Raw genomic sequence first — 570,900 nt, forward strand, 5'->3', positions numbered from 1 at the left:
CCTGGGTCGGTCACTTGAACCTTTTTCAAATTTTTTTGCGACCAGAAACGATGTTGTCCTCACAAAGTCAAGCTCCTCCCCGTAAGCGCGAATGAACACCACCACGGTGAAACAAAGCGTAACGCTCAAACCAATTTGTTCTGAATGTAGAAATGAGACCAAAAAGGACCAAGCACACATTCACACCAATGGAAATATATTGTCTACTGCATGTATGATAGTCCTTCTACTAAATATTTCCTTTTGTACAAATTCCCACAAAATCTTCTGAAAATGGGATCAAAACGGTCCTTGTAGCCATTCTCATACGAAAGCACGAAAATCCATCCAGCACAATGCAAATGCAGCTGCCGCGAAAGCACTTTATAAAGAAAGATGTACTGTATTGTACTATAAATATTGATCTGTGTGTAAGGACAACACCGCAAAGGATCTCGTTCATCTTTTCAAGTCACAAAAGGTTGATAATACAGAAAAAGAGTCACCAACAGAATTCTTCTTCAATCTGGTTGGTTAAATTAAAAGCCTCCAGTACAAGTTGTGTCTCCGTCATACTGTCAACATCGTATGATCGGGATATTTCGATGTGGGCAAACTTTCGGGGGCCAGCGCCCCTCGCGTCCTCTCCCGTTCTGTCCGTGAATCAATGCTGACGCTATTGTTGCGAGCCAACACACGTCGAGCCAGTAGGTCACATCATCAGATGGCCTTCTCCTCCTCTGCAGCTCTTTTGACTTGAGAGGGACAAGCCGGATGTTTCACAGGGGGATGCTGCGATGCAGAAAAGTTCAATTACTTGAAACAGCCCAACAGATGCCGGTGTAGAGATGATTTGTATACAGAACACGTTCAAAACTTTACTTTTGCTTCTTCTTGATTATTCAGTTTGTTGTTGTATGACTTGCTTTTGCTCCATGTACAGCACTTTGCATACAGCTATGGTTGTCTTCAAGTGCTTTATAAATACAGCTGAGTTAAGTCGAGTTTTGGCTTTGTGGATCACTTTCCTCTCACAGCCTCCTATTTTGTCATCATTTTGAAATTTTAAAGTTGAACTTGTTTTGAAACAAGTATTTAGAAGGTTGGTATCCAAGTAATGGGACAAATAGAAAACAAGCATTCACGCAAATTTATTCACAATTTTGAGTCTTCAATGGATCATGTATGCATGTTTTTTCAAATGGAGGATCAAACTCGCCAAGCACAGGGAACATTTATAAATTCAATGCAGGAAGGCCAGAGCCAAATTTGAAGCCCCGACGTCAGAACTGTGAGGCAGACGGGCTGCTCGGTTAGCAAGTAGAGACGCCAAAAGTGCACCGGATGCTTCCTTAAATTGAAATTGTCATAACGACGAGAAACACTGTTCCTTCAGGTTCTCTTTCACGGTTGAAATGTAGAATTTCGACGAGTAACAAAGTTTAAAGAGCTCCAAGTTAAGGGTCTTAAAAAATAAAATAAAAAAAAGACGGAGAAAGACAGGTGGGACGTGAGAGGCGGCGGCGAGGAGAAATGAGTGCAGGAGAAGGTGAATCTGATTTCTCCCAGTAAATTGGACTCTCCTGCTTTCTCTAATTCATGTTTCAGAGCTCCTGCGTCGACGGGGAGATGGAGAGGGGGAGTGCAAAGGAGGGGAAGGCGGAAGACAAATCCATGCGGTGGGGGCGAGGGGGAAGCGGAGGGAGACTGCGGCCGCTCTCCCACAGGCAGACAGCAATCAATAAATCAATAGCAAACTGTGGTTGGCTGGAGAAAGGCTGCGGCTGGAAGAGAGGCCGGAATCAAAGCAGCTCCGAGATGGATGGAGCGAAGAGAGGAAGGAAGGGAGAGGAGGGTTGAATGAAGAAGCATGCAGGTGGAGTTAGGAGGAAACACTCCCATTGCAGACGTCCAAGCTTTTTTTTTGGGGTGGGGGCGTCGGGGTGTCCTCTCTTTTCCCCCGGCCCGCAACACATCCTGCCTGCCTGCCTGCATCGGTGCTGCAGTGATTGGGCTTGGCACGGCGCTGGTGCCCCGCTGCGGCCTGACCAATGAGCCCAGTGAAGCGCGGCCGTATGCGGGGCCGAGGGAGAGCCGTAGGCCCCTCTGCCCGCTGGGTGCAGCCCACTTGACTGGCTGGCTGCCTGCTGGCTGCTTGGACATCGATCTCAGTGGGCCGAGGAGTGCAGCTGGACGCACACTGAGAGCCGGGGCTAAATCTGGCTCAGGCTCAATCAACGCTTGCACCTGTCTTTTCCAAAGGGAATTAAACGTACGAGATAGAGAGAAAGAAAGAGTAATGGTGTGTGTGAGCGCGTCCGGCCGTGTGTGCGTGTGTGTGCGTGCATGTATGACTTTGTGTGCTTAAGTGTAGTTCAGAATTCACACATGTAGTTGAATGTGTGTGAGGAAACGACGTGGATTTTTCTTTTGCCCACATCTGGGAGACCAGCATTCACTCTCATGCTGGAGCGCATCAAAAACTATATTACCTATACCGGTGTTTACAAATCCTGATACTTCTAGTGTTTAGGCTCTTCCTTTACATTACAAAACACCATCACAAAAAAAGGGAAAACAAAGTATTTATGAAACAATAATGATCTCATCTTAGTTTAGTCACAAATTTACTTTAGTGTGAAATCTGGGCCAGTTAATTTGAACACAAAGCTTTTTGGCGGTATGAATGACAACAGGTTGCAGAGATGGCCACAAGGCTCAAAGGCCAAGTTCAAGTCTTTGACCCACAAGTCAAAGTCAAGTCCAAGTTTTTAGGTTCCAAGTCCTAGTCAAGTGTCAAGCCCCTGGCCACAAGTCTATGAAAAAAGTTAAGATGTGATCTATTCTATGCTAGCACTAGGATCTTGACTCACCTAAATGCCACAACGCAACGGAAGTGACGGAAACTCCGGCGGAATGGGAAAAGACGCAAAGCTGGAATAGTAACGACAATAAAGTTGTTCTTTTATTGTTGGAGCTTGAGTCACTGTCGTAATGTCAGAAATGACTTCTGCTGTTTTTCAAATGATTCATTTGTGATGTTCCCGTGGTTTGTCCGTGTAATGGCTCAACGTGTACGAGAGGACAGCTGTCACTTGCCAACCAATAATTTTGAGTTGATATGAAGATTAAAAAATGCTGAGGCGGTAAATTGTGGTTTTGATAAACAAAGTTGGAAAAGTAAGCTGAAGTAAAACTGTCATTTATTTACATCGTGCTTTTGTAGCATCTTCAAAAGACAACATTAGCTGTTCATTTAGTCAACCCCTTTTTTAATGTTACATCACGGCTACGCCGACGCCAACACCGAGCAACCCGTTCCGTCATCATTACACACAATTTGTTACAGTATTGTCAATATTCCGTGGATGATTTTATGTGGACGTAAGGTTTACATTTCAATTGTTAAGGTTTAACAATACTATTCCAGATTTGTGTATTTTCCACCAGTGAGAGAGAGAGAGAGAGAGAGAGAGAGAGAGAGAGAGAGAGAGAAAGAGAGAGAGAGAGAGAGAGAGAGACATTTGGAGTAAGGAGAGAAAATAAGAGTAAGCCACAGCAAAAAAAAAAAACTTGTAATGTTCACAAGTCCCAAAAGAAGAGTCCGAGTCAAGTCTTGAGTCTTTAGTGGACGAGTCTAAGTCGAGTTGAAAGTTTCAGAAAATAGCCACTTGAGTCTCTCATGAGTCTGAGTCCCAAATCCCAACCTCTGACAGGTTCAAAGGATTTCCTGCCATCCTGTGGGAAAGTATTTGATTCTATTCTATTGAGAGAGGAACAAAAATATCAAGTGAGATGATCAGAAGAAGGGGGAGGAACATGATTCCCTCTCTGCTGTGGTGCAAAGCTGAGAGGAAAAAAATGTGCTTTTACTGCGCAACAGCCGAGAGACAAGACACTCAACAATAATTCCCTCCAAAGAGTACAAGACAACAAAAACAAAAAAAAACGGGCGACTGTTCCAAGCATTTAAACCAACCACACCAAGGATTACTCAGATTTTGTATTTCGGACTCCTCTCAAATTGACATTGGAATAAAAGCCTGTTTCTGCCTCCAGTCCCTACTTGTGTAAATAAGGCACGCTGAGAGGAAATCATGGCTGAGTGGTTTAGAATGCAGCCTGTGACCAAATGGCCACAAGTTTGATTTCCCTGGCCAGCTGAGGCACGAAAGTCGCAGATGAGATTAGCAAGGCAGCTTTCACACTCAATTGACTTTGGAGGTGTTGGAAAGTGTGTCGCAAGCGGTGTTGGGCAAGCGACTTCCCAAAAGTTAACGACAATGATAATCTCAATAGGCTAGAAGTGACGTGTTGGGCCGTGCATTTCACAAGTCGGCCTTCAGAGAAGTCCTAATTTGAATACACACCATTTATGACACCACGGCTGGAGAAATAATATACAGACACACACTTACACACTACAGAGTGTTGGACGTCCTTGGCTCACGAGAGCTAGCTTCTCTTGAAAGGTTCATCTTGAAAATGGCCTTGCAAGTATATCTGCAACCAAATCCACACGTTTCCCTCCTTCGGCCATCGTAGGTTAAAAAAGCAACTGTCGATCAACTCTAAGAGCACGTTCACTCACACAGCACAGACGCCCGCACGATTCATTCTGAAGGCCTTGGATGAATATTATGTGCCCCTGGGACTATGAAATCTGCCTGACAACACAAGATAGGGTGAGGGTGGACTAGCTGACTCAGAAATAATGTGCATTACAGTAATCTAGCCGAGATGTAACGAAGGCATGGATTAATGTTTCTAAGTGCTGCTGAAAAAGAAAGAAAGAAATTAAATTTGTATTACGTCGTAAACCGTTTCACTAATGATGTACAGTGTGTTCAAGTAAATATTCACGCGTGTAAAATTAATTACATTTGACATTTTCCGGAACCATCATCATTTCATTGATGTAATTTCCCAACCCATATACAGTAAAAAAATAAATAAAAAACCCCCCTCGGAAGGCAATTTCATAAGGGCGTGTGACCTTTACGAACTCTTAAAGTGAACTCGGGGAGACTTCTACTTGTCAGTCGTCCAATGTGGAATTCCGTTGATGACATTGATAGTCCAGTTATAGGTTCTGAACTGTTCGAAAGTCATAAAAGTTAATAAATCATTGAACTTTTAGGGGGGGTACTATAACTTGTCCTTTGGGTTTTGTATCCTTGACACTTGACTTTTAAGGCATGGGAACACACATGTAACTTTTAGTTGATGTAAAAATGGTGACATTGGAGTCCAATGATAAGCCCCATGGGCTCCGTTAGTGTAGGTTGGACCTTAAGGCGCAAAAACGGGATTGTTGTGACAATGTTTGGTTCGAGTAAAATCACATGTCCAGCATCCAAAGCAATCTTTTCCATCCTTCATCTTCCTCCCATGACCTTTCCTTGTTTTACTCTTCTCCCTCTCCCCCCATCTTTTTTCCCCTCCTCCGTCCACTGCTTTCCTCCCTCGCTCTCCTCTCTGGGGTCCCATCCCGGATAGGCCGCTCCCACCCAGACACAGATGGCCCCCCGGATCAGATTTATCAAGGCCAGAGGAGCCCTCTGCAAAAGGTCACTCTCTTAAAAGCTGACCGATCAATGTTCCAACTCCTGATACTATGAGCAGCCATGTTTTTTCCTTTCACATGTTTGACCATGAGAGTGTATCTACATGTGTCGTCTTAGGCGTGTGTGTGCGTGTGTGTGTGTACCTGCCATCCGTCAGACACTCCCTCTTAACGACCCGGCAAATCTCTAATAGTGTAACCTTATTGAGGCGCTACTAAATATTTCAGCGAGTCATTAGCTCATTACGCGTCATTATCTACAGCCCGTCTGGATTAGCTGCCAGACTTTTAGCAACTTCTCCGTGGGAAATCAATAATCGGGACACACTTTCAATCACCGCCCGGGCCTGATGAAAATTCGCACAACGCAGCGACTCTATAGGCAGGAGTTGTGTTGGTTTATCAATTCAATGTCCAACCCAGAATATCAAATTATTGGCCCGCTACGAATCCAATGGCCTCATTCAAAAAGTTTCCATCATTTCAATGAACACTTTTAAGCCAATGTCCGCCCATCATTCAGTCTTCTACAAGTCTCTCTCCAATGCATCGCAATCTATTCGCCTATCCGTCAAAAATGGTCGTCTTTACAAAGATTGCTCTATTCTGATTGGCACGGTAAGAGAGATGTTCATTTGGCATTTCCTGGAAACGTAGTGAAATGCCAAGCAACGCGGTGGCCGAGCTGTATTAAAGAAAGCGCTTTTTAGAGGTTGCATTCAGGTGTCACGCGAGTATTCTTATTGTGCTTAAAAAATGAGCAAACAGAAGCTTCAACATTCACGCCCTCGCTGCTGTGTGTGTGTGTGTGTGTGTGTGTGTGAGCACAGCCCTTACCAGAAGCCATCTCTTTGTTTTTTAAGGGTCACATTCCAAGGTCGAGGACTCATGCGTGTGTGCGTGCGTGTGCTGCTGCGGAGCTGTTTAAGGCAACCATGAAACCTCTTTGACACACTTTGGCTCCCACTCAACAATGGGCGGCGTGTGTGTGGTTAAGCGTGTGACTAATTTCCTTTAAAGCACTGTGAGATTGAGCGACTTAATGCCGTATGGTGTTTGGTGGAGGAGACTTGTTAAGGAGTTCAGAGGTCAGCCCTGTCACAAAGCTCCCAATTAATAAAACTAATAGAAACTTGCCAAAGGACACATAAGCATAAAGAGAAGATGCGTATTAGAGGCTCACACACGGTCACTTATTGTGACACGTACGAGTGTGATTATGTCCAAAAAATTGGAATGATATTATTCAGTTTTCTTTAGGCTAGGAGCGTTACCCACTTTTTAATAATAGCAGCTTTATAATGTAGTATTATTCACGGGTAATTCGCTTGAGTGAACCTCAAATGTGCAACTTCTTATACGAACGAGTCTGTGGAAGGCTCCGGGCAACTTTTTGGCGCGTCCCAGGAAAGAAAGACATGTCAAGCCGATTTCATGTCAATCCGTCAAACTGGTGTTGGAGGCAACATTTCGTCAACTTTTAAAAATATTTTTCTGAAGCATTTTGCGGCTTGTGTTCCCAAAACGTACTGTTTTTCCATTATCGTACATTTATGAAGGACAATATTTGAAGTGCTCTCTCTCCACTCGCAAAAATGCATTTATTTTCTTAACCTGCATTTGCTGTTCCCCCGAGCATTGCCCATGGTCATCGTAAAGAAAGATGTACTCAGCATTACTTGGGTAGTGGAGCGTGCGGAGTTCAAAGTAAACATGGTGAAGTTGCAGTTCGCTGTTGTGCTGCACACAAATGAAATAAGCCGCCAACAGGTGTGAAGTCAGCACGGAGTTAAATGTTTTTTTGATTAAGGTCCTCCAAATTATGTTAAATAATTTTTTTTCAAATTTATTTTTAAAACATATTTATTTTACTTTTAAAGTTTTGTGTTCGAATGGCGTGATTGTACTCACTGGTCATTTTTGGAGGCTTCCGAATGTCGTTAACTGTTGTGTTTGTAAATTCTTGTTGCTGTGCGTTTGTTTGTGTGAAGTACATTGAGTCGCCTTGTGTATGAAATGTGGTGAACAATAATAATAAAAAAGTATTATATGTCTCCTTGAAAACACTGAATGTTTCACCACGGCCACAGATTGAAACCGGTGGTTAAAAAAAACGAAAAGAAATGTTTTGAGGTCGACCAGCTTCTTGTACAGGCAACTTTCAAAACATGTAATACAATATCCCATCCTCCCGATTGCAACAAAGCTGTTAGCTCACTGTTTAACACGGTGTCAGAAAATAATCACTCGCCCTTTAATCAATAACGAACATACCGCAGCTGCAGGGTCACACGATTCCGGCAGATCGAATTTTTTGCAGGCCCTGGCAGAGTTTTTATCCCGAGCCCACCGAGAAGAATTTTGTCCACGAGGCTTCCGCCTTTCATTATAACCCATCCGTCTTCCGTTTGGGCCCATCCCAGCATTCACACCACGCCTTTTTTCTTCTTCTTTTGTTCCACGTCCTGATTTATTTTGGCCTTGGAATCATGTGACCCTAAATATTGTAACTGACCCCGGGCGTATCGATCCCCCCTGTGCCCCTCCCCAGCGGCGGCCACATCCTGCCTCGCAATGAAATCCTCTGGAATCGTTCATCATCGACATCATCATAGAGGAAAAAAAGCAGGGCTTTTATTTATTTCTATTTTTCAGTCGTGTTTTTGGCATTTATGCACTCTTTCTCCGAGCAGGGGCTGTCCCAGTCTATGCATACTAAATGAATGAAAAAAAAATAAGATTGAACATTATTCAATTTATTTATATACATCATAAGAATTATTGCGCTCATGGTGTTTTTCCTCAAATGACCTATGGGGTTTCATTTGAAGCCCTGCTTGGAACTGCTGTTCATTATTATTCTTTTAACTAATGCGTTTAGGACAGAGGTGTTCAATCCTGTTCCTCTAGGGCAGCTGTCCTGCCTCTTTTCGATCCCTCCCTGCTGCAACGCACCTGATTCAAATGATTAGAAAATCCTCAAGGTCTGCAGAAGTTGGATAACGATCGTGATCCTTTAAATCAGGTGTGTTGCAGCAGGGACAGACGGATAACAGGCATGTTTTTGTTTTTTTTTACCGAAGTCCACAGCACAGTTTGATGACGAAAATTTAAAAACAAATTTCAACATCTTTGACATGAGACTGGCTCATGTCTTTGACAAAGTCCTTCTTGGGAAATTGTCCAATCAAGCTCCAATCAGAAGCAGCCATCACGGACCAACCATTCCCAAGCAATGATGGTGCAAAAATTATTATAATTAATATCTTGAATCATCTCTCTTTGCTCGCGATATAATAAATGGCCACCCATGACATGGCAGCAGGTACAACCACTTGTTAGGACTTTTTTCTTGCCAGTGTGTTGTGACATTTTCCTAATATGGCTCAAAAGGCATTTTTTTTTCTCTTTTATTTTTTGCCTAGGTCATCTGAGGTGGGTAGAGAACAGCGTCAAAGTCTGCCCATCATTCTGAGGATTCCCCATGAAAAAAGAGGTGCAAGGGCATGTTCATTGCTGCTTGCAATTTTATTTGAAGAGTTGGATTAAATGCTCGCATGGGCAGTCTGTGGCCCACGGGCCGCAGGTTTCCCACCCTGCAGTTATTATCTTCTCTTTTGTTTGCAAATTGAAGGGGTGTGTGTCTAATGATGCTATTTTGCCATGAGACAACACACCTTTGTCACTCTTCTAATGAGGGGGATTTATTTTGCTTTACCTGGCAGTCATCCTCATGTCTCATTCCCGAAGACAGGTGAGTGTGCGTGTGGGTATTTCGGGTGCGCACAAAAGTACGGGTTTCATGTGAGTAAAGCACCAAGCGATCAATACATATCGCGCATACCTCACAATAAGCATGAGGTGTGTGCGTGTGAAGACAAAGAGGCTAAATTGAAAGGAAATGATGAGGGATGAGTCTGTGTCGCCCATTAGTGTTCTTTTTTCCTCCACCATCATTGTCTGCTTTCTTGTAGTGTGTGTGTGTGTGGGGGGGGGGGGGGGGGGGGTGCGTGTAGGGGTGTGTGTGTGTGCGTGTGTGTGTGTTACTCGTCGCCCGAGGCTACACTTTTGTATTTATCCTTATCTGCCTGTCCATGAGAGTGACGTGTCTGGAAACGCCTTTAGAAATGTTTAACATCGTTTGACCACAACTCTGGGTCTGTGTCCCTATTTTATTGTTTAAACGTGTACACTTTTACACATTGTTGAACTAGTGACTGTATGCATGTGCATGTGTATGTGTGGGAAGGTGATGGTGCTGGTGGTTGGCTGAGGGCTTGGTGGGGGGGGGGGGCTTTGAGGCCGTATCCATGGTAACATTCTATCGCCGCCACCCCCACTGGGCCCTAAAAGACAAAGCCGGCACACGCACACTCACACGCGCACAAATAGTGAGAGAAGGCACTGCAGGGCCAGCTGAGCCAGATCAATATTTCTCCCCATTTAAAGAACAGAATTCACAGAATGGATGTTTAGCGCTCAGACTGCAGACTAGCTTTAGACCTTGGATTTGTTTTTTCAACCCACTGAACAAGCTGTCTATAAAGTGGTGATTTTTTTTTTTTTAAATGCCAAAATAGTTGCATTTTTTTTTCTTGGAAGGTCTTCAGAGCCCCCTGCCAGGACCTCCATCAATGTTTTCCTCGATTGTACTTGCAGCCTCTATTCTCCTATATATGTATATGTGTGTGTGTGTGTGAGTGTGTTGCATTCAGCCTCTCACTCAGGCTGAGGTACCCCCATGTGACCCCCCCCCCCGAGGGCTGGACTGTCCTTGGCCTGGCGGGCCCCTGTAGCTGCCCTGGAGGCTTTGTGGAGAATGGTGGGCTCCCTCTAGCACCAGAGTGATGCACCTGCAAAGGGACGATTTACTCCTCAAAGAAATTAAAGAAGAATCCTAAACTTGCAGACATTGCTTGAACAAGTGCATGCTACAACTTAATGAGGTTCATATAACACAATTTTAAATAAGCCCATTGACACAAACAAGAGAATGGCCCGAGGCTGACTTCCAACATCCTGTTTGTGGAGCATCCGTGGGAGGTATCCGCATCCTTTCCGCTTGGTTAGTTTGACAGCCCAGTTGCATTTCATTAAACGCATCCTACGTCTGTCACATCGTTGCCCTCCCTTTCCCCTCCAAAATGGAATAATTCATTATTCCTTCATTTATGTTGCTGCGGAATCTTTCTCGGGTCTTGTGCGGTGACCATTTGCGACGGGGGGAACTGACTTGAGGGGGGTGAGGGGCGATAATTGATTTCCTCCTGCAGCATGGCAGCGGGCCAGGAATGAGAGATGGGAAGAGGGGGATTTTACCTGAGTGTCTCTATTCTCAACGTAATCCACCTCCATCATCTCCCAGCCATCGCTGGAGAGACACGGCAGATTACTGAGTAACACTCTCGTCGCTTGTTAACACTCAGCTGGCCTGTCAAGTGCTCTTGAACGCAACGCCGACGGACACTAATGAGTCGTTTTCCCACACAACACTTTTAATTTCACCCAGGTGAACACTTAAGCCGACAGCATGAGTCAACATACAGCGGTGCCTTGACTTAGGAGCTTAATTTGCTCGGTGAACAAGCTTGTAACTCGATTTCCTCTGTGTTTATCAGATCCATAGTCCACTTTGGAGTGCATGGAAATTCCATAATCCCTTACAACCTCCAGAATCACCACAATACTTTGAGTAATGTGTTTTTAATCAAGAAAAATTAGAGCTTGATGATTGGTCGACAGAAAATTATCACTTGTCACATGACTGTTCCGCCGTGGTTGGTCCCGAAACAAGCGTGCTCCAACGTTATGGGTACCATTCAATTCTCAACCATGGAAACCCAAAAATACCGCACTTTAAATGCTGAGAACTGAAAAGTGCTGTTCTGCCCCAGTGAGAAAACTTGACATGTCTATGAAGGCCGCACTCCAACAAAAATAATAAATAAAAGAGAAGAAAGCCACTCACTGCATTGCAAACTGAAATCCATTTCCATAATTCCATTTAGGCAAAGAGCACATCAGCATCAAAGGAAAGACACACAACATGAACCAGCAAGAAACAATATGAAATAAAAATCCGCAAGAGGAATCTTTTTTGTATTACGAGACCTTCGTGGGCTGAAAAGCTCGATGAGAACGTTTGTGGTTTTGTTCTTTACACAGATCAATAGTTACACTCAGCTCATTACGGTGAGGAATTGGATTTCAGCAGGTTTAAAAAAAAAAAAAAAAACTTTCCCCCCAATTTTTTTTTGCTGTACTTTTTCAATTTTAATACACTACTGCTTTATATAAACTCTTTGCAATTCCTCAAAGGCAATTGCTACTCAGCCTCTGCTGATGCCCGCCACACCAAGGGTTAGAATAGTTTTGGGATTTTTATTCAAATTTGTATTTGTTTTCATTTATTTATTTTGAATTTTGTTAGTTTTAATTACATTTCAGAGTAGGTTTGTTAGTTTTGAGCAGTTTTAGTGTTCTCGAAAAGTCTTTGTTTTGGTTGCATTTTTATTAGTTTTATTATTAGTTTAAGTTTTCAATTTGGAACATTAAAAAAACATTAAGTAGGGCGGGAGGATATTGGAATTACATGCAATATGATACATAGGTGGTGAACATTTTTCATATCTAATGGTAGGAATTGAATTTTTTCATGCGGCAAAATAAGAAGCCCTAACAGTACGTTTTGTGTGGTGTTTATTGCTGCTCATTTATTTAGATTTTCTTTTATGTTTGATTTTGTTTATCTGCAACACAGTGAAAACAACCGGCTGAATGCTGTTCATTCACTTCCACTTCCTAAATATGTGCCATCATCCCTCAAGTGGGCCTTAATCTGGCGCTTACATTCTCCTGACTCTTCTTGTGACAAACGCGACCCTTCGTGGCGAATGTGTGTGTGTGACTAAGTCATCAACAGCGCGTGACTGGCTGGCCTTTTCTTGTCCTAGTTGGACCTGCACGGTCCGTTCGGCCTCTTTGTCTATTTGTACCGCATGGGCTTCCTCCATCAGTCGCCATCAAGGTTCTCTGCCCGAGTGTCATCCTGCACACACGCACACACACACATTTGTACAAATACAGTGAGCAAGAGAGGCAGGAGGTGGTGGTGAGGCGTCAGGCTAAAGGGACAGAAGGAGGTGGGGGCAGGGGTTGTGTGACAGGAGGATTGGGACTTGCAGCCCGTTGTGTGTGTTAGTGGCGGTGATGTTTCCGTGTGTGTGTGTGTGTGTGTGCATGTGACACAGACACCTTGAGGCGCTGGAGCGACAACCGGCAGCCGCCTGTAAATAATGTGTCACCACTTGCAAAAACAATGAAATTCTTATGGAGGTCACATTTGCACTTGGTGGTCACGGTGACATCATGGCATGATGGGAGATTGTTTAATGGCTTAATGGTGGTTACTCTGTATTTCAATAATAGTCAACTTGTACGCTTTGGAATTTTATCAAAGTTTTTGTGATGAATAAATATGGCTTTGAAGTTGTCATCATCACCAGTTGTGTGAGAACTTAGTTGAGCATCCTTGGATTAACTCTGGGCATGTTTTGCTTTTTACTGGGCTTCCCGCCGCTGCCCACCTCCCCACCACACGTCTTTCAAAAGAAGGAGCAGCCGCAACCAAAAGAGCATGAAAACGAAAAAGGCATGTACGACTTCTTGGAGTTCTTGTGTGGTTTTAGCTTTTAAAGTGAATAATTCCTTTCTACACTTGCGTGACACTGACTGTTGATATGCAGCCAATAACCATTCTAGAACACAAATAATGGAAGTTTTAATTTAAAGGTAACGTCAACGCACGCAAAAAGTTTAGTAAGTAAGTAAAGTAAGTAGTAAAGTAAGCAAGTATATAATGTTTGAGACGAGGTGACATGGTGGATGAATGGTAAGCACGTGCGCCTCACAGTGCAGGGGGTGTGGGTTGCTATGTGGGTTTTCTGCGGGTACTCTGGTTTCCTCCCACATTCAGAAAACACGTGTGGTAAAACACTCTTAACTGTGCCTTAGGACGGCTTTTCGTCGACCCTGCAAATTGGCTTTTTATTTGATGAATTTGTATCGGTTGGCCGATCACTATTCTAGATTGGTTGTTTTAACCAAAGAATGGTTACCAACTAGATTGGTCAAATATAACCAATCTTTGGCTAAATTTAAGCAATCAATTTTTAGGGTGAAATATCTGGCCCCCAAAATTTGGCTGTTTTGTACAAAACAATATAAGAAGGTGGGTCAAATTGACCGTATTAGTTTATTGGTCCATTTTTGACAAATAATTATGTTCATTTTATCCCAACTGATTATAGAGACAGCGTGCAACTGGATTGGTCGCCAGTCCAATAGCAGGGCACATATATACAAATGAACATTCACACTCCCTTCATCTTTTCTCATTAGCACCGGTATCATTAAACATCTTACTTGAGGAATTAACACTTGTATTGGCACGATTTACAGACAAAATACAATCACACAGTTGTAATGATTCCTTTTCTTCGGTTTCATAATTTGGGATTTATTCTCTTGGTGTTGACTGAGAGAGCTGCAAGCAAGAACTCCTCAGACCGAGACGCAACACAATACAAAGTGACATTGAAAGAACATGCAGTTGGATGTTAAAATGTCAGCTAGGAAGACAGAGAAGGTGTTTCTGCCATAAGTGAAACATGCCACGTCAAAGGTTTGCGGGACAATGTTTGAATAAAACGAAACAGTTTGAGAACAAACAGGCTATAAAACACCTTTTTGTGCTGCATCTCCAAAAATGACTAGAGAACTTGTTACCTGACATGTGGCATAAGTCACTGTGACATTTATTTGCCTCCATCTTGTCCGGCACAAGAAGACACAACAGTGAAGCCAAGCAGTCACACTTGATTGGTTTATGGCTCGCATATAAAATCATGAATCATTGATATTTAACAATATGAGGGCGACTCTTTCAGGCCATCACTGCTGTGTGTGTGTGTGTGTGTGTGTGTAGGTGCGTGGGTGTGTGTAATGTGTAGGAGACAGAGCAATGAAATAAACTAATGTGTGTGCGTGTGTGAGAGCGCGTGAGGTGTGTGTGTGTTGCAGCTGGTTGATTAAAGTGCTCTATATACAGTACTCCCGTGCAAAGACACTGAAGGCATCCCACAAACAGGATTTACACACACTCAAAGACGCTGGACGATGAAGACGAGGTGTCACTCCCACACATTTATCATACCTTCATTCAATGGCGAGCGCATTAGCTGAATGCCTGAAATGTAAATGTTCCGATATGACACAATAGCCAGGCAGGCCAGATGATCTTTGCAGAAAAGGAGACACTTTAGTGCACATAAATCCGATTAGGGGGTCCGTTTTGGGAGATGGAGCGAGGACTGACTTTATACGGCCGGCTTTTTCACAATGAAAAGTTGCGGTGTGAGTGAGATGTGTCTGGCAAATTTGTCTCACTGTCTGAGTGCTTTTAGTGGGGGAACAATTACAAGTGGAGGGAAAATGGTCAGAACGTGTGAGCACATCTTTAAGTCACAACAACTAAAACATTTTACATTGAAATTAATACAAAAAAAAAACACAACTATGCAAATTGCCATTTCTGTGATGACAACGCTCATAATAGCAATATTGAAAAATGCCCCCAGAAAGTGGAAGTGAGGTTCAGCGACTGATAGAAGACTCAGAATTTAAGTCGTGCTTTAGCTTGTGTACCAGTGAATCTGCATTTTCGTATTCTTGTACGAAATGTGTGTTATCGTTCGGGAAATATGGATAATCTTGGCAGATGTGTAAAATTAACCAAGATGTGAGGTCAACCAAAATTTCAGGAAAAAAAAAAAAAACACGGCTCCAGAAGGTGATGGGTTGTGCCAGAGATATTTCTGTACGTTTTTAGCACGATAGGATTCTTTACGACCACAATGAGCATCTTTACAGTGCGGAACGTTCAAGACAATTGGTCTTACTGCGGACTTGAGAACAGCAAGTCTTGTAGAAATGTGTTTGGTTAGTTATTTTTATTATTATTTGTTATTTTTATTCTTTCATTGTAGGCATTCAATCCCAATGTGTCTTACCAAAAGAAAACTCAAAATTTGTGTTTTTTTTAACGTGGCAGCTTTAAGCCACAACTCTCATCATATTGATTAGAGGCAATGTTGGCAGCTGAGCGGGTTTGCGTAAATTGACCAGCCTGCACTGTGAATGTTTAAAAAAGAAGAAAATTAACTGTACGTTTTTCATTTCAGCAAAGTTGTCTAATGTTGTCGCTTAGATCACAATCCGATTTGCATTTTTCACCATCCCGACCCCCTAACCCCATTCCAAACGGTTCATATACTTTTTCTTGCAACAACATATGCATCTGCAAAACAGCTTCATTGTTTTTTTTTGGGATCAACAACAAACAAAATAAACATATTTATTGTCCATCGGGGAATCTCCCCCCACTGTCAGTGTGTCTCATCACTTCCATTTTCTCTCTTTTCTGGACATCTCTGTCCACCCCCCCCCCGCTCTCCCTCAACCCAAACGCTCATCAATTACCCCTCCATCCCTGCGCGTTATCCCTCCTTCAATCTCCCTCCATCCTCCCAGGCCCGTCGAAGCAAAATGCTTCCCGACCGGCGGTTGGCTGCGGGCCACCCATCCCCGCGCCTGTCACTCAGCCTGCTTCTGGTGGCTGAGCGCCGACTGACAGCTCCGTGAGCGAATCAATGATAATTTGCCACCTGCGTAATCCGATACTTGAGGAGTTGCTTGGGCGCAGCTCGCCGACACTTCAACAGCGCGCTTAGCATTTTCGTAGTTTAGGCCAGGATGCGGACAGGAGACAAAAGACGGCGTGCCCGCAGCCTTACGAGCTTTGCTGGAATGTGCAAGGACGGTGCAAACTCACAGTCACTGCGGCGACTGTCAAAGAGGCTAAGCTCATCTGGTTTGATATACGAGCCCCCTCTTATGACAACCTTCATATGACACCCGAGTGTTTTTATTTTTTTCCTTTTCCCTCTCCCCGGGAAAATAACCAGAAAGAGCCGAAGGACTCGAAGAGGAGAGGCCATTGTTGAGATTGTGTCGTAAAAATAAGAGAGCAATAAAGCGTATTACACTCTGTGTGGCTGCCAATCATTTGTGGCCGTTCTGCAGTGAGAATTACTGTCGAGTATCTGGAATCGGCACTTGCGACTTGAGGCTGGACTCTTAGTAGGTTGGGACTGCTGTCTTTCCGAAAGCGTAATACATACATGCTGACAAGCGGGCTAATTTGAGTGTAAATTTGCTCTTCAGCATCACGAAACAAGAAGTGAAACTTATTCGCTCCAAACGGATCATTCCTATCGCCCCGCACGTTTCCGCGCCAACTCCATTAACTTCAATTCAATCGCGTTGGCAGAAATGCTTGGAATGGATTTGTGAACCTCGCATCAGGAGCAACTCTGCAACATATTTGGTCACAATAGCAGCCAACTGAAGCTCGTTGCTATCCAGCTGGAGCTAATAGCCCTTCACATTAATCGGTAGCTAAGAAGTAGCGCTCAGTCTGGGAAAATTTGGTGACTGGTAATTTAAACGGAATAAATGCCACAAACCACGACCCGTGAAAATAAATGGCCTGCAGATTATTCCACAAGAAGGGCACATTCATTTGGCAGAGACTCTGTAACTTCCACTACCGACCCAGACTAAAACTAGCTTCTCCCTGAAAGATTCAAAGATGCATGAATATAACGACAACATACTTCAGTGACACCAATTACTACTTTACAATTAGCCAGAGCTTTGACGCCATCTTGTCACATATTTAAGATTGTTATAGAAAGAGAACCAAGAAACTCCAATCGGAGAGTTTTTCAACGACTAAATGAAGATAGGTTCCACAGAAAAAAATGTGACGAGGGGAACAGCAAGCCTCAAATAGGCAGAGGTTGGCCGTAGTCAAAGGTTCTGCCAATGTTGTATTGATTGCGACATGGTTTGTCACAAATTGCCAGAATAAAACCTTTGCGGGTAAATATCCAAATATTTGTGTTTTCTGTTTCCCAACAACCAAAAGGAGCTTTTCATTGAAAAGTAGTGTTGAGCAAAGAGCACTTTTGTGAGACTGCATCACAATCTGGACTGCCCATGAAGAAGAACCTTGCCAGTTCTTCACACCTCTTCATGCTCTCCACTTAATCCACTTTCCCGCACTCTGCTTCCTTCGTGTGCGGGTCCCTTCGATACGATCTCCATCTGCTGTAATTATGGAGAACCCCCCCACCCCTACTCTCAAAGCGCCTCCTCCAAATCCACACACACACGGAAGGCACTGCCCGCTGGTGTAATTCATGCTGCTTAGGGGGTCATGGGGAGATTATGAGTGGGATCGATGAGTGTGATGGCTCCCACGCACAAACGCGTAAGCTCATCATCGATGAGGGCCTCCTCGGCTCCCCTCTCCTACTGAGGGACATCCTGCAGATAATGAGGACACACAAACGTCGTGGACGCTATCGACCACCTTTGCTTAACAACGTGCTTTATATATGGAGCCACTCCAGAGCCGTTCAACACCGGAAAAGTGTGCTTAAAGACATCATTAGCACCACAAGAAGACACCATCTAGGTGGAGTGTTTGTTCATTCGCACGACACTCCAGGACGCTTTGAGTTGTTTTGCTTCTCTGATGGATGCGCACTCTTGACACAAGTGTCACATTTAAGCACATGAGTATAAAAGTTCACACACAAGACCCAAACACTAGCCAAAGAGCCCAGGAGAAGCCCGAGGTGAGACCAAGTACAAAGTAAGGCCCAATCCCAATAGCTGCTCTTATGTCTCGTCTTGTCCCGTCCCCCTTGAAATGTGCGTTCACGACAAACAAGACGTGTCCCAATTCTCCGTCACCTTTCAGGGTAGCGTCACAAACAAGGGGCATATGGCCCTTGAGCACCAAGACAGACCACACGCCACCTCTGCAACAAATACAATGTCTGCAGAAATGACATCAACGAACGGGAAGAAGCGGGAAACACACAATGAAATTAATATATTTGTGTTTCATCGTAGTGACGGCGGCAGAGTTTCAAATGGCTTAATTCGCCTCGAATGTCAGAAGTGATGTTAAGATCCCCCCCCCCAAAATACCAAAGAAACTCCCGACTCACGCTTTAATTTTTTCTGCCAGTAATAAAAGGCAAGAAACACAAAATTTTGTAGGCAATCCTTCAAAGCAGCTAACATGGCAAAAAACAGGGAGAATCCAAATAAATGCGTCACAAACACACACACACACACCCAGTCTAGCTCTCCACATTGGATTGGGCATCTTTATGGCATTGATACAGATTATCATCGTTCAGAGTCTATCCCATAAAAAAAAAAAAATAAATAAAAAAAATTCTCCATGCGGTTAGAGTCAAGCACGTCGTTGTGGGCAAATTGTAAAGAGTGTTGGTGTCAATATTGGTATCCCGGTGCAGATAATCACATCGCGTGTGTGTGTGTGTGCGCCTGTGCGTGTGCGTGAGAGAGAGACGTACAGATGGACTCTGGCCAACGAGCAGTGCAGCCCACATCAGGTGTTGGCTTGCTGCATGGAACATGAAAGAGTCTCTTGGGTGGGAGACGAGAGGATGACCTTCCACAATCAATGTCCTTACGACACCATCACAAGGGCCGCCGACATCAGAGTAGATGCCCGGTGAAAAAGATCACTTTCAAACACGTCAAAAGAATATCACTATCATAAACCAGATAAGTAGTGACAATGCGCAAATTCAACCACGCCAACATGCACCCATTCAGCTGTAGCAAAAAAAAACAAAAAAACAAAAAACAAAAAAAAAAAATTTTTCAATCAATATCGATCAGCCTTAAGAATGTATTAGGATGTGAGGTAGGCTTTTCTTCTATTACGGCATTGAAGGGGCATTGACGATTATGTCCTATTCTTTGCATTTGATTTAATTATTTTATCACTGAATGCGTTACAAGAGCAATATTGCAGAATCATTTTTAGCATTAAAAAACATTAAAATTGTGTTTTTTGTGGCTCACATTTACACAATAAAACAAATAATGCTAATGAAAATAATATAACATTGGCAATATGTTTCATAATATTTTTGAATAAAGTCTCAGCAACAGGTGGATTTTTTTTTCTCTAATGTACAAATATTCTGCGGAACATTCTCAAAGTAAATTTCACGTTGAATATTTGCTCTCATATTTTACTTTGTGTACCACGACCAAATATCATCTTTTGAGAGTAAAAAGTACTTGAAGAAATTCACTGTGAAGAAGCAGAGGGTCGACAATATGTCACCCAGTTCTTTCATAAGCAAGATGGCTTAGTGGTTCATGTGATGGAAAGTTCTGGAGCAACAGCTTTTTGATTCTTGTTCAAGAGATGATGGCCGGCTGTGGGGGTGCCCAGTAAGATTTCCTTTCATGGGGCCCAAAATCTCACACAACACTGTGGGTGGTACACTATCAAGTTGATGTCAGTTGGAGCTATCTTGGTCTCCTTTACAACAATTGAAACACTTAAAAAAAAAAGTGCGCTTTACTGCTGAGCTTTTTTTTTTTTGTCCAAACAAACACCACAAGCCACACTATAGTGACGACACAGTCACGGAGTTTGTACATGACGGTGAGCTGGTGGGGGTCCAGCCAGAAGACCACTCTTGTATCGACACGGTGTGCCCTTTCCATGCAGCAAAGCAGCGTGGGTCCGTCACGACGGGAACGGGGGCTTTCTTCCCCTAAAGGTCACCGATGTTGCCCACTGGCTTGGAAGTCCACCGGACGTAAACACACTCAGACTTTTGGCTAAGCTAAAGGGACTATCGATTTTCAAGGCTACGTTGATTCAGTTTGCATTTGAAAATGTTTGCATACATGTCAAAGCAAGAATCGGAGATGATTTGAATAGATTTGCACAAGCTTCTTCCTTGTTTCAGTGAACATTGTTCAAAGAAAAACAATTCTTCTTCTGAAGGACCGTTGTTCTATTTCAGAGCATTATTGATTTTGAAATATGTCTGACCCGAGAGCTTTGCAGTAGATCATTTCAACGTCATATTGGTAAGTCACTGCATTTTTTACCGATTCCTGTTTCTGAGATTTGGTGTTGTAAAAACCCAAGTGATTTAGTCCAGAAGAAATGTGCACCATGTTAAGGTTTAAATAAATAACTAATGGTAAAATGTTGTTCTGTTTTTAATTATTCTGAGTAAGTCACCTCACTGATGAGCTATTTTTAGAACAGTATACTCATGTTGTCCTTGGGGCTAACTAGAATAAGGTGGATTTTTTTTTATGTTATTTATTTTTTAATGACAATTGACAACGTGAGCAGAGCAAAAAATACTTTTTTTTTTCCTATTGGGAAAAGTTAACCGAGAAGGAGAAAAAAAAAACATTAATTGGAGGCAATTAACATCACATATGCGGCTCGTTTACTCAGCTCTGCAGGCCGGCGATCATATTGTGTCCTGCTTAAATGTCCCCTCAATCAAAGAAAAGAATAGCTCATTAATGGTGACAGCCACTATTACCGGTTATTGAAACCTTGACTTTTTAAAACCACGGTAAACCACCAAACAAATTGGGTTAGGCCTAAACCTTAACGATTTTAAAGTGCACCCACTAATATTTGATGCCTGGTGAAATCTTGAGCATTCTGTCTGAGCAAGAAAAACCCCGGTTGATTTTTACCAAATTCACCATATTGATTTTAAACGGCATCTAACAAAGATGTTAATTAATTGACCAGCAAAGTTTCCAAGCCATCTTCTCGAAAGCTTTAGGCGTCTCCTGCACTATAGTGTAGCAAGATCTCCATTGATTTTATTGGATATCCATATCCAAGATGTTTGAGGTTTAGGACTAGCACAGATTGGCAATTGCGAGGCCAGGTTTTCAACTGATATTTTTTTGGGGGTGAGGGGGGGAACACAGTGATGGAGTTCTTCCCAATCAGAATGAAAACTTTTTCACAAGTAGTGCAAACGTTGACAATTGAACAATCAGCAAAACTAAATCCATCATTGAGCATCCATCAAAGCATGCACTGCGTGTGTTCTGCATTTTTATTTGATTTTTTTTTAAATTTGCAACATCAAAAGAGGGTTTTCAGAAAGAATGTGAAAAAGAAGAATATAAACCTCAAGTCATTGAAAAAAAGGCAGAGAAAACAAAGGAAGACAAAACTTCAAATGTTGCCTGTGTGTGCGTTTGTGACGCCTTTCCAAATCAGAGGAGCCCTTTCTTTTACAATTTAAAAACATCTGAGGGGTTGCAATAGGAATCAAATTTCAGTAATATGACCACTTTAAGGTTCCAACATTATATAATTATTTAAACAAAAAATGTCGATGAGGAGAGCAACGGCGTCAATTATGAGCGGTGATTAGCGAGACGGACGCTCGTGTTGATCGAGAGGCACTTGGACGTGACCAAGAGGAGGAGGAGTAGGACGGGAGGGGGACGGGTGGGGGAGGACCGAGTGAGAACTTATTGGACCGAGTGATGCTGCCAGAGCCAATTCATTACGATTGCAGCTCTGTCAATCCCTACTCATCTCCCGTAGCACTGGACCACTAATGGAATTAGTCCCTGTCACACGAACACACAAACACGCGTGCACGTGTAGAAGGGTGCACACACGTAGCACACAGCAGGCAGACGCACACTGCATTAACACAATGGCTCGCTCCCTCGCTCTGATATACTACCTCTGTGACAAAGCTCTCAAACTTACAGCCCATAAATCCTTGGAGGTCACACCGGCGCCGCATAAAAAAGAACCAGAGATAGGGGCAAATATTCTCCAAAGCAAATATGGAGCTTCACCAACCTTTCACATCAGTATTTTGTCATGAGGATTTATGCAGTATTTACGGAAAGACTAAGGAGTAAAATAATGCAAAAAAAAAAAAAAAATGAAATTGTACTGCTACAACTAATAATAATACACGTGTTGTGATTCTGCTAAAAGGAAAAATAAATCTGGATAATCTACAAAATGAAGAAAGAAAAAAAATATCGGGATAAAACGAACATGATGTCAAATGTTTTTGGGTTAGGCTCCTTCATGTTGGCATTTTCTATGCTCCTTTATGTTAACAAGTAGAAATGGCCAGGGGCAGATGTCGCTCAGTGAATTTCTTTAGATGCAGTCAAGAATGCTTTGAGAGCGACATGACAGTTGGCCACGACGGCCGACGTCTGATTGGTGTGTAAAGACCCTAAACGGGTTTATTGAGAATGTTTCAGAAACGTGAATTTGGACCAGAACCCGACCATCGACAGCATGTAAACGTAGTCAGTATTTAAGATCAAGTTACTCAGTGACACGTAGTCAGAACGTCAAGCTTTCTGCATCCTGCTCCTCCTTACCTCTAACTTTGCCACTTCCGTGTGCTGTCGGCATTTGTGACCAAATTCTGCTCCTCATGTGACAATTACTAAAAAAAAAAATATATTATCATGAATGATTATATTTCTTTAGATACACTACATTGCATAAATCTCTACTTTGTCCTGTCTGTACACCCGCCCCCGCCGACGCCGGAGCGTTTCCTGGCCTGCTGACAATCAGTCGACTCCAAAGAGTCTGCAGCAAATATCCTCAAAGCGCCATGTAAGGGAATAAGGTTAATCTCAATTACAAAGTGGCCGTGCTTAATAATTGATGGCACCTTCTCATAAGGGATGAACGACAACCTGCGAAGGCACACGACAGGACAAAGCCTCGTGATGGAGGGCTGCGGCTCGATCATATTATCTGATTGGATTGAATAGAGGTCAACAGTGGCCGGACACTTCTGACGAACCCAGAACCCCCCACCGCCCCCCCACCCTCAACCATGTCCACTCCTCCTCCCTGCTGCCCTGAGTGAGCCGTCATTAGATTACACCAACGGTCATGACCGTAAGGATGCTCCATCACTTTCCAGCAAAGTCCATTCCCCGAGAGCAGCGGGAGGCCAAACGGCAGCAAGGAAAACTCCTTCAATCCTGACCTGCTTGCTTGTGTATTAAATCTGACAAGATGACAAGGGAGGAGGCTATACTCGTGACTAGTTCTCCGGATCACACTTTTCAGTCACAAAACACGTAAGAAACACATTTAAAAAGAGGCTGTGGGACAGACGCTGTAACACGTATTGCAGTGGCGGTCCGAGCTTGAAAGGCCACCATCCCAGCATGCTTTGCGGCAGGCATTTGGAGAATAGATCACTGAGACGCGGTCCGCTCTAGTGCTCACTGCACTTCTGAGTGGGATTATGAGGATGCATGGGCGGGTCACTCGGCGTTAAATGCGTCAAATATTTTGACTCGATTAATTAAAAAAAAAAATCAAAATTAAAATTACTGCCCGAGAACACGATACGTTTGACAACAGTAATATCAATCAAAAACAAACCATAGTCCCCACATGAGCTGAGCCTACAGGTCAGCCATTTTTAGGCAGATGCTACAAAATATGCTCCATCGCAGCAGGGAATCTAGCTTTTCCCCCGTTCGCCCGCCTCCACCTCCACCTCACAAGACCACCATCTTCCCCCACCGAAGCAAAGACAGTGGCCATTGGCTGCCTCTGACTGGATAACCCCACGGGTCGAGGGCGAGCGACCCCGCAGGCTTGAAGAGTCAATTCTCAACGGTTCAAAGGTCGGGAGTCATGTCCGCACACCCTCCCCCACACCACTGTATCATCAACAACCAACGAGCAGGTTCATGGGAGTCGGGGTGGGAGGGAGGGAAGGGATAAGCTGGGTTAGAGCATGCCTGGATGCATCCCAGTCTGACATCACTGGAAGAGTGTGAAAGCTTTGATTGGGACAAGGCGAGTGGGTGGGGGAGGGAAGGGTCAGCTCAATGCCTTTGACCTCTGCACTGAAGCCCTGATGAATGCTCTCCATCCTTTATTTCGGGCAAGCTCACTTTCTCTCCATCCATCCATCTATGTTTCTGTCAGTTAGGAGGTGGGATGGTCCAGGTAAGCCACACTATGGGCCGTAGCTTGATTTTTGGCCACTGTTTGGTATATTTCTGGAGGTGTTTGATGCATGAAGATGTTTTGATTGCTCGCAAAATTAATTTACTTGTTAACAAAAGATGAATTAGAGAAAACGGTTACTTCAAGACAACTGTTTCAAGAGTCAAGATCAATTTTTTTCGTGTGCAAGTCTCCTTCCACTTATACAAAAATACAAAAGATCAATTATAAACAGTGAATAATAAAAACCACAGAAAAAAATGGCGGGGCTAGGCAATATCCAATCGAACCATTTCAAGATAAAGAAAAACACAACCACGAAAAAAAAAGGGCAGTAGTAATAGTTTCGTGAGGGCAAAAGGAAAAATATGTTTATATGCCAAATATTCAGGCATTCAACATTTCGAGTATTGCAACCCCTCAGTGGTGCACATTCGAAAACAAAAGCATTTCCCAATTTTCACAGGGCTTGGTCTCACATCAAAATGCGGCCGGCGACAGCTTCCTGACGTCGCCCACAACCTCGTGAGGTGCAGCATCACAAAAGACGAAGCCCTTTGCGTGACAAAAACCAAGCGGAAAACAAATTGTCCCGAGTTTGAAAGTTTTAGGCTCCCTGTGCTCACTGTTTTTGCGCCAGATGTCCGGGCACCGACTCTAACTTCCGGGGTCACTCTTTGAGGAAATACAGTAGCCGGTTGCAAACTGTTAATCTGAAGGGAAGCACTTTCTTAGTGAGCCTGCTTGGGAAGAATGCTAAGCTGCAGTCAATAAACAGCATTGGAACATAAGTCTCCTTTCCTTTCAAGGTGTGTGAGGGCTGTATTGAAGACTGTGACTATTGATGACCACTTGACTATTTGTAAACACATTGCAGTAGGAGTAGAAAAATGTGGTTGACAGGTTTAAGACTTCTTAATCCAATCCTTGTGAATTGAAATTGGCCACTTGATTAATCTTAAAAACATGACACAATGCCCACAAAGACACACAAGGCCATTGTGGGGTCCTTTTGGTCCTTTCAGCAGGTCCTTCAAAGACAGACTTTGCAATTTTGGTCTATTGCTACCGTTAGAACTACGTCAACATGGTGGTCATGCTAATAATTCCTCACCATGTGGGTGTGAGAGCCCACATCTTTTTAAAAACATTTATTTTAACCAAAACAAACTGTTTATCCACGCAAGCGTTGTCCTGACTTTGGCGGTACTCACGGGACTGTTTTTGTGGCAAAGAGGGAGGCTAGGAGCTTGCTTACATCAACCACAGCACACTGCAGCTGAATAATTAATGAGGACCGATTTGTCCGCGCATACATCTCACATTCAAAAACAAAAACGGACACTGAACTGACCTAGCCCTTTTTAAGAATTAAAACGTGACACCACATTATCTCTATCTGCATTGTATCCGTATCATGCACTCCTTTCTAAATGCTTTTCAACCTCATAATACACACCGGTATATACACACAAGTACAGCCCGGATATATGAACCAAAATTAAAGCGTTAACTCTGGAGATTCATTTAAATAAATAACACAGTTAAATATTTTTTTTCAGTTAACTCAGTTTTATTTATTTCAAAAATAATTTGCATGTTTTCAAAGCTAAATTCAAATACAATACCATATTAGCTAGCCCATCATCTCAGAACAAAACACCCTGCTCAAGTTACTACAGGGCCTTGCAAACCAACGCTGAGAATTGTTTTTATGAAAAATGCCTTTAAAGATGACTAAGTTTAGGTCAGATTCAAGGATCAAAGAAAAAGCTATTAGAACATTTGAATTAATATTTACTTCATGTTTGGTGATTTGACATTAATTCCAAGATATTATTCAAGGAAACAAGCTTCTCAAAAAATAGTAGTTAAAAAATGTGATTAATTACGGAAATATTTAGCGATTAATTAGTTAAAAAAATAAAATAAATAAATATATATATATATATATATATATATATATATATACACACACACACGCACCCCCACCCCCCCCCCCACACACACATACACACATATATTTATATAAAATGTGACAACTAATGATGGAAATGGAAGAAATACGGGCACACACATGCACATACACACAGGTTGCATACACAAAGAGAGTGCTCAAAGCATTGATACACAAAAGATTACACCAGAAACCAATGCACATCAAATATGCATGATTGTACCGTGCACATGTTGTTTTATCCCACATGCACACATGCTCATTTCTATATATATATATATGTATATATATATATATGCACTTGTATTTGTGTGTTTGTGTGTGCGCGCGCATGAGCGTGCAGAGTTTTTGTAGTAGAACAGTGCGCCAGAGAGATTGAAATCAATACTTTGTGCTCCGTCATTTGTCACATCTTTACAAGGCTGAAGCCATCGCAGCGCCAGTCTATTCCACCTTGCCATCATTTATCAAGCGACCCACCTTGCCTACACACACACACACATCCCCCCGCACACACACACAGGCACGATTGCGCACACACAGAGCTTTTATTTGGACTCTTGTCCAAATATTTTGGCCACAGTGGACAGTGCATAAGCAGTGGAAGAACAAGCGGTTATTAAAGGCGAACGAGGAAAGATGAAGGTCAGCAGTGAAGATCCACTTTAATGGTGGTTGATGTGATTGATTTGTATAGTTAAGAGCCACCAGTTACTTTTGCGACAATACACTTTTCACTTTGGAAAGTGAACAATAGCAGCTTGTCCTTGATTCTGCCAGATTCTTGGCTAGAATTGGGTTCTCTTAAGCGGGGTGACAAAATAAAGTTGTTGTTTTTTTAACAACTGAACTGGTTTTTGAAACGTGAGACCTCACATATGGTAAGGAAAATTGGTCCTTGAAAGTGTTGTCTTACTGCCCTCATCGTTGGTGGTGTACTCCACCCTGAATTGGTTGCCAGCCAATCGCAGGGCACACACAGACAAGCAACAATCCTCGCTCACACTCATACCTAAGGGCAATTTAGAGTGTCCAATCAACCTGCCGTGCATGTTTTTCAAACTCCACACGGGAAGGCCGGCGCCGGAATCGAACCCACGACCTCCGCATTGTGTGGCCATCGTGCTCAACAGTCCTCCACAGTGCCGCCCACACATTTTCAAAGACTACAATTTTTTTCCCAGCATTTGGTAACGTTTCATTCAAACATTTCCATTCATTTTCTATTCCCTAAAAATGACTGGCAGAGTAAAAAAGGCCAAAATGACAATTGTATTTTTTTTCCTTCCATAGAATTAGTTAATGCATTCCAACTTTATTTGTAGAGCGCATTTCATAACAGCAGCAGCTTACGAAAATACTGCAAAGAAAAATGCCTTGAAGAAGGCCAAGTCTGTTGAGGCTCTGCCGCCGTACAAAAGTTTTTACTTTTTTTGTCATTGTTTTTTCAGTAACCAAGCCACAGATTAAAATGAAAAGTGAACGTAAATGAAATGGAAAAAATGATGCCACCGGAAGAAAAGAAGCCGCAGCGTGGCGGGAGAATTCATGCTGGCTGAGTGAGTGATATCCTTCCCAAAAACTGAAACCTTTTTTGTTGATTCCCATTCATATTTTTTGGTTGATTGTTCTTCTGCTCCAGTCCAAGACCTTTGAAAACAGGCCTTGAGAGCAAGCACCCACAGAATCAAGCATAACTCTGCAGACCTACCGAAAGCGCCATCTACAGGTTGTGAAAAGTGCATCACATCCAACACGGTAGTCAACAACACCGCTGAAAAAAATCCACGCCGCCCTGTCCTCCCACGTTCCTCCTGCCGCCAATATTTACAGCAGGCCTTTTAATCTGCCCTCAAGCCTGCTTCTGGCCATCTCCTAATGAGAGCTCCACCATTGACCATATCCTGTTGCCTTCGATTCTTTTCGGTGACATGTGCTAATAAGACAGGGGCAATTAAATACGAACGGACAAAGACTGCAACAGTTGAAGTGGGGGCTACACTTGAAGGCAACTTTGCTTAAATGAGCGTAAAGATATGGGAATTAAATCAAATATTAATTACCTCAAGTACAAACATACTAATGACTTTGATTAAAACTAAGAGTAGCTGATAATCAGCCCATAGGGAGCAGAAAACTGATTAGCATTAGATGAAAACAAAAATCATGCACATTACAGAGATACGGTATACAGTATCATAATAATCCCGAAAAGGTTGAAAAAGATCCTTTTAAAAAAAAAATAATCTTGTAAGACACACTTGTAACACTCCACTTATGACTGATTAAATGTCGTGAGATGAATGAGAATTTTCACAAGCCAACTCCGTATTAACCTAGAGAAATAGTCCTTCCACGAAAATACTCTTCAAGTTAACAATCAATTTGAACTACTTGAGTCAGATTTCATTAAAAAATTAACAGTGCTCTGTGTTGGATATGTCAAAAATAATCCGTTGGACGGATGCAAACAAATGAACCGTGAAAGCTAGAAGAAACTCCATTTCGGATCAATTGTACTGAGATTAAAACTACCTGTCCCACCGGACAAAGTATGCCGCGTATAAGGAGCAAGTGAGGAAATGTTTTTACGGAAACTGCAATGACAGAAAGAGCAGCATCAAGCAATACCATGAAGAGCAACACAGAAGGAGCATCCGTGCATCCATTCAGCCAGTTAAGAGTCAAGTTGACACCTTGGAGCGCTGGGACGCCATCCAGAAGGCTCGCCACAAGGCGACAGGCTTCCTCCATTTACACCCATTAATCGTGTCACCGACATGTGTTTTTAGTGCTCTTTGGCTAAAAGTCGCAATTGACACACATTTAGAATCCTGAGACATGTTCTCGAGACCAGTGTGCGAAAGCGACTCTTTGCTTACATGTCGGAAGACTCGCACAATTTGTTTAGATATTTTTGCAGACGCATGCCGCTTGGTGAAATATAAAACAGGCATTCTGCGCCGTTGTGGGCAGGAACACAGTTGACTTGACGGGCCGCCAATATAGTCGCGGCGGCTCCACTCATTCTCTTCAAATTCATCAGGCAAGATCTGCACAGTCCTTGACATGGTAGAAGGTGAAACTGATTTTCTCGGGCTAAGTAAGTTTATAAGCAACTGCAAGCAGACCTCCATGGGGGGGTAATCCAACGTCGAAGGAATGGGCACTTAAAGATTGCGTTCTAGGAACAGCTCATACGTTTGTTTGATACAAATTCTATACGCTTCTAGACCAATCCACCATAAATGACCTGGTGGCAGAAATGCTTATTGTTGTTTTTTTTTTTCTCAATGGAAAAGTATCAGTGACAAAGGGTGCGCCAACATTAAAGGCTTTACTGTCCAGGACCTGTTTTTGAAGGATGCAAAGGTGATGTTAGGAGGCGGGATGAAATGATGCGAGGGGTCTCAGTTGCGACTCTCTAAAGTATCATCTTTTCTTCAAAACGACAGAAAAGTTCAAACTCCTCCTTCAAAGGGGATCGTTCAAGATAAGCGCTAACACCACAGTAGCGCGAGAAGAGACAATTACCGGCAATCATGCCGACTGCTAGCGGAGTGGTGTCTTATGCAAGTGTGTGTGCGTGTGCTCGTCAGGCGTTCGCAAGGCGTCAGGACAGCCCCCCGTCTGCCCAGCCAGTCATCTGTCACCATTACGGGACAAAGGCGGCGGCGTCTCAGGGCCATTACTAAGATTGCTGGAGATGATTTGGAGTGTCCTCCTCTGCACAGAGAAAATCATTTCCTCACAAAAGGGGGTCGCCCTTCCACTCTGAGAACCCCTGAACAAAGTAAACAGTCTGACTGCCGTCTCGGGTAGACGGGAGGGGAACGGATGAGGATGCAGAAGAGGGAACGGAAAAAGAATTAGTGCAGTCCCTTTTGGGATGAGGGAAGAAATCAGTACAGAATAATGAACTCAAAGTGATTCCTGCCAGGCGGTAACGTGGGTAAAGAAAGTGAGGAATGTAGTTGAATTAGCCAATTGCTGAGACACCTTTTGCATTTGGTGTGCACACACACACACACACACACACAAATTCTGACACACTCAGATCATGATAAATTGTGCTCTTGGCTGGCCCAGATTGTTTTAAGGTTTAATTCAGTTTCTTCCTGTGCTTGGATGAGCAGCTGCGTATGTGTGTGTGTATGTGTGTGTGTATTGATGAGCGTCTGCTCACCGCTTCAGCAGAACCCTATGCCTGCGAGATGAAGAAAGGGAAGAAAAATAGAGCGAGAAAGAGAGAAAAAGTCAAGACAGGGAAAGAAAGAAATAATGAAGGAAGGAGCAAACGGGCATTATGTATTCCAGTCTAATGAGCGAGAGAGAGAAAGAGCGAGAGAGGGAGGGAGAGAGAGAGAGAGAGAGAGAGAGAGCAACAGAGCGAGAGAGCCTCCGGTCGCCATGGAAATGACAAAACCTGATCAATACTCAAGGTTACGACCTCTAAACCCCCTTCCTCCCATATCACACCGGCCCATTTATCGCATCCCATCTATCCATTTAATACAGCTCGGACTCGCACCCAAAATCCCCATTCGCTATTCGTGTCGACATTCACAAACAAGCTCCAAATCAACTGGAATACTTAAACGTTGTCGTTGTACTTTTATAATTTCTGTATTAATACGTTTCGGTACGGCATGTTGGTTCGGTCCACTAGCGTACCGTCAATCAATGAGTTTTTATGATTAGCAGGAGCTTACACGCATGGAGGCGAGTTTTCACATGGAAGCTATCGAGCGTTTTACGTGTACGAGAGCGATGCGGCACAGGAGAGGAGACAGCACGCCAGAAGCCGTGATAAATAATAAATGCCTTATTATGACAAACTCTACATTAATGGCGTGTAATTGTTGATGCTAGCGTGTATTTTACCAGGAGAGTGGCAGACTTTTTTTTTTTTATTTTGCGACAATTGGGAACTGGGAACACTCTTTGCCTCTTTTTAGCTCAGCTGATTTCTCTTGCTCTATAGAGCGGATTCAGATAGTGCAAGATTTAAAAAAAAACAAAAAACATTGAAGGTATATATTGTATTCACTGTGCTTGTTTGTCTACAATGAGCCATGCAGTCCCATCTTGGCGTAATTGGAGACAATGACACTCATCGGAGTTGTGTCCAGTCAACTTTGCAATTTTGTTTTGGTCGCCATCATTGTAGAAAATCCTGCCTCAGAAAAATTGGGAGTTGGAAATGGAAGCGAGGAATTCTGTGCTTTTTTAAAAAAAAAAAAATTGTCACTCTTGATATTCTGTCTACTTCCAATCAGAACACAACTGCCATAGCATTTTCGAAGGTTTGATGGCCTCATTTGTGAGCCTGACACCAAATATACTGCAGAGTGGACTTGAGACTCACCTGTAAACTTGAAACTTGTATTTAAGGTGAGACTGCTAAAATTCTCTCTTAAATGCAGCTTTCTTTTTCTTCTGACTTATACCTTTCTTCCGTCTCCTAATTTTTCCTTTTCTCCTTTCTGAAGAAGTTTGCTTTTCAGAAATGTTTACTAGCTTCAGGGCTTTCATATCCTTAAAAACTTTGTTTTTGAAAATGTCATTGCAAACAACTTTCTGCAGTCCTCTACTGCAACTGCATCTCCTGAAAAGCTTTTGTGAGAGCTGAGTTGCAGGGCAGCCCTCCAGATGGACTTTCCCTGGCTTGGTGCAAACGCCCGCTGTCGGCGTTTGGTGTGTTCAATAGTGGTGGTAGTAGCGGCCCTTACATAAGAGAAAACAAACCCGGTTCCGACAAGCTTGCCATGGATAACATACCTTGTACTAATCCAGGAGTGCCCATTGCGTCGATCACAATCAACCAAAATCTCACAAAAGGGGGTGTTGGTCGATCGCGTTGCCATACCAAGCAGCAAGTCATAGACCTGTTGCATGCCTCACGGCGCATGCATATACAAAGGCGCTAACTAGCAAAATTAGCAGTTTCCTTTTTGTTCCGTCTACACTAAAACGAACTATAAAGTATAAAAACTTTGTCATCGAACATCTGCAACTTTTAAATGTAAACAGAACGCTCACATTTTAAACTCAAGTTTACACACAATTGTATCAGACATTATAAAATGAGTACTATTTTAACAATTCTATATATATTGTTTATATTGTATATAATCGTTTTTGACAATTATGCCAATTTTGTAATCGTTGAGTGTAATAATCGTAATTGAATTTCGATTCATTGCACAGGCCAAGGTAAACTCCCTAATGTGACGAATAATATTTGTATTTTTTTATATGCTGCCCCGTGAGCATCTCATTTTCCTTCTGACATTAACCGTCAAACTTTTGTACCGCGGTGAATGATCAAGTGGCACTAATGCGCATCAGAAGACAAAATGGAACAGAAAAGCAATGAGCGAGTAGAGCGAACAAGTGGCTTTAAACCGGTTAAAACGCCACAGCTGACTGCACTATACGAGCTTTGACAAAGGCCGGTAAACTAAATTGCAAGGTTTTTAGCGGCTCGGCTGCCTCGCGCCGACTGTGATGACTAGTGAGGCGTGAGGCTGTCAGCCCACGTCAAAGCGCCTTTCTCTCGGCTCTTTCTCCTCCTCCTCTTCGCTGTTATCGTCATCATCATCATCGTCATCATCACTGCAGCCCTTTCAGACACCAAACTTTGTCCCTTCTTCCCCTCCCACTTGTGCCTCTACCTCCACGCGCCGCTGAAATTACCCTTTCATTTTGTTGTGCCATAAAATTACAGACTGGCCAAGATTGGCCGCCTGTTTCTGACAAGGGAGGGTGGAGCGTCAGGGAATCAATGTTTTTCTCCTGTGTGTGTGTTTAGTCACATGGGGGTGCGTGTGTGTGTGTGTGTGTGTGTGAGCGGCATGGCATTTTTCACGTGTGTTGTTATGTCTCAGAGCGATCACTGAGGATAATAATGGGGCTCTTGGTAACACCAGGCTGCAGGGGCCAAGACTTCTGTTTTTACTGGACATGGCAAATTTGTCCAATCAGTAAAGAGAAAAGCGACAAAGTGGCGTTGCAGGTGAGTGTGACAAAATGCGCAAGTTGATCCCATCACAGCACAAGCACACAGCCGAAGCCTCGAAAGTCCAGTGGGCGCCGGGCAGTACAGTCCAGGCAAACACGACACTTTTCAAGTCACAAAGTTCGTCAGATGTTGAAATGGCACACGGGATTCTTGATCAGTGAGCATCGAAAATATTTTACTCCACGTTTTGGATTTTTCTTTGATTCATTTGATTAATTCTCAATAAAAAAATGTAATATTTTATATTTGTTAAATAAAAACACATTTTCGCAATAAAATTGTGGATCGATCAGCAGCCAATATTTTTTTTCAGATTCCCCATGCCCCCCCATAAAATAAAAATGATTACATTTTATTTAGTCTTTTTTTTTAAAACAATAACATGTTTGGTTGCATTTTAGTCTCGCATTAATGAACTTTTTTGTTTTTATTAACTGTCATTCAACTTTAAACCAGGTTAAGACGAAATAAACCCAAATTTAGGGTAAATTGGAAGGTGTTTGCAGAGCGATATGGCCAGCGTTTACGTTGCCCCAAGTTCAATTTCTGCTTCTATGGTTATCATTACTCTTTTCCTCATTGCAATTCCTTCTGTGTTGGCATCACAAAAACCCTTTTGGCGGTTCCACCTTTCAATGCTGGCTGATCTTAAGTCTTACAAGTTTCTTTTCCACAACATTTTGTCTCCAATTTTCCACAACTTCCAGGAGTGCTCAACTTTAACTAACAACCGTATACTAAAAGTGACCAAACGTAAAAATAATACTGTTCAAACAAATAAAAAACTAATAATACAGTTAAAAAAAAAATAAAGAATATATATATATATATATATTATTTATTTATTTTTTTTAAACCTAACCTTCAAAGGTAGCGCCAAGTCTCATTTATTTTCAGGAAATCATTTATTTTTTGCGTTTTACTTGTTTGGTTTTGCATCATTAAGAAATGCACCATCGAGCCATGCCATCACAAGTTGTGGCTCTATTTTTGTCTGAATCTACTTTTGCATTTGAACTCGCCACATCAATCCTGGACGTTCTCTAATGTGTCCCTTGATAATAGAGAAGTCGGTTGAGTAGCATCTTGGTGGTGGCGTTGCTTTTTGCAGAGACGGACGGCGTCTGTCCTTATCAAAAGTACGACAGCCCGTTTCCTCTGATAACCTCGTCTGGTCAATTAATAACCAGCATCAATATTAGCGTGTTTGAATAAGGCACAGGAGAGTACAACCGTAATGTCGCCATTTCGTTATCGCCTTTCAGAGTTGACATATTCATCCATGGGTACACTTACTTCCTTGTTGGGTCGGAGACTCGAAAAAAAAACAAACAGTTTAAATGCTGACCATTTTGTTGGGTAACCGACACGATGACTTTGCTTATCACAGTGCACTCACTGGACACTACATTAGGTACACCTGCGCTAACAGGAAACAACACACAAGCTGGGTGGAAAATTCTTCCTTTGGGAAGTCCATCAACATGGAACAACGCTACATAAAATACAATACAAAACAATACAACTTCGTTTGTATAACGCATTTCACAACAGCTGGAGATGTAACAAAGCGCTTTCCATTATGGTGTATTATAAATGAGCAGGAAATTAGAACACAAATTAAAACACATGATGCACCGTTACAAACACTCACCTGCCACAGTTATACTAATCTTCCTCACATCTCTTGGTATATTTGCGCGTCCTCACTTCACGATTAAACATCGTATTGTTGTAATCTTCAACTATAGTTATTGAGTGAGCGCGAAAAAAAAATATTTTCACTAAAAATGTATATTTTTAACTATGAAAAAAAATGTCTTTGTAATCCTAATTCCTCAACCAATGTTATTTGATATACAATTTAAAATTAAATAAAAAATGTCCCAAACTATAATAAACGTACATTTTCAAAGACTAACTAACTATTTATAGCTAAAGTAAATAGCTGTCATTATATGTTTGTTTATTTTTAAAGTCCAGAGTCTACAGTTTTGGGTTTACATTAAACATGTGGCACAATAAATCTCTTCATCTGCTGGTAACGACTTTTCCCATGAAAGCTTTCTGGACGCTGGCCAGCTCCCTTTCACCTGCGTACGAGAGCGCTAAGGTGACCTTTCTGGCTGGTGAATAGCGCAGCGCCACCGACGGACCTCTTCACCTGCTGCGGTGCGGCCTTTGTGGTGGCGCGGCGCGGCCTTGCGAAGCTCGGACAAAAGAACAGCACGAGAAAACGGGCGCGACTTTTTCTCTCGCCGAGGTGAGGCGAGGAGAAATGGGAGTGAAAGGGATGAAAACCTATAAATGAAAATCAATAGGAGAAGGCAGGAAGGCAGAGGGACGCACGGAGGCTTGGTAATGGAATAGACTAAAGATAAATAATGAGGACAGCGGGGAGCGGAAAGGAATGAGAGAGGAGAGCAAAAAGAAGGAGACAAAGAAAAATGACGGTTGGCCACGATCGGAAGAATGTATTGGTCGTTGTGAGCCTTTGAATCTCTCGAGTTTCAGTGCGTGAATGGAGCAGTTTTCTCTCTCTCTCTCAACAGTTTTCATGAAAGCTGTGTGCTGATTCTGTCCATTCTTTTGTCTTTGTTGAACATTCTTCATGAAGTTTTCCGGGGTGATGCAATGAAATATCGATAAAGTATTCAACCAGACCACGCTATTTGGCTATTGGAATTTTTAAACAAGAGTTTTCTCTGATCCAAGAGAGAAATTCCATCCATCCATTATCTGTTCCGTTTCCCCTCACGAGGGTCTCAGGTGTGCTGCAGCCTAACCCAGCCGTCTTCGGGTAGTAAGCATCCACTTTTTGTTAGGGTAGATCTCCGCTTTAGGAGGGAATACTCTATAGGGTTTAAGTTTTCTGATTGATGTTTGTAGTTTTCGATGAATAACAGGCTTAATGCAGTTATTGCAACACGAGTCTAAAAAAAATTCCCTGACATAAGTACATCTTGGTCCAGGGAGTTTGTTTATGATGGTCGGGAAAGACGTTTCAAGGTTACGAAAAGCTTGCAATGAAGTTGTTTGCGCAGATGGGATATGTCTGAAGGTGAGATACAAAAATGATTGCTTTATGCCAGAGATCCTCATATACAATTTCTAGAGGGCCACAAATATGTCAAATGTCATTTATCAAGATTGGTCAGGCCACAAGCAACAATACTGTGATATTCAAAACAAAATGTCCTTTTCATTCAGAACAACCAAATCACGAATGCCGTTTTCAAATGAATACTTGGGAAAGAAAAACAACAAGAGCCCTGTCATGAATCCAAAAATCAATATATCGAGAAGGAGTTAAAAACATTCTTAAAATTCAAAACAAAAAAAAGTCCCAAAAAGAAAAGAAAATATGTGTTGAGGCTTCATACCTTGATTGTGTGCCGGTGTGTGTGTGTGTGTGTGTGTTTGCTCGTTTTACTACCAACTACAAAACATAGAAAGGGAAAAAAAAGTGGTTTTCTAAGAGACAAAGAATAATCAACCAAGCTTTGGTAAGTGAATCCATACATTTGAGAAATAATAATCACAAAAATACAAAATACATCAATCTGCAATGCTGACACGTTCGCAACAACTTCAAATAGCACTTCTTTGAATTATGCTCTTATTCTGAAAGACAAAGTGCACTTCTTCTGGTCGAGGAAGTACTGTGGTTGAAAATGATCACAAGACGGTAACATTGACTAATCCATATCACGTAAAACACTCGTATAAGCATTCGATTGAAAACAAGAACACGCTAGCGAGCGCGTTGCATGCTCTGCTTTAGGCCACACTGAAGTCCATGCACAAGACACATGAATCGGTCCGCTCTAAAAACAAAATAAAAAAAAAAGTAACAAATGCACAAGTCGAGGTCGCCAAGTGTTGACTCCAATGCATTTTTCCATGAAGGCAGCCTCACAAACAACTTGAAATGAAACAATGTGATTGTCAAGCTGAGGCTTTTCAATGTCTCCATCCTAACCTGAACCGCCATCCTGGAGCTGCTCTAACATCGCACTGTGCAGCTCTCAGGAGTCTGGACAAGCAGCAATTACAGACGTCCACAACACGCACACACACTGGGTGATCACAGAGCACGGAGCAGAGGCCAGGTCCACATGTGATCCTTCAAAGAATTTGGCTGCTATTGATTTCAATGCCAAGGTTAGCAGCTCATTCAGGCACAGTGGAGTATTCGGGAGCGCGGCGTGGCGACCTTGAGCTCAAACACGCGGCCGCGGAGCTTCGGCCCGGGCCCTGACGGCATCTCCGAGCGAAAATCACAAGCGCGCCGCAGAGACAAACAAACGCGGCGTACTGTGTGGACTGTGGGCGCGCACCCCCCCTCCCCAGCTCCACTCCTGCAGGGATTGTGGAGTAGAAAAGGAGGGCAGGAGAGTGTGGGAGAGTTGGTGTTGTGTTGTGAAGGTGCAGAAGATTAGTTGTGTTGTTGTTTTTTTTTTAGAGTGATTGAGGCTCTTAAATCCCCCTCCAGTGCACCTCTGGGCTGAAGCTGTGTTGTGCAACGCTGCGCGTGTGCATTGTGCTGAGTGGTGCGATTTTTCATCGCCACACCAGCTGTGATCTCGCCAATAAAGCGTTCATCCAGCGCTGTGCTTAATGTGATCTTAATTCATCTAATGAGTCTTCATTATGACAGCAACAAGGACATCTCTTGCATTGACCACACATCAACCCGGCTAGAGCAGCGGAGAGTAAAAAATATGGAGGCCGTCATCAAGACCTTGACACCAGGGATGCTAGAAACGTATGTGCTACACGCACACGCAGACACACACGTTCAGACAACAACATGTATGTCCACGCGAGTGCACGCACGCGCATCGACGTGCATCAACCTTCCTTTGGCGTCATCATTCCGACTTAATCCCCTCACAGACCCCTCGTGTTGCTCTTTGAACGTGGTACAAAGCGTGTCGGGGAGCTTAAAATGGCAGCACAAAGACACTAATAAAAAAAATAAAAAAAATGAAAAAACCTGCTGAGACTTTTGACCTTTCAGCTGGGATTACAGTTTTCAAACGCCGTGCGAGGAATTCTGCACGAGCATCCACTCCAAACGTTCCCCCGCGTTCCCTTCATCTGACAACTTTAAAGGCCTTCAATTTTTTTTCTTTTTTATTTTTAAATACCACTGCAAGTCAAATGGAACTGGTTGTTTTCTTTCTATATATATATATATATATGTATATATATATATAATAATAATAATAAAAAGGAACTATAGAGTGGATGGAAATTCTGGAAAAAGTCATGAAAACCTTCAACATTATGAACCAAACCACACTGCCAATAATACAGAATATGTCATGTGGCATATGACAACTCACGACGGCTTGCCATGAGTGTTTTCAATTACATTGATTCCATGGTCGCACCAAGAAAAATGTAGGAGAAAATCAGACTGCGGGATTTTCGTGGCCATTTCGGGGTTTGTGGTTTATAGGGTGATGTACAAGAAATCACATGCAAACACTTTTTATGAACACTCACGCAAAATGTCACCATGTGGCTGAAAGGGCCAAAAAGAGGACTAAGATGCTCTGTGTGTGTGTGTGAGTATTCTCACTTCAACCTCTTTACTCCCCCTCCTCCCAAAGCACACACACATTTTTCTTCACACCCCTGCTCGACGCTGAAGCCTCTGCGGATCGATACCAGCAATTCTGGAGACATACTGCATCGCCATGGTAACCGGGCCCCCGGTCCTACGCTATGCTATGCATGGGGGAAATTACAGTCTGGCTCATTGGCGTGCCATCTTCTCTCTGTTTTGAGTGGTTCCTGGAGAACCCTGCATACCAGTGGCAGGTTTGACATAAATATCACCTGTTCCGAGACCAATGTTAATTTATTCAATCTGTTATCTGGAAAAAAATTTCACCATCCATCCAATTATTAATTTCCAATCAAAAAATGGGTGTTTAGATCTGATTCGATAGTACAGTGGTACATAGTACAGGCGGGTGAGCGTAAACTTCATTAAATCAGCTGTGGAAGGCTCCCGCCCTCCCTCCCTCTACTGCTTAAAACAGTTCCCAAGAGCCTGATCGTGTGTGGTTTTGGTTCAAATATATGCAGCAGAGTGTGACTTCAATTTCCCCTTGAGGGATTCTGATGAGAAACTTAATTAAATTGCACTAATATCAATAAATGCATTTTTTGGATAAAAGAAAGACTAAACCATTACAGGGGCACCCCGGTCCAGATGTTCCATGCGAATGACGGGTGAGCAGTCCAGGGTGTACCCGCCTCTCGCCCAAATCAGCCACAAGAGGCTCCCGCGCGCACAATCCTCAATCGGGCGAATGAAATTGATGACGTATGGTTCTTAAAAAGACAGTTTAATTAGTCTAAAATGAAATTTCCTGTAAATGAGCTTGAAATAAGTGTCATGAAGAATATTTGCGACAGACAATTGATTTTGAGTCTTTCCTGATCAAAGCGTAATGCTCTGCCATTGACTAAAACAAATTTTTAATTATCCTTCCAAATGGAGATGAACTTCCTCACTTCCAAGGATAGGGCACCTTTATTATTATTTCCATAGGAAACATTTGAGTAAAAGATATACATAAAAGAATCACGGTAGAGCGTCTTTGGAAGTGGCGATAAAAAAAAAAAAAAAAAAAAAAAAGATCTTTCATCAAATTTCTCTTGAGTGAAATTCCAACGGAACTTTTCTTTCAAAGTGTTTAAAGCAGCTACCTGTGGCACATGGCCTCGGGTAACGCCCTTTCAGGCAACGTCAAATCAATGGCAGATTCATGAAAGGATCTTTTAATGTCATTGAACAATTCAAATATTCCACCAGAGGCCATTTGGAGCTTCAGGGCATCACGCAACATGAATTACGGCCATCACCTTTAAGACAAAGACAAGAGTCGGGGAAATGCATTTGCGATCGGTCGCCTGCCGCATTTGGAGGTTTGCGCACTTACCAGCCACGATGCACAGTCTCTTCATTTTACGGTTGGTTAACATTACGTTAAAAAAGAATATCAGCCAAAAATGTAATGATCAAAGGTTGTGCATTTCAGTGAGTGAGTCGAGTATTCCGTCCCAAAGCAAACAAAGTAGTACTTGGTGAAGAAAGCTTTGTTGGCAAGTACAAACAAAGCAAAGCAAACAAGCAACTCTTCTTTACAGCCATCCATTCATAATCAGAGCCGTTTCTCCCGGAGAGAATGGTCAATTTCATATTTTTCAAAATTGATACTCTTGGTCTGCCCCCACATCATCCTTTATTTTTACGCATGATTAACCGATCAAGCTTGAGAACAAATCCATTAACGGTCTTGAACTTTCAACGCTTTGGGAAGTGTTGCAAAACACACAGTCATTACTTCTCATTGATTGATTTGGCCTATTAAACTACTGAATCTTCTTATAATTTAATATATTCTGCCACTCACAGTTCTAAGACCCTTTGGGAAAGAGTTTGGGAAGATGATGTCACCACACTAATTTGCATTTGGTGAGTATTCAAAGATTGTTTTCTGCCTGGTGGATCAGGATTCGCACAACTTGCAAAAAAAAAAAAGTGAGCAAATTTAGGATTATTTCGGGCACTGTAAATCCCATCAGAAGTTTACTTTGATAGTTTCATACTTGTCTTTGTGGGGAATAAAACATGTTTGGATGTACAAGTAAGACGAGAGTATTCTTATCTACCAGTCCGAACCCGAATTACTCAGCGGCTCATAAAAAAGGAAATCAGGCTGGCACTGTGAGAAAGAAAAAAAAAAAAATCAATCAAGGACAAAATCAGCTGCCGCATTCGCGTTGGATGATTCAGTGTGCTGAAAAGAGCCCAAGGAGAAAAACAAGCAAATATACCGGTCATTATCCTTCACGCTTATATAAGGATCAATACATTTTTCCTCCCTTTTTTTTCGTCCTGTAATGCACAACGCGGAACATCTCTGAACGCTTCAAGTACTGGCTGGTGATCTTCTAAGCATACATCCTCATTAAAAGCAAGGCAAGAAGAAGTGCTGAGGCAGGTGGTCGGCTCACTTTACTTTGTGCTGAGGAGGATTGAGAAAACTCTTCCAAGGACTCTGCCACATTTTATATCCACAAGTTGGCTCCAAACCAAAAAGTTGATCAAAACACAAGCACTGATAAGCTCAATATATTAAACTGGTGATTTTGTGGTGAGGGCCGGTTAGAGAGTGAGCCAGTCCTCACTCAAGAGTCTCCAACTGCCTTTTAACTGGAGCTCGAAAGACAGATCAAATAACCCCAATTTTAGCCTCTCGTCACTGGCTCCCAGTGCAGAGTTCATTTTAAGATACTTCTGTTCGTCGTCAAATCTTTAAATGGCCTCACCCCAGTGTACCTCTCCAGGGTCCCCTACGCACCTGCCCGCTGCCTCAGGTCTGCGGACCAAATGCTGCCGGACATGCTCAGGACTAAGAGCAGCCACAAAAGGGGGATCGTGCCTTTTCTGTTGCCGGTCCTTCCCTGTGGAACAACCTCCCGTTGAATGTTAAGCAAGCCCCACTGTGAGTTTTAAAACTCATTTGAAGAAATTTTTATTCTTTAGCGTTTGACTCAACATGAGACTGTCGCTGTTCTGACAATCTTCTGGTATCTACTGTACATCCTTTGTTTGTGTTCTAATTTTCTGCTAAATTTGTAAAGTGCTTTGTTATAGCTAGCTGTGATGAGATGCACTATATGATGAAAGTTGCATCCTGTTATATTGCATAGAGCTGGAGGGTGCGAAAATGAAGACATAGGGGATTCTTTTTAGGAGTGACCACGTTGGATAAGATTTGAAATTAATTTGTCAGAGCCAAGGTTAGACACATCCGGAGAAGCGAGAGTGAGGATACTGTTGGAAGGGTGATGACAATAGAGCTTCCAGGCAAGAGAGCAAGAGGACGACCTGGGAGAAGGTTGATCGATGTCGTGAGGGAAGAAGTTAGAGGGGAGCATGCAGAAGAAGTTTAAGTTGGAAAAAAAAACAAGCCAGATTCCAACAAGTTTCATAAGTATTCGAGCAATGTCATTCAGAGGCTCACGGTTCACGTCAAAAGACGGACAAATATTAACGATGAAGGCAACCGTTTTTTAGAGAGAGATGCTTTGCTGCTGACTGCTGAAGTGTCCTTGAGCAATTCAGCCCCCACCACAGCTCAAGAGGTGCAGCAATTGCCTTTGTGTTACTCACACTCCTTCATTCGACGCCAATGATAAGTTCAAACCAACATTTGAGGACAGATGTCATAAGGGCGGCTTGTGGAAGGTCCACAAAATGAAATGTGCTCTGTGCAGTTAATCTCCAAGTGTTGTCTCGTGTTGTTGTGTCGCGCGAGGATGCTCACGCCTGAATGTAGCGATGTAGAAGCCACAAAGCAGTAATCCATTAAACAAGCCTTCCATCTGGGGATTAGGTTCGGCCATCAGAAGATGGCTACTTCAGTCTGAGAGCGGGCCAAGGTGCGGGTCAAGCACTTAGTAATGAGCTTGACTGTGCTGTAGTGACTCGTTACCGGGGTTACCCAGATAGTGACATCTCCGTGTGTCTGCAGGTGACTCTCGTGTGTGCATTGCTGTGTTGCCCAAGTACATCATCCACTTCCTTTTTCCTTGCTAACCCTACTGTGCTTTCCTGCGGAAAAATGGGATCCTTCAATTTGCAATTTGAGAAGGTTTTAGATACAGCGATGTCGCAGGTCTGCCTCGCCTCGCTACGTAGCTTGCCGCAGAATGCTGATGCACCGTTTGTCTTGGTTGCATGATGACACACATTGAAGCGCAGCCGCTAAGTGATTGGGCAAGATTGAAGATACCTCATTCACTTACACCACATTTGCTTTCCATTCGATGACATGCAATCAGGCGAGAGAGTTAATCAAAGGGGCGAAAAGTGTTTGCTGCATTTGCCAAAGATTTTGCACAGTCGCGAGCCGAGCTTGGCATAACTCACTTGTGTTTATTTCAAGGTATCAGTTAAGTTGTCTCTCCTATGGAGCACTGAAAGTGTCAAAATGAAATAAATAAATACACCATGAAATGTTTCATAAAAAAAAAAAATGGCATTAAATAATGTATAGTTTCAATAATTCATTAAACATGGAATTGAATAAATCGGATAAATAAATAAATCAACGCACCATTAAATAATTACATTAAAGTGTCATTAATTAAACATTTCATGAATTAATTAAATATGGAATTAAATTGAGCCGTGTCACATGGCACACCTGACACTGCTCTCAGTCATCCCCATCTGAACAGCCTGACCGGAAATGTTTAAGGTTGGCCACCTTCTTGCTTTGGCTAATCTACATTCCTCTTCCTTCCTTTCGTAAATGTTCCTCCACCTATTCTGTGCTTTCAGAGCAGCACACAATGTCCTCCGCCAACATCAGTGTTCCATTCTAACCTCATCTATCAGCATCTCTATCACTGTTGCAAAGAAGAAGGTACTCGGACCAAATGCCTGATGCACTCCCACTCCTCCACCATGAAGTCCTCTCTCAAACCTTCAGCAAACCTCATCACAGTTGTGTTGCCCTCATATATGTCCTGTACTAGTCCAACGCACTTTTTCCTTGTACAATACATTCACTTACGACAACTGCATTTCCGGTAGCAAACAAAGAAAAAAAGGTTCTGGAGATCGCATTCAAGTGGCTGACACTGTGCTAAAGCTAATGTCAACAACATTGTCGTCTTGGTAAAGTTCAACAGCTGAGAAAAAAAGGAGTAAAACATAGCAGGTACTCGCTCACTTGTCTCCAGGCCTCATCACGTATTTGTCTTTTATGTTTTTTTGTGCCTGTAGTGGGAGCTGGCCATGTTGTAAATCTCTGGATGTCAACAGACGCCAGCGATCCTTTCTCGTTTCTCTTTTCAAACTACCCACCAAATGTACATGTCACTGATTGTGACGTAGTACGACCCGGCACTGATCGTCTGCTGCAACATGCGAAGAAAGTAACATTTTTCTAATTGCGACGAATGAGTGAATTTCCGGCGTATCGCATCATTGAACGCATCATTTGCGTCGCCCTGCATGCAACCGCGCCTGCTTGACTTCAATTCAATTGCGCCGCCGGAAATGCTTGGAACGGATTTGGTGTCAACCTCGCATTCGCATCATTAATTTGTGTTTTCATTTACTGCTTATTATTGCTACACCGTATGTAACATGCTTTGTTATGAAATGCACTATATAACTAAACTTGTACTTCACTTCCAGCTACCACAGCATTCCGGACAGCGGCTACCTTGCAACCACAAGCACGCAGACAGGCTCACTTATCGGCAAGCAGACAAAGAGGAGCCCGGTGGAAGTGAAGAAGCGCCATTCGAGACGAAGCCCTCCCCTGAGCAAAGCGATCGACAGGACAAACATCAAGGAGTCCCTCTCGTTCCGGGGGCCTCTCTCTCGTCAGTATGTCAAAGCACACCCCCTTGACCTCGATACTCCAGCCCCCCCCCCCGCTCGTCACATCAAACACAGAAGGGGGCTGGCTATACTGTCTGTGTGACACCGCATGACATTCATGCGTGCTCACACGCAGGACATTTACGGGGCCAAGGCACGTGTGAGAGGCCAAACAAAAGAATTCTGTATCTAGGGACTCAAAAAGGAAACTGGATAAGTTGAATTCTTAATTGCTTGTATACAAATAGTTGTGTCTCACGCCCATCAAGTGTAAAATTACACCGGCCGGTTACCTGTTTCGGAAAATGTGTCTGTGGGCCCAATGATCTTCACTCTCACCCCACTGTGGGGTTTATATTAATTTAACATCCCCCCAAACACACACACACCAACATTCTTCACCCACAAGTGGACAGAAAGACTAGTTGATCCGTAGCCACTTTCAAGCGATTGCCGGAGCAAAGTTAAGGTGCTCTGAGTTTTGTAGTCATCATTGTAGACGCTAATTTCATCAAGATGAGAAATAAGGTGTGTTAAGTAAGTTATAATTCTTCAAGTTTGAGGGATTTCGACGAAAGCAAGTGACCGGCATGTAATTTAGAAACCTGGAAACCGTTTGAAACTGCACAGAATGATCTAATACGTCTCCTTTAAATTTAAAAGTGTGTTTTGTTGTTTCTAACAATCATATGAAACCGCTTAGCTTCTGCTTATACCTGTGCAACAATTAATAATGCACTTTTTTCTGTCAGTCCTCCCTCAAACACCTCCAACTGATCCGGAATGCTGTAAGCTGCTTGCCTTTTAACTGGAACTCGCAAGACGGAGCACATAACCCCACCTTGGTCTCTCTTCAATGGCGCCCAGTGCACTTTAGAATTCGCGTTAAGATACTTCTCTGTCTTTAAATGGCCTCGCCCCTGCGTACCTCTCCAAGCTGCCTCAGGTGTGTGGACTAAATGCTGCTGAAGGTGCCAAGGAGTAAGCGCAGCCGCAAGCGGGATCACGGCTTTTCTGTTGCCGGTCCTTCTCTCTGGAATGACCTCCCACTGATTGTGAGGCAAGCCCCATCTCTGTCCACTTTTAAAACTCGTTTGAGCTTTCGACTGTTGCCGTTCTGCTGTACTTCTGGTACTTACCATATATGTGTTTTAATTTTTTTTTCTAATTTCCTGCTAATTTATATTACACCATCTGGAAAGTGCTTTGTGACAGCTCCAGCTGTTGTGAAATGCACTACAGAGATAAAGTTGTATTGTGTTGTCCAATTTCCAACTGTCACTGCACAGTGCCATGCATGATGGCATGTTGCATTTTTCTGTCGGTATCTTGAACGGGCTGTGTTGCTTAAAAAGTTTTGGGGTAGAGGAATTTGAGATTTAGCATCATTTAAAGCACTTTAGGACGGCATGACACTCACAATGTAATCCTATAGTGAGGGAGCAGCACTCTTCTCGTCGTCATTAGTCGACGTTAACATTCCTGCAGCCCCTCTGAGGGCTACATGTCTAGGGGGGGGGGGGTGCTCGAGGTGGGGGGTGGCGGGAAGTGTATGTCTTCCTGCACCGGGGGCAGACACGGGTGGCGCCGCTGCAATTTCATTTCGTTTAAAAATACTCACCAAACGTTGTTAAGGCTGCATTAAAGGATCCTGTGTTAAAACAGGCAAGAGGCAAGGATTGCTCTGCTCCGCATTCGTCGGCCTGTTGGGTTATCCTACACGCAACAGACGGCGGGAGACAGCCCATACTAACTGCATTAATTCCCCACCGTGTTGTTCAATATACGGCACCTGTGGCTACACACTCGCGCCGTTGTCCGTAATTACTGTCTGAACAGCAAAGCAAACAGACGCTGGCAGCAGCCTCAGACACGGTCAATGGGGAAGCTCCCCTGGCAACCGGGCTGCGAGGAAGTCCAGCAGAACTTTAGTAATGTGAATCTGAAGTCGTTGTTGCTTTTAGAACTCGCCCTCAGTGGAAAATCAAAGCTCAAAGGGGGAAGATTATGCAACCCTCACTTTCTAAGCGCTTGTTGTATGCAAATAGTTACGTCTTTCGAAAGATCTTCCCACCCAATAGGTGTGAAATTTAAAGACCAAGTAAATCCTATGACTTCCCTTTAAGCCCACTCCCCCTTTACCTTGTTTGGGGAGGGGGAAGACAACGATTGGAAAAAGAATCCCTCTAGCAAATGGGAAGGTACTAGATCCGCTACGTCATGACTTGGAGTCGCGTGGAGGTTGTGTCGTAAGCAGGCGTGACATTACTTCCTAGTAATAACTACATTACAATAAAAAATGGATGCCAAACAATTCAGAAGCAGCCTAGCCTCGATAGATTAGCCCCGACCGCGTGCCGGCAAGTGTTAAACAACAACTTTTAAAACACAACGAATTAAAATAATCTACAAATTTCGAATGGAACCGCAAGTGTTACAGAGGTGGCGTGTGTAGAATCTCGGGAGGTTCGGGTCTGTCTGGTGCAGAAGGGCCTTGTTTGTGACCCTACCCTAATTGGGACACGTCTTGTTTGTCATGAACTCGCATTTCAAGGGGGAAGGGACAAGACGGGACGGCAGGGCTGCTATTGGGATTGGGCCTAAATCCTTAGTCTTATTTTGGGGATATGTACAGTGTTCAACTTGATTTTGTAATAAAGAACAAATAAGACCCACACCATCAAAGAAACCCACTTTTTTTTAGAAATTGAGTCCACCAACACTATGACAGCCAACACTTTTTCTCCAATCAAGGCCGAGAATGAGATGCATTGAGCAGCAAAACAGGCCCGGTCAAAGTGATAGCTGGATTTTTTTCAAGGGTTTTTAAAGAGGAATCAGTATGCAAAATCAAAAGGGAAGCAAAATAAAAACATTCCAGGAAAAGATTTACTGGGAACCGGTTCCCAAAAAAACCCATCCCGAACTGCAACATTGTACTTTTTATTTCACTGTACACAATTTTTTTCCCAAGGCAAAAAAAAGTATTCTACCATTTGAAGGTAGGTAGCGTGTTATTGCTTACATCTGCATACAATTCAGTAAGTGCACATTTTTTTTTTCGCAAGAATATAAGCGTTTCGTAATTGAACTTGCAAAAGGAGAAATCTCTGGCATTCGTCTATCTCCACATCTCTATTAGATGCACGGGCAGTGAGAAAATATTAATAAGATTCTGTTGGAAGGAAGCAATTTTGTTGGAAAATAAAGATGCATAGTACAGACAAAATACAAAATATGAGGATGGGACTCTTTTGTGGTCCAAAACTCATAAAGATGCAAAGAAACTAACTCAGGCTGTTGTTCATCTTTCAAGGTTTGAGAGGTCATCCCTCTTCCCAATGCATAAATGTGGAATCCTTCAGCCAAACACAAAACACCTTGGGACAAGTCATCTGGATGTGGCAAGTAGGCTATTGATTTATTATTTTTTTTTGCTCCCCCAACCAACCAGTGCTGTCTGAAGATGCAAGATGTTTTTTTGTGTGTCCCTTCTATTTGTCTCTTTGTCATCGCAATTTGAGAAGGCTGCAACCACTCTGTCTGACTTTAAACCCCTGTACGACAACGGGCACACTTTAGAAAATAAAGTCAAGTTTTTCAGTTGTGCTAGAGCATGCTAAATATCTTTTATGAACAGTGGCTCCGCTGTTACTCTTAAATATTCAATTTAGCTTTTTTTTTGTAACAGGAGCGATTATGTTGGAAGTTTTTTGCACTATTGATTGATTTTTTTTGGAAATGATTTCTTTTAACATGTCCAATTAATTATTAACATTTTGGGGTCAATTGTGATGATTGGCGCACACAGGACGTTGTGTGGAAATTATTTTGGCTAAAGTTGACTAACCAAACAAAGTTCTCTGAATGAATGTATTGAGTGTGGAACCTGCTCAATAAATATGCATTGTATTATTTAAAAAATATACCATGAAGAAAAAAAAAATATATATATATATATAAACAAATAAATAACTAACTCATTTTATTTAAAATGGTTCAAGTGGAGGTCAGTCTAACCACTGTAAAACCAGATAATGACTTTGAAATTGCAACGGACACAAATTAGAATCCCCCTCAAACACTCACGCAAAGGCTCAGAGACACACACATACACACGCCCCCACACACACCGGCACACGCACAGAGGATTCAGATCAGGAATCTCGGGGGTCTTTCTTCCTTTTGTGCAGGCTCGTGTCACTTCCGGCTGACAGATGGTCACGGACCCTCCCCTTATGGACTCTGATTGACTCCCCAAATCAAGATGGATCTGAGAGCATTCACATTTGCACCCGTTGAAAAGGCGCCGCACATTCATTAAAATGACACACGGGGAGAAGAGGAATATAAGAAGTCGTAGTCGAAGGAGAATTGATGATTGTGTCTGCAGTGTGGACAAACTGTACAAATTTTAGTCAACATTTAAAGCAACTATAACGTAGAAACTTGAAATATAAACTCAATTTCAACATACAATTGACGTTATACAATAAAGAGCGCATCGCTTGCGTCATTGCTTCGACAACTGGATCCGTCAACATCCCTGGCCAGCCAGAACACCTCTCATGTTGTGCAACTGGTCGCATCTGGGCACATTTCACTTTTTAAACTTGTATTCGTAAAAACCTTTTCACCTACTTTTTTGTTCTACTGTATAATAGACTTTGTTTGGAATTCAACTTGTCCAACACTTAGAAGTGAGTAAGTGTGTGTCTGTATATTATTTATCCAGCCGTGTTGTGATAAACGACGGTATTCTGAGGGGGATTCATTCAAGTCGGACTACGTAGGAATTCACTTAAGGCCAACGTGTGAAATGCACAGCCCGCCACTGTGAAATAGTTTTATTTATCCAGAGCCATACTCCATTTCACAAGGTTGCGGTAATGCGAAAAGACAAAAGACAAACGAATTAAAAAAAAGCAGACTTGTAAGCTTGTTTAACATCTATAGTGCACTGCAGTGGCATACTAATGAATTTGTTAGACTATCATTTTTGGCTACTTGACCCACCTCTGGGCAGCACTGAAGTCTACTGGATCAGATGGATGGAGTGTAACAAAAGGAAAAACACTTTTCGACTTTTCAAAGGCAGCAAATGTGTGTGTGTGAGTAGGAGTTGTTTGAAGTTTTTATAATTTCCACAACATCAACGCTAATTTCCGTTCACCAGTCTAAAAGATTTGGCATTATTTGTTCAAACTTAAGCTAGCGGATTTGTGTGCGCAAATGTTGGAGTTGATTAATGCTCAAGCGAGATTGTAAGCGTGACATCAGGTGCTAGGGAATACTTTTAAAATGTTTAAATGACAAGTTGAAAGGGAGGAAATTATTTGAAAAAATGATTGTATTTGATTCATCATTGATTAAAAAAAAAATGAAGGTTTCTCCCAAATTATTGAACCTCTCGTATTAGCGGGTTATTATGAGTGAGGCTGTTGCTCATTGATTGGTGTTGTAATGGCAATAATAGAGCAATAATGCGCGTTAAAAGACTAGCGGAACAAAGCAGCACTTTGATAATCGAACCGAATGAAGAAGGCCTTCAGGGCTGATTGTTGGGCTTAACCACAACGAGGCCATTCTGATATCAACACCTAACTTAGTTGTCCTTAATCTTTTTCGGATTTTTTTTCCCACTTTTTTTGGCACCGGCACCGGCGCGACTATCGCCTCTCTCGCACACATGGAGTGCAGTGCAGGAACAAAACCTCGCCGGATCCGAATGAGTCCTTTTATCAGGCGTCGGGCAACCCAGTGGGAGACCTTGAGAGCCCAAACTGTGTTTTAAGTGAGCCTGCAACTGGTGAGGCCATTATCCTTTCACTCTTGAACCTTTCTCTTGCCTGTATATGCATGCGCATGTGTGTACCCATACCTCTAAGTGTATGTGTGTGTGTGTGTGTGTGTCCTTCCCCTGCTTTGAAAGCCCCCTCAGCCTCGGGGAGCCGTGGAAAATCAATACTCTTCGGCAGCTCCCCCCTCTTTATTCATTTAATAACTCACTACCATTGCATTACTGTTCCACTGATCTCCCATCACAGAGCCCAGACTGACACCTTTGTGCTCTTTCACCAAACTGGAGTTTGATGTAATCAGTTCAACCTGCACCCCGGTGCCTGACACATGCGTCAATGGCGGCCAAATATGAAAAAGACTCAAGTCAAAGAGGAGCGCGAGAGGGAACAGGCTCAGGGGAAGTGGGCGATAAATGGGTGCGAGGCCAGCAGAGAAAAAAATAAAATAAAATAAATAATGTTAGAGTGATGTGAAGACACCTGTACATTGTCACGAGGCCCACTAGATGCCAAATTGCAAAAAAAGGAAAAGCTGTTAACTCATAATTGTGAAGCTAAATAAGGCAGCAATCAGAATGTTGCTTCTACGCCATGCTAACTACAACCATAAAAATAGCCACATTGCCCATGGCAGAGAATAACTGTGAGTCACGCCCCATCCCAAAAAAAGGAAATCCAAATTGAATGATTTATGAAAAATGTAAAATGGTTTTGTTGTGTATCCACTTTCGTGTCTCAATAATTTAGAATATCGTGGAAAAATGCACAACGCAATTTAACTTTCATTAACTTAAAATTCAGCTGCGTAGAATTTACAGCTAATGAAAACCACAAATTTCCCATACCAAAAAAATTTAAATACGAAACAATTAAAAACATTTTTATTATATAAATAAGGTAGAAATTGTTTTCTGACGTCTTTTTATAATGAGTTTAATAAATTGTTAAGAGTTTCATTTTTTTAATTGAGCTACCGTACTCTGCCAACATTTTTGTCGATGAAAGAAAAAGACACAATGTTCACTAATTTAATAACAATGCAAGAACTCAAACTGAAAAGACTGAAAATTACCAATGAAAACCAGGCATTGTTTTACTTTGGTAGTCTACGGAAATATGTTCAAAATAATTTCTGCAATCAAATAATGTCTTTTGCCCTCAAAGAGTCTTTTAGCATCTGGGGAACTTTTACTTTTTAAATTCAAATGATTCAACCTTTATTTAGCCAGGTAAGGCAATTAAAAACAGATAATTATTTGCAATGCTGACCTAGCTGCAGACAGGAGCTAAAAACCGCAAAAATACAACCCAATACAAACGCAGTCCTTACGCAACGACCTTTAATGTGGTATTATTGCTTAATTATTTACATAACACACAACATCACAGCATAGAAAATGCTGAGGTGCAGTGATTCCGAAGCAACTTTTGAAATGAGGATATCGGAAAGAATGAGGGAGCTTTATCATATTGACTTTTGCTTTTGTCTTGATTATGTCGAAAGCCCAAAATGACCTCTTGACCTGCAACTGCAAACTTTCTGACACAAGCCAGCACGTTTCGCTTTGGCTTGAGAGGCTGCAGATTTCTTTGCACGCAGGATCAAGATCACAAAACCGGGTTGTAGCAAAGCAGCCCCACGGTAGCTTCAGTTATCTTTACACAAAGGGCACTGGCAAAATTGGTGTTGCCTTTTGTTAAAAACAAAACAAAACACAATCGTCACAAGAACATTGTCCCAGGAGCATTTTAGTGTGTCAATACGAATTTTAGCAAATTTCAGTCTCGTCACTTTCACGTCATTTCAGAGACAGAGTTTGTAAGCTTGAATGAAGACACCTCATGTACTGTACGTACAGTTACAGACAGGTGAGACCATGACCAGTTGTTGCATAATGTTCTTTTCACCAGGTGAGGAGTTTAATCTGTGCGAGTCACGTTGCTGCAAACTGTGTATAGGTGTGTGTGTGCGTGTGTGTGCGCATCAGTGATGGGAGGAAGGAGGAGTCGGGGGAGGTTGCGGGGGTGTGGTCCCCCCCCCCCAGTGCGGGGCTGTGAGTAGAGAGCAGGTGGGCTCGGGATGGAGCAGAGAATCTGTATTGATTGTTTTTGTGCCTCAGAGCTGTTTAGCCATTGTCGACGCTGCCTCGACCAGCTGAGAGGCAAATTGCAGCGTTTACACCGGGAGGCATTTTCTGCTTTTTTTTTTTTTAATCCATTTATTTATTTTTCCACCCCACCCTCACCCATTTTTTTTAACAATAGCAGTTGTATCTACTGTCTAGCGTGTCTGAGAAATTTTGACCGCTTCATTGACAGGCTTTGCCGCAAGCATTCAGAAGAAAGTTTTCTCTTTCCATGTCAACGGAACAGATTTGAACTCATTGGTGTTCATTTTAGCACAGTTTGGGTGTGCGTCATATGCATCCTACTTGAATAATGCATATATGTGGCGCAGCTCTTTAATGTTTAATGCGATATTTCCCCCTCACAAATATGTCAATAGAACTTAAATCAAACACATTTACTTGCTTGCTCCGCGAGCTTGTAATCGGATTCCTACCTTGACATTTTTGAAGGTTTGGGAGTTTTTTTGTCATCCTGTATCAAAAGGAGTTGCGTGAGTTGTTGATTTCCTAGTCCAGTTGTTAGTAGTCAGAGTAGTCCGCTGGGGTTTGAAAGAATGAGGGGGGGGGGAATAAGATTCGAAGGTCAGACACTGGCATTAATGACGTAGTGCAACCAAAATGAAAATGGAGCATTAAGGAGTCAAGACAAATTTCTTTATATAGCCCATAATCACAAGAATGTCTCAAAGGGCTTCACATGCCAACACTTGACAAATATTAATGACATCCCCTGATCTGAACCCCCAGGAGGGCAAGGAATAACTAAAAAAGAAAATAATAATATCTGGGGAAAAATGAGAAACATTGAAAAGGGACCACAGATGGGGGAATCTCCCTTCCAGGATGATCAGATGTGTGAGCATAAAGCCAGGGAACTTTTTTTTAAACATAAAAAAGTGTAATTGTCTTTGTTTCACAATTACTTTGGCAGTAAACTCCAAGTGATAGTGGCACTAAATTGCTTAAAGTCTCTTTTTGTTGCTGACTGTGATCGTATCTCCAAATTTCGCCCGCAAGTCAAAGCGCTTTTTAAATGCATAATATGCACGGTACAATTCAATGTTGTGGCGATTGCGCAGCAACAACAAAGCCCGTATAAATCAATATATAACTATATTACCACTTTATGATGTTATTGCCCCCAAGAGCCATTGTTATGGCACTATGCATCAAGATATAGTGTGTTGTAGACATGTTTTATTGATTTCACCGTTATTTATCCATGCAGGTATAGCAATTTGGACAAACGGCAATTTGCATGAAATAGCTCTATTCCTAAATGGTAAATGTCATATTTTAGGTGAAAGACTACACTTTGATTACAAATCCATAATGTCAAGTGAATTTCGGCTAAGATGATGGAAAGCGCCGCGCCGGTGCGCAGCTGTACAACATCAACAGACAGGATGCAGACAAGCAGACGGCGGAGCAATAGTGCCAACGTTTTATCACCCCGGAGCTCAAAATGATGCCAGCGCCGGTTTACAATGTTGTTCTACCTGATAGCCGACGCCGGACGGCTAAAGTGTGTGATTTGATGATGGTGCTTGAGCACATTAGGCACACACTGCAGTGTGTTTGCTCATCCAATCACCAGCAGGGAAAGTTAATGGCATGAGAGGAGCTGCTGTTTGCCAAACGCACCATTGATTGATAGCCCAGAGTGCCTCAATGCCTTCGTATCACGACTACAATATAGTATAGTGCAGTCGTTGTGTAGTACAGGACTTGTGTCATGCTGTGTGATATGGACCAACACAGTATGCATGGTATAGCATGGTTAGGTTTTTGCAGTGATAGTCTTGTGTAATATAACATAACAAAGAAAAATAACAATATGTTATAGCGGTGTAATAATGCATAGTTTAGTGCTGTGGAATATATTTGAGATAACACTCATAGGAGTTGAGTAGTACAGTATTTTGTATACTCTCGATTTATATACTGGGGCATACCATTACAAGAGGGGGCGGGGGGGTCATACCACAATCCCTATAACACCTACAGTGCATACTTACTTGCATTGGGCACGTTCATGGAAAATACGTTTTTTTTTTGTTTTTTTTTAACAGTGGTTGAACTTTACCAAGACAACAATATTGTTGACATAGTTCAGTGTCGGCCACTTGAATGCGATCTCAAAACCTTTTTTTCTTTTGTCGTCTTAAAGCAGCGGTGTCAAACTCATTTTTGTGGATGGGCCAGATCATACTTATGGTTTCCCTCAGAGGGCCGTTATGACGTTACCGCGTACCGAAACAAACTGATGGGTTAGCAAGTTTTGAAATCAGAAGCCAGGAAGTAATTGTTTGTTCAACAATTTATTTTAAAGGGGGAGTATTGCTAACAAATGAAGGACAATATCTCAGATCTCAATGTTGTTAAAAGTGAAATAAATATGTTAGAAACAGGAAGTTGACACACATGATTTCCCCTTTGCGGGCCACATAAAATCAGGTCGCGGGCCAGATTTGGCCCCCGGGCCTTGAGTTTGACACCTGTGTCTTAAAGCAAAGCCCCTCCCCTTCGCTGTCATTGTCACAAAGTGAAGCCCCGCCCCGTGAGCGCGAATGAACACTTCCACTGTGAAACGCCAGCGAATTAAGCCAATTGCAACGCTCAAGCCGATTTGGTGTGAATGTAAAATAATATTACAGTATAGTACAGACATGTGCAAAAGGAAGCACGTTATCATAATAGTGAATTTCATGCAAAACCAGAACTACCGCAGTCCATTTTTGGGTTGAGGCTTGGAAGATTACAGCTCACTGACTCAATATTTGGGTCCCATAGCAATTGTTGACACAAACAATGACCAAGCAACAGAGTGTGTGTGTTGTGTCATTGCACGGCTCCATGCGGCGAGCCTGACATTCAATCATGAATTGTGCTCGTTTGCATGTGTATGTGTGTGTGCGCGTGCGCGGGCTTATTGATCGGCTTACGCAGCTTTATAGCGCTCGGCTGTAAATGTCATGTTTTTACAAGCTACTGTTTGATATAAGCGCGATTAAAGTATTTGCTCACGAACGCAGATTGCGAGCACAGCCGTGCCATTACTCAGCAATTAAAGAGGCCTCCAAAACACGATATGGCTGCCTGATGCGACCGAGTACACAAAACGTGGGAAGCCACAAGCTCACCCCCACGGCCGCACCCTGCACCGTCTTGACTGTGTGTGGCATTAAGTCACTTCCTCTCGTGTTTGATGTCAGTTGGCATGCATTTGTGTGAGGAGGGGCTAACTCATACCTGAAAAGTAACCAAAGTAACTGATCCACCTGTAAACAAATACTCCCATTTTTTTCATCAGGGAAAAAAAAACAGGAGGTAACGGTAATGATCTTAGCTCACAGGTTGATGTTACACATTTGCTAAATAGCTGAGCATATTTCAACTCAGTTGCTAACCAAATCAGCAGCACAAAACCAAGTCACATCACACAGATGGATTAAGGTGCAATTACTAAATGGTAAATGACATAAAATAAGATGGAAGGTGTAGCGGGGTGCAGAATTACTTGTCCTTATCAATCTGTCGCTACACATTTAATTTTTGAAGGGTTTTATTTTGGGTTGCTGAAACACAAATATTAACATTTATTCACAACGTTCGCTCTGTACTGCAGTTTCCAGCTTACGTGTGGCTCTTCTTCGCTCTAGAATGCGCGACTAATATAAATTATTTAACCAATATTTCAATCAATAAACCTCAATAAACTTACACATGCACACAATGCAAAAATACTTCACATCTGTATCATATACACAATGCCTCAAACTTACACATGTACTCAATACAAACATATTTCACAGCATTGTACACGACGCTCTCTTGCTATTTCAACGGCAACCTGTTCGTCTACTGCAATTACAAAGTTACATCTCGAACAAAAAAACGTCAGTAAAACACTTAATTTCAATCTATCACACTTACTATCAATAAACACATTCACACATCAATATATGGTATTTGATCTCGATTGTCTTACCTGAAACACAAAATATTAACATTTATTCACAACGTTCGCTCTGTACTGCAGTTTCCAGCTTACGTGTGGCTCTTCTTCGCTCTAGAATGCGCTGGTCCCCTTTTGCCACACACGCAAGCAGCGAACGCTGTCCTCTAGTGGTCAGAGCTAGCCATTGCAACTAATGTACAAATAAGCAATAACATGAAACTATTACCATCTTAACATGGCTTGCACTAGGAATCAAAACAAAATATCTGTGAAAACAATACAATTCCAAATACAATAATATTGAATATGAATGTATGCCACAAAGGCAACAAGCCCAATGACACATGTTGTTTCTGAAGTGTTGCGAACTAAAGCAGCATCTCATACGGCATCAAGATATGTCACCCAGGTGGATTAAAGTGTGATTCTGAAATGTTTAATGTGCTCGTAAATAGGGCTGCAACTATTTTTTTTAATCAATTCATGTATTGGATATTTTGTCAATTGTTAAAAAAAAAGGTTTTAATTTCCATCCTGTTATACAAAAACCTGACGCCACTACAAATTGATGGTGCAGGAACTGCAGACACAAATTATGATTCAGTTTCTGTGTTGGTCCATAACATGAGAGAAACTAGGCAAATAGGTTAATACTATTTCCCAAAGTAAAAGCAAATGTTTCATTTCGATTCGACTCAAAGATAATCATCCTGCTTTCACGGAAGACTTCAAAAATTAGAAAATATTTTTACTATCGAGAAGCTGAAATTTTGAGTACTATTTGGTACATTTTAAATCGTATCTAAACAATTGCTGATCAACAATTATCATTTAATTCAATAATTAGATGGCAGTCCTAATAAATGAATCATTGCACCTCCACTTGTAAACGTCTTGAATTAAAAAAAAAAAAAAAAAAATATATATATATATATATATATATACGTACGTGTGTGCGTGAGTGTGTGCGCGTGCGTGTGCATGTGTGGGGAGAGTAAAGGCAACACTGGTGCCACTGTTGATCGGGGCAGTGGGGGCAATTACCCCCAAGCTGGGTGGATGGCTCCAGCAGGTACTTGGAACAAGATCTGACATTTCCGTGCAGAAGAGTGCAATACTGGGAAGGGCTGAACAGAACCCTCAAGCTAACAAACCAACCAACATAAAAATGCACATGCCTCAGGAGAATGAAAGCATGACTCTAAATGGTAAATGACACGTTTGTGAAAACTCTTCAATTAAAAGTTGTGAATCGACACCCTTAATCACAGATTGGTTTTTAAGTTGTTACAAACCAAAACAGAAGCACCTACCAGTGTACGTCACTCGTATGAATTTTGGTCGACTCATTTCTTTCCGCTACACTCTTAATAGTCCTTTTTACTTGGGAGTAATTTATGGAATTTACAAAACCAACTCAAGTCCAAAGCATGTTGGTCTGGTTTGGCCCTATACAGAGGTACAGCTCCCCTCAGTGGTTAAACTGTGCAACTGTCACCACGTGACACAATTTATCCCAGACTGCATTTCACCAAGCGAAAAGAGTACAATCGAATTTTACTACGTCTTCATTGATATAGATTTATTTTTAAACGGTGAAAATGCTCCCGCGTAATGTTTGCTCATGCATTGACAACTGCATTAAGGTTGTACACAGGTTGCTACATTTGGAAGTGCTCCATCATCATCATCATCATCATCATCATCATCATCATCATCATCATCATCATCATCATCATCATCATCATCTTCTTGTTAAAATCAGTTTCTGCCAAACAAACAACAAACAAGCCAAAGGCTCAAACGGTGTTTTGTTGTTGTTGTTGTTGTTGTTGTAGTACCTTCTGCCATCTATAGTGGCTGCCCTTGTAACACATAGAAAACCGTAAGAGGGTCCCATGGCCGAAATTTCACATGAAATTGCATTTTAAGGTTTTGCATATTGACAAACTGAAAACGGATTATTCAGCAAAAACGACACGTTAAAGCTTTTTTTTCGCCGTGACATCAAAGTTTGATCATTGGAGGGCCTGTTCGCAATCTGATTCAGAGAACTTTAATCATGTGAAACTTCTGGCTGTTCTCGCTCTTTGCAGCTTTATTTTCAAATTTGTCATCGTTGCTATTCTGAGGGCATATCAATCACGTTTTTTGAGGGTTTCTTTTTTACTCAGAAACATACTTGTGTAGCCATCACAGACGTGAACATAAAATTGGATTTGAGAAGTAATTCTATCATGAGTATAATTCAAGACTTTAGACCAACATTTTGATTTAACATGGCCATTTTCGCGCAATTATGGCCAAGTGCCGTGGTCAAGTTTTCCACTTAAAAAGTTTGTCCAATTTCTACCTATTAAGTCATGGCCAAAATATACGCAGAGCTGCAGTGTTACCTGAATTAATTGATGATACCCAGCACTTATTCTATTCTAGTTTTGTTAGCTAATCTGTGACTTTTTTAATTGTTTTTCAGCATTAAGCTAGCGGGCTTTTGTAAGTCAAGTGGTCATTACTCAAATCACGTTCTTGTCCATCCTTAAGTCATTGTGAGCTCAAGAATCGTCGGCAGTCAAATCCCAAGCCTCGTTTCAAATAAAAATACGAATACACTAAAAACGTACAGAGTACACGGATTATGTTCTTGTCTGCTATCTTAAACCAAGGATACGTCACTTCGTGACTTGTAAAGGCTTGGCTGAAAAAAAAAACCACGCTGCATTTCGCGCTGCTATCAAAATGCTAATTCTTTTTTTCCCTTCATCATTTAGAAGAAGTTCACAAGTACACCGCTATTCAAATTACAAAGAGATTAGCCTTGAAGTACGCTGTTGAGTACGTACTTGGCATGTTTACAAGCGAATGTGTTTGCGGCCACCTTAGCTGGTGCTCTTAACTCGAATTTTTGCTCACACCTCATAAAAAAAATTAATAAAAACACATTTGGTCACTACATTGAGATAGTACAGCAATTATAAATAATGCAGAATCATGCATATTATCAAGTTCCATGACAAAGGCTATCACATTCATGATTCAAGGAGCAGATGTTTCCATTAGTGTCATATTGACTCAAAGTAAGTAAAAAAAAAAAAGAAACAAATAATTGCTTAAAAACATCTGAAATCTGGGGTTGTTCAAGATGAACCGCACAATATTGTTACTCCCCATTGGCCATACAGATAAGAGCACATTCGTGAATAATTTGCATTACGTTGAGTATGTCAGACACGTTTTATTTTAAGCATAAAAAGTGCCAGTGTGATTATGAAAGCTCCTGGGGAGAGCAGCAGATGAGGGAGTGTTGGTTTTTATGAATATGCATGGCTCTCAGGATTCATTCACGCATTAATGGGATGTGCAAATGTCAGCAAACGATGGAAGAATGCAGATATGCCTGCAGCATTAAAAGCTGAGCCTCATATCAAGTTTCAAGATGCAAGCAAATATAACCAGTGCAGTAATTGCCCCAAAAAAAATCGAGCAGGCTGTGTTCATGAGGAAAACTAACGCATCAGTTGTGTTGTAGTGCCATCTATTGACGTAAAGTGGCCTTGCAACCAACACCGCAGTTTGTAGTCAATTGTGAGCGCGCTCACACAGTGCAGTATTAGGAATTAATTATTGAAAATTAATTATTTCTCTATCAACTGTATTATTGTGCACACTTACACGCACACACACGTACACACACACACACGTATCATATATACACATATGCCTAATGTATATGCATAATGACATTCAGTACACATATATACTTGCTGTGTATACATGAGAGAGAGAGAGAGAGAGAGAGAGAGAGAGATAGAGAGAGAGAAAGAGAGAGAGATGAGTGTCCTTCATGGCTCATTCCTTGGAACAATTCATTTAACAAAGTGTCTGCACTTGTGCACTTTCACCTCATCTATTCTGTAATCACAATCATATATGGGTAGTCCAATAAGTAGCAATGCCACTTCTCCTCCTCAGCTGACTTCAACATACCGTCGGAGCTACTAAACTGATCCGGTTCCAAGAACGAGCACGGCATATTATGTTGCAAAAGATTGTTTCTCTTTTCAACGGCACTTGACCTGTTCCATTACGGCTTTCCTTTACGGCATCTTCCATTTACTTGGATGGCAAACAATCAATAGCGTGTCAAGGTTGGACTGTTTCCACTGTGGCCCGTTATGGTGAAAGGCAAAGAACTCGAGCAAATGTGCTAACATAAAAGCTGTGAAGAAGCGGTGAACTGGCCTTTGTTCTGTGCGGTTGCTGTAAAAGTCCAGACATGGACTCTATAAGACCTTGGGGCAAGCATGGTCACATTCGGTCAAACTCTGACCTTGGTGAGTTTGTCAGAGTTTTGTGCTTTACGACAAGTCGTCAAACTTTACTGCCATTCTACGCTCACATGCGTTGGTGAAATTTCTCTCCAGTTAGCAACGGCCATCTGACAAATATATGGTATGTGGTTCAATTTTAGTAGAGATCCTCAGAAAAAATCTTTCGAGCAAACGGCCCAAATGGCCAAAGAATTGGTGCTTCAAACTGAAATGGCTGACTTACTGTCCATATCTGAGCACGGGTCAGACTCCTAAAATACGTACAATTTCATCAGTATAAACACAATTGCAAAAGTAGGGTTATTTCCTGACATGTTGAAGCCAGATATTTTTGTTTTGTTTTTAAGTTTGACCTATAAAAGGGTCATTCCATGCCAAATCAAACTTGGCTTTTGATTTTAATGAAACTTGCTGTATTTGTATTTAGTGATGGTACAACACTAAATGTCACATTTGAGGGTCTACCGTAGCAGAGATTTAGGAGCTATGGCCCACCGAATTTTAAATAGTTTGTCAAAGAAGGCTATCAACCCCTCATATCTCATGAACTTCTGAGTCTATCTTCACAAAACGTGTATTGCTGGAAAGGAAATTCAACAAGGATACTTAATCTTTAGTCGTTTAAAACAATGGTGCATAAATTTTAACTTGACCTTTTGACCTTGAGGATCAATTTTTCATGAAATACAAACATTTCAGAGATGTAAAGTTTTTTTTGTTTCGCACCAATAAGGAGTCAAAGTATGCATAACTCAAAGATTCATTGAATATTCATTGACAATTCATTACATATAGAAATCAACAAATCTTGAAAGCCGAAGTATTTGGAACTAAAATATATCTTAATTAAAATCAATTTATGGAGATCGAAGGATTATTTTTACTCTATTTTTTACTTGTGCTTCATCACGCTCGAAACCCAAATTTAGTTTTGGACAATTCAAAATAAAATGCCAACAATTTTAAATGTTTAAGAAAAAAGTGCTGAAATACTACATTCTGTATATAATGATACTTTGACACATTTTATCGCATTTTTGAAGAATTCCACCAAAGCACCTTCTTCCCTTCCTCGCACTGAATTCCTTGGCTTTCTCGTGCACTCGCATGAGTCAGGACTCAGTTTAGAAACATTTACGGCCTCAAAGACAGTTAGAGAGAACTCATAAGACAACATTTCATATGACTGCAATGTTGCTTAACTATTTCTTCCCGATCAAATTCATCTTGTGGACCTGTGAAGCCCCTGGGCCAGTTTTGGCCCACGTGCCAAATGTTTGACACCACAGATGGATATTTTTTTTATATATATTTTTTTAATGACAGCCCCCTCAAAGTCTGAAATACGTCTTCACAAGATATCGCGTGCGTCGCTCTTGACCACTAGAGGTCACTGTTGTCCTGTCTGCTCAACTGCTCGACGCCATCACACACATTTCATCAATGGCTGGGAACATCATCTCCTCAGGCTGACACTTAGGCGGAGCCTTTTGGATAGAGGTGATCTCACACCGAATATATAATTGACAAATAATGGTTGCGCAGGAGGTAGCTGCTGAGTCTGCAAATTTCTTTCTTCTCTTTGTACTGCAAAGATTGGGAAAACGTGGTCGTCAGCTGTTTGGTGTTGTCAAACAGGCGGGGGAGCGCCCGAGTAAATTGAATCCGGGGAGCTAATTTGGGGCGTGAGAGTTGACGAAAAGTCAAATGGATTTGAAAGAAAGCTGAGAAGTGAAAGGAATGACAATATTGGTAAAGTGCACGTTGAAGTCACGCGTGTTGTATTTCAAGCAAACGCTTTTGTTCACTGTCGGTGCACAGGTGCTAGATTGATAACACTACTTGACATTTTAATGTGGAAGGGATGATTACTGGAATTTACCAATGTTCACCCTAAGAACAGCAACTTTAAATTCTGGTTTTAGTCGAGCTCACAAATGACAACAGTATGATATCAGAACTCAAAAATGAGAATCGTAGCCCTCATTGGTGGTAGCTCCACATCTTGTTTACCTGATAGTGAAACCTGAACTGAAATAAAAAAATCATAGTACTAATGAATACAAGCGCTGCTTTGGTTTGAGATTTTTGATGCATTCACAAGCGCAATGGGCTGCAACAGGCTATTTACTTTTTTCGCCTTTAAGCAACTGAGAAAGGCCAACGTCAGCCTTGTCAGGAGTTGTTGGAATTGGAATGGATGAGTGGCCCCGGGCTGTTTATTGCGTGTGTGTGTGTGTGTGTGTGTGTTTAGGCTTTACTAGCGAACACCAAAATATACAGTATACACACTATATTACACACGCTCATACGCACCCGCACACACACACACACACACACGCAAACACACACTCCTTTAACGCTGGTCATTGTGTCAGAGCAGGCCTGTCCTCGTGGTGTCGTAAATTGCCGTTTTGGCCGTGAGGCTGGCGCGAGAGCACATGTGCGACCTCGACTAATCATCGTGATTGGTCAAGTGGGTTTCGGCAAATCATAACATTGATCACACAATACGTACATAAGCTGCTTTGGATGGTGGCTACCTTCAAGTCCAGAAGTATTTGGACAGCCTTGATGGTTTTGCTTTTGTTTGCACGTGTAAAGGATTTGAAATCAAACAATCCAGAATGGCCTTTGTGATTTTCTTCACAATGTACAGTGACATTTACAAACATGACAGAAAATGCCATTATACCATTCAAAACAATAAAAGCTATGACTATAATAATGCAAGGACACTAAAGAGGTTTCGTGAGGGGGGCAGTTTTTTTTCAAGTTTGTAAAAAAAACTACTTGCCGTCAAGTATAATTAATTAATAAAAAAGAATGCATTTCGTACTTTCATACAAGCGTTGTACTTTGGGGAGGAGTTCAACCTGGGTTGTTAGCAGAAGAAGTTACAAGAGAGTCTTTGCAATGTTTCAAGATGACTTTGAAATGATGTGAAACTGCTTTAGGATCATAGTTTGTGGGAGAGTTACAGTTTGAAGTTGTAATATAGGAATGTCAAAAAAGTAGTGACGATGAGCATTTTTGTTTTTTTTGTGGGGGGTCCTTACCAAATACAGTCATGTAATAATTTCTGGTTTTATTGTTTGCTTGGTGTTTGGCATAAATTTGTTTTGTTGCTAACTGCTCAAAGGAGTTGTGCAAACCGGTTACTGCACACTAATCAATAATAAGTACTTATTAACTGTATTAATTGTCAGCTGATGGATAATTATGCTCCAAGGACAACAGAATGACCCTTGATTGATTAATTGCAGGAATTCATTAAGCAGTGCAGTGCTCCAAATGTCACGAGCGGATTTCCTTCTATGTTGTTCCTTTTCCTCACTCGCATAGTTGCTCGTGTCAGATTTTTCTGCGTTGCTTCTTGCCGGGGTAGGAAGACACAAACGCTTGTGACAGGCAAGATGTTCCTTCGGGATATTGCGAATCCCGGGCGGGCGGCACCGCGTTGCTGTTCTTCGACAACGCCGTCGCTCGACAAGGGATCAGCGAGTGAGGTCATCACTGGGTCGAATTCAGGCAGAATGAATGTCCATAAAGTAGTGTCTGTTTTGCATGTGATTCAATACGGAATAGGAATAAGGTATATGCAATCTGACGGGTGTGCCTCGCATTCACTCCCTGCAACACTGCAGAGTGACATCCCAATGGATGGCAAGGTCACAAAGCTAATTGGGATTCATCTAATCTTATCTAATCTAATATCGCTGTAATATGAAACACACGCGCTCGCATTGTCATTAATTTGGCAGGGAGCTAAATAAAAAATACATTTTGACAACGCATTAATGGAGTTCAGCGCAGACACGTAAACATAATTGGCGCTACCTTTCGAGATTGCTTCTCTCCGACGAGGAAGGCAGAGAGGCACGCCGCCGATAATTATTGAGAGAATATAATTTTGTATCCAAGTGGAGAATCAGCAAGGCTCTGAGAGCCCGGGGGAAGAAATGTTTTGATTATTTTCAAAACCAAAATAAAAACACAATGGGTTGACAAAATTGGGTTTTGCTGCCCATGACATGAGCGGCTAGGATGGTTGAAGATCCAGAGCTATTTTCAAGCAACAATCAGAGCAGTCTGAAACGACCTCATGGAGAGCAGAGACGCCATCACATGGAAACGGCCACATGTCTCATAAGTCATTATGTCAACGCCAAAAGATAAGCTGACGTGCTTTGAGTTATGTTGGATGCGCAGATTAGCATTAGCTTGTGATAAGCGCCACATATTTGATTACAAGCGGAAGCTGCCGATGTGGAGGTGGTTCAGGGAGTATTTGAGTTTGGTGATGAGTCACAGTGAACTGTCGTATCTCCCTGGCTGGTAAGAGGACAAGAGTCGAACGTCTAACGTAAAAAAAAAAAAAATCATACTGAAAAGGAACGCTTTAAAGGATCCATTCTGCTTAGAATGAATTGGTGAGCATCATGGGCTCGATTTTCATGAGCGGCATAAATCTGGCGCAGCGCTCGGCAGAGTTCGGCACGGAGGCGGGTTAAGGCCAAACTTGGTCATTTCACAGGCAAGCACACGCTGCGAGAGGGAGGGATGCGCCGCTGTGGGAGTGGTCACAGCCGACTTCAATCACGGCCAATCAAAGCATCTCCTTTCATTCTCTTGAAATGCGGCGCACTAGTCACGCACAAGAGTCTCGACCTGGTGGATGCGCATCAGCGCCGTCAAGTGGGCACTTGGAGATCCCCCCCATCCATAGTTATGGCACCCGGTGAGAGGATTTTAAAATGTAACACAATTCAGAGGTTTAGAAGGCTCACTGTTTGTAAAATGTATGAAAATTCATCTGCCATCCACATTGGAGCTCAGAATCTGTATACCTGTGCCACGATCAATTTCACCAAAATGGTGTCAGAGCGGCTGTGCCAGTATTGGGATTCACTTTTATTTTTTTATTTATTTATTTTAAATCGCGGATCTCCCACGAACAAATGAAGCCGGTTACAATGCAGCATTATACAAACAGTGAATCAAAAATAACGCTGGATCACTTGCATTATGACTTAATTTAGTGTACAGGGGCTGCTTTTTGCCCCATGCGAGCGTCACTAATGTGATCAAAAAAAAGAATATGACCCACAACAGTCAAGATGACCGCATGTAAAGTAAGGCCATGTCTGCATTAATTCGGAGTTCATAGGTGCAACATGCATGCCTGAAATACATTAAAGCAGAGGTCAGTAAATTGTACACTCACACCCTGAAGGTTAACTACTGGAGAAAGGATAAGCGTGGTTGGTCTCATGTGCAAGTCAAAGGTGAGTCTGGATCAGCTCCTGCAGTTTGTGAAGCAACTTTTACGAAGTTCAATGTTAAACTGTGCACTTCAGTCTATTATCGGGTAAGCGTTGCTGTCGTGGTGAAGTATTTCCATTTTTATAAAGTCCACTAAGGTCTTAGTAAATATTGCAAACAAATGCATTTTGGAATTTCTTTTTGAGATATTTTTTTCTTGTTTATGTTTGTATTTAGGATTGTGGCTTGTGTGCAGCGTTATGGCAAGCCATAAAAGGCCACTGCCCATAGCTTAAAGTTTAAAGGAACAGACCGGTTAAAATTCATTTTCCAGCATTCTATTAGCCAGTGTGGATAAGGAATCAAAGCGCAAACATCAATGTCATCTATTTGCGGTGGAACAATGACATAACCTGTATTTATCCAGAGTGGACATTTTGGAACGTAAATAACATGAAAACGTGATGGGAGGAGTGGTATCTAAATGATGGGAATACCTGACGACGGCATTTTTATAGCACAATAGACCGGTGAACGAGTTCAAAATAATATTTGTCATTTTGTTTGCCAATATCATCATCTGCCTTTTTTTTTTTTTTTAATTAAAAGGCCGATAAATTAAAAGCTGGTCTATTTCAGCCCGCTGAAGCGCACTTCTTTCTCTCTCTGCGCTTCGCTCGTGGCTTTGCCTCCAGAAGCATATTGGCCCACCCACAGCATCATCGGATTGGTTCCTTGTGCAGTGTGGTGGTCTTTCTTTAACCAAGGAACTAACATTTTCGCCACATGTGTAAATGATTGTCTTTATTGGGCCAATTAGATAAAAATGTCATTTTTAAGATTTATCAGGGCAATAAATGTCTTTATTTTGGAAAAGTCTTTTCTAAGGATCTAATGTCATGGAGTAAATTGGAGACAAAGTGGAACAAAACAAAATCAAAAACTTCTAAATTTAACTCCAACTTGTAACCCAGGTATCTGTTTGAATACATTTGCGAAAATAGATTTGCATTACCTGAGGATGAAGACAAAAGGCTTATGGGAAAGCTTTGAAATTAACATTTAAGAATAAGCACAAGCCAGGGGGGATATTTAATACCTACTCAAAGCTCCAGCTGAGTACTTTGTAAAGTGTATCAAAGTTCAGGTTGTCATACTATGGAAAACCGTCAGACAAAATTATTTCTGCATACCAAATTGGTCTGAACGGCCACAAAGACATGCGAGCGTAAACGTAGAGCATAAATGTCTCCTTCCGTGCTCATTTCAACGTGGTCAGAGGGAGCTTGTGCCAGCCAAGATGAGATGAGCTGAGCCGAGCTACTTTTAGGCTGAGCGCCCTCGGGAGCCGCAAAGCAGCGTCGGGCTTCAAAATGTTCGGCTTTACAGCGCGCTGACCGGAAGTAATGGCTAATGTTGAAGGGCAGCGAGGGGGAAAGCGTCAAGTCTTTCTAGGATTTTGCCATCGTGGTTTGCAAAAGTAGACTTTTGTGAGGCTTTTAGACCACGCTTTCATTGACATTTTTCGGTCAAAACTGTTCCTGTTGTGGGAGTGCCCCGAAGTGCTACTTTTGTTTGGGAACCAACCCAAAAAGGTCCAATCGCTAATGGGTGGCGCTGGACCTTTGAAAATGATCCGTTGAACAGAAAAGTGCCAGATGAATGGAATTCAGTCCAATATTTAGCCATGGTCGCTGGCTGAGGCGCACTGCTCCTATTCCACAACATTAACGCATGGGTGCCAACAGAGACGTGCTAGTTTCCAAACTCAACAACTGGATTGCTAATTTTAGCAACTTTTGACGACTGCCCAAATGACTATTTTTCACAAAAGCTGTTAGCGAGCTGAAGTTCCGCTTTGAAATTGCCACAATTGGGATCATTTTCCCATTGTTTTGCATTGTTGTTGGAAAAGAAAGAAGCCCAGTGGAAGAGAATGGTGGAGTTAATCACGTTGAATAATGGGGGGGCCGTGCATTTCACACGTCGGCCGACAGTGAAGTCCTACTTAGTCCGATTTGAATAAATACCCCTCATAATGCCATTATTTATGGCACCACAGCTGGAGAAATAATATACAGACAACAACACACTTACCAAAACACTCCATCCATCTGCTCCTGATTCGGCCCCTCTGTCAAATTTTAGAACCATTGAATTAATGATTTCAAAAGATTAAAAAAAAAACAACCAATAGACTGGTAATAATGTAAATGAAATCCCACAATTAATTCAATGGGGGAGTCAGCTCCATGTGGACATGCTTGAACACAGAAAACTCAGATTTTGATACTCACCAAAATGACACTGGACAGCAGGAAAAGCGACAAAACCATTTAGACACTTTTCACTCTTGTTTCAATCTTTCTCTTTCATATTGAGTGGGGGGGAAAAAAGTTCATCCAGAATCTGAGAGGGAGAAGCTAAACAGGCGATTGAAAACATATCAAAAGCTGCTTCCATATCTTCTATATTAACAGGCCTGTGATGATTTTTGTTGAAATACGCAGGCATCAGGAATTCTAGAATTTTTTTCACCCTTTGTTTACAGCCTCGCTGAAATGAGCCTGTTCTAGAGGTCAGCATTGTTTCTTGCAGATGTCCCACCGCTGACCTAAACGAGGGAGCATTTACTTGTAGATTGCGAGTGGACGAATAAAAATAAGGAAACTAAAACAGCTGCATGAAAAACTTCCAAAGTGAACAACAGAACAAAACATGAAGCCCTGGCAAAAATGTCCAAATTGAACTTCCACAAGATGCAAAACAGAAATCTCAGATGTACGTACTGTACAAGCTGTCACAACTTAAATCTTTTTCGAATCAATGATCTCATCGATTACTCAGCCCTCGCTGCACTCATAAACCCGGAACGACTCCGCCCACCAGTACTCGCCAAGGCAAGTGGACATGCCAAGAAGCGGACATCAAGCACTCCCACTAAATCTTTTCTGTGCTGTTACACGAAGCGAGTGCGAAGCCACCGAAACATCCATCCATCCATTATCTGTACCACTGTTTCTCACAAGGGTCACGGGGGGTGCTGGAGCCTTTCCCAGTTATCTTCGGGCAGTAAGGGGGGACACCCTGAACTGGTTGCCAGCCAATCGCAGACGCACAACCATCCGCGCTCACAAGCATACCTAAGGGCAATTTAGAGTGTCCAATCATTTTAGGAATTGCGATCTCAGACAACGCGATTTCAAGATTGTCAATGCTGCGGTTTGTGCTCCATGTTCCCGAAGCAGGTCACACAAACCAGCATTGTTCCAATTAAAACAATAAACAAAACGCTGCACTGTTGCCCGTAGTGCCGGAGGTAATCTATTTCAACGCTGCTTGAATGCTAGGCGTCAAGCTAACTTGAGCAGCACTACAGACTTTAGTTGTACTATTTGTAAATCCAGGAACGCGCTGCGTGATGCAGATCATCTCCTCCGTGGTGACAAATAAACTACTCCACTAACAAATAGTGTTTTAAACGAGAAGGCGAACGAGGAGTCGATAAGCGTGCTCATTGCTAAAGTGAAATACAGAGTCGGAAAGATCCAAAGATCCATTGGGCGTAGAATGGAATTTTAACAGAAGTCTGGCTAGAACCGCGTTAGAACGGAGAGCCCGCAGCTATGAACAGAATATAGCTTGTTCTCAAATTGTATGTTGCGGTGTCTTTGAAACTCGTGATGACCCCTTGCCACTGAGACAAAGTGGTGGAATTTGCGTTGAAATTGTGTCGTCACTCACTGCAGTTTTTTGTAGAAGGAGACGTTATATTGTCATTTCTCATTTGGTTCCCTTCATATATATTTGGAACGCCAGCATTTGGACAGTCTATCTCTCTTGACATATTCTGAACATTATTTTTAATATTGGAAGTTGAAGCTTATTCCTATTCCAATCGTTATTATCTTTTGTTATTTGTGCATCAATGTATGTTCGTTTGCAAGGCATCAGCCAAGTAAAGGATATTAAATCCCAACATGGAGTCCTGCCTCTTCACGCCTGCGCTCTGACCGGCACACCTTGTTTACAGTTATCCCCTTAAACAAATTTGCCCGATCACCTTATCAACGCAGTGACTAAAGTGAAGTCCTAAATTAAAAAAAAAATATATAAATAAATTAAAAAAAAAAAAAAAAAAAAAAAAAGATATATATATATATATATATATATATATAATCAAAGACTGGCTACCACTTCACAACATACCATAGCAGTCCCCAGATACTACTAAATGATCTGGTCTCACCCTGATGTGACCTCATGGTCCAATATTCTGAGACTAAGGTTTGCTATTTGAAATGAGAAAAATAAATCATAAGAATCCGTTTCCACCTTTGATTAAAGGCATGACTCAAACAATACAATCCCTCCATTGTGTGACGGTGAGGTTTCTTCGAAAGTCTATATTTTCATTTCATGATGACATTCATGTGGTGTAAACTCATCAAATTTCATTTTAAAATTACATTCGCCTTAAAAAGAAATGGCTGAAAGATGATTTGCACCCAAAGTGCACACGTAAATGTCGCAAATGCTCTGTAATTTCCAGTAAACACCCAGACAAACCGAGGTCCTCCCAAACTCCCAAAACTTGTCTCTTAATTGTGATCTATAATATAAACATACTTCCTTGTCCAATTATTTTACTACTTTCCTATTTAGCCAGGGCTCTTGTGGCATTTTGTAATGACCAGAAGAAATGTGACAAGTTGGGTTTTCAGTGATTAGGCCTTAGGGAATTTTTTTCATTTAGTTTAAAGGATTATCATAGGGGTATAAAGTGAACTGGTAAATTTGTGACTATTAAACCACAACTATGCGGATTATTGTATCGGCAATGTTCGTGAAAATAGACTGTCAAAGAAAAATTTAATTATTATTTTTGAATTGTGCACTTGGACCTGGATTCTCAATCCAGTCTAATTCCAGTCACAGTTGTTAAAAAATTCAAATTGAAGAGATGAGCTCAATTCAAGATGATTTTTCAGATCTGAGTAAACAATTTTGAAGGTTTAAAAAAATCCAGATTATGACGCATTTCTTTAACGCAGAACATTACTGTATAGCTAGAAGAGTATTATGGGGTGTAGGAGGGGTTGATAGATTGACGGACTTTTATAGTCGTGCCAACAACTCTTCATTTTCTGGGGAATTTGGCTCAGCTAATGTTTTACCTCAAGTCAGTAAGAAGTCGTTGCGTGCATTGACCAACATTTTCATAATGTACAATTCGGGAGGTCTCGTTTCTGCCCAACATCCAATTGTAATAATCAGAGTTGGGCCGATAACATCACAATGACAAGTGAGCGTCAGCCACGTTAGCTTCCTCACCCGCACGCAAACGTCGGTGAGGGGTTTGTGGGGGAAACAGATCGAAAATAGAAGCTCCTGAAGCAACCGGCCTGCACTGCTGATAATCCAAACTGACGTGCGGGGGAGCGAGCGGGCCAGTGAGGTACACTGGGAAAGCCGCACTTCAGGGTCTCTGTGTTCATTAGTACGTTGTTGTGTTGACAGTTTAAAGGCAAGAGAAAAGCCCGCCAAGAGCGGGATGTTGAAGGATGAGAGGATATGTGCTTGGCGCGTACAAAAATATCCCAAATTTGAGCCAAGACTTTTCAGCGTGGACGCCATGAGGCAATGGACGCTACATACTTTAGTTGACCCCTCCCCATTGAGTGCCCTGCAATCCAAGTGGCCCCATATAGATAGTGACAATTATTTAATAAATACAGAACATTTTTTTAACCCTGTTTGAGTCAGCAATACAAATACCCTAAATGGTCACTCTCTCACTGTCAAATAAACAAAACTGAAAATGTCATTGTGTTGGACCGGCATGCAATACTTTTGTCCACTTCGTCAAATCTGACCTGAGCCGTGTCTATAAAAATGCATTCAAGATTTACGAGTGCATCTTAAATCAAAGAAGAATAAACCGCTTTATTGTCAACACATTACACGTTACCTTAGCTCACACTATCAATGAATTGCATGCCTAGAAAGACGAGGAGCATCGCAAAAATAAATACAAATTAAATTGTCATCACTAAATAGAAGAACACAGAGACTTTGTGAGTGTATTGCACATTGGCAGTGTGGGTGGCTGTCTCAAAACTGAGCGACTGCACAGTTTTCTGGGGCACGCACAAAAAAAGTGTTTAAAAGGGAGCTTGAAAGAGGATCCGTCGAGTGTTCAGGCTCTGGTATTGGGCCCGCCACACATGCAGTGTTCTAACAAAAATATGACTTTCTTCACATAACCCAAATGTTTTTCTTATAATTTCCACTGCATTCATGTAAGGCATTTTCCCCCCCTTCAGACATTATATGACTTAATTCTCGCAATATTCAATAACTATTAATTCTTGATGACATACCTTCATGTAATTACGACTTTATTACTGTAGTGTTTTCCATAAAACACGGGCTTTTTAAATTTAAGCGATACAATAAAAATGATGCATGTGAAGAGTTTACTGCGCTGGTGAGAAATGTGTTGCATTATTTAGTAGCACTTTTTCATTCTATGTAATGCAACCACAATATGAGGTCCAATGAGGAGTCTCTCGCTGCATTCTATGAATTGATGACTCAAATCCTTATTTACTGTATATTAAAGGAATAGAAAAACACATACAACATTGTGGACTAAGATATACTCCGTAAACATGCCCGTGGGTTAACATACATGCTTTGAATTAGTTTTGTCAAGACAATAATTAAATATTCAGAATAAGATCACCAGACAGATTCCGGCCATGCGAATTGGTCTTGAGTACAATTTGATGAGGCAATAACTTCTTTTAGAAGGTTGTGATTCAATTAAAAGGCTTTTAGTGCATTTCCTCAAGCTCATTATGACTATTTAATTGTTGTGTCGCTGGATGAGGCCACTTAAGATACAGAACAACTCCTTCTCTCTGTGCCTTCTTGGTTAAAGTCTTCTAATTGGCTTTGAAGAACCTTTTTGTGTATTTTCATTCTGGGAACCAGGATCAATAACTTACCAGCAATCAAAACGGTGACTAAATTTTTAGAAAACCAAATCCTGCAATTTCCGCTGCCTTCATAAACAGTATATTAAAAGTTATATTTCTCCTCCCCCAAGGGCATCTAGGGACATATTTATGATATTGGAGCATAAATGTTAAACACGCACTGGGCTGAATGTGAAAATCTAATCATTGCAAGACACTGAGAGCTGTTTCTTCATATTTTGAAACATGATGAGGACAAAAAAATGGATGAGTTGGATTATCTTATTTTGGACTTCATTACATTGTACCTAATGGTGTGGCGAGTACGAGGGAACGCAAATATGTTCCACTCCAGTTACTGTAAATCAACATTCTTATCAACCGTGGTGAATCATGCAGGTTCAGTCTTCTTTGGATTTTTTTTTTTCAATTCGCATCTAGCACATTTTGGCATGCATTCAAACAGAGAGAATCGTCCAAACCAAACGGACTAGATCATAGAAGACTGTCATGAAACCCTTATTAAGCAAAATTTAATCATAATAATAAGCACATAAGAACAAAAGACAACAAAAGAACGTTCTGTGCAATTTGTGTTGGGTAACGTATCATGCTTAGCACGGCATGTTTTGAAGAAGTGTTTTGAAATATAACTCCTAAAACTGACAGCGCCTCGTATCGAAATACATTTCAAGTCCTTGAGAGCTACATGCACACATACTTTGCAACGATCTTTCCTTGAAGCTCTGAAACTCCACAAATTCCATGCAGTGATGGGAATATCAATCATGTCCTTCCTTTGCTTTTCACACAAAAAAAAAGCGCCCGGCGAATGAAGACGACCTCTGCGGCGATGGATTGCATCTGGTGTGTTTTTGCTCCACTGCGCATTTTGACGTAACAAAATCACGATCGTCCGTAGAGGTCAAATCCACTATCTGAGCCGCTTCTCCACATGAGGGCCTCGAGGGTGCCGGAGACTATCCCAACAGTCTTCGGGCAGTAAAATGGTTGCCAGCAGATTGTAGGGCACACAAAGATGAACAACCACTTGCGCTCAAAATCACACTTATGGGCAATTTGGAGTGTTCAAGCAACCTTCCATGCATGTTTTTGGAATGTGAGCGAAAACTGGAGTTCCTGGAGAAAACCCACGCATGTACAGGGAGAACATGCAAACTCCACGCAGGAAGGCCACAGCCGGAATCGAACCTTGCACATCTGAACTGCGAGGCGGACGACCACTTGTCCACCACTGTGTATTAAACTCAATCTTCATTGCGAGCTGGAAAGAAGTTCTTCCACTAACATGGCTGGCAAGTTGCCATGATCTGTCTTTGTTGTTTTTGGTTTAGTATTTAGTTTAATGTTTTTTCCTTGTGTTTGGTGTGTCTCGTCATGTTCATTGTGTCCACCTGTGTTCGTCTACCCAAGACCCAGTGTGAACCAATCAGGTCCTTCCAACCCTTTGTGTCTTGTCCAGGTGCTCCTCGTCTCATCAATTTGTTTGTATTTAGTTCCCTGTTGACTTCCAGTTCTTGTTTGTGCACTGTCCCGGTCGATGTTCACGTTCACATCAGTTGTCCTCCTGCCTGTTTCGCATTTTCAAGTTAAGTTGCTCCTTGTTATTTTGTCCTTTTGATATTTTAGTTTATTCCAAGTTTGCTTTTTGTTCCATTAATTAAATAACATTTAAGTTTCCCTAGCCTCGCTTCCCTGCGTTTGGGTCCTCCTCTTCCTCAACCGCCACGAAAAACTTGACAGAAACACACAAAACAAAATTTCACCCAAAAAAATAAATAAATCTTCCATCTTGGCGTGATCATTTTCAAGGCACTACACACAGTTACCTAGCAAAAGACCCGAACATTAAAGCTAACATTAGATTTGGGTAGGTCAGTTTCTCTATTAATCACGGTCATCTGGTCTGTATAAAAATAAAAATGAATAATAATGAAAAAAACAGTGAAACAATATAAGTAATTAATTCAAATTTAAAAATACATTTAAAAAAAAGGTCAAGACACAGTCATGAAGCGATTTTTTTTCATTTTGCCAACAAAACTGTCTTTTTACAAAGCATTGCACGTAACACAAGCGTTATATATTCATATAGAATAAAAATAAATATTTGATTCAAGAGACGGAAGCACAATTTTATGCTTGTGCACCGGCTATGACTAACACACAGCAGTGGATATTTAGTGTGTAGTCGTCGGGGATTGTGCAGGTCGAAGGTGAACCTGACAGGGAGCAAGGATAACACATCCGTCCGGGAATTAAGCACCACGGACAGTGCCATGGATTACCGATACAAAAGCGCACCAATACTACTGCAGCATACATTCAGTAACCTCGCTCGCAGAAACGGATCAATAGTGCGACTAACTTGGTCCCCGTGATCAAGTTCTTTTCGCCGAAACGGGTCGAGAGAGAGAGAGAGAGAGAGAGAGAGAGAGAGAGAGAGAGAGAGAGAGAGAGAGAGAGAGAGAGAGGGAAGGAGGAAGGGAGGGAGGGGAGAGAGAGAGAGAGAGACAGAGAGAGAGAGAGAGAGAGAGTGAGAGAGAGAGAGAGAGAGAGCGAGAGAGAGGGAAGGAGAGAGAGAGAGAGAGATTAGTATAATTAGTATACGCAATCAATCAATCAAACACGGTAAGCAAGCGCTGAGCAAATCTGTCTCACAATTCTAAGGTGCATAGTTCAAGTCATGTAACACATTCTGAAAACAAATGTATGATAGCTCCATTGAGGACCGGAAATTAGCATGCATGCGAGTCTGAATGCTTGATTCTTGACATCTCGTCAAAAGTCAGCTGGGGCAGGCTCCATGCAGCTCACACGCAACTCTATTTTTTATCAATTGAGGCAAATAATGGATGGATTGGATAACAGCAAATTGCAAATATTGTGGCGGACATTAGGACCATGCCTCTCACCCAGCAGGCATCCCGTTTGGGGGCGTATTCATGTTAATGTTTGTTGGCGCGAATTTGTGATTGTGCGTTATTCTGTTGTTGGCAGTCTTGGAATAAAGACGTGTTCACAGTCAGTCGTGTGTGCTTATTTCAACTGCCACATTGGTGACCCCGACGCTGAGTATGTTTCAAGTCGTAGATGAAGAGGTGTCTTCCTCGGCCATGCCGCCCCAACTCCCTCATCTTGCAGCCGTCACCGCTACCGTGAGGCTACCGGAGTTCTGGCAGAGCGATCCGGCTTCGTGGTTCCAGCATGTGGAAGCGCTTTTCCACCTTCGTGGAATCACCTCCGATGACCCGAAGTACTACATGGTCGTGGCGTCCCTCGACCAACTGACTACACGTCGTGTTATGCAGCTATTGCGAGCACCTCCACATGGCGGGAAATACGACGCGCTCAAACAGCTTCTGCTGAGGAGGTTCTGTTTGTCGGACTCAGAGAGGGCAGATAGGCTCCTTTCCCTGCCCGGTTTGGGCGATGGCACGGCAGTGGATCTCATGGACAATATGCTGTCGCTCTTGGGTTCGGATGAGGGCGGTTTTATTTTCCCGCACATTTTCCTGCGACAGCTACCATCTCCGGTGCGCGCAGTGTTGGCTAACTCCGCTTGTCTGGCGACCGGCGATCATCGAGGTTTGGCTGAGGAAGCGGATCGAGTTCTGCTGGCTACGAGACGGTTCGCCGTGCAAAGTGTGGCGGCCGATTCCACCCTTGGGACGACACCAGACGTGGATCCGTCAACGGTGGCCGCGGTGGTCGTTCGAAAGCGTCGTGGGAAGGTTCTCTGCTTCTTCCATCAGCGGTTTGGCGCCAGGGCTCGGCGTTGTGTTCCCCCCTGCACCTACGAAGCTCCGGGAAACTCCAACGCCGGCGTTCAGTAGTGGCTGTGGGCGCCGGCAAAGAGAGCGAGCTGCTTTTCCTTACAGACTCGTCCTCTGGACGACGTTTCCTGGTGGACTGCGGGTCGCAAGTCAGCCTGCTTACACCCTCCGCCGTGGACAAGGCGGGCGGCGTTTGCGGACCACCCCTGTGTGCGGCTAACGGCTCGCCCATCATCAGCTTTGGTTCCAGGTCGGTGACTCTGTGCTTCCATGGACGTGATTTCCAGTGGAACTTCCTTGTTGCCGCAATCACGGTTCCCATTATCGGCGCGGATTTTCTGTGTGCACATGGACTGCTCGTTGATGTCGCAAACCGCCGTTTGATTGACGCTGTTTCTTTTGCTACTTTTCCGTGTGAGGCTGGGGGACTCGGGCCATTGACGCATGCGAATTATTTGGCATCGGGTGACATTTATCAGCGCCTGCTGACAGACTTTCCCTCCCTAACGACTCCAGCCTTTTCCACCGCATGCACTAAACACGGGGTGGAGCATTTCATACCCACGGTCGGCCCGCCTGTTTTTGCTCGCGCGCGTCGCCTTGATGCGGCCAAATTGGCGATAGCAAAAGGGGAGTTTGCTACAATGGAGCGTTTGGGGATTGTGAGGCGTTCTAACAGTCCGTGGGCCTCGCCTTTACACATGGTGCCTAAAAGGGATGGTTCCTGGCGGCCTTGTGGTGATTTTCGTCGCCTTAACAATGTGACTACGCATGACCGTTACCCCATTCCACACATTCAAGACTTTTCCACCCGTTTGGCGGGCACCACCATTTTTTCAAAAGTGGACTTGGTCCGTGGTTACCACCAGGTGCCTGTGCAGGCGGAAGATGTGCCCAAAACCGCGGTGATAACCCCGTTCGGTCTTTTTGAATTCTTGCGCATGCCTTTTGGACTGAAGGGGGCAGCACAGACTTTTCAAAGATTGATGGACTCTGTGTTGCGCAACCTCGACTTTGTGTTTGTTTATCTTGACGATATTCTGGTGGCCAGTCCTTCACCAGAGGAACATCTGTCACACTTAACAGAGGTTTTCAAGCGTCTTGATTCGCATGGTCTGATCGTTAACCCAGCGAAATGTCAATTTGGTCTGGCTGAGATTGATTTCTTAGGCCACCGGATTTCAGCACAGGGCGCGGTCCCCTTGCCCGCCAAGGTGAAGGCAGTGGTGGATTTCCCCCGCCCGGCCTCAATTAAGGCGCTGCAGGAGTTTTTGGGCATGGTTAATTTTTATAACCGGTTTCTCCCGCGTGCGGCCCACCTCCTGCATCCTCTTTACAATGCCTTGAAAAATAAGAAAGCTAATGATACTGTCGAGTGGTCTGCACGGCGGGAACAGGCTTTTCAACAAACTAAGGACGCCCTGGCGAGTGCGACTCTCCTGGTCCACCCGATTGCGACTGCGCAAGTTGCCTTAACTACAGATGCTTCTGATATAGCTGTTGGGGCAGTGGTTGAGCAGCTCGTGGCAAATGTGTGGCAGCCTCTTGCGTTTTTCAGTCGTAAGCTGCGGGATAACGAACGCAAGTATAGTGTTTTCGACCGAGAGTTGTTGGCTTTGTACCTTGCGACGCGCCACTTTCGCTTCCTTCTTGAAGGACGCCGTTTCACGGCTTACGTGGATCATAAGCCACTTACGTTTGCGATGTCAAAGGTTACTGAACCATGGTCGGCCCGTCAGCAGCGGCACTTGGCGGCCGTTTCAGAGTTTACGACGGACGTTCGGCACGTGGCCGGTAAGTGTAACCCTGTGGCTGATTGTTTATCGCGCGCGATCGTGTGTCCAGTCCAGCTCGGGGTTGATTTTTCGGAAATGGCTGCCGACCAGTCCGTTGATCCTGACATCCGCAACCTCAAGGCAGTGAGTACGGCTCTTAAGCTTGAGGAGGTGGTGTTGCGGGGCGGTCGCACTGCTCTCCTCTGCGATGTGTCCACGGGCCGCCCTCGTCCTGTAGTTCCGTTGGAATGGCGTCGCCGGATTTTAGATTCGATCCACTCCCTGTCACACCCTGGCGTCCGTGCATCGGTCAAGCTGGTTGGGGCAAAGTTTGTCTGGCCCGGGCTTCGTAAGGACGTCAGGATGTGGGCAGCGGCCTGTGTAGCATGTCAGCGTGCCAAAGTCCACCGACACACCAGGTCGAGCCTTGAACCTTTTCCGATTCCGGCCAGGAGGTTCGACCATGTGCATGTGGACTTGGTAGGTCCCCTTCCCCCTTCGCAAGGTTTTACTCACCTACTCACTATGGTGGACCGGACGACTAGGTGGCCAGAGGCGGTTCCTCTGTCCTCCACGACCTCGGTGGATATAGCCCGTGCGTTTCTGTCGTCCTGGGTCGCGCGTTTCGGCACGCCGTCCGATATCACCTCGGACAGGGGCCCCCAGTTTGTATCTGAGCTCTGGTCAGCCTTGGCAGTATCGTTGGGTGTGCGCGTGCACCGCACTACTGCCTACCATCCGCAGGCTAACGGTTTGTGCGAACGTTTTCACCGGTCACTTAAAGCTGCGCTGCGAGCTGCGTTATCGGACGGTAACTGGGTCGACCGTCTGCCATGGATTTTGCTCGGCTTACGTTCAGCGCCGAAGGAGGATCTTAACGCCGCTCCTGCTGAGTTGGTGCTCGGTCAGCCGCTTCGCGTACCTGGTGAATTTCTGCCAGACGGTTTGGGCGCTCCGCCCTTTTCCTTTTTGTCGGGGGGGCCCCTGAGCCCTGCACCGGTTCACCACTGTGTTCCCAAGGTATTCGTGCCGTCCGCGCTTATGTCAGCCCGTTTTGTTTTTGTGCGCCACGATGCCCACCGCTCGCCCTTGCAGCCACCGTATGACGGCCAGTTTAGGGTGCTGGAGCGCGGCGATAAGAGTTTTGTGCTTGATATGGGTGGGCGAAGGGAGTGCGTCTCGGTAGATAGGCTAAAACCAGCTCATTTGGTTGCAGGCGATGTGCTGTTGCCGGCCCACGTCCCTCGCCGCGGTCGCCCTCCAAAGTCCACGCCCTCACTTCCGCGCGACGACGTTGTGTGTCGTGCTCCCGCTCCTGTCTCGCCTGACCCCCCTGCCCACCGGGTTTCAACTGCACCACTAAAGGATGGCCTGCGTAGTCGTTGTGGCAGGCCGGTGAAGCCCCCGGTGAGGTTTTCGTTCTGAGCGACCTTCTGGGTGTTCGGGGGGGGGCTGTGTGGCGGACATTAGGACCATGCCTCTCACCCAGCAGGCATCCCGTTTGGGGGCGTATTCATGTTAATGTTTGTTGGCGCGAATTTGTGATTGTGCGTTATTCTGTTGTTGGCAGTCTTGGAATAAAGACGTGTTCACAGTCAGTCGTGTGTGCTTATTTCAACTGCCACAATATGATATTTAATGCATAACGTGTACGTGTGTGTGTGTGTGTGTGTGTATACATCCTCGGCATTGCGCATACTCACAGACTGAAATATGACAATGGAAAAGCATACTAATGCACAACACTCTCACACGCACACGCGCATGCGTCGAAGGATCACAATGAAGAAGCCCCCTGTTCCGACTCCTTGTATGTAATTTCGGAGGAACACGAGCAACATTCAGTGCTGTCGCATCTTGACGCTAAAGGGTGCCTCCAGGTCACTCGTGCGCTCACAGTTTGTTGCACACGCGCAAACATCATCCAGAGTATGGATGGTACAACATGGTCCCAGTGGATCACACACTCCCACATGGACAAACATTGGGGAGAGCTGACGAACGATAAAGACAGAAAATGGAGCAAGAGTACAAATGACGACTTCAGACGCCAACTGAAAGAGTGTGTGCGCGTTTGTGTGTGCGCGGTTTTACAGTGTTCATCATCGGGCTTCAAACGACAGATAACAGTAAATCCTGTGTGTGTGTGTGTGTGTGTAAGCCTGCAGGCATGCACATGTGGACACCCACAGTGTACACTTTGTGTGTGTTCCACATGGAGTTAATCCTTAGTTTGGATGCAGGAATTACTCTCCCACTTGTACAGTGCTGGCTGGATTATCATTGTCAGATTATATCTTCTCGGTCCTTGAGTTGGTGTGTGTGATACGTTACACGCACTTTTGCGTGCTAGTTGCTGTAATTGTATCTATTAGTGTCCTGTTTTAGAGGATTTTCTCACTTTGTTGTTTTGGGCCAAAAAGAGTTTACATAATGCTCCCATGCAGCGGTTGGCGATTTGGGAATTTTCAGGGATTATTTCGATTTATTCAAGCAGGAACCTTGTTTAATGCATTACACCAATACATGTTCAACATAAAACTAAAATCAAAACATTTAATTTCAGTGAGCTTCAAATATGTTGAATTAAGTGGGATTTTTCTTTGTCTTTATTGCAGTGCTCATCAAATAGTGGGGCGAGCCCCCCTGCGGGGGCAGGATGCGATGCTGAGGGGGGCACGTGTGAACCTGGGGAACATGATTTTTTTTCCCTGCGGTACTACAATAAAGTGTAATTGCACATCCACACCAGGAGTTAGCAGTGGTGCTCTCCTTGCCCATTGTACGCAGCGAGTATTAACGCTACGGTGTAGGTTTGTTTTGCAATGAGCGAAGTCTGCGCTCCAACTTTGTAGTTCCTCTTGGGCGGGGTTATGAAATGTGACATTTGAAAAGTGCCCGCATAGTGTTGCAGTTTGGCTTCTGGTTTAATGGCTCGCAAATCATCTCAATAATTTGACACCGAAGCTATATTCACTTTTTTCATGGTGTCATTTTAGCACTAACTGAAGTATTAAAATTGCACATTTGGAAGTTTCCTATAGATCTGGCAGTAAAGATATTGCCGTGCGCAAATTATAAGGCAGTTCCCATTTCCTTTGCAGACAGCGTGCAGTCAGCAAGTGCTACACACGATTCATCACTTCTCTCATCACTCATGCGCACACACACACACACGCACGCACGCACACAGACACACACGCACGCATAAGATGAGTAATCACAATTTCATAGTAGCAATTGATTGTTTCTGTAAGAACAAACACATTGGATGAGAGGTGGAAGGCCAAAAGTCAAATTACGGTAAATACGGTAAGAAATGTTGGTTTTACGCAGAGCTGGGCACTTGACCCTTTTTTGCAGATGAGTCCCCCAGCCTCCGGCCATGACCAAGGTACCATTCCGGCCTAAACCCTCCGGCCTTAATCATAAAAATTGTCTGCCCAAGACCCTGTAAAAAAAAATAAATAAATAAAATGACGCTGCCGCTAAAGCGACTCTAACGGCAGAGTTTTTATTAAACATTATTAATTAGCTGGCTAATTTCCTATTCTAATGCACTTATCTTTTTATGTTATTATATTATAAGTGTCTCGTCAAACTGAAGTGCGTTAATGGTTTGACTTCCCCTCAGTTCTCTCTGTTTGTTTTCTCCTCCTCCTTCTTCTTCATCTCCTTCTATGTCTTTCTCCTTCTCCACAAACGTGCCCATGGCAAGTAAGTACGCATAGTTGTTCGAGGCGCTTTTTGTCGCATTTGGAGGCAATTTTTGTCGTTTGCCCATTTTGTCGAGTAGGTTCGCGACCACATCACATGCCAATTTGTGGGCCAGACTAAAATCCACCTCCAGCCTTGCTTCGTGGAGCCATTTTATTTTTTTTTTTAATTTGACAATCCCCACCCTCCACCCGAAAAATGGACGTCTGGCTGGACCAGAGGGCCAGACCATTCCGCCTGCCAAAGATATCATGTATAATACGTTTAACATTTAAAATGAAACTATCCAGCAATAAATTATACCATTTATGAAATACTTTAAAATAAAAAATAATTTATGTCTTTTAAAAAATAAATAAACAAATAAAAAGGGCATCTTAAATCTAATTTTGGGGTAACATGAACAGTTTTTTTTCAATCTTCACAGTAGGAAAGTCCAGCAGTTAGTTTAGTTGTGTTTTCGGCAAATACAAAGTCCAAAGTTTGCTTTCTTCTTAGGAATGCGCAGCGTAAACACTTGTGTCTTTTTTTGACGACGCATCTTGTAGCACAGAGAATGTTCCGCACCAAAGAATCACCAATAGTTTGCGTACTGTGGGCCGAAATATGCACAAGCACTTGAACATCCTTTTTAATACGCGAAGAGGTTGGTGAAAGTACCTATTTTTGGACTTACACTGTTGCTTTTTCCTCAATTGAAATCACGCACTTTCACATGACTTTCGTTATATACGGGGGCGGAACTAGTTGGAGCTTAGAAGCTCAAAAGGTTAGGAATCATCTGACTTCTCACAGGGGATTATAGCTGCCACAGAGCTACCGAGGAAGAGCTGTTACACTAAGAACGACTGTACATCATAAAGATAGAATGCCAAAGTCACGCTGAAAGTCGGGCAACTGGGCCATGGGTCAAATATTGATTGAAACGGAACACGGACCTGCAAAGGGCATGTCGATATTACAAAGAGATTTGGGTCATTTTCGAGACATCATTCAGCTGCGGTATATTCACCGCAAATATGACATCAACTCAACTTGCAAAAGATTATCGATTTTATTCGTTTTGATGACTCGTACATGTATTGTTTTAAGCACGTATCAGACGTGTGGAACTGAAACACATTTTGAAAGAAAATGTGCTACTTTAAAGAGACTAGCCGAGTCACTACTTAATTTGTCTCAATGAATTTGGCCAACAGGGTATCCCCGGTTGATAATGCAACTGAATTATACGTACCGGTATGTCAGAAGATGCTGTGGTGGATCGCTAGCCTAAAAGTCAGAATTACAGTACATCACAGGAAAATCATGACTAATCCTTAAATAAAAAACAGTACCGTATGTTCCGGACGACAAGTCCAGCATCAGTCTAACGAGCCCAAAACTGCATGGTGAGTTAGAAAAAAAAACAAAAAAAAAAACAGTCGCACTGGAGTATGTCACATTTTTGGCGGGTAATTTATTCATAAAATACAAGATTAAAAACAGACATTTCATCTTGGAGAGCAAGTTATAACATCACAAAATGAATAAAGAACCGTATGCTAACTCTGGTTAGGTTATTTAGCTACACAACTTGAATTTATTGACATCAAACGTGAGCTCATCTGATTACCTCCACAAAATCAGAAATACCCTGCTAATCGATTCTCCACTTACACAAGCCGAAGCAGAGAAGAACAGGAATGCGCACGCGAACCCAGACTGGTTGTATTTCGGACATTTAGCTACCATAAAGTCGTGTTAACTCTCAAGAGGCAGAAGCGAGCAGTCGACAGCCTGGAGGGGGGCATGTACCTTAGAAACTTTAAAACGTCCTTGTTAATGTTTTAATTTCTAAATACTGTAGTGTACATTTTGTTGAAATGCCTTTGTTCATTTTCATTTAAAATGAAATGGGTTTTTTTTTCCGATGAGGTGAGGTTACCGAAAAACTTCACCCATCTGCTCCTCTGTCAAATTTTAGAACTCATTGTGGCCCACCAATCAAAAAATTTGCCCACCCTTTCTTTAATGACTCCCCGAAACATGGAGAGAGCATTGGGGGGCGTGGCTATAGTCCTCATTAAAAGTTCTAGTATTTCCCAATTTCTCCAAAATGAATTGAAAAAGGAATTACTCATTTAAGTATTCTGATTAAAAAAAATATATAAACTGAGCTTTTAAATGAACAATTGGCCATCTTGTCTGGAGAGATACTTTAAAGCACCGTCAAAAAAAAAACCACACACCTCAAGATTGTTCTCATTGGCGCAACACGACAGTTGTGTGATGATTGCTGCACTTTTGTGTAAAAACACAGTCTATGAAAAAAATGGATCATTCAGTCACACGCTGGATAGAATGTTTAAACCCAAGCGATACATCACATTGCAAACGTGTCTGAATATCCCTAAGGCAAAATATATCTGCCCGAGGAAATACAATTCATCATAAGTCTGCATGGAGGAAGGCTCTCAAGCATCATGTCAGCATGTCTGCATGTTAATATATTATTCTAGCCATGGTGTGGTAATGAGTGCCGGTTGTTTGCAAATAACAGCTATTTATCATTGTTTACAAGATGACCATGCTTCCTTTATGACATCCACACGCCGCCCTCCCCTGGGTGATGCTGTCATCACCAGATATTGCGCAACTTGAAATCTTCTTAAATCGCTTCCCATCCAGCTGAGGAAGCGTAGGCGGCAATAATCAAGACGGCGAACGCCACCTCGGACAGAAACGGGGCCCGAGGCGTCACGTCCACGCCTCTCTGTGGAAGGTCGACCTCCAAAGGAGTTTGAGCTTTTCACCTCCCACACAATTACTGCGATTTCAGGCGGGAGCGATCACAACACTTTACGAACTCTTGCACTCGTGTTGAAATACTTATTTAGAGAAAAAAAAAGTTTTCTTAAGAAAGATTAGGACGATCATGAAAATGGACAATGAAGACAAAACTATTGGAGAACAAAATCCGAAGAGTGAAAAAATGACTTTACATGAAGTAAATTAAAACACTTTTCCCCAAATAGTTAAAACATTGCTATAAAAGAATAAGACCATTATTTCACAAGAACAAAAAATAATGATGACCAATTTATAATTTTGCATTCAAACTATATTTATCTGTGGTCCCTTCTCAAGGTTTCTCACTTTTGCCCAGATGTTTGTTTGTTTGTTAGTTAGTTCATTTATTTATTTGTTTGTTTCAGGACTTTTTCATTCATAATGGGCAAATTTGAGCCACAACATGACATGTGAAGTTAACAAGTATAGAAAGGTGCCATCATCCAGACAACAGATTTGAACTTTCATTTGTTCATTTGGTTCATCTCGGACAAATGAAACAAACCAAAGCATCCTTCTACACAGACAAAAAAACAAAACAATCTCATGTTTCTCGGATGCAATTAGGAGATGAGTGAAAGGGGCCGACTCTCATTCCGACATTGAATTGTCTTTTAAGCCAGCCGGGATAAAGAGCTGTTGTGTTTTTCATTTGCACTTTGACATCTCTTTTGATGGGTAGCAGAGTTGTTTTGGGGGTAGGTGAGCCACACTGATTGCACATTAAGCCTGAGCTAATCTAACCTCTTAGCAGCAAAGTCTTTCTCATCATAACATTTTGCTGAACCTTTGCCTGGCCAGAGTCAGGAGTCATTGACAGACACTCACTCGGCGTCTCCAGCTGTTGTGAATAGAAATAAAGTTGTATTGTATTGTATATTACAACAACAACAATTATAATGACAACAACCACAACTAGTTCTTGGACTTTGAAATGCACATTTTGATCATTTATCAAAGAAAAATGAGGCTCAGTCAGACTTCTCTTAATCCACTAAAAGTCATCTTAAATTTATGAAGTCAACGTACAGGAGTTATAGACAACACTTGAGCACTATACACTGGGGTTGTGCAATTAATCGAAATTCCATTACGATTACTTCCCTCAATTATTACAAAATGGCATAATCATAGAAATATGATTATCTCTGCATATATTATATGTATCTAAAAAGTAGTATAAGTAGTCGTAGTATTAGTGTCCAATACTATACTGAGTATACTTGTGTGTGATGTCATTTTTGGTCAACAGAAAGTCACAATATGGCCGCCCACTTGGACAGCTAAAAATGGCAAAATTAATCAGAATGCCATGTTTAGACTAGTGACTTGATATTTTGGGTGGGGGGGTTCAGGGCTCTGGCGTCCACTTCAATGAGTCTGGTGGTCACCAAAGTCTCAACGTTCAAGGTGTGGAGGCTCAAGTCTCGCTTCTGGCCTTCCCCAAAAATTCATGTTTGGCTCATTGAAGACTAAATTTTCCATAGATGTGAATGTCAGGGTGTTTGGTTGTTTGTCTATACTGTATATGCCCTACGACTGACTGGTCGTCCATCCAGGTTGTACACCACCTCACCCTGAAAGTCCGATGGGGTGGGCTCCAGCAAATCCATGAACCGAGTGAGGACACGTGTTATAGAAAAGCATCCATTTTCTGACACTCCCGATACTCAGCTGCACTATGCCAAACAATGTGCACATTATTATTATTTTTTTCCCGCAGGCTGCATTGCAAGCCCGCACACACTGTCACAGCCGGTTGCCACTGATGAACGCGGGCGAGCTCTTGAACACACATTCATACGACGCCTCCGCTTGGCTACGAGCAACTCTGCCCTCCAAATGCAATTAAGCTCTAACCAGTGTTGACTGTCTGGAGGATAAGTTCATGTGTTGATGCGGGGACCGCATGTTCATTTTGAAGGATATAACCGAATTGACGTCTGACATTCTCTATACCGTCTGACACAAGATGGCGAAGTTCGCTGTGATTAAAGGCCAAATCAATACCCTTGGGCGTTCTTTTTCGGAGGAAATTGTATTGTCTACGGGCTATTGTCGAGCTTCTTGAGAGTATTTCTCATCATCTAAGCAAAAACTGTTTCAACACTGTATCGGGCAAAACCTTTTGATGGCTTTTATTTAAAAAACAAAAAACTTGGGGTTTCCGGAATGCCTTTTTCATGTCATGGGAACAAAAGATTCATCTTGCATTTGCACGAGACACAACAAACGGCGCCCTCCTTCATGCTTGGCTCTACGTTCTTCACAGTAAGGTAAAATAACCCTGCGATTTCTCACAGATACGGTCGGTAAGGATAAGAAAAAAAAATACAGTGTTTTCCACCTGTTCCCTTGTCACCAGAGATCACACCCTGCATTCGCCATCTGCTTCACTTTATCACTTTCTCGTTGCTTTCAGGCACCCGACCAAAAGGCAAATATATTCAGAGATGCTACAAAGGATGTTGGGAGATAAGAAATCAATCAAATGGGATATTCCATCGCGCCACTTTCTTTCATCTCAGCCTGCTCATTTATGCCACATTTCGGAGTGGCTCGCGTTCAAGCACCGCTGAAGATGTCTTTTGGAATGTGATGCTATCCTCACAATTGACGGAAGGAAACAGATTGAAAAGTTGAGTCTTTGCTGCCTTTTGGGAAGAATGCACATGTGGTCGGTTGGCAACCGCTGATGGAGCAGCTGCAGATGCGGTCAGATCTGTTTATCACCAACTCCTGACAGTTATTACAGTGGCATAGCCAATCCCCAAGACGTCGTGTCTTGGAGGTTGGATGAGCCTGCCTTAACTGAATCTAAACTGTCATGGACAGCCGATTACAAAGCCAAGGCTGTTATTAATAGGTAAAGGTTATTGGTTCCTATGATACCTTAAGTGGTCGCTGTATTTAAATTAGGTCTGGGTATCAATTGAAATGTCCAAAATCGATTTGATTCCATACACGAGGGCCCTATTTGATTTGATTTTTGATTCAATCAAAGATTCCTCGCATGACCAATTTTACATTCATATGTAAGGGATTCACAGAAGAACCAATGCTACAATTATTACAAACTGCTTGCTGTAACGAGGTGCATTTGAGCGGGGGGCTCGGGTCATTGCCTAGCATCCATTTTACTAAGTAAATTGAAATGAGCGGCAGTGGTTTTAGCAGTACCCGTCATCATCGTGAGCCATGTGAACCACATGGAGCGTCACTCGATGGCTGCTTCCTTCATTTGCTCGACGAACGAAGCGTCATCGTTTGACGCACAACAACTCGATTGACGACGTCTTGCTTGGATGTGGATGCTCATTTTTTCAAAAAACAATCCTCTAGGGTCAATTGTTTCGTTTCGTCCATGCTGCTACTACTACTACTGCTACTATGATGACCATGCTCTCCTCCGCTCTCAACACGCTACTCCACAACGCCCACTCCTACAGGTCCTCATTCACTTCTTCAACATGACCCTTACGTGATTACTGGCTGATCTCATACTTGCTGCCACCTGCTGGCTGTTTTTTTTTTTTAAATAAAATTGCAGTCAAGCCTTATCCTTCAGTCAGAAGCTGCGTGAGACCCTCCTCTACACTCTTGCATAAAAAAAAAAACGTAAGACGTTTTAATACGTCTTTGGTAGGCGAGGACTACATTTCTGAAGACATGTATATCAACGTTTTCTGGATTAAATGAGTTAAAAGTAATTATTAAAAAAAAAAAAAACAATGGATGATTTCCACCACAATGTATTCTAACGCCCACTGGTGAATTCGGCCCATTATTTGGGCAAATAGGAATTCAGTATGGACAGAAAATGAAATGTCGAATGAACATCCACGCACACTCTCAGCTTCTGCCTAGAACGAGGCCGGGGCACCATTTATGGAGATGAAAACATACGCATTCATTGTCATTGTCAACAGAAGAACCAATGCTCCAACGTCAAAGTCGTCCTTGACAAAGGCTTGGAACATCGCAAATAAACGCAAAGAGCCAAGCAAGATCATCAAATTTGTTCTTGGGGAATTTCACACGGAAATGTGTTGAGATCATTACGACGATCAGCATGCTCATCAACAGGCAGTGACCTTGATGTCGTACGCCAAAGCGGCCGTCAATCTGATAATGGAGCCAGTCATTAAATCATTTGTAGCGAACAACATAAGCTGTTTCGCTGAGCCTTGAGGAGAAGTGTCTAAAAATAACAATGTAACGATCAAATAAGGCCTGGTTGATGTGATGCAAACACAAATGCTTTACTGTATGAGTTTATTTATACGCTGCTTTTCAACTGTGGTTGCTTATGGTAACAAAACCAAATGGATTGCATGATTGGGGATTTTCTCACGCAAAGATCGGGGGAGATGTCTAAATTTGAATCACATTAAATAAAAATGACTTTTGTACACACGTATATCACACATGCACACACATATGTGTGTGTTTACAGCTGGCAAAACGCCACATTTTAAATGATCTGAGAGGATGTTTACATCCTTCGCTAGGCAGAGTTCCAATGGCTCCAAATTATAGACCGTAATGATGATATTTAATACTGCACTCCTTTCATGTCTCCACATTTCAGGACTGTATACTGATGATTTTTTTGCAGGTGCTGCTGTTTGAACAGCAACTATGTTAAAATAGGTTCAGCAGTTCTTGAAGTCAAGTCAAAGGGTTTCACGTAAATCTTTAAAATGTAACTCTTTGTGTGCGCACAGTTATACATGTTTGATTTTTCTTTCCAAACTGGAAATGTTAGCCGCTTATTTGGGGACAGGTGTTTAGATGTTCATGAAACTCATTAAGATGTGGCAATTAAATTAAGGGCAATTTTAGAGGAAACATCAGTCCAGATCTAGCGCCGAGTCCGTCGTGAATGAATGTTTTGGCCTTTTTCATTTACGTCCTTTCACATTTCCGTTCAAGGGACTCGACCAGCTCATCATTTTAAAAGAGATGATCTAACTTATTTTTCCTCGCATCTCACGCTGAAACGGCATCTTTTCTAATGTGTTCAACACCAGTGCCCCAGTGGAAGGCAGGTGCTTTGCTTGTAGAAAGTGCTAAGGCAACATGAAATCCGAGCTGTGATCTCCAAACTCTTCACTCATCTTAGTCGCTTGGAGATTCCTTCCTGAAACAGAAGCACCACAATCTGCCTTTAGGGACTTGGAAGGGAAGGATGAGGAAGCGGGGGGTGGGGGGGAAGTCGGCCGAGGCGGGTGGTGCGAAAGAGGAAGCGTGGCAAACAGGGGGAGATGGTTCACGGGCTATCAGGTTCTGACAACTGAAAGGCGCTCAGGGAAATGATACTGGCACAATGTTTTTGTCTCTTGCTCTTCTTTCCCAGTATGCAGCATTGGACAACTCCAGGAAAAAAAAAAAATATATATATATATATATTATAATGAAGCTGTGGAACCACTTATGTTGCAGCTGGGAATTGCCTAGGAATTGTGAAAAAAAAAAAAAAGCCAAAGTTCATTTCGCGCTTTAATGCTGCTTATGACATCATGGACATCTGGAGAGACCATAAAAATGTCCTCTGGTGGCTCTGAGCTATTGAGAACATCAAGATGGACTCACCCACAGTATTCTCTAACGCTAATAATCTGCAGAGAAATGGCAAGCAACGAAGCAGACTGAACTAGTGCAGAAGTACTTGAGTTGAGCTGCTGAGCTTTGGTCCTGCAACCGGACACACACAAGCCTGTGGAAAAACTTCAGTTCATCGTCTTTTAGGAGACCTCCACGTAATGTCATATCTTTAGTACGACGCAGTGTTTCCAAAGTCTCCATACATCAATTCATCTGTTGGACTATGTACGAACCTCAATCGATGCACCTGTTTTGGTTAGCAATCGTGTTTAAAATTAGCTGAAATTCAGAAGCTAACTCTTAAATGTACATATTTCTCTGAAATAAGACCATTACGGTTACTTTCCAATTTTATTTTGGTAGGCGTTTGTTTGTCTTTATTTCACTCAAGTGGATGATGTGAGAAATAGAGAGACGAGTTCTATTAGAGCAGGGGTCTTCAATCCTGTTCCTCGAGGGTCGGTGATCTGCCTGTTTTCCATCTCTCCCTGCTGCAACACACCTGATTTAAACGATCAGATAATCAACAAGGTCTGCGGAAGCTAGATAACCATCTTGATCATTTGAATCAGGTGGTGTGTTGCAGAAGTGAGAGATGCAAAACAGGCAGGGCAACTGTCCTCGTGGAACAGGATTGAGGAGCCCTGTAATTAGAGGAACGGCCGCTGTTTGAGGAACTCCCTCTTTTTGCTGAAATAAGGACTCTCTGCTTTGGTGTCGTGTGGCAGCTGTTCAAAACGTAATTTTTGTGCGACTTTTGAAACATCTTGTGACGCGTAATGTAAAGCTACTAAGAAGCTGCTTTATAAAGATTCTAAAAAGAGGACGCTCAACTGTACCGATTGCACTTGCGGTTGGTGGACGTGTTGTGTTGCAACATGAGCTACAGAGATTGCAGAACAATTGGCAACAAGTGTTGAAGAGGTGGCGAGCACACTATTTAAATAAGCTGCAGGAACGTCCGATAGTTTTCAAATTTGGGAGCGCGCCGCACATGCAAACTGAACTTTGAAGTAAATGCATAAGAAGTGTGAGTGGAATGTGGATGTCAATCACACTTTATTCCAGTACCATAAAACAAAACACAATTCATGAGGTCACATGCGTACACCACCCGCCCGAAACGACAATGCCCCCCCTCCCCTTTTGAGAAGGAAAACTGTGAGAAAATCAAGGAAGTGGTTCGCAGATCCACTTTCACATGTTTGCGTGCAAAATCAAGGTTGCGCTGAATTTTGAGTGCAAATGTTTTATTTATTTTATCAATTCAGGTAACCCACCCTGAATTAGTTTGAGTTTTAATGTGTAGTCATATTCTGTTACTTTATGTTAAAATACTCTATATTTCGCAGTTTTTGTCACAGAGCAACTTTTTTCTGTAGTAGAGTCTCAGCATTCACACGAGGATAGAATTAAGTTGACATCATTCTGTTTTTCCGCCATCAAGCAGAATGACTGGGATGTGCGATGACAGCTTAATTAAAAAAATTAAATAAAATAAATAACTTTAAATTACAGGCATCAAGTCAAAAATGGGCACTTGGAGCTGCAGTGTAAATTTAGACTTAATCAGGTAGAAGTGTTTATTTCTCAAGCATTATTATTGACAGTCACGTAAATCGTTGTCCCTCATCATTGACACAATCACATTTTTCATTTTGTAAAAAGCCTACTTAGTTTTTTTTTTACATTTGCTGCCTGTTCCTTCTTTTTTAAATGACAATTTTTTTTGCCCCCCCATAGTGTCCCTTTGCAAATAGCATGTTCACTTTATCCGAGAACGCCACGTGAATGTTGCTGCCGAGGAGCTGTTGGTTGGATGAGGGGAGGAACAAGACGTGGGCGAGTGTCACGCCAGATTAAGTCCCACCGGTCTCATTTCCCTGGCAAGCACACACCAGAAACCTTGTGACTTGATGTAAACGGTCATGCAGCCAAACGAGGAAGAGCGGAGTCATCATCATTATCATTTTTATGATCTCAGTCTTCCCACCTTGATTCCAGGGGGTGAAGTTAATAAGTAGAGACAAAAAGACGTAGGCTTTGTTGAATCAGACGAGGGTGTTGGAAACTTATAATAGTGCAGTTTTGGTGATGTCTTAGTAGCGATAGGCACTCTGAAACCGAAGCTGCGCCGCATGTTTCAAACTTGGAAATAAAATTGCCTCGCAACACTGTTCCGACGCTCCGTTCAGTCTGGAGAAAAACACGTGTCCTGTGACGTCCAAAGCAATAACTGTTTCATTCTCTAACTGAACTTGAGTAAACCTTAAAAAGAAACCGTCTAAATCCAAAGACTGTGGAAAAAAGAATATTCTTAAATAAAAATCCTTGAAATATACTTCACCTGTGCCATAGTTTTTACTTTTTGCATGTAGAAATTTTTAAACTTTAGTGTGTGATTTATTTTATTTACTCAAAAACTGCCACAATACACAATTTTTTTTTGTATAATAGTATAAGAAAATAGGTATTTAATCCGTGTGCGTCTACATACTAAACTTTTTCTGTCTAAAAGTATTTGACTGCAGTTCTAGTTTTCGCCACCAGATGTCGTTATCACTGACGCTAAAAACCATTTTGAACCGATTGCTTCAAACTGTTCAGTGGTTCATAAAAGCTTCATTTGCCCATCACTGTCTTAGTAATGTGTTGAAATCCAAACAAAATATTACATAACACATAATGCATCAATTTAATGCAGTTCTATTCACATCGGTATATCTAATAAACAGAGAATAAAGAAACTTTTGTTCAGTCAGTTAATTCTCATAAATTGCAATTTGGAATGTTTCCAATATTTTCCATCTTAACTTCCCATGGAAATTTAGCAAAATCTTTCCACAACTTTGCAACCTTAAATCCAGTGGTAGGCTGACTTCCCAGCTCTGTTTTTCAGAGTGTCCACTGCTCAATGAGATACGGCTGTTTATACAATCATGGGTAGATGAAATGAAAGTGTATCTGGATTAGTGTCTCACGCGCAGAAATACACAAATACAGAATCAAATGTATGCAAACGTACGCAGAATGTCTCAGTGGCAGATACGCAGCATGTGGTCCCGCAGGGTTTCAGCAAAGGTGTGAAAAAGACTTTGTATTGATTGCTCTTTTACGTCAGAAGCACTTAAATTGCAGCCGTCATCAATCAATTCCACCGTGTCGCTTTAGGCTGCTCACGCCCTTCATGTTGACCTGTAATTAGAGATGTCAGCAGCCATCGCAGCCACTGGTGACGTTCCTTTGGAGCCGTCTTCCCCCACATCGTCCATAGTCATAGAAGGATCGGGAAAGTCTTCTCCCAAGTCGTCTTGCTCTGTATATTGTAGTGCTTGTGCCCATGTGCATTTGTCTCTTGCTTACAGTACACAAGCGTCGACGCAAACACGATTACGTAACGCAAATGTCATGAATATGTTTGTCACGTGAAGATGAGTCAAGCTCAAACATGTTCGTTCAGCACAAACGACGAATGCTTCTCATTTGGCTTTTCAGTTAACCGCAGAGATTCAGCGAAACTGTGTCTGTTTAGTTGGTAAAGGTTTCGAAGAAGTAGTGAAATCGATGAGGAGGGGTCTTTAATTTTGTGACACACGAAATTGACAATCCAGTCAAATTGGAACATTCGCGTACAGAGTGATTTTTTTTTCCTCCCTGATCTTCTCAAAGAATTCTAAGCGAACAATTGTAACCGTTAAACATGTTCAATTTATCAGCATAAAAATTCTAATGTGTGTGGTTTTATTTTTTTATTTATTTATTGCTGTATGACTTACTTTTGCTCCATGTATAGCACTCTGCATAGAGCGGTGCTTGTCTTAAAGTGCTTTATAAATACAGTTGAGTTGAGAATGGACAAAGGAGGACAAGTGTGATAAATGTTCACGGAACAAATGTTTGCTAAAACAAACGATTATATAATACAAAAAGAGCACCACGGAGGTTAGCCACGAGCCAGTGTGCACGCTTGCGGATGATAGCACGAATGCTACATGGCTATTTGTAGCGCTATCTTATACTGCAGCGGCTCATTTATTAAAAATAAATAAATAAATAAATAACTGATCGGATCCATGCAAACCAAACTGTTTTAATAGGTTTGATTGCCAAATGCACACAGCGGCGAGGAGGCAACAAAGCAGCGTGAGTGAATGTTGACGACGTATGTAAACAAACAACATTTCTCGAGTCCCAAAAAATGTTTGGGTCCATTTTATTTTTCATCGAGCCAAAAGTCAACATCGTAATTATCGTGACAGGCCTTGGCGCAAGGTTAGCGCGCTTCCTTTCGTCAACTCCATTACAATTAGATGCCATTCCAAAAAGCTTGCAAAAACAACAACTATATAATGTACTGACATCAGTACATTATCGCATCTTCCAGAGATGTGCATGACGAGCGCCCAAGTAAACAACAGACCTAGAAATGAATAATCAGATATGTCCTGCCCCTTTTGAGCTGAATGCCTACGGCGATGCTAAGCTAAGCTTTTCATTGCCTTTGATGAGAACATCACCCGTGGCAACATGGTCGTCATGTGGGGCACGTTGGTTAGCTGGATCTAGTCGGTGCTGTATTGCGGTGATAACGAGCAGCATAACCCACAAATATATGAGGCAATCTCTGTCAATCGATTGGGCCATAGCGCCAGTGAAGAACAGCTGACAATTCTAGAATTCGGACTTTGACAACTCCTGCATAAAGGGGCGTTTAAAGTGCACTGAACACAATTGTTTCCTTTAAATATTAAATTGGGGTCCATTAAATCAAGGGTCCACTATTCAGTATTCCTCCTTTAACTGCACGTGAAAGGGACCAACCCTTGCCACAAATATTTCGGTGTACTGAATGCCTCGCCACCTAAAAAGGTTTAGAATTGCCTACAGATGAATAATTTGGAGGAAATAAAACTCCTTGACTCATTTCAATATAGTTTCTTGGATCCAATATGCAACAGGATTGTACCAAAGTTAGACTTTTATTGCTTTGACCTGAGCCCATAAACAGCGAGTAGGTGACTGTTTCTGCAAATAACAGCGGGTGGATGGGAAGACATAGCAACATTTATATTAATTTTTTTTTAATGAAAGCGAGAAATGGTCCCTCGCCTTGTGTTAAGTTAGCAAAATGGGTATTTTATTTTCCAGACAGTCAAAGTTGGCTTTTACTCTTGTTCATAAGACCATCACAGCGCATGTACTTTTTACCATTATATAAAGTGTTACGATGTTTATGCAGCAAAATGAACCCAGCAAAAAAATGGCAGCGGCACATATCAAATAAAATGAAAATTTCTTGACCAAGGGAGCACGTTAGACGTGAGTTAGAAAAAAAACAAAGTAAAAACTACACTAAAAAGAAAAATAAAGTGAATGCTAGGAATGCAAATAGAAAAACTTGGGAACACTGAAAATACAAAACAAGATCTAACCTACACAAGGTTAGTAAACGACAGAGAATAACGAGAGCCTGGAACTACTTATGTGGACCATTTAGACACGAAACTGGAATGTCACGAAGTAAAAATGAGTGCTGGCAAATGGCAAAGAGAAAGAATATTCCGGTGACTAACTCCTCTATCTCCAGCGCTTAAGAACCTAACTAATGAGGATCAGCAGGTGTGCGCTTTTACCAGACTTTTCTTTATATCTATGCCATCACCCAAGAACAAAATATGAGGACTTTTACCAGCTCTGTTCACCACAATGAAAATAATGGGAAGAGTTTGTTATTGCATTGTAATTACTAAATACTGTTGGCTAACGGTGAGCCTAAATCTTCCTATTTCTTTGACTACTACCTCTCTTTCTTCTTCTGGTTAGCAGTGCTGTTTTATTCATCTCAAGTACACAACACACATTGAGGGCAGTGCGAAAGCATTTAAAAATAACATTTTGTTATGCGTGGGGTCTTCCGTAATTAAAAGAAAATCAGTTACAAATCTGCACGCGGGCACTCTGCTTAACACCAAACAACAGTGTGTCAGTGGAGGCTTTTCTGCATGCGGCTATGTTATGATACACGACCTTGGCTGGCGGTCGCAATGCGTTCATCCGATCCATAATTTCTCTAGATGACATCTGACGGCTCTCAGCGCTCGAGGGGATGCAGAACGCAGTGTAGTGCGCAAGCGAACTGTACTGCACTCACTTAAGAGAACATCCGCAGCTACGCAGTTTACAGCAGAGAAAACATTGCCCAGTTCCGCAAAGTGGAGCATGTCACATTTTCACATGCGACATCGGAGGAGGAGTTTGCCCAATGGAGTTGTTGTGACAAAACGGTAATGGCGTCGTCAACGGTGATGTGCTTTACCATTCCGTCAATAAACTATGCATTGAAGGCGACATATTATGGAAATGTCACCATTGATGCCGTTCAACAAGTTCCCGAGACGCACGCAAGACGCTGTTCATATCATTCACACTTTACGTCCACAAACAGAAAAAACAAATTGCATGAACCTGCAAAAAGCCAACAATGTGTGTGCACAATATGTACTGTACTCACACAAATGTAGCTCCCTTGTAAACCGAGAGGTGGCAAGGTTGTAAAACAAAGAACAGGATTGATGAGAGTGGAAAATAAAGGGTGCTCTGCTGGCAGAGACATTTGCATTTCAATGCCTCGCCCAATCACATCTCACAGCATATGCAGTTGAGGGATTTGTCAGACGGGAGTGTAAAGTGATTAACAAATGGATCTTGAGTTTTACCAGATAGGAACTATCACTTCATTCTTTTGTCTTGAGTTGAGAGCAAAAAGATTTGACTTGCAAGTCCTAGCGACCAGCGTAAGGATGAACCATGTACAGGATCTTGTTAAGTTTTTTTTTTTTTTTTGGTGTGTTGGGAAAATACAAAAACAGCAAATACTTAATCAACCCAAGATTACGATCAGTCTGGTGACTTTGAAGCATTTGTTAAACAGTGACTGAGATGGAGCAAAATGTAATCACCAAGGCAAAGAAACAGTCATATAATCATTTTTAAAAGCCTACTTTCATGCATCCAAACATCTTTCACAAATCCGAGCTGATTAAAATGAAAAGATGAGAGCGCCGCAATGAACAGCCTACGGGAAAAGTCGATAAACATATGAAAGAACTCCCACCCTTCATTTTCAGGCTTCATGCGCTTACATTGCGCTGACAAAGGTCAATATATTTAGCATCTTCTGCATCGCAGCGATAGCGTAGCGAGAAAGTAGCAGGCCAAACAAAACAAATTGCTTAAATGGTGAAATATGGATGATTACTTCAAACGATCAGTCTTAGTTATTTCCATTTGACATTATGATCATTCTGCACTTCCTGCCAGATAAAATGACTCAAGCGAAAAAAAATTGACCTAACACTCCTGTGTAACCCTGGTTAACATAGCCTCATAAAATAAGAGCCTATTATTAAAAACAGTCATTAAGAAAATATTCATTGTAGATGCGTAAAAAAGGATCAACATGACTTATAAATATGTTAAAAGGTTAAAAACTGGTAAATCCATTGTTTAATTAGTGTTTTTGTAATTCTTCAAAATGATTCAGCGCTAAGTGAACGCTTTTATTTTGAAAGGCACGTAGCGACATAATGCCGTTAGTCACGTGACTAGAAATGCGCACTTTATTTTATTCTTCTCATACTTGATAAAGAAGTTGAAAGAGAACTACGGTTAAACGAAAGAGAGACCGAGCTATTCAATGCTATTTTTGTATTTTGAAGGAGTCGTTTTTGAGTTTTTCCAACCTGTCCTTCAATTGGTGATGCACTAATTACTGAACGGGTCTTGGTGAGTTTCAGGCTTTTATTTTATTTTATTTCATGCAATGAACATTTTACACAATTGTATTGGTCAATTGGAAAAAAAGAAAAGAAACTTACAATGTCAAATGTATATTGTTTTATTTTAAGTAATGGCTGTAAAAGGTGAATTGATGCTTAATTGAATGCTAGTTGTAGTTTCCCTGCAATGTTTTTCCATTCTTCACCGGCCACCTCCATTATTTAAACTGCGTCATTGTGTCAGCATCGACTTCATTCGACGAAAAAACGAGTTTAATTTGCATTTGATGCCACTTGATGTAATATTTAAGTTATGTATAAGTATTATTTTGTTGTTATGATAGGCCATTAAAGTTTGGTTCAGAAACTTCTGAGCTAAATGACGGAGCTGCTTGAACGAGACGAGATGCAAGATGGCGAGCCACCCACGAGCTTGAGCTGTTTCTCACGCAGGAGCGGAGAGCAGTTGCTGGACGTTGTGTTGTTTCATCAACCGGGTAGGATTAATCCGTTTTCTACTCTGCTACACTGCAGTGGATTCCCGGAACACAGGATTGACTATTCAGGACAACTAGAAGAACACAAATATTCGAACAAGACACTTGGACATTGGGATCGATTCAGTCTTTTGCTGAATTGTTTTTTTTGAGTTTTGTACATTGTGTCACATTTATTTTTGTAAACCATGCATAATAATGCTGTAACGGTATTATTGAAATGTTGATTTTTGAACAACATGTAGTGAAATGGTTGAAACTTGAAGTTAGACTTAACTGATCAAACAAAATACTTACTTCTTACTGAACTTTATTCAAACCAAAGTGAGGTAATGTAGTTGAGTATAGATTAGGTAAGATTTGAACATAAAATTAGACTTTATTAAACAACAACCCGGGTTGAAAATTATACTTTCCAAACTAAATAATAGTTGAACAGAAAATGATATTGATGAAGAAAAATTCACTTGAAAGAAGGGGGAAAACATTTTCCTTTGGGTCAACTGTGTGTAAATTGTATGTCAATTGTGTGTAATTGTATGTCATTTCTATGTCAACAACTGTTATTTACTAAATTACGCCGGCAGTTCAAACTTATTCTATTGTCTGTGGTCCTTTATTTGGTTGTTAATATTATCTATATCTATATCTTAATAGTCGAACCTAGTACTGGTCTATAATTAACTGTAATCACTCTAGAGGTGTTACACCTGCATAATTCAGAACTGATATTTGTTTCATTCAATTTGTCAAACCGGATCATAGCGCGAACCTTTTGACACAAAAAAATCTTTAAAATATTTTAACTTATTTGTCCCCTGCAACAAAAACTATCAGCTTCTCCAAAACTGCTTCACAGTATTCAAAGAAGTCAATCTTTTAAAACTACTTCAGGGTGAAATGGAAACATTTAATATTAATTCTAGTGTTGGGGATTTAATCCTTTAAATATTTGTATGTTGACCTACTCACCTGTTTTTTACGAAAAAACAAAAAAGGCATCAAATATATTAACATATTAAATAATTGATCCAAAGACAATCTTTTCAAAATGCTTGCACTTCCAAAGGTGTTCAATAGGACACATTTTTTTCCCCTTGAGCCTTTACATTTTATGCAAAGATGATAATTTTAACCAATTTTTAAATGAATAACACCTTCGATCAATTTGAGCTTTACTCATTTAACACAGCCAAAATGACTTGGAGTCATGGATTGGGAGTGGTCATTGAAAAAGGCTGCTGACAGACAACAACAACAACAACTAGCCTAGCCAACATTGGCAGAATGCCCGTTGGTTTGGTTGTCAGTGGTGAGTCGGTTTAGTTATGAGGCAGCGGACACGGTCAACAACAGGGGTTCGGAAAAGCAAGCCGAGGCGAGAGTGTGACAGATGGCCTTGCTCTGGACTTCCTCCATTGGCTGCACAATAACACGCAAACGGGGCCAGCATCCGACCACCACGTATGACTAATCGATGGCTCGCAGATGACCAGGAGATCCCGGTTATTCAAATCAACTCAACTGTATTTGTAAAGTACTTTAAGACAACCACTGCCGTATGAAAAGTGCTGTACAAAGAGCAAAAAGGGAAGTCATACAACAACCAACAATTAGTAAAAAGTAAGTCTCATTCCTGGAAACTTAAAAGTCTTGACACTCATAGACGACAGACCTGCTTGACAGCCAATGAACAAAAAAAAAAATGTGATCGAAAACAATTTGAAGTTCATAGCAAGTATGGCTGTGAGATTCAGACGAATATGCATCGCAAGTAGAAATGGGCAAGTAATTGATTTAATTTTTTAATTCAAGTTTATTTATTCATATTGAATTCCATGTTGTATGCTGCTTCAATTGTTCAAAGCACTTCCTCCCTCATGTGCATAATTTGCACTAACAACATGGCTGTGAACAGAAAGAAGACGTGTGTGTATAGATAGATAGATAGATAAATAGATAGACAAGACAGAAGTGGAACATAAAAGTGGACAAAAAGTAGAATAGAACAAACTTTTTATGAGTATTTTCTATTAATATTGTTTTAGCAGCGGTTGATGATAATTAATGCTCAGTGAATAACAGCTTCAAACTTTGTCTGGCACTCGGAGAAAAAAGTAAACTTGAGAAGTGAAAAGAGAGCAAAACATTTTGAAAGCTGTCACTGTCACTTGCTTTTTTTTTGCAAAGGGTGTAAAATGTATTAAAATCTGAAATATCAAAAACAAAACCAAGTTTATCACCCAATCATACACTAAAGTCTCGCAAAATGAAGGACTCGAGAACTCAGTGAAGTGGGCATCAAAGCAGTAACTGATTTTTGGCTCTCAGTGGCCTCGCCGCTTACCACTTCTTCCAAAAGGAACGAGCAGCTTCAACAAGAGGCTGTTAAGTGGATTATGACAGCGCTACTGCGGCCGGTCGTCGGGTCCCTCAACGCTCGCCAATAGCGAGGGAGCCGCGAGGCTTTCTTTACGTCATCTTATTTGCGCCTGCAATTATAGGCTGCAGTAAAAGCCACGGTCCCAGATTCAGTCAGTAAATTACGGCGGAAAGTGCCGTATTGTCGCGGCAAAGTCCACAGAGAGATTCATAACTTGGGTCCATACCGTAGAATTCCGCGATAATTGCTCTCAAAGGGAACGGAGGCCTGATGCATGCGTGTGGGGACGGCGAGGCTCTAAGAGCGGCAGTGGCGTAAAATCAAAGCAGGGCCACATTCATCACACTTGCTGCAACATAATTAGTCTGCTGTAGCCAGGCCAGGCGTGTCCAATGACGACAGACATGCACAAACATCAGTATCCAAGTCTATAGCTATGCTGACATTGTGGACTATCAGAAACATTGGCCAAATCTTGAAGGCGTCACGACTCTGCAAGGTGGCAAACCATCATCGAGAATCTACCATACCGTATTTTTGGACTATTCAATGTATGGGATTATAAGTAAGATATGTCAATGAACAGGTCAATTTTGGGACATTTCCATATATAGGACGTTATAAGACGTGTTACTGCACGAACAAATGCAGCAAATCAAGTCAAACCTCATTCCACTTCCACACACAAGACGCACCTGATTATGAGACTCACTGTCAATTTTTGTGCAAATTAGAGGATTTTAAGTGCGTCTTATAGTCCGAACAATTTTGTACCACAGTTTCTATGAAGCAGTTTATTAAAAAGAAATACCTACAATTGACTCTATTCTTCAAACCCAAGCCTCAAAAACATAAATAATAAAAAACACAACAGCATATACAGTATTTACGTCTATAACCTTTTTTCATTGGTTATTTAGATGTGTTGTGTTTTGAGGATGTGGAGGAGAATCCAACAATTCTGACTCATGCTATTTTGGCAACAACAATCTTAATACCACGGTGCCGCAATTAAGTTCATTTAAGAATTTCAAATGAAGTTAATTTTATCCGAGGAGGAATGTTTATGTCACCACACACAATATATTGTACGTACATCTTAGTATTTATGAACCTGAACAAGTGAAAACTTGTAAACACAAAGTAAAATTAAATATAGTGGCTATGTGAAAATTTGATACATTCAGGCGGATGACGTCACAATTCGTGAAAAAGTCTTTTAGCGGATTGCTGTTCATAAATTTACCTCTTAGTCCTCGCTAGTAGGAAAAGAGTAATTGTTTCAAGGAAGTACGGTGAAGTGATATAGCTAGGGATATGTATGCAATGTGTCAGCATGAACGCCCATCCACACACATCCGAACTATACATCATCAAAAGCTCGATATTTCCTCAAGGCTGCAGTGTCTGGGATTATTAAAGTAAAGTAATGACAGTCGGCTCCCGTCCTGAAGGTGTTGTGACTATTTCCAATAGCATAATGAGGACTCCGCCTCCCAACTGAGGCAACAACGAGCCTGCGCAGCATTATTAAACTGGCTATGAACGTCTCGATTTCCCATGACATCATTGCTTTCCAGTCCACAATCTTGATCGACAAGTCCATTATTTTAACTTCGCATAATAAGTATGAATGAAAATCTTTTAACTGCTCTTCCAGATGCTTACACTCCAGCAGCATGTTTTGAAACATCTCATTAGCATAATTAGCATTTTCTAAGCCACTAAGCGGTAGTTCTTCAGACAATTATAAATAATGTCAAGCCGCTTCTGATTTCCATTCCTCTCATTGGTGTAACTGGCTTTACGGCATCTACGCAAGCTGGAATCTATAAACTACAGTGCACCAACATAACCATCAGGTTTCAGCCATGCATAATCGCTTCACCCCAGCCTGTACAGTGATGAGGGTGCATTTCATTTCCACTCATAAATGTACACAAAATAACCATAAAGGGTTGCCATGCCCTTTACATCAAAGACACACGCACGGAAGCGTGCTCAGGTGTGGATGCCGAACGCTTCCGCAAGAGAGATTCACTCATTATCATTCAAATGAGCTCGGCGAAAGAGTACGGCGTCTGGGGCATCGCCGTGTCAGCAAAGCACTTCCTGTTAGCCGTTAAGTCGCGCAGCGGGGCTGCGGGAGCGAGATAACGAGACTCACAAAGCATGCTGAGAGATCAAAATAAATAAATAAAAAGAGCAAAGGGAGACCCCCGAAGCAGCAGTCGTTGCCTGATGTGGCATCAGCTAGTATGCCGCTCCTCAAAAATAACATAAAATTGTATGGTGGAGAAACAATATAGTATTATGTCATAAATGTTAACTGAAAGCTTGTGAAAGCTATGATGACAATGACTGGAAATTTTTCTTTACTACTTAATTGTGCCTGCTTGTGGCTGGATGGTTGCATAAAGTTTTAGCAAAAGGAGCCACAAAGAGGTCACGGTTAAAGTTATAATGCAGGCATCAAAGCCATCATTTAAATATTAACCTACGTTGATACCTTAATTTCAAACCCTAGACCTGATTTGAAACACTACTTTGAAATCCTGCCACTTGCCTGAAATCATAATCCTTACAAAAAAAAAACTGAATTTCAAACCTTAACCCCCTGCTTAAAAACAGATGAGCACAAGTCTCTAAGGCCAAGTCCATGTCAAGCCTCAAGTCTTGAGGTTCCAAATCAGGTCTCAAGTCACTGACCATGAGTCCAAGTCAAGCCTGAGCCTTTAGGCTCCAAGTCAAGTCTCAAATCATTGACCATGAGTCCAAGTCAAGTCCAAGTCTCTAGGTTACAAGTCAAGTCTCAAGTCACTGACCACGAGTCTAAGTCTAGCCCAAGTCTTTAGATTCTAAGTCAAGTCTCAAGTATTTAGGTTCCAAGTCCAAGTCAAGTCGCAAATCATTGACCATGAGTCCAAGTCAAGTCCAAGTCTCTAGGTTACAAGTCAAGTCTCAAGTCACTGACCACGAGTCTAAGTCTAGCCCAAGTCTTTAGATTCTAAGTCAAGTCTCAAGTATTTAGGTTCCAAGTCCAAGTCAAGTCGCAAATCATTGACCATGAGTCCAAGTCAAGTCCAAGTCTCTAGGTTACAAGCCAAGTCTCAAGTCATTGACCATGAGCCCAAGTCAAGTTTGCCGCGCTGGTGATTTTTTGAATGTTGTTGTCGCATTGTCAACTCATTGTCCATAACGTTGCACATTGCTGGGGCGTTTGGAAGGGAGGAAGAGACAGAGGGATGAGCTGGCATCTGAACAGCATGCACACACACACACACACGCACGCAGACGCACAAACACACACACACAGGCTGTTGTCAAATTTGAAGGCTGGGTCCTTCCAAACCTTCAAAGCCTTCTCCTCATTAAGCCCCCGTGGACTGTATGAGCTGTGGCAAATTTGATCAGGCTTAATGTGAATTTGGACACCACGTGCAGTCGAGTCGCGCCGGAAGTGACGTCACGCGACACAGCCTGTGAATTTTTTGTGAATTTTGACAGCCATAGACTTCTGGAGTAAGAAGAGCAAGCAGCACTACAGAGACTCAGAATATTCATGAGTCTCAAAAGAAGAGTCCAAGTCAAGGCTCGAGTCTTCAGCAAATGAGTCTAAGTGGATATGTGCGTCTCGAAAAAATATAGACTTAAGTCTCTCATGAGTCTGAGTTCCCATCTCTGTTTGAAGCTTAATTAACCCTAATGTATACTGTGTTTTTCGGTTTTGTGTAATCCTGCTTTATCTGTCCACATGAATGACGTCAAAGATCAGGTGACCTAAATCTTCTTTCCATGCTTAGGCCGCTAAATAGGGTAACATTTGAAAAAGTAATGGAAAAGTGTTCCTGAGGATGTGATTAACTGAGTAGAGTGGACCGCATGAGATTCAAAGATGAGGCATCCATTGTGCCTTGAAAGGTCAGAAATAACGGCTTCCCTAATGATTCCTTCGCAAGAGTTCATAAGCAATTTTTTAGAGTCGCAAAGAGGTGGCACTTACTTTCCCAGTCAGAGGACCCAATTGGGAGCCGGACTCTTGCCCGTGGCACCGACTTCATTAAGAGTGAGAGCAAACTTCCTCCATGTGTCATTATCTGACATCTTCAAACTTTGTACTCGCTCAAACTTAATCAAACAATCACAAATAGCATTAGAACCATGGCCTGTTGCTTCCATACGTCATCATTGTGAGCCGTGGATTCAAAATTGTACCAATGAGGGGAGGAGAGCTCGCCGCATATTGTGCAGGGCGGTATTTTTATGACATACGTGTTCTGTTTTTTTACTAGCTTGTGGGTTTAATATTAGCGACTGAGACAATTAGCATCTTGACATGAGTCAAGAGTCCGATGTAACGGAGAGAAGCCGGACATTTTTCAAAATACCCGGCATTCAAATAAAATGTTACCAAATATCAGCCTAAAATAATAAACCGAAAGTAGTGCCAGTAGTTTGAAAATGAATGGCTTGATGGAATCTTTTCCTCATTCTTGTTCAAAATGGTAAAGCAAAAGCTCAAGCGTCTGCATGACAGCAATTGATGATATGTGGCAGGGGTGCCCATTGCATCGATCGCTATCGACCAGTAGCTCGCAAAGAGGGCAGTGGAAGGGAAGGGCAAGGTAAAAGGTGCCTTGCAGTCAACTTTTTATTTTTATCTGCAATGCAGCAGTCTAGCAAAGCGGGCGGCGGACACTGACTCTGCCAAGGACTTAAGCCCCCGCCGATTGATTTGGGAGCATCTCTATCGTGTTGGGAGGATCCGAAAAACAAAAAAAAAACACTTCCTTTCCAAATGCTGTTTGAAATCCAGGTTTCTGCCGATTCTTGATCCACCAAGAGTCAGCATGGAGGCTTAAAGAAATCCATTTTGGTTCCACCCAAGTCAAGCCTTGTGTGAAAGTTCCAACAGGACTTTTGGACTGCGTCTCTTGTTGAAGCTTTGTACACCTTGTGGCCTCGCTCTCTCTAACACTTCCTGCGCGTGCCTAAGTGTTGAAAGTTCTTTTGAGTCTTGTGAATGTTTTGGAATGATAACAAGCCAGACAAATGCAATTATGTGACAAAAATTCCCATAAAGTGACACAATGAAAGCGACAAAAATTGTGTTGAGTACACTCAAAAATGGATCTTCTAAAGTAGTCGTTGAAGTCTTCTAGTTGCAAAGTTTGAAAATTATAAAATAATAATTAAGTGGTGCCATGAAAAAAAAAAAAAAAGAAAGTACTTTCATCCAATGGATGACTCGTTCTCCCAATTAGTCCGCTAAATGAGGTTCCACTGTACCGTTTATTTGTATTATAACTTCATATAGCACATATCAGGGTTGGACAATTTTTTGCTAAATATTTTAAAGTTTATACACAAAATAGTTTATTCCATAAATCATGCTCATTTAATGTTTTTTTTCCTCATAAATAATTTTATTACAATAAATTAACCAATTACAGGCTGTCCTCGAGTTCCATTCCAAAGCTCGCAACGTAACCCGTTTTTTGGCCTAAATCGGAATTACCACTTTCAGAGCACCTAAATCTCTCCCCAAAGGGACCCACATGTGCAGAAGAAGAGATGATGTGACTCATAATGTAGCGTCCAACGCGTAGGGGCCACGGAGGTATCTTTTTAATATCTCATATCTACAGAGGAGCAATTCGGGAGAAGGTACAAAATAGAATATTTGGGGGAAATGAGGCAAGGCTTTTTGAGCTCATTTTATGGACACATCACTAAAGATGATTTCACGTCATTGCTGTCAACGTGCCTACCACTGTCACCACAATGTTAACTTCATTAAATAGCCCAATGACTAGCTGGGTGGCCTCAAAGTGTAGAGGTCGTGGGTTCTATTCCTGCTCTGGCCTGCTCCCATGTTCCAACTGTAGCTGCGAGGGTTTTCTCCGGGTACTCCGGTTTCCTCCCACATTCCAAAAACATGCATGGCAGGTTGATTGAACACACTAATTTGTCCCTAGGTGTGAGTGGGAGAGCAGGTGGTTGTTCGGCTTTGTGTGCCCTGCGATTGGCTGGTAACCAGCTTAATTAACAATAAACCAAGGGGAAAATTGCTAAATGAATGCAACAAATATGACAGGACTCTCACTATTGCAAAAGCTCGATGCTATTGTTGGGGTTCTCATTGCGTTCTGCACGGGTGTACTAATAAAGTATCCAGTAAGTGAATATTACACCAATAATGCTGACTTGCTGAATCATTTTTGTGTTAAGATAAGACGAAATTGTGGTGAGCACTCAAGCTGAAGGTAGAAAACATGCACGTTTCATCCGCTAGTTTATCGTCAAGTCACTCGAGGTTCCTCTCATTTTAAATGGAACAATATTTTCCCACCACATGATGGCTTTAGTGTTACTCGAGCCCTTTACGCTTCACCGGAGGCATTTGAACCTCCAAAGGACCAACATAAAGCCCATCCGACTGTCTCATTAGCGCTGATCTTGCAGCGTTTGCAGCTCTGTCATGGAAGATGGTTTGAACGATGCACATGCTGATGATTTTTGTCTTTTTTAAGATAAAAGCATCATGGCTTTGAAAGTGTGACTTGGGGGAATGCAAAAAGTCCCAGTGCAAAGCTGCCTTGGAGCCTGTTTGAGCACTACTGTGGACACAATTGACTGCTCATACTGCCCCCCCCCCCTGCTCTGTGGAGCCCAAGCTAGGGTGTTGCGATGAGGTGCCTGACTAATCCTTCTCAACCAGCCCGCAGTCTGAAGGGAAAAGAAAGTATTGCGGTACCCAAAACAAGAGATTTTTTTTATTATTTATTTTTTTTTGCAACCAAGCTTGTAACTTTTAAATCAAATCAATACTACCCAAATCAATATCAAATTACATTTAGCAGTTGCAGGTCCACAAAAAAAAAAGGTGGGAAGAGGACTGGGCTGTACCGAATACGATCATAGTTTTTAAATGCGAGGAAATATATATTTTTTAATAATGCGTAATAAGAGCATGTTGGGACAAGCAGAGTTACAAAAGCAACAACTACTATATTGCGTGTGAGCCTTTAAGGGGTGTGGCCTGGAGAGTCGCATGAGGATCACAGCTGGTTAGTCTTGTGTGACAGCTTATTTGTCACTCTATTTGTGTTCATTTTGCATTTGTGTGTTTGACCATTTGTACCATTCAATAAAAAGAGGCCACTTGAAAATGGCAAATCTTTGCCCAGGCTGGCCCTCCAAGTCATGGGCGGCACAAGTGAGTCGCTCCTCCACATTGGGGCGATTCTCCCTTGACACTGTTACATCATTTTTTTACATTTCATGGCTGTGTAAATTCCTAACATGCTTCGTGGGCGGGCACTCTAAAAGCCAACCATGTGGAATCCAAGCTATTAGTTTCCATAGAATACCGCCTTTAACATACTAAAGAAAGAAAGAAAAGAAAACAGGGACGATTCACTACTTCAGCTTCAACAGGAAGCAATTCAAGTGCCTTATTAAAACACTAAAGCAGGAACACAATTCACTCGCAGGGTCTTATACTTAGCAAGTAACCGATTTATGACGTCTTTTAAGAAAAACTAAATAGTTCTGGATAATGAGCTGAACACTCAATTGGTTTCTAATGGTGGCATAACGTTGAAGGGAACAATTTCTTCACATTTAAAGTGGCTGCACTAAATTTAGGATATGTGTAAGGGCCAAGATTTACTATTCATCCTTGTATTTGTTCACAATGCCAGGCAACGTTATTGCGAAGAGACACAATAAACAGAGCATTCATTACGCACATCTGCTATTGAGATCCAATAATTTATAAAAAATGACGATCATAAGAGACACAAAATAACTCCTGCACATCATCATCGTCATCATGTCATGATAAAGTTTGTAGTATTGGACAGGTTAACGACATATCCTTGACATCATCCATCGTGCTGGAGCCTCTCCCAGCCGTCTTTGGGCAGTAGGCGGGGTACATCCAAACTGGTGGCCAGCCAACCGCAGGGCACACATAGACGAACAACCATCCACGCTCAGAGTCACACCGAGGGACAAATTAGAGCGTTTAATCAACCTACCATGCATTTCTTTGGAATGTGGGAGGAAACCAGAGTACCCGGAGAAAACCCACACAGGCACAGGGAGAACATACAAACTCCTCACAGGAAGGCCGGAGCCGGGATCGATCCCACGACCTCTGACCTATGAGGCCATCGTGCTAACGAGTCGTCCACCGTACCGCCTTCAATGACATTCACACTTTTAGAAAAATAATGTTAACAGCAATGTGTTTATCAATTACAGTGGAACCTGAATCCCCAAAAGTGCGCCATTGGGGAAACGGTCACAAATCTGTCAGCAAGCCTTATGAATGTTCCCTCACTAAAACTCAGATCAATGATCATCCAAGGATGTGTGGGGTTTTGCTTCTTCTTCAGCCTTTTCCTTTTCTCAAGTTTTTTTTAGTGCTTGTCCTGATGAGTGTTGAAGGTGAGCAGGAGTGTACCCCAACTGACTCACGTTTTTAGAACACCGGGGGAAGTCGTGGTACGTGGAGAAAACCGTAAAACTCCCGGGAGAACCCGAGTCAACACTGAACAAAAATGGCGCGTTGAATCTACACACTTTCATTTCACCAAGTACAGATTGCTTTTGTTTGACATTATATTTGTACGTGAACTTTGTACACTTGCGCGCCGGTTCATGTTGAAAACATGAGACCTGTCAAGCTCATATGTGGCTCCTCATCCATCATTAAAGACGACGTATTACAATTTAAAACAGTTGCGGTGTCTTAGTCACATCTCTGTGACATGCTTTGATCAAATGATGCAAAGGATCGAGAATTTAAATTTATTACACATCGTTCTTGTCTCACTCAATTTAGCCTGTTTTAAGGGATGGCCCTGTCTCATGCAAATGAGCAACTGGACCCCGCCCATTATACTGCTTGGCCAATAGACAGTCCGAGTTAGCTTATCGTACCGGCTGGGGGCTGAGTAGAAAAAAGGTGAGCACCCATCAACCCACACAATTTGTTTGAGAAATTTAATTATAGTTTATGTTGATTTCATTTTGAGTTTGTTTTTGCAAAATGTTAAAATTTAGTTTTCAGGGCAGCTTCGTTAGTTTTTGTTAGTTTAGAATGTTCTCAAAAAAAGTTTTAGTTTTACTATTAGCGTTGGGGTTTTTTAATGTTGTCTTGTGTGTAAGATTAGAAAAACATCATGGGAAGTATTGTGTCGTACAAAATTCAACAAAAAACATTATTTAAAAATATTTTCAAAATACAGGGTACAGTTTACAGTTTTAAAAGTCCACTGACTTTGAATTAACAATAAGTTGAGCTTCTAAAATTAGATGCACGTATGCATACATGCATCCTAATTATATAAAGCTTACCAAGTTGCTAACTTTTCAAGTGGATTTGTGCCTTTACAGAGTATTGTGTTTTGGGCTGAATTAAATGATAAAAGTAGGTGAACCTTTCGAGCCAAAACCACACGCAAATGCATCCTCGGAGTGATGTCATCTGCTGGCTATTTTTTTAAAAAAATTATTATTTTTTTAATTTTATTTTTTTAAACGGCTGCTGTTTGATGACATCGCTTCTGTTCAATAAACATTAAGATGACTACATATACCAGACAACTGTTCCACCTCTTCTTCCGGGAAGCGGCTGTACCGTTTATATCAAAACAAATGCTTTTAAAAGGCTTATGTATTAAATTAATTGCCTAAGAGGAAAACAAAGCATGTTTTGGCTATAATTATAGTTAATTTTGTAAAATGCAGCTTAATTTATTTTTTTATTTTTTAAAAATGTATTTTTTTTATTTTAGTTTTAGTTAGTTTTCGTTAGATAAAGTAACCTTGATCAAGACAATAAAAGCTTTTCAGACTACACTGTGTGTACGTGTTGCATGGATACATCACCAAACACAGCAAAATTGTGTAACCCGTGCATAGACAACTTCAAGTATGCCGCGGAAGTTAATCTGTGCATCTAACAAAGCTCAATGCAGCTCTGCTTACATTTGGCTTTGAAATGATTACATAATAGTGTTCCACACATCGTATTGCGGATGCCTGGACACTTCATAAAATAAATCTTTTGGATATTTTGGAACAGTGCGCAAAACTCTTGGGACTCGTTTCACTTAAAGCAAATGAATGCTTATGAAAACCATTTTAAGTGGTCACTAGAGCTGTCGTAGATTTATTTCTGTTTCTTCCTTGGTCTTGCAACACGCCGAGATTGGGCTGCAAATTTTCACTGTAATAAGAGGAACTGCTTCACTTTATTTCCCCAGTCTACAGCAAAACGTAGCACTTGAAGACAACGGCAATAATCTGGGATGCCACGTGAAATAAACCGACTGTGAAAACAAGACGAGGTGTGATCACCGCTCGACATCAGGGTGGATATTTGTATACAGCTGCCCCGCTACAAAGTGAAATCAGATATTACACAGCGAGATAGAAAAACAGACAAAAGACAAGAGAGAAAGGATTGATTTGCATCAACGCGACAAACTGTTCACAACTGAATTCCTCCATTATGTTGCCTCTCCGACGCAACTAATCTTCCTATTTACTTCAGTCTGGATTGCATTAGACTTGATGTGAAGCATAGCACATTGCTTAAATAAATCACTTGCGCTTCTGCTCTGTTTGGCTGAGCGTTCTGCAGAATGAAAAAAAAAAGTAATCAGGGTGCTATTTGTTTGAGGGCGCAGTCACAGCTGTGACCAGCAGGGGGTGAAAGGGGGCCACGCACAGACCACGTTGCCTCCTTCCGCTCCCTCATCTTCCCTCCTCCCATTTGGCAGCGAGGGAATGGGGAGGAGGGATGTGACTTCGCTGGGAGGCCAGACAATTAGTGGCTGCTGGAGGAAGGCAAGCTGACAGAGAGGGAGGGGGGGTTGAGTAGAAAAAGTCAGGCACGTGAGGCATCTCCATTTGTTGGTGTCAACACAAAATGAAGGCCACGATCAAAGCCTCCTCTTGTGTGACCTGATTTACAAAAGTCTACTGGGATTGGCTGGCGACCAGTCCAGGGTGTATCCTGCCTCCTGCCAGGAGATAGTTGGGATAGGCTCTAGCTCCCCCCCGCCCCAAGAGTCAATTGGAGATTCACAATTGTTTTTAAAATGTGGGACAGCACGTATGAAAAACTGATGTGAGTCATTTTTGTTTCTAGCATTTCAAAAATGTTTACCCGAGCAGAAAAGTTCAAATATCATTTTGCGCTATGCTGGCACAGCTGCGTGTGCCAGTTTGCACCTGTGTATCGAAAAAATGAGCCATCACTATTCAGCTCAGGTTTCGTGTTGGGTATGCCAATTTAATCTATTTCCATAAACTCCTCAAACTGAACTGCACAGCAATTCGATGTTTTAATAGATCAGCTTCCACATGTATTTGCGTGAGCAATTAAGTTTGCACGTTTTTGCATCGTGGGTAGTGTATACTGAATGAACAATTCAGCACACGGCGCACATGGATGCAGTGACCCCCCCCTGCCTAATTGCGGTCTTGTCATTTGCCTTTTTTTCTGGAAGCAATCATCATGGAATTTTGCTAGAACTCTCATCTATTTCTCGCTTTCTGAGTCGTATTGTGCTTTGTAATACCACAAGATGGCACCAAAATCCTGCATAATAAGAAAGTCGTAATTGGTGTAAAGGAAGTCTGTCAAAATAACTAATACATCTCGACTGAGGGACTAAGATCTTTGCATGTATGTCAGTGAGGAGCTAAGCTTAGTATAAATCACAGAAAGTGTTCACGTTATCCTATGCTGTTAAAAATATATGTCATTATACAGTATTGAGTAGGGATTAAAATATCATGCGAACAAACAGCGGCGGTCAAAATAAATACATTGTAATGTATGATGAATTTGAAATGATATTTACTGGTATGTGTTTCAAGATCATAGTTGGTGGTATATTTAGAGAACAAGCAATAAACAGAAAATTCGAAACATTTTTAAATGGGTTTAATGTAACGCCAATAGCGAGTCGCCTGCCCCATACCAGAGGTCTGATACGCAGTACATAGACTGACCTCTGAGAGGCAGCACAGTGCCACATGGCATCGTGACTGTCAGAGATTACAAAGAAGAAGAAACAGCAGGAGACGTAGTAGCGGAAGAAATAGAAAAAGGTTGGCGAACCGTTACTAACTATATTGATGTGCAAACTCTCCTCCTCTTTATTGTTATTGGGGTGACACACACGCTAAGATTTACGTAAAAATTCACTATTCAACAGTTAACCTGTCCGGGCCGTTGTTTGCCTTACACCACTGACTAATCGGTCAGGATCATCTTTTAGAGAGATTCAGCAACTGGGCCTTTCCAGAACTCAATGGTCAAAGGTCAAAGCTGATGAGCTAATTTGTTCTCTAATTTGTTCAATCAGTATTTCTAAACGTGCATCATTTGTATCAATATGATTATAATTGCAAAATTCGACATCTATTCCATGATGCCGGGTTTTATTCAATACACCAGAGTGTGTCCATGACTAATGTGCAAGGCGAATGAACAATTAATGTTAACATAATGAGAATAGCACCCGTGTGAATGCTCTGTGCAAGTGTGTGTCAACATGGGTGATTATTTTTATGAACTATAAGTTGGCTTCCACAATAAACTCATGTGGTGGAAATTGCATCGTAACTCATGATAACATAGCTGGATTGTCGTTGACAACAACAAAAAACTAAATATCTGGTGCTTATTCCTCCTCTTATTACATGTAATACATGTAAGTAACCAGCCAGCAATAAAAGAGAGGTTCCTTGATTTACAGTATATATATATATATATATCAGTATATTAAAGAAAATATATTAATATTGTGATATTGGCCTGGCAATACGCATATCACAAAGGCAAGAAATGTTTTTCTTTTGGAATTTCTTTTATCTGAATTTGACCAGTCAGATCCAAACATGAATGGGTATTGCCACCCAGTAGTTGAACTTTAGTGCAGTAGTTTAGTAGTTTAGTTGGGAGTCGATGCAACGCTCATTCATGGCCATCCAGGAAAGGAGCCAGATGGACTGTCATGGAACGACAAGTCCTTGCATGGCGTGTACTACCGAAAAATTGAACAAGTGTCTGAGATCAAGAAAACATACCATTGACTGTAAAACGCTGGACAGAAAGACAGCACGGAGATGCTAATCATGACGGTGCAAGAACAGGCCAAACCTCAAGACAAGATCAATCGAGGCTCGGGTCTACCACATCAGACCGGACCTGATGATGCAGGTTGGGCAAAGAAGCCTCAGCATATCACAGCACCTTCTCATCTTCATTAGGAACCCCATCATGCCCACTCCTCTTTTTAGGGTTCACTTTCTGCAAATATTTGCCAGAAAGTTTAGTTCAGAGGGTGACAGAACACTCAGAAAGCAAATAGCACATTCGCTTCGGTGCTAGTGAATCTGCATGTTAGTACAAGTGATCATTTAGCATCTTTCACGGATCAGTGATACATTTGAAGGATTTTTGTGGGTAGAGTACTGTTGTTCCCAAAATGTTTTTCATAATCCCCGTTTTTTTTTTTTTTTTATTCTTTCAGGCAACCTAGAATATAGTCTTCTAACCAGGATCCAATCTCTGATGTTGAAGATAATGAGAAACAGTTCCAAGCAATAAATAAGATTCAATATGAAGATCCAGTATGAACGTAGTCCAAATCCTAATCTGCAAAATCTGAGGAAAACAGGGAATTTAACCGCTAACTAACAAGTATCCAGAAGAAGTCATCATTGTCAAATAATTCACAAAGATATAAATCCCCCAAATTTTATTGTGGCCATAAAATGTAAAATCAGGTTCCAGCACGTTGATAAAAATGGAATGACCCCACTCCAGTCCCCTGTGACACTTTTTATATTTATGACCTTGAAGAGTTTTTTCATCAAAAATATTAACTGTAATTATGACTTAACTACTATATTAGCATCGGGGTGTGACCTGCCGTTACAGCAGTGCTTCTCAAATAGTGGGGCAGCCCCCCCTGGGGCGGGGGTGCCATTCTGAGCAGGAGAGTGGGTGGTGGGGTGGGGGCGCGAATTGCTTTATTTTGCTAGGGGGGGGTGTAACAGAAAATAATTGAGAAGCACTGCGTTACAGTGACACTTCACTTCGTTCTCACAAAAAAGAGAAATCAATCGGACAAATCAAACTGTTTAGCGGAGGACAACCTGTATGATTAATATATCTACAAATAACATTAAAATATTTGAAATTATTTTTTTTTTTTAAGACATAATAAAATTAATTTGAAGAAAAATGTGCCAGCAAATCACAAGAGTAGAATAGTTGGTAATTGTCTTTTTTTGTGACACTTTTTCACTCGAATTTGAATTATTTATTGCCTCGAGTGCACAAAATCACGTTACATTGGCGTCACAGCAATGGACCCCAATGTAATGTCTTCAAGATATGAATCTATTGTTGTAATGTATCTACGCCTTTTATTACACCGCTCTGGTCTTTGCATGGGGATATGCAGCCTTGCCACGAATGTGCCGTTTGCACACCTCGGTTTGTGCTGAAAGAAGGGGTGGCAAGAGAGAGCGAGCGAATAAGAGAGAAAGGGGGAGGATGGTGAGGGAGTGAGTTTCGTGCAAGGGAGGGGACAGACATTCTCCAAGCAGGGGAGCAGAGCCTCAGTCTGGCCAGCAAGGAGGAGAAGCAGCATCAGCAGCATCATCATTGCTGTCTGCCTCCCCCCAGTTACTACCATCACTACCACCGCTTCCACCGCCAGTCTCCATCCAGCTTTCGGACTATACACGCACCGACGAACAAAAGAGGAGGTTGGAGTGGATTTTTTTGGGGGGGGCTGGCAAGCGGTGAGAAAGTGAAGCATGCAGCAGGAGAGGCGTGGAGGCGCGGCTGCAGGATGCGTGCTGTCTGACGGGCGCCCGGCGACCATGATGCCGCTGCTGTGAGCGCCTCCCGTGAGCTGCGCACCCAGTCGCCCTCTTCCCCTCCCTCTCCTCTCCCCTCCTTTCCTCTCCTCTCCTCCCCTCACCTCGCCAGCATCGCCGATTGGCACTCATTTGAACGAGGGGACTCGGGAACACCACCACCACCGGTCACCGGCGTGCTGCACAGGAACTTGACATTAACAGGTATTTTTTTTAGTGTGTGCGTGTGTGTGGCAGCTGCATGCATGCAAATGAATGAATGGACTTAATCCCATTTTTTGTTACCACCACCATCCATCCAGCCAACCATTGTCTCTCTGTGGCCCTGTTATTGCATCCATGCCATGCTGCTTGACCGGAATGCAGTGGGATCATCTAGATGGCACTCGTTTTATTTCAAGAAAAGGAAAAATGGTGCACATGCTTTGCATCCTCTCCTTTGCGGATGCAGTGACATGCACTCCTCTTGCTCCATAAAAAAAATAAATAAATAAGAAGGCGTTGTAATGTTTTTTTAGGGGTATTTGATTTATCAGGGAAATGCACACGGGCAATATGATCTGAAGATGTTACCCACCCCCCTGTTTCCCTTCCTCACCATCACAGTGGTGTGCTGCTCTCCTCTCCCTCTCTCTCGCTCCATCGGGTGGTACAGAAAGCAATCATGCACATGTGTGTGCATGCGTGTGCGAGATGCGACGCACACGCCCACGTTCACCAACACATTCATCCACACTCGGCCGTAATCCGCGATCATGTGCTCCCGGAGACATGACGTAACACACACGCATATACTTATCTACAATGTGCTGATTTGCGCCCCCCGCCCCTCTCCCTCAACTCCATCCTAAAATATGAGAGCAAATGACCCCGATTGGCAAAATAGGAGAAATGGGTTAGCAAGAGATTGGCACACATATTGCAAAGCTGTGACAAATGGTAGTGTTTGTGAGCTCTCTACTGATCAGATGCGCCTCAAGGGAAATGGAGGAAATTGGTCCCTGGCTACTAGTGCTGATGGTCTTGGGCGTGCTCAAGAGAGTAGGTGTGGCTGTGGTGGCTCCCCTCCTTGGTTTATTTCCTCTGGACTTTTCTCAAAATAGAGGGGCACTAGGACCGCAGGAATTCTTTCCATAACTAAAGCAAGCATCTCTTATTTTGGGGGATTGGCTAGACCTCATAAGCGAATATTTATTTGATTTTAATCAATGAGTAAATCGTATGAGTCAACTGTATAGTTCCAGCTTTATATTGACGACAAATATTTGATTGTAAAGTCAGGAAAAGAAGTGTTGTTTATCGAACAACTTTAATTTGTGACCCAGTGAGGTCAATGTTGGTCAATCTGGATGCCATTTTACGCACCAATTGAAACTTTTCCCAGTTGTCTTAAAAGCGGACGTATTATGAACCTTTACTATGTAATGGCTTGTATTGCCCATCAAATCTGCAATTAAATAATCAGCAGGTCATTCTCCTAGAATGAAATTGAACTGGTTAGATTAACCAGTGGTTGCTTTGCGCACACGCCATTCATTTGTATCTTCGATATAGAGGTGTAAATAATATCTCAAGCTCTGGAAGAAGTCTCAGAGTAACCAAGTTTCCAATAAAACCTGAAAAAAGTTATGATTTTTTTTTTCTAGTAGAAAGAAAGTTTTGATTATTTTGTGTGTGTGTGGGAGGCAGGCAGCTGACTCAGTTTTTCTGCTTTAATTATTGATATCGACTCATTGGTGCTTTAGCCGTGTTGTGCTGAGCAGCCAGGACACACATAGGTACGTACCACTTTCCTGTGCTGCAACAAGTTCCATTTACAGTTTTATGGTTGTATTTTTCCTCTTCGACATCAATGGTAACTTTCTGCGGTGCGTTCACAAAGAAGGAAAATAATAACAACAACTGGAGTTATAGTCAAATTCAATATCTTGGTTTCACCCAGGTTGGCCTCCATGAATTTCGATGTAGGTCCCCCCGCCCCGAAAATGTCGGTCGCGTTCCAAATTGTACTTGGACATTAAACTTCCAGGGCTCCACAGTAAAAACTAGTATGAACAAAATTTATTGTTAAGGCTTCACTGAAGCTTCACAAAACTCAAAGTGCTTTATTTTCATCGACAGCGCATGTACCGATGTTCATGCAGGTGCAAGCCGCCTTTAGTATGTTTGGGAATTTGGAAGAATGCGCTGCGCCACGCTGGGTATTGCAGTGTATTCTTTTACAGACCCCAGCAACTAAAATATTTGGTAACAGAGAGTGGACTGATTTTTTTGGAGCAGTTAAAAGCAGGTCTAAGTTGTGGCGCAGGTTGTGCAACTCATTTTGATTTGCTAGAGAAGCTGGCAGACTAGTGGTGATTGTGAACTGGTGGATGGTATTTCATTTTTAAGTATGACAACAGTGGGCATGGAATTCTCTGAATCATTGTAGAAATCAAGTCATTGAACACATTATTATTGTCATCATCTGATATCATTTAGGAACTGGTGGGTGTTGGCCGGGTGGGTGGTGCTTGTCACACTAGTCTCAAAGTGCCTACTTCACAGCGGTCAACTTGCTGTTTCTGATGAACGTGCATCAATATCCTGCATGGACTCCAGTGAGTCCGTTTGCGCTTCCGTCATATATGCCGTGGGCCTTTCCTGAGCTGAATTTAAAGGGACTGAGAGGAGCATCTTCCATTGGCTGGGAAGTAAGTGGGCTGTGTTCACCCTCACAATGGCGCAAGACAATCCCAAAAGAAAGAATAGATGCAGACAGAAAGTGCTTTGTGCTAGACTTGCGATGAGCATGGAAATAGGCTGCATTATGTACTCTATATAGTAGTTACATTTCATATTTCCTGTTTCAAGATGGACATTTGACTATGTGCTCGACTATTGTGAATATTGACACTGAAGCCGTTTCATTGTTAACGTTTTGAAAAATATTCAGAGAGGCTGGAGGAGACTTTCTCTAAATGAACTCCCGTTTCCCATGCCAGTATGACATTATGCAGAATAATCAAGTATCAGCATACCAACTTCCCCTTTCATATTTTATAGTCGGGTCTCTGGAGTGCCTGCCCACCCATCCGGTGTAAAATTAAACAACCAAGTAAATATATTGTCATCTGCCTGTTTATGAAAATGGGAGACAGTTTTCATAGAATAACCACACCCCCCCACATAGCACTTCTCCATGATTGGTCAGCGACCCTCCTAAATCTGTCGCCGTCAAGCGATGACCGGTCTTCATTAAATTCGTCAGTGGTGGCACTTGGCATGTCGTTCATTTGCAGCCTGGATGCGGAAGTGTGAACATCTGCTCTGCAGAAGTTTCCGATAAAACACCAGAAAAGTTGCTTGACGTGTCAGGAAAGTCAGCACGTATAACAACAATGTCATGAGTGGGCAAAAAATGAGGAGCAAATGCGTAAACTTCAGTCAACCATTTATCAACATTCAACTCTCAAGTTGGTCTCCTTTATAAAATCTAATTAGTTGAGACTTGTGAAGATAAGTGCCTTGGATGATGGATGGACGGATGAATGAATAAACGAATGAATCAGCAGCACCTTAGCTGGTTGCAGGCAAGCAGTTCGTTCCAATTTGCCTCATATGCTCTTCAATCAATTCCGCACACAGTCAGAAATCCTAGCCATCAATAAATACGCCTCCTCCTATTGCTTTCAACGGACCGCAATGGTGGACAGTGTGCTGTCTCCATCCCAAACAGCAAACGTCTGCTTCTCGACTTCCTTATATTGAACCGGTCATGATTTATACTCACTGGGATGCAACATTAGAAGCTCTCACAAGCCACTCATCAAGCTATGGAGAGAATGACCAATAGGGCGATCAGCTGAGCTGCGGGCACTCAAAGATCATTTCACATGTCTTGGGTATTGTGGCTGGGATGAATGATCTTTGCATTTGCAGCTGGTCCGCTGGATGCGGCGGTCAAACTGATAAAATGCAAATGGGGCGCAAAAGGTGATACAGTCATCCGTCATCCCTTGCGCCTAATTCCTGCGTCATTACATCCTAACGGGACAATGCAGGCGATACCTCGCGGGTATTATCCAGTCATTTGTGTGGCAAATGCTAGCTTGGTAAGAGGCTGAATGCTTCATTTGTCAACGCCTAACATGCACATGTCAGGATGTTGGCTCAGTGGAGCCTTGCAAAGCGACGCAGTAATTGTTAATCAGCACTCATTTAAGACGACTGCTCTTTTACTGTAATTTGTTGAAACAGCTAGCGGACACGGAGAATGTTTTATGTTCCAGAACTGAAACATGTGGGACTGCATTGTCCTCCTAAAGTGGCCAGGGGGGTGTTTATTTAGGCAAGTGTAGGCCTCTTTAGATGACAACTATTCACATTCACATTTACAGTATAAACTGGACTTTACACAGATCTAATGAGATGGATCGGATATTTTGCATTTCATGCAAAATCGGCCATTGGTTGTCATCTCATAATTTGCCTATCGATCAATGATGTCATTGATTGGATTTCTTGGGTTTGATGATTTTTTTTTTCCCCCCAGTGCCTTTCAATGAGCTTTAATTACAATATATTCTCCCAATCGACTGTAAAGTAGATTGTTTGGTTGTTTAAATAGATTGGATAGATGAGTCCATCTTCTAATTGGATCAGTTACCTGATCATGTAAGCGGCGTACAGACAATTTGGAGGTTTAAACAAAGCTAACAAACATTTCAAACTTTCATAAAGGAAGTAGCCCAGATTCAAACCAAGAGCCGCAGAGGTGTGATGCAGACATTCTAACCACTAGACCAAAATGCCACACAAGGCTAGTTGCGTGCAACTGACTTTCAAGCTACAAGAGGTTGTACAGAATACCCGACATGTCAAATTTTCTACTGCACAAACCGCTTCCTGCAAGTGATTGTGCTGAGTAAAAAATAGTCTGTCAGCTGAACTGATGTCTATATATTGACTTTTATTTCTGAAGTGAGGAAAAACCAAGGAAAGGGAGAAAAGCCAACCTTGAGAAGGATTTTTTGTGGCAGGAAATTATTCCACCGCACACCAGGTGGTCTGTGATTATTTGAAGGCACTGCAACCGCGCACTATGCAGAACCCGCTGCTGTGGTGGGCCTAGAATGAGGTCGGGTTATGCAGCCTCGCCAAGGTGTGCCAACGTTACCTGGTTTTCCCAGCGGCAAGCACAACGAGTGAGCGGAAATTTTCTGGAACCAACTCCATGCCACAGGAGCCCTCACCCGGCCCACATTGATTCTCTTCTGCGTAAATTGACTTTATGGCCATTCCTTTCTGTGAATTGGATCATTATCAGTTTATTAGAATTGTAGTAGCGGACTAAAAAACTACAAATGACATTTTTAGTGACAAGTCGATGTCAATTTGACTTTCATGATATTAACGTTGACTCACAAAAAAAAAAAAAAAATCCAAAAACGCCCAATGCCCTACAAGCGACTATGCTAATTCCAATGCGTGACGAAGACATGGTTAGAAGCAAAAGCAGTCAAGTTCAATGAGCTCTAAACATGCTCAGTTCATCCTCACCAAGCTGCCATAATAATTTAAGGTCTTCAATTATCCTAACAAGCACATTTTTTAAACATGGGATTCAAACCCAGAAGCACTCTCGACTTTTCGCCGGTATATATTTAGATTTCGTTAAAATACCGCACTGTAAGTTACAAAATAAGTCAAGTGAAAGTGGAGTTACAAAAACAAGAAAAATGTCTTTCCTGGAGAAATACAGATTAATGGAACCAAACGAGGCTGACTGAAGAAACTAAAAAGACGCATAGCTAAAAATTTATTTAAATAATTTTCTCACTCAATTGATGCAAATGAACCACTGCTCACCCCATTGTCTTCTAAAGTGGGATACAGCTTTACGTGACCAAGACGACTCGAGGTCAAGCTGGCTGGTGGCTAGAGCGGGTACTTGTGTTCATGCCTTAAAGCTGGAAAAAATGTGTGTCTGAGCCTCCAGAAAGACCGGAAAATGGTTTTATTTTCCCTTGACAGCCCTTCATCACTAAGCTGCCGAATTAAACTTGACACATTTCGAAGATCCATGTATGTGGTGCATGCAGCAAAGTCACGCCAAAAAACATGTACCTCCATAACAACAAAGCCACCCCTTTCGTATACGTCTTTTTATCAGAAGACAATACTAATCAGCGTATCTTTTGGCTTTACCATGATCATGTTTCGATGCACTCTGGCGGAAAGGAACATGGTGGCACGCTAAACTCGGTATGGGGGCGGTATGATACAAATTAGTCTGACTTCTATCACAGAGACTAAACGACTTTCAAACAGACATTTTCTGCCATATGCAGCTCACAAAGATTTTACTTTGTTGTGTAATTTCACACATGGTGACACTCCAGAAAGCAAACTATTTCGGATACAAGCAATTAATGTAAAACAGAATGTCTATGAACTGAATAATTAGTTTGTTTAGTTTTCCTGAGAGGGAAAAGGCCGGCATCTATTTGAGGGAGGTGATAAGTTGCACCCGCCATCAAATTAGGAATCCATTGCAGGTGCGGCCATTATTTGAGTAAATCTGTATATGGCCTGGATGGTATAATAATACTTCAGAACGGTGGATGTATTACATAAAAGCAACTATTGTTATTTTCTTACTCAAATGTAGGGCAGCATGTGACATCTTCATCAAACAAGGCTGTCGAAAGAGCAACAAAGAGGTTCACATTTTCATCATTTGGGCTTTTTCTTCGCTCGCCAAGCATCCCCTGTGGGACGACAACTGACACTCCAAACTAAGCGTTTTTGTCTTCAATGGAGGACAAATGAAGCAGAGGCGACACTTGACAGTTATAGCAGGACAACTCATAGCTGCATCACTACTTTTCCACAGCATTGGAATACTACTCTGTACTACGATTAAGTAATAATAAGACCATGACTGGGGACGAATTGGGACCAAAATTCAGTTCAAGAATATTTGTGGCCAGCAGCCATCACGCTCTGAAAATTATTTGTCAAAGGTAGTAGTGGATTAAAAAAAAAAAGAAAAAAAAACATTGAATCAATTTTTCTTTTCGAAGCACGATATCTATTCATAAAAGCATCTATCAATCATACTATTAATAACGTCTTTTCCCCCGTAAATTTACATGTGATACAGACCGGCAGTTTGGGAAATGACATTTTTCCCGGAATTCCCAATGGCCACCAATGTCCCGAGCATGACAATAGAACAGCCATTATCATAAGTATAATAGTTGTATGATTGTGTTTTTTTTTGTATTATTTAAAATGTAAAGATTAAAGGCAGGCCAATCAAAGCTATAAAAAGAAGCAGGGTAACATCCGTATGAGTTAATAGCAAACACTCGATTGCTGCCATCTTGCTCATTCATTAGGCAACGGATGAGTTATCTGTCGTGATTGTTTTCCCGCAGCTTTGGCGTAGCTTGATCACGTGTGCCCACACGGCACACAAAGTACATGGCCAGAGCATCTGACACTTCCTGGCCCCAAAAAGAACATTGCCATGCTGGAGCTACTTCCCTATTCACCCAACCTGGCTTCATGGAATGTTTTTTTTTCCCAAGTTGATGGGAGCCATAAATGGAACCTGTTTTGGACACATTCACGACACCAAAATGGCAGAGACAACAGAGATGCGGTGGATTGTGCAAGAATCACAAGTTGGCGCCCTAGACAAGGCTCGAGTTTGATTAGTTGAAAAAAAAAATATAGTTTGAATTTGAAATGTCTTTTGATGTCGCGAGTCCTGGAACATATCTGACATGCCACATATATATGTTTTGTTGCACAGCTGGACTTGTTGAATTAGGTCACATACATCGCCGTGTTTAAAAGCACTCATCCATTAGCAGCAAAGCTTATCCACGAAAGGGTAGCAGAGGGACCGGAGCTAGTCTCAGCAGACAGCTAAACGTGATCTATTGTGGAAGTTTTTTTTTTTTTTTCGCAATCTTCCATTTCTGACTGATTTCACTGATGACACAGCAGGCATTTTCTGTCGCTTTTACCTTTACTTTGTTCATTTGAATTCCCCTCATTTCACTCATTATTTCTCCCAATCTTACACTGGTTCCCGTATCGTCCTTTTGCTGCTCATTACCTCGTATTATTCAAGTGTGCAGATCATATTCAATTATCGCTCTCATTTCAGTGCGCTAGCCACAATACAGGAAACCACTGGAAAGGAACCCGCTTATTTTAGATAGTCAGATTAAACATTAAAAAAAAAGAAAAGAAAAAAAGACAGTTTTCACTTTACAACTAAGCGGTTCATATCCCAAATGTATAATGACCGTTTGCAGATTATATTATCAAATTGGTTATGGATCATCAGTCACGTATTCATGACATCTTTGCTAACAGACTTTAAAGGGCATGGATTACGGTAAAAACACTTTTTTTAAGGCTTGTAAACAAAGTTTGACCTCTGGAGTGCCGCCGAGTGTGGGAAACTAAACAATCAACTGAAAATGTGACCATGAGCAAGATATTCTGTTGCCCACTGTTGACCAATTGTCATTCATTGGTAGTCTGGACAAGAGAAATGAACAACGAGATCATAGTCAAAAGTTTGTTTACCGGTCACTATTTGTGAATTTGCTTATTGGCTGATTTTTTGGGGGGGAACATACACGTAATTTGTTGAAAACTCACTTATTTGCTGTTTCTTATTTAATGGCTCAAGATGCTACAAGATGGCGGCAAGGTACTCTGTGGAAGCCGAGGTGGCGGAAGAAGTGACCAGAAAGGTGTCACTGCATGTACCTGCATGCTTTATACATAAAAATAAAAATACTGAAAATAAATAGATAAATAAACAAATAAATACATGTTTTCATGAAAATGGTCAGACAATGTTGTAGTTGTAATAATTTAGTCAATTATAAACATTTAGCGGGCGTTTTTTTCCACTTTCCACGGAAAGGCTCGAGATCCATGAATACTCGCTCACTGAGTTCAAACTGAAACAAAATCACTGATAGGAAAGTGTTAATTGCCATTTTCACAGGGTTCTGCAGTGGCAACATACGCACTAGCATCTTTGCACTTGTGATGCAGATTTTTTTAATGTTTATTTTGAAGGGCAATTGGAAGATGAGTTTCAAACAACAAAGTACTTTGGAATCATAGTTTTGGGGACTTTAAGGTCATGTGGCTGTGCGTCAGATACCTGCAGGGAGATGCTGCCTCCACGACTTCAAATGCTTTTATTTCCACACTCTGAGCTAAGTAAGGTATCCGAAATCCAACAAAGCAATCGGCATGTCAAGTCTGAGCAAACTTCATCCTTGAGTCTTTTGACGAAACTAGTCGCACGTGCACACAATGTTAAAATGTCGGAGCGGGGGTGATTTTCAGGAATGCATACCAAAATATTATTAACTCATTTCAAGCTGCAGAGATATGAAGACACCATATTTAAGTATAATGTAATTCTCTGCATCCCTCCCCTTACATCAACCCATCGCGAATAACCTTTTGAGTGGGTAGATGTGTTTCGACTCACAGCTCTTATATTTCGTCGTGAAACAAGAGCGTGTGAAAGAGGTGGTATTTGTGTCCAAACAGGAAACGCTACTGAGGGAGGTGTCAACAACTCTCACAGACAAGAGGTTGTTTGGAGGATAATTGGCAATCAACCTGCGCCGCCCTTCGGAAATGAGAATGTGTTTGCCTTTTTGCTACGCCGTGAGCTGGTCAGGTGATTAGGGTTTCGGGTGCTTTTATTATTGGATTTCGATGAATGAGGTAGCAAGGCACAACAGTAAAGTTGCGGCTGGGCTGTCCAACGGTTAGCCCAATAAATGCAGTTTAAGGTGGATGGGGAAATGTAGCCAAGTGGGATAATGAGTTCATGGCAGTTTCTTGTTTGTGGTGCTGCATTTAGCACACACATACTCAAAAAATGAAAAACAAAACAAAAAACAAGTTGTGACTCTGCGACTGTGTTAGATTTGGGTCGTAATAAAGGGCGTGTGCAGCCAACATCCAAATTCGGGTGATGTCACCGCCATATCAAAGGAACTGTCATGACGTGACTACCCCTTGTAATTTTTCTTATCATAACTCCATGCCAAAAAAAAACAAACCTTAGGCCATATAATATCAATTCTATAAAACCGAAAGTCAGTGCAGAGCAGTGTCAGGAACTTGATTTTTTTCAATGCCGGTAAATTGAGCATAATTTTGTGTTTGCCTCCCTCCTAACAACAGCCTCAAGGAAATATTTTCCAAATGTAGTTAAAGCCCCCGTCGTCAAAAACTCAAAGGTGTTTCTGATGAGGCCAGCTGATAAAAAAAGGACTGTTGGCGTTCAAGTTGGAGAGCTTTAAAGAGAGTTATATATCTGCAGGCCACTCTGAATGAATATGATAATGAAGTAAAAAACTCAGACACTCCGATCCAATAAAAAGAATAGAAGACAGGAGTCGTCAATCGAATGCGATCTGTGCCCACGCTGTCTCCAGAGGAGGTCAGTCAGTAGAAGCTGAGTAGGTGGGCTATGACTGCAGGGCTAGTGAGGTTTAAAATTGAAAAAGCAGTCCTGGAGGAATGATGTTAATGGGTTAACTTGACATGGGCCAACTAGAAAGGTGTCCCGAGCAACTCTTAGCGGCATGCTGATGAACGCAATCCGACAGCAGTATTACGTCACTTCTTGCTCTGTGTGGCAATGTCAGAGCATATCAAATCTTGGTTATTTTCATGCAAGGTGTAGAAAAGTGGTGTTAAGTTTCTTTATAGCTGGAAACAGGTCTTCAAACCAAACATCACAATCGATGACCGCTCTATTTTCCTGCCATACATTTTCTGTGCCGCCGTTTCTCATTCGGGTCGCAGATGAACTGGAGCCTATCCAAGCTGACTTAGGGTGAGAGGCGGGGCGCACCCCGGACTGGGAACGAGCAGGCTATTTGGTTTTCGCTAATGTCATGCTATTGCTCAAAATGTTTCAGTAAGCAAGCACAAGTGAAGTGGGAGAACCCTACCCTTAACCAGTTGTCAGTTGCTAACGGGCAAGATTTGACAAATAGGCGGTTAAACGTGTGCAAGATGACTGAACAAAAATCATTCAATACAACGGAGACTCTGAAGTGTAATACTCCAAAGACATCTTTTTGGGTAATCTTAATTTTTGATTGAATGGTTATACCTTTGAGAAATGCTTAGTCAGGTGAAAACTGATGCCTAATTCATATACCCATTATGATTATGACATTCAAAAGTTTAAAGAATAACAAATAGAGTTCACCTGTAAAGTGACATTTTTGTTCTTTTGTGAACTTTTGAAAAGGCAAATAACCCAATTTTTGTGTGAGTGTTGCAAAAATGCCAGGAAGGCTTGTGGTTTCACAACGGTGACAGTTTGAACCTAGAAGGGATTTTAACTACAGCAAAAAAATTTTCTAGGGCAAAAATTGTGTTCTATTTTAACAGTTGAAGTGTTCCACTAATATGAAATATGGCCCCATGCATCATGTCTAAAGAAGAACACAACAGCCACACATACTCAAACCGATGTCATCTATTGAAGCCAAACAGTGAGGCTGTGTTTGACAACTCATTTGACGTTTGCAGGTCTTTGTGGGCTGTAGTAGACTGTAGTATCAACACTATAAACCCCAGGACTAATATGAAGCAGCTGTCAAAATCTCGGGGTGACAAGCGTCGCTCTTACGACTCAGCTGACCAGTTTCTTTCATTGCTAAACAAACGTCTCCAGCAGCTACTCCAGACTGTTTAAATTTTCAACACGATGCTTTGCAAGCGTCCAGTCTGTTGCACCCGTGTATTAGCAGCACATGATTGATTCCAATACCAAGCCATACACATCGTGACTTTGCACATGAAACAAATGGCGGCACAGATCATTAACTTTCAATGTTTAATTAGTTCATACGTCATACTTGTTATTTTGATCAATAAATGGAAAGCGCTGCGCTGTTTCTGACAACACCATTCGTCTTGTGTTGGAACTTGATTCGCCAAAGTTAATAATTTGGCATCCATCAATGGATGACATCGTTTTTGCTATCATTTCATTTTTCATTCATGTTACCATTGACAAACGGTATTTTTGCTCATACGGTATTGCTGTCTGAATGTTTCAGCTATATTACAGTGCACAACTTAATTCTGCTAAAATAATTGAATGATTTTCTTTTTTATCTTCCAGGGGGATTTCCTTTCCTGGATTTAAACACAACACCCGGTTGCTCCACCGCATGCTTCTGGCAAAGAGTGGTCCACTATACAGAAAAGCAAGCTGACAATCCTCACAGTGCCAAAGCTTTCTTCTCCATGCACTCCTTCTCTTGTTCATGCTAGAGAGTCTTCAGGGTTGCCATCCATGGTTTCTACCCTCATCAAGATTATATCAGCTTACATTGAAAAGATTTGCAAAGGAATGTTTACAAAGAAATTGGCAAACCCAATCAAGAAGAAAGAGAGAAGTAAAAGTAAACAGCCAACAAAATTGACCACTGACCTGCAAGCACACAATCCAACTCTTTCGAACACGGTGAAGACCACTGTTAAAAAGATCTCCAAATGCTCCTCAGCACGTAACGTATCGCTGGAAGACGACGACGGGAAGAACGACTGCTCGTCCCTGTCACCCACTTTTAGCTATCGCGTGGCCATCGCAAATGGACTCCCTAAAACCGCCCCTTTTTTGAATAACAACAATGAAAGCATATTTCCCGAGGTTCTTTCAATTGACAGTAGCTATTCTGACACACTGAGCGACGCAAAGCCTCTCCGGAGGCTGGATGAGCATAAATCGCACACTATGCCAGTAAGACGGAACCGGAAGAGCCTCATCAGTTTGGCTCCCTCCGACGGGAGCTCTGAGGGCGAACGAGTGGAACGTTCCAGTCTACACACGCTCCGGCTCGGAGCTCTTCGCAAGTTGAGGAAATGGAAAAAGAGTCAGGAATGTGTCTCCTCGGACTCCGAGGTGAGCAACTGGAGGAAGACTCTCGGCATCCGGAGCAAGTCCTTGGACCGGGCGGGACGGCACCAGAAGAGCTCAACGCTGGAACCCGGCTCCTCCTCCACGGGATGCATCAGTCAGACACAGGATGTCATGGAGATGATCTTTAAGGAACTTCAGGGGATCAGCCAGATAGAGACAGAACTGTCCGAGCTACGTGGCCATGTCAATGCCCTGAAGAGTTCGATTGACGAGATCTCCAGCAGTGTGGAAGTAGTTCAGAGCGAAATTGAGCAACTTCGCTCCGGATTTGTCCAGTCAAGAAGGGAAACACGCGACATCCATGATTACATAAAACAAATTAGCCACCAGGCCAATAATTCTACTCTGCGTTTTCTCAATGTTCCAGAAGACAGGTCAGAGAAAACAGAACATCTGATATATAAATTACTAAAAGACAAAATGGGTCTCGCCGATGCCCATAAAACAATTAAAATCGAGCTCGCTCACAGGTTAGGACAACAACGAGAATGTTCTAACGCAAAACCTCGTCCCATTATAGTTATATTTGCAACACCCCAAGACAGGGATATAGTCTTGAAAAAATGCTATAAACTTAAAGGAACTGGAATTACAGTTTCCACCGACAGCTTAACTCGGGAAGGGAAAGAGCGAAAGGACAAGGCAATGTCCTCCTCACAAACTTATGAAACTATGGATATTAAAGTATCAGGGAAAGACAAAGTAGTAGAGAGTGATGACTGGGATTCCATGGACAGTGACAAAGAATTAGATGAGCTAAGCAGAAACAAATATGCAATGGTAATTTCAAAGCCCGCTCACAAGAGCAAATCAGAGAAAAAACGATCCCATGACCACAGCCGGTCCGGGGAAGAAGCAAGTTACTCAGGTGCAGTTCACTATGCCGATGACACATACTATGACCCCGACAAGCATGGGAAGGCTTACTACTCAGATGTGACCTCCGGTTGGCTCTCTCAAAGTGACTATTCCACGCCGAAACTCAGCCGCTCCGAATCGGACTGCTCAAAGCTTTGCCAGTCTTACTCTGAGGACTTTTCAGAGAGCCAGTACTTTACACGGGCCAATGGCTGCTCCCTACTATCCTCCTCAGATCAAGAACTGTGGCAGAGGAAACAAGAAGACATGGCCTCCTCTTGGTATGCTAGCCCCAGTCACCCGCTCAGCCATGAGAATCAACCTTATGAACACAATGAGATTGAGACGACTGAGACTGTTGACAGTGGGGTGAGCAATGGACTTGTTTGCATGTCTGGTGACAGAAGCCACTACGGTGGTTCCCAACTTTCTCTGCAAACCGACCTGTCACCTTGGAAAGATTGGCATCATGCAGAGCAAGGAGCCGATTCCGGTTTGGAAGCATCCATAGAGGTCAGCAGCCCTTTTGACCCATCCACAATCCCAGGTTTTCCAGAGAATATCACTAAATGCCAGGAAGTTGATTTACAATTTGAAGGGGAGGAAGAGTTCATGATGCTTGACAGAGAACCCACCCTGCCACAAATAACCACTCACATTATTACACCCGTGGTGGAGCGTGAGTCCACCAAAGCACATGTGCGCCAGTCTAAAGGGAGTTCCAAGGGGGCAGCAAAAGAAAGTGCAAAAGTATCATCTAAAGATAACTCAAAAGCAATGGCTAAAATTACAAATGAAAAAATTAAAATTGGGTCAAAAGATGAAATCCCCAAAATACAGGAAAAGGAAAGTATAAAAGTATCTGCAAAGATTTCGTCTAAAATTACATCAAATTCCACTCCAAAAGAGCCTATAAAAGAGAAGAAATCCACAGCTAAAGAGACCACTGAATCTTTTCCGAAAGAGAACCCAAAACCTACAACTAAATATTCCACAAAGACTGTTATTGAAGATGTTGCTAAAGTAGCGCCGAAGGTCATCTGCAGTGGGACGGTTAAAGTCAGCAGAGCAGCCCCAAAGGTTTCCCAGGCAATGACACCAAAACAAAGTCCAAGAGAGTCACCAAAAGAGAGCCCAAAAATCACCCCGGTAATGAGCCCAGCTTCAACTCCCAAAGAATCTCCTAAGGAATCCCCCAGACAGTCCCCTCTGGTGAGTGTTAAGGAACCCCTACACGGCACACAGAAACCTGCTGCTAAGGAGGTTACCAAAGAAGCTACAAAGGTACTCCCAAAAGATACACCTAAAATACAGAATAAAGAGGGTAACAAAGATAAAGTATCCGTAAAAAAGGATTCCAGCATTGTAATCAAAGAAGCACCAATTTCTAAAGAGACGCCAAAGGTATCCGTCAAAGAAGCCCCTAAGTTATCTCCAAGTCAATCACCTCAAGTAGTCTCTCCAGATGCTCCAAAAGTAGTTGTTAAAGAGGCCCCCAAGGAAGCTTCCAAAGCAGCCCCGAAGGAAAAATTTCCTGAAATCGATGTCAATCACAGCTTCCACCAAACTCAAAGTAAATCCACAACCATGTATCGCAGTCAGAGTGAGATTCGAACAGAAAAGGTCGAGGAAGTGCCTAAGTCATGGAGCAGCAGGCTTAGTATAGACCTCAGTGAAAAGTCTTTTGGTTTTGGCTTTGGTTCTACGTTGCAAAGGGCTAAATCAGCTCTAGAGGTTGTGTGGAAATCCGGCCCGCAGAATACTCCCCCACCTCCTGAAGAACCCACAAACTCTTCTTCGACATTCATGGGACGTTTCCGCACACTCTCCACCTCCAACTCGCCCTCGGCGGCAGACCCAGCTACTCACAAAGAACCCGTTTACTCCAAACCAGAGGAGGAGAAAAAAGGAGCAGAGACAGAAGCTATTGAACAGGATGGTGAGACCCACTACGTTGAGGTGATGGAACAGGTTCTGGCTAATTTGGAGAACAGGACTAATGTTAACGAAACTGAAGACCTTGTGCAGGAATGCGAGCTTTCTCAGGACAATGATGCATTTGAGGACGTCCAGGCTTCTCAGGACAACGATGTCCCTCAAGACTTTGAGACCGCTGAAGATTTCAGCACCACAAGAGACAACGATGCGAGCCAAGAGGCACATGTCTTAGAGTACGACTGTGGCTTGGATGAACAGTACGATGAGGAGTACAGCGAGGAGTATGAAACCAACGTAACGGAGGATACGGCCGAGTATGACGCCATGGTGGAGTATTTGGATGTCGAGGAACCTGACGAGACAGAGGACAATGACATCACTGAGGAGATGGAAGAGGGTGACGAGGATATAGAGGAGATCGGGGAGCTGCTTGAGGAGACCGCCGAAGTCTCGGAGAAAGTGGATGAACGTGAGGAGGATGAAAGAAAAAGCATGGAGGAGGAGAAGCCCACAGCCACTGAAGCACCACCGAAGAAGCGAATACGACCGACATTTAAAGAGGCTGCTCTGAGGGCGTACCGGAAACAGATGGCTGAACTGGAGCAACAGATCTTGGCAGGAGGTAGGACGCCTTCACATTGGTGACTATTATTTTGATGTACCGACAACATTAAAAAATCTCCCTATGCTAGGCATTATTATCCTAGATCTCTCATAGCCTTTCTGTATGAAGTGCAATATTTGCATATCTTTCATTGCACAATAATTCAAATGATTTGACGATTGTAGTGACCGTTAAAACATAGGAGTCTAATTATTTCATGCTTGTCAGTAAGAAGCGAGGGAAGTGATGAAACGTGAATGAAGCGTGATTTGACATCATGAGATGAGAGCACATTTCGCAATGCAGAGCATTTTTGTATCCACAGATCCATGTTAAAAAATTAAAAAAAAAAAAAAAAAAAAAGCCACTGGAGTCATGAGGGCCGGGCTTATTTAATTTTTTCATTAAAAAAAAAATAATAATAATTCAAACAGCAACAGCCAGCGTAGTATGAGGTCAACAAATTGAGTTGTCAGTATCGTTGCATATAATATATAATCAGTGCACGACAGTAATCTCTGCCAGTCCGCGTTGACTTTTTCGGCTAACAGAGAAGTGCCATTTTGACAAGACTGACTCATTGACGGACTGAATCAGCCCACAGTTTTGCATGTTCGAGGTGAGGCATGCAGTGGACTCCGGGCAAGGGACTCGTAATGAAAAACGTGCGACCGACGGGTTACTGACTTTTGGCTGTTTTTTTCTACCTTGTTGGCACACACAGTTTGAGCCATGTTCTCCTTTTAGTTTTCTGTTGTCCAGTCATGCTTTACCCTTAACTGTCAGAAATGATCAATGTCATGGTATTGGCTACTTTGCATTGTATTAAACTGTACAACACAAACAGACATAAGCAAAACGGACCATGATCCATCTTAAGGTTCTACACAAAAAGTACCTCTGAGGTCGAACACTGGTCCATGATGCTGGCTGGTTTGTGTGGCTTTTATGCAACCCAATCAGTTCGTATTACAGTCAATGTTTTTGACATCACAAAACATTTATTAGCTGTGCAGGCGTACAGGAGCTTTTCCCAGCCGACCTCGGGATTAGACTGGGTACACCTAGTGGAAGGGCACACAAAGACAAACAACCATCCACGCTAACAATCACACCTAGGGACAATTTAGGGATTCCAATCAAGCTACCATACATGTTTTTTAAAAGTGGGAAAAAAACGGAGTACCCGAAGAAAACACACGCAGAGCATGCAAACCCCACGCAGGAAGGTCGAGGCCAGATCCAAGCCTACCTCTGTACTCTGCTAACCAGTCTACCACTGTGCCGCTATTTATGGCAATTTAGTGTGCCTTCTTGAGCCATGTGACCACTATATAGAAAAGACTTCATAGTATTGTTTATCACCTTCAAACGGCGTAAAGTATCCATCATAAATGGAGGACCCCTTGCGCACGTCTGAAAGATTAGGTGAAATCCTGCGACTTACATCCTATTTGGGGAAGTTTCTAAAGACCCAATGAGAAATCCCAAGCTCTCTGAAAGTTTGTGGAGATTCCCTGGTGAAAACAGCTCAACTGAATCAGTATAATTTGAAATCTGGGGGTATCACCTACACAATACCAGAGGCTTTTCTCTCCACTTAACTGCATTTTTCATAGCCACACTTTCCTAAGAAATGATGCACTAAGCATAAAAAGGGTATACCTCCTTCAAACTTCACTAGCATCAGACCTCTATAAATATTCCAAGCAAGGCTGACCTGGTTACAGATTGCCCTTGGGAGTGTGAATTAGCATCTGAATACAGACACTGCTGTAGCCAGTTGAAGAAGGGGGAGCTGGCAGGAGTGGCAAGCAGCATTGCTGAGACTCCCTTCACAGCTCGCACACAGACCAGCCAGCACGCATCAGAGCACACTCATGACGAGCACACATTGGCTACATGGGATGGAGGCGTAAAGCTAATGAGGGGTGGAATATGCATGTGTGTGCTTCCAATTATGGCCCTCTTTTCACCATCTGTATGTAGTGAGATGTTTCTTTTGTTGGATGCATTTTTCGACACGTATTAGCTACTGTGAGTTGAGGCAAGTATTTAAACTCATCTGAAGGGGAATTCTTAATGGATGAGGGCTTCTTCTTCCCATGGAATTCTGTTCCTAAAATGGCAACTTAACTCTAATGTACATAACTCGGAACAAGGTGTTGATGACCACTAACCTATAACGCAGTGGCAGGGCGTGCATTTCACACATAGGCCTTCAATGAAGTCCTACTTAGTTCTACTCGAATGAATCCCGCTCATAATGCCATTATTTATAACACCACGGCTAGAGAAATAATATACGGACACACACTCACGCGCGACTGAGTGTTGGATGACCTCGGCTCACGAGAATAAGCTTCTCCTGAAAGATCCATCTATTATAAGAATATATTTTAGATTTTCGAGCGTTCGCCGGATAAGACTATTTGGTGTGGATTTGGAGATTCTGCATCGTGTTGCCCTCTCACAAGTGATTACCGAATCACAGGAAGCATTCGTCACCTTAAACATGAGGCCTTACCATCACCAATTCGTGATTTGATTGGCTATCGTAACTGTCTAGCAACTCAAAGAGCCCGTTCACTCACACAGAAAAGACGCCATCGTGGGTGAGTCTGAAGGCGTATTATGAAATTTACCTAGCAACAGAAGCAAGCCGATTTCTTATTGGATAAAAACTCTCACCCAAAAATACACCTGTCTTCTCTCTCTCCCTTCCTCTTCCTCTCTCAACATATATATATGATCATGATTTCTTGATTTATTTATTTTTTTGGGGCCTTGAAGGCATTGGCCCCATACCACTGCTATAACATATAGCGATTGAAGAAAATTAAACAAGTACGACGATAATTGAGCGTGCATTCTTGTGCCGCGTGATCACATATTTTTTTGCCGCTGCACCAACTTGTTAATAGTGAGCAACTAATGATCTCAAAATGTTTTTAGTCAGAATCCCCGAACACCAGATCGTATATTTCTGAATGAAGCATATTTTGTGAACTGTCTGATAAAGCAGAAAAAATATTAATGCCTCCAGTCATACGTGACCTTGGCAGATAACTCGTTAAACTTTAATTACTTAGTCTAGTTTGCTCAATGTTGAGCATAATTTTTGGCTTCATGTTGCTTTTCTGTGGCACTTGACTGTACTACAACGGGCAATGGAGAAAAGAAAATTCATCAGCATTACTTTTTATAGTGGGGAACTTATTTTGACCCATGTGGCGCAATTAGGATAATGATGGGTGTTAAAGCATCCGCAACAGAATATTTTTCATTGTGTGCTTTAATTTGCAATTGAAGTGGTTTTTTTCTACTGTTTCATGATTTTCCTTGATTCTGTTCTATTAATGGCCTAGAAGAGTTTTCAAACTAATAGCTTCCATAATGCTGACTTTACCTCTGCCTTTACATTGTTTGGCAGAGAACGGAACGCTCCTCTGTAACAGCTGGCACTTTTCCACATCACGTGTTGGACACTTTATATGTTGGCATGCGCCGAATAATCTAGTTGCTGTGACTTGAGCGGAAAAAGGGCAACTCTTCTGCCAATACATTCTCACAACAATAACCGGCAACATTTTTACCCTTCGCTGAAAAAAGAAAAAAAAAAGGTTGAGCTTACATGTGAGTGCAACTTTTAGAGTATATTATTTGTTCATTTTTTGTTATGCTGTGTTGGTCCTTAGGCAGTGCTGGAGTCTCAGCAAGTAATGAGTGCTGTGACCAACTCACAATTAATGACTCCCGGGTCTTGTAGAAGCTAAAATTATGAGCCCAGAGAGCTGTGAAGTCCCCAACACATCTCTCTTTCTGTCCCAAGTTCATTCTCATGAAAGTAGTTTGCGGTATTAGAAATGACAGATCATTTAATTACCTCTGCCAAGGAGGTTTTCTTTGGTGTGTGCATTTTTCGATGGTGGGTACATTTTCATGTTTTTAGCCCTGCTATAAATTTGGCATTACCTCTACTGGTATTTGAGACTCATGCGCTAATTAAGGTTGCTAGTTGAACCCCGGGCTGGTTGCCAGCCAATCACATGATACATATAGAGACAGACTAGACAATCCTTCACACTCACACCTTCACAGAGTGGAAACGGGGGCTGCCACAAATTATTATTTTACCAAACATCACAAGTTCACTACTTGAATTCTTTAAGGTATGTAGAAATTAATAGGATGATATCATATTCAAATTTGATTAGACTTCGCAGCATTTCTGACATGTTTATAAATGATGGTGCAGCTTCCATTGAAGTCAATACTGTGGCCTTAAAATTGTTAGTAAGATGTCCTTTAATAGTTTTTTTGCAGCATAACATAGCATATTGCAGCAAACTTAAGTATGCGTTTTATTTTTATGTGATGCCAATGAGGGCTTGAGGCAAATATGTTCTGTTACTTTGAGTACTGGTATTTCCCAGTTTATAAACACAACATTCCATTTGCATTCCATGTCAAACACGGACAAACACACTGTTTTGGTTGTTAATTAACGTGACTTCACTAATTAATGCCTCCTTTATCCATACAGATGCTACAATATGTAAGTGTACCAAAGAATTACATTGTGTCAGTGTTTCAAAGTTCCATCAAACACACACCCTAACCTGTGTGTGTTAACTCCAGCTAGCTTCCAAAAAACAACTGAATGTGTCAGAAATTAAATCAAGCATCAGCCACAATGAGCTTCTTCGATGATCGCGTATCCCTGTCGTGCGTCCATGAAATGAGGTTTGCATCTTCAGTATTTGAGGTTGAAATGTGCCGTAACTTTAGTACTCTGTTGCTAACACCAGTTAGGCATGACACTCCTTACCCACAATGCTTCCATTTAGGATGACCAGGATTAACCCTACTGCGCATCTGCGCCCAAGACAGCCAAACAACCAGCGGAGAAAAGCGTGATGCATCTGCTATTTGGACACCAGCAGTTCATAGGAACAAACCGGACTTTGAGACTTTAGGGAAATCATTTGTTTTCCCAAATGGACTGCTTTGGATAAGAATTATTCACTCTGACATCATCAGCTCTGAATCGGATGTTCTTCTTGCTGCGCGGGTGATGGCTATTTTTTTTTTTTAATCGGCATTTTAGGCTGATATGCATGCAGTTAGGTTCAGGTACTCGGTAAAAGTAAAAACATGGTCGGAGGAAGTTAGAGGTGATTCTCAATCTTAACCACCAAGTTTTCAGGCAAGTCTCAAGTTACTGTGGCAAAATCCAAGTACGTCACCTTGAGTCCCCACGACATTTCAATTACAACAAATAGTGTATTAGCTCGTCAGCTACACTGTACTACGTATCTGAAGTTGGCTTGGTTAGCAGCAGTAGCATATTCCCAGTCACATTTAATTGTTCTCAAACTACTCTCTGTATTGTTTATTACTTTATTGTCTTCTCAATTAAAGACATAACCAATATGAAGCTTAGTTGATGTTTGACATGCTATCGCGTAGCTAAACTGCGACGTTAACCTCGCTTACATGTCTAATGGTCAATTGCCACGTATGCATGCACTCCACCAAAAATGACTTTTCTTTCAAAGACATTTGAGATGACAGATTTTCAAATGAAAACAGGCATTGTCAAGTAATGGGAGTTTAAATCAGATTCAAGTTAAGTCTCATGAATAAATAATCAAAATTCAGTGTCATAGGTGTTGTGTCTTAGGTTTTAGCAGGTTAAGTGGTTCAGAAAATGGCCAATCAATGAAAAGTCCACAGTTGTAAAATTTGCAACTTCCAGTCAAGTCATATGACTCAATTCCACCACCACTGGGAAATCGTCAGAAAATTAGATGAAGTCACTAAATGGGAAGTTGGCACTTCAACCTGCAGTTTATGTATACCCAGCATTTAGTGACCTGAGTATAGAACCAAATCTGTCAGTTGCCATTTGAGATATAGCTCAGGACCAAAGAACAAAGCTTTTCCGTGGCGGTGCAGACGGCAATTAAACTGGCGACAGCTGCCCGATTACCACATCTGTGCCTTCTTCCGGAAAGTGCCTCCATCCAGAAATGCCTCAGTGTCACTTTTCGCACCGCAGCTTTCCACCGAACTGTGTGGTTTGTCAATCAAAATGCAGGTAAACGTGCAAAGATAAACAGTCATCTGGTTGAGGACTCTTCCAACACGGACACCTCGATACGCTTGGGTCGAAGGCCCGACAGGCCGAAAGTTGTTGTGTTGACTAGCCCTCGCCAGCACCGATTGGCATGTGAAGTGTTAGCCTTGTATCAGCAACAACAACACACAAAAGCCTCACTGAAGTGGGTCCACTTGAAAAGAAATCAACAGGTTGCGGAAAAAGCTTTCAACGATTTGTCATCGTGCTTGCCAAGATCAGTAATTACATCCTCAGATGCTCCACTCGGAAGTCTCGATAGGCAAAGGCACAGAACATTAATTCACTTTTCATTTGATCCCTCTGACTCATCCACCACTCTACCCGCTGAAGCATTCTTTTCATTTCAGATGAAATGCACTGTTTGTTACTGTGCGAGCATATCCATTTGAAAATATGCCACAACTGTTATGTGCTGATAGCTTTTATTGATGACACTATTTGAGGATGCCATCTTTTGGCATCTCCCTATTATCTTTTGTCACTACTAAACAGGAGTGAGTTTCAGCATGGCCCGGTATCGTCACGCTCAGTGTTGTCAGTTCCTGGGTAAGCAGCACAGAATGAAGACCATTCTTTAGCCAGCTAAATGGCCACAATTTGATCAGAAGCTCATGACTTCACTTTTTTTGAGAGCAGGACTGGCTTCCGTCACTTGAAATAAGCCACAAAGACAGACGAATATACATCAATGTATGATTACTGCCTAATCTGATCAAATTCATAATTCTGACTGATAAATCATTCAAGCACACTGGTCGAACTACCTCCTGGGTGAAGCTACGTGAGATGTTGCGCTCATTCATTTATGTATGACGGTTCACTGGAATGGGCTTTTCTATGATGCTACTGTAAAAAATAGTAGCAAGAAAATTAAGACTGCCCCTTTTTTTGTTACAGCATTCATTCTGCAACATGCTCTCCAAGTGAACCTGAATAATGTGTTGAAATGTGCGGGATGAAGGTCAGGTTTGGCTTGAATATGGAGATACGTTGTTTCTAGTGGTACGAATATATTTTATTATGTTGTTATCTATTGTTTTGAAATTAAATCTATTAGAACTGGTGGTTGCTTGTTTGGTAATAAAGAGCGGCCTCCACAAGTGAATATAAAACTGGACTTTTACTGTCTTCACGGCGAGCTCGTGCGCGCTTTATACAATGCAATGCATGACATCGGCAAATCTTCTGTTTTCGAGTTTTCAGCTTGTTTTACCGCAGTTTTCGGCTTGTTTTATCGCAGTTTTATTTGTCATGACATAGTTGCCACCAACATCAACCCAACGCCATCACAAAATGATAATGAGTCGCTAATTTAGGACGCTAACAAACCGCTAGTTAATTACGCTGTCGTTGTAGGACATGACACAAGTCTCCAGCGTTATGGCTACTACTGGCTAGCAGCTAGCTGTTAGCATTAGCAACACCTACCAGGTAACCCCGTCCCCTCCAACCCCGGTTGCTTGTCCGCAAAAGTTATGGCCTTGTATGATCCGGTCCGTGGCAAAAAAAGGTTGGGTACCACTGGAGTGACCAACAGGCTAATCACATGTTGGTTTGGCTTGAAAAAATGACGGACGGGTTGTAAGGCTGGTGACAAATGACGGCCAGCAATATTGAGTAAAACACCCACCTCTGGTAATGCACATAAAATGACCGTATGAAACAAAAAATCCAAATTGGGCATCACGTCCTGAAGTGTGAACGTTGCGTAATGTGCTTTGATTGGGTGAAGCTCCTGATCTATGCCACAGATAGCGATATCGATCGCAACCCTGTCAAAAAAAAATATATATATTGCACTTTTAATATCCTGCTCCTCTCCTTTGATGATGGCATCATCAAAATCCTCTAGTAGAATGTGACCTAACGTGATAAGCATCAGTAAAATCCCTTCCATCAGTTTGAGACAAGGTTAAAGCGCTGCAACTCCAGTCGAGCCTTGTGTCATGCAGCTATTACTGAATTGGGGGCTTTTTTTTGAATTTTTTATTATTATGTAACAATTGTTTCATTCGCTCCGAGGATTTTTTTTTCTTCTTCCTGGTTTGTGTGCGCTTCTCCTATGAGTAAATAGAAATATACCAGCATATATTTACTGTGTCTCTGTTGTGTCCATCCTGGAACGAATGTTGTTGTGTATTTTCCACTATCAGCCAAAAGCAGGCTTTTCTGCACCGGTGAGCGCTGATCTACGCGAGGTGTGATCACGCGTGTCGGCTCCAAGATGCTAAATTTACTGCGATTGTTACTCGCGCAACACTTTTGCCCACAGCACAGGAAGAGACCTGGGGTTACTCCCTCCCCTTCCGAGATTTAGGGCACCTGCGAAATGAGGTTCATCTCGGCCGGCTGTAAGGCTTTATCTGGTGCAGCTGTGGACGAGTGATGGCACAATTTTGTCAGGCTGCGGCTCAAAGTAGCTTAGCTGATTGCTGTCCACGGTGCCTGCGCACACAGCTGAGTGCCGCTCCTCTGCTTGGGCGCAGCCACATCCGCTACATTGTGGCTCCGGCCACAGCAAGCCAAGATTTTTGCACTGTGGCGCTTTTTCATGTTTACAAAAAGGATGAGAGTCTCCATGGGGGAACCACCAGCATTGATTTGATTTGGGGGAGAAAACCGTTAAAGGAGGTTTAAAATAGGACACGGTAAAGAAAGGATTACAATTGTTTGGCCCAAAGAAGAAGGCTGTGGCCAAGTTTCAGAAGGGTTGATCTGACGCCAATGCCCCCTTTCAAGGCCATGGATCAAATTACGTACGTCCAGGTACCAGTCTACTTACAAGGTATTTTGTAAGATCCTCAAACTTGGCCAATCAGATTGTACCTAAGGCTGCTGATAGCTAATAGGAGCCCTATGTTTTTGCCCAGCGCAAAAAGAAGTGCAACCGTGCGCAGGACTGGAGCTCTCTTTCTTTTAGCATTTTCGTAGACAGGCGCTGATAGAAAGGTGCGTTTTTGCCGTTGTGGGAGTGAACAAAGCTGGCCAATCGAAGATGGTCCCCTCATTCCTTTTAAATTCAGTGCAGAAGAGGAATGTGGTTTAACGTATATGGCGGAAACAGCCGTCGTCCGTGCAGGACATCAGCACATGCAAAATACATTTATAAGGAAATGGAAGAAGATCACTAGTTGCAGATGATGTAAAGTTGGCTGCTGCGAAATGGGCAGTTAGATACCTCGCCCCCACCGCTCCCCGGATCGTGTCGCCGTGTTTGACAAAACACACACACACCAGTTGTAGAGTGGTATAAGTATTGATTACTACAATGATTTAGATTTATGAATGAAATACGATGACATCCACCACGCATCAGTTGAGCGCAGAATCAGCCAAATTCCCCAACACTGCCAAGTAGACTTGCCTCCGCACAAAAATGAAGATCCGCCAGTTTTTACGCGGCCACTCGTGCACTTGACTACAAGAATAACATTGTAACATCACACCGCTTTTTGCCATATCACTTTGCTCCAATATCATCTTTAAAACTGTTGATTGCCATTCGGCAGAGTAACATGGTATTTTTACGAGGTCTACCTCGTTAATTTACATCCAACCCCATCGAGCCAATCGGGGTAAGGCTTACATTCCGGTGATAAGTTGTGATCGAAACGGCATTGCGAGTCCTCATTTATTTTAAGTCATTGGCATTTTTGCTAGGTGATTGCATTCATTTTAAGGGGCGGGGGCGTTGTAGTTGCCGCAAGCTCAGAATCACATTTTAACGTTTAAACCATTAATACAGTAATAGGTGCTAACCTTCAAGTACAGTGTGCATCATCTAATATTGTCTGAACAGTCCTCTTGAAAGAATGTCAACAGCAAACAAAATTGCCTGGGGGTGTTTTAATTACGGCTGCAATTTAATCACCCTCTTATGAACACCTGTGTGCTGCTTGTAGCGTGTTCCCTTATGACAACGCCGCCATCTATCACACGGCGATCAATAGTGGACTAATTACGTCTCCGCGATCATGGCTCGCGCTCTCGCGGGTCTGTCTGCAAAAATTGCGATGCGACACCGAATTGCTGGCACTCGCCTAATGTACCGCGTCAACATGCCTGTTAAATCAGGTGCACGCGTTCGATCAAAGATGCCGTTTAGATCGTGTCGCATTGATCAAAGGTCTTGAGTGTGCGTGGTTGGTGGCTTATTTCGCTCAGTCCTCCGGTGTCATCATGCTCCATTCAGAGAGGGGTGTGTTAAATGGTTCTATAGGTGCACCTCCAAGGAATTGAATATAGGAGAAAAGTTCAGATTTTTTTTTTTTTTTTTTGCAGAAGTCATTCTGATTTGAAATTACAGTCATTTTATTTTTATATGTAAAATAAAATAAAAAAATACAGCACTTTACTCTCTCTATGAGTTTCACTTTGAACTAGTAGAGGCATCACTAACCCACTGGAATTACATGTTCAGAGCAGTGTAACGAATCAGCGCATGTGGCGAATGAAGCGAGAATATTGTCAAAAAAACCCAAAAAAACTGCTGTCCATATTGACTGAAATTTTGCCGATAGTCGAAAGCTGACGCTGAGAATTCTGTTAGCCAAAGGTAATAAAAACTAAATAGATTACTCTTTCTGAAAATATCTGAGTCGAAAGGTAAGCAAATTTTAACACAAGTAAGGATGCAACTCACATTTATTTTAATAATCACTTAATTTGTGAATTATTTTGTTGATTGATGACAATTATTTCAAATTAAATGCAGGCAAATAAATTAATTTGGATTAAATTACTGGTTTGTACTATAAGAAATCAGAAAACAGGCCAAAATGTCGATTAAAGTATTAATTAAAAGCAGACATTTGCAAATGTCTTATTTTGATTCAACTAAATCATAATCAGTTTGCTTTCATGGAGGACCGCAGAAAACAGAATCATTTTGAGCTCAATTCAAACAAGGTAGCAAAAGAAATTATTGGATGAGCAAAATAATTACTGATTAATTTGCCAATCAATCAGTGATCAATTAACCATTGCACCTTGAACACAAGCTTTATTTGGTTGCGTAATTTCACACTTGATGGGTGGCCAGGCACTCCAGAGACCCAACAATTTGTACACAAACAATTATTAGAGTCGGTCCTGTTTAAGAAAAATAGTTCACTTTAATTACACATATCAGCTTTTCACTTGACTATCATGCCAATGTTAACATTATGCAAGAAATTTGGATCTTCTTGTTCCGTCACAAAGTGATATTTTTTCTCAATAAACCAGAAAGGCTATGTTGTTACATGAGCATGCTCCTGATATGACATTACGAGTGACAGCCGCACTCGCAAGACGACAGCTGATTGTTGATGTCATTTTCTCCTTGCAGACTGCAGCGCTTTGGATACTCAGGTTTTAAGTCACTGTTTATTACCGTGCAAGTGATGTCCATGCATGTGCATGTGTTTGTGTCAGCACAGCGAGATGCGTCATCCCGCAACCAAATGTGAAGTCACAAACTGATGTACTGCCGTATCTGTCAGGTGTTAAAAAAAAATCCATGTCGTCATCCTGTCCCAATCCATTTCACTACTCATTTTTTCCTGAGCAATTTGTGTGTTGTATTATTTTGGTCAGTGAACAAGCAGCATTACACAATAGGCGCATCCAGGCCTGAAGCACCAAGAGCGACATCATTTTCAGTCTTGAACCCACAAATTACATTGATGTGGAATAATTTGCTCCATTTTCTGCCTTTGGTGCTTCCCTGCCTTCACGCTGTGCTCTCCTTCTCCTCCTCCTCCTCCTCCTTGCCCGTCATTTATTTGATTCTGAATTGACTCCTAATTTGTCATGAATGAGCCATTTCATGATTGGCCACGTTGCTCGGAACCTGCGATGTTTTTAACATTGAATTTGTCTTTTTGCTTCCAGCCTCGCAGCATTTTGGACCCCAAAGTGCTCGGCTTGCAGTCTGGAGGGTGAGTGCTGGCTCACTTTTTCCATTTCATCGGTTCCAAATTTCTGGTTGGGCTATTTTTCGTCGTACACTCCAAACAGAGGCAGTAAAATGTGACAGGAATCTTTTGTTTCTCTGCCAGGCAGCCCCAATTAGTTAAGGCAGCATGCCCCCTTTAATTTGTGAAATAGGGCAAGCTAAACACAAAGTATTGCAACAGTCAGGCCAATGGCTTAACTTTTGCTGCAGACTTTAAACATTTGGGCTACACAAATATGAGACCATCGATCAACATTTCAGATTTTATTTCACAGTCGTTACGTCTGGTTCACATGGACAATTTATTAAACATTATTCAAAGCCGCCCATTTTTCACGTGAGCAAAAGTATTGAAACACACTACAGGTGTCCAGGTCTGTTGCGCTGAGAGTTGTCGATCAGTTAAAAGCAAGCAATTATGAAGATGAGAGACAAAGGCTGGTTTGACTTCGGGCAAGAAACAGGGTGTACCCTGGACTGATTGACAGGCAGTCGCTGGGCACATATATACACCAACAACCAATCTCACTCATTATCATCTTGGGCGGTTAACCCCAAACAACGGTCGTTGGGTTGGTCCGAGAAAAATCAGTTAGTTAGTTTTTTTTGGGTTTTTTTTTTTGCAGCGTATCCGCCACTCCCTCTCCATTACCTTCCGAAGGGCAATATAAATAGAGGTGGGGGATTACCATATTTTCCGTACTATAAGGTGCACCGGATTATAAGACGATATAAGAATTGTGGGGAAATTCCATATCTAGGGCACGCCGGGTTATAAAGCGCATTGCTGCACATTAAGGGAAACAAACCAGTACAACAAAGAAGTCAAACTTCCATTCCACTTCCATTCGACACCCGTACATAAGGTGCACTCGATAAGAAGGCTCACTGTCAAGTTTTGAGAAAATAAGAGGATGTCAATAGCGCCTTATAGTTAAAAAAATGCGGTATATGATTGTGAATCGTGGGATTACGTGACCAGTGGTGAGCAGAGTGACTCCATCAGATGTGGCGGTAATGTCTGCGAATGCACCGAATCAAAGTCCAGATTTGCCTTCTAACTTTGGTTTGCAAGTTGAAGTAAAGAAAATCTGCCAATGAATGAATGAAGAAACACTAAACAGAAAGTAATAGTAACAAAAGGAGCAGATGTGCAGCTGATGTGCACACATGACTTGTGAAGATGAAGATATTTTCCCCAAAACTTTGGAAGTTCCTCTCCATCGCTTTTGTCACGCTATCTCCCGAGTGACGTGAAGGGGGAGGCCATTGTGCAAAGCATTTAATCAAAAACAAGGCGTTACAACAAACCTGTTGATTAATTTGATCAAGTAGCACCCAAGGGGGAAGCATGAAAATGCCAGAGCCGGGCACTTGACCCTTTTTTGCTAGTCAGTCCCGCGCCCTACGGTCGCTATTTCGGTACCCAATCTGACCTCGACTCTACGGCCTTATTTGTAAAAATTGTCGGCCCCTGACCCTGTTCCACACTCGTAAAAAAAACAACAACAAAAAAATAATAATAATAATAAATAAATAAATCATCTGTGCATGATGCCGTCGCGGGAGAGATGCTCTCGGCAGAAGTTTATTTGAAGATCACTGTTTGTGTAAGAAGTGTGTACAGTGTACATTCAAGCGTGCCTGTATTTCCTTATTCTGACAACACAACTCCCAGCTGCTACTGGGGCACACCATTACAAGGGGGTGGGCAATACCTCAATCCCTCTAACAATCATTAGCTGGGTAATTTACTCTTCAAATCCGCTTACCTTATTATGGTGTGTTTCGTCAAACCGAAGTGGGTTAATGGTTTGAATTCCCCTCTGTTCTCTCTTTCTGCAGTATTGCCCCCCTCTTCTAATGGTATGCCCCAGTAGGATTACGGGATGTCAGTATAAGGAAATACAGGCACGCTTGAACGCACACTGCTGTCTCAAGGCTCTTCATACACAAACAGGGGGCGCAGGGTCGGAGTTTTATTTGTTTTAATTTAAAAGCAATGAAAAAAAAAATTATTTGCATAGCCCTGCCCACACCGAATAAACCGCCTAACCACTCCACTGTCCCACCCTCCTCTGCAAAATTTTGAGCCTTTTGACTGTGGGCCAGAAACGCAATCCAAATGCTCAACCGGGTCTGTTCATAGCATGAAAAATTCCGAAAGTTCCCCAAAACATCCCTACAATTTAGCCTACATGACCCCTGCTCACTATCCAGCCATCTGCAGCCTGCCCTTTGCATAGACCCAGGGAGGGTCAAGGGGGACCCCGGGGTGAGGCAAGGGCCCGCCCTGCCGCTCATCACATTGTCTAACTCATTGGGGGGAGCGGGGGGGGGCGTTGGAGTGGGGATGGGGCGTGATTTGGTCATCCAGCCTGACACAAATGCTTGAGGAGCTCCAGCGGCACAGAGGGGGAACTTTCTGCCGAGGTCATTAACGAGGCTTTGAGTGACAGTTGAGATGATGCCGCCCAGAGCCTCTTGGTGAAGTCCGAGGCTGGTGGGACAGTGGGGGGGGGAGGAAAGGATGCGGAGCATCCCCTGGGGGAGTCTGAGAAGTGAGAGCCCTGACAGGATAGTGTACACCTAAATGTCACACGAACAGAAACAATTGGCATCCTCCACTCAATGGGATGGATGTAATGTCACGTGACGCAACATCATTTTGTCTCCACGACTCCGACTACAAGTTTGACGTAGAACGGAATTTTGACATAAACTGTGGACCTCTTGCATGCCTAAAAAAAAAAAAAAGACCACAATCCGTTACTTGCATTGGGAACGTTCATGGAGAATAAGAAAGAAGAAGGAGACTAATAATAATAAGGAGACAAATAATCCCATAATAAATCCATAACAAGGTAAGCGGATTTATAAACCTCTGCCGTTAGCATCTCTCCCATGGCGGCGTCATGACTGGACGAGGGGGCTGGAATGGGGTCGGGGGCCGACAATTTTCGTAATTAAGGCCGGAGGGTCGAGGACAGAACGGTAAAGAGATCGCAGCAAAAAAAACGGTGCCCAGTTCTATTTATTTGTCCAAATGCATTGACTTGAATTTCTATATTAAACTTCAAATAAATTATAATTGTAATCAGTAACATTGAATGCCTCAAATAGATGCCTGTACACCCACAGCTGGGCCATTACTCAATTTGCTTGATGCATCGAAGTCTCTCAAATCTCATATTTTTTCACAAACCAACAGTCATTTCACACCACACGGTGTTATTTTCACAAATTAATCGATCGTTGAAATTGGCTTGCTTGCAATGTTAACGTTTTTGGAAACTCCTGTAAAGTGATTTTTGAGGCACAAAGATTCCCGTCCTAGTGATATAAACTCTAATGTAGCCGAGATGATGTAAAGCAGTATGACAATGGAATGCAATGAAATCAAATTCAAAGGTGAGACAGGTGAAGGCAGGAGGCGTGATCCATGGTGTTCGCTGCGGCGCGTAAATCAAAATACCTCTACCTTCGTATGGCGTTACGATGATATTAATACACTTTAAATCTGTTTGCTTCTCTAGGGCCGGCAGTATTCTTTACGGTATTGACAGCATGCCAGATTTACGCCGCAAGAGGACAGTGCCTCTTGTCCGAGACCTGGTGAGTCATCTGCCTCGAACGGGCTTGTGTGTGATTTATGTCAAAGCTATCTGAGAATGACCTTATGCTGTGTCACGCTGGTGGAACCCCGTGCTGTGTGAGTATCAGCATAAGGAGCGCAATAGAAATGCTTTATTCAACACTTGTGTACCTTTTATCGGTATATGATAAACATTTCATTATAGCGAGGAATGACAAGACCGTTTCATTCAGACAATGCCATGTAGTCCCTGCCAAGTCGTTAAAACCAAAATAAGGGAAGCTCAAACAAATGCAGGGTTGTATGACACGTACACCGCCTACCGAGTGGAATCAGCGGAAACATAAAGCTGGAAAAGTCAAGGAATGGCCACAGCATGCTCGGTCATACATGGCCACAAGCACACGTCATCGTTGTGTCGCATCATTTATGTACTCGTGAAAACTCAACCCTAATGGTAGGTTCACACCAAATCTGTTGCGAGCGTTTCCGGCGGCGCCATTGAATTGAAGACAATGGTGTTCGCGCGAACGCGAATGATGCATTTGGGGCGATGGGATGTGGACCGAAGGGAGCTTGGCCTACCTGCGATGTTTGAGTTTTTTCGTTTTTTTTTTAACTATACCAAGACTGCAATATTGTTTCCATCACCTTCAGCACAGTGTCGGCTACTTGAACCTTTTTTTCTTTGTTTGCTACCGGAATTACTGTTCTCATCACAATGCGAAACCCCGCCCCCTTCCCATGAGTGCAAATGAACGACTGCGTTGTTAACACCTCTGTCGTGAAACGCCAGCAAATTAAGCCAAGCGGAACGCTCAAACCGATTTGATATACAGAACAACGTGAAATACTCCAAAAAGTTCAAAAGGAATCACGGCGTGTTCAGTCACATTTTCATGGGTAATGTATGCGTCATAGAATTCATGTGATTGCTTCGCTCGTGTGTTAGTCATGATATACACCACCACGTGCAATAGAAATGGACTCAACAGATGCAAAAAATGTAAAATGGCGTGTAATGAACTGATGAGACTCATGTGCAAACCTCAACAGATTAGACTTCACACAACGGCTTGCTTTGCGGGGACTACAGTCAAGTGTTTGAGCTCCAAATTCAAATTAATATATGATCCTTGAAAACCTCCAAGGTAGTACCAAAAGTTTATATTTCAATCAGCGTAAGAAACGCACTCCTGTTATTGGCTACTGCAGCATGATTAATGACCCAACAGAGAGTGTTTGACATTGTATCCCAGTGATGACCCCCCCCCCCCCCCACACACACACCAATTTGTTTTTATTGGCACATAATGTGTCATAGCATAGCCGACAGTAACGCCACGCTCCACTTTAGCGGCACGCGTTTGCCGCCTCTCAACGCCAATGACGACAAATGTGTCTATTCTTGTTTGTCCGTGACCGTCTCTCGTGTATGTATGTTTCTCATCATCATGTACTTGAGCCACTTTACCGCCAAAAAAATAAATAAAATTAAAACACCATTATGTAAATGTTTCTTGTAACACTTTTATAGTCTTGCAAAGGGTGAAAATTGAATGCTTTAATTACTGTGGATGCTGATGAATGTTTATATGACAGTGAACAACATGAGTTGATGCTGTATTTGTCCATGTCTCTCATGAAATTAATAACCAACATTGTCTTGGTAAGTATGGGTTGTTGTCTTGATTTTTTTTTTTTTTTTGTTATTTGATTTTATTTGTAATATTTTGGGATTTTGCGTGTATATTTTGCCAGTCCGACAAAGACCCATCATAGCTATGGGTGATATTTTTCAGTGAGTTGTCAGATTTCAGCCTTTTTTGGACACTTTTTTATGATGATTATTATTATTGGATATAACGTGAAATGTTGACAACTCTACCCAAAAATATATACACGGGAGAGACTTCATTGACTCTTGATTTAACGGTGTGAGGCTTTTAAATCATGTAAAAGTGACGCTCGACAAGCCTTTTACACATGGGATGAAGTCAGCAAAACAATTGGTGCCCGTCGAAGCCCCCTCCCTCCCCTCCATCATGCCTAGTCCTTTGTCAATGTCCCCCCCCTGCTCCCCACCTACCCCCCCATTTGCTGTATGATTGCTTCAGGGCGGCAGCAGCAGGACTCACCCACATAACAGAATGAAGACGCATTAAAAAAAAAAAAAAGAAAAAAAAACAAAGATTACGATGGAAATTGATTCGAAAAGCAGCAAAAACGCGACCGATCAGATCAGATCAGTCATGTCGTATTGCCTGCAGCAACCTCAGCAGTGCTGTTGCATGTTGATAAAAAAGAAAAAAAAAAACTTACATCAACGCTCGCAGTTCATGTAGAGGTTCCCTTTGCCATTCCTCATGGCCGTCTGTAGATGTTTACCATAACACACAAGAGGCGAGTGGTAAAGACCGGTTCGCTATTGTCAGCTGTCAGTGTCTGCAGTGTTTATGTCCCTCGACTTCCTCCGCAATGGGCTAAAAGAGACAGGAAATGTTTATTAAAAAAGAATAATAATACATCTCATTTTCATGCATTTGTGTGTGTGTGTGTGTGTATCTGTAAATCTGTATTGGAGATGGGAGAAAATAGGGACAGTGTATACAGCAGATGTTCCCAAGCCCCAAACTGTATTGGCCATTTGGTGTTGGCCGCACGGATGGATGTAAAAAATACAAAACAAAAAACAAACAAACAAAAAATCAAAAAAACAAATATATAAATAAGTAGTCCTGATCAGAAATAAACATCTGCGCCGCCATCTTGGCGCCCGCCCAGCAATTAGTTTGTGATCGGGAATATACATCAGTGCGCGTTGATGAATTGTTGCCGCTCTGAGAAAAGTCTGGACTGCCATGAACTCGTCCCTCTGAGAAAAAAAGTTGAGTAGCACAAGTATACAGTATTGAGAAATCGACATCAGGTATCAAAACGTTGTCATTGGCGCTCAATTATTATTTTGCTGACTATATGAATGCCGTGTATAATAAATGCCATGTTTTTGCATAATTAACATAAATGGATTCATTGATCAATAATCTAAATCAAGGACATCTAGTTAAATTACTGTCATTTGTTGTTTAAAAAAAAACGGAGATCTGAAAATGTAGAGCGTGGTAGTTACTGTAAATGATTAAAAACTAGAAACATAAATGCAGTGAGCAATCATTGGCGTATTGCTTGTACATCTGGTAAAAAGCTCAATTGTTGTCGTCAATGTAATACCCGAATCAAACAAAAAAATAATGCTCTCAAATCGGAGAGGTTCGATGTCAAACGTATATTAAATATTGATCATCTCATCAATAATATTTGGACTATTTTGCACCAAAAAGTACTAACTTTTAAGAGCTACACAATAATAGTTCGCAAAATGATTATACTTTAATCATTTCAGCTTTGCAAAGGGACAACAATTTGTTTGACATATAATTTGACATGTATGTACAAAGAACATGTTGGTGTTTAAAAAAAAAGTCAGTTTTGGCAATAAAAATAAAATGCAATTAAACATACACAATTACACAAAAATACAAAATTATACAGAAAGTGGTTTTCAAAAACTTGAGAAAGAATTGCCCCCCCTCACAAATCCTCTCAAGTGCCCTTGCATTATTATAGTAAAAGCTTTTGTTTTTAATGCCATGATGGCAGTCGCTGTCATCTTTGTCAATGTCGCCATACATTGTGAAGAAAATTGTTAATTAAATCAAAATCGCAAAATCAGCCAGAAAAGTCGAAAATCGTTCAGCTGTACCATGATGTAATAAATTACATCATACGCCCTCAATAAATTATTCCTAACACAAAACCTGTCGCAAGATAATAATCGTCAAACCAGCGCATTGCAACTTCCACTGCGATTCCCAGCCCTCGTCTCCATGCGTGTCACCCATTGACGATATTGTGCATTTGTGAACGTCTCAGCAAACGTGTGTGTTTGTGAGTCAGGTTTGTGGAACACAGCTGGCGTCACCTGTACATGCGCGTGTCCGTCCGTCCGTCTGTCTGTGTGTGTTACTTTGTGTTTCTGTCAAATGATTGTCCAGAGCATACAGCAGAACATATGAGCAAAAAGCTTCACTAGACCAGCGATGCTTTATCGAGAAAAGTCAAGCATGACTGCAAACCAGTAACATAGTGCATGGGTGGATTAAAAATAAAGAAAAAAATATTAATATCCTGCAATGGGCTTTATAATCTGTGATGACTACTTATCTGACTGAGAGCTGTAACCATAAGAGTCAAGCAGTCCTGCATGGCAGTTAAGACACTCACTTGTCCGCTCACTATGGAAAACACAATTACTCTGCTGTTAGTGCTTTCAGTCCTAATTGACTTCGGCAACTTGTCTAATTCTTTTTTTTGTCTCCCTCTTTCATTCTCACTTGGTGGCCACCTGGAAACCGCAGGCTTTGGTAAGCTTCCTTCTAGTCTCTGCTCAAGTTGACTTTGAAAGGTGTACGACGCCAGGACTGGTTGTGAAACTTTTTTTCCCCTACAGACATAATGAATATAATGTTCCAGTGCCGACATCACCAAGCTATTGAAACTCATATCGTTAAAAGAATGAACGCAAGTTATTGTTGGACAGTCAGCAATCGCGGGGGGAGGGGCGGAGCCATGTGGTTGCCATTGATGGCCGTGGGCACTCTCTGGCCACTCCCAAAACAAAGATTTGAATATCCATTATTTTTCTACCATTTTAACATGGATGCAGTATTCTTTGACCCATTGAGAGTCTGCCACATTATACATATTGAATACAGATAAGAATAAATATCCACTTGATCTGCATGCAGTCTTAACTAAATAACCATATATATTCTTACAATCCTCAATCCAAATCATCACTTTCACACCACAGCAAGCAAATAACATGGCCGAGAAGTGACAATGGAGGACTCTATTTGGTTCTTAGCTAGCAAATCAGTGCATGAGACAGAAGTAGACGAAAAGCAAAGCAACTAAAATAGCATTCTCTCGCAAATTAAGCTTAGCATGAAATTGGAGCGGTTCGATTATGAAAAAGATATTAATCAGGATTATTTTAGAAATAATTGAAATCCCGATTATTCAAATGAATTTTTTGGGTGCAAAATGAAAAAAAAACATGTTTAAATGGAAATAATATTAAGATAAATCTAATTAATTTGATCTCAAAATAACAAAAAATAAATAAATCAGGTGCAAATGTCTAAATTCAGGTATGCTTTCCTACAAGCATTGGAGTTTACTTGCTATACACTTATACATTGCCATAAAACTGCTGTAAGATCTGAATAAACAATTACAATAGAACACCCTAACTGTGTGTACACACTATAGTATTAGACATTGTAAAAATATATATATATATATAATGCCAATTTTGTAATCGTTGAGTATAATAATCGCAATCAAAAATGAATTTCGATTAATTGCACAGCCCTACACGAAATTGCTTTTTACTCCGACTTGTTCCAGCTCGATTATGAGAGTGATTGGATGAAACCCTGACTGTGAATGATATGATCAAGAATGACGCTCGCGTGCACACGCATGCACGCTCACTGAGGTGTTGTGCGGCCCTCGCAGACCGCTGAAAAATGACTTGCTACGCCGTGATAAATGACAGAAAAGCTCTTAAAAATAGGCCATTGATTTCTCCCGCCTCATCACCATGCGCCATGTTCTACTTTTTTGCACGCAGACCCTCACTGCTCGAAAGGCAGGCATCTCGTTTGCTCTGGTGAACCGCTCCACCCTGAATAACGAGGACTTGGTGAGTACCCAGTGTGCATGTTTGGCATTTATTGTTATTGTGGTTACTGCTGAGCACTTTGTGGATGAGATGAGGTGCTCCCCAGACTGGGGAAGCCACTGGATGTGGTTATTTTAGGAGAAACATATTGGCAGTTCAGACTAAGAAAGAAAAAAAAAAGCTAGAGAGAAATCCGGGTTAACATTTATTCGACGGTGGCCGTCAAGAAATTAGCACGGATGATGCTAATGCGTATGTTCCAAGAAGTTATGCAACTTTAATTTGGACAACCCTGCACCTCACTTTGCACCATTTTGCTGTATTTCTCTGTAATAGTCTCTCTTGCTTGGATTTGATGGATTTGACAGATAACTTCTTTCCGCGTCTTACTTCTGGTATTTTGCAAGTCAGATACACACATTCTCTGGATCTGTTCCTGCCATATATCAAATTATGCTCCCGCTGTGTCAACTTTGCCAACGTCCAGCAATTATTAATAAACACCAAGCAACCCTGGAAGGCTGAGTTACTGTAACAGAGGACAGGCGGAATGTAAAAGTCAATAGGAAGAGACACTTTTGTGGTGACCTCCAAAGCTGTCTCGGTATTAATTGATTGCAATTCGCCTCTCCCAGAGGGAGAGGTAGATTTACAGTAGGCGGGAATGAGAGCACATTCTCTGGAAAACAACTGGCAGACCAAGTTTAACTTGCAGCTACATGAGAACTGAACTCCTTGCATTAAATATGCAACCATTTCTTAAGATAGACAGAAAGTATTTGACGTCCTTATGTCCTGTTGTATATTTATTGAGAATTGGGCATTTGAACATTGGCCATGCATATACGGGATGAAAAATTTTAAATGCTAAAAGTTAGGTAGCATCATGAGTAAAGAAAGTGCTGAGGCAAATAGGATTTGGCATCCAATGAATTTACGTACTTTGCCAAATGAAAATTGGTGAAATATTGCTAAGAGTCTGCAACGGGCTTGATAACAGTCAGCAAGATGGCAACCTGAGTGCTAAAAGCATGACGGCAGATCAAGAAGAATTTTTACAACATGCCCTATAGTATTTCTATTACATGTTATTATATGAGCAGATCAAATGCAAATATGCTAACAGTTGGCATGCTAACATATTGCAACCTGAGTACATAAAGTGCTTAGGCAACTCAAGGAGGATTTTTGGTCAGGTACTATTACAAATGGAAAATTGCTGGCTGGTAAAAACTAGCATAGTAACAGTAACAATTAGTATTTCACATCCTGAATTGCTAAACTGCAAACAGCTGGTATTCCAAGGCCTAATCCCAGCACCTGCACTACATCCTATGGTCCTCACTGAATTATGCACGGAGTGGAAGTGCATGTAGTTTTGGAGAGCGCAGGTTACTAGCGTATCAAGATTGCAGAATTGGGACAGTGAAAGTGATGTCATGGACTTACGCCCCTGCGTCATCAAGGATGGTGACACCGGTTGTTGTTTTGGAAATTTTGCTGTTTAAAATAATATTAAATCGAATAAAGTAAAAACTCAGGCTCTGTCTTCCAGTGGACAGGAGCTTTTTATTATTTGCGGACGCAGCACGATCTGCAGTGCATCTGCAGAGGGTCGCTAAGTACAATAACTACACCAGGACAAAATACGCATGTGGCTTTAAATTATTGATTGAAATCACACATATACAAATGATAAACTATGAACAACCGACGCACTCGCAGCCTCGACGGGAACATGCGATTGAGGGTCACAAGTATCCAAGTTGCGGGTATTGTGATTGGGGCCAAGATTAAGCGGGATAGCAATCTGAGATCAAAATGCAAAAGATCATTTTGTCCTGTAGTGGGTTACCTGTTTTTAATGAGAAAACCCAGTCAGGTATTATTTCAAGTCAGAATTGAAGAAAGGTTTAGATGGTAACAGTTGGCATGCTAACATAAAAAGACACACTAGTTGCTAGCTGCAACCCAAGTACAAAATTCACTTTGTCCAAAGAGAATTGCTAAAATTCTGACATGCTAACATTTGGTATGTGGACATACAGGAAGGGAGATAAAAGTGTTTATCTGTTCAAGGAGACAATGGAGCCATTGACTAATTAAGATACTGGGCCTATTAGAGTCAAAGCCACTATTTCACGATATGCGGCAGCAGTGTGTGAGATTAAAAGGGTTTTAAGGATGGGAAATCCAGATGGGGGAGAAGATACATGAAATATTCATTGTGTTTATTAGTGCAGCCAGGCTGCCCCCTTGACTGTGCAGCCTTGGAAGCAAGGCACCTAAAGGGGCAGCTGTCGAGAAGTATATTCGGACGGAGGGCCAAACAGCGAGTTGTGTATTTTTGTGGTCGAGTTCCCAGCAAGGCTGCAGATTGTGCGGTTGTGGTAAGTAGGCCGAGCAGATGTCAGAGTTTTATCTGCTGCATTAAGTCCAGGAGAGTGCTTCCCTGTGAGGACTGGAAGCGGGGGCTTGAGGGTGGGTGAGTGGGGGAAAGAGCTCCGTATAAACAATCAAATGACGTTAGGGAGTGGATCTGGAGCAAAGACGGCGATGAAAGAAGAATAGAAGGGGAGGAACGCGGCGAGTAATTCGTCATTGCAGTCCTGCGGCGTTGACGTGAGCAGTCGGGCATCCACGTTGAACAAACTCCCCCTCACCTCCCAAATACGAGAAGTCTCTTCATCTTACAGATCCTGACTGGTGTCCATGACTCTTTTTTTACTCGACATGGATGTTTCAAATGGGCTGATGTAGAAGATATCTGAATCATGTTTCCAGTTGATGTGCTTTTTAGGGCAGAAAAGAACATTGTGTGCGCTCCAGCTATTTGCAGCTCTTCAGTTGTCTTATCCACATCAATAATAAGAACTTGGGTTGTGTTTATCTGCCGAGAATATTTCAACACCTAAAGCTCGCTAATTGAAACAGTGTGAAAATAAGAATCCAGTCGTTTAATTGGTTATATATAGCGCTTTTCTACCTACAGTACTCAAAGGGCTTCACACTATTAACTCATCGACCTACTGATGACATCCCATCAGGAGCAACTGGGGGTTCAGTATCTTGCTCAAGGATACTTCGACATGGTCACAATGGCTGGGGATCGAACCCACAACTTCTAGGTTGGGAAACAACCACTCTACCGCTGAGTCTAACATGAATTCCTAATGGAAAAGAATACTACAAAAACAATGTTTGGTTATTTACCAGTCCTTAAATAAGACATAAGTCATGATGTTAGACTTTTAGTTGAGACTGACACTGAGGTCAAATCATTCTACGGCATTGTCTTGGTGGGTCTCCATTTACCACGGTGATTCAACAGAGTTAGTAAGGTAATTACTGAATACAGTAAGGACTTGAGGATCCGAAAAGTGGCTGCATTGAATTCTGTTCAACTATGAAAGGAACCACAATCATCATTCTTGTTGTTGTCCGGTCCTCATGTTTGCATTTGGCCTAATTGCAAAATGCAATGAACCCAAATTTAAAAAGATTATACTTCAGAAGTTTGTTTCAAACCGTTGGCGTTCTGTATAGAAACCAGCATGGTAGTCAAGGCCAAAAAAACTGAGACCAAGCACTTGGAATAGTTAAGGCCAAGACGAGATCAAAGATTGAGTTGTTGAAACCAAGATCAAGGCACCTTTAGACCTAGAATTGGAGGAATTAACTTAAAAAAAAGTGTACGAACCCCACAATAGTGAGAACGTGGCATTTGAAAACCAAGAGAGATTAATAGCAAGTCAGGACCAAGAACAGGACAAGTTGAGACAGAGTCAAGACCAAAATTATGAGAGTAAGGCACTTCGAGACCAAGTCAGGTTTTGAAAAGTTGAGATCAACTTCAGACCGAGTCAGAAGCAAAAAGAGAGAATGAGACAAAGGGCAAGTCGAGACCAAGTAAATACAAAGAACAAAACGATATAAGACAATGCGAGGCTAAGACCGTTGCCAAGGCAGGTCTCAACTAGGGCAGACCAAGACTGAAAACTTGTGACCAAAGCAAATCCTAACCCGAGCCAACTGCAAGAACGAGGCAAGATCAAGAACAAGGCTGGCCAAAACTAAGTTGAGACCAAAAGCAGGTTAAGGCCAACTTGAGTTGATTTGTAGATAACAAACTGTGATGAAGTATACATGATAACATTTTTGGTTTTGAGAATAAAATACCAGTACTTTAAGTGTCAGACCAAGACAATAAGTTCAAATAGAGATGGTGCAGAGCCCTACCTAAAAGTGGTTCTTGGACCAATCTCTAGACAAGTAGAAACCACAGCGACGTGAATGCACCATTGTGTTTTGCATGTGGGTGTTTGGACAGAGCGGCGAACAACACAGACAACTGGTGGTGAAAGCGAAGGGTCAAAGGAGATGCAAGATTTTGACTTTGCTGCCGTGTTGCTCTCAGATAGACATGGCGTCTGTCAAACACTTATGTCAGTGTCTCGCACCACATAGGCAGGGTTTCCTCGCAGGGTGACTCACACTAGTGCTCTTCACACTTCTGTGGGGTGGTGTGATAGGCAGCATTGGGAGAGAGGTGGTGGGGAATTGTATCATTTGGGCTTTCCATTTACAATTGATTTGTTTAAAAATCGAAATTCTCTCTCTCTCTCTCTCTCTCTCTCTCTCTCTCTCTATGTATTACACAGAAGGCCTCTGTGTGAAATGCACGGGCCGCCACTTGTTCCACATTCATATTTGTGATCTGAGCCTAAAAGTGAATGATGAAAAAAAAAAAATTGGCATTTTTTTCATTTCAAATAATATACTGACTCAAAAGTATCAAAATACACAGGCATAAATAACATCGCGGGTTACCAGTAATTGGAGGGGGAAAAAATCTTGTTAAATCGTCAAACAGCGGCAGTGGATAAATCTTAGACATCTGCTACATCTCGTTGCCCTTAGATTAAAAAGTGAAATCTCTCACAGCGTCTCTTAGCATTTCATTAAAGGTCCACTTGGGTTCATCTCAAAGTCTGTGTTGAACCGAGCCTTGTTGTCTCGTCATCTGGCGTCATTTAATCATCTGGTGGTATGAGTGGGCAGCGTGAGCTGCCCTAAAGTTCTTTAACGTTATGGGTGGAGTGTGGGGGGGGGGGGACTGACACAAACGGAGATTTATCCAGCCTCTGTGGCGCCTGTCTTTCCACCGCTCTCACTCCATCTCAATCTGGATCATTCCCATCTTTAAAACTTTCTTTACGGCGCACATCGATTCTTCCTTCAGGAATTGGCAGGGCCCCGCTCATTGTTGATGGCGGCGCCGCTGCAGTAAAGCATTCTATTTGAGGAGGTTTCTGTCAAGATGGGCTTGTCAACTCCAGTATTCAGCGCAGAGAGGCTTTAGTCTGCCAACCAGTCGATTGGAACAAAGCCTTGGGGGCTAAGGATGTTGTTAATCTGAGTTTAATGAGATGTAAGGCTGAAGGACCTTTGCTGTGCTTCGAGGGTAATCGGAAGAGGATCAACAAAACTTGCAATGACTCAGATCAAACAGTCTGACCTTAAAAGATGCTGCAGCATTTATGACTGATAGGTGCCGTTTGGAATCCATGCCATCTTAAGTCGCATGAACTTGAACGAGGATTGCTAACTTTCGTTGAGGTTCTTAGTAGGGCAACAATATTTTGGAATTAGGATATGCTAATGAAATTTCTATCCAATAATCTGCTTTGTTTTTTCTTGATTATAAATACTGAAGATTAAAGAACACATTTCCACTGTATCATGAATGACCAAGTTGTTTTAATTTTTAGTAAATTGTTTACCAGACTCAAGTCTTTCAATGTGGCTTTGCATGCCAAGCATTTTATTTATTTATTTATTCATTTTAGCACAGCGGCCTACGGGGCTTGATGTGCAAAGTTTTGGAAGTGAGTGAAGGTGTGTGATTGTTTTGTTTCCACTCCAGTTCCAAACAACCAGACAATACTGTTTCCCCACCCTCACTCCAGCAAATCCATTTTGTCACAAGTACAAAGATGTTCCGACCAGAAAACCTTTCCAGATGCACTTTGTTTGCTGTTACAAAAATATCTGAAGAACACTTTTCCAAAGTATTGCTATTAGAAACACTCTAATTGATGGTGAGCGCAGAAAAGCAAGAACCGACACTCCCAGTGAGGTCGTGGGTCGAGAAATAATTAGCACGAGCAACAAACGCTGATGCTACTTTGAGAACCACACTTATTTATTTTTATTTATTTATTTATTTTTTATGTGGGCCCCTGCACATAGTCCTCAGCTGCAATGGCAAGCTTCTATATCAACCTCATAAACTATATTGGTCCGTCATTATGTTGCAATGTGTCCAAATCAAACTTCAGAAAGATTGTCAAAATTTTATGAGCAATAGTTGAGTTTTGCAGCGCTGTTAGTCTTGTCATAATCACAAGTGCAATGAGAATGGCATCATATTAAATAATTAAGCATTATACTACAATAAGGGTAGATTATTTGAGACGATTATTGGAGCAGGTGATGCTCATCAAAACAAAGGAGGAACACACTTGGCAGGAATTGGTAAATATGTCCAGTCTGTTGATTCTATGGTAACTTCTTTGTCTGCTCACAGAAACTTCACGTCTTCAAGAAGACCCTGCAGGCCTTGATATACCCGATTTCTTCCACAACGCCACACAACTTTGAGGTGTGGACGGCTACTGCCCCCACTTACTGCCATGAATGCGAGGGGCTCCTGTGGGGCATCGCCCGCCAAGGCATGCGCTGCTCCGAGTGTGGCGTCAAGTGCCACGAAAAGTGCCAAGACCTGCTCAATGCAGACTGTTTACAGAGTAAGTCGGGAAATCCAATCGTGGCGCAATCCCCTTGAAGACACCATTCATAAACAATCAATTGAAAATATACACTTTCTAAAAGTACAAAAGCCCCCCGCCCAAAAAAAGAGATTGTTCATTTACACTGCTCGCTCAAGCACTTGCGCACGCTATCGTCTCCAATCTGTATTGTAATCTGTGTGTTCTCTTTTGGAACGGCGTCAGCTCAGAGAAAAAGTGCCGCGGGATGCTAGCTGCAATCCACGCACGCTTAAGTGGATTAGCAACAGCTAAACGCAAAGACACTAGCATAGCAACATCTTTCCAAATCAAACTGCACTTTGTATCAATGCGATAAGGATGAATCAAATCTTAAATCGTGAGCCCTTTTGCAGATACAACATGATATGCTGCGCAACCAATGGCCTGGTTCGCATGCGCTGCATGATATAATAGGCTTGCAATGAAGACTATAGCCAGGCAGATAGCCCGACACCTGCTCCCCCCACCTAACCCCTCCAAAAAAATGTACGAATCGTCCCTGGTGTGTGTGATGAACCTATTCGTAAAATGGGCAAACGACTGAAATTGGGGGCCGGAACAGGGTCAGGGGCCAACAATTATTATGAATAAGGCCGGTGGGTCGCGGGCGGAGGCCGGAGGGCGGGTGACTGACCGTCAAAAAAAGGGTCTTTGCAAATTTGTAATTTCCTCCATTTTATTATTTATTTTTTTTAGGGGCAGTGGAGAAGAGTTCCAAGCACGGAGCGGAGGACAAGACCCAAAACATAATCATGGCCATGAAGGAGCGAATGAAGATCCGTGAGAAGAACCGACCAGAGGTGTTTGATGTGATCCAGGAAATGTTCGACATCTCCAAGGAGGACTTTGCCAGTCATCTCAAGACAGCCAAGCAGGCTGTGCTGGACGGCACCTCCAAATGGTCTGCTAAAATTAGCATCACTGGTAAGCCTCACAACTGCGTTGGATCAAGTCAATGGCAAAATGTGATATTGTTCGACAAAATGTTCCTGAGGTTTGCAAAGGTAGTTGGAGTCTGTTGGAGTCTCGTCTGGGTTCGTTGAAGGTCACAAACGTTGGCCAAACATTTTCCAGACAATCGCTTGTCGCAAGGGCATTTTGAACATGTTCAAGAAAAACTGGGGAAGGTAACCCAAAAATGTTGTCTGCAAGGGTGGCACGGTGGACGACTGGTTAGCACGTACGCCTCTCAGTGCAGAGGTGCAGGGTTTAATTCCTGTACCGGCCTTCCTGTTTGGAATTTGGATGTTCTCGCCGTGTCTGCGTAGGTTTTCTCCGTGTAGTTTCCTCCATTATTCCAAAGGCATGCATGGTAGGTTGCTTGGACGCTCTAATTTGGCCCTAGTTGCAGTTGTGAAGCTGAGCCGTGACTGGTTGTCATCTGAGCCTTGAGCAACTGTGATGTCATTTTCAGTTGACAGCAAGTGGCAAAATGGCCCTCTGTGAGATGGCTAATAACGGGTGGAAATTTTCTGCATAACTCATACTTCACAAATGCAATATTAGTCACTGTTTTTAGTGGTCCTGTCATAGAAGATATTCTCTTAAAGAACATTTTTGGGTTGACTTCCCCTTTAAGAAAGAAAAAGAATAAGGCAGTTCAAAAGAACAGTTGTCAGCACTTTTCTTGACAAACTCCAAAATCCACTTGATAAACTGTGTGTAGATTTTCCTTCCTTGTGAATCACTGAACTCATTAGTTGTGTAATCGGAATCAGAAATTATACATTTGAAGTTTTTTTCTCTTCATGTTTTGATTTGGAATAGAATGTACAGGACGGTGATCTCACTCCATTTGTATGTAAGGAAACAAATGAGTTCCTCCGTTTTTTTCATCACAACTGCAGCTCCCGTGAAAATGGGAACGACAGTGGCGATGGCCCGCCTTCTGGCAAATGTTAAACAAGCCTCCAAAAGAAAGAAAAAGCCTCCCAGAGGCACTGATGTGTGCGATTTTTGTGGAGTTCACTTGCAGGTTAATCCCACAACTGGCTTTGCTCACACAAGTTTGCACGGTGAGCTCTGAAAATGAGCCCACCAGCGAGCTGTTTGAGATGCCAATCAAAATGTCAAATGCCTGAGTGGAATTTGACAAGACAGCTCTTGAGTTCCTTCATTTTTTTTTTTAAATAAGCATACATTTTGAGATGCGCTCTCTCCATTTCATGGCTTATTTCATGCTTAATGCAACCTAACATTCTCTGCTGGTTGTAAAGGAAAATTGATGATCCGTCCCTCGTCGTGAACTTTATCGTCTTTACCAGCCTTTCCAGTAAAATGGAGCAATGACTGTGGCGTCCGTTGCTAGCCGGTGTCGTAGTGCCATTGACAAGAAATCCATTCACAAAAATATCCCGTAATAGGAAACTCTAAACCCAAGCCAGCCTTTGCCCTTTTTTGTCGACTGCACTTGGACTAGCAATAGAAGGAAGGTCAGCAGGGTAGCCTGATTTTCAGGACTCCAATCCAGCTCCATGGTAACTACAATTTGTCAGGTGCAACTCAGTTAATGCCCATTTTGCAGTTTTGGCTTTGTCAATACATGAGGGAGCAGCAGAGGCCGAGCCATGAACAGAGAGGGCCAATATTGGATTGGAACGGGAGGAGGGGGAGTTGTAGGAGCACGTTGATAAGAGAGTGAAAAGAGAAAGAGAGCGAGCTTTTGGAAAAATCCAGTGTTGCCTCTGTTGATATCCCGAGGGCCTTTTGAATGTTCCTTTTTAGAATGCAGGTATTGAGTGATTATTTAGTCATCATTCATGAAATAAGCGACGGCCGGCACCGACTACACAGCTCCCGGACAGCCACCGGGAGCTCTTCTAATTCAACAACAAACTTTATAATATATTACTCTATAATATTTAAGTATCGCAACATATATCGGATCCACAACCAAATACAAAAGTGTATCATTCCAGCGCTACAACCCATCAGGTTATTTAGTCTGGTATTTTTATTTATTTTTATTTTTTTATGATGCTAAAACTAATTCTGGACTGCGCAGCCTATGCTGTTATTCAGTGAGCGTAGTATTTCGAGCCGATGATTGTCGATACACATTTTTCGATGCCTGCAGATCAGAACTAAGTGGCGAATTTAGCCGTTTAACTATAACTGGCCCTGATTTTAATGTAAAAAAAATATCCATGCCGTATTTTGAGCTTTTAGGAATTGTGTCGGTTTACGTTGCTGAGAAGAATGTAAATGGATCAGAAGTACATATCATAGGAAGTAGAGTTGTGCATCTCTCCACAAAAAGACAATTTGATGGGCTTTTCGATACGTTAGGAAGGTTTGGTTTCAAAGTGGAACAATTTGATTCGGTTTGACTTGGTGACATTACAATTGGATTTGATAAGGTGGAACTCAATTTGTGACTGTATGATTCAATGACTTTAGGTGTCATTTGAATGAACTCGTGAATCATAAATCGAATATATATCTCTCCAAAAAAGATGATTGGATATATGTCTCAATATATTTCAAGGTAGAACGATTTGGTTGCATTCTATGCGCGTGCATCTTTTAAATCAAAAAACGTAGTTCCGGTTAAAAACAATTTTTATGACACCTCGAATAGGAAGTCATTATTAAAGATCCATAAGTGTGCATACTTGGGGCCCATTCATTCCATCCATGACTCAGCCACTAAAACATGTCATCACATCGAACATACATCAACAACATACAGTGATGTAGATGAGAAGACACTGTCAAAGCCTGTGTGCTGTATTTTCATGAATGAATGCCATTTTTACTCCGAGTGACACACCGTTTGTCATCAGACAGCAACTTGCAAGGTTATTTACCAAGGGACTATCGTAAAACATCCCATCCTGACTTAACGTTTTTGAATACGCCAAGTTGGTGCTATTTCCATCTGTGACTGACAGCAAAGGTTTTCCCTGGAAAATAGATTTGCATTAGTTGGATGTTTTTTTTTCACATTTGTCACACCTTCGTCCATTTCTCCAAGAATTTGCTCTTCAACCACTCAGAGCAGGCATTTTGTTTGTGTGTACTCTGGTAGTAAATGGGTAACCGTGGTAAGACCCGCTCGACTCACCCCTCCAATTCCCGTCCGCATTGAGCAGGTGATATACACGTAGCCTGAATTATTTAACTAGTCTCTTGCATATTTAACGACCCAGTGTCCCCATCACCCCTTTATGGCGCTGAAATATAACAGTCTTACTTCTTGCATCGTCCTCGGTATGTGGAAGAACAATATAGGATTCTGAATCACGAGTCTGCTGCCTGGACAGGAGATTAATTATGGATGGATTTAACACTAGGCGCAAAATGAAAGGAATATCCATCCTGTCAGTGGAGTCAGAGTTTTTTTTTTTCAGCCTCTGGCCATCCAGCATACATTTGAACAAAATAATTGAATTGGTAAAAATTCTGTTGCCTGATGAATGTTGCCGAAACTGGAGTAAAACCATATTCACCTTTTGCTAATCATGAGGTTGAGTTTCGCTTTGTGTGTGATTAGATTAAAGAGGACATGCGATTGGAAGTGGATTTGCAAATTGCTTGCCCAACCAACAAATGTGAAATTATTCAACCGAGTAAATTATTTTGACATTGTTTTAGACTTGTGATGTTATAAGTGTGTTTGGCAACATGCCCGGAGTAGCATCACTAACTGACTTGGCCTTGAGCTCTTAGTTGTGGGAGAGGAAGGGGCGGCTCATTTGCGACAAGAGAACCGCCATGAAACTAGCGGACTTTAGCAAGGATTAAAAAATAATTTAATTTAAAAAATACGGTAATTCTTAATCCTTGAGGTATTTTTACAAAAGTATATTTTGTGCAAAAAGAAAAAAAAAGCCCAATATCTCTTCTGAAGTCAAAGTAAAGAAAACTGACTTGTTGCTCAAAAGCAGAGGTCCTCAATCCCGTTCCTCGAGGGCCGCTGTCCTTCCTTTTTTCCATCTCTACCTGCTACAACACGCCTGAGTCAAATGATCAGCGAATCAGCAATGACTGCAGAAGCTAGATAACGATTCTGATCATTTGAAGGTGTCAGGTGAGTTGCAGCAGGGAGAGATGGAAAACAGGTTGGGTAGCGGCTCTCCAGGAACAGGATTGAAGACCCCTGCTCAAAGGAAACCATTGGAGTAAATGCATTCAGACAGCAATTAGTGTCCGATTGTTAACCTGCAAATGCAAAGTCCGAAGCTAAAACACATCTTAAAAATCATGTCTTTGAATATTTTCACGACTGTTTTATCAAGTTTGTGCGAGCACACCTCAGTCATGGAGCTTAGCAACAATCCGTGCACACTAGAGGGCTGATTCATCAAAAAGTGAAGAAGTGAATGACAACAACAGCAAGACCATTCCGTTTACAAGCTAATGTCCGGCGCCCTTCATTTTGGATGCACGAATATCCATCCACTTCTCATTCATCCCGTGCATTTGAAATGGTGACTTCTTCAAGAATCTTTTACTTTTTCCACTTCCAGTCATGAGCGCTCAAGGGCTCCAGGCCAAGGATAAAACTGGCTCCAGCGACCCGTACGTCACCGTCCAGGTGGGAAAGACCAAACGTCGGACAAAGACCATCTTCGGCAACCTCAACCCGGTGTGGGACGAGAGATTCTACTTGTAAGTAACAATTCATCCTCTCTCCGACCAGATGCTTCCTGCTCGGGCTCGTTTTAGGGCGACTTTCAATCCATTATTTAGCATGTAAACCTGTGTTATTAATAGTTTTAGTGGATGTATCATTTGACAGAACATGCAACACAGCAGCTGCAGCACGAACATGGCAAAAAAAAAAAAATAAATAAACAGTCCTGCTGCAGTTTTACAGTACCATCCATCAAGGTATGCGCCAGATTTCTTATCCCAACCAAATAAATTATATGTGACATATGTCCTTCCCAAAGTCCTACCCATCAGCTTCTTCTTCTCCTGCTCTGAAAAGGTGTGTAAATTCCTTGAATGCTGAGTTACCTGCCTCAATATCCGCTCAGCAATAACAATGAAAAAAAAGGACACAATGACCAACACAGGATGTGAAGGAGGAAGGTGACATACTGATACCTGATTTTGTGCCACATTCCTCTTCAGTATTATCAAGATATTGACAAATTAAAGTAACATTTAAATAAACACTGATACATGCACCTCCATAATTTTAATTTAAATGGCAGCAAAATAACAGCAGCATTTTTAATCATTGATGGGATGAGGGAAGCTCTCTCACTCCATTTTGGATGAGCTGAGCCATAGAGGGGACCATCGTTCCTATGTAGCTGGACTTCCGCAAGTTTTGCTTCTTTAGACAGAAAACTCATTGCGACTGAATTCGTAGCGGCTCTGCCGGTTGCAGGCGTCATTTTGTACAAATGCATAATTTCCACACAAGCTGCAGAATTCTTAAAGAATGAACCCGACTTACTTGGGTAAAATATACTGCAGGTATCATCAAAGTCAATGACTAAGTCGGAGATAGTGAATGAGCAATTAGCCAGGTGCAATTTTACATATCAAAAACTAAATCTCGACACAATAGAGCAGTTGATAACTGTCAAACAGTTCACAGCAGGTTTTGATCGAGCCGTAATTACTACCTTACACTCTGAAAGAAATAGAAAGTTTTCACTACACCAGGGTATGCATTTTAATCGTCAGGATCTCATGTTTAATGTGCATGTAAATATGCGGAATGGTTATGTGACTCACAGCGTTTGTGCAAGGGCCGGTTGTCCTCGGTTGCTCTATGGAGAGCTCCGGTATTCAAAAGCCCCACAGCAACTCCTATGTGGAGAAATCTCCAGCCTCTGAGACATGCACATTATGCATCGCGGCCGTCCACTGGATTTGCCGAGGCCGCATCCCGTTTGGAGATTGCAAGAATGCTGGAGAATCACGCAAAGCCCAGCAGGCATCAGGTTCCCAACGCACTCTGTTTATCCCTCACTGAACGGCTCAATCAATCTTAAACATCGTTGCCCCTCATCAACGTATTTATTTTTTGGGCCATTCCGTCGAGTATTTTTGTCATTTCGGTAGTACGAGTAAATAAATCGCGATGTGTTGCGACGGAATGCGATCAAGTGGCATTAATCAACGTACGACAATCAACATAAAAACAAGCAGGTCTTGCCTCGCAGAGCAGATTTATAGCGACAAATCTCATGCGCTAGACGATAATAGTGCTTGGCGAAGCATTGTTGCAGTGCTTCACCGTGACGAGCGCATCTCTTCGCAGCTATGAAGCTCGTAATGCGAGAGTCTGACAGTGATGTTGTTCACCTTCGCCCCAACGTTTTTACGCTCGCGTGAAGGGCTTGGCTTTAATCATTTCTTTCTATTCATAGATTAAGCTCTATTACGGTACGACTGGAGGATTTTCAAAATTTCCTTGAGTGTTATGATCAATGGCAAAAGGTTAATTTTGCGTAGAATTCCGGATGTAATAAAGCAGGATATTCTTTAAGGAAACTGCACTGGAAGAAGAAATTGCAAAACAACATTTCTCTTAATAACATTTCAAATTCTTTGGGGTTCTACTGTATTCGCTTCAACGTTGTGTTCAACCTTGTTGCATTTTGATTTGGTGACTATTAACTCCCGTGAAATTGTTTGGCTAATGCATTAAACCAGTGGTCCCCAATGTTTTTCCCGCTGCAGAACAGTTCACACAAGTCCATAACGTTTGCGGAGCGGCAACTGGAGAGGAGTGGGGGAGCTGGCAATTTTTGCTAATGCTAACAGGTAGCTGCTAGCCAGTAACGCCTGAGACTTGTGTCGTGTCATACAATGACGCCGTAATTAACTAGTGGTTTGTTAGCGTCCTAACTTAGCAACTGAATATGATTTGAGGATGGCGTTGGGTTGATGTTGGTGGTGACTATGTAATGTCAATTAAAACAATAAAGCAAGCCACAATGTCAAAAACGGAAGTCAAAGTAGCCGTTACGCCACAGTGAGGGACAACTTCAAAGTAAAAGTCGACTATGGCTATTGCATTGACACCAATGACTAAATCTATTATTTGATAAGCTTTATTTTGAAGCTAGCCATCGCGGAGGTGGCATTTTCATTAAGTATGTTTGCAGCTCCCTTGACATGTCTGTCTGAAATGTGTCGGAACACGAAACAAAAAAAAAAAAAATAAATCATTTCTCATTAAAATGAGGACTCATTTCACCTCAAGTTGTCAAAATGCGTTCATGCATGCGACTTACGTTATCCATGATGGCTTTCAACTTCATCTGCTGCAATCATAGTGATATTGCCTTAATGTGATCGTGCACAGTTTTATTTTCACAAGCCATTCCGTGGATCGTGCCTGGCCTGAACGGTGGTGCTTGATCCATACAGCTCACGGGTCAAAGATGATCCGTTGCACCACTCCTCACGAGTCCAACATAGATGGATGTAATGAAGAGAAGCTTGTCACTTTTCAGATAGATAGAAGATATTTTTTAGCCTCAAATAAAAAAATAAAGCAGAAGTACTGAACGTGTTTTTTTTCTTTCATCTGTGTTGCCCGGTCGTTAAGGACCTCTGCATTATTCATTTACAACAAATGTGTTCATTAACATCTATGCCAGTGACATATAGTGACAAGTTGAACTTGCTTCAGAAAGAAAAATGGACATGTTGCCATTCATAAAACAGAATAATAGTTGTTTTGTTCAACAAAAGGGGTCCAGATTTCACATCAACTTACAACATTTGTGAGTGAATTGCGATGATTATTCCGCATTTTAATTTTTATGATATTCTTGTTTAGTTGTGCATGGCTCATAAAAACGTTGGGAAAACTCTGCTTTATAACCCTCTCACTCAAACCTGGTGCACACCCGACAAGAAATAAAAGTGGCAAATAATTCACTATAACGTTTGCGGGGAATCTGGAGGAGTTTATCATTTCCGCGTTGTGTCCACACGGATACAAACTGTGCCAGCGTTCACTTGCAAGCTCTCAAGCTCAAACAATACAATACAATTTAATTTATATAGCACATTTTACACTTGCTGGAGCTGTAACAAAGGACTTTCCATATGCCGTCGTGTAAATTAGCACTCAAATATGGACCACCCAACAAGCAGCTCAAGAGCGCTTCATTCAAAACTTGTACCAGGTCAAGAATCTTTTTTAAATTGAAATGAATAAAGTCATAATTAAAGTAAACATCTGATTAAAATCACTTTTTGGCCGTAAATATAATCCAATGAATTGAAAAACAGCAAGTACGGCATTAACTCAGTGTGCCTATTTGGCCGTCTGACGATATATTTTTAATAGCACTATGCAAGCTAGGTTCTTGCATAACCTTGACATTTTGTACGTCGAGTAAATATTTCAATGAGAACCACATCTCAGCCGTCAGATGATCAAGCGTTATATTCTGTGCCGAAAAGAACGCAAATGCAATTGCGGCTTTTGCCACCGGCGCACAGGCTCCACACCTGTAACGAGGCTCCAGCGCTGGCTGTAATAAAACTCTTTTCGATTACTACGGGGATGTAGATTAATAGAGTGATACATTACTGTGTGCTTAGTAAAGAGCAAAATCCCAGACGAGCGCAGCTGCAAGCATGCGGGGCTGCCCAAAGAAAGAGATTAGCGTAGAAATACTGCGGCGAGCGTAGCTGTGGATTTTGCACCCAAGACGTCATTAGCACACGACCTCATCAGTTGCTTTTAATTGCGGAGGGCGGACGGTCCGACCTCATCTATAAGTGCTCGGCGGTTTCGTTACGGCAAAGCGACGTTTATTTGACATAATGATGTTTTCACCAATAGATAATCTTCCTTGTGAATGCTACGCAGTCATTCTTGTGTAACACGCAGCTCGGCTCTGATGATGCTCGCATGCGCGCCGAGAGAGTCATGCAGAGGAAAGGTCATGCAGCGTCTTGGGGGTGACGCTTCCTGCCAGGCAGAGAGCACGATTCGGCACACACACAAATGAGATGCATGCCCATTCTCACACAAATAACAGACTTTTATCTCATGGCAGGCAAGAATTCTTCCTGTATTCTGATTTAAAAAAAACAACAAAAAAAAGGTTTAAGGAATGCGTGTGCGTCCATGCTTATCTCCGTTTGTGTATTTGACATTAAATCATTCTGCTCGGCTGAGCGCCCCGACCCGATGAGCTGTCAGGCAAACGCAACGCTGCAGAACGCGACGCCGCTGATTGCTTTGACCGACGAGCCTACCCTTGTGCAATCCCCAGCGAATGTCACAACGCCACGGATCGCATCAAGGTGCGCGTGTGGGACGAGGACGACGACATCAAGTCGCGGGTGAAGCAGCATTTCAAGCGGGAGTCGGACGACTTCCTGGGCCAGACCATCATCGAGGTCCGCACGCTCAGTGGGGAAATGGATGTTTGGTACAATCTAGGTATGTAAATTGAGCACAAATGACATGCGAGACTGGTTGACAACAAAACGCCTTGAAGCATCTCATGTCGCGACTAAACTCTGGCTTTTAGCACGCGACGAAGCCCAAGAAGCGTCTGATGTTAAAAGTAGCGGGCCTTCTTCCACAGTTTGAGACCACCTTCACAAACTTGAATGTATTTTGTTGAGATTTCATGTGACACACCAGCACAAAATAGCACATAATTGTGAAAATGTTACACCGTTTTCATCTATTCACACAAATCTGAAAAGTGTGGTGAGCATTTGCATTCAGCCTCTTGTACTTGGATAACCCGAAATAGCAATTTAGTGCAATTGATTATTTTTAAAAGTCATCTAATGAGTAAACAAATCAAGTAAGTGTCCACCTGTGTGTAATTTACTCTCAGTTCATATAAACATCTGTTCTGTTCAGTGGCTTGTTAGAAAACACGATTGAACAACAGACTTATGAAGACCAAAGGAACTCACCAAACAGGTCAGGAATAAAGTTGAGAATTTGAAAGCATAATTTAAGTTATGTTAAAAATATATCCCGGGCTCTCAATGAGCACCTTTGTATCCAACTATGTATCTATATTCAGCAAAACCTAACAAGATGTGTGAGTGAGCAAGGAAGAAAACGGGTCAGAGAAGAAGTCCAAATCCACAGCTCAGGTGGGAGAGTTGTCACCAAACAGTTCACGACTTTATGGAAGAATGGAAACAAAAGAAAAAACACTGTTGAAAGGAATAAGCAGCATAAGAAGTAGTGCTGAACAATTTGTTGTTTTGGGATTGAAATTGCGATTTTGAGATCGTCAACGTCACAGTTTGTGCCCCCACGATCGCGAAGCAGGTCACACGAACCAGCGTCGTATGGATTAACAAAAAACAAAAAGCGTTGCGCTGTTGCTGTAGTCTCGGAAGTAATTTATTCCACCGCTGCTTGAACACCAGGCATCAAGCTATCTTGCGCAGCAGCAGCAATAGACAGTGTGATGCGGAACATCTCTTCCGTGGTGACAAATAAACGACCCCACAAACAAGTAGCGTTTTAACCAAGGAGGTAAACGAAGAGTCGCTAAGCGTATTCATCATTAACGTGAAATAGAGAATCAGGAAGGACCCAAAATGAGTGCTTAGGTGTACTGTTGCCTTTTAAGGCGGAGAGCCAGCAGCTATGAACAGAAATGTTAAATCCCATTACAGCGTAGCCACAGTGTAACCGTTACATGCACTCCCATCCAATAACCATTATCCTTAAAGACAACAGGATCAATTTCTGGTCAGATCAAGTGTGTTCCAATTGAGGCCATCGATACCGCTCAAGTACCACCGAACACACCGGGCCCTGCGGTTCCCATTTCAAGTGTTCTGCTGTTTCCGCTCTCCCATTGGCGGCTTAATAGGAGTGCAGACTGATGCTCAAGTATTGTTTGTCTCTCTTGCTAAAAGGAAGCAATTTGCACTAATAGTGACCTCATGGCCGGTGCCGCGGTTCAGAGTCTCTTTAAATACCTGCGATGAATGTTTAAAAGGGCTTTTGCTGAGGCGGGTGATTACCCCTCCAGCTGCACTCCTCTCGAAGCCTCTTCAGCGCCTCTTCAAAGCCGGGCCTCGTGACGTCGCTTTGTCGCTTAATTAGCCTTCACTTGACCACTCGCTTTATGTCGTAAACTACATAGTTGACGAACAACTGACGAACTCGGTGTATAAGCATCCACAGTCGGTCCTCCGGTTACGAACGAGTTCTGTTACTACGGTGACAACCTAACAGGAATTTCCTCGGGAGTCGTAAGAAACCCTTTAATAGCCCCTTAAATCTTTCCCCAAAGTGACACGCATGGGCCGAAGAGAAGATCTCACTTGTGACGTAGTGTTTACAGAAGTAAATGTGGTCCACGCATGTATCTTTTTATTAGCTCATATCTACAGAGGAGCAATTCGGGTCGATTATTTGGGGGAAATCAAGTGAGGCACGACAATCTCATTTCATGGAGACTTCACTAAAGATGCCGTCACGTCATTGCCGTCGACGTGGCTCCAACTCTCACCACAATTATGCTTCATATTTAAAGTGGGATTAAATTCAAATTGAATATAAAGTCAACACCATTATTCAAAACAACTTTGAGATTCACATACAATCAAATAGTCAATATCCTTCCCAAGTAGTCTGCGTGCCCGCCTTTGCAAGGCGCAAAGACATGTGGATATGTGCAACCCGGCCGTTAAGACTGCGGAAAAATTCTCCACATAACCCATCTAGAAGTCCACATGAAAGCGATCCAGGTTGGATTTAAAATATATTGGAATTGAGCTGTTCAGACGGTCACAAAAAAACTAAATAAAATAAAATAACATAAAATAGATGCATGTCGCATATGGGCAAAAAAATCCAATCTGGGTCACATTTGCCTGCAGTGTGAACTTTAAATGTCGGCCGAGACTCGGCGTAGATTGAGTTCACCGTAACCCAAGGACTGCCTGTACTCACAAAAATGTGGTGACAGTCGGCTTCCTGGTGAAATTTCAGGACCAACCGAAGATGCGCAATGACCTTTAGAGGAGAACTAATTACCCTGTGAACATTTGAGCTCACGTAACCTGCCTCTTCAACGTTTCAGTACTTTTTGCGCAAATTGATTTTCTCTAAGTTGAATGGCAAGACCACACAGACACAAACTAAAACTATAGTTTGACTGTTGAAGTACCAAAACTGACCTTTGCGACGCAGCATGGAGCCACGGATGAAAAAGGCAAATACAAATTATCATCAAAAGAAGAAACAGAAATCGCGATCTTTTCCGACCTCTTTTCGTGTTGAATGAGTTGTGAAAAGCTTCAAGTCACTCGTTACGTTTCATGCCACAATCATGGATTGCTTGGCTCTGCCTAGCTCGTTAACCACAAAATGGTGGATTTAACAGGTTTAGTGTTTACAAATGTTGGTGCCAAGAGTTTTCTATCTGGATTTGATTGCAAGGAAGGGGAAAAACTTTGACCCGAAGGGAGAGTAAGCTAGGGAGGTTCTGTACCATGCTTAACATAAAGTGAGACCCAGACGACAGCACCTCAGGCGGTTACAGCCGAGAAAAATTTATCAATGATGTTATCGATATAACCCAAAACAACTGACATGATTAATGTCAACCTTTTCTGGTTCATTATGCATTTTTTTTTTTTTTAGAGGAGGACAGCATTAATGCTTAACCGTACATGATGTCATCCAATCAATGATGCTTGGCATTGCTGTTGTGCGTTTCAATAATGTGATTCATAGACTTTGGTTGATTTATGGGCACGACTCTCTAAGTCATGCTGTTATGATGCGTTCAAGGACACATTTCGACCATAGAGGACACTTCCTGTACTGTGATGTTACTTTCTGGGATGTGTCTACTCTTGATGTACTTGATGAATTTACGTTTTGGTCAATGCTTTTGCCAACACATGGAATTAAGGGGGTCCAACATGGCTGCAATAATAACTAAAGTGTTTCAGAATTTATGATTTACTATTAATATTTTAAGTAGTCCTATGAGACCCTCAGTTCTTTTTTCTTTTTTTTTGTATTTAATGAGTCGGGCTGTTGTGTTTTACAGACAAGAGGACCGACAAGTCCGCTGTATCCGGCGCCATCAGACTCAAAATCAGCGTGGAGATGAAGGGGGAGGAAAATGTGGTGCCACCTCACGGCCAGTACACCTGTTTACACGAGGTACACCACTTAATAGAATTTGAGAAAAGTTGGATCATTTTCATAGATTGAGTCACTAACAAGAAAGTATGGTAAGAAACCAATCGGGCAGACTCACGGACGGATGGACCAAAACTCCAATTATCCAAATACTAGGAATTGATGGCATACTGCAAAATGGTGGTCATTATGATGAATGCTTTATTTTTTCTGTATCTTCTTACATTCAATCTTTCCGTTCACGGTACTTCCTGAAATACTTGGGGGACATTTATTTCAAGTCAAGTCAAAAGAGATATCATCACTTAGCCTTTGATTACAAAAGAGTCTCAAAGGGTTTCACAGGCCCTTTGCGCAAATGCATGTAGTAGACTCCAATATCTTTTCCGCTGTGGACCGGTTCACCCAATGTCATCACTTTTGCGGACCAGTAACCGGTTGAGTGGAGTCCTGAGGAAGTTCTCTCCCCATATTTTTGCATAGCAGGCTTCTTACATGATGTGGTGATTACTCATTTCACTAGCTTGTGGGATTAAAATAAATGTAATGCTACCAAGACAATTTGCATCTTGACAGGCATCAACTGCTAGATTTTTTTTCTCTTTCATCTTTGTGGTCCGATCCAAAGTACCGGTCCGCGGACCGTCGGTTGGGGACCACTGAGTGACGCCACACCCCATCATATCATACTCTGGCCCTCATAACCTCCCGTCCTACTTGCAGAACCTGTTCCACTACTTGACCGAGGGAAGGAACAACGGCGTGGTGAAGATCCCGCAGGTGAAAGGTGAAGAGGCGTGGAAGGTCTACTATGACGACGTGTCCCAGGAGATAGTGGACGAGTTTGCCATGAGATACGGAGTGGAGTCCATCTATCAGGCCATGACGTGAGTACCGCCCTGATCTACGGTCCTCTACCTCAGACATCGGTTACTGTCTCATCCGACAGAGTGGAGGGCAGCAAGAGAGGAGGAAGGAGATGATGAGGAGCACAATTGCGTCTCCTCAGCATTATCAGAGCTCCGAGAACGATTGCGTTCCCAAGTGTGATTGATTCATTGTCAGGGTCCGGCAAAAACTCTAAAATGTTCTTTGGTCACATTGATCGTGGACACAAACTTTTTCCATCTCCAGATTGAGACCATTCCTTCCATCCATCCATCATCCTTAGACATAAAAATTTGTTCATTGTCCAATTTGAAACTCAGTTGTTGGAAATCCAACCATGAACAGCAAATGTGTAAATAATTGATGCTCTCTTATGAGAATAAAAAGGCGCCTGAGCAGCAAATCAGGGAAAAAGCAAAAAAAAAATCATGAGGGAGGGTTTCTGAGAATACGTTTTCAAGGCTTCATTGCCTCCTTTATTACCGCATATAATGTAGACCAGTAATAAATTAGTAATAAACATTTAGAATACAACTGCTGATATTTGCAACCGCTGTTTCATAAGGCACATAACCAGAAACAGATTTTTTTTTTTTTAACATACCTTTGAAAATCGAGACAACAACAACAGAACTACAAGAAACCAAAGCGGTACTCATCAAAGCGAGAGTGCGCTACATATTTAACCGGTGTTTGATGCTTTACCACAGGTTTGTTTCACTACCAAAATTGCAAGTTTAACTAACCAGGGGCAATTTCATTGAGAGTGGGAACACAGATCAGGTTACCAAGGCAACCAGCTATATGCTATATTCCTAATATGTATGCCAGGCCTGCAATTTTAATTCTTTTATAGATTCACATTTTATTAATGGTGGTGACGATGACGATGATGAAAATGATGATTATCAAACTAAAAAAAAGCACATTACAGGAAGCATTACTTATTCCAGCGAAGGTTCCCTACTCATTAAACAGTCTTTATGGCGTGCAGTGTGCAGGCAGTTAATCACGTTTCATTTGTTACTACAAGATCAGACTAATCATAATTTCAATCTGGCTTTTTAAAGGGTGACAACACATGGCTGCTTAACACAGAAACCGATTTTATTGAAGCGTCATCTGTGCGTGCAAGGCCACTAAGCCTCAGGTTTTTTTTGTTTTTTTTTTATTCTTGTTTTCTGTGGTAATGTTTTTGAGGGCAATAAAGCTGCAGGCCTGAAAACAGGTTTTGTAAATGTACACAATTAACTGCTATTGTCCCATTTTTATTGGCCACCTGCATTGCATCGTAAGCACTCGCCCAATTAGCTGATGAACAGGGTTCTTTATGATTATCATTTTGAGACCTATTATTGTGTAGATCTAAATACATCTAAAAATTCAGAACTCTGTGGTAGAAATTAGTGCAAATATCATTGATGAGATTATAAATATTTAATATACCTTTGACATGGACCTCTTCATAATGAGGACGTCATCCGTTTACGTGTTCCGGTCTGAGAGCGTCTTCTAATTTGGATACGTATTGATTGAAATCCAACATTTCTGTTCATAGCTACTGGCTCTCCACCCTCACGCGCTTCTAGCCAGACTTCTGTTAAAAGGCGACTGTACACCTAAGCACTCATTTTGGGCATTTCGCGACTCTGTATTTCAGTTTAGCGATTAGCACGCTTAGCACCTCCTCGTTCGCCTCCTCGGTTAAAATGCTACTTGTTATTGGGGCAGTTGCTTTGTCACCACGGAGGAGAGGATCCGCATCGTGCAGCTTCATGTTGCTGCTGTTCACAGACTTGCATATCGTACGAATAGAGTCCGTACAGCTGCGGCACAAGACCACTTGATGCCTAGCATTGAAGCGAAGGTGAAATAAATGACTTCCGGAACTACGGGTGGCAGTGCGATGATTTTTTTTATTTTTATTGTTATTCAGTACAGTGCTGGTTAGTGTGACCTGCTTTGTGAGCGTGGAGCACATGAGCCCTTTCGACAAAATAAAACGCAGCTTTGACTATCTCGAAATCACGTGATTTTAAATAACTCAACTCGTCCACCTTCTTTGTTGAGAACCCTTCTCTCTGTGCACCCCCCCCCCCCGTTACATTCACTGGCGGGAAAGGAGTCAAGGTGGTGCAGCACTCCGAGGGCGTAACGGCTCTAGGGGCTGAACTATCCGAGCACCACAGGACTCGAACAGATGCCATCATCACTCACTTTGCATGATTTTCCCTTCCTCGCCCCCTCACAACAAGTGGCGGCTCTGGGTAACTTGGAGACAGAAAGTAGAGTAATTAAGTCGCCATTTGGATCGCAACATGTTTGTTTGCAGCCTGTTCTGAGAATTTAGTCGGGTGCGAAAACAGCATGTTCTTTTCAACTAATCTACGAGGGAACTGGAAAAAAGTTTCCGGATGCTCAAACTTGTTTCCCATAGGAAATGAGAAAACCTGCGGTTACCTCACAGCCTTAGCAAACATTTTGAAATGAATTATTAAAACAAAAATGATTCAGCCTTTGACCACGCGTGATGCTTGCGGAAATGTGCCGTTGGCGCGGGTCCTGCATTTCTTCATGTTAAATAACACAAAACAGAAACCAGATTGTACTTCATAGTCGAGACAGGACCAGAAGCAGCATTCCATTTCCTGTTTTTGACGTTACGTCACATTTTCTCTCTTTACCATCGCTGGGTTTCGTTTGAGGCAACATCAAAAAAAGCCAAAGAAAATGCAAATGACTTGCGTTACATTAATCCTCGAGATGTTCACTGAGCTGCAGGCTTCTTTAATAACTACAGAGGCACATTCTCCCAGAACATTTCAGTTCAAATGCAAAGTGAACAAATTCAGAAAGACACTCCTTTGCATTTTGTGTCTCCTTGGCAAACGCGTCAGCAAAGCAAAGCAGCATATTCCCTTCTGCATTCAAGTCAACTTCTAGAAGACTCTGCATTTACATTTTTATGCCCCGCAATGTAGACTAGCGCAATTTGTATGTGTGCGACTAGCACCGATGCGCATGCTATAGCGTTGAATTGGCATGGGGTCCAGTTTCAGCAATTCACTGCTGGCCATACGTATGCGTGAGTGTGAAATTTTATCATGTTGATAAAAGTAGAATGTCTTATTATACGTACGAATTGGTGTTAGTTGAACAGGAGAATCTCAAATTGAATGTTTTGTGCTCCTGTTTCCATGACAGTGATAACTTAAGTAGAAATGGAAATGAAATGAAATCCCGATTATTTTTGCAATAATTGAAATCACCATTAGGGCGGCACGGTGGCCCGACTGGTTAGCACAATGGCCTCGCAGTGAGAGACAGCATCGGTCGTGGATTCAATCCCGGCTCCGGCCATCCTGTGTGGAGTTTGCATGTTCGCCTCGTGCCTGCGTGGGTTTCCTCCGGGTACTCCGGTTTCCTCCCACATTCCAAAAACATGCATGGCAGGTTGATTGAACACTCTAAATTGCCCCTAGGTATGAGTGTGAGCGTGAATGGTTGTTCGTCTCTGTGTGCCCTGCAATTGGCTGGCAACCAGTTCAGGGTGTACCCCGCTTACTACCCGAAGATAGCTGGGATAGGCTCTAGCACACCCCGCAACCTGAGTGAGAAGAAGCAGAACAGATGCTGGATGGATGGATGAAATCACGATTATTCAAATGATTATTTTCGGAGGGTACAAAACAACAGCACTACAGTGAGTATACTTCAGTTTGAAATTTGAGCATTCCATTAAAATTGTTTATTTAAATGTTGCAACAGTTCTAGTTTCTATATTTCAAAGTGTACAGCAAGTAAACTCCAATGCACTATTTCTTTATACAAGGAAACCATACTTTATTTTTATACATTTGCACCTTTTTTTTATTATAACATAAAAATAAAATAAAAGGAGTATCAACATTTTTCCATTCATACATTTTTTTTAATGTTTTAGCCGTACCCAGCCCAAAAAATAGTGTGGTTGTGGTAACTTCCCAACAATAAGCAACTTTGATTTACTGTCAAAGCAACTCAATTTGTTTATCGCTAATGGAACGGCTATTCCAGTACACACACCTTACAGCACACCTCTGCATTATTCATTGAGAATCTCTTCATGCCCTCAAATATGAACTCTTTCATCAGAAGGGATTGCTTGGAAAAGCAATAATACGGCGCTTACTTAAGCTCATATTGATTCAAGTATGTGCCTGCTGAAGCATTTAGAGTTCATTTGCGTAGTCTCAAATAGTCCCTGGGTTTATTGTTCTTAATTGTGTCCACGTCCCACAACTATCATTACAAATAATTACCATTCATTTTCCATGGCAGGCATTTCTCCTGCCTGTCCGCCAAGTACATGTGTCCCAGCGTGCCGGCGGTGATGAGTAACCTGCTAGCCAACATCAACGCCTACTTCGCGCACACAACCACGACCACCACAACCACCGCCTCCGCTTCCGATCGATTCGCCGCCTCCAACTTTGGGGTAAGATATTTCGTATGAACCTGGAACCCTCACAATAAATGTCAAGTGCTGAGGTAATGTCTAAATTCTCCAGTTGGGAGCTCTGTGCAAACGTAGGATCTCATTGATGTCACATTCTCCTTCAGGCTGCAAACTAGTTGCATTTCTCTTGGTTGAAGCGAAGCCATGTAATCTATTTGATCTCTTTTGTTTCATGCATGATTAATCAGCAGAGTTCCAAGCAAATAGATTGCTTAATAGTTAGAATTTCACATCACTATTAAAAGGTTTATCCTTGGTAGCGTCGCACTCTGGAGTATATATAAACCAGTGGTCCCCAACCTTTTTTCCAGTGCGGAATAGTGCATTCAAGTCCATAACTTTTTTTTTATTGCAGGTGTTAGGAGGGCAGAGTTTGTAGTTGGCACGTGTTGCTAATGCTAACAGCTAGATGCTAGTCACTAACGCCATAGACTTGTGTAATTTCGTAGCAGTTTGTTAGCATCCTAAATTAGCGTCTGAAAATGATTTTGTGATGGTGTTGTGTTGATGTTGGTGGCAACTATGTCATGTCAATTAAAACTGCGATAAAGCCGAAAGGTCGAAAACGGAAATCAAGATAACCATTACGCCAACATGAGGGTCAACTTCAAATGTGATCGCACAGTTTTATTTTCACCAGCCATCCCGCGGATCGTGCTCGACCCGAACGTTGGTGCTTGATCCATACGGATCATGGGTCAAAGATCCATTGCACCACTAGGCACGAGTTCATCATAGATGGATGGAACGGGAAGAAGCCGGTCACTTTTCAAAATGAGATACTTTTTAGTCTCAAATAATAAATAAACTACAAGTGGTGCAAGTTTTTTTTTTCTTTCATCTGTGCGGCCTGCCGCGGCCTGGTCCAACGTGGCCCACGTCCCGGTGATTGGGGACCTCTGATTTAAACGGTTGCACATTGATATATGTGACAAATTCAAAGGGATCAAATGATCCTTCCAACTATTCCATTTCAACCAGTGGTTGTGCAAATGTTTTATGTCGTGACTAAATTGTACCTGATTTCTCATCCCGACAGAGGGAGAAATTTGTGAAATTACTGGATCAGCTGCACAACTCGTTGAGGATCGACCTATCCAAGTATCGCGTGAGTCCAAACACTTTGTTGCGTTGTCTTTTCTGTTTGTTTTGTATTTTTGGAACAGTGGGCCTCATCCTCTAATATGTGTATTACAATGTGTTTTGTCTGTGCACAAGTTGAGCATACATGCAAAAATCTGATTTATGTATGGCACGCCGGTTAAAGTCACTGGTAGGTCACAAGAAATCAACGGCCATTTGTGTGCTGTCATTTATCGTTATTTATGATACATTATTATTAATTGTACATTTCTGGAAATGAGATCCGTAGCGAAAATGTACTGTCTCAATAAGTAAGCTTGATTTGCCAACACGCAGAAAGCAATGGATACACACATGCAATCAAGTGGTCCCTTGCCACTTTGTGCTTCACATTTTGAAGCTTCGGTTCTTTGCGGGTTACACAATTGGCATGATTGTAAAAAAAAAATTTTTAAATTTAAATTAATTATATATATATATATGTATATATATATATATATATATATATATTTCTTCCATTTAAATTTGATTTGTTTGTACCCCCAAAAAATGGTTCAAATAGTCATAATTTCAATTTCTTACTAAAATAATCATGATTAATATTTTTTTCTTAATCAAGAAGCCCTATTTCAACACATTGGATAAAATATGTGTTTCTGATTTTTTTTCTCAGATTTTCAGAATTTATTTCTTAATTTGATTCCTATATTTAAGTTGTTCTGTGGAGGTTCTAAATTTGTTCGCAGCATAGGCACGTATTCAGGTACAAACATATTAATAGATTGATAGATTCATGCATCAACCGTGCCTACGCACAAATTTGTGCTTGTGCACCATAATTGAATGAGGCCCATTGTGAGCTAATTTACAGCTTACATCCTCGATCCATTATATAACTAAACATTCTTCCATGGTCATACATTTAAATGTGTACATTTGAAAACCACCCATCATTTATGTTTACATCCACTATGAAATATGCACTGTCAACATCGATGGCAATGCGTTTACTGGCACCAAATCAAGGTCACTTTACAACGCTTCACACGATAACCCCCGCAGGTCTCCGAGTAATAAAGTTAATCAAACACACACAACTAACCTTCATAACAGCATGTCATTGCATTGGAATAAAACAAAAGCCAGAGGGGATGAATTTCAAAAAGCCGAAATTAACGATTAATGACAAGATTGACTCTGGGCAAATTGTAGACAGACAACAAAACCGAATCCAGAAAAGAAATAAGTGAGCCTGCTGGTCAAATTATGCGGAACGGCACCGGCACAAAATGTTTGCAAACATGGTTTTGTCGTTCCAAAACACTTCCAGTGGCTAGGTGTCATGTGGCATGTTTATGAACTATATTCCAGAAGGGGGAGGTGTGTGTTAATGGGAAGGCATTTATGTTCAATAACATTACTGGTAGATTAACATTTGGGTCAAGTGAAACTGGTAAGAAACGATCACACCAAGTGAAAAAAAAAAAAGCATCGGTCTCAGTAGCATAAACATGGACGCGCACAATTGTGGAGTGTCTCCTGAAATGCAGAAAATGCAAAGACCGTATTTTGCCAAATAGTGTCCAGCAGACTGAAGAGGCTTTAGCAACTAACACAGAATATAAAACAATAGTAAGGATGGGTTCAAATATTTGTCAAATAAAAGTGGAATTTAAAACAACAAATGGTGGGAAGTGTTTCGTCAAACCGAAGTGGGTTAATGGTTTGACTTCCCCTTTTTCTCCCTTATTGTGATATTGCCCCCGCCCCTCTTGCATTGGTTTGCCCCAGTAGTAGGTGGGAGGCGCGGGTAACGTGATGTCAGCATAAAGAAATACAGAACGCACACTGCTGTCTCACGTCTCTTCATACACAAACAGATGGTCGTGGGGCTTTTGATGCGATCGGAGGCAATTTTTGTTATTTACCCATTTCGCGAGTAGGTTCAACACACGCACGAGGGACGATTCGTGGGACGGACTAAAATTAACCTCCGGCCTTTGTTAATCGAACCCTTTTTTTGAAATTTCTAACCCCCTCCCCCCTGCCCCAAAAATGGCCGTCTGGCCGGGCCGGACCGTTCCGACCTCAAGACGGAATGCCCAGCTCTGGAAATGAGTTGAGCAAGGTTCTGGATATGTGTGCGTTTTATTTCATGAAGCCCTGACTGTGGATGATAAGATGAATAATGACTTGTGTGTCACGTTCGCTTGCTATGGTGTGAAAAGAATGGATGTAATTGACTGCAAGAATCTAATGTTCTGTTCCTCTAAAATTTGTATCCTGATCAGCCGGCTACCACATAAGTCTGCCATTGATCTCGCTTCCTTCGGTTGGCTGTCTATATTGTAAATGGATTCAAGAGCTGCTCGATTTAAGTTGTGGGCCTGCCGTCTCGGGATAAAATGGAGGCAAATAATAAATATCACCACATCGTCCCCTAAAGACGCCGGGCAACCAGACATCAATCACAATATTGATTGTCGGACTGGCTCTGTAAGCAGGAAACAAAAAAAAAAAAAGCCTCGACATAGGATGTGTCTCTTGAAAACATGCAAAGAGTTTGTCGAGGTTTAAAACTCTTAATTTGAGACGTCGTAGGCACTCAGTGTTTTGCCGAATGCGCAAGGTGGTTGCACGCGTACCGGATTGGGTGGCATCTATTCAAGAAAGGGAGGAGCCACAATTTGCAGAACACAACTGTTTTATTAATCAATTATCAGGAAGTTGCATGCTGGGAAAAATAACAAATAGAATGGCGCCAAATGAAAAGTGGCAGCGCCATATTTTCCCACGGAGGACGGCGCGCAAACAGCAACTGGATGTTTATTGCGACGACACAGCTTCACGCTTCACGCTCAGTAGTTTGGTGACTTTCCAACATTTGCTCGCGAGCACAGATGTTCGACGGCACGCCGAGGATTTTCCACTTGACCTGTTAGCGTTTGATGACGAGTGCGGGCGCTGTGCCACACTTTCATGTTTTATAACCTCCAGGCAGATCTAGCGAGGTGTGTTATTTACCTCCCAGGGTGTTCCTAACACGTTGATGTGATCTATTTGCGCAATAAACTACATTCATGCACCGTACAGCGATTGCCACGGCAATTAGGAATTGGTCTCGCATCCGCCGAGGTTTTCTTGGCCGCAACTTTGCCGCTCGTAACATCCGACAAATCTCTTTGAAAGTTTTCCCGATTCATCATTCTTTGCCAAAATGAAAGAGCTGTTATTGATTTTGCGATTGATAGAGATGAGGTTGTAGAGAAGATCATAGGTCGGATTGATAGCATGATCATTGTCACTTCCGTACTCTCATGTTCAACAAATCTTGTCACTACCAGCAGTCCTCCACGTCAACCTCAAGAAGTCGGTTAGTTAGTCAGTCAGTGACTTCTGGCCATATTCCCCTCAGGTCATTTTGTTTCACGCCTGGTTTGAGCACTTTCAAGGTTTACCGATCCTCCCATCCAGACTTCTGATTTACCCACCTTGCAAAACTTGCACATTTGTGCGTAGCTGCCAATGAAGTGAGACTCTGTGATGACTTAAGAGTGGCCCCGACACTCGCATGTGAGCGACGAAGAGTGAACCACACTGCTCAACTTTTCCCTCAAGGTGACAATGAGAATGTGAAATTATCCACGAGTTAAACTAATCGTCAAGAGCCACTCTAATTTAACAGGATGCTTTGAAGGAGTGTTTTTGAATTATATTTTTAATCAAGCCAATGAAACAATGCTTCTTTAGAGCCAGTATAACCTCATACATTAAAAAAAAAAAAAAGATTCAAGGTCTAATCCAAGCAATTATGATGACTGCAGTTGTTTGTGAGCAGCGGGATCGTTTGTCGCTAATAAATGATCTAATGTTGATGTTGGGCCGCTGGCGTATTAGGCAATGTAGGAACACATTAAGGCCGTTTGACATTCGCTGAACATTGATGTGCCAGGTTAGAGGAACAACAATTTGACTTTCTGAGCGATAGCCCACGCATGACTGCTGCGGCGTTCCATCTTCCAACAAAAGCAACACGACCAACATAAAAGCGAAACTATAACATTGTGACTAGTGGTGGGTATTGATTCAAATTTCCAAAATTGATTCGATACACAACGGCCTGATTAGATTAGATGTTTCTAGTTATTATTTAAGAGAGGCACAACAAAATAAATACTTACTTTCCTCAACAAAACTGACTTCCAATATTTGATTTCGATACGCCTAGCCACTGAAACACGGCAGGATGAAAACTAAACGGATCCTAGCAAATAGAATTTCATCTCCGATAGTTGGAGTTTGGCGAGCACGCCGGTGCGCCAAAAGGTGCTGCACTCTTCTACTCAGGCAGATTGAATTCCTGACATTTAGTACGTAAGCTTCTAGAACAATCCCATGAGCGCTAATCTTGTTAGCTCCAACACACACGCACCCACATATGCGCCCACATGCAGGTACATCATGCCCTTTCACCCCTTGCTCTTTTTTTTTTCCTCCTCCTCCCTTCTTCGTGTGCGTGCACCTGAGTACCTCGATCAAATACAAACCTATGCCCAGCTGGTGGCACCGCGCAGCGAACCGACACCAAGCCGGTCGCGAGTGCCTTGATAGGAGCTGATGCTGGAGCAACAAGAGGAATGATGGCAAACGCGAGGATGGGATGAGAGGGGACGGGATTGGACGAAAAAACGACAGCAGTAGATTCAAAGTAGGCATGCTGTGTGCGTGCGTGTTGGGTTACATGAATGAGTGACTGCACCTTTTTATTTTCTCTCGGCCCTGCTTCTTGGCAGTGATGTTCACACGCGAGGAAATCACAGAATATCACCTGCCAGCACCACCCTGCTGGGTCCCTATCTCTTTCTCACACACACACATGCATGCGCACACAATTCATTCTCTGAGTCGGCCACAATTGGAAAAGAATACGATTCCCATCTGGCTCACCCTGTGAATTTCTCTCACCTCCCCTAATGACATTCCGTGAGAGATTGGGTTTACTTTTATAAAACACGAGTCCTTGAATCGGCATGGACACCAAATAGGCCTGATTTACGGCGACACCTTGTGCGCCCACGCGCTGCCCCCCTTGGGATCCTGCTTGTTGTTTGGACATGTTGATATAAAGTCACGCTTGTTCAGCAAACACCCATGGGGGTTGTGCCCTTAAATATTCGTGAGTGTTGTATAAGAGTCCGCTGAAGAAAAAAACAAAACAATATTTTTACAGTTTGCTTGGCTGCTGCTGTGGTTATATACCATCCAAACATTACCCCTTGCTCACATTTAGCCTGCACAAATATAATAAGGCCAACTGAAATACGTTACAGAGCCGTGCTGTTCGCTCCAAGATGTTCCGCAATTATACACGTGCAGTCTAAAGAGCATCTTGAAATGCCACACGTACTGTATAAGGTGGACGGGTTCATCTCAGCAAGGCGACGTGCTCAATAACATTGATTTTCAAACATTATTTGAGGGAAAGAGGCCTTTTGAGTGTGCAGAAAAAGTCTGAGATCCTTCATCTTGTGGAAAATGGGAGAAAAATAATGTTACATATTGCGATGAGATCATTACATGATTAAACCATAGTGATCAATTTATAATAACCTTTAATTCAGAATTTTTTTGCCCTAAATATTATTGACACACTAAAAATGAGCTGCTAGCCTTGTAGCTCTGTTGAAAGCAGAAGATTAAAATCACGGCCAATTACAAACTGTGCGAAGGAAGATATTGGTTAGTTAACTACTTGGTTGCCAGTTGGATGGTTAGTTAGGATTTTTTGGAGGGTTTTTTTTTTTGGGGGGGGTGGGGTTAAACAACTAACAAGCTCAACAAATTCCATTCCCACAAAGCTTGGTGTGGAACTTTGGCAGAATTTTGTTAATGAGGTGGTTGATTGGTTGAACTGTTTTGTTTTTTGGGTGACACGCAAGTTGTGCAAAGCCCATTTCCATGACTATTGGTAAGCGGGTGGCTCATGGGCCTAAGTCAGTTACTCAGTCAGTGGGTCTGCCAGTTGGTCAGTCAAATGATTGGTTAGTCAGTTAACCAGTTGATTGGTTAACGGCTCAATCAGTCAGCCAGAAATGCTGCTAAAGCCATTTCCGTAAAACCTGGGAGAAGGCTTCAGTTATTTTTTTTTTTTTTTAAAACTCATCTGGATTTTGTACTTTCACGTTATGCCAATCCTCCCATCTCGATTTCAAACACACACCATGTGTAATCTGGAAAAAAGCGGTGTGACTCATGTATTCTGAGAGTAACCCTAATTGGGGTGGCTCAATTATGAAAAAAATATATATTAATCATGATTATTTTTGTAATAATTGAGATCACAAGTATTCCAACGATTATTTTTTTAGGGGAACAAAACTAAAAGAAAATGCATAAACGGAAACAATATTCGGACAAATCAAATATTAAATATAATAAAAAAATCATAAAAAAATGTTTAAATGTATCTATTCGACAATGGTTTCATTGTATGAAGAAACTTAAAGAAATGGACTTGCTATACACTTAGAAATTGCCATTGAACTGTAAATAATCTATTTCAATGGAACACTCAAATTGTGACCTCTATTATACACACTATAATATTAGACATTGTAAAATAAGTTCTATTTTAATAATGTTTCATTTACAATAATATATATTGTATATAATAATGTTTTTTTTATGATTAAGCCAATTTTTAAATTGTTGAGTTTGATAATCGTAATCACAATTTAACTTTAATTGCACTGTCCTAACTCTAATATCCAAAATTTCTGCTGGATTCAGAATTATTTTTCACAAATTGAAATGTGCCGACATTCAAAAATAGCCGTAATGTGGTAGGGACATATTATGCCAGTTGGGCAATCGGTAAACATTCACTGTCCCTTTTGTCTGCTCGTATTCAGTCAAATTGAGCAATTTATGGCAATTGCTTTTGCAATGAATATTAGCCTTTAGAATCTTCGTAGTGACAGAATTTTCGGCGCCCTCTGTTGATTGTTGCTCAAATGTTTGCAGTATCCACCGGCAAGAAAAATGTGATTTCACATAATGGTGCATTATTTAGACAGAGGCGGCTAGATGCACTTTGCTTTTTCGACACGCACCAGCATACGGACTTGTTACAAATTGTTCTTTACTGTGTGCATCATGTCGACCTCAGGTCAGGAAAAACTACCATACATTCAAGACATGTTTTATTCAATGCATGCAGCAATCCTCCAGGCAGGAATATTTAATGGACTATTGGGAGAGACTGAATTTGAATTTTTTGTTCATCATGACAGGGGAGAAATACACATTTTGCCTTTTAAGTCAAACTGAAACGTGCTAATAAAAGAGGCACGCATTCTTTCTGTTGACTAACTTCACCAATGATGAGATTAAAATACAATTTTGTGGCTTGACTTTGCGGACAGTTTATCCATTATTCTGCTGATAGGAATAAAGCTGACACTGCTGCAGAGATTAAAGTAGCTTGTCACTGTGTCATAGTCCATAACACTGACTACTGCATGACACCGTGGAGGTGATAAGAAATCACATCTACACTTCGGTTTAGAGAACAAAGCAGGATTAGATCTCTGGTTGCCGCCGAATTTCATATGATTTGGATTTCCTCACAACACAGAATTTACAAATACAAATGACGGGAATAAGTGAGTCACACAAAGTGATGTTTTTGATCCTCACTGAACCGAGTTCTCGTAATTTGCTTCTGTTAGACAATTTCAAGTCCGAATTTATGTCTGTCTTTGGACAGTGATGTATACTAAAATGACGCTAAAAATTCATAATTAACAATAAATTGGACCGGCGTATCGATAACCTCCACCCTTTACGGTTCCGTTGACACATTTTAGAAATGAATATTGAAATATATTTCAATTTATTTCGGCCATATGAACGTTAGTTTGTGCCTCTTACCTCTCAAACCTCATCTCTTGCTTGGAATCAAATTTTGATGTTCATTTAAGAAGCATTTTCATTATCGGAGCCCATTTGGCTTCACTCCAGTGCCGCGCACGAGAGGCATGACTGGTTCCTTCACGGGCCTTTATTGTGCAATCATATAACGATATGTCCATCGTACCGTGTAAACCTGCTGCAGTGTTTACATTTTTATTTTGATGCATGGGTTTTTTATTGAGTTTGTTCAGGAGCTACACAAACATAGCATCCGAGTTTTTAAACGCTACTCAGCACAGTCATCATCTGTGATCGCAAATAAAAGCAAGTGCTTTGTAGTGCAGCGGAATCCTGTAGCTACTTTTCAAGGAGAATATCCCAAAAAAACTTCTACTAGAAAATTGTGTAGCAAGGAGATGGAAGCAGGAAAGTGAAGTAAACGCTTGAATTTGTTTACAGCAAGGGTCTGCAATCTTAGAGGTACTATGCAGTGCTTATTGCACATCGAATTTTGTGCATTGGTTTACAATACCCGTGTTTGATTTATGGTTGTTTGTTTGATAATTAGTAAGTTAATGATTTATTTATTTATTTTTTTAGAATGAGTATTTTGTGGAGTTTTCAACCACACAATATGGATTGTCACCTTTTGCTAGGTTTTTAGGACAAAATATTTCACAATTTTAGTCTTTAATCTCACACTTGCCAAATGCCCTGAATACAATAACTCAAACTAACACCAAAACTAATAAAAACTCAATTAAAACTAAGCATTTTGTGATGAAAAAAAAATAGATAAAAGATCCTAAAAAAAACTCTTAAAACAAAGTAAAAGTAACTGAATCTTGGGGAGAAAAACAAGTCAAAACCAAATTAAAAATAACTATAATGAAAAATCTCAAACCACTATAATCCTGGTTGCACAACACAATATTCTGTCTGCATTAAAATATCTGCGGTGATTTAATTTACTTATTGAGTCTGTTTTAGTCATGGCCAACAAGTTGTAGTAGTCACCAAGGGGAGGGGAAAACAAAAAGCTTGATGCAAAGTACAACATCTATTGAAGTGAATCACCCCATTTCTCAGTGATTTTAGCTGGAAAGGTTTGGTCCCGAAAGGCACATAAAACAACACGGAATTGAACTGCACAGCATTGCAGGACAAACCTTTATAGCATTATTAAATACAATGCATGTGTTGCTGTGGCTGACCCAGCTTGGTTATTTCAAGAACTATTCCAGATGTCAAAATCCAAGGCTGCTCTGCACAGTCTCAAGTCAACGTTTTCCAAAGAACTGATGACTTGTATTGTGTGTACAGGCTGTGTGGATGTGATGTGCACATATTGTCAGGGGAATATCGTTCTCAGCAGGGAGAGAGAAAGCCTTGTGACTGATGTCACGTGTGCTTCAAGCTGCAAAGCTGCGAATGAAACCAGTGTGACAACAATGCAGTAGCTGAAAGGGTATTATTTGACTTCACTGGAATGAAGGATACATATTCAAAGAGCGTGCCAGGGATTGAAGGATATTGTTTAAAAAAAAAAAAAAACATGTCACCAAATGCATTCATGCCGACTCATGCAGAAAGTTGAGTTTCCAGGTTGAGCATGTCATATACGAAAAGAATAAAACTGACTACAATTCATAACTGTTCATTCAACAACATTAAAGGGGTTACTGGAAATTGGAATATGGTTGCTACTACAAAGCACATAATCAGTCTCTCAGATGAATTCAGATGTGTAGTCTAAGCTACATGTTGTCAAACAAGTTACCCAATGCAGAATTAATGATGAGCTTTTTTTATTTCACCCAATACTGTTGCCGTGGCGACGCGCTGTTTGCTAAGATTTTGATGGTCTACTCTTAACATTTTTGAAACATATAAAAATTGGTACACACATCACGCTTAGAAAAATAATTATTACTTTTTTAGTTCATTGTGTGGTTTAAAAGACAAAATGCATTAGCTGCATCCGCTACACATTTTTAACAAAACAGCCTGCTTGACCGTTTCACCAAAATCAACCAACGGGAAGTCGGCCATTTTCAATTTCTTTTAACATTTTACCTAATTTTTGGCCTTTTATGGAGTTCATATTTTACCAAAGCAGCTTTTAATCGGTTGCACTTTCTGATAATGGTGTCTGTATCAATGATATATATTTATATTCCAAATGCCTCTGGGTCATTTCTTTTAGGAAAAATTGTGTATATGCAGTGTGTTTATACATCACCTTTTTCCAAAACAAATAATGGCTCATTCAAAATGTGTAATTGACATATTTAAATCCACACTAATGTATGCTCTTATGAACATTTCTCTTTGTCGCTATGAATAAAAAATCAGTTACGTCAACAGTGAAAATGGCATGGTTTGAAAAAAGAAAAAAAAAACATTCCACAGAAAATGGGATTTTCTGGCTGTCGAGGCAGCTCTGCATCAAACCTTTTTAAATGTCAAAGTCAAATGTCAACCCTTATTAAATATTTGGGCCGTGTCAGATGTCCCCACCCTTGCGCTCGTGTCACAATGGTAGGCGGCTACTTGTTACCAGCAATATTACCAAAAGACCACATTTGAAAGCGCCTCCAACAGTTTGCAGATGGAAAAAACATCATAAACGCAAAGAAAAAAGACAAATATTGCCTCCATCCATCCAAGTACAATTTTAAAGAAACAGCCTCCCATAATCGTTCAAAGCCCAATTTGTCTTTTTTTTTTTCAAACTCAAGTTCGAGAGTTTGATTTAGTTTTAGTTTGAAGGTAGCAGAGGGATAGGGAACTGGCAAAATGTTATTAGTGCAAAACGAGCGAGCGAGGGAACAGGATAATAATGTAAGGGTCTCGGAAAGCTGCGAGCGATTTAAATGCTCCCTGTCACGCTCCTGTGCACTGCCTGATGGCTTCATGGCGCTGAAATCGAAGTTTTCATCAGAGGAGACCTCCCTGGTCCGCTAAACGATTGGACAGACACTCATTGAGTTATGACTGCTGGCTGTTAATCTGTAATCCATTTTCATATTTTGGGCCTAAATGATAGTGAGGTGGTGATGGCTTTTGACTGTCATGTGTTTTTTTTTTTTTCTTTCCCTTCCCTCCAGGACAATTTCCCTGCCGGAAACCAAGCTCGTCTCCAAGATCTGAAGTCAACGGTGGATCTTCTGACCAGCATCACCTTCTTCAGAATGAAGGTACCAATCAGTAGTGCAGTGAACATGAGCATTCCGCAATGCTGGGATGGGAGAGCAAATTTTAACACCTGACACCTCCCACCCTGTTGCGTTGAAAGACATCAAACAGCAGGCGAAACGGATGTTGACTGCAAGTTCCTTTGCCGCTCTGTGATACCTGCATACAATTACTGCAATCTCCCACTCAGTTTTGTATAAAGGCATAGGGTCCCTCAGATGGGATAGAGTCCAGCTTCCTGCAACCCAGAACAGGCACAACGGTCTGATCATAAATCATAAATGTCAGAAATCAGTTTGTTCCTCTCAACTCCTCAAAGTGAGTTCTTGCCCTGGTGGTTTAAACTCCTCAAATTCTTAGACTTGGGCTAAACCCAAAGTCCTGTACTTGCCTCTGTCTCACATTCGTTTCGCCTTGGTCTTGACTTGTCCTGAACGCCTAATAGTACTCTTAGGCGTGACAAGACCTGAAAGTCTTCAGGCCGAATGTTTGGTCTAGTGCGCCACCTCGTAAAGTCGGAGCGACGGAGGCGTCTGAGGGACTTGGTCGGCTGATTCAACATGTAAAATCGGGTCGGGCTGTCGGGACAAATGATCACTGTGATTGGCTGTTACCCAGCAAATCAGTGCACTGGAAAGAACCGGAAGTGACTAAATCTGACCAACAGTGAAAATTGAAGCTATTGCTTTTTCTTTGCTCATTTTTTCAAATTTCATCATTAGACATCACAGTTTGCTGGACAGAAGAGCGCGTAGACTCTCATTGACAATAGACCGCCGTTATTCAACATCACCTTGAAAGGCTACGCACTGACTATCGCCCCCGATGGCATGGAGGGGTACTACTTCTCACGCATGCGCAGAAGGGCCGGAGTAGTTGCCGTCTTCGTTGGCTTTTGCTGTGTGGTCTTCCGTCATTTTCCGGTCTGACGTGCTGACTTTGAGGCCGACCAATTGACCACGACGGCCGATGTCGGATTGGTGTGAAGAGGCCTTTCGCCTGGTCTCCATACATGTGGTCTTGGCCTTGACTACTAGAATTGATCACAGTGGGTGCTTCTGTTGGAGTATGGCGATTCATTTCAACGAAATCCATAGAAGCATGAAGACGGTCATAAATGATGATGGAGCACAGCAATAACTTTTCTAAGTTTTTTATGCAAAACCTTGACTCTCTGAAACACTCAATACTGATCACGACCATTAGAATCCTCCCGAAATTTCATTGCTAACATAAACCTCCATTGATTTTTTGCCCATTTCATTTCACTGAAATCAATTGAACCTCACCATCCCTGAAAGGTTTCCACCACTCCCCCTACACTCTTCTCAACACTGTTGACCATTCAACGGCAAATGATGCATGTCTTTGTTCCCACCAAGTCCTTGACTGAAGGCTTATGCAATGGATCCTATACAGTAAAGCCTCCGTATTGAAAATGCTTGCAGTTTCCTTGCTTTGTTTCCTCACCTCCGCCTCCCTCAACAGAGTGCGCATGAAAAGGTCCATTCAGCTCGCACTTGATGGCGGCGGTGCTTGAACGCTAAAGCACAGAGGTCTGGCTAAGACGCCCTCTGTGAGCAATGGAATGAAAAAGTGTCACTTTGGGTTACCACAGCTTTGGCATTGGTGTCATGACCACGCCAAGCATTCCTACACGCGCACGGGTCTCTAAGAGGCACACGAATGCCACACGTCAATTGTACTATGCATAATGCATGTAAGTGGCTTGCCTTTTTGCGCCAGGAAGTCATATATAACCACACAGTTGGAACATGGAAGGTGATACTGTAACATTAGGAGTTGACGGATGGATTGCGGGGAAGGGTGAAGTGCATTTACCACACTACAACTCTCACTTGACCTTACTCACCTTTAAGATTTCATTTGAGCAGGTTTGTATATTACTTGAGATGACTAAACTGCAACAGCACTCATTTGAAGCAAACCCAAAAGAGATTTCTGTTTTTCTCTCTCAAATGTTATGGTGAGGTAATAAGAGTGGAGGATTTTTTATTTATTTTTTTTTTTTTGGAGCAGACCAGTGTAGATATAAAGCAAGTGGTAAAGACAATACACAATGTCGTTGCGGCGACGTAAATTTGTGTCGGAGTGTGCCGTAGTCTGTCATAAATCATAATTACAGTCAATATTTGTATGCAAATGTGCTACTGCATTTAATATGTGATGAAGACTTGAGCAAGTACAAAGTAATGGGACTGTGGTGGACAGTGGCAACAAACTGTATGAACACTGGAGTGTTTCAGCACAAATGTTACGACAATGAGGTTATCTTAAGATAAAATCTCTTCAGTGCCTTTGTACAATACAAATGTAAAAAGATATGTCTAAATTGTTTTTTTTAATCTCATTTTAGGAGATTTGCTTAATGAGTTTCAGCACTTATGCTGTTCCAGTTTTGTGATATTATTTACTATGCCCATTTTCCCTCTCACGGCTCGGTGAATGACCGATAAGCACTTTTGCCTCACAGATCAGAGGTGCAGCGTCCGATCCCGGGCGTCCGGCCTTCCGGTGTGGAATTGATTTGAAGAAAATAGTTCCAAATATGACAGCTTGAAAAATGTTTTTAGTTTACAAATACTCATTTCAAGACTGCTGTGGTTGATATGGGCCTAATATTATTTTCAAATTTTTCAAAATCTTGTCAAGTAAAATGTTCTTGCTGTATTGGCAGATCATTTTGCTATTTTTGAGGTTTTTTTCTCTTAAAATTTCCATTTTATGTTGGAACTGTCATAAACTCGTGACAGCCTGTACAATAAATCTAAAGAATAAGGTATTAAGCTGTTGAAAGCTCATTTTTTAAATCATTACCAAGCAACGGAAACAAAATGGAGTGCCCGACTCGACTGCAACCGGCAGAAGCTCGGTTAATTAAGTTTCGCCTCACATGTGCTCCCCACCCTCCCCCCCAAAAAAACAGGACCATAAAAACAGGTCTTCAGTACCATCCTGTTAAAATAAGGTGTCCAAATATATTTGTCTCAATAGTGTGACAGTGAACAACTAAAAAGACCAGAGTAAGGGAACATCAATAATTTGTGAGAATTATGCATGCAGAGCAAGCAGGACACATTTTTAAACGCTCGTCCATTAAGGGATTACAAAAACTACAAATCTGCTGTCACACATGGAAGAACTAATGTTCTACTCCTTGGGATAGACAGACGCCCTCTTATCTAATTGATCTAAATGTGTTGGAATAGCAGCTTTCTTTCAAATGCATTCAGTCACGGACTGGCTGCAATATTGTCGATGGTTCATCAGTTTAGCAAGTGTTGCATCTCGTAGACAGTATTGACCATGGCGTGATTTGATTGGTTGAAGGCAGAGATGCGATTACCTCCAAGCGAAAGGCTTCTTGGATCTTCACAAGAGTGAGGTCCTTCACTTACGTTAATGGTTGTGTGTGTGTGCGTGCGCGTGTGTATAGGTCCAAGAGCTCCAGAATCCGCCCAGAGCCAGCCAGGTGGTTAAAGACTGCGTGAAAGCCTGCCTGGATTCCACGTACAAATACATTTTCGATAACTGTCACGAGCTGTACAACCAGCTGCTGGATCAGGTAAGCTGTGACAGCGTCGCCAAGTGCACAGCTGTTTTTTATTTATTTATTTTTTTAATTGTTACATTTCATGAAAAGAGGCCGAGACGTTGGCCGAGGGGCTGGCACGTCAGTCTAGCAGTTCTGAGCTTCAGAGTTCAAACTGAAGCTCCAACCTCCTCTTCTTCAATGCTTTAAGTACTCCGGCACCCTCCCAACATACCTGTTAGGTTCATTGAAACCCAGAATTGCAAAGTCGAACGCTGCGGTGTGCATTGTTTTTTTTTCTTCAAATTGCATCAATTAATCCATTGGTGTGTCATCAACTAGACAAAAGGGACTGTATCCCTTTTTTATTATTTCTTTTTTTATTCTGAAAAAACTCCGGCAGGAATGAAGACTTTCCAAATCATTTAGGGGAACAGAATGTTTTATTTAAACGAAACACATTATACCATTTTCCAACAGAGTAAAACTGTTCCCCGATGACTTAATAAAAGTTCTGCTCCAAGCTTCGGGTAAAATACTCCAAGGATCAAAAATCACAGCACGCTTACGTTTGACAGGCCTGTTTAAAGCAGCCAAGCTTTTACGGCCTGTCGTGTCTTATTGCTACATTCACACCAAATCGGTTTGAGCGTCGCGCTTGGCGTAATTTGCTGGCGTTTCACGGCGAGGTGTTCACAACGCAGCCGCTCATTCACGCTCACGGGGAGGCGCTTCGCTTGTGACGACGACAGCATTTCCGGTAGCAAAACAAAGAAAAAATGGTTCAAGTGGCAGAAACTGAGCTAAGGCTAATGTGAACAATATTGCCGTCTTGGTAAACTTCGAGATCTGTTAAAAAAAAAAAAAAAAGTAGTGAAACAAGCCATTCTTTTTTTCTTCTCTTTTCAGTATGATAATAGAATATTCGATAATAAAAAGTCTGTTAGTACAGCGAACTTTCTTTTTGACATTCACAAATTTGATTACTTGCTGTGTGCTAAGGAACTATGTTTTGAAATGGAAAAAAAAAAAAATAAAAAAAAGTAATGCTTTTTCAACGCCTTGTGGAAATTGCTTGTACAATTTACAATTATAAACCTTTCTGGGGGATAGCTGGTATGGGGAAGCAATTCCTTTCAGATTTTTGCTATTTGCAGTGGCAAGGCTATAAACTTTATTATAACAAACATTATCTTATACTGTATGTTATTTTTAGGCCTGTCCCGATATGATAATGTATATAGGATCGGAATCCGATACCAGCCAAAAAACAGTATTGGATTTTATATGACTACATCCAAAATGTCTGATATTTAAAACTCATAGACAAGCAGTCCATTCGAGATACCGCTCCTGTTCTCGTATCCAGAAGCACGGAGAGGGAGCGTGCATAGCCCATGTGATCAAAACAACCGCTGCTGTAAAGTAGCTACTGAAGACGGTCTGGGAGTCACCATATTTATTAAAAAAAAATAAATAAAAATCATGCGCGCGCTCACTGCTGTCATTCACTTTTTAACTTCGATGTTGGATATCAAAATAATGTGGACTTAATCCAAATTGGATTACAGTCATTTGATCAAGTCTCTTCTGACAATTCAAACTAAAAAATAAAATTAAACTCTTCATGAATATTGCTGGCTTGCTGGGACCACCTACAGGCTCTTAGATGAGGCAACAGAAACCTTCTCGGCTACATGAAGGATTTCCAGGCATTCTCGTTCACTGGCCGGATTATTAGGCAACTGCGAGGAATTATATGACTGCAACACCACGGGAAATAATGTCCGTTTTGTGCTTCTAATGGGATGCGATACACCCCCAAATAGAATAATAAGCTTTTTTTTTTTTTTTTAATTTTTTTATTTTTGCTTAAATCGCCAGAGGTGTTGCAGATAATTACCACACCGGCGAGATGGACACTTTTGCTAATTACATCCTTCTGCGCTTGTTTCAATCTAGACAGCCTCTCCATCCAGAAGAAGCCAGAGAAGAAAAAAAAAGACATTGCCCTAAAGCTAACCTCGTCGTGACCATAAATTATTGCGGTCGCGGACACGAGCTAGCATCGCTGTCGCCGTGGTTACGAGAGCCCCGATTCGTTACAAGGCAGGCAGGCCGTGACGTTGCCCTGACTCGACAAGGCGTCTTGCGTAACATGACAGCCGAGCTCGCCGCTTCCGACCGGCATGAAATAGAGGGGGAATGTGGAGAAGTTGGGGCAGGGTTCCTTGGCTCAATAGATTCTAGAATCCTCAGAGTAAAAGAGGATGCTTTCAACAAGAAAATGTGGGGAGGATCAGTCATGGTAAACGGCAATGGGAGAAAAAAAAAAAGTGTCTCATCCTCTGTGAAGCTTGTGGAACTTTTGCAAGAGGAGCAACTGCACTCCCCTCCAAAAGTGTGAGACGATCTTTAATTTTTGCACTTGACTGTTTGATATCAGAAGATGAAAATAAGATCAACAGTTCAGCTTTACAGTGTCAGGATCAAAGACATAACTTAAATAGTATATCATTATTTATAACATTTTTAGGAATTACAATTTAACTTAAAGGGGCGATTGATTGACGTTAATATTGACCTATATAATAGGTTTGCATGTACAAATGACCTCAGTACAAAAATGCATCCCCCTAAAAGACTCTGTAGTGATTTAAGTTTTTTCTTTGTGATGCCATTTAAAACAAATTGGCACAACCCTTTCGGAGCTCGTCTTATTATTTTCCGGTTTCAGCGTCTACGTCACAGCAGGGAGGCAAATGAGGTCATATTGCTCAAACTGTCTGTCTGTAAAATGGCGACCAATCGCCACCAAAATGCAAATGCATATTACTAATCCTGTTCACTTCAACCTGTGAAAGTAGAAAAGCGTTCTGCACAATAGTTTGGATTTATTGCCATCAAACGTGAGCTCCTGTGATCGCCTCCACTGGTGCCAATTGATCACCATTTTTGAAATGTTATAAGTAATGAAAGTACAATGCTTTCCAATGGAGAGTTTGTACTCGTCCCTTTATGTACGCACGTATAAGAGCCAGAGAAAGAGAGAGAGAGAAAGAGAAAAAAAATCGAGAAAGTTCATTTTTCCTTCACCTATATCCTAGAAAATGCAATGCCAGCTATGTCCTTGCCAACACTTTTGCACATTCTCTCCAAAATCAACCACATGCCCAGAGAGCATTCCTCAGGTTGAGACTCAAATTCGGAGGTGTATTGTGAGAATTGATGGGGCTGGGGATTTCACGGGGAGCCAGTTGCATGCAAATGCCGACGCCTACACATCGGGACCCGGGAGCAACAGACAATAAACATAAAGCACTTGCCGGCCTCTGGGAGAGCGATGCACTGTTATCAATCTTTCCGCTGTTGCCTCCACCAAGTATTCGTAGCAGTGGCGGTGCTCAGGTACAATGAAATGTCTTCCTCTCCTTCTGCAAGTGAGATTAGAACCCATTGGTGTGTCAGTGACTGTCAAAAAAAAAAAAGAAAGAAAGAAGCAACAAACAGTGTGCTCATGACATCGAACAATGTGGTTAAAGTGACGCGAGACGAATGCAAATGAGCAAAGGGAGTTTTAACAAGATGCATGATGCAGCCGAAGGAGCCAACCTTCGAATGTCTCCTTCACTTTCGCACCTGTACGGGGACGTTCTTTTCATTATTCATGTTTCCGATTGAACTGGAAATTAGTCACACTCCTCTACCAATTAAATTGCTGCGATTAGTTGCCGTCTTAACATTGAAACCGAGAAACACATTTGGAATTTCCCGAGTGGCTTCGTGTGGAAAACATTTTGAGGGATTTATCTTAAATGTGAATTTGTTTCACAAATTAAAATTAGGTGCCTCATTATTATTCTGTTTTTGTAAAAATACTCCATGGATCAAGAATTGTTCAATTTCCGTTTTCATAGACCGATTCATAAATACGTATATCAATACCTTTAATGACGATTTTTTTCCCCATAAATTTACATGACTTCTCGCGCGATCTTGTCGCGACACAAAGGTAACGAATCGAAACAAAATGTCAGAAGCGGTGATGTCAGCACCAACAAGCACGAAGGCAGATGTATTTATTGTTTTGATCTGGTCATGTTAAATAAAACATACGTGATTAATCTAACTGCATTGGTTTCAATTCTTAACGTCAATATTAATATTTTTGCTAATGCACTGAGTTGCCGCAAGAAGTTGATATTAATTACAGCATTGGTTCTTCTAAGACTGCCTTCCATATCAAAGTCAAATTGGTACTGCACGGAATCCTTGATTAAATCGAAAATCAATCAAAGTGAATGGTGAATCGTAAATCAAATTTGGCCCTTGTGTATCGAATCACAAAAAATTTTGGAAATTTGAATAGATACCCAGCCCTCGTGCCCAGACGACTGTTGTCAGCCCCGAACGTCACTGTCCAAAGCCAAGTTACCTGACCCAAGCCACCTGAATTTTCACTCACGGAAGCATCACTTCAAAATGAGCCGCTGTGTTCCAAAAAAGTCCATTTCAAGTTATCATATGAACGAACTGCTTTTCATTCCTTTAGTTTCTCTCCAGCTAAATACAATACGTTCCTGTCTCCAGCTTGTTAACGCCGGCAAAGAGTCGAAACGGGCAATTCCGAAATCTCAGGAGTTAGAAATGTCAAGCTCAGAGTGCCTCTGAATATTTTGCAGCCACAGAACATTTTTCATGTTTTAACACAGAGCCCGAAACACAAATTAGAAATATTCCAAAGAAGCCTTCGTCCGAATGACGTAATCTCTTTTCATTACTCTGGCGGTCCCAAAGCCATATGATTAAAAGGAGGCAACCCAGAATCGAGTGTAACACCATCATCATCATCTGCGGCCTTGTTCGGGTTGAGATTAAACTCGGTGCAAAACACGCGACGGAATCTTTTTGAAGCAGCACCTAAAACGCAAAGTTAATCATTGACGGCAGCAATTGGATGCTGGGGAACGGATGTTGGATCATTCCTGCTAAATTATTCAGCAACACAGTCGCACTAGCTTCACCGTTTTCCATTCATCTACAATGGGCCAATATTTACATCAACGATTGGAGAAAAAGAAAATAATATTCTTGGGAGGGCATGTCAAATACGATTTGTCATTGTCAGTGTGAATAAAACCGTTGATATGATTCTGCTGAGGTCTGAAAAGCAAAAACAGCTTAACGAATGGAGAACATATGTTTAGAATCAGCGTACACTCGTGAGTACTTTTGATTGCAAAAAATACACTGCACTGCATGAAATTGTCAGAGAGAAGCAATTTTGTACATCACAGCAAAGCTTTTCACCCTTTCAATGAAAATATGTGTATTCAAATGTTTACAAGGTGAGAACAGATTTTGATGATTATTTTTTTAGTTCATTGTAGATTGTCATCAATCGCATCTTTGAAATGGTATTAACCATAGATGGTCATTTTACTCTATTTTGCCGGTCAGTTGCACGTCCATAACCTGGGCACCCTTCTGGAGACGCTTATTACAACTCAAACAATGCTATAGTTATAGACCGTACCGGAAGCGTTCGCATATTCTCCAATGAGGCAAATTCACAATGAGCTCAGACCGAGGTTGCACTGTAGAGATGGCATTATTGATTGCACTTCATCCCTTTCATCAAATTAAACGCAACACAAGATGTTTATTTTGCCTCTCAATTGCTTCTTCACACTTCCGCGCATATCACTTCCGTGTTTTTGCTCACTCTAGCACTCCCTCAGTTGAACTCTCAATTAAAGGGCCAGATTTCATTCTGCTCTGAGAGCAAATACTTTATTTCTATACGCGCCGTACTTGACCCAGTCAGGGACTATAAAAGGAACGGAAGAAAACCCTCTTCTGGCCTAGCTTAATTTGTTCTTTTTTAGAAAGTTCTGATCCCCTGTCCCAAAAATGGCCGTCCGTCAGAACCACAAAAATTACAAAGACTTGCCATGAGGTTCTCTACGCCTCGGCTGAGCAGCATTGTTTTTGTTTACAGAGGTGACGCGACTATATAAATGTTTGATGCGCGAAAGGAATTTGTACATTTTAAAGGTAACCTACGCCACATCATTAGTTAAGTAATAACAACGGTAAATATTTGTAAGACAAATACTTCCAGGGCATAACTATAAAACAATCACCCGGAGAAAACGAAGTACAGCGTTAGTGAGCATGCCTTCTTGCACCCCATGATGAGTAGTTCATCGTGTACCATTCCTGACCTCAAAATGTCGGGACTGTTATAAACCCAAGACCCCCTTATGCTTCTATACTGTACCAAATAATCCAAAATCCAAAATACAATGACCATTACACCCCAACAAATATTGAAAACATGTGAGTTTGGGCCATTGACATCGGTTTGACCCTTTCGTAGCCTTCTTACAAATGCATCACTTTGTTTTTGTTTTTTTTCTGATGAACAACAGCTTTGCTGAATTCCTTCTGTGCAGAGCCGGAAGCAGGACATCCCACGTGAGGAGCAGGGACCATCCATCAAGAACCTGGACTTTTGGCCAAAACTCATCACCCTCATGGTGTCGGTCATCGATGAGGACCGGACGGCGTACACGCCCGTCATCAACCAGTATGTACTCTCATACACTCATTAATAAGAGACTGTGATTGCAAGCAATAAACAGTTTAGAATTGATTTTTTTTTTTATTTCTGCCTCCCAGATGTAATAATTCTCCAATTTCTGTAGATCTCAAAGTAAGCAGACCTTTTGCTGAATTGAAATAAAACATTTGCGTTTATTTTGGGGAAAAGAAATGATCAACATTTCTGTCCTGTTTCAGACATTATGGACCAAACCAGTCACTGACACTTTTGTTTGTGCATTTTCTGTGCTGTCAAATTGTAAAAAAGAAAATGGATGGAATGTTGTTTCATCAATTCATTGATTAATCAATAAAATAATGGAAAGATTAGTTATTTAAATAATTGTTAGTTGCAGCCCTTTACCATTTACCAGCAATTTCTTCACTTCAATATTCAGATTCAGTGTTATTGAAACTTGTACTCGTTAGTGATGGCACAACACAAAAACTCACATTTTAGGTCATTTGTGCACACCTCCCAATGAATATTAGGCACGTTGGAACGGGTACTTGGACTTGATGTTTGCTCGTGCTGCGGTTGCGAGCGCAAGGCCTTAGCGCATCGCTTGCTTCCCCCTGGCCCGCCTGCTCTCCAGCCAATGCGAGACGCCCCGCCACAGAGCAAAAAACCTCCTCTCTCTGTGTGGAAATACTTTGTTTTAAATATATATTGTTTTTATACTTTATTATTCGGTTTAAAGTAGATGGAACAAAATGGAAACTGCTTATTTTGCTAGTTAGCGCCCTTATATGTGCATACTCGGTGAGGCAGACAACAGGTCTATGAGGGCTGCTCTGTATGACAATGAGATCGACCGACACCCCCTTATGCGAGCTACTGGTTGATTGGGGCACCCCTGTTCTAAATGATTGCCGGTTTTGATTCCCTGTTAAATTCCCTTTCCAGTAAAATATGGTTTGTGACGATTGAGCCAATAAAAAAGGTAGGTCGCCACACCCCTTTTCTTCCAAAAACATCAACATTTCTCTCCGATTGACCTAAAATTTGGTATTGGGTGCTTTGTCACCACTATCAACGAGCACAGCAAGTTTCCTTAAAATCGGAATCCGCTCGATTAGACCCCCTGGTTGTGCCATGAGTCTTGCGACCCTCAGTGTTGAGACTTCATTGAAGGGCTTTCTTACAAAGCATCATCAAATAAATAGTCGATTGTAATTGATAAGCATATGTTGCACATTCCACGAAAACTGTGGAATTCTCCAAAGCAGGAAGCCAACGATCATACCCCCCCTGCTGCTCCACTTACACATATAACGACATACCCTCTCATCCTTTTGTATGCATTCATATATTTAGCTCATTTTCTTTTCTTTTGCGCCTTGCTGATTTACGACGCTCATTACGACTGTTTATGCCCGAAGCTTCCTTGCTGAGCTTTTCCTTCACTGTCTAATGATAGCTCTGCAATAATTTTATCAAATTCCTCCTAACCCTTTTCCTCCTCTGTTTCCAGGACCAAAACATTTTTTTTTGGGGGGGGGGTAAAACCTCAAAGTGGACTTGATGCCAAGTAATAGAAAGCAGCTAAATTTGATTTCGGGGCCAAACTATAAAAAGGCCGGTCGGTGTTCATTTTTGCCACGATACATATAACATACATATCGAATGATGGCCACAAAAGAAAAGAAGCTTTAGAGGCTATTCCCGAAGAAAAACAGCCATCCAGCGTGACGTTTGTTTACTTCGCATTGAGGTAGAATGCAAAATCCACACAGATTGACTGCTTAAGGTATAAAGCGTGAAAGCAGGAGGAACGATTGTTCTTGGGATCAGTTTTTATTTCCTTCATTCGCCGCTCACCTCACAATTCTCCTGCCTGCCCGACTCGCTTTGTGTTTATTCTGCACACCGGAGCGATTATGCTTTCAGCAGGGGAAAAAGGAAAAAAAAAAATCAACGCAAAGGATTTCCGTAAGAGCTGACGTTTTTCGAAGCCAGGGAGCACTTCATCTATTCATGTCCTCCCATCATGGTGAGGAAATACGGATAATTAAACAACTCATGTCTCACATTCAACCTCCAATTGTCAGTCTACAGCACATTGTTGGGCACACATTTTTCCAGGTCTTTATTTTTATTTCACTCGCCATTTGAACCACATTGGTAGACAATATTTCGGTCAATTTGTGCTGGCTTTTGTTTGGTTGAGCATCATCATATTCTTTCATTTCACATGAAAGTCCTCTTTCCAGATGTTTTTTTTTCATTTAAAGTGTGAATCCTTACCTATGTCATTCCTGATACTATAAATATGTGTGTGTGTGTGTGTGTGTGTGCAAATACGCCCGTTACAATTGTTGTGATTTGATAGTACCACATATTCATTTTTCATTTCCATCCATCCATTATCGAAGCCGCTCCTCCTCAGGCAGGTTGTGGGCTTGCTGCAGCTCATCCCAGCTGTCTACGGGCAGTGGGCGAGGTACGCCCTAAATTGGTTGCCAGCCTCTCACAGGGTACACACGAAGACAAACAACGTACGTGGGGACAATTTAGAGTGTTCGATTAACCTAGCATGCACGTTTTTGGAATGTGGGTGGAAACCAGAGTACACGGAGAAAAACCCACATAGAACCTCCGACTGATTAGTTCAGCTGCCTCACAATTCAGAGGTGCAGGGTTAGATTCTGGCTCCGGCCTTCCTGTGTGGAGTTTTCATGCAATTTTTGTGCCCCCCGTGACTGCGTGGCTTTTCTGCGGGTACTCCGGTTTCCTCCCACATTCCAAAAACATGCATGGTAGGTTAATTGAACACGCTAAATTGTCACGAGATGTCAGTGTGAGAGCGGACGGTTGTTCGTCTGTGTGTGCACTGCGTTTGGTACGCAACCAGTTTAGGGTGTACCCCGTCTGTTGCCCGAAGATGGGTGGGAGAGGCTCCAGCACCCCCCGCAACCCTTATGAGGAGAAGCGAATCGGAAAACGGATGGGTGGATGGCTATTTTATTATTTGGTAAAGTGTGCGTGTCAACACGTAGGCATATTATGCTACTTTAAATCAATGTTGGCAATTATGGTCGTACCTGGTGCGCGAAATCGTTTAAGGGTGAGAACCACTGCCATCATAGTTTATAGCCATTCTCTTATTGATTTGGCAGATGAAAACTGTTTAAGCCTCTGCAAAGGGCCGTGCTCTCTGACGGTTCTTGTTACATATGGGGGAGCCTGGCCAACCGTATCGTCTTGCAAAATCATTATGGTTTGTTCCGGGGCCCACCTCGCGGAACATGTGGTTACAGGGGGATGAGTTTGACTGGAATCCATTTCCATTTCCATCAGGTTTCCTCAGGAGCTGAACGTGGGCAAGATCAGCGCCGAGATCACGTGGAACCTCTTTGCCCTGGACATGAAGTATGCCATGGAAGGTGAGTCTAATCTCAGAAGTTGATGGAGCACACATCTGGGCTTGTTACATTTGAGTGTGTCTGCCAAGCACTAATTCATAATCGCTCACTCATCAGGTAGAAGGTGAAACCACACTCACGTTCAGTGGCTGTCCTCACAATAGAGCTCATCAGCTGTTGTCAACCACACCGCCCACTCATCACACACTATTGACTCACACGATCCCAGTCGATATCATCAACTGATTGTGGGTACAGTCCAAATGCTCACAAAAGGAACAAGAGATTTTTTTGTGTGTGTTCAAGAATGTGGTAGAACTTTTTTTTTTTGTTTTTCTTTTTTTTTGCACATGATTGTAGGTGATTAGTACCAGATGAATCCGAACCATGAACTGTTACAAAAGCAATAAAAGGTTGTTGCTACGCAACTCATATCCCTGCATGAATAAAGGATGCAAGTAATAAAATAGGCTACAACATTAACATCTATCGATCGATCATTCTATCTATCGACCTCTTTCAGGTAATAAAATAGCAATAATGACACTATACCCCAACAACATAAGTCAAGTGCAATGAATGCAAAACACCTGAGCTGACATAATAATCAAGTCGGCCCAATGCTCGTAAGATTGAATAATATGATTATTACATTAAATTGATTTTTGATCATCAGATGCATTGTTGACTTGAGGTTGTATACACAAAACCATTTTTAAAATAGACAAATTAGAAATGTGCTTGAGCATGAGCATAATCAGTTGTGGTATGCAAAATCTAGTGTCATTTTGCCTTTTTTTTTTGCTGCACCATGTAACTAGGAATAATTTTGGTCGATGGAACGTTTCAAAGATGCAAAGAAACTCTCCATTGTACGACGTAATTACGGTGTAAACGGGCTCTTAGACTCAACTAGTTTGCAATCCAAAGAAGGGGAATAAAACATCCCAACGGGAAGTAGTGCTAAATATACACAACTATGCCGGGTAGCATTATTCTGCTCAAGACAGTATTGGTATGAAAAGGGGAGTTCAAAACTTCCCAAAAAATCGACATTTTTATTCCCATAATTACATTAAATTGCTGAACGTAAATGAAGCGCATGCCTCAACGAGACTGTTAAGTGCTTTTCTGAAGGAGCCAGCCATCAAGGAACAAATCTCTGAGCCGCTTTGACGCCCCCAGACAGATGTTTGAGGTTTAAATGTAGCTTCTGACTTCCAATCCCAATGCCAAAGCTCCCGCTGCTCCGCTTTATTCCCGAAAGGCCGCAAATAACTCCTATAGGTGAGTGAGCAAGCTGTTCCCGTTCTGTTAGAGCCCTGCAGATCAACACCCCCTCAGGATATGTGCCTCGGTAGTGTGTAGGTGGGATACAAAAAGGGACTTTTCAATCAATCTAACAATACGTGTGCTTAACGACACGTGTGGGGGTCCGCCAGGTTTGCAAGGGCGTGCGCATCTCATCACGTTGCAGAGTATACATTTCTGTATTTACCATATTAGGTTTAAGTAGGCTACACATGACACCAAATGGTGCGTATACGGCCGGATAATACAGAGAAGGCATAGTAGTAGCATAAGAAGCTAGGCTAACTGTTAGCTCACCCACATATTTAATATTGTGTATCAAGTATTTGGGAAGAAAAAAATGATATTCCTCTACAGTTTCAGCAAAGTTCTTGAAGCACTCAGTGGGTGGGGGGGCAGAGGCTGGTTCGCTCATCCACTCTGAATCCGTCCGGGAGTGAATGCGAAATAATTGGCCAGAGGAGACCGATTTTTTTTATTAACAGATCATTTTAATTACCGTATTTTCCGGACTGTAAGGTGCGCCTGAATATAAGTCGAAGTTTTCTATGTTGAAAAAAATGTGTTGTTTACTGCATGTACAGAAGGGTTTTGTACTGTGAATGCACATAAAGGTACATAAACACAAAACAATGCCTTTTAACACGGCAACAACTTTGCTAATTAAAACAGAACAGACCAAAGGGAAAAAAAAAAGAATCCAAGATTTATTTAGCGTATTTTCTGAACTATAGATCGCCACTACCGGTGAAAGAGAAATCCACAGAAATTCTGCACCGTTCAAAATCTAGGAATAAAGTAGCGGCTTATAGTCCGGGAAATACGGTATCAACTATCATCAGCACATATGGACACTTTTCACAAATCTAACAAAAAGCCTTTTTTTTTTATTCAAACTCCACCTACAATGTAATATCCAAGTTAACCATGGTACAATCTGACAATTGCTCAGCTGTTTGACACAAAGTAGAGGAAACGGGAAGTTTGCAAGTAACTCAGAGCTGTGAGACATATTTGCTAATCAGTACTCAGATGCCTTTCCGAAGGCTTTTCCAACAGCACAATAACTTCCACTTCTGTCACACTGGGCTAATTTGTGGCAAAGAGGAAACACTTTCCCATCAATTGCACCATTCTGCAGTGGCAAAAAAAGCCAAACAAATACCACCTCAAGCTGCTCGTCCAACTGATGTTATGCAAAATTTCCCCCAACGTCTTGCCTTGACTTATAACACATACTTTCTCCCCATTCATTGGAGGCATTTGGAGATTCTGATGTCCTTTGTAATCCAAATTTTTCTTGTAAATGTATCTAGCAAATGGATTTTTTGTGCAAATATATACCTTCTGCACAATCCAAAAACCAATTATTTTCCCCAAATAATAGTAGGCGGCAATGTCAAACTCAAATATCGAGGATTGTTAATGCCCTCACAGCCACAGCGTGTACCAGCTGCTGCTTTCTCCATGCCACACCGTCTTGCGTTGCTATGGCAACTAGATACCAAATGAAAGCGCCAATTGCAGACGAACAGCACACACACACACTATGGACATGACACAGAAAAGGAAGCTGTCCGTTCTGCATATACTGTACGTAATACCACAGGGCTGCTTGGTCTCAGACACAGAATGGAAATCACTCAAAAAAAGTGTGCGTGAGTGCGTGTGTGTGTGTGTGTGTGGGGCGACATTACGTAAGATGAGCTAAGTGAGCCTGAAGGATGCCGCCATGCTTATTTGGGCACCTACGTTGCGTCAGAGAAAGACTGAATGAGAATATGAGGAAGGAACACGCATGACTTAATCAAGGCTTTGATGCATCTTCGACTAATTGCTAAGAGGGCCTCGCTGGCATTGTGGCTGGAAATAAAAAATGTGATGATGCCAATATTAGCCTCTCTGTGTGAATCTGAATGTAGGCGAGAGAAGAAAAAGAGCGGCAAAAAAAAAAAGAAGAGGAGGGTGCGAAATAATGAATGAGAACACTTCATTGTGCTTCTGCATTCGTTTGTACACCAGTACGTTATGACAGGGACTCATTTTCGGATGTGTACTTTGTACAGTGGAAAGACAATTCCAAATTCCTCAATTCTTCAAACTGCCTTGCATGATGTCAAGCTTGGCACAGATAAAATCTTTGCAAGTAAAGCACTAAAAATGGGACGTCCGATTTCAGTCTCAACAGTAAACGTCCTCCGATGTCTGTAGTCATCCATGAAAAAAGACGAGGGATCTTTAAATGTTTTCAATCAAAATATAAATAATTAATCAATCTGCGTTTTTATTCTGTAATACAATGAGCGACATTTTTGCTACGCATCAAACAAGTAACTCACTCATAATTAATTAATGGAAAAAAATAGCTGATGAGTGCATCACTTCCTGTCGTGTCATTTTGCTTAATTGTTCTTTACTTAAAATAAATATATAATCCATCCATTTTCTCAGCCACTTCTCCTCACGAGGAGCACGCGCGTGCCAGAGCCTATCCCAGCTGTCAGCAGCCAATCGCAGGGCACATTAAGACAAACAACCATCCACGCTCCCAAAGGCAACTCGAGGCTATTTAGAGCATCTAATCAATTGGCATGATTTTGGAATGTGGGAGGAAAACAGAGTACCCGGAGAAAACCCACAGGCATGAGATGAACATGCAAACATCCACACAGGAAGGTCGGAGGCGGAATCGAACCTTTAACTTCTAAAATGTGAAAATTGAGAACTGCAGCCCTTTCTGGTACTAAATTTGTTGACATAACTCACCATCTACGCACCTTGCCAAACTATACCAACTGCTCCGCTTGGTGGAAACAGAACGCGGCTGGATGACAAAATATTTTTCAAAGATCATCTTAAGCTGCAGATGGCGCAAAGTTATTTAATCACCTCCACTAAAGCATATCTTTTGAAACCCCCCAAACTCCAGCTGCCCAATAACTCATATCTCGCCTTTTGGTATGGCTTCATTAAACATAAATGAATGACGTATTGCCGCAGTTACCGTCGCACGAATTCACAACGTGGTCGCACTACACCTCATCGCAGCTTTCAATGTAAGAGACTACACTTCATCTCGTATCTAAGATCAGACCTTCCCGATATTACAATTCATGTCAAATGAAATTGGAGTTCTGGACAATGCCAGAATCATCATCAATCAAGAATCAAGGCACATAGTTCCGTCGCTTCCTGGAACACGCATGGACACACACAACATTGTGGAATAACCACGTCAGAGTTTTTCTGATTTGCATGATGTAGTCGGTGCTGCTGTTTTGGTTTAAATGGGCTCATCTACTACTTACTCTCCTGTTTTGTTTCATTTTGTTTTTTTCTAAAAAGAAATAGACTAATTGGGACACGACGTCTATTAGAGGGACGGTCGCCATCTCATGAAATATATCTTTGCAGCTGGTGCCAATATGGCTAATGACATTGGGAACAGCTTCAGTAGAAATTGAATCTTCCCTCTAGCCACATTTTTTATTCCAATTTACACAAAACAAATTAATGGCTTATTGCTTTTGTACATGCCTGCAGTCATTCACAAAGTTTTGAAATAGGTTGACAAAGCACCAAACAATAGCGCTCACCTTTGAGCCTGGCGGAGCTAAATAAGCTCCCAATTGTTTAATTAATTCACCCGCGGTATTTCTAATGAAGTGAACCAATTAGATTCATGAATCAAATACTCCTTTTGTCGCTTTAAAGGGAGTCGAGATTAAAAACTGCTTTGCCTCTCATGCCTGTCCAGTGCTGCTGATGATGGTCACTGGTTGGCGATTGCAGCGAGTCGATGCGCTCTATGTGCATAATGAAGCCAAAATGGAGACGGGTCCCGCGTGAGTTGCGACGTCGCGGTGGGGGCATTAGCAAGATGCCGTCCTCACCAGGGACGCTGAGCCCAAGCCTCCCTCAGGATACTCAACATTGTTTTAGCACCAGAGGGGGCACAAAAGAACATGTTTCACAATCACAGGCTTAGCAACAAACGCAATATTTGCTTTTGTTTCCAGGCATGAGGCCAAACGTTTCACACAAGCAGCGTGAAGCAGGATAAAAATATTGTTTGCTGTGGTGATTTGTCGTTACCACATCAAAAACGGCAAATGCCAAGTCCAGTACGAGGGCTGCCCGATTTACGACAGAATTCCGTTTACAGGGCAGCGTTGTCACCCGAATTTGTACGCAAGTCGTAATGTGTCTTTCACTAAACTATGCTATCACAGATGATTGAGTGTTGCTTGACACCTCAGAATGCCGTATGTCAGAAACCGAGGAATTAGGGCTGTGTATCGATTCAAATTTCCAAAATCGATTAAATTTGATCTAAACGCCCGATTCGATACGATTTTTGATTCACTTTGATTGCTATTCGATTCAATCAAAGATTTAAAGCAGTTTGGTATGGAAGACATTCTCAGAACCAATGCTGCAATTAGTACAACCTTGCTGTAACGGGAATTGGTAAAAATAATAATATTTGCATTAAGAATTGAAGCCAATGCAGTTCCATTAATCTTGTACGTTTTATTTAACATGATCTGATCAAAACAATGAATACATCTGCCTTCTTCAGTCATGATGTCAATTTATGGGGAAAAAGTCGTCATTAAAAGTATCGATATATGGTTTTCGGAATCGATGTCGAGCTATGAAAAGGATAATCGATTCAAATTGATATCAATTTTTTAAACCAGCACTACGAGGAATCCCTGTCATGACATTGCCTGACTATTCCATTTTAAACGGAAATTAAAATTGTCCGACAACCAAGCTACAGAAACATAAGTGCTCCGGGTTCCCCCAACCGAACTGATCCCCAACTAAAGTGTGATGAAAAGTAAAATGACAGCTGTGGAAAACACTACGATGTTTTGTGCATTCATTAAAAAGAGAAGTTGTACAGATCAAATATACTGAAGCCACTGGAGCTAACCATAGTGCTAATTTGTGAGCGCAAACCCACGTTGCGTTGAGAAGAAACATAAGTACACATTTCACCGGTCCCCAAAAGGACCACTTTCCAAGTAGTGCTGTGTATGTTTGCTGGCCCATTGTCATTTAATCGACTCAAACCCTCGTCTTTAGCATGACTTTCTGTACTTGCCGCAATCATTTTAACAACCGTCCACCATCACTCCCACTGAAGAGAGACTTGAAAAAAATAACACACAAAGGGATGAAGCGGGGAAAGAAAACAGCATATTGCAGCTTGTCCTTCTCTTGTCTTTGTCCGGAATTCAAACACGCACAGACAGGCGGGTGGTTAGCCGTGTTGCAGCGGGAGAAGACCTCATGAGAATGGATTTACATATATAAAATGTATGAATATGCACCGACTGACCTTCACGAGCGACAGATATGCATTAACGGGCGGGCCTCGGAAGATTACGCTCACCAGACACTTCATTAGGTACCCCCCCTACTCACGTGGTACAGCGCACATTCCTGTAAGTCAATGACGTAAACGCAAACAACTTCAATAGCTGTTTTAATTGCCAATGCGGTGTCGTGGGGTGTATTATTAAATACACACACAAAAAAATAAAAAGTCAGTTGTCGCTTTCATTCCCGGTTGAAATTGTCGGATATAAATCATTTAAAGCCTTTCTAAAAATGACGGCGATGAGTCACTCTGAAGAAGTCACGCAGCCTCGCAGTGTTTCATTGCAGCGCTCCCGCTGGCCTCGTTTCATTTCCCTCGGATTCTCCCTCGCCTTCCAAGGCCCCGGGCTGTAGTGACAATGAATGGAAGGAGAGGTCCCTGTCGCTGCTTCCGTTCTTATAAGAGCAGGGGCGGCCAATTAATTTTGCAAAAGGGCCACGTGAAAAAAACTGCAAGTCTTTCCAAGGGCCAAGCCAACATGCTAACTTCGGCTTTGTTACTTTTAATGCAGTCAAATAAAGACCATTGACTTTTTTCAATAACATACTACATGTGTGGATATGGCGTTTAGGGCTATAATCAGGAAATACACACTTTCAACACATTCACTGAATAAGCCGACAATAAAATATCTTTACATATTGAATTCACAATAAAAGAACCAATTATTTGATGATTTGATTTTGACTTCATGGTCTCTGTGAGGCCAAGTCAGAGAGTGTAGGTGGGCCAAAGGGTTTCCTTGAGAAGAACTCTGACAAAAAACGTGAAAACACACCATTAACCACTTCTGTCTTCATACAATTTGATTTAGAAGTCATGTTGTGATTGTAAAATATTTAAAATGATAAAGACAGTTTCCTTTTAGAGTTTCAATCTTTGTGTTTTCTTAATCAAAGCAAGTGGATATGCGGTGACCAACAGAATACCAGCGAGAAGATGCCATTTTTCATAGAAAACAGGCAGCACTGCTATCTAATTGTTAGCACGCCTGCCTCACAGTCAAGAGGTTCTGTGTTTGATTCACAAAGCCCCGCCCACTCCCCTGTGAGCGAGAATGAGCGGCCATGTTCAGAAGACCTTCACGGGGAAACACGAGCCAATTAAGCTCAAACCGATTTGGTGTGAACGTAGCATAAGAATTTAAGAGTTGTTGGCTAAACTCTTATGCTCATCAAATCGTACCTTCCAAACCAACGTCCCTTTAGTTGTAGCGGCCATTTGAAATGAACAAAAAACTGTAGCAACACGGGTGTTTTGATAACACGTTTTTCCATGACTCTCTATGCTTGGTGGCACTTCATCACCAACCCGCCTATTTACACCTGTCAAATAGTCTGCGAGATCTGTGTATGTGGCGCATGCAGCTAATATTTACTTTGTTGTGAAATTTCACGCTGGATGGCAATTAATGGACTCTTCTACTTGGTGCTGTTTTGCCCGACATCTCTTTCCTCAGTCCCGACATTCAGCGTCTGCATCGGCATGCCAATTTGCCTTCTTGGAGAAAACAAACTGCTATCGAACCTGCCACCAAGTAAAACGTTACAATTCTCCGTGCAGTCAAAAGCGATTCCCCCTCTACGATTTTGTGTGGATGGGCGCAGCGATCCCAGAGGGAAAATAACTGTAAAGCGTTGACTGGTTTCATTTCAGGAAGGATACTGCATAGCTTTCAAAAAAGGTCTTGGACTCGGCCTCCTGGGATCTCTGCCAACCTGTCAAAATGGATTCACTGTTTGAACTAACTCAACAGTTGCAAAGTTGAAAGGATAGCATGGAGCAAAAGGGGCAGCTTGTGGTGGGGGTGGGTTGTCCTTGCTTCACAAACTTCAGAGTGAGCTTTTTGTTGTGTCAGAGCTCGAGGATTAATGATAAAATGAGAGCCAAATCAGAGATGGCATTTGCTATGCAACATTTATTTTATTTTTTTTTCGAGGGGGTGACAACCACTCATCACCCTCAGAATCTCCCTCCTCAATTAAAGTGTTATTACTTTAGTTATTTGAATGCAACAAGCATTTGTATGTTGAAAAAAAAAAAGGTAATTTAAACACCTAGCAATATTTTCTTTGGATTTAAGGAAGAGTGTGGGTTGGCAGGCTTAGTTAGCACTATTCATCAGGCTAAGCGCTCGTGGTTCTTATCAGGATTAAGGCGTGACAGCTTGAGTGCAACGAGCTGGATTCCAACCGTTTATTCCGTTAACGTCAAGGCGATGGGAGCGAAATGAAAGCAGCCACAGATGAATTCCTTCATATTGTTCCCGTCTTAAGATCCATTTTTGACATGATGCTGTGTCCATAAACAGTTAGGTCACACCTGACTTTAACCTTGACCTTGACTGAAATTGGGTTGCGACAGTCCAATCAGACAACGGTAAACACTTACTACTGCCGTCCTGTGTCCTACAAGTCTTTTTTATGCATATATTTCGCTAAATTACAACTGAAATTCAACATGTTACATCTTACATTCCAATGCAGGTTACATTGCTGGCATCTGAACAGAACTCCTTTGGAAACTGAGGAGTACCTGTATTGCGAGTCGAATTCCGCGCTCCAAATTCAGATGAATTCAACTATTCTAAGAAGCATTCTGACGCTAAAAGACAAGCATTCCATTGACACCATTCCGCTTTTAATAATAACCATTACTCCAAAGCAATCCAAGAAATACATTTATAAAGAAGGAAGATTAAAGGCTTAGGAACATGGACAGAAAAGCAATGATGCAGAAATGCTGTTGCCGGTACATCAAAGTGCTTATTAAGAATCTCCACGTTGCTCTGAAATCGGAAGCATTAAGCCGAAGCCTCGAGCAACAGCGACTGGTTTGTGACGCGACTCAATGATGTGACGGTGTCTTTGGTTGCAGTCTCCGGGAAATGACGCTAACGAGGGACGGTTGTCTCATTTATGCAAATATTTATCCTTTCTCACGCCTCTGTCAGTCTGTCGGGTGGCTTTTCTGGTGGGAGGCGCCAAGGTGGCAATCGAGGTGCAAGGAGGGAGGACTTTGGAAGTTGCAAATGGAGAAATGACACAAGCCCCTATTTGCCAGAGCACATTTACTTACGGAAACACAGCGACATATCGTCTTTTGTGTGCATGCTCGTCACTTAACGGACGCTTTCTGTTCACGTGAGAAGTCACATTTGTGTGCCATAGATGGACAAATTTTTCGTGCATCCCAAAGGTTTTTCACAAAACGAGATGTTTTAATGATCAGTTCGCAACGCTTAGTTAAAAAAATAAATAAATACAAAGTGTTAAGTGACAATAAGCATTTGTAATGTAATCCAAAAAATATTTGATTTGTATCTGATGTAGAATGCAATCCGTTGCATTTGAATAAATACATAAAAAAAATAAAAAAATAAAAAAAATATATATATATACATATATATATATAATTTCTTTGGTAAGTAACTAATTACTTTTAGAACACAGCAAGTGAGATACTGACTCAATTACTTTATGGAATTAGTCATTTATAACTCATTACTTTTTTGAAATAACATGCCCAACACTGCTGAAGACCCAAGGCATACATGGTGTTTCTTTTTTACAATAGCAACATTGCTGACTACCGGCCTGGCATGCATATTGCAGGTCCCTGTGTTCTTTAGGACAATGCTGTGATCTCCATGTAAAACAAACCAAAAAAAAGTGCTGCATTTTAATTACAAAATGAGGTTTGTCATGTTGAAAACGCACACACGTATCCTAATTTGAAATGATTGTGCCGTCTTGACTTCATTCAAAATTCCTGCACGCATGTGCAAGCATTTTCTTTTATTACATTTTAATCTCATGGGGAGTCTGTCAGAATTAAGTTCAGTCGTATACTGCTCATCAATCTCTGTTGACTGTTTTTTTTTTCTTTCAACCATTAATTGCTGTTTTTGTATTCCTTTCAAGTCACAGTTTTTTTAAGACAAAACAGATGCACCATTGCCTTTTTCTCCTTGCAATGCAGGCAGGGACAATACAAAAAACAAACAAAAAACTTTAGTTGCTGTTTTTAGAGTCTATAGCAAGAATTCAAATATGTGTATAAACTACAATTCAAAAGTTTGGAGTCACATATGTGTTATTTTTTTGCTCAACAAAAAAAAAACCCTTGTTGTGGTGCGACTTGCCTTTACGACGAGCGGTAGGCACGTGAAATGTCTACCACACTATATTCATAACAGTGGCTATTCGTCACTTTTATATTTTAGATATATTGCTGTTAAGTTAATGTAGAGCCATATACGAACAGCACGTTACCAGCCCTGAATTAACATTCGGGTGTTTTATGCCAATGACTTTATTGGTCTTAAAGAGGAAGTCTGCGTATTTTTGTCTTTTCAGAAGAGCAAATGGTTAAAAGTGACTGAATTTTACTTCCTTACTATATATGACACAACACGCTCTCGCCGTCCCTTGATCACGACGAGGGGATCCCAGAGAGAGGTTTAATTGTTCCAAAAAATGTCTGAAACGAGCTACGCTTAATGGCTCAGCAGCAACGTCAGCCAAAAATGGATTTATCTGGAGTTGCTCTGGAGCCATTTAGGGACTTTGTCTTTTCTGAAAGGAGCTTTCTAATTTCTTGAATAGCTGCAGGCTATTGGCATAATTGTGCCTGTGGAGATGTTTGTGTTCAAGTGCATTATTTCTGTCTCTGAGTTGAAGTGACTTAATAAAAAAAAAAAGTGTCTATTTATTTTTTGTCTGACCAGGTTTTCCAATTTCAACATGAGGCGTTTGCGCTAACCAGTTTCCCTTTCCTGTGTTTTAATCTGCATTTCAGAGCACGATAAGCACCGCTTATGCAAAAGCACTGAATACATGAATCTTCACTTCAAAGTCAAATGGTTCCATAATGAGTATGTGCGCGAGTTGCCAGCCTTCAAGGGGGTTCCGCCAGAGTATTCCCTGTAAGTAACGTGCACTTTTTTTTCCCCCGTAAATGTAAACACACTTGAATGGACATACTCTCAAAATGCGCGACGTGTGAAACAATGTCTTCATCGTGATCTATTTGGTGCAAAATAGCCTAATGGAATTCCTTTTCAAACCATGCCAAGATTTTTGCATCTGTTAATTAAGAGACCACTTTAAGGCACCACAGAAAATTAAGTATCCGTTCAATATACGCTTTAATGCATTTCCATGATGATGGACGGGAGGGGAAAGTCAAACAAATACTTTGTCACACCTGATTTATCAGCACAGTTGGACAACTGAAGCAGACGCAACATTGTCTGAAAGTTAATATTGACGGAGGAGGGTGGTGGGGGGGACGCATCAATTCAATTGCAAGGCACTGTTCAATGCAACACACAAAAAGGAGCATGAGACACATGAGGAGATTTCTGAGTAACCCTGGTGGACTTCTTTGCTCAGTAGCAGAAAAAAAGAGATAATGACGGGAATTTAGCACCACTGTTGATATACTTTTTTGGGGGGGGTTACTTTCTTTCTTTTTTTTAACATTTGGTTGATACAATATTCAGGTCATTGCTTCAGCGTACAATATTTAAGTCATTAGTCAGTCCAATCTTATAAAAAAAAAATAAAAATAGTTTGTCCACAATATCTTCACATCTTCATATAGGATCTTTTGACCATTTTTCTCCCTGATGAATACTAAAGATGTCACATGGATAGCGATACTAATAAAAGACACTTTTGTTTTAGTGGAGAAATGCACCAATGTAACTTATTGAAGCATGCCGTCTATTGCGGTCAAAGCCGTTATTTGAGAAAATATTGTAATATTGTTGTAAAATGAATCCAACTTCAAATAAAACCTTGTTGAGTTTAATGACTTCCTCACCTGACTTACCCCCTACAAAAAAAAAAAAAAACAGCTTACATTATTTCCCTGTTTCAGGTGGTTTGAGCCGTTTGTCATTCAGTGGCTTGACGAGAATGAAGACGTGGCCATGGATTTCCTCAATGGCGCTCTGGAGCGGGACAAGAAAGACGGCGTGAGTAAAAGATTAAAAAGAAGAAAAAAAAAATTGTTTCTCCTCATAGTCGTCAATCTGTTCTTTGCTTTCCTGAAATGGGCCAAGGACAGCCCTGCTAAGAAGAATTGAGCTACTCCAGGAGGAGAGAGTCTCTCAGATAAAAAGGAATTTCACACAGACAAGAGGCGCTCTTTGCCTCGGGTTGCGCACAAGACAAGAATATGAATGGGACTGAATAAAACAAAAACAAAGCGTGCTTTCCAGGATAAATAAAAAAGGAGCCGACGCTGTATTAGTGAATGAGAACAAGGAATACATAGATTTACGTTGTGGCAGCCTTAGTTATTTTTTTTACACTAAACTAAAATAACTTTTTTTTGTTGTCTTCCAAAGCTTGCAAAAATTCCAGCGCACTACCATTGTGCCATTCATCAGTGCAAAATTAATTAAAAGTGGCATTTAAAATGAGCAAATTGAGCATTCAATATATTTTCTGTATGCATGTTTAATTGATATTTCTTTCCATTTTTTTTAGATATATATATATTTTTTTAATCAGAGCATAATTTCACATTTTCCAAATGGCACTTTAATTAAAATTCATGGTGGGGCGGTGTGACTCAGTGGTAGATGTGTGTTCGATCGACAATGTAGAAGTATCCTTGAGCAAGATACTGAACTCCTGGACCATTTAGAGTTCCAACTGACATTACATTATATAATGCAATTAGCACATTTTTTTGTCTCCACAGTTCCAGCAGACGTCCGAGCACGCCCTCTTCTCCTGCTCGGTGGTGGACGTGTTCACGCAGCTGAACCAAAGTTTTGAGATCATCAAGAAGCTCGAGTGTCCGAACCCTCAGGCTCTGGCTCACTTCATGTGCCGCTTTGCAAAGGTCCGGCGTTTGTGTCACAACTATTTTTCTCAGTTACAAATGTGTTCCTGTGCCCTCAGAAATCCGACGGCATGTACAAAACGTTTCAATATTGTGTAGATGGAACATTTTTACATTCTTAACAACCAGACGTCTGAACATGAGTTCACCACTCCTTATATTAAAATGTAAACAGATGCCAAAGCTCACCTTCGCTCCGCAAGCCCCTCGCGCACAGCCCATTTTTGGAGTGAAACGTTAATGTACGATAATATGATACTGATGTATTACATTGACTGAAGCTTTTTATTTTCTTAATGCGCCCAAATGCGTTGGAGAAAATCACAGCCGAATTCACGTAACCATGAGCCAGTCAAGTCATTTTGTTATCAAATGCAGCCCAAAAAGAGCAGATACTCAGACGACACGGCCAGTTTCATGTGTCGCCATTGAGATGCGGCAATAAAATAATCGGAATAATCGTTCAATCATCCTGCGAGATTTGTGGTGGCGTCATGCACAACAGTTCATGCTTTGAAATACAGTAAATGTTGCAAAAAAAAACAAAAAACACCAGGTTTTCTTCAAACAAACAACACACTGAACCCTACAATGTTGATGTTATTCATCCCAAATGACGTGTTAGTGACAGTAACTTTAGAGGTTGCGCTATAATAAAAAGTAGAAAAAAAAACTCCTTATTACTGTAGCGTGCTTTGCTATCGTTTTTCCTCTTTTTTTTCCACCAGTAATAACTGACAGTATTGATCTTTCATGCTATAAGGCCACACCACTTGTATTTGTTCCCTCAATAAATTCCCCTGATTCATTTACAGCAAACGCACAGAATTGTCATTAAAACGCTGACTCTCTCCCTCCAAACCTTCCCCTCCTCTCTCCCTCCCTGCCTTCATACAGACTATCAATAAGGTCCTTCTGCAGTATGCCGCAATCATATCCAAAGACTTCCCTTTGTATTTGAACAAGGAGAACGTGGTAAGTGCATTCTATTGTATGCAAATACGTGACAAGGAGTTGTTGTTTTTTTTTTTGTTGTCTTCCAAGATAAATATTTAAAGTCTATCCCGTAGATGCTCTAACAGCAAATGGAAGCGTTCTCGGTTGACTCGAGCACTGTGAGCCGTAATGCACTTTGAAGCGTAATTACTCATCTCACGGCCCAAATTTGTTGCAATTTCTGCTCTCCGTGTTGGATGTTTAATGGGACAGATAACCAAAAACTCAACTCGGGGTCCCTCCGAGCACCTAAATTACCCCCAGCGGTCTTACAGTGACGGTGAAATATGAAGCAAAGGATTCTAAGAGTAAGCAACGCACATATTTTGTTCTGTTGAGACTCAGGAGAAAGCAGTTATTCTGCTTGATAAATGGATGGCAACGAAAAAGAAAAACAACAAAACAGTTAAAAGCCATTTGAGTGACGCAGAGGCAGTAATGCATCAAATGCAATGCAATCACTCTAATGATGTTTGTTTTCTGTGCATTGTGACACAGAGCTGATAAATGCAGAGGCGCAATTAGATGACTCAAAGATATGCTCCCAAGTATTGTCGCAGTGCAATGATAAATGTCATAAGCATCAAAAGAAAGGCTGCATAAACACCCGCACACGGAGAGAATCAGTCAAGCTGTCATGAGCACAGTGTGCGGAGTATTTAGAGATGTTATTTATAGAGTAGCCACTTACTTGATGTACTTTTTCAACCAGATGCTATAATATGAACGCTTAATGTTGAAACGTATGCTTCAATGCGGTCATCTGTGTGGGTGCGTGAGGGAAGACGTTGGAAGAGTAACACACTTGGTTAAGAAAATTTGACTTTTGTCGCCATGCGGGACAATCACCAGTACCCATCTGGCACTGTGATGTCATGTTCGGTCAACAACAAGAACAATACAATACAACTTTATTTAGATTCACAACAGCTGGAGCTGTAACAAAGCGCTTTCCATTTGGTGCAATGAAACAGCCGAACAGCGAAAATCTCATGTTGAGTCGAAAGCTAAAGAGTAAAAATGTGTCTTCAAACGAGTTTTAAAAGTGAACAGAGAGGGGGCTTGCCTAACATTTAATGGGAGCTCATTCCTTAGGGAAGGACCGGCAAAAGAAAAGGCGCAAGCTCCTCTGTGGCTGTGCTTAGTCCTCCGCACCTCCAGTCGCATCTGGTCCACAGACCTGTGGAGGGTAGGTGCGTAGGGGTGGAGGAGCTCAGAGAGGTACGCTGGGGTGAGGCCATTTAAAGATTTCTGGGAGCCAGTGAAGAGAGATTGGGGTTATGAGCGCCCTCATCCGAGCTGCAGTTAAAAGACGAGCAGCAGCATTTTGGAGCAACTGGAGACTCTTTGGGGAGGACTGGCTGACTACTATTACAGTAATCTCGCCTAGATGGAACAAAGGCATGGATTGCTGTTTCTACAGGCTGCTGAGAAAGAAAGCGCTTCACTTTAGCCAGCTGCCAAAGATGAAAGAAGCTGGATTGAACAACAGCACTGATTTGACGATACAATTTAAAATCACTGTCCAGTTTAAAACCCAAGTTCGAGACTGTTGGTTTACGATACAATGCCAGGGGGCCAAGGTCAACAGGGTTGAAAGGCAAAATGGAACCCCCATGAGATAAATAAAAAGGGGTACATTTTCTGCTTAATTCATATTCCACAAACGCAATATTAATCCGAACGTGGGGCCGAACAGAACATATCGTAAATCCAATTTTGGACCTTCCCCTTTTGTTCAATCAATTTCACAGCCGAGTCTGTAAATAAGTAGTTCATTTCCACCTTTCATCCGTCACTATGATGATGAGCTTCCTTCCTGTGTTAGTGGACAGCTCCATTGCCTTTGTTCCCACTTGAATCGCACGATATACATTTGCCATTCGAACCAAAGAAAGAGAAATGCAAAGGAGGAGTTGTTACCGTATGTGCAAGTGTGTTCTCCCTGTCTGCTTCTCGTGGTTTGAAAGGCAGCGATCATACTCATGTGTGGTCTCGCACAATCTCAGCACTATCCATTACATCTGCGCTCCTTTTTAGAAGCACTGGCTCTGAATTTCCGACTATTTGCGGCAGATAATGCACATCGCGTTGGCCTGACTAAAAACCGAGACGAGTTACTGGCAGGCCAGCGTAAAAAGTGTTGTGATTAATGTTCGTCATCTGTTCAATTTGTCAGGGAGCCGAAAAATCGATAATGTCCGGCGCGGGCTTTCCTCTCCCTGTAGTATAATGTTCCCCCGTTGACTGACAATGTTGTGCTGACGCCTCGCATCTTTTCTATAGATAATGTGTCAGGAAATCCAAACTGATGGATGTTTGCCATTCCTGTGAATTTTCCCCCTCTCTTCTTTTGTTGACATACTTGCAGTGTGTTTTCCATTTTATGAGCGAGTCAAACCTCACATGCCGCTTCTGTCATTTATTTTATGGCGAGACGTGAACATTGAATATGCATTGTTTGTTTCCGACCCCTTTTGACAGCCCTGCATTCTTCTCAACAACATTCAGCAGCTCCGAGTCCAGTTGGAGAAGATGTTCGAGTCAATGGGAGGCAAACAGGTCTGTTTCTTTTTGCCTTTTTAGCCCCTTGATACAAAAATATAAGGACAAGACGCAGTGGTTGGTTGTCATATCCTCGATGCTTTGTAGGCATTCGCGGACAATTGAACAGACTTGCTATCAGTCAGCAATGACGGCTTAAACTCCACATCCTCACACACATCCTCATCCAAAGAAACAAGCGCAAGGTCCTGATTATGTAAATGATCATTTCGGGTGACATTTATTGGAAGTGAAAATGCATTGACCCTGACGGTGTTGTGCTGTTATCCTTCCCTCAGTTTCCTGTGGACCAGACTTGTCGACTAATCTGCCTTGTCAGTTTGTTAATATCGTATTTCCGACTCTTATCTTCACAAACTCAAACCTTCAACCTGCCCACCCAGCCCCTTCTCGCTTATCCCACTTGTGACTATGGCAAGCATGCCAAAGCTTGCTTTCTTCTTCTTGCTTCTGTGTCATTGTGGTCAATGTGCAGCGTTTTCAACATAACAGACGCTGATGAAAGTGTGCACTGCGGGAACTACATATCAGATGTTGGATGGGGGTGGGGGGGAGACCTTGGGACGGGTCTGCAGCATTTTCGAAAGGCAAAGCTACTGTAAAGCATGATGGGCATACAGCGAGATCACTTCTACAAGTTTTACTTAGAACCGCCTTATAGTCTAATTTTGTCTTGTCATTTTGCTGATATTGAATTTCCCAGTTGGAAAGACCCTTGGGACAGGTGAGCCCTGTGTGATGGACCCCGGATATAGGTGAGGCCTAGGATTAGCAATGTGTCAAGATTTCCCAATAGGATAGTCGGTCAAAATGCAATGTTTGGCTGGAATGGCCACTTCAACCCGAGTACAACGCACCGAGAATTTGGAAAATCGGGGGGATTGGTCCGAAGGCATTGAACTTTATGTGTGATTGAGCGAAAAAAAAAAAAAAAGTAAAAAAAAATACATAAAAGTAAAAGAATATCTCTTCATTATTCCAACACAATACAAAAGCACTGAGTCTAATTGGCCAAGCTGAATTTGATTTTGAACTGTGAAGATGATCATTTAAAGGTTAGCGTGACTAAAATGTTTGTCAAAAAGGATGGTCAATTTTTTTTTTTCAAAAGGAAAAAAACGAAATTAAGCTATTCAAACTTGGGCACCATTCAAGCACAAGAGCGCGCCTCTGGAATGGGCAGCAATTTCTGACTCCAACCCTGAGCCAACCTGCGGCGAAGCACACCTTTGTTATTCATCTCCAAAGTCGCGGCTTTTTTGTTATTGCCGTCGTCAGTGTAGAGGTTTTTCCACCCAGGGAACGTGAGGGCGCTCCTCAGAGTTGTGTGGCAAATTGCTGTCAGAAGTGGGATGAGAAAGAGTAAGGCCTTCCATGACAGAGAGAAACCTTTGAAGCAGGTTGCGGCATTGGCATGCATGAAATGGAGCACCTGTTTGGGATATAAACCTGCAGACAGGAATGCTTTTGTTGCGGTACTTTACTTAGTTCTCTTCATTTCCCATGTGCTGTTTAATCCGCCATGCCCAGTTGCTAATCCCCCAATTTCAACAGTTCTCTTAATTCGAGTTGACATCTGGGTTTCGAAAGGGTGTCAGAAGCAGGATGCCCACTTTGAAGGACCCTTACGATAGGTAACCCCCACCCCACCGCCCGGTTGTGTGACAGATGACTCATAATTGGTCGGACACATTTAGCATGGGCCGGCCTCCGAGAGCGGGAGCTAGCGTGACGACGCATGCAGCATGCAGGTTTTTTAATTCAAGCCACTTGGAATTTCAAAGTTCACTTTTTTGTATGTGCATAAACGGGTCAAGTCTTTAAATGTGCCGCCCCGGGAGATGCTGCCCCTGTGCTTTCGTCTACACTCGAGTGCATGTTTCTCTGTAAATATCTAACACCTTGTCTCGCCCTGCGTTTTGTCTCCTATGGCCATCCCCCCGTCCCGGATACCCCCTTCTTCCCATTATCCCCCCTTCCCCTCTTCCCAATTCCCTTTATGTGCTCTCTCTCTCCAGGAGGAGGGGGTTGTGTCCTTCTGTAAGGTGTGTGTAATAGGACCCGCCAACAGCCTTTTCCCGCCATTTACCAAATGATGTGAAAAAGCACGAATGCACCCCCGAACATCCCGTCCTTTCCCGCCACTACTCATGCGCTTTTTTCACTCCACCACACCCCTCTAGTATGAATCCCTTGCAGCAGCATGTGCCACGGAGCATACGAAATCTGAATTGCCCATCACCCCTTAGGATAGGCTGCTCGAGCACACCATCACCGGCGCTGTAGGGATAGTGGCTCAAAAAAACAAAAAAAAAAAACATGCGATCCCAGCTTTTTATTTTTAGCTTGCTTCCTTCCCCCCGCTCCTTGCTGCCAGTCTTTTCACCATGGCAAATTAAGAAACCTGTCATAGCTTGTTGAGCACCCCCTCCCTCTCACACAACCCCTCTGAGTTGGACTGGTTGTGGTTTAGCTCAAGTCATCCAGGCTGCAACCACAAACGTTCAGCTTACGCTTTCAAGAGCATGACGAACATCCGCACAACTTTATGTTCTTAGCGAAGGTGCAGCGAGCAGATGGTGACCTGGTTCTCTTCAGGCCATTTTCTGCACATGTATTGATGACTCCTGAAGCCTTCGTTGTTTCGCTCGACATCCGGGTGTATCTTTTTGCAGCTTTGACTTTTTTTTTAAGAGTTTTGCATTAGGGTTTTCCTCTGTAAAGATGTTGTTCTCGGTTTGCAATTAACTTCCAAAGTAATTATCAACGGCATTACTGCACTACTAGCAATAAACATAAACAACAACCGCATTTATTGAAACAAAACTGACATCCACAAATTGTTCTCAGACTTGATTGTTCCCCATTTTAGAAGGTTGTGTCTTGTTTTAGAGTTCTATCAACCCCTCATCTACTCGTTAACTGCATTCAGAATGGCTCCTCACGAGCAAGTGTTGAAACAGCCCAATGAAAGCAAAGTTTGGCTTCTGTTGATAGGCTCCAAGCCAGACAAGAGTTTATTCAGCCGGGAGGTGACCGCCACAAACTGATAGCTCAAATTCAAAGCTTCTTTGGAATAAATTGACTTGACTAGGATGAGAGAGAAAAATCACGTTTAAAGGATCCATACAAGGCTACTTTGTGGTTACAGAGCCTCTTCGGTCCTAACATCCTTGAGATTCTCCTAATCGACCTCTCCCATGCAGCTAAAAACAATTCAAGGAAACGACAGTATTTAAACCACTTCAGAACGTTTCTCTTTTCATCAAAACGATCTGAGACCTGACATTTTACAGGATCAAGGCTTACTATTCTACCTCGAAAAAAAAGAATATCTGTGGAAAAGAACAAGCTGCAGAGAGATGACCCGCGGATGATATGGAAAGGTCTGTGACTGCCTCTCACAAGACGGCATTACGGGCAAGACTGTAACCTTTGACCGCCGTGTCAATGATCATTTGAAGTCAGTATTGAATTTTCAGCTCGCAGGGAATGACAGTGGCCTTGGGTATCAAACAAAGAGCTTGTATTTTCCTCACTCATATTGCCATTAAAGTGAGAGTTCTCAGGAAAAGGAAGAAAAAAAAAACAATTCCAGAGACTGCCGGACAACAGATTGGAGGTCAGGCAAAAACATTCGCCAGGCCATTGAGAATGATGCTTCCCCTCTGCTATCATTTAAACAGAGCCTTCACTTTACTGTAAAATTGGGGGGGGGGATCCCACATTGGGGCAGTTTTCTCTGTGACCAAATATAATATATACAATATATATAAAATATGGTATGCCTCAACGTATTGTGCTGAACTGACAGCCGTATGAACGCGTCCATAAGTGAGCACCCAAACACATAAATCTATGGTGATCATGTGCAGTGAGAGAGAGAGAGCGAGAGTGGCATGTCCGTGAAGCAAGTCGACCAAATAATTTTTGGCGACATGCGTTCGTACAGCACAACTAAAAACCTTTTTGTTTCTTAGAGGACAGATGAGGACAATAAGCAGTCATGTACTCACTTACTTGCACACTAAATGAATAAGTGTCATAATATACACCGCCAATATTTGGTATACCAAATATTTTTCTCATTAAAAGTATTTTTATTGGTATATCGCAAGGATGAAGCTGTATCAATGTCTTGATCTATATGAAATAAAACGTCATATCAAGACGAACGATAATGATCGTCATTGGGTTTAGGAGTTTCCTCAAATAGTTGCCATTGCTTCAATACACACTGCACCCTAATTAGTAGCAATAATAAAATAATTTTTTTAAAATGACCTTGAGTAGATGCCACTTTAAAAAAAAAAGTGCCAAAAGAAGGCTGTGTCCCTCATTGCCACAACAAACACCATTTGTGAAGTTTAAAAAGGAGCTACTGTATGCAATGCCACCTTACCCTTACAAGATATCGCAATAAAAGATGAAGATTGAATTGAGTACCTTCTGTATAAAGATGGTACCATATACTGCATGTAAAATTAGATTCTTGAGAGAAGCTCCTGGAAAAAGCTTTCCAAGTTCAGGACCAACATCTGCTACTCGTGACCGTCAGCATCAAATGTGTGACTGGGAGGCTAACGGGCATGAAATCAGAAATGGAGAACGATAACATCTGACAAATGTAAAATATGTTATTTAATCCTAAGAGTGCATTTAATGATCTGGTTTCTGTTTATCTTCCTCATCGTCCCGTTCGGGGCCATCGTCTTGTTCCTCCGCAGTCACCACCATCTATTGAAAATGGCTGCTTCGCTCGGTCTTTGCATTTTCAATTAAAAAGTAAGAGAACTTCTATTTAGGCCAAGATCAAAAGTACAACATTGAGAAAAAATAGGCCACAGGTCTAAGTTTGATTTCAGTATTATCAATGTGTTTTGATGAGGCGTGAATTCTAAATTTGCCTTCCAAACTGCGACGCTAAACCAGTTACTTCAAGCCTTGCTATAGTGCCCCCCATGTTTTGTTTTTGACAATATTGCACTAATCTCGCACCATGGACTTTAACACAGTGAAGATATCATACCGTGAGATTATTCGTGGCCTAAAACATATAAAGGGGGTAAAAAAAAAATTTAAAATACTGTCTGTGTGGGTGTGGGTGTACTTAAACAAAGTGGACCTCACAATTGGCAAAGACGAGTAGGGGTGTGTGTGTGTGTGTGTATGTATACATGCAGTCTCTCAATATTGCACATTTTCTCCTATTGGGGTGTGTTTGGAGCGTACTCCTCACACTATACAGGGGTTAACAACTGTTAATATAGTAACCGCTAACGTAGTAAAAACTAACATTACTATTATTGCTGCAAGCCGCTATAAAGGGGCCTCGCAGCCCTGGCAACGTTGGGGCCTCCAACTTTTGCTGAGCTTGTTGACACATACAACCAGGGCTGCGCCGCTAATAAATTGGAAGGGTGTTATTGAGCCATTTTTCCTCTAATAAATCACACAATAACCGAATGAAATATCAATGCTGCTGCCAGCCCTGATGTTGTTGCAAAGGTTCATGAGTTTTCGTACAAGTTTATACCTTCCAAAACAATGGTTTCTTGGCTAAAAGAAAATGCACAGGCCAAAACGCTCATCGGACCACACATGAGGTACGTATATCTGGGTAACCACTGGCAGAAAAACAAAAAAATAAAACAAGTATTTATTTTAGCCAGTAGTTGGTACTACCAATAGAGTAAAGTAAATAAATAAATAAATAAAAGTTTTGTTCAGCTATTGTGCAAAATTATGAAGATCTGTTACAGCTGCTTTTGTAGTCAAGGTGACTTGTGAAGTAAATGCAAAATGGCCTTCCTTTCGTTTTTAGCATATTGGATTTCTAATCACGCAATTCATCCCATTCAAATTCTATTCAGTCATGTGGCCTGTTTCTTCATTTTATATTATTGATTTGACTTTTAAATTGATTGATTTTTTTTTTTTCATTGGATAAAAAAATAACGACTTACGTTTGATCGGCAATTGAAAATGGAAAGAATGAATGATAAACGGACTAATGTAAAAATCCATACACTTTGCAGTCCACTTTCCCTTGATACCTGACTTTCTCTCAGCTGTGGCTACAGTACAGCACGCACTAGTGCACGCACGTTGCCCATGTGGTCGCCTTCTAGCTGGCTGCTTCTACTCCGCTGACGCCATTTCTTACGGCCGCGCTCGGCTCTGAGCCATCCATTTGTATTCAGAGCGATGCTCGGCACAGATGGCAAATAGAACGAGCGGAAGGGCCCCACCTCCCCCCCGTCGCTACGCCTTACACCCCCCCCCCCCCCATTCCAGCCCAGGCATCCTGCAGAGTTGTAAGGCGTTGTGGCAGCTCTGTGGAGTGCAACCATGCAGTAACTGTCCGTCTTCTTCCTCTACCGCGACAGCTGGATGCTGAGGCCAGTGATCTGCTCAAGGAGCTGCAGAACAAACTAAACACCGTGTTGGATGAGCTCAGCGGTGTCTTAGGCTCCAGGTGAATATCAGCGCAACCCATGTACAAACGTCTCAATCAGACTAATTACACCGCTAATCTGCTTTGCATCTCATCGACGCACTCGCCATTTAGCACCGAATGCACTTGTCCTAAATATTTCAGGAATAGAAAAAAAAAGTTTCCCTGTTGCATTTTTACAGCCAGCATTTGTGAGTTAACAACTCCTGAATGTTGCTTTATGGCCTTATGTTCACCAAGCCATACTGTTGAGTTCACTTGGTTCATTAAGTCCTGATCTGGCTTGGGATTCTACTTCAGGGTAGATGGACGGATACTTTAACTAAACACACAAGCCACTTTCAATCAGTTATACTTTGAGAGAGGGAGCCTATTTTTTCTTGACACTATCCATTTTCTTCTGGCTCTTAATCATGGGCTGGGGCCTAATCAAAGGTCAAGAAGCAGGGTGCATCCTGAAAATGTTCCAGCAGGACATATGCAGACCATTCCCACTCACATTCACGTTTCTGGACTACTTTAAAGTAGAGATAGACTGATTATCGGGCTATTATCGGCGATGATATTTAGCATTTTGACAAATATCGGAATCGGCCTCTGTAAAATCGGATGGCAGATAAATAAATTTACTGTAAAAACGTGTGAACTTCATGGAATTTTCAATTCACTTTATAAGAGATGCTGCTGACCCCGGGAACTCGTTGCACCTTTTGTTTTGGTTGACATTTTAAGCAAAGATAAGTTAAATTGCAACAGTTCTGTTATTTCGAAATTTGAAAAAACGTGTCACTATAAAAGCTATTTACTGTAGAAAACTACAGGGAACCAGTGTAATATAAATCAACATTAAGCATATGTCCACTATATAATTTTTCAGATTTGCATAAAGATGTTTAGAGTTTTTTTTTCTTTTTTAAAACTATTTATTTATATTTTGCCTTTTACTGAACATTAATATTGCCTCCAAATATTGGTTATCGGCCTCCTTGAGTACTAATAATTGGTATCAGCCCTGAAAAAAAAAAAAAAAAAAAAAAAAAAAGGTCTACCTCTAATTTGGAGTCTTCAATTTTGCTGACAAATACGCATCTTGTAATGTGGGAAGAAGTCAGGGAGCACATGCAAACGAACAGCGGAGCTACGATTCAAACCCCGACCCTCGGAACTGTGAGACAACACTATGTGCTGAACTCCATCATGCTGCACCCTGCGGCCTCTGCCTGATATCAATTGCACAGTTGAGATAGCGAGGAAGCCCGTTACTGAAAAACAGACCAGCTGCCATTCAAACAATGCCCCGGGTGCTTGCGTTTTCTACAAAACGATGTTCCTTTCTGAACCAAAATGTCAGATGTACTACATGCGTTGTTTCTATTCCTCAGTTTCAAACCGGTGATCGAGGACTGTGTGAAGCAGATGAATCAGGAGCTGGTCCAGATGAAAGGTTCGGCCAAGGGAAGTAACGCTGCTATGGATGCAGAGACTGTCCTGAGACCTCTTATGGACCTTCTCGATAAAAAGTGAGTAACATCTTAAGTGGTCTGTTTTTATTTGCTGGGCCGTGTCCAAAGCTATTTATGTATATGCTGCGAGCGGCTAAACACGGACGGCGGGCCACAGATGGCCCACGGACCACACTCTGAACAACCCTGATGAATACAGTACAGTACAGTGCGGTGGTTATTAGTCGTTCAACTTGCTCACTGCAGAGACATGAATACCGATGCTATACTTCTTAATAACATCCTATTCAAGTCAGTGTGAGGGATGAAAAAAAATAAATAAATAAATAACGCGGTAATCTGTGAAAGACAAGCCATTCCTGAAACAGCCACAGAGATTAGAAAATGGTTCAGCTGAGGTTTAGAAATCCCTCTCAGCCATTGTCAAAGCATCAACGAGGTCGATGGAATTTTACGGGGGGAATCCTCTTTATGATATGGAAATGCAAATCCTTACTCCCATCTGCACAATATACAGCCACACACACAAAAAAAGGGGGTACAGTAGGAGTTCATTTCTGTCTCTCAACGTAGTGTTATTTGAATTCAGTGATACGTTTTAGGATTACTGTGCTTTATATTTTAGGGCAATAGGATCGAGCCACGCAATGAATAGCCAAAAACTACACTGAAATGACGACCCACCTCCTAAAATGTTCAATTGAATGCATCACGAGTTACATGCTCCTGTCAAACGTAAGCAATGTTGCGTGTGAAACTGCAACTAGGCGTCTTTCAGGAACTAATCCTCTGTTATTCACTGAAAAAAACGTTCATCGCCACTGTTTTTATGCTCAAGCCTCAGCCACGTCTCAAATATTATTCCTTGGTCACCATCTGCTGGTGCAAAGCACCAATGTTGAACTGAGGGCAAGAGCCTCATGTGGTCAAACAAAAAGCGCTTGGCCGGTTGCCACCATCTTGTAGCACCACGAGGCAATTGCAAACCTTTTTGTGTGGAGGTCAACGTCAGTAGCAGGTAAATTGGATTACGTCGACAATAATGATATGCGCTTAGCTGCTTGCCCAAAATGCTAATGCTTCATTGTTAGGCCTTGTTTCTACCCGTGGTGCTAACAAGCTCAGTTGCAATGCTTGTGTGGGCCCTTTTGCTTTTAGCAAAGAGCAAATAGAGAGCTCCGCATTGTCACGGGAACCGTATTGCTCCTTAAATGTTATCAATTCGGCGGCGCAAACTGTCTATGTTAGTGTCCATTGTCTGCAAGTCAAGTGTCAAAGGTAGTTTTCAAGCGACAGCCAAAGTCAGTGTACCCTTCAAGATATATTTTTGCCAGTCTAACAGTCAACTTGGAATCCTTCCACTCCACCCGCTTTGACTGATTGTTCTGTCACGGAGATATTAAGCAGCGGTTTCTTGGCTCGGACCAAATTGATCCATCGAGCATTGTGTGGCGGCGATGGCAAGCGGCCAACTGACTGCAAGGCCCTTTTAACTCTATGTTCTTGTTTGCCGTTATTGCACTCCACACCCTTTTCTTACCCATGTTGACTTGTAAAAGGAATTTTTATGCTAATAAAGTGAATTGTGAATAATTTGCAAGGGGTGGGGGGGGGATTATCAATCCCTCCCATCCCCCGTAGGGAATGAGACTGAATGTCAGCCTGAAATTGGAAAATAGCGTAACGAGTTGACTATTTACTTGCATACAAGGCTTAATAAGCACTCGACTAATCCTATTTATGAAGGCGTCTTGTTAAGATGTGTTTAAAACTCATGCTTCATTTTTTATTTTTTATTTTTTACCTCCTGTTTGCAGTTTGATGTTATTCGCCAAGATTTGTGAGAAGACAGTGCTGAAACGTGTTCTGAAAGAGCTTTGGAAGATCGTGTTGAACACCATCGAGAGGACCATCGTTTTGCCGCCGTTGAGCGACCAGAGCGTGAGTTTTTTTTTGTTTGTTTTTTTTTCTTTACAGAAAAGCAACATTCAGACTGATTTTTTTGTGGGGGATATTTCTATTCATCATTTGGTGTTTCAGAGCCATGAGTTTGCAAACTTTGTTATAGTTTATCACCATTAAGTTATTTGTGGCTTTGTGCCCTTTCTGTAATGCTTCAAGATGCCACTAGATGGCGGCAAATACCTATCGAATTAGGAATTTGTCTTTCGTTAGGCAAAGTAATACATCCACACAGAGACATAATGTCGAGAGATGCTACAGGTGTTAGTGGAGGCTTGCTCTTTCCACCATGTGCATCTACATAGGGTGTTTTTTTATGGTTAATGTAAGATTATTATGAAACTATTTCTGAAGTATATTTTGTGGTATTTACGTTTTACTATATTTATATATTTGAAAACGATTAATAGACGCAAATATTTTTATTCATCTATGTATCTTGTTAACTGTCAACAACTGTGCCGCTCTCCGTTGACTTAATTGCCATGCAGGGAGAAATATATTCTTCGGAATCTAAATTGTAAATTATCTTTGAGGAGTATACTTCATCCCCTTCTCCTTTCAATAATGGGAGAGTAGTGCAGATCATTCGCCAGTTTGGATATGGTTAAGACTAGGGATTTAAAGAAAATTGCTATAATACTATGCATCGATGTAAATAATAAAAGTATGTTGACCAGAGCAAAATAGAAAAAAAAAATGCATATACACAATGCCTTGTCTGCAACGTACACAAGCATTAGCGGTAATCCGGGTCATCCGTGATGCAGAACAGAAGCATTGTATTGTAGGTAGTGTAATTTCATGGCGAAACCGCGTTCGCGTTGGGTACATACTGCATTTTGTATGCGGAGATTATATTATACATACTAGAGAAGACGAAAACAATTCTATTAAGGTGGATAAAAAAATAAAAATTAATGAATTCTAGTTTTTATTTTAGTTTTCTTGAGGACAGTACATTTCCCTAAATGTATTAATATGCTTTCATTCCCATCTACATTAAAAAAATGGATTGATGTCCAAGTCAAGTAAAGTATCTTTCGAAGTATTTATTTTAGTATTTATAGGTAGTTTCACAGAATTAGTGCAAGATAGTGTGTATTTTTTGGTACATTTTATTTTACATACTTAAATGACTCTTTTTCTATTTACAGCATTTAATGTAATAAAGAATCCTGAATGGCCATGCGTTGTGGCCACCACGCTTGCATGTTAGCTTTTTATGGCATAATTGAAGGATTTTTTTTTTTATTTTGTCTTCCAGCAGCAAGGAGCTCAGATGATCTTCAATGCGGCAAAGGACTTGGGACAATTGTCCAAATTGAAGGTAATCTAATTTTTTTTGTACTGTAGTTTTGCTTCCTAAAATGTTCTGGTGACTCAGATTACACCGGGATTATGATTGGGTAGTATGTGACTGCCACTGTAGATATACATTTCAAATGCACTCGTCTGTTCATTTAAATTGAATGATTATGACGAATGTTCCAATCTTATGAGCCATGGTACACTATATTCATGCACCATATGGGCAAACATCTCCACCAGGTCCTTCCATTTCCACTTTTCCGGCATAACTCGCTAGTGTGTGACGTGGGACCTGTAAAACAAATCTTTAAAACATTGTTCAAACCAGTCCTGAGAGGCAGAAATCTGACGTGGTTACAACTGCTGGATCACAAATAAACATTTACTGGAAGATATGAACCAATATTCGAGTATTTACAAAGGGAACGGAAGCAGGATCGTTGTAGATGATGATCATTGTCATTATTTCATCGTCCGGGGAACTCATTTTATAAAAAAAACACATCAGGTAGGCCTTTTTACTGCGACTTACACTAGTTCTCAGTCAGCTGTAGAATAGATTTAAAAATGATGCTACTTGTTTATGAATCACTGAATGGCTAGGGTTGTGAACAAAAATTCTGACTTAAAAGAAAAGTCCGAATGAAAATTTTCAGATTTGAGTGAGAATGAATGATAGCACGCGTTCATGCGTGCTCAAGTCGCAGCAGCGCTTGAATGGCAAAGCGTGTGACGTATGCGGGGGTGCGAAACGTCGTATGAAGCGCACTCTTCAAGAGCCACACTGGAAGTATGTAGCCAGCTAAACAGGCTGAATGGGAAAATTCCCAACAGGTGTTTAATCCTCGAATGACCTGATTCAATTAGAATGAGTGTTGACACAGTCCTTGTCAGCATACTTTTCAGCTTCTTGTTTAGAGAACAGCAAATAGTGCAAAATGGACTAAAATATTGAACATTGGGAGATGTGCATTGAAAGGGAAGGTCAAACTTTAGTTTAATCCTGAAAATTCACCCAAGAACCAAATATCCCAAATTGTAACTTTTGGAGAGTAGTGTATTTTGGTTTATCTAGATTGTGGCCACAATTAAAACAACCCCGCCTCCCTTATGTCTGGGGCTTTCTAAAGGCCTCTACACACAATCCAACTATCGCGTCAGCCTCATTTCAAAGGGAAATATGACCTCAATTTCTGAACGTTTCAAGTTACAAATGGGCTCACGGAACCAATTAAATAACTTGAGGTTGTGCGTGTAAAGGCCTCTACACACCAATCCGATGTCGGCCACCGTGGCCAACTGTTGCGTTGGTCTAGAATTCAGCACGACGGACCGGAAAATGACCGAAGCGCACACGGCAAAAGTCGCCGGACCTTCTGCGCATGCGTGAGAAGTAGTAGCCCTCCATGCCAACAGGGGGCGATAGTCAACCAAGCCTTTGACGGTCCAATAACGGCAGTCTTTTGTGAATGAGAGTGATTCATTTGTCTTCGCGCTCTTCTGTCCAGTCAGCTATGTTCATGGAGGAAATGTGAAAATGACTCCAACTTGACAACGGTGTGCACTACACCAAACAGACGCCGTGTACAGACTTTCCGACAGACGATGGGGGATTGGTGTGTAGAAGCCTTAAAATGTCTTGTGTTAGCCGTTTTTTTACCATTATTGCAGAAGCTATGCTTTTTAAATGCTCATTTAAAAGTCCACTGAGCCTAAAATAAAACAAAACATAACAGCCTTACACAAATCATGCGGTCCAATTAATATATTAGATCACATTTTTTTTTCTCTCTGTCCTCAAGGATTTTTGATGCCGCAGCGCAACTTTGAGTGCATGTATAATGCGCTTCACGCTTGTATTCACCCCGCGCACAGAAAGATTATGCAACGGCAACGAAGGAATGCTAGCTGCCAACATCTGTTAAAACCAAAACATGTGATCGCCACTGCAGCACCTCAGCATCACCCGACCTCGTCATTTCTATTTACTGATGCAACACCAGGACGAATCATGCCTCAGGGTCCGACAACTTTTACTTCAATTTAGCACCGTGATGGGCCGATAGCTCAAGTATTTAACCTGCTAGTGACGCGACAGATGCACGTACGCCCAATTGACGCTTTTGCCTTTGCATTCCTTGGAGTCGGCGTTTGTGAGACTCTGCCATCCTTCGAGGCAACGACATCTGGAGACGAGCGCACAGATGGGCGTGTGTCTGTATCTTTCCTCGAGCGTTGAAGTCGTTTATTACCCTCTTGTTAATGCTGGTCATGAGTCATAATCATCTCGTACGAGGGATTTTCGGAACGTGCACAAGTCTGCTTTATAGGAGCAAATGGTTGCCAGAGGTGTTTATTTTATTACTCCACTGTAATAGGCGGATGGAATTGTCTATTTATTTGTACAAATGTGGTTTTGGATTCATAATTAGTCATTGTGATAATAATAATAATAAATAATATTTCACAACGATGGCCGTATATTACATCCATCCATCCGATCCCAGCTGTCTTCAGGCAGTAGGCGGGGTACACCCTGAACTGAAAAGAGCAGACAACCAAGGCATACAGGGCGGAAGGACTCACGTCTCAGTCTCAAATGAAATTCTAAAGTCCAACGTCTCCACACAACAAGGTTTCCAATACTATGCAGGGAACTGGCATTTTACTATGATTCATGGTATAACGCTGTCTGTGCTAAATGGCGTGTACTTAACGTACATAGGACTTTATCTAAGCCTCCCATCATGATGATGGCTTGCATAGCGGTGGCGCTTGTTGCGCCTTGTCAGCTCGCTCCCATTCACTTGAATGTACCCGGCGCCGTACGTATTGTACACTGCTTGCACACGTTTTGGTGACAGAGACTATTTTAGCAGCAAGATGCTATACATATGAAATTACCAAAATTGTTCTGTGTTGTTGTAAAACATGTTTACTTGATATGCAGTATTTAAATAGCTCGGCGGGGGCCAAGTCATGCTGAGGTAAAACTCAGAAATGTCCGCGCGTGGTGTTTACGAAGCCAACCTCCCTGAAATGAGCCAAACATCGCACAATTGTGGTTCCGCAATGCTTAAGAGATTCTCCCGAAAATAAATTGAAGCCATTTATAAGTCAGGTTCTGAAAAATAGAAGCGTTGGCTCCCATGTTGTAAAATCACCTTTTATATTGTGCATTCAACTATTTTTGTTTACTACAAAAGGTTGTTGCTGTTTTGCTTAGCAAAGGAGTTCACATGCTCCACTTTTCAATGTCAATATGTGAGTATGGAGTCTCTGAATCTAAATCTTTTCAGCTCATGCCCTTTTGCTTGTCTTGATGCGAAAAAGGATGCAAATATTTGACTGTGTTCGGTCATTGTTTTAATTTTTTTTGGGGTGGTTGGGGGTTACCTTATCTTGTATGTTGAACAGAGTCAATAAGAATGAAACGGGCGCGATTTGGCACTTGGCTTGCATTTTAGCCGAGATGTTGATTAAAGTCCTCGCGGTCTCACACTGGCTCGTGGAAATCAATTTAAAGCCGTCTCTGATTAAATGCATATGCAAAAGAAAGCGAGGCGAGGCTTTCGTGTTTCCACTGCAGGTTCTAATTTTAGGCACGGGATGAGCATTTTCTCTGCACTGCACCATAAATGTCAGCAGAGGTGCGTTAACAGCTTTGTAAAAGCCAATTAGGATCCACATTAGAAGTTGAGCGATCAGAAAGTATCCTGATATATATTTTTGGGGGTTTACTCGGCAGGTGATTAAAATACATTTCTCTATCCTGGCATGCTATGGCGACATTCTTGTTCAGATTCAAGTGTGCACTTGCGATGCACGCAGCAGCGGTTCAGTTCAACAAGCAATTAATGCCCAATGTTAATGTTTTGCGTCCCTCCGCAGGAGCATGTCATCCGTGAGGAAGCCAGGAGTTTGACTCCACGTCAGTGTGCGGCCATGGACCTCGTGCTTCCCACCATCAAGGTGCTGACCCAACAGACATGAATTGATGGCTTGCTTGAAGCTCTTTTTTGCTCCCGGACTCCTCGTACAGCCATAAAATGTCATTTACCCGTAAGGTGCTATGGTTGATAACACATCTAAAGGATTTCTTTTTTTTGTTTTGTTTTTCTTTGGTAATGCAACCACAGAAGGAGACCGGTGCTGATGAAGAGGAAAAATGTGATAATCATATATTAGGATTTAGATAAAGCGTATTGATTAGGGATGGGCAATAATTTAATATCAATGTGTAATATGATCGACACCTGCTCAATATTAATAGAAATTGCACTCAATATAATATTGATTAAGAAAAGTAATAATGATAATCAGAACACAACCCCCTGACCTGCCAAGAGGAAATTTGGAAACACAAACGCATGTTTTCCTAACAGACATTTTTTAATGGGATTTTTTTTCTTTTGATATATATATTTAGAAAAATAAATAAAAGTACAGAACATACATTGCAATTCGCCCAGTCCTACTAACTTTAAATTGATTCGGGAATTTAAATTTTTCAGATTTGTTGTAACCTCTTGTAAATTAAAACACTTGCTCGTTTCAGGTTTACAGCCACATTCGCGTTTTATAATTTGACAAAAAAGGGGCTAGTTTCTTCAGACAGTCTAGTGTTGTTGTTCTATTGCTTTGGGATTTTAGAAGAGTAGGTAAATACAATTTTTTTTGTTTTTTTGTATAAAATTGTCCATAGAATTCTGATCTGGAGGTTGTCATGACAACGACAAAGATGCAGCTCATCTTATTTGTGGCTTTACAGCGACGACAGAGTTATATACTATTGAGTGCACCTGCTGTGTCCAATCTAGTTGAGTGTTGTGTTTATGCTTGTTCAGATCCACCACCAATGAGGATGCATTGGAGACTTAATAGCAGTGTACATCTTTTGCGTCTTTTATGTTTCCTGATGGCCCATAAATCTCCAGCAAAGCAAGGCATGCAGTGTGGCCGATACGACTGTTGGGAAAGCAACGGCTTGACAACCGAGATGCTGTGTTGTTTTGCAACACATTTTGGAGTCAGGTGGGGTTGGGGTGCAGCGCTGCAAAGAAAACGGATTGATTGCAAGGACTTCCAGGCGACTACCCCGTGGTTTGGATCAATCATGTTGCCGGGATTGTTGTCATCAAGAACAGTCAGTTAGCGTTGCTGTTGGGGAGTTGTGCCACCACATCGATCCAACGCGCCTCCTCTTTGTAACTATCTCTTATCATTTGGAAAAAAAAAAAAAAAAGAAGATAAATGACAGGATGCGTCGAGATAAAATGTTATGTCCTGGACTTTCTGTTCGCAGGAATTTAATCACACTGAACGTCCAACCTGCACATGCTAATGGACAGATAAATGGATAAATGTGTCCATGCGTGATAGGGAGGCAAGCTCTGCAGATATATTTCCTATAACGTAGATTCGCCCCCATCTGAACTCCGACCTGTATGGAATGATAGCACAGAGGCAGCTGCTCCATCTGGACCAAGCGACTTTGATATGCTGGATATGCATTTCATTAGCATAGCGGCGAATGAAATGCACATAAAAATAAGAGATTATGAAAATCGAGAATAGCTCTCACTACTTCCACCACTGATAGTGCTAGATCTCTCCCTACTGTCATAGTCGCATCATGTCTGGCTGTAAAAGTAATTAAAGCTAAATTCCATGACTGCTCCACTCGCAATCATGCACAATACAAACTGGCTGCCATTTGCCAAACAAAGAAATGACATCTGCTTTAAATGAAAATAAAAATTCCAGATCAACAAATTGTTTTCGGGTCCCATGCCCAACCTTTCCCAAACAACGTGCAAATCAATTAAAGTATGGTCCTTAAAAAGGGGCGCGTGAAGACAGATATACCCATAATAAAGTCACATTTTTGACTCACATCGGAACAATGTGGAATTAAATGAAATCAATGTGGAAGCTTTGGAAATTGTTTGGATTTTGTAACCACATGAAATAATGGATCAAACCAAAAAAATGACTGGCAACTGAGATAGGATCCAGTTCAACCCCCCCCCCCCCCCCCCAATAAAAATAGTAATGAAGCTGCACAATATAGCAAAAAAATATCAAAATCACAATAATGGTATGCAATATGCATACTTAAAAGACATGCAACAATAGTTTTTATGGAACATAAGCAGCCAGTCAGCCACGCACACTTTAATACACTAATCGGCAGCTGCTGCGATATGCGAGGCTCTGCAAGGCCCACTGGCAGAAAATTTATGTTCAGTGCCTTGCCTTGCCGGCGACCCTTCAATCACCGGACAACCCGCTCTACCAACGGACAACGCTGACACCATAACGAGTGGGGGAAAAAAATCTAAACATAAAAAAGTGAACCTGTTTATGTATATATATATATATATATATATATACATTTATACAAATTAAAATCATACAACGGTCTAAGCTTGAATGTTGTGAGTTTTTACTTGAAGATTTTGGTCAAACTCCAATGTTTCACAGGGTTTTCACCATTCGGAATATTTGCAGCATTTATTTGTCTGACACACTTGGTCCTATTAGGGCCAATCGGCCTTTGTTCCTGTAATGATTATTCTACGTGCCACTGAGGAGACGACTAGAACGACGCACATGCGGTGCACGTCGGAATAAACAAGGCACAATGAGAAGTTCACTGTCCCTTGATCTGGCCTCTTTTTCTCACTTTATGCTGCGACGCTTTGATGAACATTCCAGACCAGGCCTCCACATTTATATACATGCAAATTAGCTGCAACTGTGGCTTAATGCCTTCACTCCCCAGCCTGTGTAAAATGGCAACGTTCCCACACATTGCTGAGCAATTTGCAACATTCGTATAAACGCACTGTCCTTTGGAAATTCAGGAAATGTCTGTTTGTTGTTTTCTCCAGCAATATTTCCATGCTGGAGGAAACGGGCTAAAGAAGACCTTCTTGGAGAAGAGCCCTGACATGAAGTCCCTCAAATATGCTCTTAGCCTTTACACTCAACCTACAGATGCCTTGATCAAGAAATATATATGCACCCAAACCTCTCAAGGTAAGAGCTCGGAAGTCAAATTCTTTTGTCTTGTTGTGGCACAATATATTTTGTGGAACTGTACCATTTTGGAGCCTAAACACACAATTGAAAACACAGCAAAATTGCTGGTATTTTTTAAACAAAGTCTGTCGCCAATAACTGGTTTGGCATGAATATTACTTCGTTTTTGTCTTCTCATCTATCCGTATGGAATTTAGCACACTCTTCATGTTATTTGTATTTTTGTCCGTGTCATGGATGGTCTAAATGTCGGATGCCTTTAAACGATATTATTCTGAGGTGTGGATTTTTTTGTCCCCCAATTAGCTTGGAAAACTTTCACTGCCGATAATCTTAAATGTGAAATATGTTAAGCAGGGATTTAACATAAAACAATTTGAATCAGAAAATCAGTTTTGATTTGATGAAACAAATTACATTTTAAAACCGTCGCATCCTTGAATCGCGTGACACCACATGTATCAAGATTCTTAGCAAATTGTCTTTTTGACCAGATGATGATTTGTTGTTCCAATTAAATGTGATTAACTTGAATTCCTTTTACATATTGTTGCATATTAATAAACACATCAAAAGCCACACACTCCACTATGCCACATTTCTCTCTCTCCTATCTCGAACATAACTCCGTCAGAGCCATTGGATTATTTGTTACTCGGCGTCTATAAATTCTCTCTCTTTCTCTCGCTCATCGCTGGCCCACTTTCTTACCCAGTTCATGTGTTCAGACAACCTCCCCCCTCCCCTGCTGTAAAACAGATGAAACACCTTGAGGTGTCTTACTCCGTTCAGGAGGGAATCCAGCCCAAGTTGCTCAAGTGTGCGTAACACACACATGGGTTGCATCGAAGCGGGCCAGCCGGGCAGAACAAGCCGCACCACCTTGCAAACCGACGGCCTTGGCTTTTCCCTTTTGTTCGAGTCGCTACGCACCACGATCAGTCTGCGCTGTTGAGAGGCTGCCAAATCCGGTGCCTATAAGCGACACCGGCGAGGTAGCTGATGCACATTAGGTCAGCACGCGCCGGCTCTCCAACGCTCCTTCATTAATCACCAACCCCCCGTTGCTGATGACAGCGGCACATTTAGAGTCCGGCGTGTACTAGTTTATTCCACAGAAGCCAAAGTGTGTCGCACCAGCGTCAGGCGACAAAAAAAAAAGTGTTTTTATTCCCTTCAAATGTGTGTGGATGCGGCTCACACTGCACTCAATTGAGCAATAGCAGAGGGAATCGCAAAATTAACCGTAAACTTATATGACAGCCATAATATGCCAAAAGGGAGCTGCAATAGCAAGAGAATACTGAGATTCGTGTTCAAAGGTCAAACTCATTACATGCGCATGCATTGCGAATCGACATGATCAATATCTGATGCTGCTGTATTGATACTGTACCGCGTGAGATAACGGTGCACTATATCACGATATCAATACCTTCCCTTATCGTCAGATATCCAATTTGTGCTGAATTTCCTCCCCCAGATGATTCCATTCTCCTCATGTAGCGTTTCATTTAGCGTTGGCTCAGCATAATATTTCATCAGGATTCTAGTGGCTGGACAACATCCAACGTCTCAGACACTGCAAGCAAAAATTATAATAATAATAATCCATTTTATTTGAAAGCGCTTCTCACAAAACTCAGGCACTGTACAGAACAAGAAAATGAAAATAAATACTAAACAAAACCAGTGAGTAGTATTCAGGCGGGTCCATCCGTGGCAACGACACTGTGCATCCTTCTTATTCCAAGCCATGCAATATTGTATGTTGTTCATGTACAGTCGAGCTTCCGTTCCTGTTTGTGATTGCCGTGAAATGTTGTGCTGCGTCAGCGCAGCCACCAGCTCAAAGTGCCGTGATGTTTCTTGCTTTTACAAAAGTTCTCTCAGCTTAATTATGCAGCAGCGACCCTCAGCCCTCCTCTTGGAGTATCATTACAATAAATCACCTGGCTTGTTTCTTCATTAGTGGCACAACACATGCAGCGTGTTTGGCACGTATCGATCAGCTACGGGCCCAGCATGCTCCATCATCCGTTGTGCAAGAGAGCCTTCTGGCGTTCACCATCCGTCCTCACTTGGCTGCGCTCAGCAATCTGCTCTGAATAGTACGGCTTTCGGGTACTTGACTTGGTAGTCAACAAAGTTTAGCCGGTCACACAGTATCTCGTCATTTGTGTGAATGACGTTACTATGAAACAATATTAGTTAAGTGCATCCCTTCACACAAGACAATTTTTCGGATTTTCTTGTCTTCCCCCCCCCCACACAAGTAACTCCTCTTGCTGTTCTTGTTCAGCCTTGGGCAGAAGGAAACCTTCCGTAGCCAACATTGTTGATAGAAGCGTGCGTCGCTACAGCTTTTTATGGGCCCAAGTTGTTTTTCTCGGCAACGTCTCCCAATTGCAATGGCTCCTTTTTCCTTCATTCACTTTTTGCTGCTGTGTATTTTCAGGTCAGTCAAGCAATGGCTCGGTGGGCGAGGTGTCCATACAAGTGAACCTCATCTCTCACCCCGGCACCGGAGAGCACAAAGTCAGCGTGAAGGGTGAGCTTCGGATCAGTCAGCATTTCTATTCAAATGTATTCACACTCGCTCGCCGAAGGCAACTCTCGAGATGATTGTGCTGCCGGGGGTTCCCGTAAATAAATAAGCAGCACTTGACTGTGCTTGTGGCTCCATTTTGAAACAAATATACTGTATTATCTCAGATGGGGGCCAAGGGAGGTCATTTCGTTCCTCAACTGCAGACAAGGAAGGCTTGATTATATGGAGCCATTTGTACTCTGCACTGATTAATCTTTGGACGAATAAATGATGCTCGAAGAGCAATGAGAGCCGTAGACTCGTTTAATTTAGTCATCAATTGTTTTTTTTTAATAAAAGTAAGTCTTTTGACAATTTTAGAGGCGTCAATTCCACAAAGATGACGGCCACTTGTTACGTTGCCGCTGTTAATTTACGATAGTTTGTTGATGTTCGTTCTTGACTGTAAACCACTTTTATTACCGCTATCATAATTGTTTTCCCCCTTTGAAATTGCGATAACGCCCGTTAAAAATCAAACTCCACGGGTGGGCTATCGGTTACAGTGGATCATTAACGGTGCTTTTTATGGTACAGTAAACACAAGACAGCAAATACTGGCAATACGTGGGTGGGAATTTTGTTCTTTAATGGCCTGTCCTATCAATTTGGATTAATGGTCATTTGTACCGACAGGGGGCGGATGACTTTTAAGCATAAACCCCCTGCTGCTGCGCTCCGTCTCGCTGCGCTGATTCTTTTAATTTTTTTTCTTTTATCTCCTCGAATAACACACTTTGTCAGCAACATAACCGCAATGACGAAATGTTCATAGCCTTCCATTTGTCTTGATTACCAAGGCAGCGGGGTGTGCCATAAGCCTGTGATGCAACACGAGAGGCCCAGTGCTGCTTGTTGCCTTAATCTTCCATTATCAGCCACAACGTCAAAAGTAAAAGTTGCATTAACAGTAGGGCTGAATGATAGGAAAAAAAATTGTATTGCGATTTTGTCTCCATGGCGCCGCGCAAATCTTGAAATGCTCCAGTAAGCTAAAAATGCGATTCATAAAAAGATGCTTTTCCTTGATGCCAAAGGTTAGTTCGGCCAAGTTTGGATTTCCTTTGGATGCAGTGTTGGGAATTACTGCGCAAAAACAAGACAGGCCACAACATTTGTTGTCATTGCAAGGTAGAAAAGTTCGATGATTTGTCATTAGCGAGCAAGGATGAAACTCTCAAACTTCAACTCCACAAGGTCAGGTCTTGATTGAAAACCTTTTATGATGATTGCGCCACCCTTCTGACATTAATTGGTGATCATTTTGGCCCGAAATAGTAAAGTTCGCCTGCAATAACTCCGCTTCTTAAAAATTCCCTTCAAACTTTTGACTTACATCGAGTGCTACAATTCAAGGGCTCGGAATTTTTTCTTTATTTTTTTCTTTGCAGAACAGTTTTGCTTTGGCCAACAATGAAAATGTGACAACTTACCTTTTTATGTAATTTTTAACACAGTAAAATCTATTTTTGTTTGGTTTGAAATAGCAATGCTAATATATATATATATATATATATATATATATATATATATATATATATTTCTTTTTTCTTTAACCAATAACGATAAGATCAAACTTGAATCTAATTTAAACTCAGGACTCTATTGCGAAAGAATTGACATCACTAATATCAATATTTCATGCTACATATATATTAATGTACTTTTAAGCTTATAGGCCATTCAGATTGACTGACGTGCTCCGTGACGGATTCATTCCAGTTCCAGTTCTGTTGTCTATCCAGACACGTATTTGTCTGCTAATTGACTGTAATTTATTTGTTTGTATTTAGTTGTCCGCTTTAACCCAGTTCCAACCAGATGTCTGTGAAAAGTGTACTCGATCACCCTAGCACTAAATTAAGCGTGCACGAGCCTTGTCAGTCTTAGGTTAGCTTAGCAATTAGCATCGCTTCTCTCTCCTTGGTGATGTTACCAAAAAAGGTTAGAAAAGGAGAGAATGATACTTGTCAGAAATATAGCTTTTTCCCCTCGGAGGTGATGATTACTGACTTTGGAGCGACTCCGCAACATGTTTAGAGTCGCACAAGTAGCCAGCCGAAGCTCGCTGGTACCTCGATGGTGTGGCGTAAGAAGCACCAAGCTTCCCTCAAGCTCGGACTACCCGAGATAGCAGCTGTTTGAGACCATCTTAGCGGTTGATTCTCAGTTTTGTTATTCAGTGTGTTTTGATGAGGTGCCACTTACTTCCAGCTTTGCAAGGGTACGTTCCTCACTGCTCAGAGCTTTAATTCAGCCTTATCCTGTGCATCAGTGGTCGGCGTGAACAACCTCCAGTGGCAGACCACCGCCATGTTCCGACCATTTGTCGAGGTCAACGCCGTCGGGCCGCACCTGGCTGACAAGAAGCGGAAATTCAGCACCAAGACCAAGAACAACAACTGGTCACCAAAGTACAACGAAACATTCCAATAGTAAGTAATAACACACTTGGGAGACGTGCATTGTGCCTGCAGCGCATGAGTTCTCGCTCTTTAAAATATTGCAGCAATGGAATTAAAGTGAATCTAATCTACAGCGCTGTCGTCAAACACTCGATTCAGGCAAAGATAGCCGCGGGCCAGGGCAGCTGCTGTCTTTATGGGCTTTCCACAATCACTAGCATCCTCATTCAAATTTCAACACAACACACACCCAGTCCATCAATGGGCTCGGGGTTTTTTTTAGCTCACCAATTGGGCCGAGCAAAACGCAACTGAATCATCTCCACAATCCCCAAACAAGAATTTGTCTTACACAAAGTATTATTAAGTCATTTTACAATACATGTTAAAAAATGTAAGGTTATTGTAAAAGTACATTGAAATAAGTTTAGAGATGTATCTTACTTGTGTGCATCTAAGATTTGGTGAATTTTGGGCCGGCTGTTTAGTCAGTTGGACCGTACTTGTTTTTATATTTAACCAAATCTTCTTGTGAGTCTTCCGGCCCGCAAGCCCTCTGTTTGACACCACTGGATTAGTCCTTTTATTGCACATTTAGATTATTATTACTATTATCTTTAATGACGTGCCGTTTTTACCATATAAGAGTCTTAATTTCAAATTCAACTTAGCCTTAAAAATAAATCGATACTGTTAGCTGTGAAGACTCTCTAAATCCTGACAACCCAGGCTAAACTAAGCTCCACCCCTCCAAACTTGACATCATTTCCTACTTAGAGGTTAAGTGGCATCGTGTCGTCATGAAGCGAGGGGGATTTTCCAGCAAACGGGTCTCAAACAAGAGAAAGTCGGAAAGATGAATTCAGATGATTACTGGACTTGTGAAGAACTTTGCATCCCCCCTTTCCCGTAGCGTCCTGAGCAACGAGCACGGGCCGGAGGCGTACGAGCTGCATGTGTCGGTGAAGGACTACTGCTTCGCCCGCGAGGACCGCATCATCGGCATGACCGTCATCCAGCTCCGCGAGCTGGCCGACTCGGGCAGCTGCGCCGCCTGCTACCCGCTGGTGAAAAGCATCGCCATGGACGAGACGGGCCTCACCATCATGCGGATACTCTCGCAAAGGACCAACGACGAGGTGGCCAAAGAGTTTGTGCGTCTCAAGACGGACACACGCTCAGCCGAGGAAGTGCCGTAATGCGGACGAAGGGGGTGTGTGTGGGGAAAAAAAAAAATGCAGTATTCCTTCCGAGTGGTTTTGTCCTACAGGTGAGAATGACTGTGAGGTTGTTCTACATGAGATGATCCAAAGCAGGAAGCGAGCGAAGGAGTTGTTTGTTTGTTTGATTGTTTGTTTGTTTGTTTTTGTGCATGTGCGTAAGAAAAAAAAACAACAAAAATAAAAACATCCGTTGGAATGTTCATTTGAATACTACAAGTACGTACAAGTGTTTACTGACCGTATGCTTACTATTAAGTACTATATTCTACCGGTTCCGTTCAAGCAGACAAAATACCTTTTGTACACTTAGTCTTTTTTTGAATTGAGATTTGTTCCAATAAAGTGCCAAACCAATGGAGTGGACAAAACAACAACAAAAAGTTAAACAAAAAGAGAACAAAGCGTTACAGGAATGACGGCGGTGAATTTAGTATGTTGGAAAATTTGCTTGATTATCCGGTGTAAGTCACTTTATGACTGTGTGGCATTCTGATTGTTGCAGAGTCTCTCGTTCGTTTGTTCGTTCGTTTCTTTGATTTTTTGCCACCCAGCACTGTTGTAGAGTTCTGACTTCTTTGTTGCGTTCCGAAATTATATTTTCAATTTGTTTCCCAGCACTCTTCTTTCATGTTGATTGATTTATTTCTACGACACTTTTGCCACCCAACTTGGTGAGTTCCGTTCTTACTCATTTGACTTTTTTCTTCTTTTAATTTGTGTCACCTTGCACTGTTGCACAATTTTTTCCGGTCCCTTATTTTATTGTACTTTACTCCAGCGAACATTGTTGTGCAATCCTTTTAGAATTTTACTTTTTGCCACCCAGAAGTCTTGTGGAATCCCTGTTGTTGTTTCTCTCCTGTGCATTTAAGTTATTTTATTTTTCGCAGAACACTTAGTTACTTTTTCTAAGCCTTTTTAATAAATATTTTTTATTAGTTTGTCACGCAGCACTGTTGTGGAATCAGTTGGATTTTTTTCCCATTATTATTTTATTTTTTTTTTATGTATTTTGTTTTGCCACCCAGCACTGTTGCACTGTCCTCTCTGTCGTGTCTCTTCCATGTTCCCACGGTAACCACCAAGCCTTCGTACTCTTTATATCCCAAGTCCACCATAAGGAAATAGTGTTTATTTTGAAATGGCGACGACTGCTATGTAAACCTTCATAGGTGTTTGTAATTTTCTAATCATGACATATGAGAAAAGACTCCAGAAAGAATGGATACGTTATTTATTTATTTTTTATTCTCCTATTGTGAGTTTCTTTTGAACTGTTAGCTTCTGGCCTTTCTGAATGACCACTGTGAACATGAGCTTTTGGAACGCAAGCTTACGGCGCATCATTTCATATCATATTTTATGATCAGTTTAGTTCCTGATAAACTGCCAAAGTTGTTTAGAATCTTTGTACAACAACAAAAAAGAAACAATTCATTCCATATATGGAGATGTATATGTATATGTGGTCCGATTGTGCATAGGGTGGTGCCGAGACTATTTTTTTTATTTGCTGTGAAGCTGTACCGATAGCAAAATGAGAGTTGCACATGTTCCTTTAAAAGAGAGAGAAAGAGAGAAAAAAAAAACACTCAGCTTCTGTCATTATTTTTCTTCCTCATGAAAAGAAAAGAGTTTAACATTTTGGTAAATATGCAACATTCCTATGTATTGCACTGATGGCAAATTGTATGTCATGTAAATATATTTAGTGAGATATTGTACAAAAAGTCTACTTTTCTTCTATGTGCATAAAGTATGTGCAAATGTGGTCACAAATCTCGATCATTTTGCAAAAACAATTATGCACTTGTGCTATCATTTACTACACATTTTTGGAGTGGACAAATAAAATCGCAACATTCACAACTGATTAGATCACACAATAATGTATCATATTTTCACAAATAATGGCCAGGAGTGTTTATTTACTCAAAAAGCAAATGAGAAGTGAGGTCAAATTTGACATATTTGGACAAATATTTAACTCTGTTATACTCCAAATATCTCAGTAGGTATGTTATTAAACATATACAACAACAAGGACTCTTATGGAGAACTGCAGAGAAATGGCTTGGCGGAAATCCTAAATCACAGAGAGACCCTGTACCGACTTTTCGACGGACGACATCGGAATGGTGCGTTGAGGACTTTAACATGGCTAATTACGCATTTGTGGAAGTGTGATGAAGTTTTGTCAGTACAAATGTCAACAAAAAAGTATGAAAAGGTTGGCAGGGACGGACGGGTAAATCCAGACGAATGGTCGCATTATTTAAGCAACCCCCTCAGGAGTGGTGAAAATGAAACCACAATTTTGTGGAGCGCATATTCTAAAACTAAAATTACAGTAAACCCTCACAATTTGCAACATCACCTACTCATTTATTTCTCAACTATTTGCTAGAAAAAATTTATCCTATTCATACATTTTGTTGCCTAAAATGCTACCTTAACGCTTGTGCTTCTTGCAGAGCGGAAGAGTAGCTCGCTACATTGGATTGCGTTTTGCGAGTTTAAAAATTGCACAGTGAGGGAAAAAAAAAGGATTGAAAATAAAAATCACACTGATAACACCACTGACCTCCTAATAAAAAGCACAACGCAAAAACAGATTCAATCCAGACCGTCAAGCAATAACATCACTCACATAAAAAAAAAAAGCATCACAGCCCTTGACATTGTTTTAGCGACGTACGTATTATATCTTTTGTAAAGCTGTTATCAGAGCTTTCAGTCCATAGCACGTACCTTGACAGCGGATAATGTCAGTCAGAAGAAATATGCGTTTCCTACACCAGGAATAACATTCCCGGCCGATTATGGCGATATGTGCAAATAGATAACTAACCGGGAGAAAGCAGAACGGGATCAAATGGAAGAATTAGTATGGAAGTAGGAGTTAATTTGGAAGACTTTGGGTTGAGATCTTGTCAACCTCAGTAAAAATACTCGCTGCCGAAAATTGAAAATTTTCAGGATTTTCTTTTTTTATTGGTTTGTTTATAAACAAACCAAATTGGAAATCAGAAACGCTGATCAATATTCAATGCCTGTTTTCCATGAAGAACGGGGGAGAAATGGGGAAGAATATGCAAATACGTGGGTGCCAAGCTGCAAATATCCAAAAGTCAACTGTAGTTTTAAGATGTGATTACACAAATAGACGGCAGATGTGGCTTAGCTGCGCTTAAATTGGTTCCTATAAGTGCAGATTTTTTTTTTTTTTTTGCAGATTTGTAATGAGGACAAATTCAGTACCTCAATATTACATTTTGCGTGAGTTGATTTTGTGATGGAAAAAAAATGGGTTACCGCACTTAATGTTGGTTTCTTGTTCAACAATTTTGTGCCAACCTTGAATGTTAACTTGTATGCAAATGAGCCCTTGGTTCTGGAAAAAAATGATTATTTTGTTGTTTGCTTCAAACACTTTTCATTGATGGGTTAGGATAATTTTTATACATCAAAAACTATAAATAGATTAAGAGCACGTATTTTAGTCCATATTTAAAGTAGCATTTTTGTCATACATTTTGAAGTACATCAGGAAGTAGAAGCAACCGAGCTCCAGAATCCCTCAAAAGCTTTTGTCCAATGCAGGGTCAGCATGAATATGTAAAGTACGGGAGGACCTGGCAATATGTTGTAAAATGAGGTCACAGCATGTTGTTAACCTTGTGTGTGTGTGTGTGTGTGTGCGTGGCCATATTTGGCTTGAGCCTGCAGATTTCTTTTACAGATCGGATGACATGAGAATAATAAAGCTCTGACACACTAGGAAAAAGGAGAAAGGAGAAATTATCCAGATTTTCGGCGAGGGGCTACAGGGATCATGCATGTCCATCTGTGGGAAGATAATGGGATGCAGCAAGCTGTTACTTGATGTGTGAGTAGCACCCCGTACACGTTGTGTATAAGGCATCCAACCTGTACTTTGCTGTGCCCTTCAAAGAGGAATGCTGTTTATTTTTCAAGGGGAAGATTGATGGGGCTTACCTCCGGGGATGGATTACTCCTGCACAGACGCATTTTATTTTTGACAAGTCTGAAAGCGGACCATATCAAGCAGTCGAGAAACGATAAAAATGATACAACTTGCTCAAGTAAAAAAATAATCGACAAAATCTCTCACCTTTAATTTAAGTTGACGGAGCAACGTCAATTAACTCAAAATAAAACCTCAAAGAAATATTACGACCCCCTCACCAGAAAACTACACGAAAGGCCCACTCTACACTCATTTTCGGCATTTGGCATTTTTGATTTGCTGTGACCGATTGTGATGCTGTTCATCAATGATTCAAAATGTCCAATGACTGAAAAACTAGTCGTTGGTTACTTATGCATACTAGTTGCCAAACCCGGCACACTTTGAACAGTTCAGTCGCTTTCGGCCACCTCACCCAGAGAATCAGTGAAACGAATTGGCCCAATGTGTATCAAATCGAATTGATTTTGGAAATTTGAAATTTACAAAAGTTGAATTCAAGATTGAGCCATGTGTCTGTCTTAATAACATAACATTGACTTTTAATTATAGTTAAAAGCATCACGTAATGAACGTTTTTGACACGGCTGTCAGTATGATGGAGTGCAGTTCTACGCCACCACAAAAATGGATGTCATTTGAAAATATATTGTAGGCTAGTGTGAGCAAGAGTAGCCCAAATATCAGTCACCACAGCATTTGTGTATAACGACCATATGCAGGGGGCACAAATACAATTTCTGTCCCTCACGTTGACCGTTGATACTATTGTCGATCATTTTAAATGAGCTAAAGTTATTCTTGATAAGGTGTCGGGGGGTTACTAATTGTGGTGCTAATGTGAAATAAATGTCTGCCCAAAAGAAATGATGAAATTCTTTATCCGGCCAGAAAATCTCACTTCATCAAATCCAGTTTCATTCTAAATCTGGATGTCACAAGAACCTTAATTAAAACTCAATGAATGATTCCACAGATGACATTTTCAGCAATGCTGAAGGAGCACTTTGTGCAAGTAGGCCCACTCTTGTTCATCCACAATTTCATCCGAGCAGGTAATCGCATATTTTTTTCCCCTCGACCCGCCTCCCATTTTCCTCCTTCCCATTTGAACTCATTCAGTAATCCAGCAGCAAGCGGCGACGTTGCTCCTCTCAACACTTGGAAAGGTCGATGGTGCCCAACGGAAGGCATACCAAGGGAGCGTGCTTGTTCTATCATCAAGATGACAGTAAACGGGATCATGAGGCCATTAGACCAGTGTCATTGACCTCCTGGTGTTTGGAGCCTCGATGACGGAGTTGTTGAAGCCACCGGGGTGGCCGCGCAGCGCCGCGCCATGTCGTGTCACGTCGGCAAACAATTCCGTAATTGATTCCGCCGGGTGGCAGTTTTATAGCAAACACTTGACGCCAAGGCCAGGGAGGCGTCATTTAGTCAACCCTGCAATTCACCCGTCCCAACTGACTGCGCACACACACTTACTTGACTGAGATAAAAACTACAATCCCAAACAGCGAATAGATTATTGTACACTGATGTTACAAATAATATCTCGAATAAAAAAAATTAAGGATATCCAAATTAGGGGAAAGAAAAACGCCTACATCTTATTTCTGTCCCTTTGCTGTGACTCCACTTAATCATTCAGTGGCATCTCTAATTACTCTGCATGAAGTTATATTTAACACTTACATTCATGTTCCATCTATGAAATATAACATTTTCTCCGACATAGAGCCAAAGGAAATAAAAAAAAAAAGTTCTCAATGGCCCTACCTGGGTAAATTAAATGCAGTTGTGCGCAACAGCAGGTCCTCGAGGGCCCCTAACCTGCATAGTTTAGATGCTTCCCTCCTCCAACACACCTGACTGAACTGATCCAGATGGCTATCAGGCTTCTGAAAAGCTGATCATTGAACAAAGTGTTTTGGAGGAGGGCAACATCTAAAACGTGCCGGATCGGGGTCCTCGAGTACCGTGGTTGGGCACCACCATTTTAGGCACCTGCGGAAATGGGGGAAGGGAGGAGCAGAAAGGAGGAACAGAACAAGGTTACAACAGGAGACATTTTAGCCAGTCAAATGCTTGATCAAAGTCATTATTGGAACAACAAAAGGTTAATTGAGTAAAGAGTGATCATACACTGAACCACGGACAGAAGCAATGACGAAACGTACCGATTCAAGTGACTAAAGGTGACATAAACAATCACCGTAAGTCATTTCAGGAAAACATGACAGAATCCTGAGAAAAGTTTTTAGAAAATGAGGTTTTAAAAACGTGCGTTCGGAGGAAACAACAAAACGCTTTCTAAATACACCCCAAAAACAATACACTTGGTATGGACCAGTATTTTTAAAACGAGCAAATGTTCTTTCCGGCTTCTCACTGCCTGTTTTATGAGCTTTTGAACAGCATGAAAAAAGGAGCTATAACAAGACAATGAGTCAGCGTCTTTATTTCCTGCCCCTGATTTGATGTATTGCAGTGGGACAGCTGGAACAGAGATGGAACACCTCCGCAAAGCTTTACATTGCCAGGCTTCCATTTCGAGCGCGAGCGAGCGCCCTGACTGCGAGGGAGGAGCATCCCCCTGCATAGACCATCTGCTCCTCACGTAATTACATCCTCATGGGTGTCATCACTCTCCACTCGGCAGCCTCCATGTCGCGGCCTCTAGGCCAAGGGGGCAGTGGGCCAATAGATGGCCGTGCTGCCTCTCTCACACACACACACACGCCCACACACACACACAAAATTGATTAATTAATCTATCAGAAGTTAAGATAGAATAGATCTCGGTTCGCCTTGACTGATTTTGGAATATTGCACCCGTCCGCATATGTGGGAACGCTTTGGCGAAGGGCCTTTCATGTTCCGAGTGCACAAGGCAAGCTCCGTTGAGGCATTGATGGATGAATTTGGTGGGGAAGATCGCCATCAAAACACCAAGAACAGACACACGCCAACATCATGTAAAACAGCTGTCGCCATCCACCAGGCCGGTGACATTAATTGCTTGTAATTTTTTTTTGTTTGCTGCCCATGTCAGAAAATATAACTATGAGAAAACGTTTGGATTTTATGTTGTTTAGATTGGTGGGGAAATGTCATAAAGGGAGTGTCGTCGATGACAAAATTGCATCCTGACCGACGTACCTGCAACCCAAATTGTACACGTCAAAACGTCGTAGTCTATCCCATTTCAGTGGTCAAGCTTTAATTATAGTACAAAACTCTTACACACCATCGATTTAAAATAATCCAAATGTAAAACGCTAATCCTGCTCATCGACTAGTCACACATTATTTTTTGTAATTAATCGATTAATTGGAATGTTAACTGAAGCTTACATGCACCAGCAAGCAGCTGCTCTGAACCATCATTAGCTTCTGTCTTGAAGTGTTTAAGATATGCGCAAATTAAAATAGACAATTCCGAAAATAATATATTGTCACTGTCGGATGAAATCCTTGTATTGACAACTTTATAGGGTGTCAAAAAAAAACGCCAGCTTGTTTGAGTTCCAGGGCAACGCTTTGTTCAAATTGTGTTATACCTTAAATTAGTGCACACTGACATCAACATAATACGACCAGAAAAAGATATTTAATTTCCAATTTACAAAACCTCCAACAAACATGAAACCGGCGGCAGCAGAGTACCACAAATTCCGCAATCACGTGAGGCCCCCACCGTGCAAAAAGCATTTGAAAACATCACAAAAGCAAACATTTACCCTACAACTTTTTGCAACAAGAGATCACAAAGACCGATCTTAAACAAACAACCATTTTCACTCATCGTCCGCAAAATGAAAACACCCAAACGTTAAATAAGGGTGTCAATTTCACCACAAAACTTCCGGAGGGTGGGGAAACTGAAGTATTTTTTTTCCAACCCTTTAAATTGGCTCAAATTGCGTAAGGATTGCACACAAATGGGGGGGATGGACCATTAGTATTGATTATTGAAAAAAAATCTATTTGACCATATTTGGACATGCGATGTTTCTGACGGACAGCGAGGATATATAAACACAAGTCTACTGACAGACCAAAGTGAAGCAGTTGTTTTCCTCAAAGTTCCTGGCTTTGCAATTTGAAAATTACATTTTAGTAAATTGCGACGTCGATATGATTCGATCAATAGTTCAGTCCTGCTGTAGATGGAATGGATCATTTCCCATCGATTCCAATTGGAAAAATGTTTTGAAATGAGAACAACAGTGACACGTTCGACCTCAGAGGCTCAATGCATTATGAAGTCATAATAGCTAATCAATAACAGCCTTCAAATGTGTCCTCAAATGTGTGCATAATGGAGTGAGAGAGAGGCAACATTTTCAAACGCCACACCCCAAGGCATTTTCTTAGTAAGTGCCAGCGTTACCTCAATTAAAATTCACTTGACGTCAAAACAGCCTTGTTTTGCTCCAATGTGTCTGCAAGCACTTTATTTATTTTTGCTCCGGTCTCCACACCCCGATGCATACGCCCATTCAAGTGATTGAATAGCAGCAACTCCGCAAACGTTTTAATTAACTGCCGCCCCTACTGATTGCCGCTGCAAAACAAGAGCACCTCAATAAGTATGAATGCTCTCCATATAACTGAAAATGAATGTACTTAAATTAAAAAAAAAAAAAGAAAAGAAACACAAGCACTCAGCCCAGTTTAACAAAGTCAAATCAGAGCTTTTGAAATATTCGTGTTGGATTTGCGCATGAAGAAAACATGTTGCGAGTTCTTTCCCAGTCAGTTTACGTGTTGAATATGACAAATGGTCCGTTTCAAGAGACCTCTTGAATAAAATACGACACCTACAGCCATAATATTTAGAGAGCATCATAAAACCAAACATGACACATGCAAATGTTCGCATGTGCTGGCTGTCTCATCGGGTGCAGGTGCTACAATGACAGTTTTGCTAAAAATCATCGTCACGGCTGCCGCGCTACCTTGCATTCTTTGTGCTCCACGGTGGAGGTGAGCGCCTTATTGCCATTGGAAAATAAAAAAATAATTTCATATGAGTGTATTAGGTCCACCTATGCATGTTTTTGAAATGTGGGAGGAAACCGGAGTACCCGGAGAAAACCCACGCAGGCACAGGGAGAACATGCAAACTCCACACAGGAAGGTCAGAGCCGGAATCGAACCCTGCACCTTCTCACTGAGAGGCAGACGTGCTAACCAGTCGCCAAAGTAAAATATAACGCAGCAAAATGAAAGAAGCGTCAATTCTGCAGATGAATATTCACGCCCTGCGCCAATCTGAACTCATCATTTACTCCTTATGACTCAACCGAGCTGCGTAAAAGGTCAAAATAACGGCCTGCTGTTACGACGGAACCTTTATATGTCATTGGCGATGTCATTCAACGTAATGGCCACAGCAGGACGAGCACGTCGTGTCTGTTGTGATGTACGGCATGCAGAGTGCTGCTGTCGAAAGCAGCCTTTCGAGTGAGTTATACAGAGTGTATGTGATCTCCGTGACACTGCTAATGCACACGGCTGACGGAATGGAGGATCGTATGTCTCGGACACAAAATGGATTTCAGTCGAGAGGGCTTTGTATGCGGACCATAGGAGAACTTCCAAAAGTATTGCATGCAAATTACAATTTATGGTATTTGACCTCAGCGCCGTTGTCTCAGCATCCTTTCATATGTTGTCGTCTCCTAATGAGCCAAGAAGGTCGTCACGGGTGACTTGTGCTCAAGCAAGCCTCGAGTCTCAAAGAGAGCGCGGTGAAAGCATAGCATATGCCGCTTGCGGAGGCGGCACTTCACGACAAGAATTTCCAGATAAGATTTTTCAATGTTTTGACTCAATTAGTGTGCAGATTTGTGCATGTGTCAGTTGCGACATCAGGGCGAAATTCATGACGACTTGCTCGTTTTGGAAAAAAAAAAAGAGAAACCGACTGTATTTGTAATTTCATTTCACACTTGAAGTCTGGGCAGGCACTCCAGAGACAACCATTTGTATACAAGCAATTTAAAAAGAAACCATTTCTCATAATGTCCCCCTTTAAAACATTATCTGTACTGTTCATAAAATTTTATGAGGGTGATAACTTGGCCCACAATGCTAATAGAATTGTGTTTTTTTTTTTTCCAAAACCGTATTGAGAATACTGATACAATTTTTCATACTGTAAAGCAGTATTTGTTTAAATAGATGCATGTATTCATTTACCAATAGATAAATACATGCGATTATTGCTTTGGAAGTATTTCTCGACAGCTGCGGGGCATAACGATACGACCGTGCAATCGATGTATCGTCTGCCCCGCGATCCAGCTACATCGATCAACGCTGGACGAGTGCACATGAATGCTTGCCACACGTCGACCTAACATTGTTCCAGTTATTGATAAGATATAATGTTGAAATAGTTTCATACTCAATTGCGAATACCATTTTTTTTTTTAATTCAAATTTGAATGTGATCTATAAATCGACTATTATTCGTTTTTGGCTCGTATACGTTATCTACGGTGGCCGTGCACACTAATGACGAGTGATTTTCTGTTTTCTGTTTTTATATTAGTCTCACATATTATATTCCTATATTATATCGTTTAAATGTGTTGAATTCCATAGACTGTTCATGACTAGCACTCCACATTTGTAACACGCACACACATAGCCAGTCCGCGCGTAATAACAGACAACACCACGTATTCTGCCAAAGACAACAGAATCGCAAAAAACATTTGAGATCAGAACACATACACACTCGCACACAGACAAGTTTGCAGGATTCTAAGCCTTGGGATAAACCGTGGAAGCAGACAAGGATCAACCATGGGAGCTGGCCTTGGACCTGTGAGACGGAGGGAGAGAGGAAGAACAATTTCAACCGACATGACGAATGAGAGAAAAACCGGTCTAGTGTGAGGGATCATATATATGTGTGAGGGCTGCATTTTTAGTGTCACTCTTTCTTGTCTGCATTCATCTTGGGTGCGGGTCTTTGCGAGGATAAGAAAAGTAACCCAGATATCTGACTTGCACCATTTCCTGAACTCCAGAGAATTGAAGAGACGTTCAGAACAAATTTGAAGTTCTTGTTGAGTCATATTTGAACATTTTCCTTCTTGACTATAAAAACGAACACACATTGAGTACATTTTGGTCATCGACATTTTCTTAGTGAGTCATTTCCAACAACACAATGGAATGATCAATTTTTGCAATCAGTAAAGCTCAGTGGATTTTAAAATAAAACTAAACCGAGAAAAATGTTTTTTATTTGGAGTTACCTCCCCCCAAAAAACTGTATCGTTCCACCGTTACTTTGAATGGATGAAGAGAACAAAGCATTGCTTTGGAAAGATGGAGGTAGATCTCTAGAAACTCTCCCATGGTGCCTTCAGCTGATTTATGATGTCGCCGCCCAGTGCATGTGTGTGAGCTGCGATAATGATGTCAGCACTATCGATGTTTTTCAAAGTGCTCCACAAACCCACATGTGGACATACGAGTTCCTAAGTTTGTGGAGGCGATCCCTCATAAGTGATCGGTTGCGCTCAGCACAATTCCCTTCATCACTTTCACCCTCTCTCAGACACGTTTCTTATCTCACAGCAGAACTTGGCCACCCACTTTTTAAAATTACAGCTACAATCAACTCATCTCTGCGATTCTCTCCAAAGAAGCAGGCGAGCTCCGGCCCCAAGGACCACGTGTTCTCCGGGGAGAGAAAAAAAAAAAATTTATACAAGATTGAGTCAGCCTCCTTGCATGTAATGTCAATTCTATTCATTTTCTTCGCCAGGTGTGTTTTTATCTGAACGTAGTCTAAATTTTCTTTGGCGGAATGCAGTTTTGTTTTTGCGTGCGTGTAGGTGTGTATGGGGGTGTGTGTCACCACAGTGAGTTTGTACTTGGAGCCGGTAAAATGACCTCACATGGTTAGCTTCAAGCTATTTTTGCAACGACGTAGAAAAAGCAGTCACATGCAAGCGCCATATTGACGTTATTAACGTAACGGCGTGGCTGTGTATAATTGTGAACGTCCTTTTGACATATTTCCGTATAAATGATTAAAGGGGCAGAACCTTACAAACCTGAGTCCACTCCTTAAGAATTTTGATAGCCGCACAAAGTAGTCAACCGCATGCATCCCATGCTTATGATACCAGACAAAAACAACAAGCGGGTAATTCACGCGGACTTGGTTTATGCGTGCTAGCATTTGGAATATACAAATTTGGAAATTGGGCCGCAACCGATGACGTTTTGCGACATCACAAGTTTGTACAAAGAGACAAGAAAGCAAATTCAGAAACGACATTATATCCCAATCAGAATGGGCTGTCTGTGTTGGCGAGAAACCACCGTTTTATAGAAATATTATATTTATATATATGAAAACCAGAGCTGGGCACTTGACCCTGTTTTGCCCGTCAGTCCCCCGCACTCCAGCCGCAATCTCTGTACCATTCCGGCCGGCCTCAACCCTCTGGCCTTTTTAAAAAAAAATTGTCGGCCCCCGACACACTGCCCGGCTGTGTTATTAGGGAAGTATGTGAATGAGCAGGCAGACTTGAGACATAACGAAAGGATGAAGTGATATTTGTCAACTGAGGGCTTGTGAAGCCCCTTCGACTCTGGTGATTCAGAGCTTCGTCAATAAATTTGAATGCGTTGAAAGCAGCTCTAGTGTTACTAAAAATCAAGTTCTCATCATGTGTTAACTCTTTCATATTGAACCCATGTTTTTTTTTTCTTTCCGTGATCAGATCAGCAATTATTTTTTTTTTAAACACGGCGATGGGCCCCAAAAGTGCTGATCACAAACGTACTACAAGTTGTAAGCCTGCACATCGGAATCTTGGCTGGAAGAAAATGCAGGATTGGTACTTGTTGGTAAACGTTTGCCCCAAGTCAGGCTGGCGTCGTTCCAAAAAACAGCCGGCACAATGAAGCCGAGGCAGTGACAACCCCTGCTGAATACAACCGATATCTCTAATGGCATTCTAATGTGCTAGCGCTTTAGCAAACAAAGAACCATGAGCCAAGCCGTCATTAACGATTCACAGTCACATTTCCTGTTGGGTAAACTTTATAGAACTTTCATGTAATGAGCCCTGCATTTATTTTCACAAAACTACTCTTTAGACCATGCAAGTATTACTAACACTTTGTCCATGTCTTTTCCTCACTGAGCAGTGTAATCCCGATGATATGAAGATTGCTTCTCTGTGCATTGTTGTGTCCAGAGATTTGTCATGTCAATTATTTGGGTTGTTATAAGGACAAAGACGTATGGCAGGGTATCTATTCGAATCAAGAATTTTACTTTAGTATGGAAGGCATTCTCAGATGAAGCAAAGCTCAAAGTTGGTGCATTAGTAAAAATATTATTATTGATATTAAAAATAGAAGCCACTGCAGTTACATTAATCATGTTGGTTTTATTTAACATGACCGGATAAAAACAATAAATACATCTGCCTTCGTGCTTGTTGGCGCTGACTTCACTGCGTCCGCCATTTTGTTTTTATATACTACTTTCCCCCGCTTCTCAAATCAACTTGATGGTCCAGATTACATCATCAGGATGGGGTCAACAACCCCACAGTGAGCCTTGGCGAGTTTTCCAGCCGAGGCCCCCCAATCCTCATTATGTTACCATGGTAACACACCCGACATGAAAGTGAAGAATCAACCGAAGGTACCTTGATGTGGAGATCAGTCGGACATCAGCTGGCTTTATGGTCTTCGCTTATTTGGCCTTTATGTGAACTCAAGCGCAGTCAACATTCAGAAAAGGTGATTCCTTCATGAATGACAACGTGGAAGAGGGGGGAAAAAAAGAGATTTGCCACTCAGAAAGGAAAGAAAGAGTACATGTGTAAAGTTATGATAGACTGGTTTTTTTTGTTTGTTTCATAAAAGTGGTTATGTTGCAATGAACTCATTCATTGCAGTGGATGTTTGAATGCCAGCCAGTGAATGTAAACATTTACTGTCACCGACAGGAATTTATCAAGTATGCTTTTCGTAATAAATACAATTTGATTTCCATAATTTCCTATGTATGATAATTACTTTGACACATAGTTAAGGTGCAAATTACTTCATAATCATTTCAGAATAAATAGTTATTACTGATAATCAAAGAGGTTGAAGTCTTATTGTCCTCCTTCAAAAATGTTCATATTTGTCACCACCCTATTTTTTTTTATTTGCAAGCTGAAGCGACAAGAGACATATTATCACATCAAGCGCACAAAAAACAGCCGAAAAAAAAGACTTTTTTTTAAATTTTTTTAATGGAGCTGGACATAAAATATTTTTGAGGGCACATGTTAAGACAACAGAACAGACATACGAGTGCAAAAGTGCCGCTAATCAGAAGCAAACTCTGAAAGCAATGCAGCTCTGCTTCACTTGCACCTCTGAAATATGTCTGATCTTCCGCCAGCCTTGCGTCCAAGTCCTGGACAGAGAAACTCAATGTGGGGTGGTTATTATGTAAATTAGGTGAGTGGAATGTCGCAATTTGGCCAAATCATCAGAGCAGCTTGCTTCCAGCTAATTCTTGGAAATAGTCAGCTAGTAAAAGATTGACTTGGTTGTTTACTTTCAAACTTGATCTGTGGCTAGGCGCTTCAGAGACCCAACAATTTTTTTTTCAACACATTCAGAAGTCCATTTTCTGTAATACGTCCCCTTTTATGGAACATTCAGCTAAATTAAAAAAAAAAAAAAGGGGGGGGGGGGCATCTTTTATAGGCGTATAATGGTAAGACTAAATTCAAACGACAGCCTCGGCTGAATGCAAAAACAAATGACTTGTAATGATGTTTTTCAGGATGTGACGTTCGCGGCTGCCATGCGTCGTTGTGTGAGGCCGACAGACACGATAACAGGCCGGCTACGATATGCAACGCTTACTTGGAGAGCTGAAAAGTGGGTCAGCCGGCCCTCTGAGAGCCCGCCTGTGCTGTTCGCCGATGTGGAACTAAGTTTGCCTGCGTCGGGAATTGCCAGCGAGGCTTCTTGCTCTCCCAAACGCTGGCTGCTTTGACCAAAGCACCTCATCTTGCTTTTCACTGTTTTGCCAATTGTCGCTACACGCTAACAAGATAACGCCTTCTATATAGCTGTATAGCAATGGCACGCTGAATTCTTCACGGGGGCATGATGCGAGTGGCTTTATCTCCATTTGTGACACATTTGTTCTCCTGTAAAGACAGAATGTGCCAAATCACCAATGCTTTGTTTTAAAGGGAACATACTGTGAAAAATTCTGTGTTTACTTGCTTGTGTACAAATAGTTGGACCTCTGGAGAGACTGCCTACCCCTCAAGTGTGAAATTAAATAACCACAACAACATCGTTTGATAAATGAACATGTGTCGGTGAGTGAGTAGTTTTGTATTTTGTGCTGCGGCCGAAGGATGTATCGAAGCCCGAAAGTAAGCAGAGCTGCAGTGGTCGGCCATTTAGCGATACTGCTTCTGACAGAATTTACTTTTGATAGTTTCTTCTGCTGCTATTACAGTGATTGGGGGCTATTCATATTGCCTTCATGTGATCGCGCACAGTTTTATTTTCAACAGTATATCTGCGGATTGGGCCCGACCCGTATGGGTCACGGCTCAAAGATGATCCATTACACCACCAGTCACGAGTCCATCATAGATGGATGCAACGGAGAGAAGCCGGTTTCTTTTCAAAATAAGATATTTTTTAGTCTCAAATAATAAATAAAGCAGAAATAGTGTAAGTTTTTTTTTTTTGGTAGCCTGGTCCAAAGTAGCCTACGCACCTCTGTTTTAATGGACCGAGTGGTGGCATCGTTTTTAAATTTCAGTCATTAAAATAACAGATGATCCGAAAGTGGATCACAAACAAGACACACTGTCCGGAAAGGAAACGCAAAAGCTACGCTTGACCGTTCCGAAGAATTGGCAGCGGTTTCCTACGTCTTTTGCAAGGTGCACCCAACAACCTTTCATATTAGCATCCATCTTGTATATACATGCCGAATTCAAGGCGGCAGATAAGAAGTTTAATTGAAGATGACTTTTCCAATCCCCGTCTCTCAGACTTCATTCATTGACCTCCCTTATCCTTCCATTGCCATCTCCTCAAGGCTCTCCGTTTGCTTTCGGGAATATTTGATTGGCAGTTTATAGCCCCCGGTTGCGCTGACAAAGGGGGGAATGCATGTTATCTGCAAAAGGTGTTTAAAAGTCATTTCGCAGAATTGACGCATGAGTACAACAAATGTAAAAACACAAACATTTACGAGTTAACAAAGCATTAAATGCACTCTCCGGGTAACACAATTGAAATGGTTAACTGAAAATACATGACACATTACAATCTACGCACATCCTTGTCCTGAGGCACTTTAAACTTATCCGCAACGCTGCATATATTGAAGTAGTCATGGTGAGCGAAAGAGCCAACTAAAGTCATTTAAAGTCACAACAAGTAAAAGAGCCCAAACTACTCGGATGATGGATGATGTACGGCATACTGCTAATGTTAGCTGCTAAAGCTAAGCCACTTTAAGTGTATGCCCTTGCTATGAAAGGAATCCACACATTTCTCCGCATGCAATCGAGAATTATGTAAAGTCAAAATCATTGAGAAGAAGCGAAATACATAATCAATGAGAAATGTTGCATTATGTGCCATCCGTCAATTTACAGTGCACAGGTGGCAATGTACATTACAGATTTAATGTTTCCAAAGGTTAACTTTTTACATGCACGCTCATTGTTGTAAGGGTTTAAAAGTGTTTTTCAACATTTATGTTACGGTCAAAGATTACTTCAGACTACCTACACTGTCAAGATTTTTTATTATTTTATTTTTTATGTAAACTATAGTTTGACAGATGAACAGATTAACTCCATTTCCGTGATTTCCTGTCACGACACAAATGGCACCCAAAGCAAAATAAAGGTGGAAAGGATCATTTCTGTCAGCTTTCTCCACACCCACTTGCAGTCTTTTAGGTTGACCCAATTATTCACCCTTTCACGCCCTCTACATTCATTAAAAAATGTTCGCAGAACTCAACCAGCAGCTTCTGGGAGTGGCTCGTTTCTAGTTTTTTAGAATCGGTTTCTCTGGAATCTTTGGGAATGACCACACTGCCTCTTTGTGGTTAGTAAATAAATGACAACTACTTTCGGCAGCCACAAAATTAGGTACAAGCCCTCAACTTCAGTCACCGCCGAGAAATGAGCTGTATCAAAATTCTGCTTTTATTACAACTTAGTAGTAACATTATTAAGCATTTATTTATTACCATTCAAAAAAGTAAATTATGTCATCTATTTTTGCAGAAAACCAAACGTTTAATTAAATTCAAGAGAGAGTAAATATACAGGTGAAAAAAAATTTGCTTCATGTGAAAATTTGTAATAGAGCGGGAAAAAGGTCAACGTTTTAGGAGTCACAAGAGAAAGGTTTCTCAAAATAGTTTTGAAAATAATGTAGTAAGAATGATCAGGCATCATTAAAATAGTCATTGTAAGAAAAAGTATCAAGTTTTTCCAAGTATATTATGAGTAAAAAAAATCTATTATTACAAGATTAAAGCCGTGACATGAAATAAACTCATTAACATGATACTTAATACTACTCCAAAAGTAATAATTTTAAAGTCAATAATATTATCACAAGAAAAGATTTGAAAGAAAATAGAAATAGTCATAATGTGCATCTCACTTAAGAATAAAGTCATGCTATTACAAGAAAAATGTTTTACATTTTGAGGATTTATGGACGATGGTCATAAACTGTTGTGAGTTCATTCTTGCTCTAACGTCTTCATTCTTGAACGTGGAGACCCTTCTCACAGTCATGTTTAGATTTTTAGAACTGATTTTTTTCCCTTGTTGTTTTTTTTTAATTATTTTTTTCTACTACCCTGCAGAAAGAACATACAGTAAATTCAGGGGGGAAAAATCACTAAACGAAAATTGGCTCTTTTGTTTTTATGATTTTAAGAGTTGTTTTTTTTTTTTATATTTAATTACAAGAGTACAGACATTGTTGAGAATGTCATTGTCACGGCTGTTAAACTGGAGTATACTTCTCTACCAACCAACCACAAGTGTACTAACAGCTCGAATCAGATCAGGTCAACTAGCCGTGACCGACACTGACTAAACCGTCCTTGTCCTTTTATGTGAATGACACTTGAAGACGTGCAAAGACGCTCAAGTGCCATCGACAAAGGTGTTCACATCGAGTGCCGTCGACAGAGATGCGATTTCACTTTGTGCTTCTCAAGGCAAGCCTGCAAGTGGAGGTCACGCAGCGACTATGACATCACAAACTAGAAAAGATGAGGAAGAGGAAGTCATAGAACTGGAGGGGGAAAAAAAACGTGTCACTTTGCATGAAGTAATTTCAATGTCAATAGCCATGACAGTACAATGAACGAAAGGAGAGGTAATCATTTCATGAGAGTAAAGTTATATCACAAGACGGGAGTAAATAATCTCAAAAGGCCATAAAATGCCTCACAAAAATATTTTAACATTAGATGAAATTTTTGACAAGTTGTAATATTAGGTAAGAAAAAAAATCTAGTAATAATTTAGCAACAGTAAAGGTAAGGCGGTCCATTATTTATTTTTTTAATTTAAAGAAATGTATTGGAAAAAAAAATGATTCCACTTCTGGCATGGTAGTCTCTGAACATTCAACCTTGTATCTATTTACACTTGGCACAAATGTGTTTTTTGTTTTGAGTGGGAATAAAGTCAATCATGAAATAATACTTGAAAGCAGCACCTGCTGGAACTGACAGAAAGCGTAAAAGCGTAGTGACATGACAAGGCTGGACGAAGTGACCCCTTTAAAAAAAAAATGAAAAAAAGCATGCAGCTGATCTGGTTTGGACTTATTCATTTGTGACTGCTCTGATGTAATGAAAAAAATCTTATATGTTGTACAATGCCAGGTTTTGCAAACACGAGAACAGTGACCAGTTGGGCAAAAAACCAAAAACTATGATAGACATGTCTACCCGTTTTCTTATCAGCTGGTGAAAGTGTCATGGACTATTTTTTTCCTCCCCCTTCTTGACTTTAAAAAGATAAACGTTATGTTTTTTTTTAGTGGGGTAGTCTTCAATGCTCAGGACCCCAAAAATTCATAAATATTTACCAGGAGACTCACGCTTAGCAATAATTGTGAATTGTCTGGCATGTCGATGCCCCGGAAAGTTAAATCCGAAAAAAATAAATTCAAACGAAAGCGGATGCAATATCGTTTAAGGCCTGCAGGGAGCGCCAAACCGCATTAACCCAAACTAATTGCTTTTCTAGTGGTCGACATTCGAGTCTCGACTACTTGGAAAATGACGCATTGCAGACTGAAATTTTCCACTTTGGAATTTTCAAAATGTATATTTTTTACAAATAACACTGACATAAGGCTTTCGAAAACTGAATTTGAATAATAAAATATAATAATAATGAAAAATTGTGACCTTTTTGCTCAATAAAGGTTGAGAAACACTGCTTTAAAGTAGCAACTTTCCAAGCTTTCCAAGGGCCTGTCTTGCCAAAAGTCAAACATTGAAATAATGCAAATAAAACTACTGAGGTTATGGCAGCCAGTTTACTTTTTTTTTTTTTTAGGTGGACAGATTGTCGTGCCAATTTCCAGACAGATGACACACTGCTAAACCCTATGTAATCCAAATTCGGATTTTGCTGCGTTTCTCTCAAATTACTTCATCAGTCGAAGATTCATTCGACAAGGAACAAAATGCTTTCCCCATTGGAGGTAAAATAATTTACATTTCTCATTTGTTTTTTAAAGGCAGCATACTTAATGGGATTCCAGACAATTTGAAAGATACATAAATGGGTTGAGACTAGGGATGGCCCATTTGACTCAATTTCAACTATGGTGGAAAAACCTTTGCAGGGGAGAATCTTTCCAAAGGTTCTAAACTCCTGTTTCAATATTTGGGTCATACTGAACATGTCCTTTCTGATCCAAGCGAGGCGGAAGAAAATGCATTTAAATGCTAACATATTCCACGTGATGATCAGCTGTTTGAAGTTGGGGTGATTGGCCATATTTGTTTTGGAAAACATGGCATTTTTTCGAGAATACATTATTGTTCAAATGAGAAGAAGAACATTGGAAAAGGTGCTAGCTACACTGATGGCACAAAAGCACAACGAAAACCTGAAAAAGAAATGAGGTAGTGTAGTTGATAAGGAGTCGGAATTTACCAGTTCACTTTTTTTTTTTTTTTTTTTTTTTTGCAATGCAGAATTATATTACTTGTCCAACTAAAATACTTGTTCAGCCATCCAAAACTTGAGCGTATTGAAATTTGAAATTGAGCTACAAAAAAAAAAAATCACTGGTTTCATCTACTTTGTAGAAGAAGAAGGTGGACACTGGACATAGACGCATCCTGGAATCGTGACCCGTAACATCTTGTGATAATACAGAGTTTCACAACATTTACTTTCATCCTTTTCAAATTCAGACATTCAAAAATGAAAAACGACAAAGTCAGTCTTCTGGCAACAATGAAAAGAACAACAAAAATGAGCAGAGAAAGTAGGAACGCAAAGCAAAAAAAAAAACATGAGAAAAGTAAAGTCAAAATCTTACGAGAATAAAGCGGTATGTTTCAGCAAATGTGAATAAAGAGTATAAAGTTGGAATCATATCTTAAAGATGTGCTTCGGTTTACGCAGAAATTTGCCTCCTCTCACAAGATTATGACTTTTGTCTCACGAATATCTTTGCATTTTTCTTACGTGATATTACAAATTTATTTTTTATATTTTTTTCAATAATAATTAATAATAAGAGTCAGAATACCGACTTTGTTTTCTGAGCTGTTGACTTTTCTCTCAATTAAAATATATCTTCTGGAGTATTGATATTGTTTGCCATATTGTTACAATTTCATGCTTGCGACTTTTTGGGGGGGAATGAAAATTTACCCAAGAATATAAAGTCGTGCATCAGTAAAGTGTCAACTTTCCTGGAAATAAAATCATTAAATTGAGTTTTGTGTGGAGACATTTTTTAATTTCTCTGAAAATTCCAAAAGCTATTCACGGAAGAATTGATTTTTTTTCATCTAAGAATTTTTTTAGAGAATAAAATCAGTGTTATTCATGAGGAAATTTGCAATTTTTCACGAATGACTATTACGCAAGATTGCAGCTATTTCTTCCTTCTCATAAAGAAAGAGACGTCCATTTATTCTTGCAGCATTACAACTTCACTCTCAGAAATTTTTTCTTCCTATGGTAACCATATCCAATGGAAATGAAGAAATAATCTCGCAAGAATAAAGTCATATTTTGATGACAGTAAATAGTTGACATTATTCACTTGTGAAAATAAAAACATTTCTCGTAAGATGACTTTTTTTTTCCCGGCAAAAAGGTTTTATGTTCGTGTGCAATTCGAATGATGAATATTCTTGCAGGCAAGTTATTGAAATTACAATTATTATTAGAAGAGCATGACTTCAGTACAACTTTCTCTTAAATTATGAATCAGAATTTATTGTCATTTCAGTACCACTTTATTCGGCCCTTTTTTTCTGCAAAAGCTGTAATCGTTTGAAAAAGAAAATCTTGTACATGGGCTCATTTTCAAATTTTCACTTTTTGCAACCTGGCAGCTCTTTCAGTAGTAATGTGAATTTTTAGTAGTTGATGTTTCCGATTCCCTACATTGTGTGGCCGTAACACTTCTTTGTAAATAAAAAATGAAAATAAACAAACCTTTGCCAAAGTCTGTACCCGATGATTACACTTTGAGCCACAAACAACTAGAGTGAGCTGACTGCATTTTTGTCCTTTTCACGTGAAGTGATTACGTAATAGACAAAACGTCCTGATGAAATCAAACTTTAGTTTCAATTTTGCTATGTTCATCTATTTCATGTTGCACCACGGGAAAAAAAACATTTAATCCCAGTTATGAATGTGCCTTTCATTGAGCATTGCGATAAAATCCATGATAATTTTTGTAGACGACGCGTGTGGACATTCTGTTATGACCTGATTTTTGAAGTGGTGCAAGGCTGGCTGTGCCCGTTTGGCAATTTGTCAGCTGGCCCTGCGCCACTTTGGGCATGACGTGGGGAGGGATGTCCTTGAAGATATGCCAGACGGAGAGGCAATATGATGGCGGAAAGTCGGTTTAAAGTTACGCCTGCTGGGATTTTGGTGAGTTTCATGAAGGCAGGCGGCACAATGGCCTCACAGTGCAGAGGTCGTGGGTTTGATTCCGGCTCCGGCCTTCCTTTGTGGAGTTTGCAAAAACATGCATGGTAGGTTGATTGAAAACTGTAAATTGTCCCTGGGTGTGAGTGTGAGAGCGGATGGTTGTTTATATTTGTGTGGTCTTCCGATTGCCTGGCGACCAGTTCAGGGTGTACCCCGCCTACTGCTCGAAGATAGCTGGGATACGCTCCGGCAACCCCTGTGACCCTTGTGAGGAGAAGCGGTACAGATCCTGGTTGGATGGATTGATCAAGACACACGCAGACAGATTCTTTAGCCTGACGTCATACAGACCTGATTTCATTCATAAGTAGGAAAACAGCAGGTATCAAAGCTTCTGAATCGTAGAAATCAATTCATCCCACTGGCTGGCATGCAGTATTTAACGAGGGTGCTGTTGCCACACCGGCCAAGCGTAATGCTCCGATTGCGGATCCATGCATTATGCTCCATGCAGAGATATCTCCAAGCAAGATGTAAGTGTGCCACATTTCAAGGAAATGAGAGGAGCTGCTTTGATTGAAAATAACATGTATTCACGGGCAAAATGGCACATGCTGCCCTTTTTCAATGCAAAGTTACAAGGATGAAAATAGAGCCCGTAGAGTTCAGTCCATTACTGTGTTCAGAACTTTTCTCTGTTCATTAGTGCAACAAGTGGGCCAACTCCCATTCAAAAAATGTCTTCTCACGAGGGACACGGGTGTGCTGGAGCCTATCCCAACTGTCGTTGGACAGTAGGCGGGGTACACCCTGGACTGGTCGCCAACCAATTGCAGATGTATTTGGGCAGTAGCTAATCAATCGTTCACAAAATATTGAAAGATTTGACAGATGTTTGGAACAAACTCAAATCTGAGGAAATGCCCAAGTTGTGCAAATGTTTCCACAAGAGTTAACCATTACGCTACAAATAGCCAAGGATTTATTGCAGCCCTAAAAGGTTAAATCAGCACCCGGCAAAATGACGAAAATGGAATAAGCTCATTCTATCTCTCAATGGCTCATTTGAAGTGTTATGCAGTCACCGTACGGCAATACAAAATGCCACACTCCAAAATGTGTGTGTGGTTTTGCGTGCAAAGAGCTGAGATACAATGGCACACATTCCAGTCGTGTGTATGCGACCCTGAGACAGCATGAGGCAAGAGACAGACACGGGTGCAGGAAATGGTGCTTAAAAATGGGGTCTGGATCCTCAGGTTTTGGTTCCCGTCTAAGGTCTGGCGTCGACACTGAATCTTTTTGCTTTCGTAGCCCAGAGGAATGTATGGTTACAATGCATACCCCGAAAACAAACACTCTACCTCTAAAAATAGACTATCATGTATTTACATATGTATGAAAGCGTGGATTCAAAGTACAAAAGAAATGCGACAATGAGGCGCGTATACACAATCATCCCTGGTAAGAATGTCTCCGTTTGCTCGAGGCTGCCCTGCAGAGACTACGGGCACAAGTAACCGTGTGCGACTGAGGTAGGTTGGACCAGGCCTGAAGTGACAAAAGGAACAGGGGTGAGACCGGCAGTCTTGGTCTTTGCTTGTGCTGAAGGGCAGCGTCGAATATCCCCGTTTTCCCCGGATTTGGGCACGGGCCGCGGCGTCTTCGGGGAGTGAAAGCCGTTGGTCAGCCCCGAGTCCTGCTTTGGGACGGCGCCATCCTCTGGTTCCCCGTTGTGGTTGGCCGCCGGACTTGTCGAGGGAAGACTCTGCTGGCTCGGGTCTAGCGACTGTTTCCCGGGAGGGTTCTGCTCGGTCGGTGCTAACGAGGGGCCGCGGGAGACTTTGGAGTCCTTGGCCCGCCCGCAATCCGCCTTGGCCTTCCCGCTGACCGGGTCAGACAGCTCCAAGTGGACGATGACCTCGGCCTCGACCTGGTTACTGGACGGGGATGCGCTCTGACAATCCTGCAATGGCGGAAGTTCTTGATTACATCACGTCATTCCAATTTGGGATGTTCGATAGCACATTTTTCATACTATTACCAGTACGCATACTCATCCCTTGGGTTCTCAACAAATTCCGATACCAAGTAACCGACACCACACGTATTTTGATACATGAAATTTCTCTTAAAGCAATGACAGATACATTTAAATAATTTAAATTGCATAAAATGAATGGCAATTTTCTATTATCCTTTGTCAATGTGTTCATAACATCCATATTTTGTGTAGAACACAAAATACTGTTCTACTTTTTTTTTAAGTATTTAACACAACAGGTTCCCTCTCGTCAGTGTCAGTCAGTCTCATTGCCGCGTGGCTCATCAGAAATGAAATCGGCTTTTGCGAAAGCTCCAACAGTGCTAGCAGACACATTAGCAGCTAACGTGGCTAATGGTTAGCCCAAGCATCCACTATCCATTCACCAATTGTGGCATAACTAACTCTGCGCTTCCACTCAGTCTTAGTAAAGCTGTGTTTGGAATCTGTCATCCATTGCTCGCCTTTAGCGTCCACATTCACGTCCACCTTTCCATTATTCGCATTATTTGTCGCCCGTTCCACTTTGGAGAAAATGTAAGACTTTTCAGTGTGCCTTACAGTCGTGGGAATATGGTAAATTGAATAGCGCGACAAGTAACATTTCCGAAAATACAGACCATTTAACCAGTGTTTTAGCAACACAAATTGGCAATTACTTACATGCTTCATGTAAACATCTTTCTACATACTGTACATGCATAATCTAATCATCTGTCTGTTCATTCACATGAGCACAAGGGTAAAACTTTTGCACTTTCCATTATAGACATTATTTCATTTTGACTTTTATAAATAATTCAGTTTGTTTTAATTAGTTTGTTAGAGCAGCTTTATTCAAATTATGATTTTTTAAGGAATTTGTTTAAATTTAGGTTTTATTAGTTTTAGTATTAGTTGTTTTCAATATATGGAGTATTTTTTTAGCTCAAGATAAAAAAAAAAAGGTCCTAAATAGGGGTGTAACAAAAACTGGTTTCGTCCGTAAAACCTTTTTTATTTTGATTGCAACAATGCGACTGCATCAGATCGAACCAAATCAAACCGCTCCACTTTGAAATGTATGGAGGTACGTATCGAATCATCTTTTATTGTATCTTGGAAGGAAATGGCACATTTAGAGTACTGACAAGTGCATTCAAATGCATGTGAAATGACAACAAAAAAGTCACTGCATCCTTCCACTTGAACTGAGCCGCACCATATCAAATTGAATCGTAATCTGTCTTCCCAAAAGACGCGGAAAGCAAACAATTGTTTCTAACCGCTTTCATCATGTAAATATCTGTCTGGTCATTCAAACAGTCACACACTCCAATCACATCCAGATCGAATATCATTGTCAATCTTCTACATAAACGCCAAACCACAGCATTTTCTTCTGGGAGGTTGACAGATGATCGCATTACGTGAGGTGTTCATTTACCGCATTGCTTGTCTTGAGTTCTCCGGCCATGAAACCCGGAGAGTCTTCCGTGATGGTGTCTCTGTATCGGGTGATTCTGTTAGCCCAGTTATGACTGATGGAGCCGTTCCAGACAGCCTGCAAATGGCCAATTATCGACACATGAAACACAAATGCGGAAGTGGGGAAGAGCTGGTTTCCACCTTGGGTTGAGGTGCTGGGGCGCCCCCACCCTCGGCGTCAGCGCTCACCATGAGGCTCTGCTCCTCGGGGGCTTCTGTAGACAACTGGCCGGACACTTGCCCGGTGGAGGGCATGAGTGTCTCCAGCTCGTGGCAATTGGTGCACTCCGGCACATGAGTGGGACTAGGGTAGCCCCCTCTTCTGTACTGGGGGGTCACAGCTGATGAATCCAGGCCGCCAGATACCCCCCTATGTGAGACACATTTTAAAAAGACAACGGTGCAAATGCTTTAAAAGGACGAAGATGGACGGCGGTGGAATGCAATTATTTTTACGATGGCGGATGTGTGACGGACAAATAAGGTAAAGTGCCCATGTATGCAGTAACGTAACAATTTCAGATGGACCAATGGATGAGACAGTGAAGCTCAGGCCAAAGGGCCGAAGAGACTGCGGCTGGAATCCTCTCATTCAAGTCAATGGGCCTGGCGAGCAGAACGTGCGCTTGAAAAAATTTTTTTACTCCAAGCTTCACTATTTCTTCCATTAGTACAGATGTAATTGAACACATCGTTAAGTACTGTCGTAAAACACAATTACGTGTCATGCATACCCTGTAATTCGGATTCTTTACCTAGTTTTAGTGTTGCGGAAACTGAAACACATGCAGAGGAGGATGCATATGAGCCCGAGACACACTCCGACGATGATGCCCGTCACTGCGTGGATGTCCAGCTCTATTGAAAAAAATATTAAACATATTCGGATCAGAGATCTAGACGTACAAACGTAATTTATATGGGTGGTTCTCAAAAAGTATGGTCCAACCGGTCGGACAAATGCTGACTCATTTTGAGAGTCATGATTTTCTTCCCTTTAAAATCAATCACCGGATGTGACTGCTTACAATATTGTAGACATACTGCAGAAATAAAATAAACAACTTTAACTAAAAATTAAAAGATTTGTGCAGTCGTTTGTGTGTGAATATGTTGTGAGGGGTGAAAAATAGGCGTCGCGGCCGCTTCCTCTTTGCGACATGACACACTCATAAAATTAACAGCCCTTGAAAACTCTTAAATGGTATCAGATTCAAACATTCGTTACTTTATTGTTGCCACAAGGTGGCACTCAGGAGCTACGACTGTAATTTACTGTATACTTCCAATGGGACGTCTTTTGTAAGTTTAACTGGAAGTTCAATGGGTTCGCTGCAAAATCCGACATTTAAAAACGTAGTAAGCTACGTGTCAACAATGTAAATAAGTTGCTAAACACTCATCATACAATGACAAAAAAACAAAACAAATAATCCATCCATTTACTTATTTTGCAATTTACTTCCAACAAAGAGGCGATATGAAAGTTGCTCAATTCATTATGTGTTGCTTTCATTTATAATGACTATTTCATAATCTGTGTCTGCCCACAAATGTTTGAAGTATTTTTGTCAATTTTCCTGCACAACAACAATCTACAATAAAGGAGGAGGTGCTATTATTTATTCTATTTTCTTCCCAAAAACGATACTTTGAAAACATTGACAAATGAAAGTTTTGGCCTGCACAGCCAAAGAGAACGATATAAAGCAAAAGTGAACGGCGCACTTTTATATAAGACAAGGCTAAAATTGAATAGCAATCAATTCAACTCCCTTCATTGATATGCATTTATGCCGTCTTATTCGTTTGGCAGCAGAATAAAGAGGAAACAGATGGCAAGCACAATCTCCCAAACCCGCACACACACACCATCTATGTCATTTCAATTTATTGTGCAAAGTTGCCAGCAAAGACGACGTATGACGACATAACCGTGAGACTGAAACGTCATATTGTACGGGACATATGTGAAAATGATATTTTATGGCTTGCATACGAATAGCTGTGCGTCTGTTTGGAGTGACTGCCCATCCATCATGTGTGAGTTTGCTGATATTGCGCCACATACAGACAGTCTCCAATAGCTACTGTAAATTACTGTCACAGATGTGTTTCTAACACCAGGGAACTTGTCTTCAGTGGTGAAAAAGATGGACCAATTTTTTTTCATTTAAAGAAATATAAATGTAACATGAATGGCACGTACCGTATTGGTCAGGAGGTGTATGAATGTCCTTTACAAGCGAATAAGGCCCGCCTCCCACCTCTGTAGATGCCCCCAACTTGAAAAAGTAATGGGTGCCACTGGTTAAGCCCCGCACCTTAACACTGGTGATGCTGCCTGTATGGAAGAGAAAAAACACACAGTAATATGTCTTTAAATAAGTGCATTCATGCAAGTATCCTCTTAATAAAATGAAGAGGTTCACGGTTCAAATCTAAGGCAAGGCCTTTTGGTGGGGAGTTTGCACATGTTCCTGCATGTTATTTTTCCGACTTCCTCCCAAATGTGTGGTAAATATTTATATATATACATATATATATATATATATATATATATATATATATATATATATATATATATATATATATATATATAGGAGCTTTACTTTATGATTTTTTTAACATTCAAGCCCCACATTGAAAATCTCGGAAGGAAACTAAAATTGAAAATGGGTTTCCTCTTCCGTAATAAGCTTTGCTTCTCTATCAAGGTAAAAAAATATGGCTTGTGACTGCAACATTGTTTTTTCTGTTTGGGCTTTAAGTAAAGTCAAGTCAAATTATTTATAGCGCACTTTATCACAGGAAAGTCTAAAAGGGCTTAATAGAGGCGTAAATCCCCCCAAAATGAAAAGTAAAAATTTAAACTGTAATAATTATAATAATATTAATAGTAAGTGTTTTTTCACTTTTCGCAGGGGGGTCCGTTTCAATTAACCACAAAAAAATGAGGGACCACTGTATATATTATTACAAATAAACTACTATTAAAAAAAAATCCTACCTTTAAATTAACAAATACAATGATAATAAAATCTGTTTATGTCTAATGTTTATAGAATTGAAATTTTACTGTCAAAAGTCAAAACACGGCATTCCGATTGAAGTTGCGTTTGCGGATTATGAGTTAACCAGCAAAATCCACCCGTATTTTTAGCCATCTCAGGTTGCGGCCATTTTGTCAGTTTCAGTCGACTGAAAATGACATCAGTTGCTCACATCTCAGATAATGACTAATCACGGCTCAGCTTCAAAAAACAGGTGAGCTGTAATATTAATCAGAATGTCGTGTTTAGATGTCAGGCCAAAAAGGCTTCGTTTAAAAGGAACGTCAAGAAAAGAATTATCATTCCTGTATGCTCATCTCTTGTCATGGAGATGAAGCGGTTTCTTTCTCACCATCCTGAGAGAGGTTCCTCCACGTGTGCTCGGGTTGGCTCAGGTTGCTGCTAAACAAGATTCTGTAGCCCACGATGACACCGTTTGGCTCCAGTGGAGGGCGCCAGCTCGCCTGTACTGAGGATGAGTCGATCGTGCTCAGGCGCAGCTCCTGCGGTGGCGAGGAAGGCCCTGATGGAAACAAAACAGGAGGGAGGGAGTTGGGGGTGCAGCAGTCGGTAATTAAAAGTCACAAATAAGGTTCTCAGCTGTGTGTGTGTGAGTGTGTGTGTGTTTTGTCTTGGCGGGGGATTGGACATGTTGTATGACAACCATCTGCGTCCTCATGATGCAGCCACCTGGGTACTGCTCGGAGACCACAGGCGGGCCAATGGGAGGCAAGGAAAGAAAGGCTGGGGCTCAGGAGACAAAATAAAAAAAAGGGGGGGGGGGCGGGACTGGTTCTGGACATTTTATTCGAACACACACACTCTCATATTACTTGCCTCCTCTTGACTGTCAGCACAACTGCACCATCTGATGCCATCCAGTACTAAATATGTCACATGAGGCTTTCAAACACCATTGAGGCCAGAATATTTAAAACAGTTTTTGTAGAATTGCAACATATTGTGGCACCCAGTGCACTATTTGTTTGTTTTTTATTTTTATTTATTGTATTTATTATTATTTTATCTTATTATTTATAATTGCACTGGAAAGGGGAGCTCTGCATTTTCATTGTACACTAAGTATAAGTAGTAATGGGAAAATGAAGCTTCAAATTTGCTTCATGAACCAGCTGTTGTATTTTTGAGTCCTCTAGATGGCACTGTTGGTTTAAATAAAGGGTTTAAAATATGGCAATTTAGTGTGCTTTCAGCCCAATGTTGAACACAGAGTGCCATCTACAGGAGTCCAAAAATACTACAACTGGTTCATGAAGCAAATTTGAAGCTTCATTTATCCATCACTACAATTCAGATTCTGATCCTGATCTGATTCTGTATAAGACTGTCATCCAATCGGGTATTTGCAGTCGACAGCTGTGATAATACTAATCAAAACAATGTGGTGATAACTAGACGGGGCTATGCTCAGAAGTCAACATTCACCTTCCAACTCTTGTTTAACGCAGTCAAAACGCACCTGCTATCATATCAAGGGTCTGTGATTAACCCCTTATAAAGTTCAGATTTTCAAGTAGAGTCTTTATCCACTTGAACAAGATACAAGTCACAGTAATGGTGACATTTTGAAAGGATTTTCTTTCATCGCTTATTTTTCCGGGCATTTGACCACAGGTGCGCAAACTTTTTATGTCGACTGTACGTAAAAACCTAACATTTAAAATTAATGTACATGCTTGATGTGCTTCAGAAAAATAAAATCACGCATGCAAGCGCCACACAGGAAGGCCTGAGACGACATTCAAACTATGAAGTCGCCGTAGCACTGAAACCACACTATATCCTTTTTGCAGTGCGTTTTTTTTTTACTTTACGTAAAATCATGCAATAGATTTTTTAAATAACCCAGCAGAGACTCACGGTCAGGGAATGTGTACTCCTCCACGGTGCCGCTGAAGGGTCCCACCGCATCCACGCCATTGGACTGCACCGCCAGCTTGTAGTGGGTGAAGGGCTTCAGCGCCCCGATCAGGATCTCCTGAGCGGCACTGCAAAACCGCACGTCAGATAAACAGAAAAAGTCAGTCAAGAGGCACTCATGTTTGTAACTGTTTCAGAAAAGTTACAATGCAGCATATATAGCGAGAACATCATGAAATATCACCTTAGCGCTGTACATTTGCAATATATCATGCTGACCAGGGCTGAACAATTTTAAAACTAAAACTAAGTGTTTTTGACAAAACTAAAATGAATAAAAACTAACAAAGCCGTCCTGAAAACTAATTAAAACTAATTAAATTTAAAAAAAAAAAAGTCTTGACGGAAAAATGGCGCAATATAAAGTTTTATAACTATCTGGTGTTCCTATCCTTGTGTCTAGTCTTCTATTTGACTAAACAACACCCCCACAATCGATGAGGTTAACTTAAAATGGAATTTATTTTCTGTCAAGCAGTGGAGATAGAAATGTTGTCTATTGCCACCACTTGACAGAAAATATTGTTTTATACTGTTAAATTACAGTTTGTTAGGCTTCGCCAAGCATTAAGTGTTCATTTACACGTGGAAATTAATATTTAACCGTATTTTACTTAACCCAGTAGGATAACTAATTGTAACATTGGAAATTTGCAGCAATTCATCGTTTAATGCTCTTAAATTACAGTTATGTAACTACTTGTTCTTGTTAATTTAACTGCTTTCACTGTTAATTTACATGCTCCGGAATCGACTTAAAACTCAAAAAGGTTATCGTCTGTTTTAGTTAAACTAGGCATACAAAGTTTCCACCCAATAGCAAAGACTTATTGATGGACTACTAAGGATGATGCATTACAAATAGATAAAAGTGGAATCAATATCATTGCTCCAAAATGATCGAGAATCAAAACATTTCATTTGGCAAAAGGCAATTTTCAAAATAAAAACGTTTTAACAACATAGACTTGTTCGAATACAGTAGCACAAATACAAACTCTATCAAACATGTCTTCTTTACTTGGAACAGCTTCCTGTTCTTAGAACCGAGTGGCCTACCGAGCTTGATTCACTTTTAGGAAAGCGCTTCTCTCCAAAATGACTCTTGTGCTAATGCGATGGGCGGAGCTTGGCTGGCATCTCCCTCTGCTTTACCATCTCTCACTCGCCGTGTGCGATGCGTGCGGTGCCAGTGGTGGCCGTGTACAAACGAGGATAGGTTGCACCAGCATTGCAATTTTTTTTAAAAAGAGTTTACATGTACAATAGGAAGCGATGTCATCAATTTTGAACATTAGATGGACCACACGCTAACAATTTCGACCCGTCTCATCAACGAAAATTCATTTACGCCACGTCATGTTTTTGGCATCAAAGAGCCACGTTTAGCTCGCCATAGTCTCGTTATCGTCATGAAAAAAAGGGGCGTTAACGAAATATTTCCATCACTATTTACGAAAACAACTCTGCTCAGAATGAATTTTCATAAGTATTTTACAATTATTAGAAAAAACATGTTTCAGTGTACTGCACAGTACTGCCATGGTGCTTTTTTAAATGTATTTGCACCAGCATTGCAATTTTTTTTAAAAAGAGTTTACATGTACAATAGGAAGCGATGTCATCAATTTTGAACATTAGATGGACCACACGCTAACAATTTCGACCCGTCTCATCAACGAAAATTCATTTACGCCACGTCATGTTTTTGGCATCAAAGAGCCACGTTTAGCTCGCCATAGTCTCGTTATCGTCATGAAAAAAAGGGGCGTTAACGAAATATTTCCATCACTATTTACGAAAACAACTCTGCTCAGAATGAATTTTCATAAGTATTTTACAATTATTAGAAAAAACATGTTTCAGTGTACTGCACAGTACTGCCATGGTGCTTTTTTAAATGTATTTATTTATTCATTTATTTATTTATATAATCATTCATTCATTCATATCCCCATCCCCGCCTCTCCCAATTGTTGCCGGTCTGCAAAGAGCATTTACTGAATTTGTTTGAACCAGTCAGAGGCACATAAAAATAAAAAAAATAAAAAATAAAATCTAGCCTTTAACACTTTTTACCATTCATCATCCCTTTCATAAAAATGTCGGCGCCCCCACCATAACGGCCCCTCTTAAAACCCAAAGCATCCCCGCCTCGACCCTGAGAGGCGGCAGCCGAGACAAGTAGTTGATGATGCGAAGGATGACAGACATCCGGGCTCACCTGGTGTGGTACGTGACCAGAGAGGCGTTGGTGGTTCCGGCCGGGCTGCAGCGCACCGTGTAGTTGATGATGCGCACCGTGCTGAAGCGAGGTTTCTCCCACCGGAGACGGATTGACGTGGAGCTGTTGGCCACTGCCTGAATACTGCTGGGTGGTAAAGGGGGCAGCCGCATGGGTGGCGAAGACGCTTGAATGTGAAAGCAGGCCTTTGTTAGTCAAACAATTTGGGGAGGGGGCATAAAATCTGGAGGTGAACATCTCAACCTGATTTCAGGTTGCTGTGAATATGAAAAAATTAAGTTTTCACTTTTCATTCAGATAAATGCGATCGACGGAACAAAGGTAATTCATATCACATTAAAAAACTGCAAATCATTCAGTATGCAACTACATACTCTCTTCTGTGGTTGGATATGAGAAAAAGAAAGTACCAGGTGGTACCTTGCAAAATAATGACAGGTAACACGTTTTGCTTGCTTTATAACCGAGGACTTCAGTATTTATAAATACTTAGCTAATGCTTACTAGCGTGTAATAATTACAGTGTTAGTCGATTCTGTACGTATCTCGATATATTTCAAAGTGGAACTATTTGATGCACCCCATTTTGTTCAGTTATCGTTTAATGGGGCCACATTTAGCCATGTGAAAAGTTTATTAACGCGACTTTTAACTGTTGTGAAGGTGTCCCTCATTTAATTTATCCTTTTTAATTAAACTGCATGTAAACACATTTGTTTGTGCCCGAGGGGGGTGCGGCAGTTGCGAGCGTACAAATGATCAGAATAGCACCACCTGTGCCGGGCATTCTGCAATTCTATGGGATTTTTACCTTTATCGGCCTTTTCGGTCTTTCCTTTCCACACTGCAGCCGAGCCGTCCGCCTGCTTGTTGAATGCCCAGACTCTCACCTCGTAATGCTGGTCTGGAACTGACACAAATGCAGCATAAGGAACAATGATTTTTACATGCCAAAATTGACGGGAAGATTTAGGAAAAATGTACTTGAACAGATACAACTACATGCCCACCTAATACATGATCTAAGTATATATATGTCAAACACCGCAAGTCTTTTTGGGCTTTTGTCCAACAATTTCAGAATAGAAATGGAAGTCACCCGGAGGAAAAAAACAGTGAAATAGTGAGGCCTTTAGCAAATAACAAAAAAACAAATAAAAAAAAAATTAAAATACACAATTAGGTGAATCCATGATGAATCCGTGATTCACCGTCCAAATCGAAAGTGACTTACCAAGCCCGGTGAGGAGATGGTATCTAGCTTTTTTGCGCAGTCTGACCACGTGAGTCCGTGTGGTCTTCTCCCCGTCGGCGTCCACCTCTTGGCAGGAGAGTTTGTAGCCGGACACTGCCGTGTGATTGGGCGAGGGCTGCCACGTGACGTTGAGCGTGCTCACTTGTGCTCGCACCTTCAGCTCAGTGGGAGCGAACATCACTGGTATATGAGGGAACGGGATTGTTTTAGTGTCCAAGCATGTCAACTGATAGCTTGAGGGCTATAGCGTGTGATACGGCAGTCGCCATGGCAACTCATATATTATGCAGATTCAATTTTAAGCACAATGGAAATACTTTTCCGACTTCATTTCTGTATTCATCCATCCATTATCTGAGCAGCTTTTCCTATTAGATTCTTCTCTATTATTTCATACAATGGTGAATTTTCAAGTGTTGTCATCCAGATGATAAAAAATAAAATGATGAAATATTTCACTTCGTTTGTCGTGAATCTCCTGTACTTAATACGAGTTTCAGTGTTGGAATTGAACAACTGAAATGACGCACGAAGGTATATCACATTTGCATTTGCGCTTTATGCTAATGCTCTTGAATGCAAACATCAAACTGCACAGATGTCAAACTTAAACCAAGCCGCAAACTCATTTGGACCTAAGTGACGCATGATACTGGAGAGGAAAATGGATTTTGACGGTGTTGGATCTTTAATTGGATTTAGTTGGATCCAGTCCAGATTGATTACATTCGTTTCTGTTCAAATAAAAAATGACAATTTCCGTGGGACATTTTTTTGTTGCTTGGAACAAACGTGTCGCTTTGACATTTTAGGCTCATGTATGGAACAGAGATGACAATTTGAAGAAAATTGTACCAATAAGGGTAAAATTGGCAGAAAATGTCCTGAAAGTCCACAGTATAATGGATTAAATGGAAAATAAACACAATTTGTCGAACAAGATAATCCTTCCACTGTGAATGGCTTTGAGACGCCCACACGGTCAACATCTACGTAATTCGACGTATGATGGGCAGACACCTTGCTGTCTGACACCTCTAAGTGTGTCATTAAATGCCCATATACATTATGCTTACTTTCTCGAGATTAATAAAGAGCTTGAACCAGCTGAATTCCCCCCCCCCCAAAATGAATACGTGTCCTACATTTTATCCCGTTTGAGAGAATCACAATGCTGAATAATTTGCAATTCCTACAAAGGCTGGCAGACACATTGTTCTGTGTGCATTGTTCGCCTCGCCGACTAATGCCTGTAAGTGCTCGGGTGGTGACTTCAGTGCGATAAGTGTACGTTACGTGAAAAAATGAAAAAAAAAAATGAAAATAAACATCTTCTCACAAGTCTGAAAGAAACAACCAAGATGTGTTGTGAAACCTAACACCAACAAACATGACTTTCTTCAAAAACAAAACAACAAATAAATCCCCCCCCCCCAAAATTTGGGAATTCCCACACGACGAGTGTGGAGGCATAAGGCTTACCCGTACGGTGGCTGGTGTGGTTGTAGTGGGCCAGCGTCTGGTGCCGAGCCCACTCGGACGGGACCCCGAAGCCGACACCTGTTCCAGCTGCTATTCTCAATCTGTACGCCTGGTTGGGCTGCAATTCCCTGAGCGTGAACTGGGTCTCATTACCGCCCACCTCCACCGAGAACACAGTGTCCGCTGTGGGAAAATAAACACGGGACACTAATTCACTAGGATTGACCGGACTGGCTCATCGGCATTAGAATCCATTTTGGTCCTTCACCATCCAAGACAATTACGGAACATGGGAAAATGCTTTGTCTTATTTAGTTTTCATTTATTTTTTGGGGTAACTGTTAATGACTTTTCCACTGTGATTGTCGTCACATGTGACAGTAAATCTCTAAGTGAAGCAACACTCCCGGACTCGACTACGACGAACAAATGAACTGACCAAAGAATGACTCAAAGATAGTGACGGCGAATCACCAACAAAACTGACACGATCCGAAACACAGGGGTACAAAACACACAAGAGGTACAGGGACTAACCGACAGGCGATAAAACAAGCCTGCCCTGAAGGCAAATCAGTCCTACTGAATAAAGCTGGTGGCACACCTGAAACCATTGACTAATTGGTCACTCTGCGGTGCACTGATTGGATGGTGAAGTTGGCAATGAGGAAAACCAATCAGGAAGGAGCAGGAGGAGAGGTCCCCGCACACAGACCAACAAGTTGACTGCCACAAATTTAATCAAATTCAAAAGAGCGATTGCTTTCTTTGAGGACAAATATACACTCAGATGAGATATTTACACTTGTGTCGACGAAAGAATACAACATGACGTTCATCATTCAAAAGACCATCTCACCATTATCCAGAGAGCTGTACTCGATACGGTAGCTGGTAACGGCCCCTCGACTGTGCTGCGAGGACAATGGACGCCACGTCAACCTAATGTCTGTCGGTGACGTGCTGGCAATTGACAGCTGAGGGGGCGCACTCGGCACTGCAAGACAAATGAGGACATCAAATCTTTCCAGGCTAAAGAAAATTACCAGGCCAGAATAGAGAATTGAGATTCATCTCCCCGCAGGTATGATACTTGCCGTCCTCGAGCATGTCGACAGTAACGGGCAGGGACGGGCGACTGGCTCCCATGGGAGAGTAGGCCACCACGAAGAAGGTGTAGGCGGTGTGGGGGAGAAGATCTTTGACGTGATACTCGGTGGTGTCGTTGTTCATTGCAAACTGGTACTCCACGTTGTCTGAACCTGAGAAATAATCCACCTGAGTCCATTTGTCACCAAAGGTGGCTGTCATCGCCTTGACTTAGACTGGTGGATCACACGCACTGCCTGTGTCACAACTAAAAATTGGACATTTAGCTTGAGTTTGAAGACAATGAAGATTTGAATTGGAATAAATATATATAGATAGATGGATGGATGGACAGATAGATGAATTAAACTTTTATCATAATTATGATCATGATTTCTTGATTATGTGAGGCCAGGACAGAAGGCCTTGAAGGTTTTGACCGCCCATCACTGTATTCAAGAATCAAAGAAACCTATTTGAACCGTCTTTGAATTAAATATACTTTATATTTGGTGATTTTACATTAATTCCAATATATTATTCAAGTAAATATCTGTTACAAACTTTACAAAAAAATGTTGTTAAAAAATGCGATTGATTGCAATTAATTACGGAATTTTTTGCGATTAATTAGTTAAAAAATGTACTCGCTTGACAACACTAATATATATATATATATATATATATATATTTTTTTTTTTTTTTAAATTTATTTATTTATTTATTTTTCATATATTATACTACCTTTTTGCAAAATTGTATGTGTAGTGTATTGCGGCTGGACCGTAACAGAGTGAGAGAGTTTTCTGCAGTTGAATAAATTCACACCCCTGGCAACTATTTGAAGACATACGCTGTGTATGCACGTTGCACACTCACCTGCAGCCCGCTGGCAGTGCACCGAGTAGCCGATGATGTGGTCCGAGTTGTACTCCGGTTTCTGCCACGTGAGCAGGGCAGTGGTGCTGGAGTAAGGGGCGACCGAGAGTCGTCGAGGGGGGCTGGGGAGGCCCTCCCTCACAATGACAGTGAGTTTGGCGGTGGCGCAGGCGCTGCCCAGGCCGTTGTCGGCGATGCACTGGTAGTAGCCGGCGTCCGCCAGGGCCAGCTGGTTGATGAGCAGGACGCCGGGGTTTTGGGTCTTGGCACGACGCAAAGAGCGGATTGGCTCGCCGTTCTTCAACCAGCGCAAGACCGGGGCGGGCTCCCCGGAGCTGTTGCACACAAACCTGGCCGTGTTTCCTCGAGAGAGGGACACCGTTTCTGGCGGCTGAAGAATGACTGGAGGGGCTGGCGAGAGAAGCAGACTTTAAAAAATGTGGAGTGAGTTTTTTTTTTTTTTATTCATTAGGAGCAGAAATCTACTGTAAATAGAGTCCCCTTCAAAAGTATTGGAAGGGCAAAGTCAATTCCTTTGTTTTTTTTTTTTTTACTGAAAACATTTGGGTTTCACTTCAAAACATAAATATGAGAATTGCAGCTTTTATTTCATGCTATTTACATCCCCGTGTGTTCAACAAATTGGAAGAGCACCTTTGAAATCAGCCGCGAAATCCTTTATTGCAATAACGGCACCATTTTAATTTATTTATTCTTATTGGACTATTTTCGAATTGCCAACAGTAACTTTTAAGTCTAATTAAGAAATAAAAACAGCAGAACTATCGCAATGAGTTACGCACAGAGCCAATGATGGTCAAATAGCACCAAAAGCAGCTTTTCTACACAAATCTTGTGTATAACTTGAAAAGTTTGTAAAAAGGGTCGTTTTTTAAACTCTTGGTCCCACTGAATTTTAGATTTAATACAGAGTAGTGGTTTAAGTGCAAAATGAACCAGAATTAACTCGCTTACTAGTTTCTCATTCAAACTGCCATTGGTATTCATCTGATTGTGTTTTGGTCTGTAACATGGCAAAAATATATTTGTTATCGTCCTCAAGCTGCTGCTTGTTGGGCTACATTGTTATATTTGCTGCATTATGAAATCTTCCGTTTGAGTAGTGCTGTCTCCCGATTTCATTCATTGAATGCAAAGTACGCAGTGACCAACCTTGAGGAATTTCCTTTTAATTTTTTTTCATATTGGACCAATCTTGTATCTCTTACTCCGTTTCATAGTCGGTTGTGTTGCTGAATTTGGTTCAAACAAACTTTAAAAAAAAAGTCCTTGGCTAAGTTGGCTAAAAGTGGTAAATGTTGGCATAATAGCAAATATTTTCTTCAATGATTTGCTGCCTTTGTGGTATCAAAGCAATAGAGGGCCCCATACACAGACGTTATGTGACAAATGTGTGCCTATGCCAAAAATGTGCCCTAACTTCAACTACATTAATCGGATGGTGTCACTTTTATAATGACTCCTGAATAATATTTGCTGTTGGCACACCATTTATTTCTTCATCCAAAAATGCCACTGGTCTTTGTTCCTTAAAGATGCTTTTTGCAACTTAATTTGAGATCTACTTGAATGTAATTAAGTCTCCCAGCAGATGAAGCTAAAATCGTATTCATTCAATGCCAGCGCTGGGCTAACCTTGATGAATTTAAATGAAACTTTGAGGAATGCAAGATATTTCATTTTGCGCTGGCCAGTTAGGTTCCAGAGCTACTTGAGCTACTTTTTTATTTCTCCTCGCCCTGGAGTAATAGTTTCGACTGCACTCATGTTTGGTTGACTAATGTGTTGACTTGAGGATATCTAAACCCAAGAGTCAAGTGTCACTCACCTGGCACATGCAGCTCAGCAGCAGCGGTAACAAATTCTCTGGTGCGAGGCTTGTTGGCCCTGCAGACGTAGATGCCCCCGTGGTGACGCCTCGTGTCTCGGATCACTAGGTTAGTAGCGAGGACGACCACGTCTGTGGAAATGGGCTTCCCATCTGATCAAATGAGTAAAGAAATAAAAACTCTGTGAAAGAAACGCAGGTTTAATGTTGTGCTTTTTTTTTTTTTAAAGACAAGGCACTGAGAAAGGGGACTTTTTTATTTTTTCGAAAGGAATCATCCTGCCAGGATGGTCCAATTGTCAATAACAATATATATACAAACTTTTCTACTTTCACAGGTTAAAGAGGACAAGAGTAGTACATGTGCATCCGTGTTTTGGTGGCGCCGTTTTAGACGACAAAAAAAAAAAGATAATTTGAGCAATATTGCCTTGCCTCTTGATGGGACGTAGACGCTGAAACCGAAAAAAAATAACAAGCCGAGCTCTAAAAGGGGGCGTGGCAATTTGTCATAAATTTCATCACAAAAAGCATTTTCGTACTGATGACATTTTTACATGTAAATCTATCATATAAGTGTCAATGTTAATGTCAATCAAGCGTCCATTTAATCACGCTCAGATGTAAGTTTGCGTTCCTTGCTGCCTGAATAAAATTCGGAACGATTGAAGTGGAGTCATTAGTGTACTTCACAAGACCATAACTTAGCAAGGATCAAACTTTGGGAGTTTTGCCTTTTGAGACATTTTTGTGACTTTTTTTTCCCTCATTGACATTGTACCTTCACGAGACCGGCCTCCGTCATGTTTTACATTTTGCGTAACACTAAGCAGTGTTGAAGATGACAACGATACACACACACACACACGCGCACACGCACACACCCACACACATCTGATAGCCGGAAAAACAAAATTAAGTTAGCGCCTGGAGGGCAGGTGAGTTCTTTTTAAACTTCCTCAATTACGAATGTTGAAAATTAAAAACAAAAATAATCAGTGTCATTAAAGCTGGCACTGAGTGAGTTATATTGTAAATTCATTTTTATTTTTACTTTTACATTTGTATAACAGAAAATGTTTTGTTCAAATTCCATGTGCAGTTGTGGACATTTTCAGGACTTCGAATGGGAAACTTCGTTTCGTAATCCAAATAAAAAAGATTTTGACCTGTGTTCCAGATTTGGCGACAATATTCAAGTGATTTGGACACAATTTTTACAAATTTGAATATGTTAAAATATCCATGTAGCAATAAACGTTTCCTCGACTTGATACAGATTATCATGTATTTAGCATGATGCTTTGAAACTCCCCCGGGTGCAGGGGACTAACAACATCCCCTTGGTCTTAAAAACCAGGAGGGCAAAAAATGAAGTTTGATTTAATTGATTTAAAGTGGACCTGACCGGATTGTGTCCTTCAATGACGGATTGGATGGCTGTGTGGTGTATCAATTTACATGAAAGTCTAAATCCTTGCCTAAAAAAATGCATATGAAAATGTGTATAATATCATATTTTAAACATACACATTAACACAGGAGTAAAGTCGTAAATACAGGATATAATTTTTTTTTATTAAAAAAATAAATAAAATAAAAACATGATTGAATGAAAAGCACAGAGTCTTATGTCGGTACAGTCATAAACGACGCAAAAACCAAACTGTCCGCAAGCCACTCAAAATGAATTTGAGACCCACTTTCAGGTTCTGTCCCACCAGTTGTGAATCGCTCATCTCGAATACGAGCACATTCCTGTGATCTAATGCTGATATTCGAGTTTGAAACTGCCTTTCTCCTTGCTGTTGCTTTGAGTTGAGCAAGCATACTTTACATCTCCCAAAAAAAAAAAAATACAATGCTAAAAGTGTGTGCGCGAGTGTCTTTGCATGTGTGTGTGCACTGTGCAAGTGCGCATGAACTTGACGTGACAGATCACCTAATGGAAAATAGCACATAACAGAACAATGGAACAATAGGAGTGACGTCCATTGTTCGTGTAACACTTAACAGCTGCAGGTGTACAAAAGCAAATTCTGGGAAGACCGACAATGAGTGAGTAATCGACACATGAAAGGAAGAAGCCAGCATAGTGGATGAAGTCAGAGAATTGTGGAAAGGAATTTATTTTTTTTTTACCTTGTCTGCTCCAGGACACCAGCGGCTTGGGTTGGCCCTGCGCCATGCACTCCATCACGGCGGGACGGCCGAGCACCACCGTGGCATTCTGAGGCAGTACCACGATCGTAACTCTGTTGAGGGCGTCCGCAGACTCTGGAGAAAGGGTGGGTGATCAATTACGTTGCATGGCATTGATGTTGCACAAACATTTCAAATCTGATCAATAAAAGTGGGACATGACCAAAGTCAACATTAAAAATGCTCAAAACTTTATGGAGAAACGAAATAAAGGTTTGAGCATTAAGTGTCCCAATCAGATCATCTTATCTTCATATTTTGTGATAATATCATCTTTACTCAAGTGTTGCTTTTGCAGACCAAAAACTGAAAACATTGTGAGAAACAGTCATCTCTGGACTGCAGATCAGATTCACCATTACATTAGCACAGTCCCGAATTTTCGATTACGGTGTTTTTAAATGGGTTGAATTATGTAAGAGGCGTCTTTTCAGACTAGTGCTCTTAAAACAATGGGTATGGTCTCTCTATATGCACTGGAGTACACTTGGGCAGGCTCCAGCGAGGGCCTGGATACTGGAACACATGTTCTCAGAGATTCTCGGGGAAACAAAAGCACAAAGCTCCACAGCACACCGACCTGTGGCGACAGTGAGCCGGGACTCGTGACTGATGTCCCTCCGGGCAGAGTTGGATGCAACACAGCGGTAGCTGCCCTCATCCTCCCTGGTAACCTCCAGAATCTGGAGCACGCCATTAGGAAGGGAAATGAACCTGCTTCACACAGGCGCAAGATGAGAAAGGGAGACGGGAGGCAGAAGCCAAAACACAAACAACACGCGGGGAGTCTACACAGTCGAGTCGAGTCGAGTCTGCGGGATTCCGGCTGTGTCCTCTCAGGGCGTGCGTCCTCTTTGTTCAAGCAATGTGTGTAGTCACAATGTGAGAGTTTCGACTAGACTCAATACATAAGTCTGCTCGGTGAGAACATTACGTTGAAAAATGAGCTGTAATTCTGGATGGAATCATGAACGAATGCAGATTAGCATTAAGCGGTAAATAAAAGGTAACACACGCAGAGACACAATGTTATTGTAAAAAGGAATTAAAGACAACCACAAAAAAAACAAAAAGACTACTATCAACCCCTGTTTATTGCGGGGAATACTTTCCAGAAGCACACCAGACTTATTATAGTTTTGGAAATTTCATTCTAGTTAGTTTATATTTCATTTTGACTTTTGTTTATTAAATTTAGTTTGTATTAATTAATTTTCAGCGCCGGTTTGTTCGTTTTTTTTTTCTTAAAAACAGTTTTACTCTTAGTTTTAGTATTAGTTTTTGTTTTTATAACGTTTTTTACACCTGATCATGATTTAAAAAAAAAAAAAAGAGCATCAAGTATTGTGCAGTGAAAATTCAACAAAAATATCATTTCGAAACAGTACAGTTCACGGTTTTAACAGTCCACAGACTTTGAATCACAATAAGAGCCGTGCATAGTTGTGAATGTGTGGTTTGTTCACTCTAACTAGCAGATATGCCGTAAAAAAAGAGAAATGGGAGCGATTGAGACCAAAAGAAAAAAAAATAGGACAGGGAAAAAAAAACAAGCCAATCAGGAGCGTAAAAAATAAAAAGGCCGCACATCATAGTAGCAGCGAGAAAAGACAAAAAGCCAGCTCTTAGTGACAAGCCATGAGCAACGGCCAAGGTGGCAGAACCTCATCCCACACACAAGCCCGCATATGTGCCGAGCTGCTTGCAGGTCGACGCGGGTCTACGCCAGCCATTAGTGTTGAATCAGGCGCGAGAAAGCTTCAAACGACCAACAAATGGCTGAAGCAGACTGGGCGCCAACGAATAAGACGTGTATCTCCCCAGGACATAAACAACATGGGAACAAACAACATAAAAAAAAAAAAAAAAGATAGCCTTTAACACTGCACAGCGAGCTCGTTTATACATGTGGTTGAGAAGCCACACTTCCATTTATCTGAGAGACTGTCAGGTATATTGTGTAGAGATGCTGCTGTTATGGTTAGCAACAGAGTTCAAATGAGCTCAACAGTGTCAAAGAACAGAGATAATTACAGTGGGTACAGTGATCTCAATACATTTGAATATTGCAGAAAAGCTTTCACTCTGTGCATAGTGAATCTATAAAATCAATTTGAATTGATTGACTGAAATCGTGTTCGTCCGATTCAACATGTACAATCGGGTCGGGCTGTCGGGTTAAATGAGCACTCTGATTGGCTAGCGAATCAGTGCACTGGACTTGTGCAGAAGATAGTCCAACTGTGAATGCCTGTAACGTTATACACTGAGTAAACGACCTGTTTATTGTCGTTATGACGAGTCACATGGTGGCTAACAGAAAGATGGCGTCCACATGAACAGGAGCCATTATTTAAGGAACCAAGCTAGACAAAATGTTTCTGTGCAGCATTTCTCACCTTGAAAATCCATTAAAAAAAAAAAGGAAAAGAAAATTTAAATAAATAAATGAAATGAATATATAACCCAAGTCCATCATACTCCGTGCATCGTATTACGCTCATTGTATTCAGCCAACAGTTAAAACCACTTAGCTGAATTAGCTTGATATCCAAGGTCATAGCGCAAGCATAGAGTTGACTTTGTTGTACCGCGCATTCTGCTCATAAATTCTATCAGACTCCATTGAAGACGTTTAATAGAACATGTGATGTATTACGATTTTGTCATTAATTAACAAGCACGAAAAAATATTTAAACAAGGGACGTTAAATGAGTTTTAGCCAAATGACCAACATGCATCATTTGGAATTGTCTGACTGCGATCAGTCCATGGGATGACATTCACACACAAACCCGTTAATAATAATTATTTTAAAAAAAGGACCATTTGCAGTCTAGACTGAGGCAATTTATTGATGACTCAATTGTGCTTCTGTGGCACAAATTAGCAGCAAATCCCATAAACGCAGACGTACTGGCGAATACTGTCAGATAGAAAGAAAGAAAGCAAAATCCCAAATCCCCCAAATATTCCAAAAACGAGGTAGAAAAGCAAGTGAAGCCGAGTCACCTCGAGTCCTGGGGGACAGCGACTTTGTTCTTTTCCCAAGTAATTACAGGTGTGGGCACGCCATCGATCCGGCACTCGAAGCGAGCAGCCCCCCCAGCGGGCACCGTCTGAGGTGAAGGCTCCAGACGGAAGGAGGAAAGACCTGCGGAAGGAGAGAACGGCGGTTTAATGCATGACACGCAACCATTGGTGGCCTTTTGCTCACCAGGTGACTCAAATCCCTCCCCATCAGTGCCGATAACAAAGTGCACTTTTTTTTTTTTAAAGGGCAGTCTGGTCAAGGTGGGAAAGGCACGTTCAGCATCCAGTTGGACCGTCTGCTTGTGATCCACAAGCAAACCCAAAGAGTGGGTTTAAAGTGGATTTACTTTCTTATTTCATTCACTTAATTTGCAAAGACTCGGAAGAAAGAAAATGTGTCAAATTATGGAAATATTTAAGGACTGCGATACTGTAGGGATGCAACTAACGATTATTTTTAACATTGATTGAACTGTTGATTAATTGATGAATTGGATTAAATAACGGTTTTAATTTCTATCCTTTTATTTAAAAACACGACATTACTTCCAATTGACTGTTAAAAATGGATGAATAAAAATGTTTTATTTTGATTCAACATAAATATGACTCATGAAGGATGAGAGAAATCAGAGAATATTTACTGCTGAGGATCTGAAATTCCAATGAGTTGTACAATTTTAAAGTTAAAAAAAGAAAATCATGGATCATCAAAAATAGTTGACCATTAAATTGATTAAATGTCGATGAAACGATTAATTGTGGCACATCTGAATTACTACAACTAAAGCCTCGTTTGTTCAGCGTATCGGTCTTGGGCCACGCCGCCCTGTTTTCAAATATTGGAACTAACTTGATGCTCAACTCAAAAGTGCCCACTTCTTCAAGAGGAAACTAAAAACACAATTATTGTCTAGATCTCTATAACAAATTTGAATCTACTGATTGGGATCAATGTCTTGTTTGGGTTTTTCTGCAAAATATTAATCAATTCAAAGTGTGTGTTTTTTTTTTTGTAATGCATGCAAACGCCATACATGCAGGAGTTGAACCCAGGATCTCAGAACTGTGAGACAGATGTGGTAGCCACCAGCTGCAATGCTGCCACTTTCGCTTAATGCACTTGTTGCATTTTTATGAATTCATTCATACAAACAACAACACATTTTCTCAATTGCCTTGCTAATAAAATGTGACATTTGCAGTCATGTATCTGAATGTTAATCGTGCGCACCGGGATCATTGACTTTTGGATAGAAGCCCCGGAAACATAATTCTTTTTAATAAGGCACTTTGTTCTCTGCTTTGGTTTCTAGCAAAAAGCAACATGGCCACTTTCCTTTGTGCTGGAGGCAAAGTTTCTTCTGCACACCGTTCAAACTAAGTGGAGTTAAACGCCGTGATTGGGACAAAGCGCCGGGATTTAATCCGGTGTGGCGGGATTACTTCGTCTCTTTAGCCGGAATTTGTTGGCAGCGCTCCAGTGTATACAGTTTCGCACTTTCACACGCGGGGGGGGGGGAACGCTTCCTGCGAGATAATGCTGAGCACCAGGGGGCAGCAGTGAGCACGATGAAAGGGTGTGGGATGAAGGGGCTCTTACCTTTGACCCCTTCCTTTTTTGACAGGGGAACAAAACGAGTTGGCCTGCAGCCCTTTTACAAATGGAGAGGAGAGAAATGCCAAAGTATCCATTCTCAACTAACTAGACAAGATGTCACTTAGACAATAATTGACTGAAGTCAGCTCAACCAAGTATCAATTACAAAAACTAATTAGTACTAAACATACAGAAAAAATAAAAATGGTTCAGCTACCTTTTATTCAAATTTTCAAAAAAGTACAGCTAAACAGTCACTGTTCAATATGTGTAATGATGCATTTAAGTTTTCATTAGCATGAAGTCAATAAGAGGTCAATTGAAACCTCATCATTCCTCAGAGGAACTCTGTTCAATGTGCAAAACATGCTTTTCTTTTTCTTTGGCTTGTGCTAAATATTAAACTGGCACTTCTCATGATACTGGATAAAAAGAAGAAAGTGTCAAGTCTGTGTTTGACTCTTAGTAATTCCTCCTAAATCCTCATGACAATTCGTAAATAGGCAGCAAGGTTATTTCAGTTAACAAAAACGAGACAAGAAAAATTTTAAAATAACTTTCGTTAGAAAAATATAATAAAAATGGAAATGCTTTTTAAAAAAAAAACGAAAAGTAACTAGAATTGTGACAAAAACGCCCTTCGTTTTTAGCCTTGTGCATTTAAGTTAATTACACTAGCTATTAAAAAAACTGATACTAAAAGTAAGTGTTTTTTAAAAAACTAATAAAAAGCCACCCCAAAAACAAATTAAAACTAACTAAATTTAAAAAGACAAAACTCAAAACCAAATAAAAAAATCCAATTCCCAAAATATAATTACCTTGATCGGCATTAAATTGCATTGCATTTTCTTCGGCTGTTTTTCAGTAACATTACATTTTGCGGACTCATTGAGGGCAGTACGAATCCAGTGTCAAGTTGCAAGAAACAAACCAACTTCCATTATTTTATAAACACAATTCTTCATTGCTGATATTAGGAATAAACAACAATAAAACACATCAATGTCATTATATTTTGAGTTTTCTCACGCAAGAGTCATGCATAATCTAGTGTTGAACTCACACAACTTGTTAGAGAACAGATTAAGAGCGCCTTCTAAATTTCACTGAGTACGGTAACAAAATAAAAATCCTAAATGGACTCATTTGCTATGGCTCCTCTTTTCGTTTGTCAATAGTCACCCCCATAATGTTTTTGTTGCTTCTATTTGAAAAATAGGTGCTATAAAACCCGACTTAAAAATGTTGCAGCCTAAAAAAAGATATTGGAGTGGAATCCCAGCACTCCCATCGACATGAAACATAAAACGAGCCTATCACTATTCTTCCACAGTATTCATGACATGACTTTTTGGTTCAACATTCCACACTTTGCCGACAAGTGGACACTGATTTAAAAAAAATCTTTTCCAAAAACTGACATTGATTTTCGTTTGGCAAGCTTTGCAGGGCGAGCTGATGATTAAACACCAACTTCCATCAATTACATCATCATGTAAACACATCAACTATATCGGCGTGTGTGCGTGCCGTATCTGTGTGTTTAAAGAACAGCTGACCAGGGAGAGCGCCCGATATCATCTGTTAAGTCTTTTCCCAAGATGCAATGCATGTGTTTGGAAAGTCCACCCGGGAGCTCTCAGAGCTCACACCGCTAAATACACGTCAGAGTTCTTTTCATGGTTGACGCCATGTGCAATATGACTTCACCTCGTCTCCGTGTCCCTGTGGCAGTGTCAGCCCGTGCCCCCACTCTTTGGCCTCATAGATATCAGATTGCAGCTATTTGCACCCCCACCTCCACTTGCGCAAGCAAGATAATCCTTCCATCCCATGACCTGTTTTTTACACGATGAGATCCCGTCAAACATTACTCTTGTTTCGTATGAAATGTTCACCTGTACATAGGTGAAGTAGAAATAGATGTATTCATGGTAATATTTAAATAAAAAATCTCATCCTAATGTCTGAGTGGGGGCTCAGGTCAGGATCCTGGGGTACACCCAGGGCTGGTCGCCAGTCGGTAAACCATCTTATCATGTTTGTAAACACTCTGTGCCCGGGTGATGGCGTAACAACTTCGAAAGGCAACCAAACCTCCAGAATTAGGTTTGTGGAACACGGGCTTTTGCTCATAGGTATGGATAAAATGATTGCTTGGGTGGTTTTACAATTTCTAATGGCTAGGCTGTGAGTAGACTACGGTGTGCTCAAAAGAGCACATTTGTGCCATGCATCAGAGTAACAAATAAGTGAATAAATTAGCCAGTCCCTTGATGGTCAGCTTAATAATGTCGAATTTTTCAAAACATTTATTTTTAAACTGATTCCAACCTCCACCCAATAGTTAATTGGGCTGCATTTAAAAAAATTACAGAACGATCGATCGATTTTCCTTTTCAGAGGCTGATATCGATTCATAAAACCATATACCGATACTTTTAATAATGTCTTTTAGCCAATATATTTATGTGAATTCACGCAGCATGCGAGATCTTGTCATGACGCAAAAGTAGCATATCAAAACAAAATGCTTGAAGCAGTAAAGTCAGCGCCAACAAGCACGAAGGAATTCATCATTTTGATCAGGTCATGTCAACTAAAACGTACTTATTAATGTAACTGCATTGGCTTCAATTCTTAATGTAAATTTTTAGAAGACGTTTGTCCTAATTGCAGCATTGCTTTTTCTGAGAATGCCTCATATACCAAAGTCAAATTGGTACTGCGTGAAATCAATCAGTGAATCGAAAATCAAATCGAGCCTTTGTGTATCAAATCAAATCGATTTTGGAAATTTGAATTTATACCCAGGCCTACTAGCTAATTGTGCCTCCCAGTAAAAAAAAAAATGGGTTTGTTTCCTTTGTAGGATAATTCGTCCAATTTTCAGTTACAAAGGCAAACTTCTGATGCGAATGAAGACATTCACATTCACTTTCAAAGGCAATAAGAGGGCGGGGGGGAATGTCATTATGGAAGGTAATATGCCGGCCATATGCTGTCGCTTACAAATTACAAAGTAGTTATTGCCATCAAATCTCCATTCCCGTAGCATTCCTGTGCATGGCCGCACTGGGAGAAAGCAGCGAGGCAGGTGGCTCGAGTAATGCGCGTTCACAGATGCGATGTGAGATAAGTTGTTTTCTTTTTTTTTTCCCAGCAAAGAGGAGAACATCCGCTCAATGTCAATGTGAAAGCACTTTGGCGTCGACCTCTCAATGCGCTCATCAAATCTCCCTCCATAGAACCTCCGCCACTGATTTAATTCAAACACCGCACGCACACAAACAGACTGAAGGTCGCCCGTAATGGTCTTGGAAACCTTTCCCTTCACCATGACTACTTGCCGCCACCATCCGCCTCCCTTCCATTCACATGACGGAGCCCCCCCCCCCAGCGCCTCTGCCCCCACCCGCCTTATTGTCCCTCAAACTAGAGCTCCTAATAAATAGGCATGTGACAGCTGACAAAAGCGCGGGCATCCGCAAAGTACACGGTCTCGTTTTACACAAAGCTAATGACTCAATAAAGACTACCACCTAAGAGCTGCTGAAAAAGAGGCCCTCCTCGGAGGAACCATTAAAAAGCCACTGTCTGTCCTCTTGTCCCCTGAAGTAGCGAGGATCCTCCGCGAGGGACGAACACCTGCGGACATTCTTTCATAACCTTCCTGACTGTTGCCTTGTATAGAATGCGCTAGTTGCGATTGCAGCCTTTGTGCCATGCGTCTGTTATGCAATTACAGAGCCGTGGAACTTCCGCAGTTGAACACAAGCTGTTATGCGTTGCGGGGCTGGGACAATTCTTCCCATAGGAAATAAAGTCACGTGAATCAATTTGTTCTCCAGGTTAAAGCGGTCGTTATCTTAAAGCCAGGCAATAATGCTTAAAGACCTTGTGTGAGGTAAACGTGACCCACCGTATTTTGAGTAATAAATCTATTTAAGAATACTCACATTAGTTTTATTAATGCAAACATCCTTTTAGTTTTCATAGATCATTTTTATGTGTCATAAATTCTAGTGGTATCGGTACTTGGTATCGGTGAGTGAATACTCATACAGATATCGGCCGAAAAAAAAGTGGCGTTGAACATTCGCTAATTGAAACAAACTAAAGTATTCCGTATCTGGAGGTGGTGAGAAAGAAGAGCCGCGACATACGGAGGAAAGTATTATTCAAAAGGGTGGACATTTAAAACTTTGTGTGGCCCTGTGGTTTTAGGTGTCATAAAACAGGAAAAAAAGTCCCTAAGTGTAGACAGTACACGTATTGTGTCACTTTTTTCTTTTTGCCTGAATTCCGAAATCCATGTTTGGTGACAACTGAGCAGATTTTTCAACACTTCTCACAATTGATTAATTGATCATTAAAAATTATCTCGACTGCATAGACGTAATTTTTGATTTATTGTGTCTGGAAGCAATTTGGGCCATGTGCCGCGCACTACCAGCTGTATTATTCTGACACACAACACAGTAAGGAGACCGCGATGTGAGCAGTGGCTCATTTGCATGAGACAAGCCCACCACCTCGATACGGGATGATATCATTTCCTGTCAGGAAAATATGGTAGAAAATTCTGCTATAATTCTTTATGCTCGTATATAAGGAGTATGTCACATGGTTTTACAATACTAGTTTTAAAATGAAGATAAAAATACATGATAATACACGAGCACAGAAACGCAGGTTAATATAACCCCAATCGGCTGAAAGGACGTCAAGTTACCATAAATGACATTATTATAGGGCTGGGCGATATGGCTGAAAACTATATCGTAGGCGTGTATGTCATATCGGTCGATATTGATATATATCGAATTATTCTTATTATATATATATATATATATATATATATATATATATATATATATATATATATTTTTTTTTTTTACGATTGTTGTGGAGAGCTGCGACTGTATGCGAATTTAGGGGGGTTCACCGGAGCGCCTCATCCAGACTGTCACTCAAATCAAAGAGCGTGACTGGACACAGGGATAGAGAACAACATCGCTTTAATAGCACTCCAATCAATTCAACAGAGCTCAATAACTCACTTTCACTGGCGCATACACGACGACGGAAAGTGTAGCAATTGTGCATCCACAGCTAACAGCTAACAGACTCTGTACGTCTCTCTTAGGACCGCTTAGCTGTCCAACAATACGGCTGACATAAATTAACATAAATACATAAATATGCAAATTAAACAGCAAACCAATACCTGTACAAACAGAGCAGTAATGAGGAATTTACAACAACTATTGAAAATAAAACGGGGAAAAGGGCTGAATTCCGATTGGTTTATTTTAAAATGTACAACGCACGCCGGCCTCCCTTGAGATGGAACAATTCTGGTGCTACGTGCCGTATCGTCCAGTGTGTGTACGCGGAGGGGGCTTGTTAGCGGCTTCAATGCTACGTACGCCCGCCTCCCATGCGACGGAGGTCTCGTGTACTAGAGCTACGGGCCGTTTCGTCCTGTGCGTGTCCGGGAGGGGGTGCTTGTTATCGGCTTAACTATTAAGCAAGCGCTTCCTCAAATCGGCCGGTAAATCCACCTTAGCCACCCGTTTTTTTTTTTTGTTTGTTTTGAGTCACGCTAGCTCGGTGGCGCATGACTAAGCCTCGGGTTGTATTTCCTCAATGGGAGGGAGTTTGTGACGAGTAGGGCAGTGACAGGTCGAATTTGCTCCGCTGTTTTTTTTTTGGGGGTGGATCGATAATTTATCAATACAATTTTCTATTGATATCACTCACCCAACTATCGCGATACATATCAATATGGAATTATCGTCACAGCCCTACGTTATTACCTTATTTGCTCCAGTTATCAAAGTGTCGATGAAGTGATCAAAGCACCATTTATCATTTAAGGAGCCACATATTATATCAGAGTACATGAGAGTTGCAAGGCTCAACGGTGCAGATGCAAAAACTGCAGGTGGGGTACACTCTCAAATGGTTGCCAGCCAATTACAGGGCAGACAAAGACGAACAACCACACGGCCTCACAATCACACCGAGGGACACATTAGAGAAAGTGTGGGCAAACTACGGCCCGGGGGCCACATGCGGCCCGTTGAACGTTTTAATTTGGCCCACCGAACTTGAAAAAAATTAAATGAATGAACCTTGTAAATGTTTTGTTTTCTAAATACTGTGGTTTTTCAAAGTCATATATATAGTTGTAATGCTTTTGTTCACTGACATTTAAAATTAAATGTATTTTTTTCTCAGATAAGGTGAGGTTACCAAAACACTCTATCCATCTTCTCCCGGCCCCTCTGTCCAATTTTAGAACCCATTGTGGCCCGCTAATCAAAAAGTTTCCCCCTCCCTGCATTACAGCGTCCAATCAACCTACAATGAATGTCTTTGAGATGTGGGTGGAAACCGGAGTACCCGGAGAAAACCAACGCAAGCACAGGGAGAACATGCAAACTCCACACAGGAAGACCGGAGCCCGGGATCGAACCCTGCACCGCTGAACTGTGAGCTGAACTGGTCATCCACCACTCTGATAAACCTGTTCAAGTCAAATGACAGAGTTGGCTAAAAGAGTTATTCCTGCTTCTTTAAAAGTCACTACTTTGGAAAACATTTCCACCTTGAAAACCAGAAGCTCCATGCTATACAATATACCAATTACAAAAAACCATGTTACTACAATTTTCAAGAATGAGATTACTTTTCCTCCTGATGGCATCCTGCTAGCTTGGAATAAACAGAAAGTGAAAGCTCGTACGCCTCCGTATTTTCCTCGGGAGTTACGTCCATCAGGGAGATTGTGAAATTTGTTTTAGCCAGGAAATGTGATCAAACACATAACCCTATCACCGCTTCAAATCCAAACGGAGAAAATGAAAAACAAGAGTTTCTGGATTTGGTGGCACCCTGCACCTAATGTAGAATTCATTCTCACCTAACAACATTATCAAGAAAAAAAAGCTCCAGGAAAACAGTTTTCCGGTTCATTCCGCACATCACATACACAGTGGGAGGCCACTTACTCGCCAGCAGCACATTGGCAGTCCGGCTGGTCAAGGCTCCATGTGCGCTGGCGCTCACACAGCTGTAGCCTCCCTCCAGAGCCGGTGGGAACGCTCCATGCTCGGAGGAAGGCAGCAGGAGGAGGGAGCGGTCGGCGACGTACCGCCGCGCGTCGCTCCCCTCCGGAGGAAGGGGCCGGCCCTCATGAAGCCAGGTGATGTTGAGTGGTATGTCGCTGGCCCCCAGGTTGCAGTCCAGCGTGAGGGGGGACCCCGGCTCCAACACGACATGGCTCGGTCCGGCCCCGCAGCTCAGCTCCACCGAAACGGGCTTATCTGTCAAATGAACAAAACGGAATCAGACATGTGGACTGAATGGACTCTTAAGGCAGTGCTATTACCCCAAAATGTAATGCTTGGGTCACGCCAAATCCGTTGCGAGCGTTTCCGGCGGCGCGATAGAATTGAATTCAATAGAGTACACGCAAGCGGGCACGGTTCTGAGCAGGGTGACGCGAATGATGCGTTTGGAGCGGTGTGGCGCGGAGCGAAGCACCAACAATTCACCCTTTCGGCACGGTTAAATTTAGTGTAACGTTCTTCGCATGACGCATCACGGCAGCCAATCAGCTCCGGGACATGCTACGTCACACTCAGCATCATGTACACTTGGCAGGACGTTTGAAAAGAGAAGAAAGAAGAATGGAGATGAAAAATACGCCACATAAATGTTCTGTTGCTTTGGGAATCGCTGTTGCAGCAGCGGCTTCTTGGGGAATAGGCGGAAGTGGCGCAAGAGTTGCCGCGCCAATGTGACAGTTAATGCAGTTTTTTTTTATTTTATTATTTTTTTTATTTAAGTGAATCAAAATATGCAAATAGAACAGATGGGGTAAAAAACACAGAACTAATAAAAGGGAGTTTTATGTAAAGCTTGCAAATATAATGCATATAACTTTAATGATGAGTCGCTTTTCACCAATCAGGGAGTGGAAGAAAGTCCTGGAAAGGCACAACGACAACAATTTGTAATCAATCCTTGCGCAAGCAGCAAGTCAATCACGGTTATTAGAAACCCCTTTGAAGTGCAACGTGTTGCTCAGAATGACTTGTACGCTGCCGCAACACAAATGCGACGCTCTGTAGCAATCATTTGATTAGTCTTCATTTTAACTCAAACATCACCATTTTCCTTTCACTGATTAGATTATCGCCTTTTTGGCTGTTGGGCAATTTGTCATTTCATTGCAGGGATTCGATGAAGTCAATAGTGCTGGCAGCGAGCACACACACAAACACACAAACAAATGCGCGCATGGATTGGAGGGCGGTGCATTCCTGAGGTGGGGTGTATCGTGGACAGTGTGGAGGCAGCCAAGTTGGGGAGGGTTGTAGGGGGGGGGGTGCTTTGGGAATGAAACGGGATTTGGATGTCAGCAGTAGAACATAAAATCTGGAGAGGGCACCGCCTGGAGCCAGAGGTGGTGAGAGATGAGTCACAGAGTGCCTCGCAAGTCGCATTGGAATTAGATTTTGTGCATATTATCTAGGAATATAGGAATTCTTTAATCTTAATCCTATTCACGGATGCACCGACATGAACTGGAACACAGCGTTCCAGGATACCGGTTGATACCAGTTTCTTCAGATTCAGTTTCAGTTTATGGCTTGCTCCCTAAATAGATGCCATTCCCAATTAGTTGCAGGGTGAGTCAATCCGCTGGAGACAAATAAGCCGCTATCCTTCTATCCCACTGTTTTCGATACGGTTTATATTTTTCAGAGTGTATTCACTTCAGGTGAAAGGTGGAGTACACACTAGACTGGATGCTCGTCAATCGCAGGGCACACAGAGGCAGGCAACCATTCAATCTCACATTGACGGTGTCATTGGGAGGCAACGGAAGCCACGCCGCTCGCACCCGACACACCGGACTCTGTTAATAGGATATCTGAAACAGATATCACTGTAATTTTGGTGGACAAGTGCTCGGCACGTCTGCCTCACAGTCGAGATGTTCCTCAATGGTCATTTGTCGATGGAGCTGTATCTGTTCTGTTCCGTACGTGAACACACTTGTCATTCTCATAATTTCCTGCTTTGTCTTTGGATGAATAGCATCTGACCTTCATAGTTCAGTTGGTGTATTTCGCCCTGCTTTTTGAGAGCGCTTCTTAATTTAGTTCAGTGGAAAACACGACGGTGGCATAGGAAAAAGGGGAAGAAAGAAGGAGGAGGGGGTGGTGAGGATCTTGGGATAAAAGGTCCTAATGACTGAAGTGGGAGATAAAAGGAGCCGAAGACTCAATATCTGTGACAGGCAGCCAAAACGTGATTGGTTTTCATAAGGAGTGAGCCAAAGACAGGTAAAATGGAATTGCTTTCAAAGGCCACTTAAACACACACACACTCACACACATACACACAGTGAGACACAGAGCGATGCTTAAAGCTGCTATCTTGTGCTTGGAAGACAGCCAGGTCATTGGGTTTATCCACACTGCTGCACGCAGCCCATGCATTTTCAACCATTACTGCATTCATTATGCACCAACAGCTGTTATCTCAACTTGGAGCAAGCGCTTGCATCAAATTTACGAAAAATTACAAATTTATTGATCCATATCAATGAATCGCAGGCGCTCTTTACTGTCGATGGATGCTCTGATTTATTTGATGGTGTATTCTGCGAGGGGAAATGAAACTTGATGACAAATTGTTACACATCTGCCACTTGTTCCTTATTTATCTTTGAATTTAAATATACTGTTTATTGTCATGGTAGCGACGAGCCAATTTTTCCCAACTTAGTACTAAACACCATTTCTACACATGCCCCACCACCAATATGAAGATGCTCATTTTGACGACAAGCACACAAATGCGTGTGTGTGTATATATATATATATATATATATATATATATATATATATATATATATATATATATATACACACACACATACAGACAGACACACCCCCACACACACACATACATTGTATGTATATGAACTGCTTCGTGACCATGAGGCCCTTTAAAAAAAAAAACACAGCTGTGACAATCTTGAAATTGCATTGCCTTGAGATCACGATTTCCCAAAAGGATAAATCGTTCAGCCACCTTGAAAAACAGAAGAGTTATAGAATATACTGCTTACAAAAAGCCATGTTACCACAATTCTAAAGAATTAGTTTTTTTTTCCCATCTGATGGCGTCCCAGTAGCATGGGGCTGCACAATATTGGGAAAATATAGAAAATCGAAATATATTTAGATGAGCAATATTGATGTTGACTATAACGATATTTAACATGTATTTAACGTAATTACATTTTTATAGTTGAACGAAATAAGTACAGTTTTTAATTTTCATGCGGCAAATTAAGCAAGCTCAATGTGATCTTAGCCACGAATTACTGTAATTAAAATTCCACTAGATACTGTTCAACTATTGGGTGGAAACGGACATTTAAAGTTTGCATCTGACTGGTCAATTTCAGATAAAAGCATACTATTGCATGTCGTTGCGATATTGCATCACAATTATCACGATATCCTTATTTTTTTCGATATATTGTTCAAAAAAACTACTCTACTTTGCAAACACAATCTCTCCACACACGCACTCACATTGATGTCCTGAATCTTTCTCTCCCTCGCGCTGGTGTTGGATTAATTACGTTAATGGGAGACGGAATTTTTCCCTTGATCAAATAAGGCCTGACCCCCTGTCGTCACTTCCTGATGAAGAGGTTTGGTAATCCATAGAAAGTCTGCACCATGCTCTCGCACACAAAAGAAAAACAAAACAAAAAAAAACAAAACTCCATCACCTCATGGAGATAACATATGCAATCTATGCCACATAACCCAACACGAGGCACACATTTCAAGAGGATTTCAGAGGAGCGTAACGGGTTGTACAACCCTCCACAGCTTCTCATCCCCATTTCAAAAGCACTAATTAGGTCCCATTAAGTCATGAGAACAACCATTACCCAGCTCAATGACAACTTGGCAAAAGGCAGGGATCAGCCTATATGTGATGGATGTGCAGCACATAATGGAACAGAAGGAGAATGTGCCCCCCCCCAAAAAAAACTTGGCCTTCACTGCTGCGTCCTCACATTTTGCTTGTTTGGTATTCTTTATGCCTGAAAATGTATGCTCTGCTGTTGGCTTGCTATCAAATGAATGAGCTGGCTATCAAAATGCATTTATGTAATTTCACTACATTTTGATGTGGTATACGTTGGATCATGAGCTATCCCTTTCCTTACCATACCAATTTTTGAAATGTACAATTATCATTTTTACATCACTGAGTTGCTTGGACTTTAATATTGTTCTGAATATTGGCAAATGTTGCTGGAAGTGCCGAGGGCTAAGCGCAGGCTCAGGGGGGATCGTGCCTGATCTGTTGCCAGTCCTTCCCTATGGAATGAGCTTCCATTAAATGTTAGGCAAGCCCCCTCTCTGTCCACTTTTAAAACTCGTTTTGAAGACACATTTTTATTCTTTAGCTTTCGACACAAATTGAGACTGTCGCTGTTCTGCTGTTCTTCTGGTATCTGTTGTATATGTGTTTAAGTGTTTTGGTTTGTGTTCTAATTTTCTGCTAATTTATATTACAACTTGTGGAAAGCGCTTTGTTACAGCTCCAGCTGTTGTGAAATGCGCCATATAAATAAATTTGTATAGTATTGTATTGAATTTTACATTCAAACGTGTAGTCCAGCAAACTTCATATGCACTGATTTTGTGGATACATGCAACACACTTGCATGCACACACATACACTAGCAGTATATTCGTTAACGAAGCCATTAAAGTTCACGAATGCCCTCTCGATAAGTGCAAGTGTCCCTCAAGAAGACAAAGCGGTGATGAGGGGGTTGCGGGATGCTGCAGGTCCCTGAAGTACTCATTTTGCCATTTTACACTCGACAAGAGGGGGATTGAGGAAAGAAGGACAGGTTGCACTTTAGCAAATCTGGAATGAATGATTCTGAGGGCACTTTGCCAACAAGTTTATAAATGACTTTCAAAAGGAAGAAGTTATCCCTAAATAGAAACAACGGGGTAAAAGCAAAAATAAAAATAAAAGAAAGCAATCACTGATTTTTTTAAGATTTAATTTCTCTCCATCCATCCATCCATTATCCAAGCCGTATAATCACAAGGATAGCGAGCGCGCTGTAGCCTATCACAGTCGTCTTCGGGCTGTAAGCGGGGCACACCTGGAACTGGTCGGCAACCAATCGCAGGGCACACATAGACGAACAACCACACGCTCTCACACTCACACCTAGGAACAATTTAGAGTGTTCATTCCGACCTACTATGCACCTTTTTGGAATGTGGGAAACCGGAGTACCCGGAGAAAACCCACATAGGCACGGGGAGAACGGAATCAAACCCAGCACTTCCGCACTGTGAGGCCATCGTGCTAACCAGTCGGTCACCATGCCGACCTAATTTCTCTCTTCATAATTGCACAATAAAAATAACTGATAATTTAAACAAAGATTGAATAAAAATACCACCACTACTACTACTGCTAGTAGTAGTAATAATAATAAAAACTTTATCATAACAACAAATTCCCCAATGGTTAAATAGAACTTTGTGAATCTGAATAAATACAGAAGACTCAAAGACCAGCGACGACATATTATTAGAAAATTGCATTTCCGGAAATATGTTGCACCACTGTGCTGCATTAAATTGAAGGAAAGAAATTCAGCAGTGCTGCCAATACGGAGTGACGACTATATCAAAGAGAACGGTTTCAGCTGCACGTCCGCTATTCATAAATTGACACAAATGATCTGTAAGTAAACAGTATTGAGATAGTCCCTTTCTGTTAATATATCACTCAAGTTTGTCAAAAGGTTTTAGGAAACAGAGAGCAGAGATAGACCAGGAGGAGGGGGCCCCGGGGGATGGAGGGCGGAGTAGTTCATTGAGAGTGACGCTGCCAAGTGAATATTTCACCGGGTCAGGCTCACTGTCAACACACAGAGCCCGTGGACCCCCCCGGTGACCCCTGCGAGACCAAAGCTCAGGTTACGGCAAGCTTCTAAAGTGGAACCATACCTAATGTGAGCAGTGCTTTCAAGAAAAACGAGTCGACTTCAAATATTCACCATTAGCACTTCAAACAGCTTTGCGTTGGTGTTAAGTCATCGGCTCTGCCAGTTTGCCAACTAAGAGCGTGTTAGGTTGCTTAGAATTTGAATCCTTTTGAAAAGATCAAAAGCAAATGCATCAGGATTTAATTTAAGAGTCATTTGCTGTGACTAAATGAATAGTAGCTAGTAGGGCTGGGTGATATGGCCTTAAAATAAAATCTCATTCTTTTTCACAAACCTCAGATTGCAGATTTCTAATTTATCCCTTGCTAGGAATGTAGTGATCATTTCATATTAAGTCTTTAAACACTAGAATTGCACTCACGGCTGTGTCCTAACCGCACTAAAATAAAGGCATCTCAATTGTTAATATTAATATTAATATTAATATTAATATTAATATTAACATAATGGAAACTAATATTTATGGAAAAATATTGAGCGTAAAATATTTTTATAAGGCAGCAATGTGTTACTGACAATTATCATGAAAAGAATATATTTATCCTTTAACTTTATTTATATAGCGCATTTCACAACAGCTGGAGCTGTAACAAAGCGCTTTCCATATGGTGTAATATAAATTAGCGGGAAATTAGCACACAAATTAAAAGACAAACAATAGATACCAGAAGAACAGCAGAACAGCGACAGCCTCATGTTGAGTTGAAAGCTAAAGAATAAAAATGATTTGACAAGTTTTAAAAGTGGACGGAGAGGGGGCTTGCCTAACATACAATGGGAGGTCATTCTATAGGGAAGCACCGGCAACAGAAAAGGCACAATCCCCCCCTGAGGCTGCGCTTAGTCCTCCGCACCTCCAGCAGCATGTGGTCCACAAACCTGAGGCAGCGGGCAGGTGTGTAGGGGTGGAGGAGCTCAGATAGGTACGCTGGGGTGACTCCATTTAAAGATTTCAAGATGAACAGAAGTACCTTAAAGCAAATTCTAAAGTGCGCTGGGAACCAGTGAAGAGAGCCCAAGATTGGGGTTATGTGATCCGTCTTCCGAGCGCCAGTTAAAAGGCGAGCTACAGCATTCTACACCAGTCGCAGGCGCTTGAGGGAGGACTGGCTGACTCCAAAGTAAAGTGCATAACAGACGATGCAAAAAAACAACAAAAACAAACAGAAATATCCGCGCGGGCTGCCTTTCTTGCAATTCACGATCGTTCTGTTCTCCAATGAATTAAAATTCTCCCATGTGTGACTTCCAGCTCCTGCCTGACACTTTGTGTCCCCAGAGAGGCCAGAACACAATCCGGCACACCCAAAATTTGAATTGGGCCACCGTTAATGTTGAACCCTGGCCCCTCTGTATCTGTGTGCTGGATTTTCTCGCGGACACAGACCACTAAGTCAGAGTTGGCACCCCGACATCAGACACAAGGACAATCGGCACTGGGACCCCCCCAAAGGCTTCGTGCTATCGTGCCAAGGATGACACCAATCTCCTCAAGTTTGCTGATGACAAGCTTACACATTGGCCTAATCACCGATGGAGACGAGACAACCTAAAGTAGGGTTGACCATTACGTCGATCTCGATCGACCGGTGGCTCGCAAAGCGGGTGTCAGTCAATGGCATTGCCATACTGAGCTGCAAGTCATAGACCTGCTGCATGCCTCGCCGTACATGCACATAGAAGGCCACTAACTAGCAAAATGAGCAATTTCCATTTTGTTCCGTCTACTCTAAACCGAATAAAAAAGGGAACATGTAAACTAAATATTTCCACACATCGTGAGACTTTTGTATAGCGATGGGCTCCGGCTGAAGAGGCAGACGGGCCAGGGGAAGGCGGGCGATGCGCTAAGGTATGCGCTTGCAGTTCCCCCATTGCAACAGAAGCCCAATGGAGCCGTCCACCACCGCAACCGACAGCCGCAGCAAGAGCAAACATCAAGTCCAAGTACCCGTTCCAACGTGCCTAAAGTTCTTTGTGAGGTGTGCGCTACCCGCAGCTCCTATCCGAACGCTATCCTTGACTCATCGCATTCAGCGCAAGTCATCAGTAAAGGACAGAAAATGTGCGCTAGTTGAATCATGCAATATGATTTCATGCAGTTATGCAAGGACCATCAATATACATTGTACCCAGAAAGAATTAGAATTTTATTTTCAAAGTAAAGTAAAATAGGTAGATCACTGGGACTTGGTTATTTTATAAGTTGCTTGCCTGCAGAAAAAGAGTGGGCACGCCTGCCCTACAGGAATGAGGTGGCTCAGCGTCCTGATGCGGTGGAAATAATTACTCTTTAAATACCATAAAGACCAAAGTGATGATAATCGACCCAAGGCAGAAGAAAGAACAGCTTGTCATCATTGGTGCTCAGGTGAAGAAGTTGAAAACCTTTAAACTGCTCGGTACCCACAGAAGTGACAATTTCACGTGGAGTCACGTCACACAGCACATCATCACGAATATTTAACAGACACCATACTTGATGGAGAAGCTGAGAAAATATGGAATTCGCCCCCAAACTGTACAGCATCTTCAACAGATGTACAGTAGAGAACATTCTGACCAATTCCATTAAAGTCTGGTAGGGGGAACTGCATCGTACCGGAGAGGAAGGCTCTCCTGCTTGTCACTGAAATCACATCAACACATCTGCGGAGTAGCCATTACGCCACACCAACATGTACTGCATATGACAACTACGCCACAGAGAAATCCCAAAACATCCGAGACCACACGCATCCAAAACTAACACTTTTCACACGTTTGCCATCTGGCAACAACAAGACCACAAAACAGCTTCGACCCTCACGACATCAATCTCCTGATAAAAATGACATCACAATCTGTCAACGGCAAAAAAAAAAAAAAAAGTTGTTGTTATCCTTGAATGTTTACACTGAGCAATAACTCGGCAACCTGCAGTAGTTGAATAGTCAAATGCCTGCATCTTTACATTTTATTGTTTTTGCACCAACTAGATTATTACTACTGCTGAACTCAAAAGCGTCCTTTTTACTGCTTCCTGCTTGTGTAATGTGTAGACCCCAGCTGCTCAGCTCCTGCTTTGCTGGCATTCTTTTCGTTGATAACTGCTTTGTTTTTGTTTTTTCTCTATGGGAAATCACCCAGCTACTTTTTTATATCGGTGTGGCTGTATTATATTATATATTATATATATTATGACCCTAGTGAGGACAAGCGGCACAGATAATGGATATATATATATATATATATATATATATATATATATATATATATATATATATATATATATATATATATTTATTTATATTAATTTTTTTCTTTTTTAACACAGTTGGCGGGGGCCATTTATTCAACTTGTATCGTTGCCTCCTCACGATAACGTCAGCACAGCCTGCCATTTAGCACAAGACTGCTAGTAGCGACAAGGCTAGAGTCAAGATGCCTCACGTCAGACAAAGGGCATTCTGATTCTGAAAAAAAAAAAAAAGACTACCACAAACTCCTTCAGAAGATGGCAGTGCTGGAGGCAAAAATGCATAGCCTCAAAGTGTTTGTGGAGGCGACGGGGAAATCAGGCAATGAGACCAAGCAACCAGTGTCCCCAAACAGAGGACATGGGCATGCTAAGAGACAGCTAGCTCCATCCACCAGTCCTCTCTGGAATTTTCTGGGAGAAAAGCCAAAAGTGGGGAGTTTATGCCCAACAGCCGGACCTGACTGCCAACAAATTGTTCTCATGCAAGAGGTCGCATCAACTCCAAGAAATCATTCTTGGACTTTGGCACCTACTGCCATCTGACCACCAAGCGTCGGTGGATCACGACACCAGTGAAAGGTATGAAAGTGGACCCTCTCAGCAAATGAGATCAGCTATTGGGCCTGAAACAACTTTGAGGTGACAAAGTCTTATCTTGCGTCAAACGACGAAGCAGCAGAAAGTATACAAAGGTTCTGCGTTTTGCTAATGCCGGTTTTTGATATTTCTGAAAAAGTCAAGAAGATCACTGGTGAGCATTTGACTGTTAGATCAGTTATCGTTCACACGGGAGCATTTGACGTGTAGAAAAAACAGATAGAAAAACTGGAGCAAGACTTTGTTAACCTACAAAAAATGACATCTCTGAACATCGAGGTATTTTTGAGCGGACCTCTGTCTACAGTCCGGCAAGGGGATGAGCGCTTCAGCCGGATCATGTCGCTGTCAAAATAAATGAGAATCAACTGTGCTTCTCATTCAGTGAATTTTATTGAAATGTTAATGTTTCCATTTTTTGGCAACGTTATCATCTTTTCCAACGCAATGATATTTATGTTAATAAGCAGGGGATGAAATTACTGACTGTCAACATTATCCAAAGTGAGCGTCTCAGCCGTCTCTCAAATGACAGCAGCTCAATCAACATATTGTGTCGCTGTCTAGAACAAATTAGCAACTGGATGAAACAACATTTCCTTCTGGTAAACCAAAACAAAACAGATGTTATTCTTTTCGCCAATAGAGAAATGAGGATTGCTGTTAGAAAACACCTGGAGTTAGTGTCTTTAGAAACCAAAGACCAACTCCTGAATCTTGGAGTGCTGACTCAGACCTGAGTATCAGCAATCATATCAAATCAATCAGCAAAATATGGCCCTTGGAACAAAAGGTAAGAACCTCTGCAATAGAAAAAGGATGGCTGGATCTTGTGGGTCACTGCCCCACTTGACCCAAATGCATCCATACTGTAAAAGAAAAGGAAGGAAAAGTAACTATCCAGGTGTGAACCCAAATTTGGGGGTTCTTTCTTGGTCACGTCTCTTCAAGGTTTTGCACTTGCAATTTGTAATGTTGAAACCAGATCAGGATGTAACCCACCTCCTATCCTAAGTCCCCTGGGATAGACTCCAGCTAACCCTGATGAGGATCTCCATTACAAAAATTGAAAAAAAAAAAAAAAAAGATGCATGGACAATTATTTAGCATTTGCACTAATAGCGATCATAAACTCCCCTTTCTAAAAACAGGCATTGTTTTTTTTTTTTGCTCTTTAGTCAGATCCCGTTGGATTTGCAACACTCCGAACAGAGGCTTCAATGTTTTCCCTGAAGCCGTTGTGAGGCTATGATTCACTCAACAATGTGAACAGCTGCCCTATCAGGAGCGCAGACGTTCCAGCTGCATTTCCTCCCATGACGAAACTTCAATGCGCTTCTCACAGCGACTCATCTTCCACGCGAACGCCTCAACCACTTCTGGGAGCCGCTACGAATAACATCTTGGGTTGTCAAAGATGACCAAACCGAGCGGTGCAAACTACATGAGGAAGAAGAAACTTCACTAAGCACTCATTTTTTTGTTTGTTTGCCTATTTTTGATTTCTTTACTGATGCACGCTCTCCTGGACAAAAACGGCAAAGCTTCACAAAACAAAAATGATTCCCATCTACCTACTGACTTCACAAGAGCAAATTATGAACATAAAGTTATTAAAGTACAACTGGTGTTAATTTCCTAAAGCTTTTTGGAAATGTACCTTAGGACCACCAATTACAAAGCGTTTGTTTTTTTCACACAAAGTAAGAAAAATGCTCAGCGCTTAACTAACGGACATGTTTGACCAGCACCCCTTTTAAGGTCATTTACGGCTACTGCCTTTGAAAAATATTCCGGTGGCTCTTGCCAGCCTATGTTGAGCACTTGCTAGTGCTTGCTAACGCTTGCTAATGCTTGCTAGCACTGCAGCCAGCGCTAAAGGCTGGCGACCAGCGCCGCACAATACAGTGGCAGCCTAATGATGTCGTTTTTAGAGCCCTTAATTACCGATTGAGCGTTATTTTGGGGCGTCATCGTGTTATTGAAGTTGCTTCCAACAATTTGCGACGCCAAATGGCCTCAAACAGTTAAATCAGCCGTTAAGCCGTGACACAATGCCCGGAACGTCGTCAAAATAAAAGCGTATATTGACATTGGTGTTCATGTATTATTTGGTAATGTAAGCTTGGCTTTCATGATGCATACGGTCATGTACGGTATAAACAATTTACTTATTCTTCTTGGCAGTGTACGCGTAAATAAGCGGGTAACCGAGAGAGAAAAAAAAGTCTCAAGCATTTTTTTTTTAAAACGAGGTGGCCAAATTACTCGAGGACTTCTTTCAGCCCTAATTGCATTATTATTTCTTCTTTAAGATGTCAACATTATTTATCTATCCAAATCTCGCGTTTCTTTAGTAAGAAATGCATGACTTCCCAAAAAGGTGAATTCACTTGAAAATTTTTCATTGCTGTTCAAAATGGTAAAAGTGCACCCAAATGGAAATATTTACGCATTAAAGATCATCTAGGTTTGTTCTTGTGCCTGACAATAATAGCGGGTGATAGTGAAATTACTAATTGTGTTCAGCACCCTTTATTCCTATCCGAAGAGAGAGATTGGGCTTACACAAGATACACGGTGACAGAATTGCTTTCATCGCCTCTATTGAAACTGGCTCTTGTCAAGGTGCTGCGAAAAGTCTCTTAAAACTCTCTAGCTTGTTCAAAATGCTGCTGGAGGGCTGACTAAAAATCCAAACATTGGATACTAGTCACGTGAAAGTAGCTGTAAATTGTACAAAAAAAATATTATTCTTATTATTCAGGTTTGGGTAAGACGTACGTAGTAAATCTGGTCAACAATTAATTCGAGGTGAGAAAATTTCCAAATTTGCAATGATCACAATCATGCAAACGATGCTTGTGGTCATTTGCAGTCATCCAGGTCATTTCATTCTCAGTGCATTAAAGAAAACGCAACCGGATGGCTCTCAACATTTTTGCCTCTCATCTGAGTAGGTTTCAACACTTCATGCAGCAAACAACAAAAACATGGTCCCTGGTGACTGTAGAAGCAGCTCCACTACCTTTTCACGACTGAATGGAATATCAATGAGGGAGTTTCCACCCAACCACTTGTTGACAGAGGCCTCACTGCAAGGCATCTTAACGACAGTCGATTTGTATTCCAAAAAAAAAAGATGCCATTCGTGGTTGGGGTGTGCCTCCAACTTGGAGCGTGAATGCCGTCCTCACCAAGCCTTGTTGCATGAACTAATGAAGCCTACTCGAGAGGTGAAACGTCGCCCAAGACAAACAGAGCAGCCTGGTTGCAATCAATTCAATACTCAGAAAAGTAATGAAAGATCCAGGAACCACACCTTTGGAATGGATCCACATTTAAATGTCACGGCTCAATCCTTGACTTGAGTCAAATCGACCGCTCCATACTTTTGACAATAAAATATTGGAAGCAATGTAAATGGTTAAACTTGTAATGAAACGCAAGACTGATTTTACGCATGCATCACATCATTATTCAGATGACATAAAGTACAATCTCTATGAAGTGGCCTTCTTATGGCTAGCAGAACTGCAAAATGTGACGCGATCGAACTGCGGCAGGCCCATGCATCGCCATTGAGTGTTTATGTGTGGGAACCAGAACGTAAGTGGACAGAGGGGAAGCAAAAGAATGAAAGTGTGGGGGGATGGGGGTGGGGGTTAGTACTGCTGCCCTCCTTCATACCTCCTGCTCTATGTACAGTGTTCATTCATCCCTGCCTGGCGTCGGCCAATCAGAGAGAGGCGGGGCCCCTCTTGGATGTGGGGCCTCCCAGAAGCAAGGGGCCTCCACATGGTCATGCCAAGCACTGAAAAGTCATACTCAAACGAATTTCAACCGGATCAGACTGATTATCCGGCCAAGTTAGCAAACTCAATAAATACGCACTAGACAAACATGCCGTTTAATTTTTTTTTTCTCCATAAATAGCACCAAAGGAATATAAGTTAAGCAAGAGGCTAAACAAGGAAACAAAAAATATCTGGGCAGAGATTTGAAAAGGACTAACCTACCTCTTTCCATCTTGTCGCTGCTCACCAAAGTGACATGCACGGACTTAACAATGCCTCCGTGCATCTCGCACCAGAATGATAAATGAGGCAGCGGTGTGACATGCTGAATGTGCCACTAGGGAACACAGAGCAGTGATGGATCAACATTTCCACTATTATTCATGGTATCACATCTGCATGCGCGTGACCACCTCCAGCTGCGCTCTTCCTGTACAAATAACTAGTTCCCAAGTCATTACTTTATATCAGGCCCTGTCGATGCTCATTTAAGTGTCTTACTCCCCCGGAAAAAGTAATTCCTTGCAGCTAAGTGTGTGCGTGTGTGTGTGTGTGTTTGTGTATGTGTGAGAGAGAATGAGAGAGAGAATGTCAGGGTAGTCAATGGCAAGCGTATAAGGTTCTAGAACCGCGTAAGCAATTCGATTGTCTGCTCTGAGAATCCTCATAAGACAGATTTGAGACAGGCTCGGAAGAAGCTACTGTATTTCGATGAGCTTCTTGTTGTCTTTTCCTTGTAGATCAGGTGACGTGTGGGGGAAAAAAATGCAGAGACGTCAAATATTTTTAGATTTCAGTGGACTTGAGGAGGCAGCTATGCTATTCACAAACATTTTTGAGGAATTCCAGAGTTAGAAATACTCAAATACAGAAAGTAGTAGTCCCCTATTCGGACCTCAGGCCATTTAAGAGTTTTAATTTGTTTTCTTTTGTAACCTACAACTGTGCAAGATGCCAAATTCTGAGAATTTTGAGCAGCTCACCAGACAATTAACAATGCATTACAATGGCGACTGGTGACTCGTCGTTCTGCTAGTGATGTCATTCCCGAAGAATACCGACTATTGACGAACAAAAACATTTTCGTTGTAAGGGTGTTGCTATGGGTCTAAATATGAATAGAGGACGTTTGCGTTCAAAAAAACTAACGTGAGTATTTTTAAAATAGATTTATTACTCAAAATACGGTGGGTAAAGCTGACCTCACACAAGGTCTTTAAGGCGGTGTTATTCCAACTTTTAGGCAAACGTTTGAGCTGTAAAGATGCACGCACAAATCAGTCCACAAATGTGCTCGATGCAGCAATTAAAGGCGAGTGAATGACGTTGAGTGACACGAATGCGCACAAGCACAGTTCATAATATAGAAACTGAAAAAGAGTGTCAGAAAGCGTGAAAAATAATTAGATATGTAAATGTGTTTTGGCCTTGATCATACGCATCAGGACAATGACGCCTCATTAGATGAGGACTGAGTGGAGCATAACTGTTGTGAGCACAACTCCACGCAAACTTGGCATTGTATAAGAAGAAACAGAAGATATGAGAAGGGTTTTCTTTTTTTTTTTTTGAATATTTTTTTTTTTCTTTGGAAGTTACAATAAATGCATAAATCAAAGGGGAAAAGAGTTCAAGTTTGCGTTTAGGAAGAGTATGGCTTCATGAACAGTGCTCAAAATGAGTCAGGTGCTCAATATTTTGCTGAACCCCTCTCAGGATATTAGGTCAACATCTCGTCTTGCTTTAATTGCAATTCAAGGCAAACCTCAAATGCCAAGTAGGACTGGACGAAAAAAACAATAATCATGCTTATTTTGACTGAGATTTAGTCAATCAGTAAAACGGAACTGCTCTCAGCTATCATCATCAGAGGCTCTCTCTTGGATCCTGACAATGTGATGTTTGCATGTCCTCCCCATAATAGTTCTCTCCAGCTTCCTCCTCCTTTCCAAAAAACGTGCATGTTAAATGCATTGAAGACTCTAAATTGTCTGAAAGTGACACTAACGCAAAAAAAAAAAAAAGGAATGCTTGATGATTCATTTTGTACAGATTCTGACGGTTCCATTGTCATATGAGACGCATATAAATCCAACATCAATTTCCTAAATTAGCTCACGTTATAATTCGGATATGCAATGTCAGGGGAAACTGAACATTTCTCTGAAACAAGTTTAGCATTTTTCTTCCTGCTATCAATTCAATAACCCCAACCGAGGTACAGCGGGAGACAAAATCAAGAAAAGGAAGCGTCTCCGAGTTGCCATGTGAGGCGGATCCCAGCAGCAGGGAGCCATTCGTGCAGTATGACCTCACTCAAACTCTATGACAAGCACGTAAAAGGCGACCTCAGCTCGACTAAGTATGACCACCTCCTCGGTGAATTGAGGAGAGTGAGAAAGTCCCACATTGAGGAAAAACTATTTAGTGTTGAAACTGGACTCATCTACGTCACGCAATTGAGAAGAGATTTGCAATGTCGGCACTGCCGCAGACAACAGAGTGAAACAAAGGCTTAGGTTTTAAGGTTAGAGAAATAAATGGATCCCCAAAATAACAACCGTTCTTTGAGACGAACCAGTTAAGCGCAAAGGGCTACAGGTAAGGATTAATGTTAAGGTTAATGCGCCACTATGCAGGATTTTGCCCCAAAATATATTTTCAAGAGCCTTTTTATTTGACCATTTACGACTCACACAATTTACAAATAGCAGATTAAAACTTGAGCTATTCAGTGAGTATTCTTGCAAACCTCTGTAAGATCATTTTCAGACGGAAACTGTGTTTGAATTTCCTGCGCACTTTGTGCGGATGTGACTTCATGCGCATTCTCGTCGTCGTCTCACGGAGTCGTGACCAGAAGCTATTAATTCGCCATGATGGATTTGACACCTGCTCATAAGAGCCCAACATCCAACACGGTCCAGACACCGACAGTTTCTCAGAGGCCGGCAAAAAATGAATTTTAAAAAAAGGAAATCCATAACACATGCACACGAAGAAAGGAGTGTGCAATGTCATTTTTCGGTCACAGGTGGCAGTAGCAATTAAAAGTCAAAATCCTGCAGAGTGCATCTTTAAGCTTGCCATGGAAACTAGAATCTTGAATATCTGAGGTTGTAAAATTTGGAAATTAACCCAAATCTGGGTAGAAATATGCCTTGTAAATGATGTATAAACCATGTGATTTACGGTTTGTTACTAACTCACCCAATCATTTAATTTAGCTGCATTTGATTATCATTATTTTTCTTTGCAAATTGGTTGAGGAGAATTATGTCCTATCAGCCACATTGCACCCCAACTGAGCCTCCACTTAACGTCCAAGAGATGTATTGTGAAAAAAGCTTGGGACTAATGAAGGAAAAAAAATAAACCCACAAAAATATATAAGAAAAATAAATTATAAAAAGAAAATCACATCACCTTGTGATTCATGTCGTTAGTGAAGTATACTTTATAATTACGTCATTTAAATACGAGGTAATTCTTCCGTGATGGGCTGAAAATGCACATGTGGAGGACTATTATTTCTTAAAAGAAAAAAAAGAAAAAGAAAATCAACATATTCACCACACGAGTGCATCCAAATGAAAGTCAGCCAAAGGCACCTTTAAATAATATACACTTTAATTTAGAATGAACTCTCAAGGGACGGGATCAAGATGCACTGACAAATCACAGCTGATACCCCCTCGGATACACAAAAGAATGCAGGCACACGGGCTTTAGTAAACACACACACACACACACCCCAACACACCCCCACACACACACGAACATGCCTAATTTGCCACTAATGTAACGGACTATTCTTCGGGCACTGTGTCCAGCATGCTCATATTGAAGTCTCAGGAGGAATGAAGCACATCTGACCCTACCTTTTTGGCGACTACAAAATTGAGTTCTATGAATTTTAATATGCATACATAATATTTGATTTGGCTATGTGATAAAAGTATAACATAGATACAAATGATGCAATTAATTTCACGATGAATGAACATTTTAAGAAACATTCATATGCAAATAATTCTGCTAGGAGCAAAATAAAGACATCCATTTTAACAGCGAATAAATGAAATTCATTCAAATAATGGATAAGTTTCCATTTGTAATGCATTATAGATTTTCATTTTGTACTAAATGCTTGTATTTTAATTGATAAAAGAAAATGAAATAAATGAAACGAGCAAACAATTAAGTAACAAAATCATAATGAACGATTGTCTAGTATGCACTAATCCACACGCGTTGGCCAAATTAACAAATGGCACTCGGACTTTGTCTTTATGGGGGCTGGCTTTTCCTTTCCGACTGTGCTGTAGGAGAACAACGCTGACCCAGCCGTAACGCCCCAGCTCCACCCCAGCTCTTTAGAGGTAACAAAACCTCATTGGCCCAGTAGAACGAAGGGGAGGTGCGAACAGTTGCTTATTTGCAACGACCGGATCCCGCTCCCTCAAAACGAGTCATTTCAAACAGAATGCCTTTGGAAGTGTGTTGCAATTCTCTTTCATTTCTTTATTTTCGCACAAAAGAGACTTTTTATTTTGTGATATAATAGAAACTATACAAAAACAATTATCCAAGTCTGGACAGATGGGCAAGAAATGTCATTTTCAACTCCATTTAATTCCGTTGAAATATGGACAAATAACATTTGCACAAGGGCTGAACGGTTTTAAGGAAAAATGTATTGCGATTTTTCTGTCAGATATTTTGATTCCGATTTAATTTGAAATTTTCTTCACAAAGAACACTGACATTTACAAACGTGGCAGAAAATGTCATTGAAATCAATGCAATTTATGACTGTAATAATAAAAGACCGCACTAAAGAGGTGTTTAGAGGGGGGGAGTTCTTTCTCAAGTTTTAAAAAACTACTTGCCATCAAGTATAATGTTGTATTTAAGTGGAATTGTGTGTATGAAAAATACATTTTTTTGAAACCCCAAAATATTTAACATTTCGTACTAATGTACATGTTCTTTGCACATAAATGTTTGATTATGTCAATAAAATCATTGCCTCTTAGCAAAGCTAAATTAAATCAAATATATAATTTGGAGACCTATTATTGTGCAGATCTTAAAATTCAGTAATCTGAGGTTCAAATATTATTGATAAGATGATAAATATCTACTATACGTTTGGCATCGAACCGATAACGCGGTTCTAGTCAAACTTCTGTTTGTCAAGTGTACACCTGAGTACTTATTTGGGGTCTTTCCCGGCTCTGTATTTCCCTTTAGCAATTCACACGCTTACGAGTTCGCCTCCTCAGTGAAAACACTACTTGTTAGTGGGGTAGTTTCTTTGACACCACGGAGAAGAGGATCCGCATCACGTAGCTCGTTGCTGCTACTGTACACGGACTAAGTACAAGTGAAGTGATGCTGCGGTGCAAGCTAGCTAAGCACCTAGCTTTCAAGCGGCCTTGAAAGAAATTACCTCCGGGACTACGGGCCACAGTGTGATGCTTTTTTTTTTTTTTTTTTAAATCAGTATACCGCTGGTTAGTGTGACCTGCTTTGTGAGCGTGGGGCACAAGAGCTTTTGGGGAAAATAAAAAAAAAAAAAAAAACAGCTTTGAAGATCTCAAAATCGCGTTGTCCGAGATCACAATTTTTTCTTAAAACACTAAATCATTCATCCGTAATTTCCACAGAGGCACGTTGCAAGATTCACATGAACATGACGTAGCAACTTCACGTTGCCAGACCTGCATCATGAAAATAAACTCACCTAAAATACAGCCACTTGTGTCCCCATCCTCTATAATATTACCGCAAGAAATTGGAATACTTTGCTTTATGCAGCGTGCTATATGGTTGACTCACTCCACTACCCACTTTCCCACCCAGTGCCGTGCTTCACATTGTGCTGGGTCACCTAAGCCGCAGGAATCCCGTATGGTAATTTTCCCTCCAAACCTTATACAAACAAGCTGCCAGACTTAACAAGGTCCGATCTTATGGACCATAGGGAAGAATAACAATGTTTCATTTATTTTTTTTCAAAATGGTGATTTATTTGGCCTGAGAATAACACTGACAAAGGAGGCTCATAATATTTGTGTGTGTATCAGTAGCTGTCAATTCTGTGCGGACAGTCAGCAGGGGTCGTAGGTCAAAGGCGTAACAAGCCAGGTAGCCTCTGCTGTCGGCCACATCACCCTGACCTTGCGCGTTACGGCGCTGTCGTCAAACTCTGCCGGCGACGGGAGATTCATCAGGCGCTAAAATGGATTCTCAGCATGTTGTTGACAGCAGGATGGCCGTCTTGGCTTGATAACAACTCTTCCTGCTTGATTGCATTTTTATTTATGATACTCAGTAGGAGAGAGGAGGGGGGAAAAAAACGTCACAATAATGAGTTGCTTCTGATTACAGTCGGTGTGCTTGGAATGTTGCCGTTTGAGCGTCTGTAAAGAGAACATGACACACAGTCTGCATTTCCCTTATTTTAAACACAACATATTTGTCAATTCTTTGTCTTCTGCTCAACGGAGAGGGTAAATAATAATCGGCACCATTCACAATGATATTCCAGAACGGTTTCAGGGCAAATTTATCAAAATGTATTTTTTCACCCCGCTACTCAGAAACTTCACGTTTTGAGTTTGTAAGCTAGTTTAACAATGCCTCATGACTTTTGTTATACACGCCTAGCACAATTCCAATCATAAAAAAGTTTGAAGAACCCATGAAACTTCCTGAGCCAAGATCACTTTCCCATTCAGAGAAACTCACAAAGATTTTACAAGTGAGTTTATCTTGCTGAAAATGTACTTGTGGAAGGATTTGTTCATCCCCCAAACTAAGTTTCACTTTGCAGCATGGTTTTTTTTCTAACATGGAGAAAAAGGAAAAAAGTCTCAAGAACCCTTCCCTAAAAATAAAATACATGCATCTGCAGTTTGGTTTTCAAGGCGAATGTTGGGGGTCATTTTGACCATTTCCAGAAGTCCTTCCAAGAAATACCTGGAAAAATTTGGAAAATTAAACCCTTGGTGACTGTTTCACTTAGAAACTTGCACTCGGTGTCTATCATGAGTATAGGCCCACAAAAAAAAGGCTTATCAGTATCAAAAAAGCAAAAGAAGTGTAGAATTTGGGTTTGATGCTGCCGCGTTAGCCTCATTTTGGACATTTCTTGGAATGAATAGATCCCCTGGAACCTTTCTAAAATTCAGCCCCAGATGCCACTTAGTACTCGGCAACCCTACTTACATCCCGAACAGGATTTGATAGAGTCATCCACCATCTACTATGATTAGACCTTTAAAAAAAAAAAACTTGTCAGTGTTGTGTCTTGCTTGTGTGAAGCACATTGAGATGCCTTGTGTATAAAATGTGCTCAAGAAATAAAACTGCCATGCTTTGCCTGTTTAGGTTGACTTTCACTTTGTGATATTTTGGTTATTCATTGGGGTCTTGAAACAAAGAACTTCTACACTTTCATTTGTCTGTTCTTGTTATTACGGATGGACATTTGAATGTTCTTGATTGACTATGGCAGAAATTAACACTCGTGCATCCATCCATCCATTATGTGAGGTGATTCTCCTCAGAAGGGCTGCAAGGGTGCTGGAGCCCATCCCACCTGTCTTCGGGCAATAGGCGGGGTGCAACCTAAAATGGTTGCCAGCCAATCGCAGGGCACAAAGAGACAAACAACTGACCACGCTAACAAACACACCGAGTGACAATTTAGAGTGTTCAATTAACCTTCCATGGAATGTGGGATGAAACCGGAGGACCCGGAGAAAACCCACACAGAAACGGGGGAGAAAATCCACCGTGCCGCAACAATCTATCAAATAATTGTTAATTTGAGATAGGCTCATCTTTTTCTAAATATGTTTGACTGCTTTTTGAGTAACCAGTTGGCCAGTTTTCATCTGATCCTTTGACAAGATCTCTGGCGGGGTCTGCCAGACACGCACGACAATTGTTTGCGTGAGAGGACGGTAACCGATTGCTGACACGGCATGAATGTAAAGCATCCATTAAATCAGGACACGGTACCTCCTAAACTCAGTGACCAACAGCGAGAGCACTGCTAATTGACGTGCGCAAGTTCTGATGAACACCATGGCCAGCTTAATCAACCCGTGGAAGAAAAAAAAGGAAGATGATGACTGCTGAGCTGTTTAATGAGATGTGAACTTTCAGTATAAAACGTTGGATTAAAGAGCTATTAACACTACCGGGAAATCCCATTTCTTTTTTTGAGAACATGACAGAAAGACACAACTGTTGCTGTGCTGCACTTCACTGAGCGGATGAAATGAGTCAGTTTTCTGTTCTCAAACTGCACTGGATGGACTCCATCCATGCACATATATTGCTACCTCCAAGGTCAACCACAATCCATGACAGGTGAGATAAATTATGTTTAATCTTTAGTAACTATTCAGGGAACGTTTTAAGGATCATTTTAAAATTATTAACAATCATACATGTACAAGCAAAACATAAACCCTCACATAATCATAATCTTATAAAAAAATGGATTGCACAGCACTGTAGCCAATGAACTGACATTGTTTGGCTCGTTTGTTTTGATTTATGTTTCTTGACTTGTTTCATGAATAAATATAGTTTCTTGTTCTTCTCTTTTTGTTGTCTTAAACTACATTCCGATGTTTTACAACAGACTTCACCTTGCTGATGACTAATGGTGAGCCAGATGAATTTGAACTTGAACAATAAAACAGTCTCTTAACTTTAATGACCGAATAGGTGGAATGAATGTGACCTCATGTTTCATATTAACTTTCACACGACATAACCGCAAATGTAATGTGTTGGGGAAAAAATACCTCACATGCGTTAAACTGTACCACAGTTAGTGTGAAAAGCTACGATGTACTACATTGTTCAGTACACTTTCTCGTCAAACAGATGGACTCGATTGGACCACGCCAGGCAAAGACGCTCCAAATTAAAGTTTGTTTGTTCTTGTTTTAAAGCAAAAGTGGCTAAATATTATAGTCAGTGTTTATTTTGTTATGACTTTTGTTGTTTAATTTCAGTGAGTTTTACTTATTGAAACTGGTTTATTAGTTTTTATTCATGTTTATTTTTTTAAAATCCTTAGTTTTAGATTAATTTTTAGTAGTTTTAGTATTAGATTTTTATTATATGGGGTATTTGCGGCGTGCAAGATTAAAAAAATAGTGACTAAAAGTGACTAAGTGTTGTCTTATAAAGTAAGTAAGTAAACTACAATTGTCAAACTACAGTGTGACCTTCCTACTTCTATACGGATGTAGAGCAATACCGAAATAAATATATTTGAAATGAACCCGAAAGCTTGAGTGATATAACATGACAAAAAATTTTAAAAAAAGAAATCGGCTATAATTATACTATGTAGGTAGTTTTAGTTAGATTTATAAAGATAAGCTGTGATTTCAGTTATTTTTTTCATATAACTTTGGCATCTATAACCTGTAACATTGCTTGTGGCAGAGTCACTATATAATCATTTTAGAATCGATTATGCTAACGATTCCTCAATCGAATAATTAAATAATCCCACCCTCTCTCCCCAACACGCGTTTGTACATTGTTGCAAATAAGACTTTTTTTTTTTTTTTGCCACAATCTGGGTTCTCTTGCCACAAGTAGAAGGCATGCAGAAGTAGGAATTGTTGTCAAAAGTGAGGAAAAAATGCATCTCAAAAGAAAAAGTTGGTCAAAACTCAAAATTGTACATTTTCAGGGCGCAGTAGAAACAAAGGCGCAGGAGGCGCTTTCCTCCCTTTCATGTGCTCATAACGTGTTAAATGAAGTTGACATATTTCCCCGTGATCATTAGAACGGACAAAACAAGCTCTTTGTTTGTGGATCTAGCCGTGGCCCTTGCCCTCTAATTCGCCTGCATCGGCTCCTCCTGCTGATTCATCTCTGTCCCAAAATCACCTCCCACCCTTCGAGTTCCCACACAAACCCCGCCGCCTCCCAAAAAAAAAAAAAAAAATGCGCAGGAGACAAAAGTATGATCTGCTCTTTTGATCTGGACAATGAAGAAATGTGGTTTGAATTTGAAGCTTTACTTCCTCGATATCTAATCACGTGGATTTATGCCGACGACGCATTTCATTGCGATATAGTGGAAATGCCCCAAAATTTAAAAATTTACACCCCAACCCTCCCAAAACGTAGCCTGTACCTTCTCATGAAAATCAGAAAACCTCTCACAACACCTGCTCGAGTACGGCTTTCGGAACCATGACAATTGCCTGAACACTCTTTAGTACTTCAAAAGATCCGCCTCATGCCAGTTTAGTGTTCTCCTCTACGTCAAGTGACAAATTCTTTTTAGGTTCACCCCGGTGTGGCATTTAGGATTTTGATCCTCTCCTCCAGGCAAGGATGACACATTTATTTGACCACTAACTGGGAAAACTAATGTTAGTAAAGGGTGTCTCCGGAAATAGACTGCAGCTTCTCCACTACCCTTAACAAGAACAGCGGTCCAGTGGACTCCCGCTACTCGCAGTGTTTCCCCTACATAGGCTTTAACTCGGGCAGCCGGCCAAAGTATTTTGACAGTAACCCGAGAAGGTGTAACAAGAATCCCCTCCCCCCCCAATACTGTCTCTCTCATTTTGTTGGGTTGTTTTGACACACATGCGCACAGATGCATCACGCCAATTGCCGCGTAACTCGTTTGAACAAACTTCAAAAAAGGAATGGATCAATGACTGTCAAAATTATTGTGCGGCATTTACAGAATTTTATTTTGTCAAGTGGTCGAACGAAATAAAATCACCTCAATCAAATATATGTTTCGAGTAGACTATACAGTGACTTGAAAATGTACCTGAATGCAGATGACATCATTGTGTGCAACCACTTGACGAAAGAAAAAGGCAATAAATTCAACAAAACTTTTTTTTTTTTCAGTTTAGAAGCTCAGAGATAAACCTCTTTACCGGACGATTAATTGACCAATAATATTTAGGTATTTTCAAAATATTAATAAATAGAGTTTTTCAGATTAAAAGACATAATAATTGTACCTTCTCATGAAACCGAATGCTATTCAGTAGGTTTTGGCGGGAAGTAAAGGACATGCGACGTTTTTTCTGCGTGAATTACATCCTTCTACATTCTCTCACAAGTACATTAAGACACAAGGTCATATGTTGATAAGATTTATATTCATGCTCAGACTGCATCATTAGTGTATTGCAATCAAAATGTAAACATTTATCTGCTAACTCAATTTGGGTGTTATCGGCTCATCAGCAAGCTTTGCAGAGGCCTGATTAACATCCGGATCATTTAAAATCAGGTGTGTTGGAGGAGGGAGACATGTGAAACAGGATGGATAGTGGCTCTCGAGGACCGGATTTGGGCACCTTTGGTCTAGAAGACAGATGTTTGGATATCAGTTTGTTCTTTAAAATAATACTTTTGAACCAAAAACAAAAGCAATGCCGGATTTTGGTTGATACTTTCCATTACATTTGTATGTGATCTTACTATTACTTTTTTTCTTTCTCGTATTAGTCTTTTTCTTTCGTTAACCGAGGGGTGCCAGCATCGTGGGTCTGTCAGGCGCAGCAATCCAGCAGCTGTGTTGTCCTTGGATGCAATGAAAGCGTATGATCGTTTCAAATGTTCCTACTCGTGGTCGGTTTTTTTGAGAAAAGGGCTGAAGGTTAACAGGTTTGTTTCAATGATTCAAGTGTAGGATTCCAAACTCTCTGCAATGGTTTTGATTGAGAAAAAAAAATGGTTTCTTTTTTATCTGATATGTCAAGATCCTCGAGACAAGGTCGGCTTATTAATTGATCGTCCACTTTAAACATTAGCTCAAGCAACTGGACGATTTTGATTCATAATATTCAACAATTTATATTTCTCTATGATGATGATATATTATTTATGAATGATCTAAAGACTTCTATTTCATCATTTAATTCTTTAATTTGGATCTATTTGGCAGTGTGTCAGGTTTAAAGATTAGTTTAAAAAAAATCTGCTTTACTACAACTTCAAATAAATAACGCTGCTTGTAGTAGCCAATTTACCCTTACATATATATTATCCATGCATCTATTAGCTGAGCCACTCCTCCTCACAAGGGTCGCGGGGGGTGCTGGAGCCTATCCCTGCCGTCTTTGGGCGGTAAACAGGGTACACCCTGAACTGGTTGCCAGCAAATCGCAAGGCATCCAATGACGAACAACCATCCACGCTCACACCTCTGGACTGTGCGGCGGATGTGCTGACACCAGTCGGTCACCATGCCGCCCCTAAAATATGCGCATTATGTATATTGGGGGATCGGAATCGGTGCTGATTCCCTTAATTTGGGGATAAATCGGCCAATGCATTAAAATCAAATTGAACTATATTCCATCTCCCTCTGTAGCGGTATGAAAAAGTTAGTCACTGTCCTCTAATAAATGGGATTTTATTTTTGTTAGGTTTTTTTTCAGACACGGAGGAAGAATGGTTATCACGTGCGTCACAGTTCAGAGGAGCAGGGTTGGATTTCAACCGCAGCCTTCCTGTGCAGGGTTTTGTATGTTCTTCCCATGCCTGCGTGGTTTTTCTCTGGGTAATACGGTTTTCTCCTTTTTTCCAAAAACATGCATGGTGTAATTGTGAGCACAGATGATTGTTTGTCTTTGTGTGAACTGCGATTTTCTGGCAACCAGTTCAGGGTGCCCGAAGACAGCTGGGATCGACTCCAACACGGCCGCGACTCTCGTGAGGAAAAGCAGCTCAGGTAATGGATGCCTGGATGGACAGTCATGTTTGTCTGACTGTCTGCGCGTGTGTGCGCGTTAGTTTTGCCTCCCACAGAGACAGGGCAGGCTGACTGACAGAACCGGGAATGAAACAGCGCGACTGAATGTTGATGACTTATGTAAAGAGACACGCATGTGAAAACCAATTCATTAAGGCCTTTCCATATTTCCAACAATATGTCAATATCGTAATTATCGCGACAGGCCTAATGTTTAGCAGCAAACTCATCGGGCCTGAATCCTGCATTGCGATGAAATTTATTATGCAATCACACAATCCGGAAGGTCACATTAATTAGATTTCCCATGATGACAAAAAATGCTTTCCTTGGAAGACTTCTCAGTTGGGTAAACTAGTTCACATGGAACTCATGATTCACTGTAGCACTTCCGTCAGGCATGGCACTAATGAAAGCAACCTGTCACGCTGATCCAACAATTGTGCTCAGCAGCAAAGTCCTTGAACAGGAGAGAGAAAGAGAAACGGGGCGACCCCTTTGCACGACTCGACTGCTCATGAAGACGGACGGCTGGAGCGTCAACCGTCACCAAAGCGGGTCAGTAGACCTGCTTTCGACTTGCATCTGGAATTTGCTTTATTTAGCAAGCTTTTGGATATCAGTGAATGTTTTCTGAAAATTTGCTTGGGAAAGGGGCCGAGTCCTACCTGAAAGGACAAAAATCGGAGAATAATTGACACCCCTATAAAGAAGTCCCTTATGCCCTTATGGAAGGTGGAGTTACTGTACAGAAGGGCTCACCAACATGGTGCCCCCAGACCACATAAGAAGCCCGTATGTCATTTTTTGTCGTGGAGGAAGACCAAACCCAGAGAAGCAGAACTCCAAGGTGGACTGAACGAAATGATTTATTAACAAGGAGCTACCAGACGTACTGTGGAAATCTTTCAAAGAAAATAAACAAAGTTCAAGTAGTGGCTGACTTTGCCTGCCATCTCTGCAATGCAGAAAAAAAAAATCATAAATGTTTCTCGGACACAAATAAAAACATCATTCTAAAAAAAAAAAAAACAGTATCTAACTATTTGTATGATGCTGATGGCACCAAATGACAGGTGGAAAAAAAAAAAAGACAACTCAATCTGTTTCTTCTTCACTAGTTCCTTCAGGTCTTCCCGGTGCACTGTTGTTTGATATAGCGCCTCCGTAGTGGCCGAGTGCTGCAACTGCAGCAAAAATACGTTGCTGCCGTAGTGGGATATCAATCGCTCAGACATCACAGCTAGAGCTTTACGCAGTGTTTAGCGGTCTCAAACGCTCTGGCGGGGGGCAGCACAAAATTAGCCGCAGGCGGCATCCATGCAATTATTAACGCAGGAAAAACCCTGTGATGAAGACGACCAAAATGAATTGTGATCCGACTACTAGTGTATCTTTCGGACAAGACGGCTATCATAAACCTTTCATCAGCGACATACGTGCAACTTTCCTTCGAAAGTGAGACGAGCATCTTGGGGAGGTTCATCTAAGTATGTTTTACCTCTCTATAAATAAAGGATACGATTCTGCAACCACTTCAACAACAGAGAGACTGTTGCGCAATTTCCAATTGCAACTCGCGTTTGTCCCGACCTTGCAAAACTGCCATTGAGCACTGAAGTTCTGCGCGGGTCTTTGTTTTGGACAGCCGTTCGTTCACCCACTCGTCGCCCGTGTGGGCAGACTTTTCCCGCGCATTGTTTGCCACTCACAACCGCCGCTGCCACGTCTCTCAGTGTCAGCCCTCGAAGGGATCTTACAAAAGGCCCAGCATATATGCTCGCATCAAACGCTGCACTACCCGTCCCCCCTCGCCCACCCCCACCTTTCCGACTCACACCTCCAGTGAGTGTGCGCCTCTTATGAAAGCCTGAGAACAAACTGCTTTGCATCGTATTAAACTGGCTGAGCAACCAACTTATTCAACACTTCAGCTCCACATAAAGGGAACTCGAGAAGTTAATTTCGCTCCCTAAAGCTACAATCGACACTAATGGACCCTGTGGGGCAATAGATAGCACTATTTGTAAGTTCATTTCTGTCTCAGTATACCGGAGGTCCTCAATAGGTGGCCCCAGGCCGCATCCTATTTACAGCCCTTCCGAGAGCTGATGAGATTGCTTCCTCTCAGAGAAGTTGAACGATCATAAGCCACAGTGCACTTTGCTGTGCGCCATAGATAGGTGGACCCGTTATTGTGCATATGAGGCCGGGGGTGCAAGAGGTGAGCGCTTGCCACACGGCACCCGAATTAAAGTATTTCCCTTCAGAACGTGTTTTGGTTGGGTCATCACATGTATAGCAGGACTTGTCTCCATGGCAACGATACACAAGACAGCCTTTTACTGGGTCACTGAGTGCACTGCTGTAGGTGCAATTATCAACTTGTACTGACACTTGCTGTGACAGCTGTGGGAAAACAGATTGCACGGAAACGGTGTATTCAAAGTTTGTTGTGAAAAAGAAAAGTGGTTGGTGAAAATGAGCAATTCAAAGCATGGACTAAATAATTTGTATTCCCTCCAACCAGTAATAGACTCATGTCCTCGATATGCCACGAGACAATAGTTGGAATGAAGATTTCCAATGTGAGGAGGAATTTCCTTCAAATTCAGAGGCAAGGACAACAAATGTAAATGCACTGAAATTGTCATATCGAGCCGCGATTTATGACAAAGCAAACAAATTGACAATTAGAGCGGAATGGATTTGGAAGCAGCACTTCAATGACGGCCTCACTGAAAATATTTGGTATGTAGGCGAATATGTCAATGTTTGCATGGTGAGAGTCCTGTATTTGTGGCAAGCAGCTAGCTATTAGCATTAGCAACAAGTGCCTGGCTAGCATAGTTTCTTACTTACTTACAATTTTACACGAGGCAACTGCACATCTAAATAGTATGTGACCTCGGTTGTAATGTAATATAATTACTCTACTTTCAAATGACATCAATTATTTATCCAAAGAAGATGAAAAAAATGTAATATCCAATGTATGCCTTGCTACATACAGTACATATGCCCAAATAAAAAGTATTGTATAAAAGTGAGAGGATTTTTTACGTTTGCTCCGTAATTCAGTGCATTTTACACATTTTACTTCAAAACAGGCAAATGAGTTGATTCAATACTTCTACTTTCACCAGCCTCTCAGCGTACTTCTGCCACTTCTACTGTACTATATGCAACCAGTGTACTTTCAGATGACATTAACTAGTCTTACCCAAACAAAAAAAAAATACAACAGCTAGTCATTCCCAGTATAAGATACTCCATTCTAACACAAAATAAAAATATATTATAAAGAAATGACAGGAAAAAAAATATTTTACTTTTACTTAGGTACAGTATATTTTAATCTGTACATTTGGACTTTTACTAAAGTACAGGAGTTGAATCATTGTTTTGCTGTTGATTTTTTTGCCACCTCAGCTGCACTGTGCACAAACTACCTTACTTTTAAAATGCCATTGCTTGTCATATCATACCCCGAAATGAAATAAAATAAATGAATAAACAAATGCAGAACAGACGTAATCAATTCCATCCCTCAAAAAAAGACAAGTGAGAGAGCCCATTGAACACAAAACCAAACTTAACCCGATTCCTAAATTGCAAGCACACTCGCTGTTCTTTTATTTATTTATTTTTTGCAGGAAATGTGCTGCCTGCAACTCCTGCACGGGGAAACACGACACATCCAAAAGCCGAGAAGCACAAAACTATTGAAATCGAGTACAGTCCAGTATTGAGAGTATTGTCCTGCACGGTGCAAGGTGCACATGAGACAGGAGGGGGGCTCCTCTTCATGCACTCGCACTTAAAACAAAACCGTCAAAGTAAAAGCATGCGTATGGACAGAAATGTTGCACTTACCTTGCTTGGATGGAGCGCAAAAGAGCAAAAGCACCGAGATGATCCAAAGGGTGCTCTCCAACGCCATGTACAACCTTTTGGTGAGGAGGGGGTTGTCCACCAGTGGGGTAATAGCGTGGATCTCGGATCTCCTCGTCCGTGTCTACACGCCAGGCCAGCCCGTCACATCCACATGCGTTGCATTTTCCTTTTGCCCACCGGTGGTCACTCTGCTATTGTCTGAGTGGGTGTTTTTGTTTTGTTTTGTTTTTTTGTTGTTGTGGGGGAGAGTCTCTCACCACACGATAACGTCCCCCCCCCACCCGCCACCCCGCAAGCTCCCACGCTTTCTAGTCGTCCCAACAACAACAATAAGAGCAGCGCGGTTGGAAGAGGCGTCGTGTCCCTCGGCGAGTCAACGCCATGTTACGAGCAACGTTCAAGAGTGGCGCTGGTGGTGTGTGCGTGGCTCTGCTAGCTGCTCCACACGCGTATACACTTCTCCACTCGCACACGCACGCGCGCGCGCGCGCTCGTGCGTGGGGGGCGTGCACGATGCCAGACACTGATTTAGTGCCTGGCTGGCTGGATGACTGGAGCACGCGACGCAGAATAACAATAACAATAATTTTACCAAACTTTACATCAGCACATCTTCACCATTATGGCATCCAACCTCTTCACCGCAAACCAAACATTTCAAGCAGTCGCTAATTCAGGTTAAAAAAAATAGTTGCTTTTATTCCCACCATATCTTAGAACTCGGCTTTTCTTTCTTTTCTTCACTTTCAAATGTTTTTCACGTCTTCTATTAATGTGTTTAAATGTTGTCAATGTACCTTCTTTTATCATTTTCAGAGATGGGCAGTCCGAGCCGGCTGGATGCCCAATTTGGGGGCGGAGGTTGACAAATTTTGAAAAAAGGGTTCAATTAATCACGACCGGAGGTGGATTTTAGTCCCGCCCACGAATCGACTCTCGTGTGTGATGTGGTCATGGCCAAATGGGCAAACAACAACCAAAAAAAATGCGTCAAAAGCGCCACTATCAACAATACAATACAAAACAATTTTATTTATATCGCGGATTTCACAACCGCTTGAGCTGTAACAAAGTGCTTTTCTTTTGGTGTAATATAAATTAGCAGAAGACAAATTAAAGTACATATACAATAGATACCATAAGAACAGCAGAACAGTGACAGTCTCATTTTGAGTCTAAAGCCAAATGTGTCTTCAAACAAGCTTAAAAAGTGGACAGAGAGGGAGCTTGCCTAATATTTAATGGGACGTCATTCCATAGAGAAGGACTGGCAACAGAAAAGGCACAGTCCCCCCCTGAGACTGTGCTTAGTCCTCTGCACCTCCAGCAACATTTGGGTGGAGGATCTCTGAGAGGTACGTTGGGGCGAGGCTATTTAAAGCTATGAAGACGAACAGAAGTATCTGAAATGGTAACTCTAAAGTGCACAAGGAGTCAGTAAAGAGAGGCCAAGATTGGGGTACTGTGCGTACTTACTTGCATTAAGTAATATTCTTTGATTTTATGTTTTCAGCGTGGTCCCTTAAGTGCACACAAAGGTGAATTGCTCATGTTTAGGGGTGATTGAAATTTGATGTTGCTCTATTTGAGATGCGGAGTAGCTGCAACAGAGAAGTTGAATAAAGCAGTACGGTTGGCAGCACAAGAGATTGGCTGACTTTATCAACATAAAACAAGACACATTGGGTATGTTCGAGGAGAAGAAAAAAGAAGAACAAAGAGACTAAGAAGATGGAGACAAATAAGCCCATAATAAGGTAAGATCATTTGAATAGTAAATTAGCCAGCTCATGATATTTAAACACACTTCTGACGTTAGCATCTCTCTCGCGGCGGTGTCATGCACAAAAGGGTCAAATGTCCAGCTCTGGTCATTTTTCAAAGTTTCTTGCACGCTCTCCTCCCTGCATCCACTCTAAAAAAAATGTGCCTTTCTCGAACAATTTAAGTCACACTCCCCGATTTAACTTCCCAAAAGCGGTGGTGCGCCACCGCACACTCCTACATACACACACTACAAAAAGGGGACTTTAGACAGATATGATCATCTGTATTCACCTCCTAACACACCCTAAAAAAAACGCTGCGGATCCCAAACACTTTCAGCCTTGCATGCCTTCAACCTTTCAACCACTAAAAATTGTGTCATACCTTAGCCTAGCCACGCACCACCTCTACAGAGATGATGCACCCCCTCCCCACACACAGCCTAAAAAGGTGTCTTTCCCAGCTTTTGTCGAATATTTTACGCCATACACTGGTTTGACCATGGCATACCCCCCCTCCCACACGCACAGGTGTAACTCTCATTTCCACGTCAATTCCTGCTCCCCGTGCAACGAATAACGACTAGTACATGAAGCTTTTTTTGCTCGCCTTCTATTCATTATTCATAAATGAACTTATCAGTAAATATCATTTGAGCGCAGTCGACACGTTAAACAGCTCTGAGTGGTCAAATAAAAAATTGAGCACAATGTGCTGCTTCTTTTTTTTATTTATTTTTTTAACTAGATTGGGCAGAAGGAGGAAGAGAAGGGGCGGGGCGCCTAGTGGTGTGCATCCCAATCAATCAGTGGCTGAGTGCTGAGGGCTTCACTGACTCGTGCATGCAAACACATCGAGGGTAGCCAGCTGGAGCTCTGCCTGCCTGCCGCACAAAGGCAGCCTCCTCGAGGAAACAAAGTGATCGCGAGCCAGTCTACGCGTACAGTTCCACTGCTGCTGTCTGAATTCAACAAACTAGCCTTGAATGCAGCATAGTCAAGGCAGTACAAAGCACATTTATGTGGCGAATGCCCATGCTCGTCTTTTAACCGTAAGCAAATTCTCAATGATGAAAGGCTTTAATGGAGGCCCTCCCTTTGGTCATATAACACACGCGTCTCCTCACGCTGATGCCAGATTGATTTGGTCTGATGCAATGAAATGGGATGCATACATTTCCCAGGTGACTGATTAAAGCAAACGTGAATTATTACGGGAGGGCTGCACGACTGTCCCGTGTGATTGCGGTCAAGCTCTAATTCCCCCCCTTCGTCTCTTTTTTGCTTTTCTTTCAAAGGCGAGTAAATGGGTTTGCTTGCATTGTCATGAAGCGGCAATTCTGGCGTGGTATATCTCGCATGAGGCAATAGCTGATAAAAAAGCCGTCCAAGTCTACTGTGCAGGCCATACACACCCTTCAATGTCGCAGAATGTTGGCGTACCCCCTCTTCCCGCGCACATCTTTAAAAATGGTGGAATTCCCGAAGCGCGTTAAACCACTCACTTCAACATCTCCATAGAGTTGGCACACTCACAATCAAAAAAGGGTGCACTTAAGAAATGTTCTCTTTCAAGATTCTGAACTTGTTGGCACAATTAACTCTTCATCTCACACACCCTTTAAAAATGGTGTATAGTTTTGTTTTTCTAATCTCATTATTTCACAGATTATTATTTTGACAACTCTATTTTGGTCTACCTATATTTTGGGTGTAATCTCACTGTTGACCACTAGGTGGCAACATGATGATTTGTGTGAGACTGTGTTTATTATACGGTATTCGGTTTTGCACACCATTTGAAAGAAAAACAAATACACGAAGAATTCCAACACAGCCTAGTTTTTGTTGAAAATTATTCAGAATCAACCTCTGTAATCGTGTTTTATATGCCTACCGTGCATCACCGACCAATATTTATTCCTTCTTCCCCCCCCCAAAAAAACCAGGTTACCAGCCTTAACCAAAGGTTTTAAGACATGCATACCATGAGCTGGTTTTACACCTCCTGAACCTTATCTTGACTCAGCTGTCATTCTAATAGCGTACATTTGGTTTCTTGCTGGAACTCGGACCACTAATGGAAAATAGAGCCGCAGTGGACTTCATAGAGTCCGGGCAGCCGTGACATGACACATTTGGACGTACACGCTGGCTTAATTACGACGCCTGCAGATCTCACTGAGACCAATTAGCGGAGTAAACTTTATTCAAAACACATGAGAAGTTTTTAGTGGTTCCTCTTGGCAGTTGAAAGTGGTGAGGTGAGTGTCTCGAAAGCAAGCCAGAAAACGGCCACTAATAATTTTTGAGTGCTATGAAATAATACCACGGCGTGTGTTCCAGTGCTGTCATCAAGACATTTGTACACATATGGTTCAGTAAAAATATGTATTAATTAATCAATATGAGTTTTATTTCATCTACAATAAATCCAAGGCATATATACTGTAATAAATAAGAATATAAACTCTATTGACAAATGTCATTAAATATCTATATTCAAATTAAACGCTATGATGAATAAAAAAATCTGTGAACAAAAATATTGTGAAATATCAAGTGGTAATTGATGCCACTAATTTAAAAAAAGCAAACAAACAAGATTTTATAAGATGCTTTAAAAAATTTGGCCACAACTATATATATATTGTTTCTATTCTCAATACATTCTCTGCAGTTGAATGAATATTTGAATGCAAGCGCTGGCCTTCCCGTGTGAAGTTTGCATGATTTTCCTGTGCCAGCCAGTGTAGTTTACCTTCTCCCACATTCTTAAAAGAAGCATATTCTTTCTGGCGTTTGAAGGTTCGGAATTGTGCATAATTGAGAATGGCTGCTTGGGTGTATGTGCTCTGCAATTGCCCGAAGACTAGTCCAGGGTGTATCCCACCTCTGGCCTAAGTCAGCTTGGATACAATCCAGCTCACACTTGACTCAAATGAGAAGTAGCAGAATAGAATCATGATGGATGAATGGCATGTAATAATGGACAATAATTATTCCATGGTGGTTCAAATCGACTACGGTGAACAAACAACTGCAAGATGTCCATGTTTGAATATGGAAATGTGTTTTTTCACCTTCTCTCACTAAAGCGGTGCAGTGGACAAATCTCCCCCCGGACAGCACGTCTGGTCCAGAGGAAAGGCGTCTCCATGGCGACCGAGACAATGACGGGACACATGGACTCATAAAGGGGTCGGCTGGGCATGTTTAGAGCTTGCTTGTGTGTAGAAAAGGTGACAGCACAGCCAGCTTCTTTTTTTTTAAATTCTCAAAAGCCAGTCCTATCCTAAATTATACATGCCAACGCAATGCTTAGTAATCATGCTGTGAGAATTTCTGATGCGTATGACTATGAATACTTTAATGAGGTGAAGCCCAATGACTTAATGTTGTCAATATATTACACATGTAGATAGAGAATACAAACAATTCTCCCCCCCCCCTCTCTCTCTATCTCTGCTTTGAAATCATAGCCAACAAGTTCAACTTTTGGTTCATTTAACCACAATACATTTCACCACTTGCATCTGTAAGACTTCAAATGTGTGTGTACGGTTGTCTTAAATCTTTGTCTTTATTAGAAAGGTTTTCCGTCTACCTCCCAGTCCCATAGCCAATATCTCATGCCTCCTTCTTCTGACTGGTACTTGTGAAAAAACAAAAAAAGATCCTGCTGTGTAAGCGATATGCGGATCATGGAAAGTATTTCCTGAAAAACAATTATTTTGGTTTTCTATAAATTGTTTTCAAGTTGCAACTTGAATAAGAAAGTAGGACGTCAATAACCAATCAATATTCAGCATATCATCTGTGTAAAGGCAACATTTACGGTATGTATTGACTCGCATTACTACGTGCACGTGCACTTTTGAATTACACTGAAAAATGCTCAAGTGCTGCTCATTTACAGTGAAACAGCGACCTCACCTGGACAAATGCAGTCCTTACAATTTCGCGCGAGTGAGGAATCACGTGATCGTGTGACAGCAACATTGCACTCACCAAGAATTCAAGCGATAAGGTAACTTGATGTGTTTTGTTGGACAAAAATATCCCACAAGGGTTTTCATCTCCTCAAAAGCACAAAAGCAAAAAAAAAAGGTCCGAACGCAAATTTTATCTAATTTAGAAGCATAACAAGTAACAGTTTGCCTCAACACTTTGCTAAGATTTCCAATTAAAAATGTTTCAAGAAAGATAAATGCTCTGCAAAAAAACAACCCGGTAAGAGGAAATGTCTTCAAGCAAAGAACAAGCACATCCTGCCCTGATTTGAGGTATTTAATCTTGTTCAGAGTTGACTTTTTTGTTGTGTTTTTGTCATCTGTATTAATGCAACTCTTTGCAGTTTACCTCTAAATTCAGAACCATGGACAGAGAGGCGGGACCATCAAGGATTAGAATTCTGTAATCCCACCCTTGTTTGGAGAGAAAGCTTGATTGACTGCTCAGAGGCGTGGAGCATTTAGGATTTAACCAGGCCGCACGGCCCCGCGTACGCACCATAGTCGACTCAACCTTTTGCCTTTTTTAGATACGCTATTGCAATCTTTGTTATTATTTACATACATCCGAAAGCCTGTGAAACCTTCCGTTGTACGTCTGACGTCTTTGAGGCCAGACGGCCAAACTGCTTTCTGGAGGAGAAGGTAAGAAGATTATGTCTCTGTCCTAAATCGTCTTTGCAGTGGCCTCTTTTTGAGGACTGTTTCCTTGAAGCGTAAAGTATGGATGCTTGGTAGTTATTAGCGGGGATATTTCAGCATGCGACAGAGAGCATCAACAACCACCCCGCCCCCTTCACTCCATTTTAATGGCATCTGTTTCTTCAGCCACCCGTTGTCGGACACCTCAACCAAACTGTGGGAAATCAGTAGAAGACTGCACGGCTGCAGCGGCACGACTGGTTAGCACATCCGCCTCAGAATTCATAGGTGCAGGGTTCGATTCCGGCCCCGCCCTCCTGTTGTGGAGTTTGCATGTTCTCCCTGTGCCTGCTTGGGTTTTCTCTGGGTACTCCGGTTTCCGCTCATATTCCAAAAACATGCATGGTAGCTTAATTGAACACACCAAATTGTCCCTAGGTGTCATTGTGAGTGTGATTGGTTGTCCGTCCATGTGTGCCCTATGATTGGCTAGCAGCCCGTCCAGCGTGCACCCTGCCTACTGCTCGATGGCTGGGATGGGCTCCAACACGCTTGCGACACTTATGAGGAGAAGCGGCTCCGAAAATGGATGGATGGATGGACTATACGGCTGCATCTCACATGATGCAATCCTCAAGACTTGATGGGAAAAAGGCCCCCTGGGCAGTTATAACTGTATACACAAAACGGGTGATTCCAATATGACCCCAGCACGATGTGATTGATTAGGTACAGTATTTTTAGCAAGTGGCATTCTTGCCAGTGACCCATTTAGTTTTGCATCATACGGTATCGTATCACATTATATTGTATTATACTGTATCGTATTGCACCATATTGTACCAAGTGCATCGTACCATAACATGCCATATATTCATATCTAAATATGTTTTGTACCTAACCTTATCGTATGGTACGTCACTGCACCGTACTGTATCTTATTATACCTTATTATGTCTTATCACGTCATATTGCATGTGATGCATATGGGATGACATCACTTTTAATTGATTGCTGATTTGTTATACCATGACATCATTGTCCCCCCCCCAATGGCCTAATTAGCATATAAATGTATCTCGCGTATTCTAATGCACAGTATCGTACTGGATCATGCGTATCACATATTGAATTGTATCCTACTCAATCGTGTTAAATCGTATCTCTCCCTTATAACAGGATAAAGAGGCTGGATTGGAAGTGGATCTGATATCACAATGGCTGGTCAGTATGCGTGCGGCCATACTACAACACTTGCTTCACGTCACCTCCCCAAATAATGCCGAAGGCCGTTGTCTTAAGAGGGTGATGTTCCTCTTGTCATTCCATGTGGCTGCTCCTTCTCCAACATCTATTTTGCAGATTCCAACTTCCCACCGCTGCCCGGCTTCATTCCGCTCAAGCCGTGCTTCTACCAGGACTTTGACGAGATCCCTGAGCAACACCGCAGCTTGTGCAAGAAAATGTACCACCTGTGGATGTGTGAGCAAATGTTTTAATTCAAGAAATGTCATCAGCCCGATTTGTTCTCTTATCCACTCGTGATAAGGGGGGGATGCATTACAATTGTCCCCGTGTAATAATAGCCTGTCAACAGAGCTTTTTTTTTTTTTTTTGCTCCAGTTTATTTGCTAACGAGCCAGATGGTCTTGGTTTGAACAGGGGAGGTTGGAGGGGGGGGCATTTAAGTATAGAATTATGTAACTTTTTTTTTTTGTTTTGCTTTGGTTTCATCATTTTATGACACCATGAACCAGCAGTGCAAAATGTGACTGATTGCCTATTAAGCTTTACCTTGCAGCAATTGGACAACCAAAGTTATATTGAAAAAGCCTTGGGCATTGTTAGTCTTTCAGTGTAACGGTGATGCAAGTGTTAATACAAGATTACACAATTAACCTCCAAAGATTGCACACTATATACAAAAAACTGAAATGACTTTATGGATTCAGTCTTCCTTGAAAATGTTGGTTGAATTCCAAATTGTAGTTGCAGTTTGACCTGAACAAGACTCCTGTTGCGCAAAAACTCCTGTACCTGACATCCTTTATTTCCATTTCTCTCTTTTCTTAGTAAACGGTGCCACTCTGGCAGTCAATCTCGTGGGCTGCTTCGCGTGGATGTTTGGAGGAGGGGGCGTGACCAACTTTGGCCTGTCAATCATATGGCTGCTCATGTTCACACCCTGCTCATACGTATGCTGGTTCCGACCCATTTACAAGGCTTTCCGGTAGGCGTGCACAGCACTGCAAATTACAACCACTCAATAATAAACATTTTGTAAAATGAATACCTACATATTAACATCATTTATAGAAATTACAATCAGTGAATAAAACAGGATTAATTAATGTTGTGGGCTTCAGAAAGCTTTTTGTGCATTTATTCAATATCTTTGATAACCAGCTTTAGGTTCTTTTCCTTGTTTGCTCTTCACTGCACTAGTAACTTAGTAACTAAATCAGTGTACTAGTAGAACTATTTCTTCTTACGCGTAATGTTTTGCCACGACTAGTCCCACAGTATTCCTCTGGATCGCTTAAAGCACCAGGTGGACATAATGGTAACCCTCGATTGGGGTTTGGATCTTATTTGGATGACAGAACCTTTTTGTGTTGGCCTAGTTTGCGCTGAGTCCCGCTCTGCCCCTTTGTCATATGGTGTTCCACAGGGTTCTGTTTTGGGGCCCTCACGGTTTTTGTTGCATTTGCATTTGCATTTCCTACGAAAACATGGAATTTACTTCCACTGCTATGCAGATGACAGGCAGATCTGTGTCCCACTGAGCAAAAAAGCCTTTTGCCTTGAGACCATTTCTGTCCTGTCCAGAGGAAATCAAAATTTGGATGTCACTTAATTTCTTACATTTCAATGAAAACAAAATAGAAGTTATGATGTTCTGGTCGCAATGGCCCTTCAAAATTTTAACCCTGTTGACCTTGGCACCCTGGCATCCTATCTAAAGACAACATTCTTGAACTTGGTTTTAAATTGGACAGTGATTTTAAATTGGGCAGGCTGCCCTTAGATTCAGCTTTTTTCAACTTAGACATCCGACCAAGGTAAAGCCGTTTCTTTCTCGGCAGCATTTAGAAACAGTAATCCATGTCTTCATTACATTATTGATGATTTTGTAGATTATTGTAATGCACTTTATTATGGAGTCAGCCAGTCCTCTCTCAAGCGCCTCCAACTGGTCCAAAATGTTGCTACTCACCCCCTCACCTAATATTAGGCAAGAATCATCCCTGTCCACTTTCAAAACTCGTTTGAAGACACAATTTTATTATTTCACTTTCCATCCAACATGAGGCTGTTCTGCTGTTTTCTGGTGTCTACTCTCTATGTGTTAGTATCATGAATATGTGTTTTAATTTACTGCTTTCATTTTTCATGCCTTTGTTGTTGAATTATTGCTCTTTTATGTTATACTGTATGCAAAGTTCAGCTGTTGTGAAATGCGTTGTATGAACAAATTTGTATTGTACTTCAAGCCTTAAAACTTACTAGTAAACATTTGTAACGCATTAATAACACATAGACGCCTTATTAGTAGGCATGTGTCTCTCACTACAGTAATCGTAGTAGATCCAAATTCCACGTTTTATTAATTCACGAATCGTTCTCCTATTTGTAGGCCTTGTCCGACAGTGAGAAATGTTATACAGCTGTAGAAGAATGTGACTAAAAAGACTTTGACGTTCCACTAGTAGGCACCACTTGTTCTACTAGTGCACTGAATTGTCTTGAGTTCAGGTCAAATAGCATATGGACCTTGAATTGGATATGAAGGATATTCAAGAAACACTCATAAGGCTTTCTTTCCATACTGGCCTGAAAGTATATCTGCAGTGGGGTGTTATGCACAATGTAGTCCAGCAGGGGACATTACTGCACAAATTTTAGTTCAGACACGTCTCACACTTTCTAGTCAGATAGAAATGAACACCAGCGGAAAATGTACATAATTATAAGAAAAACTGTCGATCATATTTCCCCCTCAGGAGTGACAGCTCGTTCAACTACATGCTGTTTTTCTTCGTCTTCATGGCTCAAGTGGGCATCAGCATCATTCAAAGCATCGGCATCCCGGGATGGGGAGTGTGGTAAGAGGCAGTGAAAAAGGAGACCCATTTCAAATCAAAAATAGCTTACAACATTAAAGAAAAGAATCAGTGAATGAAAAAAATAATATTGTTATATAATTACAGAATGACAATGAATTTTATTACAGTTCATAAAATAATGTTTTTTTAAATTTGATTTTAACCATATCATATTTTTTTTGTAATTAATTTGATTGTTCAGTCTTTAAAAATAAAAACCATAATTGCCATGTGTAAACCTCTACATAAACAACTACTGCTTCTACAACAACAACTACTTCAAATGTAACACAGAATCTGTGTTAAAATGCGTTTGAAATAATTCAAACAAAATAAAAATACATTGTAAGGAAATAAAAAAAAAGAAAATTGAAAATTAATTGAAAATAAATTTGGGAGTAGAGCGCAGGATGGAGGGGAACAAAAAGTGGGGAAAAAATGTGATAAAGATAACTTAAATGCAAGAAAAATATTGATTGATATTAATCTAATGAATCAAACAAATTTTGGGGAGCAAAACAAACAAACAAACAAACAAAGCAATAATATGAATACAACACAATTCAACACAATACAATACAACTTTATTTATACACCACATTTCACAACAGCTGGAGCTGGAATGAAGCGCTTTCCATATGATGTAATATAAATTAGAAGGAAATTAGAACACAAATTAAAACACATGGACACATACACAGTTGATACCAGAAGTAACAGCAGATCAGCGTCAGTCTCATATTGTACCGTGATAATTTCAAAATAAAAAACAAAGACAAATACTAATCCATTCAAGACAAATCTAAACTTCATTGTGGCCTCATGCATCAGTGTACAGAAAAGTCATCTAAAAATGTGTAAAGCGGTCCATATAATCTGGTTTGGCCTTCGAAACACGCTTTTGCCACAATGTCTGTCGTCGCCATTAACATGACAGTGATGGGCCATTAGGAATTAGCCTCGTGGACGTTTTATGACGGCTCTGTTATTAGATTTTTAGAGGCCGTTAACGAGCGCCCGACTCGGCCCGACGCCCACAAATGAATCTCGTGACGACGACAGCCTTCATAAACTAGAGAAATGTCACCACGAGCGGTTTGGATGCACACCTGCATGTGCGGAATGCTGCAAAGTTTTCCACCCGCTGCTACTTTTAAGGGCGCTAAATGATCGGCATTTAACGTCCAGATGGCCAAGTGGCTGCTGGTGGTGATAATATTGTCTTATATCATACCGTGAGTCATTTTTATGCCTGAAACCTTTTTTGTTTTTTTTTGCCCTCCCTTTCAGCGGCTGGTTGGCAACTATCTCCTTCTTCAGTTACAATATATTGATAGCTCTGATTATGTTGGTGCCTACCGTCATGTTCACCGCCGTCGCCTCGCTGTCCTTCTTCGCCCTCACTAAGGTAACACGCAACAGTTTTTCAAGCAATCTTATTCGATTCATTGTGATATTGTGTTACAGCGTAGCTCGCAGTGCCGCTTCATCCATTATGAGTTCAACATCAACTTTTAAAGGAGACATGCGAGGAATTTTATCCATGTGAAGTTTTAACAAAATATGTTGAGGATCACTTACCTTGGTTGATATAAATTGGTTTTGGATGTTCTGTCTTGTGCAAATGAGCCACTGTTCAACCATCATTGCCGGACCAATGTAGAGAACGTTTGTTGAAAAGGCGGAGCAATTGCACCCTGAGGGTGAAGGAAAAAGAATTACTATTTTCATCCCGATGAATTGTAAGTGTTGATTATTGTCCAGATCCTTGTATGTGGCGCATGCAGCGGACACATTGGCAAAGGCAACTATCCCTTGCTCTCATCCCTTGCTCGCATTTGAGTATGTGGTTTGTATCAGGAGCTAACGGCGATCTGTTGTTAAGATTGCGGTTTTGCTTCCCTTTTGGCTTTGACAGGATCCATACGGCTTGAAAGCGGCAGCTCTTCGGCCAACCCAGCTGCCATGTTACATGTAGACTTCTCTAAATGCTGCTGAATTGTGATGACTTCATCAGTCTACGTCCAAAATGCAAATCAATGACGCTTGTCCGGAGGCTAAACGCTTGAAGTGGCAGATCTTCATTACCATTTAATTGATTAATAATTTAATTTTAAAGCGGCAAACAATTTTCGGGAACAAAACAAAACAAAACAAACAAAAAAATAACTAATTATGTCTAAACTAACTGAATAATGATTAAAATAAAGATTGACCATTAAATAGCCGACTTATGCCGGAGCCAAATTAACATTTTGGGTGTTCATGAGCATAACTGACGGGCCCAAAATATGTTTCAAATCATTTTCAAATGAATGACATTTTTGGCAGTTTAAAAAGTCAAGCTATGAAAACTCGCAATATGCAATGTAATGCCCGTATCAGACCGCATGATGTACATGCAGGCGGCGATTTTCCAAAAGTAAGAGCCCCTGCGATCTCCCTGCAATTGCAGATCCACAACTTCTACCGTGGGAGCGGTGGCAGCATGACCAAAGCGCAGGAGGAGTGGACCACGGGTGCTTGGAAGAACCCCCATGTCCAGCAGGCTGCCCAGCAGGCCGCCATCGGAGCAGCCAGCGGCGCCATGCAGGATCAGTACTCGGCCCCGCAATACAACGACAACCAGATGTAAGATGCCGACGACGTCGCTATTGCCGGGGCCAAAATTTCAACGGTAGCCGCATTCGTCAGCTGGCTTGAATTTGAAATGAATGATTCAGCGTCTTTTCAAGCCATTTCATCAAAGACATTTTTCTTCTTTTAAAACTTTTCAAGTAACAGAGAGTGAACCCCTTGCACACTCACCATTTAATTTTTTTGGAAACCGTCCTTCATTTATCATTGAAAAGGAAAAGGAGCATTGGTGCTAAGGAATTGTTGAAGTGAGTTGAGGAGCTCCAAGTTGTCTAAAATTGTTTTCATTTTGCTGTGTTTGGGTATGGGTTTGCTCTCCAGGACAGGGCTCGGTCCTGATCCCATGTGATATGTGGGGCTTCACTGAAATCGCAAATACTGTACTCGGAAAGTTTTAATGTATTGTTTTGAGTATTTACTTTTGTGTTGTGTGTAGGACTGACTGTGGACTCATTTGAATCAACCAAAGAAAAGTGAACCTTTTAGTTGTATTTTGCACTATTTTTTTTAAAGGGAAAATGGTTGTGTGATTTTTTTCCCTTTATTATTCCCTCAGGGTATTTTCAAATGATTTCTATGCAGTTTGAAAATTTTTTAAACACTGTGAAATCAAACAGTGTTGTAATGCCCCCAAAAAGAATGTTAGGTCTCCACTGGAAAAAATAAGTTCATTAATGTCACAAAATTATGAGCATAAAGTCCCAATATCAGTGTATTGCAAATATGAGGTTGTAATTAGCTAATAAAAGTGTTTGTAATAGTCGTATGAGTGGAAAATCACAATTTTACACAGAAACGTGCAAATGTTTTAAGAGAATAAAGTTGTAATATCGCCATAATAGCCCTTGCAATTTTATTATTATTTTTTTAAATTCTTGAGTCCTCCTGATTCTTATGTTTTTTTTTAAAATTATTATTATTAATTTCCAGGGATTTTGTTCGTTTGTGGCCCTTTTGAGTAGCTGTGAACAGTGGGAAGAAAATCTTCATTCCTGCAGGTCTCGTTTTCAACAGTCACTTTAATCCTAAATACGTAAAGTAAGCATTTCAAGTACCGTACTTCATTACGAGACCTGAGTTGTTTTTTAAAAACTGTCTCTAAATATAACTTGGGATGTTTTATAGAGTCACCTGCAGACAGCAAAGCAGTGACCTGCCGCTTGCTTTGAGTCTTTTTGGCCGCACGGAGGCGCTAAGGGATTTAGTATGAAAAAAACCCCATACTGTACGTACACGTGTGTGTATATATATATATATTTATATATATATATATATATATATATATATATAGTAGTATGGTAATTGTAATGTGATGTTTGTCTCCCTCTCTGATTATCTTTCGGATGTTTTTTTTTTTTATTATTCATTTTAATCCTAATTACATTGGACTGTGCGTGCGAACAAAATGAAGTGTCCACTCATGCACTTGTCATATGACTACTACTCCCACCACTTTACCCAGACAGAAATCAAAGGCTAAAAAATATATTGTAACTTGCAGTGATTATGTGGGACTCTCCCCTCCCAGTGTAGTGAAATAATTAAACAACACGACGATGACATTTTACTGCAGCGGGTATTCCCACAGGAGCCAAGAAGCGCTTTAATTGACACACACATGCAGACGCACACAGAAACCTCCAGAGAAAAATTGGTGACAGCTTCAGGTAAACAGGACACCTTGTCAATGGGAGAAAATAGTCACTGATTAATAGAAATCACGGATGCGTTGGCGCGTTTCTTTCATGGTTGTCATTAAGGGGGCGATTTCCACAGTTGCATTCCTGTTCTAACTAAATTCTCATCTCATGTAAAGTGACTTCCAAATTTGACACATTACAGAGACGAATGTCATCAACTACTCAGATGATTGAAAAAATTATTATGAGGTTTTTGTAAGGTAAGGCTTTCCAATCAGGAAAAACCAAGCCTTAGTCTCCGCTCTCAAACACTGTGTCAACCGAATGTGTGTCTACATTTTTCAGCCGCATAAACTACGATGAGAGTGTTGGACGCTTTAAGCTGATATGCTTTTGAAAAGCTGCCTGCCAGCTAGCTGTTGGAGAGCTAACAGGCTTGTGTCCAGTATAAAGATAAACTCACCTGATAAACACTGATGTGAACAAAAACACTCAAGTTCACTTCAAGTGTCCGTTTTAGCTATGCCCGAAAAAAACCCTAACTTAATACTTCCCAGTCTTTGTATGATATTATAGAATGCTAGCCTAGTTGCCATTTGTTTTTCGATTGACAAATGACACCATATAGCAAATGAGCAACCTGAGTACAGAAAGCGATATTTAGAAGGATATACATTTACATTCTGCCCTGCAGGCAGAAAATATTTCAAGTGAGAATTCATAAAATGCTAACTTGCTAAAATTTGGTATGCTAACATCAAATCAAAACAGGATGCTAACAACTTGTATTTGTATCAAACTAGTTATCAGTTTTTTCTGCTGCCAAGAAAACAAATTCATGAAAGAAAGCACTCCGACAGGTGCATGAGGAATATGCACTAGCACTGTTTCCTCGTCGTGTGCTATTAATTCAAAAGCCTCATCAGATTAGATACAATACTAACACGCTGGCAGGTGGTTGACAGGAATTGAAAAAGTGTTAAGATAGACTCATTAGAAAGGAAAGCAAAAAAAACTTGTGACATTGAACGCACCGGTCTGAATGAGCCAAAGGCATTCAAAAATGGAGGAGCACAACGGTCTCCTGGCTTTACCTCCTAGAAAAGAAGACGAGTTTTAGGCAAGAGCAGACTCAGGGAATTGAGAAAATGGGCCTCTACAGCAAAATGGCGATTAGCATATGGAACTGCAGTGCTCACAGCGAACTCACAGCAACTTGGTAAGCTATCGTTAGCGTGTGTGTGTTTCTAATGCTATGTAGTGTGTCTTCTTGCAGTGGCTTCAATATGCTAATCAGGCCTTTCTTACTTCACAACACTGTTGTGTGGTAATTTTTTTTTCATGGAAGAATTTAGCCAGAGAGGATTGTAATGTCCACATAGAACCATTTGGAAGAGACAAACACGGTTTGTGACAAACAGCTTACAGTGAGCCACGAAGTGATAGTTTCTTATTGATGAATGGCTGTAGGGAACATAGAGTATATTTTGGACTTTTAGAGTGCAATCATATACTCAAATGTGTTAGACGAATGGATGGTAGACGGCAGCGAAAATTGAGTTCAGACTGGCCCATAATCATATCTTTGAATTCAATGAAACATTTCAAGATTTTTAAGTGTTGGATTTTTCACAGCACGGCGGGTACCCTAAAAATCGACTTCAGAACATAAATACATCGTTGTTTATAATCACTGGCATGCATCTTTTTATTTTTCCCTGTGTCACATTGACAGAGCAGAAGCAACATCCAAACTGTTTTTGCTCTTAATTGCAAAAAACACGATGATTTTTGGAAGGCACTTATATGTGATTGCCCTTAAGGGATGCTACGAAGTCGCCTTGCCACAGTCATTTTGCTGTACTTTTTTTGCTTTCAGTACAACCCCCCCACCCCCCACAGAAGTTGTTGCCTTAATGGAGAACTCATAAAGTTAATGGGAGTCAACATTGAGGTAATTATGTTTTTTCATTTCAATTGCACAGAGGCTGTCAAAGAGAGTTCTTTTCTTCATGATTTGTCAAAAGCGGATTTAAGGGGGCGGGCGGGCAAGCCTTAAAGGGGGCAAGGTAAGGAGTGGTGGTGATGGTTTAGGGTATTTTCCCCTACTAAAATGGTCATGTATGACCTTAGCTGGCAGAGCACAGAGGAGCTTTTATGTTCTACGTCCCAGGGGGGATGTGGATAGAGTGCTCTTTCATGCGGTTGGACAAACACGCACGTTGCCGTCTGGACAACGTCTGCCGGGCGTGCGCCTCACACAGGCACGCATTGAAGCTCTTGCAAGAGTCGCATGTGAGCGCAGCTCAGCGCAATGCACGCCGGCATCCGGTGGGTGACGTGACTGGTATGAGGAAGACTGGCGCTGTGTCCTTGTGTATACGGCTACATTTTAAAGTCACTTGTGTCCCTGTCCATGGCGACAGCCAGACTGCATCCCGCACTGCTTGTCACTGAGTCACAGGGAAAGTTTAGCTGTAAAAAAATGTCCATTGTGTGACCCGTCCAACATTGGTGTCAGTTGCCATGATGATGCATTAGCAGGCTGTCAGGTGCATGCCAAAACTGCCAAGTTGGGGCTATAACATTTAGGGTTTACATGGATCCTTATGATCTTGACAAAATAAAAGCAGAAAGCATGGTAAATAGGGGATAATGTTTGCCTCACAATCAGGAGATGGAGGTTCAAATTTAATTTAATTCATTTCCAAAATGCATTGCAGGTACATTATGGACTTGAAATTATCCCTAAGTGTGAATGTGGTTTGTCAAAGTCCGGTCCTTGAGGGCCCGATATCCTGCATGTTTGCACCTGATTCAAATGATCCGCTCATCAACGAGCTCCTGTAGGAGCCTGATAACGATCCTGATGATTTGACTGAGGTGTATTGGAGGATGGAAACATCAAAAACATGCATGGTAGCGGCCTTCGAGGACTGGAGGTTGTTCCATGGGATTGACTAGAAACTGGTTGTATGGTTTACACCGCTTCTTGCCGGAAATCAGCTGGCAAATTCAATAACGTGTTACCAGTGATGTAAAAGTTTTCATCAAAACAAGGACCTTGTAACATACATAGCCTTCAGTGAAGTCTTACTTAGTCCGACTTGAATAAATCCCCCTCATAACAGCATAATTTATGAGACCACACCTGGACCAGTAATATACAGACACACTTACGCACTAGTCACTGATGGTGTAGTGGTACAATCGCCTGAGTTGTGTGCGGGCAGCGTGGGTTCAGTTCCAACTCAGTGATGGTTTCTATGTCTGCTCTGTTCAGGGTGTAGTGCGCCTTTCGCCCGTAGTCAGCTGGGATAGGCTCCGGCACCCTCCCGTGATCCTGTACAGGATAAGCGGTGTGGATAATGACATGACACATGACTTACGCACTACTGGGTGTTGGATGGCCTCAGCTCACAAGAGCCAGCTTCTCTTGAAAGGTCCGTCTTGAAAGGCAAATCCACACTTTACCCCTTCCATCCAATTAAAAAGCAAGAATATAGGTTATCTTTTCGAACAGACGCTAGGTCAGACTGTCTGGTGTGGATTTGTTGATTACGCATAGCGCTGCCCTCTGACAAGTAGTTATCGAATCACAGGACGTTCGTCACCTTCAACGTAAAGCCTGCGAGAAGGCCTTATATTGCCCACCCACCACTGGACTACCCCCTAGATTGACATCAGTCGGTCACAGAGTTATGCCATCTTTATGAGTATCAGCTACACAAATCACTAAGGTCCAATCGTCTCAGAAAATAGTGCTCTCTGATAGCAATGCAGCAAGAAAAGGAAAAACATGTTCAGAATAGCCTGAGGCGTGGCTCAGTGGTAGAGTGGTAATTTCCCAACCTCGAGGTTGTGGGTTTGATCGAGATACTGAACCCCCATTTGCTCCTGATGGTATGTCATCAGTCGGAAGATGAGGTAATAGTGTGAAGCGCTTTGAGTACCGAAGGTAGAAAAGCGCAATTCAAGTGACATTTAACATGACTGGCTTTGGACTTGGACTACAATCCAACTACTGTCCCTTCTTCAAAGATGTTTTTTTTCTCCAAAAAGGGTTAGTTGTTATCCGAAAGAATAGCGCCACGTTTTATTCATATATTTCTTCAAACACCACATACCCGCAAAACATGAGTGATTTGGCAGTTAAAAAGTAGGAGTCTCCAAGAAAATCAACAAGAGTCGTCAAGTACGCTCTTAAACGTGTCTCATGAACATCATAAAATTTGACAAATCTTGCAAAAGTCCGTGCCAGAGTATCTTTACAGAGGAGTGTTGGGTGTGGAGGGGGATCTCAGCATGCGGCAGACGCTTAAGGAGGGTTCGCCCAGATGTCTGGAACCGGGCCATGTTAGTCATCGACTGAAAGGGAAGGGGTATTGCCGCCAGCATGTGTAATCACTAATCTGACGATGAGAGTCGTCCCCCTCTGACATGGAATGACTCTGGTGAAATATGCTGCTGTCGGAGCCGGAGGGGTGGGGAGGACAGTAGTCCCCGTGGTTCACTTCATCATCAACCCTCCCCTTGGAACATGTAGGTTGCGTATACGGTTTTTGCCCTCAAAGAATATCCTCCAATCATCTCTGCTGAGACGGGACAATCCCTTTTGAACCGTCCCATCGTAAATATCCTTCAAGCGAGGATTCCCCAGCTGGGGGCATCCACCCTTGGAGGTATGCGAGGGCCCACTGGGGCTGTGCTATTTTACAAGTGCGATCCTCGTCCGGAATAGTCATCAAATATCTACATGATAAAAAGAATACCTCTAGTCCTTTTCAACACATCCTCTTATTGTTGATGAGTCAACCGAATTCTGTGAATACGATGAATACTATGAAACTGGTACTGAGAGCTTTTTTTTTTTTCTTTTTGCTTGTGACTACTCTCATTCATCCAGGTCATTTTATTCTGATGAAATTGAATCAATGGCAACTGGACTGTTCTGGTTGTCTTGGAAGACACTTTGCCTCTCAGCCGAGACCAACGTCATGGCTCAGGTGGTAGAGTGATTGTCTCCCAACCTGGAGGTTGTGGGTTTGATCCTCAGCCCTTTTGACCATGTCAAAGTGTCCTTGAGCAAGACAAAGAACCCCCAGTTGGTCTTTGCACTGTGTTGCAGTCGTTCATGGAGGAGACATTATTAGGGAGCTTTGAGTACCGTGTAGATAAAAAAAAAGCGAAATGAACACCTGTTTACCATTTAGCTCATTTGCAAACAATCGTGAATTGCAGGCATCAGACTTATACATTACAATACAATACAACTTTATTTATTTGGCGCATTTCACAACAGCTGGAGCTGTAAAAAAGCACTTTCAATATCGTGTTATAATAATTAGCAGTAAATTAGAACACAAATGAAAACACATAAACACATATACAGTTGATACCAGAAGTACAGCAGAATAGCGACAATCTCATGTTGGGTCGAAAGCCAAAGAATACAAATCTCCAAATGATTTTTAAAAGTGCACAGAAAGGGGGCTTGCCTAACACTTAATGGAAGGTCATTCCAGAGTGAAGGAGCGGCAACAGAAAAGGCACGATCCCCCTCTGTGGCTCTGCTTAGTTCTCGGCACCTCCAGCAGCATTTGGTCCGCAGACCTGAGGCAGCGGGCAGGTGTGTAGGGGTGGAGGAATTCGGAGAGGTACGCTGGGGTGAGGCCATTTAAAGATTTGAAGATGAACAGAAGTATCTTAAAATGAACTTGAAAATGGACTGGGAGTCAGTGAAGAGAGGACATGGTTGGGGTTATGTGATCCGTATCAGTTTGGAACCAATTAAACTCCTAAATTGAGGGACCACTTTGTATACTTTTTGTGCCATGAGAGTCTTCTCATGTAAAATGTGTGCCTTGTCTCAGTAAAAGTTGAAAAACACTGGAGTTAAGACAATTGAAAATGCAATTCAATTCAATTTTAATACTGGCGCCCTATATATCATAAAAATCAAATCATTTAATAAAAGATAAAATACAGTAGCCAAAATGCACATTAGTTGCCTTGAAGATGAAGTGTTTAATTCATAGAATTTATGGCAACTTGAAGACATACTCCATAAAACTGGTGAAGGAGGAAAAATGAGGGAATTAAGTTGTCTTTGTTATGAGGCCCACCGACTGACTGGCCCAAGGCGGACACAGCCAGTAGCTCCTACTTCCACCATGCAAGGATGAGTTTATTCCCACAAGAATGGGAGAATCACTCCTTTGCATCTTTATTCTCAAAATTAGTTCGCAAAGACGGGACCCGTGCGGCCAGGAGATGAATTACCTGCGGTCTTGGTGCCGAGCCACACAGTTTCTACGTGCAAAAAGTAGCCCTTGAGTCTCGAGGTGGACTTCGGCTCAAAGACGAGGATTTGGACTATGGAAGCGTGCTAATTTAAGCGTCGCTAGTCTTACATATATTGAGGGCATCGAACTCTGTTAAATTTACTCGCAAGCTGCTGAAATGACGTCAGGTGACCATAAATGATGTATTTTTTTGGTGGGGGGCTCAGATAGGTTTCTGTCGAAGCGAAAAATATTTAATGAGCCATTCGAAATCTGAAATATGCATGGACCACCCCAGGTGCCATGCCGGACAATTGATTGGGTATTTTACGATCTGCGAATGGCTGGCAACCAGTTCAGGGTGCGCCCCGCCTACCACCCAAAGATAGCTGGGATAGGCCCCAGCACTCCCGCGACCATTGTGAGGAGAAGCGGTACAGATAATGGATGTATGGGTATTTTCCGATTTTTTTTCGGGGAATTTTTGTTTCCGCATTTTGCCCCGTCTCCTGCAGGGAATATATGCTGAATGTTTATCAGCATTTTCTTTAAGAGTTTTGGTGTTTTATAAAATATTTTTTTTGTTTTGCTGCCCACTGGGATACCCTTGGCCCAACCATGCCCCAACCAAGAGAAAAAAAACCTAGCTCCGTCAGTGTGGTATAGTACATGCAGGTCCGTGTGAACATAGACTTGGATGTCTTATTGTGACACACTCAACCCATCTTAGTTTGGTTTGAACGAGCTCTTAATAGATATATATTAGGGCTGTCAAAATTAAAGCATTAACTCAGGTGATTAATCCCAAAATTTTCAACTCAGTTAAATATTTTAACTCAATTAACGCAGTTTGATTTACTTCAATAATAATTTGCATACTTTGGAAATATTAGCTGTACATTTTTAGCAAGTCTCTGAAATACCGTGTTCAAGTTACCATTGGGCCTTGCAAAGCAACACTGCTGGAGTGTGGCACTTGTGGTCGGTTTTGATAAATGTCTCGGAGAAAAATGCCTGTAAAGATGGCTCCATTTAGATCGTATTCAAGAATCAAAGAAAGCTATTAGAACAATCTTTGAATTAAATATACTTCATATTTGGTGATTTTGTATCAATTTCAAGATATTATTCAAGTAAATATCTGTTACATGCTTCGCACAAAATTGTAGTTGAAAAATGTGATTAATCACGATTAATCTGAGAATTTTTTGTGATTAATTTGTTAAAAAAATGAATCACTTGACAGCACTGATATATATATATATGTATATATATATATATATATATGTATGTATATATATATGTATATGTATATATATATATATATGTATATATATATATATGTATACATATGTAAACACTGCACAGCATGAAGTGCCTTTTTCTTGTTTTAAAACATTTACACTAGGCTTTGATGCTAAAAAGTCTGCTTGAAAGTGGGCCTATTAGGACATTACAAGATTACCATATGTAGATAAATTGTCACAGCAGCAATAATATTCAAACATACACACTTCCATTAATAATACAACAAATTCAAGAAAAATACAAACGGCATTGAGGAGGAGTTAAAATGAATTTCCATCTAATCTGAGAAGAAAAACAAGACCATGTAGCCAACTAATGAATAAAGATGGTTCGATTATGCTCTTGTAATATTTGTACAGTTGGCACCAAGGCAGAGATATAGAAACAGAATATTATTGACTGTTGATGTGCATAATATAAACTGTATATTTATGCATTGAAAACCAAATTTGAACAATGTAAGTTGTTTTTTCGACATTGTTGCCTTTGATAATTGTAACTTGCGCACTCTAAATGTCATCGTGTCACCCCGTTCTAAATACAGGCTTTAACCGCTAGTTCAAGCAGACAAATATCAAAAGGCTCTCTGCATAATCCTCTGGTCCGTTGCAGCTTCTTTTTGCTCCCGCGTGCAGATTGCAGCGCTGATTTGTACTTCAAGTCTCCCGCTGCTCCAGTTTTCCCAGAAACCACGCTGGCACTGGCATCTCTGGCAGTGTGCATTATGTATATGGCGTATCTTTGTAACGCAGTGGGTGTCTACTGGGTTTTGGCCCTGCGAGCGCCTTGGGCAAATTTTCTTTTGCACTTTGTTGAAGCACATGCCGTCCCCGCTCAACCTTCCTTTTGCCACATTTGTGCATGTTGCTGTTTTTTATATATATATCCCCCAATTTAATAATGTGCTTTCTTCAAAATATCACAATATTAAAGTACACATGACGCACATTTCTCGACTTGCTGAAATCAGCTTGATTTTAGGGGTCGAGCTCTGTCACAAAGGATGAAATAGCAACTTTTTATGCTTTAATAGCAAATTAAATAGTTGTTTTGGGGGGGGGGGTGTAAAATTATAATCCTTAAATATATATCCTTATATTGCTTTTTTCCTCCCTTCATTTTATTACGGCTTTATACTTGAACATTACAATTTTGGTCGGAATTTTTAGGACGTTTTCAAAGCAAAAGTTTTCTTATATATATATATATATATATAATTTTATTTATTTTTTGTTCAATGTGTCCTTTTTATGGGATACTTCTGCCAATCCAGTGTGGTATGCATTCCAAGAAAATGCTTGTCCAGTGATCAGGGTTGGGAGTGTTAAATATTTTTCCAATATAGTTACTTGTTTTAAAAACGTAGTTAGTAACATAATTTATTGTTCTATTAATGCAATTACTTTTGGATTACTCCATTACCAAAACATTGTAGTTAATCCAAGTATCATATTGCCAAAGTAATGTAACTTGATTACTTTTGGGGTAGTATAATACCAAATAGGCGTATGCAGACAAAATAAATGAAACATCATGACCATCACTATATTCGTTGATATTTTTCTGGTCTTTTTTGTTTTATTAATGTTTCGTATTGAAGGAGAAATACAGAAAAAATGAGTACCCAGACAAATAAACATATAGGTTGATTGATTGATTTGAGTTCCTTCAAAACAATCGCTTAGTTTCATGAAGCGAGCTGTTTTCGAACGTTCCTTGAAGGCAACAACTCACATGGACGGATCGATGAAATTGGAAAAATCAGACAATTTAAGTTTATGAAAGCAAAATTTGCAGCAGTACCCTAAAACTTCTTTCCCACATCACCCACTGGAATAACACAATGCTCAGTTTGTAGCATTTTATTTCACCCCTTGATCGCACACAAATCCTAATAACCCCAGATTGAAAAAAAGGCAATAGTTACAACTATATCAAAACCATCATTTAAGTCAGTCATGCATCGGTGGAATATTTGCTTTTACATTCTTCAAAAAAATAAAAAATAAGGCATTGATGACCATATGTGCCACCTGACCAGTGTTGGTAGCTGAAGAAGACAGTGTAAACGTCTGGCTTTCATACAATAATCATGAGCTTTGTTTTCAATAGAGCACCTTCTTTTTAAAACACTGGAATGTGCATGCCAGGCCCAGAAAGAAACCGTACACTGCTGTACTTTTTGCACAACTTGTCAGGTTGCGGAGAAACAGAGAGACTGGAAGAGTCACAGAAAGGCATAGAAGTGGACATAGTTTGAAATCTATTGGTCAATAATGGATCAAAAAAATGTTAGGAATGCAAGTTGTGCAAATAGGACTGAACCTGTGCATGAATACGGAATGTGCCTTGATAGACGCTGCTGTTTTGGTTAGCAAATAGAGTTAAAATTTATTCTTTGATGTGGACAGAGTTTGTGGCCGGGAGAGTTTGTTAACCCAACCGCACATATAGGAAGGTGTCTTTTAGTGTGGAGGACTTTATTTGTGTGCACTTGGTCCCAGACACAACATTGTGGAGTGATCACGTCAGAATTTACTGGAATGTTAAATGCTGACGATTCCCTCCATAACTTAATAATTATCACATAATCACAGTTACCACCCAGTTTTCCTGATGGGGAAAACGTTTCAAATTGAGGGGCGACGTCTGCTTGGGGAGCTACCCCGAGTAGGAAAGGACAAATTGGTTTAGTTGAAAAGGAAAGTATTGTCACCACAACATTAGACAAAATGAGTACCACACAAACCCAACCCCCAAATGCTATACAATTTCAAAACCAATGTACATTTTTAGAGACCCACTGTTTTATATCATCCTCATTTTCCAGCCCTGGTGCTATTTATTTTTTATTCATAATTTAAACAGAAACTGCAGGAAGTGTGACCTGATGGCACTCACCTATTAAAATCACTGCCACGTTTCCACAGAGTCTGTAACTAAAATGCCAGGATGATATTAATATCAGGCGTCTCCTGGGATGTGGAAGTTGATTTATAGTTTAATAACATAATAGCAAACACAAATGGTCACTTAAAACAGGGGAGGTGGGGTTTTTTTTTTTAATTATCATTCCGGGCCAATTCAGTTCTCCAAGGGCCATACTAAATGTAGTGTGGGTAAAAATCTGATACAGCCTGCAATGATTATATATTGTGAGTGTTTGCTGGCTTTTGTTTGCCCTTCGAGGTTTTATTTGTTTTAAGAATTTGAATGATTTTGCCGTTCAAATACTCCGGGGGGCCGTTTGTTGTCCAGGTCAGGTGCCCAGCCCGTCTGAAAAAAACTCTCACCAACCAAATGAATCAGTGCCAAAAGCGGATCCCACTTCTTCCGCCATGAGGGGTCGAGCAAATATCCGAGACAGCGCCAAAAAGAAAAAAAACGCACACAAAAAACAAACAAACAATAAAGACAAACAAACAACTACAGCGAGCCGACGAGTCTCATTCACATTCCAATGACAGAGCAGTCAGGATCACTCGAGTGTGGTCGTTCGGTGGGTCTTCCAGTGCCTGATCAAGACCTGCAACGTAAGCGGTATATCATGTCAGTGTGGAGGACATGTATTCATTTCAAAAATGGAAATATTTTGGGGGGACAAATTGAGAACAACAGACCAAACATGGAATGACATAATAGAAGGCGACAACATTATGGAACAACCACTTGCCAGTTCGTTCCATAAAGTTGACATCATCATCTCATGGTTTCTGAAGCAGAGCAATGATTAGGTATTACCCGAGCCTTGAGCAACTGTGATGTCATTTTCAGGTGAATATATATATATATATATATATATATATATATATATATATATATATATATATATATTCAATGGAGGTCACGCTCCACACATCTGCTTCTGCAATTTTGACTAATTTCTGTACAATTACGAACCATTACGTCCACTTTTCTTTCATCAAAGACGGGGAATGCTTTTGTGAGCATTTTCTAAGTTTGGCACTTTGAGCAACTTCTGGACTGCTAATCGAGCTTGAGAAAAGTTCATCACCCCTGCATCTTTTCTTCCAGGCGGGAAAAGAATGTGAAAAGTTTCAGAGGCCATTAATCTTAATTGAAGAATGAGAACATAATTTGTTAAATCATCAAATAGTTTAGCTGGGTAAGCCATTAAGTCCACTAATAAGTCGTAAGTAATTTGATACACTTTGATGCTCTTCATTGAGCGACCATAATAAAAAAAAAAAAAAAGTGCCATTTCTTTACTGTGCTTCAGTGGAAAGTTGACATGATGTGAAACCTAATTTACAGCCCAAGCTCACAGGACAAAACATTAGGTACACCTGACCAATCTTGGGAAATTTCAGTTTGGGCACAATAATCCATTATTAAATCCTCTTGAAATTGCTGCTTATATGTGCTTGCCTCTTTGTCATCGTTATTCTGAGGCCAAACATCACAAATCACAAATACTACTGCAGGTGTGTTCACCCTGGTGAAATTTTACATCTCGAGCAAATTGAGCAGTTGAAAAAAAATAAAAATACATTTTTTTTCATTTCGCAACATGGCGTCAAAATGTTCATGTCGACCATGATAAGACCGACCCAAAAGTATATATAGACCAGCAAATCTGGCTATTTAGGGTCACTTGGCTTTAAAAACCTGAATATTGTTTCTATTCGGGGTTTGAAAGGGTTATTTACTGCATGTAAATGTAGTCATTGAGAAAAAATTTGGACTTACTGTGCGAGCTGGCATTTGGTTGTCGTAACAAAGCGTCCCGTGTAGTGGATGTTACACCTGACCACATTGTTAGTAAAATCCGATTCCAACACCAGGAATTTGGGGTTGACCGTGAGCTAAAAACAAAAAGAGAAATGAGATTTGAGTTAAAAAAAAAAATACCAACGTCAGAGTTCCACTCGGTTCTTACTTTTAGTATGTAGTTTCCTGGCTGGATGTCGGTGATGTCGATCCATTGACAGTCAATATCAGCGTTGTAAGTATCATAGCAGCCCGGGCTCAGACCCTGAGCAAACAGATACATAAAGTCAGACATATGATGTTCTCACAATATCTTATCGTGTTTTTTTTCTTGCTAAATTACAATTTGATTCCCATAGAATCATGAGTTTGAAGAATACAAATTTCAATATTGGAAGAATAAGAAACAAAAAATCAGGAAAAAAATAAAATCAATATATCGGTTTTAATCAATTTCCATTTTTATAGCCCAATATCAATTCCTATTACGATATCTCAATAATTTTCTTAACATATTTTTCCGCATAAATTTACACTACTCACGCGAGATGTGTCACTACACGAAAGTAACGTATTAAAACAAAATGGCGAAAGCCGTGAAGTCAGCAGCAACAAGCTTGCGTATCGAATCAAATCAATTATGGAAATTTGAATCGATACCAAGCCCACCTTATTATGACTTTTCCCATTCTTCTAGCATCATTAGTTGTTGTAAAAGTTGGATATTAATACTAAAAATAATTCGTATCAACTTAAAACCGGTAACGTTTCATGTTTGGCAATGCTCCGATGTGTACAGTAGGTGCCCTTTACGTGCCACCGTGCTTGCGGATTAGTGAGCATGAAACACCAGTCCTTGTTTTGGGTGCTTTTCCGCCGTCTTGTGACATCTTTAGACAATTACAAACCCCTTTTAAGGGCGCCGTCAATTATTTGCTGAACTACTGCTTTACCTGTGTGTGCGAGGTACACGCATAACGCTTCAGGTGTCCGAAGTCGCAAGTGGTGTCCTCCAGACAGAAACTGGCCTTGTGTCCTTCGGCCACTTTGCGACCTGAGCTGACCTCCAACAGGTCGTAGTGGCTGAACTCATCCATGCTGTGATAGTGCCTGTGGCGGGACAAAGGAGAAAATGAGCGGTCACTAAGGAAGGAGGCAAACACATATTCATGTGAGCTTAAGGTCCGCTTGTTCCAGTAAAACTCTGTGATGTTTATGTAAATATTGTGAAGCCCTGCGTTTGTGTTTGTGTGTCACGCCGTGCCGTGACGTGCACCCATTAACGGGATCTTTCACAGCCAAATGAGGTTAATTAATGACAAATCAACACGTTACGTACTCTGCAAATGAAAATAAGCGTGTATGAAGTGACACAAGCTTTGCATTATGCACGTATTTGCGCAGCTTTGGCAGATCAGGAGAGCATGTGATTACCACGGAACAAAAATTGGATGCTTTAAATCCCACTCAGCATGTATTAGTCTCTGACTTTGGGGCAAAAGGCAGGGTAACACCCTGGACCGGTCTCCAAGTTAACCATATGAACATATTCATTCTCATGTTCCCAACTATGGACAATTTAGAGTTTTCAATGACCTTAACACGTATGGCATGTATTTGTGATATGGAAGGAAGCCAGCATATATGCGAAGTAACCCCCCAAAAGCTCAGCGGGGGGCATGCAAACTTGAAGCCAGAAGCTCTGAATTGTGAGGCTGACGCCCTACTTACGACTTCACTGTGATGCGTTAAAGGTAATTAATTTTTCCTAATAATCCGAATGAAACTTTCATATAATGATACTTCTGAGGCCTTTATCATGTTTAAATGTACTTTGCGCATTGCCAAGTGACATTTGTGTGAGTGAGTTACGACACAAAGGACATGTCGGGATATACTCTGTGTTTCAATAAGCATGATGCATAATAAAATGGAAGTTTATTTCCAGATGCTGTAATTACGATGAGCTAAGCGACTCTTAAAGTCACAGAAATTGCGCAAACATTGCTTTGTTATCATTATATTGCATGTTGCAACAACATTTTTACGGGAACGGTTGTTAACAGACCCAAAGGACGACTTGGAAAGCAAGGCGGCGTCGACGGGGGTGACCGTTTCCCCGCTCAGTCTTTCCAGTGGTGACCAATTACCTCCTCATATGGTACGTCTCTTGTTACCAGTGCGTTGCATGAAATTCAAATGCAGCATGTGTTTGATTGTTTTCTTCATTTCTGTAATCATTCTGCCTGTGTAAGGGTGTCATTAAACAAGCAACAAACAGTCATTTATTGTATGTCAGATGCTACATACAATTTTTAGTATATGTGTGTGCATGTGTGAAGCTTGGAAAAACATGGGATTGGAACACAGTAGTGCTTTGCCTCAAGTGGGTCCAACTATAATTCTAAGAGCCACTTCCCGACAACATATACTATCTGGAAAAAGCGACGGAAGGACACGGAGCAGATAGCTTATAATCATAAAATACAAAGCATTCCAAGCCCTCATTGTTAGTCATGAGGCTATTTTCCAGCGGCGAGTCACAGCTCGGAGGTTGCGTTGACTATTTTTTTCTAACCAGTGACCTGACACTCCACGCAGCATAACCAGGATATAAAGACATTCGGTGCGTAACAGCGGCCATGACCTCTAAATGTCACACAGCCGCAGGACACAAGATGCTCGGGTGGAAGAAAGATATTCAAACAACACTGCAGGGGAATGTCGGTTTTGCTCCTGGGCTCCCCCTACCATAAAAAAATTGCTTTAAATGGAAAACAAAAATTATGAGCAGCAACAATTTCCAGAAGGCAAAAAAAAGCACCAATGCTTCACCTCAGGATGCAAACTCGTGAGCAAGGAGAAGGCCAGGCTGGAATTTGCCAAAAAGTACAAAGACAAGCTTCCAAAGTCCCCTTGAAGAGATGAGACAAAGATAAACCAAAAGAATGGAAAAAGGCAAAAACGTTGTGCTCATGATGCCCAACATACAGGCTAATCTTTGAAACTCAGTGGCTTGCTTGGCTCCTTCTGGGAATTCGCTCACTAATCTTCACTGATGATGTAACACATCCAGGCAGCAGCAAAAATCAACTCAGACGTCTACAGAAACATTTTGTCGGCCAATTAAAAGACGGGATTAGCAGCCAAATGTTCAACAGGGCCAAGAGGTGGATGCTTTGAGCCTAGCAAAGTCAATCTCCAGACTTCAACACGACAGAGCATGCAATATTTTTACTAGCTAAAGGGGAGACCGCAGGGAGTCAAACCCCCAAAACAAATAATTGAAAGAGGCCGCAGCGAAAGCATGCAGGCATTCACAAAAATTCACATGTTCAGTGACATCATTCGGTCAAGGGCTACATAGTCCAGTCCAGTTCCGATTTGCACTGAAATATTTAAGTTTGATTTACTTTTATCTGTTCCAGTACTGTCGCTCACTTAAAATAGTGTTCCAATACAGATTATTATATTATTTATATAATCTATTTATACATTATTCAATTGGTTATTCCATTGATTAATCGGATACAAATGTATTTCACATTAAAGCGTATTATATTTGTTTTTCACGGTTACTGTTTGTTAACCAATTATTTTTTGATTATTTGGTGTTGTTGGAAAACAACAATTACCAAATTTCACAGAGAGGGATTGATGTACTCACCAATCTTTTTGAAACCGATTCAGTTTCTGACGGATTGATCATTGTCCTCCAAAGTAAAAGCAGATAATTGTAAAAGTCTTATTTTGGTTCAACACAAAGATAATCAGTCTGCTTTCATGAAGGACTACATAGACTGAAATCAGAGAATTTGGACAATTTTAAGTTCAACAATGGCGCCACACGAATACTTGATTATTAAGATTGTTGTTGATTAATTTGATAATTCATTCGTTCAATTATTTGGACACCTCTAAATCAATGATGTGAAATCGAGCAGGTTGTATAACCATTTTTGGAATAACTACCTCAAATGTTCACAGATTATTGATTGGGGCGCTGGCGTAGTTTCCTGATTGTGATTAATTTGTTCTGCTACAAAAAATCAAATAAATCCACACAGGTTTCCGGGGAATAAAAACTAATTTTCATATTTTTATTCCCCCATTCTAACTCTGCTTGAACCGGTGGGTGGTTAGGAGTTCTACAGATGTAAACCACAAAATGTTAGTACATCTAAGGTCACCATGGCAACTCCAGAAACACTTTTCTCCATACTGCTCTGTGCAGTCATGAAATGTTAATTTTAACACAAAATCTGAAAAGAAGACAGCCCTCCACCAACACCTATTTTCTAACGGGAGCATATATGCTCATTTAAAAAAAAAGAAAAAGAAACAGCATTTTCTCAGTAATACCATGTTGAGAAAGCTGTGTGCGAATAAAGTTCTCATCTGGAGAGCTTATTGAATAGAAATGTAGGCCAGCAGAGTTTGTAGTTAGAGATTGTGAAAGAGATTCCTTTCATAAGCAAACAGTGTGCCCTAGTAACCCATATTCCCGCCGTGGCACTCGAGCAGCTATGTGATCGGGTGTCACGGATTGACAGCAAAAAACAAGTAAATAAATAAATGTCTTTTTTTTTTTTTTGCAAAAAAAAAAAAAAGATTGATTTGTCAACTCAGTCAGTGGAATGATTGCTTTGGCTTGCTCCCTCTTGGGAGCCGCAGCCTTCATGTGTCAATGCCGACTGACATATGAAAAACAACAAAAAAAAAAAAAAAACAACACTGCCAATCTCTTAATGGCTGCTTGCATTTTCCTCTCCCGTGAAGACGGTCAGCCAGAGTCTTGGCAAGACCGTCGACGTGGAATATACCGTCATAAAAACACTCTGCCTCCCAAGCGAATTCACACGGAATTCCTGAGTGACATTCAATTTGTTTCACTGGGGGCCTCGCTGAGCCAAGTCAAACATTTCCACGGAGGGAGCTGAGGACGCCAGTAATATGTCTTTATACTACTTTGTTCGTGGCGTACAGGAATCTGCCTTTGTGTTCTCACATGGGATTTGTAAGCGACTCACCTAGATGGGAGTCCTGTCAAAATAAGAATTATTTTGATAATGACTCAACTCTAAGTTGGTGGAGGCAACCAGGGTCAAAGATATATGGACACCATGTTAACGCCAAGGCATTTTTATACTTTTTTTTCCCCCCGTAGGTTATGTGACTCTTACACAGTGATGGCTTGAAATACCAATGACCCGACTTGAGAGTACTTGGAGATATGAGCCGTTGATATGAGCGCAGTATGATGGCAGTGAACTCCACTGAACTCACAACAAGGAGCAGTTTGGCAGGTAGTGAACATTTTCTTATAAAAGAGGCTTCAAGCTGTTTAATATGGAATGACGAGCTACCAATGTGAGGTATACTATTTTGACTGGCAAATACGTTTGGACGTATTTGTGAGTACATTTAAATGTACTCGGACGTTTGTAGCCTAAATTCATCAAACGCACCATTTTGACAAATAAAAAAATAAAAAAGCATTTTTTTTTGGGGGGGAGGGGATGGGACACCTTTATACCAATACCTTTGAAAATTATAATGCAACAATTCTGATCTGAAAAAAAATGCTTTGCAGATGTAAAAAAAGACAAAAGTGCTGCAACATATGTAGACAGAAAATGTAATAATATGCATATATTATTTATCCTCTGTGAAAAATTACTAATATCATTACAACTTAATGAGTCACTTTCAGTAGTTTTAAAACTCTTCTTCGTTAGTTTCTGCAAGTTTCGGAGTGATTGCATCCAACTTTCCAGAATTGTTCCTCCATTAAAACAAGAACTCTACTTAGGGTTATGTAGCCACTCCGCCAGATTCCACTTTTATTATATATTTCAATTTAATACAGAACAGTCAGTAAAATTGTGCAATTTCATATAAATAAACATGTTTTAAAAAATAATGGTTCTTTGCCGATCAAAATGTTAGGGATTTTGTCATCTTGTCCAAGAAATAACACTTATTGAAAATGAGATCTATGATACGGCTACTGATTAATCTGAAAGGCTAACAGTTTAATACATACTTCTGATATGACATATTTGCTATTTTATTTATATATTATTATTAATACCAAATTACATCTAAGCGAAGACACTGATCATGTTAATGATTTCTCACAATTATGAGCAACAATTATTTAAGGGGTAGGAAACAGATAAGTTTTTATGGAGGATTAACTGCAAACAAAACACGATTAATGCTCCCTTATTTTGTGTTCTTTTTGGAGTAATTGCATCAAACTTGCAGGGATTGTTTTTCTATCAACTAAACCTTCACGTAGCCTCCTCAGGTCTATCCAATATGTGCTTTCTATTTAGTGTCGGGCATTGAATTGATCGTTGATTCTTCATTATGGCAACCGTAATAATGCTTCAGGTGATGTTTTCATTAGCCTTTGAAAAGTGTTTTATACAGAAACACAGCAGTAATTAAAATGTGAATCTTTTAGGGATTGCCTCAGATAGCCTTTGCACCAGATTTGCGTGACTTTATGATAAAGTTTATATTTGATACCGAGTTGTAGCTAAATCACCAAACTTTTTGCGGAATGTGATGTTAGACGATTTCATGGAACGGAAACTACCAGATGAACGTAGGACAAGCATAGAATTTGCAAACAAGTGCTTACTGATGGCAACTGTGCCACTCCCAAGTATGATGTGGCCTGTTGGGCATGAAGTCAGCAGTGCCCTTGTTCTTCACCCTCTGCGGGAAGCGCAGCAGCACTCTGACGTCGTAGTCGTTGGTCTCCGGCGCATACGCAGAGCTGGAGGATGAACAGATAAAGCGAAAATGAATAAAAAAAAAAAAAAAGGTTCGTTTGTTTCTCATCGCAAGACTTCACCGGGATGGTAAATAATTCATCGAGCAGATTACATGCATCTCATCGCGTGTTGAGAGGCAAGCCTCGGAGATGATATACACTCTTGTTACAGGATTCACTTTGGTGCGAAATAAGACGAGGCGCCACATCAATCGCGCAAGATCCGAGGCGTTCATCTTGCAGCGCTTGTTTCATTGGGAGTGTACAGCAAATTACGACTGCCCATCTGGCGGTGATTGCCGCAAATTCAGACAGGATATGAAAAGGCTTTGAGGGATGGCTTGTGTTCACTTTCTGTCGTCATCTCAGTGGTGTCCTCAGAGGAGAGTCAGGCCAAAGGCAGAGGCTCTGCGGTGCACGCATGCCAGTGACTTAACACAGAGGCCCGAAGCCAAGTAAGACGACCGCGGTTTTGAATGTTTAAAAGCGTCACATTCTCTCGTAGACTTGGATAGCTGGTTCCAATTGGGGATCACTCAAGGTGGCATCTCATTACGTGTGCTAACAAATGAAAATTGGAGTCTTCCTTTTCAGTTTTGTCCATGGATCCTTAAAAGGGAAGTCAACCCCCAATTTTATTTATTTATTCTTTTGAATATAATATGCTCAATGCAGCCGCACTAGTCGAAACATGACATTTTGCAAAATATTGCGTTTATTTTTATTTTTTTTAATATGAGTTAAGCAGTAAAATCCATCCGTTTTTATCCATCTCGGGAGGCGGCCATTTTGCCACTTTCTGTTGACCGAAAATGACATCACAGTTGGTAGTGGCTCAGAGAGCAACCAATCATGGCTCAGCTTCAGGGAACAGGTGAACCGTGATTGGTTGTTAGCTGAGCCCTGAGTAACTGTGATGCCATTTTCAGTCGACAGTAAGTAACAAAATGGCCGCTCCCTTTGAGAGCTGTTTAGACGATCATATTATGCCAAATATTGTTTTCTGGTGTACTTCCCCTCTAAGATATTTTCATGCCTCCTGTTATGATACACACGTCCACCTAATTTTGTGTTGACCAAACAATATGCCATTAAGATGTGGTTTTGATTTTACACTGTACAAATGTTCAGTGGAAAGTAGGCCAATTAAGATTATTATCATTCCTAATCCATTGTTTTGGCTTTGCTGTCTTCTTAAAGGTCATCTGTGTATTAAAAATAAATGTCAGCACACGAGGGCTGTACAGTCTGTGGGCATTAGTCTTTGTAGGACTAATGCCAGAAAATTATTTCAACCTGCATATCTTCCAGTATCTAACGAATAAATAAATTTGCCAAAAATCCCATTTTAAAATTCACTATTTCTTCCTGTTGCCTTGAAAGCTCGCCAATAAGCACCTATAGAGCAGATGAAGGAGGAGGGAATTTACATACACAACAAGGCACGATGGATTGTTACAAATGAGATCTGGAATGTAATTGAAGACAGTGGCGCAACAAGAAAAAAAGAACGTTCTCCATTTTCCGTGCAATATCAACACGGGGTAAATCAATTTTACCTTGAGAGGCATTTCTCCTCGGCGGCGCAGCGCAGTGAGTACATGCGAGCTCTCTGAATGTATGTAGAAGCCTGAACATAGTTGGCGTCTGGAACTAGGTCCGGCAACCCTAAGGAAGGAAGAAAAGATCAAAGAATTTAGGAAGCACAAAACTCAATCAAGGATTAGAAAAACATCGTTGTAAATGACTGCAATGAGCCCCCGCATGGAATGAGCTTCCATTGAATGTTAGGCAAGCCCCCTCCCTGTCCAGTTTTAAAACTCATTTGAAGACATATTCTTTAGCTTTCGACTCAACATGAGACTGTCGCCGTTCTGCTGTACTTCTGGTATCTACTCTATGCGTTTTCATTTGTGTTCTAATTTCCTGCTAATTTCTATTATACCATATGGAAAGTGCTATTGCAGCTCCAGCTGTTATGAAATGCGCTATATAATTGTATTGTATTGCACTGGGCAGTTTGTTTGTTCCAAAGCATTTACAAGGCAAGTCAACCTTATTTGTAGAGCCTTCAATCACAAAAGAGTCTCCAAGGCCTTCACATGCTCATGAGAAATGACCACAGCTAGAGGGTTCCAGAATCCGCCGTGACCAGGCTGCAATGGATATGGAATGGGCAACATTTATCACATAGCATGGTGCTGTACGATAATTGAAGAAGCATAAAAATCCATCTAACGAAATGAAACTGGAACAAATAATCCCAAATGAATAATTGACCTCAATGGGAAAATGTTTTGAAACCCAAACATATCGGATGGTGTCCAACTTTGGAGGTTCTAATCCTTCCACATTGAAGTGGTTACCTTGCGCATTGTGTGATAGCGAAGAATGTTAAAAAGTTACTCCGAAAATTGCCTTTGGCATGAATACACGTTTTATACGAGTGACCGTTGGAACCTTGAACAGATTCATTCAAATTCCATTCGTTTTGTTGGGAAAATTGTTTTGAAATCCGCTCAAATTGCAAGTGAACCATCGAATAATAGATTGGATTTCAACTTCGAGATTCCATTAAAGAAATCACTGTGTACCAGACAGGGATCATCTTTTCCAATCTTTCTGCAATCCAGCCCTTTCCGGCCCCATCGTATATTTGTCATCAATTTTTAATTCCGTTGCATTTATGAAAGCGCTGATGGAAGACACGAGGCGGCAACAGCGACCGGGTCGGCGGTTCAAGACTGGGTCGCAGTGCGGAGAGCCTTTGGCTGCTAATTACCGTACATTCCAGATGATTATCACGCTTTTCTAATGAGATGCTCCATAGGCCTTTCCAGACCAGGGGTGAGTTTGGGGTAGCTGAGCCAAAGGGTCGCATTTTGTGTGTGTACGTGCGTGCAAAATCATCCCAGAAGAGAACATAACACACAATAACCCTCTAACTAAATGTAACTTATTATGAATATCAGGCCGATGTCTTATGTAGATGGTGTTATGCTGCCTCAGCTAATGTGATGTGATCTTCCCTGACGTTGGGTTTTATTTTGAATTTGCCACTCGAGGTTCACCTTTAATGAAGTATGTGTAGGTTGCTGAGTTCTACCTTCGGGGTGGGGATATGAAGCTCGACTTGGAAATATGTAAGCTGGTTTACGGGCGGGCTTATTGCCATTCAGCGTGAGTTTGTCATTCTTTACTCAAAGGGTGCGGGAGAAGAATGAACAGAAAAACAGCAGTAATCTCACAGTGCTGCTGTCGTGTTTTTTTTAATTTATTTTGGTTTTGTTTTGTTTTGTTTTAAAGTGGGCCACTGACACGTCTGTGTAAATGTTACAATGGCAAAGTTTGATTTGTATGTCTATCCGAAACTACAGAGGAGAATAACCGTCTCCTGTATTTACTTGTATAAGGAGACACGTTTTATTAGAACATAGACTGAGGGCAGCAAGAAAACGGAGTGCTGCAGCAAAGTGGAGACTGTGGAGCGTAATACTGCAGCATCCAGAGCTCGGACACAGATGCAAGGTGTTTATTGATTTTATTTTTTCAGTTTCACTGCGTCACCGATATGTAATGGGTCAGTGGTGTGCCGTCAGGGCCTTTAAGGCCTCTACGATCCCAAACACTATTAAAAGCACAGACGTGCATTTACAAGTCACATGACATGCTAATCATTTATTTCCAGCACTTTTCTGTCATTTTTTTTTACATCCAATCTGATTTCTGCTTCAATCTGTTGCCGTGCAAACGTTATTTTGCCTTCAGAATCTCAAATGCTGGTGTTGAACACACACACGGCTGTTTCTTCTTTAACCAGTTAGATTTTAGATTTACCACCACACGCCTTCACTAAGGTTCTGAGTGACAAGTGAGTTTTTCTGTCCTCTAATTGGTTTAGCCTCTGATCAGTTGATCTTAAAATGCACATCAAAGATAGATTTACAGAGGAGGATGATGTCAAGTGTGATTAAAAATTCATCTTCAAGGCGCACTCTTCAAGAAAAATTGCACTTTATGAGGCTAGGTCAACCAACACTGCTGCTGGGTGGCTTGTTTCAACCCAGATTTTTTTTTGCTTTCACAGACAGACAGGAGCAATGAAATGAAGACTGCATCGCCGTCTCTAGTGAGTACGATGTGATTTATTTCAAGTTTTCATATTGATAAATGTTGATTTTGAACTCCTATATTGTAGTGCAAGAATTGGAGTTGTTTGGAAATTATTTATAGGAAGATAAAGGTAACTAACCATGTACTAGAAGTAGTACTTCATGGTCCTGGGTTTTGCCATTGGACGAGTTTAAATTGTGAGTTGTAACCACGAGGTGCCATGTATTGGAGAAAGGGCAAAACTTGAAATCCCAAATGCTACATACATAACAGGTGGTGTGCTACCATATAGCAAGATAGCAACCCATGCACCAACTCTGAGCATGGTGTCAAATCTTAATGGATCTGCCTTTGCATTTGTTTGTACTGAGGTTGTTATCTTGCTGTATGCTACCAACTGTTAGCATGTTAGCCTGTTTTTTTTTCAAATCTCCTTGGAAACTGTACTTCACCACATGGCAAGAAGTAAAATATTCAAACAAAAGAATGTGTCCACATTCAAATTGGCAGTAGATGACATCAAGGGAAAACTAGGTATCGATATGCTAGCATGCCAAATGCATTTTATTCCTTCTCATTTGTGATGCGACGTCATGACAGCCCAGAGCAAGATGTAAAATCCTTCTGATCTCCCTTTGAATTCATGTAGCGATCTTACTTTACACCAGCCTTATGGATTATTTAACTCAGTGCAATCTGATGTCTTACCTTCTATTTGTAACAGTTTATAAAACCAGACGGTATCTTGACACACTTGACAAATGTTTGTGGTGTGTTTGTAGGAATGACATAAGACGTTTTGACATGTTGTGTTTGCTGAGTGTTTAGGATGCAGGTGAGTTTAAATAAGGGCTCTGGCTCGCTCGCTTCTTAGGCAAACATCCCTTCTCACCGCTCACTCGCCATGTGAGGCCAATGTAGTAGGACAGGGCACACTTCCTGGGGCATACCATGTAAACAGTGTAAGAACCGTGTGAGACCACCACAGTTTTGCTTTTTCGCTCTCGCTCCCTCTCTTCCACCCAAGAAAAGACTTTGTTCTTGGCCCCGGCTAATCTTTTGAAATGAGAAATTGGGTCTCTTTTATAGGGATGAAGTGTTTGGAAGGACCAAAGCTGATCGGCTCTCAACAGCATGTGACAATGCCACATATTACGCTCTAAGTGGGGCACGCTTTGGAGACCTTGCCAGGCATTTTATATCGCAAAGAAGTTGTAAAAAGGACACGCAGGCCTGCCTTTAAGATACTTTTAAGCTAAAGACGATGAGCCGCGGAGAAACGACACATCAGAGTATTTCACATTTATTGAGGTCAAATTAAAGACAAGCAAGTGACTCATCGTTTTAGCGCAGCTTTCACGGCACATCGTGTCGCCTTGTAAACGATAGGAAATAAAATAAGGTTTACCGATGGGGCAGGTCGCATAGCAAATGTTAGCATGTCAGCATTTTGGCATTTGTCTTCAAATCTGACAACCAGACACGATGCAAACTCCTCATCGAGCAGTGGCTGTCGTTAACTCTGCCCTCATCTGTGAAATTTTTTTCACTGGATTTGGAAAACTAGTGGGCAAAGATGGGCCACTCACGGAAACGGGCGGCAGGGCGCACGACATTTCGATCGGTTTCAGCTGCAATGCTCGTTGTGCACTGGACCTTACTTAGACTTCATCACCCTTCTAAAGTCTGTTGTAATGGATCATTAGTAGTCCTCTTCTGTACTATCATGCTATAACTAATGAGCCAAATAACTCAGAATGCTAAGCAGCGGCCTTAATGAATTAATCAGTGCCAATTATTGTCGCATTTTTCTTTGTCATGATGGCCAGCGGCTTTATTTATGAATATTTGAGGAAGGCGGAGTAAGCCTGAATCACAGTGTATTGCAAAGTGTGTATATATTTTTAAACACACAAACACAACTTTGCCAACATTGGTAATTCTGATTCGGGTAATGAAATGTTTGAAATTTAATTTGAGCCTACTTTATGAACACTGATTTGCAATAATAGGTGAGAAAATGACAATTGTTTACATTGCTATCGTGCATCATAATCCTGTTCCCCGGTCTTGCTTCCCTGCACTTGGGTCCACCTTTTATGCCTCCAGCACCACAAAAACCTTCAGTTCATGACCGTCCCAGCACTATAACAGCTTCTAAGTTTTATGCAAAGGAGCAATTACAATCATAACTCTTCCATTGCTCCCATAAGCTAACACAACTGGGCCAGAGTGATGACTGAGCTCGCCAAGACATCAGTACGAGTACGCATGTCATTTTGCAATGTGAGCTTGTTGGGTGCTGAATGAATGAATGAAGCTTTTGCGAGGATGAAGCTAGACCAGAGGGAAAAAAAACTGTAATGTAATGTAACGGCCCTCTGCGTTAGGCACATTGGAATTCTCACGTCATACTTTCCTATACTCAAGGGGTCGGTAGAATAACTCGTTTATCTTAAGTACTGCTTGTTCTACACTTTAGGCGCCTTTTACCTCTGAAGACTCTTGCAGGGACTTTCCATATCACACTTTCTTCTGGGGAGTGGTGACTTGTTTAAACTGCCCACTCTCGTCCCAACCCACCCCTCTCGAACCTTGTTTACTCTGTCTTGTCCCCAAACGAGGGAGGGAGCCCAACCTCTCACCAGACGCAATGAGGTCACCATCACCGTTACCAAACTGCACGTGAAGAACACAGAACTCCCCCTCACATGCAAACAGTGCTTCTTGTGTGCTTGGCTTTCAAAAGAAAAAGCTCCACAAGATGAATTGGCACCCCATTTCCGCCATAAAAAAAAAATAAATTGCGGCTGACTCTTACGAAGATTGCTTAAGACATCTGATAAACATGCTGGAATATGATGATTGCATATTTAAAAGGGCGGCGAGAGCGAGTGCTCAACTTTTGCATCATTCAAATTCCTATAAGGAATTGCGATGAGAAAGCCAAAAATCCCCTCAGTGGCTGCAAGTGAAGTATTACCCTGTCTGACTCTGGAATATTTAAAGAACTTAAGAGTCTTCTTCAAACCCTCTCTGGAGAGACAACTTCCAGAACAAAATGTGTATATTTGTCATTTTTGCCAACTACTCCAAGCGCAAAAAAAAAGGTTATTTTACCTCTTTGCTCTTGTTGGTATATGCTCCCAACATTAGTTTGCTCAATGGCGGCGTTTGGAGAGTTTCTGCCAGGCAGGACAGGCTGCATGAAGGGAGGCTGCGGTCTTGCAAATGGTGGGAACTGCTCATACTGAGGACTCCGTACCGGTACTTGGCCGGCCTGTCCTGGCTGGTCCGCTCTGCTTTCAGGGAGACCTTGTGGACTGAGGGCGGGGTCCTCGTTGTATAGACTGTGGGTGTATCTGCGGTCCAGGCCGTCTGAGAACGGGGGCTGGACGGCCTGGGCGGCCTGTGGGGGCGCCGCAGGATTGGAGCCATAGCTGTAAGACTGGTAGAAATGGTAACCGTCATCTGTGAATTCAGGTTGCGAGCCAGGCGGAACAGGGCCTACACCGTACCCATACCCCTGAACACCGGCATATGATCCGCCAACGTAACCCCCGCCGGGAACTGGCTGAAAGGGCGGTTCGTAGTTACTGTACGGTCCCTCCACATAACTGGGTTCAAATGGCGCAGGTTGGTAAACAGGTTGTTGAGGAACGGGATATTGAGGGTAAGACGGAATGCTATAAGGTGATGAAGGGTAGGAAGATGAGGAGCTTGTGGATTGTCTGACCCGGGTGCCAGAGGATCCCTGGAAAGGAATCCCACCTGTGGATCCCGACGTTTGCCTCCAATTATCAGGCACTTGGCCAAAACCAAAAGGGTGCCTGGCCTGTCCACGGATAGTCCCAGAGGATCCCCGTGAAGGCGCCTGTCTGCGGACGTTGCCACCTTGAGATCTACGAGATGACTGTGGGCGGTTGTCAGCAACCACTATTCGGTGATCTTGGTCCTGTGTGCCGGTCCCAGCAGGAACATATTCGGACCCACTGTTGAGCAGGCTGAACCTGCGACCGTTGTTCTCCCACTGGATCACCTGCCGCCACGGGTTGGCTGAGCTTTCCTGCCTGGAGGTCCGACTTTGACTCTGAGACTGCCCCGATCCGGCCAGGATGAACACAAAACAAACAACAGGCAGCATCGTGACTTCAGACTCAAAACACCTGTAGCGCTGTCAAAAAAAACATGAGTGTCCTGGTTCCTGGGGTTGGTCTGTCAGTGATGTTGAAGTGATGCAGGTCGTCTGCTCAGGCACATCTGCGGGTCTTCTTGTGACAAGCGAGAGGAAGGTGAAAGACGTGGTGGTCTGTCCAGCGTCAGACGTTCCTGCCTGCCTGCTGCACCGCTGCAAGTTTCTATTTGCCTGATTGCTTACAATGAGCTGTGAAAAAATTCTCAAAGGTTTTTTTTCCCCCTTCTCCTTTTTTAAGGAGAGGTCCCACATGGCCCTAGTGCTAGTGATGTTTCCTGGCCTGCAGCAGGCCAGCCCTCCGTGAGGCCTCCAGAATCAACATTACCATCTGCAAAGGCATGTACTGTAAAATACACCTAACTTTTCACAACTTCTTGGACTCTTCACTTTGTGTCGCATGGACACACATATACAGATATGCGAGACACAGGTGTTTATATGCCTGCTATTACACTATCACTTTACCTTTTAAACTTCTACCGCAATAATGATGAGCAGATGTGAGGCTTTAATTGGTAACAGTGAGCACTCTGTCATAGAGAGCGGGTATACTTACACAATGAACACATGGCTGGAACACGTTGCTAAGGGAAAGGAAACAAGCAGTGAGTCCCTTGGAGTCAAACACTTGCAGGAAATTCTTAAAAATGCATAATTTACTCAGAACGGACCCTAAAGTGCTTCACATAGTTCGTGTTACATTAACATGTAGCACATTTTGAAAAGGAATATGCTGTATGTGTGTTGCTTATTGCATCTCTTTAATATTCAACTCTAGCTAACACTCACTGAAATAGAGAGAGACAATCATTGGAGAACACAATTTTTATTAAATGTACCCATTTTCTTCTTCTCCTGCTTCTCCTCCTTCTTCCTAGTACCCGCTTGGATTCAGAGTGAGACACGGCACCAATGAAGTACCCTGTGTTACAGGCGACATTTACGGGAAAAGTGGAGCAATGATGAATTATTGTCGATAAATTAATACGTTGTTACGCTTAAAATATTATATTAGACTAATACTTGGACCATGTTCAATGTTTTGTGTTTTTCACCAATCATCGATTAAAAGAAAACACATTTTCCTCACAAGAATAAGCATTATCAAGTATGGCAACTCGCTATCACCAAGTACTTGTATGTGGTATGAACGTAGTGCTATACGTAGTTACATTTTAATAATTCCCAAGTTTTTCCTAAATTGACTAATCTTCTAATACAATTTAAAATTCAACCCTTTTTTCTAAATGTATTTATTAAGAACATTAAGAATAGAAATACATTCTTACAGATTACTAATTATTATAATTCACAACATGTCTTTAGAAAAGTAACTTATTATGAATGTAATTTTCTAATGGCAATCATCCAATGTGAATTAAATGTATTGATTTTGACATAAGACATTTTATTTCAATACCAGTACATTGCAAAAATAACAGCGACAGAAAAATATTAGTATTATTGTTATAGTCGATGAACCCTGTTATCGTGGGAAGTGCGTGTTCTCTCCTCCCATATCCTGACAAACACAGCCACGCAAACACTACCATTTTTCTCCTCCCCTCAATAACCACACACACACGCACACCAAAGACCCCCTGAGCCTATGAGCCGAGGCACGGTTGAGCCCTATCAAAGTGGTGCTGCATGCATTCGGAACCTTCATTTGCACAAATGTTCAGAGACGAGTCATTAGTCGACATGCTCGCATGGGATTGGAAACATGCTGAAGTGCACGCACGCACACGCACACACAGACGCACACGCAACGACAATCCTCTCCTCTGTTATCAAAGTCAGCAGTTAAGAAGGTGTTTTCTTTGGAAGCCACTGGCCACACAGCGATGTCACACAGCCAAGGAAGGACAAAATTCCTCCAGGCCTTAACATTCCCTTCGTGTCCCATAGAAACGTGGCACTTTCGTGCATTTGGTCAAGGGGAAAAAATGCATATCTGGATTTTTTCCCCAATGGTTTTCAATTGGACATTTTTTTGATCTGGCAAACAAACCCATACTTAAATCAATACCTCTCACAAGTTCAAGCTTTGCAGTGGTGCCAAAAACTGGATTTTTGTCTGACTTATCGACCGTAATGAATGTTTAGGTTGAATTATATTTGTTTTTAAGCAGAATGAGGACTTTTTCAGAGGACATTTACAGCTTTATCCAACATCAATATGCCCAGCGAAAGTTATCACTCCAGTCACGAGGAACTCTTGTGGAATACAGTTAAAGTTGTGAAATTTCGCTGCACGTGGTCAATGTCAACAGGCGTCTCAATCTAGTAGAGCAATTTAAAAGGTAAAAAAAAAAAACGGAGACCCTCGTTATTGCTAATCAATTTAGAGCATTCTGATTGGTCTTACAATGCACCCAGAATATTTTGTTATATAAACAAAGATTCTACAAATTGGAAGATTAGTCTTGCTTCGAAGAAGGTGTTTCTACCTAATTACATTTTTTATGTAATCAGCCATAAAACTTAAGTTGGTTTTACCCAAGTCACCTATTTTGGGTCATAAAACAACTTTTTGTGAAAACATTTTATGCACAACAGTGACTTTAGCGCTAATATTTTTTTTACTTGGTGTGTTTTTGCAAATGTTCTTACAACAATGTTACATTTGACAACTTTTAAAAATGATCTGAACGCTGTTTTTTAATAGTAGTAGTATTTGGTAGTGTGAGTGCGAGTGTGCATGCCATGCGTGTGTGTGCTCGGGTGTTTATTTACATACATTAAGTCGTCACATGTACTTTGAAATGTAAATAATATCCATCACCTATTCTCTCTTTTGTGATACACTTTGTTGGAAATTTAACACGACCACAAGGTGTCCTGAAACGGTTGCAGTTGCAAGGTTCCGCCATGTTTTAGGAGTTTAGACATTGCCAATGGCGCCATCTGCCGCCCATAGTAAATAAGTTAAGTTTTTAATTATTTTTTTTTTTTACTTTCACAACTTGATGATTATGATGGGAGAGACTTCTCCACCCAACGTTATTAAAAAAAAAAGAAATGTGGTCAGTGACGATAGAGACACATGGTTTTGTAACAAGTCCCCCATGCAGTAAGAGTGTGAACTGTCATTGCAAGCTATGAATGGGGAGAAAAGTTGTACCAGTTGGACATCAAAGAACCCCTCCAACACACACACACAATTCCTTTTTACATCCAAAACATTATCAAAAGCAACATAGCTACTGTTCAAACTGCTATTGAAGTAGTCATTTCAGAAGCGGAAACGACTAAAAAATGTGAAATGTTGCTGCATTCTTCGAATGGGGTTGTTAAATGGCATTTTCAATGGGAATTTTATTGTTATTAGTAACAATGTCGGTCTTTCTGTTGCGTTGACAATTTACTTGGATTGAATAAAATAAAGAACGTTAACAGCGCAAAAAATATCAATAAGATCTCTTTAGGGTGGAAAATGAAATTGTTGATTGCCTGTTAGAACAATACTACAGAAACGACTTGCTAATTATCACAGTGCTCGCTTTGTAAGATTAATAAGTAACGCTTCTATTTAAAGTAAATCAGAGAGACTGTATAAGATATTTAGCCAATTGGTTTATATTGTGACATTTTTCCCATGTCTCGCACACATTCCATCTGATGTTTGCTTCATTCAGGTGTACACATTTGCTTCAGAGGGATTCATATCAAGCTTGTTTGCGTGCACGTCAAAGCTTTGTTTTTCTTTCGCATTTAGCAATTAATGATACTCGAGGAAGATGTTTTTTTTCTGGTGATACAGCTTGTGTTTTTATGTTTCTTTTGCCCCCTCCATCTCTGCGTGCTTAATTACAGATTGATCCCAGAGGATTTTTCTCCAGCAAAAGAAAACTGCTGCGAGAAATATTGGGAATGTCTTCAGATGAGATGCTGTCAGTGGAACATTCCGGCGAGATTTGCCGATTTTGTTTTTTTCCCCGCTTTCTTTTTGTGTGTGTTTCCTCCACCGTCTCTGCTGCCTTGTGTCTTGTCACGTTGTGCCTCTGAGAAGTACACTGAAAAGAGCGCTTTTAATGGGAGTGACTGTGCAGAATGGGATCAGAGCCCAGGGTAGCAAAGTGGAATGAGGCTATGGTGAAATGCTGCTCAAGCCCAATGACCTTAAGGTGGCTTGATTTTTTTTTTTTTTTGGGGATGAATTTTAAAATGAGCTTCTACTTGGCCTTTTATTTTTGCAACACTGATTAGCCACAAGGAAGACCAAGCTTTGATAAGGGGTTTTAAAAGAAGAACTCGTAAGTGGCTAGCATGAGCAGTTAACATTAGAGGACTTGTTTCCATAGCTACCAACGGTCAACTCCTGGCGTAAACATGAAGACAGGACACCAAAATGTTCTTACAGAACTGAGTCAACTAGCAACTAAATTTTAGCAGACTCGTTATTGTTGCGGAAAGTCAACTTAATTTATTGTTCCTTGATTGACCATCAACCATACATGAGAGAACATACCTTGACTACATTAAAATATTATCATTATTTATTTATTCATTTTTGAAACCTCCCCAAATATAATGAGGATCGTATAACGTGTCACCCCTTCTTTTTATTTTTAAATTGTATTATTCATTTATTTATTATTATTGTTATTATTATTTCTTTATTTTATTTTTTACAAATACAAATTTCACTACATGGTCACAATGATGCAAGTGCCTAGCATTACTAACTTGAGCAAAATCATTCCCATAGAGAGTGCCTATCAACTCCGAGCACAAAGAGGCGCCTTTGAGAAGCTAGCTAGTTAGCTAGTCAGCTGCTAACTAGCTAACTAGTCAGTCAGCATGTGTCTACCACTAGCAGCTAATGTACTGACGCATTCCCATGGCTACTAGGCGGATAAATCCTTCCTCAACAGACAGAAGGGCACTGAAATTGTCAGTCACACAGCTAACTGGCACACTAATCAGTCAGCCTCTAGCTAACATCATGATAAGGTTATCTGACTCATTTCCTTGCTGACATGCAGTTGAAATCCTGTCTTAGACGTTAAAACACACCAATAAATGATGCAAAAATATTGTCTATTGCACAAACTAAATATACACTGTTAAATGATTTACAATGCTACATATACCTCAGAGAGCTTTGTGATAAACAAATCTGTGTTTTCACATCCGAGAAAAGTTCAGTCTTTTTTCTTCAGAAAGTGTTCCTTCAAAGACTGGAGCATTGTGCGGCAAACAGTATTTAGGTCATGTTTCTTTTATCATTATTAAACTTTAAGTTTAAACTACCATGGAAGTAACCTACAGGTCACCTTATTTATGAAAAGAAAAAAAAAAAAAGTCTGACTTTTTTGTTGTCGCTATGGCAACCAATGCTGCAGATGTTAATTCCAGACTTGATTTACTCTTGTGTTCCCGATATCAGGAATAACGTTACCTCTGTAGCTTTACTGCAACTACTCCCATTGCTATTTCCTGTGCATCACACAAAACTTAATGCAGCTCGGCTTACCTTTCAGCTTTGATGAAGCGTTTCATACCTTGGGGAAATTTAGAGGGTCTAATCAACCTGCTATGCATGTTTTTGGAATGTGGGAGAAAACCGGAGTACCCGGAGAAAACTCACGCCTGCATGGGGAGAACATGCAAACGCCAACCAGGAAGGCCGGAGCCGGAATCGATCCCACGACCTCTGCACTGTGAGGCCATCGTGCTAACCAGTCATCCACCGTGCATCAATGACTTCCCTCGCCTTATTCCCTAATACTAATGTAATTATACATGTCTTTTTTGGCCGCTTTAAGAAAAACAAAAATTTTTTGCTCATGTCACGCACCATCATCGTGAAAGAAAGCAAGACAATGAATACAGCATGCAGACATCCAGACAATTGAATTAAAGCACCATAACCATAACTACATTAAAAACACAAAAGACCAAAGTAACATTGGCATATTCAAGGACAACATAATGTTACAATCTTATTTCCCTTTACGTGCCTGCCAGTAAGAAAAAAAAAAAAAAGAAGCAGAAAAATGAAGTCATCACTTGTCTCAACGGCACTACTTATGAAAGGAGACGGGTGGCAATGGCCGCACCGCAAAGGCGTGCGACCTTCCCTTGACACCGCCCGTTCTTTTCCTCTTTCATCTCCTTTGCTCACTCTCGCACCAAATAGCCACTCATTATTACTTCCATCCAGCGTTGCTGCGTCGCAAGCCGGTGATTGCAAACACATTGGGGGCCGTTCCGCTCACGTCCGCACCCTTTTTGAAGTCCACCTGCTTTGCATTAATTTCATTTTCATTCACGGAGAGCCATCAGGCACCTGTGCTCCGGTGTGCAAACGGCCCTCAGCGTGTAAGATAACTCTTGTATCTTCAAATGGACCTTGCGGTCTCTTTTCAACGAGATTTAAAGTGACGGTGTGTTCTGTCGAGAATGAGCGCAGAAAATGTTACGCTCCGCGGGTGGAGGAGGTAGGAGAGGACACAAAATGCAGGGAAGCCAAGGCGAGGGTAACTTAAAGTGAATTTAATTAACAAAACAAAACCGAAAGGCAAACAAGGTACTTGGAATAAACAGACGTGACAAAGTGCAAAACAATGAAGACGAACGAAACGCGGCTGGGCAGAACTAAACAGGGCTATGACACAGGGACAGGAACCGGGGATAAGCGACCGTGATGAGGAGACATGAAGCATGAACGATGAACCAAGAGCGACAGTGAAATTCAAAAAGGGCAACAGTGACATCAAAAAGGGTAATGCACCGACGACGAGTAGTCAGTGAAGGAGGCTTAAATAGTGACGTAATTAGTGGGTTGACGAGAGACAGGTGCGTGGCTGACGAGCGCGTCACTCCCGCAGCGAGGTGATCAAGGCGTCCATGAGTAACAGGTGCGTGGCTGGTGGGTGCGTCTCTCCAGCCAGCACGACACGCGCTGGAAGGGATCGCCCCCCACGCCAGTTGAACAAACGTAAACAAAAACAAGACATAACGGAAACAGATCATGACAGAAAACTGATTTGGTGTTCCAGGTGCGTTGGCAAATCTGAAAGCTGTTGGCTAGGTTCCTTCCAAAATCTATGTTATTCTTGATTTTTGGGGTGGACGAATGGTTTTCACATTTGGTTGCAGGTTTGAATCTCTTCTCGAGCCTTCCTTTGCGAGATCTTCAACTTCTCACCGTGCTTGCGTGGATGTTCTCCAGATACAATGACTTCCTCCCAATTCTCCAAAGTAAGTAGGCCGATTTTAGGCTCACTGAAGATTCTAAATCATTGTGAATGTGAGTGTGAATCGTTATATTGTCTTTATGATCTTGGGTGCAGCATGTCTTCCACCCAGATAGACTCCTGTGATAGATCGGTCCGCGTAATCCTAAAACGGAGAACAAGTACACAAAATGGATGAATGGATGGATCGTTTCATATGTTACCTTGTTTCTATCGCTGAATTGTTATGTGTTGTACTTATTCACTTCATTACGTACTTAAGTGCAACTGTGGAACAGTGGCACCTTAAATCCCACGAAAAGTTGTACATTTCGGATTCCAACCAAATAAAATGGTTTAAAGGAATTTGGTTTGGATAGTCTAAGTCAATATTTTTGTGCTGTTTGTTAAGAAGTATTGTGTGAACTGTAGAATTGAACTGACGGCTCCATTTGTGAGATTCCAACTCACTAGCTGTCATGTAATTATTCCAACTATAATCAATCTAAATAGCAGAGTTTATAGAAACTCCACTGCAAAATCCAAAAGCATGAAACATTGTTCATAGTTTGAAAGATTACCACAACATGTCAGTTGCGAAAAATGGCCTGCATCCAGAATACGTACAGTATTTTGAATTTTGCCACCTCTTATCGTAAATAAATAAAAACTTTTTTTCTAGGTTCCAATTTTTTCAAGGTTCCAATTTTGTGTCAAACTTTGATGACATGCCCCACCTACATCAGAGGGCTTGGGCACAAAAAAAAAAGAAAAATGCTTCTTAATTTCACCTTTCTGTCTCGGATTCTAATTTCTGTTTGGACAAAGCTAGGAGAACAGGGACAATCACTGGACTTTGTTAAAATTCCTCCTCCTACTGATTCTTGAGACTTTTTTGTGTATCCCATTATGATCGACATATCTGCACAATATTGTGTAGATCGGTGAACCTTTGGGGTTGACTGATTTCAAGCTTTCCATTTCTGTTCGCACCGCCTAACGCTCGGGTGTTTTTTTGTCACATCAACTCCACATGTCTCCAATGGAGATACTGTCAAAATGAGCAGAAAGATTGGACTTAAACAGGACTCAAGTCTCAGACAGAGGAGCAATATATTTCGACTGTGTGAATGGATTTTGGAGGATTTAAAAAAAAAAATATATATATATCCCTGTGATAAATGTTTTATAGTTCGGATAAAAGGGAACATCTGGTCACCACGATGTAAAAATACATTGCAACTTGTTTGACTGTGATTTTAACAGGTTTAATATATAAGATCAAAATGTTCTTAGTACATCCCTTGCACCACTATGTTGGAACAAAAGCGAACGTTGTTACGGAGATCCTGCTGCCATGATGTCAATATGTGTAATGGCCCGAGTTCAACTTTGGGAAAGGCAGTAAAAGCAGATAAAAGGCTCGCAATGCTGGGAACTCGTAAGAAAAGATAATAACCTGCCCCACAGTACACATTTTTGCACAACTGGCCGTGCAAAACCCCTCGTCTGACCCCACCCGTACTGCTTTGCACAGTAATCCAATGTTGAGTCAATTAAACTATGCCTCTGAGACCCACTCCGGGCCCCCGACGCACGATCAAGCCAAGATTGTCCTGATTGTTCCCATGAGATTGTTTTGCACGCATTTCACCGCTGACGTCTTTGCTATTCTTACTGGAATCAGATGGATTCTCAAGGAAGGGAGAAATTCAATGGAGATGTGACTAAAACACCATATGTTCATTGGAATAATCTCTAATTGTCGTGGTGAATAACGGCTACAAAATGTCTTGTTACACATATCTCAGACACACTTGAAATGTCCTCGGAAATAGGAATACAAATCGGATAGTTGGCATTAATTTGGAAGAAAGCACTCGGACCTGCAATCTCAATCCAGAATCCGCTCCCCTGAGATCCCCTTTCACAACTTGCGTTAGCATGATTACGAATATGCGACCCGTGGCCCTTAGCTCAGACTCAAACTACAAAAGCAGGGAGCAGGAAGACGGGGGGCTAATTTGAGCTCGCCTCCATCATGAAAGCAACATCCGGCGCTGCCGTCTCAACCTCAAGGGAAGGACAACAAGGCAATACCCAATCTAAATCAGAGATTATAATGCAAACAGCCCCGCGGGGTTCGCTAATGGCAAAGGTGAACCCGAGATGCGGCTCCGACGCTGCTTGAGGAATACCAATTAGGTCTCTCAGGGACACGGCTACGGGCAGCGGGGGTGCGGCTACGGGTGACATAGTGAAGCCTCAAAAAAACACGGAGGTCAAGACGGGTTCTCGTTAAATTCGTTTGTCATTCAGTTTCCTGAGTAAAAAAGGAGGAAGGCCTGCAAATTTTTCCGTGAGGTGCTTTCATTGCTCTCCGAAAGCATCCACTCCACAGATGTTTGTGTTGTCTCCACGCCCCAAAGTGTGGCCTACCCCCTTGTCCTCCAAGCTGCTCACTCCACTCCACACCCTCCCCACTTGGAAATGTTCTCCAGACGACACAACAAGGTCCTGATAATCAGATATACCGACAAAGACAGACAACGACTGCATCAGAAATCATCTCACATCTCCGCTTGATCGTGTTCAAGGAGAAAAGAGTCAAACGCACAGAAGGGATACAGTCAACCCCTGGCTATTGACGGTTTCACATTTTTCAGCTCAGCTAGTCATGTTTTTTTTTTTCGTGTGGCACATAACTAACAACGATTTGCTGAAAAACGCACTTATTCTCGACTGTTTGCCTATTTATGCTATGCCTGTAGTGACCGAAGAGTCCAGTAGAAGTCGGTCAGGCAGGCGAGGATCATGGTGGGGTTGACAGTCTGGCAAATTGGACCGGCAAAATGGTGCTGTTGCTGAAACCAGCTGTTTTTTGGTTTTGTTTGAAATCTTGGGCAGCTGGCTAAAGTAAAGCCTATCCTTTCACGACAGCAATTAGAAACAGTAATCCATGCCTTTGTTGCGTCTCAGATGGATCATGTAATGCACTTTATTTTGGAGTCAGTCACTCCTCCCTCAAGCGTCTCCAGTTGGTCTAAAATGCTGCTGTATGCCTTTTAACTGGAGTACATAACTTCAATTCTAGCCTTTCGTTACTGACACCCAGTTCATTCTAGGATTCTTTTATTCGTCTTTAAATCTTAAATTGGGATTGCCCCCATCTCTGAGCTCTTTCACCTTTTGGTACCCGCGCCTGCTCTTCCCACATTCGACAGCTTAGACAAAAACGATTGACAATTTCCGTGTGTCAGGCTCCTGATCCCCGATCAGGTGAATTCCCGAGTAGGAGTTTGTGGGTGGGTCATTGGAATCATTTTGTGGGTCCCGTCATGATGGATATGTCCACCAAATTACCTTGCTGTATGGTGGAACTGATGTCTGGGGCTTCATTTTTTTCTACCTTTTTAGAGGGCACTGCTAAGTGAATTTTGGGGGAGTGTGTTTGGGACTCTTTAAAAACAAACATTTTCCCAAGGATATACTCAAGGATACGCACGCGCTGGGAGAGTAATTAGATTTCTAATGAGGGACGCTGTTTTGATCAAGGCATCTCCAAATTCCGGACCCTCCACCAGGGCTAATTTGCTGATCATAGCCTATATTATGCGCAAATGGTCGTCGTAATGTTATTCAAATGAAAGGTGTTGCGCACCGTAACGAATGCGCCATCACGTTCAAAGTGCTTCTCGCTTTGCATGCTAAGTGAAGTAAGGGCCAAAAATGTAAGGCGGTAATTGAGCAATGGGGAATTTGTTGGGATGGGGGTGCATGCGTGGTGAGGCGGGTACACTTTCAGCACCTAAATGTAATTATTGGCAGATGGTGATGTAAACGTCAATCTTAAATAAAATGGCTGCTGATGCCCAAGACCCAAAAATTACTTGAGGGATTGGCAAGTTTGCCTCACGGTTTTGAGATTCAATGTTTGAATCTCAATTAGGGCTCGAACGAGACCTTGAGTAACTCGGGTACCTCAATTAAAAAAATGCTCGAGGTATTTTTTTCCGACTCGAGTACCCGCTTTTTTTGGTGTACACTGTCAAGATGAAGTCAAGTTAACCAAAAATTGATAATGGTATGAATGAAAGTAGCTCACCACCAACACGGTAAGAAGGCCAACTTCAAAATAAATATTAAATAAATATAAATAAAATAATATACAAATAATAAATGTTTATATTTTTTAATTTTAATAACCAATCTACTCCAGCTTCCTTGCAAGTGCCAAAACACATTAGCCTCATCCAAGACTGTAAATTACCATAAGTTTAAATGAGAGTGTAAATAATTGTCTGCACGCGACCTGCGATTGCTTGGCGACCAGTTCAGGGTGTGTCCAGGGTCTCGCCCAAATCAGCTGGGATAGGCTCCATTTCAAGTGCAACCCTAAAGAGGACAAGTGGTCCTGGTCGAAAACACTGATAAAACCCATTGTTTTATTGTGCTCTTATTTTTCGGGGTGTTTTTTTTTTTCTAACAAGGCATTCTTCATTTTCCGGCGCCTCCCTTCATCTAGCCCGCCTCCTTTCTTTAGCCAGACAGAGTGATGAATCTGATACGCCAGCGAGTCAGATTACATTATGCAGTTCTCACAGATAAGAGAAGAGCGAAACAACTATTTTCTTTGGCCTTATCTCCTCGGAGAGGCTGTGTTTCTAAAAGGGGAACCAGCCTCCCCGGCCAGATTTCATTAGTCATTCTGATGCGAGGCCTTCAGTGCTGATTAGACTTTATGGGCTGGGAGATTTCACACCGCCGTACTTGCACTTTTTTTTTTTTTCCAACCCCTCCCACTTCCCTTCCTCCCTCAAGGTTATATATACACACAAGCTAGCACATACACAAAGAGCATGCTAATTGTTTAGTTCAGGTGTTGCATGTGGAGGTCACACTTTGAAAGGTTCGGGTATTTTTGGTCGGGCTGCGAGCGTGAATTTAAGCCTCTTTGGTGCAAACCTTCAGTGCGCCGTGCTGCACCGCACGACACGGCGCTGCCCCCGAAAGGGCTTTCAGACCTTTCATGTTTATGACGACTGCACAGAAGTCGTATTGCTCCCAAAAAGAGGGCATAATTCAGACTTTCCATGCATCTGTAGAACATGTGGACTCCATCTGAGAGTCCAGACTACATGACATGATGTCTCCTTTTACATTTACATTGGAACGGCATCCGTTTGTTTGCATTTTACAGCAACATGCCCCATACAAAATGACGACGGTGCACGTGTAAAAAGCAGCGTAGAGCAGTTCAATTTCAGATTTTGCACATTCTCTTCATCATATACGTAGAAATGCGCATCCCTTTTTTTTTTTAATTCACATTTTACCTAGCAGACAGAACCAATCATAAATTAGAATAAGATCAATTTCTGTTTCTACTGTGGCCTTGCCCGAAAAACAGCTGGAATAGGATTCAGCTGACCCGCAACTGAATTTTTCTCCCAAATTTGGTTAAACTCCAGTTCCTCACACTTACTGTAGGTATCATTATTTAATTGTTCAAACTATCATATTCATTAGATAGAATGTATTAAATGCAATACTTCGCTATGGGTTTCCTACCTGCATTACACCTGATTCAAATGATCGGGATCCTTGTCAGGCCCCTGCAGAACTTGCTGATGAGCTGATTATTTGAATCAAGTGTTTTGCAGGTGGGCAACTTCTAAAAAAGAGGGTTTATTCTCAAGCAGAAGTATGCTTGTAGATGTATGTAACGTTCAGATTTTTAATTTGGTATGTTTACTATGAACATTATAGCTTCATGTATATTAATACACAATTTGGGGGGCATAGGGACGCAATTAGTGAATATCGGCAAATAAGGCTTAGAATGGACATAAAAAACATGAATAAGTGGAAGATCGGGTAAAAATTTTATGTGAATAAGCGGGGGATTCGGTAAAAAAAAAATCTCTATCTCTGTCAAAGTTAAAGTGTTAACTTTGGAGATTAATTAAAACTTTATAAAGTGTTAAAAAATTAACATACATAGTTTTGCTTTAAAAAGAAGAGAAATCCCAAATCATTTGAGCATTTTGCCAAGGCAAGTCAAATAGCATATTAGTTGTACATTTTTGGCGTATCGTTCAACAGTTGTATTTCACAGGAAAATAATCCTATTCAAGGATCAAAGAAAGCCATTATAACAGTCGTTGAATCGAAATATACTTACATTTTTTTCGCACATTAATTCCCAGATTTTACTCAAATAAATATGTGTTACAAGCTTCAGAGAAAATTGTGGTTGAAAAATGCGATTTATCGGAATCAATCATGGAATTTTTTTATTTTTTTTTGTATTTTTAAATGCCTCCCTGTGATTAATGCCTTACCGCTAATAGACATCTGGTACTCTGCATTTGCATAAATAAAAGCAAACATTTATTAAATTTAACTGATTTGAGTTATGAGGAATTATATCATGAGACTCTATTCTCAATGCTCAACTTTAACACTAAAGCACAAAATCAACACCAAGTCTCAATACTTGCCAGCTCCATAATATTGCACAAGTTTAGGGGTGATGAACTTTGGAGATTTCCACTGTGAGTACAAAAAAAAAAAAAAACACCCCAGAGACCCCTGACCACCCACCACCTCCCATGCCTCTTGCATGTAAAGCTATTCGGTCAAATAGCCTCAATGCTAAACGTCACTTGGCCCAAAGTGTCTCCTTCACCTGCAGCTGTACTGCAGCTGGAAGCTTCAATGCCTTGCGCACCCCAGCAGTAAATGCCACTCATGTGTCGTAAACAAAGAAATCCACAAGAACACATGCTGGCCAGTCTCTCTCTGAAAATAATAATTTTGTCTGTTGTGAATGGCATGCCATACCCTGAGCCTCAGCTCCCAACAATTTACCTGAAAACACTCTTAACCTAAACTGACTGTCAACAAGTTGCTGCCCTCTTGTGGATCACTGTGTGGACAAACTACAGTGGTACCTGACAATAGATTACAACTATTACATTCATCCCCACAAGCACGATTTATCTGGATGGTGTCAACTCAACCATGTATTAGGGATTATCATGGAGAGCATCTCACAATGACAGACAAGACAATAGAATTATTTTCATTTGAAAATACCAGCATATTGAATGAAAGCCATTTAAGTGGCTAAAAAGTGTTTGCACTTAAAGTGACATCCTTGTAAATATACAGTGAAAGCTGCTCAAGACTTTTTGAAGGTCGAGCAATTCAGTATTCTTCAATAGCCAGGTCAGTGTCTTGATGGCGTGCTTTGAATTGAAATCGAAAAGTAAGGGCAGCAAGATGTTTACCAGCTTCCATTACTTTGCCATAAAAGGTCTTGAGTTGATTGTACATGAGATTTAGCCTTTATATTAGCATGATTCCTACCGCCTTTAAATGTCTTGAGGTGATTTTATGTTTATTAATAATCCATAGTCAAGTTTTTTCTTCCAATTATTTGTCTTCATAATGTCTGTAATTGCTGATGCAGCATGTTTGGAGGTTACCTGAGCCATATTTCTTTTATTTGTCCTCCAATGTTGAACCAATTTCAAGGTATGTCTATGCTTTCAAAATATACATTTCATTTTACACCTTCAAAAAGTCTTGATCTGCTTTGCCATCCTAGTATCATCAATAAACAACATGTCACCCTTTGACATCAACATAACACTGCCTCCACTATATTTGACTCATGATGTGGTATGCTTTGGATCGCAAGGTAATTCCTTTCCTGTCATTGTGACAAATTATTGCAGATAAACCAACGGTTTGGAGAGCACGCTGCCCGTTGTGGCCTCATTGTTTATATTATGTGATGGCAATAAATACAGTTTGGATCACACTGTTATATGTAAACATTCAACATGGGAGGGATTTTCTGCTTCAGCACTTCTCAATACCTTTTGTAGTTTTCCCCGATCAAGTTTTATCGTGCAACTCTTGGCAAGCTTTTGAGCACCTGGAATGTTGACTTGGGAACAGCTTTGCAAGAGTTTTTTTTTTATTGTTATCATCAGGTGCTGTGTTTAACCTCACTGGCACCTTTCACTGAAAAACACAAAAAGCCAAAGAAAAAAAAAACAGCTGTTGGAAAACAGCATAGCCCAGCATGCTTTTGTTGTGTTTTCATGCTGGTCTTGTTGCAATCGTAAAACGATACAGCAAGGATTCACAAAGCTGTACCTTCCATCGCTGGGTAACTCGCTCTCTGAACTGAGCCTCAGCAGGGCCAAACTGTCGCTGAGGGTCTGTCAGAAGCTGGTGACCAGGTGGAGGCTTGCTGGTCACACCAGCTCCCAGCTGGTGACACCAGCATGGTTGTCTTGCTTGGGTGGCTTTGGCTGATTTGGAAGAGCCGGGTGCCCACTGACCAAAGTTTCCGCTGTTCGAATATTGGCTGTTTTTGTTTTGCTTTTGCTGCTAGTTTGCTTGTTTGTCATACCAGCATAACCAGTACGAAAACACAACGAGACCATGCCGTGTTTTTTTTTTTTTTTCCCACAAGATTGACTTTGTTGAGACCACTGTATTGATGAGTCAGTAGCAAGCCCGTTTCATCATTCCAGTCAGGCGTCAAGCAATGCTTGCTTTCTTTATCAAGTTTTCTCTCACGCTTGCATAGCTGGATTCTCCTTTTTTTCCCCCTGAAAGATAAGCAGACAGCTCAGTGTACTCCCCCACCGAAAAAACCCCCCAAAAAAAACCATAAGGCTTTTCATGCTACTGTTGAAAATGTCATCCTGGCGTTGCAATAAATCACACAGGCTTAAGCTTGTGATGTGTTTACTTATTTGCGTGGTGCATCGCTGGATCCATACGCGCTTATCCATACACTCTTACTCTGCTAGTCATTTGTGCAATTCTTAGCCTGACATTTTCCCTCTTTTAAGCAAGTGGGGCCAAGCGTCTCGGAGGGCTCCGTACAATCTTTCTCCCAATCCAGGGCAGAGATGAGCTTCTTCTTCACTGAGGCAGATGAAATGTCGATATGCTGCCAAGAATACGATACACTCGCGAGATTAAATACGATACACTCGTGAGATTATGAATTAGTGCTGTCAAGTGATTACATTTTTTAACTAATTAATCGGAAAAAAATTCCATACTTAATTGCGATTAATTACATTTTTCAACTACCATTTTTTGTGAAGCCTGTAACAGGTGTTTACTTGAATAATATCTTAGAATTAATGTAAAATCACCAAATATGACTGACTGTTCTAAAAGGTTTCTTTGATCCATGAATATGATCAAAATGGAGTCAGGGATTTTTCTTAGATGCAATTCTCCAAACTTCCACATTACATTTACACTTCTGGCCACAAGCAGCACACTCCATCAGTGTTGGTTTGCAAGGCCCAGTGGTAACTTGAGCACAGTGTTTTTTTCTGAGATGATGTACTAAGGCTGTAAAGCTTGAATTTGGTTTTGCAAAGTATGCAAATTATTTTGGAGTTATTTCACATATATATATTTAATCTTGAGTTAACTCTTTAATTTTGACAGCCCCAGTATAAATATAATCCGACACCAAACAATTTGGTCTAGTTACAATACACCAGAGGTGTCAGTAATAAATCTTTTAGAATCGATTATCTGATCGATTATTCGGTTAGCTAGAGAATCTTTAACATGCACTGAGGTTGGTTTAACCGGTCACAGCAACATAGTGGAAGTTTTACTTCTGTCAAGTATTGATGGGGCGTTCTATGACGACGGTGAAGCTCGTTCTATGTCAGTTTACTTAAAAAGCACTAAAGATGAGTTATTACCTCTCGTAGTCGGTCTCCTCCGAGCAGCAAGCTCGCTGGTCAAACACATTCGCATGTTACCATCTCCAAGCTTTGTCTGCTCCACTTTGCAGTAATTGTATAAAATGGTATATTTTTGTCCTTTTGTTAATTTAAAACCTGGACAATATCCTATTCTTCTTGTTCCGTGGAAGTATAACATTTGAGTGCGACCGTCAGTAACAAATATCCCTGTGGTAAAGATAGAAGTGACCAAACTGGTTCTTGGTGTCACAAATATGGTTTTGAAATTATTACTTGCACTTTGGAGGCAGAGATTTTTGTGGCGACCAGTTTTAGTGGTCGACTCAACCCTACAATACGCTACAATATTGTAATATGTTATGATACTCTAAAATTAGCAGATGAAGTTGAACAAACAAGCTTCCCCGGGGTCAAGTGGAAAACTGGTCACAATATAGCATAATGGACCGCTTTGCTCATCCCACATAACGTTTTTGTAGGCAAATAAGAAAATGACGCAGCAGCTGTATACAAACACGGGATTCAAAAGTGACTCAAGTGGAATGGTTGGTATTGCATTCACTGGAGGACTTATTAATTTCAATAACATTTGCAAAGAAATTTGTGAGCTGTCAAAACCATCCGAACTGCCGGTTACTTAATTAGGAGGAGCTGGCAGGCGAGCCCAAGGCCCGCAACTTGTACTTCACTAATTCTTGACACAAATCACCCACAGCTTAACTATTTAAAAGCCATATTACCAATTTGATCAGCTAAGCTTGTCTCCAGTACTTAAAAAAAATAAACATAGAATGGCGGCTTTGAATCAAACTTTTCTTTTTTACCTTTTAGCTGTCATCACAATCGATCTATCTGTCCAAGTGCCCAAGTGGTGAGCATGTCTGCCTCACAGTTCTTGTGCTTTAGATTTGAATTGCAGATTCCCAGGCTTCCTCCTGCATTCCAAAATCATGAATATTTAATACACATAAGACGGAAAAGAAAAGACAAATAACATCTAATGTTATATTAGTATAATATATATATGGATTGATTGTATTGTATTTGTTGTTGGAGAAATCCATCCATTATCTGAACCGCTTGTCCTCACGCGGGTCACGGGCGTGTTGGAGCCTATCCCAGCTATCTTCGGGCAGGAAGCGGGGTACACCCTGAAATGATTGCCAACCATGTTGGAGAAATCTAAAAGTTAATGTGGTATTTTAGGATTCACTCCATAAAGATTCTATTGAATTGCCCGAGTGGCACGATGAGCAAATGGCGAGCACAGTGGCCTCACAGTTCAGACATGCAGGGTTCGATTTTGGCTACTTGCCTTCCTGTGCAGAGTTTGCATGTTCTCCCCGTGCCTGCGTAGGTTTTTTCCGAGTTCTCTCCCTGAATTTCTCCCAGGTGTTTGTGAGGGCAATTGTTTGTATCTGCGATTGGCTGGCGACCAGTCCAGGGTTTTGCACGAAGGGATAGGCTCCAGCATGCCCGCGACCCTCGTGAGGAGCAGCGGCTTAGATAATGATTGGGTGAATTGCCCTAATTTGACTGACAATGTGATGCAGTGCGAATAAAACTGAATATTGTATGCATTAGTGTTCGTATTATTTCGGTTCTTTACCCAGGATATTTCCCTTCCAGGCTTCCATCAAATTAGCAGCCAGAATCAAAGACAACACTCATCGCTTTCCGCGTGACGATATGGAAACTCGGGGTTGAGGAACAAAACACCCATCGCGGCACAAAACAACATTTCCCGGAAAAGAAAAGACTGCATGACTTTTTTTTGTTGCAAGTTGGAGTGTGAAAGGATGGAATGTCAGCCGTTTCACCAATCAAAAAGTGATCGCTAACTAACTCTGCAGCTGAGCTGCACAGTCGTGGATTCTGCTGTAATAATAAACGATGCGGGAATGTTTGGAATACGCCCACTCACCCAAATTATAAAAACAAAAACAAAAAAACTCTCGAAACTGCCGGTTTGATTTGTGCTTACTCTAAAGTGGTTTCGCGGGCGTTACAGTGGGGGGTCCGCGACAGGAAGTGACAGCAGTTTGATGAGAGCAACAGCGGGCAATTACAGTTCACCACCTCAGGGGGGAATTGGAGGCAGTAACCTTTTTGTAAGGACAGAACCATCCCGGGAAAAATGAAAGCGCAATTGTCGTGCTTGTCCACTTTTTTGCGCTTTTTTCCCCCCTTCGGCTGCTGGCTAATTAGTAGATTCAACATGTTATAGTATTCAAAACAATACACAAACTATGCATGTCACAGTATAACGAACAGTCCTTATTATGCAACTCTAGTTTAAAGGGTGGACCTTTCAATCCCAATTCATGCATTCATTGGCTGCTCTCACATGTCAGTCATGATTTCTGCATCGTGACCGGATGTGGATGAAGAAATTACATCAGTTTCATTGCAACAAATTTTCAAGTGTATAAGTGCACATTTGGAGGTTAAAATGTACTTGTCTACAGTACAACCATGCATTTGTTATTTTCAAAGTGTTTGGTCAGTATTTTTGTTTTTAATTTTTTTTCATCAGAAATCAGAAATCCCTTTATTGTCATTGTACTCAAGTGTGCAACGAGATTAGAGATGCAAGTAAATTTTTCTAGAGGATTTTTTTGCGCCGATTACAATTTTCCATCCTCTTTGATCTAACACGTTAGGTTTTCCATAATAATATTTAATATATTTAAAAATAATGATTTTTCTTTTTTTTTGGCTTGTTTTTGTTTTATGCTTTGTACATAAATGTGGCGGACTTCATTTACATGTTTGGAATAAAAAAAAAAATACTAATAATAATATATTCAGATATATTCACAAATTAGGGATTAGGTTGAGCAACAGATGGATTTTTTTTTTCTGACATGTGATAGCTATAAATTACAAGGCATTATTGTGCAAGCTTTTATAAATGAAACTTTAAAAAAACAAAACATTTAAATAACTTAAAAACCTGGATGTGCCATACAAAAACTAAAGACATTTTTTAATTTGGCATCAAAAATACATGACAAGTGTCAAGTTTGTCAAGGAGGAAGAGCCAAAATGTGTTCCATTTCCAAAATTGCCAAACTTGGAGGAAAGAAACCGAACAGCAACTCAACAGAACAGAGGACAATAATGCGACCCTGACTGACCGAAAGCAGGGCCTAAATACAAACAAACTGACGAGACAATAACTAACACCTGGATGAGAGACAAGTGGCTGAGGCAGCTGAGCTGAGCTACCACGAGGGATGATGAACACAGGTGGACACGATAACCTAACAAGACAAACTGACAAAGGAACACAAGCCAGCAAGCAAAACAAACTGACGATAGTAACGCCCCAATGGCCATTTTGAATTCGTTTAATTTTATTTAAATTGTTATAGAATAATCTGATGCACTATTCTATTTAAAGTTGTATTCTATTTAAAAAAAAAGACTTAAGATTTCATTTGGTACAACCATTGAGGAAATAAAAGCGAGTAAATTTGACAAAAATGTTTTTTAGTGTTTAGACATTTTCTTTCTTTATCTTTTTTTTTTTTAAGAGTGAGTTTATGAACAAGAGTTATTTTTCACATTTCACAATCCATAGCCTTTATGTTGAGTATATTTTGAAGAGTCAGCATTTTCAATTCATGCACCCTTTACATCAGGGGTCCTCAATCCTGTTCCTCGAGGGCCGGTGTCCTGCAGGTTTGCCATCTCTCCCTGCTGCAACACACCTGATTCAAATGATCAGATAATCAGCAAGGTCTGCAGAAGCAAGATAACGATCGCTCAGGTGTGTTGCACCAGGGAGAGGTGGAAAACGGGCAGGACACCGGCCCTCGAGGAACAGGTATGAAGACCCCTGCTTTACATGGACTCTTTCCACACGAGGAGAATAATGATGATGATGTGGCAGAGCGTGGATTTTTGCAAAAATGCTTGCCGTGTGCTCGAGAGGAGCCTGGAAAAATGACAATAAGACAAAGGGGGCCAAGGGGGGTCTTGGATTTGTCTGGCATGATGAATCGCTGCTAGCCAACGGCGGATCACTCGTGTCGTTATTGTTGGAAAAAAAACCTGAGTGTTACTCTCTGCCCTTGGGTGGTCATTAGTAGCTAGCTACCCCCCGCCCCCTCTGCCCCGCCCACCAGTAGATGGCGTGGGCGTTCCTACTGCTCCACGCCCAAAGCTGGGGGGGAGGCTCCCCCACTGTCTTCATAATGATAACTTACATAAGAGTGCAGCATCTCCCGCTCTCCAGAAGAAAAGCTTTAGATCTCGCAGCCCGCTTATGTCGCTCTTTTCTCTCTCTATTTCTCTCTCTGCTTCCAGAAAACTTTCTCTCCCTCCCCCGTCCCGGCTTTGATCCGAGACCTAATTAAGCAGCAAATGAATTCAAACAGCGCATCAGTTGACGATTGTATTCGGATGTTGTGAGGAAGCATCTTGTTTGTAATCTGTTTATGACATGCGCAAGAAAGTTGGAAATGAGCAGGCGGTGGGGGGGGGGCGTGTTTATATACAATACAATCCAACTTTATTAGCATAGCTCATTTGGTAACAGTTGTAGCTGTAACGAAGCACTTTACACAGAGTAAAACACAAAGTAGCATCAATTCAATAACAAAGACAAATTAATCATAGGTGGGCACTTTACCCCTCCGCCCTCGACTTGGGCACCCTTCCGTCCTTGCACTTTCATCCTTATTCATAAAATTACTATCATTAACAAGAGACTCAAAATTGGAAATGTGTTCTTTAGGCATGGGGGAGGGCGTGCTACACACTCTGTACAATCGTACAAACCTGTCGGAAGATTTGCAACGTGTGACATTCTGAACGGCGCTAAACAGCGTTGCCCTCCAAAGTTGTCCGATTACACGCTGTGTGAGCTCGTCGGCCTGATGCCTCCTGACACATTTAGGCCGAGCGGGTCACCTCTGAGAGAGCGTGGCATTTTTGACCTGACACGCTCCAAAGCTGAGAAGATCAGCGAAAGCGGACTGCTACTCGAGGACGCGTTGGAGACGCTCACACGTTACACCAGCTTGTTTGTGAAGTCGACTGGTGATCGAATAGTTCTTTGAAAGAATAGTTCAAGAGCAAGGACACTTTTTCACTTGCAAATGTCGTAGATATTTAATCTAATCGAGCGTATTGGAATTGCAAAATGGCAGATCGACTCATTTGTGACGTCATGAATGACGTCCTTAATTATATTCGTGAAATAAGAAAACAACCTCCTTTATTCCGTGACCCGTTCTGTGTTGCCATAGTGTGAATGTGAACCTGAAAGCTCAGCCTTTTTTTTTCCAAGTCTTGTCTTGTGTCATGGGAGTGGACAGCGATCACGTTTTGAGGCGGAAGCTCGCCATTGACCATCAAATCGCAAAGTAACTGCGTTAGGTGTAGTTTTTTTTTTTTCGGGGGTCTGCTCAAAAGTGAGAACACCATTTCCGTCAAACCCAGAACAAGCTATAGTATGTGTTTTATTTAATTCATTTTAAGATCTCCTGAATTCAAATAACGCCACACACATTCAGCCTATCACAGATTCAATCAAGAGACAGGCTCAAAAGGCTTCTTAGTTGGCAGACGCGCACACTAAACATTTACTAATCAATGATTTTTGAGATAACGCGATCATGCGGAAACGGGAGTTGCGCTTTAGTCGTGACGCGATTACCTATCCAGTCAAGTGAATCCATTTTGCGTCAATAAGGCCAAATTGGTACAGCTACAACGGCTTCGGCACGTTCAACCTATTTTGTGAGGTTAAAGATTTGGTTTTCATATTTGTTCGCTACTATGGACTCGTGGTAATCATTGACTGACTCATCATCTAAAGGTGTTGGCTTTGAATCTCAATGTCGCCTTCCTGTGCGGAATATTTTCTGTCTCACATCCCTCTGGCCAAGGGTGTGGCCGGGTGATGTAATCTAAGCATCGGCAGGGACAAACGCAGTTGATGATTAAAAGAGGATGACATTGTTGGAAAAGCGTGGGTTTGGAGGATGGCGAAGGTTGAGCGTCTAACTTGTACAGTTTTACCTCCAACTTCCCTCATTAGCCTTTGCGCTCGTCTTTGTGTGTGTGCAGCGGGAGGCTTCACTCGAACAAAGCTTCCATCAGCACGACTCGCCTGGAAGACCTTCTCTTGCAGAAAATTTTAACTGCCCAACAGGCTAATTACTTCTCTGGCACGTGGCCTCCCCTCCATTATGACCCTGCGAGAGACAGAGCTGCGTCTTCTGCAACAAAATAAAATGCAGCGAGACCTCCCGAGATGCCGAGCCAGCATGGATCCGTGTATTGATCACATGTGATGACACCCCCCGCTCTCAGTGTGAACTGACTTTTAACATGTGACTAGACCTGGGGGGGTCCATTAAAAATGAATGTGGTGTGCCGGAGCCGGGTGGGAAAGAAGACATGCTGGCAGCCGTAAAGGGTGGAAGCAAATGACAAGTGAACAAGGAGCATATACAAAAATAAATAAATAAAAGTTGAGCATTAGAGACCCACCCAGAAGATGTTGATCAAGCACATTGAGAAAATGAGACTTTTCGTCAGCAGTGTTTTCTGGTTCGTAGGGTGTTTTGGACTTCAACATCAGGATCATTACCAGATATTGGATTTCTCTACATCTTCGTATCAGGTTGACTGACATTGCTTGGGGAAATGCACACTTGACAAACAGGTTCATTATTGAAAGACTTTGTGAAAGTCTTCCATTCACCATGGATTTCATCTCAGACAAATGACGTAAACGGAAATATAAAAAGGGGAGGGGGGGACTGCCGCCAACAAATTGGTGCAAATAATTCAAGCATCCATTAAGGTTGAGGCACATGAACACACTGCTTTTAATTATGGGACATTTTGCTGTCAATTTAGCGCAATGGGAGGTTTGTTATGTTCATTTCAGACAACAAAAGAAAGTAGGCAGGTATATATGGTATGCAGGCACCCCTTTGAACCGTTAAAGGAATCTACTCTACATTTATTATATCCACATTTCCACTAAAGACGAGGCAATTTTATTTATATCACACATTTCATACACATGGCAACTCCACGCTTTTCACACAATCAAAAGCACAACACAAAACATTTACAAAAAGAAGACGTCCAAAGCAAGGCATAGACAACAAAAGCAGTTTATTAGTCTTACCAAAAGAATGTGCATTGACTACATTTAAATATTCCATTACAAACTAAAGCTTTAAAAGCAAAGAAACATCACAAAGAATAGATTCCTGAAATTAATATAAGACTATTTCGTGAAATTGATTTTAAAAATGCTTAAAAGACAATCACAGAAATGAGGAAAGTTTTTAACCTGGATTTAAAAGCATTTTCATGCGGACCTGACTTCACTCCTGTTAGCATCTTGTTCCATTTGCCAGGAGCATAACAGCTAAATGCTGCTTCACCATGTTTGCATTGAACTCTGGGCTCCACCAATTGACCGGGGTTTGCCCCATTTAGTTTTTATTTATTTAGCATTTCCTTTCTGTAGAGGTTGAGGTCAAGAGTAAGCTGGAGCTTATCCCATCTGACTTTGGGCAAAAGGGGTCGGGTGTAGGTACACCTTGGCCTGGCCGCTAGTCAAAATTTATTGTCTCAAGAGAACACATTTCGAACCCCGAACCTCAAAAATGTGGAGTAGGCATGCTACCCTCCGCTTCACACAATCTTGGCTTTTTTTCACACCCATGTCACTGAAAGTCAGCTGGGTCAGGCTCCAGCTTTCTGGACTAAGCGGAATAGAAAATGAATACATGAATGACTGCTTACTTAGTATGAAACAAGTATTAAGTATTAAATGACAAAGTCTTTTCTATCACAGTGCCATCTGCTGGATTTTCTGTGCTACTACCTCACTTCCTCCCAACACGGAATTGCAACTGACAACCGCATCCGGGAGCCATGTGAAAATCTTTCTCTGCACAGAGGAGCAGAAAGCAAGCTCAGACGTGACACGCATGCAGTGGAAGTTTGCAACGGAGAAGGTTGTGAATTATTGAAAAGCAAACAAGACCTCGGCGAGGGGCCGGGATAACCGTTCATTTAGGTAATGCATGCCGAGGGCACTGTCAAATTCCCCCTGAAAAGCAGCCACGGCGCCACCAAAGGAATTGGAATAGCAAAAAGCACATTGCAGCATATTCGTGCACTCATTCATCGTGAGGGCTTGCCAAGGACTTTTTGATTCGCTTGCATCCTATTAAAACAAAACAATGGCGGATTTTTTTACTTGAATTACATTATGCCGAGATAATCTCATTTACAAGCCAGTGTGAAGTTCTGCGTTCCTCCCCCCCTTCTTCTCCAAAGGCTTGCAGTCACTGGAAGAGAAAATCTTGATGTTTGTTTAATAGACTGAAAAAGCTCTATCATATCGTACCTTTCTGCAAATAGTGGGCGAGATAAACATCTGGCTATTTGTTCAATAAACATTTTGGAATACTATGAAACAATGTCATCGGGGCATTACATTACCCACATTTAGGTCAAGTTATCCGCATAAGATCATCTTTAATAGTGTGGTATGAACTCACAAGACTCCACATATAAATTCATCTGAGAGATGTCTTTACCTGCATTGGTAGGTGCTGGTGGTTTGGTTAGCAACATTGATCAAAAGGGCTCAGAAATTAGCTCTTTATTGGTTTGTGTCTAAGGAAGAGCGCCAATGAAACTCGAGTGTAGGGAGCTGAGATAGGCTTCAGCTCACCCACCACTCGTAAATGTATAAGAGTATAAGAGAATTGTAAGAAAAAGGCCTGTAAAAATGACATTGTTTAGATCGTATTCAAGGATCAAAGAAAGCTATTAGAACAGTCTTTGATTTAAAATACACTTAATCATTGGTGATTTTACTCAGATTTCAAGATATTATTCAAGTAAATAACTGTCACAAGCTTCACGAAAAATAGTAGAAAAATTTTAATCGCAATTTATTTTTGCTAATAATTGGGTAAAATATATATATATTTTATACTTCAATCTACTGTCATTCTAACAACATTCTTTGATCCTTGAATATCTCTACAAGCATTTTTCTAAGGAACAATTCTAAAAACTTATACAAGTAGATTTGGTTCTGTCCACAAGCATTCTGTCCATGAGATGATAAGGTAAAGATGTACAGCTAATATGGTACACTATTTGAATTCGGCTTTGCAAAGTATGCACATTATTTTTAAAGTAAATAATAACTGAGTTAACGGAGTTAAGTTTTTTTAACGCCGTTAAAAATGTTAAAATGAATCTCCAGAGTTAACGCTTTAATTTTGACAGCATATATATATATATATATATAATATATATATATATATATATATAAAATCAAAAGTCCAATTGGTTTTCATTTTTAGTTATATCAACATTTAAATTTAAACTGTTAGATATTAGGGAGATTTTACACAACTCTCTCCCCATAGTTTGATCTATGAGACAAGGTGATGTCACAACTCCACTTGCAATTTTGCCAATTAAAACAACGCACTTGGGTAAGCCGGGTTTGTTAAAAAGCAGGAACGGCGACTGTGTCAGGCTTTCAGCATTTCAGTGTGCGTAGTCATTTACGTCGATTAAACTTGCTTTGATCAGATGACTCTCGCGTTCTTGCGAGCCACTAACGCTGGAGCCGTCGCTAAATGCTGACAACAGGCTTCGTACAATACAGTGACAAAATTAGGACTTTTTTGTTGTCCATATGTTATTTGATAAGGCTAGGTTTATTTTGAAATTGGCCTTCATACCGCGTCGGCGGTGTGTTACTGTCACGCATAGCATGAACAGTCTTTGCTGCGGTTAACCCGGCTTCTTCATTCTGATATTGCACGCGTGAATACTCGAAGGATATAAAAATGCCTCGAGCATTTCTTTTTTTAACCGAGGTACCCGAATTACTCGAGTACCAGATTCAGCCTTGGTACAAATAGACAGGCGGCTGTAGAGCCAGGAGGACGGTCACAGCGAGGCAACAGCCTCGGTCACATCACCTTTCTACTAATATGCCAAAGAGGTCTACCCGAACACTTGTATTGACATTTAAACTGAATGCCATTTAGCTTTACGCCTGCCGCCTCGTCGCACCAACTCACAAACTCGCTTCGTATCGCTTCGGGCGCAAATTGGCAAGCGTGAGCGCTGTCATTTCCTCTCATAAGCCACGAGTCAACTTGCATTTTCCAAGCGTCACCGAACTAAATCCACTCATTAGGCTTTCGAGTCTTATCAGTTGTTTATAGGCTCAACTTTATTGGCGGGTGATCTCCCTCCAGGCGCTCCCTTGTCTTTTCTGCTATCTTTGTATCTTTTGTAAAGCTTACTGTCATCAAGGAGCCCCTTTCTCATCTCCGTCCGTTGGAGTTAGAAGCGTCTGCCATTAACGCGGCGCATGGAAAGGAGCGGACGGAAAAAAAAGAAAAACACAAGCGGCAGCCTCTGACTGATCTTATCGAGGTCATCCCCTGGATAGCAGTGAGGAAAATAAAACAGATAAGCCATCTTCTATAACTTAATTAGCTTTTTATCACGCAATGCAATTACAAAATTGTCAAGCTATTGGGTGTCGGGAGACTGCCGCGAACACTTTGACGGAGCGAACAATCACAAAGTGGTCAATGCCACTCAGAGAGTGATGGTTTCCCCAGCGACGGAGGGTTGTAAAGTCCGTACTAAAAGGCGATGCCGCAGGGAGCAATGTGTTTATTTAGCATCCTTTGAGCAAAGCTACCTTAATGCAGAACACACAATTCAAGGGCCAAAGACACAGATAAGGGAGATTAATGGTGTTGTCCGACCCGCTTGCACGTGCACCCCGAATGCGTCGGCTATCGAAAAAAACATCGCGGCGGCTGCATGAGGCGAAAGGACAAGATGTCACATGAATAAATAAAGCGGGAAGAACAAGAGGACCAGTTCCCACACATTCTGGTCAATGCGCAAAAATGACATTAAGACGCGAAAACACAGACATGTCCACATTTATAAATAAATCATAAGGTTAAGAAAAGGAGTTTTCACAGTCATGGCAAAAATAAATAAATAAATATATTTAAAAAAATGGATGCGTTGTTGTAAGTGTGCTCCAAAATTTGCATGGATATTGCATTGCATCCGGGCGGGTATGATTTGTTTGAGTGTGTATGTCTGAGTCCGCGGAGCGGCGGGTCTATTATCACCTTTGTGATCTTGACGCAGTAGTACACAATCATGCTTCCGTCTGAATGTTTTTGTCACAGGAAATGTTGTTGTGGCATGGAGCAAACAGTCCTGAGCAATGAATGATCACAAAGGCTTTTTTGCAGACAAAAATTACAAACATCCCTCATTTGCAATTTCTAAAGCTGGGCTTAAACTTGATCATTTTCACATTTTTAAAAAACTGAAAGTCAGAAGAAAGTTCTAATCTTAGCTGAGGAGGGCATTCCAGCTGACCGATGGGATGGAATGGACCGACATAGTTACTCAACGAACACGCCGCCTGCGCAATGGCTATCTTCAAAACAAAGCTTAACAAACAATATATTGAGTCATTAATGCCGATGCAATAGCTTCAGTCAACTTTTACTTTGAAGTTGGCCCTTGGGGTGACGTAAAAGCAACTTTGACTTCCATCTTCGACCTTTTCGGCTTGCTTTATCACAGTTTTAATTGACATTTCATAGTTGCCACCACAACGCCATCCCAAAATCATATTCAGTCACTAATTTAGGATGCTCACAAACCGTAAAATGCCCCAAGCATGTAGTTGTTGTCTTTGTAAATAGTGACCCTGTCTTTGCAAAAGCTCAGCCCGAGGGTTGAGAACTTTCACTGTGAGGAGATGCAAGATGTTACTTTTTTGTACAGGTAGCTTTTGACAACTTCCTTTTCAACTTTGCTTTAGTTTTATCCAACCAATCAGGGTCTGAATCAAAATCACCAATGACCTTTCCTTGCATGCCTTGCTCCCAGCAATTTAAAACTTCCTGAAGTCCTTTGTGTCAGATACTTTTCATGTTTGTAAATAGATCCTTGCATAACTTCACAGATGCAGTTTTCCAAAACCGTTGCTTCTAATCCACAGAATGGCGGCCCTCTAGGAGCAGAGTGTGACACCTGTGAAATCTAACCAAAATGACCAACATCCGCTTCATGCTCTGACATTGGTCCTTGAGACTTTTCTGTGCATTCTGTCATGGCGGGAATGCAGAAGATTCTATCCAAAATGGCCAATTTCCTGTTTGTCCTGAGACATATTCCTGCCTCCCGTCTTGACAGACCAAACAACATTTTGATCGGTGATAGTGGTGGAGAAGAGCTAGTGGGAAGCACACGCAACCATGCAGTTGGACTGAAATGCAAAACGCCACTAGTCACAAAAGAGCCAAATTAGTTCCTTCGTAACAAAAAGATGATCAATACCAACTGAGAGTCCTGTCACTACAATTGTTTCATTGAAATTAGGCAGGCAAATGCAGCCTAACGCAGGTGACTGAGACCCTGTCGTGCTGCTTGTTTCTGTCATGTTTTAAGTTTAAAGCAAGCCGTCTCCAAGACATCAATCAACGGGCCATCCACTGAGAGGCCTTGATTAACCCGATGCATAATTCATAGTCAGTGCATGACGGTCTCAGCATGTGAAGAAGCGACGGTTTTGATTTAAAGGTTCGGCCAATCTTTGAGTGCAGCCTAAGAAGAAGCATGTTGAATTGAAAGCGCCCCCTCTTTTTTGGCGTGTAATCTGCAAAGCATTTATCAGCGCGATTGCTCTAATGGGGATGTCACTGGAGTAGGGGGGAAGGGGGGGGGTGCGCGGGCGTCTCCCTCGGGCTTCAGAACAGGCGCCGTGATGGAGATGGAGAGCCGTGTAAAGATTAGCCATATCTCTAAACGAGACCTCCAGTCATATTAGGGACGCGCAATTGTGCTCCTTAAGCTACGTGCTATTTATCATGTCGCGATGATGTCAGCATGCGGCTAGCCGTATAGGCCGAGGTCGTGTTAGCTTTACAATGGAAGGGAATGAAGATCACCTGATGAATGAAGCTTGAACGCAGCGAGTCCAAATGCGTTTCAGGAAAGGGCCGATCATAAAAGGCTCCGCTCAAATGTTTCACCATGAAGCGGCGCACGTGTCTCAGAGACACAATGCATCTGGAAAGTATTCACATTAGGGTTACGGTATCAAAGTAGGGTTTTAAACTAGGGTTAGTGTTTATAAGTAGTGATTCAAATGAGGGTTTGGGTTTCAAAGTAGTGATTCAGACTAGCGTTAGGATTTCAAAGTAGTGATTCAAACTTAGGGTAGGGTTTCAAACTAGGGTCAGGGTTTCAAAGTAGGGATTCAAGCTCGGGGAAGCGTTTCAAAGGAAGGTTTCATACTAGGGTTAAGGTTTCAAAGTATGGCATGACTTATTTCGTTGCTTTTAAATTATTTTTTAAGTTTTTGTGTTAATGTCTTTAAATGTTGTCAACGTATGTTTTAGCAATTTTATTAGCAACTTTTGTTTTCTCTGCTTTGCTTTTGAATGTCGTTAAGAGCTGTTTGTAACCGTTTGCAGGTGTTGCATCTCTGCTTTTGTGAAGCACATTGAGGTGTCTTGTCTATGAAATGTGCTAATTATGCAAAAGTATCCCTGTACCCATGACAAATGCTCAATTTGTGAGCTAATATACGCAAATACCTACTTTAGCGTTACACAGAAGAGTTTTTCAACTAGGTTGTCCAGTCAAACCGTTTTCTCGGCACACAACAGAAGAAATGTTAGAAACAAAAACACCTTTCCTTTGTTCTGTGCTGGGCTTTTTTCATAGGTATCAATACTTTTGCAACCCACTTTAAAACAGCCTGGCCTCGCATATGACGTTGATAGACTGACAACAAAAAATGCTTTCAATGCTAAAAGCAACTGGAAGGGAAATAGCAGCCACATCTTTTGTGGAATAGAAGATTCAACTTTAGATGAATTCATTGGGTTTTTGATGCAAAAAGCTATCGGCCCTTTGAACCTGATGAAACCTCCTCAACACTCCATTTTGCGCTTGACTGGCCTGGCTCTAATAATGTCTTGATAACGGCTTGACTGGAATCTCACTGTCGCCCGGGACAGGCTTCCGCTGCCTTTTTTGCGTTGGGTCTTTTGAGTGAAGTCAAACGTCTAAATGTTGCTTCGTGTGACAGAATGGATGCGCTTGTTAGGATCTTCTCGGTTCAAGGAATATCCTCAGCAGAAGCATGGAAGGGCTTAGTCAACAAATACTATTTTAAAAGTGTGGTGGTTGGTTGACTTTAATAGTAACAACAAAGTTGACATTAAAACCATGTAACAAATGTGTAATAATCATGTAACTGATATTTTAGCACACATTGTGGGGGGAAAACTATTGGTATTAATTTACTTTTTGTTTTTAGTGTGAGAACACCCTGGGTCATCCAAATTTAGTGTGAGTCTCAAAAATTTTGAGTTTATGGACCCCTAAAAGTCCTCGCACTAATTAACTACAAATGTGTACCTCTCAATGCCGTAGGAATAAAAAAAAAATAAGAATCCTATTTTTGAGGAAAAAAAAGTCCATAACCAATGTCTTTGAGTATTTACCCATTGTTAGACACCCTCCACTTGTATTCAGAACTCTGATATTGTAGTCCTGGACTTGTTCCGTAACCATGACAACAGAGTTGTCAGCATTATATTCCTTGCCATATTCTGGAACACTGTCCTTAAATTGGGTTTAGTGAAGGAAGTAGTGATTTGAAGCCAGCAGTGGCGACGGCCCCCGTGGTCCGTGACATTGCTCGCAATGTTTAATTAAACTGCATCTACTCTTGATGGTGCAAGTTGCTAGTCACGAGCCCCCCGAGGACTGGCGAATGGCTGAGAGAAGCACATTCATGTTGTTCCTGAGGTTGTTTTCTGCCGTTAAAGCAACAGCGTGACCCGAAGAAGTTAAGGCAAGTGGAGCACATGTCGCCGTGGAGGATTTCACGGCCGTAATATTGTCGACGTTAACACAGTAGAAATTAGAGACTCTTAGCTTTTGTCGCGGCACGCTCGCGCTCAGATCGCAAATGACTCTTTTGTCTGGAGCAAATCCTTCCACTCAGACGGAGTGCATTGGAATCAGATTTGTTCAGGCCCCATGTCACAGTTTACCCGTCTGTACTAATTCACCTCTCTCAATCAATATGTACAATGAGTCTTCAATCATAATCAACATAAACCCTCATGCCTCTAGCTTCTATTTAAAGAGGCCTAGTTTGAGAAAATGCCTGCAAGCAAATGCCCACAAGATCAAAATGTCCAACTATTATAAAGTATCTTAGCCGTTATCGCCATTACAAGTGTGCCAGGGTTATTATAGTTTTTTCATTTAAATTATAGTTAGTTTGTTTTAATTTTCAGTTTTTTACAAAACACTCAGCTTTAGTTTAGTTTAAGTCAGTTTTAGTATTAGTTTAAGTTTAAAAATGTTTTTTCAAGATTTAAAAAAACCAAACAATGGGCCATGGTAAGTATTGTGCAGTGTAAATTCTACAAAAATATAATTTCAAAACATTTTGATAATACGAGTGACAGTATACCGTTATAACAGTCCACAGACTTTGAATAACAATAAGTGCCGTGCATACCGCTTCTATAGTTAGATGCACGCATACATGCACCCTAATTATAATAAAGCCAGGATGCCTGCCATGTAGAACATTTCTAAAGTTGATTTATGGGTTGAATTACTGTTAGGAGTTAATAAACATAATAAGCATAAGCACAGTGTGGTATTTTTTTCTATACAGTTTATTTTCATGTATAAAGCAAAAAAAAAAAAAGCACTTTTTACCGAGCGTTAAATGTCAAGAGCAGGTGAGCCATTCAATCCAACACCAAACACACAAATCCATCTCCAAGCAGTGATGTCATTTTCTGGCTCATTTTTTTTTAATTATTGGCTGCTGCTTTATGATGTCGCTTCTGCGCGACAAACATTAAGAGAACTACAACTCCCAGATGGCAGTTCGACTTTCTCTTCTTCTGGGAAACATTTGTGCCGTTAATATTGAAAGAAATTATTTAAAAATCAACCACAATGACTCAAATTAATTGCCAAAGATGAAACTAGAGCACATTGTTTGCAAATTTGTTGTTAATTTTTGTTTTATTTTAGTTTAGTTTGTAAATGAAAATGTAGTTTCAGTTTGTTTCATTTTTCTCAATCATCTTGGTTTTTATATATTTATTTTATTTTTTTTCAGTTTTAGTTCATTTTCATCCATCCATCCATCATCTGTACCGCATCTCCTCACTAGGGTCGCGGGGGGTGCTGGAGCCTATCCCAGCTATCTTCGGGCAGTAGGCGGGGGACACCCTGAACTGGTTGCCAGCCAATCCCAGGCCACACATAGATAAACAACCATTTGCGCTTACGCTCATACCTAGGGTTAATTTAGAATGTCCAATCAATCTGCCATGCATGTTTTTTGGAATGTGGGAGGAAACCGGAGTACCCGCAGGAAACCCACGCAGGCACGGGGAGAACATGCAAACTCCACAAAGGAAGGCCGTAGCCGGGATCGAACCCACAACCTCTGCATTGTGAAGCCATCATGCCAACCAGTCGGGCCACCGAACCTAAGTTAATTTTTGTTTCCTAAAATAACCTTGAGGTGTGCATAACGTAATTCAGGATCTCAAAGCAGACAAAACAGCAAACAAATACCTGTCAGTTTTAAGAAATGCTACATAGTTTAATTCAACTTCTTGAATTTCTTATTTATTTTTTTTTCCCTCAGTGATATAATTTAGCAGTACCTGTTCTTGCCAGCCTTTTTAGTCATCTCACTTTAGATTTTGAGTGGCTACATTTGTTCAAAACCTCTGTGTTTTGTCTCTTAATGGTGTTTCACATTTGCACTTGCAATAGGTATTCCCGGCGGGACGTCAAAAGAGAAATGACTCTGGCCATTATGTTTTCATTTTTTTGGAGAGCGCCATTTGTTCTGTGTTTTTCCCTCCCTTTATCCGTCATTTTCTCTCCAACGTGCTACTTTTTAGCTCTCTCCCCTTGTTCGTTTCTCAGCGTCTGTCTTGACTTCACTGGCTGTGCCACTTAAAATTGAAGCACCCGCCAGGTTTTGAATCTTTCTTTTTTTTTTTTTTTTGAGGGGGGCGGGGGGTCATCATGTTGGAAAAGTCTGTCAGTTAGTGACCTTTGCGATAGGTCATTGTCCCTTAGATTCTAGGTAAGAATGACGAACTGCTATCAAATCACTTTAAATCGTCACGCACAAGGTAGTCCTTTGACTTGAAAATCCCATTTTGAAATAATTTTTATGCTGCACTAGATTGTTTTAAGAAGAATAACCTTCGTGACCCTCAAGATTGATGTTAATGAATGTGTAATTAACTAGTTATTTCCACCTTAAGAGACCGCTGTGAGTGTGTTAGTGAAATATTTAATTCCCTTGTTGCACCTGATGCGGTAGCATCTTGCTCCGTTCACGTTTGATGTCAATGCCCATTTTAAAAAATGCTCGTAATAACCATGTGACGAGCATCTCTGAAAAACATTTTAATTAAAATTAATTAAATCCCAATTTTAATATGCCTTGAAGGAATAATACTACTTGTGCTTTTGCTTCACCAGTCATTATATCATTTATCAAGTGCAGTCCTACGGAAAGCACAACTTTTGTTCTGTGTATTTACTTATGCATCATTCAAGTGTCCTGTTAATGCTAGTTTATGTGCTAATAAACACATAATAAAAAAATATGCTACACTGTTGCACCAATTATAATCCAACATGTTTAGTGTTTTGAAGGAGCAACCATTCTGGTGAATGAAGTTCTTTAGGCATTGCGTCATTTGAGAATTGATGCTCGTCTTTGTTCTACAAGACATGTTACAAACATGTAATAAATGTGTAACAGACAATACAGCGACTATAATGTGAATAAACAGCACATTGGTGAAACTATAGCAGCAAGGGGAATTAACTGAGAGAAAAACCAATGTTTAAAGCACACACGGAATAGGAAAGGCAAGCTAAACATTTCAGATTTCATTCTCATTGTCTCAAGGACATAACAATTCTCAGTCTGCCAACCAACAGGCAGCACCATGTCAAGTTTGCCCTCGAACAAAAAACATACAACTTATATGCGACTAAAGGCCACCTTAAAATACAACATCGGTTAGCCTCATCTTCCCGATGAGTATACCAAGGCCCCTGACAACTGGTGCATTTCTGAACAAATACTGCATTGATCCCGACAACATTTTCAGTACGTTTGGCCCCAACAATAACTTAAAATACAATAGATGCTCTCTGAAAATATTTGGTTTTTGTAGAAGTCGGTCCCCAATAACACTGCCTGCATGAAATGTGAATGACTTTGAGCTAAAATGAAAACACAAAGTCAGACATAAAAAGTTTGCATGGTTAGTCATGTACAAAGTGTTTTTGATATACGATCGTGCAGAAACGAATAATATGAATGAGGGGTTTGTTTTACACTCTAACTTTTTTAATTATTTGCAAGTCTCATATTCTGGTTTACCCTCAAAAATAATAATGACAGTAATATTTGATAAAGCCATAAACATGTCTCCAGATCCAATTTTATGACCAATAAGTCATTGCTTGATTACTTTCTTTCAAACAACGAGCACACACACACGCACATACACACAGTGTAAAGTGTTATGTCTGCAGGAAGCAAAAATAATATATATAATCACTTTCATTCCCTGAAGGGCTCACACTTCTACTTTTTCATGAATTATCGTTAAATATTTCAGCTAGCACTCGTGGAATATTCACGGCTGCGCACCCAAGAGGCCACAGTGATATAACGTGAATGCTTGTAAAACACACACGTACGCCTTCATAACAGCAGCTATTGCTTCAGGAAATGGGGAATTTGACACTTGTAGTTGCTTCATCAGCTATCGCGACCGTGAGGATGGAAAACCCGATCTATTTTCAATGCTGCTTGTCCTCACCAAGGTCACGGGTGAGTTGGAACCCATCCTCTTGCCCCTCACCTGCCAGCTGATTTTGGGCCAAAGGCAGCTTTTCACCCTCAGCTGGGCACTGGCCAAATTAGCATTCGAAAAGAAATCTTTTCAGTGAACGTGAGTGAATGGATCACTTCTTCAAGTAATTTGTTCTTTTCTCTTATAATTTGAGCTCAGGAAAACACATTTTCTCAATCATCACCAACAACCAATCAGCAGCCAGCATCAGATTGAGGAGGGATTTTACTGAAAATACTGCCACGCTATTGGCATTCATGGAATCAGTGAAATAACTTCCCGTTCACAAACGATTCAGTGAGAGAACGTGATGTCATTTTCCACTCACAAACGAAACGGTGAGTGAATGTGCTGTACTGCCATTGTGGTTCGTACATTACAGCTGCAGCGTTTTTAATAGAATAACAATAACAATACAAATGCACAAATTCCATTGACTGCAACATCAGGGTGAGCACGAAAGGGGGCGTGGCGTGTTGGGGAAGGGGGCACACGGTGCCCGAACGATTTGATGAACAAATCTTTTGAGCGATTCTTTTTGATGAACTGATTCTAATGATTCAATTTGGTCAAAAGAACGGTCATGTCCATCACTAGGCCAAATGTACACGCACGACTTGTTGATGTGATTGTTATCTCCGCCAGTGTCTGCTTAATGCCAAAGCACTCACTCAAACACGATTGTCTTTATCTTTATGAACCCGCAGTCATCACAATCAGTGTAAATATTGTGCATGAACGTAGCCGCTTGACATTTGCAGTTGTGAGTGAGTGGTTGGCTTTCCATATCATTGCCGCAAATGTGACTATCCAATGTAATGTGATGCCCATCCTGGGATCAATCTGCTCATTATGAAAGTTTTTTTTTTTAACATCGGCAGGCCACTTGAAGAATGAATTCACTTAAGGTCCTAGATGAAAATAATATTTCTACATGGAGGCTGACTTGGATTCCACTTCTTGACTCCAAATGTGGTGAAATTTCCATAAGAGTTCTTCTTCTGGGACTTTTTATTGCATGCACAAAGGAGGAGAACCTGCAAAGCACATGAAAGCAGGTGCTTATGATTAACAAAGCGGCCGTTGGGGCGGTTCTACAAAGCATGAGGCGCTTAACACACATTTGTTTACTGCTCTGGAGAACTTTATGTTCAGAAACAGGGTATTTGTGTTTCTATCAAGCCGTGTTGTTTACATGCATAGAAGAATAATACATTTCCAACAGACTCCCGTCCTCCTTTTTCTTGTGCAACGTGAGCAATGGGTTCCTTAGTTCATTCATGAATCAGGAAAGAAAATTTCATCTAACAAAAGTGAAAAAAGTTATGAGGTCCATTAAAGTTCCTGGAGAATCGAAGACAACAGGAAAGACAGGGTTGACTCTGCCGTTAAACTCTGCAGTGTGGGAATGATTTAATGACTTCAATTGTATAAGACTCAATCAGGTCGATTGAAGGCTGGAAATTGTTTCAATCTGCGTTTAAATGTGCAGCGTTTCACCCAAACACTCCTGGGATTGACTATGCCTTCCCTGTAACTTGGATGATACGACAGAAAATGGATGGACGTATGGTCGGTTAGATTCTCCCAAAAACTACGGCAAGATAAGAATTGCCATGGATCCAACAGGGGTCTCTAATGGTCTCTACAAACCAATCCGACATCGGTCGTCGTGGCCAACTGTCGCATTGGCCTCAAAGTCGGCATGTCAGACTGGAAAAAGACAGAAGAACACTCACTGCAAAACATTCTGTGCATGAGTGAGAAGTAGTACTCCTCCAGGCCATCAGGGGCGATAATCAATGCATAGCCTTTGATGGTGATGTTGAATAATGGCGGTCTTTGGTCAATGAGAGTGATTATTTTCTTATGTCTAGCCAGCCGTTATGTCCTTTGAGGAGATGTGAACATGAGCAAAGTTCATTTAGTTCTTGAGAAATAGCTTAAATTTTCACCACCAATCACAGCGCGCATATAACCCGACAGCGCAACCTGATTGCCCATGTTGAATCGACCAAACACGCCCCCCCATACACCCCAACAACGGCTCAGACTTTAACAACGTGGCGCTCTACACCAAACAGACGACGCATACAAATTTTACGACGGCTGGTACCGGATTGGTCTGTTGACACCCTAAAGGGTCTTCTTCTTCTTTGGGCCATAAAGGGCTTTTGCTTCCTGAAAGGGTCATTTCAACCCACCCACAAGATTCAACAAAATCAGGAAAGGATTTTGATTTTTTTTTTTTTTTTTTTGTCATGATCATAAGGTCTTTCTCAGGGGGTCAGGAGGTTCTTCTTTAGGCCCCTAACGGGTCTTGGAAAGAATTTCTGTTTGTCAACTGCCAAGGATCTTCTTTGTTTGGTCGGTAATTGGTTTTTGGTTCCAGAAGGAGTTTTCTTTATTTGATTAGCTGATGATTTTCTGATTTTTGTGAGAACAATCTTCTGCTTTCATACTCAGGTACTTAAAGGCCCTTCTTCTGTAGGCCCTTCAAGGTTCTTCTTCTCTCTATTCTTTTGAGCTGTAGAGGCTGTTTTGTTTCTAGGAACTGTCTCATTGTGTTGTCTGTGGAAGATTTTTGGTGGATTTCTTTTCGATTCAACTTGAAGCTAGATAATAGATGATCAACGTCTGTAGTTACTGTATTGAACCAATTGGTCTGAGTTATTTTGGAGCAAGTGGCTTTTTGGATTTTAACTGTTTATGACTTCATAATTGTCAGTGAAGTTGCGTTATTAGTAATTGAAGGGTTAGCTGAATCAGATTTAATTGTGAGGTTTGTCTCCATGCTACTTTCTTGCCAATGATTCCAACTTCTACTTTCTCCAAAATATCACTCATATGATATTAGCTTTTGTTTAGTCCTAAAAATGATGAGTTCATACTGTTGTATGGCGAGTTATCTTTGAATGACTTGAAAGCATTTTTTTCATCCCGATAAATTTTCCTCGGGAACAAAAAGAAACAGCATTTTCTGACCAACGACTTTACAATAGCTCAGAGGACAGCTCGCTGAAGGATTCCGGCTGGATTCTATGATTTATTCACCATTGTGAGGAAATAGGATGCTGTTATATTTTTTTTTCCACCCCACCGTGTTAGACAATGAGATGAATGGTTGCATTAAAAGATAAAAGTTTGAGCGCAAGAATAGAATACAAAGGAGAACACAAGCTTAGCTCGACAGATACAAACTATAATTCATTTCATTAGGCAAGCACTGACCTGTGAGACCATTCTCTCTCTTTCGCTCTCTCGCCATTGTGGCGAGGTATTGTGGGATTTTTCTCGACGGGATCCCAGACTGTCACACAGTGCAAGAAATGCATCAAAGGTGGAAAACACTCCCTCCCATTTCAAGTATTGCTACATCCAGCCGGTCATTGTTATGTTGTAGTTTGTGCGTCACTGTGTTTTCTTGGTCCCCATCCTCCCAAAAATACTTTGGTGGTGCAATTAAAGCGAGAAAATAAAAAGATGATGCAAGTTTGTGCAATGTTCCTTTGGCTTATTGAAAGCTTTTGAAGAGGATCATACATCTACAAGGTTGAGTGAATCAGTTGTCAGATCTTTTTCAAAATTGTGTCAAATGGAGCGTCTTCATTTGGAAATTTGTCATGTGTTCATCGCTGTAAGTGACACGCTCTTTTCTTGCACTCTTGCCAGTTTTTTTTTTTTTTTTTCGAAAACGATCCATATCTTGTCTGCTTCACCTCCATACTTCCGAAAGACTGCAGATTTAATTAGAGAACATGGAAGATAAAGTCACAGATGAGAGGAAACCGGGCCATTTTACTTAGCATCATCATTATGTTGTCACTGTGTTGTATTGCGATAATCATCGTTAGAAGATTCACTTATCTTTTCCCCGCTTCACGCAGATTAGCAACATTGACTGCTTGATCGCTAGCATCCTCATCAGTGCTGATTGGTGTGAAATACAGCTCATGTATGACAGATTCATTTCAAGTCTGCATCTGTAAACTCCGCAACCCTCAATAAAAATTGAAACAGCCCACAACTTTAGTACACTTGAGTAAAAAAAGGAAAAAAAAAACCCAATCCATCTTATTTGTACATCTTAACTGACATTTTCTATCACGCTTGACCTCATTTGCATGGCATGTCAGCTGGAGCCTCTTTCGGGGGCCGTCATTTTTTGACATCACGACCCGCTTCCAGAAACATTTTCAGCTGACAAAATGCTCACGTGGTTGTGAAATTTCACACTCGATGCGTCGGCAGGCACTCCCTATTTGTACAGAAGCAATTAAAAAGTCAATTTTCCATCATGTGTCCTCTTTAAAACATTGCTTGTTGCTTAATTGTGTTCATGACGGAAAGCGTTGTGGAACAAAGTGATTAAAAATATAGTCGGTCTCAAAAGAAAATGTAGCTTTGAGAGTTAATGGAATGCATTGTGGTCAAACTTGGAACTACCATGCTACACAAAATCCATCCAGCCTTTTTTTTTTAAATGTTCTTTTCTTCATCATGGTCGCAAGTCACATTTGAGATGGAGCCTATCCCGCTCGTTCCAACATGGACCACTCACCTGCCGTCACGGGACGCCTGCACGCCATCAACCAGTCACACTCACATTCGCACAATAGGCAGACTTTAAAAGAGTCTTCAATAATACCCACATGCATTTTTTTCTTTTTTTTTTGTAATTTGGAAGGAAGCCTGAGTCACTTTATATCAATTACGCCGTCATCATTGCATTGTAATTGCCATTGTTGGCCAAGCATCAATGTGACAACATAAAATTATGAGTCGTGCCGCGATTGCGACCCCAAAGTCCGTTTGGCCTCACGGTTTCTATAGCTTCCTGTTATCGTTCCATTACAGAGCACCGCATTAAACAAATGGCCGTGTGCCCCACGCCATCAATATGCCTGTATTGATCTTGACAGTAACTCTGTGCCTTTGTGGCGGTGCCGTCACCTTGAGTCATGCCTGGAGATGGGCCAGGCTACTTGTAGCCAATTTACGTCACACTAACGGCACACAGTGTTTTCTTAATAGGATTGTCACCGCGCTCGAATAGGGTCCGTGGAAACACTATGCTTTCACCAACTGCTTATTACTCTTAGAAAGTAGCTCCTAATGTCTTCACTTATCAGCAGCAAAGTAGAAGCCACAGCACGCGGAGCGAAACACGCTCATTAGTCTCCCCGTTTGCCTGCAACACACACCCCAGCCCAACACCAGCGATGGCCATATGACGCCATGAAAAATTCAGCCCCTTTGCGCGAGAGGGGCACATAAATTTGAACATTTTTGCAATCTGGGTCATGCGCAAGCCTTGCAATCACACCTTCACGCATCACGGTTAATGATCAAGGGTGTTCTTTTGTTCTTGCAGCGCGACATGGATAAACAAACATTGTCACTTGCTATGATTTAGGTCATTTTCATAAAGCACGTCTAACACGATTGAAGGGGATGTCAGCGCAGAATACAGAGTAGAAAATGGCGTCAGCTTGAGATGAAATCATAAATGTGCCGAGGACACATCTGCTCTTATCGCAACATTTCTTATTGTTTAAGGAAGTTACGCTGTACATATGGTGGGTGGAGGCAAGATGGGAGTAAACACAATAGTTTGTTTTTCCTTCTGCTTTTGTTTTATTTTGTCCACAGCGTGTTGCTTATTGATAAGGCTCGGGTAATTCTCTTTTAGAAATGCTTTCTAGCTATAGGCTCAACCCAAGCTTCAAATGTCCTATGTCCACAAAAGCAGCATTAAGCATCTTGTGGATTTTAGTTTGTTTGCACGCTTGTTACGCTGTCACTTATTTATGCTTTGCATGCAAAAGAGAAATAATAAGCAGATTTTCAGTCATCGGACAAAATCACATTTTCAAGCATAGTTATTACATAAAGTCAACATAGCAAAATCAAACAGAACGATCGGGTTATAGGAAAACTAACTGATCCGGTATTGTTAAAAGGTGTTAAAGTAAGGGAACAGTCTCCTTACTGTTTCATGACGTACTTTGCGAACAGGTTATACTAGCATCTAGTGTTGCCATGTGATGGTGAGATGCGTAGCGGTGACATGGTCAGTCACACTAATTTTAATAAGCATTCAAAATATTCAGTAGGATGATAGAGGTGGTCAAATTTTGCTCCAAACTCCACAACCTTGATATTTCCCAACTGCAGTAGGAATTTTATTTATTTGTTTTGTGCAAAAAGAGTGAATAGCACAAAGAATGGAGCCAGCGTCCATAAAAGCTTCGATTGAATTTTCAGTAATGGAAGCAGCACTTCGCCACCAATCTAATAAATTACAATTGTCAGTTTGCGAACTGATTTCTGCAGGTGACACATTGCCAAAAACAAATATCTCTCCCACCCGTTGTTTCTCATCAATTGATTTCCATTGAAACGCTAAAGAGACATGATTTGGAGAGATTCCGAAAGGCTCACTCATTGATATGTTTTCGGAAATAGGCAGGTAATGAAATCTTTCCATGGTTGTTTAGACACGAAGGCTGGAGTTGTGAGACTAACCACTCGTTCACCATGCTGCCTACCTAGGATGTAAATATAAGGGTGGGTTTTTATTCGGGGTGGCACGGTGACCGACTGGTTAGCACGTCTGTCTCACAGTTCAGGGGTGTATGGTTCCATCCCGGGCTTCGGCCTCCCAGTGTGAAGCTTGCATGTTCTCCCCGTGAGCGATGGTTGTTCGTCTATGTGTGCCCTGCGATTGGCTGGCAACCAATTCAGGGTGTACTGCTCAAAGATACTGTGATAAGCTTCAGCACCCCCACCACCCTCATGAGGAGAAACAGTTTTGATAATGGATGTATGGATGTATTTTTATCCGCCTCTGAAATTAGCACTAGACCTGAATAAATAGTTCTAAAAGCCGAGGTTATAAAGTAACACTTGACCCAAACATTTTTTTTCGAGGGTGTAATGCTTCGAGCTGCGTGGGTGTGCAATTGTTCACCATTTTATTGTGCCGTAGGTGAAGTGATATGAGCTTCACAATGGGATATGCTGCAAACATATAAATGGATAACGGCATCTACACCCTCTCAGTGGAACCAGGCACCTGATGCAATTGTTTAACACAAAATTCAATTCATTTGTTTGCTCACGGCGCACGCCGTCTTGTTGTTTTTATCTCATATTTGGAGCTTTGTGTATAGATTCGTATTGCAAAGCAATAAAGTACAGCGCTCCATAAATGACATGTCTGTATCCCCCTGAGATCCTGCGCTACCATCGGTCCTACCTCGTTGTAATGCTGACATTTGTAGCTGCTGGAACAAGGACTTTTGTGCAAAGTACTGCAGGCCATTGGGACTCCTGAGGCCCATCGAAACATATTATATCACGGTTTAATATATGATGAAGCCCCGCAGAATTTGTTTCATGGGCCACCAGCTCTCTAGCCCAAGTCATGACCTCATTATAAAACAATATGAACCTGTCCCCAACTAAAACAAATGGTGAGTTCACTTTGAGTGTATTACCGCCACAACAGATCTATATATATATATGTATATATATATATATATATATAGGCGTAAAAAAAAAAAAAAAATATATATATATATATATATAATTTTTTTTTTACGGGCAACCAGACATCCCTTTTTTCGTCTGAAATATCTCTATTTAAGACCTAAAAATTATTTGTCTGCATTTATTCTTTCATTGCACTAACAGCTACCTGCTCCCTATTAGTAGCCACTAATGCCGAAGACTTGTGTCGTGTCATACATGGCGGTTTGTTAGCATCCAAAATTAGCGACGTAATATGATTTCGGGATGGCTTTGTGTTGATGTTGGTGGCAACGATGTAATGTCAGTTAAAACTGGAATAAAGCAAGCCGAAAAGGTCGAAGGTAGCCGTTACGCCACTACGAGGGCCAACTTCAAAGTAAAAGTCGCAATTGCATTGACATCAGTGACTCAAATTATTTGGTAAGCTTTATTTTGAAGGCAGCCATTGCGGAAGTGACGTGTTCGTTGAGTATGTTTGCAGCTTCCTTCCTTTCTTGTCTGAAATGACAAGAGACAGAAAAAGGAAAATCTCTCTCATAAATTTGAGGACTTGTTTCACCTCAAGTTCCCAAAATACTCCCATACATGCGTCTTACATGATCCATGTTGGCTTTCAACTTCTGCTGCTATTATAGTGTTCGCCGATCGGATCACGGGTCAAAGATAATCCGTTGCACCACTACTCATGAGTCCATCATAGATGGATGTAACGGACAGAAGCCTGACACTCTTCAAGATAATATGTTTTTTAGCCCCAAATAATAAACAAATCAGAAGTACTGCAAGTTGTTTTTTTTCTTTTATCTGTGCGGCCAGACTGAAAGCAGGTAAAGCAGTTGGCTTGGGAGAACTCTGAAATGGCAGTGGGTCGGTTGTTGAAGCCTAAGTGTTGGGAGTCTAGATACGCGACAGCTAATTTCCTACCTCAACTTGGTTACGACCTCAGGTTGTATTTGCGCTACACATTAAGGACTACAGTCCTGTTTTATGTCCTCATTCTAAAAAAGGAGCAATCAAGCAACAACTTTCCTCTCATGTTCCTGACACTGCTTGGTGAAAGTCAATATGTCAGTCCTTACCGACAATATGTCGAATTGGTTGGTTCTGTCAACTAGTCCTCCTACACTTGTTGGGTAGCTTAAATATCAATTACTTTTGCAGCACCACTTATTTGGTCAATTCTGTTTCTCAGTTTTTATGCAGTCATGAGTTGGCCTGCATTACTAGCAGTAGCCACCATCGTTATTTCCTTCACCCAGTCTTCCTGTGGTTATTGTCGAGTCTACGTCCATCATGAAGCATATCACGAGTGATGAATCTTAGCTCGATTTTCACATTTCCCCTGAATAGAGCATATGGGCATTTCCTGGAAGTAGGTCGCCTGCTTGTGGTATGTTTTTAGCAAGTAACATTTTCATTTTATTTTAGTCCATGGATATATTTGGCCTCAAGGTATTTGTTGTTTTGGCCTTACTGTCACCTTATAGGTCATTAAAAACAACTCTGATACTGTGTTCTTTTTACTTATGTCTGTACGTCAGGCGGAACAGTGGACGACTGGTTAGCATGATGGCCTCACAGTGCAGAGGTTTTGGGTTCGATTCCTCCCTGTAACATTCCTAAGACATGCATGGTAGGTAAATGGGACACTCTAAGTTGTCCCTAGGTGTGAGTGTGAGCGTGGATGGTTGTTTGTCTTTGTGTGCCCTGCAATTGGCTGGCAACCACTTCCGGGTGGACACCGCCTACTGCTTGAAGACAACCGGGAGAGGCTCCAGCACGCCTGCAATCCTCGTGAGGAGAAGCAGCCAGATAATGGATGGATGAAGCACCTGTCAAGCACCAAAAAACACATTTGGTGATGCCATGCATAAAAGAATCCATTTTAGCAGGTTCAATCTTAATTACTGTATGCAAAGGAGTAAAAGACACGAGTAGGTTACCATGTGACATGGTATAGCCTGGAGCAGGATTTCCCAAAGTCCCAGAGTTTGGGAAACCCTGGCCTCGCTTCCAAAGTGCTGTCCATTTTGATGTAGGGCTACAAGATGAGAGGGCCAACCTATCAGATAAACATTTATCTCAAAGACAGAGCACTTTTAAGACTGCAGCCACTCGGACATGATGTGTAAAGGGATCCCAGATTTATATTTCCCTCTATCGAGTGACGGCTGGATTTATGTCACAGGGAAGCATCATTCACTGCGCACATAATCAGTTTTGTCGTCCGTTGACTCGTCCTCTCCAACGGTGTCACCACACCACAAAAACGGAAGCTCTCCACTCCGCCACTTGGTAAATACTGCGGAAAAGAGAGAATGGGAGTATCTTGTGCGGGAGAGCTTGATTCCGCCCGGCTGTATTAAAATAATCAATCTCATTACAAGCCTTCCATTTACACCGACGGGGAGAGAATGAGCGCGCGAGAGGAGGAGAAAAAAGAAAAGACACAACATCAATGGGATTTTGAAAATATATTTACAGAGAGCGAGGCAGGGAGCGTATCGACAAATATTGGATTTTGCAGCGAGCGAAGCAAATGGGTCAGGGCAAGACTGGGGGAAACAATGACACAGCGAGACCAAAGAAAACATCTGATAAATAAGACGCGAAATGAGTCGCATTTCACAGGCGAATGTCACACAGGAAACGCGGAGCATACTGTGCGAGTGACTGCGCACAAATAGGCCACCGTCCAACTTCCTGTTTGCTGCCAGGCTTTGCTCTTCGAGTCGATTCCCACAAATGGAATACTGTCAACTCAACATGTCGTTGCCGTTTACTCCGAACGAGTCAAAATTGACTCATGCTTGGGAGGAAGCTGTGTACACACAGGCGGCAAATTTGAGCGTTTTCCCTCCGTTGTGGTCAAAGTCAGTAAAGGTCCCGGTTATCCTGAATGACTGTGTCATCCTGTGGTGTGGGCAATGTTAAAATATTTTTTCTTCTTCCCAGTCTACTTTCAAATGGTGTTTGTAATACTGTCTGTAATACGCTGTACCAGATGAGCTAACAGTCGGCCTAGCTTTTGGTATTTCAACACTAAGACGAGTCGTAGTGTTTCTACTCTGGTCAAGAACCACGTTTCGAACTCACGTCCACAATCATTTTATAGCGCATCCATTCTGGAAAACCATGAAAACTAAAAGAACATTTTAAGTATTAACAATACATAGTTATAATAAAATGTTTGACACTAACATTGAACCAGTGAACAAAAGATGCAACAAACAGGGGTGACAAACATGGAGTCAAAGTCATATTACAAATTTATATTATAACGTGTGATATCACCAGCGGGTGGGCAGGCCACCGATGGACCCCAACCACATCTAGCAACCCGACTACATCTAGTACTGACACGGGCATACGGATACCGAAACCGGAAGTGATTAGTCACAATAATATTCCAAATAATAATTTGACCAAGATTTAACAGAAAACCATAAACGGCTGAGTTTATATGGAAACTAATACACAATCCTAACATAATAAGCTCAAACAAGAGATGCAAATACGATTTGTCATGGCTGCATATCGACAGCAATACTAGTAGTAATAACCTTTCTTCATTGTATTTTCCGGCAGTCTGGATGTCCTCGTTGTGATTCGGCTTCTCATAAATCAGTCTTGATTTTACAACAGCCATCTTGTTTGAGGGTGGAGATTCTCGATTTTGGATGTAAATAATGTAACGTAAGTCTGATTTATTTCTCATCATGAGTGGGGTCGCTCGTATTTTGAAAACTTGCACAAATAATTGGCTATTGCATAGTCGGTGCGACAAAATACTGATCTTGTGATGTATCTCTCGATTTAGTAAAATGGTTCATTCCACCCGCTCCAGCCCGCAGAGACCGACAGCTTTTCACATGAAAATATGCATCACTGTGTTCCCGCTCCTGATAGAGTATTGCTACACCGGCATCATAAATCTGAATTTTTGGGATTATTTCATGTTCAGTGCTAATCAATATATTGTGGAAAAATATTTTTGATTCATCACTGTCTCTACAAAGATAGATATATAGATAGATAGATTTATTATCAATTCAACATACCCTTGAGATTGTGTATGTTTCTGTCAATTCTGCGTCCAAGTTGAATCCTAAAGCAGGTCATTGGCCTCTAAACTCGTCGTACAATCGCAATTAGTAGCACAGCAGCATCCTGGGCCAATATGGCAGGTAAAGGAGTCCCTTCGCCCACAAATTTAAGGCTGTAATTATGTATAATTGTCCATTTTTTAATCTTTTTTATTGGTGGCCTCTGAGCTGCTCGAAGCACCTTGTTCCTCTCAAACGTGTCCTGAGGGACTCGCCTTCATTTTCCCCACTCAGCACTTTCACACCCTCTGATGGAGCCCTCCGACTCATTATTATCAGGTGTGTGCGCTTCATTATTTGCCGACTCCGCTGCTGCTCCACACACCATCCCTTTGCCTTGATTATATTTACAAGTCATCGACGCACGGATGCACATACTGCACCTTTCTTTGGCGCTTGCCGCCTTTTTTCATGACAGGGTGGCAGAGTTGACCGGCTTTGGAGTATCAAAGACGAAACAATGGCAGGACAAAAGATGGTGCATATGCAAGGATAGGCCTTAATGGTGGGGCATGGGTGTGAAATGTTTTGCCTCAGTCATCTCGATGACATGAGGCGCACCGCCAGCACAATTGCACCTTTCATGCGACATGTCATAGTCAGAAATCAAACACTTCCTATTCTGTTTTGTAAATATGCCGGGCTGTCCAAATAATATCATTTAGACCAGTGGTGCCCAATCATTTTTTCATACAAGTCCATAACTTTTGCAACAGGTGATGGGAGGGTGGGGGGAGAACTGGCACTTGTTCATAATTCTAACAGCTAGCCAGTAGTAGCCACTTACGCCGGAGACTCGTGTCATGCCATATAATGACAGCGTTTTGTTTTTTTTATAGCGTCCTAAATTAGCGACTAAGATTTGGGGATGGCGTGTTGATGTTGGTGGCAAGTATGTCATGTCAATTAAAACTGCAAAAAAACAAGCCGAAATGTCGGAAACGAAAGTCAATGTCGCTGTTCCGCCACCATGAGGGCCAAATTCTACCTAGGCTATTGCATTGGCATCAATGACTCAATGTATTATTTGGTGAGCTTTATTTTGAAGTTAGCCATTGCAGAGGCGCCGTGTTCATTGAGTAAGATTGCTGCTTCCTTGACATGTCAGTCTGAAATGATGGTGTCGGGGCAAGAGATAAGAAAAAAAAAAAAAAATCCCACTCATGAAATTTAGGACTCTTTTACCTCAAGTTGCCAAAATGCTCCCATACATGCGACTTCTATGATCCATGTTGGTTTTTAACTTCTGCTGCTGTTATAGTGATCGCCGACTAATCATGTTGCCTTAATGTGATCATGCACGGTTTTTTTTCGCCAGTCATTACACGGGTCGTGCCCAGCCTGAACTTTGGTGCTTGATCCATATGGATCACGGGTCAAAGATGATCAATTACACCACCAGTCACGAGTCCATCTTAGATGGATGGAACAGAGAGGAGCCTGACGCGTTTCAAAATAAGATATTTTTTAGTCAAAATAATAAATAAACCAGCAGGTTTTTTTTTTTCTTTAATCTGTGCGGCCTGCTGTGGCCTGGTTCAAAGTGGCCCGCGGACCGGTGGTTGGGCACCTTTGATTATACCAATGCAGATTAGTCAACATATTGTGTGGCACCTAATGGGGTGAATGCCACTTGCACTGCACTTCATCGCCCTCTCATGTCGCGTACACTCGTGTTTCCGGGTGCTTGCTTGGAGGTTGAGTTACGCACCTGGGACAAGTCTTCTCCACCTAATAGGATTGATATGTCACCTGAGACTTGTAGCAATTTGCTGAGTAAATGCTTTGCCAGATTGTCTATTTGTTGCTTTACTCTCCCATTTTGCTTCCCTGAGGTGATGTCTCACATGCAGAGCAAGTTGAATTTCAAATGAGTTTGTTTCCGCGACATACCTGCTGGAGCCAAACAAACATCCATTTTGTTGAATTTAATGAAACGTTGAGAGTGAAAGACTGACATTTTTCACAAACCGCCGGTACTTTTACAGATATTTTCAAACAGTGATTTGTAAAACTGCATGTTGTCCATTTGAATTGAATTATAATTCACTTCACGTGAGGCAACTCATGCAAAATAACTAAAATATCCTGGCATCTATGAGAACTCACCATGACACCTCTGTTGTTGATCACTGCTTTTTTTTTTTTTGCCTGGAGATCATTGTAGTCAGTAGTTGGCAAATTAAAATGGCGGCAAAAGTTTCCACTGTGATTTGAATGCTGGATTCAGATTTCAGAGTGTACACCTTCATAACATGAAATAAATCTTTCATTTTTGTTGTGCGGAAGACCCATGTCTCGTGCAGCAAGAAAAATATGGGCCAGGGTTGTCATTTGGTTTTAGGGATGACTTTGCCCCCAGCAGATGCACAGGACGTGAGTAAATTTCCTAAACAGTAAACAAAGACTGAGAAATTGCATTTCAATGTTTTTTGGACGGATTTAACTAACATAAAACTGTCATTTTTACATCTGTAGCAGATGCCACCTAGCTTGTGTAAATCTCCGTTCCCTACACCTTGAGAACTACGCTGGTCAATGGGCGCTGGTCGACCCAAATGGGATTTCAACTCATTCCTGCAGAGATCCCGTCTCGCCACCAGTCTAAGAACACAGATTACGCGTTAAGCCTGGCAGCAGTGGTTGCCCCTCATTGGAACTTTTTATGCATTCCCCCCAAAAAAAAAATAGATCAAAAGTGCAACAGTTTGCGATTTGATTTGTGATTTACACATGAATAAGTCATGCTAGCAATGTAGAAGCAGACCAATTTGGCTTACTTCCGGTACACCCTCAGTGATCATCTCATGTACGTTCACGTTAATGGGGGGTGTTCAGAGTAGAGTACTAACCCTTATACAACGGAACCTCCTTTAATGGATAATTTTTTACATTTATTGGATTGGCAGGCTATAGCAAAAGTAGATCAAAATGGAGAATGAAATCCAGCACATTCTGAGATGTAGTTAGTGTTCAGATGGTGGCAAAAGGTTTCACTAAGAATTGAATTCACATAGTGATATTCAGAGTGACAATGTGCTAAATATGAAGTACCTGGGATTAGTATATTCAGCACACAACAATGCAGCAAATTCACTCAGCTCAATCATACCTTTGAAAATATTCTTGTGGCCATCCATGTCATCAAAGGCAAAAGTATATTGCAAAGTAAATAATTGTGCTGAACCCCGAGTTTCATTCCAATTCTAAATAGAGTCGAGTCAATTAAAGAACAAGAGCAGAGAAATAGTTCAAAATGTACATCTGACATTGTCACTTATATGAATAAATGTGTTACAGATTATTTGATTAGGAAAAAGATCATCAGATGTGCCCTTGCGCATGCAGCGAAGAAACAGACCGAACTGATGTTCTGATCAACACACAACTTTCCACTGTCATTTGAGATGCAGACACAATTTTTAGACGTTTCCTATGGATGTTTAGCTGCTGAGGGTTGGAGGCGATTATGGAGTCGCGCGCAAGTCAGAATGGTCATAAAGTTGACTCACAAGAGAGCAGTGACGCTCTGCCACTTTATGCCTCTTACAGCAAAAAAAGTGGAACAGAGGGTCTGGTTGATTTGAGAAATCCAAAGACACCCGAGTTGCAGCAGAGCTGGATCCCCGTGGTGTGAACATCGAGTTTGTTCCACCCTACTGCCACCTCGTGAGCCTCGAGGTGGACGCCTCCATTTTTTTTTTTTTTTGCTTTCTTTCATGCCATCTGTGCCTGGATACTGGACATGGCTGTCAAGCAGGGCACAGAGGAGACATGGCTCTGATAACCGCGTTCAAAAAGGATTAAAAGCTTTCTTTTTTTTTTTGTGAGCAAACCTTGGGCAATAGCACAAACATATGTGACCTCAGCATTGATAATCGAGATGGTCATGGATTTGCCTTTTTTTTTTTTTTTAAACGCCATATATATAGCCATCCATCCATTATCTATACCGCTTCTCCTCACTAGGGTCGCGGGGGGCGCTGGAGCCTAACCCAGCTATCTTGGGTATATATATATATATATATATATATATATATATATATATATATATATATACATATATATATATATATATATAATAGTTTGCCCGGGCATGTGCCCCTTGTAGGGCTGCATTAAGGGAACTTTATTTATCCAGCACAATTCATAACGAACACAATATGCCTTACTTGATTGCAACTATACTATTTCGAAACAAACTAGAGAAATAAAAGAGCTTACTAAAAGAACATACAGTGAAAGAAAACTAGTTGAAAAATTTTATTTAAAAAATTCTTAACAAAAGCGAAAAATTATAGGCACGGGGTGACAAAAAGCAAAGAATTTAACCTGAACTTAAAAAGCATGCACAATGTATTCAATTCATGTGACAACGTATTGCATTTTTCTAATTCATTTTCATTTATTTGATCTGAGGCTGCAGACCTCAGCACTCATGCTGGTTTTATATTCCATTAGCATTCCTTTAAAATGTAAGCCACACCATTTTTATGAATTTTAATATGTTCTATAGGCTGTTCCAAACTGCATTAAACACATCTGTGTCCTTGGCTTTTGTGTGCAGTAAGGCTCCTTCAATCAAACAAGAAAAACGGAGCGACCGATACTTAGCCGCAGCTTGAAATTGTGTGAACACGATGCCATTGGGCCAGTGACGTCACGCACACACTGGGTCGGCCAGTGGTCATTCCCGGCTCACAAAGACATCAAGTTTTCTGTATCTTTTCATTCCATTTTGACCAAAGAAATTATTGCCATCTAATTATTTGTACTTGTACTCCTTATTAAAAAAAAGCAGTTAGGGTCCGCCACTTTTTTTTTGTGTCCCTTAGACTTGAATTAATTCAGGACCTAAATCATTCAGTGATTAATAGACCAGTTGGAGAACTTGAAATTTTATTCTATAGTTAATTGGGAGCCGGTGTAAAAAAAAAAAAAAAAAAAAAGTAAAATAAATGCAATCAGCTCTTGCCTTGGCTCATCTTCAGTCTAATAAATGTGGGGTGACAAAAATAAACATACAGGAGATCAAATTGCTGAAATGTTCGCCACCTGATGTGATAAAGGTCTTTGTTCTTCTTTGAAACAACGTGTGACCTGAGGGAGAAATTTTGTTTTAGAAGCACAGATCTCGTGATAAATGGTGATAAAAGTTTTAAACATGCCATTATGAATCGGGATGGGCATAAATACGTATCACTTGATTTATTGATTGTTACACACCTGTCATAGTACTTTACAGAGTGTTAAATTTCCCAAACTATGATTGAAGTGGAGATACGAGGTTTTCATCAAGACACGTTATACACGATGAATACAAAACAAAACCAATGCTCTCACTAAAGAGGAGGGGAAATGTCTCCACTAGCAACAGCACCCGTGGCTGTCATTTTCTTTAATCCAACAAATAACAGTATGCAGCCTCAAGTTTTCTTTTCATCTCATGCTGAGGCGAAATAGGACGGCCGCCAGCTACTTGTGTTTCTTGCATCGCGAGATCAGCTAGAGTCTCACTAATCTGGAAGAAATCAAAGATTAGCATTTTGGAATGCTTTGCATTTGCCTCAGAGACCGCTGACTCAGTTGTTCCTCCAGCCCTCCAGAGACAAATCTGTCTGGCACATTTCATATTCCACACTGTAAAGATAAAAAAAAAAACATTTAAACTGAGTATGTACATTTGCGCTGACGTATGCCGAAATGGAATTGATGGGGACACCACCTCGGTGGGGGAATAGGGGCATGACCGATGAAACAATTGAGTGTGCAGTGAATATTTCAAAGTCATGAAAATCCTTCTTTATGGCAGAGTGTTTCAACACGACTTAATCAACCAAAACAAATCCCCCAGCTCCCCTATTTCCGTGGTAAAATAAGATGAATCACTGCTCAAAAGATGGTTGAAAAAAAGCGGAAGCTCTAAAGCTGAACTTTGCAAAGCATGTTCACAATTATCTGGCAAAATGTGAATTTTTAACCAGTGAGCATGTGTAATGTCCACAAATCCTCATATACTTCAGCTCAACACAGTTTAGCTTTTATTTTTTTAAATATGAAAGGGAAGAAGGAATTTACCACAACATTGAGAGGGGGCTGGGTACTCACTGCAAAATTAGCAATTAGTTAAATATTAAATAATACAATTTTATTTGAGCACGCAATTGCGAATGTAAACAGCATATAGCTTGAAAGTTGAATAAACAGGGAAGCTTAGAAACAAAATGTGGAAAACACGGATTGTTTTCCATTTCCTGTAAACACTCCTTTGGCAGCGTCCGCATGTCAATTATTTCAGTGATGTGCAGTGACTTTCATGATTGGTGACTCCTCTTCTGAAGTCAGATATAAAAACATGAACACAAAATGGAAGATTGGGCTATATTTTGACTTTGGCCTTTCGTCACTTCTTGCGCACACATTTGAACGTAAAATACAATAACATTGTACATAATTTTGAAATTATTGATAATTATTTGATTTAGAATCAATGTATAGCATAGACTATCGAACTAAAATGGAACAGAAATGAACGGAATCATTTAAGTTTTTTTTTTCTTTCTCTACTATAATGGCCATCAGGGGGCAGCACTGCCTCACTTGCCTTCCCTGCCCGCACATCCCTGTTTCTTCTGGACCATATTCCATTTTACATATTTTTCTTTTCATGTTGATCTTTCTTTTAGAAGCGAATTTCTTTCTATGAACAGAGATTCTGGGAAAACTCCATCCGGGGTCGCGAAATTGCACCAAGCAACATTTACAGTATGCCTTTATCTCTAACCATTTTCAAGCTTTTCAAGCCTTTTCAAATTGTGGTATTGAATATGAATGTCGTTGGAAAAACGTAAGGGTTAAGACTTTCCAAAGCTCAGCCTTGATTGTTGCATTCACTTTGGGTAAAATTGGTTTTAAATTAAAACAACTTGGAACTCAATCAGCTGGTGTTGGCTCGAACAGTTGAAGTCATAGCCTCCTTTGACCTATATTGCATTATTTATCAAATCTGCAGATTTTCTAGCATTAGGTAATTAAGTACCATTCTCCCGCCGTGCTCATCGTTGCCCCCGATGATTTGAGAAACGGTTGCTGAGTCAGATGGGGGTGGCCCTGGACGGCTTGTGGACATCTAGCAGCACAATTTCAGTGCTGCCATCTTTAGTGCGTGTGCCAGTTTCCTGCCAGAGGCCCGACCTCATTAGTTGTATTACTGAGATCAAACAGAGAGGCCGAGCAGCGGAAGAAAGCGAATCTGCTGTCCCCTCTCTGTGAGGAAGTGATGAAAGACAAAAATTTGGTGACGTTGTGCAACGGGTTTTGAGTTTGAAGGGCATGTGCTTTGATACTTTGACTATCTTAAAAAGAGAAACATGTGGCGCTTTGATGGCATCCATAAGGCCCTTTCACGCACAACCCCACCAAAAAAAATTAAATAAAATAAAATAAAAACTAACACGGTTCATTGCGCTGCAGTTCCACATCTCCTGTTGGCTAAGATATTTGGGTTGGGCGCGTCATCACAAGGCAAGGTGGTGAGGGGTGACTTTGGCCTGCTGAGCCCTAAGATGGCAAATTGCTTGTCGGGATGTGGAACCCAACCTTGTTGTTGGCGACAGGGGCTGTCGAAGATGGAGCAGCAGCAGCGTGATTGAACTGGACTCACCTCTATGCGCATCAATGAGTAAAATTCTTAGGAGCGACTTTGTAGGGTAAAAGGCAGTGGGCAGGCAGGGGAGTCGGCAGCACCTTGAAACGTTATTCGGGGTACCTTCTGACTGTGGAAAAGTGCCAACAACAATATTAAAGGGGTCGTTTAACTTTTTAGCCTGCTTATATGCGAATAGTCGGGTCTCTGGATTGCCTGCCCAGCAATCAAGTCTGAAATTACGCAATTAAGGACTGTGAAATACTCACAAGTAATTACCATGACATTATGAGTGCTATTTCTGTTTTTTACATAAGGCTCACTAGCTTATTGAGCGTAGGCATGGTAAAACATATGCTATCTTAAAACATGTCTCGTGTGAACCAATCAGCTCCCTCAAAACCTTTTTGTCTTGTGCAGGTGTTCCTCGTTGTCTCGTTACTTTGTTCGTATTTAGTTCCGTGTTTGCTTTCAGTTCTTGTTGGTCCAGTGTCGTCTCTGTCAGATGTTCATGTCAGGGTCTCCTGTTAAGTGTCAGTCGTCCGGTCCTTTGCGTGTTTCAGTTTTCCTAATCGTAATTTTGTAAGTTCATTTCAAGTCCTTGTTTTGTTGATCTTTGTTATTTTGCACTTTGACATTTTTGTTTTTCCCAGTCCCTTGTTTTCCTTTTATTTTCAATTAAATACAATTTAAGTTCCCTGCCTCTCACTTCCCCGCATTTGGGTCCACCTCAACCATCACACAAAACCTGACAGAGATTCTTCCTCCCTGGTTCACTTTGCTAAATGTCTTTTCAAACTAAATATTCAATACCGCCCTCTGCTGTTCTGCTCAATATCACATCCTAACGTAAACTAATAGCTTAAGTTCCAAAAATTGCAATCTCAATATTAACGTACAAGGTTTTACATGAGACAATGGCTTTAACTTCCCTTTACAGAAATGTGGATTGGCATAAATTGGTGCAAATGCATTTCACTGGCTTTCCACCACAAGAGTACATAATGACTGCATACTATGTGATCTAATCACAGGCGACCCTCCGTAAACATGATCGTGTTTAGATGTCAATGGTCAATTTATGAGCAGTTTGTAATAGCAGAAGAGTACTCATTTAATGCTTTGACAAAAAAATAATTCCAGTCATCTGACTTGAACTTCCCCAGCCGTTTCTGCGATCTTATTAAAATTTGTACCTTCGATGAATATAATATTCCATTTTACATTACTTCAAAGCCACTTGTGAACCTTGCTTTTAACGAGTCTCCCGATATAATCGTAACAATAACATTGTAAGCCAATATATCACATTAAATAACATCAGCTCCTTACGTTTTTTTTCAAAATCTCAGTTTTGATTGTTGCTTCATGTCATAACTGATGAATACTAACCACTCTCTTCTCAAATCTATATTGATGCGGTAGTTTTTCAATAGTATCCTGCAGGAACAAGATTAGGATAAACCCTCTGCAAACCAAACAGCTGTGGAGGTAGCCAAGCTGCGCTACATTGCCCATAGATTGGCGTCGGTGTATTAACATACATGAGGTTGGTGTGTTGCTTCACTGCACGATAAGTAGGTTTGCTTAATGAATTATTTGTATATGTCTCTTCAAGTCGTCTTTCTCTCTGTGACCTACGTGGCTGTGTGTCAGTAGGTCCTGATGCTACATTAGCATGCATGCTAGGGGACATTTTTAAAAAAGGCAGTGGGAGAAAAACTGAGTTTGGATTTAGTTAGCCCAATCATCAACAATCCAGTCATAAATTGTAGCGTAACTCGCCCGACGCTTAGTGAAGCCGTGTTCGGAACTTGTCTCCCATCGCTCGCACCCTGCTCGCATGCAGTCCTCAGTCATGTCCGCCTTTCCTCTATGTATGCAGCGTGTTGGCAGGAAATGCTCCCAGTCAGTCAAGCAGAGACCTCACAAAAGTGACACAGCATTTACAGATTTTGGATCTCGGTACACACAAAAGACGTCGCATTAGAATGCACAATGTCCATTTTGAAGACATTTTAAGACTTTTAAAAACACCTTATGGTTGTGAAAATACGGTACTTCCGTCTGGTGGATGCCGAGGGGGCCCCTGCCCTGTCCCCAAAAAAATTGTGGGTGCTGCACAAATATTAAAGATTGATGTCAAGTAGGAGAGCGTAAATAACATCCTGCGGGCAGAAAATGGCCCTCGGGCAGCAAGTTTGAGTCCCCTCATTTAGAGACTCTAATTTGTGTCGTGTTTATTTTTCAAAGTAGCAACTTGTCACTTTAATTACTGCTAAGATGCAGATAACATGAGCATAATCATGTTGTGTTTCATATTACACATTAAATTATTAAGGATTGTGTTTATAGTTATATTTTGACAAAAGGACTTTTTCCCAATGTCATTTTCACATTAAAATTATTCAAATGAATGAAGAAAGAAACTTGCTGGCAAAAAAATAAATAAAAGAAAAAAAGCTTGCTTGTCTCCGGAGAAATAAGGTAAATGTGTTTCATACTGTTAAATGAAAAACATTATTTCTTGTTTTTATTTTTTCCTGCTTCGTCATTGTCCCGCACATTTTTGTTTCATTTATCTTTTAGGATTTTATCTTCAATTTCACCTCCTTTAATTTAGTTTTTGAATCATAATTCTTTTTTTTTTGCCTTTGTAAAGCACAATGGATTTATTGTGTATGAATGGCACTACACATGTAAACATGCTTTGCCTTCCTCCACACTTAGTACCCGCAGATAAGTAAGTGTAAGTAAGTAAGTGGCCTCAGAAAGTTTTCAGATGGCAACTATTGAGCTTCACAATCTTCTTTGGCGTCATATTGTACATTTTGAACAATATCCATCCATGCCGTGACACATGCGTTCCTCTTAAATAATACTGTATTCCGTCTGAACAGCGAACTATTTCTCGGGGCCCTGCCGAGCCCGAGTCGAAAAGCACTCCAGTAAAAGCCCTGCTGAATAGCTTTCTAGAGCATCATCAGCATCGATAGAGAGGCTTTAGCTGAGCAGCGGCGTGGACAGCAGTGGCTTTGGAGTGGGATTTCATTAGGGCAATATGGTGATGCAGAACTCTGGGATGGGGTGAAGAGCAAACTGGACTGCATCATCACTTGCGGCCTTGACAGCTTTGGACTAGAGCATCTTACCACTATAGACCCTTTTAATTAAGTCCTCCCTTGCTTTTAGAAACTCAATTGATGAGATAATTGGCTAGTAGATGGGGTCTCTGGGCTAAATGACTCCTTTTAAGTTCCCGACGCAACAGGGCCGGTGAAACGATAGCGGTTATGGAGTCTCTGATGCGTAGAAACTATAAAATCAATTCATACATGTTTTCAAGGGGAATGTGCAAGCTCATCAGACTGAAAAAGAGTAAAAGTGTCTTTGCAGAAATGCCCCATTAAAACGCAGCATTAAGGAAATGTGCTTAGTTCATGATGGAGCTCAAGTTTATTACCCTTCTTCTTTCTGTAGATAATATTGAAATAACTACGAACTCCTTTTTTGTAACCCTTAATTGCAATTTTGATGTAAGGTTCTTCCTCATTCGCTGTAAGTGAAGTATTGAATCTGGAAGTCTGATTTAGAAGATTGAGAATTGATGTTTATCAATGTAGCTATTGCTCCCCTCGTTCACTTTACTTTGAAGTCAAAAGACCAAAGATGTTGAAGAGCTGATCGAGTTTGCTGATTTCAATGTTAACTATTAATGCAATATCAATAAGACTGTGCTTTTTAAACTGGGGTCCCCCTTATACCTGGGGTTCTGCAAGATTCTTGAAAATAAATTAGAATGTCATTCATAGCATTTCAAAAGAATTGCATATGTACGTGTTGAGAGTGGCACTTTTGACAAAGCAAAAGCCAACATGACTCCTCCCTACCTTAGTTTTAGGCCAATTAAAAGCGCTTATATGATTGAGAAGTATTTTTTTTAACTTTTTTTGTACTGGGTATTATGATTTTTTATTTTCTTTGTTTTTTTTTTGCTAGGTCAGTTTTTTGTTTCGGTTTGGTGGAATGTTATGAACAATTATTGCTGCGATTCGCTTCACTTCTTCCCCTAAGGTTACATATACCCCTCACGATACATATATCATACAACATCTACCCCGGAGGGTAGATGGTATATAATATGTAGCCCTAAAGTTACATGTCAGATAATATGTACGGGACACGAGTCCAAGACCGATCTCAAGAACAACAACACTACTACAAGCAATGTCAAGAATAACAACACTTCAAGAGCCAACATGGGGTCACTTGATGTGCTTTTTTTTATCTTGAGACATAAACACAAAAATAATGAAAACATTAACTTCTATTGTTGTTTTCTTTTATGCACACTCATCTGAGCCACAGGAAATTTACATCAACAAATGCATTGTGGACATTTTGAAGAAGTCTTACTTAAAAATGGCTAAATGTGCAATAGTTCAAATAAAGAATGTTGATTCTTTGAAATGGATATAGAGTGATGAATGACAAAAAGAAATGTCGAGGTAATTTTTGACAACCAGAACAGGCCAGTTGCTACTGAGAAAGAAAGGACCTGGATGGCTGACAATATACAGAAGCTTTTTAATATGCATTTTGTCAGTCTCATCAATTTGAAGTTATTTCAGTGCCCATTATAGAGTTTTCTCTCTTTAAAGGAAGTTTGCAATTTTGTTCGATTTTAAAAACAAAGATTCAGCTACTGCACAGTTTAAGTGATCACTTTGCTGTTTTTGCATTTCTCTGTAGAACCAATCATGTTCTTGCATTTGGAAATGAGCCCATATTTAGCATCAAACAACTACCTAATATTTTTTTCCGCAATTCAACATGCCACTTTTTGAGACTTTACTGATTTAAGTCATCTACCTTACTTGACACTAGAAATTTCCCCTTTTCCTTTTTGCTGAGCATTTGCTATTCACGGAAGGAAACTCATCAGTGCACACAAATACATGGACCCCCGAGATGTGCTTCTGACCGGAAATATAAAAAAGGTTGTCTTTTTTAAATTTTTTTAAAAATAATATTTTTCACCTTGCACTGAAAGAAGGTATAAACACGCAGGCCAGTATACACACAAATGAAAAAGAAACAGACACTTTGACAAGCATACATTATATATGAGTCTCTTTTGAGATGAAAGAATATGAAAATCCCTTACAAAATGATCACAATTCATTGTGTGAAAGATGTTAGGATGCTAAACCTTTTTTAAAATTTATAGTTGGACAAGTTACTTCCAAAGTGTAATATATAACATATTACATGTTACTTGCAAAAGTAACCACCACATGTTTATGGCTTAAGGGCAGATGATTTGCATTTTGCTTGCTAAGAGCCAATCAGAATGACAACTGTTTTACATACTGCAATTGATGGTACAAAATTCATTAAAATCACATCTAAAGAAAATAATAACTCAATTCTTAGCAAAATTTATTGGCTGTGTTTTGGCTTTTTACTTAGGTTTACTCTCATCCATCCATCGTCTGTACCGCTTGTCCTCACCAGGATCGCGGTGGGCGCTGTAGCCTATCCCAGCTATCTTCGGGTAGTAGGCGGGGGACAACCCGAACTGGTTGCCAGCCTATTGCACGGCACACAGAGACGAACAACCATTCATGTTCACACTCATACAGAGGGGCAATTTAGAGTGCTCAATCAACCTGCCATGCATGTTTTTGGAATGTGGTAGGAAACCAGAGTACCTGGAGGAAACCCACGCAGGCACGGGGAGAACATGCAAACTCCACACAGGAAGGCCGGAGCCGGGATCGAACCCATGACCGATGCTGTCTTTCACTGTGAGGCCATCGTGCTAACCAGTCGGGCCACCGTTTCCTCTCAGAAATTCTTAATTACAATTTAAAGGGGTGTTACTAACCTTGTGGTATGTTTTCACAGATTATCAGTTTATAATCACAACCCTTTTGTTTCAGAAATCAGGTGGCCCAGACAAAATACAAATGGAAAAAAAAAAATTCATTTTAAATGGCTTTTGTGTGTGTGTGTGTGTGTGTGGGTGTGTGTGAGAGAGAGAGAGACACACACACCAATACTAAATAAATGTCGACCACTAAAGATGGCTCAGACGAAGCTGTTCCGATTCACAAGCCTCGATGGCACCATTCAGCAATATGTAAATATCATTTCCTGTGCATGGCGAAATGTATGCATGGTTCAATGACTGTGGAAAACATGATTAATGGTATCCTTCCTGGAATATTTCCATTCCGCCTGAGATTGTATCTCGACATGAATTATTATTTTGTTTTGTTTTTTAACTTGCATTTGTATGTTACATACTAATCAGTTAGCGTTCAGTGTATGTCATAGCATCATATCTTTACTTTATGTTAATTCCAGCAATGGAGGATATGGCAAACAGTCCACGTCGCTTCATTAAAGAGAAAAATGAACCCACATGTAAAATAGGTCGTTGATCATTCTGCCAGGGAATGTGACAAGATATCATTTGCAACAGAGCAGGCACTCTTCCAAAGTTACCAACTTGCAACAAAACAATCAACAAACGACCTTTCTTCCCTTTTCAACATTTTTTTGCCATCATACAGATTCGGTTTCATTTCATTTACAGATGTGATTCCCATATTTATACAAATCCCAACACATTTTCATCAAACAATTACAAAGTCAACTTTCCACAAGATGTCGGTTTTAACTGTTTTCTCGAAAGCATTTGTGATATGCGCTGCTATCCTCACCTTCCTGTGTTTGGTCTTCTGAATATTACTTACAGTACCATTGCTAGGTAAGTACAACGATTCATCACTATAATGCATTCAGCTGTAAGCCAATCTGCCGCTTGCCTTCATCATCAGCATTCAGTGCACGATCAAGTGTACATGTGTGTTATTTGCTGTATTAAAGCCCAGGCAGAGCAGAGCAATTGCTGTCCTTTCAGACTTAATCCTTTTGATCCGGGGAAGGAGAGTTGATGGGATGTCAGGGGGATGAACAGAGCTGTGACAGGTGAAAGAGAAAAGAGGGAGGGGCAAGGGAGAACGAGCCGCTCTGCCAATCAAAGTTGGTCGGAGCACAGCTCAGTCTCTGCGCTTTATTGAACGACCCGCTGTCCCAATTTAGAGGACGAGCGTGTGAACCGCACTTGGCATTTGTCTGGTCGCACGAAGAGACAACGGGAATAGAAGAAGGTGGAGAGGGAACGTATCTCCCTCCATTTCATTGTCAGAGGATAGTGTGCCTCCGTCAAGATCTGAGATAAGTGATGGAAATAATGAATGAAGTTCACTTGGAAGAACAAGTTCAACAAGTTAAGATAATAATGCTCAGATTGGTGACAAAATACAATGACAACATCTGGACAGCAATAACACAGATATAAGATTCCTTATTCCCTGCAAAAGGGTCATTCCTTCTTCTCTGTGTCTTGGACCCAGAACTCCCAGTTCCCACGCAAGGTTCTGATAAATGAATGTCGGCCGCAACACCAATTTCTGACAGCACTTGTCCTGATTAGGGTCAGAGTTGAGGTGGAGCTTATCACAGCTGTCAGCAGGGTACACCAGGTTTGGATGGCGCTTCAATAGACAACCAACAATTTAGTCTTCCGTGAAGCTCACATGCATATTTTGGAATGCAGAAGCAAGCTGGAACCCAGAGAAGATCCACAAGCACAGGAAAAAATGCAAACGCCACAATGGGAGGGGTTAGCCATGAACTGATCCGGTAACTGTAACAATTATGGAAGGGCTGTAGGAAATTATTTACTGATTGATTGAAGAATTTGGTTGATTGTGAGAAATTGATGCAAAATAGAGTGCAGTACTTGGCTGCCACCAACAGAAAATCCTGTAAAACCTGTTTTTCTTTTTTTTGCATTTCCCTCTTCTATAATAAAAGGCACAGACGTAATTTAGGGACAAAGTGTGCCCCGCAATTTCCCGCTGTTTGAGTACCAGAGTCATAACCGAGGCAAGGCGACATTTGTGTGTAAGGGTTATCCGCAATGCGGGAAGTTCAATTCAATTTAACGCAATTCAATTCTATACAAATCCTTTATTTATCCAGATGATCATCTTTGAGATTTAAACCTCTTTTACAGGAGCAATCTGGCCAACCACGGCAGGGCAGCAAAAAGACAACAACACTCGTAAAAACATTCCAACAAAAGTCGTAGATCGTTCATAACAGGTTCAGATTACGGGAAAGTTATTCGACACTGTTGAGCTGTTATCATAGTCTTAAAATAGTTTGGAATTCTCCTGGCGTAACTAATCCTGGCAATTTCAGGTCCTTTTGTAGCTCATTACAGGGCAAAGAAGCGGCATCGCTAAATACCCTTTTCCCTAATGCACAATCTGTGGACAATCAGATGAAGGGCATTTTGGGATCGAAGGGCGTGCTGGTTCTGGTTAATGCACAAAAATATGCTCAAATTAAATTGTAGCAGCCCAATCAGAGCTTTTTGCAAGAGAAAGAGAGCCATGGAGGGAAAGAGATGAACAATTTGCAGTAGCATGAAATGTGCAATGATGCACTTGATGGACACAAATGGAAACAGGCAGAATTATTCTAAGATTAGTATATAATTTATATGAGCTTTCTAAGGTACTGATCAGGTGCAGGCTCATAAAATAAATCGTCACTATGAGGTAGGGGGTGGAACGCACTTGTGGTCAATGCTTTATAATACTGACCTGTCTTGTTCGGTGGAAACCCTGCTTTGTGTGTTATCTGTTTGTGTCATACAAATATAATATTGGCACAATCAAGTTCATCTCCATAATGTGGGTCTTTCAAACCGTATGATGTCACACGCCATATGACCATGTGCTGAAAGCGCCCGCGGTGATCTATCATCCAAGCATCCTCCAGGGCCTTTCCGGCAAAGGGACTGGAGTGAGCTTCACTTATAGATAATGAACAGAGGCCACGGCTTGATGGTTCAGCCTGGCCTCACTCCGTCACCTTTTCCCCTTAAGCCGCAAAAGTCACTTCCCGTGGGCACCGCAGCGCTCCAGTGGTTGTGCCTTTAAAACTTTTACCCTTTTGCCAAAAAGAGCACGTGGACACGAGGAGCGTGAGCGAGGGCACTGCTCATAAAAATAGCATTTGCAGTTCTGAATTTTCTATTATTTTTATTCCATCGACTTGAATTTTTTTTTCCGAATCCAGATTATATGATTTTGAGCAAATATTTTACGAAACACAATGGAGTCATTTCAACAAAAGACATCTATTAGATGAATACAATCCATTCAAATTCACTTGTATTCAGGAACACATTTTCCCATTCAAAATAATGGAAATTTAATTTATATGTTTCTGTCACCATCTTAAAACATTTTTTTCTGATTGGTTGTTTTTCCTCAGGTGCGGTGGCTTCTTGCAAATCTCATTAGAGGCACAGGATGGTTTAGGATTTGGGTTAAACGGTTTTAACTGCTCATATTCATGACAGTTGATAATGACAAGTTCAAGAAATGTGACCAAGTGTAATAACACAGTTTTTTTTTTAATTACAGACTCCCCTTTTAACTGCCTTTAACAAGAAATGTACCTAACGATACGGAATATAACAATATCCGTCGCGATGTGACATCACATTGTGAATGTCACAATGTGATAAATGTCATAATATTCTAGGGAGGTTGGTGATATTAAAAACCTAACAAAACTATGCAAAAAAATCACAATATTATTTAAAAAAAAAATAAATAAAGCAAAGATAAAAATGCTCAGTATTGTGTTTTTGTACATTACGGTAGTGATGACAAAATAGACTTTTTTCTGTCACGTTAGTGGCACAAAGTGTCATGTAGTTCACAATTCTGTGCAAAATCCCTGCAACACTCTTTGCTCTCCCTCTGCTTGCGTGGGTTCACTCCAATTTTCTCCTACATTTCAAAAACATAGCTGTTCCTTTAGGTTCATTGAAGGCTCTAAAATATCCATAGGTGTGATTGTTTGTGTTGCTTATCAATTGTCCTGCAAATTGACTTGCAACAAGTCCAAGGAGTACACCGCCACTTGTCCAAAATCAAGTGGGATGGATTCCAGGTTATTCTAATGATCGATCAACACAGTATAGAAAATAGACAAGCAAAAAAAAAAAAAAAAAAACTGAAATCTTTCAGATTTACAAGTTGTCATGATTTCCTGCTTGATGGTTTAAGCAGGGATTCTTTTTTTTTTTTTTTTTTTTGCAGATATTGCTAATTCGGAAATGTGTGACATTCCGCTGTATTTGCCCTTGATCTGAATGCAGCACAAGAACACACATGCAGGCAACGTTTTGCATATTCTGAATGCAATCCACATTAGACTGCTGCACATTAGTCATATCATATTAAACCCGATTTGTCACGGGGCCAGGAATAATAAATGACACCATTTGAATAGCGTATGGCGACTCGAGACACGTCAAATTTTCAATCTCCTCCAGTGGGAGGACAAATCGCCTGGAGAGGTTGGATTAGGCTTGTGAGTCACATCTGGAAAAAAAAAATCCTGTTGTTGCTTTTGTAATTGTCTCAGCAATATTTACATGGAAAAAAATGGAAATCTTTTGTTGGATTTTGGCGCCAGTATTGCTCTCCTTTGAGTCAGTGCAAGTGTTAAATATTCATGTTTTTTTTTCTTTTTTTTTGCACGTGGGGAAAGCAGCATTTACGTCCAATGAGAAGTAAACAAAAAGGCACAGATTAGCAGAGGTGACAGGCTTGATGAATACAAACATTTAGGAGATTATGCTTCTGATTGGGAGAATGCTTTCCCTGCAGATTTATTCGATTTATCTCCACCCCCACCTCATCATCCATATGGCATTCCCGTTTGTGCCGTATGCGTCGGCTCCCAACAGGTGGACTCTCACTCCGTTTTTCCATGGCCCAGAGCGAATTGATCCACAAGGTGACACTCAGTGCAAGGACTGTCAATAGAAGGTCAGGCTCTTTCCACCACCAAGCATTCCGAGTGTACATTAAGCCTCTTGTGCCGCCCTGCTGCGTCGATCAATCTCATATGAGAAGGTTGTAAACAGCAAGCTGAATACCTCCGAACCGTCACAGCTTTGCCATTTTGCAAAATAACACCCGCAAAGTACTGGCTGTTTGTTGATGCGTAGGAAAAGAAATACGTATGTTGAAAGCCTTAAAACGATATCTTATGCAAAATTTGCTTTTTTTTTTTTTTTGATTTCTATTAAGTAGTTGGGTCTCAGGTGCACTTGCCCACCCGTAGATTAAGAATTGTTTGGGATTTTTCGATGTAGTTCGTTTTTATTTCATTTTTACGTTTATTTTTATTTATTTATTTATTTTTGATTCTGTTAGTTTTAAATACTTTTCAGAGCAGGTTTGTTCGTTTGTTTCTTCCTAAAAATGCTATGTTTTAGTGTTATTTATTTATTTTTTATAGAATATTTGCTGCGTCCAAGATTTAAAAACATTCACTCAGTAATGTGTTAATAAAGTCAAGTAAAAGTAATTTTTTTAATGAAAATTGTACTTTATTAATATCTTAAAAATATTCTTGTTTTTACTTTTTTCATTAAGCAGTTTTTTTCTTCCAATTTTAGTTTTCGTTATCAACTCAAATGTTAAATTCAATTACTTCATGCTCCTTGCGAGTGCTTTCATTTTATATATTTTTTTTATGTTTGGCCCGTTCAGTAAATGACTGATTCTGCATGCAAATTCTTTCTAGCAAGACAAAGAAAAAAATAATAATTTGAAAGATTCACACAGAGGGCCATTTCTAAGTCAAAGTTTGTGTGTAAATCTTTCGATAACTGTCTGAAAAGATGTTTACGAATGTTCTCCACTCCCCTGCCACACTGTGCCCGAACAGTGGTGCTAGTTAAATATCATAAACACACGTACTCTGTTTCCTGAAAATGTTGAATGCTCACCCAGCCGCCTTGCTGAAAGGCAGGCTAGGGGCGGACGAAGAGAAAGGACAATTTGGAAAATATGCTGCTAACAAAAAAAAAAAAAAGGACCTGGTGGTAAAATTTCACGCTTGATGGGTCGAGACAGGCATTCCAAAGACCCAACAATTTGTATAAAAGCTCTTGGAAAGATATTTTTCTACAGTATAATATTTGTGAGCCCTTCCACGAATTGTCAGTCCTGGACTGATTGCCAGTCAATCACAGGGTGCAACATTTTTTTTTCCAAACATAATTGATCTAATTAGGGAATGCTGTTTTGGAAGTCACCCAAATGGAAGCCTGACCAGCACTAATCGAAGCGAACGCTTTCATGCGACAGGAATGACATCCAATTCTTTGTCACGTCTCCTTGTCAGAGGCAGCCAGCGTACAAAGAGACACACATCGAGACCCAGACGACTGGTACACACACCCGTCGACAGAAAGGGAAAAACTTCCAAAAGATGAATTTCTGTTCTTAGTGTTTAACTTTGATCTGCTTCATTTGATGTGCACTACAGAAAGAATATGTGTCTTATGTTCCATCACTTTCTTATTCTTCATCTGCTTCCTTTTCTGACATCAAATGCATCCTGTTGTGGAGAACAGATTGAAATTTCGACAAGATCTATGAGGTCTTGGTTCTCGTAAAATGTCTTGCTTCGGTTCGGCAAATAGTCACCTTCTCGCTTGATGCCGAATACTTTGTTTTGGTAATGTGGGAGCCGATATGGATTTATTGATTGGTATGAATGTGAGGTCAGGAAACAAAATCATTGTATCAATAACAGTTTTTTTTTTCTGAAAGGAAACCTGTTACTTTTGAAAGTGTTTGAGGTGCATGAGATAAGGCTGCCACATCAACACAAGCTGAATTCAGAAAAGCTTAAGGAGGGCGTGTTAAAGACACGTTCATCCAAATTATGTAACCGGCGAACTGGCTGGTGCATTCGCTTCACAGTTAACAATAATAATAATAATAAATCTTTATTTGACAGGGACAATGCAGCCAAACAAAGAAACAAGCTTGCAGCTGGAGTTTACATGTTCTCGGTAAGTTTTCGCCGGGTACTGCGGTTTTCTCACATGTTCCAGAAACGTGTTGAGTGGGTTCATTAAAGACTCAAAATTGTCTCATTGGAGTTCTAGGAGGCCTGCCATTGGTTGTGTGTGTTTTACTTGTGTGCAGGATTTCAAAAACTATTGTTGTTGTTTGAAAACACCTGGAGTTACAACATCCCTCCATTTTCGACAGCACTTGCCCGAATTAGGGTTGAGGTTGAGCTGAAGTCACAGCCTTTAGAAATCAAAGACCAAGTCTGAAATCTCGGGGGGTGCTGATACACTCAGACCTGACTTTCAGCAATCATATGAAATCAATCACTAAAAAGGCCTTTTAGCAGCTAGAAAATATATCCAGACTGAAAGGATGCATGCACAAGTATACCAAGAGAAACGTATCCATGCTTTTATCTCCAGTAGACTTGATAATTGTAACAGTTTCCTCACTGGACTCCCTCAAAAAGCTGCAGCTTGAGAGCTGACCACCAAAAAGAGATCGGAACTTATTACTCCGGTCTTACAAGCTTTACACTAGCTCCCAATTAGCTATAGGATACATTTTAAAATTCTGCTCCTGATCATTAAATCAGTGACTGGTTTGGGTCATGAATACACATAAGAAATGCGGATTGAATATCAATTCAGTAGGGGTGGAGATCAGCAGACTCAGGTCAGTTAGTGGAGATCAGAGTTGAAGTGAACTTGGTGAAGCAGCAGTCAGCTGTTATGCTGCATACAAATGGAATAAGATGCCAACAGAAGTGAAGTCAGCCCATAGCGTAAATAACCAGGTTAAATATTTTGCTTTTTTTCTCAAAACCTTGATTAAGGTCCTCTAAACTAGTGAGATATGTTTCATATTTAAATGTTTTAAACAATTTCTATTGTGTTTAAATGGTGTCATTGTACATTTTTGTAAGCAAATTTTGTTTTCTCTGCTTTGCTTTTGAATGTTGTTAATAGTTGTGGTTGTAAATCCTTGTAGATGTTGTCTTTGCTGTGTGAAGCACATTGAGTCGCCTTTTGTATGAAATTAAATAGAGCTAAAACTGCCTTGTCTTGCCAATCGCATGTGGTTTGGGGTTTTAATAGCGTGTAAAGTAACTAAAGTAGAAGAGAAACAAAGTAGAAAGCCAGAAGAACATTACTTAAAGTGTGAACGTAGATATCTTTACAATGTCTTCTCTTTGAACCATTTCATTGATCTCCTGTTGAATACACTGCAATCATTTGTGGTTACGCAGTTGCTTTGCCATAATATGAAAATCTGACCTCATCTAGCAAAGATCACTTGCAATAAACACCTGACAAGAGGCCGGGCTTCAATATCTAATCTTCTCCGTTGCTGCTGTGCTAGCAAGGTCACCTCCCGTCCTCTCTCCCGGTGGTCACTTCCCGCCATTTTTATTTCCACCCGTCCGCCTCCGTCCCCTAAGCCAGCCATCGGATTTATATTGATACTGACCTTTCGCCGAAATTAAGCACGCTGATCCCCGAGCGGTGAGAGCAAAGTTTAAACCAATTAACGAGCACTTCACCAATCAGCAGGGCGAGGCTGGCGTCGAAATAAAAAATTATTTGCACCGCATCAAAAGCCGCTCACGGGGCAAAGAGTGTCAAAGTAATCTTATTAGGTGAGCCATATAAAAAGTGCAAAGAAGCTCCTCGGGGTTCTAAATAATACAAGAGCAAAGACAATAAAGGCACAAATGGTCCCTTTCGCTGACCTATACAAATGGAAAACGGTGAGGCTGCCAATGACAAATAAATGTGAGAATGACTGCATGCGTTATTGACTTCCTGTTGTTTAATCACAGCAAGGATTCACTGACATTTAAATTGTGTGACAGGACACCAAAACAAAGTGATAAAACTGCGATGAAATGTCCCAGTGTCCCAAAAAATAATAACCAGTGTAGTCATAGCTGACCCAGCAGAGTGGATGACATTATTTGCTGACATCCAACTTGGAGGAGTTAATGACCAGAGGGATCCTTTCACTTCGTCCCCGACAAAGTCGCAGCTTTGACACGGAAAGGAGATGCAACCTTGGGCATCGGGGGCTGCCTGAATGTGATTATGTGCTCATCGCCATCACTAGCGCCGTCTTGTTGGTGGCGTGAGAGGTCTGGAGACTGTCACAGGCTATTTGGATGAAAGGCCATCACTCCATCTCTGGGAAAACTGGCCTACGGGTAAGCTTGCGTTTGAATGAATTCTCAGTTGGAACTTAAAATGCTGAGGAAGATTACTAATGAATCAAACTGTGGACCAGAATTGTCATGACACCAAAATGTTGATTTTTATACTATGTCTGTAAAATGTATTTTGGACAGGATACTCAAAGAATCGCATGAAAAAAACATCTCATGTTGCACAGAACTACATAAAGTTTGTACATTATTTTTTTTTACTAGGCAGTCAATGCAGTTTTATTTCTATCGCACATTTCATCCACAAGGCAACTCAATGTGCTTCTCACATGCAAAGACAACTAAGCATTTACAAACACAGATATTAACAGCATTCACAAGAAAAGAGAGCAGAGAAAAATATATAAAATATTAAAAATAAAAATATTAAAATGTAAGTCGACAACATTTAAACACATTAAAAGGAAACTTAGAAACAATATAAAGAAAAGAAATAAAAGCGGGTTACTAAAACATCTCACGGTAAAAAGGATTTAAAATTGTCTGAGTTTTGAGTTAAAAAAGCAAAGTTTTCAACCTGAATATAAAAGCATTTACAGTCTGGGCTGGCTAGTCCAGTCCGAAGACCGTTACAATAATCAAGTCTACTGGAGATAAAAACATGGACACGTTTCCACTGGTCTGCTTGAAACATGCATCCTTTCACTCTGGATATGTTTTTTTTTCAGCTGGTAACAGGCCTTTTTTAGTCATTGAGTTCATATGATTGTTGAAGGTCAGGTCAGAGTCTATCAGACGGACGTGGTCTTCGATTTCTAAAGACGGTGACTCCAGCTCAACCTCAACGCTAATTAGGGCAAGTGCTGTCGAAAATGGATGGATATTGTAACTCCAGGTGTTTTCTAACATCACCACAAAATAGTTGTTGACAAAATTAGGGTAAAATCTGATTTGTTTTTTTTTTCCAGTTGGAGCGGATCGAGGTCATTTATGCTGCATGCTCGAGTTCTGACGAAAAAGAACCAGGAATAATGATAACCTGAAAAGAGTTCAATTAAAGTAGGCTAAAAAGTGATTGCGCAAAAGCAGCCATAAGTGAAGAGGTACTGGAGCAAAGCGAAATAGTCTGCGGAAGATTGCAGTCCGGAACGCATGCAGTGAGGAGACATTTGACAAGAGACTCTCCTCTGTGGGGGACGTCCTTATTTCATCAGACCCTCTTTCTTTTCCTGGCACCAGCGTTACTCGGCTCTGCAGAAGCTGCTATGAGAGGCTGTGGTACTCAGGAACCTGGAGGGGCGGGGGGGTCATCCACAGCCCACACTTGCCCCACGGGACTTCACTCACCCAAATGGGGATATGAACAGCATCACTGATTACATGTCTAATACGTTCTATGGCTCATCACTCTCTCATGTCCACATGGACTACTCACACATACACTGACACACAAGAATGCAATCATTCTGTCTCGCACACACGCACACACACCCCCACACACACACTCGCATTGCAGCATCATGACCCAGAAGCGTTTGATCCATCAAGGGATTATGGTGACTGTCAATCAGATTTGAGAGTGACGCTCAATGAGACAGCGTGGGGATATGAAATGACATTAGAAAACTAAAACTACAATTGCATTTGATCGCTTCCTTGAATTTCATGAACCAATATAACGTATGTAGATAATTATTATTGATTCATATTTTTCCTCGTGTGTCCCAGTTAAGATATACGTGATGGCAGACCCCATGCATGGAATATCCTTGGATATTGAAAGTCCACTGGAACAAATTTCTTTAAAATTACGGAGAGTTTACAACCTTAGCTTACTGTTTTCTTTCTTTGTTTGTATTTTTAATCATAATTAGCATGCAAATTAACAGTTAAATCAGGAGAGTAGGTACAAAACTGTAATTTAACGATACAATACAATTTTTATAGCACATAAAACTATGGGTTACTGTAAATTTCTGATGTAGTGGCAGTTTCTTACTGTATTTTTCTTTTTAAAATGTAGAATATCGATGAATAGTAATCCTCACATATAAATCTACAGTTTCTGTATTTTTCAGTCTATACGGCGCACCAGATTATATAGCGCAGACTCAATGAGCAGGTCTAATTTTGCAAATTTCCATAAATAGGGCAGACTTGGTTATAAGGCTCATCACTGCACATTAAGGGAAACAAACTTGTACAGCAAAAAAGTCAAACTTCATTCCATATAGAAGGCGCACATAATTATAAGGCTTACTATTGATTTTTGAGAAAATTAAAGGATTTTTAAGTGCACCTTATAGTCCGAGAAATACGGTAACAGTTACTGTTTTGTGAAGAATAGCAATCTGTAATGTAACAGTATAAAATATTATTTTCTGTCAAGTGGTGGAGAAGAGACCACATTCCTACCTTAACCACTTGTCAGAAAATACTTCACAATAATTTCACTTCTTTATTAATTACCTTGCATTAAAAATAACCATAAATGTGGGTGCGTTGTTTAGGCGAATACAAGATGAGACACAAAGATGGGAATACCAGATATTTATCAAACTTGAAAATATTGCCCCGTTTCCACAGCATTACCCTAAAAAGGGCTGTCAGAGGTACACTTTAACCTGCTCCTTTCCTTTTAATTGGCACACACAGGCAAATATTGGTGCTGAATGCATTTGTGACTCATTTTAAAAGCACAAACAGGTACACAATTTCAGTCAAATACAACAAACGTCAAAATACAGGACGGCTGTTCAAATTGCGCTCTGAGTCATGTGTCGTTGCGTTGTGGCTACATACATAGTTTACCGCCAGCAGCGTGTGCATGAGCAATGAATCCACTGTGGACGCTTTAAGTGTGTCCAGGAAAAGTGCTATAAAAATCGGATGCATTATTATTTTTTATTAAATAGCAGATTTAATATATAAACGGGAATGGACTGTAAAAACATCAGAACAAAGTTATCCTTCTGTCACATACTGTAATCCAGAATAGAGTAGTACACTGTTAAAATAAATAAATAACTGTAGATGCAATGCAAAGTTACTACACCACTCACTGTTATCGTACGGTAATATACCGCAATTGAAAATACAGTACCGTATTTTCTGGATTACAAGTCGCTCTGGAGTATAAATCGAGGCAGCACAAAAATTCATAATGAGGTCCAAAAAAAAGAAAAACAGACATAAGTCGCACTTGAATATAAGTCGCAATTATTGCGAAATACTCGATCAAAAACAGACATTTCATTTTGGAAGCATGTTATAAAATTGATGAAAGAATAGAGAAGAGGCTGAATAGATGTTTGATATGCTATCACAATAAAGGTTATTTAGCTACACAAAAAATAAACATGAACAGAAAAGGTGTCAATTGTTCATGTTAATGTTTTTGGGACACCACTATCCGTGCTCTGATAGAGAGACAGTTACGTTGCATAAAGCGGAAGCACCAATAAGGTCCTCCCGCAAAGTCCTTTATTTTCATCGCCTAGGCAACTAACTGAGCGTGAAGGCGTACCGTAAGCCTCTGCCGCAGCAGTTGTTCAAGCAGCCACTGGCAAACTCGTTTCTCTAGCTGTGGCCATCTAAGCTTTTAAGGATTTTTTTTGGGGTTTTCTTCATTGCAGTCGGAGTAGCCAACGCTTTTCGACAGTGCCTAAAAAAGGTTTCTCGTTCACTCCAAACGTTCTTTCTGCTGCTCGATTACGGTTTTCATCTGCAAATTTCACTACTTGCAGCTTGTAGAGTGCAGAATATGATTCTTTTGAGGGGCATTTGTGTGCAGTCGGTCTCAGTTGCCTGTGTGCTTAGTTGGAGAGATCAGTGCATAAGTCTAGATTGCCCTCTTGTGGCTGTCTGTGAAATTTTATTTTATTTTTCATATATAAATTGCTCCAGACTAGAAGTTGCAGGAGCAGACAACCTATGAAAATAAGTGTGACTTTGCAATAAAATTTGGAAAAGGTTAGTATCTATTTACACTTGGATTGCAATTGGTTTATAAACTATTCGTGCAGGGCATATTTGTATTTACAAAGTCAATATACATTATGTTTATATTACATTGACAGGGTTCCAAATGTTAAAATGTACAACTTGAGACGAGTATATCGCAAGTTGAAGTCACGACAAAGCCTTATAATGAGATTGCCGGTTCTCCAAAATGAACCGATTCTCGCGCCATATATTCAATGAGTAGACTGAAAAGATGGGAATGTCTCAAAAGAGTCCAATGCTGTGACTCTCTTACTTTTGGGTTTCATTAAACAACGTCCAACTTTGTACAATTGAGTATATTTTCTGTCAACCAAGTCTGACACGTTCCAAACTCTCGCAGCGAAGTGTGATATTTTAACACAAACCAGGCAGACTCAATTTTAAAATATCAATATGTCTGAATATTTTTACCTCTTTTAAGTCAAAGTGAGTATTATTAATTGGTTAATTTGTTGACGATCATTTTTTGGAATTTGATCATGATCCATTAAGTTGTATTGAATCGGAGTAGAAATTGGGCCACAGTTAATGTTATATCATGGAATTCTTAGAATGATATTGCATAAAGATGTATTTTCTTAACCTTTAATGGCATTGTAAACCGTTGTCATTGTGCTCATTGAATAATACGGATTTTCAGGATAAATTATCTTTATTTTCCATATAAGGAATGGTTCATTAAGGTAAGCTTAGTCATTATAGTCAGGTAGTTGGTTTTGGTTTTTAGCTATAGTGAGTCTATAGCAGCCTATGTCTTGCAGCTGTTTTTTTTCTATTTATGTTTTTGTTGTTTTCAATTTAAAACGTCATAAAGTCATTTGTGCTTTTTTTGTCGTCTTCAGTTGAAGCAAGAATTTTCTTTTCGGGATAGATCACCATAATAATCTGGTGCTCTGTTCACAACATTTCTGGCTGAGTCTTGTCCTGAAATACTGTACAGCAAGTGATTTGTTGTTTTTATTATGTTTGGTACAAGACTCTTTTTTTTTTTTTTTTTTATGTTAAGAAATAATTAACAGACTGTGATCTCATTTCAGCCCTGAACGTCTTTTGTCATTTTAATGAGCCTTGCCACGCAAAATGAAGTGCCAAGGCCAATGTTGTACTTTTGTTGCCTTTTTGGGGCGAAATTGTATCTGAGGCTAATGATTTTGTAATGTTTCTGCCATAACAAGCTCGGAGCAGAAAATATAGCCATTATTCTCGTCGTGCCGCCTGCTGCGTTTATTTAGTTCACAGCTCTCAATGAACGGGCTTTGTCTTCTGTGTTTGTGTGCGTCTACGAATATGCGTGTGTCTGCGAGGTTCAAACCCCAGAGAGTTTAAACACGAAAGAAACAGTGCCGCCCGTCATCAAGCTGTTTTTTATTTTATTTTTCAATTTTTTTACCATGAATAAAGTTTCAACAAGAAAAATACGGCTCTTGGGCTTTAAGAATGAAAATGCCTTAAATCTAATCTAGTTAACATTTGAAAAATAGACCCAATGATGATCCTTCCTGTGGGATAAAATCATTTTTATTTGTTAAATGAATAAATTATGTGAGGATGGGCGGTCGGTGAATCTTTTTCAAATGGAGAGCCAACTTAAAATCGTTGGTCTACTAAAAACTATAAAAATATTATTGCCATAAGACATGCTGTTCATAAAATGAAAAGAAACTAACACAGAGGATGTGAATGGACTTGAATCTATGTGAATCAAAAATGCAGTTGACAGGACTTGATTGATGAGCTACAAAATAGATAACAACTCCGACAATAGGCCACCCAAATATTGATGTTTTTTATAACCTGTAAATTTGTGAAACTGGATTAATCAGTTAATGGAATGTAGCAAATGTAGTTATTGAAAGGGTGGCCTGAAAGGATTGAGGAAAATGGCTCAAGGATGGTGATATGCTTTGGGCATCACAGCAAAATATTTCATCAAACATTCGAAACAGCACCACATTAAGTTGAATATTCCTCAACTAAAAGAGTGTCAATTTTATTGTAAGTAATAGTGATTCATTTCAAATGGGATTGAATCAGTTCCTTTTTTGCGCAAAACCTGAGCAGTTTTTCATTTTGCTCCCTCACTGTGAAGAATGTGAACTGAAGTGTAACCTTAAATGAAATGAGTGTACCGAACCATAATTCTGTTATGCCCTTAGTCTTAACCAGATTTATGTCTAAAGAAGAAGCTTGGACTACTGAATATCTATGCACACCTCCTATGGCACAACTCTTGAGAGTTTTGTAATGAAAAAATAGGTACCTTCGTGCAACAAAGGATGCTTTCCAACGATCACCTCATGAGAAGAAAAGAAATAAATCAGATATTTTGCACATAGACTGAGGTGTTTATTTTCTGTAAATCATGCATAGCAATTTCAAGTGTGCTGTAAGTCCTCTTGATGCACCAGCATTGGCGACTTCCAGACTCAGTGATTGCAGCACTCAAAAAGGATATCTGTTGCCGGCCGACAATTTCTTTAAGCTCCTGGCGGGCGTAGCGAAAGTTCATAGGAACCATAGTGCATAATTAACAAGCTATGAAATTGTACAAAAACGTCGGCTAGCATTAGCCCTACTTGCTATTAGCTCTACTGACCGCTATGGCAGGTTTGAAAATGCATCGTTTTCTGACATCAAGCTTATGTTTTATCACTTTGTTGAACATGGAAAATTACGAACTCTCAACCCTCAGTCAGTTGGGGTGGAGCTAACGGAACTCTGACGGACATTTGAAGTCCATTGTGTGTGAACAAAAGGCAGAGATGATGTTGCTTCTGAGTGTCTCGGCCATTAGGAGACGTCTTCCACATAGAGATGAATGGGATTGGTGCAGTACCATATAACCCCAGCAGAGAGCGCACTCTCTGTATGGTTAAAGTTAGTATTTGGGTTCTGGTCAGTTGATAGTTTTTAATTTTTTATGTTAAATAAAGTGTCAAAAAAAGCGTAACATCATAAGACGGTGCATCATTAAAGCCATGAAGGGAATATCCATCCATCCATTATCTGAGCTGCTTCTCCTCACGAGGGTCGCGAGCATGCTGGAGACTATCCCAGCTGTCTTCAGGCAGTAGGCTGGGTACTCCCTCAAGTAGTTGCCGCCCAATCGCTGGGCACACAAAAACTGACAACCAATGAAACCTTAGGACAATTTAGAGTTTCCCATAAACCTACCATGGATGTCTTTGGAATGTGGGAGGAAACCGGAGTACCCGGAGAAAACCCACACAGGCACGGGGAGAACATGCAAACTCCACACAGGAAGGCCGGAGCCGGAATCAAAACCCGCAGCTCTGAACTGTGAGGCAGGCATGCTAACCAATCGTGCACCACAGGAAATAGTTTAACAAAAAATCAATCAATAAATAAAGCGTGTGGAGGTCAAGAATACGTGCAGGCAGAGTCAAAGGTTTAGGTCCACCCCACGTTGAACCACGCTTCCAACTGCGCTCCGCGGCAAAATGACTGACAGGAGAGCAAGAGATGCAGCGCTACTAAATGGTGATGTCGTTGGTAAACAAATACGCAACACATGACCATTTATTGGGTCCGAAAAAAATAGAACAATAAGTCAAGATAGTGATTTCTCGTGACAGGCCTACTAATTGTTAATTTTTCGTGTCAGTCAGTTTGCATCATATCACAACGGTAACACTCCGAATCACCTCACTTGCGAAAGAACTCAAACTATCCTCATACAACCTCTAAATTTCCCACTGAAGTTGCAGCCTCATAAGGCGTCTCAGCACAAACGGATTGATCCAAAGCCGGCGAGACCTGCAAAAATGTGACCTTTCAACATCAAGGCGTCGAGAGTCTTCTTTGAGCAGCCTCGCGCCAGCGATTCACCCGCTATAATGCAGTCGGTAAGCCCGTGAGACAGCTGTGTTTTGTTCTCTTTTCTCCAGCTGACTGGACCTTAGCCTTAAACCATCTGCAGCAGTTATTCCAAACTAATGGACACAGAAGAAATTAGCCTATCACCCAGCGCTTGCCTCTTGGTGCATCACTTGATGAGCGCTTCATGAAGGCATGAAGGAGACTGGGGCGATGATGTCAATAGAGGCGAGAGGAGGGACATTGGTGTAAAGCTTGCTCATAAACAGAGTTCTGCGCAGACCTGTTTGCATAAGAAGTGAGGATTTGGCAACAAGCTGCGGCAATCTACACTCGACTTTTTCAAAACCTATTCGAAGGCCATTTCATTTCCGTTAACCATTCAATTAGGTGAGTTGATAGTGCTGGAGGCTCAGGGGTAAAACCGCAGCCTGGATTTACTCATGGTGCACCACTTTGCTGTGACCAGAAGTGGCATTCTGCCGTCAGTCTTAAGTTTGCTCCGATTGCGCTCCAAAGATGTCAACATGACGTCATTTAGAGAGCACTTTAAAAAAAGCAACACTGTTGCTGACCAAAAAAAAATTTAAAACACAATGCATATCAAAAAGTAAAGCTAAAAATATAGTAGCTGTGAACCACAGATTTTCGTGATAGGCCACAGATTTTTTGTCTTAGGATCGACAAATATTTCTGTAGTTTAATGAGTTTAAAAAAAATTTACATTTTGCCTTTTACAAGCATTACTTTTTCCAAAAACGACCATATTTTCACAACCATAAGGCACACCATATTAGAAGTCGCAGTCTCCGTTATGGGTGCTAATTTCTGTATTTAACACATACATACTGTATTCTGGGGCTCAGGCATGGTAAAACATGTGTTTGCTTAAAACATACGAAAGCATGCATGTAGGCTAAAACATATGCTGGCATGTTTTTAAAAAGGTAGCGGGAGCAAAACTGAGTTTGGTTGTACTTTGTTGAAGTATTTAACACAGGCGTGGGCAAACTACGGCCCGGGGGCCACATGCGGCCCGTTAAACGTTTTAATCCGGCCCGCCGAACTTGAAAAAAATTAAATAAATAAACCTTGTTAATGTTTTAATTTTTAAAATACTGTGTTTTTTCAAAGACATATATATTGTTGTCATACTTTTGTTCACTTTCATTTAAAATTATTTTTTTCCTTCGATGAGGTGAGGTTACCGAAACACTCCATCCATCTGCTCTTGATCCGGCCCCTCTGTCAAATTTTAGAACCCATTGTGGCCTGCCAATCAAAATGTTTGCCCACCCCTGATTTAACATAACTTATTTAACGTTCCCTGATGACATTGTCAGTGTAAGTCTCTACACCTTCACTCACTGGATGGACGATGTAACAGGACCACTTTAACGTGTGTTTGCTGTCCTCATTCACGTCCGCCTTTTGTCAACATAAGCAGCATGTCAGAAGGAAAAGCTTCCAGTCAGTCATGCAAAGCGCTCATCAATGTCACCCAAAAACATTTATAGCTTTTGGAACTCGGTGCACACATAAGCCGCGCCATATTATGAGGCGCTCCATCCAATTTGGAAAAAATGTAAGACTTTTAAGTGCACCTATATAGGGTGGATCAAATCATTTGAAACTGGAAATCCACAATTGTAAGTACTCACGCAGAATGTAAGAGGTTGTTGAAAAATCTGACCATTTTCTATCAGTTTAACAAGTTGAATATGAAGATGATGTCCATATGAAAGATGATGAATTCCAAGATGCCCCCTCACCGTTAAGGGCAACACCTGTGAAAAAAGCTTGAACAAAAAAGGAGACTTGACCGGTGGGGCGTGAGATGCAAATTGTTTTCCTCCAACCGAGAATCTGATTGAAGTCGGCGAGGATGCGGCCGAGCTGAACGCAGACCTCACAAGCTCATCATCCCGGCCTTGGGCTCCATGGCTCGTAGCGAGATCAACTCCCCGTGTCCGAGCAAACACAGATGTGGCCGCCTCATTTAAATGCCTTCCTCGTGTGTGTGTGCGTGTGTGTTGTTTGAGTTGCAGCGATGACCGCGTTCCCCTTCGGTTGCCAATGGAAATATCCTGAGGAAAGCACATTTTGAGTAAGAAAGGAAATTGCCTGACGTACGTCGGTCACCCCGACTTGAAATAAGCTTGACTGACTGCGAAGGCATTCAAACTCAGTGGACTTGCTGTGATGGAGCGGTTGTTCTCTCTAAAAGACTCTGCCAGATGGATTCCTGTGTTGAAGACAATGCCCAGTTCCAAGCCCCAGAGGAACCTCAGCAATGCTTTTTAAACAGCTCTCCTGAATAGTGCCGCTTTCCTTTTTGTTGACCATGCACGGCGCTCATTACGTGTATTATTTCCCAGGGATTTAAAACTCTAACCGTAATAAGATGATTAGCTTAATGCGCAGCTGAATGGGCAATCGGTGGCACCGCGACAAAATAGTATTACTGGAACAAAAAACTAAATTTGTTGTTTACTGCTACACAACCTTAATGGCATCCTACACGCCTGATTCCGCAACATGCAGGCACGATACGGTACACACGGTGTCTATCATAGGGAGTGGCATGATTCATGAACCAAATGTAATCATTTGACATTTGACTGATGTCAAATTTGCATTTAAATGTGACATGTTGGTCTAGAGAAATGGCGAGCGACTCCGTTGCTAATTTAGGGTTTGGATTTTATTCCAAAAAACGAGCACGCGCGGGAAGTACTCGCGCTGCCCTCCTATAAGCTAACTTTTGAGTTCAATAAATGCACACAGAAGTGCACCGTTGTTTCTCATTTGTCTTTTAGATTTTAGGATGAACTGCCACTTTTAAGTGACAAATAATATTTCTAAGGACTGCTGCAGTTGTCGCAATATAATTTCTTTCTTCAGCCGGGTCTTCAATTATTTTTATTTAGATTGATGTCACACTTATTTAAACAAGTATGTATTGATTCCAAAACTATAAGTAAATAAGTATTTATTCAACAAGCAAAACTCAACTCAAACCGATCATCATAGCCTCATGCTGATTCATTCCTGCACACTGAAGACTGTTTTGTTTTTTTATCAAGTACAGAATGACCTTGTAATTATTTTGAAATTCAAGCCTCTTGCATTTTCATTCTGCTACATCCACACTTTTAAAACCTTCATATTTATATCTTTATCATGTCATGTCATTATCCACACCGCTTATCCTGTACAGGGTCGCGGGAGGGCGCTGGAGCGTATCCCAGCTGGCTACGGGCGAAAGGCACACCACACCCTGAACTGGTCGCCAGCCAGTCACTGGGCAGACATAGACACCGTCACTGAGTGGGAACTGAACCCACGCTGCCCGCACACAACTCGGGCGAGTGTACCACTACACCATCAGTGACTGCTATCTTTATCATATTTATTATAATAATTGTTTTTTACAGTTATGCCAATTTTGTAATTGAGGAAATCAATTATTTGCACAGCCCTATTTAGCAGTGCAATGGAAAAATACACACTGAGTTATGTAACTAAATCACAAATGAAATACGTAAAAGGACACACTTTTTTATTATTATTAATGACTTACATTACAGCAAAATTTCAGTCAGTATAATTTCATGAGATGAACACATTTAAGCAAACTTTTCCACAAACTAGAAAGAAGCAATAGTAACAGAAATATAGTTGGCGAAATTAAATGCAATGTGGAGCACGGTAGTTTGTTGTTATTGTTTAATACACGCAGGACCTTTGCGAGGGCTCAAATATATGTCTAAGTGAGTTTTACTCAACAGCGGCCACCCCTCTGCCAGGCAAGCATAGCCTTTTTTTATTTCTTATTAGCTTTGACCCTTCTCTCGGCACCTGGCCACTCGTCATTTACTGTAACAATTGGTTGTAGAGTGACCCGCAGTGAGATCTTATAGACAGTATATCATCCCTGTCTGTGCTCGGAGTATCTGGACGGGCAACATGGCTGGAGGGCATTATGTCAAGAACAAGAAGTCATTTCTTCGAGGAAAGTACACTTGTTGAATTACTTTCACATGAGAGAATTTAATTGGCGTGGATTTTGCTTCAGTGTGGAGACAACCTGCTAAGTCCACTTCATGACTCTTTTTGTCTTTGACAACTTGCTGAAAAACAACCAATAAAAAGCTCTTCTATTTCTTTTTGTCTCCTTTCAACACAGACACCCTGAGTTGGAACATTTGTGTCAATGGACGTCACAGGGGGAGAGTGTTGAAATTAATGAAAGTATTCTAAGTGGCGTTTGTCATTATTTGGAGAAAATCAAATCACCATGGGAATTCGTTTATGCTTGACAGACCACAGATTGTTTCTAATTTTGCCTTCGTCTCAAAAAGCCTTTTATTATTACCACTTAACCCTTTGTCGTTTTTGCTCTCGAGACATGGACAGTTTGCCTTATTGCTGCTTAATTGCCAAACGTTCACTTCCGTTCAAGGTTATTTTAGCTATGGAAAGCTAAAACTAATATTAATTACTAACATTTCTAACTAACACTTATAACACTATATACATATATATATATATATGTATATATATATACATATATATATATATATATATATATATATATATATATATATATATATATATATAGTGCATTTCACAACAACTGAAGCTGTAACAAAGCGCTTTCCATACGGTGTAATATAAATTAGCGGGAAATCTGAGCTTTAGAAGTTGGCAATTTGGCAAAAAAAGCATCCAAGCTTTATTATAATTAGGACACATGTATGATGCCAGCATCTAACTTTATTGTATTTATTGTACTTCAAAGTGGACTGTTACAACTGCAAATTGAACCCTGTACATATCAAAACGTTTTTAAATATTTGTATTGAATTTTTACTACACAATACACAGCATGGTCTATTTTTTAATCTTGCACACAAGTGAAACACATCTTTTCAATACTAAAATTAATACTAAAACTAAGTGCTTTGGAAAAAAATAGAACTAACAAAAACTCATAAAGCCGCCCTGAAAACTAATTAAAACTAACTACATTGAAAAGGCAAAATTCAAAATGAAATAAACCTATAATTAAAATTCTCAAATTATAACAACGCTGTCTCTGTGCAAAAGAAGTCTATGTGCAAGGACTTGAGCTATTTTCGTAAGAAACAGGGGAGCATAACTGAGCCTTAATAAGACAAAATACACGGATTTCATCTCGCTCACCTTTTCAAATTTCACTTGGTATTTTCAGATGGCAACTGCACATTGAACAGACAAATGAGATAAACAAACAGACAGCGAGACAATCGTTTAGACAGATTCGCTCACAAGAAGCTACAACTTGCTGAGCAAAATGAACAGCCAGAGAGAATTGCTGGGTATTTCCACATCCGCTTTTGTTTGAGGATGGCTATACCTGTGAGTGACAGTCAAGTGGCGGTGTCAGTGAAAAATGAGTTCATCCCACTCAAATATAAAACTTGGCTATTACCTCAGTTGCGATTCTCTTGATTGTGCACATTTGTCATTTTGTCTGACAAGGACTTAAATAACTTGCCGTTTCCTGCTGACAATTTGACCCAAAAACGACACTGCCTGCGCTTTTGTTGGGAACCATTTTTGCATGTCAAAATGTGGACTGATTGATCGTGTCAATAAAGCAACACCCCCTCACCCCCGTCGCCGGCATCTCGAAGGTTAACTGCTCTTTACGGTCGCAAAGTTTGTTGCGCCTGGTGTTATTTTAGCAGCGTCCCCCGGAGCTCTGTCACTTTGTGTTTGGAGGTCTGGCTGAGAAAATCTGCCTCCACATGGACAGGGATGATATAGCTCGTCCTCCTGGGCCTCCCCTCGTACTCTAATCGGCTTTGTGAATAGCAACGGTTAAAGGACATCATTGTCTGCCGCTTGGTGATTCAGCCCTTAAGGTCTCGGCGCCTCGACCAAGGCCGAGCATCCCCGGCCATTTTTGTTTTTTTTGCGCCTCGAGGGGCGAGCAACTGCTCACCAAAGTTGATCAAGTCCTCCCGAACATGCAACGTGTCTGGAATTATCCCAACCTTGGAGAAAGCTCAGCATAGGGGCATCTGTGGAGGGTTGCCTGAGGATGCTTTACTCCATTCCAACGATTATATCGATGCGCATTTCTATCCTTCTCGCTTTAAATTCCGCCCGGCTCCAATTAAGTGTGGCATTAAAAAGTCTGCTTCAATTGTCCTGAAAGCATATGCAAATGTTTGCGGTTTGAGCCATTTAAGTGCATCATCAATTCCCCGACATCCCAGTGAGTGCCAGCGTAAAAGTAACACAATCTCACTATATTGAGCAAGTGCAAATTCAACGCCAAATCCCATTAGGACACGGGGAAACAAACAAACGTCTGTGTCCTTATCCGCTTAATTTACTGCGTTCTCCCTCTCAGATTGTCTGTTATGTCACCTCCTATTGGGCACTCGCATTAAATTGTCCCAGTTTGAGGTCTGATTTTCCCCTTGATTACATTTGTGACCTGTTGTTTTTCGTTTTTAAATCCAAGCGCAAGTTTAATCTTTTCGCCAATCCATCTTGCTTCTGCATAGGCGGTGGTTTTAAATTGAATGAGTATCGCTGAAACGTACATGCGCATTTAACGGTGCAAACTTGGCACGATGGTCCCTGCCTTTCAATTTTTGGGACACGTATACTGATTTTTGATGTCTGTTTACAGCAAACAATGCAAATGTGGGTTTTATTACTAAAGTCACGAGCTACATTTTGGTCAACATGGATTAGTCAATATTTTGTCTGACCAACTGGCAATGGTGTAACCTTGGACGGGTGGGTGGTGGTCTCTTTTCGCAGCAATGCAAAGTTTCAAAAGAAAATATCACTTACTTAACTAAAAGCATAAAAACCCATAAATTGATCCTTAAGAACGTGGTCAATTGCTTGTTGATTAATGGTGGTGATTAGATGGTTAAGGCACAGTGCAGGAATGGCTCTCTTCACATCTCCAGGAAAATATTTTCAAACACGTCAAGGCTACTATGGATTTTGAATAATCCCATGTTCAAACCAAATCCGTTTTCGGCAGTGCTTTTGAATTGAAGTCAATGGAACGTGCGTGGTTGTGTGCGGGGTGGCGCGAATGATGCGTTTGGAGCGATGGGATGCAGCGCCAAGCACCAAAAAATCCATTCGCCCTTTTGACGCGGTTAAAAAAAATTTCAACGCGTTTCGCGTCGCTTCAGAAAATCAGCGGGACGTACTACGTTGCACTCGTCATGTTGTTTAAATGAGAAGAAAATTATCGTTGCCGTCTGTGGACAGCCTGATCTTAAAACGTATTTGCTGTAAACGTAGCATTAAGTTTTAAATTGACTTTTGATGTCATTAAAGCGCAGCGGGGAGGCAGATAGTATTTTTGCACACCGTCACTGGCAGCCTCCGTTAGCGTGGCTGTGGCAGTCGCGCGAAAGGGGGCGTACGAGAGCACACAGGTTCACGTTGACACCTAGCTACCCTGCCCCGAACTATCTCTTGTTGCACACTTGAGTACAATGACAATAAAGGGATTTCTGATTCTGATTCTGATTCTGTGCACAGGTGTCAAACTGTGGTCCTGGAGGGCCGCTTTCCTGCATTTTTTCCATCTCTCCCAGCTACAACACACGTGATTCAATGCGCAGCACACTTATCAGGTTTCTTCGGAGCTTGCTGATGAGCTGATCATTTGAATCAGGTGGGTTGCAGCCGGGAGAGATTGAAAGCATGCAGGAAAGCGGCCCTCCAGGACTGGAGTGCCGACACCTATGGCAGAGTGCGTAGAGTAGCCAAATATGCCGATGGCTAGCCTAGGATCTTCTCCTTTACTGTCAAAAAGAGATTTGATCCGGACCGCACCTGAGGCAACGCAGTCAAGCTTGTGCTCGCCGTGCCAGGTACAATGTTTTTCTTTGGAAGATTATTCTCAACATTTAAAGGACTTAAAACATTCAGTCGGAATAGCACTGATCAAGAAGATTTACTTCCTTGGCTATAATCTATATTAAGATGGAGAGACTTTTGAAGCTCAACGAAGAAAAGAAAAGACACTTACAAGAAAGTCACAGACAGTTTTTTTTTTATTATTTAGGGTGATGTGAACTCCAATATCTGCAAGTAATCGTTCGAAATCTGGATTAAAATGGGATCAGCCTATGAACCAAAAAATGGAAAATTCAAATTACAAAATTAGATTTTAGCAGAATTTTTATCCTTAATCTTCTTTCAAATATTTGAACAGAGAATTTTAGTATAGGCCTAAACCAAATGCTTGGTAATTTAATGGGCAACTTTAAAAAAATAAAAATAAATAAAAGACCAAACAGCTTCAACTGCTGGAAATAACAATATGTCTGAAAAGTATGCTGAAATGTCTCACCATTAATTTAAAGGCAAATATGCTACTCTGTTTGGCTCCTAAATTTGTAACGCTGACTAATACAAATGCCTCAGCGGCCATGAACCTCATCTGACATCCCCAAAATCATCACTTGTCAAAAAAGAAAAAAAACTAACAGTGTTCAGTCATTAACATGAAATTGTCTGTTAGAATAATATTTAGAGGTTATTATACATTTGCCATGACGCAGCATTATTTCATTATATGGTGCGCATGACATGTTGCAAATTAGTGGAGTGGACTATGCTTGAGTGTTTACAGTCAGAGTGGAGGTACAGGGAGACACCTCTACTGCAGAGAGGTGTCTGCAATTGGCGGGGCGGTGGCACTTCTTCAGAAGTGAGGATGAAGTAAACAACATCGTGAGGAGCCTGATAGATAAGTTGGCATCAAAGTCTGAAGCAAGCAACATCGTGCTGGGTCCTGATAAAAGATGTTGACGTCAAAGTCAGCTGCGACCCACGACGGCACGCTCATGATAAACCGGACTAAACCAGCTTTTGAGAAGACGAACTGTACCACCCTTGAGTGTAATCTGATTTCTCGAAGTGTAATCTGATTCCTCGATGTTATAAAAGGGAATGTATGAAAAACATCGAGGAACAGAAGGGAGATGAAGTTGCCAAATAAACTTTATTGACCTCTCTGTATCCACTTGAGCTGGGTGCCTCTTTTCTTTCAGCTATGAACCCTATATGTCAAATTGGCAAACCTGACATTGTCAATGAAAGCCAGTCATTTTTCACACATATTATGTTGCTCAATAATTTGTAAAAAAAAATCCTATGTGAAGACTAATAAATACTATCAGTTTGTAAACACCCCCTCAGGTGTTTGTGGTAACCGAAGCATCCCGCTGCATTCACCACATGCACAGATCGGCACACAGTGTAATTTTATTCATGCACAACTGATGTAGATATCTGAGTTAAGTAAATCCAATGGAAAAAAAACAAACATGTTGAGAATAGATAAAACATTTGTTTGGTTGTTTTATTTCATACCGGATGGGTCAGCAAGCAAAAAACAACTTTCCGTGCAATGTCCCCTTTAAGACACATGGGAGCTGTTTTAAATTGTGGAAAAAATGCATATGCTTGATTTCTTGGCCAGCTCTTTTCCAGGTAACACCTGAAAAGTTGACTGTAACCCGAACCACTCATCGGCTTTCTAAACCTTACCTGCCTCCTGACTCTCTCATTAAATCTAAGCATCCCATTGAAGCATATATTTGCATATAACACAGATACAGATGTAGCCCAAAAAGTATTTATTCCCACGTGCAAGTGTGTGAGCATAGACAGTGATGATGTTGTCTACTTCCTTGTGGCTTTCTTTGCAGCTACTTTGCATGGTGACTGAATTCCAAGGCTGTTAGAGCGCTGGGCTGTCCTTGGCTGTCACATCTCATCATTGGCCATTCAGTGAGACAGCTGGGCAGGAGGTGTGGGTGGTAGGAGCGTTTGAAGGGGTGGGGAGTCAGCGGTTGAGCAATGCAACAGGCCTAGACTGAGTGACGGCTGATGGCGACTATGAGTGTTAGGCTGTCGTTTTTACAGGGGAGAGTTTGGCCACAAGAGGGTGAATAATAAGGGATGAGCTGAGGTTCGATTATATAGTATCACGAACGTAGGTGTGTTGGAGTGTACCCATGTGCGATAGGCGTCGGAACTCAACTTCTCCACGTCGGAACACATCCTCCCACGTAAAAACCGGCGCACGCTGTCAAACAATCACACTGTTGTCTCCCTATTGATATTCCTCGCAGCTGTGGCCTTCATGCACTTCCAAGTCATCGCGGGCTGCCTGCAGCAACCATGCATAATGGAACTCTGTACCACTTCTGTCCTCACTCTTGCTTCCTTCCACCTCTTCTTCTCCTCCGCCGAAAAGAATATGGAGCTTTCTTAATGTTTGTGCTGCACCATTGCTGCATTTAAAAATGCAAACTTCGGTCACAGAAGTGCACACACAGAAAGTCGCATAGAAGTATGCACCAAAGCAATTCATCTCTGAATCTGGTGAAAAAGCTGCTGGATATTATATATATATATATATATATATATACATACACACTCACCAATACATAATTTATCTGAATACATGTAATTATTTTAAATCTTTTAAATCCATTGATAACATAAAGTAAATTAGTTCAAATAAAGGCCTCTGTGAAATCCTTCCCCCTAAAGATCTCCATATAAATATATCATCTCCTTTTTACCAAAGGAATGCAATTCAGCCAATGCTACCTAGTCACCTTTAAAACTCTTTGCATTATATTAGCCCTCATGAGCACCATGCAGGGAGACCCTCATGTCTCGTTGTGCTCAGGTAGTGCACACACCACATCCAAAAAGACAACACACCGTGAGGCACTCTTGGCTACCCGCAGAGCTTGTTAGCTCTGTCAACATATGACGAAGAGCGAGCGAGACGTAGCAGATGTTACGCTGCCTGCAAAAGAATGGCATGAAAGCTCGCTTTCATAAAAAAAAAAAATGTGAACGCGACACTGTAAATGTACGTTCTGTATTGTTATGCCCGCCGACGAGGACGCTTTGCCGCCGCATCAAGCTCCAACAATCACAATAGCTTGTCCTCCATGCCGTCACTAAACCCGGCCGTGCAAAACAGACACTGGAGGGTAATGCACCAATGCGTTTGTCGATTTTTAATTTGTCTTGATTTCTTCATGACTAATGCTAGGTTCACACGAAATATGTTGCCAATGTTTCCGGTGAGATGATTGACTTGAAGTCAATGGATTTCCCGCGTGCATGCGCGGTTGCGTGTGGGGCAACGTGAATTATGCGTTTAGAGCGATGGGAGCGAAGCACGGAAAATTCACCCTTTTGGCGAAAAGGTGAAAAAAAAAAACATTTTCTTGGTGCGTCGCAGCAGCCAATCAGCACCGGCACCTACTACGTCACACTCAGCGTCATGTGCACTTGGTAGGTTGTTTGAAAAGAGAAGAAAGAAGAATGGAGGAGAACGTTGTTGTTGCCATCAGTGGACATTCAAAGCTTTACAACACGATCAGCTACCATTATAGGTACAAAAAAAAAACTTGGCCAGACTTGGAGACAAGTAAGCGAGGAGGTTGGCATACCTGCTTGAACAAGAACCGCTGTCATCACAAAACGAAACCCCTCCCCGAGTGCGTAAATGAGCGGCTGCGCTGTGAACACCTGCGCGCTGAAACGCCAGCAAATTAAGTCAAGCAGAACGCTCGAACCAATTTGGTGTGAACGTAGCAATAAAAGAGGGCTCAGTTTTAAATGTTTTTGTCATGATTGTACTCATTGTGGACAATGAGGCTTATTTGCATGAGAGACCAAGGAAGGCTGAGTGACACATTAGTTAATTGCGGAACAAGGTGGGGGCTCGTTGCATTAAAAAGTAGATATTTCCTTCATAACGTATAGCTCAATTTTACGTTGCGCTTTTTCTTTTAGCCATGTTGTCATAGCAGACCAGGCTGCATGTGTATTCCTTAAATTGGGAAAAATCATGAGTCCCGTTGCATACAAAAACAGAGCGTAACGCTCCATCCTTCCTTTTACAATATTACTTTTGTTCTCAACAACCAGGGCAGCGACACAATTCGAATTCGGTTGCGACACCGCTGCTATGCCGCAATAATCTCTAGTTTCAAGTTTATGCTTGAAATAACATTTATGCTGTCCACCATCTCTGGATCATTTTCGTGGAAAGAAAAAGCAAAACAAGTCTCTTGTTACATCATGCATTGTCTTCGGGGGGGGGGGGGTAATCATGTATATGTATTATCTCGAGGCACATTTACATTCCTCGCTATCATACGTGGGAAACATAATTTATTCATGATAATGTCGTTATTGTATATGTGTGATAATGATACGCATATAAAGCATACAAACACAAGCGTGTGCTTGTGGTTGTGTTTTAATTAGACTGGATTAATCAGAAATGTAACACCATCTTCACCCACTCCAGGCTGATGTTTGCCAGGTAATTAGACTACTCCCGTCCACGAAAATAAGGTCTTCCTTCTTGTTCAGATGGGGATTTTTAATTCTCTTGAATTACTTTATCCTCCCGTTGGACATGTTGGGTTGACTGGTTTTGGTAGGGTGAGAAAGATGGAGACTGCTGGGTGCCTCGACACATTGAAAAGACTGTGATGAGTCAGTGACAAGCAGTGGGAGGAAATAATGGCCTCAAGCACACTCTCCATGTGTTTGTATTGATCAGGGCGAGGAGAAGTTAACCGTTTTTAAAGTCACCCCTGACACTTAACTTTATTCAGCAGAGGTGGGTTTTTACGTCAGACTGACGAACAGGTCGGCCAGTCCGTCACTGGCGGATCCCCATTTTACTGATGATTTATTTTAAATGACAGACTAAGCATTGATGCAAGTGAATTTTCATCCGTCAGAATAATTGTCACTAAATCAGACCGCTCATGTTTTACTGTTGTGTTTTTTTGGGGGGGTGGGGTAAGGTGGAAGGTCTGACGGATCGACAGACAGACCGATGGACGTGTGATTGCACATTTGGTTTCTATTTTTTTTTTTTATCTTTGATATTATTCGGGCGTCACAGTCTACGACTGGTTAACACAATGACCTAAAAGTTCAGAGGAGCAGGGTTCGATTTCGGCTCCAGCCTTCCTGGGAGGAGTTTGCATGTTCTCCCTGCGTGGGTTTTCTCCAGGTACTCCGGTTTTATCCTACATTCCAAAAACACTCACGGTAGGTGAATTGAACACACCGTCTACATGTGCCCTGTGATTGGCTGGCAAACAGTTCAGGGTGTACCCACCCTTCAGCCCGATGTCAGGCTCCAGCACGCCCGTGCCCCTTGTGAGGAGAAGCGGCTTGGATAATGGATGGTTGGATTAATAGATCATTAATTCCACCTATCATAGAGAAAGGAAAATTGAGTCAAGATGATCAAAAAATTCCTCCAGATTCCAACCTGGAGAGCAGAGCCAAGACCTATTGCCCAAAGCGATGAAACGAGTGGCAACTCGGCATCGGGATCGAGCTGAATAATTCAGCCTCAGATCAGAGGACATGTTCATAATTCCGCTGGCACATTTATCCAAGAAATCCTCCATCTTTCTCCTTTGCCCAGAATTCACCCTCACACCGGCAGTCTTCAATAAATATGTGAAGCCACTAGTGACTTCTCTTGAGGAATTTGACCCCCCAAAAAAAACAAAAAACATCATCAGACAGCATCTGACTGTTCTTTCTGATTGTGGGGTTGACAACACTGGAGTGTGTTGCCAATTCTTTGCGAGATCCATTTGAATACAGTTTCTTTTCTTAATGTCTATCTAATGTTTGACAAATAATTCAAAAAACGTACCATCATGCAATCTCAAAAGATGTAACCCTCATTAGGTTTAAACGACTCACAAATGCACTGCAAAACCCTCCTGTTTGCTTGATGTCATGATTTTAATTAATTGGCCACATGCGTTATTTGCATAACGGCCATTAAGAGGCTGTTTGCCTGTCTTTAATGACATTATCAGTTAGTGTTCGAGAACGATTTATTAAAAAAGAACAAATCTTTTCAGTGAATGTGAACGTCCTCACGTACCGTACTGCTATTCTCGTTCTTACATTACAGCTGCAACGTTCTTTGATAGATACAATAACAATAATAAAACGAACGATTGGGCGAATTAATCTTTTGAATGATTATTTTTAATGAACTGATTCAAATGATTCTGTTCCCGTAAAACAACTGTCATGCCCATCAGTCCCTCTGATGGACTCAAAGAAGCTACTGTAAAAGTTGTGACTCCAAAACAATGAATTAGTGAACACAAGAACTCTTGCAGAGGTTTCTGTGCCCACACCACCGAAATTTGAGTGTACCAGTAGACTGAATTGTAAGTCACCATTTTTCCAACAACCTCCTCGGGTGATTTGTACACAGTCAAGTCCTAAAAGTTACAACCAGGGGCTGAAAGAAAATGTGTTAATCTTCCTGCACTGGGAAGTCAACACGCTTTGGACGTTGGTCATCTTTCTTTCTTTTTCTTTTATTTCTTCTTTTTCCTCACTCCCCCCTTCTCTCTCTCTCTCTCTCTCTATTTCTAGCCGTGTCTCTTTCTCTGAATCAAAAGAATATCTGTCCATGCATTATTTTTGTTCCAACTAGCATTGCCTTTGAAGCACAAGAATCAAACTCAAGGCCACTGTGTCATGTCTGGCACGCCAAATCATTTTATGTGGCACGCAAAATCAAATCATGTGCATCGACTTTACCTTTCTTGCTCAAGTATCAGAAATCGCAAAATTCCTCACCTTTGAAAAATGTGAAGCAATTTTCTTTTCTTTTTTTTTCTTTTCTTTTTTTTTTTTTTTTACCAATTTGCCTTTTTAAATAAATAAAACAAACTGTTTTTACTGGCTACTGAATTCAAAACTAGTTTTTCACCAATTACTAGTGAATATGTAATGTGATGCAATCATACATAATACTTTGGTTTCACAGTGATAATGACACTCTGGAGGAAACCTTAATTAATTACAATATGCCCCCCCCCCCCCCCGTCCCGACAAAAACGAGTTTGACAGCCTTTCTTTTAAGGCCGTCAAATTCCTGCCAGTACAGCTGACACCGTGATGCCTTAACCATTGAGACCAGTTTATGCGTTATTATTAATGCAAAAGGCCAACGTAACAGCAATGTTGCATCGCAAAAAAGGAGAATGAGATGTGATTGTCGTGTTACTCCCAAATATTGTTGTAGCATGGTGACAGCATGCAAACTCCACACAGCGATGATGCAACAGAGAGTTGAGGCCTAAACTGCTGCTGTAGGCATCAAACCCAAATTGCTTCTTCACCAGAACAGAACTGTGGCGAGCTTGCTTTTAACCGTACTGTTATTGGTTTGAGTCGTACCCATGTTCCACAAACTTGTGTATACCCGAACAAAGAACCCACCCCGATTGGGAAATCAAACTCCCTATTAAAATCGACTAAATAGCGATCGTGTCAGAGCACCCTGATACGGATTCTCATTTTCTCCCAAAAAGATCAACTGCAGCCTTTTTTTCACCATTGTGAAGTCTCCATAGTAACAGACTGCGATGAGGCCTGTCCAAAATATAAACTGTGGAAAGAAAACAATATGGAAAGAAAAATAATTGGAAAGGAGGTGTGTTGCGACACAGCAGAGATGACCCATATTGGTGCGACTCGTTATGGATTCACAAAGATGCTGCTGCGCTTGTTAGTGCTCGGCTGGGGGGAAGGCGATGGGAGATGCAGTTAGCTGTCGCGGCTCAACCTCTCTGCAATTCTATTACGCTTGTTTATAGGGCTTGGAAAACGGCACACTTAAAGGTACTCTAGCTTCTTAGAGAGGTTGAAGTGGGTGTTGGTAGGGGAGGGAGGGGGGGCATAATTTAGAGGACATCCTGAGCAAAGTGAAGAGGAATTGTAAGTGAAAAGAGATTGGAAGTTGGAGATTAAACCGAGATTCGTGTCAAACTGCAAGTGCATGTTAACGGTACAAAAACACCATGGGATTAAATGTGCGGGATTATGTATTATAATCTGTCTCGGAATTTTAACCCTCACACATTTTCGCAAAGATCCTTTTTACACTTGCTGGACCCACGGTGGGAAATGGCCACTGATCTCATCTCACAACGCACAAACGCAACGACATATATTGGAACCATCGTCTCATACTCGGTTGGCTGGCAACCAGTTGAGGGTGTACCCCGCCTACTGCCCGAAGACAGCTGGGATAGGCTCCAGCTCCCGTCGTGACCCTTTTGAGGAGAAGCAGTACAGATAAAGGATGGATGGATGTTATGATGAAATGTAGATTCTGATATGTGAACCATCCTCAATTTTACTTTTCCCAAGGAGGTAGAAAACCTCTTTGTTATGCTTCAATTATTTACTTTCACTTACATGACTTGTATTCCTTATAACGCCTTTGTGCAAATAACGGAAAATGTGGTCATTTCTGTATCATAGTTGTGATGCAGCCATATGCAGCGTAAACGAGGCTTGAGAAGCGGTTCCACTTTAACAGATAAGCAACGTGCGGCCACTAATGTAAACCGTGAGGTGGTTACAAGTTGCGATGCGCTTTGTTCAGCGGAGTGGACGTGATGGATGTAAAATTACAATGTATTTCGTTTAAATGTAATTGCTTTGGATGTTTTCAGATTATTGTAACCGTTGTGGGATTCACCAAAGATGTCAAATAGTTTGCAGTATTTGCTGATTTTTAAGACCGATTACATGACCTGTATAAGATGAATACTGAAGCGACCAATAACGTTATCACAGAGAGAAAATTGTGTTTACTGCAGTACAACAACAAAGCTTGCCCAATTTTAATTTTATAGCCAACCGCTGAATAATTTATACACATGAATGGCCTTCTATTGAATATATTTCTCTTACATCTTTGAATTTCTCTGTGATTCCTTCCCTTCTTTATGTTTCAGATCAAAGCTTTGACATCACGTTCTGTACATTATCACGGCCTCTATTTCGACATGGTGCCAGCGTCTGCTTCCTACATTTCTCTGCGCCTCATTGCAGAGGCATAATTAAGGCAAATGACTCAATAAATTCAACTAAATAAATCTGCCAAGAATAGTTTGAATTAAACGGAACACAAACATGGATTTTCAGTCCTTTAAAAGATAAATAAAACAAATTAACAGCACCAGCCAGTGCATAAATGGTATTATGTTGCCGCAGCCACCACAGTCCTTGACGTCTCATGTCAAACTCGAGGCCTGCGGGCTAAATGTAGCCCGCCACGTCATTTAATGTGGCCCGCGAGAGCCTTAAAGGGCTTTCCGCCTTTTTGTGGCGGTGTATGCATTCACATCGTTGTTTTTTTCCCAACAAGTGGAATTGAGAAATATAGAAAAAAAATGTCCAAGAAGGACAACTGATGCAGATGGAAGGCAGTTTCAAGATAAATGGAAAGATTAAAAAATCTGTCATGAGGGGGTGAAATGGTGATGCACAAACGTCATGACGCAATTATATGTCATCCCCGCGTTTTGTTCCGCTTCCTTCCTTTCTTCCTCTTCGCTTCAAAAATGTGGTGTTGTACTGCCATCTTTTGTTTGTTTATCACTAATTGTTTATTTCAGGTGGGTTGCGTGCCAAACTCAGCGCGTACAAGTCCTTCATGTGCTCTTTGCGGTGTATACATGCGCATGTATTCGGGTTATAAAAGGAGTAACCTTGGCATGGTATTTGGAATTTTAAAAACCCGAATAAGGGCATATTTGGGTTATTGCGCGCATTTACATGGCTTTTAAAAATCTGAATACTGCCAATATTCGGGTTTTCCAAGGTTTATTGACTGCATGTAAATGTAGTCAAGGATCATTGCGGGAAATTTTTGAGAACTCCTTTAACCAATACCGTGTTCAGACAAAAAGCAAAAAAATTAAAAATGAATGAAATTAGGACTCGTTCGGGACATAACACAGTTTGAAGTACTGCATATGACAATTAAGGCTTATTTTTCTCAAGAACTCCCACATTTGAAGAGCTTTAAGTTCTATGACTTTGGAGAGGCAATTATATTTACCGTACTTGCGAACCAATGCATGAAAGTTCACATGCACAATGTTGACACGCAGTAAAGTAGCACACATTAAAAGCCACGTCAGGCAACATGACACTTATCTGTCGTGACGAATGCGAGAGCTTCATAGCAACTCTCTTGTAGTGTGCCGTAAGTGTTTTCCACATTGGATGTGACACACTTTTAATGAGCCACCACCACCACCCCTTCCATATGAAAAAGTACAGATGGAGCAATTCAGCGGGGGGATGGTTGTGGCGATAGATCACAAGAGCGTACGAGAGAGGGAGCCCACAGCCCTCAGTGTTGAAGAGGATGTCTGTCATTTCTGGCCCGTGAGCTTTTTATTACCCAACATTTCCTCCCCGTTTTTTTAAAGCTCGGGCATGTGGGCATACGAATGAAAAAGTTGTGCCAGTGCAATTGCTCGCTGACTGGATGAGTTAAGTGAGATATCTACACGATGCAGTCTGACATCCAATTTGACATCTGTTGTTCATGGGAAGTGCTCTAATAGTCACAATTACATCTGAATCCGTAAAATGAAACACTAAGTTTAAACTGGAACGCGGCTAATATTGAAAAAAAAGTCTCCAATGTTAAATCGAAATTTTGTTTTTGAACCACCGTAACGCTCGACATTCAAGGAGATCTCCACATGAGGCATGAGCGCAACAATTCTATTAATTAATCGGTGAGAAGTATCACAATCGTGTGGAATTGTTGATGGTGTTTTGAAGAAATCCTGATTGCCCATCTGTTGTTTCTGGAAGCACAAGTGCTACGGAATGTTGGAGTGAACAGAAACTATATGTTAAAAAAAACAGCCTCCCAGCCCCCTCCCCAAAAAGTCCCAAAGTCAAATAAAAATTCATACTTGGAATTATCACGAGTTACCTATCTCTCAGAACGTCCGCATAACAATCCATTAATTAATTAAATTTTCTAATTGAGGCAAAACGTAGCACGCTAGTTGGTTGCTTCAATTCCTCCAGGTAAAAATGGAATGAGATTTTTCAGTCCCAGGAAAGCATCCATCTTTGATGGGTGGGATGGAAACTGGCCCAGCTGATGCCTTTAGGCAGAAACATGTGTATTGAAACTGTGTGATTTTGCTGTATACTTTTATTTTGAAGGTTTGACATTTGACATAATGTTGCGCAGATGTTGCCTGAGTGCTGTGCAGCAAACCAAAAAAATGGGGCAAAACCATGTTCAACTGTACTTTATTAAATCATCTTTATTTTAATGCTAACTAACACAAGTGTGCTTACGTAAAAATTCTCCACCAGTACCACTTAGTCTTCTTCAGACCTTTAAAGGGTTGTTCTTCATGCAAGCTCGATGCTTGGGGGAGCCGGGGTGAAATGTCAGCGCAGTCATTGCTTTTTCTCATCACTGCCAATGAGCGATCGGTTTGCCTAATGGCCGGTTTGCGCTCACCTCATCAAAAATACATTGTGTTGTCCGTGCTTCCAAGTTATCTCGACGGGTCAATACAAAAATGGCCTCAAGAAGACTCTCAATGACCTCTCACAGCAATTAGAATTCGGGAAGAGCCCCCCATTAGTGCCCTTTCGCCAGACACAGTGACATTTTCCCAGAGGATACAGTGTGATTTGTCAGACACTTTTGGACGGGCCTCAACCTCTTGACTTTTTATCATCAGTAATTCTTAAGTTTAGTAGAAGTCTTGAAAATCTTTGTGTTTGTATGCGGAAGGGAGTGACTTCACTTTGCTTCAAGCCGACAAAAGGAGGAGCACTCATCCTCCGTGGAAAAGAGTTGACACATCGCCAGTCAGTCTGGTGACCGACGGTGGTTGTGTTGGCAGCCAAATGCTATCTTGGTTGACAACCAGTTGCAAGCAATTCAATCCATGCTCAAGATATCCCAGCATTTAGGAAATCCGCAGCCAAGCAGGATTAGGAAACCTATGCCACAGGGTTAGCCTTTCACCCACAGCATTTAGAAGCGCTTAAAAAGGATGGTGACGACGGATCATTATTTTCACAAATAAGGATGGAGGGACAATGATGAATAATGTAAGTCAATTTATGCTATTATCCAATCATTGTGGCCAATTGAATACAATTGAATGCCATTAATCAATTCCAGCGCCACAAAAACCACCAAGATATTTTTTAAGGTTTTTAATGAAGACTGTAATCGTATAAACATAATAAAACACCCAAAAATAAAAGAACATATCAAGAAATGAACTGGTTTTATCCATTAGTGTAGTTGGGGACAAGCTGAGTGACAAAAACAACTTGAGAGTTGGATGTGTGCCTCCGCGCTTCCTTTTCGACTTCACGCATGTGGAAGCCTATCTGAAGTTTACTCCTGACTAAGATTTGGTCTCAAAGCAAACAGTCGACCAAGTCATGACTTGAAGGGTATAGTAATAAAATGCATGCTATATATCATTAGACCTAAATTGTTGTTTTCCATTAACATTTTATAAATATTTATTTCATGCAACAAATGGATATTTACACTTTCTCGAAGAGGTATTTTTCAAGGTTGGTGGTGGAACAGAATCTATACATGTGCGGTTTTCTGTTCCCAGATTATCTGAGAACACTACACACGGTACCTCAAAAATGAGTAAATGCCTGATTCAGTGCAGTAAGAACACGCATGGTGATTTTTCATCACTCACGATTAGTCTCTCTGATTCATAAATCAGTCCAAAACCGCTGTGTGTGTACTCCATTTCAGACCAATCACTATTATTGAAACTTTACATACATGGCATTGGAAAACCGTAATAAATTACAGCTGCCCATATTGATCCACAATCAGACAGCGAGACTGTGAAGCTATTCCAGCTGGAAAAATATGACACAAACCTCCACTCTTCACCATGAGGCCGCCACGCCAACCCTCACAGGCCATGAACACACACATCCCCCGGGACCATCATTCGCCCTCGTCGTGGAGGAAAAGTAAATGAGAAATCAATCAAACACTTAAGCCTCATTTCATTGCGTAAGAGAGCTGATCCATTATGCAGGGTGTTACAGTAGGAGGCAGCCCGCAAAAATGCAAACATGGGGGATTCCGGCTTGAAGAATGAAAAGGTCAGTGGGGAGACAAGAGTTGTCATTAACGATCTGTCTGTCCGTTCCTGTTTGTCCACATGAGGCATTGGCAACTAGGACCGGCCACGCAACATGCTGATGCCAGCTGCACTTTCGCCTCGTAAATCACTGTGAGCCGAAAAAAAAAAAATGCGGATTACCACTACAATGAGAATAAAAACTGTCATTGTGAGCGTACTCTCGGTGGAAATTAGACACATTTAGTCGTGAAGTGCATGTGCATTCGAAATGAAAATGAATCCTTCTTTGATCATTTATCATGTCTCAGTCGGCTTGTCACAATAAACGTTTCTGAACGCTGCTTGAATACTTAGGAACATTCGAATAAATGTCTCAAACTACAACAACAAACTACAGTGCTACACTGGCAAGATCATGTCAAACTACAAAGCATCATCTGATATTATTATGGAACTCAAATTGACGTATAGGAAGCCCCTTACATTTTCCGAAGGGGACAATAACGTGTCTTGTGATGCTGGTTGGCTTTCAAAGTTGTTCTGTTTTCAAGACAAATTTCCAGCAGAAAATAATGTCCAATAAAACGGTTGTTACGTGAGCAGCGTTAGCATCTACTTGGTAAATTGAATTACAACCAAATTTGTATTGTTTTGTACAAATACAAATGAGGTCTATTATATTAAGGAAAATGTTGTTGGAAATCTTTTTTTTTCTCTCTCTCTCTAAACGACATTCAGATACCAAACATTCGGGATTATTTAGAATTATTTTCAGTCGAGAGTCTGCTTAATTTGGCCAAACCACCAAAAGTCTAAAATTGTTTTGCCCTGGAAATTCTCCCACCTCATTTTTTTTTTTTTTTTGACATTTATACCAGCGTGTCCATAGTAGTTCACCCCTTCTTAGAGATTTCAGGACACTCTCCATGGTTAAAGTTGTTCATAGGTTGATGCTGTCTGGCCGACATTGGCGAATCAGATGATGAACACACATTTTATTTTTTTTTTATGAAGGATTCTCGGGTGTTCCACGGTCTTTTGGGAGGTAATTGAGCAGTAAAGGCGACAAGTAAAGAGTGATAAAGTGCTAGCGGATTTTTTGTTGTTGTTGTCGCTGTGCACCAAAAAACAGTAAGTGCAGTGTTTGGTTTGTTTTGTAATTTAAGAAGAGTCAACTTTTTTATTTGCGCTAAAAAAAATTAAAAAAAAAGACTCTTGTACACTAAAATTCCATTGTCATGTATACACTTTCATCCATTGTGCTCCGGCTGCTACAGTCGAGGGTAACCACATTTAATTCGCAAGAGAAGAAGACAAGAAAATACATTTGTGTTTTTATATTTAATATTTCAACATAAATATATAAAATATTTCAGAATATAAATAAAGTTTGTTTTACACTGTGACATGACGACTCAGCAAGTCTACGTATCCCTGAACGGGTGCATTTTAACATCATAACTAAATTTTCCATTCACTAATGACTGAAAAATATAGCATAGAAATAGGCTAATACCACGTCCTTAGCTAGTCTGTGACAAAACATAACACAACGAAACAAACGTGATCATCTTCAATGTGGGTGAAAAATAGTAAGCATGAGTGAAAAGACCATCCATGAGAAGCTAGTCTGTTTATATGTTCAGTAGGCGGGGTGCACACTGAACTGGTCGCCTACCAATTGCAGGAAACACAGACAAACAACCATCAGCAGAGTCCATTCAGTGTCTTCCATTAAACTACCATGCATGTCTTTGCAACATGGGTGTAACCCGGAGTAACTGGAAAAAACCCACGCCGTCACGAGGAGAACATGCAAGCTCCACACAGGAAGGTCGGAGCCGGAATCAAACCCTGCAACTCTGAACTGTGAGGCCACCGTGCTAACCAGTCATCCACTGTGCCGTCCCTAGTCTGTTTATTCCAACTTTATTTTTGCATATCTTAGCCATCCTTTCATCTATTTTCTAATTCAGTTTTCCTCATTCGGGTCGCCTATTCCAGCTGGCCTTTTCATCTATTATTCACGGGACATATATACAGTAGTCAAACAAGCATTCACACAATTTAGATTCATGTGAGAGGAAGCCCGATTACCCGCAGAGAACTTTGCACAGGACAGCCTGAACCGTATTTTGATCCTCTGAACCGTCAGGCAGAAGAACTAACCACGCATCCACAGTGCCGCCCTCGAAATTATTCTCCATTTTTCGTCTTGAAGCGAATGAATGCAAACTGGAACTCGGCAATGAAGTGAAAAAGTCCACATTGAGCCATGTCAGTAAACCAATTCATTTGTGCGTGTTGCTACGATATCGAACGTGTGACCACAAATACACAATGGGGATGAAAAAAAAAAAGGGAGATGAGCCATTGTGAGGGGGTTGCACACAAAAGGCGCATCCTAAGCTTTTTGGGGGCGTTGCAATGCTTTGCCTTAGGACACATCGACAGCAACCAGTACTAATTTGTGCCGTTTTGATCCGTGGGTCTTCAAGCAAGCACAATCTGATCCTAGATCACATTCTCATAGACTGACATACTTAACATTCTTCAGCAGTCTTGTTTTTTTGGTTTGCTTTCAGAGTCTTTGTACAAGGATGTATGTATGATGCAAGGATCTACAGTCTGTGAGCTCCACGCATAGAAATCCATCTGTACAGCTGTTTAAAGCGGCCTCGTCATGCGAAACATGAATGCATATAATTGGAACCTTGAAGGTTGCACAAGTTGGCATCTGACCAAAATCTTTGGAGAAAAATATGCCTCGACAACACCAATTCAGCAGCACCTTTTGCTTTGTCTTTTTGTGACATTTGCTATTCAAAAAAGAAGGAGAAACCACAAGTGCAGTTCAAAGAATTACATAATAGCGGAAGAAGGATTGTCAGACTGCAGCGACACTTTATTCAAAGTAAAGTCGAGTGTTATTGGTGTTTTTTTTAGTTTTTTTGGGGGGGGGTTCGCTTTGCTTTACACCAATTAAGAATTTAAAAAACGTAACGTGATACAAATCCCTGCCTTAACTCACCATTGTGCAATGTGTTAATTATTATCAACAAGAGTGTTTTGTTAGTTTTACAGCCGTTCTTTTTTAAACAAGGAGACTTTTTTTTTAAAATTATTTGTGATTCACGATAAGACAGTGTTTTAATTGTGTTCTTTGTAATTAACTTCTTTGTACTTTCTCCATGAGCCGTCACCTTACTGTGGTGGAAGGGTTTGTGTGTCCCAATGAGCCGAGGAGCTAAGTTGTCTGGGGTTTTATGCCCCTGGCAGGGTCACCAGGGTTAAACTGGTTTTAGGTGAGGGTCCAGAAAAAGCCTCTTATGATGAGAAAAACATTTGGACCACGTATTCCCGGAGCCCCCCTCTGGAACCAGAACTGGAGGTGGGGCTCGCTGGTGAGTGCTCAAAGTCGAGCCGCCGCTTCTACACGTTGAGAGGAGCCAGATGAAGTGGCTTGGGCATCACATTCAGATGCCCCCTGAAGGTCTCCCTGGTGAGGTGTTCCAGGCATGTCCCACCAGCAGGAGGCTCAGAGGACGACCCAGGACACGCCGGAGGGTCTATGTCTCCCGACTGAGAACACCTGGGGATCCCCCAGGAGAAACTGGACAATGTAGATGGGGAGAGGAAAGTCTGGGCTTCCCTCCCGAAGCTGGTGCCTCCGTCACCCAACGCAGGATAATCGGAAGATAATGGATGGATGGAACTTGTGTTTACACTTGGATACCTATTAATGCCTAAATGGTACACAAAAACCACAAGTACAGTTAAGCGGTTGTATGCAAATGATATGAAAAGGCAACGTTGCTGGTAATATTCAGTTTTGTTTTCTGGATGGGGACAGTTTGACACTGCAACATTTCTATTTCCCTTACATCTTGTGAGAGAATTATTTTTACATCACTTGAACAACGTCCGCAGCAGATTATGTTCGACCTTAGAGCTTTGGCTGGAATGCAGTTCTGCCTAGAAAAACAACAACAAAATAATAAAACATCAGAGAAATGCCCACTCATTTTTCAGTGTTGGTAGAAACTGGACTTCAAGTCTGTCTGCCCATGAAATGAAAAGCTGCATGTTGGAAGAAGAACATCGCTATTGATTGCTGGCACTTCCTCTCCGTCTCCATTATAATACAAAATAAATCCTCCGGACATTTTGTAACGGTGGATGCCAACCCAGTGCTGTTAGTGCAGTGAAAGAATAATCATGTAAAAGATCCTCAGTTCATTATTTCTCCAATTCTGATATATATGATGTGTTGTTTGTAGTTATACACTTGCATGCCTGAATACATAAAATAAATGCTAATTGAATATAAACCCAGTAGGGAACTGAGGTGTGCAGACTCGGGTAAATTAATGGAGCCCAAAGTTCAAAGTAAACATGGTGAAGCAACATTTTACTGTTATGCTGCACGCAAGTGGTATAAGCTGCCAAGAAAATTGAAGTCAACCCCAATTGTAAATGTCCTTACTTTGCATAAAAAGGCTGATACATCATTTGTTTGTAAATGTTTTTAAATGTTGCACAGTCAACCGGCTGTGAGCAAACGTCAATTAACCTTACCGCATGTGGATTTTCAGAGAGTGGTCAGGAGCAGGAACAGAGATGATGATACTGAGCGTGAGATACAAGCAGGGTGTGAGTTATCGATAGAAAATATGCACACACGTGCATAAACAAGCATTGGACCATGATGTGATGTTACCCAAATTGTCTCAATATGCATATTTTAAAAATGGCTATTTGAAAAAAAATATCTCAAGATGATACCTTTTTTTTATGCGGAGGCAAATCAGCAGTGGTTCAAATGAAGTATGGAACTAAAATATGTTATTCTTGACTTTGAAATTGAAGAACATTTAAAAATCCGATCTTTTCCAGACGAAATTCAGATGATCGGCCCTGCTTTCTGATCACATGCTCGGATTGATACACCTCTTTTTTATAATTTAACATGGCTGCATATAGGGTTGCCAACCGTCCCTTGAAAAACGAAATCATCCTGTATTTAGATACATGAGCATGTGTCACATATTGACTTGTAAAGGGATCCACTTTGTCCCGTAATACCGTGAGAGTCAAAAATAGTCTGCAAAATGTCGCTGGAATTAATGATGAACATTACTCTTCTTTATGTGACAACTTGCGGTAACGTTCCGAGGACCTCTCCTGCTCTCTGACCAATGCGCTGTCAGCACATTTGAGTATGACGATCCAGAACCTGCTCACCTTATTGGTCGAGGTACTGTTACCAACATTACAGTCAATTCATGATTTTTCCAAATGTCAACCGATTTTGGTAGACTCGATAAGATTGGTGTGAAGTCCTTTTTTCCATTTAGTGGGGGCCGCAGGAGGATTCAGAATCACTGTTATAGGTGTACTGGCCCCTGTTTAAAAAAAAAAAACACAAACACACGCATACCCTCCATCAACTCCCATCACAACAATATCTTGTCATCTGGAATACACCCTTAAAAGAGAAGTGAGGTCACATGAAATGTTATTATTTGTCATGTGCAAAGTGCCACTTTTGAAAAATCAACCCAGCTGTTCAAAATTCATATAGGGCAAACGCGTTTCATGAGGCTTCCCAATAAAGCAGTGTTTGTGCACCAATGCCTTTTTCGACATTTTTATGCTTATTTATCCAACAAGAAAAAAACACATTCCATAAAAACATATTTAAAAACGACACTGCAAAATCATTCCAAGGAAATATTAAGTGCAAGGCATATTATTCTGGACCCACTCCAGATTCACTGTAATAAAAATAATACCAGACAGTATGACCTTAACATAAAAGAAAAAGATTTTACGTGGGGGGGAAATAATCAATTTCCCTTCCCCATGAAGGCGTCATTGGCACGAAGCTATCTGCACTGTGCACCTGGGTCTTTTCCACGGGAATGTCGTTTGGTCATAAACGCCCTCTATTAGGGGCTGCTCTGCTAAATACACCTTGCAAGAAAAGCAGGTGGAAAAAAAAGGCTTTTGCAATGTCGAGCAAAAAGAAAATGGTTGTAACAAAAGCGCCAAAGAACGAAGCCTCTTCGTTTGGTGCTGTGAAGGCGCAGAGGGAAAATGCTCAAGGACACCTGTTTGTCACAGAGTCACATGAGCAGCCTGACTGTATGTTACACTGCGCTTGTCTTCTTTGCAAAAAGAGAGGACATTGCGTCTACAAACAATACAATTCACCAATCACACACAATATGTATTTGACAAACAACTTTATTTGTTAATCAAGGAAACATACATGGGGATTTGATTGACTACAAAATATAAAATCCTCTCCAATTAGCCTTACAGCATCATCATAAAATCTGCGATTCTAGGACACCAGACCAAACTAATCTGCATGGAAAATCCACATAACCTGAATCCCACTTTGCAATTATGCTAAGGAATTCACAGAGCCTATGGCTGTTCTTCTCGGTTCTCTAATAAACAAACCCAAAAAGACCGCTGCAAAAAATGTGTGTTTTGCCATAGCATTAATGATTGATTACCGTATCAGTCTGTAAGGTTGTACTTAAAATCTTATAATTTTCTCAAAAATCGACAGTGAGTCTTAGAAACGGGTGCGCCTTGTGTATGGATGTCAAATGGAAGTGGCATGAAGTTTGATTTATTTGCTGCACTGGTTTGTTTCCCTTAATGTGCAGTAATGCACCTTAGAACCCGTTGCTCCTTATAACGCATGCCCTATATATGGAAATTTCCCAAAATTTTCATTGAGTCTGTGCCTCGGTATTTCCTGTCAGGGTCACCTATGATCTTGTAGGTCTATAGAATTAGAATTAGAAATCCCTTTATTGTCATTGTACTCAAGTGTGCAACGAGATTAGAGGGCTCCCCTCTCCAGTGCAAAATTTTGAGTCTCCAGTGAGTACATCAGAAAAAAAGCATGGAGAGAACTTGCAAACCTGAGATTTAGAAAAGACTTTGACAACGAGGCAGACGTACTCGCCTCAGGCTCCACCGTGCCAGTGCTTTCTGAGCAAAAGTTAGAAGATAATTAAACCAAGTAATAGTGGAACCAGTTCAAATTTCGTGCCAACTGGGCGAATAACTTTGGCGCAGTTCTTTTGGGAATGAGATAAAATTGGCCATTGGCCTTTGTAAAATCTCATTTTAATACTAAGACCACAAAAATTCGAGAACTTATCTTTAAATGAGAGCAGGTAGGAGATGATGGCTTTCCAAGTGTCTTTCCCAAACCTCAAAATCTTCTGCCATACATTTTGCATTACATTAAAAGATCAAGATGACAGGAGGGCACAGTAACTCCAGTGAATCTACAATTTTTGTCAGACTTTCAATATTCCTTCTGAGATTGTGAAGAGCATTAGGTGTAAGGCCATCACAAAACATTCAAAGAACTTCCACCACATGAACCTCGTGATTCTGGGACTTTTAAAATTAAAAGTGTTCCTGATTCTGAATTGCACTTGCAGCCTCTGGCGCAGCTACGCAGAGTGAAAACTTCCAAATCGAGCAGGCTCAACATAAACCTGCCTTGCATATGAGTGATTTGTGGCACGCTACACCTTGATAACGCTGTACCGGGAAGTGTAAGAAGACCTCATGCAGAGACAACATGCCCTACTCAGGTCATGAGCCAGTTTTGGAAGACAGCAGAATTCTGGAGCAAACCGGAGTAGCTCATATTTATTTTCACAAGATAAATTGTGGCCCGTGCTAGGTTGTGAAAATTCATCAAAAGGACCCAGAACTTTTTTGTCTCCAAGTTAATCATTAAACTAGCTGCTGGCTGTACAGGAAGTCTTCATCTTTGAAAGCCAGGAGTTAGCGAGAGTGAAATTTCCCAATAAAGAGGGCATTTTCTGTGTCTCGAATGGTGTAATCAAACACAGACCTGCGTTGTATAGCAATCATCTTGTGCACTGCGCACCTTGAGAGCCCTTTTCTAGCTGATGTAGAAAGTCTTCATTCCGATTCCAGTCTGAGATAAGCTATTCATTCGAACGTCCACGACAGGCAGCGAGGGACAGCGTGGTGGATGCCGGCAGAAGATTCTTCAATTTGCCAAGCATGCAAGTTTTTGGGAATGTGGCAGGAAACCAGACTACCCGGTGAAAAGCAAGCACGGAGAGAAATTCTAACTCAACGCAGAGATTTAACGCGCAATCTGCTCGTCACATGCAATGACAAGCTGCCTGACTGCAAACTGATTTAAAGGCCTCTAAACACCAATCAGACGATAGCCGTTATGGGCAACTGTTGTGTTGGCCTAGGAGTCGGCACGTCAGACCGGAAAATAACAGAGGAAGATAATGCAAAAGCCAACGGAGACGCCAACTTCTCCGGACCTTGTGCGCTGTCGTGTGACGTAGTACCACTCCAGGCCATGGGGGGCGATAATCAATGTGTCACCTTTGACGTTGATGTCGAATAACAGCAGTCTTTCCTCAATGAGAGTGATTACTTTGTCTTTGCGCACTTCCAGCCAGCCATTATGTCCAAAGAGGAGATTTGAAAATGAGCAAAGTTCATTGACGCTTTCGTCACTTCACGTTCTTGTCCAGTGCACTGATTCGCGAGCTCACAACCAATCGCAGTGCTCATTTAACTTGAAAGCCCGAGCCGATTGTACATGTTGAATCGGCCAAACACATCCACCAGATGCCCCAAAAACAGCTCAGACTTTACAATATGTACATCAAACAGATCACCAACTTTCTGACTTTGGATTGGTATGTTGAGGCCTTGGCCTCTTTCTACTCTCGGTATGCACGGTCGACAAGTGACGGATCTATTGACCGAAGCATTGTGCGGCGCACCACGTCTGCAATAAGGACCGCGCACACAAAATTTTGCAGCGCGAATGACGACGCGCGCAATCTCTCTCCTGATTGGTCCGTTATGTCACATGCTGTAATGACGACATCCGCCATTTCAAACAAAGAAAACGTAGAACACGTAGGCGAGCAATTGTGCGAGGAGGTGCGCAAATATGTGAATCTATATGATGCCAGATCCAGATTTTAACCAGCTGGAATTGTTGGCCTGCCAGCAAAGGGGAAGGCTTTTGAGGAACAAGTTTGCCGTAGCAACACGACTAATCAAACATGAAACTGCCTTGTGCGTGATGTTTTTGCGCACCCTCCACCTTGTGACCGCGTGCTTGGCGGTGTGACTTCATCCCAATTTATGGAGGAGACAACTCGCTCGATGAAACTTCATGACAAGTTGCAAGCGAGGACGCGTCAGGTAGAGGTAGAGGAGCGACGGCGGACGAGCTGCGCCTTTAAAAGCACCAGACTCCTCCTTCGCCGAGTGGACGCGAAGAGCCGAGTGGTGCTGGCAGGAGTCTGAGCCACATGATAAACTCTGGCATCAGCTTGCCTTCATCCGGCAGTCAGGGAGGACACGGCTGGGGTGCAGGGGCCTGATCGAGAGACGGTAGAAGGAGCAAGCGTGACAGAAGGCGGGGGAGAGGGTGAGTGAAAGAGAGAGAGCGAGCACGAGAGGAGGGGGGCCGGGGAGGCTCGGTGGCCAGTGCGATGAGACGAGGCGGATAGACGAGCGAGGAGAAGCTGTCATCTGCGCCCAGCTCCTCTTTTTCGCAGCTTCTGTCGGCTGCCTCGCGACGCCAGCGGGAGGTGACGGGTGGCTCGTTTTCAGTGGCGCGGTTATTGGAGTGACGCTCGCAGCGGCGCTGACAGGATTGGAGGCGGCGGCGTCTTCTCCGGCCACTTCGGGCTCCTCCAACAGACTACCGATTGCTCTTTCTCGCCGCCTCCTGCCCGTCCTCCACACAGCTTCATCTTCCTCTTCCTGATGAGCCCAAGAGTGAAAGACCCCTGCAGATAGAGGCTTCTCTGTCAAGACAGTAAGTAGAGGAAGGGAGGAAACTGAGTGTGTACTGTGTGCGCGTGTGTGCGTACACACCAGTGAGAGAGAGAGAGAGAGAGAGAGAGAGTGGTCGACAAAGTGTGGAAGACAGAAGAAGAGAGGTTGTCCGTGGCTTTGAATGCCAAGGATGTGCATGGACGCTTTGCTCCGGGCACAGCAACAGTAACGTGATGCACAGGAAAGGTAAGGCAGAGTGTGTGCGCGCGCGCGTGTGCGTGCGTGTGTGGCGATGCTTTCTGACACCAGCTCCGAGTTAATCCCTTCCGCTCTTCGTCCCGTTCACTCTGTTTCGTGTTGAAGGTGCTGAAGGGGAGTGGGACAATAAGTGATTTGATTTCTTTTTTTCCCAACCTCTATCCTTGTCTGTCCAGGTCCAGGTGCCATGTGCGGTTGGCCGGCGCGCCCCGTGGCAGCGGCATTGCCCCGGATCTGTCGGGAAGCGCTTCGCCTTGTTCATTCTGCGGGGCTCCGCCGGGAATCTTTTCTGGGATTTATCTCATCCTGTTGGATGGGGGTGAGCTCCTTGCCTCTCTGAAAGAAGAGTCCGCATAGGAAACCACACACAGCACGGATAAGAAGTAAAATAATTATCCAATCACGGCAAGGGGAGGCAGACTCGTTTCCCTTAGCAACAACTGAGGGAGATAGAGGAGAGTCATTTTCTCTTTTTGCTGTTTTGTTTTTTGTTATTTTTTGTGTGTGTGTGGTGGGGGGGCACACCCCTGTGTACTTCTGTGGGCAAGTGCAACCCAAATTCGAGGAGGAGTCGCTCCTTTGCCTCAGAGTCCCTCGAAACTGTGTCTCATCCACCGTGATTTCTTTTTTAACCAATTCACACCACGAGTTGTTTCGCTGGCTTAGGAATTAATTCATCCTGATCCTACGCCACCTGGAATAAATCCTGTTGGGAAGGGAGATTGGATTCTCGAGGAAAAGACCTCCATCATCGTCTACCTTCTCCCTGACAACAACTGAAAGACAACATTAAGTTGTCATCTGCAAAGAAATGGGGATGTGAAGTTGATTTTCACATGACCTCTGACGTCTCTCATCACTTTCAATTGGGGAGAAAAGGAATATCCACTTTTTGTCCATAACCATCAATAAACTCCCTTATAAAACCCCTAAAAGACAGTAATTTGCCGAGTTATATTTTTCTATCTCTAGGAGAGTGGATATTTCTGGACTTTTATAACGGTAGCATGGCACAATGTTGCTATGTTTTTCAAGTGCACGAGTATAGAACAGCGTTTTAAATAGCATCTCCTCTAGAACCATTTGAGTTGTACACACTGACACATGAGATGAGTTGGCTCAGTGTGATTATGTAAGATTTTTTTTATTCCAGCCTCAGCACATGTTTTTTTTCTTCTTTTTTTTTGCCTCTTCTATTTTCCATGGATTTATCGTGTTTGGCTTCCCCTGCGCTCACTTTGCCCCCGTTTTTGGACGGACGCCATGGCTGCCAGAGAGTGAACCTGTGCCGTGCGTGCGGGCGAGGAAAGGTGTTTTGGTCGTCCAGGTGCTTTTAAGATGTTGAGGTCTCCCTGCGTGGCCGGGGCCCCCGTTCGGATCAGTAGCACTGAGGCTCCTCGTAGCCAAAGACATGGACCCCGACTCGGCTCCCCCACGCCCTCAGCCTGTTGGCCACTGGCCCCACGTCACCTTGTGAAGGATGTCCCTCAGCAGAGCTCCGGCCCGGGACACCTCTGAGACCCCCAGCCCGAGAGAACGCATCCGCAGCCACATGAAGATGGTGATTGACCAGCTAGAAGGAATTCTCAGAGAGCTCAAGGATGTGGCCAAGGAACTTCGGGAGGTGAGCTTGATAATTGCACACACATCTGCCTTTAGGGGTTTGACAGCTTGTGGGTTCTATGTGGGTGTGCTACCAAGGAAGAGTTCATTTAATTAAGCGTAACATTCTCCTCACAGTGTGGAGATTGTGATTAAGATTTGAACGCGGGAGCTGACTTTTTTTTTTGTTTTGCGGCAGGAGGATATTGTTGATTAGTGCCACAGTGAGGGTGCCTTTTCTCTTCATCAAACATGAGGCAATTACTAACACTACTCGTGTGTTCAAGGTGGGGGCGGGGGCGGTTAAACTTGGTGCGAAGACCCGACGAGATGCACCAAAGCCTGGCTGTGAGAGAAAAAGAGATGCTTAGATAAGATCCAACACTTAGCACCGCAACGGTTATGTAAGCATTTTGTTCAGGATCAACGAGATTCCTGTAGTTTTGCAAATGCAGCTTGTCAAGGATGTTTGAAAGGGAGTCAGCAATAGAGAGAATACGTGGCATTTATCACGTTATGCGACTTGAAATAATGGCGCTAGGTGCGAAGAAAAAAAATAAGTGTTTTGTGTCTGCTAATCTTAAATCCGAGCGTACTCGCTGGGCCTCGTCATCTCTCCGGGATCTTCCCCCAGCTATGAACTCGTCTTGTTCAGCTCCTCCTAAAGAGAGAGATAACAACAGCCGGGGAGGCAGAGACGAATGGGGGCTCCGCTAAACCCATCCCGTGTCCTTCCAGTTATTAACCTCCCACCTGTTTCCACGGTAGCCGACGATGGGAAACATGCTTGAAACATGCTGTACGGGTCCATATCGGTGCAGTGAATGTCTTACAGACAAGGCAGGGAGATTTGAAATAGATGTTTCCAAGCTGCCAGGACATCACATCACAATCCCTTTTTCCGACTCCCACCTCTTACGTACGCGGAGGCGCAAGGGCACGGCTCATAGCGAGCCTCCTCCAAAGTGGGACGGAGAGGCCGTGATTGACGATTATGGTGCTACAGCAAGTGGAGTAATGCCGGCCGGAGATATTTATGAACAAACACGCGCCTTGTGCCACTGCCAGCCCCGACGCCTATTACCATTCTCGTCTCAACGCCCATTAAGGGAGCACCGTGACTGCAACGTAACTTTGCAGGAATGTCTCAATCACGCATGGACAGCTGAGCTTCATATTTGCCGCTTGTAGTGGGGAAAATATCTTCCCTCTGAAGCCTCATTCATGCTCTACTTTTGCGCGGCTCCTGGAAGCTCGCGGCTGCAGACCAAGCATAGCAGCACCGCTGTGAAAAGCGGCGTCCAGATTACGAGTGAAACATTTATCACAAATCACAGTAAAATAAAGTATTTGATCGGCTCACGGACATGCTGCTTCCGCTCTTGCTTTCTTCTTTATAACATTATTTATACTTCCTCAGCCATTACCATATTTTCTGTTTTACTGTCGCTCTTCATGTTTGGGGAACATTTTGATTGAAAGGAACCCGAGCATCAGGAACATCAGTTTAACTTTATAGTCCAGTATTGAGATGCTGGTGTCAAAGATGGAATGTGACCGTATGCACACTTGATGGCGATTCTGACCTTTCAATATGAAGTGAATCTCAGCACAGGGGCTCCCCGGTTAACAACAGATTTACATTCTTAAAGCAGCGATAGAACTCAAATGTATCCGTGAGTTGGAGCACAGTCGTGTATCACTAACATTCAATGAAAATTTTCAACCAATTACGCTTATCATATAATGAAAAATAGTTTCCTGTGTGGAGTTATGACATTTTCGGACGTCGTTGAGTAAGCCAGCTCATTCTGCATTCTCCGAATGAAAAAAATGCTTTCATTAAATCCTCTTAGCGAGTAAACATTTGATGTACAACGTCAAGTGATGTTTACGTCTTTTTTGGTATTCTAACCGGCATTTGTGCTGTGTGCTTGAAACACAGAACTTGCTCCTGAAAGATTGCCAATTCTATATATTTGCAATATATCGCAGGACAACATTGTATTGTGTAGTTTCATGTTGGATAATGTTTTGTGTAGACACGATGCTTGGCTCTCGGCTTCTTCACTTACCAAGATATTGTGATGTGTGCCAGTGATCAACTAATCACCTAATTGCTGTATCGTGATATTATTGATATCAATGGTAAAATACTACTTTGATATCATAACTTGACTTGACTTACTATGATTCCCACTCATTAGCCACCATGTTATCTGTATCAATATCTTGCAATTAACCGTCCATGCAATTGCAGATAGGCCGAGGAAACAGAGTCACACGCGGATGTTGGATGGCTAATGTTGCGTAAAATCGTCTTTTCTTGGTCATGTGAAGGGAACAACATAATAGATAACAACTGTCACAGTGTCGCAGTGAAATAAATAATTGGGTGAGGGAGCAGTAATGACTATGATTATCAGCCACAAGGTCTTTCGGGAGCTGTTGCAACTGCAGCGTTCTCGCAAGTCAAAAGATGAGATTCCAGATCCAACGCGGCCTCTCCACTTTCCTATTTTGCCTCCCTAACTTGGTCAATTTCAGAAGTTCAAAATAACATGCGCAGGAAAGCAAAAAAATAAAAAATCCAAAAATCTCCTTTTCTTCAACATCAATATTCCATTCAGCAAAGCAATCTGCCTGCCTGACATACTTTGCTTGTTTCTAGTCGTATCAATGTGTACTCATTTCTTATTCAAGCCTTCAATCAAACCATTTAATCGGAACCTCAACACGAATGAAAATATGAGGTTTCGATTTTTTATTTTATTTATTTATTTATTTATTTACAACTTGTCGCTGTAATAGCCTTGCACATCGACTCGCAATGTTGTGCAGACATTTAAGAGGCAATTCTAAATGTACATTATAGTTTTATTGAATTTCAAGGTTTAGCAAAGCCCAGGCAATTTTTATTTCAATTTTCTTAAAAAATAATGGGACAGAAAACACAGAAAACAGTTTTCCACAGTCTGCCAAGGAGGAACCATTGTGGACTACGTATGTACAGAAGGATTTTCTGGGAGCAAACAATTCATTTCGATGACATTATTGTGTTTGTAAATGTGTATTCACTCTGCCAAGTCTCAAGATGGGTTATGAATTAATCAAACATGATTCAGGGCTAAAACACACATACCTCAATAAAAAAAAAGACCAGGAACTGGGCTTGGCGGTCTACAGGGGAAAGCACCAACTAGAAGGTTCATATTATGTCGTGATATTTTGAAAAGATGCCAGCAGCGTCTTCTTCTGAAATGTAACAATAATGATTGGTTTGATACAAGCGATTTTTGTAACTACGCAAACAACCCACTTAATCTCCTTGATGCTGGCTAACTTTTGAGTTGTTCAAAAAGTGTTATTCCCACAGGGAATGTCAACTTAATTTATGTGTTAATGGAAGTTCATAGGGAATGTTTAAATAAAAAAATGTCATGATGCAGTATATACACAGATAAGAAAAACACATTTAGACACGTTGTAATAAAATAAATAAAAATAAATGAATCTTAGACTGTTGCTCAACAACTTTGGGCTGTGCAATTAATGGAAATTCAATTGCGATTATGATTATTACACTCAACAATTGCAATATTGGTATAACCTTACAAAAGGATTATTTTTTTACAGTATTATAACAATTTATAAAACATTGTTAAAATAGTACTCATTTTACAAGTACACTTGAGTTACAAATTTGAGCATTCTATTGAAATGTATTTAAATCTTACATCACTTCTATGGCAATTTATAAGAGTACAGCAAGTAAACTCTAATGCACTTAAAAAAAAGAAAGAAAATGGAATATTGTTTCCATTTCTATATTTTTTTTTGTTTTTTAACCCTCCAAAAAAATAATTGTTAGAATATTTTTTCATAATCGAGCAGCCCTACAACACACATTAGACCATGATGCATTTTTTTTATTGCATCATTTTCCTTTTAGCCAGACCTTGACCTCACTCCATCCTTTTCCCTTTAGGGGGTTGCTCTCCTCAATGTCTGAAAGGAGGTCACGGAGCGGGTCTTGCTTTCTTGTTTGCCAGAAATCATCAGCCTCATTAATAAACAACCCGTGCCAAAACGCGCACCCCCTAAACTTTCACAATGTACAAACCAGCCGGCTCAATTCGCTTACAAGCAGCACTCCGTGACCAACCCACGGAATCATCTTCTATGAAACATTAATCATTGGTGTGCCCCAGTAGCCTGTCGATGGGAAGTGTGCCACGTATCCACAACATCCTTGGCACACTCCCTCGAGTTGGTGTTCCGCTCTTGCAATAACGTTTTTTAACCGTAAAAGTAAAATAATGTATTTCATTCCAAGATGGCGATACAAACATATATTTGAATATGCTGCTACAACAGTGCAGTGTATGGCTGGGGCTTGACTGCTGAATCCGTACTGCATAAAGGCAGCATATACACAAACCAATAACATAATAGCCTCTTGCTGAATAGAATACAATAGAAGGCAGCCCTCACAAAGACAAAAAATCAGTGACTGGCAGGATAATACAAACTATAATTCCGTTCTTTCTATTGAATGCGATTGCTGTTGAAAACTAAAATCGGACTCTTGGCAATCAGCGTGGACTCCAAAGATTTGCTGAGTGAAATTTCGACCAAAAAAAAAAAAAAAGCCTAGTCTACAATAGTTGGTGTGGAATTGCAGATAATGTTCCATTTGGAATTTGTTCCATTGTGTTGAATTGCTTCTTGATTATTCGCGTTCTGATACAATTGGGTCCAAAATAGAGCGCAGGGAAGTAGTTTCTTGTCGGAAGAAGGAAAACATGACGTCAGCCACTCTTTATTCACTGGCAGCGTAGCTGTGTTTGGCTCCAACACATTCATCAGAACTCGTCAAATTCTTTACCAATATTACAGTACAATACAATACAATATAGACAGGTTGTTTGGTTCGTTGATTTTTTTTTTAATTTAAAAAAGATCAGAAAAAAAACAATGCAAAAATTAGGACCTTGATCTAATATTGAATATTCTTTTGTTTTTCTTGCAATCATGTTGAACGGTGTGCAATTGACTCAAGCACAATCAAAAGCTTTGATAATTTTGACCTCATTTGAAACACATTTCAATGAAGGTCAAAATTGAAAGCCAGGCTCAACTTCCATTTTGGGTTCATATTTTTATATCCGACTCCAGACGAGTTGTGCTTCGGCACTCGAGAACCTCACCGCACCTCACTGCTATATGCCAACTTATTAATATTCACTATAATGTCTTGTCATGTTCCTGCTTCTCTGTAAGTAAATCTCAGGCCTTGTGAAAGTTTTTCTTCCGTGGCTGTCGTTGAAAGTCAATTTGGGTTGACATACGCCACCCCCGTACTCGTGAATCGCATGACAGTCTTTGCGACGAGTCCAATGAGAAGGACATAAAGGAAGGACATTGGACGGTAATACCCCACGATAAAGCGCTCCATTTGTAATAATCTCACTGGCAGGAGCGGCGACTCCACCGAAGAAATCATTCATGGAGTTGCAACATCAACCTTGGCTAGAGGATAAACAAAAAGCGTTACATGAACGTTGTGTGTGTGACATTCCGATATTTGCCCCAACTACCTTCAGTAGATGGAAGACATCCAACGGAAGACTGATCTCTTTATTGGACACTTCCGGGCTGGCAAATTGAAATCACGTGATAAAGCAGCGAATCGGGAGTGGGATTGTCAAGATAGGCGAGACGAAGCGTTTAAAAAGAATCCAAAATGTAAGGAAGGAAGCAGGGATGATGGACTGTTATGATGGCCATTATGCAGACGCATTGGATGGAGCACATCTGTGTTGGGCGCAAGACAAATGAACACGGGGCAGGCAATCAGGACTCCTCAAATACAATAAAGCTCCAAATGAGATGAGGTCAAAAGACGATAAAGAAAGAGCAATTATCGCTGGCTGAATGCAGCACATTGGAGGACATTGCCCCCTGACAGGAGGCCTCAGGATAGATTGAGGCTAGTTTTCTCAATAGTTGTCATTACGCTAGATCCTGCTGCGTTATTAATGACTATGGCCACCGTGCAGGGTGGGGATTATTTAATTAATCTTTGGAAGTGTGTCGTGAATCAAAAAGCAGCAATAATTATTCATTTGCGAGTGGCGGCAATTGGTGCCATCGTACCCATCCTCCACGTTCCTCCAATCTATGTAATTTCATAATCTTCCGAGTGCAAAGCAACCGAAAAGGACAAACGCTATTGATCTCAAGACTCTAGTCCACGTCTGATTCTGTCGAATTTCAGTGTTTTTTTTCCATCCGTCTGTTTTCAAATGCTAGTTTCGCACCAAATCGGTTTGAGCGTTCTGCTTTGCTTAATTCGCTGGCGTTTCACCGCGGAGGTGTTCACAATGCAGCAAGTAAAATGTTTTTAACCACGCCGAACGGGCGAAATTTCCATCACTCAAAACGCATCATTCATTTCGCCTCGCACGCAACCGCGCCCACTTGCACGAACTCCATTGACTTCAATTCAATCGCGCCGCCGGAAATAAACAAGAGATTTGGTGTGAACCTAGCATGGCACGCTCGTCTTCATTTGAGTCGCGATTGAACTGGAGCCTGCCCCAGCACATTTTGGGTAAACCCTGGATTGCTTGCCAGCAGCGCTGCGGACAAAGTGTTACTGTATTATCTTACGTTTAGGCAGTAAAGGAGGAATATAACGCTTTGCTCAAGATATTTTGGTAATATTACTGTTATTCCCGGAATACGTTGCAATGCCAGCCGTGATGCTTGCTGAACTCTAAAAATCTAAACGTGATACTAACATTGAATTTAACGCATTTATTTATCTCTGAGATATAATCCAATCTCATCTTCACTAATTCAAAACTTGTTACCAAAATGCACCGCAAGACTAAATTATCAGTCAATTTACTAACCTTGCCATTTTCTATCAAGCGGCAATGTCATTGACTGCCCCTTGAGTCCAGTGATGAGTCACATTTGACAGCACTTGAATAGGAATGACATATTTTGCTTTATCTCTCATCTGTGTACATGCAGTAAAAAAAATAAATAATAGCTTGCAGATAAAATACAAGAGGACCTGGATAAAGACAAACCTAAGGCAAACAACTGTACATTAAAGTATAGGCCTACGTTGTAAAAAAATTAAAAAAATACGGCAACTGCAGTGTTTACAAGTTGAAGTGAAGCATTTTGGGACTTTCTAATTTAGCATTCCGTCTAGGAAAACTGATGTCGCGTAATGAATGTTTTCATATTTCAACCACATGAAAAATAACAATGACGTAAGGGGAGAGATTTAATTTCATCATTCCATCATTTTCAGTTTTCAACCCTAAGGGTTTTTCTAGATTCCAAATTGTATGATGTCCGGGTCTTTGTTTTCAATGTATTCCCATCGCAACCCAAACATGAGCCTGCGTCTCGATTTGATCAATTACAGGTCAGTGCCAAGAGATTCTATTGGCTGACGTTAGCGTAGATGAAGAGATTTACAGTATCCCAAAAAAAAAAAAAAAAAAAAGTGGTTGCTCATCAAGAGCTATTCCGCGAATGCTCTGCGTCATCTCCACCTTGGCAAGCACTAAAATATTTGTTTTATCACCCCCTGTTGAGACAAGCTCTTCTTTTGGGACTGAGTGTTGCAAAAAAGGTATGTATTTCCATTGACCCAAATTGTGTGTCCTGTTATATATTTTTTTGAATTACAATTGAAAGGCATATGATACTGCTGGCATCTGTTCGCAGAAATCAAGAGATTTATCCCCAAAAATGGTCGCTCGTCAAATGAGTTGATCTGCGAATGATCTGCTCCAAGAGCAGGCGGGACGCTAAATGCCGGCATTGTTTGAAGCCGGGCGTTGACGCCGTTTCAAACAGCTGGCCCAGGATCAGTCGTCCTGTTTGCCAGCCAGCCAGCCAGCCAGCTCGCTAGCACCTCCTGTTTGAGACTGACACCAGTTACCACGCGTTTCCACGTTTAGCAGCTCCCTGCTGAAACAAACATGCTCGGCCCGAAACCAAATTTGTTCCGAACCCAGAAATAGCCCCGGGGAGATCAAAATCAAAGAGCCACTTTCTATCTTCAGGGAACTCTTCTTCTCCTTCTCAACCTCCCACCCTCTTCAGTCTCCCCCCCCCCTCCCCCACACTCCCCTCTCCCAGTTACGCAGGGCAGAACTGAACACTGACTCACCGTGAGAGACATTCTCGTGGCTACATTCAACATTATTAATAAAGACAAAGAAAAAAATGCCCCCGCTATGTAGTTGGTCATCTTGGGAAGATTTCTGGGTCTGCTCACCCGGTGACGCATACTGTTTACTTTTTTCTAAAGTTCGTTGTGAGCCAGATTTTTTTTTGTTGATGATAACGCATTTACAGAAGAAAAATAAAACATTCTGATTGCATCTTCTGTGCTGGTATCCCACTATTACAATTTGAGAGGGTCGTGAGTGTGGTTTGCTTAATGCTAATAAGATTGATGGGCTTATTTCATAAATAAATATAAGACCAAGATTTTTTTATTTTTTCCGAACCATATATTCTAATATTTAAAAAAAAATGTAAATAGTTCCCCGTTGTCGTAATCACATGGCTGTGACCCACATTCATCAAAATACCCCAAGAATTAAGCACAATTGTCCACCTTTTTTTGAGTCTCTGCTCACACTACCCCCCTGTCACGGCAGGGTGTGTCAACCCGAGGACAGCTTTCATTGCCATGACGACTAGGGGTGGAGTGTTTCTACTTGTGCCCAACGTCAAAAAAAAAAATTCTAGTGCGAATTGTGAAGAACAAACTGTACAAGCCCCCATCAAGACGATATGAGATTAGATTGCATTTTCGCTTGCAAAGACAGCACTTCATCTCCAAACTGGCGAATTACACTTGTCAATTGGGGTGCAGATCCGAGGGGATACATAGCCAAACACTGGTACACCTCTCAGCCCCATCACCTTGAAAAGTTCACCCAACAGTCAATTATGTCCAAGGTTAAACCCAAATCAGTTTAGTCTGTTTGCATTCAGCACTTACAACAAGCGACTGGGAGAATGGGAATTACGCAGCTGAAATTTTTTTTTTCCCCGCGGCAGCGTGGTCTGGAGCTTCATTCGCTCGAGAGAATGAAACATACCATGACTTGAGTACTGTTCCATTTTTTTTCCTGTTAAAACTCAAGAGAATATAGGTCAGAGATCATTAACTGCATGCATATAAATGCTTAGATGCCATATGCACTCAGTGGCAAACATTGTCTTGCAAGCTTGTTTGAAGCGGTACACTTGATCATGGATGCTCGTGCTGTAGCTAAAAGCAGTACAAGTGGTCCTCGGTTTCCATGAGAGTCCGTTCCCACCGTCAAAACATACCTTTAATTTGTTCCTAAATCTGACGTGTAATTAAGGCGCGCTGATGATTGGAATTATGACAGATGTCCAAAATTTGTACACAAGTGCAATATTCTCCCGTGTGCTGAAGTCAGAAAAGGCACGCTGCGTGTCACACGCCCCCTCTGGGTGGAGCGATCTTGAAATGAAGGCGTTCCCTGACATATCTGTCACTACACGCATTCTCCTAGACACTTAAGCACCTGTTCTCTGCCACACTCCGGAGGCTGTTCTAAGCTCTAGTGCCCCATGAAGGTGAAACGTCGCATTGCAACTCCCGAGTCATCTCACAAGCCGCTGACGGCGGGTGATGGCTATGCCCGGATGGAATGGTGTTGGCATGCTGGGGTCGCATCGGTCCCATATACGCTCACCAACTGTCCAATGGTGGTGTATGTGTCCCTATATTGACATTATATCATATTAATACGGCGGATGAAAGGCTCAACGCTAATTAATGCTTCTGTGGGGAGCATTTTGATGTACATGCTGGCATGGAATGGAAGCGCCCATCACAAAGTGCTACAGTCATCTGCCGTAGTTATACGCTTGGCAACCCGGTCAACGCACAATTTGCACCGTCTCATAAACGTTCAGTTAAGAGCACGGTGTTGTGATTCAGTTGTTTTATTGGATTTATTATTCGTGCATGCAAAAAGACACGGTCCTTCAAGGTAACCTTAAAATGAGCTGTACATTAGAGACTGACAATTTTTAGGCATTCACGTAGGATGGGAGTCAACTTTACTTTTAATTACGGGATCGGGATGGTGCAGGATGAAAAACTTCTCAGCAGGGAGAGTCCATGAAGAAAAGGAAGTGCCGATTTTTTTTTGCTTTTTTTATTTATTTATTTATTTTATTTATTTATTTTTTATAATAGAGCTGACCTCCAAAATAGGGGCGGGATGCACTCTGAACAGGAACAGGACAAGATCGAAGTCATTTTAATTGGTATAGCACATTTTATTTACAGGCATTTTATTTATTTATTTATTTATTTAATATGGTCCGGCATGGGGGTCTACAGGATTTCTCTTCTGTGGGAGTGGGATGGTATAAGGGTTAAAATCCACTCCTGTGTCACCTTCTACTGCACACAGATCACTAGCGAAGATCAGTAGAACTACCAGATACACTATGCGAGTAAATTTCACATTTAGAGTGTGACATATTTTCCAAATTGATCTCTCCACGATCCGGAAATGATGTGATTGTTGTGCCATCATGGCTGTACCAGAAAACCTTGACAGGCATTATGACCAGATGTCCAAAATGTGTACATTTAAGTTGAGTCCAACTCCACATTGATCCTCATATTCACTCCAATGGGCAATTTAGAGTCGTCACTGACCCTAACATACGTACATGTGTATAAACATCCATTTTTGGAATGTAGGAGGAAGCAATTGCATGTTGAAAACTCGTGTAAGCATGGGGCGAACATACAAATGGCGCCGTGTTCCAAAAGCGCTTCCAACTCAGATCTGCAAACTGTAAGGCTATTTCTCCAATATGTCACGCTTTACAATCACATCTAGAGCTATTTATTCAAACCCAACACATCTGTTGGGCAGACAAACGAACTACTAATCCACACCTGCTGCTCCTGGGAAAGCCCTGGGAAATGCTTTTCACACGCTTCTCTTCCCACTATCCTCCCTCCAAGAAAAAAGTTCTGCAAAAGACAAGCTTCACATTTTATGGTGGCTGAAATGAGGTAATGTGCACGGACGGCCCGCATTATAAAAGATGGAACGGACAATCGCAGGGCAGAAAAGTGTGTACAATTAAAGTATATTTTGCGGTTTGAGCTACACATTGTAAGAGCTTTAGGGCATTAACGAGGATGTGCTGCATTCGCACTTCTCGCTGCAATGACTCAGTATCGTGGGGACTGCTTGTTAGCTGGTTCCAAGTAAACCATTCGCCTCACCCATCTGATGAGAAACAGCCACGCTTCCCATGGCTGTGTGTTTTTTTTCCCCCCGGTTTCTAATTTGCTAACGTTGTTTGAGAATTGCTCTCTGGTTTTGTCTCATGGTGTTAAGTTCTCCTCCGAGCACTGGACGTGGTGGTCGGCGAGGCGGTCGGCGCTCGAACTCAGGCAACGCACCGATCAAAGTGCTTTTTCAGCCCAAGCACAAAAAGTGGGCCAAAGGGCTGCTTCTCATTAAAAGCCATTTGAGCAGAAAAACGACAAGTACCTGCATGCTGCGTCTTGTCAATTCGCTCCTCATCGCCTGACCCCATTTTGTGTATGGAAATTAAATTCCTAAATTAAAGCTTGGTGTCGCGCCTCCAGCGCACTTCTCTTTTCTACGCAGAAAAAAAAGACAACAAGAACAAGGCACCTTAAGCCTTAAATGTTTTCCGAGCTGAATACAAAACAAGCCTGCCATCTCGTCAGCCTCGAATCACACGCTCTGTTTGGGATTTAATTCAGACTAGTGGTTGAAGTCATTACTTCAGACACTTTTTTCTTATTTTGTTGTGCTTTTGTCTATGTTTGCGTCAACACAAATACAGAAATAACCAAGGTCATGCGATTCGGAAATGCACCAACATTTTTGTAAAGATAAGCCTTCAAAGGTCGCAGAAACTATCGTGATCATTCACAAAATCAGCATATCGTGCGGGACCTCAATCAGAATCAAAGTATTTATTCTTTTGCTTTTGGATGTTCTTAAGATCTTGCTTTTCTTGTCCCACTTTGAAGAAAATCTTCATCCGGTTGAATAAACAACGGTCACCCCTCAAATAGACGCATTATATTAAGTACCGTATTTTCCTGACTATAACTCACACTTTTTTTTACCTATGTTGGCTGGTCTCGCGACTTATACTCTGAAGCAATTTATACATTAAAAAAAAAAAATAATTCAAACATAGCCACAAGAGGGCACCAATATCTCCTACTCCTTACAAAGAAATTGAAAAAAACAATTTCACAGACTAACAGAGAGGGGGGTCTAGACTTTTGCAGCAATTTTTCTGACCCGTTACAAAGACAACTGAGAACGATTGGACTGAAATGCCCCTCAAAAGAATCATATTCTGCACTCTACAAGATGCAATTAGTGACATTTGCAGTTGAAAACCGTAATCCAGCAGTGGAGAGAAAGTTTGGCGTGAATGCGAGACTTGTTAGGGACTGGCAAAAAGGCTACTTTAACTGCATAAAGAAGAAGAAGGAAAAAGAAAACGGAAAGATTAGATGGCCAAAGCTAGAAGCATGAGTTAGTTCACCAATGGCTAAATAACCTTCATTGTGGTAACATATCGTACACCTTTTCAGCCTTTTCTTTTTATTTTATTAATGTTATAACTTGCCTTCCAAGATGAAATGTCTGCTTTTAATTTAGTATTTTGTAAAATAAATTACCCGCAAAAATGTATACTCCAGTGCGACTTTTTTTTTTTTACCTTCACCTTTTTTTACCTTATTATGCATTTTTGGGCTGGTTTGACGTAAACTCCGGAGCGACTTGTACTGCAAAAAATATGGTAATTCATTTGAATAGATGCCGTACCTCAAATTGATGCCTCAATTTCCTCCATTGAGGAAAACATTCACTTGAATTAAAACCTCCTCTTCGAATAGAAAATTTCCCCTTTTCACCTCTGGATAAAATAATAATAGGATATCATCCACTTAGATGAACACTACACCTGAAAGAATTGCCCCCTTTTTTCCACTTGGAAAAAATAAAAGTGTGTGATACACTTGAATAAATAAATGCTCGTCACAATTTCAGGGCAGATCCCTTTCACCTAACAATAAGCTTAAAGCCAAAGTCCATGCTCAGCATGTCCCTTGTTGTTGCAAATTGATGGACACAGCTTATGTTTTCGAGTGCAAATCCATCGCAGTGATGCGATCGACGGGTAGATAAGCAGATATAAATAAATACACCTTGTGTGCGTGCGTGCGTGTTTGTGTGCGGTATCATCGCTCTTGGAGTGTTTTGAAAGGAGATAAACAGAAGCGGCACTATATGGCTGGCTAATGTTGCGAGCCGTGCAGAAAGTCGGAGTGTGATGCGTTCCCGTGAGACTTTCGCTCTTGCCGCCGAGCTTCTTTTTGGATGTGGCTCCAACTTATTGACCGGCCCATCATGCTCGAAGGACCCACTGGGCCTCCCTCCAGGAACTCTGCACTCAGCATAGACTGTAATGAGGCCTCTGCTTTCGATCTCTGCTGAGGTAAACACTCGCAAAAAAATAAATAAATAAATAAATAGTGCTCATCTTGCTTATTGGCTCTACAATAAGGGTACTTACTGTATGTATGTGCTTGTAATGGTGTTATAAACACGTAAATGCTTAATAACCAGTTATCGACAGCTTACTTCTATTTTCAGCATTCACTTTCGGCTCACTGTGAAATTGATCTAAATCACACCACTGCTGCACTCATCAGGATTTCCAGCAATGTAGTATGTCTTTATAAAGCATCAAAGAACAAATGATTGGCCAAGTCCCTGTTTCTGTGACAAGATGCCCCAAAAATCAAGAATTGGCACACTTTACACACTTGTCTTGCTGAAATTAGCTAGTTTACATGCGGGGGCCCGGCCTTGTGCAAGTAAGTTACTGGACACCCCGCCCCATGAATACGTAGCTAATGGGGAGTACGGCAAGTTCATCTGTTTGAAAACATAATGCAGCCCTGCTTATCTTGCGCAAAGCCACCAGCAGCTAATTAATCATATCGCAAAGGCACTGTGGTAGCACTACAGCTCTGCTTACAACTTGGCTATACCGATAATGCCTTCAGACTTCCTTTCTGGATCTTCAGGCAGCATATCTGTCATGTCATTGTTGGAAAAACTCAATGTGGAGCTGGTGATTATGTAAATTAGCTCTCTGTTATAAAACAACCCTGTAACTTGTCTGACTTATGAATGTACCTCAGCGCAAACATTTCCTATCCTTTCACGAGGCCTTGCTATTGAATCATTATCGTTGCATCCGTATTTTACGCATTACTTGGAATTCTGTCGACTTCACTTAATTAGGATGGCAAAAAAAAAAGGAGCTTGCCACAGACTGGGCAGTAAAAGTTCAAGATCAGTTGTTGCAATCGCAGTGGTTGGTGGGCGTGCGGAAGATTGTTTTTGGGCCTATCACTATGCTGTGAATAAAACTTTTAGGCAGCAGGTAATGGTGTGAAAAATGGCACCTGTCAAAGTGCACAAGGAAGCCTCTGAGAATAGTTACATCATTTTCATTGTGTCAAAGCATACTGTACACGTAGGAATAGCCGGCTGTCAGACACTTAAAACAGGTGCGGCATAGTCGCTTGCGCAATTACAAATACAAATGGGGTCTGATTTGTGATGTTTGCCGTGTACGGAGCAGTGCTCAGGGCAACGCGGGGCCCACCGACTCTCGAACAGGGAAGAGCTTAGTCTTGCTACAATCTTCATCCGTCTCATTCTGAGGGATCATCTGGAGACTTTTTTTTTTTTTTGGTCCTTTCTTTTATTTTTAGCCCTAGTCTGCGATGCATCATAAATCAACCCCATTATGGGAAAAAGGTTGGAGACAGTTGACTAGTAGAGGAACAGAACACAGAGGAGAATAAGTCCTAAAAAAGGTTTTATGCATTGAACATTCAGCGCTAAATGTAACATTACGCAATCAACATTCCACTCATCAAACCGTCAACCTGCTGTAAAGTGGCCTCCACTGTTAACCGACACCGCACTTCAATTAATCAGAATGTATGTTATCCACTTGAAGAAGTGGAAACGATGCAACACCTCGATTAGGTGCCTCTTGTGTTCCTCTCAAGACTAAAATAACTGTGTAAACGCTACACTTCAAATCAAAGCTTGCTTTTTTTCTCTTTGGGGAAAAAAAAACAAACAAACAAATGAGTCATACTTGTTGTGGTCTGTGTTGGTTGTTTTTGGTTTTGGACTTTAGTTTCATGTTTTTTCATGTGTTCCTTTGTGCGTGTCTCATTAAGCTTATTGTGTTCACCCGTGCTTGGCGTCCCACTTCCTAGTGATAGCCAATCAGCTCTCGCCAACCTTTTATGTCTTGTTGTCTTGTCAATTTGTTTGCATTTAGTTCAGTTTCCTTTCAGTTCTTGTCCGCCGGGCATTGTCCATGTCCTTCGCCTGAGCCGCGTCTTGTTGCTTTTGTTTTTTCACCAAGTCAGGTTTTCGTCAAGTCCTGTTTTCCTGGTGTTTGTTTTGATGTTTTGGTTCTTATTCTTTTCTACTTGAGTTTTTTTGTTGATTTCAATTTCCTTTTTTTGTTTTCTTTACATCAAATACCCCTTTAAGTTCTCTTGCCTCGCTTCCCTGCATTTAGGTCCTCCTCGAAGCCAAGAATTCTGACGTTACAATTCCATTGATGGAAATGCCACGGCTTAAAATCACCATCAGCCTTTTCCCCTCAAGAAAAAAAAAGCATACCATTGTATGTAAATGCAATAACTCAAAAGGGAAAGAAAATAAATACACTTGTGTGAATTAAAAATGCCGTACTTCAAATAGACCCCTCCTTTTTTTCCCCTCAGAAAAAAAGCAACATTGTTATAATGACTTGATATTTAATACCACCTCCTAAATACATGCTTCCCTCCCAAATAACAAACTTGCATCAGCCACATTAATAGAAAAATGCCACACCTTGGACGGACAGCTTTTCCTTTCTCCTTTAGAAAAAAAAATCCACCTAAATGAATTAACAAACCCACACCTCAAATAAACTCCTCCTCTTTTCCCTCAGGAAAAAAAGCAAAAAGTGTTCCAACCACTTGAGAAAGTGAATGCCACACCTCGAATGAATGCCTCCTTTTCAACCTCTGAAAATTCAATAACAGTGTTAGTCACAAAAAAATGCTGCGCCTCAAACATACGCCTCCTTTTTTTTCCTCCCATAAAAAAGATAACATTGAGTAGAAAAATGTTATACTTCAACGAGACACATTTTTCCATCCAAAACACCAACTGTATCATCAACCTGAATAAATAAACGCTGCATCTGAAATCCAAGTGGCGCCACCGAGGGAGCTGCAATTACCTTTACTTAGACGCACACCGCCATGTGTTGTGGTAGACATCTCTCCCGCTAAACTGTCTGTCCTCAGAGCAGTTGTGGCATCTGTAAAGCTGAATTGTGCTTTGAATGCATTCAGTGACTGACGCTGGCTATAATAGCTTTTAATGAAGTTAAAAAAAAAAATGGAGTCTTACATTGGAGTGCACACTGTGGAGCATACAAATGTTTAAGAGCGTCGGTGAGGAAAAGAGATAAACAACCAAAATGGCGGTAATTGTGTTTTTCAAGTCACTGAACATTCTGCCAGTTTCATAATGAAGAATGACTATAGCTTCATGTTTGATGACTAACGCTGATCTTATCTCAGCAAAGGTAAATACGCAATGATTCTATAAAGAAGTTGTCAGGAGTATAGATTAGCCTTCCCTCCGGTAATGATTCCGCCCCACCCCCCCAAGTATATTTTTGTTGCAAATCAACACACACAAAAAGATGAATTACAATAGAAAGGCCATTTTTTTTAAAGGCCCAATCAATGTTGGCACATCTGCTCAGGTTGGGCCATCTTCATTAAGTCTCAGCTTATTAATTGTGTTGGAGATCCAGCCGGCAAAAAAAAAAAAAAAAAAGCCCATTAAAACTGAGCATTTATCCAGAGCTGTTGAATCGTTTTAAGTCGTTTGAATGGCTATCAGGGCCTTGTTTTATTTTGAATAACAGGGTGGGAATAAGGGCTGCGCAGGCCGAGGCTACCAGTGTTTCAAAGCTTCTCTAAATGATGTATTTTGCAAGCAGATATCAGAGCAGCTGTGGGGTTATTGAGGCCGCTGTAAAGCATCAATTTGGCACAGATGCTCTCTGCAAAAGAATTCACTTCTTAATTCAAACAACGGGAGTGAATCGGCTCATCAAACGTGCTTGTGCACATCATCCATGCATCCAGCCGTCGGGATGAACGAGTCTCTTTTGGCATCTCAAAGTATTCAGACGAGTTTCCAAAGACAAAAACACACCAAAATTGTGATTGACACATTGTATTTCCTCAACTTCTGTTTGTCCTTCAAAAAAAATGCAGGCTCCGCAATCAGTCCCTGACATACTGTCTGAACATAAATGCAATCATTCACACAGAGGGTTCTAAGTTTGTGAACGGCGCAATTCCGGCAAAGTGGGCCGATCTTTGCCACACGGGTAAGACCGGTGTTGGTGATGTCGTGCACAAGCGCAGCCCGGCGGCTCTGCAGGTGGACGGCTGTGCCAATGCGGGAGTGTTCAAATCGGTCAATCAAAGTGGCTCTTCTCTGACCAAAACAGTCACACCAAAGTTATGCAATTGTCACTCAGATTTATCATCCGTCCATCCGTCCATCCATTATCTCCTACCATATACACAATAACCTATTATGCATGTTTTTGGAATGTGGGAGGAAACTGGAGTACCCGGAGAAAACCCATGCAGGCATGGGGAGAGCGTGCAAACGCCACACAGGAAGGCTAGAGCCGGAATCGAACCCACAACCTCTGCACTGAAAGGCCAATTAATTAATTAAAAGTGTGGACTCCAAAAATAAAGGCCTACTGTCTAATAATTGAATATGAATAAAAGCAGACCGTTATTTGCAAACGCTGAATAGGTCAATTCTAAGCCTGTTCGAGCTTGTTGCTAAACAAAAGAGCAGAACCAGTGTATCCAACCATTCAACATTCCAGTTGACTGTCTTGTGATTGCTTTGCAATGTGCATACAAATAAAAGTCTTCCCCATCTGCGTTTGAGTAAACAAATGTCCACAAGCCACTATTTGCTGAGCTTGTTTGAACTCTGTTGCTAACCAAAACAACGGCATGGAAACAACCCCTCAGATGAATTGTGCAGACTTTCCAGATTTGCGTTTTTTCTGTCATTTCTTGGAAATAGTCCTTTTTTTTTTATTTTCTACTCCAGTTTGCAAATTGTAGACATCTGTCACATTATTATTATTCCCCAAAAATAGCCACCACCAAATGTTTACGCGACACCAACGTGAAGAGTGCATGTTCTGTTCTGAATGGGTTGAGCTTTTTGGAATGACTAAATATACTGGCATGAAATAGGCCAATATCTTTTTTTTAAAAGCCATTCAGGCCTGTATTATTGCGGCGGCTCACAAAAAATGCACCAAATAGTGCAAGCCGCAGCATTTATGCGCGCCGGCAAACACTGGGACAGTTATTCGGGGTGTCAAATTTGCAATTATCCCATTATTGTGACTGAAGAGATTACGCTCGTGTGTCAGGAGTAATGTGCTAATGCACCTCACTATGATTTGCGAGACCTCTAGAAATGCCAAAAACATTGGATTCTCCTCCTGATATTTGCCTCTAATCCGCCTAATTAATGCCAATAAGACAGAGATTTATTTAACATTTAAATGTCATTCATTACTTGCCTCCGTTAGGAGCCTTTAAGGCTGAATATCTGAGCAGAGTATTTGTGATAGTTCAAGGCTAATCATCATGCTCCTGAATTATTGAATTTTTATTTGACTTTTTCCTCCACTTGTTGTTTTGGATGGAAGCTAAGAGGATGCGAGTTGTTGTAATAATACAAAACTTGGCTTTGCCTGTGTTTAACCAACTTTTTGGAGTCAAATAGAGTAAGATAAATGTAACAATGATCCGTTGCACCCCCTTACTCACCTGGGTTATTGATTTAGAACGTTTAACAACGTCAACAACACTAAAATGCATTTCCATTTGAATATTTTAGACCACAACTATATAAATGCATGCCTGCCTTAGTCTCCCTTCGGAAGCAAAAGTGTATTATCCAGGCGAAAAAAAGAAATGCCTGACTTCAAATAGACGCCTGTGAGGCTTTACAATAACTTCAATAAATAAATGCCATGCATTGAACAGACAACTCCATTTATACCATCAAGAGAAAGAAGTCAACCACTTGAATAAACGCAAGTTGGAGCTCATACCGGTGCCTCCAGTTTTACATTCAGTATGCATGAATAAATAAATAAATAAATACATTACCGATCCACTTAAATACATGAATGCCACACCATGAATACAAATGTCCTATAATTAATTAAAAATATATATTAATTTCTGATATAAATAAAAATGTGCCATTACGGTATATTCAATAAATAAATGCAGCACCAAAAAAATAAAAAAATCTGAATTTTTCATTCTACTGAGTAACTTAGTGTTGCACAGCGAGTAGATGCCTTCTTTTTTTTACCTCTGGAAGAAATTAAGATTGTGCCATTACAATAACTTCAGTAAATAAATGCCGCATCTCAAACGATGCCAGTTTAAATGGTTGAGGAAAATAATTTACGCAGGAGTTTGCTTTCTTTTTCCCCTCTGGCAAAAGAAAATAAATACGTCATGACAGTAACTGGAATAAATTAATACTCAGAGCAACCAATTGAATAAATTAACGCTGCACCTAAAATATGTGCCTTTTTTTTCCCTCGTGAAAATCATTCACTTGAAAAATACTGTAACATAAATTCAAGTGTCATTTTCATGCCCTCAGAAAAAAAAGTGCAGCCCGCTGGAATAAATAAATACCGCAGCTCAAATTGATACCTAAAATGAGTGTGAGGCTCACTTGGATAAATATTTTCATTTTTTGTTTGTTTGGTTTTTTTTTCTCTCCCTTTTAACACTTACAAAGTTGCTTATGAAAGTCCTTCACACATATACGAAGGGGATTGAAAAATGGTTTGCATGCCAAGTGTATCTTTGCAAAGAAATGCTACCTACTTGCCCGCAATGCAAATTACAGCATCTATAGTATTTTTTATTTATTTATTTATTTTTATTTTTTGCAGGATCACTTTGGTGTGAATGTTGGTTGTTGTTGATACCTTTGCCGAATGTTTGCGGAGCATATGTCGATTCAAACGTGGCATTTCAAATGTCAGTTATGCAAGCATTCTGCTTGCTTGGTTGCATTAACGTTTCCTCACCGTCGCTCACAATGTACACAGCGTATGCGCAAACTGCTTCGTGACAGCGTGGCAATTTCCGCTCTTTACTCGTGCAAAAGAAATCACAGGAGGCTTTGGAGGGAAGAGAAGCTTTTCCTTCCCAGCTGCCAACATAATGACATCACAAACTGTAAATGAGACAGGCCATCTTATGCATTATTGACACATTATTGTGGAAAGACTGAAGAGAATGTTGATCTGCGTAGAATGATTTTTTCATGATTATTATGCATTTTTTGTCCTTATAAAATACCCAACATTTCTTAACTCATTCAAACCACTCCGATGTTAAAATAGTTGGCCCAGTTTTTTTTTTTTTTTTTTTAACATTGCTTAGATTAGAATTTTACCACATATATTTCCACAAAAAAAAATCTTACTGAAATGAATAGAGATGTTTTCAAATAGCAATTAATCCTTCCAAATGTTTCAATGTCGTGAATTATATTTCCAATCATTCCAAAACATCCATGTTTCTCAAGCTGTCCAATCTACTCCATCTTGAATTTTTTTCAGCTCTTTCTGGACCACAGAATTATATTCCACCTTCCCAAGAGTTCTACTTTTTCAATCTGCCACATTTTGTCAGACAATATTCCCAGTTTAAAGCAGAGATTTCTGCTCGCACGATCCACATTTATCAACTCATTCAAAGCATTCAAGACATTTGCTTTCCCATCTCATGTGTGCCCTGTGATTGGCTGGCAACCCGTCCAGGGTGTGAAAACGGCTGGCATTGGCTCAAGCGTGCCTGCGACCCTTGTGAAGAAATGCGGCTTAGATAATGGAAGGATGCAAGGTTGACGCACTGCATTGTTTGGCAAATCCATACTGGGAAGAGGGAATAAAAACTTTGAAAAAAAAAAAATGATACTCTGCGACAAGGTGTCAAATGCATTGGTGGCCAATCACATCAACGAGTACGCTTCACAGCGCTAGCTCGAAAAATGTCTCGTTCTGAAGCCAGTCAAGAGTGAAAGCGTTCACCTGTCATTCTTTTTTTTGTCTTTTTCGAAGCAAATATTGCCGCGATGCAATAAAACTGTGGCAATGGCAACAGTACAGCTGTCATCAGTGCATCACAGCTGACGCTTAAATCCAGAGCTGCCGCCTTTATGTCCTCAGAAGACTGTCATCGTTTCAAATGGAATAAATCTTTAAGGATGACATACCGGGGCTTCTCAAGGTTACATGATCTAATTTCCTCAAGTCGTTTATTTAGTCACTTTTTTTTTTTTTATATATCTACGCTCATTACGCACATCACTGAGACTTGGACTTTTGCTTTGGAGCCGGAGGGTGATGGGTTTGCGTCCCACTGTGGGCATAAAAGAATATATGTTGGAGTGTTGCTAGTGTGTTTGCTGGCGACTGTCGGGCTGTTCTTGAGCAAGGCAAAATCTCACTGTCCTCTCCCCAAGCTCAAGTCGCCTCTTTTACTCCGACTCGGTCCTCGCATGCATGCGTGTGTGTGTGCGTGTTCTCCATGTGTGCAACTCAAAATACACAGCAATGCGTAAGTTGAATTTTCCATTGAGGCTCGGAGAACCAACTGATCACGATTACAAGTAGCGAGGTAAGGCCTTTGTTTCGACAAAACAATTTCTGATGTAATTTCCTTCGCCAGAAGGTCAGCCTCAGAAATGGATTCTGTTGGCAGTTTGTGTCACATGGGAGATAACATGGAAGAGGGGAGAGGAAAAAGCAGACAACAAATGTCTATTCGATGCAGTGGAGGACGCGTTTTTCAACAGCAGGCCCCCTCTAGTGGTACACATAAGAAAAAGATATTTGTTGTCTTTAAAGGGGAAGGCAATCCAAAAATGTTGGTTCTCTGGTCCGTTGCTTTCTGATTAATATTGCGTTTGTTGAATATGAGTCAAGCAAGTGGCAAAAGGGCCGCCCCCGGAGATAAGGAGGATTTTCCTGCTTAACTCATATATAACAGTGTTTTGCAATAATATTCAACTTCTTTAGGAATAAAGCCTGCAACTCATATTTGGTTGGCCTACTACTGTGTTCAATTGTTGGCTGTAATTTTTGGCGGGTGGTTCTTGGTGGAAAATCTCTGAGAACTACTGACCTATTCCATTGTTAGAACATCAATTTTGAGTATTTGCAGTAAAAACTGTCTCAGAAAAGCTTCCTTTGCCTCATTTGTTTCCCCCCTTTTTTTTTTTTTTTTTTTTGCTCTTTGACCACATCGCAGCATGTGCACTTAGCATCAGTCTTTGGAAAATACAGCATCTAATGCAAGGCTGGTTGGGGGGGTAGGATGAAAGGCAGGATAATTATTATTATGACTCGCAGCAAAGAGCAGATGAGGACAGTCGGTGTCAACAAAATGTTTGGTGATTAATGTCCCCCAGCCCCCCATCACCTGTGCACTTCATGGTCACAGACATGAGGCGCAAGACATCTATGCAAAATAGATTAGAACAGCAAGAGCTGCACTACTGAAAATGTAATTAGACTTTTTTTTTTTTGGTCTTTCCAAGGATATTAACCGGGGATGGCACTCAAGGTTGATGTGGGTTGCGGCAATCTACAGTATGCTTTGCAAGTTCTTATTAGTGTGGAGGAAAATGTGTCTAGAATATAATTATGCAAAGAGCAGGTTGCAAAAAACAGTTTTTGCACATTTGCAAAGTCAGTAATTGCACTGAACTATCTTTACTAACGTGCCAATCATGTGTATTTGATCCCAAGTGACTTGGATGGATCACCTTTTATTGTTTTTTGTATTTTTTGTATTTTATTTTATTTTTTTGATAAAGGTTGGCAATTCAAACATCTCACTAAAAAATGCAACTTTTCGTACATGGAAATTACGAAGTTAACTGCTGCTTGCTAAACAAAGCAGTCGCACCAAAATAGCCTCTTATGGGGCATTACGCAACGTTTGTACTCTTACGGCATGGTGTTCATCCTCTCTATGCAGTTTGAAGATGTTATATTATTTGGAGACAATGTTGTGCTCTGCCATGTTTGCCACACCCACTCTTGCTAACTTGCTGCAACATACCAGAAGATAAATGCCCCCTGATGATATTTACAGATTAAGTACCATTATGCACACTGTTGCTAACCAAAACAGCATCATATACTGTACCAACCATATACACTGTCACACCTTAATAGTCCATTTAAATTTGTGTTGTTTTGAAGTTTGCTTTCCCACAACATAAATTGTGACTTGGTTTCATATTGTTCCAAAAATCCACTGCAGTGCGTTTCTCATAAAGGCCTCACTTTCAAAAGACGTCTCTAAGCATCCCTGGCCCCTCTATGTATAAATACTGCGTTTGATATATAATAGTGTCTGTGGGCAAATCATGTCCACGATTAATGGCCACTAGTTTAGGGTTGAGCACGGACCCAAGCGAATGCATGTGGGAGGTCCGCGTCAAGTTGTTCCTCTCGTCAGATGAATGTACGGCCATTTAAAAAATGGATTTGATGGAGGGCCGAAAATTGCTCGCAGCTGACGAATAACCGCCGGCCTCTTAGCTGCTCGTTTTATGTGCCTCTATTTCAACCGCTGTGCATGCAACATTAAGGTGCAGACAATAACTGTGAGAAGTGCACTATATTAAAAGCCAAAGGAATCACAGGCAGTCAGTGGAAGACGCAGACGCGTCTCAATCTGTGCATTTTTGTAATCGAAGCACATATTCGTGCATTTAGCATGCAATGAAGTTAATGGGATTTGCGACTAAGATGTTTTCTCTTTGTTGGTGTCCAGCCATCCATCCAGCCATCCATCCATTTTCTCTACTGTTTGTATTCATTAGGGTTGCAGATAATTGGAACTTGGATGTGCGATTAGAGGAGGCAGGGCCTGCACCATGACGTGTAAAATATAGAAAAAAAAAAAGTAAATAAAAAATATTTTAGTTTCAGTTCAATATTCTGTGATCTATTTGAATGCAATGATGTCCACAACTTCATAGCCAAATTCCTAGATTGGCGTGTTTCCTGCTTAAATACATGGGGAACATTCTAGCTTCACCTTAGATTGCGCAATCCCTTTCTAAACTGGTTGAGGAGGCCTGTTTTGCTCTTTCATCTTCGTGTCCCCACTATAACATTTTCAGACGCGGTTGATATAGACTCAAATACTCCATAGTCATTAAATATTACCTATTTAGTTTTGCTGATAAAAAGCCCAAGGTGAGGCGGGCAGTACTCTGCCTCACTAAAGTGGGCATCAGTGAATAATGGGCTGATCAATATTAAAAAAGGGAGGCCCGATGAAAGAAAATAAGTGCAACTGTGTTTATCGACCTGATTCTCACAAGTTTATCATGACTACAATGAGCCGGACTGCGCCATATTCTGTACTGTGGTCGGGCAGCATAAATCATAGTGGGTTGGGTTGCTGTTATGGCTTTATTAGCAATTCTGAGTACATCTGCGACTTGCCACGAGACCAACGCCAAGATGTGACGATTTATCTGCTGTGTCCTTGTTTGGCTTTGTTGCCACTGACATGGATTAGCAAAAGGGAGGAAACGGAGCTGTTTGTCGCTGCACTGTTGACCTCCGGATTGCTTATCAAAGTTGCCACAATCACGAGTCCTTGAATCAGCTCTTCTGCTTGGCGTTGGCAAAGAGGCCGACGTGATGGAATGCTCTGCACGCTGTCGTGACTTTGAGAGGCAGGCGAGGGTAAAGCTTCGCCGGTCATTCACTGTCAGGTTTGCGAGGGGGGCTGCTTTAGTCAGCATAAACGCAAATAGGATAAGGTAGGGGACCGACTCAGTCCGTCGACGACATTCAAAAAAACGACTTTTTACGAGGCAGCAAAAGCACATGTGGTCATCCATCGAGCCATTTTCGACAGGATTGCACTTTGTCTTGCTTAGGCTGGTAGTGAGCTGGAGCCTACCCCAGCTTACTTGTGGTGCGAGAGGCCGGGTGCACCCTGGACTGGTAGCAGCCAATCACAGAGCAATTTATGGACTATTTGAAGCTGTATATTGAACCTCAAGTGTATGCATGTTGGAAATTGACAACAAAGCAGTGTTGCTGTGTGGTTGGATGTTTGCCTAGATGCAAAACCTAAAAAATGTAAATATAATAATGTTCAGTCATTTAAAAAAAAAAAAATCCCAATTTCAGAAGTGCAATCGCTTATGGTTAGGAGCTGGGTATCGATTTAAATTTCCAAAATCGAGTTGATACACAAGGTTTCGATTTGATTTTCAATTTTGATTTACTTAAATCTCGTTGCACACTTGAGTACAATGACAATAAAGGGATTTCTATTCTATTTCTATTTCTATTCTACTTTGATTTTCGATTCGGTGATTGTCACGGTCGTATCCGACGATCAGTTCTTATTGCTCATTTTTTATCCTTCGCAGACTAACGATTGCATTATGTGGTGAGAAAAAACAACGAACAAACAAACGTGCACAGAAACACATTGACTCATAATGCAGTCTTTTTGCTTAACATTTGCATTTTTTGTGGATATAAGTGGAGTGATGCGCAAAACCACAAACAAACATGTGGATTTGACTCCTTTTCAAACATAAGCAAATACTAAGGTAGCCTTTAAGTGACTGTAAGTGTCAATACTAGACTGATGGAGAAAGACTCCCAGTCGTCGGGTTAGCGGGTGCTGGCAACCCACGCTACAGTATCAGTAAATCTATTTGCCATCCGTCAAGTTTGTAAGAACGTTCGCTCGTGATCCGGTGAACGGACTTGACTGATTACATTTGGAGGAATATCCCGAGAGAATGGGACAACGCAGTAGTGTTCAGCCATTTTCCCAAACAGGAGCAGATCCAATGCCCTGGTGTAAACTAGGATATCGTTTTGATAGAACCAGTGGTTGAAAATAGATTTTTGTGTCAATGTCAGTTTGAGGGGAGCAAGGGGTCAAACAACTCCAACTGAAAGCCACAACCAGAGCTGGGTATCAAAATCGATGAACTGATTGCTAAGAATTCTGCTGCTTGTGTGGAATTGATTTTGGATTAATCATCGAGACAAACACGATGTGACATATTAAGCGATGTGTTCCAAACACGGTAGCTCTCAAGTGTCAAAAAAGACTCCATACTGGATTGGTGCTAGACAAGCACGTTTAATGAACCGCATGTGCTTTTACTTGTTAGGTTTTGGTAAGAAGATAAAAACTCAACTATTTGCTGTTTTTGTGCTCAGCCCAAAAGCCCTGTATAATTTTTTAGCATTGTTTGGGCATCTTGGTGCCAAGAAACCAGGTTGGAGTGAGTTGAGGAGATTAATGTTAAGCATGGCAGTAAGTGAGCACGCCTTCTTCAGGCCTATGACAACGTATTATTGTGTGTTACGCACCTTTCGTATCCTCAAAATTCTCTGTCAGGACGTTATGAACCGAGCACACTCATGTTTAATTTTCCCTATCATTGTGACCATGTTGTAAATTACTTCATTTTATTGTCACTTTAAAAGAAATGCTGTGTTTTTGTGTCAATGCCAAACCCTACCTTAACCCCAGAGTGTCCAAGGCGTATAATCGAATTATTTCCGCACACACCGATTCATAACAGCAGTGCTTAATATCGTCCCAGAGGGTCGGAACAGACGACTTTTCCGCTCATTTGGACTGGACTACGTGCTCCTCAACGGGGATGAGAAAGAAAAAATGAAAGCAACAGAAGGAAAGAGAGGACTTATCTGCAGGCCTGCAGACGAGCGTTGTTTTTCAGGGGCCGGGGCCTCCCGAGTGCACAGAGTGCCCGAGGGAAGCGCACTTCTCTTCGGGGTCAACAGTTCATCCTTGTCATTTTTTATAGCGTTGAGTAGATGGCAGACGCAGGATGGTCCAGAAGCCCATCTAGCTATTTACCACCTGTCAGTTTGCTGTTCGCGTAGGGCGGACTGACGAGAGCGGACCCGCTTGCCGGACCGTATACACGTCCAGATTTCACGTCCGTCCAACTCCATTCGGTCATTCAAGGTTTTCAAATGTTTCCATTTCATGCCCCCAACAAACGGCCTCATTCATCTGTCCCGTGTCAATATTGCTTTGCGGAGTCATTTGTATCAGTAAAAAAAAAAGAAACGGCTTTGCCCAGGTTGGAGTCGATTACAACGATGGCCTGAACTGAGGCATCATCAAATCGGCTGTCAGTTGTAGTAATGTTTCCTCGAAGGTAACGCCTCGTACAATGTCAAGATCGCCTCTGCGGACCTTGACAATAACAATATCGCTGTTATTGCTTTTGTTTGAAGTTCATTTCCAGCATGCATATATAAAACAAGAACCAGAAAAAACAAACCAAAAATCTACAACATTTCCCTAATGAACAACAAGAAGCGCTGTCAAGTCCAAATTCAATTGTCATTTATTTGTAGTATGTCAGTTTTTTTGTTAGATATATTCAGCAAGTAGATAAGTATAATTAATACTGATCCAAAAAATAAAACAAAAGGCGAGACAAGCCATTATTGAGATTTTTTTTAATGTCTAATTTGACATTATATCATTTACTGTGTTTATGTATATGCATGTTTATTATATTCTGCATTTCATTTTTTATGGGATTATAAAATCTAAAAATTACAGTAGATCATGTATATCATTTGAAATGGTTTCTGTTTTATCGTAAAAATTTTGATATTAGAAATATTTTTATTATTTTATTCATACGTTCTCTGTATATTGTTTATGATATATTATTTTTCATAATAATCTAGAATGACTCTGTCAAGGGTCATCAAGTAGAAAAAAAATGAAAAAACACCTGTAGCAGGTAGTCCTGTTCTCAAAATAGCTCACCAGTGATTGGACATTGTGATATTCTAGGAATGTTAAGCGTTATCTTTAACATGATCAGTGTCTTCACATAACTGAATATCATTAGTAATAATCACACAATAAAAATGTTAAAGTCAAGGTCATTTACTGCACATTTACTGTACATATATTTGACAAATCATGTGTAAAGCTTTTTTTTTCAACCTTGAACATAGCCTGGCAGGCCACGCCAGAATCCTCCATCACGCATTGTTATCTCTCATAATCATCCATTCATTCATATTTTCACCGTATGATGTCCATATGGTCTGACTGCCGCAATATACCAATCCCTAGTTATTGAGGTACTTTTACTGGGAAAAAGAATAGATGACCATGGGGGTGACATTTACGCTTCTTGTGCCCATTATTCAAATGTTGCAATGCGGAAACGTCCCAGAGCCTGTTAATATATTTCTGGATATGTGTTACATAAATTAAAAGCTCTTATTAAAAGCCTTTTCTCGGATCAGGACGCTCTCTCTCTCTCTCGCTCTCTTCTGTCATGTCCCACAGTGCTTTGTATGCACAGCTAAGTTTCCATTATGATGGTACACTTTGATTTCTCCACAAAAAAAAAAAAAAAAAAAAAAAAAAGGTCATATGAGCGGAGCTTCATTTCCTTGTGAGCTGTGTTGAATGGGAGTTTAATAACATGTATCAACTCTTTGTGTTGGCTACTATTCCCAGACGCCCGCTAAATTGGTGTGTTCATTAAGGGATGTGGCATGAATCAACAGAGTGGCATGTCATTTATTAAACTGTTTTTGGTCTCCGACTTTGACATAAGCAGCAGATAGTCAAACCTATTTCAGGTTTGAACAATGACTTCAGGATTGTACCCGACAGTCGTGTTGGGTCGTTCTTGAACGATTTGTTCAAAAAGAATGAATATTTTCAGTGAACGTGAGAAAAGGAAGTGATCCTCGAGTGAGTCGTTCTTTTCTCAGTTCATTTGAGCTCAGGAACGCGCATTTCGTCAATCATCGTAAACGGCCAACACGCAGCCAGTGTCAGGTGGACGAGGTATTTTATTGAGCATACTGCCACCTATTGGCATACACATAATTAGTGAGCTAATTTCCCGTTCACGAACGATTCAGTGAGTGAAAGTGCTGTCATTTCCCGTTCAGGTACGATTTGGTGAAAGAAAGTTATGTAATTTCCCCGTTCACGAATGAGTCGATGAGAGAATGTGACGTAATCTCCCGTTTGCGTATGATTCAGTGAGTGAACGTGCTGTACTGCCATTCTCGTTCAGAAATAATAACAAGAACAATACACAATTTTTTTTCATGCGCACTGGCTAACAGTTAACCTCTGCTACGCTCTCTTTGTACTATTTAATCGCTTGTATATGGACATTCGTTGACATGACGCCTGCCAAAACCAGGCACCGATAGTTAAGGCCAAAAAAAAAAAAAAAAGAACACCCCTATTTTCAACATTACATGCAGCGGCCCATCGTTTTCTCTTAGCCTAGCGATAAAAGTGAATACGGGAAACCATCCATCTCCTCCGTTGTCGTTGTTAGCATTTCTCTTTCTGACTGATGCATTTAATGCTACATGTTTTTTGCAGTTTCCAACGCTATTTTATTATGAAGCAGAAGCTTGACGAGCTGAGTTAAGTCGCTCCTGTTCAGTGCCAAGTGAGGCGACATGTATGACTTGACTATATTTCCAGGAGTTGCATGCAATTAGCCCTGAACAATCTGAAAGTCTTGCTTTAGGTTGCTCAGATATTCAAGTTGACTCTGGCCATCCTCCAGATGGGGAGGACACATTTTGGGTGTAAACCCAAATTTTTATGAGCAAATTATCATCTCGCAACTGTCATTCTCCTGAGTGGCCAAAGAACTGTCAAAACTGTCCAACTCTGGTTACGTTAAAACAGAATGACAGTAAAGCATAAGTAGTCCGATAATTAAATGACCAATGGCGACACAAATTCAGTCGGACGTCAACCTGGCCAGCGAGCTCATTACACACAAATTGGAAAGGAAGTGCCAAGTATTTTGAGCCATTTTTATCCATCCATCCATCCATTTTCTAAGGCGCTTCTCCTCATAGGGGTCGCGGGGGTGCTGGAATCTATCCCAGCTGTCCTCGGGCAGGAGGAGGGGTGCACTCTGAACTGGTTGCCAGCCAATCGCAGGGCACACACTCATATCTCGGGGCTATTTTAGAGTGTTCAATGAACCAACAAAGAATTTGGAATGTGAGAGGAAACCGGAGTACCCGGATCAAACCCACACAGGCACGGGGAGAACATACAATATCCACACAGGAAAGCCGGAGCGGAAATCAACCCCACGACTTCTGCACTGTGAGGCCATCGTGCTAACCAAATCGTCCACCGTGCCGCCACCATTTTTATCCTCATTTTAAAAAGTCCAAATGACTTTGGGTTTTTGAAGACAGTCTGACTTCAATGCGTCTGCTGGTGGTCCAGCATCATACGCAGTACAAACACAGTGTCATGCTGTTCAGTTCTGCTGAAGCACAAACAGCCCAGAGCCGACAGAAGCTGTTTTCCTCGTCGGGTTCTTGTAATGAATTACAATGCTCGGCCATTTTACATCATTTGCCAGCTAATGTGGCCTTAAACTAACATGTGACATACTGTATTAATTGCCTTCATTATTGCTCAAGTTTATTGGCTTGGTAGCGTCGTCTGTAGCCCTCGAGGGGTTTGTTAGACTGCGGGACAGGTTACAACGACAAGTTGCAGTTAATTTTGTGTTTTAAAACAATATTTATGGCTCTTTCATCTATGCGGTAATAAAGGTAGGGCATAAATTTTAAAGGTGCACGTTATACGGCGAGGTTAAAGGAAATATCAATGTTATGTTTGATATTTATGTTTCAGGATGAATTCATCTTGAAATATTGACTCGTTTTAAATTTTTGCTCATTTGACCTTCGAGTGCGAGTTTTGTTTTGGTATAAATCTGACACTGTCGTTTTTTTTTTTTTAAAGTAACACAGCAGGCTGGGATAAGCTCCAAACCCTCGTGAGGAAAAGCGGATTGGATAATTGATGGATAATATATTAAATCTGTGGTTTTCAAAGTGTGGTATGAGGGCCACTTTTGGGACGCGGGTTCTTTCAAGCGTCACACAAAAGAATCACTGTCCAAGTACAGTTAGTTGTGTTTCACGTTAAACGTTCAATACATTTGCAGTTTCTCTGTGGGAACATTTGTATTGAGGAAAACTGGTGAGCATAATGGCATCACAGTGCAGAAGCCGCGGGTTCGATTCCGGCTACGGCCTTCCTGTGTGGAGTTTACAGGAGTAACAACATTTGTCAGTTAGCTGACCCCCGTTCGCTTTCGCCTTCTTCCTCTCAAGTCTTGCCTTTCACGCCGCATTATCAAAATAAGTGGCCCGCTACTACGTGCCTCGGAAAGCGTCGGACTTTGTGGGAGGTGGTGTGTGCTCACAGTATTAGGGAACTACAGAAAGAAACAATTTGGCATAGCCGTTTAATTTAGAAATCTCATTTACTTGACGGAAAAGCACTCGGGCGAGCTGCCCGCCGAGTGCAGCCCCACACAGCAGGCCGAAACAGCACTTGATAGCGAGACTCCATTTTGGAGCAAGAAAGAAAACGTTCTCATGATAAACTCACTGTGAACTTTTGGCGACAGCCACTGGCAGTAATTTTTTTATCCATTTTCGACATTATTGGATTTCTATTTCCTTCATCTTCTATTGCCGTATTTAGCAATGATTTGTAGCAAGAGAGGAGAAATAAGCTGTCGGATTCTTTTAATTGGGTGTACACACTGTCTGTGTTGTTGGAATGACAGATGTGGAGCATTTGAGATCAAGCTTAAGGATTGGAGACTGTTGGATGAAGTTAGGCCGCACGGTGGACTGGTGTCGTGATTCCCAACCAGTTCCCTGTGAAAGATCATCGGGTGTGCTACAGGCAGTTGTGCCAGTAAAGCGTCACTAAATCTGCACATTTTTGAACAACGACGAACCTAAGTCCGCAGTTTGTGAAGCAGTACTTTGCATAATGTATCTACGTCCACATTGAAGAAAGACCAGAAGCTCTGAAAGAGGCACCACCACCACCACCAAGTAATCAGTTAAGTAACTAAGTTACTTTTTCAAGGTAACCATGGCAACACTTAAAAAATCATCAAACTTCACTCAATTGTTCTGAAATTAATATTTATTTTCTACAAATAATGTCTTTATTAATCTTCAGATGCCAGTATATAGTGCCAGGCAGAGCAATTAAATGTTCTCCCACTAGATGGCAGAATCTGGAATTAACATGTGTACGTATCCACTTGTCATTCAGACAACACAGTAATAGCTTTGTATTCAACTAATCACGTCCTCCTACCCCTTTAAAAATGATCAAATTCACCAAATTCTGTTGTAGGAGGTGTCGGCCCGATGCCAGAAATACCAAAACAGTATTTCCCACTGACATGAATTGAAATGCCATTAATCATTCTTCATTTAAAAAAAAAAAATATAGAGTTTGATAATGTGCAACATCTGCAGTGGGGGTGTGACCTAGTGAGTGACATTGCAGGTGTGTGTGTGAGTATTTGGGTATTCTCTCTTTACTGAAACGTCACTACACAAGCTATCACTGCCTAATATGCGGCGAGTGGCTCTTGATTTAGCGGTTTGCCAGTAAAGCGTGAGTTATGCCATATATTTTCATGCACTTTACATTTGTTCTGTGGTGACACATATCAGGAGGATGCTGCTAACAAAATATGGCTTCACATTTATTGTTATGTCAACAAATCACAGTTTTTGTTCCGCGGTGTCTGTTGCATGTTCAAGAGGTACCAGAGTGACCATGTTCAAGTGTTTTTATGGTGTTGGTGCTGCTCGTAAAGCGATATAAACATGGATATAGGATTTGTGTTTGTTGAGGTAGCATTTCACCAGAACATCTTGATTGTTGAGTCTGACATTACGATTCCACTGTATTAACTAGAAGTCCCATTCCTTCTCGAGCGACAACCGAACCGCAAAAGCCAATGAAAAAGGGGCAAATCTTGGTCTTGTATGGCTCAGTTGTTTTAGTACTTGTTAAAGCTTTTAACAGTGGGAGTCAAACAACTCTATTGCTTGATGGAACGTGAGCTTTATTCATTTGAAACTATATGTGACACTGTAATAGCTGAGACCAAGGGTCACATCAGCGCAGTGCCTTCCGGTCACAATTTTCAACCAATCTTTCCCGGAATTCCAGGGATTCATGTTTTATAACAGCAAGACAATCTTGGCCGCTGATGAGTAAGTTAAGCCAAGGTCACAAAGTCGCACATTGCCGGAATCATGTTCTTTGTGTGCACAATCTTCATATGTGCAGGGATTTTCCGGTCTCTAGTCAAGCATGGATATAATTTCACAGGACAACGCAACATTGGATGGATTTGGATGACAGCATTTCATGCGCGTGTTGTCATATCTCATCGAAATGTTTCTGCCAAACTTTGCGAGATTATTTGTCATCGGCGGAGAGGAAACTCATTTTTCTCCCGACTATTGAGTGATCGTTTCTCTGCAACCCCTTTATCACTGCCTGCAAAAGCAGTGATGCTGTTCTTAATAAACGGCACACGCAGAATTGGACTATGAAGTCAAAAAGATCCATCATTGGAGGCAATATCCACACTGTATCGAAATGAAGATGGGACAATGTCTATGTATTTGGGGATTCCAAAATTTCTTTTTGTTTAATATAGATCCCATTTATCTTAATTATATTGTCAGGGACATCCTTTTTTATTTTCTGGTTCAAGACATACAAAGTATAATAATCGTTATGAAATGAAAAAAAAAAATCACAATTATGAACGTATTTATGTTTTTACATATACATTGTTTTAATAATATTCATTATTAGGCCAACTAAATGCTGTTAAAGGTTTCATATATTATAAATGTATGTGTTAATGTTTACTTCCATGTTATTTCTGCCCAACGTTGCTGCTTATGGACTTGTTTACACACTATCTGGCCTTGTGAGTTGTTTCATGTTTTGGACCAGTGTAAACAAAGCTGTATGGGATAAAGCGTTCGCCCGGGGTCCCCAACCCAAGTCCTGCCGCCAATTGCCTATATATGCCACAACACCGCTGTAGGGCATTCCTCATAAATAAATACAAGTCTTCAACTAACTTCAGCATCGGGCCTTGGTACCAAAATGCCACAGGATGGTGAAAAAAAAATAATAATCATCTTGCTTTGGCCTGAGCACAAAGACAACAAATAGTGACTTTTTCAGCTAATGAGTTCCAAAAAAATATGCAAATACAACTGGAGGTGAATTTACAAATGTCGAACGGTGAATAAGTGGACAGTATATGCCACTTAGAAATATACATTGAAAACCACAGATTTAAAAAAAAAAATGGATTTAAGTTTTGGAATGGCTGCAGGGCACTAAACATCTATGTCGATCTGTACTTGTGGTGCATGCAGCAGAAAATATCAGAAAACTCAAATATTCCCACCCATCAGGATTTAACTAGTGCATGTTTGTGTGGAAGTAAATTAAAAAAATGACAACACTCATTGACCAGTAATCTATTCATCATGACATAAGTGGGCAACTAATTGCACAGCTAACAACAGACATCTCCAGCTCTTTGTATGAAGGCTCTTGAGATGCGCATTTGTTTCCATGTTTACTCGTACGCCTCATTAAAGTTGCCCTGAAATGCCGCACGCGCATTGAAAGTATCACTCATGTGGCGTCCAAAAAAGCGCATCTTTGCCATCCGCTCCATGGAATGACATTAGAAACCGAGACGCAGGACTTTGACTCAGGTGCCAGAATCACGGCCACGTTTCCAACTCCCGATAAGAAGACACCACTTTGGGACTGGACCGCTCTGTTTCCAAGTTAGAAGGGCGACCCCTTTTTTCTTTTTTTTTTTTACCCCCCCCCTCTTCTGCAGGATAAATTTAAACCAGCGTCCTCTGTGCTGTAAATAGAATATTAATCAGGCCAGTGCGAAGCCAGTTTTGCAAGACACCCCCCCCCGCATCCCTTCCCTGTTCTATCGCATTACAGCGTCCGGAACTTCTCCTGCCATTCTAAAGTGCGTTTTACACACCGAAGGCATTTTGTGACAGATTGAAGTGCGTTAATGCCATGCAGGTTTTCACAGAGCGTGACCAGTAAATTAATACAGCATGCGTTGCCTTTTAACTTTAGGCTCTGCAAGTATTACTTATAATTCATTGGCCTGCTTACCTTTTCGCATTTCCCTCCGCTCTACATTGGAGAGGGGGGAATACATTTGAGGCCCTATCCATCAGTTGTTTGGCTACATACAGTAAATTATTGAGCAAAGGCACTGTTCACATACATAATTAAGGACTTTTTGCCTTTCAGATGGAAAATCAGCATTTTGTGTCCCTCAATCAATCATATTCGAGAACATTTTGAGCCATTATTTATAAAGATCGCTCATGTAGAAGAAACTTACGGAATGAGTAAACAGCATATTAGTAAATATTTCAGTAAAGTAGTACAGAGCTCTTACAAGAGTCTTTTTCCTTGCTTCTATGATAAAATCCCATATTTCCTCCAATATAATGGCCTTCCGGCAAATACACAACTCAGCTCGTAGCCAACTGTGACTGCAATCACATTAGCTCAGATGCTATCATTGAAGGTGACATATTACAGAAATTGACTTTTTAATTACTTGTATACAAAAGTTGGGTGTCTGGAGTGCCTGTAAATCTTTTTTTACCGCCCTATTCCTGAAAATACATGAGTGAGTTCTGAATTTTGTCTGATTGTACCGTAACAATGGGGCTCATTTAGTGGCCATACTGAAAAAGCGCCACCACACCGAGTTTTGCTGACCATGATGAGGAGAAGCGGCTCAGATTAAGGATGGATGGATGATTTTACGACTGCAATAGCATAGGTTCGTGACAGAATATGGCATATGCCCACTAACATGGGAATGGAACTTAGTCTTAAACTAATTACCTGCTGTTGTCGTTTTATTACAGTAATAGTGTCTCTGACTTGTATTACTGACTTTTTGACTTTGGGTTATATTGACCTAAGGACACCATGGTACTATCAAATCTTCCGAAAATATTTGGTCAAACGATGGCATGCAGTTTTCCAACAACCCTTTCAGAATTGTTTTCCGATGGAATAGACGCATCTTGAAATAACATTTAGTGATGCCAACAACACCTCCCTGTTGACTTTTTTCTTTTGGGGGGGGGTCTCCTCTTGAGCAGGAAAAATTAATGCACAATAGGGTTTAAGTCTGGCAAAAGTTTAGCTATGTCTGTGGGTCGCAGGCTTGATGCAGTTACTGTAACATTAGTCCTTAGCAAAAGTCTAATCAACATAAAAGCGGTCCTCGATTTTCGGCCTGACTGACTGGTTTTGGCATTCTGAACGGTGGGCAATGAACTAGTTGTCAGAATACCTTGCTATGAGCACAAGAACAAGAATGCATTGCATGCGCCACCATACTGCCTGTTTGGCTCATCTAAGTGACAACCTACCACAAATTTGGGCGATGTCACTGAAGCGTAACGGCATTTCATGGTAAACGGAGGATCCCTTGTATTCTTTCTTTGGTCCTTTAGATGACTGAGGGTCAATGTCTTTTCTAAAAAGCAGGACAGAAACCAATTGAAAGCCAAATCTAAAATTAGAAGAAGCTGTAACCGGGACGTTCTGAACGGATATTTAGGTCAACGAGCTGCGTATGTTTCAGTGTGCTAAGTCATTCCAGGTCAGGGTGGATCATATCTGTGCCTGTGCAGTGATTCAAATTGAAGTCAAACAGCACCGTAGAGGAAACCTCTTGTTTTTTTCCCAGAGATTGTGTTTCTGTCCTCGATCACTGGAGCCCCCCTGAGTCAATAGAGATGCTTCACTCCGGGGCTCGAGAGTCGGCCAAGTCGTCCCCCCCCACACCACCACGTGTCAGCACTGTACTTGTTTTGGCCTTGGTCGACGGTGAGGAAGGTTAGGATAAAGGAGGAGGGAGGGGAGAGTCAAGGTGCTTTATCATCTCCCGTGACAACTACACAGCCCGCGAAAGAGAAGTGCATGTACACTTAGGATGTGCAACCTTATCCCAGCCGCTTGCCAGCCTAGCGGTCACCCCGCAGACGTCTGGCCAAACCTCATCTATTAACCCGCAGCAGCTGGCCGCTTTCCAGTCCCATCCGCCGGGTTTTTAATTGCCTTCTTCTTACAAGAGTGGGCGAAACAGAAAAGAGGGGATTTTCCACAATTACTTTTACGTTGTGATTATTAACACATGGCATCTTTACTTATGTGACCCCCGGAGGACAACTCGAGATGGTAACTGCGGAAACGTAGATGTCAATTGTGTCTTAATTGTAGAAATGTCTCATTTTACAAAAAAGGGTTCAATCTTAAATGTTATACATTACCCAGAACTTAGTGGACTCATTTAAAAGAGTCAAGACTCCAGTGTTGTACAAGTACTTTTTTTTTTTTGAGCAATTGCGAGTGTTTTAGTGTCAGGATGGTTGGGGATGGTCACCATTATCCATATTTAGCACTTTTTTTTTTTTAAATGAAAATTCTACCTCCCATATTGGGCTTGATAGGAGGCTTTTCAGAGACAGTTATGGACAACTTTTTGTGAACAAAGACTTTGACCTTCTTTAACCGGAGCCCTCTGTTTGAGTCCATCGGTTTGTGACGCTACACTGAATAAAGATGTAAATTGCTATGTCAGATTCTCACACAAAGCGGTGACTGGCCAGCTGCAAAAAAAATGCATGTTAGGGTCAATAAAGACTGAATTATCGGTTTGAAAGGGAATGTGAGCGGTTGTCTATAAATGCCATGCGATTGGTTGCCAACTAGGCCAGCGTGTCAGTTGGGACTGGATTTAGCTCAGACGGAACTCCCATAAGGACAATCGAAAGCAAAATAGATGGATGACATTAGCGGTTGATTTGATGGGCTTCATTTTCATAGACAGGTGCACATAAGCTAGACGTATTTTAAGTTTTGCGCTGGGACTACAGTATTTGAGTTGACCGTTTTTGGAAATTTGGCAGACCACGCTGCGCCTTTCTGAGCATTACACTCCCCAGGCACACCTGACAATTTGATGACGGAATGTAAAGTGGACTGTAAACCAAGTAAAAGCAGGTCTAAGTTTTGGCGCAGGTGGTGTAACAGGATTTTGGTGAATTTGCTCAAGGCGCAGGCAGACCGATTTGGCACACTGCTGATTTGTGTGGTGGATGACATTGTATTTTATTCATCATTAGGACAACGGTGTGAGCCCTCTGAATCCTTGATGAATAAAGTAATTGAATACATTATTGTTAATCGTCATCTGTATTTTATTTTTTTTAAAACAACCCCCTTGGCTGCGGCACAGCTATGCGGCGGGTACGAGGCGGTTGCCACGGACACGAATGACTGGTGTCGAAGATCATCTCAATGTGCTCACTGAGTAGCGGTGATCTATGATTACATCATCAGCAAGTGGAGGTTGACTTGCACACTTAATTTAAAGCAAAGTCAACAGCAACGGCGCAAACACCCCTTTCTGTCTGCGCCCGTCTACTCAAATACCAAAAGAAACAAAACTCCACCCATGAGCACACACAGATTGCAATTTACGCAAGACTTGCGCTGAGCACGTAAATTTGGCCCTATGTGCTTTATTATTTTAAACTGCTTAACTTTGAATGACTGTTAAGAATGTTAAAACGTTGTTTTTAAATCCTGTCCGAACAGTTTCGAAAGGTTTATGATGATGACAATTTGGACGAGATGGATTATTCCAAATCTCACCGATTTTCAGTGAAAATAATATTTTCAAAGTCAATCAAATGGAGGAAGAGGATGTTTTTTTTTCTTACTTTCATAACCTTGACCCATTCAAAGGCTGACTGCTGAATGCTGTCTATGCGGCAGAATGCGTCACATCTACATAATACAACAAAACTAATTTCCCTTCCTCTATTTTTTCCCTCCAGCCCGGGGAAGATGGAAATAGTCACACAAGCCTTTTGTCCTGAACACGGCATAATCATCCAGGATTTATGTTGGGTGGGGGGGGATGGAGCACTTGTATCAAATTAATTGTGCATGGAGCAAGGGTGTATCTCATTGGAATGGATGCCGTCATGTCAATCGCGTAGTTGCACAAAGTCTGCTGAATTCTGAATAGAGCACGCCGATGTCGAGCAGCGTTACAGAGTAGCTCATTTTCGAGCTTGTCAAAGAACGCCGAGTTTATATTCAGGCCCACGTGTGGGACCGCCGCCTTACGAGATTTGGTGGGAAATGTGATCACTTACTTGCTTGCCTAACAGAATCGTTTCGCTTCCGAACCTCCGAAGTGGAACATTATCTGTCCTTGTAAGTTGTTCTCATTTCAAAGCATTATTTCCCATAGGAAATATTTGTCAAATCTGTTAATTTAATAAACCATTCCATCGTAAAAATGGCAAATGTATGATTATTATACCATTGCACCTCCCAAGGGAATCATTCGCTACAAGTTTGGAAAGCTCTGCTTTAGCTACTTTCTGAGCTCAAGTCTGATGCTATAGGATGTTGTACAACTTGAGCGGAATAATATCGAACGCGGGTCAAGATGCGCTGCAGCCTCCTCTGCGAAAGGACTTGACAGAGAGCAGCCATTGGAGTAGAGTGACCAGGTCAACGTTGACGAATGGCTCGCGTCGGAATGAAAAACGAGGGGCATTTGATGGTAAACCTTGTGTAAATCCATTTGAGGTTTTTTTTTTTTTCCGAACATTGGAGGCGAGCAGAACTGACAATAGCTGGAGGGTCCAGAGCGCTGTGGAGTAAATAGCAAAGTGGAGGAGAGCAGAAATAAATAAAAAATGTGTCACCTAGCGGTAGGAGCAAGCCAGGTCGTATCTGTCAGAACTCTGCTGCTATCTGCGGATGAGATGGAGAGAATGCGGCAAACATCCGAGCCTCGACATGAGCATCCAGTACAGACATATACTGTATATTAGGGTGAAGGTCACATGAGAGGGGAGTTTTCCCGATAGACAGTTATAACGGTCAATTAGAACCCATCCAAATCAAGGTAATTATAGTTCACGAAATTTAACGAAATAAACAAACTAAATTTGAAAGCACATTTTCGTGAACAAAATCAAGTAAAAACCAAATTGTAAAATTAAAAAAAAAAAAAAAACTACATCTTATGTTTATAAAACAAAACAATACTACCTATAATTTTTGTGAAAATGTCCTTCGTTGTCATCTTTGTCAGTTAATATAATACATGGTTATTTTGGTATTACTGTACGGCCGTGCCAAAGAAGGAAGATCAAACAGGAAGATCGTTTCACAATTGTAGTTTTCTTTACTTTAATCCACAAAAATATTTTTTTGTCTTGCAATTGACAAGTATGTTATATATGAAAAAAATATATAAGTAATACTACGCGTTTAACAATGGATTTTAAAATATAAAAAACGAATAAAGACAAACAAACCTGCTCTAAAGAATAATTCAAACTTAATTTAAAAAAAGTCAAATGAAATTAAAAAAAACAAAATAAGAAATGTAATTTCTACCAAATTCACAACTTCACCCGGCAATCAAGTATGACTATGAACTGAGTATCTCACAAAACTCAATGCAGCTCTGCTTACCCATTGGTTTTGATAAAAGGAGCATCACACCTGTGGGGGATGTGGGTAGTGCCTCTGCATTATAGCGTTTGGCTCAGTGTAGTGCAGGGATTCTGGCCATCACTTGAAAGGGGCTCTGGATTCTTTCCCAGCTGAGATGATGTTCTCATCATTGGGGAAATGGTATGAGCGTGGTTAATGTGTAAATTAGCCCCACCGTACAAAAGAGTGAGTTACCATGAATGAAGTTTTTATGGAATGAGGAAGGTGTTTATTTGTCTTAAGTGGTTGACCGGAGACTAATTGAGGTGTCGTGTCTGAGGAAAAGCTTAGATGCTAATGTTCTCAGGAAATACCAGTGTTGTGTGGATGACACTTTGATTTGATTTGAGTTAGGGGAGGAGTTAAAAAGAGCAAGAGATTGATCCATGCGCAAGCTAAGTGTGTACTAGCCAGATGATATGAGATTGAAGAGACTGTATGTGTGTGTGTGGGGGTGTGTGTGTGCGTGTGTGTGTCTGTGGGTGCTTACAGTGGGTTCCGCGCGCTCTTGCCCGAGTGCGCGTCTTGTTTGCGCACGCCTCCCACGTCGCATTGATTTTTGATGGAACGCCAGCGGCGAGGCCCTGCCGCTGGGTTTTCGTTCACATTGCTCTTGACTGTCGGCGTTGTCGCGCGTGTAAAATGAAACAACATTAGCTTGTTGGTGTTTGCTTTGCAAAAATGGAGCTATGTGCCCTAGCAAACTACAAGACCTCCCTGATCACTGACAGATATTTTCCAAAACAACCCACCAGTCAATGCCTTTGCATGCACACAAAATGTAAGGCATTTTCGACCAACAAGTATGAGGAACATACTGGAAAAAACAAATGAAAAAAAAAAGCATTCATCTGTATTTAGAGTCAACCCCAGCTTATTTGTTCTTTGCCACTCACAAATTAACCTATTTGAGGATTTTGGGGAGAAACATTCTCTGTTTGTGACTGTAAACTTCCACCCATCCATTATCCAAGCCGCTTAATCCTCCCAAGGGTCGCAGGTCATCTGGAACCTATCCCAGCCGTCTTCGGGCAGTAAGCGGGGTATACCCTGAACTGGTTGCCAACCAATCGCAGGGCACACATGACAATCATACCTGTCATACATTTCTTTGGAATAGGAAGGAAACCGGATTAAGCACGGGGAGAGTATGCCAACTCCACAGAGGTAGGCCCGGGCTGGAATTGAACTCTACACCTCTGCACTGAGAGGCGGACGTGCGAAGCAGTCAACCACTGTGCCACCCACTGTCAACTTTAACTGTTTAAAAATAAATAAATAAATAATAAAATAACATCTTCAATTTGGCCCAATTTTCTGTACGTGTGTAACCCGCTTTGGGCCAAAACCAATCAACCTTGCCACCCGCCACTACAACGAGCAACATTGGTACAAATTTAGTTCTGCTGATGTGTTTACATGTATCATAACAGACCTGTTTCTTTGGGACTAGCCCAGTAATTCAATTCTCTCGCACACCGTATAAATATACTGACTGTTATATTACCCAACACTGTCCTCCCTCGCTCTTTTCCTCCAGGCTAACGGCAGAACTCTCTTGGCCCAAGCCCGTTATCTCCCCATCCGGCCCTTCAGTCATCAATCACAGCTTAGCCCCGCAAAAAAAGATCTCAGGGAAAAAAAAATAAAAACACAGTGGCCGACTGAGGACAGGCACTTACAGCTCCGCGCCGCATTTACGCGTGAACACGTATCACATGGATTATTAATGCTGCGCCTGTTCAAATGTTTCCAGGAAAAGTGCAGCCACTGCCTCTGTAAACATTGCATCATCTGGACAGAGGAAGTGATTTGTTGGCAAGCAATGCATATGAAGAGCAATACCCAACAAGAAATAAAACTTGCTTTGGTACGCGCTTTTTCGCATTCACGTTGTTAAATATTTTAGAGCAAAGATTGGGGAACCTACAGCCTGTGGAAATCATAAAAAAGGACGCACTCAGAACGCCAGGGCATATATTTTACATTAGAATAATTTCACCAAAGAAAAAGTCTGAATATTAAAATAGTGATGTTATCTGAACTTGTCTCAATTTAATTACAAATGTACTCAGTTGGTGTGAAATCTCAGCCTGTTTAGTTAAGCGTGCATGTATTATGATGCTGGATGAATGACAACAGGTGAATTGTTCCTTCTGCCATGGAGTGGAAGAGCATTTAATTTCACAGTACATACACATACGGATCCCGGCAGGAAGGTGGCACATTCCTTGAATGCTGACACTGCACAATTTGCACAAATATACACTTCAGTCTGTCATGCAAAGTATGAGTTTTAATTTGTTTCTACAAATTGTATTGTTTCTTCTGATATGATTCACTTCTTAGGATTCTTATTCTTCAAATTTTTTTAATTCTCTTTTTTTTTAATTAATTACTTAAAGAATGACATTGACAAAGAGACAGTATGAAACATGAATTCATCTTGGCTTTACTCAAACAGTATATTTTGCAGTCATCGCTTTGTTTTTTTTCTTTAGAAACTACTTTCACTTTGTTGCATGGCCAGTCGTGTCAGTGTGGAATTGCAAACGATCAAGCTCAAGGCTATTTATTGTGAGCGCGCAAATTTCCGACAATGCCAACATTAGCATTATTGTTTTGATTTGAGCTTCGAGACAAAAGCTACTTCGTGGTCCTGCAGGAGCAGAGTCAAGGCAACGTTGGTACTCGTCGTGAGCTCACGCCTGCGACTGAAAGGCGGGCCAATTTTTATCATTGAATGTCCTCTTATCCGGGTAGCCTACCTTTTTCAGTTCTTGTCATTCCTGTGTATGACTGCATGGCGCGTTGCAGCTTCCGCCATGACAGCAATAATTGCGCATTGATTTGACGCTTCAAAGTAATCAGTAAAGTAACTAAGTTACTTTTTCAGGGAATCAGCATCTTGTATCGGTTGGGTGGCGCTTGACACGTCGGTTGAAAGCGAATCCTCATAGTGGAAAGCGTTCAAACCCTCACTAGTCCCTCTCCTAATGTTACATTTGATCTCAAAGATGAATATGCTCTACATAGAACAATACATCTTCATTGTTCCGCCGCTTCTATTGTATCAACGACACCATTCATTTTGTCCCCAGTTTAACCGCCAATGATTTAGGGGCCCGAAAGTAAGACGATGGAGGGAGTGTAGATAAGGCTGGGGGAAAAAAAAAAAAGTCTTGTTGTTGGCGCTCACTATGCGGTGCTCGTTTGTCTGCTGTAATTAGACCTTTTAATTCTCATGGAGGATGTAGGTAGAGAACCTCATTGTTTGGTTTGTAATAAGACGACCCAGCTGAATGGCGATAATAGGTTGCCTTTGTAATGCCTACCATTTTTCATGGTTTATTAAGCACTTTAGATTTTGAATGATAGACAAGTCAAGATTCTGAGCAGGTCATATTGGGAATGTTAATGGATAATCATCATCGCAAATCGTTGATTGTTAATTTTTCCATCCCTTTATCAATTTTCTGTTGTTCTCATTACGTTCGCGGGTAACTGAAGTCAACTTTGGGCTAGAGGCGGTGTAAACCATGGGCCGGTTCTCAGTTAATCACAAGTGACATAGAGACGACAACCAATCACACCTATGAACAATTTAGAGTCTTCAATGAATCGAACATGTCTGTGCAAACGGCACACAGATATATTCCCAAAAAACATTTCAACCCGGATGTGTTCTCTGCTTTGACACCATGCTACTATAGCCCTGACATCACACGTGGCCTGCCAGACAAAACATTAGGTCTGTCTAATTTCAATTGAGGGTGAACGTGAATACAAATGGTTGCTTGTTTATGTGTCCTCGGTGGTTAACTGGTAACCAGTCCAAGGCGTAAACTTCTTCTCACCCCAAGTCAGCTGGAATAGGCTCCAGCTCATCCGCAAGGCTGACAGGATCCATTCATCCGTCTGTTCCCCTGATCTTAGGTCAGATCGCACATGTGGCAGTCTTAGGGGGGATAGTACAGACTCTCAGCCCCAGCCAATTCGTCCAGCTCTTCAGGCTAATCCCGATACGTTCCCTAGCCAGCCAGGAAACATTTTCGCTATTAGCTAATTAGCATCAGAGACCAAGCTGACGATGTGCAGTCTTCCCAAATGAGAGTCTGTTTCTGCGTCATCAGTCAAATGAGGAGAAAGTGTTAAACGCCTTGAGTACCTCAAAGGTCCAAAAGCGCTATACAGGATAACGACTACTTTGCTGTACCGCTTTCTCGTGTGGATCAACAATTTCCACTTGCCTTGGTTCCTCAATCTCCAAGTTGTCTGTGGTCTGGGGCAGCAAGGTTACGTTGGCAGGCTCATAGTTCTTCGGTCCGAGGTTCAAATCCAACATTTCCGTGTGGCGTTTACGTGTTTTGCCCATGCTTGCATGGATTTTCTTTGTGTTCTCCCGTTCCCCCCCACATTGCTAACCCTAACTCGAACCCTAACTCTGCCTTGCCCAAAGCCAGAGACAGGCTCCAGCTCATTTTTTCCTGAAAATGTTATTAAAATGCCAAATTGTTCAGCATTTTCATTCTACAAGGACCTAAAGTTTATTTTGCAACAAGAGATAAGACGGCATTTGACCTTTTTGTCTCTGGAATTTATTTGGTTTTAATCCTAGGAACTGCAAGGATCCACAATGTGAAATCTAAAATGAGATGTTTTTCTCCTTTTAGACTACTCAACAACCACTGCTGATAATTCCGGATGAGTAGGCGGTGTGTATATACAGAATACACGTCTGTATAACTGTTAGCCAGGCGGAGATGCGGCACGATAATAACACACCTGCCCACCACTTTGGCATGCTAATGGTTATCTTCAGTTCTGGAGGAGCATTGCGAGGAACTAACTTTCTCTAGAGTACAATGTTGATTATTTGCTTTAGTGAGCTTGCATATTCTTGTCGGAAGGTCTTTTTTTTTTTTTTTCTTATCAGGAGCGAGGTCGCACCTCTTCACACACATCGCCGTGTTTCCCTGCCAACACTCTGCACACTCCATAATCACGACACACAAACACACCTTACACAAAATACAAATCAAGAGATATGTCAGCAGCGCAAACGTTTTGCACAGTTGATCTAAATGGGGGAACATGCATTTTCTGCATATTTCAGGGAATATGCAAGCAATCAATATGTTTATGAGCCTTTGAGTAATAACTCAATATGTAATTATTTAGGTGCTGATCCATGCGCATTGACTAATTGTTCCCACGTCGGGATGACTGGTGAAATCCATCCAAAAAGCGAGCGAGAGAGGCTTTTATAGCATCTCAATAGAGAAGCGTGCCAGCACATCTGCTTGTTGATGATTTCACTTCATCAAAAGCTGTATTTTTAAATTGGATGCAACCTTAGCATGTTTATGAAACGAGATGAATATTTGGTTTTCATTTTTTTGCAATTCTTCTTTTGAGAATCGGTGACATCATCAGCCGTCAGCGATGTGCGAAGATTTGCGTATGAAAGGCGTTAACCGGTTTCAAAACGACATCTTTTGTTCTGCCGGTGTACGTTATTGAGACGTGAGAATTCTGCGGTGTTAAGATAAGACAACTGCATTGGGATTGCACGAGAGACTCTCAATTCCAATCTAAAGTGTTTCAAATGAATGTAAGATATTACAAGACCAACATACAAAAGGATGGTGTGAGGCGTACACCCCCATTTCCGAACCTTCATATTCCTGACGTTCTGTTTTTTTGTGCTTGAGCCAACTAACAAACCAATGGTTTATCCCGAGTAAAGCTGTCGTCTTGGCTTATCGTAAGTCACTTATCAACATTGGAATTGAATGTGAGGCTTCAATTTGGGAGACTCAAACAATGAAAGGTTTCACGTTATGCTCCTTCTGTGATGTTTTGGAAATATGACACTTCATTTCTCAATTACAGCGTTTTACTTTGATTCCTTTTTTTTTCCACGTTGAACATTTATCGTGTATTCTAAACTACAAGATTTTCTACATTTTTTTTGGGGGGGTGAGTGTGGGGCTTTCCAGATGACTGAGAAGTTAGAGATTTCAGTTATCTCTTTGTGGTGTTTGTGTGTGCTTCACCTTAACTTTTTTTTTTGGGGGGTGGGGGTACAATTATGACGCTTACCCAATGCTTGGGTAATTAAACATTTGTGACCTCATACAGCAGTTTGCTCGATGCAGTGTGTGCCTGTGTGTGCTTTTTCTTTGAGTTATTTTTTGGTGGGGGTGCAATTAAGCTGCTTACCGAATGATAGAGAAGCTGGAGATTTCTGACGTCAGACAGCATATTGCTCGTTGTGGTGTGTGTTTGTGTGTATGTGTGCATACCTTATCTTTGGCGTACAAATTTGGTCTTTACGAGATGATTAGGAAAATAGAGGTTTCTGACCTCAGACAGCAGTTTGCTCTTTGTGGTGTGTATTGTATTGCAGACAAGTGAGAAATGGAAATTTCTACACCAATACATCTAATTAGGAAAAGTGCATTGCAAAACCCCACAAAGTCAACGTTAATAAATTTGCAGCACATGGATGCACACTGACTAAACTGAGATGAAGAAAACTGATGTCAAATGTCAATTAAGAGTACTGTCGTAAATATTCTCCATGGGAATTCGTGTCAAGATGTATCGCTATATCACTTCAGTACAAAGTTATTTTTGTAAAAGGAGAGAAGTGTGAACGGGGCTGCCGGGAACAATTTGAATAGTTCAAAATAAAATGTCCCAGTGAGATTAATAACATGGGAACAGGCAGTGTTTTACGGAACATTCTAACTTCACGAAGTTTGTTGTCGACTAGTTTTCATTTCATTGCATGTCTAATTAAGATTATCTTATCTTATCAAGCTAAACGACACTCTCATTGTTGAAATCAATTATATTAATGATACGCCATTACTTTTAATAGTAACAGATGGGCTCACTGATCAGGTATTCATTATTCTTTACTGACTAACATGGATGCATGTTCAGAGCTGCCAACATCTGGAATAAGCAACAAAAAGAACACTTGTGGATTTTTTTTTTTGGTGGGGGGGGGGTGTAATTTCATTGTCCTTTAAAGACCTCAGTTTAACAAGTATTGAAAGATTGACTCTTGAGAATAATGATAAGGTTAAAGGGGAAGTCAACACAAAAATGTTCTTTCCAAGAAAATGTTCAATGCAGCCCATTCGATCTACAAAGTACATTCTGATTAATATTGCGTTTATGGAATATGAGTTTAGCAGCAAAATCCACCCGTTTTTAGCCATCTCAGGGCGTGGCCATTTTGCCACTTATGAAAATGACACAGCAGTTGCACAGGGTTCATGTAAAGACCAATCATGGCTCTGCTTCAGAGAACAGGTGAACCCTGACAGAAAGTGATAAAATGGACGCCCTCTCAGATGGCTGAAAACGGGTGGATATTGCTGCTTAACTCATATTCCAAAAATGCAATTCTAATCAGAATGCAGTGTAGACCAGTTAAGGTGCAGAGAACATTTTCTTGCCAAGAGAATTTGGAGATTGACTTCCCCTTTAAGGTACCTTGACTTTCAAGTTCAACTCATTTTATAACCAAGCTTGTATACTAAATAAATGATCCCTTTAATATGTTCTAGTACCCCAAAACCACCACTTTTTTTAATAAAAACAATTTTGTATTTATGTATTTGGCCACTTTTTCCGTTCAATGAACAACTGAAAGTGCCTCAGTGAGCATTTCACTTCACTTTGAGCATTGGCGTGTCTCAGCCTGCTCACAAGTCAAATTCTGGCTCATAACATGAAAGGGACCAAGCGACAGCTCATGACTGGAAAAAAAAATTGTGTAAGTGACACGCGTGAATCGAGGTACCACGTGCAGTAACGTTGCATTGAAATTCAAGCCAATATCGTCACGGTGGACCTTATCAAAATGCAGCAAATGTCGAACAAGCTTGCAAGTGCACGTCTCTATTAGGGCCTCTCAATATCATGGCTGGGGAGTGCTCGTTCAATAGCATAATACGAGTGATGAGTATTCAGTCGGCACCTCCCTGAGATGAGACTCTAATCACTTTATTGATAACCCCAATAGCCCGCCGCGGTTCACGGCTGACATCAGCTCGCATTCTGCCGGTGTCCATGTGAAATATGTGAAAATGTTGCCGCCCTCATGAGCCGATACAAGTCGGGGTGAGGGGGCGGGGCTTGTGTTTTATAAGCAAGCCCAAAATAGTCATCAAGTGATGACAAACAATCATTGGCAATCAGCTGGCCCGTTCTGGTAGTCCAAAGAAATATTGATGAGGATTTTTCCGGGAGAAGATACAAATAAATGACGGTTCCAGTGTATGCACAACCCAACCTGCCTCTTCAGAAATTTGACGGTTTTCTTCGTTAATTTGTTAACATTTTGCAGACATATGGGGCGTTGCTTTGACTTCTGTTGGGGCGGTGAACGACAGGGAACTTTTTTGGATGAAATTGGAAGTCGATGTCGGTCCAAGCCGAAAATCACTTCTTCTACTCTGTGTTCTCCATATAAAATGCCATCAAGTTATATCACTCTAACACCTTTACATGAAGTTATTTTGTGAAACAACAATAAACTTATGCCACGATATACATCATCACTCTAACACCTTTACATGAAGTTATTTTGTAAAAAATAAATAAACACCTGACAAAAAGATGTTTTGTTGCCTACGTAGTCTGACCCGTTCACTATCCAAGGAATCTTTGCTGTACAATGGCACCACTGTATGAACTTTTGACTTGATTAGAAAATGGTATCGGAAGCTCGCCGGTTAGCGGATCTTTCAGGTAGATTTTGGTTGGTGTTTATACAATATGCAGCGTGGGGGTGGCGGACACGAGAGCGTCTATAAATAGAGGCACTGGTGATGGAGGCAGGTACGTGCATGCGGCAGCCAGATGGTGCCTTGTGGGGGAATGTCTCCTGGTGATTTTGTTTGCAAATAGGTCTCTCCGTTAACAGAAATGCAGCCCGGCACGTCTGCATTAGACTCAGCCCATTTCAGCCTTGACTTATAAGGAGCGGCGCTGGTATGTCCAAACGCCAGGCGAGAAGAGAGTGAAAGTGACGCAGGGTGACAGGTTTTGTCACTCACTGAGGCAAGTGGCCTACCGGTTGTCACAGATAGAAACAGCCGTAGCAGTGACAAATTGTTTTGGGAAGGAAAAAGTGGGAAGAGTGAGTCTTGCCAATTTCTGTGGTCTTGCTCTGCAGAGGGAGGAATATTGTAGTTTCCAGGTAGCAGGTCAGTCCCCCAGAAGAAGTTGTCGGGAAACGCTTCTGTCTGGGATTGCACTGCAGTTAGTCTTCAGCTGTGGCTTAAAATTGAAGCCTTTTGGATTCAAGGTGAAACGTCTTCAACAAACAAGAGTCCAGTTTTCTTGATTCAACTTTTGCTGATCTCCGGCAACAAAATATGTCTGGAATCAAAACAGCCTGTCTCATAAAACGTTTATTAAGTGTCCAGACAAAAGGTTTTATCATTGATTGCCATTACAGTTGACCGTTTTAATATGTCTGTGCTAAAAATGAGAAAATCCTGCTCAAAGACTTTCAAACATTAATGAAGGTGATGCACGTCGAACGTCTCATTCTTTAACTGTCACACAAGATTAAGATGAAATCAACCATTCATGTGATGAAAAACGTAGCATAGTGTACATGAAATGCTCGCTATGACAAGTTGACAGGCATATGGCAGATTGTTAGCATGAGAGTCGACGTCTTGATGCAGTGCACCTTCTTGTCAGATATCCTGATCAGATCTATGCATGACATCATTTCGACCCAAATCAAAATAATTTTTCATATAAAGGTGGTCCCAAGCTCTGACTGAGAATCGTACAAGACGAATAAAAAATATACACAACTAGGAAAATTCCTAAGCATGGCTTACAAAGTATTGCTCATGTACAAACATGTCATCCATATGACTATCAGCGATTGTCGCCAACTATCATGACACTGAACGTACTTAGTTGTTCAAAACTGTATAACCCATGTCAGCAAAAGAAAATGGTAGGGAATGGGAGAAGAATCCGTTATTTTTTTCAGAAGGGAGTTTCAGCATTTTTATCACTTAATGTGCGATTCAAATGGGTGTTTTTCTTGTTCGACTGACTGAAGTCAGTCAGACACATTCATTTATTCGACAACTTTTGCACCAATGTATTGAGCTGAATGCAACGTTTCACACCATTGACCATCGCAATCATCCACCCATCCATTGGAGAGAGAAAATTGACTGTAAAACCAGAAAGTTCTATCCATCTATTTTCTCGAACGTGTGTCCTTATTAAGGGTCATGTGAACTTTGGGCCCGAGATATCTTCGGTTAGTTGCTAGCCAATCGCAGGGCACAAATAAACTAACCGCCGTTCCATATCACATTATTAGACAACTCGAGACAATTTAGTCCTCAATGAGCATGGGAGGGAGCTCGGTGAAATATGATAACGCCACACAAAAGGGCCCGAGTTATGATTCAAACTTCAAAACGGCAAGGTGTACATGCTAACTACAAAGTCCAAGTGTACGGTCCACCATCACATAACATCAAATGAAATGAAATGAAATGCTTGCTTGGCCTTCAGGTTTGCCTTGTATCCCTCAGGGTACTGTACTTGAACTAATGATTTTCAAGTCTCCAGATTGACCGCCACGTTACAAACATTGTTAGTTAATGTCTTAGTTCCATTACGAAAACTGTTCGTGAGTTGGTTTTAGTACTCCTTTTGGCTCAGTAACCATGATGTTGTGCATCTCAAACCGTTAAGGCGTCCCGCGGGGGTTTCTGTCCTTGGAACCTTCTGTGTGAGTCTTTACATGATTCCCATTCGAAACACTTTATTAATTTTGCAATGGTATGGTAACTTTGTTTATCAAATCAACCTAATAAAATTCAGTTGTCCAAATAAATACATTGGCAATCAAACAGCACAGACCAAAAGCCAAATTGTTAACAAAATCACAACAGTTGTGAAGTACTATAACATACGTTGTTTTTTTTTGTTTTTTTTCATCCGGGTTAGTTTGCAAACTACTTCCTGTAGAGGAATGAAGAAAAAGACGAGCAGGAGCATTTTGATTCAGGTTGGTTTCAATACTGCCGTTGCGTATGTGTTGTGTCACCTCTCTACAAAGTTTATCGGCTATCACTTTTATATTTCCTTGCGCTTTCATTGCAGACAGAACTTTTCTTTCACTTGTCTTGACTGAAAAGGTGTTGGTGACAGGTTGAAGGAGACCAAAGTCACAAGTATGTGCTTCGTGCAACATGTTTGTGAGTCTTGATAACAGCAGTAAACCATACTGGCTCCGGGTACACTTGTCAGAATCCAATTCTGCCTTATATTTGATCTCCACAGATTGTGCAAGTGTGTCTAATGCAGCGACAGTGAGCACTGATATCCGGCAGACACTGTGGGCCAGCGCCAGACGTACTTTTATTTGAAATGCCAAAACGTATCACGGAATCATCGTTGCCGAGCGGATGCGCCGTTGCTTTTGTCTTTGTGCCCGCCGATGCAACGCATATCATTTCAAGAAATCTGTCCACATAAATCTGTGTCTCTGCCCACATCAACCGGCCTCCCCTTAATATGCGGCCCGTCATCTCCTGCCTATGCTACGCTTCATGACGATTATCGCTGCTGGAAACATTGTGACAAACACCAGTCATAGAAAATAGAAGCATGTGTCCGTGAAGCCCAAAAAGTCTGACATTTTCTTTTCTATATTTTTAAGGTATTTCTCACATTGATAGTTCCTGCCTTTAAAAAAATAAAAATTTATTCATTTTAATTCATAATTTTGAGCGGCTCTAAATGGTTGTAAACAAAGGACCCACTGTGGTTGTATCACAGTGTAAGTCTGAATTCGATGTTTTTGTCATTAACTTTTAAAACAACAATGGCCTTTCACAAAAACACAATGCAGAAACACAGCAGATTGCCAATTAATAAACACCTTGATAGGCCTACTTTTGTTTGAACTTTGATACCATTTGAAATTTTCAAGCAGTATTTGTGTTCACTTTCTCTTAATATTCAATCATCTTCATATAAACTTTCAATGTTTTCCCCAAATAAACCGATTTCTTTCTATTCCACTTTGACCCTCAAATACCTAAAAAGAACAACAAAAAATTATACAACAACAAAGAATAAAATGTACTTATAAAGCATTATCTGCTACTTCTACTTAATATGTGTAATGACTTGCATATACACTCAAATCAGTTGTGCTGTCCTCACTCGCCAAGGCATCTGCAATGATTGAAAAGACAGATAACGAAAACAAAGAAGAAGAAGGGCTTGAACAGAAAGCCAGGTCACAGTGAGAGGAGTAATACTGACCGAGTCAAAGGAATCGCATATTTTTTATGTCAGCAGAGTGCTTTTGACATGAGGAGCTGTTTTCCAAAATAACCCAAAAAAGATACATTTTGAAGAAAGAGCTCGTCCCTCATCCATCTTTGTGTACAGTCTGTATTATCTTTTTGCAAATGTTCAAACCGTTGGTTATTTATTATTTTATTTTTTTTGGTAACTGGATAAAAATAATGGTTCTAAAAGTTTTCAGTTTTCCCTTGGAGGGCCGTTTTGGCTATGAAAGCATGTCAATTTTGTCATATACAGCTCTTCCAAGTCATGTATGTGGATAAACGATTGATGTAAAGGAATTTTACAGTACCTGATGAGCCAATGAGCCACTAAGAAATAGGCACAAACTTTAAAAAAATGAATGAATAAATTAATTAAATAAATAATCAAAGAAAACCAGCATGAACTGCGAGAGAACTAGAACGATATGTCCATGGTTACAAGGTTAAGAACTAATCCTCTGAATTCCGACTATGCTTGCTTTCTGTTAGCAGATTTGGATTGTACTGACTTACTGGGAGCTGCACACGCCTCTCACCCCACTGTCTTAATTGTGACGTAGCCGTAGATCCAATCACAAAAAGCGTTTCTTACTAGCAGCTTGCTACAATTAATCAGTGACATTTTGCTTATCTGGAGGGTGAGCTATATAGAGAAAGAAATGACATTCTAGAAAAAACAGACTGCAGTTTTGGAATCAGCATGCCCATTTTTGTTTTAGTCAGCAATAAAATCTAATAAAATATTTTTTGTTGTTAACTAACATAGCTTGAAAAAAAAGAATACTTGGTTGTGTCACTTCAAACTTAATGGGAGGACAAGCAATACTGGGACCCAAATATGTGTATACAAACAAACGTGCAGATAGATACCCTGAGAAAGATGATCCTGAGATAATGCAGCAGTAGTCGCTTAAAAAAATGTTTATCTTTTACTCAGTCGCAATATCTCCAATTCATTTGAAATCAGGTTTTATATATATATATATATATATATATATATATATATATTGTAAGCAATGATATATGGGTCCTCACAAGAAAAGAAAATTGGAGCACACTGCCATTAAGATAAGCACCGTAGCCCAGAGGAAGCCCAGAAATGCCAGCGGCATATTGATTGCGTGGCCTGTATTAATAGAAGGGGGCCAGCCGCCGCTCTCCCAGCCTGGACCTCTTATCCCAAAGTCACGGCCCAGCACCGATCCTAATGAAAACTAAGCCCGAAGAAAAGAAAAATTAAAAGAAAGTTAGAGGCAATTTTCTGCGGATTGCTGTGAAATTGTAAGTGAATGTTGCCAGGTAGCATGTGAATCCCCCGCAATCAGGATGCCGCTGGAGCAGGTGCAGTGATTATTTATTCACTTTAACTACTGCTCAGTCATCACACCGGGCCATCAATATCAGTTAATTAGCATCATCGTCTATGAGTTACTGTGAGGAAGGGAGCGATAACTACTTTGGCCAAGTTGCTTTTCAAACCACCTCCTGGAGTTTAAAAGCCTTTTTACACATCAGAATCGGACATGCCAGATGTTTGCAAATTTGTCCGTGGTAAGGATAGAAGCTGCTTGGGAAAAGACTTTCGCAGGAAATTCAATTATGTTCTTCTGATTCCACGACATCCATTTAACCATCACTCTTAGTAAAGTGCCTGTCATCATTATAGGGTGAGCTGAGGTTGACCACAGCTGGTTATGGGTGAGAGACAAGGAAGACCTTGGACAAGTGCTAGTTAATCGCAGGGGATAATTCCGCCACAGTGGAAATAATGTAAAGTGAATTCATTAATTCCAGGCTTATTACTCTGTGTCGACAATTGCTTGATGACTATTTAAACATTCTTGGCTGTCATAAAAGTGCAAAAACCTTCAACATACTGTAAGTATAAACCGAAAATAAAGTAAAACTACTTACAGTTTAAAGACGCCTGACAGACACGTAAAGGAGAGTCGCAGAGATACTCAGGTGCATTTTATAGGTGTGGTGAACCTGGTTTATAGAATATGTTCCAGAGCCACTTGCAAAAGGTGATAATCCGCAATATAGCGATACCGTATTTTACAAAGTACATTTTTTTGCACAAACACTAGAGCGGGGATGGGAAACTTAAAAGCTGGAGCGGGGCCACAATCTTTCATCAGTGCAACTGTGGCGGTCAGATAGGAACACACACTTCCTAATGTATGACAAAAATGCTTTTTTATAAATGTGTGCTCTTAATATATTTTATTTTTGGTAATGCATTTTTCATTGCATGTATAAAAGATGAATTATCCTAAAGCAACAACGAAGGGTTTCAAGCAATCCACATTGCATACATATTATTCCAAATCTGCGACAAATTATTAGGCCTGCTCACGTTGTCGTATAGCGCTGTATTAGACCCAGTTTAAGCGCAGCTAAGTCGCCATCTAGTTGAGCTTGATGATATTACAACACAAAACTACATTCAACCACTGTATATTCACAGTTAGGCATCCTCAGATTTGCATATTTGTGGATTTTTTTTCTCTTTTTTTTTTCTTCGTATTCTTTATTTTTACTCTTTTCTAGTGTTTTGTTTTCCCTATTTCCTCGTGTTGGAAATAGAGTATTAAATGTTTATAAGTGTTTTTGGAAGACGTTTGGGGGTCTGTAAAAAAAAAACTTTTTTATTTTTTATTTTTCTTCTTAAAATGAATCAAGGGGTCAGTTTACAGCGTAGCAGACCGCGTGCCACCAGTTGCTCATCCCTGCACTTGAGGGCGCTGCAATGAATTATTCAGTATACACATTTTGCATTCTTTACATTTAACTTAATTTTTAATTATTACTAAATGTTTTTATAAAGTACAATGTAATAGATTGATTGAATAGATGATAGGGGAAAGATGCAAGAACGGATTAATGGCATTTCCATTCATTTCTGTGAGGAAAAACAATTTCAGATACGTGTTATGCTTTACAAACGTCATCATTGTACGTTCCACAAAAAAGAAATTGTGTGCAGGAGAACACTGTATCGCTTGAATTAATAAATATTACGTGGTGTATGATGAAGTCTATTTATGATACTTTCTGAACTGAGGACTTGTAATGTGCGCCGAGGTTTTGCTTGATGACATCCGAGTCTAAGCTTCTGCGACTTTAGAGGTGGTTTTCACCGGTCGCTTCCATTGTCATAACATTTAGCCATGGTTAAATAAGCAAATTGGATCAGTAGCTATTTGGAAGCTGACCTCCTCTGTCCTCAATGTCTCCTCCTTTTCTCATTATTACGCCATCAGCTCAAGGGGCATCCGTCCCATGAGGCAAAATGGCCACATTCATCACTCATTCTGTTATTTATCTTTGGAAAGACTCCCTTAGAATGACAGCGGGCCACACCAAGTATCATGTCCGCAGCCAAGGATGGCCGCTAATAGAAGCCATATTTGAATCTGGATTAATGACTTAAAAAAGAAAAACGAAAGCTTCTCTATGGTAACCCTAGCCATGGATAACATCTATAAATAGAACGAGCTTTTGGCTTTTGGATGAAGAGGGGTGGGCTAATGGAAATGTTTTGCTGAGTTATGCAGTTCCCTTCCTCAGTCATAAACGTTGCCGCCAATCTCTCCTTCTGCCCGGGCTTGTCCGTCTCCTTCTCGCTATCTGCACATAATCCTTCCCTCCGGAAAAAAAAAAAATTCAAATTAAAGCTGCGAGCATGCTGCGATGAACAGGCCGGACAGAGGAGTCGATGCGAGTATACAGAGTTGGGAACCAGTCGTTGCGTCATCAAATGTAGCTGCCATGCTCTGGCCGTAGATGTGATGAAAAAGGTAAAAAAGTGAAGCCATTCAGTGTCACGCGTCTGCTACCGTTCAAAGTCTGCAAAGTTTGCTTTTGGAAAACCCCCGTAAATGATCAAACTGACTCTAAAATGGCCTCTTCGAAACAAAACGGCACACTTCCCATCTTCCCGGACTATTTTTGCTCGGAGCAAATGAAATGATTATTTTTGTCCATTACGTTGAGAGTCATCTTTATTTTTTTCTTATGTTTTCGGACTGCTTCACCAATATGACACTCGAGGATCTCCTTCCCTTTAATGCACAGGGTAAACACAATGACAAAAACAAAACATTTTCGCCATTTAGCATTATCCACGCCTTGTGAAGATGCTTCAAATTTGGCAGCAATCGGACCAAATGCATTGTTTACTTTTAAAGGACCCCTGAAAACAGCCGTAATGACTAAAATGGTATCTTCACAACAAAATGGCAGACCATTCAGCCGGATTAAGAATAAAAAAATGGAATAAAAACAACAGACGCACACACACGCAGTGCGGTGCTTGGTGAAATAAATATAATATCGGACACACGTCATTGAGGTCTGTGGGACTAAATGGTATACAATATTGTTTTATTTTTAATTTTTTTTATTTATTCGGCTGTGTGCCAGGTGTGCGGCACCTGCGTGTGACGTGGTACCGGTAAAGGCCTCTACACACCAAACCGCCGTCGACCGTCGGTAAGTCAGTACATACTGTCAATTGGGTGTAGCGCTCAATGTCGTAAAGTCGGAGCTGATGTTGGGGCGTCCGGGAGGCATGTTTGGCCAATTCAACATGTTTAATATATCTTTGCTGCTGTAACACTTCAAATTTCCCCATTGTGGGACTAATAAAGGACATCTTCTTCTTCTTCTTCTTAATCGGGTCGGGATCTCGTGTTAAATGAGTACTGTGATTGGCGGTTAACTAGCGAATCAGTGCACTGGACATGAACCGGAAGTGAGGGTGAAAATTCAAGGTATTTCTTAAGAACTGAATAAACTTTTCTCATTTTTCACATCTCCACTATGGACATAATGCCTGGCTGGACAGAAAAGCGCAAAAACAAATTTATCATTCTCATTCACGAAAGGTTATTCAACATCACCGTCAAAGGTTACGCATTGACTATCGCCCCCGATGGCTTGGAGGGGTACTACTTCTCACGCATGCACAGAAGGTTTGTAGTTGACATCTCTGTTGGCTTTTGTGGTGTGTGGTTCGGTCATTTTCCGGTCCGACGTGCTGATTTCTAGGCCGACACGACTGTTCAACATCGTTCGTCTGACTGAAATATCGACAATAACTCACAGACGGACTAACGCACTGCCGAATTTCCAACTGTGCAAAAAGGATTCCCATTCCTATGTGTGTTTTCATGTACGAGTTTGTGAAACTTTTTTCTAGGTCTACTCATAATCGATATGCCTCCCGAATTTCATGTTGCTAAGTGAAATTGCCTTTGAGGGGCTGAGGGGTTTTTTCTTTTTTTTTTTTGTCCTTGTTTTTTATATATGAACCAGATTTTGTCATATGGGACGGAGACAAATGCAAGATGACACTCAAATCTGTCCTTTTTCATGCTCTGCCCACACACAATGATGAAAAACGTGTGCAATTTCACAAGGGTTCTTGAGATTTTTGGGTGAATCCACTTATGATACAATTGTCATTTTGCTACTGGCGTGTTATTGAGTCAATTTGAATGAGATTAATATTTTGCTGCATGAGGACAGTTATCATCAAACATCCTTGTTCGTACAAAATTGTCTCCCAATTCCTGAAGCAACACTGGTGAAAAATCCAAATTTCTCAAACTCAAGGTGTTGTGACACAACTCCTAAAAGCATTTACAAACAGAATAGTTAACATTCAGAAGCAAAGCAGAGAACATAAAAGCAGCTTAACAAAATTACTAAAACAACATGCATTGAGAACATTTAAACACATTAACAGAAAACTTGAAAAACATTTAAAACATTTTAGAAGTGAGATAAAGAGGCGAAAATGGGTTTCTAAAATTACAACTATTTATATTGCGCATTTCGCAGCAGCTGGAGCTGCAACAAAGTGCTTTCCATATGGTGTAATATAAATAAGCGGGAAATTAGAACACAAATTAAAACACATAAACAGACATGTATGCCAACTTTCATGTTGCTAAGTGAAAATACCAATGGGGCTGATTTTTTTTTTTTTCCATTTATTCATTTTTTAACTACAGGGGGAAAACTATTTGCATCAGGATGAACATGCTTGTGAAATGTAGTCAATTTCTGCGAAAGCCCTCAAAATGGCGATTTTAACCCTAAGCAGGCTGAACATTTAAGTGCATTAAAACGTCATCATTATTCTTTTTTGGTTCGGTCAGACTCGTGAGTGTGCAGGTCTTGCACAATCCCTCAAGGGTGTCCTTCCTTTTCACTCCTTACTTTCACGACAGCCGTGCATCACAGCTCTGACATTAATGAGCCCCAAGCATTCTCTAAAGTGTAATATTGGGATTAAACAGCTGCCCCTTAAAAAAATAAAATAAAAAAACAGGAATAAACAAAATGTTCATATTGCGGGTCAGCGCGCGCACACCCCCACACACACACACGCACACACGCGGGCCCACAAAAGACAGAATGAATGTGGCTGGTGTTATCAGTGTCTCTCTGGCTGCATGGCAAACAATCAGTCACCCTCAGCAGACCTGGATGTAATGAAAGCAGCTTTACTACGCCACTAAATCACTCGACCTTTAGTGACGACCTGGAAGCACACACACGTTATCTGGTCTCTGTCGAGTCAGCTAGCCAACCCGCACTAATGTTTCACTTACTGCGGGCTTTCCCAAACTGAATAAATAGCTCAAGCTGATAGGCAAAATGCTTTCCCTGGCTCATTCCGACACTTTGCTCGCACTGCGTCAAAGGACCTCTGAATTTGTAGGAAAGTAATTCGTCTGTTGTGGGGTCGAATGTGGCCATCATGAAATCTTTCTGAATTGTACAGTCGGGTTTTCCAAAAAATTAATATTCCATTCGAGGTGTATGGCGGGTCGCATGTCGGAGGCCATCTTGCATCCCAATGTTAATCTGGACTGGACCTCAAAATGTCGAATTCTGATCACACAGGAAATAACGGGAATGGAATGCAATATTTTTTTTGTTGTTGTTTTTTAACAGACATAGCCACTCTGTAAAAATAATAACGAATCAGGAGGGTTTCATAAAAGTTCCATCGCACGTGTATATGGGGTGAAGAAAATGGATGGATGGAGGACCTGTGCCAACATAAAAAAAATAAATACTGCTTGTGCCTTGGAGGAGTCATCACAGAAAACTTAACACAGCTCACTTTGTAGGGTTCACTTCACCCAGCTTCTTGTTGTTGTTGTCTACTTGGAAGCCGCTCTCTTTTGGTGTTTTTCACCATCAGTTTCTGCATATTAGCCCAATATACCGTATGTATTACATACCAATGCTAATCTATAGGAATGGCCAATACCAGTTGTGGGCGAACTACGGCCCGGGGGCCACATGCGGCACGTTAAACGTTTTAATCCGGCCCGCCGAGCTTGAAAAAAAATGAAATGAATAAACCTTGTTGATGTTTTATTTTCTAAATACTGTGGTTTTTCAAAGACATATATATTGTTGTAATGCTTTTGTTCACTTTGATTTAAAATTAAATGGATTTTTTTTCTCTGATGAGGTGAGGTTACCAAAACACTCCATCCATCTGCTCCTGGTCCAGCCCCTCTGTCAAATTCTAGAACCCATTGTGGCCCCCCAATCAAAAAGTTTGCCCATCCCTGGCCAATACCAAACTTACTTTTTGGTATGAAGTACTTACACAAGCTGCCGATACCAGCCACCAATACTTAAGGCAAAGAAACTCTGACATCGGGTAAGTCCTCCTTGGCAGTAGTTGGTGCAACAAGATGGTAGTTTGACCATCAGCAAATCATCTGCCTCAGAAAGAAAGCTTTTTTTCCACAATGTTTTCTCATTGTGTTAAATTAATTGTCAAAAGTAGTCGATATGTGGCTACTCTTTATCACAGAGGATTCAGGGAGTGAATACTTGCACTGGCATCTGTTTGGAAAAAAAGTGGTATTAATCATCCTTACAGGTACAGAGGTGTCATTAAATCCCAATTTGAGGTAACAAATGTCAGATTTGTGCAACGGCATAAGAATACGTGAAAAAAGGCCGAACGTACTTTGTTTCTATTTGATTGATTGATTTATTATATATATGGCGTACAAGTGTGTTTCATATAAAGATTATTTATATAACAGTAGGTTAGTAGTAGGATAGGCCACGTTCCAAGTTATTAAAAAGTATGCTGTCACTTTTAGCGATGTTTTTACTTCAGCCTTTTTCAGTTGTACGTACTATAGCGTTTAATTCTGAAGATGCACTTGGATGCAGAAGTGAGATATGGCAATAAGTTACATGTTTGATATAGTTATTGCAGCCCAGGTCAAACATTCTGTAACTTTCTTTGCATAAACCTGGAAAAAAATCAATTCAAGTTCACAGCCTGGAAGTGTTTATCATCCAAATGATGACTTTCCTTCTGCATTAGTTTCGGTTAGAAATAGACAACGGTGTATTACGACTAAGAAACATCACTGTGAAAAATGTAGGGGTTTTTTTTCCCTTTCGTGATAAATTTTTAAAAAATAAATTCCCTCAGTACAGGTCAGCTACACTGTGTTCACCAAGCGCTCATAATGACCCGAACATTTTCCGTCGTGGTTCCAGACTCAGCTGTCTTTATTGGAAAACATCCTGTTGTTAAAGGAGCCTTCATGAGACCTCTAAGACCAGTCCTTTTTCTTCTAGTGAGTGACCTCACAAGACTAAGGTGTTCATCTCATGGCTATGTGAAGGATGCGACCCCCTGGTGTGACATTATCATCATTTTTTTTCCTTTCTGGTCATTCCTGGATAGAAGCAATGGTGGAGAACCACAATAAATGATCATGTCCAATCCCGACGACCAATTCTATTCCCTCTGAGATTGCGGCAACATGTAACCTCTCAGCAAAAATGCTATTAAAAAGTTGCAACTTTAATGACTCCAGAAGCCCACCTTCCCTTCCTATAAAGCCCCCAGAGGGATAAACGAGGCCCATTAAGCAGCGAGATTCCCTAATGATGCTTTTGATCAGCGACTTGTCCTTGCGGGCATCACATCACAGTTTAACACTTTGAGCCTGAGACAAGCTTTTCGAAGATGAAAAGGGCAGCATGCGCAAGTCCTAATGAAGTTTAAGGCTTATAAAAGATGCTCGTGACAGGATCATTACACCCGTCAGCACTTCAAAGGGACACCTCGTCCGCATCGCACCCATCGAAACGACCTAAATCACGTCACAAGCTTATTAGCTAAAGCTCAAGGAAATCACCATTCTTTTTATAAAAAAAATTTAAAAAATGTGGATTGTTGGCCGTAACACCAAATTTGAATTTGTGTACTGGACAAATAGGCGATGATAAATTACAACGTTATCATCATTATGTGAGGCTGGAACATGAAAACGATGGACACCCCTGAGTGTCATCTTTCTTAAGTACTTGCATTAGTCCTAAACAGATGTGGCACAATTTGGGGAAAATAATGTGAACAATAATGATGTTGATCCATCCACATTTTACCGCTTCTCCCAGAGGCAGCAGCTTAAGCCCGGACTCATTAGATTCTGTTGTTTTGGTTAGCAATTGAGAAACTAAAGCAGGGGTGGAGAACTCCAGTTTCCGGATGTTCATGGATATGGCTCTCCGGGAACCAAAGTTCCAGACCCCTGAACTAAAGTAGCCAACTCTGAATGTAATCACTCTTTCTGAATCTTTTTTTTTTGTTTTGCTTTGTGTCAACACAACAGAAGAGAATGCAATAAGATCCGGTGACATCATCTGTCGCTCAAAAAAAAAAATAAATAAAATAACGCTCCCAAAATGTCATTGGAAGGAAAGGTGTTCTAGAGCGTGGACTTTTGTGTTTTGTTTTTTTAGTGGCAAACAAGTCGGGGATGATGAATGAGCTGCCGGGGTATGAGATAAATCACAACAGCACTATGTGAGTGCTTTATTCACATGTCAAGAATGCGAATGAGGATAGCCAAGACTTGTGCTGGTGCGACAGAAGTAAAAACACTTTAAGAAGCTGAAATCTGACTACACTCTACAACAGGGGTCTTCAAACCTGTTCCTTGAGGGCTCGGCGTCCTGCCGGTTTTCCATATTTCCCTTCTGCTACACACTTGATTCAAATGATCAGCTCATCAGCAAGGTCTGCAGAAGCTTATTAGCGATCCTGATAATTTGAATCAGGTGTATTTGCAGCAGGTTAGGGATGTTAAACATGTAGGACAGCGGCCCTCAAGGAACAGGTGTAAAGACCCCTGCTTCACGACATAAAACATACATCAAATCGAATATGGTATGCCAAAATTTGATGGCAGTGTTTTCCATACTACTCCAGACCAGGATGATTGGACTCCATTCCACAATTCCGTGCTTTTGCAACAGAAGTAGCTTCTTTAGAACAGCAAACGACTATTTGCAAATAGTATATTTTACCACGTGTCAGCAATCACGGCATAGATGAACTGCATCCAGAGCAGGTGCAGCGCTGATCCTTCGACACACCGAGCGAGAACTAATGATGGTGATGTGTTCGAATGCCCCCCAGCAAATGCATAAAAAAAAAACATATTTCCTTTCCCAGGAACCAAACAAAGAAGGCACCAGGCGCCGGATGCTTTATAATTAACAAGCGAGCGCTACAGAATCTGTGAAAACGACGCGTGGCGCTCGAATAGATGGCGCAGGGCCACTCGAACACAGTAATGAAGTTCAGTCCTATGGTGTTTTTTTTGGAGGGTTTTTTTTTTTTATTCAGCGAGGGCGTTACGTTTAATTTATCATAGCTACACACACCTGATTTATTCACGCATGTACCAACTGCACGACCGTCAGAGTCTATTTAATTTGCTGATAAATACTCAAATATTCATCACTGACCCCAAACTTGGGAAATCTAATATTCTCTTTTCAAGGATCATCTGCAGCCTATTGAAGATGATGTTTTTTTTTGTTTTTTTGTTTTTTTTTAATCAAGAGGGGGAGCAACAAACATATGTTGACCGGGCAAATATAACACATAACTATGCAGGCAAACAACATGTGCCTGTTTAAAAAGCAACAGAAATTCAAATCATATTTTGGTTTTAATGGAAATTTTCTTTGCTTGAGGGGGTAGCCTGGAGGCTGGAATGGGGATTGTTCGCTTCAGAGCTCTTCTTACAGTTGTGAAGGTTTGTGTCCCAAACTTTAAAAAAAAACTAAAATAAATAAATACACTTTTTTTATATATATATATATATATATATATATATATATATATATATATATATATATATATATATATATATATATATATATATATATATATATATATATATATATATATATATATGTTGCCCAGCTGTCTTCGGGCAGCTGGCGGAGTACACCCCACCCTGGACTGGTTGCCAGCCAGACGCAGGCCACACAAAGACGAACAACCACTCACGCTCACATTCACACCTAGGGACAATTTAGAGTATCCCATTAACCTACCATGCATGTTTTTGGAATGTGGGAGAAAACCGGATTACCCAGAGAAAAACCCACTCAGACACGGGGAGAACAAAACTCCACACAGGAAGGCCGGAGCCAGAATTGAATCCTTCATCTCTGAACTGTGAGGCAGACGTGCTAACCAGTCGACCACCTTGCCACCGCTATTAACTATTGCCCGGGAAAAAAGATTAATAATTTGGCCTAAATAGTAAATGTAAACAATGCAGCATTGGCTTGAAGTTAAGTTGTGATTATACTATAAGCAATATGTGCAGCACTGGCCACATTTTTTTGGAGTGGGGGAGTTGCTTTGCATGCGGACAATGTGGGAAATATTAACCACATCACTCCCCATTTCACTTTGTTCAGGTGATGAACGGGCTGCACGCACCCTGAATTTTTATAAAAAGTCCCCAACTGGAAAGCAGATTTTAAATATTCAAGCTGTGTGAAATCCTTGATAAAACCTGAAATCTAAAAATAACAGTCAGATTGCCATGTCAGTTTACCAAATTTAATCACGTGCAACTGATGTACACATTCAAACAAAGTACTTTGAAAGGACTTATTGTTTTTTTTTTTTTAGTGGATGGCCGTTTAATCCATGCAAAAAATTATATTAATAAAACTACTGAGAGACTGTCATTAAAAGCTCCAAAACTTGCACCCACACATTCATAATATATAATAGTCAACATTTTCCCGTAATGGTATTCATAAACATATGCGGTATTCCACGTGATCGCATTTACAGATGCTTAATATCCGGTGGTTTTGACACCTCAGGCAGGCTTTCACAAAAGCAAAGATTTGCTTTTTCGCAGCTGCTAATAGATCTTCATTTGCTTTTCCATCACACCACTTTGCATCCCTGAATCCTTATTAGGGGTTTATTTGCCATTTCGGAAACTCTTTTAAAGCATCACGTGGACAAGTGTCTAAAAAGCTCTGAGGAAAAAGCCTTCGGAAGAGAAAAGAGACAATCTCTCGGCAAAAAACGTATTGGACGTTGTCGTGTCCGTGTTGCTGCTCCTTTATTGGCCTGTGACATGAGAAGCGTATGATGTCAAAGTGTTTCACATAAGTGTTAACCTCGTCTTTTGTCATCAGCATCCATTGGAGGACGATTGAGCACTTCAGCTGGAATCACACCGCTTTGCCACAACACACACTTGACATTTTGGCACCTTCAATAAGCTTTGCGCTCTCATTGACAATCCATCGCCAAATGAAAACACTGAGCGTTCACATGGTGCTAAATTATGCATCACTCTTCAGCAATTAAAGCGTTTAAAGAATTCCATGCGCAAAAAAAAAAGTGCACAACCTTTTCACTTTCACATTGGATTAGATTGGGGGGCAAACGATGCTGGGCAAAAAAAATTCATGCATTTCATCTTTTTAACATGAACTGTCAAAAGATCAAAATCAATTAAAAATTAATGTCTCCTTTTTTACTACGAGTGTAAGTGACTTGTTCACTCTTTTGTTTGCCAAGCCCTGAGAAAAACCCTCGGCTACCGACAGGACACTTTTGTGTCAAGCAATCTGGAGGAGACCCAAGCGCTGAGGCACTACGGCTATGCGTTCTGAGAATGATTGACTCCTAGGTGCCACTTTGATGTTAGTTGCACAAAACACAGAGGGTCACCTGCATGAGAAACTAACTCACTGAGAATTTTGACCTTATAATTGACAAGCAAATTGAAGCTTGTCAGTGTGTGTCAGGAGACAGGCTGGTATGGTGATCCATATATTTTTTGTAATTATCTCCTGGAATTCAGGCACATGGTCACCATAGCAACGTGTTGCATATGCTCCTGATCTGACTTGATCTTTGATTTGTGAAAAAAAAAACAGACACACGCTCTGCGTCGCAAGTGAAATGCCCACAGGTGGGCCTAGTGGTAAAAATGTCTCCTACAGCTAAGTAGACACGTCATTCGTTTTGTTTACCTCCCAATGTTAAATCTGTGGCGTGCAGCTGGAGGCTGGAGTTCAGCGTATATTCCCCCGTGGACTTTATGAAGCCGTCACTCTATAAAGTTTATGAAGCATTGACAGCATTTCCTGGTGACTGCAGAGACTTCATTTGCAACACAGTTAAGCAATATAGTAAAAGAATGCTAGTCAATAATCTTTTATGACGTTCTTTTTTTGCTGTAAATGACGTCTTTTTGGAAGCTGCCGAGAGCAATAATATCCGTGATTGTGCGCGAGAATTATCATTAGAATTATGTAAAGGTACATTGGATCAGCTTGCCGTCAACTACATCTGATGTTAAGAGAAACATTGTGATTGCCCTTTTTGATTTTTCTTCCCCTTCCAATGCCAACTGTCAAGAGTCAACCGTGGTCACTGTACCTGATCAACTGAGAGTCAGGTCACTCCGCCACTTTCAGAGAGTCACTTTAATGGAGAGGCAGGCCGGGCAGCGTCAGCGGAGAGTTTATTACTGTACCTCGACACCTGTCAGAGATGATTGGGCTGTGTAATTGAGGGTCAGAATGAAAGAGGCCACTCACGGCTGCCTCGTCTCTGACATGACGGCATGACGCGGGGTGATGGTCAGTAATGTAAGAAGTCTCCGGAGAGCTTCTCCTGCTCGGCTCAAGTGGTGAATTGAGAAATGGATTCCACGCGCTCTGTCATTACAAGAGTGCTTCTTTCTAATATGCAGCTCCACTTGCTATTATGATTTATTTATCACGAGTGGGAACCTGTTCCTGCTCGCCAGCACCCCAAGTGAGTCCTCTGCTCATGCCATTTGGAAATGCGCTGGGCATTACAGGAGGACTAAATCAATGTAGCTTTCCATACGTAGCACATTTTTAGCACAGCAGATTTCTGGTGGGCCAAGCTGTGCAAAACTGTGAAGCAATGTGGGGGGTAAACACAGACTGGCCACAGTGCGGGCCCCATGCACAGCAGTTGCATTAACACGGGCAACAATAAACAAGACGTTTGACCTTATTCTCGTAAATTTCTTCATTTTTAGAATCTGTTTCTATTCTTGTCCTATGCTGTGCCTTAGCAGTTATTATATGCCACACACTCTACTTAGCATCAGTGGGCAGTTCAAAACAGGAGACCCTCTCTTTTTCTTTGTTCGCATGACTTCTGACTGATGTGTTCAAAACGTCAACGTTTTCACAAGGTTACTCAATGAAAAAGAAAAGTTGTTAGATTAGGCCTCTTTGGCACCGGTTTTTAAATTGGCAAGCTGATTCCTCTTAACTACAGAGCAGAGTGAATTGACATTTGTATATATTGTGCAGTGTGAAATTCTTTCTCCCATTCCTCTTCCCTGTAGGACCTGATGTCCGTTTGTCTTCTGATACAGAGAATTAATGGCTGATTGAGTTACTCTGAGTGTAGCGGTTCACTCAACCACTCACTGATGGTGTGACTGTGAATGGCAGTCTGTTTCTATATGTACCCTTTAATCGACTGATGACCAGTCCAAGTTGTAGTTTACCTTTTACCCAAGTTCAGATGACATTTCGCGTTTCAGCTCACAATGACCCCAAAACAGGATAAGTAGTGTACAAAATGAATATGTGGAACTATCATTTCCGCCTTTGCTCTAAATAGTGCGTCGTCATCCTGGTACCTTGAATGAACCACCATGTACTGTGTGTAACTCATCATGGGAACCCTCACTAAACACCAAGAACAAGAGCAAAACATTCAGTTGTTCGTCAATTACAATGATGCTAAGATTGTATGACTTGTAAGACTTCCTTGAATGGACTTGCAAGCCATTTAGTGGCGGTTCAACATGAATTGAAGTTTTGACCACACTAGCTTGAAAATTGCTTAAAATCTGAAGGCAAAGAATCAAACTTTCCATGGCTTACTCCCTCCTCTGCTTTTTCCTGCCAGGTGGTGGGCCAGATCGATAAACTGACGTCAGACATTGACTTTGACTTGGATCCAGATGACTGGACGGTGGCAACGGCGAGCAGCACGTCCAGCAGCGAGCGTGGCCTCGGGGAAGCCTTCCGCCTCGACTTCCTCAATGCCGACGTGCTGTCCGACAGCTGGGAGTTTTGCGGCTACCTGGAGTCGGCCAGTGGGGCTTGCGGCCGCACACCCAGCGAGCCACCGATGGGGTATTACCCCCGAGCGCCCACGGGTCGCGGGACCATACCCACGCAGACGCCCAACCCGCTCCCAGCCGCCACCACCTCAGTCTACTCGCAAATGAACGGTGGGCTTCCCATTCCCAACGGGCCACGCATCATCACGCCAGATTCATCCAGCGAGGAGGCCAGCAGCTCCACACACAGCCACAAGACGAGGGAGCGGGTCAGATTCAGTGACAAGATCCTCTACCACGCCCTTTGCTGCGATGACGACGACGAAGAAGAGGAGCAGGAGGACCTACCAGATGACAAGAGCGGCCGCGCCACGCCCGACAGCGACAGCGATCCGAGCCTCCTGGCCGAACCTCTCACCCCCAAACGTTCTTCCTCCGAGCACTCGCTCCTCCACAACTGCCTCGACCCCTCCTACGTACCCCCGTTGGCGAGAAGCATGACGGGAGCGCACACGTTACCCAGGAAAGGCCTCCTGAACCCCAGCTGCCGCAAAAAACTGCTCCGAAACAGCAGCACGCAAACTGTGTCGGATAAGAGCACCCAAACTGTACTGCCCTATATTCCAAACAAACAGAAAACAAAGGAGCACTGAGCCAGCCGGAACCTCCCTCCGTTTATCATACAGCTCACCACAAGAACTGTGCATTATTTAATATTAAATACATAGCTAATAGATTAATACACAAATAAATCAATTACTAAATAAAGAAATGCTATATGGGAAAAAAAATCACTGGGCTCCCTAAATTCATTCCAAAGCTCAGGTTCGGCTGATCCATTGAGTCTTGGCACCAAAAGTGAAATTTTAGCTGAGCTGAACTATCAACTGTGTGATTCAAACCCTTAACACGAAAATGACCTGAAACCTTAACCGTTCATTTTAACCTTAACGCTTACCCCTGAATCTGTCCACCAAATCAAACTTTAACCCAACCTTGACACCAATCTCGAACACTAACCCATAACTATGTTCCCCTTTTTTGCACCCCTACTTTCCCCTCCACCATTTTCTTCTCCACTCTTTCTATATTTTCTAGACAGAGGGAAGACTTTTTAATATGTAATTCAATTTATGAAAAGTTGTTTTTTTTCCAAAATTCAGCACCCTCAGAAATAAACCCTACCCCGCCCCAACGCAACTGCTAATTCAAACTGTAATCCCAAGATCAAACCTGAAACAAAATTTGAACCCTAAACCCTGATCCTAATGCATCTTTTGTTTTTCCACTTCGGGTTGTTGTCATGGCAACGGTGAGAGCAAAATTGTGGTATCAAGTCAGGTTTATTTCTTAAGTGCTAATTCACAACACAATTGAGGCCTAGAACAACCCTCCTCCTGAACTCCGCATGAGCAAGCAGTACTGCGAGGAACCCAACCGAGATTTAGTGCGGGGCGGCCGTCTGCCTCGACTGGTCGGGTTAATTTTGGAGACCAATTCGGAGGAAAGTGAGCTTGAGGTGAGTCATCTTACTTACGCTAGTTTGCATACTCAGTTAGCCAGCTAGGTGGACCATTGCACACCTCCATTTTAGTTAAAAAGATTGTTCGTCATCGCCTTTGTGTCTGTTGCTGATGATAGTAGCTGTAATTATTTTCACATCATTTCAGGAAATATTTCTATCGGTCAGTTTGCTGACTGATTATGCCGTTTGCATTAGGTACATTACTGAAAAATCAACTTGCTATATGTTAATGTGCTTTAGAAGCTGTTCTGTGTTTGTCCTGTTTTGGTATGCCTTTGCTCTGGACGCTGTAATACGATCACCGCCACCGAGTGACACGCTTGAACGTGGCTGAAGTGAATCACCATGAAAAAATGACAGCGGGCAATTCTTCGCCGCACACCACGCAATTGAGCACTGCTCATTTGTTTCCATCTTGCTGCAGCCATTTTTGTTTTTGCTGCCTTCGGTCTACTCAAAATAAACTTGCTGAGTAACATTTGAGGATAAAGCAGCTATACATTTTCCTTGCTGCCCTCAATCTCCTCTGAATAAAATTGCCATGTAACATTTGAGGATAAAAATGATGAAAACGCACACAACACAAAAACTCTCGAGTAGCACCTTGTGCCTTAGCTTCACTTTGCTACAGCAGTCCTACAATCTATTATCCAAGTTGCTTCTCCTTCTCCTCACAAGGGTCGCGGGCGTGCTGGAGTCTATCACACACGTCTTTGGGCAGTAGGCGGGTACACCCTGAACTGGTTGCCAGCAGAGGACACAAAGACAAACAACCACTCGCGCTCACAATCACACCTAGAGACAATATAGAGTCTTCAGTTAAACTACTATGCATGTTTATAAGAATGTGGGAGGAAACCGGAGTACCTAGAAAAAAAACCTCGCAGGCACGGGGAGAACATGCAAATGCCACACAGGAAGGCCGGTGTCCGGAATCGAACTCCGGATGTGGAGAAAGTAACAGTTTTATAATTGCGCCAAAAGGGCGAATGAGCAAATTTTCTGTGCATCACTCCAAATGCATCATTCGCACGAAAACCATTGACGTCAATTCAATCGCGCCGCCATAAACTCTCACAACTGCTTTGCTGTGAACCTTGCATGAGGCAGACGTGTTATGTTAACCAGTCACCCACCGTGCCGCCCCAAACCTTTGTTTTGCCACCCAAAGTCAAATACAGGAACCCTTTTCTCCTCCATTGTTGTTCTTTAATGTCTCTTTCTGACTGATGCGCTCAATGCAACATGTTTCCCAAGACGACAAATGCAAATTTCAGACAATTCCGTCACACCTCTCCATCTGCAGTCGACAGAAGCAGATGTAAATTCCTTATACAATGCGTAACATTTCCTAGTTTCCCCCTCCTGTGCGCCCAGCGCCGGTGGCGTTAAAGACGTTGGCTCGGAGCTAAATGGTAAAAAAGAAAAAAAAAAAGCAGCTGAGGATTTTCGTCTCCCTTTTGAGTGGCCCAGTGGAGAATAGAAGTCAGTAGGAGAGTGTTTATTCTGAGGGCTAATGCCAATAGCCGTTTGCGATCGATATGTTCGAGGGAGGGTGCTGCCGGAGGGAACGGCGAACAAAAAACTCACAGCCAGACCCATTTACTTAAATTACAAAGCACTCTGGTCCTATAGAAGTGACATTTACAGAAAATAAGCATCCAAGAGTGAGAGCTGAAGAGAGAATGTTACTGTTAAAAGATTTTTTTTTTTCTGTCCGCAGGCAATAATCCACCCTGTGGATCAGCTTTGTATGCCCGCTTCCACTCCGACAACACGCTAGCTCCCAGCCAATTTCCTGTTGCGTTTCAATAGAAAAGTGAAAAATATTGTAGACTTAGAGTGAAAAGTTCGCCGACACCTGCGAAGTTGAACTTTTTATGCCTCGCTCCGGCCTGTAAGGACTCCTGACTCCTTGCAATAATGCCAAATGAGCCGTTCTGATTCTCCATTGGGTATTATGTATTTATATTATTTCTAAGGACCTGGACATCATCATTCCAAATAAACAGAATTACTAAACATATGCCAAAGGCATTTTTGTGATTTTTTTTTTTTTTTTTACCAAAATGTTTCTGATTAGTTTCATAGAAAGGAATTTAATCAAATTAAATTGAATTCAGGGTTTACTGTATCAATGACGACACTTTGCACATCACAACTTTTAGATAATTCAAAGCTATTTTCTGGAGGAGTAATTGGTTCAGTATCTTTGTTTTATTGGATGTAGGTTTATTTTTAAAAAAATTTATTTAAAAAAAAAATATACGACATATAAATTATTATTGCAAATGATATTTTGTGGAACCCCAAGCTCGAGCTTGCGAGCCCTCCCGGATTAGTTTGAGAAATTTTACATTTTAACTGTAAAATTGTCGTGTAAATCAAAAGCGTCTGTGCAACAGGTGACAGTTGCTCAATCGGCATTAACGGCCGCTGTTGTTTGTATGAATCAATCGCGAACAGATGGCCTCGCCGCTGTTATTTGTTTGCAACCATTGGGATTTTAGGTTTTTATTGCAATAATGCCAAATGAGCCATCCTTAATCTTCATTGAGTATATTATTTTATAAACATTTGGAAATTAGCATGAAGGACTGTTGTCCTGGGTCTCTTTACTGTCCTTCTTAGATGCACTTACTGTATGCTTCACTATGAAATCACGTAAATGGAAATAATCTGTTCCTGTTCAATATTTGACTCGTTCACATGTCAAATGTTGCCAATCATCAATCATGGAAATTGGATTCATCATTTGCTGTTCAACATTTGCATTGTCCTCATTTTCAATTTTCCTTACAAGAAATCATATGAATTGAACTAAACTGTTCCAGTTCAACCCTCTACCCAGCAATTACGACGGTCATCATTTATTCAGTTTGTCGATCGGTTCCTCGTGACCTGCGAAGAAAGAAAGCGAGGAGACATTGAAGTGAAGAAAATGGCTGCTTCATTCTCACGGCAGCGGCTGCCATTTTGCAGCGAGATTGTGGAGCAAAGAGGTCATCGCAGTCATGAGCATAAACAAACAATGCCGGGCCATCACATGGGCAAAGCATCAATTACAGCAAAAACAAACTAAGCCCTCATTGTGATGCCCAAACAGCCTCAAGAAGCCCCCGTGCCAGAGGCCTGTATGTTTTTTTTCCCCACCCTGGTAAAGATTTTAGAAGTCATCTGAGCTATGAATCACCAATATAACGGGCAGATTCGAAATGTTTGGGCAAAGCGCTGTCTCTTTTGCCATATGGCTCATTATTCATTTGCATTTAGAAAGGAAGCGCTGTCTTCACATTGCATCTCAGCAGTGGCCGGCCGTGCATTTCACACCGAGGTCTTCAGTGAAATTCTACTTAATCCGACATGAATAAATACCCCTCATAATGCCGTTATTTATAAGGCCACGGCTGGACAAATAATATACAGACTTACACTACTGGGAGTTGGACGACAGCAGGCTTTACGAGAGAAAGGCCAGTCTTGAAAATGGCCTTGCAAGTATATCTGCAATCAAATCGACACTAATTCCTCCTTCAGCCATTGTGGGTTAAAAAGGCAAGAATATATTTTAGATTTTTGAACGGTCGCCGTGTAAGTCCCATGTGGATTTGTTGATTTCACAACGCCGCCCTCTCACAAGTGAGTATCGAATCGCAGAACGCATTCGCACCTTCAACATGAGGCTTGCGAGAAAGCCTTACTGCCACCAACTTGTGATCTGATTGGCTGTTGCAACTGTCTATCAACTCTAAGCGCACAGACGCCTGTACGGTTAAACCTGAAGGCCTCGGTCGAATAGTATGGGCCACTGGTATTATGAAATCTGCCTGGCAACACAACCTAGCTGAAATCTGATTGGATGAAAATTCTCACTTAAAAATACAACACTGGGAAATAATATAATATATATATATATACACACACACACATTTTTTTTAAATCAACTGAGAAGGCCTTGAAGGCACACCACTGCGTCGGAAAATTCTGTATTTGTGTCTTATAGTGGATCTCCAAATCTTTGTATGTATTCAAATCATGTGGGTTGTAAACATTATGAATGCTGCACATTCACAGAGAATGAGTTTGACTTGTTTGATTTGTCAAATAATTGCAACGTTGAGGGCCAATCACTCGGAGGAAGGCCGAAATCAAAAAGGTGAGTGTGACACAAAATAGCCCCCTTGCCCACCCCGTCAATTATAATTACCACACTTCACTCACATCGTCTCCATCACTGCGTTGTTTGTGTGTGTTTGGATTAGAACAAATGTGCGTTTGCGCTGGTGATTGGTGAAGCTCGTAAAGCGGTGAGCTCAATGCAGTCCCACTGATTACTATGGATTGGCTCGCTCCCTCAGCTTGATTTGTTTCATCTTTTTGGGGACCGTTTATATCCTTCCTCTACGAGAGAAAACCATTTAATTTGCTAGCTCTTCTTCCTCCGATTTGCATTTATTATTTAATTCTTGGATTGGATGGGGGGTGTGGGGGGGAATTTCATTAAGTGGAACCTTTGCTCATGAGCGCTCCAATATACGGTTAGAATTTCTTCTTCACGCACTACTTCAGTTCATGTACGACCCAGTTGTGCTTTTTCTCATGTCATGTAAACATAATTTTCTCGAGTGTCAGACATCTTTTTTTTTTTGCCTTAAATTAGCACTCAATATGGCTCTTAAGAAATTCAATCAAGCACTAGTGTTATTTGGAAGCCTATGTGTGATATTACTTGGGGGTGGAGGAATTGCTAAATATTATGTTGTACTGTATTTATTTTTTACTACACACCAATTAAAAACAAGGTGAGCGTAATTGTGAGACAGGAAAAGATGATTTCTATTTCCATCCACTGGCAAATTGGTTTCCAATCACAAATTATTCGCTCTGACGCGTTCCACGGTTGTTGAGTCCGGCAGGCTCGAAAGGTAGCTCGTCGGCAGAATGTGTTGATGTTGCTGCCTCAAAAAAGTACTTACACGGCACACCTTTGTTTATACAAGTGAACGCACACATATCACCTTCATGGTCCCTATAAACTGAACCGATTTTTTTATTTTTTTTTTGCTGGACCCCACCATCCTCCTCAAGCCCAGTGTGGCTTCCAGTAGCTGAGGGATGGCCCGGACAAGGCCGCGTCAGCCATCAGTCACCATTGGATTGGGCCCGTGAGTGATTAATGAAGAGGCAAGCCGTAGCCGCAGATAAGATGAGACCTTCACTGGGTGATGAAGGACGGGCGCCGTTTGTCTGTGACTGTGGGGGTTGCAACAAAAACACTACCTGCTACGTAACATTGTCTAATTAAACCTAATGTGGACCACTGTTAGTTTCAGCTGCTACTCAAGTTGACATTTTCCCTATGAGAACTATTGGAAAAGAAATAATCTTGTCCCTATTCAAACTTTGAATGTTTTATTTAAGTAATTATAAATGGATGGCGACCAATCCAGGGTGTAAAACTGCCCGAAGACAGCTTTCAATGAGAAAATAATGGAAATACCAGAGCTGGGCACTTGACCCTTTTTTGACGGTCAGTCCCCCGCCCTCCGACAACGACCTAGGTACCGTTCCGGTCTCAACCCTCCTGCCTTATTCATACACATTGTCACACGCTCTGTCTGTTTGTGCACTCCTCCTCCTTTATCACCTTCTTCTTCTTCATCCCCCTGTTTTTCTACGTCTCCTTCTTAATATTTGTCTCCTTCTTCCTCGTTTCATTCTTCTTTCTTCTCCTCGAATGCAATGCAAGTAAGTACGCACAGTGCTTTCTGAGGCAATTTTTTTCACTAGCCTGTTTCGCTGAGAAAGTTGAGATGAACTTTTGGCCACCTCGTGATCACATCACACGCTCGAGGGCCGTCCCGCAGGCTGGACCAAAATCAACTACCAGCCTTTGTTAATCTAACCCTTTTTGAAAATTGGTCAACCCTCGACCCCCGCCCCAAAATGGGCATCCGGAGGGCCGGACAGTTCCGCCCCCAGGATGGACTGCCCAGCTCTGGGAAATACACATAACCCGTTCCTGTTCCTTTTCAACCTTTCCTCTCTTCAAGACAGTTTCCCAGAAGAAATAATGAAACCAAATGTGCAAGAATTCATTGGATCTTGGTACAATTCTGTATGATGGAATTTATTTTGGAGTAAACGGTTCACATTTTTACATGATCCTTTATGAACCTGTAAATGGCCTGTTTTTTATTGTTGTTGGTCACAGCTTGAACTTGATGGCGGTCTTCTCACTTCTGAGTGCTATTTGGTTGTTTTTCATCCTGTGAATAACGCGCACATTTCCTGGCTGAATGTATGTATTTCCAGTAGGCGGATTCAATTTGTCGCCGCTTGTCTCGGGGTCGGTACGCTCCGCCGAGTGCCGGTCCGGTTGTGTTTATGAAAGGTTTGTATTTCTCAGCACTCTCGTGGAAAAACACATCTTTCCAGGCGGAGCCATGTAATACGACGAGCATCATTGCCGGAGGAAATTACCGCGCCGGCGTAACCTTGTTGCGCGGCGCCGTAAAGTGCACACAAATGCTGGCGTGTAACAATGACACGCTCGGCCAAGCGAGGAAAACTCCTAACAATAATTGAATCCTCCCCAAAAGTGCACAATTACATGAAACATCCATGCAGGATGGAAATATGGGGAAGCAAATGTCTTGATTAAAAAGAGAAGAGCTGTTCAATTAATGTGGTTGTACTTTGGCAGCCCTTTGAACATTTTACTTTCCACATCAGACGAGTGAATGATAATAAGACAGTTGAGTGGCCCTTATTTCACCTTACAAAGGGCTTTCCCCATCACTCATATTTATGACCTTCTCCACAGCCTTTGTGCTGCTGTACAGACTCTCACGCGCACACACACACGCACACACACACACACTCTCCCTCAAACACTCACTGGAATCAACACGCCACTAACAAACCCACTGCAGATGTCTTCATCTGACGATGAAATGTGCAAGGACAGGTAAGAGGCGTGAGTTTCTATTTTCAGAAACAGTGGCATGCATAACAAAACGGATGCCGGGGTCGATATCCCCTAAAAACTTAAAAAGAAATGTTCAATTGCAGACAGAAGCTGCTGTTATATAGCTGTCTTTAGTGGAGGTGGCCCTTTCATTAATGTGGATGTCCCATTAAATTTTATTGTCCAATATTTTGCCTTTCCCTGTAAAGATCAAGGGCGTGGTGGCCATCAGGATTTTCGGGAAAACATCTGGATTTTTCCGAGCGGCTGGTCTGTATCGTGGTCGGTCAAAGTGCGTAACAACCACCTCCCCGTCCCCTTCGGTGATCAACTTCCTGTACGTGACGTCCGATCCCTGTGCACCGTTGGCGGTAAACTTCCACAGCGTCACATCCGCTGTCATAACGTCTTCCATGTTTTTGCCTCAAAATCTCCTCGGAACAATAACAGAAAAAGAAATAATTCTGTTCCTGTGTGATTTTCAATTTGTTCCCATTTTCCCGCAAAAAGTACTGTTCAAATTAAAATTTCAGTTTCTGTTCAACCTCCCAAAAATGTCATTAGTTATATTGTACAGCAACATTTAAGTTTGAGTAGGCTGCAACAGTGGACGGCTGGTTAGCACGTCCGTCTCACAGTTCAGCGGTGCAGAGTTCGATTCCAGCTCTCCCTGTGCCTTTGTGGGTTTTCTTCGAGTACTCTGGTTTCCTCCCACATCTCAAAGATGTGCCTGCTAGGTTGATTGGACGCTCTAAATCAGGGGTGTCAAGATCCAGTCCTGGAGGGCCGCTTTCCTGCATGCTTTCAATCTCTCCCGGCTGCAACCCACCTGATTCAAATGATCAGCTCATCAGCAAGCTCTGAAGAAGCCTGATAAGTATCCTGCTCATTTGAATCAGGTGTATTGCAGCCGGGGGAGATGGAAAACTTGAAGGACACCGGCCCTCGAGGACTGGAGTTTGACACCCCTGCTCTAAATTGTCCCTAGGTTCGATTATGAGCGCGGATGGTTGTTTCTTTGTGTCCCCTGCAATTGGCTGGTAACCAGTTGAGGGTGTACCCCGCCTATTGCCCAAAGACAGCTGGGATAGGCTCCCGCACCCCTGCGACCCTTGTGATGAGAAACGGCTCAGATAATGGATGGATAGATGGATGGATTTGTGTGTCTTGTTACAGTTTATGATTGACCTTTGATGGTTTTGTTTTCCACTTTAGGCATCAACCGTGCCAAACTCAACATATTGCTTAGTTGCTCTAACAAAAGCATGAAGACGAGGTGAGCATTGGGATGTATTATGGTTGGTGGCGGGCCAAGTCACCAACAAGCAAGCAAGCAGCATCACCTCCTCTCCCGATTCAGGCCCTGTGATGTAGTTGGGATAAAAGGCAATCAGGCCGCACTTTGAAGTTATGGCGCATCAGCCTCGTCCAAGTGGTCAATCAATGAAAAATCTCTTTTTGCTTGTGTTCTCAGTGCATCAGCGTGGGCCGTAAAGCCCACAAGGTTGTTAAATAGGCGCGCTCTTGCCCGACAATCTGGACTTCCTGGCAGCCGCCGTGTCGTCTCAGGACTCAAGGAGCATGTCGGGGCGTAAATCTTCTCGTCGTGGCGACCGGTGTGCACTGAGCGCAGGAGCTGATCAGCAGCACATTTAATAGGTAGGAGGTAATAGGAGTGGAATGTCGTAAATACACGAAAGCCAATGAAGACGCACATCATGGGAACATCTGTTTTTGCTTTCACATAGCACGCTTAATGGAAACATTTGTCTGCGTTTTAATATGCATACATAATGTCGACTGGCTATTCAGAGCGCAGCTGCGCTCGAGCGTGTAAACTGGCACATCTTGATTTTTCGTGCGGGTGCAAACCCCGTTTAGCATTCCGCTGTAGTGAGGACATTTTCTTTGACCTGTTCCTGTGCGCATCTGACAGCTTGGGGTCTAAAAGCAGATGAAACTTTAGATCAGCTGGAACAACATCTAAATATCGGTGCATATGGCAAGCCGTTTGAGCATTTATTCCATATCCTTGATATCACACATTTGTGTATTTCACTAGTACGGTCTTTTCCAGCACTAGTAATACATTCAGCCACACTAGTGATGCCTTTGTCGTACATGTTGCACAGAAACTCTAACAAGTGACTAATTTTTAGCAACTAGTGAGTCTTTTGTTCAACTAGTGCTGGTAGAAGTCTAACTTGTGACACCTAGATGCGCACTAGTAGTGCCAAATTACCAGCGTGGCTGCGGACATGCCCCTATGTGCCGCTAACGGCAACTCAGATTATCTGTTTGCACATAGACTTCTTGTTGAGGTCTCTAACTAAGGTGTTAGAGTCAAGTATTAGTGATGTCATGTCATGACATCACCAAGCAGAAGCTTGTAGATGCTAAACAGGTCCAAGTACCAAACTCGGCGGGACTCCATAACAAACTCAGAAGTCACATTGCCATGAATTACATAGTGCGTGCTCTCTGAGAGGTAAAAATTAAACCAAGAAAGTGCTGAGCCTGAAATTCCAACATACATTTCAGACCATTCATATTGAATTGTCTGTTTTCCTTGCTCTCCAGCTGTCTTAGTGGTACACTAGTCCCGCCTATCACTATCACTATGTGCGCGTGCCTCATTACGGCCAGTGGAACCTGTGCAGCGAGAGCACTTGTTGTCTGCCAGTGTGGCTGTCAGTGCCCGCAGCGCAGTGCTTTTAATTAGCTTGCCATTAGGTCTGTGGCTGCGGGCGCATGACGCAGCGCAGTCATGGCAAGGCGGTGATTCACGCGTTGTTCCGGTATGCACGCGCTCGTAATTGGGCAACATGCAACCTCGCGACGTAGATTAAGAGCCTATTTTCTGTCGATTGGATTTAGTTTGCAACAACTGTGCGGTTTGCAGTGTGAGGTTGCAAATAAATGGTCGGCCCTGACGTCATGAATCGAAAGCTGACTTTGAAACAGCAAGTCGAAACAAGATACCATGATCTGTGTATTTGGTTTTGTTTCATGTGGGCGGAGTTATAGTGTTGTCAAGCCTCTGTGGCCACCCACATACCTAGAGGAGATTTTGATATTTATGAATTTTCATATTCTTAGACTACTTGTTACGTTGCCATATGTTTTGTTTTTATTTATTGCATGTTTAAAGAGATGTGACTTTAAAGAAAGAGAAATTGTACAAGTGCTCTGAATGCAAACTGTAAAATAATCTGTTTTAAGAAATGAGCATTCATTTCTTAAAGTCAATGTCAATCAAAATCATTACATTCACACGTAATAAGGAAACAACATGCCTAAGAAGTACTATTTTATCATATCATAAATTTAAAGTGCACACATATACCAATTTTGCTCATGATACAAGGAAACACAAACAAAAACAACAAACTAAAAAGCTATTTTTGGAATTGTGAAGAATTAAAAGGGTATTCTGTCATTGTGCTTTTTCGATGTGATTTGAATGAATGAGCCATTGATTGTAGTCTGCAAAATGGCATCGCCATCGGTGACAACTGATTACTCTGATTGGGTGTTGGCTAAAAAATCAGCGCGTGACAATGGAGGACACTCTGAGATGAGTACACAAAATTAAAGCCAAAGCAAAGAAAATTTCATTACCTAGTAAATGAAGCTCAAAAATGTTACTTTTTTTTCCCTGCTCGATTATGAGTGTGATGGAAATTGTTCCACATAGGTGTGAATTTTATCTCAGGTAACCCGACTGAAAAATGTCTTGCTACGCTTCTGCTTATGTCATGTTCGTTTCTAGTTCGTCCGGTCTTTTGTTTCCGCCTGTGCTCTTCAACCTGGTCCCTTGCACGTACCAATCAGCACTCGTGTCGTGTCCAGGTGTTCCTCGTTGCCTCGCCAGTTTGTTTTGTATTTAGTGCCCCGCTTCCTTTCTGTTACCGTTTGTTTTTGTTGGCAGCAAAAAAAAAGACAATGAATTGAAAATATTGCAATGTACATCTCTACATTGTGAATAGCTCAACGCAAACATAGCATGATGTGTATATGTGAACGAGTCAACAGTAAATAAATGGACACGAATGTTCACGTTATGTAAGTGGACACTAGATAGTCAGGCGTTTACTGTTTTTTTTGTTTTCTTTTCAGGCGCTGATTTTCCTCCCAGCGAATACGAGCTGACACTGTCATGTTCCACAGGGGAAGGTGATGCTTTTCTAAGAAGCCACCATCCACTCATAAATACTTTTGACTGGCCTTCTTTTTATCGCAGCAGCTTCCCATTTCCTCCGCCGCTCAATCATCATCCAGCCAAGAAGAAGAAGTAGTGAATTGAGTGAACGAGAGCACCCTTTCCTCAGGTCATTAGTGTCTCCTCACCGACGGTACCCAGACCCCATCGCCTTGCGCTCTTTTTAACACACTGCAAGAAAGACACTTGGCAGACCCCAAGAATACGTTTCTGCTTAATTAATCCCACTCCTTACTTTAGCTATTTAAAGCTAACAGTCTGTTTAACAACTTTGAGCGACACTCATCGGGTAATTAGTCACAAGCCAATCATTTTTTTTTCATACTTTTTACGGGCATGATCAGACGGGCGGATCTGCATTCCACTATTGGCCTTATTTTAGCCCCCAGTCTAAACGTTCACGTCTCTTGTTGCCAAAGCTGAAAATATATATAAAATTATGTTACTGTAGAATAAATCCCAGCCCGATAGTTGGCGATGTACACCAAACGCTTGCCCTTGTGGGTTTTATCGGGAATGTCCTTTTGAATTCTCGTCGCTGCCGTAGGTGTCAAATTGTAAGTGCAGTCGCTCCTCACGACATGTGGGGGATAGCAACCATGCCCCATCGCCAGGAGTAAAAATAAATACCTGTTGTTTGACCTTCATATAAAAAGTTTTGTAATTCCTAAAAAAAACAAAACTCAAAAATGGCAGCAAAACACGTTGTAAATAGCCTACCTAAAGGAAGCTCCTCCTCTCAGTTCAACAAGGTTGTTTGGCACCAAGATGCCACCAGATAGGCACCAAAGCAATATTTTGTTTGAGGCACGACTTTGGCCTGTGCACAGAAACAATGAATCAGCAGGTAAAAAAAAAAGTGAATAGCCAAATTTATGAATGCGAGAATTAGTTAAAAAAACGAAGAAATTTATTCATGTTTTGAATACACCGCCAGCTCATTCGGAATGCTGCAGCTCGGGTTCTGACCACAACAAAGAGATTAGAACATGTTACTCCAGTCCGAAAGGCATTACACTTGGCCAATTAGCTGTTGGGTAAAGTTCAAAATTCCGCTACTGGTCTATAAATCACAGAATGGCTTGGGTCCTGAATACATTCCAGAAATGCTGATTCACTACAAATTTATAATCTTTTAAATGTTGTCAATCTACATTTTAGTAATTTTTGTTCCTTACTTTTATTTCTTTGCTTTGCTTTTGAATGTTTTTAAGAGTTATGTTTGTAAATGCGTGTAGGTGCTCCGAATCTGCTTGTGTGAAGCACATTGAGTTGCCTTGTGCATGAAATGTGCTCTCGAAATAAAACTGCCTTGCCTTGCCTATTATTTGCACTTTGCTCTCAAAAGGTGGCTATTCTTTGCCCTTGTCTTTGCCCGCCCGTAGCTTATTTATCCACATGAGGGCTTTTGGATTTATGCTAATGTGTTGGGTTTCAATGTGAAACTGAATGAATGGCAAAGATGACGTGGGAATGATGAAAACTGTCGATGTGCCCTTTAGATGAATTGATTTTATCGTAAGCCTCCGCTGCTGTTGTAGCAGGTCATTGGCGGCGCGGGATAAAATCTATCAATTGTGACGTCGCTCTATTTTAAAACTCATTCTATTTAACCAAAAGCCCCCCGAGCGACGCGTCATTTTCTCATGTGAAAAAGCCAATTGAGTATTTCTGAAAAGCTGCGCTTATTTAGAAAACACAGAGCATTAGTGAATTCATATTTACACCTGGCCAATGGGAGCTCTCAGCATTTTAATGATTTTCCATTAAATGTCACAAACAGGCCAGTCAGCTTCAGCATTGGCCGCCTCCGAACTGCTGGCAAGCGCTGAAAGTCATTGTGCCACGATGGAGTGATCCTAGGATCCCTTGCCCTGTTTTTATTCCACATGGCACCGAAACACTTTCTTTATTCCAACACATGGCCGCCAGGCACACAACGTTGACGGAGTTTGTGAGGAAAGGAAGCAAACCATTGGATATCTATCCGTATGGGACTGGAGTCAAAGTGTGTAGATCATTGTACTTTTTTATTAGGAATTTATTGCAGCATTCGCCTACACGTTCTCGACTCACAAATTCATCTAGTTCTGTCTAATTTAAAAGTATTGCTTTGACTCCATCTTGTGGCAACTATAGGCAATTCTAATATAATAAACAAGGAAAGGCAGCTTCGTTTATATAGCGCAGTTCATACATAAGATAACACAATGTGCGTCACAGTTGAAATACATTTAGAGGCAAAATATAATGCAATACAACTTTAGTTATACAGCGCATTTCACAACAGCTGGAGTTGTAACAAAGCACTTTCCATATGGTGTAATATAAATTAGCAGTAAATTAGAACATATTACAATAGATACCAGAAGAACAGCAGAACAGCGACAGTTTTATGTTCAGTCGAAAGCTAAAGAATTAAAATGTGGCTTCAAACGAGTTTAAAAAAAAAAACAAGTTCAAGGTTGTTGGCTTTAGATAAAATGCCAGGGGGCCAAGGTCGACAGAGTTGAAAGAAAATTTACAAATGTTTTTTATACTGTCAAATAAAATCCTTGCAGGGTTTAGCCGGGGCTGCACAATGAACTTGTGGTCTCAAATGAAAATCTGTGATCGAGTGAATCTGTAATAAGCAAACCGCAAAGTAGCCAACACTACTCCTTTGAAATTCAATAAATACAAAACACATTATTATGTAACACAGCATATAGCCGTCGTATTTTTTAAACACATGACCTGTTTGAGCGAGCGCCCAAATGCCTGTATTAATCATGGATGCTTTTTTGGAAACATGTCAGAGGCCCTCAATCCAAGCCCCCCGTCTGCTGTTTACTGCTGCAGTTAATCCTCTCGCATGTAATTAAAAGAACAATATTATTAATGTTTCATTTTTATCTCCATTATCATGTGTTTAAATCCTGTTAGCAGCCCAGAAGCGTGTCTAATTGCCATTGAATGCTCCGATTCGGTGTATTTTTTTTTTTTGACTCAAGTTAAACCCAACCAAGGCTGTTATTGTGTATTTATGCCATCAAATGACAAACTTAACTAGTTAATGGCTGTAAACAAAAATGTTCAACTGGAATATATCACAATACCTGTATTCTCCACACCTCTTTTAAATACTACTTTCCCCGCTAGTTTGGCCTATTTTAAGTTGCTCCCACCAGTTATACATGAACAACGCCTTCCATAATCATAATCAAAGAAAGTTTGAGCACCAAACATATAAAATATATACATAATGATTTTTTTTTTTTAAAAAGGCACTTAACTACAAACATGAAGTCAAAATATTGTGATATTCTTTGGGAGGGAGCGGCACTTTATGGGAGGATGTACAGTAATCAAAATGTCAAAATATTATGGAAACAGTTTTTAGCGGGAAAGAAATATTAATAAAAATGTAATCTCAAAATGAAAATATTTTGATGTCATACTGTATATCTATTTCACGACAATAAAGTTGTATTGTTTTCCAGAATAAAGCAAATTATAAGATTAAAGTGCTGCGATTTCATGGCGACAAGAGTGATACCAAATCTGAAGATTACCAGGATAAAATTGTAATTACAATAATTCGGACACAATATTTGGCAAATTAGCTCGTGATCAAAAAAGGACAAATATTGTCTAAATTTCCGAGAAGAATTTACTTATAAAGTAATTTTACAAGTGTAAAGCCATCTACAGTAATCCAACGTTTTTCGCGGTTAATTGGCATTGGAACCTCCCGTGAAAAGGAGAGGTTGACTTTTTATTATTATTGTTATTACTTACATTTTAATTGCTTTTTTTTTAAATTTTACTATTTTTTACTTTATTTTTTTACTATTCTGCCATTGCATGGTTCTCAACCTTCTAAACTCTTATAATATTTATTAAAATTTACCTTGACGAGAATCCCGTGGTGCGTTTTAGCCAACGGCACAATCATGGTGGATGAATGCACTTTTAAACCCTTGTTGTTGTGCAAAGTGAAAGCGACTGTCATTACTTCTGCTCTTGTTTCTTTTTCACTGTCTTTTTCTTCTGCGGTGTCGTCGACTTCTTAACTCTTCGCTCTTCTTTTCAACCCAAGAAGAAGAAGCACTGTAGCCGTAAGTAATCATGACTTAACTTTTGCTTTGCACAATAACATCAACAAGGACCTTTGGCTAAAATGCAATGCGGATTCTCCTTAAGGTAAGCTGTACCTGGACATTTTATTTGTCGACATTTCGTCGTCCTGGTGCCGAGGTTGATGGGTGAGGCTGCGATGATGAGCGGCCAATCATCGCACGGGATAAATCCACTTGAGCTCTCATTGGTTGATATTTCACCGGGAACCAA

At 41.3% G+C, this 570,900-nt stretch overlaps 5 protein-coding genes and 2 long non-coding RNA genes across 15 annotated transcripts; 4 read left to right on the plus strand and 3 right to left on the minus strand.

The window, feature by feature from the left end:
- Positions 1 to 12,396: 12,396 nt before the first annotated feature.
- Positions 12,397 to 56,930, minus strand: LOC148336967 (uncharacterized). The gene is made up of 3 exons (XR_015843137.1): positions 56,861 to 56,930; positions 53,304 to 53,408; positions 12,397 to 12,593 (listed from the first exon to the last, which is right to left on the minus strand). It is a non-coding gene; the product is annotated as an uncharacterized LOC148336967 (long non-coding RNA).
- Positions 56,931 to 116,474: 59,544 nt separating this feature from the next.
- Positions 116,475 to 249,911, plus strand: unc13c (unc-13 homolog C (C. elegans)). Of its 4 annotated transcripts, none has more exons than XM_088295581.1 (33): positions 116,475 to 116,924; positions 128,911 to 133,129; positions 144,586 to 144,608; positions 145,131 to 145,177; positions 148,731 to 148,809; positions 154,506 to 154,559; positions 161,128 to 161,347; positions 162,068 to 162,295; positions 166,843 to 166,984; positions 171,580 to 171,749; positions 175,357 to 175,472; positions 176,175 to 176,338; positions 180,660 to 180,816; positions 181,877 to 181,945; positions 192,945 to 193,034; positions 196,490 to 196,618; positions 203,044 to 203,177; positions 206,493 to 206,578; positions 218,061 to 218,187; positions 219,147 to 219,243; positions 219,978 to 220,121; positions 221,019 to 221,096; positions 223,602 to 223,679; positions 225,701 to 225,727; positions 230,072 to 230,160; positions 231,522 to 231,659; positions 233,420 to 233,543; positions 234,832 to 234,894; positions 238,767 to 238,847; positions 241,772 to 241,919; positions 244,381 to 244,473; positions 246,788 to 246,947; positions 247,831 to 249,911. In XM_088295581.1, the coding sequence occupies exons 2-33, from the start codon at positions 129,085 to 129,087 to the stop codon at positions 248,114 to 248,116; spliced, it is 7,686 nt and encodes a 2,561-aa protein (XP_088151707.1). In that variant the 5' UTR covers positions 116,475 to 116,924; positions 128,911 to 129,084; the 3' UTR covers positions 248,117 to 249,911. The 4 variants fall into 4 exon arrangements, with proteins under 4 accessions (XP_088151707.1, XP_088151708.1, XP_088151709.1 ...); XM_088295582.1 differs by having other exon boundaries at positions 234,835 to 234,894; XM_088295583.1 differs by lacking the exon at positions 225,701 to 225,727.
- A 12,873-nt stretch (positions 249,912 to 262,784) lies between these two features.
- LOC148336969 (uncharacterized) lies at positions 262,785 to 263,496 on the plus strand. The gene is made up of 2 exons (XR_015843298.1): positions 262,785 to 262,902; positions 262,972 to 263,496. It is a non-coding gene; the product is annotated as an uncharacterized LOC148336969 (long non-coding RNA).
- A 4,862-nt stretch (positions 263,497 to 268,358) lies between these two features.
- On the minus strand, positions 268,359 to 332,415 carry igdcc4 (immunoglobulin superfamily, DCC subclass, member 4). Of its 3 annotated transcripts, none has more exons than XM_088297153.1 (20): positions 331,884 to 332,415; positions 301,658 to 301,829; positions 292,872 to 293,013; positions 290,439 to 290,575; positions 289,799 to 289,933; positions 287,657 to 287,809; positions 285,808 to 286,218; positions 284,937 to 285,101; positions 284,699 to 284,836; positions 283,840 to 284,022; positions 282,337 to 282,537; positions 281,914 to 282,012; positions 281,082 to 281,268; positions 278,798 to 278,925; positions 277,269 to 277,439; positions 276,073 to 276,207; positions 274,619 to 274,721; positions 274,053 to 274,233; positions 273,823 to 273,939; positions 268,359 to 272,318 (listed from the first exon to the last, which is right to left on the minus strand). In XM_088297153.1, the coding sequence occupies exons 2-20, from the start codon at positions 301,782 to 301,784 to the stop codon at positions 271,857 to 271,859; spliced, it is 3,375 nt and encodes a 1,124-aa protein (XP_088153279.1). In that variant the 5' UTR covers positions 301,785 to 301,829; positions 331,884 to 332,415; the 3' UTR covers positions 268,359 to 271,856. The 3 variants fall into 3 exon arrangements, with proteins under 3 accessions (XP_088153279.1, XP_088153278.1, XP_088153277.1); XM_088297152.1 differs by having other exon boundaries at positions 290,439 to 290,572; positions 301,515 to 301,829; XM_088297151.1 differs by having other exon boundaries at positions 301,515 to 301,829.
- Positions 332,416 to 338,151: 5,736 nt separating this feature from the next.
- Positions 338,152 to 345,907, plus strand: LOC148336971 (secretory carrier-associated membrane protein 5-like). Of its 2 annotated transcripts, XM_088296287.1 has the most exons (8): positions 338,152 to 338,328; positions 338,512 to 338,585; positions 339,505 to 339,549; positions 339,688 to 339,807; positions 340,399 to 340,555; positions 342,330 to 342,431; positions 343,722 to 343,839; positions 344,887 to 345,907. In XM_088296287.1, the coding sequence occupies exons 3-8, from the start codon at positions 339,543 to 339,545 to the stop codon at positions 345,064 to 345,066; spliced, it is 684 nt and encodes a 227-aa protein (XP_088152413.1). In that variant the 5' UTR covers positions 338,152 to 338,328; positions 338,512 to 338,585; positions 339,505 to 339,542; the 3' UTR covers positions 345,067 to 345,907. The 2 variants fall into 2 exon arrangements, with proteins under 2 accessions (XP_088152413.1, XP_088152412.1); XM_088296286.1 differs by lacking the exon at positions 338,512 to 338,585.
- A 9,941-nt stretch (positions 345,908 to 355,848) lies between these two features.
- On the minus strand, positions 355,849 to 374,285 carry loxl1 (lysyl oxidase-like 1). 2 transcript variants are annotated; one of them, XM_088297096.1, is made up of 7 exons: positions 373,052 to 374,285; positions 367,378 to 367,486; positions 365,684 to 365,821; positions 359,985 to 360,141; positions 359,201 to 359,296; positions 359,011 to 359,126; positions 355,849 to 357,826 (listed from the first exon to the last, which is right to left on the minus strand). In XM_088297096.1, the coding sequence occupies exons 1-7, from the start codon at positions 374,073 to 374,075 to the stop codon at positions 357,820 to 357,822; spliced, it is 1,647 nt and encodes a 548-aa protein (XP_088153222.1). In that variant the 5' UTR covers positions 374,076 to 374,285; the 3' UTR covers positions 355,849 to 357,819. The 2 variants fall into 2 exon arrangements, with proteins under 2 accessions (XP_088153222.1, XP_088153223.1); XM_088297097.1 differs by lacking the exon at positions 355,849 to 357,826 and having other exon boundaries at positions 359,007 to 359,126.
- Positions 374,286 to 482,718: 108,433 nt separating this feature from the next.
- Positions 482,719 to 557,588, plus strand: insyn1 (inhibitory synaptic factor 1). Of its 2 annotated transcripts, none has more exons than XM_088297211.1 (3): positions 482,719 to 483,293; positions 483,688 to 485,135; positions 553,695 to 557,588. In XM_088297211.1, exons 2-3 carry the CDS (start codon positions 484,992 to 484,994, stop codon positions 554,502 to 554,504), a joined length of 954 nt encoding a protein of 317 aa, XP_088153337.1. In that variant the 5' UTR covers positions 482,719 to 483,293; positions 483,688 to 484,991; the 3' UTR covers positions 554,505 to 557,588. The 2 variants fall into 2 exon arrangements, with proteins under 2 accessions (XP_088153337.1, XP_088153338.1); XM_088297212.1 differs by lacking the exon at positions 482,719 to 483,293 and adding an exon at positions 483,385 to 483,499.
- Positions 557,589 to 570,900: the final 13,312 nt, after the last annotated feature.

Source organism: Idiotropiscis lumnitzeri, chromosome 5 (assembly GCF_059441095.1).
Source record: "Idiotropiscis lumnitzeri isolate Australia: NSW breed Sydney's pygmy pipehorse chromosome 5, RoL_Ilum_1.0, whole genome shotgun sequence".
Lineage (NCBI taxonomy): Eukaryota > Metazoa > Chordata > Actinopteri > Syngnathiformes > Syngnathidae > Idiotropiscis > Idiotropiscis lumnitzeri.

What these genes read in the sequence shown, in the direction of transcription:
- unc13c (XM_088295581.1), top strand. Translation starts at nt 129,085, where the DNA reads ATGGTTTCTACCCTCATCAAGATTATATCAGCTTACATTGAAAAGATT. An exon ending in TGCTAAAATTAGCATCACTG is followed by an intron (nt 162,296 to 166,842) that starts GTAAGCCTCACA and finishes TTCCACTTCCAG; the next exon opens with TCATGAGCGCTCAAGGGCTC. An exon ending in TCGTGCTTCCCACCATCAAG is followed by an intron (nt 238,848 to 241,771) that starts GTGCTGACCCAA and finishes TGTTTTCTCCAG; the next exon opens with CAATATTTCCATGCTGGAGG.
- igdcc4 (XM_088297151.1), bottom strand. Translation starts at nt 331,950, where the DNA reads ATGGCGTTGGAGAGCACCCTTTGGATCATCTCGGTGCTTTTGCTCTTT. An exon ending in TGTCGACATGCTCGAGGACG is followed by an intron (nt 284,837 to 284,936) that starts GCAAGTATCATA and finishes TTTGTCTTGCAG; the next exon opens with TGCCGAGTGCGCCCCCTCAG. An exon ending in CCGAGGAGCAGAGCCTCATG is followed by an intron (nt 273,940 to 274,052) that starts GTGAGCGCTGAC and finishes GGCCATTTGCAG; the next exon opens with GCTGTCTGGAACGGCTCCAT.
- LOC148336971 (XM_088296287.1), top strand. An exon ending in AATGTACCACCTGTGGATGT is followed by an intron (nt 339,808 to 340,398) that starts GTGAGCAAATGT and finishes CTCTTTTCTTAG; the next exon opens with TAAACGGTGCCACTCTGGCA. An exon ending in CCCATTTACAAGGCTTTCCG is followed by an intron (nt 340,556 to 342,329) that starts GTAGGCGTGCAC and finishes TTTCCCCCTCAG; the next exon opens with GAGTGACAGCTCGTTCAACT.
- loxl1 (XM_088297096.1), bottom strand. Translation starts at nt 374,075, where the DNA reads ATGCTGCCTGTTGTTTGTTTTGTGTTCATCCTGGCCGGATCGGGGCAG. An exon ending in GAGTGGCACAGTTGCCATCA is followed by an intron (nt 360,142 to 365,683) that starts GTAAGCACTTGT and finishes GTCCCGCCACAG; the next exon opens with GCACTATCACAGCATGGATG. An exon ending in CAGGAAACTACATACTAAAA is followed by an intron (nt 359,127 to 359,200) that starts GTAAGAACCGAG and finishes TTTTGTTTTTAG; the next exon opens with CTCACGGTCAACCCCAAATT.
- insyn1 (XM_088297211.1), top strand. Translation starts at nt 484,992, where the DNA reads ATGTCCCTCAGCAGAGCTCCGGCCCGGGACACCTCTGAGACCCCCAGC. An exon ending in TGGCCAAGGAACTTCGGGAG is followed by an intron (nt 485,136 to 553,694) that starts GTGAGCTTGATA and finishes TTTTCCTGCCAG; the next exon opens with GTGGTGGGCCAGATCGATAA.